Consider the following 487,037-nt stretch of genomic DNA (forward strand, 5'->3'; position numbering starts at 1 on the left):
TCTGTGCTATATACTATGTGGGCTGTGCTATATACTACGTGGCTGTGTTTTTATACTACGTGGGCTGTGCTATATACTACGTAGCTGTGCAATATACATGGCTGGGCAATATACTTCGTGGCTGTGTTATATACTACGTGGCTGTGTTATATACTACATGGGCTGTGTTATATACTACGCAGCCTGTATTATATACTACGTGGGCTGTGCTATATACTACGTGGGCTGTGCTATATACTGCGTGGGCTGTGTTATATACTTCCTGGACTGTGCTATATACTACGTGGGCTGTTATACACTGCGTGGGCTGTGTTATATACTACGTGGGCTGTGCTATATACTACATGGGCTGTGTTATATACTGCGTGAGCTGTGTTATATACTACGTCTCTGTGCTATATACTACGTGGGCTGTGCAATATATTACATGGCTGGGCAATATACTACGTGGCTGTGTTATATACTGTGTGAGCTGTGCTATATACTACGTGAGCTGTGCTATATGCTATGTGGCTGTGTTATATACTATGTGGGCTGTGCTATATACTATGTAGCTGTGCAATATACATGGCTGGGCAATATACTACGTGGCTGTGCTATATACTACGTGGGCTGTGTTATATAATATGTGGCCTGTGTTATATACTACATGGGCTGTGTTATATACTATGCAGGCTGTGCTATATACTGCGTGGGCTGTGTTATACACTGCGTGGACTGTGCTGTGTACTACGTGGGCTGTTATACACTGCGTGGGCTGTGTTAAACACTACATGGGCTGTGATATATACTACGTGGGCTGTGTTATACATTGCATGGGCTGTGCTATGTACTATGTGGGCTGTGTTATACACTGCGTGGGCTGTGCTATATACTGCGTGGGCTGTGCTATATACTACGGGGGCTGTGCTATGTACTATGTGGCTGTGCTATATACTACGTGGCTGTGCTATATACTACGTGGCTGTGCTATATACTACGTGGCTGTGCTATATGCTATGTGGCTGTGTTATATGCTACGTGGGTGTGCTATATGCTGCATGGGCTGTGTTATATGCTACGTGGGCTGTGTTATATGCTACTTTGCTGTGGTATATTTCTCTGCTGTATCTGTGCATCATGAATCGTGGTATGTGTTAAAGAGGGGGCCCACTGAGACTCTTTCGCCCGGGGCCCTCAAAAACCTGGAGCCAGCCCTGGCTTCACTGATTGGTCATGCCCGGCCGGCCGCGAACAATCAGTGACAGGCGCAGTACGGCCGCGAATTGGCGCGGAATTTGAACCACGCTTCGCTAATTGGTCGTGTGCGGCCGGCCGAATCCTGTGTATAAATTGCATTATTCTGAAAACTTCATAAATAAACTACATGCATATTCTAGAATACCCGATGCGTTAGAATCGGGCCACCATCTAGTGTATATATATATATATATATATATATATATATATATATATATATATATATATATATATATATATATATACACTCACCGGCCACTTTATTAGGTACACCATGCTAGTAATGGGTTGGACCCCCTTTTGCCTTCAGAACTGCCTCAATTCTTCGTGGCATAGATTCAACAAGGTGCTGGAAGCATTCCTCAGAGATTTTGGTCCATATTGACATGATGGCATCACACAGTTGCCGCAGATTTGTCGGCTGCACATCCCAAAGATGCTCCATACAAGGCAGGATGGATCCATGCTTTCATGTTGTTTACGCCAAATTCTGACCCTACCATCCGAATGTCGCAGCAGAAATCGAGACTCATCAGACCAAGCAACGTTTTTCCAATCTTCTACTGTCCAATTTCGATGAGCTTGTACAAATTGTAGCCTCAGTTTCCTGTTCTTAGCTGAAAGGAGTGGTACCCGGTGTGGTCTTCTGCTGCTGTAGCCCATCTGCCTCAAAGTTCGACGCACTGTGCGTTCAGAGATGCTCTTAGGCCTACCTTGGTTGTAACGGGTGGCGATTTGAGTCACTGTTGCCTTTCTATCAGCTCGAACCAGTCTGCCCATTCTCCTCTGACCTCTGGCATCAACAAGGCATTTCCGCCCACAGAACTGCCGCTCACTGGATTTTTTTTCTTTTTCGGACCATTCTCTGTAAACCCTAGAGATGGTTGTGCGTGAAAATCCCAGTAGATCAGCAGTTTCTGAAATACTCAGACCAGCCCTTCTGGCACCAACAACCATGCCACGTTCAAAGGCACTCAAATCACCTTTCTTCCCCATACTGATGCTCGGTTTGAACTGCAGGAGATTGTCTTGACCATGTCTACATGCCTAAATGCACTGAGTTGCCGCCATGTGATTGGCTGATTAGAAATTAAGTGTTAACAAGAAGTTGGACAGGTGTACCTAATAAAGTGGCCAGTGAGTGAATATACTGTATATATATATATATATATATATATATATATATATATATATATATATATATATACAGGTCCTTCTCAAAAAATTAGCATATAGTGTTAAATTTCATTATTTACCATAATGTAATGATTACAATTAAACTTTCATATATTATAGATTCATTATCCACCAACTGAAATTTGTCAGGTCTTTTATTGTTTTAATACTGATGATTTTGGCCTACAACTCCTGATAACCCAAAAAACCTGTCTCAATAAATTAGCATATCAAGAAAAGGTTCTCTAAATGACCTATTACCCTAATCTTCTGAATCAACTAATTAACTCTAAACACATGCAAAAGATACCTGAGGCTTTTAAAAACTCCCTGCCTGGTTCATTACTCAAAACCCCCATCATGGGTAAGACTAGCGACCTGACAGATGTCAAGAAGGCCGTCATTGACACCCTCAAGCAAGAGGGTAAGACCCAGAAAGAAATTTCTCAACAAATAGGCTGTTCCCAGAGTGCTGTATCAAGGCACCTCAATGGTAAGTCTGTTGGAAGGAAACAATGTGGCAGAAAACGCTGTACAACGAGAAGAGGTGACCGGACCCTGAGGAAGATTGTGGAGAAGGACCGATTCCAGACCTTGGGGAACCTGAGGAAGCAGTGGACTGAGTCTGGTGTGGAAAGGCGTGTGCAGGAAATGGGCTACAGGTGCCGCATTCCCCAGGTAAAGCCACTTTTGAACCATAAACAGCGGCAGAAGCGCCTGACCTGGGCTACAGAGAAGCAGCACTGGACTGTTGCTAAGTGGTCCCAAGTACTTTTTTCTGCTGAAAGCAAATTTTGCATGTCATTCGGAAATCAAGGTGCCAGAGTCTGGAGGAAGACTGGGGAGAAGGAAATGCCAAAATGCCTGAAGTCCAGTGTCAAGTACCCACAGTCAGTGATGGTGTGGGGTGCCATGTCAGCTGCTGGTGTTGGTCCACTGTGTTTCATCAAGGGCAGGGTCAATGCAGCTAGCTATCAGGAGATTTTGGAGCACTTCATGCTTCCATCGGCTGAAATGCTTTATGGAGATGAAGATTTCATTTTTCAGCACGACCTGGCACCTGCTCACAGTGCCAAAACCACTGGTAAATGGTTTACTGACCATGGTATTACTGTGCTCAATTGGCCAGCCAACTCTCCTGACCTGAACCCCATAGAGAATCTGTGGGATATTGTGAAGAGAAAGTTGAGAGACGCAAGACCCAACACTCTGGATGAGCTTAAGGCCGCTATTGAAGCATCCTGGGCCGCCATAACATCTCAGCAGTGTCACAGGCTGATTGCCTCCATGCCACGCCGCATTGAAGCAGTCATTTCTGCCAAAGGATTCCCGACAAAGTATTGAGTGCATAACTGAACATTATTATTTGATGGTTTTTTTGTTTGTTATTAAAAAACACTTTTATTTGATTGGACGGGTGAAATATGCTAATTTATTGAGACAGGTTTTTTGGGTTATCAGGAGTTGTAGGCCAAAATCATCAGTATTAAAACAATAAAAGACCTGACAAATTTCAGTTGGTGGATAATGAATCTATAATATATGAAAGTTTAATTGTAATCATTACATTATGGTAAATAATGAAATTTAACACTATATGCTAATTTTTTGAGAAGGACCTGTATATATATATAGTAAACAAAAAGGGAAACCGCACAAAACAGCATCTTTTTGTGCTGATTCCCTTTTTGTTTACTGTCTGAAAGGCCACTGGAATTCTGGTTAGGGAAGCGTGCACGTTTTAAGGTATTTTTTCTGGTGCTGTTCTTTTTCTACCTATTATATATATATATATATATATATATATATATATATATATATATATATATATATATATATATATACATATTGTAGTGCAGAGGGGTTGGTGCAGTGCGACAGATAGGCAGGGACCACAGGAAAGTTCAAAGCAAAGTGTCTAAGTAACTCACAAATGGAAAACAAATGGTAACCTCTGGATTGCAGCCGGGGCATCAAGACAGTCCGTATCTGAGACTTGTTCCGTGGGCGACTGCACCACCGCATCACACTGAGGGATGCCAAGCATTTTGGCTTCGCTTGGCTCCAACACTGACACACGTAACACTTTGCTGCAGGGTTTTTAAATGGAATCTGTGGCCATGGGTCACTTGTAAGACCCGGTCTGGAGAGAGAGAACTGCCCCACTACCATTCTGCTGTTTGCTCCAAAAATAAAAGCCCATGCCGGGTTTTCTTAAATCTGCCTTAGGCAAATAGCTTGCCCAAGACCAAACTTAATTTTATTTTGCACTGCAATCACAGCTATGCCTGTGGCTGCAATGCACTCCAGCGGCCTCAATACACTTCTTTGCACATCCTGAGGGAAACATATCGACCCTCGCTTATGATCCCCCTCATTGCCTCACAATATATATATGTGTGTACAGTGTGTGTGTATATATTTATATATATATGTATATACACTGCTCAAAAGAATAAAGGGAACACTTAAACAACAGAATATAACTCCAAATAAATCAACCTTCTGTGAAATCAAACTGACCACTTAGGAAGCAACACTTATTGACAATCAATTTCACATGCTGTTGTGCAAATGGAATAGACAACAGATGGAAATTATTGGAAATTATCAAGGCACCCTCAATAAAAGGAGTGGTTATGCAGGTGGGGACCACAGACCACATCTCAGTACCAATGCTTTCTGGCTGATGTTTTAATCACTTTTGAATATTGATTGTACTTTCACACTCGTGGTAGCATGAGACGAACTCTACAACCCACACAAGTGGCTCAGGTAGTGCAGCTCATCCAGGATGGCACATCAATGTGAGTTGTGGCAAGAAGGTTTGCTGTGTCTGTCAGTGTAGTATCCAGAGGCTGGAGGCGCTACCAGGAGACAGGACAGTACACCAGGAGATATGGTGGGGGCCGTAGGAGGGCAACAACCCAGCAACAGGACCGCTACCTCAGCCTTTGTACAGGGAGGAACAGGAGGAGCACTGCCAGAGCCCTGCAAAATGACCTCCAGCAGGCCACAAATGTGCATGTGTCTGCACAAATGGTTTGAAAGCGACTCCATGAGGATGGTCTGAGTGCCTGATGTCTACAGATGGGAGTTGTGTTCATAGCCCAACACGGTGCAGGACGCTTGGCCTTTGCCACAGAACACCAGGATTGGCAAATTCACCACTGGCACCCTGTGCTCTTCACAGGTGAAAGCAGGTTCATGCTGAGCACATGTGACAGATGAGACAGAGTCTGGAGATGCTATGGAGAGTGATCTGCTGCCTGCAACATCCTTCATCATGACCGGTTTGGCAGTGGGTCAGTAATGGTGTGGGGTGGCATTTGTTCGGAGGCCCACACAGCCCTCCATGTGCTCGCCAGAGGTAGCCTGACTGCCATTAGGTACAGAGATGATATCCTCAGACCCCTTGTGAGACCATATGCTGGTGCGGTTGGCCCTGGGTTCCACCTAATGCAGGACATTGCCAGACCTCATGTGGCTGGAGTGTGTCAGCAGTTCCTGCAAGATAAAGGGATTTAAGCTATGGACTGGCCCGCCCATTACCCAGACCTGAATCCGATTGAACACATCTGGGACATCATGTCTTGTTCCATCCACCAACGTCACGTTGCACCACAGACTGTCCAGGAGTTGGCGGATGCTTTATTCCAGGTCTGGGAGGAGATCCCTCAGGAGACCATCCGCCGTCTCATCAGGAGCATGCCCAAGCATTGTAGGTAGGTCATACAGGCACGTGGAGGCCACACACACTACTGAGCATCATTTCCTTGTCTTGAGGCATTTACACTGAAGTTGGATCAGCCTGTAACTTCAAAGGAACCTGTCACCACTTTTTTGCTCTATCAGTTAAAAATATCATTTAGTTGTCAGGTATGCATTCCACATCTACATTTGAAACCCCCTGACACCCCATGCATCACCCATAAAAACCTTTTTTATTTGTCCCGTGCTGTATGTTAATCTGTTCAGTCCGATCCAATGGGCGTTGCCTCTGTTCCCTCACTCCACCCCTCCTCGGCTTGGTGTACGCGTTCTTCACCGTGAATCTCGCAGAGCGCGTACAGATTTTGCGCATGCACATTGCAATGTGACCTCGCGTGTGCACAGTATGCTTTTCCCAATTGCGGGCAAAGCCAAAAAGCAGTATGGCGCTGATAGAGCAAAAAAGTGGTGACAGGTTCCCTATCATTTTCCACTTTGATTTTGAGCATCATTCCAACTCCAGACCTCCGTGGGATATTAGTTGTGATTTACGTTGATCATTTTTAGGTTTTATTGTTCTCAACACATTCCACTATGTAATGAATAAAGATTTACAACTGGAATATTTAATTCAGTGATATCTAGGATGTGGTATTTTAGTGTTCCCTTTATTTTTTTGAGCAATGTATATACTTAGGTGCTTCTCACAAAATTAGAATATCATCAAAAAGTTAATTTATTTCAGTTCTTCAATACAAAAAGTGAAACTCATATATTATATAAAGTCATTACAAACAGAGTGATCTATTTCAAATGTTTATTTCTGTTAATGTTGATGATTATGACTTACAGCCAATGAAAACACAGAAGTCATTATCTCAGTAAATTAGAATAATTAACAACAAACACTTGCAAAGGCTCCTAAGCATTTTAAAAGGTCCCTTATTCTGTTTCAGTAGCTCTACAATCATGGGGAAGACGGCTGACTTGACAGATGTCCAGAATGCAGTCATGGACACACTCCACAAGGAGGGTAAACCACAAAAGGTCATTACTAAAGAAACATATTAATGGAAAGTTGAGTTGAAGGAAAAAGTGTGGTAGAAAAAGGTGCACAAGCAGCCAGGATAATCGCAGTCTTGAAAGGATTGTTAAGAAAAGGCCATTCAAAAATTTGGGAGAGATTCACAAGGAGTGGACTGCTGCTGGAGTCATTGCTTCAAGAGCCAGCACACATGGACGTATCCAGGACATGGGCTACAAGTGTCGCATTCCTTGTGTCAAGCCACTCATGACCAATAGACAACACCAGAAGCGTCTTACCTGGGCCAAGGAGAAAAAGAACTGGACTGTTGCTCATTGGTCCAAGGTGTTATTTTCAGATGAAAGTAAATTTAGCATTTCATTTGGAAATCAAGGTCCCAGAGTCTGGAGGAAGAGTGGAGAAGCCACAATCCAAGCTGCTTGAGGTGTTGTATGAAGTCTCCACAATCAGTTATGGTTTGGGGAGCCATGTCATCTGCTGGTGTAGGTCCACTGTGTTTTATCAAGGCCAAAGTCAGTGCAGCCGTCTACCAGGAAATTTTAGAGCACTTCATGCTTCCCTCTGAAGACAAGGTTTTTGGAGATGGAAATTTCATTCTCCAGCAGGACTTGGCACCTGTCCACACTGCCAAAAGTACCAGTACCTGGTTTACAAACAGCAGTATCATTGTGCTTGATTGACCAGCAAACTCGCCTGACATTAACCCCATAGAGAATCTATGAGGTATTGTCAAGAGGAAGATGAGAGACACCAGACCCAACAATGCAGATGAGCTGAAGGCTGCTATCAAAGCAACCTGGGCTTCCATAACCCCTCAGCAGTGCCACAGGTTGATCGCCTCCATGCCACGCCGCATTGATGCAGTAATTGATGCAAAAGGAGCCCGACCAAGTATTGAGTGCATTTACTGAACATACATTTCACAAGGCCAACATTTCGGATTTTAAAAGCATTTTTCAAGCTGGTGTTATAGAGTATTCTAATTTACTGAGATAATGACTTTTGGGTTTTCATTGGCTGTAAGCCATAATCCACAACATTAACAGAAATAAACATTTGAAATACATCACTCTTTTTGTAATTACTCTATATATGAGTTCCACGTTTTGTATTGAAGAAGTGAAATAAATTAACTTTTTGAGGATATTATAATTTTGTAAGAAGCCCCTGCATGTGTGTGTGTGTGTATATATATATATATAATTAGCCTAGATATAGCATGTATTTTACATCTGAATGTAAGGTAGATTATATTATTGCAATTTCTATGTGTGCTGCCACCTAGTGTGTGTAATGTGTGTAATTGCATCCTATTCGCTTTGGTAAGTACACTATTTTTTTTTCTATAAAGCAATAGTACAAGCGGATATAAGAAATTTAATAATATATCTTAAAAGAGAATAATACCATTTTCTTCTGTATTATGTCCAACTTTAATTGATTTTTCTGAGATGTTATGAGGACATAGAGATCAGTTGTTTTGTTCACGAATAATATTGCTAGTGAAGTGCCTCTAGTGCTGGTAGCCATATAATACAGTATACAGATCACAACAATACAAATTCATTGGTCTTATCTATTTCCCCCTACTCAATTGTCATCAGGTATCTATTACATTATTATTCCGCATACAAGTGATCAGTCACGTCACTGTTGGTATATGATTTCCATTCTTGCGATCACGCGCCGACTAGTGTCACCCAGCTTGTAGATGAGACTAATCGGCCCGTAGCCGCCAGTATGAGCCCCCATTCACACGGGAATCATGACAGTGTGCACATTGCACACTATCACAGTCCGGCAGCCTGCCATCACATGGAGTCACTGCACACTTTTCTTCTGCACCCGGAGGACTCAATTAACATTAATGACGGTCTTACCTTACTGAATGTAAATATGGTGGCCAATCTCCAGATGATGGTTTAAAACGTAATTTATTCTGCCCTATACACAATTGACAACGTTTTGACCTGTGCTAGGACTTTGACAAGGTGGAAACATTATTCCTTGTATATGTAGCAGAACAAATCACGTCTTATGCCATCACTTGGAGTTGGATGCTGTCTACTGTGAGTGCATTGTATCATTTCCAACTGGGTTCCTTGAAGTTTCTGACTTTGCATCCCTATGGAGAGTGCTGCCGGCCGCCAGCTTTTCAAAGTATAGCCTACTTCTCGTTCTCCCTCTGCTTTCAGAACACATGAATGTCTGGATAATTTTAGTGTTCACTCTTGGCTCTTTCCATCCATATTTAGATTGTCAGGTTACATTGGGAGCTGATGGGTATTATGCCGCTGACCGTCACCCACCAACTGTTTGCATTACACCAACATTTGATTTACAGCTGCTGCTCTGATAGCAATGCACTGTGTATGGACATTGACAATGCTAGTTCCCTGCAGTTCTAACTACCAGCCACAAGAGGCCACTGTTTCCCCCGTAACCCCTCCATGAAGTCTGAACATAAATATCTCACAGGGCTATGGCTGACTGCCCCTGATAGGCCCTAAAATCTGATGGCCTACCTACTAGCAGAGGTTGGCACCCTAGAATAACAAAGGTGCGCCCCCGCTCAATGGCGGCTGTCCCTGAAATCCTTGTTATTCTATTCCAAATATATATATATATATATATATATATATATACAAAAAAATAATAAAAATATAGATTCATTTCGACCCATGAATGTGGATGAAGTACTTCTGTGAGCCCCGATAATTGTTCCACCTGTACATAAGGTACGGTAAGTACCTTATGTACATTCAATAATCAGAATTACATATCTAGACACTTAGGTGGTGGAACGCGGTCCACAAGAGAGTTGAAAAACACCCTGAATCAGCTCATGGACCCATTAAGGTCTCCTGTTGTGAATTCTGCTTTTGGGCTCACTCCGGTGGTTGTAGGTGGTAATGCAGTTGTCCCTGAGTTGCAGTCCTGGTCAGGTTTATCTGCTGATTGCAGTTCTGACTGGGGTATTTAGGCGTGCAGGATTCATTAGTCCTTGCCAGTTGTCCATGGTTGTTGGGAGGTTTTGGTCCTGGTTTGATTCCTTCTGCCTTCTGCCAAATCAGCAAAGATAAGTGTCTGGTTTTGGTTTCTGTGGCACACATGCTGTGTGCTTAATAATTCTGTGCTATTCAGTGTTTTTTTTTGTCTAGCTTAGATTGTGTCAGTATTTTCTCAGTCTTGTTGGATTCTCTGGAGTGGCAGATATACATTCCATGTCTTTAGTTAGATTGTGGAACTTTTTGTATTATCTGCTGTGGATATTTTTGGAAGGGTTTTAATACTGACCGCTTAGTATTCTGTCCTATCCTTCCCTATTTAGCTAGAGTGGCCTCTTTTGCTGAATCCTGTTTTCTGCCTGCGTGTGTCTTTCCTCTCCTACTCACAGTCAATATTCGTGGGGGGCTGCCTATTCTTTGGGGTTCTGCTCTGAGGCAAGATAGTATTCCTATTTCCATCTATAGGGGTATTTAGTCCTCCGGCTGTGTCGAGGTGTCTAGGGTTTGTTAGGCACACCCCACGGCTACTTCTAGTTGCGGTGTTAGTTCAGGTTTTGCGGTCAGTACAGTTTCCACCTACTCCAGAGAAAGTTCATGCGGCTCCAAAGTCACCGGATCATAACAGTACAACTGGCCCACTATGAGTTAAATGCATCTCAGAAGAAGGGAAGAAAGGTGTTGAGTCATTTTTTTTCTGCAGCTTGCTTTGCCTTTTCTTCCCTCTTTTTCTCTGGGTGGCTAAGGAGTCTTGTGTTATCATGGATGTTCAGAAATTAGCTTCTCTTGTAGACCAGCTTGCTGCTAGGGTACAGGGAATTTCTGATTATATTGTTCAGACTCCTGTTTTAGAGCCGAAGATTCCTACTCCTGATTTGTTTTTTGGTGACAGGTCCAAATTTTTGAGTTTTAAAAACAACTGTAAACTGTTTTTTGCTTTGAGACCTCGATCCTCTGGGGATTCTATTCAGCAGGTTAAAAATCGTCATTTCCCTGCTGCGTGGTGATCCACAGGATTGGGCATTTTCCCTGGAATCTGGGAATCCGGCTTTGCTTAATGTAGATTCCTTTTTTCAGGCTTTAGGACTATTATATGATGAACCTAATTCTGTGGATCAAGCGGAGAAGACGTTGTTGGCCCTGTCTCAGGGTCAAGAGGCGGCAGAATTGTATTGTCAGAAATTTAGAAAATGGTCTGTGTTGACTAAATGGAATGATGATGCTTTGGCTGCAATTTTCAGAAAGGGTCTTTCTGAATCCATTAAAGATGTTATGGTGGGGTTTCCCGCGCCCGTCGGTCTGAATGATTCTATGTCTTTGGCCATTCAGATTGATCGGCGCTTGCGGGAGCGCAGAACTGTGCGCGCTGTGGCGTTGTCCTCAGAGCAGAGTCCTGAGCCAATGCAGTGTGATAGGATTCTGTCTAGGACAGAACGACAAGGACTCAGACGTCAGAATAGGTTGTGTTATTATTGTGGCAACGCTTCTCATGTCATTTCAGTCTGCCCTAAACGGACAAAGAGGATCGCTAGTTCATTTACCATCAGTACTGTACAACCTAAATTTCTGTTATCGGTGTCCCTGATCTGCTCATTGTCATCATTTTCTGTTTTGGCATTTGTGGATTCAGGCGCCGCTTTGAATTTAATGGACCTTGAGTTTGCCAGGCGTTGTGGTTTCCCCTTGCAGCCCTTGCAGAACCTTATTCCTTTAAGGGGCATTGATGCTACACCTTTGGCTAAAAATAAGCCCCAGTTTTGGACACAGGTGACCATGCGCATGGCGCCAGCCCATCAGGAAGATTGTCGATTTCTGGTATTGCATAATTTACATGATGCTATCGTGTTGGGTTTTCCGTGGTTGCAGGTACATAATCCTGTGTTGGATTGGAAGTCTATGTCTGTGACTAGTTGGGGTTGTCAGGGGGTTCATAATGATGTTCCTTTAATGTCCATCTCCTCTTCTTCCTCTTCCGAAATTCCAGAGTTTTTGTCTGATTTTCAGGATGTATTCGATGAGCCCAAGTCCAGTTCTCTTCCACCACACAGGGACTGTGATTGTGCTATTGATTTGATTCCAGGCTGTAAGTTTCCTAAGGGCCGACTCTTCAACCTGTCTGTGCCGGAACATACCGCTATGCGGAGTTATGTTAAGGAGTCTTTGGAGAAAGGGCATATTCGGCCATCTTCTTCACCGATGGGAGCGGGCTTTTTTTTTGTTGCTAAGAAGGATGGCTCCTTGAGACCCTGTATTGATTATCGCCTCTTGAATAAGATCACGGTCAAGTTTCAATACCCTTTACCTTTGCTTTCCGATTTGTTTGCTAGGATTAAGGGGGCTAGTTGGTTTACGAAGATTGACCTTCGGGGGGCGTATAATCTTGTTCGTATTAAGCAGGGTGATGAATGGAAAACTGCGTTCAATACGCCCGAAGGCCATTTTGAATACCTTGTGATGCCGTTCGGGCTCACTAATGCTCCATCTGTTTTTCAATCTTTCATGCATGATATCTTCCGGACTTATATTGATAAATTCTTGATTGTATATTTGGACGATATTTTGATTTTTTCTGATGATTGGGAGTCTCATGTGGAACAGGTCAGGATGGTATTTCAGATCCTTCGTGACAATGCTTTGTTTGTGAAGGGGTCTAAGTGTCTCTGGGGTGCAGAAGGTTTCTTTTTTGGGTTTTATTTTTTCTCCTTCATCTATTGAGATGGATCCGGTTAAGGTTCAGGCCCACGTCCGTAAAGAGCCTTCAGAAATTTTTGGGTTTTGCAAATTTTTATCGCCGTTTCATTGCTAACTTTTCCAGCGTGGTTAAACCCTTGACCGATTTGACGAAAAAAGGCACTGATGTGGCGAATTGGTCCTCTGCGGCTGTTTCTGCCTTTCAGGAGCTTAAACGTCTATTTACTTCTGCTCCGTTGTTGCGCCAACCGGATGTTTCCCTTCCGTTTCAGGTTGAGATTGACGCTTCTGAGATTGGCGCAGGGGCCGTTTTGTCCCAGAGGGATCATGTTGGTTCCTTGACGAAACCGTGGGCATTCTTTTCCTGTAAATTTTCGCCTGCTGAACGCAATTATGATGTCGGCAATCGGGAGTTGTTGGCTATGAAGTGGGCATTTGAGGAGTGGCGACATTGGCTTGAGGGAGCTAAGCACCGTATTGTGGTCTTGACAGATCATAAGAATTTGATTTACCTCGAGTCTGCCAAGCGGCTGAATCCTAGACAGGCTCGATGGTCCTTGTTTTTTTCCCGTTTTGATTTTGTGGTCTCGTATCTTCCGGGTTCCAAGAATATTAAGGCTGATGCCCTTTCTAGGAGTTTTTTGCCTGATTCTCCTGAGGTCCCTGAACCGGTCGGCATTCTGAAAGAAGGGGTGGTTCTTTCTGCTATTTCCCCTGATTTACGACAGGTTCTTCAGGAATTTCAGGCTGACAGACCTGATTGTTGTCCAGTGGGGAAACTGTTTATTCCTGACAGATGGACTAGTAGAGTGATTTCTGAGGTTCATTGTTCTGTGTTGGCTGGTCATCCTGGTATTTTTGGTACCAGAGACTTGGTTGGTAGGTCCTTTTGGTGGCCTTCTTTATCACGTGATGTGCGTTCTTTTGTGCAGTCCTGTGGGACTTGTGCGCGGGCCAAGCCTTGTTGTTCCCGTGCTAGTGGGTTGCTTTTGCCATTGCCGGTCCCTGAGAGGCCCTGGACGCATATTTCTATGGATTTTATTTCTGATCTTCCGGTTTCCCAGAGGATGTCGGTTATCTGGGTTGTTTGTGACCGGTTTTCTAAGATGATTCATTTGGTGCCTTTGCCTAAATTGCCTTCCTCTTCAGATTTAGTTTCGTTGTTTTTTCAGCATGTGGTTCGTTTGCATGGTATTCCGGAGAATATTGTGTCTGACAGAGGTTCCCAGTTTGTTTCTAGGTTTTGGCGGGCCTTTTGTGCTAGGCTGGGCATTGATTTATCTTTTTCCTCTGCATTTCATCCTCAGACAAATGGCCAAACCGAGCGAACTAATCAGACCTTGGAGACTTATTTGAGATGCTTTGTGTCTGCTGATCAGGATGATTGGGTGGCCTTTTTGCCATTGGCCGAGTTTGCCCTTAATAATCGGGCTAGTTTGGCTACTTTGGTTTCGCCTTTTTTTTGTAATTTTGGTTTTCATCCTCGTTTTTCTTCTGGGCAGGTTGAGCCTTCTGACTGTCCTGCTGGTGTGGATTCTGTGGTGGACAGGTTGCAGCAGATTTGGGCTCATGTGGTGGACAATTTGGTGTTGTCTCAGGAGGAGGCTCAACGTTTTGCTAACCGTCGTCGGTGTGTTGGTTCCCGGCTTCAGGTTGGGGATCTGGTCTGGTTGTCTTCCCATCATGTTCCTATGAAGGTTTCTTTTCCTAAGTTTAAGCCTCGGTTTATTGGTCCTTATAGGATTTCTGGGATTATTAATCCGGTGTCTTTTCGATTGGCGCTTCCGGCCTCTTTTGCTATCCATAATGTCTTCCATAGATCTTTATTGTGGAAATATGTGGTACCCGTTGTTCCCTCTGTTGATCCTCCGGCCCCTGTGTTGGTTGATGGGGAGTTGGAGTATGTGGTTGAGAAGATTTTGGATTCTCGTTTTTCGAGGCAGAGGCTTCAGTTTCTTGTCAAATGGAAGGGTTATGGCCAGGAGGATAATTCTTGGGTTTTTGCCTCTGATGTCCATGCTGCTGATTTGGTTCATGCTTTTCATCTGGCTCGTCCTGATCTGGCTCTGGTGAGGGTTCGGTGACCCCTCCTCAAGGGGGGGTACGGTTGTGAATTCTGCTTTTGGGCTCCCTCCGGTGGTTGTAGGTGGTAATGCAGTTGTCCCTGAGTTGCAGTCCTGGTCAGGTGTATCTGCTGATTGCAGTTCTGACTGGGGTATTTAGGCTTGCAGGATTCATTAGTCCTTGCCAGTTGTCCATGGTTGTTGGGAGGTTTTGGTCCTGGTTTGGTTTCTTCTGCCTTCTGCCAAATCAGCAAAGATAAGTGTCTGGTTTTGGTTTCTGTGGCACACATGCTGTGTGCTTAATAATTCTGTGCTATTCAGTGTTTTTTTTTGTCCAGCTTAGATTGTGTCAGTATTTTCTCAGTCTTGTTGGATTCTCTGGAGTGGCAGATATACATTCCATGTCTTTAGTTAGATTGTGGAACTTTTTGTATTATCTGCTGTGGATATTTTTGGAAGGGTTTTAATACTGACAGCTTAGTATTCTGTCCTATCCTTCCCTATTTAGCTAGAGTGGCCTCTTTTGCTGAATCCTGTTTTCTGCCTGCGTGTGTCTTTCCTCTCCTACTCACAGTCAATATTCGTGGGGGGCTGCCTATCCTCTGGGGTTCTGCTCTGAGGCAAGGTAGTATTCCTATTTCCATCTATAGGGGTATTTAGTCCTCTGGCTGTGTCGAGGTGTCTAGGGTTTGTTAGGCACACCCCACGGCTACTTCTAGTTGCGGTGTTAGTTCAGGTTTTGCGGTCAGTACAGTTTCCACCTACTCCAGAGAAAGTTCATGCGGCTCCAAAGTCACCGGATCATAACAGTCTCCTCAATGAATTCTCCCCTGATGAAGCCCCAAGAAAGGAAGGGGGAAAGCGCATTGGGACAAGGGATTAATTTTGAAGAATTCAGATAGGTGGATACTTCTGGAGCCTCTTATTAGTATGGTTCACCCATTAGTACCAGAATTTAGATTGTTTCTGTTATTGCTGTGTGGGCTTAAGCTATTATAGTTTGGCAATGACAGATTTCAGGATAGATATATCCATCAAATATGTAATTATATCTTTGCACAATAGCACTTTATTAGCAGCAATGCCCGATAAGTCTATTATTGCCCATCAATACCACCAACTCCTAGGAGCAGAACATGTAGTTATTGACTCTGCTAATGCTGTGTGGGATCAATATTGATGCACCTTCGTTCTGAGAGATGGAACTGTATTGACAGTAGGATGTACACTCTGTAATATATGGATTCCCTCATTTTAGGAACCTGTCAGTATTTACTGAGTATTGAGTAAATGGATTCCAAGTCTGAAGAAGATATATCAGTGGTGGTGGTTGGTTAATCTCTGAGGTTTGGATATGTTTGCTAATCCCTAAATTATATAAGGTCTCTTAGAAAGCGTTTGTGTTTCCTAATTTTAAGTTCCTTGGTAAAAAAACTTTGGTTCTGACTTAAATTTACAGGGGATGGACAAAATAATGGAAACACCTGGAAACATAAACAAAAGTTAGTTTAATATGGTGTAGGTCCACCTTTTGCGGCGATTACAGCCTCGTTTCTCCGAGGTATGGATTCATACAAGGTGTGAATTGTTTCCAAAGGAATTTTAGCCCATTCTGCAGTTAAAACACCCTCCAGTTCTTTGAGCGACGATGACGGCGGAAATCGACGTCTAACTTGAATCTCTAAAATCGACCATAAATGCTCAATAATGTTGAGGTCTGGGGATTGTGGGGGCCAGATGAGATGCTCAACTTCATTAGAATGTTCCTCGTGCCATGCTTTAATGATTTTAGCTGTATGAATTGGTGCATTATCATCCTGAAAGATGGCATTCCACTCCGGGAACAGTGCTTGAACCATTGGATGCAGTTGGTCGCCCAAAATGCCTAAATAATCTCGGCTGTTAATTCTTCCATGAAGGGATATCATTGACCCGGCGGATCTCCATGAAATAGCACCCAGACCATCACAGAACCTCCGCCATGTTTTACGGTTGGGAGAAGGCAGTCTGGATGGAATGCTTCTTTCGGCTGTCTCCAAACGTACACTCGGCCGGAGGTCGGAAATAGGGTAAACGATGATTCGTCTGAGAATATCACATGTTTCCACTGCTCGAGGGACCAATTCTGGAGGTTTCTATACCACTGTAAACGCTTGGAAACATTTGTCATTGAGAGCAGCGGTTTTCTAATTGCAGCTCTTCCGTGGAATCCAGATTTGTGCAGCTCCCGACGAACAGTTTCCGTGGAAACTGGATTCTGTCGGTGTTCATTGAGCTCGGCAGTGATTTTTGGAGCCGTGGTCTTGTGATCCTCTCTCACAATTCGCTTTAGAGTCCGACGGTCTCTCTCAGTCAACTTTGACTTTCAGCTGGACCTGTGCTTTGCTGCGGATATTTTTCCTTCTCTTTCAAACGCAGTCATTACTTTGGAGACAGTACCTCTTGACACGCCAAGTATTCGGGCACTTTCTGATACACTAGCGCCTGCCATACGAGCACCAACAATTTGGCATCTTTGAAAATCCGAGAGGTCTGCCATTGGTATCAGGTTCTCATCAATGTTCTTACAATTATGCAAAACAAAGTTAATTTACATACACATATCACATAACACAAATAATCAGCTACAAAACATTACGATATGTCACGATTTGCATGTTTATCACATGTTCGAAGATTATGATGCCAGAAAGTTAGGTGTTTCCATTATTTTGTCCAACCCCTGTAAGTGCTCCCTTAGTTAGCTCTTTGAGTCTAGTCAAGGTCTTGTCGAATGTACTTCTTCTAAGAGAATTTGCATAAATGTCAAAGAATGAAAAAAGAAGATATTGATTCCTTTTCCCACTTCACTAACAGGGATGTTGATCTACCTCTTTTTGCAGGTGTAATATTTATCCCCAACCCTCGTGGCACAATACCCTGTTTAATATAATTGTCCAGAGATTGAACCTTACATCCAGATTTAATATTCTCTTTATATGCTTCCAATAATTCAGTAAAAAAAAATATTATTTAGGTTTGGTCCTGTTATGGGGGATATTTTCACTCTCATGCTCCGAGAAAACTGCTCTGGCCTCATCCAGACATCTATTAGTATTAAAAGGTCCTGATAGAAAACTAGCCATATCACTCAGGTGGAAACAACCAGATATCTGACAAGGGGTAAAAAGACCAAAAAATACGAAAAAGAAAAATACCCCTAAAAAAATTAACCTTTATTGAAAATCACTCAAAAATGAACAAATGTTCAGACACAACCCATATATCAGAGCTATAACAAGGTATCAGGAACAGAAGTCTGAAGATAAATATTTCACAGGGCTATGGCTGGCTGCCACTGGTAGCCCCTGAAATCTGATGGCCTACCTACCAGAGGAGGTTGGCACCCTAGAATTGCAAAGTGGCGCCCCTGCTCAACGGTGGCTGTCCCTGAAATCCCTGTTATTCCCTTCAACTGCATATATATATATTTTGAAAAATAAATAAGTATAAATATATATATATCTCCAATCTCCAGACCTGAACCCCACTGAAAACCTCTGGAATGTAATCAAGAGGATGATGGATAGTCACAAGCCAGCAAACAAAGAAGAACTGCTTAAATTTTTGCGCCAAAAGCAATGTGAAAGACTGGTGGAAAGCATGCCAAGACGCATGAAAACTTTGATTAAAAATCATGGTTATTCCATAAAATATTGATTTCTGAACTCTTCCTGAGTTAAAACATTAGTATTGTTGTTTCTAAATGATTATCAACTTGTATTCTTTGCATTATTTGAGGTCTGAAAGCGCTGTTCTCTTTTTAATCTTGACCATTTTTCTTTTTCAGAAAAAAAATACAAAATGTATTGCTTGGAAATTCGGAGACATGTTGTCAATAGTTTATAGAATAAAGGAACAATTTACATTTTACTCAAAAATAGACCTATAAAGAGAAAAATCAGACAAACCGAACATTTGCAGTGGTCTCTTAATTTTTGCCAGAGCTGCATACAGTATATATATATATATATATATATATATATATATATATATATATGTATGTATATATATATATATATATATATATATATATATACACAGTACAGACCAAAAGTTTGGACACACCTTCTCATTTAAAGATTTATTGTATTTTCATGACTATGAAAATTGTACATTCACACTGCAGGCATCAAAACTATGAATTAACACATGTGGAATTATATACTAACAAAAAAGTGTGAAACAAATTAAATTATGTCTTATGTTCTAGGTTCTTCAAAGTAGCCACCTTTTGCTTGATGACTGATTTGCAACTCTTGGCATTCTCTTGATGAGTTTCAAGAGGTAGTCACCGGGAATGGTCTTCCAACAATCTTGAAGGAGTTCCCAGAGATGCTTAGCACTTGTTGGCCCTTTTGCCTTCACTCTGCGGTCCAGCTCACCCCAAACCATCTTGATTGGGTTCAGATCTGGTGACTTTGGAGGCTAGGTCATCTGGTGTAGCACCCCATCACTCTCCTTCTTGGTCTAATAGCCCTTACTCAGCCTGGTGGTGTGTTTGGGGTCATTGTCCTGTTGAAAAATAAATGATGGTCCAACTAAACGCAAACCGGATGGAATAGCATGCCGCTACAAGATGCTGTGGTAGCCATGCTGGTTCAGTGTGCCTTCAATTTTGAATAAATCCCCAACAGTGTCACCAGAAAAGCACCCCCACACCATCACACCTCCTCCTCCATGCTTCACGGTGGGAACCAGGCATGTAGAGTCCATCCGTTCACCTTTTCTGCATCGCACAAAGACACGGTGGTTGGAACCAAAGATCTCAAATTTGGACTCATTGGACCAAAGCACAGATTTCCACTGGTCTAATGTCCATTCCTTGTGTTCTTTAGCCCAAACAAGTATCTTCTGCTTGTTGCCTGTCCTTAGCAGTGGTTTCCTAGCAGCTATTTTACCATGAAGGCCTGCTGCACAAAGTCTCCTCTTAACAGTTGTTGTAGAGATGTGTCTGCTGCTAGAACTCTGTGTGGCATTCACCTGGTCTCTAATCTGAGCTGCTGTTAACCTGCGATTTCTGAGGCTGGCGACTCGGATAAACTTATCCTCAGAAGCAGAGGTAACTCTTGGTCTTCCTTTCCTGAGGCAATCCTCATGTGAGCCAGTTTCTTTGTAGCGCTTAATTGTTTTTGCCACTGCACTTGAGGACACTTTCAAAGTTTTCACCAATTTTTCGGACTGACTGACCTTCATTTCTTAAAGTAATGATGGCCACTCGTTTTGCTTTAGTTAGCTGCTTTTTTCTTGCCATAATACAAATTCTAACAGTCTATTCAGTAGGACTATCAGCTGTGTAACCACCAGACTTCTGCACAACACGACTGATGGTCCCAACCCCATTTATAAGGCAAGAAATTCCACTTATTAAACCTGACAGGGCACACCTGTGATGTGAAAACCATTCCCGATGACTATCTCTTGAAGCTCATCAAGAGAATGCCTAGAGTGTGCAAAGCAGTCATTAAAGCAAAAGGTGACTACTTTGAAGAACCTAGAATATAAGACATAATTTCAGTTGTTTCACACTTTTTTGTTAAGTATATAATTCCACATGTGTTATTTCATAGTTTTGATGCCTTCAGTGTGAATGTACAATTTTCATAGTCATGAAAATACAGAAAAATCTATAAATGAGAAGGTGTGTCCAAACTTTTGGTCTGTGCTGTATATATATATACATATATATATATATATATATATATATATATAGTTGAAGGGAATTGTCACGGGGTTACCGCGACAGTGTGGAGCCAGGAGACCGCAACGTCTGTTTGCTCCTACTCCTATGCTGAGAAGAAGTACTTCTCCTTCATTTTAAATGTGTTTATCTTTTCTTTCCTTTATCTTTTCAGGCAGAACAGGGGTTAATCGGCCATGCTGGAAAGCCCTGTGCTCACAGCTGTGCTCGGTTAGCCACTTCTTTTCCCTTTATAATCGGGTCTCTGTTACTAATCCTTGTCATAGCTAGCATTTGCGGCATGGCTAACAGTGGGAGAAGAGCACATGTGAGGAGAGTTGAAGTAGTTATTAGTGACTGTTGCTTGGTTTGTATGCATGGAAATTCCTTACACTTCTCTGTTTTTATTTATTCCCCTACCTTCACACCCCAGTGAATTCCTCTGTTGCATGTGAGTGAATATTTTGTATGCCTGGAGTTTTCTGTTAACCCTTGTTTGTGTTTCCGTTTGTCGCGTTTGTGTACTGCGGTACACAGTAACGCCCCCTCTTCCCTGAATGGGAGAGGAGAATAGATGGGGGGCAAACTTAGGACATAAGGCAAGGGTGGAGGCCCCGGCATCTTCGCCATCCGAAGTATCCCGGAGAGCAGGGCGAGCTAGATCACCCCCTAGTGTTAGGGACAGGGAAAGAGTTCTTGGTTCCGGGTCACCTGACAGCTGTGTCATGGCAGGAATAATAGGGATTTTAGGGACAGCCACTGTTGAATGGGGACACCACTTTGCAATTCTATGGTGCCAACCTCCGCTGGTAGGTAGGCCATCAGATATCAGGATCTACCAGGGGCAGTCAGCTCTAGTCCTGTGAGATATTTATCTTCAGACTCCTGTCTTATCCTGATACCGTTAAAGCTCTGATATATGGGTTGTGTCTGGACATTTCTTAATTTTTAAGTGATTATTAATAAAGGTTGTTTCGTTAGGAGTATTTTTCTTTTTTGTATTTTTTCCATGTTAAACATACTCTGTTCTGCTGGCTTCAACTGCATTTTAGCAGAATCGGAAGGAGTAATAGGCTAGTGGCAGGGAGGTGCGTGCAAGCAACTAGGAGGAAGTGCATCACATTAAACTGATGATTGGTATCCATCTTGGAGGAAGAAAAAGGTGAGAGCTGGAACAGGGAGGACGTGTTGCATCTACATCCATCACTATCCGCTAAGCCGTGTGTCTTAGGGACAGTACGAAGACCGCACCAGATAAGAGAGGATACTGTCATGTTCCAGTTCCACCAGCTGGGGAGAAGTTTGCAGTGGCAATGTCAACAGGAGGGAGTGGAGCCGAAATCCCCTGACCCAGTATCAGAGACGTAGTTGAAAGGCCCTTCAGCAAGCCATCAGTGGTATCATGCATTGGTTGGAGACCCACCATCCCCTGGTCATGCAGCCAATGTTTGGGCGGATACAACTCTGCAGCATTACAGCGGCCAGACACATGTCGGTAAGTCCTGAGCTCAGACCCACTGCAGGGATCACGGTGGAAACGTGCACGCTCAGTTGTTTTGGTGCCAATCTCAGAAAGGAAGATGCAGGCACTTGATAGCACCAGTGTCCAGCAGATTTCAGGCTTTCTGAACTACTAGTGCCTTATACAGACCACAGCAGTTAGCGGAATGTACAGGAGTATACAGAGATGTTCTGGGGAGAGGTCCCATCATGCTCACATGGTTCTTAAAGTGGACATGTTGATATATAAATGGTACCTGGATTCCACCTAGTGGGTTTAGAGTCATTTTGTTAAGTTTGTGAGCTGCTGCACTGCACCACCAATAGGCCACCCCTGACCTTCATTTGATTGCTCCAGAGTCCCAGGTAAACACTCTTTGACCGCACTAGGCGAGTACTCATTTTGCAGAAAATTTGAATAAAAAGAGTTTAGTCAATCGTCCCAATTCTTCAAGACCAGTCATTTTCACGTCTTGATGAAGGGACATGGGGTAGAAAGGCACTCAATTCATTTGTAAAAAGAGGAACATACTACCCATGTTCCCCTTGAAGCCATATGTATTAACATAATGTATCTTGATGTGTATTGTGATGTGTTATTAGTGATAGGTTGTATTTTGCCCAACAGTATGGACAGTTAGGGTTGATGTTTGGGACTAGCCCAGAGATGGAGGGGCTATATTGCAAAATCAGAGAGAACTTCCTGGTAGTGAGTCAGACAGGGCCTAGCTTGCAGCTAGAGCATATCTTTGGTCTGAGCACTCGCATGAGTTGCGTGTCCCCAAGATGAGTGGAGACCAAGGCAGTGGATAACGTGATCCTGAGATTGGTCCTGGGACAGGAAGCTTAGCAGTATGGCTCTGAGTCCACAAGATAGAGAGGTAACGGGCCAGGATGAAACAGGGAAAATGAGATGAAGAGAGCGCCTCCATGGGGAGTTCAAATGTGTCACCAACAGAGAAGCCAAGTACCAGCCATATTGGCAAACTAGTTCCCTTAAGAGAGAAGAGTAGACGGAAGCATGGACTGAACAATAGGAGTCTCACTAAGTGAACTGTAGTAGTGCTGGGTGATGGTGAAGACAGAGAAATGTAAGGCAAGAACAAATAAATTTGGAGAGGTAGAGAGACTGTGTGTGAAGATGCGCTGTTTGAGAAGTTATGCACCCCCTATCTATTGCACATAATTCCCACTAAGTTACTATTAAGTAAAAGTGGTGGTCTCGATAATTGAGTTGGTCAACATCCGGTTCTGGCCAGCAACCCAGTCACCGGCATCATGCGGCCTCCAGGGGCTTAGCGGCCATTTAGCAGAAGTCCACACACCCAGCCAGGACCCCGACCTTCATGTAGCATGTCGGGGCATGAGAGCCGAGTACCTCGCACACAGCTACTGCCCCGAGCCATGTTACACATTAAGAGATGCTTACTAGTGATGAGTAGTGTTGAGCGATACTTTCCGATATCGGAAAGTATCGGTATCGGAAAGTATCGGCCGATACCGTCAAAATATCGGATCTAATCCGATACCGATACCCGATCCCAATGCAAGTCAATGGGACGAAAATATCGGAATTAAAATAAACCCTTTATAAACTTGTAGGTTCATTCTACATGAAGGAAAACAACTAAGAATAATGTAGGATGTATTGGGGGACGTGGCGGAGACATTAAAGGCACAGAGGTTTAGCCCAATGTAATAGAATAGCAGGATTTTGTTTTTTTTTATGACATTCGGCGGTAGAAAGATTTTGACTATGTTAATTTTTTTTTTATTTTGTCAGATATTGATGTTTCACTACTTCCACGCCCTTCACCTTCTTTTTTACTTCTCCCACACTTTCTTCTTCATTATCCTCATCATCAGCTTCTTTGACATCAACTTCTTCACCTTATTCATCTTCTTCTTCATCTTCTACCTATTATTTTTTTGGTTACATTGTTCATATTCTTTTTATTTTACTATTATCTTCATCATATTCTACTTCTTCATCATATTCTTATTTGTGACAGGCATTCCCGTAGTTGTTATCTATAAAAGTTTGAAGATTACACCTTCCGTTCTGCCTGTCACAAAAGAGTTACATTTGTCCGCGTTCAGTTTGGCCTGCAGCATCAGGCTTTATCCAGGGGCACCACGAGGAGGAACGGACTCACCCACATACACTGCTTAGTCTTCTTCTGCTTATAATTTAGATAATATTTTTTGCTCTGATATTTAGTGTTATGCTTAATGTTCTTCTGCTCTTTGTTCTGCAGCCTCTTGTTCTTCTGCTTCTCGGTCTTCCAGGTCGTCGTCGTCTCCAGGGTCGTCGTCTCCGGGGTCGTCGTCATCGGGGTGGTCTTCAGGGTCATCGTCTCCAGGGTCGTCGTCATCACGGTGGTTGTCGTCTCTGGTGTCGTCGTCATCTTAGGGGTGGTCTTCCGGGTCATCGTGTTTAGTCTCTTGAACTTGGAAATGTAGCAGAAGGTACAAGAAGGCTGAGAAAATGCCGAGAACCAGCTGATGGAACTGGAACTCGGATGGCTACCCGAAGGTCCAAGAGCCAATGGAACTACCGAGGACCAGCTGACGTTACTGGAACCCGGTTACTAAGCAGGAGGTACCCGTGCCTGAAAGCACTACCAAGGACCACCTGACGTTGGTGGAACTCGGATACCCAGAGGGAGGCACCTAAGCCAAAGGCTCTGCCCGGAACCAGCTGACGGTACTGGAACCAGGATGGGGAGCAGAAGGTACAAGAGCAAAAGACACTGCCGAGAACCAGCTGACGGTGCTGGAACCCGGATGGGTAGCCGAAGGTCCAAGAGCCAATGGAACTACCGAGGACCAGCTGACGTTACTGGAACCCGGTTACTAAGCAGGAGGTACCCGTGCCTGAAAGCACTACCAAGGACCACCTGACGTTGGTGGAACTCGGATACCCAGAGGGAGGCACCTAAGCCAAAGGCTCTGCCCAGAACCAGCTGATGGTACTGGAACCAGGATGGGGAGCTGTTATGACCCCAATGGCGAGGGTCTCAGAGAAACAAGTAAGTCTGCGACGTACAAAAATCCAGCTCATAGGGCAGTGGTAACTGGGTTGACCATATATCTACTCCTAACGCCAACACTAGCAGTAGCCGGGGAACATGCCTACGTTGGTCGCTAGATGTCTCGCGCCAGCCGGAGGACTAACTACCCCTAGAAGAGGAAAACAAAGACCTCTCTTGCCTCCAGAGAATAGACCCCAAAAGTAGGATAGTAGCCCCCCACAAATAATAATGGTGAGGTAAGAGGAAATGACAAACACAGAGATGAACTAGATTTTAGCAAAGAGAGGCCCACTTTACTAATAGCAGAATGTAGTAAGATAACTTATATGGTCAACAAAAACCCTATCAAAATCCACGCTGGAGATTCAAGAACCCCCGAACCGTCTAACGGCCCGGGGGGAGAACACCAGCCACCCTAGAGCTTCCAGCAAGGTCAGGAAACAGATTATATACAAGCTGGACAAAAATGCAAACAAAAACAAATAGCAAAAAGCAAGAAAGCAGACTTAGCTTAATCAAGCAGGAACCAGGATCAGAAGACCAGAGCACTACAGATTAGCTCTGATATCAACGTTGCCAGGCATTGAACTGAAGGTCCAGGGAGCTTATATAGCAACACCCCTGACCTAACGACCCAGGTGAGCATAGAAGGGATGAATGACATACCCAGAGTAAAATCACTAGTAGCCACTAGAGGGAGCCAAAAGGTAAATTCACAACAGTACCCCCCCCTTAGTGAGGGGTCACCGAACCCTCACCAAGACCACCAGGGCGATCAGGATGAGCGGCGTGAAAGGCATGAACTAAATCGGCCGCATGCACATCAGAGGCGACCACCCAGGAATTATCCTCCTGACCATAGCCCTTCCACTTGACCAGGTACTGAAGCCTCCGCCTGGAGAGACGAGAATCTAAGATCTTCTCCACCACGTACTCCAACTCGCCCTCAACCAACACCGGAGCAGGAGGCTCAGCAGAAGGAACCACAGGCACAACGTACCGCCGCAACAAGGACCTATGAAATACGTTGTGGATGGCAAACGACACCGGAAGATCCAGGCGAAAGGATACAGGATTAATGATTTCCAATATCTTGTAAGGACCAATGAAGCGAGGCTTAAATTTGGGAGAGGAGACCTTCATAGGAACAAATCGAGAAGACAGCCATACCAAATCCCCAACGCGAAGTCGGGGACCCACACCGCGGCGGCGGTTGGCAAAACGCTGAGCCTTCTCCTGTGACAACTTCAAGTTGTCCACCACATGCCCCCAGATCCGCTGCAACCTATCCACCACGGAATCCACCCCAGGACAGTCAGAAGGCTCCACATGTCCCGAGGAAAAACGAGGATGGAAACCAGAGTTGCAGAAAAATGGCGAAACCAAGGTGGCGGAACTAGCCCGATTATTAAGGGCAAATTCAGCCAACGGCAAGAAGGTCACCCAATCATCCTGATCAGAAGAGACAAAACACCTCAAATAAGCCTCCAGAGTCTGATTAGCTCGCTCCGTTTGTCCGTTAGTCTGGGGATGGAAAGCGGATGAAAACGACAACTCAATGCCCATCCTACCACAAAAGGATCGCCAGAACCTGGAAACAAACTGGGATCCTCTGTCCGACACAATATTCTCAGGAATGCCGTGCAAACGAACCACATTCTGGAAGAACACAGGAACCAGATCAGAAGAAGAGGGCAGCTTAGGCAAAGGAACCAAATGGACCATCTTGGAGAAACGATCACATATCACCCAGATGACAGACATGCCCTGAGACACCGGAAGATCAGAAATGAAATCCATAGAGATGTGTGTCCAAGGTCTCTTCGGGACAGGCAAGGGCAAGAGCAACCCGCTGGCACGAGAGCAGCAAGGCTTAGCTCGAGCACAAGTACCACAGGACTGTACAAATGACCGCACATCCCTTGACAAGGAAGGCCACCAAAAGGACCTGGCCACCAGATCTCTGGTGCCAAAAATTCCCGGGTGCCCTGCCAACACCGAGGAATGAACCTCGGAAATGACTCTGCTGGTCCATCTAGCAGGCACAAACAATCTGTCAGGTGGACAAGAGTCAGGCCTACCAGCCTGAAATCTCTGCAACACACGTCGCAGATCTGGAGAAATAGCAGACACGATAACTCCTTCCTTAAGAATACCCACAGGTTCAGCGACTCCAGGAGCATCAGGCACAAAGCTCCTAGACAGAGCGTCGGCCTTCACATTCTTAGACCCTGGTAAATACGAGACCACAAAGTCAAAACGGGAGAAAAACAATGACCAGCGGGCCTGTCTAGGATTCAGGCGTTTAGCAGACTCGAGATACATCAGATTTTTGTGATCAGTCAAGACCACCACACGATGCTTAGCACCCTCGAGCCAATGACGCCACTCCTCAAATGCCCACTTCATGGCCAACAACTCCCGATTGCCCACATCATAATTTCGCTCTGCCGGCGAAAACTTCCTAGAGAAAAAGGCACAAGGTCTCATAGTAGAGCAACCAGGGCCTCTCTGTGACAAAACGGCCCCTGCCCCAATCTCCGAAGCACCCACCTCAACCTGAAAAGGAAGTGAGATGTCAGGCTGGCACAAAACAGGCGCCGAAGTAAACCGGCGTTTTAACTCCTGGAAAGCCTCCACGGCAGCAGGAGCCCAGTTAGCTACATCAGAGCCTTTCTTGGTCATATCCGTCAGCGGTTTAACAACGCTAGAGAAATTTGCGATAAAACGACGGTAGAAGTTAGCAAAACCCAAGAACTTCTGAAGACTCTTAACTGACGAGGGTTGAGTCCAATCATGAATAGCTCGGACCTTGACTGGATCCATCTCCACAGCAGAAGGGGAAAAAATGAACCCCAAAAAGGGAACCTTCTGTACACCAAAGAGACACTTTGAGCCTTTTACAAACAAAGAATTTTCACGCAGAATCTCAAAAACCATCCTGACCTGCTCCACATGCGAGTCCCAATCATCAGAAAAAACCAGAATATCATCCAGATAAACAATCAAAAATTTATCCAGATACTTCCGGAAAATGTCATGCATGAAGGACTGAAAAACTGAAGGTGCATTAGAGAGACCGAATGGCATCACCAAGTACTCAAAATGACCTTCGGGCGTATTGAAAGCGGTTTTCCATTCATCGCCCTGCCTAATGCGCACAAGGTTGTACGCACCACGAAGGTCTATCTTGGTGAACCACTTGGCACCTTTAATCCGGGCAAACAAATCTGACAACAGCGGCAAAGGATACTGAAATGTAACAGTGATCTTATTTAAAAGCCGATAGTCAATACAAGGCCTCAAAGATCCGTCCTTTTTGGCCACAAAAAAGAATCCCGCACCAAGAGGGGAAGAAGAAGGACGGATATGCCCCTTCTCAAGAGACTCCTTGATATATGAACGCATCGCGGTATGTTCAGGTACCGACAGATTAAACAGTCTCCCCTTAGGAAACTTACTGCCAGGAATCAAATCTATTGCACAGTCACATTCCCTATGAGGAGGCAGTGCACTGGACTTAGACTCGCTGAAGACATCCTGATAATCAGACAAATACGCCGGAACTTCCGAAGGCGTAGAAGAAGCAATAGACAAGGGCAGGGAATCTCCATGAATTCCATGGCAGCCCCAACTTGACACTGACATAGCCTTCCAGTCCAAGACTGGATTATGGGTCTGTAACCATGGCAAACCCAAAACAACCAAATCATGCATTTTATGCAGAACAAGAAAACGTATTACCTCCCGATGTTCGGGAGTCATGCACATGGTAACCTGTGTCCAAAACTGCGGTTTATTTTTTGCCAATGGCGTAGAATCAATACCCCTAAGAGGGATAGGATTTTCCAATGGCTCAAGAACAAATCCGCAGCGCTTGGCAAATGACAGATCCATAAGGCTCAGAGCAGCACCCGAGTCCACAAACGCCATGACAGGATACGATGACAGTGAGCAAATCAAAGTTACAGATAGAATAAATTTAGGTTGCAAATTACCAATGGCGACCGGACTAACAACCTTAGTAAGACGTTTAGAGCATGCTGAGATAACATGTGTAGAATCACCACAGTAGTAACACAAGCCATTCTGGCGTCTATGAATTTTCCGCTCATTTCTAGTCAGGATTCTATCACATTGCATTAAATCAGGTGTCTGTTCAGACAACACCATGAGGGAATTAGCGGTTTTGCGCTCCCGCAACCGCCGGTCGATTTGAATAGCCAGGGCCATAGAATCATTCAGACCTGTGGGAATGGGAAAACCCACCATCACATTCTTAATGGCTTCAGAAAGGCCATTTCTAAAATTAGCAGCCAATGCACACTCGTTCCACTGGGTCAGCACGGACCATTTCCGAAATTTTTGGCAATACACTTCAGCCTCGTCCTGGCCCTGAGACATAGCCAGCAAGGCCTTTTCTGCCTGAATCTCAAGATTGGGTTCCTCATAAAGCAAACCGAGCGCCAGAAAAAACGCATCAATGTCAGCCAATGCCGGATCTCCTGGCGCCAGCGAGAAGGCCCAATCCTGAGGGTCGCCCCGTAAAAAAGAAATAACAATTTTTACTTGCTGAGCGGAGTCTCCAGATGAACAGGGTTTCAGGGACAAAAACAATTTACAATTATTCCTGAAATTTCTAAATTTAAATCGGTCTCCGGAAAACGGTTCAGGAATCGGTATCTTAGGTTCTGACATAGGACTTCTGATAACATAATCTTGTATGCCCTGCACACGAGCAGCAAGCTGGTCCACACTTGTAATCAAGGTCTGGACATTCATGTCTGCAGCAACCACAAGCCACTCAGAGGTAAAGGGGAAAAGAAAAAAAAATGAGAGAGAGAAAAAAAAACTCAGAACTTTCTTTCTTATAATCCCGCTTCTGCAATGCATTTAACATTTAATTCTGGCCTGGCAAACTGTTATGACCCCAATGGCGAGGGTCTCAGAGAAACAAGTAAGTCTGCGACGTACAAAAATCCAGCTCATAGGGCAGTGGTAACTGGGTTGACCATATATCTACTCCTAACGCCAACACTAGCAGTAGCCGGGGAACATGCCTACGTTGGTCGCTAGATGTCTCGCGCCAGCCGGAGGACTAACTACCCCTAGAAGAGGAAAACAAAGACCTCTCTTGCCTCCAGAGAATAGACCCCAAAAGTAGGATAGTAGCCCCCCACAAATAATAACGGTGAGGTAAGAGGAAATGACAAACACAGAGATGAACTAGATTTTAGCAAAGAGAGGCCCACTTTACTAATAGCAGAATGTAGTAAGATAACTTATATGGTCAACAAAAACCCTATCAAAATCCACGCTGGAGATTCAAGAACCCCCGAACCGTCTAACGGCCCGGGGGGAGAACACCAGCCACCCTAGAGCTTCCAGCAAGGTCAGGAAACAGATTATATACAAGCTGGACAAAAATGCAAACAAAAACAAATAGCAAAAAGCAAGAAAGCAGACTTAGCTTAATCAAGCAGGAACCAGGATCAGAAGACCAGAGCACTACAGATTAGCTCTGATATCAACGTTGCCAGGCATTGAACTGAAGGTCCAGGGAGCTTATATAGCAACACCCCTGACCTAACGACCCAGGTGAGCATACAAGGGATGAATGACATACCCAGAGTAAAATCACTAGTAGCCACTAGAGGGAGCCAAAAGGTAAATTCACAACAGGGAGCAGAAGGTACAAGAGCAAGTGTCTGCGTGGCTTTTGCAGGACACGATGCCGGCTGCACAGCAGGGGAACAGCTGGCGGTGCTGAACCCCACTGACACATTGGCTGGTGTTTTTCTCTGTGCAGCTAGCAGTACCGGGCCCCAACTGGCGGTGTTAGAGCCCGGGGTCAGCAGGAGGAGGAGATGGAGCAGAGTGTAGGCCGAAGCCTGCACTGGCGGCAGCTTTGGGTCTGTTGTGCCTGCGTGGCGGTCGCAGGACACGTTGCCGGCTACACAGCAGGGGAACAGCTGGCGGTGTTGAACCCCACTGACACATTGGCGAGGTGTTTGGCTCTGTGCAGCCAGCACTTCCGGACAGCAACTAGCGTTGTTGGAGCCCGGGCTCTGCCGGTGGAGCAGAGTGTAGGCCGAAGCCTAATTGAACCGATTTCAAAGGTAACCTTTAACCCCCCCTCAGGGGTTACAAACTAGAAGAGCCGCAGCTTATGCAGCAGTAGTGCCGCACAAGTCAAAGGTTGCTCTTTTAATTTTGCTCCTTGCACACGCTGAATGAAACACGTATAACATTTAGCCCTTTATACAGTCAAACTGTGTTGGAGGCGCGAGTTCCCTTTGTAATGAGACGCAGCACAGATGTCAAGAATCCCACCTTGGTGCTGGGTGCAGCCTCCTGAGCGTTGTTATTTGCTGTACAGGAGTCTGCGCTGTCGTGTTATCCCCCGGCCTAGCGCTGTTAGCGCTGCCCATCTTCTGACCTCATTTAATGTCGGCCGGTGCGGTTCGCGATGACCATGAATCCCAGCCCCGCAGTGTCTTAACATTGTTAAAACACTGCGGGGCTGGGATTCATGGCCTGGCGCAGCACATATGTTCGCCTTTCGCACTCGGGTCCTTACACCCGCTTCAGACTGTGCGGCGTCAGCTGATCCCTTATCGCATGCCGCGGCCATGAAGCCGCACAGTCTGAAGAAGGCGGAAGGAGATGAGTGACAACAGGCGAAGATATGCACTGCTCATGCCCATCAATCACACCCTCGCAGTCCCAATAAATAAGACACCGAGGGGCGTTGTGTGGGTCAGGGCGGCCGCAGAGGCGCAGGCAGCCAAACAATGATGCCAGAAGACGGGCAGCGCTACCAAGGGGGTTGCAGCGTGTCATTACAAAGGAAAGTCACACCACCGGGACGGTTAAATGGTCACACAGAGGACACATTTTAGACGTGTTTTCAGTTCCACATGTGCGAGGAGAATACGTTTATGAGCCACCTTGCACACATGCAGCATTACTGCTGTACAAGGTGGCCTTAAAAACGTACAAACGCCTGGGGGAGGGGGGACAGGTTCCCTTCAATTTCAGTTCTTGTGTCTGCGTGGCTTTTGCAGGACACGATGCCGGCTGCACAGCAGGAGAACAGCTGGCGGTGCTGAACCCCACTGACACATTGGCTGGTGTTTTTCTCTGTGCAGCTAGCAGTACCGGGCCCCAACTGGCGGTGTTAGAGCCCAGGGTCAGCAGGAGGAGGAGCAGGAGGAGGAGCAAGGGGGAGGGGAGTGTAGGCCGAAGCCTGCACTGGCGGCAGCTTTGGGTCTGTTGTGCCTGCGTGGCGGTCGCAGGACACGTTGCCGGCTACACAGCAGGGGAACAGCTGGCGGTGTTGAACCCCACTGACACATTGGCGAGGTGTTTGGCTCTGTGCAGCCAGCACTTCCGGACAGCAACTAGCGTTGTTGGAGCCCGGGCTCTGCCGGTGGAGCAGAGTGTAGGCCGAAGCCTAATTGAACCGATTTCAAAGGTAACCTTTAACCCCCCCTCAGGGGTTACAAACTAGAAGAGCCACAGCTTATGCAGCAGTAGTGCCGCACAAGTCAAAGGTTGCTCTTTTAATTTTGCTCCTTGCACACGCTGAATGAAACACGTATAACATTTAGCCCTTTATACAGTCAAACTGTGTTGGAGGCGCGAGTTCCCTTTGTAATGAGACGCAGCACAGATGTCAAGAATCCCACCTTGGTGCTGGGTGCAGCCTCCTGAGCGTTGTTATTTGCTGTACAGGAGTCTGCGCTGTCGTGTTATCCCCCGGCCTAGCGCTGTTAGCGCTGCCCATCTTCTGACCTCATTTAATGTCGGCCGGTGCGGTTCGCGATGACCATGAATCCCAGCCCCGCAGTGTCTTAACATTGTTAAAACACTGCGGGGCTGGGATTCATGGCCTGGCGCAGCACATATGTTCGCCTCTCGCACTCGGGTCCTTACACCCGCTTCAGACTGTGCGGCGTCAGCTGATCCCTTATCGCATGCCGCGGCCATGAAGCCGCACAGTCTGAAGAAGGCGGAAGGAGATGAGTGACAACAGGCGAAGATATGCACTGCTCATGCCCATCAATCACACCCTCGCAGTCCCAATAAATAAGACACCGAGGGGCGTTGTGTGGGTCAGGGCGGCCGCAGAGGCGCAGGCAGCCAAACAATGATGCCAGAAGACGGGCAGCGCTACCAAGGGGGTTGCAGCGTGTCATTACAAAGGAAAGTCACACCACCGGGACGTTTAAATGGTCACACAGAGGACACATTTTAGACGTGTTTTCAGTTCCACATGTGCGAGGAGAATACGTTTATGAGCCACCTTGCACACATGCAGCATTACCGCTGTACAAGGTGGCCTTAAAAACGTACAAACGCCTGGGGGAGGGGGGACAGGTTCCCTTCAATTTCAGTTCTTGTGTCTGCGTGGCTTTTGCAGGACACGATGCCGGCTGCACAGCAGGAGAACAGCTGGCGGTGCTGAACCCCACTGACACATTGGCTGGTGTTTTTCTCTGTGCAGCTAGCAGTACCGGGCCCCAACTGGCGGTGTTAGAGCCCAGGGTCAGCAGGAGGAGGAGCAGGAGGAGGAGCAAGGGGGAGGGGAGTGTAGGCCGAAGCCTGCACTGGCGGCAGCTTTGGGTCTGTTGTGCCTGCGTGGCGGTCGCAGGACACGTTGCCGGCTACACAGCAGGGGAACAGCTGGCGGTGCTGAACCCCACTGACACATTGGCGAGGTGTTTGGCTCTGTGCAGCCAGCACTTCCGGACAGCAACTAGCGTTGTTGGAGCCCGGGCTCTGCCGGTGGAGCAGAGTGTAGGCCGAAGCCTAATTGAACCGATTTCAAAGGTAACCTTTAACCCCCCCTCAGGGGTTACAAACTAGAAGAGCCACAGCTTATGCAGCAGTAGTGCCGCACAAGTCAAAGGTTGCTCTTTTAATTTTGCTCCTTGCACACGCTGAATGAAACACGTATAACATTTAGCCCTTTATACAGTCAAACTGTGTTGGAGGCGCGAGTTCCCTTTGTAATGAGACGCAGCACAGATGTCAAGAATCCCACCTTGGTGCTGGGTGCAGCCTCCTGAGCGTTGTTATTTGCTGTACAGGAGTCTGCGCTGTCGTGTTATCCCCCGGCCTAGCGCTGTTAGCGCTGCCCATCTTCTGACCTCATTTAATGTCGGCCGATGCGGTTCGCGATGACCATGAATCCCAGCCCCGCAGTGTCTTAACATTGTTAAAACACTGCGGGGCTGGGATTCATGGCCTGGCGCACCACATATGTTCGCCTCTCGCACTCGGGTCCTTACACCCGCTTCAGACTGTGCGGCGTCAGCTGATCCCTTATCGCATGCCGCGGCCATGAAGCCGCACAGTCTGAAGAAGGCGGAAGGAGATGAGTGACAACAGGCGAAGATATGCACTGCTCATGCCCATCAATCACACCCTCGCAGTCCCAATAAATAAGACACCGAGGGGCGTTGTGTGGGTCAGGGCGGCCGCAGAGGCGCAGGCAGCCAAACAATGATGCCAGAAGACGGGCAGCGCTACCAAGGGGGTTGCAGCGTGTCATTACAAAGGAAAGTCACACCACCGGGACGGTTAAATGGTCACACAGAGGACACATTTTAGACGTGTTTTCAGTTCCACATGTGCGAGGAGAATACGTTTATGAGCCACCTTGCACACATGCAGCATTACTGTCGTACAAGGTGGCTGTAAAACGTAGAAACACCTGGGGGAGGGGGGACAGGTTTCCTTCAATTTCAGTTCTTGTGTCTGCGTGGCTTTTGCAGGACACGATGCCGGCTGCACAGCAGGGTAACAGCTGGCGGTGCTGAACCCCACTGACACATTGGCTGGTGTTTTTCTCTGTGCAGCTAGCAGTACCGGGCCCTAACTGGCGGTGTTGCAGCCCAGGGTCAGCAGGAGGAGGAGAGGGAGCAGAGTGTAGGCCGAAGCCTGCACTGGAGCAAGTTGAAAGGGAAACTTTAACCCCCCCCCCAGGCGTTTGTAGCTGAAAGAGCCATCGTGTACAGCACTAATGCTGGAAAAGGTAAACTTAGCTCTTTTAATTATGGTCCTTGTACATGCTGAACCTAACACTTATGAAAAGTGTCCCCTCCTACCGTGATACCGTCCGGTAGGTGGAACTTTCCTTTGTGATGTGACGCAGCACAGCCGTCATTCTTACCCCCTTGGCGCCGTGCGCCGCCTCCTCAGCGTAGTTTGAATCAGTCCCGGAGCCTGCGCTGTTAGGTTAGCCCTTGGCCATGCACACATTTTGCGCTGCCCGTCTTCTGACATCATTTGGTGTCAGGCTGGCTGCGCCTGTGCGGCCGCGCTGGCCGAGATCCCGCCTCGTACTGTCTTCTGATTTCATCCCACTGGGGGCCTGAGATCCGTGGCCATGCGCAGTGCATATCCTCGCCTCTCACTCCCCTCCCTACGGCTTCTTCAGACTGTGCGGTGTCACGGCCGTGGCATGCTATTAGGGACCAGCTGACACCGCACAGTTTGAAGAAGCCGTAGGGAGATGAGTGAGAGGTGGAGGTTCAGATATGCACTGCGCATGTCCATGGATCTCAGGCCCCCAGTGGGATGAAATCAGAAGACAGTACGAGGCGGGATCTCGGCCAGCGCGGCCGCACAGGCGCAGCCAGCCTGACACCAAATGATGTCAGAAGACGGGCAGCGCAAAATGTGTGCATGGCCAAGGGCTAACCTAACAGCGCAGGCTCCGGGACTGATTCAAACAACGCTGAGGAGGCGGCGCACGGCGCCAAGGGGGTAAGAATGACGGCTGTGCTGCGTCACATCACAAAGGAAAGTTCCACCTACCTACCGGTATCACGGTAGGAGGGGACACTTTTCATAAGTGTTAGGTTCAGCATGTGCAAGGAGCACCACGAAAAGAGGCACTTTTTCCCTTTGCATCATTACTGCTGCACAAGGTGGCTCCTTCAGTAACAAACGCCTGGGGGGGGGGACAGGTTCCCTTAAATTTAACTTGTTGTGCCTGCGTGGCGGTCGCAGTACACGTTGCCGTATACACAGCAGGGGAACAGCTGACGTTACTGAACCCCACTAACACATTGGCGAGGTGTTTGGCTCTGTGCGGACAGCACTTCTGGACAGCAACTAGCGGTGTTGGAGCCCAGGGACAGGTGGAGGAGGAGGAGGTGGAGGAGGTAGGAGGGATTGCCACACACACAGCAGGGGAACAGCTGACGTTACTGAACCCCAATAACAGAGGAGGGACTGTTGACTGTGCGTACAGCACTACCAGGCAACAACTAGCGGTGTTGGAGCCCAGGGACAGGTGGAGGAGGAGGAGGTGGAGGAGATAGGAGGGATTGCCACACACACAGCAGGGGAACAGCTGACGTTACTGAACCCCAATAACAGAGGAGGGACTGTTGGGACTGTGCGTACAGCACTACCAGGCAACAACTAGCGGTGTTGGAGCCCAGGGACAGGTGGAGGAGGAGGAGGTGGAGGAGGTAGGAGGGATTGCCACACACACAGCAGGGGAACAGCTGACGTTACTGAACCCCAATAACAGAGGAGGGACTGTCGGGACTGTGCGTACAGCACTACCAGGCAACAACTAGCGGTGTTGGAGCCCAGGGACAGGTGGAGGAGGAGGAGGTGGAGGAGGTAGGAGGGATTGCCACACACACAGCAGGGGAACAGCTGATGTTACTGAACCCCAATAACAGAGGAGGGACTGTTGGGACTGTGCGTACAGCACTACCAGGCAACAACTAGCGGTGTTGGAGCCCAGGGACAGGTGGAGGAGGAGGAGGTGGAGGAGGTAGGAGGGATTGCCACACACACAGCAGGGGAACAGCTGACGTTACTGAACCCCAATAACAGAGGAGGGACTGTCGGGACTGTGCGTACAGAACTACCAGGCAACAACTAGCGGTGTTGGAGCCCAGGGACAGGTGGAGGAGGAGGAGGTGGAGGAGGTAGGAGGGATTGCCACACACACAGCAGGGGAACAGCTGACGTTACTGAACCCCAATAACAGAGGAGGGACTGTCGGGACTGTGCGTACAGCACTACCAGGCAACAACTAGCGGTGTTGGAGCCCAGGGACAGGTGGAGGAGGAGGAGGTGGAGGAGGTAGGAGGGATTGCCACACACACAGCAGGGGAACAGCTGACGTTACTGAACCCCAATAACAGAGGAGGGACTGTCGGGACTGTGCGTACAGCACTACCAGGCAACAACTAGCGGTGTTGGAGCCCAGGGACAGGTGGAGGAGGAGGAGGTGGAGGAGGTTGGAGGGATTGCCACACACACAGCAGGGGAACAGCTGACGTTACTGAACCCCAATAAGAGAGGAGGGACTGTCGGGACTGTGCGTACAGCACTACCAGGCAACAACTAGCGGTGTTGGAGCCCAGGGACAGGTGGAGGAGGAGGAGGTGGAGGAGGTAGGAGGGATTGCCACACACACAGCAGGGGAACAGCTGACGTTACTGAACCCCAATAACAGAGGAGGGACTGTCGGGACTGTGCGTACAGCACTACCAGGCAACAACTAGCGGTGTTGGAGCCCAGGGACAGGTGGAGGAGGAGGAGGTGGAGGAGGTAGGAGGGATTGCCACACACACAGCAGGGGAACAGCTGACGTTACTGAACCCCAATAACAGAGGAGGGACTGTCGGGACTGTGCGTACAGCACTACCAGGCAACAACTAGCGGTGTTGGAGCCCAGGGACAGGTGGAGGAGGAGGAGGTGGAGGAGGTAGGAGGGATTGCCACACACACAGCAGGGGAACAGCTGACGTTACTGAACCCCAATAACAGAGGAGGGACTGTCGGGACTGTGCGTACAGCACTACCAGGCAACAACTAGCGGTGTTGGAGCCCAGGGACAGGTGGAGGAGGAGGAGGTGGAGGAGGTAGGAGGGATTGCCACACACAGCAGGGGAACAGCTGACGTTACTGAACCCCAATAACAGAGGAGGGACTGTTGACTGTGCGTACAGCACTACCAGGCAACAACTAGCGGTGTTGGAGCCCAGGGACAGGTGGAGGAGGAGGAGGTGGAGGAGGTAGGAGGGATTGCCACACACACAGCAGGGGAACAGCTGACGTTACTGAACCCCAATAACAGAGGAGGGACTGTTGACTGTGCGTACAGCACTACCAGGCAACAACTAGCGGTGTTGGAGCCCAGGGACAGGTGGAGGAGGAGGAGGTGGAGGAGGTAGGAGGGATTGCCACACACACAGCAGGGGAACAGCTGACGTTACTGAACCCCAATAACAGAGGAGGGACTGTCGGGACTGTGCGTACAGCACTACCAGGCAACAACTAGCGGTGTTGGAGCCCAGGGACAGGTGGAGGAGGAGGAGGTGGAGGAGGTAGGAGGGATTGCCACACACACAGCAGGGGAACAGCTGACGTTACTGAACCCCAATAACAGAGGAGGGACTGTTGGGACTGTGCGTACAGCACTACCAGGCAACAACTAGCGGTGTTGGAGCCCAGGGACAGGTGGAGGAGGAGGAGGTGGAGGAGGTAGGAGGGATTGCCACACACACAGCAGGGGAACAGCTGACGTTACTGAACCCCAATAACAGAGGAGCGACTGTTGGGACTGTGCGGACAGCACTTCTGGACGGCAACTAGCGGTGTTGGAGCCCAGGGACAGGTGGAAAAGCAGAGGAACACAATGTAGGCCGAAGCCTGAGAAAGTCGAAAGGGAACCTTTAACCCCCCCCCAAGGCGTTTGTAGCTGAAAGAGCCAGCTTGTGCAGCACAAAAGATGCAAAAGGAAAAGGTGGCTCTTTTCATCATGCTCCTTGCAAACACAGAACTAAACACTTATAAAATGTGTCCCCTGAAACCGTGAAACCGTCCCGGAGGTGGGACTTTCCTTCGTAATATGACGCAGCACAGCCATCATTCCTCCCCCCCCGGGCGCCGCGCCCCGGCTCCTCAGCGTAGTTTGATTCCGTCCAGGAGCCTGCGCTGTTATGTTATCCCTTGGCCAGGCACACTTAGCGCTGCCCATCTTCTGACATCATTTGGTGTCAGGCTGGCTGCGCCTGTGCGGCCGCGCTGGTCGAGAGCCCGCCTCGCAGTGTCTTCTGATTTTATCCCACTGGGGGCCTGGGATCCATGGCCATGCGCAGTGCATATCCTCGCCTCTCACTCCCCTCCCTACGGCTTCTTAAGACTGTGCGGTGTCACGGCCGTGGCATGCTATTAGGGACCAGCTGACACCGAACAGTCTGAAGAAGCCGTAGGGAGATGAGTGAGAGGTGGAGGTTCAGATATGCACTGCGCATGTCCATGGATCCCAGGCCCCCAGTGGGATTAAATCAGAAGACACTGCGAGGCGGGCCCTCGGCCAGCGCGGCCGCACAGGCGCAGCCATCCTGACACCAAATGATGCCAGAAGACGGGCAGCGCTAAGTGTGCCTGGCCACGGGATAACATAACAGCGCAGGCTCCGGGACGGAATCAAACAACGCTGAGGAGCCGGGGCGCGGCGCCGGGGGGGGAGGAATGACGGCTGTGCTGCGTCATATTACGAAGGAAAGTCCCACCTCCGGGACGGTTTTACGGTATCAGTGGACACATTTTATAAGTGTTAAGTTCTGCGTGTGCAAGGAGCTAAACCAAAATAGCTACCTTTTCCTTGTGCAGCATTACTGCTGCACAAGGAGGCTCTTTCAGTAACAAACGCCTTGGGGGGGGGACAGATTCCCTTACATTTCAGTTGTTGTGTCAGCGTGGCGGTCGCATGACACATTGCCGGCTACACAGCTGGGGATCAGCTGACGTTACTGAAACCCAATAACACTGGGTCGTATGTTTTGACTGTGCAGACGGCACTTCTGAGCCTCAACTGGCGGTGTTGGAGCCCAGGAATTTAAGTTCGGGTGGTAGAAAGATGAACACAACAGGAGACCTGGATAACGTATACAGTGACCTAATTATTTAATCAGGAGGAGGAGTGGCAAATTCCTGCGAGATCCAGGCCTTGTTCATTTTCAGGAAAGTAAGCCGGTCAACGTTATCGGAGGATAGTCGCATGCGACGGTCAGTTAGTACACCACCTGCAGCACTAAAGACACGTTCCGATAATACACTGGCCGCAGGGCAAGACAGCACCTCCAATGCATACTGGCTTAGCTCTGGCCATGTATCCAGCTTTGAGACCCAAAACTTGAAAGGGGAAGAGCCGTCTGGGAGTACAGCAAGAGGGCAAGACATGTAGTCTGTCACCATCTGACGGAACCGTTGCCTCCTGCTGACTGGAGCCGTCTGTGATGGTGTAGACTTTTGTGGCGGGCACAGAAAACTGTGCCACAGTTGGGCCATACTGGTCTTGCCTTGGGCAGAGGCACTGCTTCTGCTCCCTCTTTGTGCAGAGCCTCCACCACTGCCTGGACGCACTGAGCTGCTTTGGAATGCACTAGCAGCACTTCTCTCAGTTGGAATGGAGAAGATGATGGAATTGACCAGTGTGTCTTGGTACTCCCGCATTTTTCGCTCCAGGTTCAACGGTGTGATGAGGCTTTCTACGTTGTCCCGGTAGCGAGGATCGAGGAGGGTGAACACCCAATAATCAGACATGTTGAGAATGTGGGCGATGCGGCGGTCGTTTCTCAGGCACTGCAGCATGTAATCCACCATGTGCTGCAGACTGCCAACTGCCCAAGAAACGCTGTCCCCTGCTGGAGGCGTGATATCTGCCCGCTCGTCATCACCCCACCCTCGCTGTACACACTGAGTACTGGACAATTCGGTAACTCCCTCCTGTGGACGGATGTCTTCCTCCTCCATTGACTCCTCCTCATCCTCCTCACAAACTGTCCCCTGCCTACGCGTTTGTGAGGAACCACGTGGCGCTGACTGTCCAGAAGATGATGGAAATGGTGAATCCTCATCCTCCACCTCTTCCACAACATCATCCCTTAGCGCTTGCAGTGATTTTTCAAGCAGGCAGATAAGGGGGACAGTCATGCTGACTAGTGCATCATCTGCACTCGCCATCCGCGTGGAATAATCAAAGGGACGCAAAACCTGGCAGACGTCATTCATAGTGGCCCACTCTGTGGTTGTGAAGTCTGTACGGCGCTGAGTACGACTTCTTTGCGCCTGAAGCAGCTGGTACTCCATTACAGCTTGCTGCTGCTCACACAACCGCTCCAACATATGTAACGTGGAATTCCACCTGGTAGGTAGGTCACATATGATGCGATGTTCCGGCAGGCGGTGTCGGCGCTGCAGAGCCGCAATGCGCGCTTTTGCCGTGCTGGAACGCCGCAAGTGAGCACACTCTAGGCGGACCTTGTGCAGCAGTGCATCAAGATCCGGATAGTCCCTCAAAAAGCTCTGCACGACCAAATTGAGCACATGTGCCAGACATGGGATGTGAGTGAGGTTGCCGAGGCCCAGAGCTGCCACCAGATTTCGGCCATTATCACACACTACCATGCCTGGCTGGAGATTCGCTGGCACAAACCACACATCGCTCTCCTGCTTGATGGCATTCCAGAGCTCCTGCGCTGTGTGGCTACGATTCCCCAAAAAAATTAATTTCAAGACGGCCTGTTGACGTTTGGCCACGGCTGTGCTCATGTCGGTCGTAACAGGTACACGTTCATCACGGGTCCATGTGGAGGTGGACTGTGATGGCTCCTGCAGCGATGATTCTCAGGAACTGGTGTAAGAGGAGGAGTCAATGCGTACAGAATGGATTCCTGCAATCCTTGGAGTGGGCAGGACACGTCCTGCGCCACTCGCACGGTCTGTACCCGGCTCAACGACATTAACCCAATGGGCAGTGAGGGAAAGGTATCGCCCCTGTCCATGTTGACTGGTCCACGCATCGGTGGTGAGGTGGACCTTGCTACTGACGGCGTTCAGTAGCGCGTGTTTTATGTGTCCCTCCACATGCTTGTGCAGGGCAGGGACGGCTTGCCTGCTGAAGTAAAAGCGGCTGGGCACATTGTACTGTGGGACTGCCAATGACATCAAGTCACGGAAGCTGTCAGTCTCCACCAGCCTGAATGACAGCATTTCCAGTGACAGAAGTTTGGCAATGCCTGCAGTCAGAGCCTGTGCTCGTGGGTGGTTTGACGAGAAAGGCCGCCTTTTCTCCCATGCCTGTACTACCGATGGCTGTAGACTGGGCTGGGAGTGTGTGGATGACTGTGAAAGTGGTGCTGCGGGTGGAATTACAGCGGGTCTCTGGACAACAGGGCCAGAGGTTCTTCCACGGCGATCCTGGGAGGAAGCCGAACCAGCTGCGTGTGAGCTAGAGGAAGAGGCAACACGAGCTGAAGAGGTGGTAGCTGCCGCTGTTGGTTGGCCTAGCTCTTCAGTGTGTTTTTCTAACTCCGCCGGGTGCCTGTTGCGCACATGTTTCCACATGTTGGAGGTATTGAGGTTGCTGACATTTCGACCTCTTTTGACTTTTTGATGACACACCTTGCATCTGACATAGCAAATGTCATCTGCAACTGTGTCAAAAAAGGACCAGGCACTGCAAGTCTTGGGAGCGCCCTTTTTGGCTTTTGGAAGAGACATGCTCCTAACGGGTGCCAAAGCGGAGGCTGCAGGATCCGCAGTCTTCCCCCTCCCTCTCCCTCTTTGAGCCGTACGGGGAATCTCTTCCTCAGAGCTGCTCCCACCACATTCCTGTCCCTCACGCCAAGATGGGTCAAGGACCTCATCATCTACACTACCCTCTGCCCCCAACTGCTCCTCCTGGGTAGTCTCAGCAGCAGAGCACGCACCAGTAAGTGGCACCTGAGTGTCATCATCAGCTGATGCGGCCTGCGATGTGGTGACCGGAGCCACTGGCCCACCCGCCTCTTCAGAGGAAGAGAGAAAAAGCTGTTGGGCATCACTGCACCCTGCCTCTTCTTCCATTTCTCCAATGCTGCTTGGCTGGCCCCCTGTTTCCAAGCCAAGAGATTCAGAGAACAGAAGTAGAGACGGCTCCTGTCCTGGGCTCTCTGTCTGCCTGGGCAATTTGACAGGTGGTGAAGAGACAGATGGCTGCTCTCCAGTGCTCTGTGTCTGAGAGGATGTGGCACTAATTGAAGTTGATGCATTAGCTGCCATCCATCCGACAACGGCTTCAATTTGTTCTTCACGCAGCAGCGGTGTACGGCGCTCTGACACAAAGCTGCGCATGAATGACTGTTGCCTGGTGAAAGTGGGTGCTGATGAGTCACCGGTGCCCGCAGCAGGCACAGAATCCCCACGTCCCCTCCCTGCTCCGCGCCCACGCCCACGCCCACGTGCCTTACTCACTGCCTTCTTCATCTTGGTTGACTGATAAAGATAAGCAGAAAAGTACTAACGGCTTTGTGTGCTTATTCCTGAGCAACTCCTCCTAACAGGTATAAGAAACACTAATTTTCTTAAGTGTGGACTAGACTTTAATATGAGCTAATGTGGCCTACACAAATGTAAAGTGGTGTAACTGGTGTGTTTGGTGAACTTTATTATTTATTTATTTTTTGGGGGCTGAACTGACAACGGATAGAGCTGCAGTCACACGGAGACCGTGCAGACAGACGTAAACGGCGCTGCAAGGCCCAAAAACCCTCCTCTACGTTATCCTATGTAGTGTTTTTCCACAAGTTAGCTGGAGACGGGTGGAAAGACACTAATAGGATTTTTTTGAAAAAATGTGCAGCAGCCTGCACTACTTAAAACAAAATGAAAATTGATTTGGCGGTATGACGCAGTGAACAATCCTGAGCTGGAGACAACCAGGCTATGGCTGCTCACAGACTACAGGGCGAGCTGCAGTCACACGGAGACCGTGCAGACAGCCGTAAACGGCGCTGCAAGGCCCAAAAACCCTCCTCTACGTTATCCTATGTAGTGTTTTTCCACAAATTAGCTGGAGACGGGTGGAAAGACACTAATAGGAATTTTTGGAAAAAATGTGCAGCAGCCTGCACTACTTAAAACAAAATGAAAATTGATTTGGCGGTATGACGCAGTGAACAACCCTGAGCTGGAGACAACCAGGCTATGGCTGCTCACAGACTACAGGGCGAGCTGCAGTCACACGGAGACCGTGCAGACAGCCGTAAACGGCGCTGCAAGGCCCAAAAACCCTCCTCTACGTTATCCTATGTAGTGTTTTTCCACAAATTAGCTGGAGACGGGTGGAAAGACACTAATAGGATTTTTTTGAATAAATTAGCAGCAGACTACACTACTTGAAAAAAAAAAAAAAAAAGAACAGTATGAGGCAATGAACCACCCTCCCTGAACTGAATACAACCAGCTATGGATGGCCTATGTGGCTGCACTCAGACTAGAGAGTGGGCTGCACTCACACACACACACACACACACAGACCTTGCAGATCGCTGTGAAAACAGCGCTACAAGGCAAAAGCAAGGTGAATAGTAGGTGAACACAGCGGTTGCTAAATTAGCCTTTGGAAAGCACAAAGAAGCAAATCGCTATCTCTAAACTGTCCCTCAGTCAGCAAACAGCGTCCTGTCACTAACTGAATTCACAGCAGAGTGATCGCAAAATGGCGCCAGCGACTTTTAAACTGCATCATGACATCATTTCAGCAGCCAATCACAGCCTTGCCAGTAGTTTCATGCCCTCCATGATAAACAGGATGTGCCCACACTTGGAATCATTCTCATTGGCTGAATTTCTGCATTTTGAATCCTGGAACTTCCGATTCCGGTATCCGATACGCGGCAAGTATCGGAATCCCGGTATCGGATTTCCGATACCGCAAGTATCGGCCGATACCCGATACTTGCGGTATCGGAATGCTCAACACTATCCCAGAAACATGGTTTAATGATACCGGATGAAAGACAAACAAACATTATATAGTCAATATGGACTGTAATGTGGCTGTGTCAGCTTAATGATCGTTCACTAAACGAGGGCTCAATCAAGCGGTTGTTCAGCCATCAACATAATGTAAATCAAAGACAATAATGAAGTAAGTGTCTGATGAAGTTGTCACAGCTGGGTATATTATGGCAATATAAGCTCTTCGTTTCCATACACACTACGTTGATTTCCCTTTAGGCCACGTGCCCCCTGTTGAGGAAGCCAATACGGCGAAACGGCGCTGTCGGGGTATTTGAGGGCATAATCACCAGGATCAATAGACTATGTAAGTAACATGTCACAAATTGCATATGGGCAGGAACCGTTACAGATGCACCTATTTGCACATAGTATGAGCTTTTAACACCGCAACAAGGATTTCTGCACTAAGCATTTTCTATTAAGTGTTGTTGGTGATAGATTCAATATGTATTAGGGTTTCTGTGGTATTTACCAATAGTATACATGTCCAAGCATTAATTATTCATGGTTTTCATGACCCTCATTTATTTTGTGATGTTCCCTTGTTTCAATTTTAATATTCAATGTGAAACAAATTATTGAATTTTAAACAAATACATGCTATTTGAAATTTTTCCTCTAATTTTCCCTAATGTACACATGTGGGATTTTGATCAGCCAGTATCAGAGACGTAGTTGAAAGGCCCTTCAGCAAGCCATCAGTGGTATCACACATCGGTTGGAGACCCGCCATCCCCTGGTCATGCAGCCAATGTTTGGGCTGATGCAACTCTGCAGCATTACAGCGGCCAGACACATGTCGGTAGGTCCTGAGCTCAGACCCACTGCAGGGATCACGGTGGAACGTTGCACGCTCAGTTATTTTGGTGCCAATCTCAGAAAGGAAGATGCAGGCACTTGATAGCACCAGTGTCCAGCAGATTTCAGGCTTTCTGAACTACTAGTGCCTTATACAGACCGCATCAGTAAGCGGAATGTACAGGAGCATACAGAGATGTTCTGGGGAGAGGTCCCATCATGCTCACAAGGTTCTTAAAGTGGACATGACGATATATAAATTGGTAACTGGATTCTACCTAGTGGGTTTAGAGTCATTTTGATAAGTTTGTGAGCTGCTGCACTGCACCACCAATAGGCCACCCCTGACCTTCATTTGATTGCTCCAGAGTCCCAGGTGAACACTCTTTGACCGCACTAGGCGAGTGCTTATTTTGCAGAAAATTGGCATAAAAAGAGTTTAGTCAATGGTCCCAATTCATCAAGACCAGTCATTTTCACGCACGTCTTGATGAAGGGACATGGGGTAGAAAGGCACTCAATTCATTTGTAAAGAGCTGAACATACTACCCATGTTCCCCTTGAAGCCATATGTACTAACATAATGTATCTTGATGTGTATTGTGATGTGTCATTAGTGATAGGTTGTATTTTTCCCCACAGTAGCGTTGATGTTTGGGACTAGCCCAGAGATGGAGGGGCTATATTGCAAAATCAGAGAGAACTTCCTGGTAGTGAGTCAGACAGGGCCTAGCTTGCAGCTAGAGCATATCTTTGGTCTGAGCACTCGCAAAAGTTGTGTGTCCCCAAGATGAGTGGAGACCAAGGCAGTGGATAACATGATCCTGAGATTGGTCCTGGGACAGGAAGCTTAGCAGTATGGCCCGAGTCCACAAGATAGAGAGGTAACGGGCCAGGATGAAACAGGGAAAGTGAGATGAAGAGAGCGCCTCCGTCGGGAGTTAAAATGTGTCACCAACAGAGAAGCCAAGTACCAGCCATATTGGCAAACTAGTTCCCTTAAGAGGGAAGAGTACACGGAAGCATGGACTGAACAATAGGTGTCTCACTAAGGCTACGTTCACATTTGCGTTGTGCGCCGCAGCGTCGGCGCCGCAACGCACAACGCAAACAAAAACGCAGCAAAACGCATGCACAACGCTGCGTTTTGCGCCGCATGAGTCCTTTTTTTCATTGATTTTGGACGCAGCAAAAATGCAACTTGCTGCGTCCTCTGCGCCCAGACGCGGGCGCCGCAGCGACGCATGCGGCGCAAAACGCAAGTGCGACGCATGTCCATGCGCCCCCATGTTAAATATAGGGGCGCATGACGCATGCGGCGACGCTGCGGCGCCCGACGCTGCGGCGCACACCGCAAATGTGAACGTAGCCTAAGTGAACTGTAGTAGTGCTGGGTGATGGTGAAGACAGAGAAATGTGAGGCAAGAACAAATAAATTTGAAGAGGTAGAGAGACTGTGTGTGAAGATGCGCTGTTTGAGAAGTTATGCACCCCCTATCTATTGCACATAATTCCCACTAAGTTACTATTAAGTAAAAGTGGTGGTCTCGATAATTGAGTTGGTCAACATCCGATGCTGACAACAACCTAAAGTCACCGGCATCATGCTGCCTGCAGGGGCTTAGCAACCGTTTAGCAGAAGTCCACACACCCAGCCAGGACCCCCACCTTTATGTAGCATGTCGGGGCGTGAGAGCCAAGTACCTCGCACACGGCTACTGCCCCGAGCCATGTTACACATTAAGAGATGCTTACTAGTGATGAGCGAATATACTCGTTGCTCGGGTTTTCCCGAGCACGCTCGGGTGGTATTTATGTCTGCTCGGAGATTTAGTTTTCCTTGCCACAGCTGGATGATTTGCGGCTACTAGACAGCTTGATTACATGTGGGGATTCCCTAGCAACCAGGCAACCCCCACATGTAATCAAGCTGTCTAGCAGCCGTAAATCATTCAGCTGTGTCTGAGTAAAAATCAGGACTGTGGAATACTAAGTAGCAACGAATACCAGTGTGGACAATTTCCACCAATATGATCATTTTCTACGTGAAATTTAAAGGGGATTTCCTGTTTTTGATAATCCCTCTAACATACCTGCAGTTTTTTTTTGTTTTTTTTTTAAAACAGTTCTTTTATCAAACTCCCCACATTCAATGCTGAGTCGCCGTCCCTGCTCCTAGTGTCTGTTATTGACGTCATGTCAACAACGCTGCAGCCAATAGTTGACAGTGCAGGCTGCTGAGCTCACTGATTGGCTGCAGTGCTGTTAACGTGAAATAACACACACACCAGGAGCAGCAGTGGAGACTCAGCGTTGGACCTGGTGAGGGTGATAGGGGGTTTCAAAAACCAGAAAACCCCATTAACAAAAACTGAAAGATGATTTTAGCTGACCGATGACAGGCCACCATCATCTGGAAAGTAGTCAGCTTAAAATCTTAGTCCCATAGTTGCTAATTCATTGAGGATCTCATAATGATCCCTGAAACATTGTTTGTCCTTCACCCGGTATCATTAAGTAGACATTATATAATCAATATGGACTGTAATGTGGCTGTGTCAGCTTAACGATCGTTCATTAACTGCTTCATGACCCAGCCCATTTTGACCTTAATGACCTGGCCATTTTTTGCAATTCTGACCAGTGTCCCTTTATGAGGTAATAACTCAGCAACACTTCAACGGATCCTAGCGATTCTGAGATTGTTTTTTCGTGACATATTGGGCTTCATGTTAGTGGTAAATTTAGGTAGATAATTTCTGCGTTTATTTGTGAAAAAAATGGAAATTTGGCGAAAATTTAGAAAATTTCGCAATTTTCACATTTTGAATTTTTATTCTGTTAAACCAGAGAGTTATGTGACACAAAATAGTTAATAAATAACATTTCCCACATGTCTACTTTACATCAGCACAATTTTGGAAACAAATTTTTTTTTTGCTAGGATGTTATAAGGGTTAAAATTTGACCAGTGATTTCTCATTTTTACAACAAAATTTACAAAACCATTTTTTTTAGGGACCACCTCACATTTGAAGTCAGTTTGAAGGGTCTATATGGCTGAAAATACCCAAAAGTGACACAATTCTAAAAGCTGCACCCTTCAAGGTACTCAAAACCACATTCAAGAAGTTTATTAACCCTTCATGTGCTTCACAGCAGCAGAAGCAACACGGAAGGAAAAAATGAACATTTAACTTTTTAGTCACAAAAATGATATTTTAGCAACAATTTTGTTATTTTCCCAAGAGTAAAAGGAGAAACTGGACCATGAAAGTTGTTGTCCAATTTGTCCTGAGTACGCTGATACCTCATATGTGGGGGTAAACCATTGATTGGGCGCACAGCAGGGCTCGGAAGGGAAGGAGCGCCATTTGACTTTTTGAATGAAAAATTGGCTCCAATCTTTAGCGGACACCATGTCGCGTTTGGAGAGCCCCCGTGTGCCTAAACATTGGAGCTCCCCCACAAGTGACCCCATTTTGGAAACTAGATGCCCCAAGGAACTTATCTAGTTGCATAGTGAGCACTTTAAACCCTCAGGTGCTTCACAAATTGATCCGTAAAAATGAAAAAGTACTTTTTTTTCACAAAAAAATTCGTTTTAGCCTTAATTTTTTCATTTTCACATGGGCAACAGGATAAAATGGATCCTAAAATTTGTTGGGCAATTTCTCCTGAGTACGCTGATACCTCATATGTGGGGGTAAACCACTGTTTGGGCGCTCGGCAAGGCTCAGAAGGGAAGGCGCGCCATTTGACTTTTTGAATGGAAAATTAGCTCCAATCGTTAGCGGACACCATGTCGCGTTTGGAGATCCCCTGTGTGCCTAAACATTGGAGCTCCCCCACAAGGGACCCCATTTTGGAAACTAGATGCCCCAAGGAACTTATCTAGATGCATAATGAGCACTTTAAACCCCCAGGTGCTTCACAGAAGTTTATAACGCAAAGCCGTGAAAATAAAAAATAATTCTTCTTTCCTCAAAAATGATTTTTTAGCCCGGAATTTTTTATTTTCCCAAGGGTAACAGGAGAAATTGGACCCCAAATCTTGGTGTCCAGTTTGTCCTGAGTACGCTGATACCCCATATGTGGGGGTAAACCACTGTTTGGGTGCACGGCAGGGCTCGGAAGGGAAGGCACGCCATTTGGCTTTTTGAATGGAAAATTAGCTCTAATCATTAGCGGACACCATGTCGCGTTTGGAGAGCCCCTGTGTGCCTAAACATTGGAGCTCCCCCACAAGTGACCCCATTTTGGAAACTAGGCCTCCCAAGGAACTAATCTACACATGTGGTGAGCACTTTGAACCCCCAAGTGCTTCACAGAAGTTTATAACGCAGAGCCATGAAAATAAAAAATAATTTTTCTTTTCTCAAAAATGATTTTTTTAGCCCGCAATTTTTTATTTTCCCAAGGGTACAGGAGAAATTTGACCCCAAATGTTGTTGTCCAGTTTCTCCTGAGTACGCTGGTACCCCATATGTGGGGGTAAACCACTGTTTGGGCACATGCCGGGGCTCAGAAGTGAAGTAGTGATGTTTTGAAATGCAGACTTTGATGGAATGCTCTGCGGGCATCACGTTGCGTTTGCAGAGCCCCTGATGTGCCTAAACAGTGGAAACTCCCAACAAATGACCCCATTTTGGAAACTAGACCCCCAAAGGAACTTATCTAGATGTGTGGTGAGCACTTTGAACCCCCAAGTGCTTCACAGAAGTTTATAACGCAGAGCCGTGAAAATAAAAAATCATTTTTCTTTCCTCAAAAATAATTTTTAGCCCGCAATTTTTTATTTTCCCAAGGTTACAGGAGAAATTTGACCCCAAAAGTTGTTGTCCAGTTTCTCCTAAGTACGCTGGTACCCCATATGTGGGGGTAAACCACTGTTTGGGCACACGTCTGGGCTCAGAAGGGAGATAGCACCATTTGACTTTTTCAATGCAAGATTGGCTGGAATTAATGGTGGCGCCATGTCGCGTTTGGAGACCCCCTGATGTGCCTAAACAGTGGAAACCCCTCAATTCTAACTCCAACACTAACCCCAACACACCCCTAACCCTAATCCCAACCCTAACCACAGCCCTAACAGCAACACACCCTAACCCTAGTCTTAACCCTAATTCCAACCCTAACTCTAATTCCAACCCTAACCCTAAGGCTATGTGCCCACTTTGCGGATTTGTGTGCGGATTTTTCGGCACCGTTTTGAAAAATCTGCAGGTAAAACGCACTGTGCTTTACCTACGGATTTACCGCGGATTTCCAGTGTCTTTTGTGTGGATTTCACCTGTGGATTCCTATTATGGAGCAGGTGTAAGACGCTGCGGAATCCGCACAAAGAATTGACATGCTGTGGAAAATACAACGCAGCATTTCCGCGCTGTATTTTCCGCACCATGGGCACAGCGGATTTCGTTTTCCATAGGTTTACGTGGTACTGTAAACGTGATGGAAAACTGCTACGAATCCGTAGCGACCAATATGCTGCGGATCCGCAGCCAAATCCGCACCGTGTGCACATAGCCTAATTCTAACCCTAATTCCAACCCTAGCCCTAATTCTAACCCTAATTGTAACCCTAATTCTAACCCTAATTCTAACCCTAATTCTAACCCTAGCCCTAAGTGCAACCCTAGCCCTAAGTGCAACCCTAGCCCTAAGTGCAACCCTAGCCCTAAGTGCAGCCCTAAGTGCAACCCTAGCCCTAAGTGCAACCCTAAGTGCAACCCTATCCCTAAGTGCAACCCTGTCCCTAAGTGCAACCCTAAGTGCAACCCTATCCCTAAGTGCAACCCTAAGTGCAACCCTAAGTGCAACCCTATCCCTAAGTGCAACCCTAAGTGCAACCTTATCCCTAAGTGCAACCCTAAGTGCAACTTTATCCCTAAGTGCAACCCTATCCCTAAGTGCAACCCTACCCCTAACCCTACCCCTAACCCTACCCCTAACCTTAACCCTAACCCTAATGGAAAAACAAAAATATATATATTTTCTGTATTTTATTATTGGCCCTACCTATGGGGGTGATAAAGGGGGGGGGGGTTTATTTACTATTTTTTTTATTATGATCGCTGTGATAGAACTTATCTCAGCGATCAAAATGTACAGGGAACGAATCTGCCGGCCGGCAGATTCGGCGGGCGCACTGCGCATGCGCCCGCCATTTTCCATGATGGCGGCGCCCATGCGAGAGGACGGAGGACACCGGGAGGGACACCGGGACTAGGTAAGTATGGGGGGGTGCAATCGGACAGCGGGGGGGTGGAGGGGAGGACGGGGGAGGGGCGGAGGGGAGAGGAAGGCGTTTAGGACAGGACGGAGGGGTAGGGAACACTGACGGTGGCTGCAGATCGCCGCCGCCAGTCGGTAGGGGGGCCAGATCGGGGTCTCCAGCCATGGCCGATGCTATTGCAGCATCGGCCATGGCTGGATTGTAATATTTCACCAATTTTCATAGGTCAAATATTACAGATTGCTCTGATTGGCTGTTTCACTTTCAACAGCCAATCAGAGCGATCGTAGCCACGGGGGGGCGAAGCCACCCCCCTGGGCTGTAGCACCACTCCCTCTGTCCCTGCATGTCGGGTGAAATTGGAGTTAACCCTTTCACCTGGCCTGCAGGGACGCGATCCGGCCATGATGCATATGCTGCGTCACAGGTCGGATTGGCACTGGTTTTCATGACGCATACGCTGCGTCAAAGGTCGGGAAGGGGTTAAACTAGGGCTCAATCAAGCGGTTGTTCAGCCATCAACATACTGTAAATCAAAGACAATAATGAAGTAAGGGTCTGATGAAGTTGTCACAGCTGGGTATATTATTGCCATATAAGCTCTTTGTTTCCGTACACACTACGTTGATTTCCCCGTACACCAGGATTTGCTTGTCTAGCACTTTTTGGGATTCTCCCAAAATACTCATACTAAAACATATAAATGTGCCCCTACCACAGTGGAGTTATCCTTTAAAGGGTTTCCCTACAATTCTCCAACTTACATGCTCATTCGGCTCTGTACATGTACTTTTAATGGAAAGAGGGACAAGGGATCAGACATGTTGAAATTTATTATGCCCAATCCTTGTTATCTGACATTAGGTGAAGGTCAAGACTTTGAAGTGGTTTACAATTGTAATAAAAGAAAATCAAATAAAAGAAAAAACAAACACTTAATTTTAAATAACTCCATAACTTCTGCTTACATAAAATATTATTTTCAAGATATTTGGTGCCTTTTTTTCATAAAAAAATGTACATCAGTTATAAATAATCCAAAATATTATAAACCCTAAATATAGAAGAGGATAGTTCTCTTGTATTATACAAGAAAGAAAAAGGCCTTGGATAAATACCCTTAATGGGTTATTCCCAACTTGGCAAATTATCACACAAATTAAATGAACACGAATGAGTGTTTTATGACTATTAATAAACTTAACACAAGGAAAGAACATTTGTAATGTAAAGTCGCAAAATGTGTTGCGAATGTGGAATGTGCAACTTTTTTACACTGAAAGATGCAAAACAGGTTATAGAGCATTTTTGGTTTTGCACAAAATCGTACATGTGCACTGGCTGATTCAGATGACTGATTGTATATGCGGGCAGTATGGTGCCATGCTCAACTATCAGCACACAGACCGAATACACAATCTTTTTTCAATACAGGATATTTTAGTATGTCCTAAGTTGGGTCCCCATGAACGTAGCAGGCTCAGGAGCTGAGTCCGCACCATACCCAGAAGCAGCCGCCATCATTACACAGTCAGCATCTGCCTATAACAGCAACAACTGTACCTTTCCCAGATCGCTGCTGTCTTATCATTTAAATATTGCTGTTAATCACTGACAGAAGCATTTGAATAATGTGATTGCCAGCTCAAACGTGCATCAGCTTCCATTTCCCCTTCCCTTCCCCACAATGAGACTGCTGGATGCCAATGGGTTATCATGGCAGCCAGGTGCCTGCTAAGGGCCGCCATCTTTGTCCTCCTGCGAAGCTCAGCCTATGGCCGGGCTTTATAGAGAACGTTATTTTTGTCTATATATTATAATACTTGTTATGACCCCAGTGGACAGGGTCTCAGAGGAACGTGTAAGTCTGCGAGATTCAAAAATCCAGCTCATAGGGCTGTGGTAACTGGGTTGACCAAATAGCTACTCCTAACGCCAACACTAGAAGTAGCCGGGGATCATGCCTACGGTGATCGCTAGATGACTCGCGCCAGCCGGAGAATCTAACTACCCCTAGGAGAAGAAAACAAAGACCTCTCTTGCCTCCAGAGGAAGGGACCCCAAAGCAAGATACAAGCCCCCCACAAATAATAACGGTGAGGTAAGAGGAAATGACAAACACAGAAATGAACAAGGTTCAGCAAAGAGAGGCCAGCTTACTAATAGCAGAATATAGCAAGATAACTTATCTGGTCAACAAAAACCCTATAAAAATCCACGCTGGAGATTCAAGAACCCCCGAACCGTCTAACGGTCCGGGGGGAGAACACCAGCCCCCTAGAGCTTCCAGCAAAGGTCAGGATACAGATTGGAACAAGCTGGACAAAAATACCAAACTAAACAAAAGCAAAAAGCAAGGAAGCAGACTTAGCTTGAAATACAGGAACCAGGATCATAGGACAAGAGCACAACAGATTAGCTCTGATTTCAACGATGCCAGGCATTGAACTGAAGGTCCAGGGAGCTTATATATAGCAACGCCCCTGAACTAACGGCCCAGGTGAGGATATAGGAAAAGACAGAAGCTCCAGAGTCAAATCACTAATGACCACTAGAGGGAGCAAAAAGCAAAATCACAACAAATACTATAGTATTGTGATCAGTCAGTTGCCTAAAAAAGAACTAAAAAAAGAGCAAAAAAAATGTTAAAATTAAACAAATATAAAAATTCAAAAAAAAAAAATATATATATATATAGATACATATATATCTATATATATATAGATATATACAAAAGTTTGGACACACCTTCTCATTTACAGATTTTTCTGTATTTTCATGGCTATGAAAATTGTAAATTCACACTGAAGGCATCAAAACTATGAATTAACACATGTGGAATTATATACTTAACAAAAAAGTGTGAAACAACTGAAATTATGTCTTATATTCTAGGTTCTTCCAAGTAGCCACCTTTTGCTTTGATGACTGCTTTGCACACTCTTGGCATTCTCTTGATGAGCTTCAAGAGGTAGTCACCAGGAATGGTCTTCCAACAATCTTGAAGGAGTTCCCAGAGATGCTTAGCACTTGTTGGCCCTTTTGCCTTCACTCTGCGGTCCAGCTCACCCCAAACCATCTGGATTGGGTTCAGGTCTGGTGACTGTGGAGGCCAGGTCATCTGGCGTAGCACCCATCACTCTCCTTCTTGGTCAAATAGCCCTTACACAGCCTGGAGGTGTGTTTGGGGTCATTGTCCTGTTGAAAAATAAATGATGGTCCAACTAAACGCAAACCGGATGGAATAGCATGCCGCTGCAAGATGCTGATGCCTTCAATTTTGAATAAATCCCCAACAGTATCACCAGCAAAGCACCCCCACACCATCACACCTCCTCCTCCATGCTTCACGGTGGGAACCAGGCATGTAGAGTCCATCCATTCACCTTTTCTACGTCGCAAAGACACGGTGGTTGGAACCAAAGATCTCAAATTTGGACTCATCAGACCAAAGCACAGATTTCCACTGGTCTAATGTCCATTCCTTGTGTTTTTTAGCCCAAACAAGTCTCTTCTGCTTGTTGCCGGTCCTCAGTCATCACAGCAAAAGGTGGCTACTTTGAAGAACCTAGAATATAAGACATAATTTCAGTTTCACACTTTTTTGTTAATTATATAATTCCACGTGTTAATTCATAGTTTTGATGCCTTCAGTGTGAATGTACAATTTTCATAAAATATATATATATATATAAAATATATTAAAATCTTTAAATGAGAAGGTGTGTCCAAACTTTTGGTCTGTACTGTATATATATATATATATATATATATATATATATATATATATATATATATATATCTATCTATATATATAGAGAGAGAGAGAGAGAGAGAGAGAGAGAGAGAGAGATTTTTGGTTTTGATGGAATTTAAAAGTCTGATGTGTTAAAACAGAAAATTTAATAAAATTAATAAAATTGTAACACTATATAAATATTTGTAAAGATGCCACACAACAAAATTACAGATCGTCTCACAAAAAACAAGTCCTTATATAGTGAAACTTCCCTAAATGAATAGTATGGCTGTTACAACTTTGAATGGATAAATAAAAAAATATTATCTAGTGATGCAAACAAGTGCATCACAATAGTATCAATGGGTGTGTGCATATTATACAGTATACAGTGTATATGCTTTTGTACACGTGTGTACTATGTATAATAATGTGTAAATCGGTATGTGAAATTCTATCATATTGCGTTTAATGCGAATATACTTTTTAATGAGGGTGTGGCTTGACAGGGGGGCCCAGATACAAGTCCTGCACAGGGGACCTTCATTGTTAGTGTCTGCCCCTGAACAAGACAAATAAAGCAAAATTACTTTAAAAAAATTGCAAATAATGAATCAAGCCCGTTGTCTTTTTTGTCACATCTTTCATGTTTTTAGTGCATTTTTGGGGGTCCGGACAATTTTTCCAAATGCTGCATACCCCAGGTGTGGCTCTTTTTTATGCCTTTTCCTAACGGCTTTAAAAAAAAGTGTGTATATAAAAAGCCCTCCCAATAAACTTTTTAAAAAAACAATTAAGTTCATGGTGTTTTTATGAACTTGTCACGATTCCGCTTATAGGTGTGCCTGAAAGCAGTAAGTTCAGCCTTCAAAACCAGGACAGGGTCATGTTGATCTAACAGTATGCTGATGGACAGCTCAGCCATCCAATCGGATGCTGGGGCGTTTTGAACTGTCAGTGTGAGTGACAGTTCAGCCATCCAATCATGGCCAGGAAGGGCCAGGGCTTCTTCCATGTGTCTGCTATTCGAGTGATTACCTGGCTATTTAGCTTTTGCTCAAATGGTGTATGCTTGCTCTGTTCTCTATGTTCCTGCATTTGATCTTTGTTGCCCAACTTCGGACCTTACCTTTGAATATCCATTTGCTTTGCCCTTTTGTCTTGATCTGCTATCTTCCCGGAATTTTTACCTCGGACTTTAACCTGACTATGCCTTTGCTCATTGAATATGACAAGCCCTCTTGGTGCCTGACCCCAGACCTCTTCACTCTCCAAGCCTCAACGCTTGTCTGTGAGCAGTGACTAGCATCACAGAGCTAGAAGAAAAAAAAACACTGAAAAATAATCTGTTTGCATGCAGTCTTAAAGAGAAATTCCTATCTAGTACAGTACTAAATGTATGGTAGATGGGTTCCCACTGCTAGGACCACATTTTTGTTCAATAACTCTGTACCATCACTCACTGCAATCAGGGTAGAGGTAATTGTGCCTGCAAGGCTGTCTCCATATATTTGTATGAAATTAAAGTTGCAAAAATTGCCAGTTAATTATGCTTTGAATTTGCCAAGAATGTCGGCGTTGGGACAACTTTTCTCCAGCCTTAAGTGCCTCCATAACTGATTTACAATTGGCTCATAAGTGGAGAAAAAAGCAGATTTATATTGCAAAGTTTCTTATATTTACTTGTACGATTCATCTGTGCAAAGTTTGCTAAAGCTATGTGACAATTTTAAGCATAACTAAACTGTTATTTTTTTTTATTTCTCATTTTAAACTAATCTAATGTTTATAAATATTATCATTTCTGATTTTGTCTCCTTCTGGAAGAAAATTCATGTGAAAGAAAGTTCTGTCCTAAATACCTACTTTGCATTTATTTACTAAAGTGGCATTCTTTCCATGGCTGTTGAGCAACATCCATATAAAATAACCAAGTAAGCAGTCTATGGATTACCCTTACTTGACTGTGTGGAAGAACGGATTCTGCTCAGCATGCCTGCTCTCTCCAGAATGCCAGCTCTCGCCAGCATGCCCGCTCTCTCCAGCATGCCCGCTCTCTCCAGCATGCCCGCTCTCTCCAGCATGTCCGCTCTCTCCAGCATGCTCATTTCCAGTGTTAGGTGCGCAGGGCGGTAGTCATGGTCAAGCGGCTGCTTCTGAACACTCTGGCTCCTTACAATTCAAACTTTCCCCAGAATATATGTGCTGTGTGTAGTGCAGAACACTCATGTTTTGGCTGCAGGCCTCCATTGTCTCCACGATCCTAGATGCTGGAACAGCCACACACAAATCAGTCACATATCAAACAGTTCAACTTAATTTAGCAGTTTGAATTCAATTAATGTTACAGCACAATACATTTCCATGTTCTCAGCCTGTTCAGCGAGAGCTATCCCTTCGCTTATTGGCTCCTTCGGCCCCCAGTTTCCATAAGATCCATCCCGCCTCCCTCACACATTTCCCCATCTGGCTTACCCTTGTAGGAAGAGAATAAGGCATGCTTCTCAGTGCCTAATTCGGGTCGCAGGTCCCGGACGTTACAGGAATGTCCACTGAAGACAGTTGCCATCATTTTCATACTGCCAAGCACTTTGTACTTCCCGTGCCCTTCAGCCCTCTGGCCTTGAACTTCTGCTAACACTTTATCTATCTGAAATCTAATCTCCAACTCTATCCAGAAAGATCTAGCAAAATGAGAAATCCATTCTCTGTTTTCAAAAATTTGGGGTGTAAAGATCATCCCCAGCAAACACACAAAGGAGTCAATATAGAAACAGGATGTAAAGGTTTTTGGCCAGGAATTCTGGATGAATTTTATTCCAAAGGTAGAAAATTAATTTCAGAAAGCTCAGTCACGAGTCATGCACGGGAAAAGGAGTCTGCTGAGCTGCTGCCTCTAATTTTGGAGAAGGCTTTCCATATAGAGACGTCAATCAAACCTAGCTGGGTGGGAAGAAACTAGGGTGGGGGGTTATCAGTTCCGTGTCTGGACCTCTCTCCCCGTGCCCAGACATTTCTCCCTGTGTCCAGATTGTTTGTCAAGATAAGTTTTCTTTGAAACAGAGAATACAATGTAACTATTCCCGATGAGGGAACCTGTCTACATTTTATGCCTGTCATGGTTTGAGCAGCATGGAACGACTGACAGGTTCCTTTTAAAACTCTTCTAAGCAAAACCCATTCCTAATGCAACTTTTAAAACTTGGAATCTAAGCAAAAAAAATGGCTAAGGTTCATAATCAATTTTTCTCGAATTGTCGCATTTTGCTTACCTTATCCACCTTTAGGGCTTTACTTTTTTGTGGGCACTCAATAATCCAGAATATCTGATAATCCAGCACCAGCTACATACCTTTTGTACTGGAATAAAGTGCGTACATTTTTTTTACAAGACTTAATTTTTTTTTTCAAAAAAAAAAAAAAAAGATTAATGGGACTTTTCCCCACTCAATAACAATTACTAGAAATGTCATTTCTGATGCTGCCTTGAGTGCATGCAATTCCATGGCTTTTATATGCTGATTGTAAGCAGCAGGAAAGGTGATTCAATATGCCAGTGGAAGGACTTTAATTGTTCACTTAAAGGCAGCGTGCACACATCACATCTGACTGCCGTAATAAACAGCGCTTGTGTCTCTGATGGTTCTTGTATTCTTCTGCGCTCCTTGCACTACGTCGCACTGTCATTCTCAGACACTGAGAGGATTAACCTTCTCCTGGTATTTTGCATTGCTCTATTCCAGGAGGCTACTTCCATCCCTGTCATCATCTCCTTGCACTTTTATTAGCAGATGAGGCTACGAAACTGGTCCACACATTGTGTTGAGGAACCTTGCCTTCTTATGAGAAGGGAGGGGATTAACTCTTTTTCTGCATTCGGTCTGGGAGGGATCCCAGTGTTATGTTCTACTACAAAACAGGAATGCCTGGTGAGGTTTTCATCACTGCTGCTGTCCGCTGAAGGGTGGCTGCACAGGAGCACGCCTGAATCCATGGCACATGTATATAAGGGGACGTACACAAGATACATTTCTCGGAGTTCATTGATTCTCTTGGTGACTAACCTTCTGATGCATTTCTTCATTGGCACCCTTTAAAAACTTTTTTACGAAATATCCAGAATGTTGATACGATCTTCACCAAGACTGCAAAATACTTTTTCTTGTTGGAAGACTTGCAGATGAACTTATTTGCTGCCACCTTTACTTTTATTTCTTCGTGAAGTTGACAGCATCAACATGCCATCCAATGATTCTCTACTAGCCAGCCTTGAGACGGCCACCCACTGGAGCCCATTTAATGGACCCCTGAAGTCCATTGAGCCATGGAACTTCCAACTTTTGACGGCTCTGATGTTCCTGATCACGACTTTATCAATTATCGAGAACTTTATTGTCATCATAGTGACCCTTAAGTTCAAACAGCTGAGACAGCCGCTAAACTACATAATCGTGAACTTGTCAGTGGCGGACTTCTTGGTTTCCATTGTTGGTGGCAGTATTAGCATTGCCACCAATAGTAAAGGATACTTTTACCTGGGACCATGGGCTTGTGTGGTCGAAGGGTTTGCAGTAACTTTTTTTGGTAAGAATTGGACATTCAAAATTACATTGTTATCCTTCACTTAATTTTTGTACCATACAGATGCAGCAGAACTGAAAATGACGTTTACGGTAGGTGTACATAGGTTGTATTCACAGTGGATTTTCGAGATCCAAATCTACTTCTTTTACCAAAAGCAGCATTGTGGATGAGGTTTCACAAACTCATATCCATAGACAGTAGGGAAAAGCTAAACTCGAGGTAAAATCCGAGGCGTGCCAATTTGTGCAAAATGACCGCCGCTGTGTAAGTAAAATCTGCAGCATGCCAATTTCTGCAAGACAACCACCGCTGTGAAAGTAAAATCTGCCGAGTGCCAATTTGTGCAAGTCGACCGCCGCTGTGGAAGTAAAATCTGCAGTGTGCCAATTTGTGCAAGATGACCACCGCTGCGGAAGTAAAATCCACAGTGTGCCAATTTGTGCAAGATGACCGCCGCTGTGGAAGTACAATCCACAGTGTGCCAATTTGTGCAAGACGACCGCCGCTGTGGAAGTAAAATCCGCAGTGTGCCAATTTGTGCAAGACGACCGCCACTGTGGAAGTAAAATCCGCAGTGTGCCAATTTGTGCAAGACGACCTCCGCTGTGGACGTAAAATCCGCAGTGTGCCAATTTGTGTAAGTCGACCACCGCTGTGGAAGTAAAATCCACAGCATGCCAATTTGTGCAAGACGACCACCGCTGTGGAAGTAAAATCCGCAGCATGCTAATTTGTGTAAGAAGACTGCCGCTATGGAAGTAAAATCTGCAGCATGCCAATTTGTGCAAAACAACCACTGCTGTGGACGTAAAATCCGCAGCGTACCAAGTTGTGCAAGACAACCACTGCTGTGGAAGTAAAAAACGCAGTGTGCCAATTTGTGCAAGACGACCCGTCGCCGTGGAAGTAAAATCCGCAGCGTTCCAATTTGTGCAAGACGACCTGATGCTGTGGAAGTAAAATCCGCAGCGTTCCAATTTGTGCAAGACGACCACCGCTGTGGAAGTAAAATCTGCAGCGTGCCAATTTGTGCAAGACAACCGCTGCTGTGGAAGTTAAATCCGCAGGGTGCCATTCATGCAAGACGACTGTCGTTGAGGAAGTTAAATCCTCAGAGTGCCAGTTTGTGGAAATTGATTGCAAGTGCGGAAGTAAAATCCACAGCCTGTCAATTTGTGTAAGTCGATGTGGAAGTAAAATCCGCATATCAATTTGTGCTGCATATGTCACCGCAGTATAAATTGCAGCAATTCCGCATCTGCATCATATTCACAGCAAAATCCGCAGCAGTTTCTGACGCTGCAGATTTTCCACCTCAGAATGGCACATACCCTTAGCCATTTCTTCATCAAACTCTGCACTGCTACATCTCTGTAGTTTAATCCAACCACGTTTTCTTTTCAACAGGTGTTAGCCAAAGCGATTCAGCCCAATGTTCTCCCTCCGACAGCACTAGAATGATATAATTAATTTAGAACATTCTGTACAGATGACATTAGAGAGGAGGTGAGATCAGATCTGCCTACAGCACTAGGGAGCCTCGAAATATCTAGATTATATTATCAAATAATCCTGTTCTCTATTTAAAAAGTAAAAAAAAACCTTCTAACAAAACGAAGTTGGACCTTCATCATCGGGGGTCCAGCTGCTTTAAATATTCCCGCGGCTTCTGTTTGCAGCGGAAGTTTAGCTCTGGCAGTGCTGGCACATTAGCTAAAAATTAAATGAATGGCATCTTATCCATTTACAGAACTTTTCTGAGATTTATTATTTTCTGGGATATTTTTCTCTCTGTTAGGCTGCCGTCACACTAGCAGTATTTGGTCAGTATTTTACATCAGTATTTGTAAGCCAAAACCAGGAGTGGAACAACTAGAGGAAAAGTATAATAGAAACATATGCACCACTTCTGCATTTATCACCCACTCCTGGTTTTGGCTTACAAATACTGATGTAAAATACTGACCAAATACTGCTAGTGTGACGGCAGCCTTATGCTGTGATACAAAAAATAAGCAAATCTGTCAATCGGAATTAACCTTTAATAGTTCTATTGTCAGCAAGAACTTTTTGGGTCTTCTATTTCATTTGCTCGTAATACTGAATGTGAATGATATGGAAAAAGGCAAATATGCTTAAATGTATTAATATTTAAGGATTCAACCACTTTGGGGGCAATAAACCAATTTTTAGACTGTTTTTGGTTCACATGATTCTGCACTGTTTCCTGATTGGCTGTAACACTCAGGTCTGGGAATTTCAATTCTGCTTTTATTCAATATCGTTATAAACTATCAATATATGTGTCTGTTACACTGATATATGGTATATGTGCTATGTGCATGTGCTGTTAGGTTTATGATATGCTACATGGTATATGTGCTATATACATGTGCTATCAGGAATAATATATGGTATATGTGCAATGTACATGTGCTATCAGGGATGATCTATGGTATATGTGCTATGTACATGTGCTGTCAGGAATGATATACAGTATATGTGCTATGTACATGTGCTGTCAGGAATGATATATGGTATATATGCTATGTACATGTGCTGTCAGGAATGATATACAGTATATGTGCTATGTACATGTGCTATCAGGGATGATCTATGGTATATGTGCTATGTACATGTGCTGTCAGGAATGATATACAGTATATGTGCTATGTACATGTGCTATCAGGGATGATCTATGGTATAAATGCTATGTACATGTGCTGTCAGGAATGATATACAGTATATGTGCTATGTACATGTGCTGTCAGGAATGATATATGGTATATATGCTATGTACATGTGCTGTCAGGAATGATATACAGTATATGTGCTATGTACATGTGCTGTCAGGAATGATATATGGTATATGTGCTATAGTATATATACTATTTACATTTTCCATCAGGAATACTATATGGTATATGTGCTGCTATGTACTATGTACATGTGCTATCAGGAATGATATATACTATATGTGCCATCAGGGATAATATATGGTATATGTGCTATGTACATGTGCTAGCAAGAATGATATATAGTACAGTATATATGCTATGTGCATGTGCTAGGAGGAATTATATATAGTATAGTATATGTGCTATCAGGAATGATATATGGTACATGTACTATTAGGTATACTACATGGTATATGTGCTATTAGGAACACTATACGTTGTGTGTGCTATGTGCATGTGTTATCAGGAATGATATATGGTATATGTGCTGTGTGCATGTGTTATCAGGAATGATATATAGTGTATGTGCTATCTGGCAGGGCCGGACTGGCCATCTGGCAATTCTGGCAAATGGGCTGGAGGTCTATGGAGTACGTTATACTATGTTGGGGGAAGGGGTGACCATCATACTGTATGGGGCTTTGGGATCCTCATACTGTACGAGGGGCTTTGGTGGATGTCACACTTTATATAGGGTCCTGTGGTGGACATTAACCCATGTGGAGGTCTGTGGTACTTCTCATACTGTATTTTGAGGGCTGTGGTGGATACCATACTGCATGGGACGCGCTGTGTTGACAATCTTACTGTGTGGGGCTGTGGGGTATCATACTTTGTGTAAGCTTTGTGGGGCAATCATACTGTGTGGGGTCATCAAGCTTTGTGGGGGCATAATACTCTGCTGGAGTAATGAAAGGGGTAGCATAGTGAGTGGCACCACTTGGGGGCTTCAGTAGGAGCAAAATAATTGTCTAAGTGCTGCAATACATTTCCTTAACCGTTTCTTAAATTGTTGGGAGATGTCTTCTTCTTTGCCTGTGACGTGATAGGACTTTTTCTGTGGGACCTGTTATTTCTATGTACATCCCTGCTCAGGAGCATTATTACAGTGAAGAGGCACTGAGGTCATTATTATATGGAGACACAATAGGGGATTGTTATCATTTAAGGGGAAGCAAGGAGTCAATATTATTATTAATATAAGAAAGTACAGGGGATATCTTTTATTATTATAAGGAGGTACAAGGTCATTATTATAGGAGGTCAAGGGGGCGCATTATTAAAGGAGGCACAGGGGAATTATTATAAGGTATCACAAGTTGTGGTTTGTGTAAAGGTGGCAGAATGTGAGGAGGTTCCTGAAAAATCAGTAAAAGGAAGAAGTCTGTGTGCTACATTTTGCAGGAACGAGGTATGGATGGAATTAAAGGTCTGGACTGAATGCAAGGGAAAAGAAAAAAAATGACAACAATGAGCGAGACATCACTGGTGAGAACCTGCACAATGTGCTCATATATGGTCTGCAGAGCACTGGTGTAGACCAGAGATTACAATGACATGGTCACTGTATAGCGGAAACATCAGTCTCATTACAGAGTTTTTGGTTAAAGTAGTTGTCCAAGCTTGAAGTTAAAGTCTGCAGTGACGCTGTGTGACTGCAGACTTCTGAATCCTCGCAGAGCTCGCACGCTGTGAGGATTCTTTGGTGCTGGTACTGGGAGTTGGTGATTATGTGCTGTGACTTAATTTGAACAGCATGGGCCCTAAAGCAAAAGCTCTAATGGGGACCCAATTATTGCAAGCCTTTAAAAGCATTGGTCTTTTTTGTGAGGCAGTGACCGGTGTTAAATGCGAAGGTCGCTATGTGTCCCCCAGGATGTGCAAGGAAGCATATGGAGGCCGTAGGAGTGCATTGCAGTTACAGGTTTAGCTGTGATTGCAATGCAGAATTAAAGTCAATGTTGGACTTGGGCAAGCTATTTGTCCAAAGTAGATTTAGGAAAGCCTGTTCTGGGGTTTTATTTTTTAAACAGACTACAGGATGGTAGTGGGGCAGTCCGTTTCCTCCCCCGGCCCGGGTTTTCCAGGTGGCCGATGGCCACAGGTACTTTGGTAAAAACCCCTGCAGCCGAGGGCTGGGTGTGTCAGTTTGGTTTTTGCATGTGTGCAGAGCAGAAGGCTCTGCAGAGCTCCACCTGTGTGATGTAGCACAGGCAAGCAGAGCCACAAGGCCAAGTGAAGCCAAAAAGCTTGGCACCCCTCAGCATACACGGTGGTGCAGTCGCCCACAGTAATCGATCCTGGTTATGGACTATCCTGTTTCCCGGTTGCGATACAAAGGATCCTATTTACTTTGTTCTGTTTGTAAGTAGGCTGACCATTAAAAAGAGACTTTGCTTTTGAACTGAAGTGGTGGCCCCCTTCCTGATGGGAGATGCCCAGAAGGCCTACCTGGACCTCAGTTGGGACGATGCACTGGACTATGAGAAGCTGAGAGGTGACATCCTCGCCAGACTGGCGATTAATACCTATGTGCGGGTTCAGCGGGTGTACCAGCGGCCCTTTGCTGAGTCTCGTCCCGTCAAGTCTCAGGCATATGACTTACTGCTGATGGTAAAAAAATGGCTCCAACTTGAGACCTTAATCCTTCCCCAGATAGTAGAGAGGGTGGTGGTCGACCGGTTGGTGAGGTCTCTGCCAGCAGGTATTCACTTTTGGGTGGGGCAAGGGGACCCAGGCACTCTGCACCAGGTGGTGGGACTGATTGAGTGGTATACGACAACTCAAAACTTTATACAAGACACTGCTTCACTTCGGCTGTTGCGGCGGGCACAAGATAAGACTCTGCCTACAATCCTGCCCCGGAGCACGGGCATAACATTACCGGAAAACTGCTACCACTGATTACACAAGAACCACAAGACGGATTTCTTCTCCCAGGTATCATTATAATCAGTGCAGCCGTGGAAAACAGACAGTGCCTGTAGTTTACTTGGCAAAATCCTGATGACAGGTTTGCTTTACACGTTTCAAAAAGAGTAAAAATTAAATAACCATAATCTAACTGATCCATATTCTAAAACAGATCATTAATCCCATACCGTAAAATAAATACATAAAAGTAATGTCAAAATTGCTTTTTCTTTCTTCATCCCTCCTATCAAAAAATAGAATAAAATGTATGGGGTATCATATTGAAGATCAATAAATTCTATTCAGAACCCTCATTGCTTGTGAATATTTTGAATCTCTCAAATTTCTCTCTTACTTTTCAGGGATTGTAGCTTTGTGGTCCTTGTCTATCTTGGCATTTGAGAGGTATGTCGTGATTTGCCGTCCGCTAGGAAATCTTCGTCTTCGTGGGAAACATTCAGCCATTGGTATCATATTTGTATGGTTTTTCTCTTTTATTTGGACAATTCCTCCAACCATGGGATGGAGTAGCTACACAACAAGTAAAATTGGAACCACTTGTGAACCCAACTGGTAAGATACTTTTCTCCTTTTTTTAAAAAACACATAATAGGAGACTAAAGAACTTTTTTCATTGTAAATATTTCTGCTACAATGAGTTGTGCTCAATACGATTTATGCAAAGTTATGAAAGGTTTCAATAAAATTTGCGTAAATCAAAAGTGCAAGTCAATATAAAGGACTTTGCAGTATATCTTATTGGAGAAAACGCCTTCTTTCTCCACTTATTAGCCACTTCTCATTCCCTTGATTCCTAAGCTCAACTTTCACTCTGAAAACTGGCCAAAAACCTTTCCATTTAAGTCAAAACAAGACAGACTTCTAACTAGCTGAAGGATCAAATTACAACTGCCATCTGAAGTCTATTTAGATGGTAGCAGGGAGGAGAACCGAGGAACAGTCTCAAGGACAGCAGTAGAAAGACACCCAGATGCTGCTGCTACTACTACTGTATTTTAGTAAATATTTAAATGTTTTATCTTACCTCAATGCTGGATTCACAGCTGCACTGCTCAGTACTGCTATATAATGTCTTCTATGTCACTGCTCCTTCTGAACATTATCTACACAGAGACAGGAGATCAGGAATCCTTGTGTCTGCTGTGTATGGGACACATCATAGCAGCTAGTCTCCATAACTAGCTCAGAGACAACAGAAAATTAATAATAGAGGCTGCGGATGAGGATCTGGTAAGACAAAAAACACAGAATTTAACCCTTTTGCGCCAGAGCTTGTTTTCACCTTCCTGACCACGCCAATTTTTTCAATTCTGACCAGTGTCACTAACTCTGGAAAACTTCAATGTACCCCAGTGATTTTGAGGCTGGTTTTTTACATATTGTACTTCAGCTTCATGGAGAAGTTAGGTTGATAATTTTTGCATTTATTTGTGCAAATATCGGAATTTCGAGCTGTTGAGGGCTGCATATTTCCTCGTACTTCCTCCATTAAGCCCGACCACTGCCGCACCTCTTCTATTCAGCTCCCCCTATGTCGGCATTCGTCCTGCATACCTATCTTTTACATTGGGCACGCAGGCCATGCAAATGTATGTGGATGCCTCTGAATGCGTCGTTTTGATGCTGCGCAGAACTGCGCCAAATGCAACATTTTGCATTTTGTTGTGGTCGGCGCAGCGTCAAAAGATGCATGCGGAGGCATCCACATACATTTGCATGGCCTGCGTACCCAATGTAAAAGATAGGTACGCAGGATGCATGCCGACGTAGGCGGAGCTGAATGGAAGAGGTGTGGCAGTGGGCGGGGCTTAATGGAGGAACTACACAGCCCTCCGCAGCAGAGGTACCTAAGCAGTAGAAAACCCCCACAAGTGACCCCATTTTGGAAACTACACCCCCCCCAGGAATTTTTCTAGAGGTGCGATGAGCACCTTGAACCCTCAGGTGCTTCTGAGAATTTTATAACGTTGAGTCGTGAAAATAAAAAAAATCAAATTTGTCCTACAAAAATATTGCTTTAGCCCCAAATTTTTTATTTTTGCAAGGGTAACAGGAGAAAATGTATGATGCAAATTCTCCTGAATATGTCGATACCTCATATATGGTCGAAAACTTCTGTTTGGGTGCATGGAACGGCTTGGAAGGTATGCCATTTTGACTGGAATAGGTGACGGATGTCATGTCACATTTGAAGAGCCCCTGACATGCCAAAACAGAAAACCCCACAAATTAACACATTTTGGAAACTAGAACTCTCGAAAAATACATCTAGGGGAGTAAAGAGTATTTTTAACTCTCACAATTTCACCAAAATTGGCACCAAATTTGTTACACAATTTCAGCTGAATGTGGAAATACCCAATATGTGGATGTACAGTACTTTTTTGGCCACAAGGCGAGTCTCGGGAGGGAAGGAGCACTATTTGATTGTTGGAGAACAAATTTTCGTAGTTTGCAGACTCCATATACAGAGCCACAAAGTGCCAGAAGAGCAGAATACCCCCTCAAGTGACCCCATTTTGGAGATTGCACCCCTCTAGGAATTTATCTACAGGTGTAGTGACAATTTTGACTCCATGGGTGTTTTCCAGACACAAGCAGCAATGGATGTTGCTTAGTGAAAATTACAAATCTACCATTGTAGAGCCCAGTACATTGCAGTACTTGTACATTGTATCGCTCAGTATGTTGCAGTGCCCATGCAGTGTGCCCAGCTCTTGCTTCTGGAGATATGCACCCCATAAATTAAGTAAGCTCTTATTGCTACAGAAATGCCAAACATGTGGACACTGATTGTGGTTTAGGCACACTGTGGGGCTTGTCGCAGGCGTGCCGTAAGGGTGAGAGAAGGAGCAACTCCTTCTCACAAACTTCTAAATGGCGAGATCGCTATTGATCGAGGCATCTAGAAGATAACACAGGGTTGACATTATTGGGACCTGAGCCAATCTGGTCCCCATGATGTTGCAAATCAAAGTTATCGCTCTGCACCGGAATCACAGCGATGGGCATCCTGAGCGCTACAAGACCTCAGACCAGTGTCGGACTGAGCTGCCAAGGGCCCACGAGTAACACTGACTTGGGAGGGGGGACTTTTCACCTGCATACAAATTATACACTACCCTCGTTCACAAATTTACCTATATCGCTATATAATAATAGTTTGGTTAATGAATGATGAGATGTTTTTTCTGTACAAAGCGAATCAAATGAATTATGCCAAGTACTGACCATACAGTGGGGTTGGGGGCCAAAACCTGCACAGGGGTCCACCGGGGGGATTCCCCTGTTCTCCTATGGGCCAGTCCGAGACTGCTGATGACCCTAGAGAAGCTGCATAAAGCAAGGGCTGATGTTTATTTTACCGTCAATTTCCGTGAATGGGTTAAGACATATAACGATTATATTATTCCTCATGTACACACGACAATTTTTTCTGAAAAGTTCAGTAAAATGACAGATACACTTTTAGGGTGCCAGTTTCAACCAATGTTTAGGACGAACCAAAAGACCACTGTCTATAAGTGACCCATTTCTGTCTTAGGCAACCCCTGCTCCCTTATTTCTATTTCTGATGTATTCCCAATATTTATATTATAGAGGAATGACCGGCAAAAATATGTATCTCATTAAGAATCCTACAATTGTTTCATATCTCACAGGTTTTAAAAAATCCCTGGTTGAGAAAACCTGTTCTAATTTAATTTGTTTTTATGGAGTGTCCCATTCATCATCAGCATTTTATACATATGGTTCAAAATTCAAAATAACCAGTTTATAATTGGCACTGTATAACTTTAATATGCCTGATAAGCTTTGAGAGTCTTTAACGGAATAACGGGTTGTCAACAATTCCAGAAACAGCATCACATGTTCTTAAAGGCCCCCAATACCCATTAGGCTATCGTTGGCCGAACCCCGCCAATGTTGAGATGTTTGTCTGCCGCGTTAATGTATATAGGGGTGCTGGATAACTGAACGTCGGGAGAGATGTCGATCAAGTATGTCTAATTTTGGACTGGAAATCACTTTGTTTTCCTGGAGAAAAGCCACGGGCAGAGATGACGGTCAACGGCTTTCTTACAGAGAACACAGGAACGCTCGGCCGAGTGAGCGCTCCTGAGTGCAAGAAAGACCTCTTCGATGGCTGTAATTGTAATATGAGACAAAAGAGAGTCAAAGTAAATGAAAAGAGGATTTGCTTAAATATATTTTTTTTTCAGCATTTTCTGTAAACAGTGTGCCATTAAACAGAAATCCCATTCACCCAGCATGTTAATAGAGACGTTGGTGCTGATAGTTACAAGTCAAATCAACTATTCATGTCTATGACTATTTACTGCCTGTGGCCAGCTGTAGGCACAGCATGTAAGCGGAAGGTGACCCTTTCTTCATTATCCATCCAACAATGCTTGGCTAACATCTGACTTACTCTGTATATTGACACAAATTAGTAAAAAAAATAGAGTGTTGCAGCTCCGTAGATTTTTCTGTCATAAATGTAATTTTTTATTTATTTTGTGAACTGGTAATAATACTGGAATTACATCATAGATGACCATCATAGAAACTGTGTGACAAAGCGTCTGCTATCATTAGGGGAGATAATTAGTGTCAGGAGGCCATGTGTAGCCATAAATATTAAGAACCAAGTCTTAAAATACCCTCCCTACAGGAACTGCTAGAACAGGAGGAACTAATTAATAATTGAGAAAAAGTTCTGCCAGAACCCTGGAAAAAGTTACCCATCGTGTATAGAGCAACTATATTGTAATAGCCAATGCACTTCAATCTCTTTTAATGAGCAATGTGATGATATACATCAATCATATCTTTAAAACCACTGACGGGTGACGTGAATACCAGTGAATATTTCATTATAACGACACCTGTCAAGGAGTGGGATACATTAAGTAGTGTTACAACCGCCACTCTCCTGCGGCGCGGTTCTCACCTCTCCAGCGTTGCGCCTGTTACAACCGCCACTCTCCTGCGTTCTCATTCCACCTCTGCTGCGTCCCGGTTTGCACGCTCCTCTGCCTTCCCGGCACTTCCGGTCTCCAGGTCCTCGGCTGGTGTCCTGTCTCAATGCAGGCGCTCTAGCTTCCCTCCTGGACGCAGGTACAGCCTCTCGGCCACCGCCCCCTGAGGTCATGGGGTCTCTCTCATCCTATCCTGTTCTTGCTCCTGCTACAAAAGGCTGCTTCACCTGTTCCTCTGTGCCTGATTGTCATTAGCTTTTGCTTGTGCGTCTGGCCCCTTCCGCTACTGTGCTGTGTACCTACTCCGTTTGGTTCCTTGTCTAGTCTCACTATTGCCCTCCTTTCCCTTCCAGTACCCGCTCCTTCCTTCCCTTGTCTTTGTTCCTTTGTTTCTTTCCATCAGTCTCCCTGCTCCGGTTTCCAGCCTTTCAAAACACCTTCAGCCTTGTTCTCCTCCAGCCTCTCCCGTCTTCCTTCCTGGAGCCGTCCCTCTTGGTACTCCACCGTGGGTAAGAGACCTCTGGGCTTGCTCCTAAACGATCCCTGTATAGGGGTTGGTTTCCTATCTAGGTCCGCTCGCCCAGGGGTAGTTCCCCCACGGTCCAGAGGGTCCACTCTTGTTTCGTTCCTGCTCGTAATAGTACAATCAGGCCATGGACCCCGCAGGTACCGCTTTTTCGGCCCAGAAGGAACTGGCCCATTTACGTGACAACCAGCAGTGTATCATGGCTTTTATGAAAACTATGGAGTCACGCTTATTCGCTCTGCAAGCTGCTGATCCCGTAAATGCCGCTCAGCTTACTAGCCTCCAACAGGAGCTCTCGCAGCAGCGAGATACTCAGTCCCGCATGCTTAGCTACATGGCGTCGATTGATGACCGCCTCTTTAATTTACAGTCCGCTCCCACTGCCTCTGCTCAGAATGACTCCAGCCCTTCGGGCACCCCTCATCCCCCTCCTCGTCTGGGAAAACCTCCTAGGTACGGTGGCGACCCTAAGCTCTGCAGAGGGTTCTTGAACCAATGCCGCCTCCATTTTGAGCTTCTGCCCCAGCAGTACCCATCCGATCGAGCCAAAGTGGCATTTATTGTATCTCATTTGGAAGGAGAGGCCCTAGCTTGGATTAATCCTTTGTGGGAACGTGATGATCCCGTTGTTTCCCACTTAGAGAATTTTCTCGAGACCTTTCGCAAGGTCTTTGACGAACCCGGACGTTTGGCCTCTACCACGGAGTCCCTCTTTAATTTACGCCAGGGACCCTTATCCGTCGGACAATATGCCATACGTTTTCGTACTTTGGCTTCAGAGCTTGGGTGGAACAATGAGGCTCTAGTGGGTGCCTTCTGGCAGGGTTTGTCCAGCCGAATTAAAGATGAGCTTGCCGGGCGTGACACTCCGACCACTCTAGAGGATCTTATCTCCCTCGCCACTCGGATTGATCTCCGCTTCCAAGAGCGGTCTCGTGAGTCCGCAAGAGAGAAGAGACCTAATTCCTCTGCTTCCACCTTTCGCCAGCCTAGTAGTCCTCGTGCTCCCGTCTCTCCCTCTTCTACCCCTCCTGCTTCTGAACCCATGCAAGTAGATCGAGTAAAGATGGCAGAGCAGCGCCGTAAGGAGAGACGTACCCAGGGTCTCTGTTTTTACTGTGGTAGTGCCGCTCATTTGCTTCGCAGTTGTCCTGATAGGCCGGAAAACTCCTCCGCCTAGGGCAGGTAAGAGAGGCCTCCCTAGGTGATCCTGTTTCCTCTCTACCTTTGACTCTTTCAGTTTTACTTGTTTCCAACCAGGATCGGTTCTCCGAGGTCGCGTATGTGGATTCGGGCGCGGCAGGCAATTTTATCAGTCTTGAGGCGGTTCGGAGGCTTCGCATCCCAGTAATCTCGTTGGACTTCCCTCGCCTGGTTGCATCGGTGGACGGAAGACCGCTACAGGAGACTATTTCGTTAGTCACTGAAGAAGTCGAGCTACAGATCGGCGCTCTTCATCAAGAGAAAATTGCCTTTTATGTTTTACCAAGTCTTTCCCACGCCTTTTTGCTTGGTCTTCCGTGGCTCAGACTTCATGAGCCCACTCTCAATTGGCGGTCCGGAGATGTTCTACGATGGGGTCCTTCTTGCCATGATCGATGTCTTCGGTCGGTGCGTCCTGTGCTCCTTACTCAATCCACTAGTGTTCCGGTTGGTTTACCTTCACCCTATTGGTCGTATGCTGATGTCTTCGACAAGAAAGAAGCAGAGAGTCTCCCGCCACATCGCTCCTACGACTGTCCGATTGATCTCCTCCCTGGCTGCTCTCCTCCAAGAGGAAGAATTTACCCTCTCTCTGCTGTAGAAACTAAGTCCATGTCCGAGTATATTCAAGAAAATCTTACAAAAGGATTTATCCGAAAGTCTTCCTCCCCTGCAGGAGCAGGTTTTTTCTTTGTAAAGAAAAAAGATGGTTCTCTACGACCTTGTATAGACTATCGTGGGCTAAACAACATCACAGTCAAGAATAGGTATCCTCTGCCTCTGATACCCGAGCTCTTTGACCGCCTTCGAGGAGCCCGCATCTTTACTAAACTTGACTTGCGAGGAGCTTACAATTTAGTCCGAATCCGCTCCGGCGACGAGTGGAAAACCGCCTTTAACACTCGGGATGGACACTACGAGTACTTGGTCATGCCTTTCGGCCTGTGTAACGCTCCCGCGGTTTTTCAGGAATTCGTTAACGATATCTTCCGAGACCTCCTCTACATTTGTGTAGTGGTTTATTTGGATGACATTCTTGTATTTTCTCCAGACCTTCCATCTCATCGAAGGAGTGTGCGCAAAGTTCTGCAACGTCTGCGAGATAACCGCCTGTATGCTAAGTACGAGAAATGCGTCTTCGAGCAAACTTCCTTGCCTTTTCTTGGATACATCGTTTCGGATTCTGGTCTCAAGATGGATCCCGAGAAGGTGAATGCCATTCTCAACTGGCCACAACCCTGCGGAGTAAAAGCCATCCAACGCTTTATTGGTTTCGCTAACTACTACCGGCAATTCATTCCGCATTTCTCTTCAATCATCAGACCTCTTTCTGCTCTCACTCGAAAAAACTCCAGCTCCAAGAAGTGGTCACCAGAAGCTGAAAAGTCTTTTCTGTTGCTTAAAAAATCTTTTTCTTCCGCTCCAGTTTTGCATCACCCGGAGGTAAACAAGCCCTTCGTCCTGGAAGTAGACGCCTCATCTTCAGGTGCTGGAGCTGTGCTCTCTCAGAGGACTTCCGAAGGTCAAATGGTTCCCTGCGGTTTCTTCTCTAAGGTCTTTTCGACTTCAGAACGGAACTATACTATAGGAGATCGAGAGTTGTTAGCCATCAAGTTGGCCTTGGAGGAATGGAGATATCTTCTTGAAGGATCTGTACATCCGTTCGTAATCTATTCCGATCATAAGAACCTCGCTTATCTGCAAACTGCGCAAAGATTAAACCCCCGACAAGCCAGATGGTCCCTGTTTTTCGCCCGTTTCGAGTTTGAGCTGCGCTTCCGGCCTGGCTGTAAGAACATTAGAGCGGATGCTCTGTCAAGGTCTTTTCAGCCACCTGATACTGAGGAGGAACCTTCATACATCATAGATCCTTCTAAGGTCTTAACTGTTGCTCCTGTACAGTTGATTCACCCCCCACCGGGAAAAACCTTAGTCTCGGAAGCAGACACAAGAAGAGTGTTAACTTGGGGTCATTCTTCTAAACTGGCGGGGCATGCTGGTTCCAAAAAGACTTTTCTCCTTATCTCTCGGTACTACTGGTGGCCTACTCTGCGTCAAGACGTCAAAGAATTTGTCGCTTCTTGTCCCTCGTGTGCCAGAAACAAGGTGCCAAGACAACTACCATTTGGAAATCTGCTTCCTCTTCCTGTGCCATCAGCACCTTGGCTACACATTGCCATGGATTTCATTACCGACTTACACACCTCTTCCGGATGTACAGTCATACTTGTTGTGGTGGACAGATTTTCGAAGATGGCTCACTTTATTCCGCTGCCCGGTTTACCCTCTGCCCCTGAATTGGCGGACATTTTCATCCTGAACATCTTTAAACTACATGGTCTACCACTACACATTGTGTCTGACAGAGGTGTACAATTTACTTCCCGTTTCTGGAGAGCTATGTGCAAACTTCTAGGAGTGACTCTGGACTTTTCTTCCGCGTATCACCCTCAGACTAACGGTCAAGTTGAACGGACCAATCAGACTCTAGCCGCCTATCTACGACATTTCACTAATGCTCATCATAACGACTGGGTAAACCTTCTTCCTTGGGCTGAGTTTGCCTACAATAACCATTCCAGCGAAGCCTCTGCGAGAACTCCCTTCTTCATTGTATTCGGACAACATCCTGGTGTGCCTCTACCAGTCTCCTCTACCTCCGGTGTTCCGGCAGCCGATTCTCTGGTCTGCGAGTTTTCCACTATCTGGAATGAAGTCAAGGAAACGCTCGACAAAGCATCTTTAAGAATGAAAAGGCAAGCAGACAAAAGGCGTTTGGATCCACCTTCTTTTCTACCAGGTGACAAGGTCTGGCTCTCCTCAAGGTACATCAGACTCAAGATTCCGTCCTACAAACTTGGGCCACGTTTTATAGGTCCTTTCGAGATTCTGCGTCGAGTCAACGAAGTCGCTTACAAGCTGAAATTGCCTGCCTCGCTCCGTATACCCAATACTTTTCATGTCTCTCTTCTCAAACCCACTGTCTTTAACCGCTTTCATCCCTCATCTCGCACGTCCCCTCTACCAGTTAGCTCTGACAACGTCTTTGAGGTAAAGGATATTTTGGCTGTTAAAAAGGTTCGGGGTAAAGAGTTTTTTCTGGTGGATTGGAAAGGGTTTGGTCCAGAGGAGAGGTCCTGGGAACCCTTGGAGAACATTGATGCCCCCCGTATTCTTAATAAATTCCTTGCTACTCTTCGTAAAGGGGGGCGTAAGAAGGGGGGTACTGTTACAACCGCCACTCTCCTGCGGCGCGGTTCTCACCTCTCCAGCGTTGCGCCTGTTACAACCGCCACTCTCCTGCGTTCTCATTCCACCTCTGCTGCGTCCCGGTTTGCACGCTCCTCTGCCTTCCCGGCACTTCCGGTCTCCAGGTCCTCGGCTGGTGTCCTGTCTCAATGCAGGCGCTCTAGCTTCCCTCCTGGACGCAGGTACAGCCTCTCGGCCACCGCCCCCTGAGGTCATGGGGTCTCTCTCATCCTATCCTGTTCTTGCTCCTGCTACAAAAGGCTGCTTCACCTGTTCCTCTGTGCCTGATTGTCATTAGCTTTTGCTTGTGCGTCTGGCCCCTTCCGCTACTGTGCTGTGTACCTACTCCGTTTGGTTCCTTGTCTAGTCTCACTATTGCCCTCCTTTCCCTTCCAGTACCCGCTCCTTCCTTCCCTTGTCTTTGTTCCTTTGTTTCTTTCCATCAGTCTCCCTGCTCCGGTTTCCAGCCTTTCAAAACACCTTCAGCCTTGTTCTCCTCCAGCCTCTCCCGTCTTCCTTCCTGGAGCCGTCCCTCTTGGTACTCCACCGTGGGTAAGAGACCTCTGGGCTTGCTCCTAAACGATCCCTGTATAGGGGTTGGTTTCCTATCTAGGTCCGCTCGCCCAGGGGTAGTTCCCCCACGGTCCAGAGGGTCCACTCTTGTTTCGTTCCTGCTCGTAATAAGTAGCAAGTGAATATTAGCTTCTTTGGCATGGCCCAATTTGTGCTAGTTGGGGTCAGAGTATCACTAAGAAAGGCAGGTCTTATGGGGTGTTCCAAGTATGCAATGGATAGTAACTGCTCTACCAAAAGTGCTCCATCCCTTTTAAGGAAACAGTAATTTGGTCTTCAAATTCCCCCCAAAATTAAAAGCATCAAACCTCTATGGGGTGCTGGAGAAACAAGTTCAATCCCTGAGGTCCCAACCTCACAATTTAACTTAAATGTTCTGTTGCTAACATCTTCACATCAGATATGATAAGACACCTTCAGACGTCTTAAGGAGTCCATGCGTCGATGGGACAGAATTGTTTTAGTGGCACAAGCTGGGCCGCCATCAGGGCATTACTGCCCTTACTGGAGTAAGGGGCCTGATTAACAGAGGTGGCCTGGAGCAGGCCCCCTCTGTTCTGCTCACCAGGCCCGAGTGGCAGCATGCTGCCGCTCAGTAACTGACCGTGAGTCCTCCAACGCACGATCAGTTAAAATCTGTTGCTGTGAAGGAGATTCCTCCCGCACGGTAACAGTTAACAGCTGCCAGCCAATCACAGACCAGCAGCTAACGTCAGTACGCACATCGCCGACTTATGACGTCACTGTCATACGCCGGAATGACGCCTCATGCTTCAGTCGAATCGGAGAGGAGGACAGCGCTGGAGCTCGGCCAGGTAAGGAAAATCGTTTTTTTTTTTGTAAGACCGCAGTATGGGGCATACTATGCAACTATGGGGGAGGAAGGGAAAGGAGATGCATTATACTATGGGGCATTGTGGTGCATTATATCCCTATTAGGCTGCTGAATTATACTATGGGGCATTGTGGTGCATTATATCCCTATGAGGTTGCTGCATTATACTATGAGGTGCATTATATCCATATGAGGCTGCTGCATTATACTCTGAGGTGCATTATACTGTGGGGTGCATTATATCCCAATGAGGGTGCTGCATTATACTATTGGACATTGGGGTAAATTATATCCCTATGAGGCTGCTGGATTTTACTATTAGGTGCATTATATCCCTATGAGGCTGCTGCATTATACTATGAGGTGCATTATACTGTGGGGTGCATTATATCCCTATGAGGCTGCTGCATTATACTATGAGATGCATTATATCCCTAGGAGGCTGCTGCATTATACTATGAGATGCATTATACTGTGAGGTGCATTATATCTCTATGAGGCTGCTGCATTATACTATGGGGTGCATTAGACTGTGGGATGCAATATACTGTGGGGTGCATTAGACTGTGGGGTGCATTAGACTGTGGGGTGCAATACACTGTGGGGTGCATTATATCCCTGAGGCTGCTGCATTATACTATGGGGCATTGTGGTGCATTATATCCCTATGAGGCTGCTGCATTATACTATGGGGCATTGGGGTGCATTATATCCCTATGAGGCTGCTGCATTATACTATGGGGCATTGGGGTGCATTATATCCCTATGAGGCTGCTGCATTATACTATGGGGTGCATTATATCCCTATGCGGCTCCTGCATTATACTATGGGGCTGCTGCATTATACTATGGGGCTGCTGCATTTTACTATGGATGCATTATACTGCTATGGGGGTGCATTATACTGATATGGGGGTGCATTATACTCTTTTGGGGGTGCATTATAGTACTATAGGGTGGATTATACTGCTATGGAAGTGCATTACACTGCTATGGGGTGCATTATATATGGCTATGGGGTACACTATGCTATTATGGATGACTGGGGGCAATATGGAGAGACATGGGGGAAGTATGGAGAGACATGAGTAAGAATAGGAGGACACGTGGGTCCAGAATGTGGGATATTATTACTGTAGGGGCTAATTAAAAGATATTATTTTTGAGGATATGATTTTTTTCAGTGTTGGGGAGGAGATGTCCTGTTACTGTGCAGGGCTACACAGTCGCTTATTTTCCACATTTGGTGTAGTGTGGAGGTTGATGAAAAATTGGGGAATGTGCTCTAGATAACTGTGTTATTTTCTACAGAGACGACTCCTGGCTAGAAGAAGTGATGGTGGTATGCGCTGGATGAAGATGAAAAGCAAAGACAAAGGACTTCAACTAGAGATGTCACCGGTGAGTCAGTGTGTTACCTGTACACTGACACTATAAACTGTATACTATATACAGAGCTGCTGTGTATAATGTCACTGGTCATCACTGTATTACCTGTACACTATATACAGAGCTCCTGTGTATAATGTCCCTGGTGATCACTATTACCTGTACACAGACACTGCATACGAAGTACAGATCTCCTGTGTATAATGGCATTTATGGTGATGGTGATATTAGTATTGTGTTTTTTTATTAATGATCAGTATTGTCGTATTCGGTCACTATATTGTGGTAATATGTGATCTGGTCCTGGTGTAGCGGTATTTGTTCCTTGTGTTTGCTATTATTTGGTCACTGTGGTGGTATTATTTGGTCTGGTCATGGTGTGGCGGTATTTGTCCCTTGTATGTGGTATTATAGGTCACTACTGTATGTATTGGTAATATGGTGTCTGGTCATGGTGTGGCGGTATTTGTTCTTTGTTTGTGATATTATTGGTCATTTTAAAAATTGAAAAATAAATAAAAATATACCTAAATTGTATTGGATATTTTAACAAATGTTTACTAAGTTACAGTAGAGTAGAGTCCGGCCAAAAGAGTCTACCTTGTCATGGTGGCGGATTAAAAAATATTTTGGCCAAAACAAAAGCTGCTGGCTATGTATGTGGTGATGTGAATTGTAAATGTGGGACTGGTGAGGATGTGGTGCAGAAGTGGAGTTTTTCCAAGAGAGGGCAGTGGGACTGTGGATGGTTCGAGAGGTGGAGGAGGAGCTGGGGTGGAGCCTGGGTGGAGTCTCAAGGGGGCCCCAAAAATTTTGCCAGTATGGGGCACCAAAATTCCTAATGGCAGCCCTGGGCCCCTAGACATAGGGAGTAGATTTTAATGTTTTACATGTAGGATGAATTTTGTAAATGCAGCCACTTGTGTTAGAGAACCTAGTTTTAGTGCACCAACATTTGTATAAATTGCAGCAGAGCCAACTGGACCTTATCAATGTCTGCCACTGTTGGATGTTCCACCAGCGTCTGTCTGTGCCTAGAAACACAAGACAAAAGCAATATTTGTCTGCAGCACTCTTACACTATATTTAAGATGCAGGCTTCACCTGGCCTTAGAATCCTCATGGGCCACCAATCAATGACTCCTGTATTGGCCAAAACATTTTGGTTTTTTTGTTACGTGGAGGAATAAAAGGGTGAACCCAACACCATATGTCACACAATATTTTTTTGTGTTTGTGTCTAGACACATGTCTATCGCTACCTAATTGCCTTCATGGCATTTACCAACACAGAATTTCCAATGGGTGCTGGGTGTACTGTATGTCTACAGCTCAAGCTTCTCCATGAGTATGTGGCTTGTGCAAGTTAGGACTAGATACCACTCCTCTTGGCAGACCAAACAATTTTAGAATGTGATTTTTACTACAGGATCCGAAGTATCCAAAGGAATAGATTCATTAAAGCTTTATAATATCAGCCTCTCAACATTCCTCAATTACAATACATTTGTGAGCACCAAGTTTAAGGGATGAGATCAGTCTGTGAACAGTTAAACCTCACAGTCTTCACCAGGTGCCCATTACACTGGATTTGTCCTCCCTACAAGAAACTTCACTGGATGCCACACTGACTGCTCAGTTCTTGTGGTCTCTAGCTGTCAAACACACACTTACATGGGGATAACGCAAACAGTCCTTTGGCTACGCCGTGTTCAATGGCTCTGCAACTAGACCAAGAGGTTGTTGCTGCCTTTGTCTTCTGACCGTCTTTTCCGGTACCCTCCACCACACCGTCTGGTTCCTTCCCCTTCAACATCTGCAGACTGCTCTTCAAGTAGAAATTAGGACAGAAATCCACTGTTAAATGAGACTTCAATCATGTCATACAATTTGCTTTGGGAGGGTGTCAAATGTACATCAGGGAAGAATGCCCTCAATTTCTTGTCTAGGAAGATCTCCATACGATCTCCAAACTGTCTACTTGTCAAAACATCAAACATCTATTATAATCTCTTCAATGATTTTAAGATCCTTTACCTTTTCTTTGCTGTGAATATTTAGGTTCTTATTATAATACTAGATGGCAGCCCGATTCTAAAGAATCGGGAGTCTAGAATCCATATATACTTTATTTATTCAAATGTAAGAATAATACAATTAATAAATAATAGTAAGAAAGAACAAAAAATGGCTGCACTCACCAGCTCTTGACAATTCTTGACAGTACGGCACATTTCTGATTGGTCGCTCGCGGCAGGCGGCAACCAATCAGAAAAGTGCCGCGCACCACGAAGGCATATATCTTTGTCCACCCTGAGCGGGTGTAGGACGCTGGTGACGTCACTTATCTCCGGACATTATCTCCGGACAAAGCCACGGAAGTTGGCACAAATTGCCGGAAGTAGTATTCTAGGCAATTATATATTAGATTTTAATGTTATCAGTGTTTACCTTTGAACGTTTATATTGTATTGTCCTGTCACCAGCCATGTGTACGATTATCGGCCGAAAGCCTCTCTGGAACCAATAATCACCCCATGTAAAGGTATCTTTATAAGTTAAAGATTCAGAATACTATGACTTTTATCATATCCTGAACAGTCAAGTTTTTTATGAACCGTTAAGGTTTTCTGGTTGAAGTAAAAAAAACTCTGAGTGTTTACAGTTTGAAACCATAAAATGTTGAAAAATTATGTCATTCTTGAGTATATCACTCAATGGTGCTCATAAACGTGTCAAATTTGATCTATAATATACTTTAATATACGTTACTTTAATCTTTAATATACTTAAGAACAGGGCCCCAGACATCACACAGGGGGTCTGAAACACCGCAGAGTGGTCCAAAATATCGCTGTGCTCTGCCTGGGGCCCCATATGCTGCCTGGGGCCCCTGTGCTCTGCCTGGGGCCCCATATGCTGCCTGGGGCCCCTGTGCTCTGCCTGGGGCCCCATGTTCTGCCTGGGGCCCCTGTGCTCTGCCTGGGGCCACTGTGCTCTGCCTGGGGCCCCATATGCTGCCTGGGGCCCCTGTGCTCTGCCTGGGGCCCCATATGCTGCCTGGGGCCCCTGTGCTCTGCCTGGGGCCCCATAGGCTGCCTGGGGCCCCTGTGCTCTACCTGGGACCACTGTGCTCTGCCTGGGGCCCCATATGCTGCCTGGGGCCCCTGTGCTCTGCCTGGGGCCCCTGTGCTCTGCCTGGGGCCCCATGTTCTGCCGGGGGCCACTGTGCTCTGCCTGGGACCACTGTGCTCTGCCTGGGGCCCCATATGCTGCCTGGGACCCCTGTGCTCTGCCTGGGGCCACTGTGCTCTGACTGGGGCCCCATATGCTGCCTGGGGCCCCTGTGCTCTGCCTGGGGCCCCATATGCTGCCTGGGGCCCCTGTGCTCTGCCTGGGGCCCCTGTGCTCTGCCTGGGGCCCCATGTTCTGCCTGGGGCCCCTGTGCTCTGCCTGGGGCCACTGTGCTCTGCCTGGGGCCCCATGTTCTGCCTGGGGCCACTGTGCTCTGCCTGGGGCCCCATAAGCTGCCTGGGGCCCCTGTGCTCTGCCTGGGACCACTGTGCTCTGCCTGGGGCCCCATATGCTGCCTGGGGCCCCTGTGCTCTGCCTGGGGCCCCATATGCTGCCTGGGGCCCCTGTGCTCTGCCTGGGGCCCCTGTGCTCTGCCTGGGGCCCCATGTTCTGCCTGGGGCCCCTGTGCTCTGCCTGGGGCCACTGTGCTCTGCCTGGGGCCCCATGTTCTGCCTGGGGCCACTGTGCTCTGCCTGCGGCCCCATAAGCTGCCTGGGGCCCCTGTGCTCTGCCTGGGACCACTGTGCTCTGCCTGGGGCCCCATATGCTGCCTGGGGCCCCTGTGCTCTGCCTGGGGCCACTGTGCTCTGCCTGGGGCCCCATATGCTGCCTGGGGCCACTGTGCTCTGCCTGGGGCCCCATATGCTACCTGGGGCCCCTGTGCTCTGCCTGGGGCCCCATATGCTGCCTGGGGCCCCTGTGCTCTGCCTGGGGCCCCTGTGCTCTGCCTGGGGCACCTGTGCTCTGCCTGGGGCCCCATGTTCTGCCTGGGGCCCCTGTGCTCTGCCTGGGGCCACTGTGCTCTGCCTGGGGCCCCATATGCTGCCTGGGGCCCCTGTGCTCTGCCTGGGGCCCCATATGCTGCCTGGGGCCCCTGTGCTCTGCCTGAGGCCCCTGTGCTCTGCCTGGGGCACCATATGCTGCCTGGGGCCCCTGTGCTCTGCCTGGGGCCCCTGTGCTCTGCCTGGGGCCCCATGTTCTGCCTGGGGCCCCTGTGCTCTGCCTGGGGCCACTGTGCTCTGCCTGGGGCCCCATATGCTGCCTGGGGCCCCTGTGCTCTGCCTGGGGCCCCATATGCTGCCTGGGGCCCCTGTGCTCTGCCTGGGGCCCCATAGGCTGCCTGGGACCCCTGTGCTCTGCCTGGGGCCACTGTGCTCTGCCTGGGGCCCCATATGCTACCTGGGGCCCCTGTGCTCTGCCTGGGGCCCCATATGCTGCCTGGGGCCCCTGTGCTCTGCCTGGGGCCCCTGTGCTCTGCCTGGGGCACCTGTGCTCTGCCTGGGGCCCCATGTTCTGCCTGGGGCCCCTGTGCTCTGCCTGGGGCCACTGTGCTCTGCCTGGGGCCCCATATGCTGCCTGGGGCCCCTGTGCTCTGCCTGGGGCCCCATATGCTGCCTGGGGCCCCTGTGCTCTGCCTGAGGCCCCTGTGCTCTGCCTGGGGCCCCATATGCTGCCTGGGGCCCCTGTGCTCTGCCTGGGGCCCCTGTGCTCTGCCTGGGGCCCCATGTTCTGCCTGGGGCCCCTGTGCTCTGCCTGGGGCCACTGTGCTCTGCCTGGGGCCCCATATGCTGCCTGGGGCCCCTGTGCTCTGCCTGGGGCCCCATATGCTGCCTGGGGCCCCTGTGCTCTGCCTGGGGCCCCATAGGCTGCCTGGGACCCCTGTGCTCTGCCTGGGACCACTGTGCTCTGCCTGGGACCCCATATGCTGCCTGGGGCCCCTGTGCTCTGCCTGGGGCCACTGTGCTCTGCCTGGGGCCCCATATGCTGCCTGGGGCCCCTGTGCTCTGCCTGGGTGTAGGACACTGGTGACGTCACTTATCTCCGGACATTAGCTCCGGACATTAGCTCCGGACATTAGCTCCGGACAAAGCCACGGAAGTTGGCACAAATTGCAGGAAGTAGTATTCTAGGCAATTATATATTAGATGGGCATTTCCTGAAGGAAATACATGGTGCTTGAACAGCGCTACCAGCTTTACAGCAGCACTTTTCACACACGGGACTCGGGGGCGTGCTTACTTTTGCACCCGGGGCCGGGGGCGCGCTTACTTTTGCACCCGGGGGCGCACTTACTTTTGCACCCGGAGGCGCACTTACTTTTGCACCCGGGGGCGCACTTACTTTTGCACCCGGGGGCGCACTTACTTTTGCACCCGGGGGCGCACTTACTTTTGCACCCGGGGGCGCACTTACTTTTGCACCCGGGGGCGCACTTACTTTTGCACCTGGGGGCGCACTTACTTTTGGGGCCGCACTTACTTTTGGTGGGCGGGGCTCCTCGGCCTCCGATTTGGTTGGTGGGGCCCCTCGTCCTCCGATTTGGTGGGTGGGGACCCTCGGCCTCCGATTTGGTGGGCGGGGACCCTCAGCCTCCGATTTGGTGGGCGGGGACCCTCGGCCTCCGATTTGGTGGGCGGGGACCCTCGGCCTCTGATTTGGTGGGCGGGGCCCCTCGGCCTCCGATGTGGTGGGCGGGACCCCTCGGCCTCTGCTTTGGTGGGCGGGGCCGGGCCCCTCGGCCTCCGCTTTGGTGGGCGGGGCCGCTCGGCCTTCGATTTGGTGGGCGGGGCCGCTCGGCCTTCGATTTGGTGGGCGGGGCCCCTCGGCCTCCGATTTGGTGGGCGGGGACCCCTGGCCTCCGATTTGGTGGGCGGGGCCCCTCGGCCTCCGATTTGGTGGGCGGGGCCAATCGGCCTCCGATGTGGTGGGCGGGGCCCCTCGGCCTCCGATGTGGTGGGCGGGGCCCCTCGGCCTCCGATTTGGTGGGCGGGACCAATCGGCCTCCGATGTGGTGGGCGGGGCCCCTCGGCCTCCGATGTGGTGGGCGGGGACCCCTGGCCTCCGATTTGGTGGGCGGGGCCCCTTATCCTCCGATTTGGTGGGCGGGGACCCTCGGCCTCCGATTTGGTGGGCGGGGACCCTCGGCCTCCGATTTGGTGGGCGGGGACCCTCGGCCTCCGATTTGGTGGGCGGGGCCCCTCGGCCTCCAATGTGGTGGTCGGGGCCCCTCGGCCTCCGCTTTGGTGGGCGGGGCCGGGCCCCTCGGCCTCCGCTTTGGTGGGCGGGGCCGCTCGGCCTTCGATTTGGTGGGCGGGGCTCCTCGGCCTCCGATTTGGTTGGCGGGGCCCCTCGGCCTCCGATTTGGTGTGTGCTCTGCCTGGGGCCACTGTGCTCTGCCTGGGGCCCCATATGCTGCCTGGGGCCCCTGTGCTCTGCCTGGGGCCCCATATGCTGCCTGGGGCCCCTGTGCTCTGCCTGGGGCCCCTGTCCTCTGCCTGGGGCCCCATGTTCTGCCTGGGGCCCCTGTGCTCTGCCTGGGGCCACTGTGCTCTGCCTGGGTGTAGGACACTGGTGACGTCACTTATCTCCGGACATTAGCTCCGGACATTAGCTCCGGACAATAGCTCCGGACAATAGCTCCGGACAATAGCTCCGGACAAAGCCACGGAAGTTGGCACAAATTGCAGGAAGTAGTATTCTAGGCAATTATATATTAGAAGATTCATTATTAAAAAGGACAGGATGGTTATAATTTAATCAATACTCATTTCCAGATATTATAGATATGTTAAAGAAGTCCAACCATAACACAGGGGTTTAAATCAAGGTTAGAAGAACTATTGCAAAATCGGATCGCTGATCTTGGTGTAAACAAATATTTTTTTTCCTTCTAGCAAAATGGTGCCAGCGGTGGCGCCTGCCCAGTAGCATCTATCGCGTTCCGAATTTTGCTACTACGCAGGCATGGCTGGCACCATTTTGAGGAAGATTTTTTTTTCATAAGAAATTTATATCACTAAATAAAATGAAGTGTTTTTTTCCAAACAATAACATATTCAATATGTAAATTAGGGGACAGGTCACTGAGGGCTCATAAGCCATACAGATTGAATATGCAATCAGAGCACCACATAAAGACCCCCTCCACAGGCCGCCCCGAAGCACCAGAATCTCTTAAACTGAAAACTGAAAATAAAGGTTAAACAACAACCACAAGACTGATTTCATCAACCAAGGTATCATTGTAATCAGTATAACTGTGCCAACCTGACTGTGTCTGTAGGTTACTGAGCACAATCCTGCTGACAAATTCCCTTTAGGCTACGTTCACACTAGTCTGTTTTGCTATGTTTTTTTCTGCAGAAAAACCTGCACTCTAGGCAGAAAAGAAGTAGAGTTAAAAATGCATGTTTTGGTGCAGTTTTTCAGGATCCCAAAGTTCAGCTTTGCTTCCACCACAGAAGCATGAACACAAGCCACTAAAACAAAACATATGTTCATGAAAAAATACACATACAAATGTAACAGCTCAGGGAGGTGTATTAGTCTGGAATAATTTACCTAAGACACTGGCAGTGCATTGCGTTTGCAGGACACTGTTTAACTTTCACACTTTGGTCTGCCATTGAGTTGCTCAGGCATTGTTCAATCTCATACCTTGGTCAGCCATATGCATTGTTCAACCTCACACTTCGCACCCCCTTACGATTATTAAATTCCTCATTATAACCTTACCAACCTTGTCCACATAGACCCTATATGCCTCTCCTACAGCATCCATGTAGCAGTAGAGAGACAAATAATTTTTGTGTGCTTTTTTTCCACAATGACACTAGCCAAAATGGCGAACACTTGCAACCAATTTGAAGAGGGACGTGGAATTATGCAATACCTTCTCTTCTTCTCATCTTTTTCTTTTTAGTGTCATCCTTTTTAAGTTTATCCAGGTTGAAGTATTCCAAAGGTAAAAGTGAAAAAATATCCACATACTAATTTTTCCATATCTTTGCTTTAACTTCCTTTTTTAAATGTGCCCCTAGTGGCCTCACAAAACACACATAGACATCACAATCGTCTAGCCCAATTGTATCCTCTTTTTGCTTTTCCCTGCTGACGGTTCTGAAACTGCAGAAATGTCTCCATTGGCGTTTACTGCCATGCCACCTGGTCCTGATGTTAAAACTGCAATTCCAGTGTTTCTTAAAGCTGAAGTTGAGATACCCACTGGCTACTACTATCTCTAAACCTGAGCTTGAAATGCCTGTCCACCTTGCTGATGGTGAAACCTTGCCTTGCACCCCCCAGATCCCAAAACCAGTGCTAATTCACGTAACCCCCATAATAACATGCCCACACCTCCACCGACCCCCCAGTCATAACCCCTGGCCCGTTCTCTATAGAAATGCCCCCTAGCCCAGGTAGAGGAGGACTATAGAAAAAATTTTGTGTGTTCTCCCCTAACTGGCTGGGTGCTGTGTCCCCAGCAGCTGCAGATCCAGAAGGCTGGCGGTGACTGTCTTTCTCTCGTGTTGTGCAGTGACTCCTCTCTGCTCTAGCAGATCCCCCACTGCCAGGAGGGGAACTCAATGCAAGCCCACCAATATCTGCAGAGTTAGGAGCGGGGCCATCACTCTGCAACACCACAGGACCGTGGCTTGGGACAAGCGCCTATACTCAACCTGATAGGCCTTGGGCTAGGACCCCTCTCCTGCTCTGATCTGTGCACTTCACTGTGCACGCTACTCCGAGCGGGTCATTGCGAATCCTGCGAACCCACTGCCCCTGCAACGGTCCCCGATGAAGTCCCATTTAGAGGAAGGCTGACTACTCCTCCCTCTGTAGGCCCTGCAGCGCTCCTGGATTGCTCCTAAGTCAGGAATGGTGGGAAGCGACAGGCCAGCCCACATCCACATCTCAGCACTGGACCCTGGGGGTAGCCTCGGGACTTAGGCGAGCTGGAGGCCTAGTCCTTCTTGGCTAGAGAACTTCAGGGGGTGACTGACTCGGTGAGCAAATTAAGGGGCTTCAATAGGGGCATAATTGCTATGTTTGTGCCACAATACATGTTCTTCTCTGTTTATAAAAGTTGGGAGCTATGATGCTTCCTACTCCGCCAAATACATATTTATGTATATATTTTTTTAGGAGGGGTGGTTGCCAATTGAAACTTTTTCTATGAGTACCCATGAATTTCATGTATGATCTTGGATCTGCTGATTTCAGACAGACGATCCACACGTGTAGAAGCAGCTCTCTCATAGAGAACACAGGAGCAGTCGGCTGACGACGCGCCCCTGCGTATGGGAGAGGTGGATGATCAGCTGAACCACTGTCAGCTATCTAATGTGTATGGGGGGCTTTACTCCTGTGTGTGAACAGTGGCATCCATTATAAGGGCAAGGAGATAGTAGCAAGATAGGGTGAAGATTAGCCGCCCAGAGGAAGGTGAAATAGCCACACCACAGGGGGTCCGAAAGTTGATTCCGATTTGTGAAGAGGATGTGAACTGAGATTTTTTAACCATTAAGTTCTTGCCTTTTTTTTGCAAGTATATTGATCCATGAGTAGTCAGAACCTCCAAATATAGCTATATTCATGCTGACATCTCTTCTATCAGCTTACCTGCTTGTGACTTATTCTCACGTCTGAGACCAATTACCGTAACTGTTTGAAATAGGTGTGAAAAGTTCAGTTCAGTTTCTGTATCTTATATTTTTAGATGTACTTTCACAAGTCCATGATTTAACTTTTTTCAGCACTCTTTTTTAATGACAGCAGTATCTTGGAATTTTTGAAAACTTCAACAAAAAAGTAAATAAAATTACTTATGGAAATGTAACCTAATAATGTTAATTAGGTTTACTCTATATGTACAGACTATTGCCTTTACGCTTGTAAGATTCAATGGATAGGAAAAGGTGTAAATGTCCAACCTCTGAGGAGTTCCATCATGTACGACCTCCATTATTCAATAGATTATGGTTCTTGGATTATTTTCTCTGGCCCCAAAGACTGTGCATGGGTGACCACTGCACCATTCAGACTTGTGCAGTAGGAAAGATCAGGGGACTTGGGACCTCCATTCTAGTGATCAGTGTGGTCCGCAGGGGTGGGACCCTCAGCGATCAGACTATCACGGATAGATGATAAATGTAAGTTCGTAATTCCAGAAGATAAACAAATTATGAGTTATTTGGGTCTTCTGCGTTTCTGATGAAGTTCCAAAAGAATGATCCAGCTGGATCAAAGAAAGGATATTGCTTTTTCACATTGCGCTTTTTGCTCATCAGTTTTTCCTACAAATGTTCCTCCGTGACGTAACTCCTTGAAGTTACAATTGTGAGCTGTGTTGAAGTAATGAAGTGAATTAATAAAAGACTGGTCAGATGATTGACAGGTACAAGATGCAAACTCGGATACGGCTCAGACAATACTGAATATTTATATTTCTTGTTAGGAGATAATTACAGCAATAGAATATCATTGATGCGGAATCTATATGTAAGATGAGTGTAAACGAATCTTCCAGGAATTAAGCAGATCTTAGAGGGAAATGTTATATTAGAGGAGGAGGTCACGCTCTTAGACCTCTTGGTCACGCTCTGATACTGGAGGTGAAAGTCTCTCGGAGATTGGGCTATTTATTGCGCTGCTTCATGAGAATACTCCTACTGTCGGGTGCATAGAAAAAGTGTGATGCGATGCTGAACAGCATGGCAATATTCCCAGCCGATATCCACAGACAAAATGAACAAATTAGAAGAGGCAGTCATAGTGATCTGTGGTCAGGCTAAAACGGAATTACACCGCGCTGCACAATGGTCCCGCTATTGAAAGAGCGATCGCTGTTGTTGGAAAAGTTTGTAGACCATTGTATTCTACACACATCCATTTCAGTCTCTCTATAATTGACTACAAAAAAACAATTCTGAGATCTTTTGGGATAGAGAAACTCATTGTGCAGCAGTAATTTACACTTTCAATGTTAGATGCAAGATGTTCCCTTTTTTATGGTTGGGACTTTGGTGAATGTTGACATTGCACTATACCGTATGGAGATTATTGTAGTACAGGAGGTCACTGTAGCCAAAGCAAAATTTTAAAAGACATGGCAGGAATGCAGATTCTGTATATGTAAGCATGAAAGCGCCTGCTAGGACCGTCGGGTCCGTGGCCTTAGGGGTCCAATAAAATATGAAAAAGGCGAATAGAGTTTATGGGATTAGTGATCGTGATGCCACCTGTGGTACTTGGCCAGGGATGGCTGACGCTGCTTAAAGGGGTCCACTGGGGCGGATGGTATTACAGCAGAGTTGGTATAGCTCCCCACAGGTAGAGCTTGGTCCCCAGGGCTCCCGATGCAGTTGGTAAGGGATGATAGATGGTGGAGTGCTGGAAATAATTGGAGGACACCGGATTTGCAATCTCTTTACCTTTTATTGGTGAAATTGAAGTCCAGGGCACAGGTTACAGGTGATCTTTGAAATCCGGGCAGCCTGGAAGCGGTTCAGAATCCCCCTAGCCAGGTGGGGTTGGAAGCCTTCCTTTCTGTGCTGAATTCTGGGTTCTTGATGCATTAGCTTTCCTCAAGTCCCTCTCTCAATCTGTCCCTCAGATGGAACAATACCCGCATGGCAGGCAGCTCGAGCCTTTTTACAGGTGTCCCTGTTGTGCCTGTGGGTGTCAGTTGTGGCTAAAAGACCTGCAATCTCCTGTCCTCCGGTTTCTGCTGTGGGACATACCGTTCCCACACAACCTCGGACTCCAGTGTCCAGTTTCTTGCGCTTAATCCTGGGAGTGAGCTCAATCACAGCCCCACTCCCAGTTTCCCTCTTTGCTTCTTCTCCCTTCACTGTCTCACTCAGACTGAACTCTAACTCCTGCACCAAGCCAGAACTTATAGGGAAGCTACCCTGAAACCGGGTCTAAAGCTCCCCCTTCTGGCTTGGAGTCAGAAAAGTGTTTTTTGCTAGTGTTAGTCGAACAAAGTCCAGCTCACCATAGTTGACATCCTTGAAAACTCGGAGCATGGAGCCGCTGTGTCAGGGCGTAACAAATCAAAGAAGAAATGAGGAATCCAGCTCAACGAGGTAGTAAAAAAAAACTTCTTTCTTTATTCACTTGAAAATGTATTCAGTGGAGGATAAAAATATCAACGCGTTTCTGGTGACCAAGCAATTGATGATTAAGGGTGCTTGGTCACCAGAAACGCGTTGATATCGCATTTCTCTTTTGTAATCGCTGATGTTTTTATCCTCCACTAAATACATTTTCAATACATAACAAGCACTTTTCACCTATTGTGTCCCCCCATTTCCTTGTAGATTGTAAGCTTGCGAGCAGGGACCTCACTCCTAATGTCACTGTTTAAATTGTCTTAATCTGTATTGAATTTATTGTTTGTACATGTCCCCGCTTAATTGTAAAGTGCTGCGGAATATGTTGGCGCTATATAAATAAAATTATTATTATTATTATTATTTCAAGTGAATAAAGAAAGAAGTTTTTTTTCACTACCTCTTTGAGCTGGATTCCTCATTTCTTCTTTGCTAGCTAGTGTTACCTGCTAAGGGGATTCCTTCTCGCTTCCAGGCATGGCATCACCCTCCCTGGGAGGCAGGCAATACTACTGTGACAACCAGATTCCTGGGGCGTCACATTCCCCCCCCCCCCCCCCCCGTTAAATCTAGTACTCCCAGACTGGGAAAACAAACAATAAATAGGTGAAGACATGCAAACACTTTTAAAATGCAATTCAACTGTAACAGGTAAACAGGTAACATAACCTCATCTTCCCTTTATGGGAGGTGCTTTTGCTTGAATGTTGCATATAACTATTATATATATATATATATGTTATGATCTGGTGGCCTAGAAGCGGCATGAGACGTACTCTGGAGAATGTGGTAACTGTACTGACCGCAGACCCTGAACTTAACACCGCAACTAGAAGTAGCCGTGGGATGTACCTACCAATCCTAGACAGCTCGACACAGCCGGAGGACTAATTAACCCTATAGATAGAAAAGGGAAAGCTATCTTGCCTCAGAGAAAATAACCCAAAGGATAGGCAGCCCCCCACAAATATTGACTGTGAGAGGAGAGGAAAAAACATACACAGACTGAAAACAGAATTTAGCAAAGGAGGCCAATCTAGCTAGATAGGAAAGATAGGACAGAGAACTATGTGGTCAGTATTAAAATACTAGGAAATGTCCACCACAGAAAATACAAAAAACTCCACATCTAACTAAAGACATGGAGGGTATATCTGCCTCTCCAGAGATTCCAGCTTGGCTGCATAAATCCTTACACAGATTAAGCTGGACAAGAAAAAACATGCAATGCACTGAACAATGAGGCCCACAACATGTGGGCAGCAAAACAAGCAGAACTTATCTTGTAGAAATGAACAGCAAGCAGGAGCGACCAGGAAGGGATGTGAATCCTCCAGAAACAATGAACAACTGGCACTCACTAAAGGGTGAAGCCAGACGAAATAGCCCAGTCCGAAGTGGAAACACCTGATGACTGCTGTGAAGGACAAACAGCAGCACTACCACTTATAACCACCAGAGGGAGCCCAAGAGCAGAATTCACAACGGTACCCCCCCCCTTGAGGAGGGGTCACCGAATCCTCACCAGAGCCCCCAGGCCGATCAGGACGAGCCAAATGGAAGGCACGAACCAAATCGTCAGCATGAACATCGGAGGCAACAACCCAAGAATTATCCTCCTGGCCATAACTCTTCCACTTGACAAGATACTGAAGCCTCCGCCTTGAAAAACGAGAATCCAAGATCTTCTCAACAACATACTCCAACTCCCCATCAATCACCACCGGGGCAGGAGGATCAACAGAGGGAACAACGGGCACCACATATTTCCGCAACAAAGATCTATGAAAAACATTATGGATGGAAAAAGAGGCTGGAAGGGCCAAACGAAAAGACACTGGATTGATAATCTCAGAAATCCTATAAGGACCAATAAACTGAGGCTTGAACTTCGGGGAAGAAACCTTCACAGGAACATGACGGGAAGACAAGCAGACCAAATCCCCAACCCGAAGCCGGGAACCCACACGCCGACGACGGTTAGCAAAACGCTGAGCCTCCTCCTGAGACAACACCAAATTGTCCACAACATGAGCCCAAATTTGCTGCAGCCTGTCAACCACAGAGTCTACCCAAGGACAATCAGAAGACTCAACCTGCCCTGAAGAAAAACGAGGATGAAACCCAGAATTACAAAAGAAGGGTGAAACCAAGGTAGCAGAACTAGCCCGATTATTAAGGGCAAACTCGGCCAATGGCAAGAAAGCCACCCAATCATCCTGATCGGCAGACACAAAGCATCTCAAATAAGTTTCCAAAGTCTGGTTAGTTCGCTCGGTTTGGCCGTTTGTCTGAGGATGAAATGCGGAAGAAAAAGACAAATCAATGCCCAGCTTAGCACAAAAGGACCACCAAAACCTAGAAACAAACTGGGAACCTCTGTCGGACACAATATTCTCCAGAATGCCATGCAAACGAACCACATGCTGAAAAAACAATGGAACCAACTCAGAAGAGGAAGGCAATTTAGGCAAAGGTACCAAATGAACCATCTTAGAAAACCGGTCACAAACCACCCAGATAACCGACATCCTCTGGGAAACAGGAAGATCCGAAATAAAATCCATAGAAATATGCGTCCAAGGCCTCTCAGGGACCGGCAAAGGCAAAAGCAACCCACTGGCGCGGGAGCAGCAAGGTTTGGCCTGCGCACAAGTCCCACAGGACTGCACAAAAGAACGCACATCCCGTGACAAAGAAGGCCACCAAAAGGACCTACTAACCAAATCTCTGGTACCAAAAATCCCAGGATGGCCAGCCAACACAGAACAGTGAACCTCAGAAATCACTTTACTAGTCCACCTGTCAGGAACAAACAGTTTCCCCGCTGGACAGCGATCAGGTTTATCAGCCTGAAATTCCTGAAGAACCCGTCGTAAATCAGGGGAGATGGCAGAAAGAATCACCCCCTCCTTCAGAATGCCAACCGGCTCAAGGACCCCAGGGGAATCAGGCAAAAATACGAGACAACAAAATCAAAACGGGAGAAAAACAGGGACCATCGGGCCTGTCTAGGATTCAGCCGTTTGGCAGACTCGAGGTAAATCAGATTCTTATGATCGGTCAAGACCACAATACGGTGCTTGGCCCCCTCAAGCCAATGTCGCCACTCCTCAAATGCCCACTTCATAGCCAACAACTCACGATTGCCGACATCATAATTGCGTTCCGCAGGCGAAAACTTTCGAGAAAAGAAGGCACACGGTTTCATCAAGGAACCATCAGAATTCCTCTGAGACAAAACGGCCCCTGCCCCAATCTCAGAAGCGTCAACCTCAACCTGAAAAGGAAGAGAAACATCCGGCTGACGCAACACAGGGGCAGAAGTAAATCGGCGCTTAAGCTCCTGAAAGGCAGAAACAGCCACATTGGACCAATTCGTCACATCAACGCCCTTCCTCGTCAAATCGGTCAGGGGTTTAACCACACTGGAGAAGTTGGCAATGAAACGATGATAAAAATTAGCAAAGCCCAAAAATTTCAGAAGGATCTTCACGGATGTAGGCTGGATCCAATCATGAATGGCCTGAACCTTAACCGGATCCATTTCTATAGATGATGGAGAAAAAATGAAGCCCAAAAAAGAAACCTTCTGTACTCCAAAGAGGCACTTAGACCCCTTCACAAACAAGGCATTATCACGAAGGACCTGAAATACCATCCTGACTTGTTTCACATGAGACTCCCAATCATCTGAAAAAATCAAAATATCATCCAAATATACAATCATGAATTTATCAAGATAATTCCGAAATATATCATGCATGAAGGACTGAAACACAGATGGGGCATTAGAGAGTCCGAATGGCATCACAAGATATTCAAAATGGCCCTCGGGCCTATTAAACGCAGTTTTCCATTCGTCACCCTGCTTAATACGAACAAGATTATATGCCCCTCGAAGGTCAATCTTAGTAAACCAACTAGCCCCCTTAATCCTGGCAAACAAATCAGAAAGCAAAGGCAAAGGGTATTGGAATTTGACCATGATCTTATTCAAGAGGCGATAATCAATACAGGGTCTCAAGGAGCCATCCTTCTTGGCAACAAAAAAAAAACCTGCTCCCAATGGAGAAGATGGCCGAATATGCCCCTTCTCCAAAGACTCCTTAACATAACTCCACATGGCGGCATGTTCAGACACAGACAGGTTGAAAAGTCGGCCCTTAGGGAACTTACAGCCTGGAATCAAGTCAATAGCACAATCACAGTCCCTATGCGGTGGAAGGGAACTGGACTTGGGCTCATCGAAAACATCCTGGAAATCTGACAGAAACTCAGGAATTTCAGAAGAGGGGGAGGAGGAAATTGACATCAAAGAAACGTCATCATGAACCCCCTGACAACCCCAACTAGTCACAGACATAGATTCCAATCCAACACCGGATTATGCACCTGTAACCATGGAAACCCCAGCACAATAGCATCATGCAAATTATGCAACACCAGAAAACGACAATCTTTCTGATGGGCTGGCGCCATGCACATGGTTAGCTGTGTCCAAAACTGAGGTTTATTTTTAGTCAATGGTGTAGCATCAATGCCCCTCAAAGGGATAGGACTCTGCAAAGGCTGTAAGGGAAAACCACAACATCTGGAAAATTCTAAGTCCATTAAATTTAAAGCGGCGCCTGAATCCACAAATGCCATGACAGAAAATGACTATAATGAGTAGATCAGGGTCACAGATAACAGAAATTTAGGTTGTACAGTACTGATGGTAACGGAATTAGCGATTTTCTTGGCACGCTTAGGGCAATCAGAAATAACATGAGCAGAATCGCCGCAGTAAAAGCACAACCTATTCTGGCGTCTGAATCCTTGTCGTTCAGCTCTAGACACAATCCTATCACACTGCATAGGCTCAGGACTCCGCTCGGAAGACAACGCCATAGTGTGCACAACTCTGCGCCCACGCAAGCGCCGATCAATTTGAATGGCCAGAGACATAGAATCACTCAGACCTGCAGGCGTGGGGAACCCCACCATAACATCTTTAATGGATTCAGAAAGACCCTTTCTGAAAATTGCCGCCAAAGCATCCTCATTCCATTTAGTAAGCACAGACCATTTTCTAAATTTCTGGCAATACAATTCTGCCGCTTCTTGACCCTGACACAGGGCCAACAAGGTTTTCTCAGCATGATCCACAGAATTAGGTTCATCATACAATAACCCAAGCGCCTGAAAAAAGGTGTCTACATTAAGCAAGGCCGGATTCCCAGATTCCAGGGAAAATGCCCAATCCTGAGGGTCGCCACGCAACAGAGATATGACAATTTTTACCTGCTGGATGGGATCACCAGAGGAACGGGGCTTCAGAGCAAAAAACAGATTACAGTTATTTTTAAAGCTCAAAAATTTGGACCTGTCCCCAAAAAACAGATCAGGAGTAGGAATTCTAGGCTCTAAAACCGGAGTCTGCACGATATAATCAGAAATACCCTGTACTCTAGCAGCAAGTTTATCCACACGAGAAGCAAGTCCCTGAACATCCATGTCAGCGCCTAACTCCTGAGCCACCCAGAGGTAAAGAGGGAAAAAAAACCACAACAGAGTACAGAAAAAAAAATGGCTCAGCACTTTCTTTCCCTTCTTCTGAGATGCGGTTAACTCATTGTTGGCCAGTTGTACTGTTATGATCTGGTGGCCTAGGAGCGGCATGAGACGTACTCTGGAGAATGTGGTAACTGTACTGACCGCAGACCCTGAACTTAACACCGCAACTAGAAGTAGCCGTGGGATGTACCTACCAATCCTAGACACCTCGACACAGCCGGAGGACTAATTAACCCTATAGATAGAAAAGGGAAAACTATCTTGCCTCAGAGAAAATTCCCAAAGGATAGGCAGCCCCCCACAAATCTTGACTGTGAGAGGAGAGGAAAAAACATACACAGACTGAAAACAGAATTTAGCAAAGGCGGCCAATCTAGCTAGATAGGAAAGATAGGACAGAGAACTATGCGGTCAGTATTAAAATACTAGGAAATGTCCACCACAGAAAATACAAAAAACTCCACATCTAACTAAAGACATGGAGGGTATATCTGCCTCTCCAGAGATTCCAGCTTGGCTGCATAAATCCTTACACAGATTAAGCTGGACAAGAAAAAACATGCAATGCACTGAACAATGAGGCCCACAACATGTGGGCAGCAAAACAAGCAGAACTTATCTTGTAGAAATGAACAGCAAGCAGGAGCGACCAGGAAGGGATGTGAATCCTCCAGAAACAATGAACAACTGGCACTCACTAAAGGGTGAAGCCAGACTAAATAGCCCAGTCCGAAGTGGAAACACCTGATGACTGCTGTGAAGGACAAACAGCAGCACTACCACTTATAACCACCGGAGGGAGCCCAAGAGCAGAATTCACAACATATATATACATATAAATAAAACTCCAATAAAGTTACTTGTCCATATGTGAAATATAAAATATTACCGGTAAACTTTTCCTGGCAACAAGAAATATTTATCTAATAACACTTTTCTTTAGCAAGGTGCAACAGAGTCAACTTATTCGGGAACTGAGGTAGTGCTTTTTCTTATCTTGAGTGCAGGATGGGGGGACCCGTCTCAAACCCCCAATATAGGCATTGGGCATGGCTACAAGGCATGGCTGATCTCCCGGTTAGACCTCTGCTTTGGCCATGCCAGACAGTTTTGGTTCTTGGTCACTTTAAGGCAAATAAACTTTTAGTGCAAGCAACAAACGGTATCTTCACTGGTTACATGGAAAACCAATAAGAAGCACCATAAGAAGTGCTAACTATGTACACAAAAAGCTTTTGATCATGCATTGTTCATGATTCTGCAGTCTTTTCAACTTGCGAAACCTAACCAGATAACAGTAACTTTAACTTTTTACAGTCATACTTTTATTTATAGCTTCACTAATCTTGCTGTTTCCAAGGCAGTACCTGGTGCTGGCTACTTCCTGGGTGGGGAATTTCATGGGCTAGTGTTACTCCTGGTAACACAAAAAGGTCATGGCCTATGAAATCATGCACGGTCAGGTTATGTCCTGCCACTGGGGTCTGTGTGGCCTGGATACGTACTGTAACTGATGTTGTTGCCACTGCAGTCTCGGTAGTAGTCAGTGTGCAGACTGTTGTTTTAGTGTAGGCTTTAGGGGTTGGTGCTGCAGTTGAAGTGGCAGCTGCAACCGCTTTGGCACTAGATGAGTTGATGCTGCTGGTGTCTTCGGCCTCTGAATCATTCTCTGAATCAGGAGCAGGGTATTTGCACTTCCTGACATTCAAGGCGTACCATCCCTTCTCGCCAAAATGCCGGGTGTAGGTTATACTGTCCCCTGGATACAAGTCCCTATCCGGGTGCCCTTCCAGGAGGTGAAATTCTACATCCCTTCGGTTGACGAACACCTCTGACAGTAAGTTGGGCTCCTTTATAAACTCCCAGCCTCCTTTTAGTCTGCAGGTAACTACGGTGCCCTGCCTCAGCGGACCCCAGTTTGCGTGTCTGTCTCTGCGGTCTGGGCTTTGGCTTGCAGATCCCTTTCAACAATTGCCTTACGCTGGCCTGGCATCCTTTGTCCTCCTCCCATTTAAGGGCTATTTGCTGTTAGTATTCCCCCCAGCTAAGGACTTCCACCCTCTTTTGTTCTTCCCCCGGGGAACCTGATTAAGTCTGTTCCAGGGTTTACCCAGCAGTATTCCATTCTCTCGGCGTATACTTCCCCCGGTGGATTGATGGATTGGAGCAGAGCCCCCAGGTGGCCCTCTATACCCGAGGACTGGTCCCAGTCCCAAAGTGTACGAATCCGGCCGGGTTCGCAGAGTGGCAGTGCAGCCAACGGGCCCGCTAGGAGTTCCTCGGCTACTGGGGCAGGGTCAGTGACAGTACCTGCTTGTAGCTGTGTCCCGGTGTCGATTGTCTCCTCTGCTGACATCAGGGGCCGCCTGATAGAACGCTGCTCCACCAACTTCACCTTCAAGGCCACTTTCCATCTGGACACGGTAGTTAACTGCATCCACAGTAGTTGGTTGCTGAGCTCCTCCACTTCAGCTCCCAGGAACTCTGGGACCTCTGTTGACGGCTGGCTGTGGCTTCCATCCTGTTGGCTGGGGGAGCCCTCTGCTTCCACCCCACACTCTGGGTCTCTGCCACTCGCCATCTTGTCGTCCAGGTCCTTCGTTGTACCTAGGTCCGGTTCCCGCTCTCTCCTTCATGGGCGGGGCATCTTTTTCCCACCATCAAGGATCAGGAGGCGGATCTCACTAGCTGACTGACATGTTCTTAGGGTACAGAAATACTTAGAGTGTGCGGCCATGAATTTCGCACCCTTGCCCTGGTGCCGCCCTTGATGACACCCCCGACGCACCGTGTAGAACAGCAATGGCGGCAAATTAACAGTTCAACACAGTCTCTGGCGCAGTTTGCTGGGTCGGTCCATCCTGCTTGCGATGCCAAAATGGAGTGCCCGCTAGGACCGTGCGGTACTCGGTACTGGGTCGGCACAGTTCTTAAAGGGGAAGTGTCACCGCAGCAATGACCCGGTCCGTGACCCTGGGCATCCAATAAAATATGAAAAAAGGGAATAGAGTTTATGGGATAAGTGTTCTTGACATCACCTGTGGTACTTGGCCAGAGATGGCCGACGCTGCTTAAAGGGGTCCACTGGGGCGGATGGTATTGCAGCAGAGTTGGTATAGCTCCCCACTTTGGCTACATGAAATAATCGGGGGACTCGCACTTGTCTAGTTTTGTAACTGCTGCTGCTGGTCTTGTGTTTAAGCAGCATTATCACACATATATACCTAAAACATTCTATATATGTTGGCAGCACAATGAGCAATTAGTGCCATGCAGTTGTCCTTTTTCAATCATTAAATTCTGCTACATTTCAGATTTTAAAGAGAATTTATCCGTATTTTTTAATGTTCCATCTGAGGGCAGCATAACGGAGGGACAGGTACCCTGATTGCACCTACACCCATAGGTAATGCTCTGCCCACACTGGTGCCATGGTACCCCGCTCCATAAAGTTTGCTCAACAATAACAAAGTTTCATGTGTTCCATCCTTTGTGTAAATCTATCAAATACATTATAGGTCAATAGGATCATTTAGGGGAAAAACATGAAGAAATAAAACCCGGAAAGTCATACATATATTATTCATATAAAAACCTTGTTGGTTAACTATAATAACATTAAATATTTGCGAGGTACCTCGCTATTCGTAAGAGGCTAGAGCATACAAACAATCAGCTTTTGCCGGCTGCTATAATATATTCCACATGAAGATGCTTATAATCCCGTTCAGAGTGTGTTTCATTGCCCCGAAACTGTTCACTGTCGATCTGCAGATCAAATCCCTGGGCTGACACCTGTCTCTGGCTTTGTTATCGCCGCTGGGTTGTAACATTGGGTTATATGATAAACACGCTTCTCTTAACTAACCTGTGATGTTGTCAGAATACTAATGTCTAGAACATTATCCGCAGCAATTAAAAAATTAGTGGGAACAAACGCTAATCAGTCATGTTTTCCGACATAAGGAAATTCAATTTTCCGTGGAACATGTATCTTTCTGTAAAATATGTCAGATTTATATAAATAAGGAAAAATTCTGTCCTTGCTAAATGTGTTCTGCATTAAGATAAAAATCTAAATTACGGAGACCATATAGTTTTGAGCAACTCATTTCTCTTTGCAACCAGCATGAAACAATGATTGTTTCCAAACAATGTCATTTATGCCATACAAGATCATTTTACGTGTCTTATGGTAGTTATAGCGTCTATGGTGTGTTTGGGAGGAGATGGTTTGTGTCACAGTCTATGGAGTATTTCAGAGGAGGTGATTTGCGCTACAGTCTATGGTGTATTTGAGGCTGGAAGGGTAGATGGTTTGTGCTACAATCTATGGTGTATTTGGGGAAGGAAGTGGTTTGTGACAGTCTATGGTGTATTTGGGGGAGGAAGTGGTTTGTGACAGTCTATGGTGTATTTGGGGGAGGAAGTGGTTTGTGACACAGTCTATGGTGTATTTGGGGAGGGAGGTGGTTTGTGCCACAGTCTATGGTTTATTTGGGGGGAGGTGGTTTGTTCCACAACCTACAGGTATGGTGTATTTGGGGAGGGAAGTGATTTGTGCCGCAGACTATGGTGCATTTAGGACAGGGGTGAGGTATCTTTTTTCTGCGAAGGCCCATTTGGATATTTATACCATCCTTCGGGGGCCGTACAAACTCCGCCCACAAAGTGCATCCTGACTCTGGCACTGGTTTCAGGACGTAATCTTTCATTGCATGCCCTTCAGTGTTCAGTAGTGAACACTGCGTGTGTGTGCTAATAGAGCAAGAAGAAATTAATGACCTGGTGGCAATCAAAATACAGCTCCTTGCTCAAGAATGCGGACCCAGAGAATCTGCTCGGGGGCCTGATAAAAGGTAATCGAGGGCCGTAATTGGCCCTGGGACCTGAGGTTCCCCAACCCTGATTTAGGAGGTGGTTTGTACTGTAGCCTATGGTGTATTTGGGATGAGGTGGTTTGTGCCATAGGCTATTATATATATTGACCCTTAGGGAGGGACGTGGTTGTGTGGTGCCCCAGGGTCCTGGTCGTCACAGTGGCATTGCTTTCCTCTTTGGAGGCAAGGAAGGATAACTGCATCCAGGTACCACAAACATGCAACACTTCACACTCCAGGCCACTAGGGGGAGCTTCTGATCCTATTTACTAGGTGACTCCCCATATATATATAACTGGTAGTCTGTAGGGAAAGTTAGAAAGATCCAGACAGCCATCTGAGGAGGACAGAGGGTCCACGGAGCTGTGCATGCCCACAGAGCTGCAGTTCCCAGAAAGAGACATTTTGAAGGCCGAATTCTTTGCAGCGAGCATGCAGGAGAGACGCACAGGAGAGGATATCAGAAGGGGACCAGCTCCGAGCAGGCTGCCTCCTTCTGAGGCAAAGAGACCGGTAGCCGCAACACTGAGGTTGTAAGGACCTCTATGACTTACATCAGAGACCGGCAGGACAGCAAATTGCACGTTACCTGTCCGCACCTACACCTAGGAGGCACGGTGACAACCTTAGAGGCTGGGGCGTGCTAGAGTCCCTATAAACCACCTCAAGTCACCAGTCATATGGGTATGTCCTATCCAATCCAGGGGACAGAGAGAGATAACATCTGTGAGGACCTTATGAGAAGCTTAGCAGTAAGGGACTACACCACCACGGCGCTAGAGGAAAGGCTTTTATTCTCCACCTGGACAAGGGGACTCTGGACTTGCCTCCAAACCGGCTGGACTCTGCCTGCCCTGTGGTCTGGTGCTCTGGACTGTGGATGCTGAAGTCTTCAGTAAAGGTAAAGATACTGCAACCCTGTGTCCTCATTCTTCTCTGCGCCACTCACCATTCACCATCTATACACCGGGAAGCCCTGGGGAAACACTTCACCTGCGGGAATTTATACCATCTAGCTGCCATAACATCACCCCAGCAGACCCCTTAAAGTAGCGTCGGTGACCCTGACCAAATACCACAGGTGGTGTCACGAACATAAACTTTATCCCTTTAAAGACCTTTCCCTTTTATATGGACATCCCAGGGCCACGGACCGGGTTAGCCACCGTGACATCCCCCTGTGAACACCGGACCCGGTACTGAGTACCCCACTGCCCTGACGGGGCGCTCCAGTTGCCTCAGTCTATGGTGTATCTGGGGTTGTGGAGGTGGTTTGTGCCACAGTCTATGGTGCAATTGGAGGCAGGTGGTTTGTGCCACAGGCTATGATGAATTGGGTAAAAGATTTGTGCCGCAGACTATGGTGTATTTGGGAGGATGTGGTTTGTGTCACAGTCTATGGTGTATTTGGGAGGAGGTGGGAAAAGATATTTTATGCTACAGACTATGGTGTATTTGGGGTGGAGGTGGTTTGTGCCACAGTCTATGGTGTATTTGGGGGAGGTTGTTTGTTCCACAGCCTACAGGTATGGTGTATTTGGGGAGGGAAGTGATTTGTACCACAGACTATGGTGTATTTAGGAGGTGGTTTGGGCTATAGTCTATGGTGTATTTGAGGCGATATAGTTTGTGCCACAGTCTATTATACATATAGACCTTTAGGGAGGGAGGTGGTTTATGCTGCAATCTATGGTGTTTCTGGCGTGGAGGCGGTTTGTGCCACAGGCTTTGGTATATTTGGGAGGAGATTTGTGCCGCAGGCTATGATGTATTTAGGGGAAGGCGGTTTGTCCCACAGGCTATGGTGTATTTGGAGGAGGTAGTTTGTGCCACAGTCTATGATGTATTTGGGGATTGTGGTTTGTGCCACAGGCTATGCTGTATTTGGGAGGCGGTTTGTGCTACAGTCTATGGTGTATTTGGTCTGGAGGTGGTTTGTGCCGCAGTCTATGTTGTACAGTACAGACCAAAAGTTTGGACACACTTTCTCATTTAAAGATTTTTCTGTATTTTTATGACTTTGAAAATTGTAAATTCACACTGAAGGCATCAAAACTATGAATTAACCCATGTGGAATTATATACTTAACAAAAAAGTGTGAAACAACTGAAAAGGTTCTTCAAAGGTTCTTCAAAGTAGCCACCTTTTGCTTTGATGACTGCTTTGCACACTCTTGGCATTCTCTTGATGAGCTTCAGGGGGTAGTCACTGGGAATGCTTTCACTTCACAGGAGTGCCCTGTCAGGTTTAATAAGTGGGATTTCTTGCCTTATAAATGTAGTTGAGACCATCAGTTGTGTGTTGAGCAGAAGTCTGGTGGATACACAGCTGATAGTCCTCCTGAATAGACTGTTAGAATTTGTATTATGGCAAGAAAAAAGCAGCTAAGTAAAGAAAAACGAGTGGCCATCATTACTTTAAGGCTACTTTCACACATCAGGTTTTCAGTGTCAGGCTAAATCCGGCGAATGTTGGAAAAACTGGATCCGGCGCAGATTTTGAAAAACTGATGCGACGGATCCGTTTTTTTGACAGATCCGGCTAGCCTATCTAGATTATTGGCTAAAAAAAAATTTGGAGCATGCTCAGTTTAAAAAACCGGATCAGGCCGCCGGATCCGCCTTTTTCCGGATCCGTCACCTTCCGGCTTCCATAGGCTTTCATTGTAGCAAACAGCCGTAAGTGCCGGATCCGGCGCTTCAGGCTTTTTCGCCGGAGACAAAAAACGTTGCAGTAGACGTTTTTTCCAGATGCCGGAATCGGAATTTTAGCCGGATCCAGAAAAAAACGGAAGGAACGCAGGGCCATGCGGCGCGATCCGGCGCTAATACAAGTCAATGGGGGAAAAAACGGTTCCGGTTTTTATTTTTTCCGGTTCCGGTTTTTCTCTAAAGAGCTGGATTTAGCCTGAAACAAAAAGCCTGATGTGTGAAAGTAGCCTAAGAAATGAAGGTCAGTCAGTCCGAAAAATTGGGAAATCTTTGAAAGTGTCCCCAAGTGTAGTTGCAAAAACCATCAAGCGCTACAAAGAAACTGGCTCACATGAGGACCATCCCAGGAAAGGAAGACCAAGAGTCACCTCTGCTTCTGAGGATAGGTTTATCTGAATCCCCAGTCTCAGAAATCGCAGGTTAACAGCAGCTCAGATTAGAGACCTGGTCAATGCCACACAGAGTTCTAGCAGCAGACACATCTCTACAACAACTGTTAAGAGGAGACTTTGTGCAGCAGGCCTTCATGGTAAAATAGCTGCTAGGAAACCACTGCTAAGGGCAGGCAACAAGCAGAAGAGACTTGTTTGGGCTAAAGAACACAAGGAATGGACATTAGACCAGTGGAAATCTGTGCTTTGGTCTGATGAGTCCAAATTTGAGATCTTTGGTTCCAACCACCGTGTCATTGTGCGACGCAGAAAAGGTGAACGGATGGACTCTACATGCCTGGTTCCCACTGTGAAGCATGGAGGAGGAGGTGTGATGGTGTGGGGGTGCTTTGCTGGTGACACTGTTTGGGATTTATTCAAAATTTAAGGCATACTGAACCAGCATGGCTACCACAGCATCTTGCAGCGGCATGCTATTCCATCCGGTTTGCGTATAGTTGGACCATCATTTATTTTTCAACAGGACAATGACCCCAAACACAACTCCAGGCTGTGTAAGGGCTATTTGACCAAGAAGGAGAGTGATGAGGTGCTACGCCAGATGACCTGGCCTCCACAGTCACCAGTCTCACAGACCTGAACCCAATCGAGATGGTTTGGGGTGAGCTGGACCGCAGAGTGAAGGCAAAAGGGCCAACAAGTGCTAAGCATCTCTGGGAACTCCTTCAAGATTGTTGGAAGACCATTTCCGGGGACTACCTCTTGAAGCTCATCAAGAGAATGCCAAGAGTGTGCAAAGCAGTCATCAAAGCAAAAGGTGGCTACTTTAAAGAACCTAGAATATAAGACATATTTTCAGTTGTTTCACACTTTTTTGTTAAGTATATAATTCCACATGTGTTAATTCATAGTTTTGATGCCTTCAGTGTGAATGTACAATTTTCATAGTCATGAAAATACAGAAAAATCTTTACATGAGAAGGTGTGTCCAAACTTTTGGTCTGTACTGTATTTTGGGAGGTGGTTTGTGCCCCAGGCTATGGTATATTCAGGGGGGAGGTGGTTTGTGACGCAGTCTATGGTGTATTTGGGGAGAGGTAGTTTGTGCCGTAGTTTATGGTGTATTTGGGGGGAGGTGGATTGTGCAACAGCGTGCCGCCCTAAATCCCTTGGTGGCAAGTGGTTATTCAAGAATCCTACAATTATAGCCTATCCTTAGGATTGATGAGTGGAGGTCTTAACTTTAGAACCTCTACAGATCAGCAGGCATATAAGCTGCTAAGCTAATGGGCAGGTGTCCCAGAGATCAGAATCATCAATGTTAACATCCAAGAGAAACTCTTTATGCTTCATCATATTTGCTTACATCTCTCAGAATTAGTCATGTCATGTGTCGCATGGAGTAAAACACAAGAGTGCGTTTATTTAATTTTACATATTCTTCTCTAAGTTACTAATTCTTAATTTCCTATCGTTATGCCACAGGTATTCAGGAGAAATCCAAGACCAAACCTTCATTATCACATTCCTTATGACATGCTTTGTTCTACCTCTGATTCTTATATTTGTGTCTTATGGAAAGTTAATGAGAAAGCTGAGGAAGGTAAGACATTAATTAGCACGTCTAGAATTAAGCTTCAATTAAGCTTTTTTATAATACCGCAAGAGTGAGCTGTATATACACAGTATTTTTCAGGATATATAACGTTGCCTGGGTTTAGGCAAGAAAATACATGATAAAAATGTGATGTTAAAATTTATTTCCCTATATTTATATTAGATGAGGGATTAATGATGCTAACAGTGGGGTTCTATGGAGGGTAGTCTGCCTGCAGGAGAGGGTATATATTTTTAGAGCAGCTTAAAGGGGGTCTCCAATACTTTGATATTGACATCCCTCTTTTAGGATAGACCAGATTTCTGAGGGGCTGACACCATAATTCTCATCCTGGCAGCGTCCGGGTGTAAACAATATGCGGAACTAGAACAGCATAGCACCATGCAGTGGTCATTTCCAGGTGCTGCAGTTCAATTCCTATTGACATGGATGGGATTTGAACATCAGTGTTTGTAAGCTAAAACCAGGAGTGGGACAATCAGATGAAAAGTATAATCGAAACACATCACCACTTCTGTATTTGTGGTGCCCCAGGGTCCTGGTCGTCACAGTAATGTCGCTTTCCTCACGGGGAGAGTGATGCTACGTTTGGAGGCAAGAATGGATAACTGTAACCAGGTACCACAAACATGCAACACATTCACACTCCAGGCCACCAGGGGGAGCTTTTGATCCTATTTACTAGGTGACTCCCCATAGATATATAACTGGTAGTCTATAGGGAAAGTTAGTTAGTTCCAGACATCAGTCTGAGAAGGACAGAGGGTTTAGGGAGCTGTGCATGCCCCCAGAGCTGCAGCTCCTGGAAAGAGACATTTAGAAAGCAGAATTGCGGTGAGCATGCAGGAGAGGAAGCACAGGAGAGGATACCAGAAGCCCCAAGCAGGCTGCCTCCTTCTGAGGCGCAGAGCACCGGTAGCCGGAATACCGAGGTTGTAAGGACCTCCACGCCTTATATCAGAGACCGGCAGGACAGCTAATTTCACGTTACCTGTCCGCACCCACACCCAGGAGGCATGGTGACACCCCATAGAGCCAGGTCATCTAAGAGACCCTATAAACAGGCTCAAGTCACCAGTCATATGGGTTTTGTCCTATCCTATCCGGGGGACAGAGAGAGAGAGATAACATCTGTGAGGACCTTATGTGAAGCTTCTAGCAGTAATGGACTACACCACCACAGCGCAAAGGAAGGCTTCTACTTTCCACCTGGATAAGAGGACTCTGGACTTGCCTCCGAACCAACGGGACTCTACTTGCCCTGTGATCCAGTGCCCTGGACTATGGCTGCTGAAACCAACAGTAAACAAGGTAAAGAGACTGCAATCCTGTGTCCTCATTCTTCTCTGCACCCCTCACCATACCACCACCTACACACCGGGAGCCCTGGGAATATACTTCACCTATGGGAAGGTATACCATCTAGCTGCCATAACATTACCCCAGCGGACCCCTTAAAGCAGCGTCGGTCACCCTGACCGAATACCACAGGTGGCGTCACGAACATAAACTTTATCCCTTTAAAGACCTTTCCCTTTTACATGGGTGCCCAGGGCCACGGACCGGGTCGCAGCCACCGTGACATTCCCCTGTGAACACCGGACCCGGTACCGAGTACCCCACGGCCCCGGCGGGCGACTCATATTTATCACCCACTCCTGGGTTTGGCTTACAAATACTGATATAAAATACTGACCAAATTTTGAACGTGGGCACGAGGCCTAAATTTCCTGCATTTTGGATAAATGATTTGTGCACAATATACTGTAATAATATACCCGGGGGTTACTTTTTATCTACAATTTGGAGAAATATTTGATCATTGAAAATGGGTGTTTTTTTATCACCATGAATACACTATAATCATCCTCTCACAAGCCTGATTGATAATATGACAGTGTGACTTTAATAGGACAGGACACCAAATGGCACAAAAAAACGGATGGCTATTAGGGAAGAGTGAAAGTGTTTGGTGATACTCTGTTATCACTCGAGTATCACGGTGCTCGGATGTGCTTGTTACTCGAATCCCCGCCCCGCATGTTTGGTGCCCGTGACACAGCCAATAAGCATGCCTGCACATAGCTGTAATGCCGTATCCAACTTGGTAATGGCATTACTGTGATTGGCTGGCTGTGTGACATTATTAGGGGTTATAAAAGCACAGGCGCCGCCAAGCTCGGCACAGTGATGGAATTGCACAGCTCTGTGACAGTTGCTATTGGAGGGAGAGAATGCTTGACCAGGCCTATGTGTGCAGTTTAACGAATCAGAGCCCTGTAGTGTTGATACTGGTGCTGAACCATCATACTAACAGCCCTTCCAAGGGCTAATCTTGTGCTTTGCTGTTTGAATCAGAGACAATCTGCATTTAGTCTAGGGAGGGAGAGAGAGTTGCAGGGGCAGGGAGAGTGGCTGAATAGTCTCTAGGCAGGACTTAGGGCTTTGCAGTCCGTTGCTAAATATATAACTAGGGCAGTTGTCCACATATTTTTGTACTATATTGTCATCCATAGAGAATTAGGTGCTTTGTGGAACACAGAGGGGTTATATAACACTCCAAAAAAGCCTTGAAACATTTTTCTCTATTCAATTACTCATCCATATACTATTATGTGGTCTGCGGTACATTTCGGTGTTACATAAAAGCCCAAAGAAGCATTGAAACATTTTTTCAAGAGTGCAGGCCCCAACCACTGATCTCAGCGCTGACGATCTGGCCATTTATTTCAAAGATAAAATTGACCATATCCGACAGGAAATTTTCTCCCAATCCCTTCATACCATGCACTGCATGTAGCTCACTCTCTATTTCAGTCACGGAAGTAGAAGTGATCAGGCTCCTTGCATCTTCTCACCTTACTACACATGCACCAGTGATCCTATTTCCTCAAATTTCCTCCAGTCCATTTGCCCAGCTATCACCACTCACCTAAAAAAAATATTTAACCTCTCGCTCTCTTCTGGTATCTTTCCCTCCTCATGTAGACATGCCAGCTTACATCCATTACTTTAAAAAAAAAATCCCTCAACAAAACTGTGCTGCTAACTACAAACCTTTCTCTAATCTTCCCTTCATCTCTAACCTCCTGGAATGCTTGGTCCACTCCCGGTTTCCGCTTTTTACACTCTACTGAAACTGCCCTCACTAAAGTCTCTAATGATCTACTAACAGCTAAATCTAATGGTCACTATTCCATGCTGATTCTCCTGGATCTCTCTGTAACATTCAACAATGTGGATCATCAGCTCTCCCTCACCTCACTGTGCTACGCACTATCAGTCTCAAAGACACCATTCTCTCCTGGTTCTTCTCCTACCTCTATGACCACTCTTTCACTGTATCCTTTGCTGGCTCTTCTTCCTCTCCTTTTCCCCTTACTGTCAGGGTTCCTCAGGGGTCATTCCTAGGCCCCATCCTATTCTCCTTGTATACTGCCCCTATTGGACAATCAGTAGATTTGGTTTTCAGTACCATCTCCATGCTGATGACACCAAATTATACACCTCTACTCCTGACATCACGCCTGCATTATTACAAAACACCAGGGATTGTCTTTCCGCTGTCTCCAGCATCATGTCCTCCCTCTATCTGACACTGAACCTTTCAAAAACTGAACTCCTTGTGTTTCCTACCTCCACTAAACTACCTATGCCTGATACTGCCATTTCCATGTGTGGTTCTACCATTACTCCCCAGCAACATGCCCGCTGTCTTGGGGTCATACTTGATTTAGAACTTTCATTCACTCCCTACATCCAATCACTCACTTGCTCATGTCATCTACTCAAAAACATTTCTAGAATTTGACCTTTTCTTACTTTCGACTCTGCAAAAACGTTTCCTGTTGCTCTTTATTCTCATCCAGATTATTGCAACTCTCTACTAGTCCGTCTCCCTCTTACTAAACTTTCCCCTCTCCAATCTGTACTGAATGCAACAGCCAGGATCATATTCCTCGCCAACCGTTACATCAATGCCTCTACCCTGTGCCAGTCGTTGCACTGGTTACCCATGCGCTACAGAGTTCACTATAAATTTATGACACTCGCCCACAAAGCGCTCCATGCTTCAGCACCACTGTGCATCTCCTCCATAGTCTCTTGATTCATGTGATTATTGTGATTTAGTAATGTATTTTATTGTCTGTACAAGTCCACTTTAAAATGTAGTGCTGCAGAATATATTGGCGCTATATAAATAAAATTATTATTATTTATTTTCTGTATTCAGTTACTCATCCATATACTATTATCTGCTCTGTGGTACATTTCGGCGTCATATAACACTCCAACAAAGCATTGACAAATTTTTCATTGGTATATAAGACTATAAAAAAGTGTTGAAATATTTGTCTTGATTCAATTAGTCATCCATATAGTATTTGGTCCTTTCTGTGACATTTCGGTGGAATATAAGACTCCAAAAAAGTGTTGAAAAATATTTCTAGATTTATTTAGTCACCCATAGACTATTAGGTGCTTTCTGTTACATTTAGATGATATATAAGACTCAAAAAAAGTGCTGAAAATTTGACTGGATTGAATTAGCCATCCATACAGTATCTGTAATATTTTGGTGCTATACAAGACTCCAAAAAGTGTTAAAAAACATTTCAGTGTTCAATTACTCATCCATAGAGTATTACATCCTCTGGGGTCCATTTCAGATGTATATAACCATCCAAAAAGTGTTCAAAATTTTTTTCTGGAATTATATTGCTCATGTATAAAGTATTACGTGCTCTGGGGTACATTTCGGTGGTATGTAAACTTCCAAAAAAGCATTGAAAAACTTTTTTGTAATCACTTACTCACCCATAGAGTATTACATCCTCTGTGGTACATTTCTTTGGTATATTACCCTCCTAAAAAGCATTCAGAATGTTTTGGGTATTATATTGCTCATCCATAGCATATTACATACTTTTGGGTACATTTTGGTGGTATATAAACCTCCAAAAAAGCTTAGAAAATGTTTTATGGATTAACTTACTCATCCATAGAGTATTATGTCCTCTGGGGTACATTTCTGTGGTATATAACCCTTCAAAAAAAATGTCAGTATTCAATTACTGATTCATAGAGTATTACATGCTCTGGGGTTTCATTTCGGTGGTAGGTAACACTCCAGAAAAGCGTTCCAAAATGTTTCAGTATTCAATTACTTATCTGCAGAGTATTATGTGCTGGTATATATATGCCTTATCCTGGGCCCCATCCTGGTATGTATGCTCCCCATCCTGGTATATATCCCCCATGCTAATATATATGTCCATTATCCTTAGCCCCATCCTGATATATGTCCACTGTTCTGCTGCTGTTAACGCATAGAAAAAAGTAAACAATTCTACTCACCTCCCATCCAGTCCCCCCGCCGTGTGACGTCTTCTTCTGCAGAGTGCAAGCGACAGGAGTGCATGACATCACTGCCATGTGCCCCGTCACGTGCACACTGACGTCAGCTGTGAGCTTCAGAAGACATCATGCGTTGGGGGAGCAGATAGGAGGTGAGTATAGGTGCTGCTCAGTTTAGATCAATAGCATTTCATAGTATCTCCAGCAGTCCAAAGATCTGTGAGATTAATATTGAAGTATCTAGATCTGAAAACAAATTGGTCGGATTGTGGTAATGTGGAAACTGCGTTAATTGCATGATGGGACATTGCACATGTCAACAGTAAATTATTGAATTAGGGTTGCCTTGTGCAAATTTATTACATTCTTACATTTTAATGAAATACAGCACAAGGTATTAGCTCAGGAACTGTACAGCACTATGGAATATGTTGGTGCTACACAGAAGACATTAGTTTTAAATCGTAAGCCTAAATGCAATAAAAAGTGACATTAGTGACTTACTCTCTTCCTAGGTGTCTGACACTCAGAGCAGGCTGGCATCTTCCAGGAAACCAGAGAAGGAAGTCACTCGGATGGTTATAATAATGATCCTGGCTTTTCTCATTTGCTGGTCGCCATATGCCGCCTTTTCTATCCTGGTCACAGCGCATCCCACCATAGAGTTGGATCCACGTCTCTCAGCAATCCCAGCATTCTTTGCAAAAACGGCTTCTATGTATAACCCCATTATCTATGTATTTATGAACAAACAGGTACAGTATATACAGAGCTGGACACAGACAGAAAAGGGCACCTGTGCAAAAACATTACGTGGACCCTCTGTGGTCTAATAGTTTTGTCTATGACAGAAGCTGCTTGCTGATTTGTAGGTGGTAATGGGCCCCTTTAGCTTTTGGGCGCCGGTGCGGCTGCGCACTTGCACCAATGACATGTCTATTCCAGGGGTATATTTACAGTTACCGGCCCATAGCATAGGCCATTAATGTATACTAGATTCAGATCCCACATCTCTCTTGAGAAGAGGGCTTCATTGCATGCTGCGGTCAGAGGAAAAATGGCCAGCATTCCCATTGACCTTGCACCCCGTTCTCGAGATAGATGCAGATCTTAATGAAGGGATCCGAATCTCGTACACATTTATAGCATATCCCCTATTCTGGATATCCCATAAGCACTCAAGAATTTAACCTCTTTCTGACCTCGGACGGGATAGTACGTCCGAGGTCAGATACCGCGCTTTGATGCAGGGCTCCGGCGGTGAGCCCGCATCAAAGCCGGGACATGTCAGCTGTTTTGAACAGCTGAAGTGCCCGCAATAGCGGCAAGTGGAATCGCGATTCACCCGCCGCTATTAGCTAGTGAAATGCCGCTGTCAGACACTGACAGCGGCATTTAACCGGCGCTTCCGGCCGGGCAGCCGGAAATGATCGCATCGCTGACCCCCGTCACATGATCGGAGGTTGGCAATGCATCAGAATAGTAACCATAGAGGTCCTTGAGACCTCTATGGTTACTGATGCCGGCCTGCTGTGAGCGCCACCCTGTGGTCAGCGCTCATAGCACACCTGCATTTCTGCTGCATAGCAGCGATCTGATGATCCCTGCTATGTAGCAGTGCCGATCGTGTTGTGCCTGCTTCTAGCCTCCCATGGAGGCTATTGAAGCATGGCAAAAGTAAAAAAAAAAGTTAAAAAGGAGTGAAGAAAATAAAAAAATATAAAAGTTTAAATCACCCCCCTTTCGCCCCATTCAAAATAAATCGATAAAAAAAAAATCAAACCTACACATATTTGGTATCACCGCGTTCAGAATCGCCCAATCTATCAATGAAAAAAGGATTAACCTGATCGCTAAACGGCATAGCGATAAAAAAATTCGAAACGCCAGAATTACGTTTTTTTTGGTCGCCGCGACATTGCATTAAAATGCAATGCGATCAAAAGAACGTATCTGCACCGAAATGCTATAATTAAAAACGTCAGCTCAGCAAGCAAAAAATAAGCCCTCACCCAACCCCAGATCATGAAAAATGGAGACGCTACGGGTATCGGAAAATGGCACAATTTTTTTTTTTTATTAGCAAAGTTTGGAATTTGTTTTCACCACTTAGATAAAAAATAACCTAGTCATGTTAGGTGTCTATGAACTCGTAATGACCTGGAGAATCATAGTGGCAGGTCAGTTTTAGCATTTAGTGAACCTAGTAAAAAAGCCAATCAAAAAACAAGTGTGGAATTGCACTTTTTTTTTGCAATTTCACCGCACTTGGAATTTTTTTCCCGTTTTCTAGTACACGACATGCTAAAACCAATGATGTCGTTCAAAAGTACAACTTGTTTTGCAAAAAATAAGCCCTCACATGGCCATATTGACGGAAAAATAAAAAAGTTATGGCTCTGGGAAGAAGGGGAGCAAAAAAGGAACACGGAAAAACGGAAAATCCCAAGGTCATGAAGGGGTTAAAATCTCTCCCAAAGGAAAAAAGGATGGACTTGATTGTGTTCCTTTGCTTGCTTTTGCTACCTTGCTGTTTGAGTATATCATTTCAATTTAACCCTGCATCTCTGCTAAGATTCTGGTGCACTGTTCAGATTTATTTTCAATCTGGTACATAGCCAGAGTACACGACAACAACCCACCCAATCCACACAGGCAAATAAATTATAGATGTCCATATATTAAGTTATGTGTAATAATGAGAAATGACACAGGGAAAAAATATTGAACACATGAAGAAAGAGAGGTGCAAAAAGCCATGGAAAGTCACGACAACAGCTAAAATCTATCAGTAATTAGAAAGAAATCCTGCCAATTACTGCAAAATAATATCAGCTGGCTCAACTCATGGCCTATAAAAAGGTGTCTCATTACCAAGGTGCCACAGAAGAAACATCTGATGATGGGTACAACTAGTGAGCTGTCTGAAGACCTTCACAACCTTATTGATGCAAAACATACTGATGGCATTGGTTACAGAATAATTTTGAAACTACTGAAGGTGCACTATTGGAGCCGTAAACCAGAAGTGGAAAGAACAACATTTCACCATAAACCCGCCACGACCAGGTGCTCCCCACAAGATTTCAGACAGAGAATTAAAAAGAATGATCAGAAGAGTTGTCCAAGAGCCAAGGACCACATGTGAAGAGCTACAGAAAGATCTGGAATCACAAAGTACAATTGTTTCGAAGAAAATAATAACTAATGCACTCAACCTCCACGGCCTGTATGCACGATCACCACGCAAGACTCGATTGCTGAAAAAAAAGCATGTTCAAGCGCATTTAAAGTTTGCTCAACAACGTTTACACAAGCCTGTGAAATATTGGGAGAATAAAGTCTGGTCAGTCAGACGAAAATTGAACTCTTTGGATGCCATAATACACACCATGTTTGGAGGCCAAAAGACATTGCATACCACCCCAAAAACATCATAGTAACACTGAAGTTTGGAGGTGAGAACATCATGGCGTGGGGGGGCTGTTTTTCAACATATGACACTGACAAACTTCATATAATTTAAGGAAGGATGAATGGACAAATGTACAGAGACATTCTTGATAAAAATCTGCTGCCATCTACCAGGATGATGAAGATGTGGAACAAGGGTGAACATTTCAGCAAGATAACAAACCCAATCACACAGCCAAGGAATCTCTCAATTGGATTCAGAGAAAGACAATAAAGCTGCTAGAATGGCCGAGCCAATCACCGGACCTGAATCCAATTAAGCTTTAGTTTCTTCCATTAATTTTCTGAGTTCATAGAAGGAGCCTACGGAAACTTCAGGATTTGAAGAGTGTTTGTGTGGAAGAGTGGGCCAAAATCTCACCTGCGCAATGCATGCGACTAGTTTCTCCATAGGGGAGGTGTCTTGAAGTTGTCATCAGCAACAAGGCTTTTGCATGAAGTATTAAATATATTTCAGTAAGCGCATTGAATACCTTTTCCCGGTGTCATTTCTCACTATTACACATAATTTATGGACATCTATGGTTTGAATTATTCGCCTGTGTGGATTGGATGGGTTGTTACCGACATCTGGTGAGAATTTTATGTCAATAGTACCTTTAGAAATATATATTTTTTTAAAATTAGTTTATTGAACAGCAGGAAAAAAGATAAAACACATATGTTTACATACAGCCGAGCAAATACAGTCACATCATGTCATATTTATAAAGAGAATACAAATGATTACAAAGGAAGAATATCCTCATGATGCAAATATAATTATCTAGGCCCGGTCAGATGGAACTGAAAATATTATATTATGTTTGTTTTAGAAATATATTTAATTAGAAAATTGGTGATGTGTTCAATACTTATTTCACCCGCTTGTACATACTTGTTGATTCGTGCTCCTAAAATTGCATTTTTTCCATCTGTGACATGGGTAGACTGAAGAATTTTAATTAAAGGACTAATGTGATTTTTTTTTTAGGGTTTTACCCTATTTTTAAACCAGGGAGAGCACAGTGTACTGCTAAACAGACAAGACACAACAATAAAAGCAATAAATTAATTATAAGTAATGTTTCAGTTTGCCCATGCCAATTATTTGTGGCATAGTATTTTAATGAACCAGTTATTGCCTAGATGCGTATTTGTTAACTATTGAAAATCTCTAGGGAAAACTATGATCTAGGCTTCGTTCTTTGTGCATGGATCAGCAACAGAGTAACATTGATTGGCATTTCTCCTAGGACACTGATAATAAAACAAGTGATTGAAGTGTTCAAGAACTGTTTCTTTTTGACACTCTCAAGTAAAATATAACTGTTTATTTGGTATTCAGCTAAGGGGCATTACATTTTCACTATATTTTGACAAAAAAAAAAACAACTACCAAGTTTATTATTATATAGAGGAATACGTTCATTTGTGAATGAAGGTCATTAATAATTGCATGCAGCATAACAGTGGGCCCCTAGAATGAATGTAGCTGGTGGGCCCTTGCCACCCCAATCCAACACTGCCTATAATTCCTACTTGTCAAAAGTTGGCAAATCTTCTGGTCTTCCCTGAACCCAACTAAAACGTTAAAAAAAAAAAAATCACTCTAGAGAGTCTCTAGTTTGTCTAATTTGCAGTCAGTGTACTGCCTGTTGTCAGGTGTAATCTGTCTCTACCAGCAAAAACACTAAGATGAAGTAGCGTGGCTTTCTTGCCTATTTTGGGTGGCTTTTTTGATTCACGGAAGTGGGGAAATGGACGCGAGGTGACTGGGAACAGTTATGGAGGAGTATAGCTTGGGAAGAAAGATGTTTATGGCTGAAATTTGCTATGTGCAATGCTGATGTATATATCTCCCAGATACTTGCAGTAAAAGTTGTTAGGTATAAGTGTAGTCAACAAAATGAAGGTTACAAAATAGAGAAAAATGCAGAAAAAAAGTTAAAAGTTGTCAGTGTTGCTCATAGCTTTTAGTTTTTATACAATTTGTGGTTGATAATGTTTCTTATATTCTAATGATTATGACTTTGTGTTTTTCCAGTTCCGGAGGTGTCTACTTCAGATGTTTCACTGCAATGACTTAGACCTGAAGGAATCGAATAACCCAACTACAGAGCGGGTGATGCTTAACCGCACGAACCACGGCAGTGAAATGCATACCATAGCAGCGCACATATCCACAAACAATGGCAACCGGAAGACAGAAGAGCAGAGCAGCTGCCACTCATTTGCCCAACTTCCGATGTCAGAAAACAAAATCTGCCCTATGTAGACTGATGTCCACTACCGATGTGTGCCATTATGTCTTCACGCGGCTTCATCACCAAGAATGACGGACAGAGGATTATAGGAACTTGTCACTGTCAATGCACATTCATATATGTGACTTATATGACTATGTCGGAATGCGTTTCATTATAAAAATGTAGGAATACACGAAAATAAAAGAAAAATTCATTCAAAGGATATTTCCTCCTTCATATTAAGGCAGAGCTGGATCAAGTTTTGTTTTTTTTACCTATGGTAAAATGTTGTAAAAGTGGCCAAATAATACTCTCATTCTTCTACTTTATGCCCACCTAATACTTTTTGGGTCTTACACTCAGTTTGTATTGTACACTGGAGAAGTATCATGGAGCGAATTCCCAACGTATAACTCCTTTCTATGCCACTGTGCAGCGCTGACCACGTAAAAGGAATACTATCCCAAGAAGTGCCAAAAGTACATTCTTCTGGCCTCCTTCAGATGAATCAGACCCTATGGAGAGCACACGGTTATACAGCACTTACACAATAGTGACATGTGATCATGGTTTCTATTATGTGAAGGTGGGTGCCCACTAAGCGTCATCATTGTTGGTAAAGCGTCTCTATATTCCCAGAAGTGATCATAGATTCTTCTGACTGCATCAGTATTTTGTTTCAAATTTGACTTCTATACATGGACTTTAAAAAGTGGTGGTGAGGACCGGGCATCATTATGTTCTGGCCGATGAGACCTCAGTAGATAAAAGGTTCACATTGCTTATTTGTCCGGCCTTAGTCTGCAGTCACTCTATGAGACTGCAGACTTGTGAATCCTCACTACAAGCGCAGTGAGGATTCTATAGTGCCGGTGCTACGAGCAGCGGGTGCATGACTGCAAGTATTTGGTTTACATACATGCAGTCACCTGCCAACTAGATGGGACCAAGTCTAGACGGGATGTGTCTGGAAGTATGCAAATTGCATACTTGTGTTTTCATGTGACCGCCCACTTTCAGTGCCACCACCGTAGAGTCCTCGCAGTGCGCACAATGTGAGCATTCTCAAGTCTGTAGTCACATACATTGACTGCAGACTTGTAGCCTGAGATATTTTCTACTTTCTGCAGATTTTCAGGGTTTGGATCTTTGCAACAACCCTTATATCCCAGCCATTGTCCTCTCATTGCCTCCACACATTTGATGTGAGCAACAAGAACTTTACCGACGCGTTTGTCAAATGTTCCTTTCAAAAATGTGTGCTGGTTTATATTTATAATAAAAACGAGAATACTTTGTCAGATCTGTCATACAATGGATGACAACAACAGTGTCCAATGGGCCCTACTGGGGTCTGCCAGTTTCCCTAGGTCTGCATGTGAGATGGAATCTGGGATAGAGACTCTGATACAGATATGCTTCAACACAGACGAGTGATAAGAGTTAGGGAATGTCGTATTTTTTAGATATTTTATTTTCAATTGATTCCTTAAAGGGGTTGTCCACTTTAACTTTATTTCAACGCACATTTTGGAGACATAAGTAATACCGGTTATCTTCCTTCCTCAAAGATTGCACAGCACGCCTGCTCTCACAATGGCTGCTGATGGAGGATCATGTGATCACAACTGTCCATCAGTCTCCTCCAATAGAAAAACACTGCACATGAGAAGGCTGTTGATTGGAGGAGACTGGTCACATGCTCCTCCTTCAGCAGCTACTTTGAGAAAGAGAGAGCTGTGCAATCTGTGAAGAAAGCAGCACTAAGGAAAGCAGGAGAAGGAACTGTAATATTTATATATTAGTAAGTGGCACAAAATCGTGTCTCCAATACATTTGTTAAAATAGACAAAGTGAACAATGCCTTTAATAATAACAGCCGTTCAAACTCCATTATTATTAAGGAGATTGAAATTCGCATACAAGAGTCAAACTTTAAAATGATGTCTTCTTACTGCCACCACTAGGGGGAGCTTACATTGAACCCAATAATATAATAGTATGCAGTAAGCTCCTATGCTCCCCCTAGTGGTGTCTGTGAGTAATATGAATTTTACAATGTTATTCTTTGTCTATAGAAAAGATTTGGAGTAATAAAATAGATAAAGATAAATGAGGTGCAACACTCCTCTAATTTCCTGAGCATGATCACCTGACATGGATATTATCACCTGTCATGCTTACCTGTCACTAAACTTTTTAAACCATTACAGTATGTCTTGCACTACCAGGATATTATCAGGACCACATACAACTTTAGGTTTAAAAAGACTTTCAATTCTTGCAAAAATCTATTTATTGTTCAGACGTCTTATTTTTTTCCACTCCTAAAGCATTGTGACCATTGCTAAACTGGCTGTGCCAACGAAAGGTAGGTGACTTTGGAGTTCTAATATTACTGCCATGAAAACATGACAATTTCTGGCTCACCATGGCCCCAGAGGAAGTGACGCCTTCTTCAGGTATGGCAGATTAGGTCACATGGCACTAAAGTTTGTCCTGTTAATAGGGTGTATCATGCATAAGGGCATTATCTCACAGCCCCTAAAAATGGAAAAATGGGCTCCCTGGAATATCAATTGGAACAAGAATTGACTCCAGGTTTCACTGATATCTATATATTTCCAATTGTAAAATCTGTAATACACGCACAGCGACACATGAATCTGTATCTTCTTTATGATGTATCGAGTCTTTACTATAAATGTTTAATCCCTTCCATCTAAAAATTGTGGCTGGCACTGGTTCCTGTTGGGTCCCTTTGAAGCAGCTGCTCTCGTGCAATGGAGTTCAAGCTGAACAAGTGCAGAAAATGTTATATCGTTGACTGAATATACGTCAAGTAAACAGAAATTGGTCTTATGATCTTTTTATTCTAGGTAATTTCAATACGCTGAATATTTTATAGAAGCCAAAATTCCATTAAATGGGATATAAAAATGTAATATTGTCGGGGCCTCGCATATCCAATATAATAAGGAATAGGACGGGCTTATCCCAAAATACGATATCCCATGAGTATAACTAACAGGTGAGCTGACGAAGCAGTTAGTATATGACCCGGCATTAAAGGTGAGATTCAGTTTCTTGATGACTGTGGAGCAAATGCAGATTGCAGGGAGAGCAAGAAACAGCAGGGAAAAAAAAGAAGAGTAGAGACCAAGGAACAGTGGGAAAAAAGAGGAGCGGAGACCAAGGAACAGTGGGGGAAAAAAGAGGAGTGGAGACCAAGGAACAGTGGGGAAAAAAAGAGTGGAGACCAAGGAACAGTGGGGGAAAAAAAGAGGAGTGGAGACCAATGAACAGCGGGGAAAAAAGAGGAGTGGAGACCAAGGAACAGTGGGGAAAAAAAAGAGGAGTGGAGACCAAGGAACAGCGGGCAAAAAAAGAGTGGAGACCGAGGAACAGCGGGGGAAAAAAAGAGGAGTGGAGACCAAGGAACAGTGGGGGAGAAAAAGAGGAGCGGAGACCAAGGAACAGCGGGGAAAAAAGAGGAGTGGAGACCAAGGAACAGCGGGAAAAAAGAGGAGTGGAGATCAAGGAACAGCGGGAAAAAAAGGAGTGGAGACCAAGGAACAGCGGGGAAAAAAAGAGGAGTGCAGACCAATGAGCAACTTAATAGAAACAAAGAACAGTGTAAAGACCAATATTATCATAAGCGAGGCTGATTTAAAGGGTAACTGTATTTTGTTCACGAATCAATAGTATAATTGAAGATTAGAAAGTTTATCACATATCCATTTTCTTTTTCAAATATCTTTATTAACATTTTTGAAAATTTACAAAACATTGCATTTTTAGAAATTAGTTTTATGCAACATATCTATTTTCTGAACAAATACTTTGTTACTCACCTGTCCCGGCTCCATCACCGGGTTATGTTCATTCCTTTCACTATGGTTCTGACACTGTCCCTCTACTGGTTTCTCTACCCCAATATACTTCTAATTATTGACTGGCTGCAGTGGTCTCATTGCTATACAGGACCTGAATTCTCTATACTTCCCAGGAAATGATCATGTGCCGTCTAGTGATGCGACCAACCAGTGATTGACTGCAGCGACACATGGCTAGATGGCACTTGATCAGATGCAGGAAAGTACAGACATAGGCAGGGGACTGGGAAGTTTAGAAACGGAAGCAGCAGGGTAAAGTTAGTATGCTTATTTTTTTATTTTACAAAATGCTTTACTGTTTTTTGAGGGTTTTTTTATGGCTCAACAACTGATTTACATAATTGTAACATTTATTTTTAAGGGAAATTCTATAACAAACATTCATTGACAAGTAAGGCTGAGAGCCAGGCTGAGAGTAACTACTGTATCTCCTCTTTTCAGGATGTATTGGCATCTTAGTAAACAATCAGTGTTTTTTTTTATTTCAGTCAATGCTGTTTCTTACCATGCAGTCTAGGATTTAAATGTATCTACCCTTTTAAGTATCGTGCCCTTTTTTATTTTCTTACTGAAAAATTTCCCAGGCTCACAAGAAATTCCCAGACTGAAGTGTCACAGATTGGTAATTTTCATTAGATGACATGGAAGCAATATAACAGTCATATGTCAATGTCTATCTGCTATTTCATCCTTCTTCTCCGCTAGCATTCTAAAACTTAACATGGACAAAACAGAATTCATCATCTTTCCCCCATCTCACACGACCCCCCAATGAACCTATCCATTACAGTCAACGGCTGCCCACTCTCCCCAGTCCCACAAGCTCGCTGTCTTGGGGTAATCCTTGACACTGATCTCTCCTTCAAACCACATATCCAAGCCCTTTCCACTTCCTGCCGCCTCCAACTCAAACATATTTCACTGATCCGTACATTCCTAAACCAAGAATCTGCAAAAACCCTAGTCCATGCCCTCATCATCTCCCGCCTCGACTACTGTAACCTCCTGCTCTGTGGCCTCCCCTCTAACACTCTCGCACCCCTCCAATCTATTCTAAACTCTGCTGCCCGACTAATCCACCTGTCCCCCCGCTATTCCCCGGCCTCTCCCCTCTGTCAATCCCTGCACTGGCTCCCCATTACCCAGAGACTCCAGTACAAAAGCCTAACCATGACATACAAGGCCATCCACAACCTGTCTCCTCCATACATCTGTGACCTCATCTCCCGGTACTTTCCTGCACGCAACCTCCGATCCTCACAAGATCTCCTTCTCTACTCCCCTCTTATCTCCTCTTCCCACAATCGCATACAAGATTTCTCTCGTGCATCCGCCCTACTCTGGAACTCTCTACCACAACACATCAGACTCTCGCCTACCATCGAAACCTTCAAAAAGAACCTGAAGACCCACCTCTTCCAACAAGCCTACAACCTGCAGTAACCACCGATTGACCAAACCTCTGCACGACCAGCTCTACCCTCACCTACTGTATCCTCACCCATCCCTTGTAGATTGTGAGCCCTCGTGGGCAGGGTCCTCTCTCCTCCTGTACCAGTTGTGACTTGTATTGTTCAAGATTATTGTACTTGTTTTTATTATGTACACCCCTCCTCACATGTAAAGCGCCATGGAATAAATGGCGCTATAATAATAAATAATAATATTAGATGACAATAATGCAATATTTTTAAAGTCCACCACTACGTATGATGGCCCCTATAGCCTCCCCCTTAGTATGAAGGCCCATAACCTTCCCAGTCAGTATGATGGACCCCATAGCGTCCCAATCTGTATGATTGTACCGACACAGTATGATGGCCTCCACAGCCCCTCAGTCAGTATTGTGGCCTTCACAGACTCTCACTCAGTAGGATGGTCCCCTTAACCCTCCCAGTGAGTATGATGGATCCCACTTCTCACTCAGCATGATGGCCCCCATAGTTTCTCACTCAGCATAATGGTCCAATAGCTTCTCACTCTGTATGATGGTCCCCACACAGTACTATGGCCTCCACAGCCCCTCAGTCAGTATTGTGGCCTTCACAGATCTTCACTCAGTAGGATGGCCCCCATAACCCTCCCAGTCAGTATGATGGATCGCACAACTTCTTACTCAGTATGATGGTCCCCATAGCTTCTCATTCAAGATGATGATCCCCATAGCTTCTCATTCAAGATGATGGTCCCCATAGCTTTTCATTCAGTATGATGGACCCCACTGCTGCTCACTCAGTATGATGGTCCCCACACAGAATGATGGCCTCCAAAGCCCCTCAGTCAGTATGATGGATCCCACAACTTCTCACTCAGTATGATGGCCGCCATAGTTTCACACTCAGAATGATGGCCCCCATAGCTTCTCATGTCATGCAGGATAATGGTCCCCACACATTATGATGGCCTCTACAGCCCCTCAGTAAGTATTGTGGCGCTCACAGACCCTCACTCAGTATGATGGACCCTATAGTCCACCACTAAGTATGATGCCCCCAAAACTACTGGCATTTAAATAGAAAAAATAAAACCCTATTTACCTATCCCTCATTTGCCCGATGCGCTGTTTGGTTTGTGCAGGGTGGGGAGTGAGGCTCCACACAGCAGACGCAATGTAGAGACATTGGTGCCCTGCTGTGTGCTGAGTATCAAACTCACAGGCCCAGCACGTCAGTCTTAATGATGGGACGTGGTGGAGTAAAATGAACCTAAGTCATTAAGAGACGCACTCCGCTTAATGAATTCTGCACATCTTATAAGAGCCGTGTGACTCTGCCAGAAATGGCACTGCAGTCTGGGATTGGAGTACACTACTGGCAAAATGTACCCTGCCAAGGTGGGGTAAGTTTTGATGAATCAGACGAGTGGGCTCAGCCATGGCCAAGACTGGTGTAAAAATGCAAAAGTCGCAAAAACATTTGCATAACTTCTCATTGTGAGTAAAATTTGCGACTTAAGGTGTGACCTAAGGTGTTTTATGCCAGAATTTTGGAGTAAACACCTTAATGAATCGGGGCCTTCAGTTCACGTTGTCTTTGAAGATATTATGACCAGCTTATAACACTGTACATGATGAGAGTTGTTTTCTGGCAAGGATAGAATAAAACATTAATGGGACGTTACTGTCTTGACCTCAAAACAAATCATTTTTTCTGTAAAAGCTGAATAATGACAACACGATTTGTAAAATATTCTGAGACGGCTAAAACAACAGACAGAGCGAGCGTGGCTTATCTGTGTCATGTGTGGCCAACATCAGAGGGGCAGTCAGAGGTCTGGACTTAGCGGAGATTAAACACTATAAAATCTCCTAAATGTATTGAGGTTATAAAGTGGAAATGACAGTGCGGGAGGATGGAGTAGCAGAACCTTTTCTTGGCTTCTGATCAAGAGATTGGATGGCAGAGAGATGGCGGTAAGGACTCAACCAACGGCGAGAACAGATTAACAGATTGAACTTTGCACTCGGACACAATGTTTTCTTTTAGAAGGTCGTCACATGTAAGATACTTTGCAAACTAATTAAAGTGTGTGGATGATTTTCCTAAATGAGTTGACTCTCCGTGAAAACTGCTTTAAAGCAACTGGTGATCCGATAAATGCCATGAATCTGGCCTCTGAAACCGGCCCCCAGAGATAAGCTGTGGCCCCAGGGGAAAAATGCAGCTGGTGCAGAACAAATATTGTTTTAGGCTGCATTCCCATCTCAGTGTTTCAAGGTCTGTGTGCGGACTGTGATGTATAGACCGGCCCCGATCTAGAATTCATCAGCGTCACACATTCCAGGAGACAGGTAGCCTGTGCGGACATTGTGGTCCCTAGTTGGACCTAGAACGTCAGATGTAAGAAGTGATGTATGGACCGGCCGCTGATCTCAAATTCATCAGCGTCACACATTCCAGGAGACCCGCTGCCGGCATCGACATTGTGGTCCTTAGTTGGACCTAGAACGTCAGATGTAACAAACCAGCCTTACCCACCGGGCATTCAAATTAGTTGGTTGCCCATGTAAATGGAAGTGTGGGTATGTAGGAATTCAGTGAACACACAATTAGTGTGTATTTACAATATCATAGCCAGTCGAGGATTTTTAAAGAGTTTTTTGATCTTGGTACAACCCCTTCAAAGAGGACCTGTCACTTGCCATGAATATGTATCTGTCGTAAATACCGCTGTTCTCCTGAGTCTGGCGATGTTTTTCTTTTGTTCCTGCGCCTATCCTTTACTGAGATATGCCCCATTCTTCCCTATAAATTTATTTATTTTAGCCAAAGGGGCGTGCAGTCATTGACTGTTCTCTGTGGGCGTGTTCATGAAGACCACACCCACTAGGTTACCAAGGCTTGATTTACATACAGGGAAGATGGGGCCATATCTCAGGGATGGAGAGGCGCAGGAACAAAAAAACAGCGACGATGGATTCAGGAGAACAGCAGCGTTCAAACCAGATCTAACAATTACATATTAATAGCAAATGACAGGTCTTCTTTAAAGGGGTTTTACCAAGATAATAGGTTCACTCCTATCCATAGGACAAAGAATTAATTACTGGTTGCTGGGGGTCCAACCCCTTATTATTGCCAACCATCTTAAGAACGAGCTTTTGAAAAAGCTGTCACGCGAAACGTGGTCAAGCGGCCAGCAGGGAGACAAGAGGGCACTACCAATGATGATGGCTAAGCAGGACTGAAACTTGTGGGGCATGGTAACCTGGCTCTATTTATGTACAAATACATGTTATTGATGATTGCCGGTCTCTACTTATATATTTTGTAATATACGGCTTACATCTGATGTTCGTACCAGAATACATGAAAGGGTTAACTTCACGTGCTTGTGAATTAATGACTGTGGATATTATGTAATGATGATATTATCCATTTTCCCCTGAATACACACACTGTGCAGTTTGTGGTCAACATTTCTTCTAACAGATAAAAAGAGGCAGAACACGGCATTCTGCTTCCCTTATATCCCATACATGGAACTGAAGCTGCAAAAACAATTTATATTCCAGATTAATTTATTTGTTTTTTTTCCCATGCTGAATTTAGTACACTGCTATAAATAAAAGCAAATGTGCTAAGTGAATATTAAATTATTGGGTAAGAACAGCAGGGGTTCGGAGCAGCCCTGGGCGCGTGGAATTATCACATAGAATGTTCATTCACAAAAGTAAGGACCTCCGACCCCAACACAATATATTTCTGGGTGAAGGACCTCACATCACAACCATGTTGGGCAGGCCGTACAATACATAGCTGCAAGGCGATGGGTCTTCAGAAAGAAGTCTTGAGTCTCTGGGGCTGTGCGCAGCTTCTTCGTGTGTGTCCACAGAGACGTCTTCTACAATAGAAAAAGTTACAATACAGGAGATCATTTACTGAAACACAAACACTGCCCCCGATGGCCAGAGAGAACAATTACAGTGAGGCTTTCATTTATCCATAGCTGTTTATGGCATGAAAGCTGAGCACTGATTGGGTGATATGGGCAACACAGATCTTATTTGTGTAGTCTTCATTTATTAAAGGGAATCCGTCAACAAGTTTTTGTTATGTAATCTGAGGACAACATGAGGTAGGGGTTAAAACACTGAATTCAGAGATGTGTTACTTATGAGGCTGTGTGCAGTTGTTTATTTACAATGAAGTTTTTATCATCAGGATATTATCACCGACGGACTAGGTCTTATGACTGCTAGTCTGACCACGCCCCCTCCTGTGATAAGCAGCTCACTGTTTATAGACAATGTACATTCAGAGCCCGGTGTGGGCGGAGGCAGCTTTCTGAGCTCTGTTAAATGCTACATCTAAGAGCTCTGTCACAACTGCTGCACACAGTAAACTAAGTGATACATCATTGGAATCAGGGTCTCTTTTCATCATGCTGCTCTCGGATGAGGTAGCAAAAACCTGGTGACAGATTCCCTTTAACACTGGTGGGCCTTGTTGCCTATAAAATCCAGTGAGAGCTCAAGTAGATGATGCTGATGAATGAGGACTGTAAAAAAGCATTAAAAATGCAGCGCTGATTTCTATACTGTGATTGGTTGACATATTTATTTACTGAGTGTCTACGTGCTTCATAAAAAATGACAACATTCCCACAGCAGTGAAGTCTTGTGTGGGTGTACCCTAAGGTTATTTCCACACAACATCTTTTCCAGGTTGATTCCGCCTGGAATCCGTCTGAAAAAACGCTGCAAAAAAGCACCTGGTCTTTTGTTGCTTCTTTTAACCGCTTCAGGGTTCAGAAACATTAAAGTGGGTCAAGAAGTAACACGTTCATTCTTTGGCCGGCTTTGTTTGGAAGCCGACTGCTCTTTACACTTGAAAGCGCAGAGCAAAGAAAGAGGCAAAACAGGAGGCAAAAGCAGCTTCAGAAAAAAGACTGCTTTCTCTTTGACTTGGAAAACTCGGTGTGCGCTGGCATCTTAAAGGAGTTGTCCACTCCTAGGACAGCCCCTTCTTAAATGTTCATCCCTGATAAAATAATAAAGCCTACACTCACCCCCATGTCGGCGCCATTCGAGCGGTGTCGGAACTCGCTCTCCCCGGGGCTGTTATTTGGTGTTGTGACACCATTGATGACCGGCGCCCAATCAGCACTGCCGTCACTGTCTCCGCCTACGGACAAACTGAACAAGAAGAGGAAGTCAGAGATCAGCTGCAGCCCGGACTTCCTCTTCATGTTCAATTTGTCCGAAAGCGGAGACAGCGACGCCAGCTCTGATTGGGCACCAGGCCTCACGTGTCATTCCACCGCATCACAGCCTGGGAGCGGAGACACCGTGGAAAAGGAGCCGGCACAGGAGGCAAGTATAGGCTTTACTATTTTATTGGGGCCAAGCGTTTAGTTTAGGAAGGGGCTGCCCTAGTAGTGATCAACCCCTTTAAAGATAATCAGTAATGAAAAACCCACCCATTGTTTTAAACAGATAGTGGGTAATTCAATATTCCTGACCCGCAGAGGCTATACGTACCCCTCACTTTCACGTCTGTGCTGCTCCCTAGTTTTCGCTGGCTATGTACTGTTTGTCCTGTTGTTTTGCCAAGAGCAAGGAGATCTGGCAAAGTAAATAAGTAACATTAACAGCAACAGAATCATACATACTGTATATAGTGGAAGAGGTGGCTATCTATACGATCACTTACATTCTGAAAGGAAGGACAGTCTTTTGGCATTGTGCTCTGGCGGTGTATGCCACTGGTTCAGCATCAGGGAACGTACGCCCGCCATGCTGAGCATCAAGGCTGTCTCCACAGGTCGCTCCAACCACAAGCGAGATTCACTGGGCAACAGAATATTCGTTACTCACAAACGTTCCATGGTTTTAAGGTTGTAAGTAGACACTATTCTGTATTAATCAAGGAAGGCAAAAACCCCAGGAGGCAGATGCTATTTCCCCCTTGTAAGGGGAAAAATTCCATTCCACTCCACATACTGCAATCAGACTAGTTCCCTGGATCAACGCACCATTAGAGAATCTAGTACCCATAACCTGTAATATTACATTTATCACGAAAGGTGACCAAGCCTCCTTAAGCTTGTTTAGTGAATTGACCATGACAACATCATGTGGCATACAGTTCCATAATCTCACTGCTGTTACAGTAAATAACCCATAGTCTCACTGCTGTTACAGTAAATGACCCATAGTCTCACTGCTTGTACAGTAAAGAACCCATAGTCTCACTGCTTGTACAGTAAAGAACCCATAGTCTCATTGCTTGTACAGTAAAGAACCCATAGTCTCATTGCTTGTACAGTAAAGAACCCATAGTCTCATTGCTTGTACAGTAAAGAACCCATAGTCTCACTGCTTGTACAGTAAAGAACCCATAGTCTCATTGCTTGTACAGTAAAGAACCCATAGTCTCAGTGTTTGTACAGTAAAGAACCCATAGTCTCAGTGTTTGTACAGTAAAGAACCCATAGTCTCACTGCGTGTACAGTAAATAATCCATAGTCTCACTGCTTGTACAATAAATAATCCATAGTCTCACTGCTTGTACAATAAATAATCCAGTCTCACTGCTTGTACAGTAAAGAACCCATAGTCTCAGTGTTTGTACAGTAAAGAACCCATAGTCTCACTGCTTGTACAGTAAAGAATTGCAGTCTGTGATGATGATTAAAATGGTCATCTCGGAAAAGGAAGTTGTGAAGTTTAGGTAAAATCATGTTCATTTTTTTTTAATATGTAATTTTGTTACCTTTTCTGTACATCGAGCATTGATTGCCTTGAAAAGCTGTGACTTGTTCTCACTTGATCCAGAAGAATCATTAGCTGACAATCTAGAAAAGATAAAACACATCTCTATATTCAGCAAATCAAATCCCACGATGAGATGCTGAGCTCCAGGAAGGAAGATGGTTGGCACTTTATTATGGGGAGCACAGAACATTCATACCGCACCGCTGTGGCACGGATAATTGACTACGACATTTCTATCTTCTTTGCATATTAATGGTAATGATATGGACACCTTTGGGGGCATTTTTACTCAAATGCATGAATTTTGGGCTAAACATTTTTACAATTGGGTTTCATTAAAAATGTTGCACTGTTTGTCTTCTATAGCCTCTGTGTTGCATTGTCTATTGAGTAAACTGAAAATCTGTTAGTGAGCTCGCTCTGATGGGGAGTTTACGACTCGTTTATACGTCTTTTAGTCCAGATTCATAAGGTCAATATATACAGACCGTGCCCAGATCAGTCACCCAACCTCAGCCACCTGCTTCATATACACATACCCATGAAGCAGTTTGCTCAAGTTGCAAGACACGGTGGTCAGGCTTAGTTTTTCAATGTAAGAAAGGTCAACGTTTCCTCAGATGAATGAGCTTCTCACAGCTGATTTATGATCTCGCATATTGCATAGATATATGTACAGTATTGTCATCCCTTTAACTTAGGGTAAGTTCTTATAGGGCGTTTTTGCTGCGTTTCTTTCTGCAGCAAAACCTGATCATCTTGGCAGGAAATAAGCTGCGCCAAAAATTCAGGTTTAGGTGCGTTTTTTTTGCTGCGCTTTTTGCCGCGTTTTTGGTGCATTTTTTTTTTCTCTTTGTGCATGCCAATAAAGTTGAGTGCACGCAGAGAAAAAAAAAACAACTTCCTGTAGATAGAATAGATACATTACCTGCGGTATCCTCTTCCCCGGCATTTTCCCACGGTGCAGAGGTTACCTCCGGTCAGGCTGTGAGAGGGCGCAGGCTCGGTGACATCACCACTAGTTACTGAGCCTGCGCCTGCTCCGTCTCATTCATTCCCCAGTCTCTTACAGCCGGTGGTGGTCGCATTAGCAGAGCTCCCGGTTGTAAGCTTTATTTCCCTCAGATACTGTGTGGGACACTCGTTATATTGGACTATGACGGATCAGGGAGTATACTTTTGCTTTTTCATTTTATTTTTATTACAGAAGATCGAGGGCTTCGCTATGGAATGGCAGAACAATAAAAATATGGTGAAAACTATGGTGTTTTATTTCGTTACATTTCTTACTGTGTGTGTTTATTTAACCCTTTAACTATAGGATTAGTAATGGAGAGGTGTCTTATTGACGCCTCTCCATTACTAAGCCGGCTTAATGTCACCTTACAATAGCAAGGTGACATTAACCCCTTATTACCCTGCTTGCCACAGCTACAGGGCAAGTGGGAAGAGTCGGGCAAAGGGCCAGAATTGGCGCCTCTAAGGCCGGCGTCACACTTGGCGTAAGACAATATGCCACGTATTATACGTCCGTACTACGGCCGTAATACGGAGAAATGTTCCCAAAATATTGATCCGTAGTCAGGGTGTGTCAGCGTATTTTGCGCATGGCATCCTCCGTATGTAATCCGTATGGCATCCGTACTGCGAGATTTTCGTGCAGGCTTGCAAAACCGACATCTAATGGATGTATGTGCTCAAATGTTCGGGAAAACATATATACAGTATATATATATACTGTATATATATGTCATTGAGACACATATATATATATTCTGTATTTAGATTTCATTCAGCGCGATATATGTGAAAAGCCGGTAATTCAATTGCCGGCTTTTCATTTCTCCTGCACAAACCCGACAGGATATGAGACATGGTTTACATATAGTAAACCATCTCATATCCCCATTTTTTTTGCATATTCCACACTACTAATGTTAGTAGTGTGTATGTGCAAAATTTCAGCGCTGTAGCTGCTAAAATAAAGGGTTAAATGGCGGAAAAAATTGGCGTGGGCTCCCGCGCAATTTTCTCCGCCAGAGTAGTAAAGCCAGTGACTGAGGGCAGATATTAATAGCCAGGAGAGGGTCCATGGTTATTGGCCCCCCCGTGGCTAAAAACATCTGCCCCCAGCCACCCCAGAAAAGGCACATCTGGAAGATGCGCCTATTCTGGCACTTGGCCACTCTCTTCCCACTCCCTGTAGCGGTGGGATATGGGGTAATGAAGGGTTAATGCCACCTTGCTATTGTAAAGTGACATTAAGCCAGATTAATAATGGAGAGGCGTCAATTATGTCACCTATCCATTATTAATCCAATTTTTTGAAAGGGTTAAAAAACACACACACACACACGATTTAAAAGTATTTTAATGAAATAAACACAGCGGTTGTTTTAATAATTTATTGCTCTCTCAATCCATTTGCAGGCCCTCGCTTGGCAAAATAATAAACGCACAAGATACATACCTTCAGATGACCTATCACGTCCAACGAGGTAATCCATCTGAAGGGGTTAACTAATATTACAGGCACGAGCTGCGATAAACCACTCGCTCGTGTCTGTAATCCCCGGGTGCTGAAAGGAAAGCTGGATCTGTACTTACATTGAGTCGCGGTGATGCGCCCCTGCTGGATATTCTCATGAACTGCAGCCTGGGAACTTTTTCCCACGCTCCAGGTCATATGAGGACATCCACCAGGGGGCGCATCACCGCGACTGAAGGAAATGTAGGTCAATGACCTACATTTCATTCATTCGCCGGGGAATTACAAGCACGAGCACACAGCTGCATTAGCAGGGCTCCTGCCTGTAAAATAATTAACACCTACAGATGGATTACCTCGTGGGACGTGACGGTTCAGCTGAGGGTATGTATCTTGTGCGTTTATTATTTTGCCAAGCGAGGGCCTGCAAATGGATTGAGAGAGCAATAAATTATTAAAACAACCGCTGTGTTTTTCATTCAAATACTTTTAAATCATGTGTGTGTGTGTGTGTGTGTGTGTGTTTTTTAACCCTTTCAAACAATTGGATTAATAATGGATAGGTGTCATAATTAACGCCTCTCCATTATTAATCTGGCTTAATGTCACCTTACAATAGCAAGGTGGCATTAACCCTTCATTACCCCATATCCCACCGCTACAGGGAGTGGGAAGAGAGTGGCCAAGTGCCAGAATAGGCGCATCTTCCAGATGTGCCTTTTCTAGGGTGGCTGGGGGCAGATGTTTGTAGCCAGGGGGGGCCAATAACCATGGACCCTCTCCTGGCTATTAATATCTGCCCTCAGTCACTGGCTTTACCATTCTGGCGGAGAAAATTGCGCGGGAGCCCACGCCAATTTTTCCGCCATTTAACCCTTTATTTTAGCAGCTACAGCGCTGAAATTTTGCACATACACACTACTAACATTAGTAGTGTGGAATATGCAAAAAAAAAAATGGGGATATGAGATGGTTTACTGTATGTAAACCATGTCTCATATCCTGTCGGGTTTGTGCAGGAGAAATGAAAAGCCGGCAATTGAATTACCGACTTTTCACTAACACCGCTGCGTATTTCTCGCAAGTCACACTGATGGTCCGTGTGGAATCCGTATTTTTCTCGCCCCCATAGACTTTCATTGGCGATTTTTTTGCGCAATACGCTGACAAACGCAGCATGCTGCGATTTTGTACGGCCGTAGAAAGCCGTATATTACGGATCCGTAATACACGGCTGATAGGAGCAGCCCCATTGAGAATAATTGTGCCGTATGTTATGCGAGTTTTACGGACGTAGTTTCTGCGCTCTTACGTCCGTAAAACTCGCATGTGTGACGCCGGCCTAATAGAGGCGCCTTTTCTGGGCAGCTGTGGGCTGCTATTTTTAGGCTGGGGGGGGGCAATATCCATGGCCCCTTACCAGTCTGAGAATACCAGCCCCCAGCTGTGAGCTTTAGCAAGGCTAGTTGTCAAAAAAGGGGGGGAACCAACGCCGTTTTTTTAAATTATTTATTTAAATTTTTTTTTTTTTTTTAAAGCGTGAGGACCCCTCTATTCTTGATAACTAGCCTTGCTGAAGCTGACAGCTGTGAGTTTTGTCTGGCTGGTTATCAAAATTAGGGGGGAACCCACGTCATTTTTTTAAAAAAAATTATTTATTTATTTAAAACTCCCATCCGCCGCTCCTGCGCTCACTGTAATTAGCGGCAGCAGGTGTCAGATGATGGGAGCAGTAGTCCCATCAGCCGACACCAGTGATCGGAGGTGAAGTTTACACCTCCGATCACAGCTGAGCGCTCCTGCTGTCTTCTGAAAGCGGGGAGCAGCGGCTCTCTGACTGGCCGGGATGATTTCCCCGCCGATCAGAAACGGTGTTTGCGGCGCTGTTATACATGGCAAACACTGTAATGTCGGACCCCCATTCAAGTGATTGGGGGGTCCGCTGCTGGATGATAGGCTGCATGAACGCATCATGCAGCCTGTCATCTAGATGTAGCAGAGCCGAGTGTGACGTCACATCCGGCTCTCCTTGACTTTTCTGCAGCAAATACGCTGCAAGAAAAGTCAACCCAGCGTATTTGCAGCATTTTTTCACCACCCATTCAAGTCAATGGGTGAAAAATGCTGAAAAAACGCAGCAAAAACGCTGAAAGAAGTGACATGCCCTATGTAAAAAAAAAATGCTGCAAAGCACAAAATACTGATCAAACAAAAACCCAAAGTGTGTGCATGAGATTTCTGAAATCTCATAGGCTTTGCTGGTACTGTAAAAAGCAGCTGAAAACTAGCATTAAAAAATGTAGCAAAAGCGCCTAGTGTGAACTTACCCTAAATGGGTTCCTAAGATTGAACAATCCCCACAAGTTAGAAGTGCTGCTTGTCAGTTATTTAATCCCAAACATTTACCCCTAGTGATCAGCTGTCATTTATGGGGGGAAAAATAGTAAAGAAAATGGTTGTAGTTGTAGGTCTTCAATTTTATTGCAGGATCCAGACCGCCTGAGGGTTTGCACCAGTGCGAAATGAAGCGATAGTGCACATGTGTGACCACCAATCCATTAGAAGGGGTTTCCACTAGACACTAGTCTTCGGATAGGTTATCAATATGAGATTGGTGGTGGTCTGACATCTGGACCCCCATATATCAGCTATTATCAGTCATGGAACCTGGATGTGAACGGTGTACAGAGCAGAACTGCCAATAAGTCGGAGGTGGAAACAGCCGATTGGTGGGGGGTGCCGGGTATCGGCCAAAGGATCGGTCACCAATGACGTATTGTCAGAATAGGTCATCAATATCATCAGAGTGGAATTTGGAAAACCCCTTTATTTGTATGTGTTTATGTGAGTGGTAGACCACCATAGATATAGAATTCAGTAATGGTCATGCATGCATATTACCACTCCAAACATATGGCGGATGCGGGACCCTCGCTCTCGGGATCAGAGGGGGGTCCAGCAATTAAATCTCCACCATCATACATGTATCACCTGTGGTTTGGTGCTAAATATTATTTGTGAGATAACCCCTTCACCAATTACACAGCGCCCACTCAATCATTAGGCTGCCAGTGAAATGCAGTCAGGACACGTCCACCAGAGCGAGCGCTGCTCTTGGTAACCTCTCTCTCCCCACCAAGGCCAAGAGATGAGAATCCCTCACTATTACCCCTTTAATATATACCGTATGCAGGATTTTTTTTCACTTCGTGAAATGTGAATGATCAATGGAGAAAGTGTGATACAGCGATTCATTCCGCTGCTGCGTGGTGACTGAAGTCCAGTCCAGGCTAATGGCTCCCACCTCGCTGTTCGGTAAGGTCACCTCATCCGAGATCAGGATAATACATCACTCTAATTCATCCTGAGTGTAATTGCTAGCATGAAAAACACCAAAAAAGGAACAATCCAAGAAAAAACACCAAAAACAGGCAGAGATGCTTACCTGTCTGAATAGGCCTCAATACTAATGCACAAGCAGGGTGCGGCGGACCCAAATGAAATAGCAAATGCACAGGTGCAATACCTGATAAGACAGCCAGCCTTCAATAAGGGTTTGGCCGTGTGGTGCACCCGTGCACTAAGATAAAAACTGTATGTGGCGTGTTCACACAGGGAATGCAGGCATCTGGCTCCAGCCTATTAATAACGCCCTATGGCGGGCTGCCCAGTGCCAAAATGCATCCCGTGTGAACAGAGGCCACAGTATACAGAACCAATTGGGCCCTGCTGCACCCTGCAAAAAGATATACGTGCAAAAACAAAACATATAAATATATGTAAGGTATTGGTTGATATTCTGGCCATAATATGGAAGCTGGCAACCCACGTCAAGGGTCCTTACTTATTGCCAGTCCTACACTAACATGAAAAACACCAAAAAAGGAACAATCCAAGAAAAAACACCAAAAACAGGCAGAGATGCTTACCTGTCTGAATAGGCCTCAATACTAATGCACAAGCAGGATGCAGCGGACCCAAATGAAATAGCAAATGCACAGGTGCAATACCTGATAAGACAGCCAGCCTTCAATAAGGGTTTGGCCGTGTGGTGCACCCGTGCACTAAGATAAAAACTGTATGTGGCATGTTCACACAGGGAATGCAGGCATCTGGCTCCAGCCTATTAATAACGCCCTATGGCGGGCTGCCCAGTGCCAAAATGCATCCCGTGTGAACAGAGGCCACAGTATACAGAACCAATTGGGCCCTGCTGCACCCTGCAAAAAGATATACGTGCAAAAACAAAACATATAAATATATGTAAGGTATTGGTTGATATTCTGGCCATAATATGGAAGCTGGCAACCCACGTCAAGGGTCCTTACTTATTGCCAGTCCTACACTAACATGAACTTTTTTGGTGTTTTTCATGTTAGTGTAGGACTGGCAATAAGTAAGGACCCTTGACGTGGGTTGCCAGCTTCCATATTATGGCCAGAATATCAACCAATACCTTACATATATTTATATGTTTTGTTTTTGCACGTATATCTTTTTGCAGGGTGCAGCAGGGCCCAATTGGTTCTGTATACTGTGGCCTCTGTTCACACGGGATGCATTTTGGCACTGGGCAGCCCGCCATAGGGCGTTATTAATAGGCTGGAGCCAGATGCCTGCATTCCCTGTGTGAACACGCCACATACAGTTTTTATCTTAGTGCACGGGTGCACCACACGGCCAAACCCTTATTGAAGGCTGGCTGTCTCATCAGGTATTGCACCTGTGCATTTGCTATTTCATTTGGGTCCGCTGCATCCTGCTTGTGCATTAGTATTGAGGCCTATTCAGACAGGTAAGCATCTCTGCCTGTTTTTGGTGTTTTTTCTTGGATTGTTCCTTTTTTGGTGTTTTTCATGTTAGTGTAGGACTGGCAATAAGTAAGGACCCTTGACGTGGGTTGCCAGCTTCCATATTATGGCCAGAATATCAACCAATACCTTACATATATTTATATGTTTTGTTTTTGCACGTATATCTTTTTGCAGGGTGCAGCAGGGCCCAATTGGTTCTGTATACTGTGGCCTCTGTTCACACGGGATGCATTTTGGCACTGGGCAGCCCGCCATAGGGCGTTATTAATAGGCTGGAGCCAGATGCCTGCATTCCCTGTGTGAACACGCCACATACAGTTTTTATCTTAGTGCACGGGTGCACCACACGGCCAAACCCTTATTGAAGGCTGGCTGTCTTATCAGGTATTGCACCTGTGCATTTGCTATTTCATTTGGGTCCGCTGCATCCTGCTTGTGCATTAGTATTGAGGCCTATTCAGACAGGTAAGCATCTCTGCCTGTTTTTGGTGTTTTTTCTTGTAATTGCTAGCACACAGACGTGTCTGGATATATGGATGCTACACAGGAGCATACGGAACGTGCACAACATACTGGAAGGAGCTGGCAGAACAGCAGGGGTTTGCAATGAGCGCACTACCTGAGACACAGTACATTGCCAATCTCATCCTTGCTGACGACATAGGACCAGTATTAAAGGCACTAGCTCCCCTGGGCCCTTGTGATTCATTCTCCATGTACTGGTATTAATACTGGTATTAATAGAAGTTCCTTCTGTATGAAACCGTTAGAAAATATTATTTATTATACATATAGTAGGAAAGCAGGAGGTCAGGTGCTGGATGCTAGATATGTGTTGGTAATGTAAGCTGTACCAGAACACTAGGAGACTGAGAGGGTTTAAGGTGACTGGATTTTGCCTAACCAAAAGAACCTGACTGGGAAATGTTCATCCTATGATCAAGTTTGGGGTTTTCAGGCCTATTAGCATCAGCTGGATTAGCTCAGCAGTGTGGAGTGTGTTGAGACTGGAGAAAGGCAGAGCTGCTGGTTAGTCTGCTCTTCAAACAGAGACGTGCTTGAGCCGAACAGTGGTGTTTGGTGAACACGTTTAATACAAGTGTGAGCTGCTGCTGGGAATACCGAGGTTGGTGAGGCGCCTACATTTATGTGGCTTCAATCAAGCACTTCAGACAGTGATGACATCACTGTGTGTATTAGCTCTGTAATGTGATATCACTGTGTGCATTATCTCTGTAATGAGACATCACTGTGTGCATTAGCTCTGTAATGAGACATCACTGTGTGCATTAGCTCTGTAATGTGACATCACTGTGTGCATTATCTGTGTAATGTGACATCACTGCGTGCATTATCTCTGTAATGTGACATCACTGTGTGCATTATCTGTGTAATGTGACATTGCTGCGTGTATTATCTCTGTAATGTGACATCACTGTGTATTATCTCTGTATTGTGACATTGCTGTGTGAAATATCTCTGTATTATGACATCACTATGTGTATTATCTCGGGACTGTGACATCACTATGTATTATCTCTGTAATGTGACATTACTGTGTATTATCTCTATAATGTGACATCACTATGTGTATTATCTCTGTATTGTGACATCACTGTGTATTATCTCTGTTGTGACATCAATGTGTTAAATAAACATAACTTAATAATGCTGTCATGCAGTGATCAGATAATACCACCATAGAGTCACCAAATATATACTGACCATATAATCTTGCCATAGAGTGACTGAACAATACTATAATATATTCACCATATAATACATTGAGCGAATAACACTATTTAATATTTACCATGTAATACTACCATACATTAACCGAATAATGCTACTACATACTGACAGTAAATACCACTATATAGTGACCGAATAATACTGTCATACAGTGACAGAATTAAAAATTACCTTGCAGAAACAAAAATACTAATCTATAGAGTCCGTCCTTCTCAGCAGAAGATTGGAGCTGAGCGATACATGAAAGGATGCAGTTACATTGGGAGCCCATGGTCTTATTTGCAGATGTCATTTTGTGTTATGTGAATGGTTTAAAAAAATACAGATGCCATATACTCTGGTCATTTACCAAAATGCTGTAGACAAAACTGGTGCAAAGTAAGAATAGAGCAGTTGATTACGGAAACACATCAGATTCCAGATCCCAACATTCCAGATCCCAACATTCCAGATCCCAACATTCCAGATCCCAACACTCCAGATCCCAACACTCCAGATCCCAACACTCCAGATCCCAACACTCCAGATCCCAACACTCCAGATCCCAACACTCCCAGACCCCAACATTCCAGAACCCAACATTCCAGATCCCAACATTCCAGAACACAACATTCCAGATCCCAACATTTCAGAACCCAACATTCCAGAACCCAACATTCCAGAACCCAACATTCCAGATCCCAACATTCCAGATCCCAACATTCCAGATCCCAACATTCCAGATCCCAACATTCCAGAACACAACATTCCAGATCCCAACATTCCAGATCCCAACATTCCAGAACCCAACATTCCAGAACCCAACATTCCAGAACCCAACATTCCAGACCCCAACATTCCAGATTCCAACATTCCAGAACCCAACATTCCAGAGCTCCTTTATTTAGGTATTTACAGGCAATAACTGCACTTTTCCTTGACAAATGTTTCCATAAACTGTGAATATGTTGTGCTATCAGCATGTGTTTAATGGTGTGCGGGTAAACGGACCGTATTAGTTTAACGCTGTAAATGATAATGATGCCTGAAAGGAACAGTAGAATGACAGATTCATCATGACTACAAATGATCGCCTCATATAATTTACAGTCAGTTTTTGTTACTTACTGGAGCAATTCTCAGCGTTCTGCTGGTGGCCGATGCTTTCCATACAAACATTTATGACAAGCCATAATATCTCATTCTGAAAAATATTGATCCTTGAACTGTAATAACTCAGAAATGAAGCTTTGGTTAGAGACGACATGTTGCTTTGTTTTCATCAAAGCTGAGAGGTCTCTATGGTCTCATCAAAAAAATAAGTGCCCCCGCACTTCATCCATAATAAACCGTCAGTCACTTTCCACCACAGGTTAAAAAAAAAAAAAAAAAAATACGAAAAAGCAATTTGTGGCCTTACACGACATTTGTGCACACTGTAGCAATGCATTATATAACATGATGCAGTATTATACGTTTTATTTTAAATTTCTATGTTGCAATGGGAACTTACCAGGCTAATGTGGGGAATAGCAAGACTAACAATTCCATTATATCTAACAATATTTGGAAAGAATTCCTTTAGGTCAAATGTAAGAATGAGGCAATAGAGATTAAGGATAAAGGAATTTCCTGCTGCCAGATGAGATGATGATCAGATTGCCTTCGCTGGGGAATGGTGGCATAAATGAACCCACTCCTTACAGTAAAGTAGAGCAATCAGATTTATAAATACCCCCCCCCATCACTTTGGAAGTTTTCAGACCATAAAGACATCAGAAGTTCTGGTACAATGGCGCTCGCAGCGGTGAACGTCTATGGGGCTCTTCACGTGTCCGTGAAAAAACTGGGCCACATTCCTATGACATCCAAGAATGGTCAAATTTTAATGGACTGTAAGAATGGAGAAACTTTTTTTTTCTTCACGTACGAAAAAAACTGAAGACACTGAGCAGATTTTCTTGTACGTGGAAAATACTGACGTGTGAATGAGGTCTCGTGTATACAGCAGTGATTTTCTCATACAAGAAAATTGGTCCAAGTTTCATCAGTGTTTTTGATCAGAATTTCATCAAATTTTCTCTGGAAAAAAAAAATGTTTCTCCACCTTCTCCTATCCGTCAGTTGGTGAAAATCAGAAAGCAGAGGGATGGTGGGATCTAAGTCCGGTCTGATTTTTTCACGGACCCATAGACTTTCACTGCCGAGTTTGATCTGACAATCGGATCAACATTAGACATGCATTTCATGCATTCCTGGAAAAATTGTGCATATAGAAAAAAATAATGTGCACACAAACAAACTGAACATGAAAAACAGTAAAAAAACGGTAGTTGGCCAGTGAGAAAACAAAATAATAGCAAAAATATATAATATTTTCCAAGCAGTCTATAGCTGCAGGTAAAGATTTACAAATTTAGCCGACTTAGTGTTTAACCCTCTAAAAGCTGAAATAGTCACCAATAGTGATGAGCGAATGTGCTCGGATAAGGTGTTATCCATGCTCGGGTGCTAACAGAGTGTCTTCGGTGGGCTCGAATAATATGCTCGAGTCCCCGCAGCTCCACGTCTCGCGGCTGTTTGACAGCCACAACACATGCAGGGATTGCCTAACAAACAGGTGTAAAATGTTGAGCCCGCATTTTTCCCTGCACATGACGAGTGATTTAATCAGTTATCATGTGCCTTTAACAGCCATGGTTGGATCGGCGCTACGGCCGCAGCTGTTAACCAAGTAAACCCGGCTTTCAATCACTGACAGCTGGATAGAACACACGCCGGCCGGAAGTGCGTCATTCATTCCGCCCATCAGAGCCGGTGATGTTAGTACAGGGCGCCGGTGGGTTGTCACGACAGCCAGGGGTCTGCTGTTGACGTCCCCCTTCCTGTGATTACGATCATCTGGCTCCTGGCTGGTGTTCATAGATCGTGATTTGTGGTAAATACAGTTGTGGCCAAAAGTATTGACACCCCTGCAATTCTGTCAGATAATACTCAGTTTATTCCTGAAAATGATTGCAAACACAAATTATTTGGTATTATTATCTTCATTTAATTTGTCTTAAATGAAAAAACACAAAAAGAATTGTCCTAAAGCCAAATTGGATATAATTCCACACCAAACATAAAAAAGGGGGCAGACAAAAGTATTGGCACTGTTCGAAAAATCATGTGATGCTTCTCTAATTTGTGTAATTAACAGCACCTGTAACTTACCTGTGGCACCTAACAGGTGTTGGCAATAACTAAATCACACTTGCAGCCAGTTGACATGGATTAAAGTTGACTCAACCTCTGTCCTGTGTCCTTGTGTGTACCACATTGAGCACGGAGAAAAGAAAGAAGACCGAAGAACTGTCTGAGGACTTGAGAAACCAAATTGTGAGGAAGCATGAGCAATCTCAAGGCTACAAGTCCATCTCCAAAGACCTGAATATTACTGTGTCTACCGTGCGCAGTGTCATCAAGAAGTGTAAAGCCCATGGCATTGTGGCTAACCTCCATAGATGTGGACGGAAAAGAAAAATTGACTAGAGATTTCAACGCAAGATTGTGCGGATGTTGGATAAAGAACCTCGACTAACATCCAAACAAGTTCAAGCTGCCCTGCAGTCCGAGGGCAACAGTGACAACCCGTACTGTCCGTCGGCGTCTGAATGAAAAGGGACTGTATGGTAGGAGACCCAGGAATACCCCACTTCTTACCCAGAGACATAAAAAAGCCAGGCTGGAGTTTGCCAAAACTTACCTGAAAATGTCTAAAACGTTTTGGAAGAATGCTCTCTGGTCAGATGAGACAAAAGTAGAGCTTTTGGGGCAAAGGCATCAACATAGAGTTTACAGGAGAAAAAAAGAGGCATTCAAAGAAAAGAACACGGTCCCTACAGTCAAACATAGCGGAGGTTCCCTGATGTTTTGGGGTTGCTTTGCTGTCTCTGGCACTGGACTGCTTGACCGTGTGCATGGCATTATGAAGTCCGAAGACTAACAACAAATTTTGCAGCATAATGTAGGGCTCAGTGTGAGAAAGCTGGGTCTCCCTCAGAGGTCAGGGGTCTTCCAGCAGGAGAATGACCCAAAACACACTTCAAAAAGCACTAGAAAATGGTTTGAGAGAAAGCACTGGAGACTTCTAAGGTGGCCAGCAATGAGTCCAGACCTGAGTCCCATTGAACACCTGTGGAGAGATCTAAAAATGACAGTTTGGAGAAGGCACCCTTCAAATATCAGGGACCTGGAGCAGTTTGCCAAAGAAGAATGGTCTAAAATTCCAGCAGAGCATTGTAAGAAACTCATTGATGGTTACCGGAAGCGGTTTGTCTCAGTTATTTTGGCTAAAGGTTGTGCAACCAAGTATTAGGCTGAGGGTGCCAATACTTTTGCCTGGCCCATTTTTGGAGTTTTGTGTGAAATGATCAATGTTTTGCTTTTTGCTTCATTCTCTTTTGTGTTTTTTCATTTAAGACAAATTAAATGAAGATAATACCAAAGAATTTGTGTTTGCAATCATTTTCAGGAAGAAACTGAGTATTATCTGACAGAATTGCAGGGGTGTCAATACTTTTGGCCACAACTGTATAGCTGTGCTGAAGTGATCGGATGATCACAGCTTCAAGTCTCCTAAGGGGACTAATAAATAAGGTATATAAAAAAAAAAAAAAAACTGTGGAAAGAAAAATAACACAAAAATTAAAATCACTGAAAAAAAATACACATATAGCTAGCAAACACATTCACTAACTTTGCATTTTTCATATTTTGCTAGATCACAAGCTGCAATTTCACTGTTTTTTTGAGGGTTTACATCAGTTCATGTAAAGAACATGCCTACAACTGTGAATATTTGGTTTTCCTTTGTTTGTTAAGCTGTGTTGGTTTGGCACGATACATAACATTTACCATAGTGGCCAAGAAGTTCAATTTTGGTCTCATCTGAGCATAATACCTTTCTCCATACATTTAGGGAGTGTCTCCCACATGTCTTTTGGCAAACTCAAAACGAGCCTTACAATTTTTGTGTGTAAGTAAAGACTTTTTTCTGCCCACTCTTCCATAAAGGCCACCTCTATGAAGTCTATGGCTTATTGTGGTCGCATGGACACATACTTCAGTCTCTGCTTGGGAACCCTGCAGCTCCTTCAGGGTTACCTTAGGTCTCTGTGCTGCCTCTCAGATTAATGACATCATGATAGTTTTTGTGGGCTGCCCTCTCTTTGAAGGTTTGTTGTGGTACCATGTTCTTTCCATTTGATGATAATGGATTTGATGGTGCTCCAGGGGATCATCAGAGATCGAGATATTTTTTATAACCCAGCCCTGACTTGTTCTTCCCAACAACTTTGTCCCAGATTTGTTTGGAGATCTCCTTGGTCTTCTTGTTTGGAGATCTCCTTGGTCTTCAAGGTGTTTGGTTAGTGGTGCCTCTTGTTAATGGTGTTGCAGCCTCTGTGGCCTTTCAGAAAAGGTAAAGTGTATATACTGACAGACATGTGACACTAAGGTTGCTCACAGGGGGACGCCCTGTCACTAAGCATGTGACTAAGATAAATAATTGCACCAGAATTTAGGGTCTTCACAGCAAAAGCGGTGACTACATATGCACATGTAAATTTTTAGTTATTTGATCCCAGAAATTTAATTTATGCCTATATTTTTCTCACTTTACGAACTTAGACTATTTAGGGCAGATGTATCAGACACAAATTGGATTACAAAAATATTTCAACTCAGGTTGTAATCAGGGGAGTGGACTCTTTTCTCTGCCAAGGGCCTTTTGGACATTTATATCATTCTTCGGGGGCCATACAAATTGGGAAGTAACTTCACCCAAAAAAATACTTCATGATTAGTGATGAGCGAGTGTACTCGTTGCTCGGGTTTTCCCGAGCACGCTCGGGTGATCTCTGAGTATTTGTTAGTGCTCGGAGATTTAGTTTTCGTGGCCTCAGCTGCATGATTTACGGCTGCTGGACAGCCTGAACACATGTGGGAATTCCCTGACAAACAAGCATTCCTCACATGTACTCAGGCTGGCTAGCAGCCGTAAATCATGCAGCTGCGTGGACGAAAACTAAATCTCCGAGCAGTCACAAATACTCGGATATCACCTGAGCGTGATCAGGAAAACCCGAGCAATGAAGCAATGAGTACACTCGCTCATCACTAGTCATGATGCTAACACTGGTGTAAAAACGTAAACTTTCATTGCACACACCTCAGCATTCAGTAGTGAACGCTGAATGCATGTGCTTACAGAGCAAGAAGGAATTAATGGGTTGGCCGGCCGTTAAAACACAGATGCCGGCCTAAGCACTGCGGTCCCAGGGAATCTCCTGCCTGGGAGCTGGATAACAGGTCATCGAGAGCCTGAGATTCCCCACCCCTGCTGCAATATAACAAAATAGCTAAAAAAACAATGGGGAGAATAGTTTCACAAGCCACAGTAATTGTTATCGCTTTTAGAAATGTCCAATCTAGCAAAGTATTAAATAAATTAATTCCGATCGGTAAACAGTGTAACGAGAAAAGAATCGAAACGCCACAATTACAGTTTTTTGGCCACCGCAACATTGCAATAAAATGAACTTAAATAAAAAGAAAAACTATAAATGTTTGGTAACTTTGCACTCGTACTGACCTGGAGAATCATATTGCCAGGTCAGTTTTACCGTATAGTGAACATGGTACATAAAAAAAAAAAAAAACAATTGTGGAATTGCACTTTTTTGCAATTTCACCGCATTTCGATTTTTTTTTTCCCGTTTTCCAGTTCATCCTGCAAAACAACAAGCCATCATACAGCTATATTGACAGAAAAATAAAAAAGTTATGGCTCTTGGAAGATGGGGGAAAAAAAACGAACATGAAAATAAACGGAAAAAGAAGGGTTTAATTGGCCCAGGAAACGATAGAAACATCATTTGTTCAGACAAAATGTGAATGTGCAACCATTCAGTATTCTCTCCACTATCAGACGACCGGTGGTGGACGCAGAATTTACTACGTTGGAGCAGTGCCTATTTGGAGGTGACTACCAATTTATTTTTATTTTTTTTTTACATTTTTGTCAGCTCCTTATGCCTATTAATAGGGGGTTGTCCAGTAGTGAACAAGCACTTACAGTTATCCAAAACAGGATATGTTTATGATATCAAATCCTGGATTATCTTCTAATAAGAACATATCGGCACTTCTGTAAATGGCACAGGTTTCTGGAGAGGCCTTGGGATAAATTTAGTTTGCAGACCCAGGTGCTTCAGGTTATGCCTCTGGCAGCAACACTAATAATCAAGCCATCAGTTAACAAGATACATGGAGAAACAGTTAATGGGTTAAATTCTCCTAATCTTTTAAGTGTAATAAAGGGGTTACCCATTTTGGACAATCCCTTTTTATTTGAAGTGTCTCCTCATTAAAGGATGTTCCCCCGTTGGAACCCCCAGCAGTAATATATGGAGGAACCTAGCAGCAAGTGTTTGAGGGAGTATTCCTATCTCCAAGCTCCTATCCTAAGTGTAGTGGGTGTAAAAATAATAATATTAGCAAATACCTACAATTAGAAAGTATTATATGTCTTATGATTCACTATGCCACTTACCATATGTACAGGGCATTGCAGTAGCTTAGGTATCCATGGTTACGACCACTCATAGTGACAGTTAGTTAGTTGTTAGTGGTCATAACCATGGATGTGCAAAAATGTAGAGTTAGAATGGCACTAGGTGGTGACTATAGACAATTGATACAACGTTGAAGCGTTGAAATCTGGCATTCCAAGCCGACAATAGAACGTGGAAGCATAGGATTCTATCAGGAACCTTTTTAGCACGCAATACTCAGCGACGTACGGGTGGTGCTCAACAACAATGAAGATATGGATCCAAACAAACGAAGAAATAGAAGTGGCACTCACCCCAATGTTGCTGTTTAGTGATGTCCTTTATTCAAAATATGAAGGCACAAACATGATATGGAGAGGCGGCTGGTGGAGGAAGGGGTGCAAGAGGAGGCAAAAGGACGACGGCCGTTTCGCGCCGGTGCGCTTCCACGGGTCCAGGTGCATGAATTAAAAACGTCATATCCTATATAGGGAGCTAGACGACTTGATGTGAACAGGTGAGACAATTAAAAACACATTTGGATGTGAGCACCAAATTACGCCGATAAGCACAGTAAATAAATTCCTTTACTTTACACTTGTTTTTGATGCAATTTTTACAGGAAAATAGACATGTCAAGTTTATCATTTAGTCCGATAGCTCCCTGCGCTTTAGTTTCCATAATCCACCTGGCTTCGCGCTGTAGTAATATTTTACCGCGATCGCCTCCGTTCAGTGGATTTTTTACAACTTCTAACCCGGCAAAACGTAATACATTTGGATTTGCATTATGTATGTCCTGCATATGTTTTATGAAGCGAGGACATCCTTTGCCGGAAGAAATAGAATTGAAATGTTTTCTAAATCTATGGAACATCGGGTGAATAGTCTTGCCAATATAATAAAAATGGCATGGACATACAATTAAATAGACCACATACTGGGTTCTGCATGTGATCAGCTGCCGGACTGTGTGACAAACAGGACCAATACGGATGGGATTATCCAAGAGTCTAAGGTGGCAAAAACTACAGTTTCCACATTTGTGGTTACCTGTCGGTTGTAGTTTTTTTAGCCAATTAGTACCTTCTTTTGTTACCAGACGATTTTTCACAAGAATATCCCCTAAATTCTTAGACCGTTTATAAGCAAAGATTGGATGGTTCATTGTTAAGGGTGATAATTCTCTATCAGTTTGTAGTATATGCCAATTTTTGTTAATAGCCGCATAAATTGCTTTATCCATCGGGCTATGTGTGAAAGTAAACACGAATTTCTTGTTGGCATTATCATTAGGGGAACGTGCAGATTTCTTGCGGTTTTTTAATAAATCATCTTGTGTTAGTTTCCTAACTCTATTTTCAGCTGATAGCAAGATTTTTTGGGGATAATTTCTATTCAGAAAATTAGTTTTAAGTTCAGCAATCTGTTTATTAAATGTTGTTTCATTATTATTGATTTTTCTGTACCTGACCATCTGGCTATAAGGGATGCTGTTCTTTGTGTGAAATGGATGAGCGCTCTTAAAATGTAGTAAACTATTTGTCGCAGTGGATTTTTTATGTACGGATGTGTTAATTTTATTCTCCACTATTTCAATTTTAACATCTAGAAACTCAAGCGACATGCCCCCAAAACAGGCGATAAATTGCATGTTGTCATCGTTAATATTATTAAGATAGGAGACAAAATTATTAAATTCATTTTCCGAACTATCCCACACAGTTCGGAAAATGAAGAAGAACAGAATGTAAAGAACATGTAGAGAACATTACAATTCTATTTCTTCCGGCAAAGGATGTCCTCGCTTCATAAAACATATGCAGGACATATATAATGCAAATCCAAATGTATTACGTTTTGCCGGGTTAGAAGTTGTAAAAAATCCACTGAACGGAGGCGATCGCGGTAAAATATTACTACAGCGCGAAGCCAGGTGGATTATGGAAACTAAAGCGCAGGGAGCTATCGGACTAAATGATAAACTTGACATGTCTATTTTCCTGTAAAAATTGCATCAAAAACATGTGTAAAGGAATTTATTTACTGTGCTTATCGGCGTAATTTGGTGCTCACCTCCAAATGTGTTTTTAATTGTCTCACCTGTTCACATCAAGTCATCTAGCTCCCTATATAGGATATGACGTTTTTAATTCATGCACCTGGACCCGTGGAAGCGCACCGGTGCGAAACGGCCGTCGTCCTTTTGCCTCCTCTTGCACCCCTTCCTCCACCAGCCGCCTCTCCATATCATGTTTGTGCCTTCATATTTTGAATAAAGGACATCACTAAACAGCAACATTGGGGTGAGTGCCACTTCTATTTCTTCGTTTGTTTATAACCATGGATGTGTAAGCTACTGCAATTCCCTGCACATGGGGTAATGTTGTGAATTTGCTTTTTGCTCCCTCTAGTGGTTACTAGTTTTTTGACTCTGGTTTTTCTGTCATTCCTTTTATCCGCACCTGGGTCGTTAGTTAGGGGTGTTGCTATATAAGCTCCCTGGACCTTCAGTTCAATGCCTGGCAACGTAGTTATCAGAGCTAGTCTGCTGTGCTCTTGTCTACTGATCCTGGTTCCAGTTATATCAGCTAAGTCTGCCTTTTGCTTTTTGCTATTTGTTTTGTTTTTGTATTTTTGTCCAGCTTGTTCCAAATCTATATCCTGACCTTTGCTGGAAGCTCTAGGGGGGCTGGTGTTCTCCCCCCGGACCGTTAGACGGTTCGGGGGTTCTTGAATTTCCAGTGTGGATTTTGATAGGGTTTTTGTTGACCATATAAGTTACCTTTCTTTATTCTGCTATCAGTAAGCGGGCCTCTCTGTGCTAAACCTGGTTCATTTCTGTGTTTGTCATTTCCTCTTACCTAACCGTCATTATTTGTGGGGGGCTTCTATCCAGCTTTGGGGTCCCCTTCTCTGGAGGCAAGAAAGGTCTTTGTTTTCCTCTACTAGGGGTAGCTAGATTCTCCGGCTGGCGCGTGTCATCTAGAATCAACGTAGGAATGATCCCCGGCTACTTCTAGTGTTGGCGTTAGGAGTAGATATATGGTCAACCCAGTTACCACTGCCCTATGAGCTGGATTTTTGTATTCTGCAGACTTCCACGTTCCTCTGAGACCCTCGCCATTGGGGTCATAACAGTTTGCCAGGCCAGTATTAAATGTTTAATGCATTGCAGAAGAGGGATTATAAGAAAGAAGATTCTGAGTTTGTTTTTTTTTCTTCTTCCCCTTTACCTCAGAGTGGCTATGCTTGCTGCAGACATGAATGTCCAGACCTTGATTACAAGTGTGGACCAGCTGGCTACTCGTGTGCAGGGCATACAAGACTATGTTATCAGAAATCCTAGGTCAGAACCTAAAATACCGATTCCTGAACTGTTTTCCGGAGACAGGTTTAAGTTTAGGAATTTCGTGAATAATTGTAAATTGTTTTTGTCCCTGAGACCCTGTTCATCTGGAGATTCTGCTCAGCAAGTAAAGATTGTTATTTCGTTCTTACGGGGCGACCCTCAGGATTGGGCTTTTTCGCTGGCGCCAGGAGATCCGGCATTGGCTGATCTTGATGCGTTTTTTCTGGCGCTCGGTTTACTTTATGAGGAACCCAATCTTGAGATTCAGGCAGAAAAGGCCTTGCTGGCTATGTCTCAGGGGCAGGACGAGGCTGAAGTGTATTGCCAAAAATTTCGGAAATGGTCCGTGCTGACACATTGGAACGAGTGTGCACTGGCCGCTAATTTTAGAAATGGCCTTTCTGAAGCCATTAAGAATGTTATGGTGGGTTTTCCCATTCCCACAGGTCTGAATGATACTATGGCACTGGCTATTCAAATTGACCGGCGGTTGCGGGAGCGCAAAACCGCAAATTCCCTCATGGTGTTGTCTGAACAGACACCTAATTCGGTGCAATGTGATAGAAAAACCGCAAATTCCCTCATGGTGTTGTCTGAACAGACACCTGATTTAATGCAATGTGATAGAATCCTGACTAGAAATGAGCGGAAAATTCATAGACGCCGGAATGGCTTGTGCTACTACTGTGGTGATTCTACACGTTATCTCAGCATGCTCTAAACGTATAGCTAAGGTTGTTAGTCCTGTCACCGTTGGTAATTTGCAACCTAAATTTATTCTGTCTGTAACTTTGATTTGCTCACTGTCATCTTATCCTGTCATGGCGTTTGTAGATTCAGGTGCTGCCCTGAGTCTCATGGATCTCTCATTTGCTAAGCGCTGTGGTTTTACTCTTGAACCATTAGAAAATCCTATTCCTCTTAGGGGTATTGATGCTACACCATTGGCAGCAAATAAACCGCAGTATTGGACACAGGTTACCATGTGCATGACTCCTGAACACCGCGAGGTGATACGTTTCCTGGTTTTACATAAAATGCATGATTTGGTTGTTTTAGGGCTGCCATGGTTACAGACCCATAATCCAGTCCTGGACTGGAAGGCTATGTCAGTCTCAAGTTGGGGCTGTCGTGGTATTCATGGGGATTCCCTGCCTGTGTCTATTGCTTCTTCTACGCCTTCGGAAGTTCCGGAGTATTTGTCTGATTATCAGGATGTCTTCAGTGAGTCTGAGTCCAGTGCACTGCCTCCTCATAGGGACTGTGACTGTGCTATAGATTTGATCCCAGGCAGTAAATTTCCTAAGGGAAGACTGTTTAATCTGTCGGTACCTGAACATACCGCTATGCGTTCATATATCAAGGAGTCTCTGGAGAAAGGACATATTCGTCCGTCTTCTTCCCCTCTTGGTGCGGGATTCTTTTTTGTGGCAAAAAAGGACGGATCTTTGAGACCTTGTATTGATTATCGGCTTTTAAATAAGATCACTGTCAAATTTCAGTATCCTTTACCGCTGTTGTCTGACTTGTTTGCCCGGATTAAGGGTGCCAAGTGGTTCACCAAGATAGACCTTCGTGGTGCGTACAACCTTGTGCGCATTAAGCAAGGTGATGAATGGAAAACCGCATTCAATACGCCCGAAGGTCATTTTGAGTACTTGGTGATGCCTTTTGGGCTCTCCAATGCGCCTTCAGTTTTTCAGTCCTTTATGCATGACATTTTCCGGAAGTATCTCGATAAATTTTTGATTGTTTATCTGGATGATATTTTGGTTTTTTCTGATAATTGGGATTCGCATGTGGAGCAGGTCAGGTTGGTCTTTAAAATTTTGCGTGAAAATTCTTTGTTTGTCAAGGGCTCAAAGTGTCTCTTTGGTGTACAGAAGGTTCCCTTTTTGGGGTTCATTTTTTCCCCTTCTGCTGTGGAGATGGACCCAGTCAAGGTCCGAGCTATTCTTGATTGGACTCAGCCCTCGTCAGTTAAGAGTCTTCAGAAGTTCTTGGGCTTCGCTAACTTCTACCGTCGTTTTATCGCTAATTTTTCTAGCATTGTGAAACCTTTGACGGATATGACCAAGAAGGGCTCCGATGTAGCTAACTGGGCTCCTGCTGCCGTGGAGGCTTTCCAGGAGTTGAAACGCCGGTTTACTTCGGCGCCGGTTTTGTGCCAGCCTGACGTCTCACTTCCCTTTCAGGTTGAGGTGGATGCTTCGGAGATTGGGGCAGGGGCCGTTTTGTCGCAGAGAGGCCCTGGTTGCTCTGTTATGAAACCTTGTGCCTTTTTCTCTAGGAAGTTTTCGCCTGCCGAGCGAAATTATGATGTGGGCAATCGGGAGTTGTTGGCCATGAAATGGGCATTTGAGGAGTGGCGTCATTGGCTCGAGGGTGCTAAGCATCGTGTGGTGGTCTTGACTGATCACAAAAATCTGATGTATCTCGAGTCTGCTAAACGCCTTAATCCGAGACAGGCCCGCTGGTCATTGTTTTTCTCCCGCTTTGATTTTGTTGTCTCGTATTTACCAGGTTCAAAGAATGTGAAGGCCGATGCTCTTTCTAGGAGCTTTGTGCCTGATGCTCCTGGAGTCGCTGATCCTGTTGGTATTCTTAAAGATGGAGTTATCTTGTCAGCTATTTCTCCGGATCTGCGACGTGTGTTGCAGAGATTTCAGGCTGATAGGCCTGAGTCTTGTCCACCTGACAGACTGTTTGTCCCGGATAAGTGGACCAGCAGAGTCATTTCCGAGGTTCATTCCTCGGTGTTGGCAGGTCACCCGGGAATTTTTGGCACCAGAGATCTGGTGGCCAGGTCCTTTTGGTGGCCTTCCTTGTCAAGGGATGTGCGGTCATTTGTGCAGTCCTGTGGGACTTGTGCTCGAGCTAAGCCTTGCTGTTCTCGTGCCAGCGGTTTGCTCTTGCCCTTGCCTGTCCCGAAGAGACCTTGGACACATATCTCCATGGATTTCATTTCTGATCTTCCGCTATCTCAGGGCATGTCCGTTATCTGGGTGATATGTGATCGCTTCTCCAAGATGGTCCATTTGGTTCCTTTGCCTAAGCTGCCTTCCTCTTCCGATCTGGTTCCTGTGTTTTTCCAGAACGTGGTTCGTTTGCACGGCATCCCTGAGAATATTGTGTCAGACAGAGGATCCCAGTTCGTTTCCAGGTTCTGGCGATCCTTTTGTAGTAGGATGGGCATTGATTTGTCGTTTTCGTCTGCTTTCCATCCTCAGACTAATGGACAGACGGAGCAAACCAATCAGACTTTGGAGGCTTATTTGAGGTGTTTTGTCTCTGCTGATCAGGACGATTGGGTGACATTCTTGCCGTTGGCTGAGTTTGCCCTTAATAATCGGGCTAGTTCCGCCACCTTGGTTTCGCCTTTTTTCTGCAACTCTGGTTTCCATCCTCGCTTTTCTTCGGGTCATGTGGAGCCTTCTGACTGTCCTGGGGTGGATTCTGTGGTGGATAGGTTGCAGCAGATCTGGAATCATGTGGTGGACAACTTGAAGTTGTCACAGGAGAAGGCTCAGCGCTTTGCCAACCGCCGCCGCGGTGTGGGTCCCCGACTACGCGTTGGGGATTTGGTATGGCTTTCTTCCCGCTTTGTTCCTATGAAGGTCTCCTCTCCCAAATTTAAACCTCGTTTTATTGGGCCTTACAAGATATTGGAAATCCTTAATCCTGTATCTTTTCGTCTGGATCTTCCTGTGTCGTTTGCTATTCACAATGTATTTCATAGGTCCTTGTTGCGGCGGTACATTGTGCCTGTAGTTCCTTCTGCTGAGCCTCCTGCTCCGGTGTTGGTTGAGGGCGAGTTGGAGTACGTGGTGGAGAAGATCTTGGATTCTCGCCTCTCCAGGCGGAGGCTTCAGTACCTGGTCAAGTGGAAGGGCTATGGTCAGGAGGATAATTCCTGGGTGGTCGCCTCTGATGTTCATGCGGCCGATTTAGTTCGTGCCTTTCATGCCGCTCATCCTGATCGCCCTGGTGGTCGTGGTGAGGGTTCGGTGACCCCTCACTAAGGGGGGGGGTACTGTTGTGAATTTGCTTTTTGCTCCCTCTAGTGGTTACTAGTTTTTTGACTCTGGTTTTTCTGTCATTCCTTTTATCCGCACCTGGGTCGTTAGTTAGGGGTGTTGCTATATAAGCTCCCTGGACCTTCAGTTCAATGCCTGGCAACGTAGTTATCAGAGCTAGTCTGCTGTGCTCTTGTCTACTGATCCTGGTTCCAGTTATATCAGCTAAGTCTGCCTTTTGCTTTTTGCTATTTGTTTTGTTTTTGTATTTTTGTCCAGCTTGTTCCAAATCTATATCCTGACCTTTGCTGGAAGCTCTAGGGGGGCTGGTGTTCTCCCCCCGGACCGTTAGACGGTTCGGGGGTTCTTGAATTTCCAGTGTGGATTTTGATAGGGTTTTTGTTGACCATATAAGTTACCTTTCTTTATTCTGCTATCAGTAAGCGGGCCTCTCTGTGCTAAACCTGGTTCATTTCTGTGTTTGTCATTTCCTCTTACCTAACCGTCATTATTTGTGGGGGGCTTCTATCCAGCTTTGGGGTCCCCTTCTCTGGAGGCAAGAAAGGTCTTTGTTTTCCTCTACTAGGGGTAGCTAGATTCTCCGGCTGGCGCGTGTCATCTAGAATCAACGTAGGAATGATCCCCGGCTACTTCTAGTGTTGGCGTTAGGAGTAGATATATGGTCAACCCAGTTACCACTGCCCTATGAGCTGGATTTTTGTATTCTGCAGACTTCCACGTTCCTCTGAGACCCTCGCCATTGGGGTCATAACAGGGTAAGCAACATAGCAAATTAGAAGAACTATACTACATTTTTAATTGGAGGTATTTGCTAATATTAATATTATTACACCTACTATAGATAGGATATTGGAGATGGGAATACCCCTTTAAGTCTGCGGTAACCCCATGTTAGGAGAGGTGGAGTACTGGACAATGCCCTTTCAAGTCAGTGGTCTGTCTATGTAATGTGTGGGCAATATGGGTCCTCCATTGTTAAAGAAAGCGCCTCTTCAAAACTATACTTATTCATACGATGGCCAGGCTATACAACAAGTCCTCATGGAGCTGCCATGGCTGGTAGCTCCGATCATACAGGACAAGAAGAATATTTCATCCTCACCTGTAAAATCCATCGCCAGAAACTTGTCTAGTAAAACATGTGCAAAAAGCCTCTCCGTCCCATAGAAGATGAAGGCACTGCAGCTCGTCATCAGGCTTTCCCACTCCGCATGGCTTAAAGACAAAGAATAAGAGGCAACGTATGAGAGTCCATGTCAGGGTCATAAATAACCCCTGGCAAAAATTATGGAATCACCGGCCTTGGAGGATGTTCAGTCAGTTGTTTACTTTTGTAGAAAAAAAGATCACAGACATGGCACAAAACTACAGTCATTTCAAATGGCAACTTTCTGGCTTTAAGAAACACTAAAAGAAATCGAGAACAAAAAATGTGGTAGTCAGTAATGGTTACTTTTTTAACCAAGCATAGGGAAAAAATTATGGAATCACTCAATTCTGAGAAAAAAATTATGGAATCACCCTGTAAATTTTCATTCCCAAAACTAACACCTGCATCAAATTAGATCTGATCGTTATTCTGCATCTAAAAAGGAGTGATCACAACTTGTAGAGCTGTTGCACCAAGTGGACTGACATGAATCATGGCTCCAACACGAGAGATGTCAATTGAAACAAAGGAGAGGATTATCAAACTCTTAAAAGAGGGTAAATCATCAGGCAATGTTGCAAAAGATGTTGGTTGTTCACAGTCAGCTGTGTCTAAAATCTGGACCAAATACAAACAACATGGGAAGGTTGTTAAAGGCAAACATACTGGTAGACCAAGGAAGACATCAAAGCGTCAAGACCAGAAACTTAAAGCAATATGTCTCCAAAACAGGAAATGCACAACAAAACAAATGAGGAATGAATGGGTGGAAACTGGAGTCAACGTCTGTGACTGAACTGTAAGAAACCGCCTAAAGGAAACGGGATTTACATACAGAAAAGCTAAACGAAATCATTAACACCTAAACAGAAAAAACAAGGTTACTATGGGCTAAGGAAAAGCAATCGTGTACTGTGGATGACTGGATGAAAGTCATATTCAGTGCTTAATTGCAAATCTGCATTGGGCAAGGAGATGATGCTGGAACTTTTGTTTGGTGCCGTTCCAGTGAGATTTATAAAGATGACTGCCTGAAGAGAACATGCAAATTTCCACAGTCATTGATGATATGGGGCTGCATGTCAGGTAAAGGCACTGGGGAGATGGCTGTCATTACATCTTCAATAATTGCACAAGTTTATGTTGATATTTTGGACACTTTTCTTATCCCATCAATTTAAAGGATGTTTGGGGATGATGAAATAATTTTTCAAAATGATAATGCATCCTGCCATAGAGCAAAACCTGTGAAAACATTCCTTGAAAAAAAGACACATAAGGTCAATATCATGGTCAGCAAATAGTCCGGATCTCAATCCAATTGAAAATATTTTGTGGAAGTTGAAGAAACTGTTCCATGACAAGGCTCCAACCTGCAAAGCTGATCTGACAACAGCAATCAAAGAAAGTTGGAGCCAGATTGATGAAGAGTCCTGTGTGACACTCATTAAGTCCATGCCTCAGAAACTGCAAGCTGTAATAAAAGCCCGAGGTGGTGCAACAAAATACTAGTGATGTGTTGGAGGGTTTTTTGTTTGTTTGTTTTTCATGATTCCATAATTGTTTCCTCAGAATTGAGTGATTCCATAATTTTTACCCTATGCTTGGTTAAAATAAGTAACCATTACTGACTACAACTTTTTTTGTTCTTGATTTCTTTATTGTTTCTTAAAGCCAGAAAGTTGCCATTTGAAATGACTTTAGTTTTGTGCCATGTCTGTGATCTGCTTTTTTTCTACAAAATTAAACAACTGAATGAACATAATCCAAGGCCGATGATTCCATAATTTTTGCCAGGGGTTGTATTAAAATTGCAACTCATCAAAGGAAAGTCGAAAAAAAAACGTTTCTCTTTAAGTGGTCTGGTGAACAAAGGCTGTACAGATCAATTCGCGTGATAGCGCCCAATATGGCACAGTATTGGGAATATGTTGGGGACCATCATGTAATCACTGAGTCCTTTAGGCTCCATATAACACAATTATTACAAGTGTTGTCTCTGTTAGGACTATCTGAAGAAGGCGTCAGGCTAAGTACACACGTTGCAGAATTGCTGTGGAAATTTCCGCGGCAATTCCGCAACTCCTGCCGCAGGTATATCGCATGCAGAATTGGCATGCGTATTCCCGCTAAACACTAGCGTTTTGCAAATGTAATTAGCTTGCAGAATGCTAGCGTTTTCCAAGAAATCTGTAGCATCGCTTGGAAAACTGTTTGACAGGTTGGTCACACTTGTCAAACATAGTGTTTGACAAGTATGACCAACTTTTTACTATTAATGCTGCCTATGCAGCATCAATAGTAAAAAGATCTAATGTTAAAAAAAATTAAAAAATGGTTATTCTCACCTTCCGACGACCCCCGATCTCCTCAGCGGTGCAAGCAGCGGCTTCCGTTTCCATGGATGCTTTGTGCGATGGACCTGGGATGACGTCACGGTCACGTGACCGCGACGTCATCCCATGTCCTTCGCACAAAGCATCCCTGGGAACGGAAGCTGCCGAGTGCACCGCTGAGAGGCACGAGGACTCCGGGGTTCATCGGAAGGTAAGTATATCACTATTTTTTATTTTAATTCTGTTTTTTTTTTAACAATTATATGGTTCCCAGGGCCTGGAGGAGAGTCTCCTCTCCTCCACCCTGGGTACCATCCGCACATGATCCGCTTACTTCCCGCATGGTGGGCATAGCCCCATGCGGAAAGTAAGCGGAACAATGCATTCCTATGTGCGAGGAATCCCCTCGATTAAGCAAATTAATGAACATGCTGCGTTTTTTTCCAGAATGCGTTTCCGCTCCGGAAATAAACGCAGCATGTGCATACAAAATGCGGATTGCATTCTATTAATAGGATGCTTAATGTGAGTGCTTTTTTCGCGGTTTTATCGCGTTTTTATAGCAAAAAAAGCGAAAAAACTCGAAAATCCGGAACGTGTGCACACAGCCTCACAGCTGCTGCGGATACCAACGTCCACCAGCAGTGACCAATAACTACAAATTACCTTTCAGACATCTGAGCTTTTTTCTTAAAAGGAATATTAATTATTTTTAAAAGGCGGAAACAGATATTGAAATGTAAACATTTTGTCTATACTGTTGTTATTTTCTGATTGTGTATTTTGTCATCTACTTTTTGCACATGATTATGGGGGTGGCCTGAGAAATGCTTTGCAACACACAAACCTATACAAGCATACTCTGAGCATGCAACATGTGAAAATGGAATCCATGCATTGTGACCTGCATTACTGCTGCATAGACTGTACTCACAGGATGGATACTTCTGGCACAATTTGGCCACGTCATATGCACCCGTCTGCCAAAGACCATCTCTGTAGATGTGACTGTAGATGAGAACCTATGCTATTAGATCAAGAGACCATCTTGGCGTGGGCACACACTATTTGACCAAACTATGCGCTAAGTATTTCCATTTTATAATTATGGTGTATATAGCAGTAATGGAGTAACTGAATATTCATGTATTCAATGGTCACATATTACATAGCTATGATATAGCAATGCAGGCATAACAGCTGCATTTATTTCCTTTTGTAGGTGGTGCTTTTTAGTTTTGTATTGTTTTGGCATATCCTTTCCAGCATCCACATAAACATATAGGAAGCCCTTTAGCTTGTGTCTTGGCATGGCATAGCACCCACAGACAAAAAAAGTTTATCAATGCAAACCCCTCAAAAGGAGTCTAAAATACACTCCTTTATTATCTGCCATAAAAGGTCTGAGCCCACTGATGATGTCAAAAATTACCTGGTGATGTCATAATTATTTGATGATGTCATAATTATCTAATTATGTCATAATTAACTGATGATGTAATAAATAACTTATGATTTCATAATTATTCAATGATGTAATAATTAACTGATGATGTCATCATTGGGTTGATAATGTCACAATTAACTTTTGATTTCACAATTACTTGATTATGTCATTATTTGATGATGACATGATAAAAGGATGTCATAATTATTTAATGTAGGCATAATTCTGTATGTCATAATTAACGGAAGGTGTCATAATTAACTAATGTATCAAAAGGTTTCATGGCTGTAAACAAAATTGTGGCATGCTCCATACGATACAATATACAAGGTATTCTATAGCAATGCTCTGTAATGCAACGCTATATGGCAGCACAGAGAGAACGCCGCCATATAGCGTCAATGTATATGACCTGAAATATCGGAGGTTTCCCGGCTGTAAGCTGGAATGAGTGAGGCTGTTTATAGTCTCTGTCCGATATGGTAAACTGCACTGGTTGGTCCGTCCACAATACCCCCAAGTTCAGCCAAAGCTACTGTAGTTTCTATAAGCTCATCTTTTTGAAAGTTAAAATTGAAAAGTTAAAAAAACTTTCTTGTGACTTTTAATGCACCTTTACATTGCAAATTGAGGTGCACAATATCGACTGCGCAGATGTCAATAAAACAGTAGCCTAAAAACAATTAAAATCTAACAATAAACCACATTGACTCTCTTGTATTGACACTAAAAAGTCAATTTTGGAATCCTCAGCTTAGCGCCGACCTGGGCACGTGTGAACTGCCTGTAATTCCTTCCCAATTAGCGGCAAATTGCTGGCTGTATTTTACAAGGAGCTCATTCATTCTATAGACTGGGCTCAGCATTTCTGAAAAGAGACAAAAGGGAATAGAAAATTGAGTTTTTGAGCTCCTGGATACCAACCTTTTCATTCTGCAGGTATAAAGTAAAATAGGGATCAGGGGTCTTATGTATTTACCAACATTAGGCGTTAATAAATCCATATGTAAATCGATGCAGAGAAATGTATAATTTACTGGGCTTTTCAGTGGACGAGAGGCAGGCATTGTCTATAGAGCCGTCATTACTGCACAAAGTATACAAAGAGATATTACTCTGTAAATATACCGCGCATACTGTTACAATGCTATTATATATCCCTCACCAGGTTCTCTTATGTCATTGTAAGGATCCACAATATCTAATTAAAGTTAAAGAAGAACGGTTATAAAGAACAATACGAAGAGTTACATTCTTCTACAGCCTAAAGCGGCCATTTATAAATATCATGTGTCTATGAAGAGTAATCAAGCAAGAAAACAACATACCGTATGTATAAAATGAGGACCGCACATCCCCAAAATAAACAAAACAAGTTACTTTATTAGTATATTATACGAAAAGACAACGAAGACCTGACAAACATTTAAGACATATACATATGTGAAAACACCAACCCCTCCCCAACATCATGGAAACTACCCATACCCTAACTCAAAAAGATGAATGCTAAACCCGGAGAATAATTCAGATTCCGATAGAGCATCATAGACAAGTAACAATGGTCATCTCTCAAGAAAAGCAACGATATAAAGGCTGAGAAAATATCAAACAAGATAGCTGACAAGTTACAGAAAATACAGCTGTGGAATACATATAATCAACAATATGGCAGCTTGGCAGAAAGTGATCAAAAAAAAAAAAAAAAAGGATAAGTAAACGATGTGATGTGTCCTGGTGAACAAATAACCTGGGGCGTCCTTAGGAGAAAAGATCTGGTTTATATGCTGAGGAACAAACAACCCGGTGTGCCCTGAGGAGTAAATGACCTGGTGTATCCTGGGAAGAAAACAAACTGGTGTGTCCTGAGGAGCAAGTGACCTGTAGTGTCTGGGGGAGCAAGTGACCTGTAGTGTCTGGGGGAGCAAGTGACCTGTTGTACCATCGGGGTCAAACGTCCTGATGTGTCCTGAGGAGCAAGTGACCTGGTGTATCCTGGGAAGAAAACATGATGTGCTCTGAGGAGCAAGGGACCTGTAGTGCCCTGAGGAACAAACGATCTAGTGTATCCTGTAGAGCAGGGGTATGGGTAATGTTCAAGTTGTTTGCTCTCTGGGATGCAGCAGGTCAATTGCGCGCTAGGATACACCTGCTTGTTTATTCCCAGGGACACATCAGATAAATTGCTCACCAGGAAGCTTCACATCATTTCTCTCCATGACATACCAGGTCATTTATTCCATAAAGAAGATCAGGTCGTTTGCTCCCCACGACACATTAGATCGCTTGCTCCCCATGACCCATCAGGTTGTTTGCTCCTCATGACACAATAGATCACTTGCTCCCCACGACACATCAGGTTGTTTGCTCCCCATGACACATTAGGTCCTTTGCTCCCCATGACACATTAGATCGCTTGCTCCCCACAACACATCAGGTTGTTTGCTCCTCAGGACACATCAGGGATTTGCTACCGAGGATACACCAGTTTGTTTGCTCAACAGGATATGGTATTCCCGGGCTGTTGAACTCATATTTATGGGTTAATGTATAGGTAATTTCTCATCTCACCCTTTTGTCCATTATGTTGGGGACAGGTTGATGTAACATGCATGTATTTGTGTTTTAAATTTTTTTTTATTTTTTTGGTTTATCTACTATATAATTGTCTAAGGCTCACTTCTGTCTGTCTGTCTGTCTGTCTGTCTGTCCTTCTGTCTGTCGCGGATATTCATTGGTCGCAGCCTCTCTCTGTCATGGAAATCCAAGTTGTTGATTGGTCGCGGCAAAGCTGCCACGACCAATCAGCGACGGGCACAGACCGGCGGCAAAATGGCCGCTCTTTCCTCCCCGCAGTCAGTGCCTGCTCCATACTCCCCGCAGTAAGCGCTCACACAGGGTTAATGGCAGCGGTAACGGACCGCGTTATGCCGCGGTGTAATGCACTCCGTTACCGCTGCTATTAACCCTGTGTGATCAACTTTTTACTATTGATGCTGCCTATGCGACATCAATAGTAAAAAGATCTAATGTTAAAAATAATAAAAAAAAATAAAAAATCGTTATATACTCACCGTCCGTTGGCCCCCCGGATCCAGAACCGGCCTTTCCCGCTCCTCGCGACGCTCCGGTGACCGCTCCATGCATTGCGGTCTTCCTTCAACGGAAGGTGAGTATATAACTATTTTTTATTTTAATTATTTTTTTTAAACAGGGATATGATGCCCACATTGCTATATACTGCGTGGGCTGTGCTATATACTGCGTGGGCTGTGCTATATACTGCGTGCCTGTGCAATATACTACGTGGGCTGGGCAATATATTACGTGGGCTGTGCAATATACTATGTGGGCTGTGCAATATATTATGTGGGCTGTGCAATATACTGCGTGGGCTGTGCAATATTTTACGTGGGCTGTGCAACATACTACGTGGGCTGTGCTATATACTATGTGGCTGTGCTATATACTGCGTGGGCTGTGCTATATACTGCGTGGCTGTGCAATATACTACGTGGGCTGTGCAATATATTACGTGGGCTGTGCAATATACTACGTGGGCTGTGCTATATACTACGTGGCTGTGCAATATACTACGTGGGCTGTGCAATATACTACGTGGGCTGTGCAATATACTACGTGGGCTGTGCAGTGTACTATGTGGGCTGCGCAATGTACTACGTGGGCTGTGCAATTTACTGCGTGGGCTGTGCTATATACTACGTGGGCTGTGCAATACACTACGTGGCCTGTGTTATACACTATGTGGGCTGTGTTATACACTACGTGGCCTGTGTTATACACTACTTGGGCTGTGTTATACACTACGTGGCCTGTGTTATACACTACATGGGCTGTGTTATACACTATGTGGGCTGTGTTATACACTACGTGGGCTGTTATATACTGCGTGCGTGGGCTGTTATATACTACGTGAGCTGTGTTATATGCTACGTGGGCTGTTATAACCTACGTGGCTGTGTTATATGCTATGTGGGCTGTTATACACTCCGTGGGCTGTGCTATATACTACGTGGCTGTGCTATATACTCCATGGGCTGTGTTATATACTACGTGGCTGTGCTATATACTCCGTGGGCTGTGCTATATACTCCATGGGCTGTGCTATATACTACGTGGCTGTGCTATATTCTACGTGTCTGTGCAATATACTACGTGGTTGTGCTATATACTCCATGGGCTGTGTTATATACTACGTGGCTGTGCTATATACTCCATGGGCTGTGCTATATACTCCATGGGCTGTGCTATTTACTATGTGGGCTGTGCTATATACTACATGGCCAGCCGCGAACAATCAGCGACAGGCGCAGTCCGGCTGCAAATTGGCACGGGATTTGAACGCTAATTGGTCGCGGCCGGCCGAATCCTGTGTATTCAATGTATTATTCTAAAATCTTCATAAATAAACTACATACATATTCTAGAATACCCGATGCGTTAGAATCGGGCTACCATCTAGTATTAGTATATTTTACAAAAAGACAACAAAGTGACTTATTTTGTTTATTTTCGGGATGTATGTTCCTCATTTTATGCACATTTATTTTTTTTCCTTGATGGCTGTTATATTAGTGACTATCTGTTTTGTTTGTTGCACCCTTTGTTAGTTGGTGAGAGAAACTTCGTGACAGGAACTTGAACAGGACGCCGGAAAAAACTTATTGATAAAGGATACATTTAAAGCCATGAGTATCCACTGGCATACAGTTCGCTGGTAAAACACGATTAATGGGCACCTACAAAACATAAGAAAAGATGGGTCACTCAACACATACTTAAAGTGAATCTGTCAGTAGGATCAACCATCCTAAGAGGTCTATATGGGCATGCAGGGCATAGAAAGCTAAAAAAATGAAACCTTGATATATATATGTAAGTGAGCTGTTCCATGCTGTGAAAGGAACACAGATCTCACTAAGAATCTGCCTCCAAAGCTTATTTTAAATAAAAGGGAGCATAATGAGTATGAGGCATGTAATGGCTGCTCTTCTGATCTCACTGCAGAGCTGTGTGTGACTATAACTGACACATCTGCAGGTTCCTCTCAGCTTCAGCTTCCATTGGACAGTGCTGACATATTGCTGCGAAACAGCAGAGCTGTGAAAGCTGCAGTGAGAGCTGCAGCAAATGTGTTTCTAAGGAGAAAATGTTCAGTCCCACTGTTCTGTGTTAGTTACTTGTCTCACAATTATAATATCTGTTTTCATTTAAAATAAGATTGGCAAGTAGATTCTGAGGGAGATCAATAGTATGTCAAGCCCATAGATTTAACGGCTCATTTACATAATAAGTAAAACATGGATTGCTCTAGAATAAGACATTGTGTTACAGACATTTCATAAATTCTACAATACTGGAACAGTAATACACAGTGTATGGAAAATCTGTGGCAGATACACCATGTGCAAATATCCTATCTTCTAAGAAAATATTTAGATTTGAGAGTCCTCAGTAGTTGATAACTGTTAATGGCTAACTGAAAAGATGGTAACAAATTGCAAGATTTGGAGACTACTCAGGTCTCTTCATCAGGCATAGACTAATACAAAATCTGAAGAATCACATATTTATACACAACAGGGCACTAAAAGTTATCGACCACTGAGGACTCTCAAATCTAAATATTTTTCTACTGGCTAACACGGTACAAAGACATATACTGTATTTTTCAGATTATAAGATGCACTTTTCTTCCCACAAATTTTGGGGGAAAATGGAGGTGTGTCTTATAATATGGATATACCTTACCGGTACCGTTGTTGCAGGCCGAGGGATGAGGGGGTGTCCGGTGGTGCTGCGGGTGTCCGGCAGTGCTGCGGGGGCTCTGACGACATTTTGTGAAAGGCCAGAGTCCCCGCAGTTCCATGGTCCTGTGCGGGGGACTCCGGTAAAATGGCTGCCGATGGGCGGCGCTTGCGCAGATGGAGATCTTCAGAGCAGTGCTTACAAACTCCAATGGAAGGAGATTGCAATCCCTGTTCCTTTAATACTTAAAATGCAAATGGACTCATCCCAGAGGAAGAGACCGGGGTCTCTGATGCCATCTATCTTAGAAATAGCAATCCTGACTAACAGGCCAATATTCAGGCGTTTTCCACTCTGAAGATGCTCTAGACTTTACAATAGAAGTCAATGGGAAGTTTCAATAGACACTTGAGAATCGTTTTGACAGCTGAAAAGACGTTGTGTGCACACTCCCCTTAGACATATTAAAGGGAACCTGTCACCCCAAAAATAGAAGATGAGCTGCATCCACCAGCATCAGGGGCTTATCTACAGCATTCTGTAATGCTGTAGATAGCTCCCGATGTATCCTGAAAGATGAGAAAAAAAGGTTATATTATACTCACCCAGGGGCCGATGGGCGTCGCGGTCCGGTCCGGGGCCTCCCATCTTCATACGATGATGTCCTCTACTTGTCTTCATGCTGCGGCTCCGGCGCAGGCGTACTTTGTCTGCCATGTTGAGGGAAGAGCAAAGTACTGCAGTGCGCAGGGAAAGGTCAGAGAGCCCCGGCGCCCATCAGACCCGGACCGCCCCTGGGTGAGTATAATCTAACCTCTTTTTCTCATCTTTCAGGATACATCGGGGGCTTATCTACAGCATTACAGAATGCTGTAGATAAGCCCCTGTGCCGGTGGCCGCAGATCATCGTCGATTTTTGGGGTGACAGGTTCCCTTTAATTTCATAACATGCTGCATTATGTGCAAATATGCCTTGAATGGCATCTACAATACTTCGAACGATTTTCTCTAAGCATTTCTTGACAATATTTCTTATCTGGCTTCCTTTCTACAATCTACTAGATGAAAAATGCTGTGAAGATGAAAATGAAGTTGGGTTATGCAAGTGGGCTAGTACTACGCTCGATAGGGCTAAAGCAATAATTCTGGAAATGCTATAGAGGGGATTTATTAATGCGCACGGAGCCTCATCTCCACTGTACATCCTGAACTCTATCAAGCAGGAACAAAGGCCGCGGATTCTCCATCAATCACTTTGTTGTCAGTTGTCAGCGGTTCGCACATCCACTACATTATATACATTCATAGAAGGAGGTGAACTCACAGTTTTTATGTTCTTCCTCTGATCCCCCCTCTGTTTGGATTCTTTTGCGCTCTTCACATCTCGCTTTCCTTCTGCATCTTCTAAAGACGATCAACACAGAGAATACGTCAGAAAATGGTTTCTTTAGGTCAACACAGCAAGTATAGTCATTAATTGTTAATATCCATAGCAGAAATCACACATACAAAGCCTAAGCTGGCAAATAAAAGGATTGATCAGACACTGCTGTGCTTTTATCAATGAGAAATGCAAAACTATGTACTGTATCTACACATGCTGGCTCCAAACAATGCATCTGGTGTAACCCTACCGTGCTGCCAATAAAGATGTATAGCTACAGATACGAAGCAAATTGCTTCCCTATTATGTCAAAATAGGTCATGACGGACATTCAGAGTCTAGTGGCCGACTAATAACAAATATAATTACTTAAAGAAGTGCAGCCACAAAACTTTTTTATTATCTATACCTGCAAAAATGTATATATAGTTTAGTGTTAGTGCGGTAATATACTCACTGATCACAGACTTCTCCAGTTTCCAGCGCTGCTCCAGTCCTCTTCTCATCCATATGATGTCAATTCCGTTTTCCCGGATCACACAGGGCTGTATATGTGAGCTGGAAGAATATGGAGCCAAGTTCTGACGCAACACAGACTTACAGGTGCTTCTCACAAAATTAGAATATCATCAAAAAGTTAATTTATTTCAGGTCTTCAATACAAAAAGTGAATCTCATATATTATAAAGAGTCATTACAGAGTGATCTATTTCAAGTGTTTATTTCTGCTAATGTTGATGATTATGGCTTAGACCCTTAGATCCCTGACCAAGTATTGAGTGCACTTACTGAACATACATTTCAGTAGGCCAACATTTTAGATTTTAAAATAATTTTTAAAGCTAGTGTTATAAAGTATTCTAATTTACTGAGATAATGACTTTTGGGTTTTCATTGGCTGTAAGCCATAATCATCAACATTAACAGAAATAAGCACTTGAAATAGATCACTCTGTTTGTAATTACTCTATATGTATTGAAGAACTGAAATAAACTAACTTTTTGATGATATTCTAATTTTGTGAGATGCGCCTGTACATTGTAAAAGCCACTTCCGAGTGTGATCCAACGAGTTGAAATTGCCATCCTATGAGTGAGAAGAGGACTGGAGCCCCACTGGAAACTTGAGAAGATTGAGATGCTTGAGTACATTACCGCATTTCAACTGCACAACACATACGTAAGGCCTCTTTTACACTTCCGTCATTTAGCTCCCGTCGAAATCCGTCGATTTTTGAGAGAACAGGATCCTGCAAATTTTTCTGCAGGATCCTGTTTTTTCCCATAGACTTGCATTAGCGACGGATTGTGACGGATAGCCATCCGTTTCATCCGTCGTGCACTGGATCAGTCGAAAAAGAGGAATGTTTTTTCTGCTTGTCGGAAAATCGGCCAGCGACGGGTCCTGAACTGTCCATCGTTGGCTACAATGGAAGCCTATGGTGTTCCATTTTTCTATTCTGAGCATGCCTGGAAACATTTTCTAGTCATGGGATCTCTCTCTCTCCAGAATTTTATACATTGAAATTCAGGCATCCGTCAGGACACAGGATGCGTTGCATCCGTTTTGCACTATTTTTAAGACATCCGTCGATACGTCGCATCGACGCATTCTGACGGCCGCCTGCCGACGGAAGTGTGAAAGAAGCCTTACATATACGTTTACACAGCTACAGGCAATAAAAAGTTTCATGGATGTGCTGCTTCTATGACAAATTGTTACTACACTGTGGAAATCTAGTGCCATTCCACACATTATGTCTTTTGGATTGGAAAGGGTGAAATACATATATACAAACACAATAATTAGAGATACCGCGCTACAAGTGGCTAAAAATAGACCGTGTCTATGGTCCTGTTAAAACATTTACAAAACTCTTGTTTTGAAGGTGAGTAAGGACGGGAACTGCCCTGGAACGAAGCGGACACCTATTCCAAGTAAACAGCCCAGCCGTCCAACTATCTTTATACAGTAGGTACAGCACCACTAATTATCGGCTATTGTTTAACACTGTGCTAGTTCTATTTAGGCTTGGCTGATCGGACCACTAACAGGTGTAATAGGTATACAGAAGAGTTTTGTAAATGTTTTAACAGGACCATAGACACGGTCTATTTTTAGCCACTTGTAGCGCGGTATCTCTAATTATTGTATTCTGGTTTTTCTTCGCTATCGGATTAGGCACAAGATCCGTTGAGATACCGGCAGCACTTGTGCAGCATACATTTGTGGTTATAGCGCCAGTGTAATTTTTAGTATATATACAAACACTCTGCAATGATTGAATACACAAATTCCACTACCTTTACACATATAAAAACATGAGGTGCTTAATTAACTTTTTTTTTTAAACAGAAAAACGAATAAGCCATGAACCAACAACTAACTCTTTTGACTCATTCTCTATTGATTCGTAAAGTCTCAAATGAACTGGGGAAAACCAGAATCCAAAGCTTTGCTCATCCATTATCCTCACTCAGTGGTCCTCTAAGGCCACCCAGACAGACAGACATAAATTAGACCTTATCTTCCCCCGCCTCTGCCCCCTATCTAACCTCACTACTTTATCCTCGCAGAAACCTCAGACACCTAGACATCCGCACACTCTCCGACTTAATTCAACCGCTGTCCTCCATTTCTTCACTCCAGAACGCAGACAGCGCCACTGTTTCCTATAATGCTACACTCACAACAGCTATTGACTCAGTCACCCCTCGCGATCACCGCAGAGTGCGACGAAGAAATAGACAGCCCTGGCACACCAACCTTGCTAAAAAACTTCAGCAAGAGTCCAGGGTTGCAGAGAAGCACTGGAAAAAAACACATTCACAGGAAGACTTCAACACCTGTAAACAAGCAACTTTCATATTCAAGTCGGCCCACACCTCTGCTAAACAGGTCTATTTCACAATGCTTGTATCCTCTTTATCCCACAACTCAAAATAGCTATTAAACACTTTTAACTTCCTCCTGCAGTCAGCTTTGCCCCCTTCAACCTCCCTCATCTCTGCAGAAGACTTTGCCGTACACTTCAACAACAAGATCAACCAAATCAGGAACATCTTTACTGCTCAACCATCAAAACCCCTATGTATACCATACCACTGCCCTCATCCACACCATCACTAAAGGAGAGCTTACTCGTCTCCTTTCCAAATCACACCTCACCACCTGTGCACTTGACCCCATCCCAGCTCCACCCCAACCTAACCACCACACTTATCCAAGCCCTAAACCATCACTTCAACTTATCACTAACTTCTGGTACCTTCCCTTCTGCTTTCATACATGCCATAATTACACCTATCCTAAAGAAGCCAAATCTTCACCCGACCTCTATATCCAGCTATCGACCTATATCACTGCTCCTGTTCGCCTCCAAATTCCTTGAAAAGCACGTCGACCTCATACTTTCCTCTCACCTCTCATCTAACCTACTCTTTGACAATATTTAATACAGCTTCCACACCCACCATTCCACCGAAATTGCCTTAACCAAAATGACCAGCAACTTACTGACAAAGCTAAGAAGACATTTCTGTATACTCCTCTTTCTAGGTCTGTCCGCTGCATTCGACACAGTCAACCACTCCCTCCTACTAAAGATCCTTTCTTCCCTCAGTATCACAGACCTTGCCCTCTCCCGGATCTCCTCATACCTCTCTAACTGCATTTATGTTTCTACTCCTACACTAACTCCTCATCCCACCATCTTTCTGTTGGTGTCCCCTCTGCCCTGGACCCCTTCTCTTCTCCATCTATTCCTTTGGCCTGGGACAACTCAAAAAGTCACATGGCTTCAACTACCATCTATACCCTGATGACACTCAGATCTACCTCTGTGGCCCAGACGTTACCAATATGCTATCCTGAATCCCGATGCGTCCATTAGTCATATCCTCCTACTTCTTCAATCGCTTCCTAAAGCTCAATGCCGACAAAACTGAACTCATTATCTTTCCTCCAACTCACCTATCTGTACCTGAAGTCTGCTGCCTCGCAGTAACCCTTTACTCTGCCTTGTCCTTCAGACCACACATCCAAGCCCTCGCCACCTGCTGGCTCCTCCAACTGCAAAATATTTCCAGAATCTGTCCTTTCCTCAACCTTCAATATACCAAAACATTAGTGCATGCCCTCATCATCTCTCACCTCGGCTACTGCAATGATCTCCACTGTGGCCTCCGTGCTAACATTGTCAACCTCTCCAGTCTGTCACTAACTCTGCTGCTCAACTAATCCACCTCTCTTCTCAATTCTCCCCTCTGCAAATCCCCTCATTAGCTCCCAATTCCCCAACGTATACAGTTCAAACTACTAACATTTACCTCCATAACCGTCTATAATCTGTCTCTTCCATATATCTCTGAAATAATCTCCCGATAGCATCAAACAAGTAAAGGGTTCTCCCAACACCTCCTTCACGTCTCCCTCCATACTCTTACGTTCCTCACCCAATTGCCTCCACAACTTCTCCCAATCTTTCCAATGCTCTGGAATACTGTGCCCCAACACATTCAGAACTTTCGGACACAACTTGAAAACTCATCTCTTACAGTCTACAATAACCAATCTCCTCACCACCCAAGCAGCTGCAATCTCCTTAACCTACTGTCTCGTTCCCCATTATCCTGCAGGCCCCCAAGGGCAGAGCCCTCAAGTTTCTGTACCAGTCTGTCATTGTTAGTTTCTTGACTGTAATTTATAGCTGTATTTTTTATGTAGCCCCTTCTCATGTACAGCATCATGGAATCACAGTGTCTTAAAAATAAATAATAACTTCTTGTATTTTCTCTGTACTGTGACATCCCTGTGTGTATTATCCTGCACTGTGACATCAATGTGTGCGCTACCTTTCCACTGTTATTATTACATGCATTTTCTCAGTACTATGACATCACTCTTGTGTATTACACTGTACTATGGATTTCCATTCAGTGGTTGCTTTGACCCATAGACTGACCACACTACTGTGACCTCACCATTTCATTGTTATCTGTCGACATATAGACTGAATACCCTGCTGCGACATCACCATTTCATTGTTACCTGTCGACACAGACTGACAACACTACTGTGACATCACCATTTCAGTTACCTGCCGACACAGACTGACATCACTGCTGTGACATCACCATTTCATAGTTATCTGTCGAAAGACTGACAACACTGCTGTGACCTCACCATTTCATTGTTACCTGTCGACACAGACTGACAACACTGCTTTAACATCATCATTTCATTGTTACCTGTCGACAGACTTACAACACTGCTGTGACATCATCATTTCATTGTTACCTGTCGACACAGACTGACAACACTGCTGCGACATCACCATTTCATTGTTACCTGTCGACACATAGACTGACAACACTGCTGCGACATCACCATTTCATTGTTACCTGTCGACACAGACTGACATCACTGCTTTGACATCATCATTTCATTGTTACCTGTCGACAGACTTACAACACTGCTGTGACATCATTTCATTGTTACCTGTCGACACATAGACTGACAACACTGCTGCGACAGTTCATTGTTACCTGTCGACACAGACTGACAACACTGCTGCGACATCACCATTTCATCGTTACATGTCGACACATAGACTGACAACACTGCTGCGACATCACCATTTGATTGTTACCTGTCGACACAGACTGACATCACTGCTTTGACATCATCATTTCATTGTTACCTGTCGACAGACTTACAACACTGCTGTGACATCATCATTTCATGGTTACCTGTCGACACATAAACTGACAACACTGCTGCGACATCATCATTTCATTGTTACCTGTCGACACAGACTGACAACACTGCTGCGACATCACCATTTCATTTCTACACTACACTGGAGAAAAACGAGTCAAAAGAATTTGCCAAATATTAATAACCAAATATGTTTATTTGAAAAATAAATTCCCAATAAAAAACAAAACATGTAATATATAGTACAAAATACTTGGTACAGATTGTGACTACATCCAAAATTACATCCATAGACCCAGATGCGCCATGATAGGACAACAGTAAATCGGCTATCATAAAGACAGTATTAATTATCTACACATGGCTATTGTATAACTGATGTATAGCAGTGACCATAGATATCGTATTTGCACAGTGGCACCAACCGTACTGATAGAGTCACTGCACATCACAGATAAAACAACTCCATTATGTGAAGATAAAGATAAAGTGCATAAACAAGTAAAGGGTTAATTACCCATGGGTCCCCCTGAGGAAGCGGCAGTACACTAACGCGAAACGCGCGTCGGGGTTCGGACCGGGTGCCTGTCAGGACATCGTGTGACCCATGGGTAATTAACCCTTTACTTGTTTATGCACTTTATCTTCACATAATGGAGTTGTTTTATCTGTGATGTGCAGTGACATCACCATTTCATTGTTACCTGTCGACACAGACTGACAACACTGCTGCGACATCACCATTTCATTGTTACCTGTCGACACATAGACTGACAACACTGCTGCGACATCACCATTTCATTTCTACCTGTCGACACAGACTGACAACACTGTTGTGACATCACCATTTCATTGTTACCTGTCGACACAGATTGACAACACTGCTGCGACATCACCATATCATTTCTACCTGTCCACACAGACTGACAACACTGCTGTGACATCACCATTTCATTGTTACCGGTCGACACATAGACTGACAACACTGCTGTGACATCACCATTTCATTGTTACCTGTCGACACATAGACTGACAACACTGCTGTGACATCACCCTTTCATTGTTACCTGTCGACACATAGACTGACAACACTGCTGCGACATCACCATTTCATTTCTACCTGTCGACACGTAGACTGACAACACTGCTGCGACATCACCATTTCATTGTTACCTGTTGACACAGACTGACAACACTGCTGTGACATCCCCATTTCATTGTTACCTGTCGACACATAGACTGATAACACTGCTGCGACATCACCATTTCATTGTTACCTGTTGACACAGACTGACAACACTGCTGTGACATCCCCATTTCATTGTTACCTGTCGACACATAGACTGATAACACTGCTGCGACATCACCATTTCATTGTTACCTGTCGACACATAGACTGACAACACTTCTGCGACATCACCATTTCATTGTTAGCTGTCGACACATAGACTGACAACACTGCTGTGACATCACCATTTCATTGTTACCTGTGTGATCTCTATGAATCCTGTTGTACAATAATTGAAGTGAAAAGTCTCTGGACACAGAGTTGATCCCATCGTCCATGAAAACGCCTAGAGACTCTAATGGGAACTGCTGAAGTGAATTGTCAGCCAGCAAAATAATACAATCTCCGGCGTCCACTGATGCACCTACAAGAATTGAAAGAACTGTATTACAGTGGAAAAATGAGAATCTCAGCAAGTTCTTACGATGGGCTATGGAATACAAAAGAGTTTTTTTTCCTGCAATGATCCCTGAAAAAAAACCTAATCTATATGGAATAAGAAGAAGGTCCAAAACTATAGTCAATCCGAAGCCATGAAATAGATCGAGATTGATTTTACGATGGCTTCTACTGCAACGTGGAAATAAGTAATATGAAATAATGTGCATAAATCCAATAAGTGAAGAATGTAATCTTAGTAAGGCACTGTGCACACACTAAACATCATCCTTAAAAGGGGTTGTCCAGGCTTGGGGAACTTTATGTGACTGCAGACTTGTGAATTCTCATACAGCGCAGTGTGCTTGCTGTCAGGATTCTCCTTTGCCGGCAGTGGGTGGTCATGTGACCGCAAGCATGCGATTTGCATATTTCCAGCCACATTACAGCTACATGTATCCAACCTTGCCCAATTTATTTGTATTGAGTAAGGACACACATATCTAGTAGGCATATATGCAAATCCCATAGTTGGGGTCATGTGCCCCCTCCCGCTCCCGGAGAATCCTGATAGCAAGCACACTGCGCAGTATGAGGATTCACAAGTCTTAAGTCACGTTAGGTGCCCCAAGCATGGACAACCCCTTTATATCATGATGGAAGTGATTGTGGTCTCAAAGCAATAGCCAGAAATCCAATTCATTTTCCTATTGTAGTTACAGCAATTTGCAAGTTGGAGACAATCGGACTTATTGTCTGTGGACACAGAATCATTCGTTTTCTGGGCTACAAGGTGCTATACTATACAATCCATATGGATTTCATCATTTATTTTAATCGAGCTCTTAAAGAGTAAAGACTCGATTTATCATTGCATTTCCTCCATTTCTTGGAAATGGACAGCTCTCAATTTATAAAGGCACAGATGATTGGCCTCGGGGAGACCAAAACATCCAACACCGCGGAGACACCATCACGTGTTTCTCAACGCAGTGATCCAGAACACTGCCCCCATCCCTTATGGGAAATATGCAAATGCAGGTAGAGTATAGCTGCGGAGACACCATCACGTGTTTTTCAACGCAAGCAGTGAATAGCCAGGCCTTTCCCCGGGAAGGAACAACCACGGGAAGGGCAGCATCCAATAAAGGAAACATCCAATACAGGAAAACCACCTATGCCAAGCATGGTATCCATCCACAGACAGCTGTTTCAGGGTTTTTGCCCCTCATCAGTGTGGAGTAGGAATCTGGCTATTAGGAGCAGTGCCTAGTAAAAAGGCTATAAAGGCACAGATGATTGGCCTCGGGGAGACCAAAACATCCAACACCGCGGAGACACCATCACGTGTTTCTCAACGCAGTGATCCAGAACACTGCCCCCATCCCTTATGGGAAATATGCAAATGCAGGTAGAGTATAGCTGCGGAGACACCATCACGTGTTTCTCAACGCAAGCAGTGAATAGCCAGGCCTTTCCCCGGGAAGGAACAACCACGGGAAGGGCAGCATCCAATAAAGGAAACATCCAATACAGGAAAACCACCTATGCCAAGCATGGTATCCATCCACAGACAGCTGTTTCAGGGTGTTGGATGTTTTGGTCTCCCCGAGGCCAATCATCTGTGCCTTTATAGCCTTTTTACTAGGCACTGCTCCTAATAGCCAGATTCCTACTCCACACTGATGAGGGGCAAAAACCCTGAAACAGCTGTCTGTGGATGGATACCATGCTTGGCATAGGTGGTTTTCCTGTATTGGATGCTTCCTTTATTGGATGCTGCCCTTCCCGTGGTTGTTCCTTCCTGGGGAAAGGCCTGGCTATTCACTGCTTGCGTTGAGAAACACGTGATGGTGTCTCCGCAGCTATACTCTACCAGCTCTCAATTTAATGACTTTTTGATTGGCAACAAATTCATCCAACACAATTTACACCTTTTTTTCAAGTTTATCAATGTGTCTTCTCCACATAAAGTTTCAAACTGATTCATAAAATGCTACTTTTTTTTGTTTGTTGAGAAGTAAAAAAATTTTGTGCAACTCTACTCCAGTCCCCAGCAATTCCTCTGTACTAGTTTTATGAAAGTCCGTAATTCTGGTAACTTTTTTAAATTTTTTGCACAAAAAAGAAAAAGAAACAGAAAAAAAGGCAAATTTGGGCTTTAAGCAAAAATCATGAATCAGATGCTCCATTCTTATGAATAGGGCTCAAAAAAGTCAGTGAAAATCACAAGTCAAAAAAGAAGAGTGACTTAAAAAAAAAACTAAATTGAAAAAGTAGGTGACAACGAGGGCTGTGAAGTCAGAGTCGGATCCCATTTTGGTGGAGTCGGAGTAGAAGTCGGTGTCATGGAAATTGAGGAGTCGGAGGTTTGGCTTACCGACTCCACAGCCCTAGTGACAACCCCTTTAAGTGGTGACAGACAACACAGATTTCAGTGGTCACAGATGCAGAAGTGTCGGCTGCACTACACTATTTGTGCTGCGTGGACGTCTTAATGTACATTACCAGGTACTCTATATAAATACCGTAGTTGTACCAAACTACCGCTACAGCACAATCTATCTATATGTCTCCATTTTCCATTTTTTTCTCTCCTCTCTCCTTCATAGTGAGGCAGGTAGGGATGTAATTAAACCAGTATTAATTAAAGCCGTTAGATCTAATTGACTGTAATTAGATCCAATTAGGTTAAGTAGGTCCGTTACTTTCTGACGTCCGCTTTCATTTCTTCGGTATGAAGTTTCTCTCCATCATTGTGATGAATGATGGGGATTTTTATTAGGTTATTTAATATTATCTAAGGCTGTAAATTACAGTTAATTGAATTCAACTAGGCCAAGTAGATTTGCAGCAGTAAGTAAATATTTTTTGGGGGGCTGCAAAATTTTCCAGCATAATTAAATGTTCTAGAACAAAAAAAAGTACACCTATTCTTTCCTCTGCAGAAGCAGCGCTGATGCTTCATGGTCGTACTGGTCTTTATTTCCAAGTGGTCGACTTGTGACCAGTGCAGCCAAGAAGTGGGCTTAAAGGGAATCTGCCAACAGGTTTTTGCTACCCCATCTGAGAGCAGCATGAAGTAGGAGCAGAGATCCTAATTCCGGCGATGTGTCACTTATTGATCTGCTTGCTGCAGTTTTGATAAAAATCAAACTTATCTGCTGCATATTTAGCAGTTCTCTAAATGCTGAGCTCTGTATAACCCCGCCCACACCCCTGATTGGCGGATTTATGTGTTCACTCTGCATAGGAAGAAAGCAGTCTATCAGTGGTAGGCGTAGGCCTATACAGAGCACATTAATATGGAGGACTACATAGCAGCAGGTTTACTAGCCCTCCAGTGATCATCACAGTAAGCAGCCCAGTAAGTGATACGTCACTGGAACCAGGGTCTCTGTCTCTACATTGTGCTGCTCTCAGATTAGGTGGCAAAAACTTGATGACAGATTCTCTTTAAAGGGATTGTCTGGTCCAAATTGATAAGTCTGCAATTACTCTGTGAGAGTGCAGACTTATGAATCCCAACGCACGCACATGAGTATTAAAGGGACTGTCCGGTCCAGCACACTTATTATTTCCCCCAGTGCACGCACGGGTATATATGCGTTATACATACTCCCGGCCAGTGGGCGCGGCCTCGCTCCATACACTTGGATGGGCTGAGGCCGGAAATAAGTATAACACATACATACCCGCTGCTCCCAGCTCAAAAAACGGAGAATCCCTGCAGCGCACGGTGCCTGCGCTGGGGGGGGGGGGATTGATAGGACTGAAGCCACACAAGTTCTGACTTGGTCCGGACAACCCCTTTAATGGTCATGTGCCAAACTACTGGCCCCATGCTGCAGCCTTGTGTAGTGTTGCCAGAAAAAGATGGCAAAGGAAAGGCTTAGGAATAGTGAACGACGAACAATACCTACTTGAAGTGGTTGCAGCCTTGTCGTCTTTCTCTCTAGACTTTGCTCTAAGTGATTCTGTTACTGAAAGAGGCGGCGATGGCTGTCTGCAAAGCAAAAAGAAATCAGAAACACGACATCTTCACTTTACACAAACACCACTATGTAGGTATTACTTAATGTTTCTCTACTTTATAGATAGATAAGGCTCCTGCTGCAGCCAGTTGTCAAACAGCCACACACAGGACAGTGAGGAAGAGGAGGAGGGAGACATGGCTGATCTCCTAAGACACAGAGAAGACTTCTACATACATGTGTCACATTGTACTTATAATATGAGACAAAAGAAATAAAAATTAGATTACAAGAAGATTGAATTGTATCTTGTTTTCTCATTTTCTATGTTTAGTGTTCTTTTAAAGGGAACCGACAGTAGACGCATGCTGCCGGAACCACGGGCAGCGTGAATCAGACACTGACTGTGATATTGCAGCCGTGTATGTTTTACTCTGAAACCATGCAAAATACTGTCTGAAAAGTCATCCACAGACCACAAGTGTTAAATGGCCTGTACGAGGCCGGTCCCCTAGTGGTTTCTCTCTGTCCCCCGCTCCTCTAAACTGACAGGTCTTTCCCTATGTGTGTGCATATTGAGAGATCGATCAGTCAAAAGGAGCGGCAAGCAGAAGCTACCAGGGACCTGCCTCGTAGTCATCCAAAACATACTGTATGGGGGCTGATTCATCAAAGCTTTTAAGGATGGGTGGACCTGGGGGGGGGGGCAGGGAGGGATGGGACATGGTCACACCCATCAGATTAATCAAAAGTGCCATGTTTTGGTTTGGATTAGAGTTTGTCTGATTCATGCTGCCTGTGGTTCGAGCAGCATAAATTTCTAATCAAGATCCCTTTAAAGGTCTCTTTATACAATGTAAAATTAAATTGGAATCACTATGATTTCCTATCAAGAGTAAATGGAAAATCAAAAACTAATAACCCTAACCGGAAAACGAATTACGGTACATAAGCAGAGAAATAAACCAGACCTGCAGTGATACTAAAGCATGACCTTCGTTTTTGCATCTTTTGCAAGTGCAAACAGCAGAGCAAAATGTGAAAGATATACCGGATGGCTGTATATGATTCCTAGAATAATGTGGTATTGACCCACTAATGAAGATATTTCCTCCACAACATGCTTTACACCATATATTAGTAAATGAGACATTAGATCAGCAGCCAGTTACGCATCAATCAGCGTTGACCACAACATCAGAACCATGGCTATCTCCAACCCCGAGCCATTAGAGCATGGTGACAGCTGTATAATACAGCCAGCAGATACAAGTGATGTGCGGACCATCTCCTCTGCCAAGTAATGCATGGTGACAGCAGTATAATACAGCCAGCACCTACAAGTGATGTGCGGACCATCTCCTTTGCCAAGTAATGCATGGTGACAGCAGTATAATACAGCCAGCACCTACAAGTGATGGCGGAGACCAACTAGTTTGCCAAGTAATGCATGGTGACAGCTGTATAATACAGCCAGCACCTACAAGTGGGGACCATCTCTTTTGCCAAGTAATTGTATATCATGAGGCGGAAAGAGTTTTCAACAAGTTTGTCAACTTTGTAATAATGTATTACTTGTTCTACAAGGCACCGCCATTACACAAGCGCAGGGCGGCTGCCCTATCTGTGTGTCTACACCTATGATCAATGTCCTAACAAAGCAAATTATAGCAAGTACCTGAATGGAGAAAAGTCCAGCTGAAGCATCACAGGTCTCAGATAGGTCTCCAGGACTTCTACTATCTCATGAAAGTCTTCGGTGAGTCTTCTTTGCCTTTCATCTTCAGTGGTCGGATCATTCTGAGTAACATGACGGTTTATTAAAGGGAATTTTTGGTAAAGACAGAATTTTAGTTTTCCATTCATTCTTACCTGTGTTACGACACTTCTATGCATCTACATTTCAATAATTAGTAAATAAACAGGAACGCTTAGAGAATAATAATTTATGTGTCTGGGATCTGTTCAATTTGAAAAGTCAAGTGTGGAATATGGGGCTGATTCATAAAACATTGCAGGCCAGAAAACTGGCGGAAAAGCTTTGAAAAGTCCCAACATTTTTGCAAGGTTTGCTTTTTTTTATGCTACTGTAGCTTGAATCAGGTCCACTGAAATGGACAGAGCTGGGAAGGAACCGGGACGTGGAGTGGCTGTGCGAACCCACCCATCCAATTCATCAAAAGTGATGGTGTTTTGCATGTCGGAATAGTTGCTCCAGTCCCTAACTGAAGTGGCATTTTTGGCACGATGTACACCACTTAGAATATGCTCCAAATTCATTAAGTGTTAATGTATTCGGAATAGTATGAGTGCGCGCTCCGTCAGTCTTGATGAATCGACCTCAATGTGTTTTGGATGACTAGTCCGAGGCAGGTACAAGCTCCGATCGCCTAAAATGACAGGTCTCATCTATACACACATAGGGAGTGACCTGTCAGTCTATTGGACTGGGACACGGAAAAGCTGCTGGGGGCCAGACTCAAACCAGTCATGCAAGTCACATAGTCCCCGGCCGGCTTCTCAAAGTATGGTTTTTCAAAAACACTGCAGTGCTTCAGAGTAACCTGGTTGATCCTGCCAGTAGCAATTGCTTGTATCATAGATTAAGCCATGCACATGTAAGTACACATGGACGGTACAGTGAAACTGCGAATGGCTCATTAAATCAGTTATGGTTCCTTTGATCGCTTCAAACCATTGACTCGGACAACGTGCAAACGAGCGCTGACCGCCAGGGATGCGTGCATTAATCAGACCAAAACCAATGTGGGGTCCTGGGTGCGGCATTGGGATGGTCCTCCGCAGCCTCCCCCCTGCCGCGCTCTCCCCATAAGCGTTGCGACTCTGGATAACCTCAGGCCGATTGCACGTCCCCATGACGGCGACGATCCATTTGAGTGTTTGCACTATGAACTTTCGATGGTACTTTCTGTGCCTACCATGGTGACCATGGGTAATGAAGAATCAGGGTTCGATTCCGGAGAGAGAGCCTGAGAAACGGCTACCACATCCAAGGAAGGCAGCAGGCACGCAAATTACGCACTCCCGACCCGGTGAGGTAGTGACGAAAAATAACAATACAGGACTCTTTCGAGGCTCTGTAATTGGAATGAGTGCTTCTGAGTAAAAGATGCATGGCTACAGGAATGCAGGCAGCGTGTGATCCATTCTGGCCATGGTTAAGTCTCCAGACAGTATGTGGGTGCCGGTGGTGAGGGGACTAGGATGCTAAGTCAAGGAGCAATGTCCCCACCAGCTTCTCCCCAAGTGACTCTCCATAACTGACAGGTCTCTCCTAGTTTTTGTGTTTGGGAGACTTATCAACCTTCATGACCATGGTGTGAAGAAGCCGGAGGGGACGGACATCCATGAGAGTCCTCCTAGTCACCTCGTCTCCTGCACCTAGCGCAAAATATAGATTTTTTTTAACACTGAAGCATTTCAGAGTGTAACCTACAAATGTGCAATAACATCACAAATCATCTGACAGGTTCCTTTTTTTAGTAATTTGTGGACAGCCTTAATTCTTCACAGTGAGTAACTCTATAAGAACATTTTCTTATAGGGAATTTTTTTTATATTTTTGAGGGAGTTTTTCAATAACACAAACCAGACAAGCGCTAAGTAAGAAAAGCCCATATCAGTAGGATACAGACACACATCATTTTTCTGAAATTAATAGCAAAGGGATAAATACAACTAAAGTTGGTAGAAATGTCCATACAGAAGACTCACAAGACACAGCCATACAGATCAGGGGTAGACATCTTAACGATTGATGAAGACATATTTCCACAAATAGAAGCTACCATTGCTGGGTCCTTGTTCGTTTTCCGTCTTGTGAAGCTTTCTTGATGTTCCCTTTTGAGGTTGCTCTGCATCGTATCTTGTTTGAACAGCTCCATTTTTTCCAACAAGCTTTTAAACAATTGACGATCCACAGAACATCGGGCAACTTTTACCCGCCCTGATGAAATGAAGACAATAGTTCGTTTGGCATGGGAGAAGGAAAAAAAAAAGAGTTCTAAAAACAAACGTTTTACAACACGTATTCGGCCGTCACTTACAGCTTTTTTGCTGTTGACTTGACTTTCCCTTTTGTGACGAGACTGGCTTGGGTTTTTCAAGAAGAGCTCCGTACAGGAGTGATCTGTGGAAAAAATAAAGTGACAGAAGTAAAGAAGTATGACGAGTTTCCTGAATATACTAACCATTTTTATAAAATGCGGTGTCTGCACGATTGCTTGTGCTTCTTTTTTTCTGATAACAGAGTGGAAAGGAAGTAAAAACACATCTGTGACTTTGGAGAGGCAGTCTGTTGTATGGAACAAAAAACTGTGCTAAAGGTGTAAAAACCCCAACATGAATTATCCGTTTTATCAAGTTCTTTGACATAAGAAAGCAATGGGCTTTAGTACAACTTTTTGAATTGTCTTGACAGCATTTTTGATGCCTTCCACCACAGACTATGACAAGCTTATACCTTACCCATTACTACCTTCATAGGTGATATCACCTTAATTAATTTGTCCTTCCTTAATTTGTCTCTAACCCCAAATTATCCTGAGATATATGTTAAAGAAAAAAAATGTATAGGTTTGACAAACGCCATCTATTGGCCACCCATTACCCATAGGCTCCAATGATAAAAAAAAAGAAACAAAACAAAACCCCATATACTGTACCTTTACTAGATGGCTGTAATGGATGCCTACTACACAAGCCATCCGTCAGCCATACATATATAGTTAAAAGAGAAAAGAATACAAATTATATATATATTACATACTTGGCCAGACACTAACTACAAAGTACAAACCCAGGCTACTCATACATGGGTGAGATAGCCTCAGCTCAGTCAGACAAAGCAGCTATTGTCCATAGCAGCCACTGAAAATTGTGGTTCTCTGTCCTGTCTCTCTCTTCAGCTCCAAAACACATCCAGTCTGGTCAGCTTCCCTGAGCTGACTGACTAAGGAGAACAGCTAGCCTACATATAAGCCGGGCCAGCCAGGTGATCTAACCCTAGCCTACCTGGCTTTGCTACACCATACTGAGAGAAATTGTACTGAATTGGTATCATTCATATTCATTAATACATGTCTGAAACCTTGCAGCACACAGGAAAATATTTTAAAACAATATTAATAAAACAATTATTTGAAAAACAAAAAAAATTAATAATATGGATTAGAAGATACCTGTCTTCTGAATGCTGCAAAACTACAAGATTAAAATTTGGTGGCAGCTCATTGAACATACTGAAGAACTGCATGGTGACTTGAAGATTTCCCCACACCTAAAATGAATAAAAAATACTGGTATAATTACAATTAATCATATATAATAAAATATATATAAAAAACAGAAATATTTCAAAATTATGCTCTAATGTACTGCTATTAGCTAGGGTTACACTTGTGGCAGAGTCTCCATTATTGTTGATGGGGGACGTCTGACTCCATTTGTTTCCGTCACACATTTCTGAGAGAATTTATGTTTTTATGCTCCTATAACTGAACAAAAAAAAAAATAAACTCCAAACGGTGGTGTGAACTCTGCTTTATACAGTGGGGAAAATAAGTATTTGACACAATGACGATTTTGCAAGTTTTCCCACCTATAAAGAATGGAGAGGTCTGTAATTTTTATCGTAGGTACAATTCAACTGTGGGAGGCAGATTCTAAAAATAAAAAAACAAAACAAAACAAAAAATCACATTTTATGATTTTTACATAATTAAATTACATTTTATTGCGTGAAACCAACCAACCAGCAAGAATTCTGGCTATCACAGACCTGGTAGTTTTTCTTTAAGAATTCCTCCTACTCTGCACTCATTACCTGTATTAATTGCACCTATTTTAACTTGTTACCTGTATAAAAGACAACTGTCCACACAATTAATCACACTCCAACCTCTCCACCATGGCCAAGACCAAAGAGCTGTGTAAGCACACAAGGGACAAAATTGTAGACCTGCAAAAGGCTGAGATGGGCTACAGGACAACAGGCAAGCAGCTTGGAGATAAGGCAATAACTGTTGGCGCAATTATTCGAAAACTGAGGAAACACAAGATGACTGTCAAACTTCCTCGGTCTGGAGCTCCATGCAAGATCTCGCCTCATGGGGTAAGGATGATTCTAAGAAACATCAGGATTCTGCCCAGAATTACACGGGAGGACCTGGTCTATGACCTGAAGAGAGCTGGGGCCACAGTCTCAAGCATTACCGTTAGTAACACATTATGCCGTCATGTATTAAAATCCACACAAGGTCCTCCTGCTCACATCAGTACATGTCCAGGCCTGTTTGAAGTTCGGCAATGACCATTTGGATGATCCAGAGGAGGTATGGGAGAAGGTCATGTGGTCAGATGAGACCAAAATAGAACTTTTTGGTATCAACTCAACTCACTATGTTTGTAGGAAGAAGGATGAGAACAACCCCATGAACACCATCCCAACGGTGAAGTATGTTGTGGGAAACATCATCTTTTGGGGATGCTTTTCTCCAAAGGGGACAGGACGACTGCACCATATTGAAGGGAGGATAGAAGGGGTCATGTGTCGCGAGGTTTTGGCCAACAACCTCATTCCCACTGGCAAAAGCATTGAAGATGAGTCGTGGCTGGGTCTTCCGTCATGACAATGACCTGAAACACACAGCCGGGGCAACTAAGGAGTGGCTCCGTAAGAAGCATTTCATGGTCCTGGAGTGGCCCAGCCAGTCTCCAGACCTGAACCCAATAGAAAATCTTTGGAGAGAGCTGAAACTCAGTGTTGCCCTGTGACAGTCCCGAACCCTGAAAGATCTGGAGAAGATCTGTATGGAGGAGTGGGCAAAAATCCCTGCTGCAGTGTGCGCAAACCTGGTCAAGAACTACGGGAAACGTCTGACTTCTGTAATTGCAAACAGACTTTCTGTACCAAATATTAAGTTCTATTTTTCTACTGTATCAAATACTTATTTCATGACATAAAATGCAAAATAATTATGTAAAAATCATACAATGTGATTTTTCTGAACTTTTTTTTAAAGATTTTGTCTCTTACAGTTGAAATGTAGCTGCGATAAAAATTACAGACCTCTCCATTTTTTGTAGGTGTGAAAACTTGCAAAGTCGGCAGTGTATCTGATACTTATTTTCCCCACTGAATGTGTTCTAAGAGAATTATTTTTTGCCTCCCTCTCCAAAAGGTTGCATACAGCTAAAGGCCACTATACACATTAAGCCTATAAATTATTTTTAGAACCAAAAATATAGTAGACTATAACCCTATACAAATATATACATTTTATTAAATACAAAAAAAACAAAAAACAAATAACAATTACTAAGGGAAAAATTTTTTTAAAATACCCCATAAAGCTCTAAAAAGTGTGATCAATGTAAGACCAAAGTATAAACTATACCAATAAAAGAGTAGGAGTACAATAGAAAGGGTCAATTTAAACAAAAAATTAGGAAAACGATAGTGATGTAAACAGTTGAATGTCTCGAATCAAAATACCAAACAATAATATAATAAAGACCCATCTGTATGGAACTACCCCAGAGTAAAAAATGGGAGTTAGCCTCATCAGTACGCAATAGCTAGTGGAGCATATACCGTAACACCCAGAACCCTGACACACGTTTCGCCTAAAGCTTCGTCAGGGGGTCAGCATAAATATTGTTTGGCTGACAGCTGTCTAATATGTAAGGGAGACTTTATTATTGGTTGGGAGGAAGTTTGGTGTAGCAGAAAACCTCCCACAGCTTTGTGGAAAGCTAGGAAGGGAAAGCCACATTTCTTGCTGAATTGGAGATTTGTAGAAAGACTTTACGAGTTTTCTAAACTGTAGATGACTATCTGAACAAAAAACATACATTAAAGGCAAATCTCATATTCTATTTTTTTTTCATTTGCAGGTCTAGCTGTTTTTAAGCTATGCAATTTCTCCGCTGGCACTGCTTAGGACAAAAGAATAAAGAACAGCATTAACCTGGGCGTCAAACAGGCACTTTTTATACTACGTCGACGCTAATTTCAATTCGCACTATAATCACTGCTAAAAGCAACATTCAAAATACTCAAAATGTAATGTGACAGTAGTAACAGCGGTATAATGGATTCCTAAGTCAGGAGTCCTGTACACTGTCCACGTACGTTGAATGTGGTTCATCTGGAGAACTGACTCTCGCGTGACAATGGTGCAGCGTTGACGTACATGATAACTACCCTACATTAGTGCACAATTCTATAAGAGGCAAATTCTAATAATTGCACCTGTCAAATGTTACCAATGTCTTTACAATAGAGAATAATGGGCCGCTGAGTCACTAATAAAGATTTCTGTTCTTGTCCATTTCAAACAAATTTGGCAGCTTAAAATGAAACAGCGGAGAAACATTAGAGAGCAGACAGTCAGATAATAACGGATTATACCCCAATGCCGTGTATGCATGTGAATATTGACAACTGTAAATATGCGTTTATGTTAGGCAATCGGCTGCATTAAATGAATACCGATCAGTACGCATTAGGACAAATCATCCCTCGACCAAAACTGTGCCGCTAATTATATACCTGTCTCTAATCTTCCCTTCATCTCTTAACTCCTCGAACGCCTGGTCCACTCCCGTCTTACCCGCTATCTCTCAGATAACTCTCTTCTCGACCCTCTTTAATCTGGCTTCCGCTCTATACACTCTACTGAAACTGCCCTCACTAAAGTCTCTAATGACCTACTAACAGCTAAATCTAATGGTCACTACTCCATGCTAATTCTCTTGGATCTCTCTGCAGCATTCGACACTGTGGATCATCAGCTCCTCCTCACTATGCTCCGCTCCATCGGCCTCAAGGACACCGTTCTCTCTTGGTTCTCCTCCTATCTCTCTGACCGATCCTTCACTGTATGTTTTGCTGGTTCCTCCTCCACTCACCTTCCCCTTACTGTTGGGGTTCCTCAAGGATCAGTCCTAGGCCCCCTCCTCTTCTCTTTGTATACCGCCCCTATTGGACAAACAATCAGTAGATTTGGTTTCCAGTACCATCTCTATGCTGACGACACCCAATTATACACCTCTTTTCCTGTTATCACGCCGACCTTTTTAGAAAACACCAGTGATTGTCTTACCGCTGTCTCTAACATCATGTCCTCCCTCTATCTGAAACTGAACCTGTCAAAAACTGAACTCCTCGTGTTCTCTCCCTCTACTAACCTACCTTTGCCTGACATTGCCATCTCCGTGTGCGGTTCCACCATTACTCCAAAGCAACATGCCCGCTGCCTTGGGGTCATCCTTGATTCCGAGCTTTCATTCACCCCCCACATCCGATCACTGGCTTGCTCTTCTTATCTGCATCTCAAAAACATTTCTAGAATTCGCCCTTTTCTTACTTTCGACTCTGCAAAAACTCTTACTGTCTCACTTATTCATTCTCGTCTGGACTATTGTAACTCCCTACTAATTGGCCTCCCTCTTACCAAACTCTCCCCTCTCCAATCTGTCCTGAATGCTGCTGCCAGAATCATATTCCTCACCAACCCTTACACCGATGCCTCTACCTTGTGCCAGTCATTACACTGGCTACCCATCCACTCCAGTATCCAGTACAAAACTACTACCCTCATCCACAAAGCACTCCATGGCTCAGCACCACCCTACATCTCCTCTCTGATCTCAGTCTACCACTCTACCCGTGCCCTCCGCTCCACTAATGACCTCAGGTTAGCATCCTCAATAATCAGAACCTCCCACTCCCATCTCCAAGACCTTACACGTGCTGCGCCGATTCTTTGGAATGCATTACCTAGGTTAATACGATTAATCCCCAATCCCCACAGTTTTAAGCGTGCCCTAAAAACTAATTTGTTCAGACTGGCCTACCGCCTCAATGCATTAACCTAACCATCCCTGTGTGGCCCATTCAAAAAAAAAAAAAAAAACATAATCAGGTTCCTCTCATCATGTTCTCATACACTTTATGCAGTTAATAGCTCTCTATGTCTGTACTGCTACATACTTAGGCAGTTAACTGGTTCATGCAGCTTTACATGAACACCCAAGCCTTACACTATGGCTGGTCCAAATAACTAAAGCAATTGTTACCATCCACCTCTCGTGTCTCCCCTTTTCCTCATAGTTTGTAAGCTTGCGAGCAGGGCCCTCATTCCTCCTGGTATCTATTTTGAACTGTGATTTCTGTTATGCTGTAATGTCTATTGTCTGTACAAGTCCCCTCTATAATTTGTAAAGCGCTGCGGAATATGTTGGCGCTATATAAATAAAATTATTATTATTATTATTATTATTATTATTAAACAGCAGTCAGTTAATAAACAGGCAGACCATATGTAATATGCGCACAGAACGATCAGTAATTGATTGTTCAGCCCACATAGGCTGCCATTGTTCTCGGCAGCACATGTCCTGTTTACATATGACAATGAGCTGCCGGGCAATGATGATCTTTAAGGCAAGGGTAAAAGATCATTTTATCTGGCGACAGAGCATTTTGCTCATTCACTGGGTGATCGAAAGCCTGTTTAGACTTCCCGATTTTAAGAAAAAGAGAGTTCCTAGGAATGTTCAGCCACGATAATAGTGCAGTGTAGGGGTCATGGTGACAGGTCACTGATCTGTGACTTGATGCAAGTAAAACAGATCTTAGTTGATCGGGGGAGCACCCAGTACTATAACCCGATTATAATCACTGACCCAATGATACAAATGCACTAGTAATGGAAAACAAGAACTGATGTGTTGTGCATACCTCATTGTAAAAATACTTGAAATGTCATAAACTTTTTGTACAGTGGCTGTCCACTCCGGGACCAAGGGACAGGGTTCAGGCACTGGCCGCTCCAAGAACAGGGGACAGGGTTCAGGAACTGTCCGCTCTGGAACCAGGAAACAGGGTCCAGGCATTGACCGCTCTGGAACCAGGGGACAAGGTTCAAGCACTGACCGCTCAGGAACCAGGGGACAGGGTTCAGGAACTGTCTGCTCTGGAACCAGGAAACAGGATCCAGGCATTGACCGCTCTGGAACCAGGGAACAGGGTTCAGGTACTGTCCGCTCTGGAACCAGGAAACAGGGCCCAGGCATTGACCGCTCCAGAACCAGGGGACAGGGTTCAGGCACTGACTGCTCAGGAACCAGGGGACAGGGTTCAGGAACTGTCCGCTCTGGAACCAGGAAACAGGGTCCAGGCATTGACCACTCCGGAACCAGGGGACAGGGTTCAAGCACTGACCGCTCAGGAACCAGGGGACAGGGTTCAGGAACTATAAAAAATTGCCGTGTGCACTACTGGAAAGGAAGGTGCTAAGGTTAGGTTCCCACACCTTCTTAAACCATAATCAAAAAGAACCTAGCACTCAACTTGATGCTTTAGAGTGAGTTTTATTGTAGTGGTACTCAAAACGTTTCGGTCCTACACCTGGACCTTCGTCAGTTACTACATGTGAAATATAACCAAATGTGAAAACAATACAAAAAAGGGTAAACCATAACAAAAACAATTATACAAAAAAAGTATATACATAAATGCTGAGGAGAGAATATAGCATCGATATCTATACATGGTCAAGTGTATCCAAGAAACTTATGCTGGAGAGAAACCCCAAGAATCTAGGCTAGGGTGCTCCACCTATGCTCAGAAGTGGGGGACCCCCCATAAATAGAACAGTGAGGGGTACATACCGTACTGCAGAGTATAAAGGGGGACCAAAGGGTCAGAAGACACACAGGGGCGGCGTCTGTAAATGTGCAAACAAACCCCCCAGGGGTTGTGTGAGATATGCATAACAGTTGGTGGATGTGAGAGGAGACACACAGGATGACTCATACCTTACACAAGAACCAGACAGGAGCGGTACTATGGGTGTGAAATGAAACAAAGGAAAGGGTTGGTTACCTTCTCAAAGAAAACAGGAAGGGATGAGATAGGCGCGGGTGTGAGAATTACCTGTGGAGACCTTGGCAGATTGTATTGGGAGCAGACGCGGATTCCACCGCTGGTCTGCCGGTGAGGAGAGACATCGCCGTTATGAGGAAGTAGGGCGGGACTGACAGTGCCAGAGAGCCAATCAGCGGCAGAACCGCTGACCGGAAGTGACGTCACGCGGGATAACCACACAGTGCAGTTGCGTACAGAGATGTGATGTGTGGTGAGCGGAAGTGACGTCAGGTAGTCAGGGTAACTGGGCGATACACAACCCCGGTAAGAGATAACCAAGCGCTATTGTGAGACATGAATGGACACAAGTGTGGAGAGCATAGGTACATTGCAGGATGAGTGGACCTAGAGCTGAGGTGCCCAAACGGAGTATTCTGTAGAGGGTGAACGGACTCCTTGGTGGTGGTGATCCTACGTTCTATTATTTTGCCATATAACGATAGGCCGATGTGTATAGTGGGCTTGGTTCAACGTGACATGCGGAAGTGACACAGATCTCAATACAGGCGATTCTAGTAGCAAAAAAGAAGAAGAGAGTTAGCTCACTGTAGATACACATTATAATGGTATATAAACAATAGGATGGCTGGAGTCCGTACAATCAACAAATGGAATAATACATTTTAATCATTTTTATATATTATTTTTATATAAAAGAGGCTAAATCGTAGTCTCTATTAAGTCCCAGCGGATGAAGTGTCTCTAATGTATGGATCCAAAATGCCTCCCGTCTTTTAAGACGGGCCACCCGGTCCCCACCCCTCCTGAAAGGGGGGATATGCTCTATGACCTGATACTGTAGCTGAGAGACAGTGTGGCCCTGATTGTGAAAGTGAAGGGGAATGGGTAACAGTAAGTTCTTGCGGCGGATTGTCGATTTGTGTTTAGAGACACGGTCTCGTATAGGTTGCGTGGTTTCCCCTATGTATAAAAGTCCGCAGGGACATTTGATTAGGTATATAACCCATGACGAAGCACACGTGAAATAATCCGAAATGCGAAATGACTTACCGGACCTAGGATGATGAAAGGAAGAGCCCTTAAGGACATTATGGCATTGGGCACAATTTAAGCATGGGAAGGTCCCCATGCGTGGATTCTGTAGAAACCGTTGACGAGGAGTGGACGTGCCTGATCCCAGGTCCGCCCTAACTAATGAGTCCCTGAGGTTGGGTGGACGTCTGAAACAGGGGAGGAAAGGGTTCTGGAATTCAGGTATTTTGGGGTATCCTTTTGATAGTAGGTGCCAGTGTTGGCGTATTGACCTATGTAAGATGTACGAATACGGATGATACGAGTGAACAAATGGGATCCGATTAGAAGCTCTGTTAGGTCGTGGGGTAGATGGGGCTGCAGCCTTTTCCAGTACCGAGGGTGGATAGCCCCGTTGGGTAAACTTAGTGGCCATCTCTTGGAGGCGCACTGGTTTGAGCTCCGTATCGGACACGATCCTGGAGACTCGTTGAAATTGTGACTTGGGTACTGAATTTTTAGTAGCAGGGGGGTGGAAGCTTGTAAAGTGCAACAGACTGTTGCGATCGGTACTTTTCGTGTAGAGATCCGTAGTTATGGAGCCATCTGGTTGGAGTATGACCAGGGTATCCAGAAAATTAATCTGTGTTGTACTATGAGACATGGTGAAGGAGATTCCTGGCCAGGCCGTATTAAGCCAGTCGAAGAGCACCGTGAGGGCTTCTAACGTGCCACCCCATATGCAGAACACATCATCGATGTATCGCTTCCACATGATGACGTTGTCGCGGACAAGCGGGTGAGGATATATCAGACTCTCCTCAAAATCCGCCATGTAGCAGTTAGCATAGGGGGGCGCTACGTTAGAGCCCATCGCGGTGCCGCGGATTTGTAGATAAAAATCGTCCTGAAATAGAAAGTAATTCCGGGTGAGAATAATGGTAAGTAATTCGATACACAATTGTATTTGGTCTGGTGAGAGGCCGGATTGGGTCAGGAGTTTATGGACCGAGTTGATGCCCTCCGTGTGAGGGATGGATGTATAGAGATCCTTAACGTCCATGGTTACTAGTATGGAATGTGTAGGGATGGGACATATATCCTTCAGGGTGCTGAGGAAAGAGCCTGTATCCAGGATAAAAGATCTGGATGACCTAATCATTGGGGTGAGGATTTTTTCCAAATAAATAGCCAACGGGGAAAGAATAGAGTCGGTGGAGGCGACTATAGGCCTCCCTGGGGGTCTCTCTAAGTTTTTATGAATGTTCGGAATAGTGTAGAACACTGGAGTGATGGGATGTAATTTGGTGAGAAAGTCCCGTGTTTTGGGATCTAGGACACCCAGTTCCGTATACTTTATAAGTGTCTCTGAAATGATTTGTCGGGTTACGGACTGGGGATCATGTTGTAACTTAGTATAGACCGTGGAATTATCAAGTTGGCGTTTTATTTCTTGGAGATAGTCGGATCTATTCATAATGACAAGGGCGCCCCCTTTGTCTGCGGGTTTGAAAATAAGATTACTGTCATTCTGTAAGCTCCTTAGAGCTTGTCGTTCAATGGAGGAAAGGTTAGAGGGAAAGAATAGCTTTCCCTTACGGATGTCATCACAAAGTGTTTTAAAAGACTCTTTAACGAAGCCTATAAAAGACTCCATGGCATGCGAGCCTTGTGGTGGTCTGAAATGGCTTTTAGTATACAGGCCTAGGCTTCGTGATGAGAGAGAATTATCAGGTGAGACAGTAGGAGGCTGAATGGAGGGTAACTCAGGGGAGGTAGAGAAGAAAGCTTTCAATCTTAGGGATCTGAAGAACCTCTGAAGGTCCATCTCCAAGTCGAATGTATGGCATTGGTAGGAGGGGCAAAAGGACAAGCCCTTCTGCAGGATTTTGTATTCAGCAACTCCCAATAGTCTATCAGAGATGTTGATCACCAACGGGGTGGTCGTACCTGTGATCTCGTGATCCTCCCTTGGAGCGGGTCTCCTCCTATGTCCGTGGCCGCGCCTCGTGGCCTTCTTTTCGGGAAGCGGTGTCGTTGGCCTAAAAAACGCGGTGGGAGAGTAGCAGAGGCCCCCGACTCCTGTTCTGAGCCCGATGTCGAATAGTCTGGGGAGGTGCGTAGACCTTGGCGAGATGTGTTTCGTCGACCAGAGAAGGAGTCCTGCCATCTGTATACCTGCTGGCGCTCGTAGTCCTCTGTGTCCCTGTTGAACTTACTGCGTTTCCTGTCCTGTGTCTCCCGTCGATGCTTCTCGATGTTTTTTGTTATCTGGTCCTTAAGCATGGAGAGTTCCTCTGGAGATCCGGATGAAGATAGTTGAGCCTCGATGGATTTTATGGTCTCGGAGCTGGCAGAGATCGCCTTCTGTAGATGCTCGATCGTGAGGGTGATAATATCAAAAGAACACTTGTTTAGTATTTGTTCGTATATCGATGCTATATTCTCTCCTCAGCATTTATGTATATACTTTTTTTGTATAATTGTTTTTGTTATGGTTTACCCTTTTTTGTATTGTTTTCACATTTGGTTATATTTCACATGTAGTAACTGACGAAGGTCCAGGTGTAGGACCGAAACGTTTTGAGTACCACTACAATAAAACTCACTCTAAAGCATCAAGTTGAGTGCTAGGTTCTTTTTGATTATGGTTTAAGAAGGTGTGGGAACCTAACCTTAGCACCTTCCTTTCCAGTAGTGCACACGGCAATTTTTTATGGTTACTTTTCCCTTACGTTGTGCACACTGACGGGTCATGTCCACATTCTCCTATAATGCTGAGGAGACCTCCAGTATCCTGGCACGCTCCAACTACAATAGTGATTTCCTGAAAATCCCCCCTAGAGAGGCGAGAGGCCGAGATTTAGAACGGGAGCTTCGTCACTTTACCAACATTGAACTCCACTGTGCCACACTCTCTGAGTATCTTCGAGCACAACGAATCCCTAGGGGTCTACGGGTCTCACTACGTCCCACACTGTTTCGGGACTCTCCTGAATACTGTATTAAATACGAACAAATACTAAACAAGTGTTCTTTTGATATTATCACCCTCACGATCGAGCATCTACAGAAGGCGATCTCTGCCAGCTCCGAGACCATAAAATCCATCGAGGCTCAACTATCTTCATCCGGATCTCCAGAGGAACTCTCCATCCTTAAGGACCAGATAACAAAAAACATCGAGAAGCATCGACGGGAGACACAGGACAGGAAACGCAGTAAGTTCAACAGGGACACAGAGGACTACGAGCGCCAGCAGGTATACAGATGGCAGGACTCCTTCTCTGGTCGACGAAACACATCTCGCCAAGGTCTACGCACCTCCCCAGACTATTCGACATCGGGCTCAGAACAGGAGTCGGGGGCCTCTGCTACTCTCCCACCGCATTTTTTAGGCCAACGACACCGCTTCCCGAAAAGAAGGCCACGAGGCGCGGCCACGGACATAGGAGGAGACCCGCTCCAAGGGAGGATCACGAGATCACAGGTACGACCACCCCGTTGGTGATCAACATCTCTGATAGACTATTGGGAGTTGCTGAATACAAAATCCTGCAGAAGGGCTTGTCCTTTTGCCCCTCCTACCAATGCCATACATTCGACTTGGAGATGGACCTTCAGAGGTTCTTCAGATCCCTAAGATTGAAAGCTGTCTTCTCTACCTCCCCTGAGTTACCCTCCATTCAGCCTCCTACTGTCTCACCTGATAATTCTCTCTCATCACGAAGCCTAGGCCTGTATACTAAAAGCCATTTCAGACCACCACAAGGCTCGCATGCCATGGAGTCTTTTATAGGCTTCGTTAAAGAGTCTTTTAAAACACTTTGTGATGACATCCGTAAGGGAAAGCTATTCTTTCCCTCTAACCTTTCCTCTATTGAACGACAAGCTCTAAGGAGCTTACAGAATGACAGTAATCTTATTTTCAAACCCGCAGACAAAGGGGGCGCCCTTGTCATTATGAATAGATCCGACTATCTCCAAGAAATAAAACGCCAACTTGATAATTCCACGGTCTATACTAAGTTACAACATGATCCCCAGTCCGTAACCCGACAAATCATTTCAGAGACACTTATAAAGTATACGGAACTGGGTGTCCTAGATCCCAAAACACGGGACTTTCTCACCAAATTACATCCCATCACTCCAGTGTTCTACACTATTCCGAACATTCATAAAAACTTAGAGAGACCCCCAGGGAGGCCTATAGTCGCCTCCACCGACTCTATTCTTTCCCCGTTGGCTATTTATTTGGAAAAAATCCTCACCCCAATGATTAGGTCATCCAGATCTTTTATCCTGGATACAGGCTCTTTCCTCAGCACCCTGAAGGATATATGTCCCATCCCTACACATTCCATACTAGTAACCATGGACGTTAAGGATCTCTATACATCCATCCCTCACACGGAGGGCATCAACTCGGTCCATAAACTCCTGACCCAATCCGGCCTCTCACCAGACCAAATACAATTGTGTATCGAATTACTTACCATTATTCTCACCCGGAATTACTTTCTATTTCAGGACGATTTTTATCTACAAATCCGCGGCACCGCGATGGGCTCTAACGTAGCGCCCCCCTATGCTAACTGCTACATGGCGGATTTTGAGGAGAGTCTGATATACCCTCACCCGCTTGTCCGCGACAACGTCATCATGTGGAAACGATACATCGATGATGTGTTCTGCATATGGGGTGGCACGTTAGAAGCCCTCACGGTGCTCTTCGACTGGCTTAATACGGCCTGGCCAGGAATCTCCTTCACCATGTCTCATAGTACAACACAGATTAATTTTCTGGATACCCTGGTCATACTCCAACCAGATGGCTCCATAACTACGGATCTCTACACGAAAAGTACCGATCGCAACAGTCTGTTGCACTTTACAAGCTTCCACCCCCCTGCTACTAAAAATTCAGTACCCAAGTCACAATTTCAACGAGTCTCCAGGATCGTGTCCGATACGGAGCTCAAACCAGTGCGCCTCCAAGAGATGGCCACTAAGTTTACCCAACGGGGCTATCCACCCTCGGTACTGGAAAAGGCTGCAGCCCCATCTACCCCACGACCTAACAGAGCTTCTAATCGGATCCCATTTGTTCACTCGTATCATCCGTATTCGTACATCTTACATAGGTCAATACGCCAACACTGGCACCTACTATCAAAAGGATACCCCAAAATACCTGAATTCCAGAACCCTTTCCTCCCCTGTTTCAGACGTCCACCCAACCTCAGGGACTCATTAGTTAGGGCGGACCTGGGATCAGGCACGTCCACTCCTCGTCAACGGTTTCTACAGAATCCACGCATGGGGACCTTCCCATGCTTAAATTGTGCCCAATGCCATAATGTCCTTAAGGGCTCTTCCTTTCATCATCCTAGGTCCGGTAAGTCATTTCGCATTTCGGATTATTTCACGTGTGCTTCGTCATGGGTTATATACCTAATCAAATGTCCCTGCGGACTTTTATACATAGGGGAAACCACGCAACCTATACGAGACCGTGTCTCTAAACACAAATCGACAATCCGCCGCAAGAACTTACTGTTACCCATTCCCCTTCACTTTCACAATCAGGGCCACACTGTCTCTCAGCTACAGTATCAGGTCATAGAGCATATCCCCCCTTTCAGGAGGGGTGGGGACCGGGTGTGTTGTGAATTTGCTCTTTGCTCCCTCTAGTGGTTACTAGTTTTTTGACTCTGGTTTTTCTGTCATTCCTTTTATCCGCACCTGGGTCGTTAGTTAGGGGTGTTGCTATATAAGCTCCCTGGACCTTCAGTTCAATGCCTGGCAACGTAGTTATCAGAGCTAGTCTGCTGTGCTCTTGTCTACTGATCCTGGTTCCAGTTATATCAGCTAAGTCTGCCTTTTGCTTTTTGCTATTTGTTTTGGTTTTGTATTTTTGTCCAGCTTGTTCCTAATCTATATCCTGACCTTTGCTGGAAGCTCTAGGGGGCTGGTGTTCTCCCCCCGGACCGTTAGACGGTTCGGGGGTTCTTGAATTTCCAGTGTGGATTTTGATAGGGTTTTTGTTGACCATATAAGTTACCTTTCTTTATTCTGCTATCAGTAAGCGGGCCTCTCTGTGCTAAACCTGGTTCATTTCTGTGTTTGTCATTTCCTCTTACCTCACCGTCATTATTTGTGGGGGGCTTCTATCCAGCTTTGGGGTCCCCTTCTCTGGAGGCAAGAAAGGTCTTTGTTTTCCTCTACTAGGGGTAGCTAGATTCTCCGGCTGGCGCGTGTCATCTAGAATCAACGTAGGAATGATCCCCGGCTACTTCTAGTGTTGGCGTTAGGAGTAGATATATGGTCAACCCAGTTACCACTGCCCTATGAGCTGGATTTTTGTATTCTGCAGACTTCCACGTTCCTCTGAGACCCTCGCCATTGGGGTCATAACAGTTTGCCAGGCCAGTATTAAATGTTTAATGCATTGCAGAAGAGGGATTATAAGAAAGAAGATTCTGAGTTTTTTTTTTCTCCTTCCCCTTTACCTCAGAGTGGCTATGCTTGCTGCAGACATGAATGTCCAGACCTTGATTACAAGTGTGGACCAGCTGGCTACTCGTGTGCAGGGCATACAAGACTATGTTATCAGAAATCCTAGGTCAGAACCTAAAATACCGATTCCTGAACTGTTTTCCGGAGACAGGTTTAAGTTTAGGAATTTCGTGAATAATTGTAAATTGTTTTTGTCCCTGAGACCCTGTTCATCAGGAGATTCTGCTCAGCAAGTAAAAATTGTTATTTCGTTCTTACGGGGCGACCCTCAGGATTGGGCTTTTTCGCTGGCGCCAGGAGATCCGGCATTGGCTGATCTTGATGCGTTTTTTCTGGCGCTCGGTTTACTTTATGAGGAACCCAATCTTGAGATTCAGGCAGAAAAGGCCTTGCTGGCTATGTCTCAGGGGCAGGACGAGGCTGAAGTGTATTGCCAAAAATTTCGGAAATGGTCCGTGCTGACACATTGGAACGAGTGTGCACTGGCCGCTAATTTTAGAAATGGCCTTTCTGAAGCCATTAAGAATGTTATGGTGGGTTTTCCCATTCCCACAGGTCTGAATGATACTATGGCACTGGCTATTCAAATTGACCGGCGGTTGCGAGAGCGCAAAACCGCAAATTCCCTCATGGTGTTGTCTGAACAGACACCTAATTCGGTGCAATGTGATAGAAAAACCGCAAATTCCCTCATGGTGTTGTCTGAACAGACACCTGATTTAATGCAATGTGATAGAATCCTGACTAGAAATGAGCGGAAAATTCATAGACGCCGGAATGGCTTGTGCTACTACTGTGGTGATTCTACACATGTTATCTCAGCATGCTCTAAACGTATATCTAAGGTTGTTAGTCCTGTCACCGTTGGTAATTTGCATCCTAAGTTTATTCTGTCTGTAACTTTGATTTGCTCACTGTCATCTTATCCTGTCATGGCGTTTGTAGATTCAGGTGCTGCCCTGAGTCTCATGGATCTCTCATTTGCTAAGCGCTGTGGTTTTACTCTTGAACCATTAGAAAATCCTATTCCTCTTAGGGGTATTGATGCTACACCATTGGCAGCAAATAAACCGCAGTATTGGACACAGGTTACCATGTGCATGACTCCTGAACACCGCGAGGTGATACGTTTCCTGGTTTTACATAAAATGCATGATTTGGTCGTTTTAGGGCTGCCATGGTTACAGACCCATAATCCAGTCCTGGACTGGAAGGCTATGTCAGTCTCAAGTTGGGGCTGTCGTGGTATTCATGAGGATTCCCTGCCTGTGTCTATTGCTTCTTCTACGCCTTCGGAAGTTCCGGAGTATTTGTCTGATTATCAGGATGTCTTCAGTGAGTCTGAGTCCAGTGCACTGCCTCCTCATAGGGACTGTGACTGTGCTATAGATTTGATCCCAGGCAGTAAATTTCCTAAGGGAAGACTGTTTAATCTGTCGGTACCTGAACATACCGCTATGCGTTCATATATCAAGGAGTCTCTGGAAAAAGGACATATTCGTCCGTCTTCTTCCCCTCTTGGTGCGGGATTCTTTTTTGTGGCAAAAAAGGACGGATCTTTGAGACCTTGTATTGATTATCGGCTTTTAAATAAGATCACTGTCAAATTTCAGTATCCTTTACCGCTGTTGTCTGACTTGTTTGCCCGGATTAAGGGTGCCAAGTGGTTCACCAAGATAGACCTTCGTGGTGCGTACAACCTTGTGCGCATTAAGCAAGGTGATGAATGGAAAACCGCATTCAATACGCCCGAAGGTCATTTTGAGTACTTGGTGATGCCTTTTGGGCTCTCCAATGCGCCTTCAGTTTTTCAGTCCTTTATGCATGACATTTTCCGGAAGTATCTGGATAAATTTTTGATTGTTTATCTGGATGATATTTTGGTTTTTTCTGATAATTGGGATTCGCATGTGGAGCAGGTCAGGTTGGTCTTTAAAATTTTGCGTGAAAATTCTTTGTTTGTCAAGGGCTCAAAGTGTCTCTTTGGTGTACAGAAGGTTCCCTTTTTGGGGTTCATTTTTTCCCCTTCTGCTGTGGAGATGGACCCAGTCAAGGTCCGAGCTATTCTTGATTGGACTCAGCCCTCGTCAGTTAAGAGTCTTCAGAAGTTCTTGGGCTTCACTAACTTCTACCGTCGTTTTATCGCTAATTTTTCTAGCATTGTGAAACCTTTGACGGATATGACCAAGAAGGGCTCCGATGTAGCTAACTGGGCTCCTGCTGCCGTGGAGGCTTTCCAGGAGTTGAAACGCCGGTTTACTTCGGCGCCTGTTTTGTGCCAGCCTGACGTCTCACTTCCCTTTCAGGTTGAGGTGGATGCTTCGGAGATTGGGGCAGGGGCCGTTTTGTCGCAGAGAGGCCCTGGTTGCTCTGTTATGAAGCCTTGTGCCTTTTTCTCTAGGAAATTTTCGCCTGCCGAGCGAAATTATGATGTGGGCAATCGGGAGTTGTTGGCCATGAAATGGGCATTTGAGGAGTGGCGTCATTGGCTCGAGGGTGCTAAGCATCGTGTGGTGGTCTTGACTGATCACAAAAATCTGATGTATCTCGAGTCTGCTAAACGCCTTAATCCGAGACAGGCCCGCTGGTCATTGTTTTTCTCCCGCTTTGATTTTGTTGTCTCGTATTTACCAGGTTCAAAGAATGTGAAGGCCGATGCTCTTTCTAGGAGCTTTGTGCCTGATGCTCCTGGAGTCGCTGATCCTGTTGGTATTCTTAAAGATGGAGTTATCTTGTCAGCTATTTCTCCGGATCTGCGACGTGTGTTGCAGAGATTTCAGGCTGATAGGCCTGAGTCTTGTCCACCTGACAGACTGTTTGTCCCGGATAAGTGGACCAGCAGAGTCATTTCCGAGGTTCATTCCTCGGTGTTGGCAGGTCACCCGGGAATTTTTGGCACCAGAGATCTGGTGGCCAGGTCCTTTTGGTGGCCTTCCTTGTCAAGGGATGTGCGGTCATTTGTGCAGTCCTGTGGGACTTGTGCTCGAGCTAAGCCTTGCTGTTCTCGTGCCAGCGGTTTGCTCTTGCCCTTGCCTGTCCCGAAGAGACCTTGGACACATATCTCCATGGATTTCATTTCTGATCTTCCGCTATCTCAGGGCATGTCCGTTATCTGGGTGATATGTGATCGCTTCTCCAAGATGGTCCATTTGGTTCCTTTGCCTAAGCTGCCTTCCTCTTCCGATCTGGTTCCTGTGTTTTTCCAGAACGTGGTTCGTTTGCACGGCATCCCTGAGAATATTGTGTCAGACAGAGGATCCCAGTTCGTTTCCAGGTTCTGGCGATCCTTTTGTAGTAGGATGGGCATTGATTTGTCGTTTTCGTCTGCTTTCCATCCTCAGACTAATGGACAGACGGAGCGAACCAATCAGACTTTGGAGGCTTATTTGAGGTGTTTTGTCTCTGCTGATCAGGACGATTGGGTGACATTCTTGCCGTTGGCTGAGTTTGCCCTTAATAATCGGGCTAGTTCCGCCACCTTGGTTTCGCCTTTTTTCTGCAACTCTGGTTTCCATCCTCGCTTTTCTTCGGGTCATGTGGAGCCTTCTGACTGTCCTGGGGTGGATTCTGTGGTGGATAGGTTGCAGCAGATCTGGAATCATGTGGTGGACAACTTGAAGTTGTCACAGGAGAAGGCTCAGCGCTTTGCCAACCGCCGCCGCGGTGTGGGTCCCCGACTACGCGTTGGGGATTTGGTGTGGCTTTCTTCCCGCTTTGTTCCTATGAAGGTCTCCTCTCCCAAATTTAAACCTCGTTTTATTGGGCCTTACAAGATATTGGAAATCCTTAATCCTGTATCTTTTCGTCTGGATCTTCCTGTGTCGTTTGCTATTCACAATGTATTTCATAGGTCCTTGTTGCGGCGGTACATTGTGCCTGTAGTTCCTTCTGCTGAGCCTCCTGCTCCGGTGTTGGTTGAGGGCGAGTTGGAGTACGTGGTGGAGAAGATCTTGGATTCTCGCCTCTCCAGGCGGAGGCTTCAGTACCTGGTCAAGTGGAAGGGCTATGGTCAGGAGGATAATTCCTGGGTGGTCGCCTCTGATGTTCATGCGGCCGATTTAGTTCGTGCCTTTCATGCCGCTCATCCTGATCGCCCTGGTGGTCGTGGTGAGGGTTCGGTGACCCCTCACTAAGGGGGGGGTACTGTTGTGAATTTGCTTTTTGCTCCCTCTAGTGGTTACTAGTTTTTTGACTCTGGTTTTTCTGTCATTCCTTTTATCCGCACCTGGGTCGTTAGTTAGGGGTGTTGCTATATAAGCTCCCTGGACCTTCAGTTCAATGCCTGGCAACGTAGTTATCAGAGCTAGTCTGCTGTGCTCTTGTCTACTGATCCTGGTTCCAGTTATATCAGCTAAGTCTGCCTTTTGCTTTTTGCTATTTGTTTTGGTTTTGTATTTTTGTCCAGCTTGTTCCTAATCTATATCCTGACCTTTGCTGGAAGCTCTAGGGGGCTGGTGTTCTCCCCCCGGACCGTTAGACGGTTCGGGGGTTCTTGAATTTCCAGTGTGGATTTTGATAGGGTTTTTGTTGACCATATAAGTTACCTTTCTTTATTCTGCTATCAGTAAGCGGGCCTCTCTGTGCTAAACCTGGTTCATTTCTGTGTTTGTCATTTCCTCTTACCTCACCGTCATTATTTGTGGGGGGCTTCTATCCAGCTTTGGGGTCCCCTTCTCTGGAGGCAAGAAAGGTCTTTGTTTTCCTCTACTAGGGGTAGCTAGATTCTCCGGCTGGCGCGTGTCATCTAGAATCAACGTAGGAATGATCCCCGGCTACTTCTAGTGTTGGCGTTAGGAGTAGATATATGGTCAACCCAGTTACCACTGCCCTATGAGCTGGATTTTTGTATTCTGCAGACTTCCACGTTCCTCTGAGACCCTCGCCATTGGGGTCATAACACGGGTGGCCCGTCTTAAAAGACGGGAGGCATTTTGGATCCATACATTAGAGACACTTCATCCGCTGGGACTTAATAGAGACTACGATTTAGCCTCTTTTATATAAAAATAATATATAAAAATGATTAAAATGTATTATTCCATTTGTTGATTGTACGGACTCCAGCCATCTTATTGTTTATATACCATTATAATGTGTATCTACAGTGAGCTAACTCTCTTCTTCTTTTTTGCTACTAGAATCGCCTGTATTGAGATCTGTGTCACTTCCGCATGTCACGTTGAACCAAGCCCACTATACACATCGGCCTATCGTTATATGGCAAAATAATAGAACGTAGGATCACCACCACCAAGGAGTCCGTTCACCCTCTACAGAATACTCCGTTTGGGCACCTCAGCTCTAGGTCCACTCATCCTGCAATGTACCTATGCTCTCCACACTTGTGTCCATTCATGTCTCACAATAGCGCTTGGTTATCTCTTACCGGGGTTGTGTATCGCCCAGTTACCCTGACTACCTGACGTCACTTCCGCTCACCACACATCACATCTCTGTACGCAACTGCACTGTGTGGTTATCCCGCGCGACGTCACTTCCGGTCAGCGGTTCTGCCGCTGATTGGCTCTCTGGCACTGTCAGTCCCGCCCTACTTCCTCATAACGGCGATGTCTCTCCTCACCGGCAGACCAGCGGTGGAATCCGCGTCTGCTCCCAATACAATCTGCCACGGTCTCCACAGGTAATTCTCACACCCGCGCCTATCTCATCCCTTCCTGTTTTCTTTGAGAAGGTAACCAACCCTTTCCTTTGTTTCATTTCACACCCATAGTACCGCTCCTGTCTGGTTCTTGTGTAAGGTATGAGTCATCCTGTGTGTCTCCTCTCACATCCACCAACTGTTATGCATATCTCACACAACCCCTGGGGGGTTTGTTTGCACATTTACAGACGCCGCCCCTGTGTGTCTTCTGACCCTTTGGTCCCCCTTTATACTCTGCAGTACGGTATGTACCTTACCCCTCACTGTTCTATTTATGGGGGGTCCCCCACTTCTGAGCATAGGTGGAGCACCCTAGCCTAGATTCTTGGGGTTTCTCTCCAGCATAAGTTTCTTGGATACACTTGACCATGTATAGATATCGATGCTATATTCTCTCCTCAGCATTTATGTATATACTTTTTTTGTATAATTGTTTTTGTTATGGTTTACCCTTTTTTGTATTGTTTTCACATTTGGTTATATTTCACATGTAGTAACTGACGAAGGTCCAGGTGTAGGACCAAAACGTTTTGAGTACCACTACAATAAAACTCACTCTAAAGCATCAAGTTGAGTGCTAGGTTCTTTTTGATTATGGTTTAAGAAGGTGTGGGAACCTAACCTTAGCACCTTCCTTTCCAGTAGTGCACACGGCAATTTTTTATGGTTACTTTTCCCTTACGTTGTGCACACTGACGGGTCATGTCCACATTCTCCTATAATGCTGAGGAGACCTCCAGTATCCTGGCACGCTCCACCTACAATAGTGATTTCCTGAAAATCCCCCCTAGAGAGGCGAGAGGCCGAGATTTAGAACGGGAGCTTCGTCACTTTACCAACATTGAACTCCACTGTGCCACACTCTCTGAGTATCTTCGAGCACAACGAATCCCTAGGGGTCTACGGGTCTCACTACGTCCCACACTGTTTCGGGACTCTCCTGAATACTGTATTAAATACGAACAAATACTAAACAAGTGTTCTTTTGATATTATCACCCTCACGATCGAGCATCTACAGAAGGCGATCTCTGCCAGCTCCGAGACCATAAAATCCATCGAGGCTCAACTATCTTCATCCGGATCTCCAGAGGAACTCTCCATCCTTAAGGACCAGATAACAAAAAACATCGAGAAGCATCGACGGGAGACACAGGACAGGAAACGCAGTAAGTTCAACAGGGACACAGAGGACTACGAGCGCCAGCAGGTATACAGATGGCAGGACTCCTTCTCTGGTCGACGAAACACATCTCGCCAAGGTCTACGCACCTCCCCAGACTATTCGACATCGGGCTCAGAACAGGAGTCGGGGGCCTCTGCTACTCTCCCACCGCGTTTTTTAGGCCAACGACACCGCTTCCCGAAAAGAAGGCCACGAGGCGCGGCCACGGACATAGGAGGAGACCCGCTCCAAGGGAGGATCACGAGATCACAGGTACGACCACCCCGTTGGTGATCAACATCTCTGATAGACTATTGGGAGTTGCTGAATACAAAATCCTGCAGAAGGGCTTGTCCTTTTGCCCCTCCTACCAATGCCATACATTCGACTTGGAGATGGACCTTCAGAGGTTCTTCAGATCCCTAAGATTGAAAGCTTTCTTCTCTACCTCCCCTGAGTTACCCTCCATTCAGCCTCCTACTGTCTCACCTGATAATTCTCTCTCATCACGAAGCCTAGGCCTGTATACTAAAAGCCATTTCAGACCACCACAAGGCTCGCATGCCATGGAGTCTTTTATAGGCTTCGTTAAAGAGTCTTTTAAAACACTTTGTGATGACATCCGTAAGGGAAAGCTATTCTTTCCCTCTAACCTTTCCTCCATTGAACGACAAGCTCTAAGGAGCTTACAGAATGACAGTAATCTTATTTTCAAACCCGCAGACAAAGGGGGCGCCCTTGTCATTATGAATAGATCCGACTATCTCCAAGAAATAAAACGCCAACTTGATAATTCCACGGTCTATACTAAGTTACAACATGATCCCCAGTCCGTAACCCGACAAATCATTTCAGAGACACTTATAAAGTATACGGAACTGGGTGTCCTAGATCCCAAAACACGGGACTTTCTCACCAAATTACATCCCATCACTCCAGTGTTCTACACTATTCCGAACATTCATAAAAACTTAGAGAGACCCCCAGGGAGGCCTATAGTCGCCTCCACCGACTCTATTCTTTCCCCGTTGGCTATTTATTTGGAAAAAATCCTCACCCCAATGATTAGGTCATCCAGATCTTTTATCCTGGATACAGGCTCTTTCCTCAGCACCCTGAAGGATATATGTCCCATCCCTACACATTCCATACTAGTAACCATGGACGTTAAGGATCTCTATACATCCATCCCTCACACGGAGGGCATCAACTCGGTCCATAAACTCCTGACCCAATCCGGCCTCTCACCAGACCAAATACAATTGTGTATCGAATTACTTACCATTATTCTCACCCGGAATTACTTTCTATTTCAGGACGATTTTTATCTACAAATCCGCGGCACCGCGATGGGCTCTAACGTAGCGCCCCCCTATGCTAACTGCTACATGGCGGATTTTGAGGAGAGTCTGATATACCCTCACCCGCTTGTCCGCGACAACGTCATCATGTGGAAACGATACATCGATGATGTGTTCTGCATATGGGGTGGCACGTTAGAAGCCCTCACGGTGCTCTTCGACTGGCTTAATACGGCCTGGCCAGGAATCTCCTTCACCATGTCTCATAGTACAACACAGATTAATTTTCTGGATACCCTGGTCATACTCCAACCAGATGGCTCCATAACTACGGATCTCTACACGAAAAGTACCGATCGCAACAGTCTGTTGCACTTTACAAGCTTCCACCCCCCTGCTACTAAAAATTCAGTACCCAAGTCACAATTTCAACGAGTCTCCAGGATCGTGTCCGATACGGAGCTCAAACCAGTGCGCCTCCAAGAGATGGCCACTAAGTTTACCCAACGGGGCTATCCACCCTCGGTACTGGAAAAGGCTGCAGCCCCATCTACCCCACGACCTAACAGACCTTCTAATCGGATCCCATTTGTTCACTCGTATCATCCGTATTCGTACATCTTACATAGGTCAATACGCCAACACTGGCACCTACTATCAAAAGGATACCCCAAAATACCTGAATTCCAGAACCCTTTCCTCCCCTGTTTCAGACATCCACCCAACCTCAGGGACTCATTAGTTAGGGCGGACCTGGGATCAGGCACGTCCACTCCTCGTCAACGGTTTCTACAGAATCCACGCATGGGGACCTTCCCATGCTTAAATTGTGCCCAATGCCATAATGTCCTTAAGGGCTCTTCCTTTCATCATCCTAGGTCCGGTAAGTCATTTCGCATTTCGGATTATTTCACGTGTGCTTCGTCATGGGTTATATACCTAATCAAATGTCCCTGCGGACTTTTATACATAGGGGAAACCACGCAACCTATACGAGACCGTGTCTCTAAACACAAATCGACAATCCGCCGCAAGAACTTACTGTTACCCATTCCCCTTCACTTTCACAATCAGGGCCACACTGTCTCTCAGCTACAGTATCAGGTCATAGAGCATATCCCCCCTTTCAGGAGGGGTGGGGACCGGGTGGCCCGTCTTAAAAGACGGGAGGCATTTTGGATCCATACATTAGAGACACTTCATCCGCTGGGACTTAATAGAGACTACGATTTAGCCTCTTTTATATAAAAATAATATATAAAAATGATTAAAATGTATTATTCCATTTGTTGATTGTACGGACTCCAGCCATCCTATTGTTTATATACCATTATAATGTGTATCTACAGTGAGCTAACTCTCTTCTTCTTTTTTGCTACTAGAATCGCCTGTATTGAGATCTGTGTCACTTCCGCATGTCACGTTGAACCAAGCCCACTATACACATCGGCCTATCGTTATATGGCAAAATAATAGAACGTAGGATCACCACCACCAAGGAGTCCGTTCACCCTCTACAGAATACTCCGTTTGGGCACCTCAGCTCTAGGTCCACTCATCCTGCAATGTACCTATGCTCTCCACACTTGTGTCCATTCATGTCTCACAATAGCGCTTGGTTATCTCTTACCAGGGTTGTGTATCGCCCAGTTACCCTGACTACCTGACGTCACTTCCGCTCACCACACATCACATCTCTGTACGCAACTGCACTGTGTGGTTATCCCGCGCGACGTCACTTCCGGTCAGCGGTTCTGCCGCTGATTGGCTCTCTGGCACTGTCAGTCCCGCCCTACTTCCTCATAACGGCGATGTCTCTCCTCACCGGCAGACCAGCGGTGGAATCCGCGTCTGCTCCCAATACAATCTGCCACGGTCTCCACAGGTAATTCTCACACCCGCGCCTATCTCATCCCTTCCTGTTTTCTTTGAGAAGGTAACCAACCCTTTCCTTTGTTTCATTTCACACCCATAGTACCGCTCCTGTCTGGTTCTTGTGTAAGGTATGAGTCATCCTGTGTGTCTCCTCTCACATCCACCAACTGTTATGCATATCTCACACAACCCCTGGGGGGTTTGTTTGCACATTTACAGACGCCGCCCCTGTGTGTCTTCTGACCCTTTGGTCCCCCTTTATACTCTGCAGTACGGTATGTACCTTACCCCTCACTGTTCTATTTATGGGGGGTCCCCCACTTCTGAGCATAGGTGGAGCACCCTAGCCTAGATTCTTGGGGTTTCTCTCCAGCATAAGTTTCTTGGATACACTTGACCATGTATAGATATCGATGCTATATTCTCTCCTCAGCATTTATGTATATACTTTTTTTGTATAATTGTTTTTGTTATGGTTTACCCTTTTTTGTATTGTTTTCACATTTGGTTATATTTCACATGTAGTAACTGACGAAGGTCCAGGTGTAGGATCGAAACGTTTTGAGTACCACTACAATAAAACTCACTCTAAAGCATCAAGTTGAGTGCTAGGTTCTTTTTGATTAGGGTTCAGGAACTGTCTGCTCTGGAACCAGGAAACAGGGTCCAGGCATTGACCGCTCCGGAACCAGGGGACAGGGTTCAGGTACTGTCCGCTCTGGAACCAGGAAACAGGGTCCAGGCATTGGCCACTCCAGAACCAGGGGACAGGGTTCAGGCACTGACTGCTCAGGAACCAGGGGACAGGGTTCAGGAACTGTCCGCTCTGGAACCAGGAAACAGGGTCCAGGCATTGACCACTCCGGAACCAGGGGACAGGGTTCAAGCACTGACCGCTCAGGAACCAGGGGACAGGGTTCAGGAACTGTCTGCTCTGGAACCAGGAAACAGGGTCCAGGCATTGACCGCTCCGGAACCAGGGGACAGGGTTCAGGTACTGTCCGCTCTGGAACCAGGAAACAGGGTCCAGGCATTGGCCACTCCAGAACCAGGGGACAGGGTTCAGGCACTGACTGCTCAGGAACCAGGGGACAGGGTTCAGGAACTGTCCACTCTGGAACCAGGAAACAGGGTCCAGGCATTGACCGCTCCAGAACCAGGGGACAGGGTTCAGGCACTGACCGCTCAGGAACCAGGGGACAGGGTTTAGGCACTGACCGCTCCGGAACCAGGGGACAGGGTTCAGGCACTGACCGCTCAGGAACCAGGGGACAGGGTTCAGGCACTGACCGCTCCGGAACCAGGGGACAGGGTTCAGGAACTGTCCGCTCCGGAACCAGGGGACAGGGTTCAGACACTGGCCGCTCCAGGACCAGTGGACAGGGTTCACGAACTGTCCGCTCTGGAACCAGGAAACAGGGTCCAGGCATTGACCGCTCCGGAACCAGGGGACAGGGTTCAGGCACTGACCGCTCAGGAACCAGGGGACAGGGTTCAGGCACTGACCGCTCCGGAACCAGGGGACAGGGTTCAGGCACTGACCGCTCAGGAACCAGGGGACAGGGTTCAGGCACTGACCGCTCCGGAACCAGGGGACAGGGTTCAGGAACTGTCCGCTCCGGAACCAGGGGACAGGGTTCAGACACTGGCCGCTCCAGGACCAGCGGACAGGGTTCAGGAACTGTCCGCTCTGGAACCAGGAAACAGGGTCCAGGCATTGACCGCTCCGGAACCAGGGGACAGGGTTCAGGTACTGACCGCTCAGGAACCAGGGTTCAGGCACTGACCGCTCCGGAACCAGTGGACAGGGTTCAGGAACTGTCCACTCTGGAACCAGGGGACAGGGTTCAGGAACTGTCCGCTCTGGAAATAGGGGACAGGGTTCAGGCACTGACCACTCCAGAACCAGGGGACAGGGTTCAGGAACTGTCCGGTCTGGAACCATTAACTACAGGATAGGTTATACCCTGTTGATCTAATTGCTGGGACTTTCACCTATCTCAAGAACAGGTTCTAGATTCAATGATCTATTCATTGTCTACGGGACTAACTCAGCAATCTCCGTCAGTCTTATAGACAATGAATGGAGCGGTGGTGTGAATACTCAACTATTGATCCATTCAACTGATACTTTTGTAATATATTGGGCTTAAACCCCTTTTAAAGTAAGATTCCCGTCCCCAAATGTTATAATTTATTACAAATACAAATCAAAACCTGATCTTGAGACCCCAGAAGAAAATGACAGAGGTCTTCTCTGAAATATCTCCAAATGTAGAAGCTGTCAGTGCAGATGCTATGATGCTGCTTAGCTCCAATGGAAAAGGGCCCATTTTCCAAATATACAGAACACGACCACTGTATTCTCTGTCTTTATTGGTATCGGTGAACACACAGGATAAATAATCAACTTCTAAGTGGTTATTTGTGGCTGAATGAATCTATCTGCAGATGGGATCCTCTTCTGCTGGCCTCTTGGGGTCCTGTGGGATTAGGGACTCATCATCGTACCACTAGAGCAGGGGTCTCTAACCTGTAGCTCGGGAGCCACATGTGGCTCGCTGTCCCATGAATTGTGGCTCGCGGCTGTCTAACAGCTTGGTGCATTAGCTCCAGTTCTAGCAAACAGGTATGAAGAGCACATCTGAAAATGGTGAACTTTGTGAGTAGCCCTGCACAGAAGAGCAGATCTGGATGCAAATATCCTGGTCTTAGGGGTTTTGAAATAATATACCGTATATACTCGAGTATAAGCCGACCCGAGTATAAGCCGACCCCCCCAATTTTGCCACAAAAAACTGGGAAAACTTATTGACTCGAGTATAAGCCTAGGGTGGAAAATGCAGCAGCTAGCGGTGAATTTCAAAAATAAAAATAGATGCTCCATACCGTTCATTATGGCCCCATAGCTGTGCCATATAGTGCTCTGCACCGTTCATAATTGCCCCATAGCTGTGCCATATAGTGCTCTGCACCATTCATTATTGCCCCATAGCTGTGCCATATAGTGCACTGCACCATTATTGCCCCATAGCTGTGCCATATAGTGCTCTGCACCATTATTGCCCCATAGCCGTGCCATATAGTGCTCTGCACCATTATTGCCCCATAGCTGTGCCATATAGTGCTCTGCACCATTATTGCCCCATAGCCGTGCCATATAGTGCTCTGCACCATTATTGCCCCATAGCTGTGCCATATAGTGCTCTGCACCATTATTGCCCCATAGCTGTGCCATACAGTGCTCTGCACCATTATTGCCCCATAGCTGTGCCATATAGTGCACTGCACCATTATTGCCCCATAGCTGTGCCATATAGTGCTCTGCACCATTATTGCCCCATAGCTGTGCCATATAGTGCTCTGCACCATTATTGCCCCATAGCTGTGCCATACAGTGCTCTGCACCATTATTGCCCCATAGCTGTGCCATATAGTGCACTGCACCATTATTGCCCCATAGCTGTGCCATATAGTGCTCTGCACCATTATTGTCCCATAGCTGTGCCATATAGTGCTCTGCACCATTATTGCCCCATAGCTGTGCCATACAGTGCTCTGCACCATTATTGCCCCATTGCTGCTGCTGCAATAAAAATAATAAAACACATACTCACCTCTCTTGCTTGCAGCTCCTCACGTCCCGTCCCGGCGTCTCTCCGCACTGACTGATCAGGCAGAGGGCGGCGCGCACACTATATGCGTCATCGCGCCCTCTGACCTGCACAGTCAGTGCAAAGAGACGCCGGGAGGATGGCGCGGCGCCCGGCGTGTGGAACGAGGACAGGTGAATATGCGATACTTACCTGCTCCCGGCGTACCGCTCCTTCCCCCGGACAGCTGGTCTTCGGTGCCGCAGCCTCTTCCTCTGTCATCGGTCACCGGCACCGCTGATTAGAGAAATGAATAGGCGGCTCCACCCCTATGGGAGGTGGAGCAGCCTATTCATTTCTCTAATGAGCGGTCCCACGTGACCGCTGAACAGGGGAAGAGCTGCGGCACCCGGAGACCGTGGGACGGGCAGGGGGAGCGTCAGGATCGCCAGGACTAGGTAAGTATGCCTCAGCGCCCTCTCCCCCTCACCCGCCGACCGTGACTCGAGTATAAGCCGAGGGGGCACTTTCAGCCCAAAAATTTGGGCTGAAAATCTCGGCTTATACTCGAGTATATACGGTAAGTATGGTACGCTGGAGACAAGATGACATCACCTGTCAGAGGAGGTGCTTGAAGCTGGATGTGACAGTGTCTTGTGAGTGCTTTATAGGAGAATACTGAATGGGGGTATTGTGGGAACCCCTGGATCTGTTTTGCGGTGATTTTTGTGGAAAAGCTTTGGTTACCATTATGTCTGTAAAGGGGGCTTTGGTTGCCACTATTGTGAGGGGTGGGAACTGAATGTGGCTCGCGACCCTCTCTCAAGCCTGGATGTGGCTTGCGGCCCTCTCTGAGCTGAATGTGGCTCTCAAGGTCAGAAATGTTGGGGACCTCTGCACTAGAGGATCATCTCATACTCTACTAGACCAGTTGGACTTAGTCTACGTTCACATTTGCGGTCTGCGCCGCAGGGTCGGGCGCCGCAACGTCGCCGCATGCGTCATGCACCCCTATATTTAACATGGGGGCGCATGGACATGCGTTGTGCTGCGTTTTGCAATGCATGGCCGCAAGCGTTGGGCGCAGAGAACGCAACAAGTTGCATTTTTTTTGCGTCCAACTTTCGGCCAAAAAGGACGCATGCGTCGCAAAACGCAGCGTTTTAGCGTGCGTTTTGCCGCGTTTTTGTTTGCGTTGTGCGTTGCGGCACCGACGCTGCGGCGCACAACGCAAATGTGAACGTAGCCTTAGCTCGTATGTTCCTTTACCCCGTGTACCATGCGCTGCCATGAAGCAACAGGTCAAGTATATTACAAAGAAATTCCTTACTTTTGAAGTGGCCCCCAGTATTTGTTTGGCTTGATTCCTCAAAGGGCCGTCATCTTCTTTCCCTTTTAGGTATTGCAGAAGATGCATCAAGGCTGCAAACTGTGAGTTGCTGGTATTAAGTGTCGCTGTAAGAACCAAGTCTTCTGTTGTCAGAATGGACACACAGCTCTGAGGAAGGAAAACCCATGGATAGATAAGTCTCCGTGTACATGATGGATGTGCCTAATAGACGAGACACATTTACTACACAGTATGCTCCAGTAGACTCGACTTTGTCACTTTTAGGCCAGTTTTACGCTTCTACGAAATACTGACCATTCTCAGATCTCAATACCCAGCCCAGGTCTACTGACCCAAGCTTAGTGACTCGCAGGCATATATGGGGCAGGTAGACCCCTTGGTCAGGCTGAGCATTGTGATCTGAGCACAGTCTGTGTGTCATGGATGCACGAAACCGGCCTTAGACAGACCCAAATGCACTTAATTTATTAACCCGTGTCCACCTCGTAATAAATATGGAGCAAATCACTCCAACTATCTCCTTTCTCATATCCCTCAGCCTTATATACAGACTCTATGGACCCGATTCATCATTTGCGTTTTTTTTTTTTTTAAAGTCACTATCTTTTTTTGTCTTGTGGTATTCGATGTCATTTCTTGCGTCAAATTCTAGAAAATGGCACACGTGGTGGATGAATTTTCAACAAAATGGTCTTCTTTCTTTCCAGCACTGCACAAGCAAAAACCCGTGAGTTTGGAAAAATGTTGCAAAACTGTGGCAAAGAACTGCCGTACTGAAAAACACACTGGGGGGGACTGGAGTGTTAGTTTAGCCAAGTTTTGCAACTTATTAAAAAGTTGTACATATAGAATGAGCCCAAAAATTTTTTTTAAATAAATTGCTAAACTCAGCCAACAACGCGGAAAAAACCCAAAGATGAACACATATAGAATAGACTTAAAAATGACGCAAAAAGAATAAAGAATAAAGAATTGGGTGCATACAAAAAAAGGCGGAAACACACAAAACTAGACAAAAAAAACAGGCACAAAGGCAATGATGAATCGGGGGGTCTATGTCTCTAGTAAAAAAAAAGCCCGGGCTCGAGTCTAATAAAAAGTGACACACAAGAAAGAATTACGGTAAATACGGGAGACGTCATCGATCTGTCAATGCATGATGGAGACAAGGACATTTGTACTGGCTCTGAATAGCATGGTTGACTATGAATGCAACCACAAAAATAGCCCAGCACTAAAGACCTCTAAAATGGATGGTCCAAGCTCTACGTTCCTCCTCACTCTATACCCCACATGAAGGAGAAGTGTTGGTAAGGTATGTGTCCTGCCAGACCATCTAGTTGATGGAAGCAGCCGAGTGCTGTCCTTGGCTGTCAATTCCATTGACTTTAAATGGATCTACTAGGGATCCCCGTTCTAATAATTAGATAGGTCCCAGTGATCAGACATTCATCACCTATCCTGTAGATATGCTAGTAATGCCTGTTGTGGGGAAAATCCTCTTAAAAGTCTATTTGTTACACCCTTACCCGGACTTGCTCCACCAATGTCTGCATCTGTCACCAAGTGCCACCATAATTACTGTGAGGCAGTGACTCGTGTCACAGGTAGGAGTTGATGTGTGTTCTCCCAAGGTTGTGCATGGAGACGGATGAAGTCCATAGGTGTGCATGGCAGTCACGGATTTCCGATCCGGGTTTCCATGTGGCTGAAAGCCACAGGTTTGTTTGTTAAAAGCCCTGCAGTAAAGGGTATGAGTGTGTCAGGTGCAACATCAGTGTCAATCTGGTGTGTGCTGGTGTGCAGAGCAGAGGCCTGCAGAGCGCAGGCTGAATGCATGGAGGCCCAGGCCAGTGGAGCCAGCAGCTATGGCAGCTTAATAGCCTGGCACCCGCAGCGATGCAAGTTGTTCATGGTGACTGGTCTCGGATGTGGACAGTCCTGTGCCTGGAGGTGGATGTCCTGTGCCCGAAAGAGTTGGATGTGGACAGTCCTGTGCCTGGAGGTGTACCGGAGGTGGATGTCCTGTGCCTGAAAGAGGACTGACATGTGTAACTATTGCGAACAGGTTGATATGGTACCAGACTGCTATTCGGAGGATATACTGGGCTGTGTACGGCTGTGTGAGTAAAGAGTCTGTGATACAGCGGTGCAGGACACCCATGGGAACTAGTCAGAGGAGGACTGACGTGTGTAGTGTCTGCAAAATGTAAAGCTGTGTTTGGGGACTTTAATATGGCGTGCGGTCGCCCCACGGATACTGGACAAGGAGAGGTCCGGCATGTTTAGGGACTGCAATCTAAAAGCCATGTGATGTGAAGTGCTATGAACTGGTGTGAATTGAACAATGATGATATACACTGAAGTCATATGTACTGAAATGATATGCTGTCCCGCAGCTCACTTGCTGTACTTACCTCCTTGCTGTGGCCCGTGGGGCAGCACCACACCTTACTTACACTCCTGTCATACTGCTGAGAGTTGCCAGGTATTGTGCTTCGCTACTCATTGTATTCTGGTGTTAGTTTTCTGTTGTGCTCTTAACTGGTGACTCTGACCAGTTGTGTCCCCCTGACTTGACCTTAGCTTGTCTGACTTCACATCTTAGTATCTGACCCAGTTATTTTCCAGATTACAGAAGAATGAATTGCCTTCTGATTCTGAACCTGGTTTTGTTCCTGCACTTACTATCTAGTTTGACTATCCTTGCCCCAGGCTCACTGCACCGGCCAGCATCTACTCTGTGGACGTAACCCAGGGGGCCCTGATGAAAGTCAGGATCCCTCTATAAGGGGTTGTTAAAGGCCAAGGTTCCTTTGGGATCTGCTAGGTGGAGTGGCTTGAACCAAGTCTGTCTAAGGCCACGTTCACACGTTCAGTATTTGGTCAGTATTTTACATCAGTATTTGTAAGCGAATGCCAGGAGTGGGTGATAAATGCAGAAGTGGTGACTTGTTTCTATTATACTTTTCCAGTCCTGATTTTGGCTTACAAGTACTGATGTAAAATACTGTCCAAATACTGAACAAGTGAATGTGGCCTAAGGTTAATTTTTTACAGCTAAAATTTGCATCTTGGTGGAGTCACGTCAGTAAGGTGGTCTTCCCCCAGCCATACATAATGATTTCCAGCTTCTTATGTGTTGCATACTGTCCTCAGACATTGCTGTGCATCCCAGGTCTGCCAACCAGTAACAGACAATGGTTATTCAGTGCACGTTCTACGACCAGCAATCATGTCACGGGCGTGCCGATGGGTGGAGAAAATGATGCACGCGCACGTCGGTGAGTGTTAAATGCCGGTGTAAGAGATTGACAGCGGCATTTTACAAGTTAACAATGGCAGGCGGAGCTCCGTAATACACAGCCATCACCTGCCGGGTGTGGAGCAGGCTCGCTGCTTGAGCCCGTTTCATAAACCTGCTTCCGACATCTACGACGCATATCGTGAAGGGGTTAATAAAATGAAATAAAAGTATAAAAAGTCTCAAAAATGTCCAAACCTGATGGAGCGCCAGGAACATTGCGGCTGTGAAAGGGTCAAACTGTCCAAGGCACGCACAGATCTCAAGGCTGGCAGATGACGCTACATCCATCAAGCTGTTGTTTATGGCCACGTTGATGGCTTGTAGTAAAATCTCAGTGGACTGTGCGAGATACATCTGTGCCAGTTTCCTCCCGGTCTGAAATAAGCAGGAGATTGTCATGCATTACACAGTACAGTACACAAGGCCTTCAGTTTCTGGGGACGGAGCTGGGATTCATCAGCGATCTAATGAGAAAAGATATTAGTAGTGATAATGCAGTGACGGCTACAAAACCAGTGCTCAAAAAAGCCAATGGCCGCGATTCATCCATTGTGGGTTTTTTAGATCATTTGAACTATTTGGCACAATTTATTTTGTATCTTTGTAGAGTAAAATGCTGCAAAATCCATTCAATAAGTTTTAAAGGGAACCTGTCACTTGATTCATGCTGTCCAAATCGCAGGCATCATACATCAGAGCCTGGCTGCAGGACTTCAGTCCGGTACATCTTATTCTGAAACGCCGAAAATATACTTTAGAGGTAAGGCTAGGGAGCATATCCGGGACGAGACTAGTCCGGCTCCTCCTGCGCCCTGTGATTGACAGGTCTCCGGCTATAGATGGGCGAATATGCTACCAACTGTTCACGTCGTCACACATGGCGGACATACTTACTTGTTATTCAGGTGAACGTTCAGAATAAACTGTCCTATGCCTACATATAGATATCTACATATATCTGGTTGTTAAATGACTTATATCCTCACTCCAATTTTCAGTTATCTCTGAGCTACTATGTAAAGAATAGCTGCTATGTCTCCCATACACAGGAGACCCAGATATGTGGGATTCCTGTCTCTATTTAGGCCGTGTTCAAAATCAGCAGCAGCATACAATGTACAGCAATACTGAGCAGTGTAGCTGTGAATCCAGATTTAAGCTGCTTTTTCATAGTGAATGATGAGTTCAGGAGACGGGGAAGAACTGTCTCATAAGTGGAGAAAGAAGTAGATTTCTCTGATAAGATAAGAGTACAAAGTTTCTTATTTTTGATTGTACTATTGATTTATGTAGCATTTGTGGAAAGCACCGTTCCGATTTAAATGGACGGCCTGAGTCTGGGCCAGATTCACCCATCTGCGTTTCGAGGTCCTAGTATGGACCATGATGCACAGACCATCATCAGTGAGTCTGACCTGAACTGAGCAGCCTCACAACTACAGGGGCGGTCACAGGGAGAGGAAGCCACCGAGCAAGAAATGTATATGGGGCTTTGCAGACCAATATTTTATCATAATGCACTCCTATGTGTCTGTGACAGATGGTGCTTGCAGCTTTGGGGGTCAGAGCGGACCCCCTTAGCTCTTTGGACCCCTGTGTGGTTGTATTAGTGGGATGTCTGCCCTTGCACTGATATATATGAGGCTGTCCATGTCCACTTTGGGTCAGGAGACCTGCGGCCCATCAGTACATTGTGGTCCGTTTTCAAACTGCGAACCGCGGATGTGTGAATCCAGCCTACATGACTGCAGCTTGCCATTTTACGGGTAGTACCAGGCAGGTGTCCTCTCTGCGCCGTCCATATACCTTTAATACTGCAGGGCATGCTTCACATTCATACATTTTTCATGATGTAACAGCTGATGGAAGAAGACGTCTGTATGGAGCAGCACAGGCAGTTTTTCGGAAAGCGACTGGCACATTATCGAGTTCACACCTATGTAATTCATGACACTATTCGCTATTCAGACAGTAATACAGCACCCATGCCTTTCTCTAGGCAAATAATTACCGGCTACGGAGCGATCTGCTCCCTCGACTTAGACCCAGACGCGGCTCTGAATATACATTAGAATGTGCTTTTAGCGGCAGTCTACATTATAATGAGATTTCAACTGTTCCGTGCAGTCTAATTACATCTATGGCAGACGGCGGCGTGAACTCAAAATGGATGCTGAATAACAACAGGTAAAAAATGGTGTAAAATCTCTCATTCTGTAATAAATAAGTATATTTTCTCACATTAACCTCTTCCTTTACCAATGGAAAAACTTAAATCCCATCTGTGATTAGTCCCTAATGGAATCATGGAGAATGGAGGAAGACCACGGGCCCACCAGTCACGTAGCTGCAGGACTGAAAAGTTTTGTTATTTCAAAGGTGTTGTCCAGGATTTTAAAAGTCGGGCTAAGTGTAATGGATAGTAGTAAGTTGTAAAACAACTATTACTGACCTATTCAACGTCACGGTTCCACCCCTCAGGGTGTCTGGGATGCAGTTACTGACAGCTCAGTCGTCTATTCTGGAGCTGTCAGGACTTTGATTGATAGCTCAGTCGTCCAGTCTAGTGCAGGGGCATGCTGAGCTGTCAGAGTGTTGATTGACAGCTCGGCCGTCCATCTGAGACTGAGGCGCTGGCTGTCTCCAGGTGTTCATTGTCCTAGGTGATTGCCCGGCTACTTAACTGGGCTGTCAGACGTACATTCAGCTGTGGAGTTTGTCTCTCTGTGCTTTGCATTCTGTTTATACAGCTTTCATTGCCTGACCTTGGACCTCGTTCTGACCATCCGTCTATTTAACCCCTTCTGCTCTGATCCTCCTGGTACTCAGCGTCACACAAACCACACTCCGCTTTCCCATACATCTGTCACAAATGATGATGCTGCAGCCAATCACAGGCCTCAGCAGTAATACCTGCATGCACGAATACATTTTAGAAAGATCATACTTTTACGCGTGCAGTGATACCAAATGTTTTTTTTTAATTTTTACCACCTTTATTTTGCAATTAAAAAGGGAGGTGATCATCACTATTTTTATTATTTTTTTTTTACTATTTTTGAAAAATCTTTTTCACTTATTTTTAGTCCCCTTAGGAGACTTGAACCTGCGATTGTTCGATAGCTTGTACTATATCAAAGAGTGATGCAATAGTATTGGAATGTATAGTACAATGACAAAGATGGCAGCGATGGTGGCATTTAGTAGGACCATTGGCACCCTGTGGTACATGATGTAACAGTATGAGATGGAGCGGAAGGGGTGAAATGGAACCTGTCAAGTCAGAATTTACTATACAAAATTAAGGCAGTGCAGTCAAGGGCTTGTAATTACCTTCCAAAGTATATTGGTGCTATAAGTATCAGTCAGTGGTGAAAGTAGAAGTATCATAATCCCGTCATAAACCAGTCATCTGGGCGGGGCATAGCACTGAGCAGTCATGGCTGTACACCCAATAACGCCCACTCTTCAACTGATTGACAGCCCGCTCAACAAAATAACAAACTGAATGGGACGCCAATTATGTGAATTGATTGGGAGCATACCTGTGGCTTCTTACAGCAATGGAATAGAGAGAACGCAGCGGCAGTAGGATTTGCCATTTCTGCTTTCACCACTGACCTGATGACATGATTTGTACAGTAATTATAAGCCCTAAATTGCTCTCAGGTGATTCATGCTGCCCAAGTTTCAGACACCATATACAGTATCAGAGCCTGGCTGCATGACATTAGTCCGGTATATTTTTCTCTGAAATATTCTTTCAGATTTGCTCACAGCCCCCTAATCAACGGGACAATAGCTTATTAAAAAGGCAGCATTATAGTATAATATGGGCCCATTCCCATGAAAAATTAGGTCCTAATTTGAGTTTGATGCAGGGGTAATATTTGTATGTTTTCTCCGTTTTTGCTTGGGTTTCCATAAAACAAATTGGTCCCATGTCTAGTACTAGAGAGTTTGTCTCATGTGGGGAAAGGGACTAGTATAAATAATATGATATGGAATAAATTACTACCAAACAAGCAGCAAAAATACAATAAATCATCTACTATTTTTACATTTTCTTGAAATTTAAAAGATGTCCTGATACATTTTCAGGATGATTCAAAAGAAATCGATGGGTCACATCCGGCTACTCTGAAGGTATTTGTGCAGCTTATCCGAAAATAATGTGTCATCTGGTCAGAGAAATAGCATGTCCATGTTAACTCGCCTTTTGGGCTTATTCACATTTTTGTGGCAATCAGTCCGGACACGGATCGCTAATGTACGGACTGGACGCGGCTCTCCTGACCTGAGCGAGAGAGCTTCGTATATTTGTATGAAGCTGTCTCGCTCGGGTCAGGAGAGCCGCGTCCAGTCGTAACCGATTTGCACAGACATCAGACGTATTGACAGTATATAATGTAAGGTTGTAACAAAAAAAAAACAAAACAGTTAATCCTCTACTTCACACAGATCCTAGCAGAGGAAAAGTGCATTAATTTTGGCAAGTGTCAAGTAAATGGCAGTGATGTATGTGGTCCGGTAGAGCACTTGCCGTCACAAATCTGTTATGACATATGTCAACCTTTATCGCAGACAGATTTTGATAAAAGTGGCCATTGATCGCCATTACAAAGGTTCACTACTGGCCACTATCACTCCTCCATAGTCTGCAGATTTCTTACACTTTGTTCCATTGATGGTGAAGTTATTACCTTTATTGTAGCCACTTTCTTCACCAGTTGATCTAGCTGCTTACTTCTTGGCTGCACGTTGGCGTCGTGCCACCCTGCGTCATTATCTCCGCCGGTTTCAGAAGTCTTTCTTTCATCCTGGAAAAACAACAAGTATAAAAAAGTGCAATGAACAATTTAAAAAGTGTAAAGATGTTTTATGTCTGCTTTGAAGGATTAGCTTGCAGCGATACATCATATCAGAGAGAACTTGGGAACCAGAGATGTATACAGAATTTATCAGGAGGCAACAGGAGCGCAATGCCGGTAGCATCGACAAACGCTGCTTTCCAATGGGCTTTGCGGTTTTACATAAATACAGCTTAAGTATCGTAAAAAAAAGAAATATGCATTTTTCTAATAGTCGCTGTGCTTCAGCTTCTAAAGAGGTCTGCTTACTGTCAGTGAATGGGAACGCTATGGTTTACAACAGCAATACAATTCATTTGGCACAGCGATTTGAGCAGAATTGTATCCTGTGTCATATACAGGTATTACTAACTCCTAAGTCACATTGAGGTCATTTTTGACACAGGGTAAGGTTTTAATATTAGAGATAGTAAAAGACCATCCCAATTTGGGGTCACCTTGACGCGGGGGGATGACTTTTAGGCTTTTTTTTATGAAAAACAGTGTTTCCTAAGTGCTTATGTTATTTACATGTACTATTAATTTTAACTTATAACAAGGTTTTTGCTCATTTTGTTTCTCTCTTAGGTTTTCACATAGAGATATAGTAAAGATTAAATTGAAAGCTCTGCTATATCATGGAAAAAAAAGGTGCAATCTGACCCCTAACTTGATATCGCCAATGGCTTGCGTAACGTTAAGGAGGTTGTCCACTACTTTTTCATTGATGACTTATCCTTTGGATTGGTCATCAATGTCTGACCTGGTACTCCTGACGATCTGCTGTATCGGTGGTTATGGGCAGCACAGTGGCTCAGTGGTTAGCACTGCAGCCTTGCAGCGCTGAAGTCCTGGGTTCAAATCCCACCTTGGACGACAACATCTGCAAGGAGTTTGTATGTTCTCCCTGTGTTTGCGTGGGTTTCCTCCGGGTTCTCCGGTTTCCTCCCACATTCTAAAGACATACTGATAGGGAATTTAGATTGTGAGCCCCATCGGGGACAGTGATGATAATGTGTGCAACCTGTAAAGCGCTGTGGAATATGTTAGTGCTATATAAAAATAAAGATTATTATTATTATTATTATCGGTGTCGGCGACTGCAAGTACTCACTTGAGGAGTTGGGCGTCTTTTGGTGGTTGCAGAGGCTTGGTACCGCACATCCGCCTCCCATTCAAATCAATTGGAAGCGGATGTGTAGTACCCTGAGGCGGCCATTACCAGAAGACGGCCAGCTCCAAAAGTGAGTACTTCAGAATGGTGGCTGCCGACAGCAGCTGATCGGTGGGAGGGGGGTGGGTGTCGGTCTGATCAGAAATTGATGACCTATTCTAAGGATAGATCATAAACAAAAATGTAGTGGACAGCCTCTTTAAAAGGAACAGATATTTCACATGAAAAATATGATTTTCACATGTCACCTTTAGCTAATAAAAATTGCACTACATTTCAGTCGGCTATCTTCATTCACTCCCTGATATCCATTTTGCAGCCTAATCCAAGTTTCATACTATTTTTTTCTTGTGGGAGCATCTCTCCCAGAAATAAAGGTTGGATGTGATTTCTCTGTGTATCCAGGATTACAGGATTTCATGTATCAGCACAGCTTCTATCCTGCACTTGTTCCTCTTTAACTTCTTTCTCCTTTTTCTATAGCCTGTTTTCTCTGCCTTCCTTTAAACTTTAGATACTTTCCCCTCTTTCCATTGAAGTTCAGTTTATAACCCCCTGCCCATTGCTATTCTTTAACACTGAAGGGAGAGGGAAGAAGAGAGATCCGTCAGGTGAAGGAGCTTTGATGGATTTGGTGCTTTTTTTTTTTTACAGATCACTCATCCTAGATAAAGCAAAATGTTAGAACATTCTCAATTATTGTTAGGAAGCAAATGAACAACAACAAAACAAATCTGTATGAAGATGTACATAGCCCTTAAATTATTTTAGAGGGCCTAGAAAAAAAGGTTAAAGATAAGGTAGAAGGCACAAGGACAGAAAAGTGCTCCATTGGAGCTGTGCTGCAACATGAAAGTGATGACAGTGATACCCCAGATACACACAGACCTCAGTGACGGTAACATGTATCATCCAGAACTTCTGGCTGTTTAGTTAAATGTGGGCAGAGGAGAATCTTAAAATATATGTGGGGAAAAGCTCCTGACGTATGCTGAAGGTCACGTGCACAAAAATAGTGTGCACTTAGCCTAAGAATATTTCTGAGCTCAAAGTTGCTGTTTTATTCATACATTTCCTGCAGGAATAACAGAGGGAAGGCAGAATAAAAAGAGGTTTCCAAATCCTTAGTTTATGAGGAATGTAAGTAGTTAGTACAACTGACACGTCAGGAGAGCTGCAGACCTCTGATCATCCTTATTATATGCATAACTGAAAATTCACCTTATTTAATACTGTCAGTTTTATGGATACATTTAAAAGAATTTTTATGTGAAAGGCACAAAAAAATGTAACTCCTAAATCACAACCAGTAAACCCACCAGATAACGGTTGTTCCAATACATGCTGGAATGAAGTGGATCAATCCTGAAGGAAAGCAAACGGAGGCATTTCCCAGACAGATACAAAGTCTTGGCCTTCAGATCATTACAGCCGCCAGATAGTGACAAAGCATTGACCAACTGAGATAGGGCAGCGGAGGGCATGGTGCGACCAAGGGTTTTCCACTCCTAAAAATAAAAAGAACAAAATATCTAAAACATTTAGCAAACATCGCAGTGAGCTTTAGAATATGTGTTACTCTTAAAGGGGTATTCCCATCTCAGCCATGTACAGCCAATATAGAGATACCTGCCTATATGCAGCGACCAGAAGGCCGTAATTACACAAACAGTTGTTTCTGCTATCTGCACTTACACAGAAGTGAATGATCAAGTTTTCACAACATGTATATTTTTATTGAATGTCCCATATCACTATCCAAAAATAAAAATCTTGAAATCTTGCAGTTTTCATCCGAGTCTTATAATAGGCTGATACTTCCTATTTTGTAGTGATGACTTCTCAGCAGTCTCATTGTCATCACAGCCAGGCTTATAATGAAAGGTGACACCTATATATTGATAACGGGATCCTTTATTCACAACGGATGATGGTAACAGCTCACTCCTCCCTCTCCATGCATAATGACCTCTGCACAGAATAGAATAGAATGCCCAGAAAACTCAATAAACATTTCCAGATTATTGATTTTTCTGCCTATGTAGTTGCAGTAAATGTTATTAATGCCATAAAAATTAGGAGACATCAATTTACGGCTCTAATCCAGCGCCTCTGTAAATTTTCAGCGTCGGGGTTAAAGCTCCGGCAGTGCACAGATGTGAGACACTTTTGAAGATCCTGGGGATAAGACAGAAGCGGTTTATCAATGACTCTGTCTTCTATTCCACCAGCTACACAGTTTTCAGTAAGTGCAGTGCTGATGAGTCTGTAGGAACCGGCGATCACATAGTCTCTGGATGTCTGCTGGCATGGCAGAGCTGTTTGGTCTCAGCAGAGCCACATCAGGTTTGCCAGTGACTTGTGGCACTCCAGTGAGATGTGTTTCCCCTGCAACTGAGGCTCCAATAGATGCCCTGGTTACAAGGTAAAAAAATGATCAAAGAACAAAAAAAAAAAAGCTTTTTTGTGTATATTTGCATAATAAAAAGATTATGTAAATTGCACGTAACTAAAATGAACCCTAAAAAATATCTAAAAAATAATACAAAAATGTCTCCTATAATAACAAAAATAAAAATTGGTCAGTGATTAAGGGCTTTCGTGGCATGGATATTAAAGGTGTTAGGGGGGATGTCAAATGCCCAAATTGCTTTGACACTTTTTTTGCTATCTGTCTTCTAAAGGCCCCGTCTCACATAGCGAGATCGCTAGCGAGATCGCTGCTGAGTCACAAGTTTTGTGACGCAACAGCGACCTCCATAGCGATCTCGCTATGTGTGACACGTACCAGCGATCAGGCCCCTGCTGCGAGATCGCTGGTCGTGTCGGAATGGCCTGGACCTTTTTTTGGTCGTTGAGGCCCCGCTGACATCGCTGAATCGGTGTGTGTGACACCGATCCAGCGATGTCTTCACTGGTAACCAGGGTAAACATCGGGTTACTAAGCGCAGGGCCGCGCTTAGTAACCCGATGTTTACCCTGGTTACCAGAGTAAATGTAAAAAAAAACAAACAGTACATACTCAGATTCCGGTGTCCAGGTCCCTTGCCGTCTGCTTCCTGCTCTCACTGACTGAGATCCGGCCGTACAGTGAGAAGTGAGAGCACAGCAGTGACGTCACCGCTGCGCTCTGCTCTCAGTGTACGGCCGGATCTCAGTCAGAGCAGGAAGCAGACGGCAAGGGACCTGGACACCGAAAGGCGAGTATGTACTGTTTGTTTTTTTTGGTAACCAGGGTAAACATCGGGTTACTAAGCGCGGCCCTGCGCTTAGTAACCCGATGTTTACCCTGGTTACCCGGGTGCTGCAGGGGGACTTCGGCATCGTTGAAGACAGTTTCAACGATGCCGAAGTCGTTCCCCTGATCGTTGGTCGCTGGAGAGAGCTGTCTGTGTGACAGCTCCCCAGCGACCACACAACGACTTACCAACGATCACGGCCAGGTCGTATCGCTGGTCGTGATCGTTGGTAAATCGCTTAGTGAGACGGGGCCTTTACTCTCACTTACAATCTTTGATTGCAGCAGCTTCTTTTTTTGGCTCTTCCCCTTTTATGCAATCAGACCTCCACTCCTGCAATGCACAATCCAGCCGCTGCGCTTGCATGACAGGGGAACTCAGTCTTCTTTGGAGGAACGGTCTGCTTAAATGTTGCCAGTGACCCAGAAGGCAACGCTCTGTGTACGCAAGGAGGTGGTGACATGATATGCGCTGAGTTCCGGAATTAGGTGCCACATCGCTAATGGAAAGTAAGTGGAAATCAACTTTGTTTACTACATAAAAGCCCGTCAATGATTTTTGCATAATCCCTTTAAGGCTAGTTTCACACTAGCGTTTACCTGATCTGCGGCAGGCTGCGGACTTCGTCCGTGAAGCCCCGCCCTCGGCCGCACCTCCGCCGCTAGCTCTGCCTGCTTCTGCATGCGGCCCGCATGCGACCTCCATAACCTATCTTTAACATTAGGTACGCAGGTTGTGCCGCTGTATGCGGATGCTGCCACATGCGTCGTTTTGACGATGCGGTGACCAGCGTAGGATGCAGCCTGTAGCATTTTCTTTTTTTCTGCATCGTCAAAACGACGCATCCGCATACTGCGGCACGACCTGCGTACCTAATGTTAAAGATAGGTACGGAGGTCGCATGCGGGCCGCATGCAGAAGTAGGTGGAGCTAGCGGCGGAGGTGCGGCCGAGGGCGGGGCTTCACTGAGGAAGTCCGCAGCCTGCCGCAGATCAGGTAAACGCTAGTGTGAAACTAGCCTAAAAGTGGAAAAAAAATATCAGGCAAGGCTCAAATGTACAGAAAATAGTGTAAAAAAAAAAATCTACAATCAAGAAGTAAAAAGGACTAGAAATAATGTTTCACTTTCATAATTTAATTATTTCAAAGATACCGGTATTATAGGGGATACATTTTCTTTAAAAGAAGAGTTTATGTGGGTTTTAAGGCATTATAATGCTGACAAACAGGCATAAAAAGCTAGAGTGCACTTTCCCAAAAGGTACATGAGTAAGCTAAAATCCTTCTGGGAAAGCATCTTGTGGACAGATGAGAGCAAGATAAGAGATTTTTCGTTTACTGAAAACGGAATTAGGTATACAAAGAAAAGAACACAATACCTACAGTCAAATATGGTGGAGGTTCTAAGATGTTTTGGGGTTTATTTGCGGCCTCTGGCACTGGGTACCTTGACTATGTGCAAGACATCATGAAATCTGAAGATTACCAATGAATTGTGGTTCGCAATGTAGTGCCCAGTGTTAGAAAGCTGGGTTTGCGTACTAGGTCACGGGTCTTCCAGCAGAACAATCACACCAAATATACTTCAAGAAGCACCCAGAAATGGATGGACACAAAGCGCTGTAGTTCTGAAATGACCAGCAATGAGCCCGAATCTTTGGTAAATCCCATTGAACACCTGTAGACAGATCTTAAATTTGCTGTTGGGAGAAGGCACCTTCAAATATGAGAGACTTGGAGCAGTTTGCAAAAAAAGAGTGAATCAAAATTCCAGTTGAGATGTGTAAGATGGTGGCTGATGGTTATAGGAAGAGATTGATTGCAGTTATTTATTCCAAAGGGTGTGCAACCAAACCTTAAGTTTAGGGTTCCAAAAATGTTGCCTGGTCCATTTTGTCGTTGTGTGAAATGATGTCTAATTTGCCTTTTTTTCCTCTGTTTTCTTTGTGTTTTTCCAATATAAACAAATGAAATAAACATGTGTTTAACAAAACATGGGAATTTTCTGGGAGAAATGCTTCATTTTCTGGAACAATTTCAAGGAAGCTAACCCTTTCGGCCATGACTGTATAATACTGTGTTCACTCCGCATCCCGGTATGCAGAGAAGCCGTAGGACGTGTGCCTTAATCAAAGCTGTAGACCGCTCTTGCCGCCAGCAAACACATGCCTCAGCTGAAAAGTGGACTCGAAAAGACTTTTGACAGGAGGACAGAGCAGAAAGTGTGAATTCGATCCGGACCCTGTCCAAGGAGCACATTTCTGTACCCAAGAAGGATCGTTTCCTGACCCTCCCAAAAATTCTCTAGACCAAATTATTTCTCTTCCATCATCTTGTGATAACATTAGTCATTACATAAAAATGTAGCCCTTTTTCATTTATTCTCAGATTTTCCTGCCTGTATCAATTAACTTTAAGACGAAGCCGCACAAGGGATTTATACGTAGACACTTTTACATTTCGATCTCTTTTCTGCATCCTTGATGTTATTTGCTTTTGCAGCAGCTGATTGGCATTGAGCGATGCTCCTTAGCTCACTCTTAGGCCTCATTCAGACGTCCGTTTTTCAAACAGACCAATTATTTTCATCACAGTGTGGCTTGAGTGTGATTAGTTTTTCTCATACGAGGAAAAAAAAAAAACTTCTCCACCTTCTCCTTTTTGACAATCTGTAAACATTTTTTTCATAAACCCATAGAGTTGTATTTCCAAATTTGATCTGACCCTTGCATCAAAATTGGACATTTGTCCGCAATTATCGGAGGACTGCTCAGTCTGTGAATAGTTATGGACTACTGACCTGGCCGATAGACCGGTCCCCCCCACAAGGCAACTGCGCTGTGCTATCCGGGTACTCCTGCAGAGCCCTGTGCTTGAATTGATGGCATTTAGACCCCCGAGATCAGTTATACCCCATCATTTGAAGATGACTTACAGTATATACTTTTCTGCAAAGCCGTAGAAGTACAGCAGAAAGAAGAATGGACTCCAAAAAATATTAAGAAAAGTTATTCCATACATTATCTATTAAATAATAATGGTGCCATTGAAATAAATCATGTTCAGTAGATCCCAAATGCAAATGTATGGATGGATGGATAAGTATACGTTACGTACCTGCTCGACAGAGTTATAGTCGGGGGTCGCTCTCACAAATTCCTCCACGAAGACGCGGAGTTCTCCTTTGCGTTTTTCTTCTTCCAGTTTCTCTTCCTCCTCCGTGATGACAAGCTGGATGATTTCCAATGACAGTTCAGCAAACTCAAGCTTCATTTTCACAAGTTTCCTCTGGACTGGCAAACTAATACCCCCTGCCTGCAAAGCAAATTCATTCATGATGCTGTGTATCCCTCCATGTCTAAAGGAGGATTAATGTTTCCAGAAATGAAAAAGAGGTAAAAAAAAGCTTAAAATATTTAGGAGGGTGCATGAAACGACCGACACGGATGTGTGTGATGATTAATTAAATCTTATTACCGCTTATAGTAAAGGATCTCCGACTAATCTCCGCTCACTGCTCTGGTCATTCATTGTTCTGAATGATGGAATAAAATGGAAATGCAATGTTCGGGAGGTCCCCGGGGAAGAGGAATACCTTCCAGACTCCCACATAAGTTGCTAAAACTCCTAGAAAACATCCATCCCCATGGGGTTCACAATATAGATTCCCTATCAGTATGTGTTTGGAGTGTGGGAGGAAACCGGAAAACCTAACAGACAAGCCTGCATGTGTTGTGACTGTCGAACAGCCGCAAGACATGCCGGTGTGCGAACTCGAACATATTTTTTGATCACACTGAAGACACTCAGTTAGCACCTGAGCATGCTCAGATAACGCCTTATCCCAGCACGTTTGCTCATCACTATGGGTCATCTTACTGCTATGAATGGGAAATACAAATATTCTTGGAACATCAAGATGCTCATGAAGTTAAGGGGTAATTAAGCAATATAAAACTACTACTATCAGGGTCTGATTGTTCTGAGGTGGTGTCTGTCGCTGGTATTACAGCTTAGACCCCTTTCACACATCAGTTTTTTGCTATCAGTCGCAATCTGTCGAATTTTGAAAAAAAAAAACCGAACCTGTTTTTTTTTTTTTTCATAGACTTGTATTAGCGACTGATGGCCTCACGTTTCATCCATTGTTTGCCGGATCCGTCGAAAATGATTTGTCCTGCGGCCCAGAGACAACGGACATAGTAGCGTTTTTTGTGTACGTCAAAAAATTGGACAACAACGGATCCGTCGCCGTCCGTCATTTGCGCGAATAGAATCCTATGGCGCCGGATCCGTCAAATGATGGAATCCGGAGATGGATTCCGTTTTTTTTAACTGAGTATGCTCCGATTTTTTTAGGATCCAATTAGCCAGATCCGCTAGTCCGATCCGTCGAAAAAACGAATCCGTCGCATCAGTTTTTCACAATCTTCACAATCTGCGACAGGATTTTTACTGGTATAAGTTTTTGGTTTCTACTAAGCTTAACTATTAACCTCAGCTGTTACACTCCCAAAGTCGGCAGCTGCTCGGGTCTTTGGTGAAATGTCTACATGACTATTACTGTGTGACCGCTGCAGCCAATCACTGAGCTCAGCAGCTTGTGCCATCTACAGCAGCAGTCAGTGAGTCCAGTGATGGGCACATGCACTATAGTCACTACTGTCAGCAAAGTCCAAGGCAAAATAAAAAAAAATATAAAAATATATATATTTCCTCATTTTGGGAATAACCCTTTAAAAAATAATATCAAAATATTTCCTCTGCTACAGACCTCAAGGACAGCGGAGCTTTGGATGTTGCACAATATTTGCTCCACGGTAGCGATCGCTTGTTCGGCCATAACGCATGCATCCAGATAGTAGCCGTGTTTCCTGTTCGAGTCTTCTACATTGCTGGCCAGGATCCTGACGAGGGATAAGGAAAAGAATGAGAAAGACAAAATAAAAGAACCAGCATTAATGAATATATGAGGGAGAGAAATAAACCATTTCCAGTATTGGAGCATCTCCCACATATGTATAAACCTTCCACAGCTCAGTCATCAGCTTTACCCAACTTATCAGGAACATGCAGATCTACTGTATCTACGGCTGTAACTAGAAGGAAACCAGTGCTGACATTAGAAGAAAATAGAATTCATTCATCATAATAATTATAATAATAATTCTTGAAGAACGACCCCCTACACGTAATATAATCCAACAAGAGTTCAATGACAAGACTGGTGACTGCTCCTACACCATTCTGATGAAGGTCCGGATTCAAGGTCGAAACATTCATATTCTGGATTTTATTGAATTGCATGAATAAATATTTTCCCTGTTTCACTTCATCCTAATCAATGGCGAGTTTTCATCTACCTAATATTACAGACCGGACGCTACTCAGACACCAAGTCATCGATTCGGAGTGACGTATATCATCACCTGCTTCTGTAGAGGTCACACGACTCTGGGGTGACTGGTTATTCCTCATGGGCTTATCACTGAATATAAATATCAGTTAATCACATGTAGTTACGAGATGAGGGCCATTTTATGGCATTCTTGGAGAACCCATTTAGTCTGACAGCCCTCTCTCTTGACTCCTCCGTATACAGGAGCGCTCGGTTCGACCAAGTGTCCAATTGTTCTCTGAGAGAGCCGCTGCCCTGCACTTTATCTTTATCAGGTGACTAATTTCAAACTACCTGATCCTTATATTCCCCAACATACTCTGTTGGGAAAAAAATTTCAAACTATCGGAATTGAAGGGTGTAAATGACTTTTATCTGATGTGCATGAGGTCCTTAATGGTCACACTTTGTCTTTATGGCTCTACCATTCCACCCCAGGCATTAATAGCCTTTGTACAGTCATACAATTGCTTTGGATTTTTTATGATTACATACTTTAAAGGCTTATGTGAGATTAGAAAACAAAGTCTGCTTCCAGAATTAGCACCACTCATGTTCATGGGCAGTGTCTGGTATTGAAGTTGAGGACAATTTTTTTGTATCACTTTCCTGTTTTATACAGTTCAACTACCTTTTCCCGTAGATTCGTTGATGATTCTTTTGCTTTCCCCATGACTCACAATCCAGAAACGTCAGTGGCTGGATGAAGGATGCAAGAGTCTGTCTGGATCCCAGAAACTCACTCAGCTTTTATGCACACACACTGATTACAAGCAAACAGGTCACTGGTGAGGATGTTACCTTTAGTAGCCATTCAAACCCATTTGTGTCAACTTATGTGCATGTTATCAGGCCAAAACCACCAGGGTATGTGAACTTTTGATCAGGGTCATTTGGATGTTTCAGGTTGTCATTATGATTTAAAAAGAGAAAACACAGTAGTTTGACAATAAATTGTTTCACCCAACTACTAACCATTAGTGGAGAAAAAGTTTTGGTATTATCATTCATATTCTCTTTAAAAAGGCCAAGAAAGCAAACATTCTGCCGGGGTAAGTAAACTTTAGAGCACAACTGTAACATTGTAGGCTATGGTGACGCTTAGAGAAAAAAAATTTACATCCAGAAAAATGGCACCGGCGCCACATGTGCAGTACCATCTATCACTTGCTGATAGATGCTACTGCGAAAGCGCCGCCGCCATTTTGCTGCAGACAAATTGTTTTTTCCTCTTGCAAAATGGCGCAGTAGCATTTATTGTTAAGAGATAGCAGCTACTGCGCAGGTGCCATCACCGGCGCCATTTTGCTAGATGTAAAAAAAAAAAATTCAGCGAGGGATCAGTGACCCGTAATAATCCCATACAGATGAATATGTAAGCAGAGTACCGCATAAAGCCCCACCCACAGCTCCGCCCCAGGCCGCCACGAAGCATGAGAATCTCATTAACTGAAAACTACAAATAAAGAATAAACAACAACCACAAGACGGATTTCATCACCCAGGTTTCATTGTAATCAGTATGACAGCGCCGACCTGACACTGTCTGTAGTTTACTGAACACAGTCCTGATGACAGGTTCTCTTTAAGGGAAAACAGAATACCTGAGAATATTGGCATGTTTCATCAGAAATTCGGCTCTGCACTCCTTGTGCCCATGGCGGAGGAGATCGGCTTCAGACTGACTCATCTTGTCACACATATCCAGCAGGGGCACAATTACCTGTGATGGTTCCCCATCTTTATGCATCAAATCTTGGACATTTTGTAAAAGAATAGCAAATTTCCTAAAAGTAAATAAAGATTTACATGATTTCACTAGAACTAAAATCACCTGTCAAACGTGAAAAAAAAATCTAATTTTTCACAAATATTTTTTTGCAATTATTTTACATTTTTCTATTGTCAAGAGCCATCAAAATCAAACCCTTATAAGACAGATGAATTCATCAAATCGGCATTAACACATTAAAAAAAAGAAAACTGAGCCCTATAGACTTATTTTTGGCTATAAACATCATTGTGATGAGGTCAAAGAAGCTTCTGGGTCTAAAGAAAACGGGATGGAAGAATATGGAAAGAAAGGATAGAATTTGGAAGCTAGAGAAAGAAGCAGTCCCGTAAAAATGGACTACTGAAGGTATCAGACGCCAAGAAATGATACTGCGTGTAACCGGGTGCTTATTTAAAGGGCATACTAAGAGTCATGTGGGCGGGGCTGGAACAGTAAAGAGTCACGCTGTGCTAGCTTTTGGCATGCGTCTTTCTTCTTCATTGACCTCCTCCTTTGCGTTTGATAATTGACAAGTGACAGTCAGGTAGTTGGGGTTGAGTTTCTTCTATAAAAAGGCTGTAGCTGTAAATCAAGGGCATTTTGCATTAATGATAGCTTTTCTGAAATCTCACCCAATGGGGTGTCAACCAAGGAAAAATGAGTGTGAAAAGAGACAGTACTCCATGACTCTTCACAACTGAAGCCCCGCCCCCATGACTCCTGGTAAGATCTTTACATATAGCAGACACTGCTATCAAACATCTAGATTTCTCAAAGTATGAAATAGACAATTTTAACAGAGACATGTTTGGAAAGCTGATAACAATCTCATGACAACCTGAATACTTTCAATTTTCTTCTGTGCTTACTGATGGCAATGCAACCTCAAGGCGAACCTGCAATCGTACTGTCAGACATGTCCTCACATGAAGGATGCAACACATCCACAATCATGTCATATGTACCGATAAAGTAGAGCGGGATCGAAAAAAGCGCAACTAATAATAATAATAAAAAAATCTGTCTCCTCTCTGGGGAGTCAAGTTCTGAATTTACAGTATATCATACAGCAATGCAGCGTTACAAGGTGACGACCCAGAATAGGAGCGGTGTCAGGACCTACCTGGCATTTAACTTTGCTATAAGACACTCATATTCTGATTCTCTGTTTGTTTCTTTCTGCATCGTGGCTTTAAAGACATCTATAGTGGTCTCCAAAAGCTTTACGGCCTGAAAAATAGCAAAAAAAATATCAAGTAAATTAATTTTAATGCATCACTTTAAAGAAGTTCTCTGCTTTAGTAATGTTATAAAATAACCTGAGCACAATAAAAAAAAGAGCTGCCAAAACTGTTAAAAATGTTGAATGAAAAGTCCCAATAAGGCTACGTTCCCACGATGAGTTTTTGATGTTGCAGATTTTCTACAGTGTTTATGGACCTATTTATTATATGTTACTTGTGTTTTTTTTTACATGCATTTTATCACGTTTTTGAGGCTGTGATTTTTGTCTCTTGTTGGTATGTCTTGTTTTAAATAAAGCTACATACTTTCTGGTATTTGCCTTTGACAAAACAATCTTGATATAGTCACGTGCGGATTACATGGGTTTTTCCCTGTAGATTTTCCGCATCTAATGCATGTCTATGGGAAAAATCTGCATATAAAACTTAGCCTACCTGCAAGAGAAAAGGTCATGTTGCGGATTTCATACACGCAACGCAGGGCAGTTTGCACTGAGTAAAATAAGAAGCACAGTGTGCATGAGAGTTCTAAAAATTCCATCCGCCTTGCTGGAACTGTAAGACGCTACGCAAGGCCAAAAACTCACCAAAAACTCATCGTGGGCACATCGCCTTAAATGTTTCCCACATTGCACATACAAAGTCTCTGCATCAATTTTTAGTGGAGCTGGTCCTATGTTCGAGCAGAAAATCCACAAAGAACTTTGCAACATAAATAAAAAAGGAAAATTAGAGGCGCTTAATGCTATTTCAGTCTGAATCGTGTCCGAAAAAACCCACTAGCTGTCTGACAACACTTATGAAAAAGGCAGAATCTATTAGCTATTAGTTTCATCCATGTGGATGACATTGTAAAAAATCTCACGCACCCTGTGGAAAAGATCGTCAGCGAAAAAATGACCGATGCAACATAAATCGATACCGAACAATATATCCTGCGGTGGTCTCGGTGCATTGGAATCTCACGGCTTCACGACAATATCGGCAATGGTGAATACCAATGCAAATACTGCTGCTGGGACATGGGAACATTTAAAGCCCTTTTAATGAATACTGGCAGAATCTATGGGCCCCGCCAAGCATCTGATGTGTATCGGGGTGTCCACCCCTTCCACCGGTGGCATGTATCAGGGGAAAGTAAAACCATGCCATTGTCCATCATCGTCCATGTTAATAGATCCTCCTAGAATGACTTTATTACATTGGCTCACAGAAACGGTCATGTGTCCCTGGCAAAACTATGAGAAACTTGTAGGTCATTATGGGCAGTTACGGAAACATTTGGGTGCTTCATAGACTACGATGGAACGTGCAACCTTTGCATCTCCTCCCAACAAAAATTCTGAATATCCTCTCGCGTTTTAAGATCGCTCCATTACTAATGTGAGTAACCGATGAGATCTGATGCCATCTTGAAGTCTTACCTTCTTTTCCCCACCTTCATTTCTTGCACCTAGAACTGCCTCAGTGAGGGCCATGGTGGTTTTATACCACATTTCGGCATCTCTTGGTTGATCTTTGACTTCCAGTAGCAAGGACTTTGCTTGCCCATAATTCTTCTCACCGACGGCCAACACCGATAACAGGTAGGTGCACTTTAGTAAGTATTGCTCATCGCCAATATCCTGCGAAGAAGGTAAAATATGAGGGCACGTGTAACCATGAGTCACAGAAAAGAAATATTTTATTAATTATAACATTTTTTCATCTCTGTTTTCTCTCTTTTATATTTGGTAATTACATCTTTACAGCATTTCAGAGGCTTGGATATTCGGTCTCACCTGGAGAGATTTATACGCTTGTGTTAAAAGAACACGAGCTGGTTGAAAAAACCCAATGTCTATCAGTATATCGGCCTTCTCCAGCCACAGATATGGAAGAGAGAGTCCGCTTAATCCCTTTTCGTCTGCGTGTATCTTCAGCAACTGTAGAGAAAACACAACAGGATTTATGTGTAACATTGTAAAGATAAAGTGACAGAAGCGCGTCCATCAATGTCTGGGAATATTCAACCAAAACAAAATGTAACCCTTTCTGAAATATTTCTAATTAGGAAACATAAGAAATGTCCTCATTTATTTAGTAACAATAGCTCTGGCAATTTAAAAGAGGGAGGGTTGGCTCTCCACTGTCTCATGATCTTGACAGCAGTTTGAGACTTCCTGCCTCCGAACTGAGAAATACAACTGTGCGGTAAGAGATTGTGTGTAAACAGAAGGGAGATCTGTGCTGTACTACAAAGGTGAAACCTGTCATAGTTTCTTCTCAATCTGCTGTGGGTTCTTTTTAAATGCAATGAGATTCTCAGGTAAACCCTTTAGAAGCAGCTATGTCTCCCTGAAGTAGAGCAACCTTTTAGAAGCAGCTATGTTCTCTGCTTTCAGATTACATCTTTAGAAGCAGCTGTATCCTCCTCCTTCATCGAAGCTGTATAATAAACAGGGCAATTTTATTACATGGCTGATAATTAACAATATTTTCTATACAGTTTAGATATCTAGTGAGAAGTAAGGTTAATTATTGCCTGATTACCATTTTGTAGATTCGGTGCCTGTTAGGCTGCATTAGTAAATTAATATACTAAATCTATACTTTGCTTATAGCTCATTTATAGGTGATCTGATTCTCCCATTGTATTCCATAGACTACGTAGCCAACAAAAAGTAAAAACAAGCCAAATTCTGTAAATTCTGTGCACAATTTTACATTTACTATCCAGTTGTAGAGCAGATTTAGCCCCTCCATCTCCCATTGTTATTTCCCAGTGAAGACATTTTGTGCTAACTCTGGTAAGATGAATGCATAACCTGGGCTCTGATAATACTGAGGGAAATCCTCTGATTTATTAATGACATATATCTGAGAAATATCTTTTAATTTCATCTGCTGTCAGTTTTCGTGCTTTTCTCGGGAACGATAAATCCTCTTTAAATAATGAATGTCTCCTTTTGATAGCATTATGTGATGTGTCTCAGAAGAAAGCATGAAACTCTTGTCTAGCTCTAAATTAGATATAGACATAATGGTAAGGCACGTCATGTATTTTATTTGCACAAAATTCCTTTTTGCCTCATGTCACTATTTCGCTAAAAATTCTGGAATGTTTGAAGAAGTTGTAAAACAAAAAATGTTTGCTTGTAACGTGAGTAGATGAATGACACTGAAACACGCGTACTGGTATTTCATGGTCGCAGCATAACGGAGAAAACATTTCAACGTTTCATAATATAAAAATTAGACATTTCCTGTGTTTAGACTAAAATGTTTCCAAATGTAAAGTACAAGTTAGTGGGCAAGACATAATGCATAACGAAACCTGCAACATAAGAAATCCGAGCATGTTTTTTGTGTGGGGATCTTTGCCTATCATCAGTGCAAAACAGGAGAAATGGTTGGTTGGGTGATAGGCCTTTGACAGGGAAATATTGTATGGACTTCAATCTCCCTTTGCCAACTTGGTGCTCTCCACAATGAGACCCTCTGTCAAAGGCCTGCCACCCAGCCATACTGTTCTCCTGCTTTTCACTGATGAGTGGCAAAAATCTCCCCAAAGAACCTGTCTGAAAAAGGAGCTTTAGAGTCATGTGGCAAGGGTCTTTAAAGGGTCAACATTAACTTTTAGGATCGCTACAGGTGCTGCTATAGTTCTAGTGGTCTTCCTCTACTAAGAGGCTATTTGCATATTTAATTTCTCAGGGGAGCATGACATGGCCAACGCCAACCACGAGGAGAAACTTTACATCTTAGACCCTCAACATAGACATATATGTCCTATTGTAAACATTAGCCAATTTAGTAAGGTTTTCACACCATGGAAAATGAAGAAACATTCGCTGATGGATTTTGGGGTGGGGGAACTAACTCTTGGGACTGTTACAACTTTTTTTGGCACTTCTAGCTACTGGTTGTGCAGAGCTCCATTATTGAAATTGGGACCCCAAGCGAACTGCAAGGTATCACCTATCCTGTGTAGACCAATGTGAAAACGCTTACTGATTTTGCTAAAAACTTTTGCCAAAGTTTAAATAAATCAAATTCCCGCCCACTCATGGTTCTCCTCCAGGCTTTCTCAATTTTGATTTTAAATGGCCCCCAAAGTTTTAGGTCCCTGCTCACTTAACGTTCTCATTTAGACCCCTCAGGCTGCCATGACTGAGCCAAATCGTAAAAGAATGAATAACAAAAAAGATGAAAACTAGTCCCTAAGAAAAGTCTCCTGAAAATTTGCTCTGAGATGCTAAGTGGAATGAAACAAAAACACTTGGTGTCCTACAGCACGACGGCGTTAAACTGAGCAAAATGTTGCATATGACGCCACTTACCTTCTGTTTGCAGCTCACTGAAGGGTTAACCCGGTTTCCAGTGACATTGCTGTCATCTTGCTTTTCATTTTTGAGTTCAGATATTTCTTGTCTACAGCTATAAGGCATCATTTCAGATACGTAAATCAGAAGACAAAGATTGGGAAGAATTATAGATACGGTACATTTACCTTTACCAAAACAGAGCTTTATACCAAACATCTCCAACTAAAGTGATAATTACCTGTATTGTCCTACAATTAGTCTGAGTCATATGGAAGGCAGTAGGGCAAGAGGCAGCACTCCGAATGTGGTAGTGTAAAAATCAGGGTACTTTGTATATCCACATCAAAACTATGGTTCAGCTCCTAAAAGGAATTTGTCAGGAGGATTTTGCTACACCACATGAGAGCAGCATGATGTAGGCAAAGAGACCCTGACTTCAACGATGTATCACTTAAATTACTGGGTGCAGCCGTTCTGACACAATCAGATTTTTTAGATTTAGCAATGCAGCAGAGCTGAGAAAGCTAGCCCCGCCCACACCAGGCTTTGTATGTACAATGTCCATAGACAGTGAGGCGCTTATCACAGGAAGGGGCGGAGTCTGACTAACATGCATAAGCTGCTGTAGTCCAGGCAATGATAATCGCCAGGTGATAAAACCTTCACTGTAAGTTAACAACAGCACACAGCCTGACATGTGACACTTTGTTTAAATCTGTGATTTAACCCCTACTTCATGCTGTGCTCAGATTACATAGCAAAAAAACCTGCTGAGAGATTCCCTTTAATAAGTGTGACATGGAAAACCATTCAATTAAATGGCAACTAAGTTATAGTTATAGAAGACCTGTGGCCACTCCAGATAAGTCTGCATAGTAAATGCTGTGGAATATTCATGTCATTGTGAGATAATAATCCTCCTATAAAGACGCTTTGTAATCTCCCTGGACATGTCTATTACAGTGAATATTTGTACAATTCCTATACATAAGGGCAGGTACTGTATTTTCGGTCCGAGTGAGATCTGATAAAACATCAGATCGCACTCGGGCCAATGTTATTCTTTGGGGCCGTGCACATGCCGATTTTTTCTTCAGACCGAGTCTATCGGAAGAAACCATTCACAGCATGTACGATTTGCATCCATAAATCGGATTGCATTCAACCATGCAAGTCAATGAGTCCGTCAAAAAAAAAAAAATCAGACCACTCAAATCACATCCAATTTTTCCCATCTTCTCCACAGCCAAGAAAACTGAATCACACTGTGATCAAACAGGGATCAGACTGTGCTTGGCATAATTGGACTGATTTTCTCGGATGAGAGTAGATACAGTCGTATGACTCTAGCCTTAGACTGCCGGTTGAATGCACGGATATCGGTGGGTTCGGAGAACTTAAGACCAATGTATATGGAGGCCTTAACTCTAAGGGGACCCTTCAGATTTGTATACAGCTCTGGCAAAAATTAAGAGACCACTGCAAAATGTTCAGTTTGTCTGATTTTTCCCTTTATAGGTATATTTTTGAGTAAAATGTAAATTGTTCTTTTATTCTATAAACTTCTGACAACATGTCTCGGAATTTTCAAGCAATACATTTTGCATTATTTTTTCTGAAAAGCCGAAATGGTCAAAATTAAAAAAAAAAACCCTCAGTGCTTTCAGACCTCAAATAATGCAAAGAAAACAAGTTCACAATCATTTAGAAACAACAATACTAATGTTCTAACTCAGGAAGAGTTCAGAAATCAATATTTTGTGGAATAACCATGATGTTTAATCACAGCTTTCATGCGTCTTGGCATGCTTTCCACCAGTCTTTCACACTGCTTCTGGCGCAAAAATGTAAGCAGTTATTTTTTGTTTGATGGCTTGTGACTATCCATCATCCTCTTGATTACATTCCAGAGGTTTTCAATGGGGTTCAGGTCTGGAGATTGGGCTGCCCATGACAGGGATTTGATGTGGTGGTCTCTTCATTTTTGCCAGAGCTCTATTTGCTTGTTGTAGTAAATACTTGTGTTCCCCATGACTTGAATTTTCTGGAGCATCTTTTCTTATAACTTTGCTAATCCTCCTAGAAATGTGGAAAAGGACTGACAACTGGGTGTTACCAGATGGGGCATGACCCTAAAAAAATTTGTCAGCCCAGTCAGTCACAGTAACACACCCTTTAACATAAACTTACAAAAGTTCTAAGAAAAGAAACTTCAGAAGATTCAAGGCATGGGAAACATAAATGTTTAATAGAACAAACAAATTGGCAGATCTGACGGGGCCCGGTACAATTCGGGACCTCATACACATTGGTCCGAAGATGTCTAAACCCCCCCCCGATATCAGCAGGATCGGCCAGCAGTCTAATGTGTATGGGGGCCTCCCGAGTCTTCCCCAGGAGAAGGACACATACTGGGAGATTTCATTGGCAGAACCTTTTGTTTTACGGGAGGTAAATTGCTGTCAGATTCTGGCAGTGGTTCTCTCTGAGAACAGAGGAACGCTCGGGCGAGTGTATGGGGGAGTTGGGAGAGATTACCGTCAGCAAAACCATCGCTCATCTGCCTCTTATCTAATATGTATGGGGGTCTTCAGAGCCGATTCCTTGCAGCAGCCATAAATGCAACATTATTGGTTTAAAGCTGAGCAAGTGTATATATATATATATATATATAGAAACAAATGGAGGGAGCAGCGCATGAGCAGTCATCCCTCTGTTCACAGCAGCTCGAGGTGGGGTATAGTCCTCAAGTTAGATGTGAATCTCTAAGGTGGGACTTACATTAATTAGACACATTAGTCCTAATCAGTGGATATGCTCTAAATGTCCAAGATTGTGGGCAGCATGATCCTGAGTCTGGGTGCACGATTGCAGTCAGGTATATTCCTCTCTAAAAGGCTCATACGCTTCAGAGAAAATATACTTTAAAGATTCGGCTGGTGCCGCCCCTGGCCGGCTACTCCCAGCACCACTCCAGGTGATTGACAAGTCTCTCCTAAAGACAGAGACCGGTCAGTCACCTCTGGCCGCACTGGGAAGAGCCGGACTAGTCATGTCTCCCGCTATGGACCCTGGATGGATCTTTAAAGTAGCATTTCAGATACAAACATACCTGGTTGCAGTTGTGCAGCCGGACTCAGATTAATGTTTGAGTAGTTTTTGGCAGCATAAATGGAGTCTCAGGTCCCCTTTATATAGACGTTAGTGAATACATCTGCAGGGGGTAAAGAGGGCATCTTATGATGTCCACTTTACCCCCTGAAGGAATTATCATTTGAGCTGATTGGAAGAGACTTCTTTCATCTTCAACGGGTTTTTCAACTTAAAAAAAAGTCTTGTCTACATTAAATCAACAAGCACAGCAGATACTCAACCTCGTTTGGTCTAGCACTGACTCTCCGGTGCTGCTCCAGTCTCTGTGTATTGGCTGTAACGGTGACTGCAGAATCAATCACCGCTGCAGCCAATCACTGAGCTGAACGGTTCCTGCAGTCTGTATCAGCAGAGCTGCTGAGATCAATGATCAGCTGCAGCGGTCATGTGTGCTGTAGTCGTAAAATCACCGCTGCAGCAAGTAAACAGAGAAAGGTGCAGACAAAGAGAGATGCCGCTGAGGCTGGGGAGGGTACGTGCTTTGTTTATTTTAGGTCAACCCTAATGTTTGGGGCCATATGTTCCCCTTTAACCTCAAACACCCTGCAACTGACCCAGTAAACCCTGGTTTCCTAAGACATCCTGAACACTTCAAAACTTAAAAACGTCCAACGGAGACAGTAGCTTCCATTTTTCTGCAGCAATTAATGAGGGCCACTTCGGTGGGAAAATGTGAGAGAATTAACAGTACTTTTCATTCTTGTGATGTCTTTCTGTAAAGCTCATATCCTAAACTAATTAACAAATGAAGGATTTTAAGTCACACTGAAAACAAGAAAAACAGTAAAAATGGACGCTTTACCTTATCTGCTCGTATTCACTAATGAACACATTCCCGGCTGCTCTCTGGTGATAGCTGACGGCGGGGTACAACTTTAGGCTGGTACACACTTGAGAAAGTCTATTAAAAAGAGGATGGAAAAATGTACAGGACTTATTCTCATTTCACATGATGTGCACCGACATGTCTATATGTCAGCAATATCCCTGGACGGCAGAAACACGTTCCAAAAAGATCCATCCACGTACAGATGTAAGAAAGTTCTAGCATATATAATAAAAAAAAGCTCTGGGGGCAGAATCTCGGGGAGATCTATGTCCCGCCCATAGATCTTAACAGCTCATTTACATATTAAGAAAAATGTGGATTTCTCTGGAATAAAACATTGGATCGCAGATATCAAGGTATCATTTGATTCAACTTTCTATGACCTACATGACCATGAACACAAGTTACGAGGGGTGATCCTACTGACAGATTATCTTTATATACTAATAACACATGCGAACAGATTGTACTGACCTCAGGTGATAGAGATCTGAGAGGCTTTTACTTTGCACAATGTCGTGGGCAATCACATCTTCAAGCTGGAGAACGGGGAGGCTCAGGTGAGTGAATGAGATGTTCTGCAACTCCTTTACTAGCAAATCCAGGTAGTAAAGACTGTACATCTGTAACACAAGGCATAATACACATCGTCAGAGTTATTAAAGCCCAGGAATCTTCAATATTAAATGTGTGTTCTAAAACGGTCATTTCTATGAGAGTAACATAAATCTGGAGGAACTTGGCGGAAATCCTCATTCGGATGAATGACACGGAAATACAATCACAGATACAGCGTGTCTGCAACAAATCTGCCACATGTGAATGTGCCCCAGGTGCTTGTATATGGTGCATGTGAATGTGCCCCAGGTGCTTGTATATGGTGCATGTGAATGTGCCCCAGGTTCTTGTATATGGTGCATGCGAATGTGCCCCAGGTGCTTGTATATGATGCATGTGAATGTGCCCCAGGTGCTTGTATATGATGCATGTGAATGTGCCCCAGGTGCTTGTATATGGTGCATGTGAATGAGCCCCAGGTGCTTGTATATGGTGCATGTGAATGTGCCCCAGGTGCTTGTATATGGTGCATGTGAATGTGCCCCAGGTTCTTGTATATGGTGCATGTGAATGTGCCCCAGGTTCTTGTATATGGTGCATGTGAATGTGCCCCAGGTGCTTGTATATGGTGCATGCGAATGTGCCCCAGGTGCTTGTATATGGTGCATGTGATTGTGCCCCAGGTGCTTGTATATGGTGCATGTGAATGAGCCCCAGGTGCTTGTATATGGTGCATGCGAATGTGCCCCAGGTGCTTGTATATGGTGCATGTGAATGTGCCCCAGGTGCTTGTATATGGTGCATGTGAATGTGCCCCAGGTGCTTGTATATGGTGCATGTGAATGTGCCCCAGGTGCTTGTATATGGTGCATGTGAATGAGCCCCAGGTGCTTGTATATGGTGCATGTGAATGAGCCCCAGGTGCTTGTATATGGTGCATGCGAATGTGCCCCAGGTGCTTGTATATGGTGCATGTGAATGAGCCCCAGGAGCTTGTACATGGTGCATGTGAATGTGCCCCAGGTGCTTGTACATGGTGCATGTGAATGAGCCCCAGGTGCTTGTATATGGTGCATGCGAATGTGCCCCAGGTGCTTGTATATGGTGCATGCGAATGTGCCCCAGGTGCTTGTATATGGTGCATGCGAATGTGCCCCAGGTGCTTGTGCATGTGAATGTGCCCCAGGTGCTTGTATATGGTGCATGTGAATGTGCCCCAGGTGCTTGTATATGGTGCATGTGAATGTGCCCCAGGTGCTTGTATATGGTGCATGCGAATGTGCCCCAGGTGCTTGTGCATGATGCATGTGAATGTGCCCCAGGTGCTTGTATATGGTGCATGCGAATGTGCCCCAGGTGCTTGTATATGGTGCATGTGAATGTGCCCCAGGTGCTTGTATATGGTACATGTGAATGTGCCCCAGGTGCTTGTATATGGTACATGTGAATGTGCCCCAGGTGCTTGTATATGGTACATGTGAATGTGCCCCAGGTGCTTGTGCATGTGAATGTGCCCCAGGTGCTTGTGCATGTGAATGTGCCCCAGGTGCTTGTATATGGTGCATGCGAATGTGCCCCAGGTTCTTGTATATGGTGCATGTGAATGTGCCCCAGGTGCTTGTTTATGGTGCATGTGAATGTGCCCCAGGTGCTTGTTTATGGTGCATGTGAATGTGCCCCAGGTGCTTGTTTATGGTGCATGTGAATGTGCCCCAGATGCTTGTATATGGTGCATGTGAATGTGCCCCAGGTGCTTGTTTATGGTGCATGTGAATGTGCCCCAGGTGCTTGTTTATGGTGCATGTGAATGTGCCCCAGGTGCTTGTATATGGTGCATGTGAATGTGCCCCAGGTGCTTGTATATGGTGCATGTGAATGTGCCCCAGGTGCTTGTATATGGTGCATATGAATGTGCCCCAGGTTCTTGTATATGGTGCATGCGAATGTGCCCCAGGTGCTTGTATATGGTGCATGTGAATGTGCCCCAGGTTCTTGTATATGGTGCATGTGAATGAGCCCCAGGTGCTTGTATATGGTGCATGTGAATGAGCCCCAGGTGCTTGTATATGGTGCATGTGAATGTGCCCCAGGTTCTTGTATATGGTGCATGTGAATGAGCCCCAGGTGCTTGTATATGGTGCATGTGAATGTGCCCCAGGTGCTTGTATATGGTGCATGTGAATGTGCCCCAGGTTCTTGTATATGGTGCATGTGAATGAGCCCCAGGTGCTTGTATATGGTGCATGTGAATGTGCCCCAGGTGCTTGTATATGGTGCATGTGAATGTGCCCCAGGTGCTTGTATATGGTGCATGTGAATGTGCCCCAGGTGCTTGTTTATGGTGCATGTGAATGTGCCCCAGGTGCTTGTATATGGTGCATGTGAATGTGCCCCAGGTTCTTGTATATGGTGCATGTGAATGAGCCCCAGGTGCTTGTATATGGTGCATGTGAATGTGCCCCAGGTTCTTGTATATGGTGCATGTGAATGAGCCCCAGGTGCTTGTATATGGTGCATGTGAATGTGCCCCAGGTGCTTGTATATGGTGCATGTGAATGTGCCCCAGGTGCTTGTTTATGGTGCATGTGAATGTGCCCCAGGTTCTTGTATATGGTGCATGTGAATGTTCCCGAGGTGCTTGTATGTGGTGCATGTGAATGTGCCCCAGGTGCTTGTTTATGGTGCATGTGAATGTGCCCCAGGTGCTTGTTTATGGTGCATGTGAATGTGCCCCAGGTGCTTGTATATGGTGCATGCGAATGTGCCCCAGGTGCTTGTGCATGATGCATGTGAATGTGCCCCAGGTGCTTGTATATGGTGCATGCGAATGTGCCCCAGGTGCTTGTATATGGTGCATATAAATGTTCCCCAGGTGCTTGTTTATGGTGCATGTGAATGTGCCCCAGGTGCTTGTATATGGTGCATGCGAATGTGCCCCAGGTGCTTGTTTATGGTGCATGCGAATGTGCCCCAGGTGCTTGTGCATGATGCATGTGAATGTGCCCCAGGTGCTTGTATATGGTGCATGCGAATGTGCCCCAGGTGCTTGTATATGGTGCATGCGAATGTGCCCCAGGTGCTTGTATATGGTGCATGCGAATGTGCCCCAGGTGCTTGTGCATGTGAATGTGCCCCAGGTGCTTGTATATGGTGCATGTGAATGTGCCCCAGGTGCTTGTATATGGTGCATGTGAATGTGCCCCAGGTGCTTGTATATGGTGCATGCGAATGTGCCCCAGGTGCTTGTGCATGATGCATGTGAATGTGCCCCAGGTGCTTGTATATGGTGCATGCGAATGTGCCCCAGGTGCTTGTATATGGTGCATGTGAATGTGCCCCAGGTGCTTGTATATGGTACATGTGAATGTGCCCCAGGTGCTTGTATATGGTACATGTGAATGTGCCCCAGGTGCTTGTATATGGTACATGTGAATGTGCCCCAGGTGCTTGTTTATGGTGCATGTGAATGTGCCCCAGGTGCTTGTTTATGGTGCATGTGAATGTGCCCCAGGTGCTTGTATATGGTGCATGTGAATGTGCCCCAGGTTCTTGTATATGGTGCATGTGAATGTTCCCGAGGTGCTTGTTTATGGTGCATGTGAATGTGCCCCAGATGCTTGTATATGGTGCATGTGAATGTGCCCCAGGTGCTTGTTTATGGTGCATGTGAATGTGCCCCAGGTGCTTGTTTATGGTGCATGTGAATGTGCCCCAGGTGCTTGTTTATGGTGCATGTGAATGTGCCCCAGGTGCTTGTATATGGTGCATGCGAATGTGCCCCAGGTGCTTGTATATGGTGCATGTGAATGTGCCCCAGGTGCTTGTATATGGTGCATGTGAATGTGCCCCAGGTTCTTGTATATGGTGCATGTGAATGAGCCCCAGGTGCTTGTATATGGTGCATGTGAATGTGCCCCAGGTTCTTGTATATGGTGCATGTGAATGAGCCCCAGGTGCTTGTATATGGTGCATGTGAATGTGCCCCAGGTGCTTGTATATGGTGCATGCGAATGTGCCCCAGGTGCTTGTGCATGATGCATGTGAATGTGCCCCAGGTGCTTGTATATGGTGCATGCGAATGTGCCCCAGGTGCTTGTATATGGTGCATATAAATGTTCCCCAGGTGCTTGTTTATGGTGCATGTGAATGTGCCCCAGGTGCTTGTATATGGTGCATGCGAATGTGCCCCAGGTGCTTGTTTATGGTGCATGCGAATGTGCCCCAGGTGCTTGTGCATGATGCATGTGAATGTGCCCCAGGTGCTTGTATATGGTGCATGCGAATGTGCCCCAGGTGCTTGTATATGGTGCATGCGAATGTGCCCCAGGTGCTTGTATATGGTGCATGCGAATGTGCCCCAGGTGCTTGTGCATGTGAATGTGCCCCAGGTGCTTGTATATGGTGCATGTGAATGTGCCCCAGGTGCTTGTATATGGTGCATGTGAATGTGCCCCAGGTGCTTGTATATGGTGCATGTGAATGTGCCCCAGGTGCTTGTATATGGTGCATGCGAATGTGCCCCAGGTGCTTGTGCATGATGCATGTGAATGTGCCCCAGGTGCTTGTATATGGTGCATGCGAATGTGCCCCAGGTGCTTGTATATGGTGCATGTGAATGTGCCCCAGGTGCTTGTATATGGTACATGTGAATGTGCCCCAGGTGCTTGTATATGGTACATGTGAATGTGCCCCAGGTGCTTGTATATGGTACATGTGAATGTGCCCCAGGTGCTTGTGCATGTGAATGTGCCCCAGGTGCTTGTATATGGTGCATGCGAATGTGCCCCAGGTTCTTGTATATGGTGCATGTGAATGTGCCCCAGGTGCTTGTTTATGGTGCATGTGAATGTGCCCCAGGTGCTTGTTTATGGTGCATGTGAATGTGCCCCAGGTGCTTGTATATGGTGCATGTGAATGTGCCCCAGGTTCTTGTATATGGTGCATGTGAATGTTCCCGAGGTGCTTGTATATGGTGCATGTGAATGTGCCCCAGATGCTTGTATATGGTGCATGTGAATGTGCCCCAGGTGCTTGTTTATGGTGCATGTGAATGTGCCCCAGGTGCTTGTTTATGGTGCATGTGAATGTGCCCCAGATGCTTGTATATGGTGCATGTGAATGTGCCCCAGGTGCTTGTTTATGGTGCATGTGAATGTGCCCCAGGTGCTTGTTTATGGTGCATGTGAATGTGCCCCAGGTGCTTGTATATGGTGCATGTGAATGTGCCCCAGGTGCTTGTATATGGTGCATGTGAATGTGCCCCAGGTGCTTGTATATGGTGCATGTGAATGTGCCCCAGGTTCTTGTATATGGTGCATGCGAATGTGCCCCAGGTGCTTGTATATGGTGCATGTGAATGTGCCCCAGGTGCTTGTATATGGTGCATGTGAATGTGCCCCAGGTTCTTGTATATGGTGCATGTGAATGAGCCCCAGGTGCTTGTGCATGTGAATGTGCCCCAGGTGCTTGTATATGGTGCATGCGAATGTGCCCCAGGTTCTTGTATATGGTGCATGTGAATGTGCCCCAGGTGCTTGTTTATGGTGCATGTGAATGTGCCCCAGGTGCTTGTTTATGGTGCATGTGAATGTGCCCCAGGTGCTTGTATATGGTGCATGTGAATGTGCCCCAAGTTCTTGTATATGGTGCATGTGAATGTTCCCGAGGTGCTTGTATATGGTGCATGTGAATGTGCCCCAGGTGCTTGTTTATGGTGCATGTGAATGTGCCCCAGGTGCTTGTTTATGGTGCATGTGAATGTGCCCCAGATGCTTGTATATGGTGCATGTGAATGTGCCCCAGGTGCTTGTTTATGGTGCATGTGAATGTGCCCCAGGTGCTTGTTTATGGTGCATGTGAATGTGCCCCAGGTGCTTGTATATGGTGCATGTGAATGTGCCCTAGGTGCTTGTATATGGTGCATGTGAATGTGCCCCAGGTGCTTGTATATGGTGCATGTGAATGTGCCCCAGGTTCTTGTATATGGTGCATGCGAATGTGCCCCAGGTGCTTGTATATGGTGCATGTGAATGTGCCCCAGGTGCTTGTATATGGTGCATGTGAATGTGCCCCAGGTTCTTGTATATGGTGCATGTGAATGAGCCCCAGGTGCTTGTATATGGTGCATGTGAATGTGCCCCAGGTTCTTGTATATGGTGCATGTGAATGAGCCCCAGGTGCTTGTATATGGTGCATGTGAATGTGCCCCAGGTGCTTGTATATGGTGCATGTGAATGTGCCCCAGGTGCTTGTTTATGGTGCATGTGAATGTGCCCCAGGTTCTTGTATATGGTGCATGTGAATGTTCCCGAGGTGCTTGTATGTGGTGCATGTGAATGTGCCCCAGGTGCTTGTTTATGGTGCATGTGAATGTGCCCCAGGTGCTTGTTTATGGTGCATGTGAATGTGCCCCAGGTGCTTGTATATGGTGCATGTGAATGTGCCCCAGGTTCTTGTATATGGTGCATGTGAATGTGCCCCAGGTGCTTGTATATGGTGCATGTGAATGTGCCCCAGGTGCTTGTTTATGGTGCATGTGAATGTGCCCCAGGTGCTTGTATATGGTGCATGTGAATGTGCCGCAGGTGCTTGTATATGGTGCATGTGAATGTGCCCCAGGTGCTTGTATATGGTGCATGTGAATGTGCCCCAGGTGCTTGTATATGGTGCATGTGAATGTGCCCCAGGTGCTTGTATATGGTGCATGTGAATGTGCCCCAGGTGCTTGTTTATGGTGCATGTGAATGTGCCCCAGGTGCTTGTATATGGTGCATGTGAATGTGCCCCAGGTTCTTGTATATGGTGCATGTGAATGTGCCCCAGGTTCTTGTATATGGTGCATGTGAATGAGCCCCAGGTGCTTGTATATGGTGCATGTGAATGTGCCCCAGGTGCTTGTATATGGTGCATGTGAATGTGCCCCAGGTGCTTGTATATGGTGCATGTGAATGTGCCCCAGGTGCTTGTATATGGTGCATGTGAATGTGCCCCAGGTGCTTGTATATGGTGCATGTGAATGTGCCCCAGGTGCTTGTATATGGTGCATGTGAATGTGCCGCAGGTGCTTGTTTATGGTGCATGTGAATGTGCCGCAGGTTCTTGTATATGGTGCATGTGAATGTGCCCCAGGTGCTTGTATATGGTGCATGTGAATGTGCCCCAGGTGCTTGTATATGGTGCATGCGAATGTGCCCCAGGTGCTTGTATATGGTGCATGTGAATGTGCCCCAGGTGCTTGTATATGGTGCATGTGAATGTGCCCCAGGTGCTTGTATATGGTGCATGTGAATGTGCCGCAGGTGCTTGTATATGGTGCATGTGAATGTGCCCCAGGTGCTTGTATATGGTGCATGTGAATGTGCCGCAGGTGCTTGTATATGGTGCATGTGAATGTGCCCCAGGTGCTTGTACACGGCCAGGTTTTATTACTTTTTAGAATGCTGTTTATTCAGTCGAAACTAGGAGCTTGTTCAAGAAAGAATAGAAGTAGCATCCGTCTTGTATACTTTTTCTCCTTTTATAATCCACTCCTGGTTTCTTCCCCAAGCTTCACATGACCACCCTTATGAGTCCACTGAATCCTTTATAAGGAACCTTGTACCAGGTTTTCCCGATATACACTAAAGCCATCACCTTAAGTCACAGTCCAGCGACCTGTATATCAGCCCCCAACTGCCTCCATATATCCCAAAAAATAGCTGTTATAATTCCCCTACAAGGCGCGGTCAGGTCTGATGGGCACCGTCGGTCTTGCTCAGCGCCTCCTCTCTCCCCGCAATCGCCGTCTTCCAGCCTTGCTTGATGTGGATGACGCGTCCTACATAATTCAAACAGCACCGCCAATCTCGCAGCTGCGCGGTTGAAGCACAGACCTGCACAGGCGCTTCGCTCCGCCCTGCTGAGGGCACAGCAAAGCACTATAAAGCGCATGTGCCGGCTTCCAAGTCCGTGCTCTGGCCTGCAGAAGAGCGAGATTGGCGGCACTGTGGGAAACGCGAGTGTTAAGGTGTTATATAGCGTTATAATGTTATAGACTGCTCCTCGTGGCTGTGTTGTACGCTGTGTTTGTGTCTTCTGAACTACTCTATCAATGAGGACTCTAGGTAATATCATTCCCACTTCTTTCTTCTACTAAGGCACTAAGCACTTTACCTCGTATTCTCCTTAACCTAAACACCTACCGAGGGACAGGAGGGACAGCCGCCGACGAGCGGGGGCGCCATTCTCGTCACACCTAGGGTGTCAACCCCTCCACCGATAGGCAGTTTAAGACATATACTGTAGGTTTAGTGAATATAGGTAACATTTTTTACATTGAGATTCCTCCTGGTGATATCTCAAACCAGGATACATGTTGCTAATTATCCTCTTTTGCCTTTATAGTGCCATGTAAGTGCCCTCATATTATCACACTTTGACATATCTACTGTTGTGCCTGTTGTTTCCTGCCCTGCCCCACTTAGGGCCTACAGGGCCAGCAGGGTGAGCCGGTTACAGGGAGCCGTCCTCCGCTGGTATGTAGGGTCGTTCAGCTTTTTCATTGGGGATAGGCACTTCCCTATGGTATCTGTTACAAGTGTCTATATGATACTTGGGTGGTGGCTGTATGTTACGTTTTGCACTTTATTAATAATTAATTTTTAAATTAAGTAATTAAAAGTTATATTTTAATATATTTTTAAGTACGCGGTTCTACGTTTGATTTGAACCATGGATACATACGTTACTGCAATGCCCTATACATGGGGAAATCAACATAGTGAATCAGAAAAACTGTACTATATTTTAAATTGGAGATATTTGCTAATATTATTATTATTATATCTACTAGATTTTGGGATATGATTTTGAAGATGGGAATACCCCTTTAAAGTAACTAGATAAAAAAAAATAGGTGCAAATGTAATAATGGATCAGAGCCAGCTGCTAATACAGTCTGCTGTGTACAGTAGTACATAGAGGCTGTAGAAGCCAATTGATCCAAATTTTTTAGTCAAACCATATTGATAGTACCATATTTTCACCAAAATGCATGGCTTTAAGTAACACAATACCCCGGAGGCAAAGCAAGTAAATATAGAAAAGCGTCACCATTCACACAGTCCCAATCTGTAAGAGGCTACCCAGCTTTGACCACATGCCTTCACGTGGAAATAAAACTCTTGAACTATTGAAATAACACTGTGTGTTTAACTCATCTCTTCCTGACATGACTTGCGTCTGATGAAGCAAAGACATGGACCCTGGAAAACTTAGAGAAGGTATGAAATGATGAGCAAGTAGCTGCCTTACAGAGGCCTGGTGATGGACGGCCCAGGAAGCCCCCACATCTTGTGTAGAGTGCACCCTAATCCTGAAAGGGGGAGAACTGGCCTTCACAAAATCATAGAATGGTAGAGTTTGGAAGGGACCTCCAGGGTCATCGTGTCCAACCCCCAGCTCAATGCAGGAGTCACTAAACCATCTCAGACAGATGTCTGTCCAGCCTCTGTTTGAAAACCTCACTTGACGGAGAACTCACCACCGCTCGTGGCAGAATGTTCCACTCCGCCCATATACTTCGATAATGACCGACAGAATCCAGCAAGGAGTCCGATCCTTTGCCTTCCGGAATGACAAACAAGATCTCTGAAAGTCTGAATACAGCGGTGGCTGACAAGTAGCGCCGCATGGCTCTAATGACGCACTTACTCCCTAAAACCGCCTCACACCCTCCGGATGGGCGGAAAAAGTGCCCCCTTGATCTTGTGGAAAGGTGTCAGGGGATCCGGACTCCATGTTGCGCTCCTTGCAAACACGCACGCTATGGTGACGGGCCGGAGTCAACAAGTCCATAAAGCGACTGAGAAATGCTCATTTTAGTATCAGGATTATAGAACCGTTGTCACACAGATATTCAGAGTAAGTAACTTCAGGTTTAAGAAATCAATTCATTAATGAATGAAGTTTGTGTTGAGAAATCTGGGGCAGTTCTTTAAAGCTCGACATTCACTTTATTAGAGAAAACCTAGGGCAGAAATTTCAGTAAGGCTTTTCTTTTTACACTTGCCGTGTTTTTTGCGGCCCGTTTTTGCGGGCCGTATTGCCGTAATTTTCACGGTCAGCCGCAAAAATCCTGCGGATTGCCGATTTTCTGGTTTGGAATAGGTTTTGAAAAGTAGGGAAAAAAAATACGGCGTTCTGCAAATATGGTCTTCACGGTGCACCGCAAAATCAAGCTTCCGTTGTTTTTGCGGCCCCATTGATTTCAATGGGGGCCGTGTCCGTAAGCCGTGAAAATTATTGAGCAGGCTCGATATTTTTTCAAGGCCGTAAATACGGCCCTCACAGCCATACGGCGTACGGCACTCCAACTAATTTTTACGGCCCATTTTTGCGGCCCCCATAGACATCTATTGGGGCCACAAAAACGGCCCGCAAAAACACGGCAAGTGTAAAAGAAGCCTAAAAACTCAAAAACAAACAAAACAAAAATCCACAGACCTATAATAAGAAATGTCTGCATTGCGAGAGAAGTTCCTGACAACAGAGAAATCTGGAATCTTTCTTGTTCAATACGAAAAAATCAAAAAGACGTATTCCCTAATGAATGAGCATTTACCGCTCACCTTTCTGAAGCAGCGAGCAATGTTAGCCATGCCCTACACACAGCATGAGATCTCGGAAAACTGCAATTTATTACGTTTGATTTTATAGTATTGCTTCACTTCCAGGATGTTCTGCAGTATTTTACCCTGGAAGAATGTAACATTACTGCTACTGGCCCATACTAAGGAGACCAATGCTCCTCGGGAACCACATATGCACAAAACTGCTTGCCCAACAAACAACCTATCTCTGCATGTGTTGTGGTGTCGAACAGTCGCGAAACATGCAGCAGCGGGGACTAGAAACATAATTTCCAAGCACATCGAAGACACACGAGCATGCTCAGATAACACCTTATCCGAGGACGTCCACTCATCACTAGCAGCTACCCTATAAGTTCATTTTCAACCCTTGTGAGCACGACCATATTAGCTGAGCCAAACACTCTGCCTGAGACTCCCTTTACTTGCAATGCCCCATGGGAAAAATATGTAAATGAAATCAAATATATGTAACAACAATAAAAGGTGGCAACCATGGCGACAAAAAACCCAAAGCTGCAAACCAAACCAAAGTCCCTCAAAGATGACCTATAAATAACGACATACTGGTATTGTACTGGTCATAAGGCCTTACTTACTGGTTTTACAATTGTACTCCTGTTTATGGTCTGGTAAGATGTATCTTGTCTAAAAGCATCTCGGACTTCATCAGGACTGTCAAAGCCGGCCCATTCCTCCGCAGTAGAAGGTAAGGCGTCTATAGGGGCTTTTCTCCTGGGCTTTTCCTTGATGGTAATTAAAACAAAATAAATATATAAATAAAAAAGAGTTCAAATTATAAAAACTGTAAAATATAATGATACAATTATATATTGAATTTATGGTCTACTTTGCATCCATATTGAGAGCCTCAAGCTATCCCCACCACCCAGTGCAGTGTGCAGATCTTTCCTGAGCAGCAGTTGAAAGCAGCTTCTAAAGGAGCATGAACTTGGCACTGAATCAGCACTGCAGCATGGTGTTTAGGAGAGAAGTAAGAAAAATACTTTTGTACCTACAAAAACCAGCAAGTCTATCTATCCAACAACCTTATCCGGACCTGCTCAGTGGGCTGCACCCCGGTATATCTCCACCATACACCACATCCAGGTCCCATCATGTTCTACTCCTGTACTTACTAAAATCAACACCTTCGCTCCTCGGGAACCAAAGATAACGTGTATCCTACCGGTCAGTAAGGACCTGCTCCACTTGTCAGCATCTTGGTACGTCTTAGGCCTCCACCTAACCCAGATCCTGCGTCGTCTTCCTCAGTGTGTCAGAAGCCAAAGGAAGATCCTGCATTTTTCTTGCCTAGCTAATAAAGATTTTGCTCACAAAGCTTCTATCTACTCCATTCATTCATCATCAGAATTTGAGCTTATTTTCTCCTCCATTAGTTCAGAAGACGGAGCCAATGCCAGAAACAAGTCCACGACCATCAGTCAGTCTGGAGGCCGACATGTCCATCCCCATTTCGTACCAATTATCCCATCACCCAGCAGAGAAGTTGTTGCCCTCCATAAAGTTGGAGCATTTACTGCACAATATACTTCTACTACTAAAAACTAAATTCACCATAAATGGCCAAGAAAGTACCCAGCGGACTAATGACAGTAATCAGGACCTGCGGTCCCTGCTGAATCTTACTGATATCTTCTAGGTCTTTACTAGGACAATCCGATTTATTATCAGTCTTACAAAAAGAAAAAACTTTGCAGGTGAACGTTCAAGGTAAAGTTCATGATCTGAATAAAGGATGATCCAATATTCCTGCCCTGTTGTTGATACCGCTGTCAGAGTCGGACAATGTAGACTATAATAATAAAGGGCTGCTGTATAATTACGCTTCAGATGAAACCACCCGCCATTTCCATGTCGGAGTTTCTTTACCTCGTTCCCTTCCTTCTTCCGTTTTTCCTTTTGGCTCGATGCAGATTGCGGATTTTGCACAGTCGCAGGGTTTTTTTGTAGTGATTTAATAAAGCTTCCTGCTGCAGGCATTGACACCTAAAAAGACAAATCGGATGAAGACGGGGCAGTATTGCTACATATTTACAGTCAGTTATTTTGCTTATGTTTCTCCCTCACCATATACTGCAGTGCTATTTCCCAGTTCATGCTCCTTTAGAAGCTGCTTTCAGCTGCTGCTTAGCAAAGATTGTATTCAAACAATCTGTGTATGTGAATTGTACTGTCTGAGTACAGGGGAGAGGAGCTGACAGGCTCAGATAGGGAATATCCCCTACACAAAATGTAATCAATCTGTGTACTGGACTTTCCCTCTTTGAGCCTCTCTACTCCCTACCCAATAGGGAGACAGGGAAATTCACATACTCTGTTTGATTGCAGAGTGCAGATCTTTACTGAGCAGCAGTTGAAAGCAGCTTTTAATTGAGCATAAATTGGGCAGCATGTTGTTTGGGAGAGAAAGAAGTAAAATAAGGTAATGATGTACTGTATATTACACAAATTCATAATGTTATAATACATGGAAAATAGTTAAACAAAAAAAAGCTAAGTTACTCTTTAAGGAATACAGGAGACCATTCAGTCAAAAACAGATTTAAAGGGTTATTTCGAAAAAAATAAAACAAGTTATCCATAGGTTAAGGAATAATCTGCTCTTTGCTAGTGGTCTGACTGTTGACACCCTCAGCAATCACGAGATCGGGTCTAATGAAATTTGAAAATGAGGCTCCGCAGCCCTATCCGAATAGTGCGGAGGTGCATATGCTCGGACTTCACTTGATTCATTGCATTTTAGGCTGCTGGAAATACCCCAAAAAAGCGCTCGGCAGCCCCATGGACAATGGATGGAGCAGAGATCGGGCATGTACACCAATCAGGAGGGGGCTGCAGTGATTATCAAGGTTACAGAGCTCTGATCTCGGGATAACGGGGGGTCATGAAGATCAGACTCCTGGAGATCAGCTAGTTATCCCTTGACCTATGGATCGGGGTAACTTTATTTTTTGGGAATAACCCTTTGAGATGTTGTAATAGACATATCACCTATTATCAATAGATATTCAACACTGATCCTCAGGATTGCGGTTGAAATTCGCATTGCTGGGAACCATAAAGCTGGAATCCAACTTATCACTAGATCGTTGGTCCTGAACCTGCTCATGGCTGGTGACTACCGGAGGTTGAGCAAGCGCCGCTTCATTCAGTGTCTAGAGGCTGATGGCACAGCCGTGCTCTGTACTCACTTATTATCATCAGCTTCATAGAGGAGACAGCACTCGCTTAACCAGCGCTCCACTCATGCTCCTCCTCCAGTAGTCAATCGGGGGGGATAAAACGGGACTTGGGACCCCAATCCTAGAGATATCGGGGGGCTAAGCTTGTATCACTTATCTGATGGATAGAGAGTAAATGTCCATTGTGGGACAATCCCTTTAACATGGTGTATTAAGGATTTTGTGATCCTAGTTATGGCACTGAATATACCCCATGGCGGTTTATCACCAGAAACACCAGCATTATTCATCCTAATGCATCACAAATAATTATTGCAAGAAGATGTCCACGCGACAGTCGTACTGATTGATAAGGCAGTCATGCGATTATATCTCATGACCCCATGAGCATGATGTCGGAAGGACCAAATTACTGTTTATACAAGTTCCTGGGCTTTAAAGTGGTAGTCGCATCTCTAAGATCCTATCCCAATATGTGGTACGAGTAATAATATTAGCAAATACCTGCAATTAGAAATGTAGTATAGTTCTTCTGATTCCCTATGTCACTTACCCCATGTGCAGGGCATTGCAGTAGCTTAAGTATCCATGGTTATGTCCAATAGTAACAAGCTAACTGATTTTCACTATATGAGTGGTCGTAACCATAGACACCTAAGCTACTGCCATGCCCTGCACATGGGGTAAGTGACATAGCGAATCAGAAGAACTATACTACATTTCTAACTGGAGGTATTTGCTAATATTATTATTATTACACTTACTAGATATTGGGATAGGATCTTGGAGATGGGAATATTCATTTAAAACTCCTGGAACTACAATTTAAAAAAAAAAATAAGACTTTCATTGTCATCATCAATCTCTGTAAATATGCACAATGCAGTTTGTGGCGGAAAAGCAAAAGAAACTCCCTACCTGCCAGATGCGCATGACGCATGCATACGCCATCAGACAGTGCTGCTCCCGTGAACCACTGCCACTGATCACAGCCATTAGCACAAATGCTCGGGATAAGGCCTCCAGCTGTCTCACACTCCTCAGATCTTCCAGCGCGTTGTAAGCGCCGTCTGCATTGTCCCCGATCCCTGGATTACCACTCTCTACATTCAGATCTTCATCTTGTGCCGGCTCTTTAATCTGGGACGGTTTCTTCTTACTTTTTGGTTTAACCTTTTGGCTTTTCCCTTGATTGACAATATAAAGTAATGAGAGGGGTTGTATAATGTAACGTATAGCACAGGGAAAATAAAAATCACTCACCTTCCTCTAAACGACTCGTGAACCTCATGCGGAGTAATATGTCCACGGCGCGGTCCAGCAGGTGAACAGCGGCGCTCACAGCAAACTGCCTGCAGAACAACCACTCGGACAACTCCAGCAAGTACTCCACTTTCTGCCAATCGTTTTCTGGTTTCTACAAAGGAAGTGAAAAGGACACGCGGGAATACATTTCATTTAGTAAGATCTCATAATCACCACCGAATCTGTGGAGCGAGAATTGGAAACGTTGGATCGGAGTCCGTAAAGGGGTTTTCACATCTCCATAATCCCATCCTAGTATTTAGTAGCTGTAATAATAATATTACCAAATAACTCAAATTAGAAATGTAGTACAGTTCTTCTGATTAGCTGTGTCGCTTACCCCTTGTCCAGGGCATTGTGGTAGATTGGGTATCCATAGTTATGACCATTCATACAGTGACAGTTAGTTAGTTGTTAGTGGTTGTAACCATGGATATCTAAGATACTGCACATGGGGTAAATGACATAGCTAATCTGAAGAACTATACTACATTTCTAATTGGAGACATTTGCTAATAATATTACACCTACTACATATTGGGACAGGAAAACCAATTTAATTTTGGGAGGAGTTGGAGTCAGTAGAAACGTAGCAGACTATCTTTTAAAAAAATATAATATCCGTTCTTAATATTATGTACCGAATGTATTAAGTTTCATTGAATGCAAAACAAATGGATAAACTCTTCGTAGTTTACTACCGGTGCGGTGTGTTCTTATCTCTGCTCCCCCCACATAATGCAGCCTCACAGGCCCGGAGAGAAGAGGCTGCAGCTGCAGCTCCCCCCTCCACTCTTCCTATAAGCAATGTCTTTCAGTGATTTATTTAGATTCATTTTATTTATTCAGAAAGCAGAAAACGCAAATTAAAGAGACAAAGGACAAGCTCATCTCTTCATGGGACGTTAAAGGGATCCTGTCGCGGTGAACCTGCAGCCCGATCTGTGAACAGAAAGTTATAGAGAAGGCTGAATATATTGTATTATTGGAAAAGATTCAGTATATGGTAACTTGTATTTTATTGACTGAAATCCCTAGTCCAGGGGGCGGTCCTATTTACTGATAGCACCGCCCACTTGACTCATATTTGAATAAAATGCAAGTTTTACTGAAAGCTGTATATCGATGTGATCAGCTCCTCCAGCAGATCAGATGCCATTTCCACCACGACAGGTTCCCTTTATTATGAACCGGGCCTTTTATTTTCTAGTACAGTCTCATATGTGGGTAATACGTAATTGGACTTTAGACTTCATAAAACCTTAAAGTGCCCTTGATTTACGGAGGCTGGTGAATTAAGATCCCGTCATTTTACAGTTCGCAGAAAATGCTGCTAATGTCTCGGCTATATGACATATAAAGATTTATCATTCATCTTAGTTTTCCGATTTCTTTGTAAAAATGTGTCCGTCATTGAATTTTTGCCAAAATTGACCAGGAAAGGAAAAAAAGATGCCGGAGGCTGGTAAATCTGCGCTACTGAAGGGGTCTACAGACTCCGGGACAGAATGCCTTTACCAGCACTGACATCTATGGGCCGACACAAGGTAGAACACTTAAAGGGGAAGTTTTAGTGTCCGACAAGAAGGTAAATATTGTTATAAGAAGATGTTGCCAGTTCTCAAGAACAAAGGGATTTACAAGGAGTTGGAATCTATCACTATCTATGTATAGGAACTAAGATGTGTATTTAAAAAGTCTCGTTAAATAGATTTTTGACTACAGAATTGTCCCACATTAAACGTTATCACCTTTCCAAAGGATGCTGCTCAGTGGGGGTCTCGCCACTAGTATCCCTACCAATTGTAAGAAAATTTCGGTAGTGGCCTCACGTATGTACTATTATTCCATACTGGAGTACAGACATCTGCTTCTTTCGTCAGTCCCATACAAACGGACATAGAGCAATGGTGCACACCCGTGGCCACTGCCTCATTACGACGGGCGGTGGGACCCTTAGGACTCATTCACATGTCTCATTTTTCCACGTATGAGGAAAACGGATGAATTATTCTGATAACAGTTTGATAAGAGGTTGATCAGAGTGTGGTCCGGGCGTCATCCGTTCTTCTTGTATGTGGACAAATTAAAAAAGCAAATCTCAACCTTCTCTATTTTTGACAGTCTGGCAAAATAGGACTGCACTCTAAAGTCATCTGAGTGCAGTTCGATTATTTCTTAGACCCGTTGAATTGTATTGCCAATTTTGATTCAACCTTTGGATCAAAATCAGACATGTCTCCTCGATTTTCTGCACAGCTATGGGCCGATAAAAAAAATCACAGATTACTGATGCAGAGTGATATACTGCATCTACATTTAGGTCCTAAGATTAAGGCAATGTTGTCCCTTAAAGGGGTATTCCCATCTCAAGCCATCTCCGCGTTGACGGTAATCCCCGCCAGCTATGGCCGCTGCATAAACACAGGTATTCGTATCTCTGGCATGAATGGTCATTAACTAGTGGCAGAGAAGGGGGCTTATAACACCCCATTTATCTGTCCTCCACAATAAACCTATCATTAGAAGCATCCTTTCCTGGAGGATTTCTCCTATGAACCGATGCAAAATATGGCAAGGTAAAGGGTACTGTTGGGTTAAAATTCTGCATAAGACGTCTCCCGACGTCCGGACATACGTACCTGTAAGGCATCGACTGCATTCATGTAACAGGCCAGCTGATCGGGGACGGTCTTACAGGTGAGAGCCACACAGTGCCAAATGTACGACACATAGTCCTCACTCTCATCCTTAAACTTCTGGATGTCCATGAAGAAGTTATGACCCAGACGCGCCTTCACCAGGACGCGATGCTTAAAAAGGACGCTGCAAGTAAAGAACATGACGCCGGATGAAGGTAATATGTCAGGGAGAGTGAGGCCGGTGCTGTTTGGCTGCAGGGCTGGCGTGACATAATAATAATGTCATGTGATCCCTGGGCGAGTCGGTGCCAACACTGCTGGAGCGGAGCGGGCACAAGAGGGGAGTATAGGTGTGATTATTTTACAAGGGGGAAACATAGGGTTTTAGAAGGGGCTGTCTGAATAGCGGAAAACCCCTTTAATTTAGCCTTCCTTTATTTCCGCTATTTTTGACTCTACCAGTGAACACTTTGAGGCTGTTTTTGCTTGAGATCATAGAAGAGAATGAGATTACACTTACAGTCTGTGTCTGGTACGAGGCAGCATGCCAATGGCTTCATCCAGCACTTTCAGGCCCGACTGCCAGTCATTGTTATCTGCAGAAATGTTGAAGAGCAGCTCATAAAGTGCAGCTTTCAGGCTGAGCTCCTGATCATATGGATCCGATTCACCGGAAACACCTGCAATGAACCCACATGCCTGCTATTACTTGCAATAACAATTTCTAAAACTGGTCAGAATAAAGGAAAATTAATGCAAGAAGCTTTGCTGACCTGTTAGCAGTTATTTTTAACTGATCCTTAAAGGGAATTTGCCAGCAGGTTTTTGCTACCTGATCTGAGATCAGCGTGATGTAGGAGCAGAGACTCTGATTCCAGTGATGTATCACTTGCTGGGCTGCTTGTTGCAGTTTTTAATAAAAACTATTTTCTCTGCTGCAGATCTACCCGTTCTCTGAATGCTGAGCTCTGTGTAACCCCACCCACACCTATGATTGGCAGCTTTCTGTCTACACTGTGCATAGGCAGAAAGCTGCCAGTCAGTGGTAAGGGCGGGGTTGGACTACCTTGGGAGCAGAGATGGTAGTCCTCTAGTAATAATCTCCTGCTGCTAAAGCAGTAATTGTATAAAAGCTACAGCAAGGAGCCCAGTAAGTGACACATCACTGGAATCAGGATCTCTGACTCTACATTATATTGCTCTCTTATTAAGTAGCAAAAACCTGGTGACAGATTCATTTTAAGGAATGCTCCTAAAACATTATGAAAACTGCAGGATAAATTTTTCTATATTCTCAAGTCTTTACCTGATTGTCAGCCGCCTCTCTGCTGTCTAATTGGGGGAAGCCGGCTGTCAATCAGCATGACGACAGTAGTCCCGCCCTGGCAACAGGAAGACAAACTGCTGCTGTATTGACAGGGAGCAGCTGAATCTCCGGCAGGAGCGGTCAGTGACTGGCGCCAGGTACAACACACAGCTTTAGCTAGTACATGCCTTTTAGTGATCAGTCCCAGATATGCCCTTTAAAAGGGATATCCAAGACTATCATATTGTTCATCCGCCTCTCAGATAGGTCACTAATAACAGACCGGTCAAGGGGCCGACAGCCGGCACCCCCACAATCTGCTGACAACACCCTATCCGAGCACGTCCGCTCATCACTACTTTCTATCTGTACAGAATTATTGCTGCACCTTTTACAACTAAATTTCACAGAACTCATTGGAGAACCGTGGGATTCTATGGTTTATGATACTCTCTACCACTGAGCACCGACATCTATTTATTCAAAAGAAAACTAGTCGTGCGCAGGAAGTTATCGGAGGGCGACTAAGGCTACTTTCACACATCCGTTTTTCGCCGTCAGGAGTAATGCAGCGATGGGACGGATTGCTGGATCAGGCGAAATTAGTGGAAAAACTGATGCAATGGATCAGTTTTTCTGCCGGATCCGACTAGGTGTTCTGGCCAATCGGATCAGGCAAGTAGAAAGAGAGAGAGAGAGAGAGAGAGACCCCAGAATGGAAAATACACATTCTGGGCATGTGCAGTTTAAAAAACGGAATCCTTTGATGAAATCCATCACTGACGGAATCCGGCGCCTTAGGCTTCCATTACAGGAAAAGCCGGATGCGCCGGATCAGGCGCTGTCCGGTTTTTCGTCGGATACAAAAAACGTTCCTCTGTCCATTGTGTCCGGCCGCCGGATACGCAATTTTTCGGCGAAAACCGGATGAAAAGCAAGGCCATTTGGCGCAAATACAAGTCTATGGGAAAAAAACAGATCTGGCGGCATCATTTGCCGGATCCGTTTTTTTCAAAATTCGCCGGATTGTGCCTGACGGCGAAAAAACAGATGTGTGAAAGGGGCCTAATAAAAATTCTGCGTCAGACACATTTTACTCTGAAAGATCTCTCCATCTTTTTAATAGTTTTACTAATTCATGGCTTACCTTTGAGATTTTCTTGCTCGTGAACTGTGCGGGTTTGAACATCCATGGAAGGCCACAGGTGAAATAACATGGAGTCATCTTCTGACCCCTGGCAAAGGCAAAAAAAAATGTAATATTAATGCAGTGAACTTCTGGGCGTCCCATAGGCATGCCCGCAGGGTAATCAGCTCGTTATCTTTTATCTTGCTTTATTTGTGAACAGGACCGTGAATTGTGAACGAGCCGGGATTCTCACAAGGTTTGCTCTTTTTCTTATTTAATGCAATGAATGATGTGTGGGAATATCAATGTTCTGTCCAATTACATGAAATCAGTGGGGGATGTTATTATTAGTGAGGAGCAGCCGTGCTCATATAAGGTGTTATCTGAGCATGCTCGAGTGCTAACCGAGTGTCTTTGGCGAGCTTGAAAAATATGTTTGAATCCCCGCGACTGCATGTCTCACAGCTGTCCAACAGAATAGAGTAATTCAATATCTACATGGATGATTATATGTGTCCAGAGTATAGGTGATATAATTTATGGGTCACCCAGAGATACAGTAGCCGAATACAGCAGAGTAGGACTTCTCAATCTTTTTGTTATTTTTCTCGGACCTCACCAGATAAACTAAGTTGGTTCCTGCTCCTCAGCATACATCAACATCAAGGTTAGGTCAAAATTAAAATCTAAACTTTATATATATTTTTTTTAAATCATTTTCTCCAGCGTGGAAAGTTATGGAATTTTGCAAATCACTTTTGTAAGTGGTGTCCATACCCCGGCTTTCCCCCAATCTATCTCCCTGCTTTCATCTGCATTGATATCATCTGTACTCCGAATGATGGCGGTGATGGGTCAGCTCAGAACATGTGTCACTAACACTGATAAGCTAAACCAAAGAAATGATCTTTACTCTAAGCTGGTATACGGGCAAAATGTTAGAGCACGTTCACACTGTCACCATTTCACAGACAAAACCCAAGAAAAAAAACAAAACCCACAAAGTGAACATATACCCTAAAGTAAGTAAATAAGTAAACTGCAATAGTACATGTAAATAACATATTTTGGTCAAAATGCATCAAAGCCATCGCACCGTGACAAGGTAAGGTGACTCATCAGGACGGTCCTAACCTGTCTCTAGTATTAAAACCTCCCCATGTGTCAAACGAGCAGAGCAGGACTGGGCCCTGACAGAGACACTACCCATGGGACCATGGGAAGAAGTACAGATGAAATACTCAGCTCAGAAAGTGAGGCCATGCCCATATTTGTACAAAGCACAAGAAACTACAGAAAAACCAAAGAAATGAGCCGGACCTTAAGCTGGTATACATGCAAAGTATAAGATAAGTACAACTTCAGTCAATTATGTTGCTAAACTAGACACATCTGAATCAAGATAAAGCACTGTGCGGCTTAAAATCACTTTTGCTGAAGGGAATCTCTCATCCAGTTTTTGCTAAGTAATCTGATAACAGCATGAGGTAGGGGTAGAAGAGCTGAATTCAATGATGTGTCATTTATTAAGCTATGTGCTGTTATTTACTTACAGTGAAGGTTTTATCGTTAGGATATCATCACCGACAGGTCTGATGTGCATGTGAATGCTAGTAATTTTCCACCATAATTTGCTAAATAAATCTTGCCAAGTCAGACAAGGTGATTTTCTAGATTTGTTTTCTCATTTTGACTCTTGTAGTTGTGGTCTACCTATGATAACAATCATGAATGAATGCCCTAACTATAAAACCAATTTTTATTGTTAAAACCAAGGCAAACTATAGTGACAAAAAAATCAAAAGAACCAACAAGTGCTCAAACAAAACATACCCATAAACCTATCTATCACTGTATATGACACATGATATCTTGGTATCAGGCCTCCTGATGAGCCCATACAGGCGAAACGCGTTGAGGCGCTAATTAGCAATGGCGAATGGTGCAGTACCGTTGATGCATCGAGAGATGAGTATTGATATATACCACACATTTTGATTTTGTTATGTAGGGTATCTGTGATATCAGGATCGGATTCACCTACTGGGGACTTGTATCAGGAATGTATGTATTAAGTTGAAAGAAAGAGTAATCCCCTCTGGCATATATGTATATGTGGTTTGGGTATGGCTGCCTTATGGTAGTCAGGTACTAACCATCATATTGAAGTAGCCATCTCGAAGTAGCCCTGTCTAATGACAGAGCGTCATCATCCAACTTGTTGTCACCAGTTTTCGCCATGTGTTCATACAAAGTTTTTAGATGTAGTGGGGATCTAGCTTTTCCCTAGCACAGCTGGCTCCCTGTATAGTGATAGAGGATCCTCAGGTCTGTGGGTAGAGGCTCTCACTAGCGGCTGTAGGGTGTATTAGGGCCTCTAGGGTCAGCCATCGTTGAGCGGGGGCGCCACAGCGTTCACCCTAGGGTGTCAACCTCCGCAGCCAGGAAGGGGCAATTATAGGTACTGGAGCTAGGGTCGTCTAGTATTCCCCATTAGGTTTATGGGTATGTTTTGTTTGAGCACTTGTTGGTTCTTTTGAGTTTTTTGTCACTATAGTTTGCCTTGGTTTTAACAATAAAAATTGGTTTTATAGTTAGGGCATTCATTCATGATTTTTGTTGTAGCTCCCCTACTCTACAATTGTTTTTGTCTACCTATGATGTCAATTTCGGGCCTCTCATCTTTTTAAGTGGGAGAACTTGCACAATTGGTGGCTGACTAGATTTTTTTTTTTCCCCACTGTAGTTAGATGCAATTACCTTTCCTCTGGGGCCCATGGGCAGGGCTCCTCCTTACTTAAACCAATAGCAGTCTGCCTCTATCTGCCAGTTTTAGGTTTATATTCCTGTTTATCTGCTCTGATTCAGCCTGCTGGATCGCTCCACCGGCCAGCAGCCGCTCTATGGACATAACCTATGAGATCCTTAGATGGAGGTTAAAAGTGAAGGCCATGGATCTCCTGGGACACGGTAAACAGAGTGGCTTGTGGTATGAGCCTTCCTCATACAGTGCACTTCACAGCGCCATTTATGTGACTGGAGCGATGAGAAGGGCAGGAGTAAAGTCTGTGACACCACATCGTCAGCTCCCTGCTTTCTATCGTACATCCTGAAACACTAACATTGCAGTCTGTACCTTTCTACGTCTGACTTCAGCCTCTGCCAGGGCTTTGAGAACACAAACCACCGAATCCTTTAGGGGTTCCCGATCATTGGCGGACTTTAAAAGTGGGGAACAAGAATGCCAGAAATGTTTAGCTGCCTGCACCGTCAAAGAAGGGTTCCCAGCTTCACCAGCAAACCTAAACACAGAGAAGAACAATGGTGATGACTTCAAGAAAAATTCCTACCACTATGTATCTCCATGGTAACAGACAACAAACAAACCCTTCGTAGTCAGATTCTGCAGTTATTCTCCCTTTCATTTGTCCTGTATTTTTTGCTAAACGTACAGGTGACGCATTAGCAGAAATTAGGGGAAAAATACAAAGGAGCCTGTAACCGGGACATCACGGCCCCTTCAATCAGTGGGGGAACTGGGAGTCGGACCCCTATTGCTCTGACATTTATGACTTAGGTTAAAAATCAATATTAATGTCCCGGAAGAGCCCTTTAATATAACACATTTCATAATTATGTTTTACCCCCAAATCAATTGATAAATTGAAAAAAAAAGTAGCATCACTCCATAAAAACGTACCGTGAGCTCATTTCAAAGGCTTTGATGGCAGAAAGACGAAAGTGTTTTTTTCCGGCCAAACTATCCATTATGCTTTGGCCTTGAATACAGGCGGCGACACTCAACAATTCATACGCCAATGGAGAGCTGCGGCTGCAAGAGTCACAAGCAATTTCCTAATTACTTATTGAATAAGCGCTATTACAGTATTTACATTCCCACATAATTGTCATCCGGAGAATTAGCCTTTTAGAAACAGCTATAAAATGTCATTATGCCGCTACTCAATTACTAATGTGCTCCACTGGCTGAAATGCAAAACAGATACTGAATGTGCCCAAATTGTTACTGTCAATGATCACCGCTATCACTATAGCACATCAAAATGGCAGCCGTCCTGTCACATTGATGGAATCTGAGCATGAATGTTATTAGTAAAGATGGCTGTGAGCATGTGCAGTGAGAAGCTCTGCTACTGTCACCTATAGATAATCTATACCACATACTGTGAAGCTATCTGATATAGGTTATCTACACGTCACAGGAGTCACTCAGCTCTCAAAATGACAGGGTGGACAGCAGTGTGAGCAGCATCTCCTTACCTCAGCACCCTGGTGTCTCCAGTATTATACTAGAAAGACTGAGCGAACAGCAGTGTGAGCAGCCTCTTATTATCTCACCACCTCTGGTATCTCCAGTATTAGTTCAGATAGACAGGGTGGACAGCAGTGTGAGCAGCCTCTTCTTACCTCAGACCCCTGGTATCTCCAGTATTGAATCAGATACACAGGGGGGACAGCAGTGTGAGCAGCCTCTTCTTACCTAAGCATCACTGGTATCTCCAGTATTACATCAGATAGACAGGGTGGACAGCAGTGTGAACAGCCTCTTCTTATCTAAGCATCACTGGTATCTCCAGTATTAGATCAGATAGACAGGGTGGACAGCAGTGTGAGCAGCCTCTTCTTACCTCAGTATCCTTGGTTTCTCCAATATTACATCAGTCAGACATGGTGGACAGCAGTGTGATCAGCCTCTTCTTACCTCAGCACCCTGGTATCTCCAGTATTGGATTACATACACAGGGTGGACAGCAGTGTGAGCAGCCTCTTCTTACCTCAGCATCCCTGGTATCTCCAGCATTACATCAGATAGACACGGTGGAGAACAGTGTGAGCAGCCTCTCCTTACCTAAGCATCACTGGTATCTCCAGTATTACATCAGATAGACAGGGTGGAAAGCAGTGTGAGCAGCCTCTGCTAACCACTGCACTCCTGATATCTCTTGTATTAGATCAGACAGGGTGGACAGCAGTGTGAGCAGCCTCTGCTAACCACAGCACTCCTGATATCTCTTGTATTAGATCAGACAGACAGGGTGGACAGCAGTGTGAGCAGCCTCTTCTTACCAGAGCATCCGTGGTATCTCCAGTATTACATCAGATAAACAGGGTGGACAGCAGTGTGAGCAGCTGCTTCTTACCTCAGCACCCCTGTTATCTCCAGTATTACATCAGATAGACAGGGTGGACAGCAGTGTGAGCAGCCTCTTCTTACCTCAGCATCCCTGGTATCTCCAGTATTACATCAGATAGACAGGGTGGACAGCAGTGTGAGCAGCCTCTTCTTACCTAAGCATCACTGGTATCTCCAGTATTACATCAGATAGAGAGGGTGGACAGCAGTGTGAGCAGCCTCTCTTCTTACCTAAGCATCCCTGGTATCTCCAGTATTACATCAGATAGACAGGGTGGACAGCAGTGTGAGCAGCCTCTTCTTACCTCAGCATCCCTGGTATCTCCAGTATTACATCAGATAGACAGGGTGGACAGGTAACCTTAGCCTCAGTTCACACTACTCAAAGGCTAAAAATAAATGCATTTCTTAATCTTATCAAACCTGCAGACTTACTTAGTTCCTACACTGTGGATAAATATTATTTCTGATAACGTATTACCTCCCATACGATTTGCTCATCTCTATACCTAAACGCTCTTACTCCTGAAGTTGATACCAAAATTTCCACATGTAAAAAGTAATCACTCCACTTCCTACTTTGCCCTGACTGTTTTACAAAAGTACAATTTTATTCCAAAATTATTTAATTTTTGATCATGCAAAAAAAAAAAAAAAAGATTAATGAAATAACAAAACACTTTTCCACATGGAGGCAACTAAAACAATAAAATTGATCTATTCACAATTTAAACACCTTGTGAACTCCCGGGACTTACTTTACTGACCAACAAGAAGCTGTAATATTACAAGCAGTCAGCAGGGGACACTGTTGTCTCACTTTCTTCATTGTGTGATATTGCGGCAATACAAATCTCGCTTTTCTGCAGACTCACACAGCGCTCGCTGCCAATTTATTTTACCAGCACTTTAAATAATGTACTAATTACGGTATATAGAAATGCCATGAAGATATGAAAAGAAGGCAGAAAGTGAAAAACTAGGAAGAAGCAAACAAGAAATATTGGGGTTTGAAACTGCCCAACTCCAACATACGGTATATACGTACAAGTCTTGTTTTCTTATCTTTTTCTCAAATGTCAGCGCTCTCTGGGTACAAGATGAGGCTAATTCTAGGTCGTGTGCATTGTAGGAGAAGTTCGCCAGTCTGGTAAAAGCCTGCAGTTCTACAAGAGGATCTGACCAGTCACACTCCAAAGCCATCTTCATTATCTGGTTACATGAGGAGTTAAATTAAAGAGACGCATTAACCACAAATGCATATTACACACGTGACCACAATTATCTTATCTCAAATATATGTAAAGGGCTATTCCCAGCTGCAAAAATCTATCCCAATATGTAGTGGATGCAATAATAATTAGAAATGAAGTATAGTTCTCCTGATTAGCCATGTCACTTACCCCATGTGCAGGACAGTGCAGTAGCTTAGGTATCCATGGTTACAACCTCTAACAGTCAACTGTCACTTTATGAGTGGTCATAACCATGGATACCTAGGTTACTGCTCTAGACATGGGGTAAGCGACTCAGCAAATCAGAAGAACTATACTACATTTCTAATCAGAGGTATTTGCTAATATTATTATTATTACACCTACTACATAAAGGGATAAGATCCTTGAGATGGAAATACCCGTTTAAGGATTATTTCTCCAGATACAAAGTCAATACAATAGCGGAATGTGCTAGAAAAACGCTCAAAAGGCTGCAATTCAATCAGACAATGAATCTAATATATAAAGCTGAATGTGTGTGTGTGTGTATGTATGTATGTATGTATGTATGTCCGGGATTGGCATCTGAACCGTAGCAGCTACAGCCACAAAATTTTGCACAGTCACACGTCTGGACCCCGAGAGCGTCATAGGCTATGTTGTGAGGTGAAATTTTAACCCCGCGCTTTCCAATTCACCAAACAATTTTGCCCCTATCTACATAATGGGGAAAAAGTGAAAGGAAAAGTGTTGGAGGTGTCGCAGCTACAGGCACAAAATTTTGCACAGTCACACGTCTGGACCCTGAGAGCGTCAAAGCTATATTGTGAGGTGAAATTTTAACCCCGCGCTTTCCAAGTCACCAAACAATTTTGCCCCTATCTACATAATGGGGAAAAAATGAAAGGAAAAGTGTTGGAGGCAAATTAACAGCTGCCAGATGTGAACAAGGGGGACTTAAAGAATGACAGCGATGGCACCAAAGAGTATATACTGTACAGTTGCTAAGGTGGGGCCCCAACATGGGATAATCACACCACCACGGGGATATGAACACACACACAAAATGCGCCACACACTACCACGTGCTCGAACACATATACCACCCTCAGTGCACATTTCACCACACATACACCAACCTCGCCACATAAAAGTAGAAACACAAAAGTCGCCGCTCAAAACTCGCCACGCGCAAAACTCTCCACATGCAAAACTCGCCACACGTGCAAAACTCGCCACACGCAAAACTTGCACACGCAGAAAAATTGCCACACGCAGAAAAATTGCCACATGCACAAAAGTTGCAACACATGCAAAAGTTGCCTCACACAAAACTTGCACATACTCAAAAGGCACCACACATAAAACTCGCCACGCGCAAAACTCGCCATGCGCAAAACTTGCTGCACACAACTTGCTACACTAACCTGTCACATGCAACTCGACACACAAAAAGTTGCTACACGCATGTCGCCACACAAAACTCATCTCACAAAAGTCCCTACATGCATGTCGCCACACGCAACTCAACACACACAACTTGACACACGAAACTCGCCCTAAAACACACACAAGTCTGGTATCCTTCAAAAATAAAAATCTGATTAATAAGCAGACAAACTACAAGAGCAACAAATGTACCATATAGGAATCCGGCAGCTGTCAGTCACATGACCAGTCTATTATGTGTATGTGTGAGCTAATATATACTGCCAGGGGGTGGGCTTACTGTTGGCTGGGGATTTATCAGGCTGCCATTTTAGCTTACAAATACTGAGGTAAAAATACTGACCAAATAACGTGTGAACGAGGGCTAATACAGGAGGAGATGGCATACAGCTATATACTATATACAGGAGATGACACACAGGTATATACTATTTACAGGGGAGATGACACACAGGTATATACTATATACAGGAGGAGATGACACACAGATATATACTATATACAGGAGAGATGACACACAGGTATATACTATATAGAGGAGGAGATGACATACAGGTACATACTACATACAGGAGGAGATGACATACAGGTATATACTATATACAGGAGGAGATGACACACAGGTATATACTATATACAGGAGCAGATTACCTACAGGTATATAGTATATACAGGAGGAGATGACACAGGTATATGCTATGTATAGGAGGAGATGACATACAGGTATATACTATATACAGGAGATGACACACAGATATATACTATATATAGGTGAGATGACACACAGGTATATACTATATACAGGAGATTACATACAGGTATATCTAATATATAAAGCTGAATGTGTGTATGTATGTATGTGTGTATGTCCGGGATTGGCATCTGTACCGTCGCAGCTACAGCCACAAAATTTTGCACAGTCACACGTCTGGACCCCGAGAGCGTCATAGGCTATGTTGTGAGGTGAAATTTTAACCCCGCGCGTTCCAATTCACCAAACAATTTTGCTCCTATCTACATAATGGGGAAAAAGTGAAGGGAAAAGTGTTGGAGGAAAATTGACAGCTGCCAGATGTGAACAATGAGGACTTAAAGAATGAGAGCGATGGCGACAAAGAGTATATACCGTACAGTTGCTAAGGTGGGGCCCCGACATGGGATACTCACCACACACGGGGATATGAACACAAACACAAAATGCGCCACACACTACCACGTGCTTGAACACATATACCACCCTCAGCACACATTTCACCACACACACACACCAACCTCGCCACATAAAAGTCGAAACACAAAAGTCACCACTCAAAACTCGCTACATGCAAAACTCGCCATATGCAAAACTAGGCTCACGCAAAACTCGCCACACGTGCAAAACTCACCTCATGGAAAACTCACCTCATGCAAAACTTGCACACACAGAAAAATTGCCACATGTACAAAAGTTGCACCACATGCAAAAGTTGCCTCACACAAAACTTGCACATACTCAAAATGCACCACACATAAAACTCGCCACGCGCAAAACTCGCCATGCACAAATCTTGCTGCACACAACTTGCTACACTAACCTGTCACATGCAACTCAACACACAAAATGTTGCTACACGCATGTCGCCACACAAAACTCATCTCACAAAAGTCGCTACATGCATGTCGCCACACGCAACTCAACACACACAACTTGACACATAAAACTCGCCCTAAAACACACACAAGTCTGGTATTGTCCTTCAAAAATAAAAATCTGATTAATAAGCAAACTACAAGAGCAACAAATGTACCATATAGGAAATACGGCAGCTGTCAGTCACATGACCTGTCTATTATGTGTATGTGTGAGCTAATATATACTGCCAGGGGGGAGGGCTTCCTGTTGGCTGGGGATTTATCAGGCTGCCAATAGCAACCAATCACAGCTCAGCTTCTATTTTGCTACAGTTAATTAACCTGAGCTCTGATTGGTTAATATAGGCAACAAAGACATTCTCAGTATAACAAAGCTAATATATGTTGTGAAATGCTTCTATTTGCTTAGTTTTTGCCTTTTAATAATTACATTTCTATCTATTTGTTTTGTGGTTTTTGTGTGCAGAATAAATTTTTGTTAACACATTCTATTTTGCTAACAGCAGTCATTAACCCGGGCGAAGCCGGGTAGTACAGCTAGTAAATACATAAAGCGTAAATATTTCCCGACAGAGTATTGCAAAATATAGGTATTATTACAATACACTGCTATGAGGCCATGCTCCCATGTAGTGAAAATTGTGCTTTTTTTTTTTTTCAGGAATTGTCTGCACCAAAATATGCAATGGCAATCCGCATTTTAGTTGCTTTTTGTGTGTTTCCCCTTTTTTGTGTGCAGATTTGATAAAATGCTCTTTAATTAGTTTTTTCAGTGTGGAAACACTGCACTTAAAAACACATTTTTTCAGCCACCCTATTGAAATCTAGGGGAAAATTCGGAAGTGACTTTAAAGGCGCAGCGTGCACAAGTCTTCATCAAGCCATTTACTTTGCTTAAAATGTTAAATATGGTTGATTTTCAGCACCAAAAAAAATAGAAGAAAATATACACTAATTGGAAACATGGCTCTGATCAGCCAAAGTAGATTTCCCATGGATTTTAAGGAATAATCGCTGCAAAAAAAACCCAGCTTTTCAGAATCTGCTTCAATAATAGGCACAAACACCCCGTTCACAAGCATTGCTGGCAGAAGTATTGCGGGTTTTGTCTAGGGTTGGAATCTGCACCTAAATCCAACTTGTTAAATAGCCTATCTCAATAAGTAGTAGGTGAAATAATAATAATAATAATATTATCAAATACTTCCAATTAGAAATACGGTATAGTTCTTCTGATTGGCTATGTTGCTTACCCCATGTGCAGGGCATTGCAGTCGCTTAGATAATCTAAGGTTACAACCACTAACAACCAACTAACTGTCACAATATGAGTGGTCGTAACCATGGATATCTAAGCTACTGCAATGCCATGAACATGTGGTGAGCGACAGCTAATTAGAAGAACTATACCATATTTCTAATTGGAAGTATTTGGTACGACGTTCATTGTGCGGTAAAAATAATCTGGGAATTTTTTCTTTATTTTGTTCCTTTTTCTTTCTTGCTTTCTCACCTAAGCACATATAAGAGATGTCATTCATGTAGTGAATGATACAAGAAAGAGTACCAGAAATCTGGAGAAATACTTGATCCTCCTCACTCTGCCATATGTGTGACTTCACTGGCCGGGGACACTATGGCTGTATGACAATTATTGCATCGCTTTACTCTTTGAAGAATCAAATAAAAAGTTTTCTATAAATAATGACCGGGCAGCGAGATTCTTCAGATTGCGGTGAATACAGTTTTCTGACGCCCAAACATTTTCATTTTTTGATGGAACGGTGTTGTTTTATATTTTTCTCGGCGAGCTGATGATTTTATTGAAACCATTTTGAAACGCATATAATATTTTATTCACTTTTTACTGCATGGATTTGGGGAGGTGCATTTTCCGAAAAACACTAATTCGGAAGTTTTGCTTTTTTATTGTTTTTTTCCTTTATTTTTTTTTTACTATTTTTGTTATTTCTTGATTAATAGACTGTAAAAAGTGACTTGAATTTTCTTTTTAGATTTCCAAAAACCTTTTTTTTCTACTTAATTTTTTTAGTTCCCTTTTTAGGGGACTTAAAACCTTTGTAGTATTGGAGGTATATAGGGAAAATCATTGTCTACTATGAAGCATAGGCTCGGTTTCACAAGGAGTACAAAGATGGCAGCCATGGGGGGGTGGCCTTCAACAGGTTAACGTGGCAACCTATCAACCGTGTTGCGAACAATGGAGTAAGAGTAGAATTGCATTCCTAAAAAGGGTATTCCCATCTCCAAGATCCTATCCCAATATGTAGTAGGTGTAATAATATTAGCAAATACCACCCATTCAAAATGTTTTATAGTTCTTCTGATTAGCTTACCCTATGCCTAGGGTATTGCAGTAGTTTAGGTAACCATGGCTACGACCACTAAGTTAACTAACTAATTAACTGTCACTATGAGTGGTCGTACTATAGTGGTCAGCAGTAGGGTTGAGCGAAACGGATGGGACATTTTCAAAAATCGCCGACTTTCAGCAAAGTCGGGTTTCATGAAACCCGACCCGATCCCACTGTGGGATCGGCCATGCGGTCGGCGATCTTCGCGCCAAAGTCGCGTTTCATATGACGCTTTCCCGCCATTTTTTCAGCCAATGAAGGAGTGTGGGCAGTGTGAGGAGGAGGATGAGGAGAAGGTTCCCCATTGACTTGCATTGGGTTTCGTGTTTCGGTCGATCCCCGACTTTGCGCGATAATCGGCCGATTTCACTCCACTCGACTTATGACAAAGTCGGGTTTCGCGAAACCCGACTCGATCCTAAAAAAGTAAAAGTCGCTCAACCCTAATCAGAAGAATCTGCCTATAGTACAACCATACGGACAACTCCAGCAAGTACTCAACTTTTTGCCAATCATTTTCTGGTTTCTAAAAAGGGAGTGCAAAGGACAAGCGGGAATACATTTCATTTATTAAGATCTTAAAATCCAGCACTGTGGAGTGAGAATCGGAGACCTGTGATCAGAGTCAGACTTAAAGGGGTTTTCCCATATCCAAGATCCTAAATGTAGTAGGTGACATAATAATAATATCAGACAATGACATTTAAAGATCGTATTTCCAAGATCCTATCCCAATATGTGGTAGGTGTAATAATAATAATATTACTAAATACCTTCAATTAAAAATGTAGTACAGTTCTTCTGACTAGATATGTCACCTACCCCCTGTGCAGGGCATTGCGGTAGCTTAGGTACCCATGGTCACTCATATAGTGAAAGTTAGTTGTTAAGTGATTGTAACCTAAGCTACTGCAATGCCCTGCACATGGGGTAAGTAAGTGACATAGCAAATGAGTAGAACTACACTACATTTCTAATTGGAGGTATTTGCTAATATTATTATTTGTCATGATCCAGACCGGGTTTTGAGTCCTGTCTTTACCGTTTTCCAGTCTGGTCATGCCAGGGGTTAACTTTCTCAGCCTCAGTCTTGTCTCAGGTTTGCTTTTTATCCCCGCTGTGTCCTGCAGATCATGTCAGTGATAGTTTTTGCCTAGTGCTTCTGTAGCTGACTCTGATTGGTGCTGCTGCGTTTGCTGTATCTATTTTCCCCTGTTCCCGTCTTGACTCAGTGTTTCCCTTTAGTGTGCAGACTCCCTGGTTTTGACTTGGCTTGTATCCTGACCCGTTTCTGTCCTTTGTCTTTTGGCTTATCCGCTCTTGACCGTTATGGACCCCCTGGCTTGTCTCTGGCCACAAGTTTGTTTATTCCTTTGGCACTGCACTACAGTCTAGGATTTGATCCGCCTTGTTTGACTATTCTGCTGCCACCTGTGGTAGCCTCACTGCTGCACTGCAGGTCAGCCCTGCTTAGGTACAGACCTGCTTCCTGTCTACTGCCATCTAGTGAAGCCTGCACCTATCTGCATTGCAGGAGCATGACAATATTATTATTATTACAGCTACTACGTATTGGGATAGGATCCTGGAAATAGGATCTTTAAATGATGCAAATCGGATATAGCCTCCTGAGCCCACTCCTCAGAACAGGAACCCTACTTGTGACTTAGGTGTTGTACAAACATCATACCTTTCGGGAAGGGGGTAATATTATATGTGGTTGTAAAAAAGCACCCAAAAATGCAACGGCATCGATCGGTTCCCCTTCTGCTCCAATATATTCTGATACACAGTGAGATGCGCAGTGTAATTTCTCCTCTACGACGTACCTGTGAGAGGCTTGGCACGGTGAAGTCCATCAGTCCCAACCCATTGCAGGAGTGCATCTCTAGAGCTACAATCACTTTGGTCATTGGGTTTTGTCCTTCATTGTTTTCCTGAAAAATACATAAAACTGGATGAACGTGCACAAGTTATTGTCAGTATTACATAATACAATAGGTCCTAGGGTTTACTGATTTACTCCCCATAGTCCTCAAAAATAAATAAAGAATATAGGTCAATTTCATCGATCGTCATCATTTTAAAGTGATTTTATCAGTTTTGAGAAAAACACAGAAAGTGAAAGTAGATGAAATTATAAGACTTTTCTCAAATATAATTCATTAGTAAATCAGATGATTTCCCGCAGTATTACAGATCAGTAGGTTTTACTTTCACTTTACCGGGTTGAACGTAGAATTTGGCGAGATTCTCTTCAATGGGAGATACCAACTGCGGGGGTGGAACTAATTCTAAATGGTAAATACAGCCTGCTCATCTTTACAGGATTTAGGGGGATCTTTTCAATTGGCCAATTGTGTCATTGTATCAAGTGACTAATCTGTGCAATCCAATAAGAGAATCGATTAACCTATTTTCCACATGAATTTCACAAAAACAGTGAATTATTTCACTAATGCACCCCAATGGGCAGATAATCAGGTAATCAGGTGAAAGTTTAGCTCACTATCAGCCATCAGGAACCTTAACTTTGTGCTGAATTGTAAAACACAGGGATTCAGGACTCATTGCTTCCAATATCATACGGCAGCGCAGATCTCCCCTGTGTTTACATAATATAAGCTCCCAGACTCCCCCCTCAAAGTAGTATGTTCCAGCTGTGGAGCAGGACACACCTGTCAACATAGTGAGCCAGTCTAGATGCCAACTTCATAAGACCCCAGTCTCCCTCTTTTATCACAAGTAAAAATGCCTTTTTTTGTTTTTGTTTTTTTTTATTTAACCCCTTCATAATCTGGGCCATTTTCCATTTTTTCCTATAATGTACTGAGAAAAAAATTGAAGTGCAGTGAAATTGCAAAAAAAGTGTTTTTTTTATTTACCATGTTCACAATGTGGTAAACGTGACCCAGAAATATTATTCTCCAGGTCAGTACGAGTGCGCAGATACCAAACACGTATAGTTTATTTTTTACTTAGGAGATGAAAAAAATTTTGAAAATTAGTATGAGAAAAAGTTTTTGCATTTGTTGCCATTTTCCGAGACCTGTAATGCTCTAGTTTTTTTTCATCTGGGGCTGGGTGAGGGCTTATTTGAGCTGACATTTTATTGATACCATTTTGGGGTAGATAAGACGTTTTGATCGCATCTTATTGCAATGTTGTGGTGGTCTCCGGGTGAGCAAACTACGGCAAGCTTGTTAGACCACGCCAGGACACACAACATGGCGCGAGCTCTCAATTTTAGATAATTTTGCACTCCAAAAGTCAACTGGTGCTCCTTCCCTTCTGAGCCCAGTCGTACGCCCAAACAGTAGATTTCCCCAACACGTACTCAGGACAAATAGCACAGCAAATTTTGGGGTCCATATTCTCCTTTTACCCTTATGAAAATGAAAAATTTGGGGCTAAAGCAACATTTTATTTTTGTGGGAAAAATTAGATTTTTTATTTTCATGGCTCAATGTTATATAATTCTGTGAAGCATCTGGTGGATCAAGGTGCTCACCACACCTCTCGATAAGTTTCTTGAGTGGTGTATTTTCCAAAATGGGGTCATTTGTGGTGGGGTTGAAGGGTGCTCCTTTCCTTCAGAGTGCTGCTATGCGCCCAAACAGTAATTTCCCACACATATGGGGTATCAGTGTACTCAGGAAAAACTGCACAACAAATTCTATCTCCTGTTACCCTTGTGAAAATGCAAAATTTGGGGCTAAAGCAATATAATTGTGGGAACTAGTAGAATGTCCATTTTTTTCCTCCAGTCCGAGGTAAAACACCACTGACGAATATGATTTTCTTGTAGTCACACCTCATCTTCCGTCCCGAGTTTGGCTCCGATTTGCTGCTGGAGCAGCTGTTTTGCCTTCACCCATGTAGAAAGGAGCTGCTGTCTGGTGGCGATGGGTACTACCTCTGGCAGGGAACGCCCATCGGTCAGATCTAAGGCGTAGTCACAGACCTAAAAGATTAACGAACAGAACAGCAGATAACAGACATGCAGCTGCACCTTAGGCCAGATTTTGAGATGGTTGCAGTTTATGCCCAATTGACCTTCCATATTGCACCAATTTCTGGAACTACTGTAGTGTCCTTGAACTTTACTTAAAGGGGTATTCCCATCTCTAATAAGTAGCAGGTGTAATAAAAATAATAATATTAGCACATATCTCCAATTCGAATTGTTGCATAGTTCTCCTGATTCGCTTTGTTGGTTACCCCATGTTCAGGGCATTGCAGTAGCTTTGGTAGCCACTGCCACGACCACTCATATAGTGACAGTTAGTTAGCTAGCTGTTAGTGGTCGTAACCATGGATACCTAAGCTACTGCAATACCCTTCACATTGGGTAAGTGACATAGCGAATCAGAAGAACTATACTACATTTCTGATTGCAGGTATTTGCTAATATTATTATTATTACACCAATTATATATTGGGATAGGATCATGGAGATGATGGGAATACCCCTTTAAGTCATTATTAGTTTAGGCTATTAAAATTCCGTTTTATTAGGAGCCCAATCAAGCCGGGTATTGTAGCCTTAATACAGAAGGTAAAATGGATGAAAGTGACTTAAGAGAAGAAAAGTTTCTATAGATACTGCTGTGATGTAGATGTATAAACTCAGCGGCAATGACAAATGATGATGTTACAGCCGGGATCCGGCGATGACAATTGGAACAATTGGAGGTTTCATTTAAATGTCCTCCGGAATTTTTTGAGATAAAGGAACTAATTAAATTTCACGATTCCGAAATCTCCTGAGAATCAAAGCACAATATGCTCGGCAGTCCGAAGCCTTACGGTAACCTGCAGGCTGAAGTGTTCTGTCACTGTCACTCCTGCCTGGCTTCAAATAAGCATCTGTTTAAGGATCTATGGGAAGCAGAGGCCAAGGCAATTATCTACAAAGTTACCCTTCCATAGTGGAGAAGGCCAGCAGCTCCGTCCGATTTACAAAGAGACAAAGTGTTAATGTAGAAAGCCGCCTTCATTTCTCCGTAGATATCCCTGCACAGTGAATGCGTACCTCCAGGGCGAGTCTCACGTCAGGAAGGCCACTTGGATCAATTGAAAGAACAGGTGCTACGTTAGATTTCTCAGGTCCCTTCCCTGCAGCCTTCCTGCCTTTCTCTGGACGCAGGCTTGTATCGGGTCTTTTATTATCGTCTGACACAGGGATCCAGCGAAGAATTAAGCCTTTGGCTACGGCATTGGACAGCACAACCAACAGCGCCGGGTTCCTGAATGGCACGTGCAAGAGAAAATGGGGCTTAGTGCTGGGCAGAAAAGGAAATGTACAAAACGGCACAATTGGGGGCTATTTGTGGACCTGACATTTACACTATTTTCCACTGAGGATTTCATTGTGTTACCTGCATGCTGTATTAAAGGTTTCATCTGGCTAAGGCCCCTTTCACACATCAGTTTTTAGCCGCAATCCGTTGAATTTTGAAAAAATGGATCCAGAGACTGATGCCGCCGGATCCGTTTTTTTCTCATAGACTTGTATTAGCAACGGATTGCGATGGATGGCCTCATGTTTCATCCGTCGTTCGCCGGATCTGTAGAAAATTGTTTGTCCGCCAGCCGGAGACAACGGACAAAGTAACGGTTCTTGTCTCAGTCAAAAAAAACGGATAGCGACGGATCCATCACCGTCCATCGTTTGCTAGAATGGAAGCCTATGGCACCGGATCCGTCAAATGACGGAATCCGGCGACAGATTTTTTTAACTGAGCATGCTCCGATCCAATTAGCCAGATCCGCTAATCCGATCTGTTGAAAAAACGAATCCATCGCATCAGTTTTTCACATTCTGCGACGGATCTGTCGATCCAACGGATAGTGACTGATGGCAAAAAACGGATGTGTGAAAGGGGCCTAAGGGTCCATTGTACCCTGCACAATTCACACCGGTAAACTGCTGGCTCTTAACAGTTGCCGGTCGACTGCCATTTAATAAACTGTATACACAAAGCAACATGGCACCAGAATCGCAGACGATCTGTAATACATCATGCACGTACACTGCATGTGTTTTCAGCAGCACAGATCTAGTTTAAACTAAACAATACGCTGCCGTTAACGATGATCTTTTGTTCTGCCGAGAACGATGATCTTTTGCGCTGCCGAGAATGATGATCTTTTGTGCTGCCGAAAACGATGATCTTTTGTGCTGCCGAAAACAATGAGCTTTTGTGCTTCCGAGAACGATGATCTTTGGTGCAACCCAAAAGATGATTTCACCCAATGAAAGAAAATTTTGCTTGTTCACCGGGTGATCATCAGCCAGTTTAGACTGCTTGATAATTGGGAAACGGGCGTTGTTAGGAAAGCTCATTCGTGACATTTGTGCATCTTAAGGGGCACAACGAGAGTATAAATCGGACGTGTGTTGAACAACTTTTGATAGGACAGCGCACTGAACCCAGTTATTCAATAGGGCCTTTGTCCAGATGAACGATTTTTCTCTGGGTCCCGCTGTCCGCGAGAAAACAAATCATAGCACTATTTCCTTGCGTAAATCGGATGGGAATCAACCATTCAAATCTATGAATGCGTAAAAAAATGTTTATTTAACCCCATATGGAACATCTGAGTTGAATCCCATCTTTATGGATTCATTTCTTTTATATACCTAAATCGTATTTAATAATGTACATTGTTTAATATAGATATCGGAAAACAGATTGAACACGGATGTCACATGGACAAAAAAAATGGACACGGATGAAAATCGGATAATAATCAAACGAAAAATCTAATTTCTGTAACCCACCTCTATCGGGGCATAGTGGGCATGCTTTGTGGGGAAAGCTGAATGGATGAGTGAATTAGGTACAGTAACATTTACTGAATGAATGAATTCCCCCTCACATACATTCATGGCATAGGTACATCTTTTTTGATTTGTGCTAGGAAAGGTGGCTGCAAACTCATGTGAATATGCCATAAATTAAAGCGTTTTTTAATATCAGAGGTAAAAAAAACCCCGTCACCATTGCAGCCAGTAATAGGTTTGTGACTGTAACATGCACGTACAACCGGAGCAGGAAGAACAGAGTGAGTCTCGGTACATTCTGTTTGGACCATTCAAAGACATGACCACTGCAGCCAACTACTGCCTGCAGCGGTCACTTTCCCGTTTGTGGCAGTAAAAGGAAACACTAAGACCGAAGTGAACCCGGAAGCATTATAAAAAGGAGAAGAGAGGAATCAGTAAGGTTGGAATTATTATTTTTTTCCTTTTTCAGGAGCCATTTTTTTAGACTGATGATTTTTAATAGTAGTTTCCAGCACCTACATGAGAGCACGAGAACTTACCCACAATGCCCGGTTTTCTTAAGTGCTACAAGCAGTTGCTTTAGCGCCTCCACGATCAGTGTTAGCCTTCCAGATGCGAGGATATGCTTGTTGTGGTTCAGGACGTAGACGGCGGCATTGTGCGTTATCCAGGCCTCCTGCAGCTCCGCACCCAAGTCTGCGGCCCGCAGGAAGTTCTCTGTAGCGTATGCCGAGAGCTGAAATATCCAGTCCCTATCCGGAAAGAAAGAGGATTGTATGCATGAAAAGTGAGGGGGTTCCAAGCAGAAGCCACCACAAAAATGGATAGATCACTTCTTTTACTCGCTGTGGAAGCGGTTAAAAAAAATAAATAAAAAAGACTGAACATATGAACAGCAAGTCGTTTTATGTTGCTATGCATATGTTTATTCTTATTGGCATTTTTTGGGGTGTTTTTTAAGGCAGAATATGCACCACCTGTTTAAAGGGAACCTGTCACCTCAAATTTGCGGGATATTTAAATGAGTTTTTACCGGTCCGATGGGCGGCGTTTCCTCTTCATTGCTTCACCCCGTTCGTCCCTGTTGTCCGCAATATGTTAGTGAATTAGAATATGCGTGCGCCATAGTTGGCACGTGCGCAATGCAATCTTTGGTGGCGCACGCGCAGTATGCTTTGCCCATCTGCGGGCAAAGCCGAAAAGCATTACTGCGCATGCGCCCGTGCTCTATGTCTCGCAACACAGCGAAATACTTCCAGGACATAGAGCGCGGGCGCATGCGTAGTAATGTTTTTCGGCCTTGCCCGCAGTTGGGCAAAGCATACTGCGCGTGCGCCACCGAAGATTGCATTGCGCACGCGCCAACTGTGGCGCACACATACTCTAATTCACTAACATATTGCGGACAACAGGGACGGATGGGGTGGAAAAAAAAGATGAAACGCCACCCATCGGACGGGTAAAAACTCATTTAAATATCCCACCAATTTGAGGTGACAGGTTCCCGTTAAGCCACTATTTTTTTAATTGATGGTCTATGATTAGCATAAGCTATCAATATCTGATCGGTGGGGGTGCGACAATAGGCCCCCCCACCGACCAACTGTTACCAGCGGTCCGGTGCCGGACAACAGCAGCTCCACCATTTCAGTAATGGCCGAGGTCGGTACTGCAGATTCACCGTTTCTTCATTTCAGTAGATCTGATCTCAACCATTATAGTTTTCGTAGAACTGCTGTGTTCCGTCAGAATCCGAGAACTTCTGGTTGTCGACGGTAACAGATAATCGGTGGGGGAGCATGGTATCGATCTGCCACCGATCAAATACTGATAGCCAATCCCTTGGATAAAAAAGTAGTGGCCAAACCCGTTAAACCTGGAGGTGCATTTGTAGCGCTATTCTCTGTGACATAACTGCACCCTCCGTAAGTCCCATTCTCCTGCTATACTTGTGTCTACGGAATGTGAAAAGTAAAAACTTCTGGAGGAGTTTGTGTCCAATTCACGTCGGATCGGGCCTCACGTTGGATTGTAACTCGTTAATTTCTTTCTTCTTCATTGATTATGACAGCATCCCTGCAGTACATGTAAGAGCAATGAACCGGAACCTACCGGGAACCGGAGACGCAGAACTGCGAGCAGCTCCAGGCCGCGGATTCACAGACAGGAATCAACAATGTCATATCACATGCATCAACTCCCCACCGTAAACCCTGCCTGCGCCACAGCCAACTGCGCTACCAAAGAGTAAGAGTTGTAGTCTCGGCACGATACACTTTACATCTAGGACGACATTAAATTAATTCTCCCCAACAGCAAAAAGGAAAAAAAAACTGTAAGAAAAAAGGGTAATTTATAATAATTACACAGAAAAAGTCAAAACCGTTATGTAGTATTATAAGACGGAGCTCGGCCTGAAGAATCACTCGTTATAAGGCAGAGAAATATGCATTAGGTAACTTCTACGTACTAACGGTGCCCGACTCTGGGGACTATTGGGGGGCACAGATGCCCTTCTTCTGGTTCCATTCAGTCGCAGCACTGCAGGATCTGGCCACAATAGCCCTCCTTTCCTGCATGGCTGGGATCTCCGGGCTGTCAGGGCAATCAGCGCCGGCCGCTGTCGACAGGACAGGCGGAATCTGCCTGCTAAGCTTTGCCGGTAGATTAAGCTGCTGACCTTTACCTAGACCCTGTTCCTCTGCACTTGACTCTTGTTATGACTCTGATCTTGGCCTTGTCCCTGGATATTGCTCTCACCCTGCCCTTTGGGTTGGCTCACCTGGTACCTGTTCTACTCCTGGTTCTCACCTCTGGTGGTCTACTATGGTCTTGTCTAGTCCTCTGGCCGGTCCCATCATGACCATTCCTACTTCTGTCAGTGTTTGTGACTATGCTACTGTGTTACATCTTGTCTTATCTCCTGGTGATGACTCTTGACTACATTTGTGACTATGCTACTGCTCAATATCTTGTCTGTTCTCTTGGTAATAACATTTGGGTCCATTCTTGACTATGCTACTACTCCACATCTTGTCTGCTCTAACGTTTCAGAGAAAACAAAGTTTGAGGAACCAGCTGGGGACCATACATACAGACGAGATTTGCCGACGGTCAACCCAACTGGCTTTATCCAACGCTGCTCCAGGTGATTGACTGCTCTCTTTCATAGCAACAGAAATGTCAATCAACTGGAGTGGTGCTGCAGGTGGGTTCTCTGCCGGACAAGTCTTGCTTCTAACTGTGGTTCTTGGCTGGTTCTTCAAACTACTTTTCCTTTTTTTTCCAAAACACCAGAGCATTTAGAGAAAAATATACCGTACTTGGCTGCAATCGTGGAGCCAGGCTTTGATTCATGCTGCCTCTGGTTTGGGGTTTTCCATTAGCAACCCTTTAAAGGTACAAAACATGTGCAGAATTGAGGGATGAGGGCTGGCTCAAAGCTGGCCGATTCTAAACAATATCCCACAGAAATCAACATGACAATAGACTATCGGTCATAATACATTATATGCTATCTGAGAGCAGCGTTATGTAGGGGCTGAGACTCTGATTCCAGCGATGTGTCACTTACTGGGCTGTGTGTTGCTGTTTCAATAAAATCAGTGTTTTATCAGCAGGAGATTATCACTACAGGACTAGTTGTGTTGTGCCTCCTGCTCTGTGTAACCCCGCCCCGATCACTGATTGACAACTCTCTGCCCAACCACAGTGTACACAGAAAGCTGCCAATCAGTGCTCTGGGCAGGGTTATACACAGCTCAGCATTCAGAGCTCTGCTAGATCTGCAGCACAGTAAACAGGGATTGTATGAAAATGACACCATGCACACCAGAAAGTGACATCCCTGGAATCAGTGTCTCAGCCCCTACATCATGCAGCAGAAATGTGTTGAAAGATTCGTTTTGAAGCAAACTGCGCTGCCAAATTTATTAGTGGTTTGTAGGTTCAAGATTGCAAAAAAAAAAACGCCTATTAATCGAATTCCAATTTTGGAAAGTTATAATTTACGGAGGCTTGGATGAAACTAATGTAATAATTTGTACTATAAATAGCCATACAGGGGCACCGACAACTTTCTTGCCATCCCTCCCACTGTGCCTGTCCTTTCTTGTATTAAAGCCTTACAATAAATTTACCCGACGTAAACTTTTCCCTATGAGGTGTAAATACAGGGATTTTGCAGGAACCCTTCACTTTGGGGTAATCTCCACTGATCATGTTGAGTGTTCTGGGAGTTCCTCATTGAAGTGATTGCACATATTCTGTCAGCTCCTTTTTGTAATCTTTGCGCTTACTCAACACTGCATTTTGCTCATCATCGAGGAGAACACTTCACTGCACCCTGCAGCTCCAGCCGTGACGCTTTACATGATTGTTATATCTACTTGTTCCAGGTTACCGCTTCAATTGCGACATTACGGAAAAATCTGAACTGGAGGAGATGACGCGACGTTCTCCCACACATGTAATCACAATTCTATCGGATCATCATCTGAATACTCGGAACGCGGTTTAACCCTTCACTGCAAGTGATGAGAACAGATTATAATCCCACGATCCCAGTGACTGAGATCTTGAAGATCTGCATCTTATTCACTTCCATAATGCAGAAACAAGACCATTAGTCACAATCTGACAATCACAGCAGTCAGAGAGCCGCAGGTAGATACTGACCATTGATCTCTGCGTAGGAGAGTGACTACATAGATGCTTATTTGCAATTTTCACTTATCTCAAGAATTAGAATTTTGGTCCTCATTCTTGACCATTCATGCAGATCATGAAGAAGCCACATGGAAACGATTACTCGGCTTTATTGTGTTCGTCTTTAAATGATTTTTATGTCAATGAAACCTTGTAAGTGCAGACTCTTCTTCATAGAAATACAGACCGGGCATGGGATGATAGGAGGTATGACTTCCACCAAGACCGGGCATGGGATGATAGGAGGTATGACTTCCACCAAGACCAGGCATGGGATGATAGGAGGTATGACTTCCACCAAGACCGGGCATGGGATGATAGGAGGTATGACTTCTACCAACACCGGGCATGGGATAATAGGAGGTATGACTTCCACCAAGACCAGGCATGGGATAATAGGAGGTATGACTTCCACCAAGACCAGGCATGGGATGATAGGAGATATGACTTCCACTAAGACCGGGCATGGGATAATAGAAGGTATGACTTCTACCAAGATCGGGCATGGGATGATAGGAGGTATGACTTCCACCAAGACCAGGCATGGGATGATAGGAGGTATGACTTCCACCAAGACCGGGCATGGGATGATAGGAGGTATGACTTCTACCAACACCGGGCATGGGATAATAGGAGGTATGACTTCCACCAAGACCAGGCATGGGATAATAGGAGGTATGACTTCCACCAAGACCAGGCATGGGATGATAGGAGATATGACTTCCACTAAGACCGGGCATGGGATAATAGAAGGTATAACTTCTACCAAGATCGGGCATGGGATGATAGGAGGTATGACTTCCACCAAGACCGGGTATGGGATGATAGGAGGTATGACTTCCACCAAGACTGGGTATGGGATGATAGGAGGTATGACTTCCACAAAGACCGGGCATGGGATGATAGGAGGTATGACTTCCACCAAGACCGGGCATGGGATGATAAGAGGTATGACTCCCACCAAGACCGGGCATGGGATGATAGGTGTTATGACTTCCACCAATCAGACATTTATAGCAGACTAGTGTTATTTGCGGCGGCTTATTCTCTGAAAATGAAAAACTCTAACGTACTACTGAATCTTTAGCAACACAGACATCGAAGATGATCGACAGACCGATTTGTGGGTCCTTCCTGTTGAACATGATGGAATTTGTCCTGGGGGCATCCAACAAAGCCTAATGTAATGAGAGCGGTATACTACTCCTGATAAGAGGAGTTCAGAATAAAGCGATGCTCACACATGTATGTGAAATGTCCCAATGCTATCACATATCTTATCGGACAGCTCTAGGACTCATAGATTACAATGGATCTATTTGCACATCGGTTAAAATCACGGATCTGACAGGGAGATCCATGTGACTCAGAGCAGGTCCTATACTGATCCGATTTTGTGGATCAAAACCAGCCATTAAAAAGGTTGTTCACTACTTTAACATTGATGACCTATCCTTAAGATACGCCATGAATGTCTGATCAGTTGGGGTCTGACACCCGGCACCCCTGCTGATCAGCTGTTCTTGGTGTCGGCGGCGCCAGACGCCAGTCGGAAATGCTCAATTGTGGAAATGCTCCGTCTTCTGATAGTGGCCGCAGCAGGGTAGTGCACATCTGCCTCCTGATGATTTGAATAGGAGGCGGATGTGCAGTACCGGCCGCGGCCACTATCACAAGATGGAGCAGTTCCACAACTGAGGTGCTCTGGCAGGCGGGGGTGCCGGGTGTCGTACCCCGACTGATCGGACATTGATGACGCATTGGACAATGATTTGCTTTAATGTTGCATCTACAGCTCACAAATCCGTTGCTTAGTTATACATTTGAATAATAACAAATCTGACCTTCCGGGGGTCTTTCTTTGAAGGCTTGGATTTAAGCACACCTCTTCAGTGTAAAATAAAAAAAAAACTGAACAGATAAAAAAAAAGGAAGCAACTAGGATGACAGCTGAGAAAAAAAAAAATCATCCATTTCTCTGAGATAGTAACACATGGATATGTGAATGCGGCCTTGAGAATATATTCACACACTTTGGTCACGGCAGATCTCCCGGGGTGGAAACACCGATCCAGGGGGAATGTAGTATTATATGGCACCCATTAAATTAACCTCACATCAGTTAGTAAATAGCTGTGCTGAGTCAACCCGAGTAAGATCCCTTTACACACTTTTACATTAGTTCTCCAGCTTGGAGAATAGGAAGAGTCCAGAGTGGGCAAGACAAGTCTGTGTACTCTTGTGTGACACATCCGAAATCATCCCACCAAGGATCAACTTCTATTACATCCATGTTCTCTAATAAAGAAAATGGGAAAAATTCTTCAGAATTTGAGGAATGAAAACCTCATTTAAAATGAAGGCATGAGGCTTATAATGATACAGTGGCTTGAAAAGTATTCAGCCCTTTACCTATTTTGTTCCATTACAATCTGTGTTTAAATATTTCAGTAATACAATTTGTGTGTGATGTATCCGCACTAAATAGTCTAAGTTGGTGAAGTGTGGTGAAGTGAAGTGCAAAAAGTATAGGCAAAACTTAAATTTCTGGCATCAAATAAGTAAAAATTGGCATGTGCATATGTATTCATCCCTTTGGCTATGAACACCTTAAAAATTTGTGGTGCAAGCAATCACCTTGATAAGTCACATGCTTAATGACAGGACGTCCCCTATGTGCGATCTAAGAGTCACATGTCTGTCAGTATATACACTTTACCTTTTCTGAAAGCCAGATACTCCATAGAGGTGGTCTTTATGGAAGAGTGGGCAGAAAAAAAAGCCTTTACTTACACACAAAAATTGTAATGCTTGTTTTAAGTTTGCCAAAAGACATGTTGGAGACTCCTCTTGTATGGAGGAAGGTGCTGTAGTCAGATGAGACCAAAATTGAACTTTTTGGCCACCAAGGTAAACGCTATGTTTGATGCCAATCCAACATAGCTCATCACCCTAAGAACACCATTCCCACAGTGAAACATGGTGGTGGCAGCATCATGCTGTGGGTAAGATTTTTGACATCAGGGACAGGGAAAATGGTCCGAGTTCAGGGGAAGATGGATGGTGAGAAATACAGGGATATTCTTGAGCAGAATCTGTTTCAGTCCATCAGTGATTTGAGACTGGAATGGAGGTTCACCTTCCAAATGTTCACAGTTGTTTTTTACATGAGCTGACAAAAACCCTCAAAATAAACAGTGAAATGCCAGGTTGTGAGTTGGCAAAACACAAAAAATGCCAAGGGAGTGAATACTTTTGCAAGCCACTGTTTATATACAGTATGTATACCCTATATATACACAAGTAATATTTTAAATCTGTGTACCTATACAGGATCCAGTCTGGATCTTCATCCAGGTTTATGGGAATGTAAGATGAAGGACGCATACTTGTATCTTCGGGTGGGACTGGACTATCATTTAATTTGCATCTTTCAGACTTCAAAAAGTGTATTGTCGCCTGTAGGAAAAAGTTAAAGATTTAGCACACTGTATGAATCGTATGTTCACAGTCAATATCACTTGATAACGGTCTTTGCAAAAAACCTCATTGATCTTATAATTGAACAAACGCTTTCCCGCGACACATTTTTACTTTTCTCACAAATCCAGTGTTTGCGCCTCTTTTACTAGTGGTGTTGCAGCCGAGAGGTGTCTTATACCACCTGCTAAATTCATAAGATGGGGGCTGTTGTGGATCAAAAACCAAAAGTGATATTACAGTGCTGCTCTGGCCAAGGAGTAGCATTTGTGGCCAGGTGCGAGGAGGCACACACCACTGAAGATGCGACGTGGTGAGACGCCTCTTTACGAGTTTGGCGCTTTGTACTCTTCGTTAAGATTGTCATGCCCAATATCAGTCTTAGGCCTCTTTCACACTTCAGTCTTTCGGCGTCAGTCAAAAACCGCCATTTTCGTAAAATGGCGGATCCGTTTTTTTTTGGGGGCGGATCCGCTATTTTTCCATTGACTTGCATTAGAGACGGATTGTGGCGGATGGTCGTCCGTTCCATCCGCCTTGCGACGGATCCGTCGATATTTGGCGGACGTTGTCTAGACATTGACGGACTTTGTAACGTTTTTTGTCGCCGGCAAAAAGGCGGAACGCGGCGGATCCGTCGCGTCCGCCTTTTTTTTTAATGGGTGCCTATGGGCGACGGATCCGTCGCGATCCGTTTTTTGGCGGATCCGTCGCCTCAATCCGCTTTTTTTGATTGAGCATGCTCCAAAAAGTTGCAACTTTGCCCAGACAACCCAAAAACTATATAAAGAGGACAGGTCATTCCCAAATGTACCAGCCAGCAAGAGAGACCCTTCCATGCCCGAGAGACCCAGCCAGACCCAGCCAGCAAGACCTCTGCCAGCAAGACTTTGCCAGCCAGGCACTGCCATCCAGCCAGAGAGGCCCTGCAAGCCAGAGACACTCTGCCAGCAAGACTTTGCCAGCCAGGCACTGCCATCCAGCCAGAGAGGCCCTGCAAGCCAGAGACACTCTGCCAGCAAGACTTTGCCAGCCAGGCACTGCCATCCAGCCAGAGAGGCCTTGCAAGCCAGAGACACTCTGCCAGCAAGACTTTGCCAGCCAGGCACTGCCATCCAGCCAGAGAGGCCCTGCAAGCCAGACCCTGCCTGAGACAGCCATGTGAGTACTGCCATCCAGCATGCATGCATGCGTGCGTGCGTGCTTGTGTGCGTGCGTTTGTGTGCGTGCTTGTGTGCGTGCATGCTTGTGTGCGTGCGTGCTTGTGTGCGTGCGTGCGTGCGTGCTTGCATGCTTGTGTGCGTGCGTGCGTGCTTGCATGCTTGTGTGCGTGCGTGCTTGTGTGCGTGCTTGTGTGCGTGCATGCTTGTGTGCGTGCTTGTGTGCGTGCGCCTGCCTGCCCTGTTTATATGTTTTTCATACTATTAGCTGTTATTTTTTATAGCTGTGGTGTAAAATGAGTTTTGTGTGTGTGTATAAATGATGTGTGATGTGTTCTGCATTTTTGTTGTTATCCCAAATGTTATAGTATTTCAAATAAAGAGCAGTGTAGCTCCTACTGTACCATTAAAAAAAAAAAATTTTTTTTAAAAAATAGTAATAAAAATTACACAAAACTGTCAGTAGTCTCATTGCAAGATAAATGTAATATTGGGTAAACATGCAGTAAAGGTTATATATATAAATGTGTAATGCAAATCTTGTGTATAGAATATGTTATCCGGTTTTAGAAAATACAAACTGTAGGGTAATCATAATTACCAATTTTTGGAATTGGTATTTTAAGTTCGAATGAGGAACATTTTTGATAAGGTTTGATAGGTGGCTTTTACCAACATGCGCATTGCGCATATCAATTTCAGTTTTGGTGTTGCTTTAAAGGGTTCTTGGGGGTTTTTTTGGTGGGGAAACAGGGCTAGAGGGTTTGGCAGCTTGTGCATCAAGCATATCTACCATATAAAGTATGACGGTTAGAAAAAAAATTTCATTTTGTGTGGGATGAAATGTAAAAGTTTTTAAAAAAGATGTAACTGTTAAATCCTACAGCTGCATCTATCCTTGTGTATAGTAGCTTAGAACTGTCTGTATACTTACAGATACTTGGGACCAAGAGGTACGCAAAGACCATAATGTCTTCTTCTGAGAGCCCCCCAGCACATCAGCAGCAAACTGAGGTATTGTATTTTTTTTTTTTTGTTCTGTAAAATTTTTTGGTGATACAACTATGGTCATTGTTTTTAACCCTTTATGTGTTCTGTATTCACAGGAATATGAAGCAGAGGGGCTTACAGAAGGAGACGGACAGGGTGGAGAAAGACAAGGAGCGGGAGCGCATAGTGTAAGTTTTGAACAGACCGATCCTCACATACAATGCACTACACCCAACACAAACATTCATGACAGCACACACAATACATATGCCTCAATCTAAGAACATTATTAATTTTTTTTTTTTTAATTTTTTTTATTAGTCCTCACAATCCGGGGCTCGACATAGAGTTCCTCAAAGCACCTCCCATAGTCGTCGGAATGATAATCGCGGCGGTCGCCGAAGAGTAAGTTCCTTTTTGTTTTGTTGTGTAGTAAAATGTAAAATTCATGTGTTGTAATCTTTCCCTTTTTATTGTTATATTTTTCGTAGGCTTCACAGCGTGCTCCCGAACAAGATGATGAAGAGGAGGGCATCGATGTGAACACCCTCATCGAAGCAGTACAAAGTAGGGAGCCGCTGTGGAACATGTCGGACCGCCGCCATGCTGACCAGTTAATCACCCGACGGCTATGGGAGGAAGTGTGCAGTGCTGTTATGGATAACTGGGAGGAACTCGATGCTGGGGCCCAGGATCTAGCGCGTAAGTATTCACACTTCATAACCTTATTTTAGCATGATTTAATGTGGTGTATAGTAACCAATTTTTGCTATCTCTTTCCAGGTAACAGGATTATCGTGCGGTGGCGGTCAATCAGGGATCGCTTCAAGAGGGAGTTTAATAAGGAGATGCAGGCCCCGAGTGGATCTAGAGGACGCAGGAGCAGATACAAACATGCCAGAGCCCTGTCGTTCCTACGGTCGACGCTGCTGAGCAGAAGGTAAATATTCAACACCACATATTTTCAGTCAAACTGAAAAAATGTGTAACCTTCAATTTTTTTGCAGTAAGGGCAATTGTAATATAAAGATACTAATATTTTTTTTCTTCTTCTTTAACAGCACTTTCTGCAGCACTCGGGAGCCTGCATCAGAGTTGCAGCCCTCTGGAGCGATCCCTCGAGAGTCCGCCACCGGGGACCACGTCGACCCCTCTGTTTCTGCACCTACCCTTTTGTTTGATCCCTCAGCCTCATCCACCAGCGCTGGAGCAGCAGGGCGGACTTCGTCACTTGAAGCTGCAGGTGATGAGTTAGAGTTCCCTTTACCCCACCCCTCTGCCACTGCCGCAACTTCTAGACCAACTTTGTGGTCAGGACGGCAGCGCCAGAGAGGTCAGGAAAGGAGCTATGCGCCTGACTTTTTGCATCTGAATGCATCCTTTCACAGTGCCATCAAGCTTTTGAGTGAGCAAACGTCTGCTGGGTACAATATGCTTAACAAAAGCATACTTGAACTCAGCAGTCGTCTTGATAGGATGCAATCAGATGCAAACCAGTCACCAAGGCACTGTTTTTTTCAGGCGGTCCTCAGGCACATGGAAAATCTAACTCCTGACCTGCAGATGCATGTGATGCAAGGCTGCCACACTGCTCTAGTGCAGGCGATATCCCATGCCCCTCCACCTACCCTTCATGTGTCAACACCTTTCCCCTCTCAATCCACCGTCTATCCTCCCATCCGTCCTCCTCCTGTACGTCCTCCTCCCGTCCATTCTACTCCTTCGTCATTTGTTCCTTCCCCCCTTAGTCTTTCCCAGTTTTTAACGTCCCCCTTCCATTCTTCCCCTTTAACTTCTCCGTTATCAATCCCAGCAACACCTTCATACCTCACACACACCACATCTGCACCTCAAGTCTCTACACAACCTCATGTTTTCACCACCCATTCCACTTCTGTTCCTCCCCGTGATGTCCTGTCCCCCACTCTCGACGTGGTCCGCCCGCCTGTCAGCCCCTCCGCTACTATCTCCACCCAAAACTATGAGAATCTGTAAAAGTCAATAAATAAACAGTTGTTTGGTTTAAAAAAAATTTTATTGTCTTTCTTTTTTTTTTTCTTTTAATTTATTAAGTCACCAAGGTTATGGCAATAGTAACATTAACAGTGTTTAAAGGGTACCGTTGCAAAACATACAATGCTGCATTAAAGTAAAAAGATTTTGTATGTAAACAAAAATTGGTATTTTTACAAGTATAAAAATAAATAAATTTTTTACACCATTTCATACTGCCAGTCAACTGATCCTGCAGGAGACATGAAGTAGTCTGCAAAACTGTCCCGCATTCTGCAGACTGCAACTGGACTGCGAAAAGTGGGGTTTTGGTAATCCCGTAAGGTGCTTTCTGAAACATTATCCTCCAGGGAAACTTGTTCTTTTGATAGAACAAAATTATGCAGGACAACGCAAGCTTTGACCACATCATCGACAGTTTCAGTCTGCAGTTTAATGGCAGTTAGTAGCACTCTCCATTTGGCAGTTAGGATGCCAAAGGCACATTCCACTACTCTGCGTGCTCTGGTTAAACGGTAATTGAAAATTTTCTTCCTCTGGGTCAGTCCACTACTTCCAAAGGGTTTAAGCAAATGTGGGGAAAGCTGGAAGGCATCATCTCCAACACAAACAAATGGTAACGGTGGACCGGTGGTTCCAGGGAGAGGTCTAGGGGGCGGAAAATCAAATGTCTCTCCATATAAACGGCGCCCCATTGGTGAATTTTTAAAGATTTGTGAATCATTTGCACGTCCATACGCACCTATATCCACAGCGATGAACATGCATTGTGCGTCAGCTATGGCCATCAACACAATAGAGAAATACTTCTTATAGTTATAAAACTGTGACCCAGAGCCTGAAGGTTTGACGATCCTTATGTGCTTTCCATCAACTGCTCCAACACAATTTGGAAACTGGCAAATCTGATGAAAAATTTGGGCGATCTCCAGCCACCTCTCCTGTGATGGCTCTGGGATGTATTCCACTTGTAGGCACTCCCACAATGCCCGGCAGGTATCTCTGATGATCCCCGAGATGGTGGATATCCCAAGTCGAAATTGAAAATGGAGGGATGAGAAGGACTCTCCAGTTGCAAGGAATCTGTTAACAAAAAGAAAAGACAATACTTTATAAAAAAAATACAAAAAAAACCAACACAGTTATAAGTCTGATGAATGAGAATCATTTAATAAAAAAATGACTTACCGAATAGTCACCATGAGACGCTCTGCTGGTGATATTGAGAATCGCATCTGGGTGTCTCGTCTCCGTATACAGTCTTCCACATAGCCCAATAAAAATGCAAAATTTTCAGCTCTCATCCTCACATAATTGAAGAACTTTTGAGGGTTTTCCCTTAGTTCCATGTAAAGCGTGGAATAAACACCACGGGTCATACGTTGTGCTGTGATGGGATGGATCCACAGCCTTCTCTTACGCCGCTGCCGTAGGATTCGCAGTCTTCGTTCCTCCCTCTCTCGAACGCTGACTGCCAACTGATTTGCCTCAAAAGTAAAATCTGCATAGATCTTTGCAATGTTCGCCAGGACTCCTTCCATTTCTGCCACTTTCTCTACAACCTTTCAAAGATGTGGTGTAAATACACGCTATATATAGTTTTCCAGAAGTTTCCAGTAGCCAATCACATTGAAATCCTCCCCTTTTAAAAAACGGATCCGTCAAAAAACGGTTGCAACGGATGTAAAAACGTTCGCAACGGTTCTAACGGATCCGTTTTTTTAACGGATTAGGGCAGCTGATCCGTTAAAAAAACGGATCCGTTAGAACCGTTTTTGCATGAAATTTGACGGATCCGTCGATCCGCCACGATGTCGGACCCAACTGACGCCACACAACTGAAGTGTGAAAGAAGCCTTAATCAACCAGTCCCTAAACCAAAAGCGATCAGCTGGCTCCATTCTAAAAAGAACTTGTTGACCATTTTCAGCATAAGAACTACCTAAAGAAAAGGACAACCCCTTTAATTATAAGCATTTCAGAAGGCTTTATAATAGAGATTTTTTTGTAATTTAATGAGAATCTGTCACTAGATGTACGCTGGAAATAAAGAAGCAACTTTGCCTGTGATCCTGATAAGACATATCCTAGTATGTACACAGCTCCCTTGCAGATGTATGCGTCTCCATAGTGACAGACTACAAACAAAAGCAGTGTGTAGTCTGGTCTCCTGACTCCATCCTCACTTGTTACGTATGGAAGCAAGTCACTAAGTCACTGCAGGGTCGGGGGTTGTTTGTAGTCAGTTTCCGTGGAAACACATGTGCCCACGTGGAAGCTGTATACATTAAACGTTTGCGTGCAATCGAGACTATATGTAAAGTTGGATCATATTTTATTTTAGATGCTTTTTGAGCAAAGAAATAAATGATTTCACTATTGTATACAGCCTTTGATATGAATGTGGCATTAACCAGAGATGAGCACGTAAAGTCAAGGTCAGTACCTCTTAGCGCCTAGATGGGAGCCCTGTGCACCACCTACTTCCTGTAGCGTTAGACCGGCTAATCAAGAGGAGCTGTGGATGCCGCCACGTAGGAGGCGGTTCGCAAGACTAGTGTCCAATAGCCATGAAATACTGACCGGGCTGCTGGACCACGGTCCTGTGCATTGATAACCATGTAATGTACGAGCAGCGTGACACCCGGCGCACAGCTTCATACTGACCTCTGCGTTGATAAATCGGATTTCTGCAAGCATTCGCAATAAGCCCTTCTCATCACTGAATAATTCTGGTCTTGGCTTCGCAGGTTCCAGCTCTGAATTCCTTCCTTCCTCCGCCGTGCCGGGGACAGGACTTTTATTTTGTGCTAATTAAAATACACAATAAAACACAAAATGGATATTTTGTCTTCTAAGCCTGAACCCAAGCAATTCAGGTAAGAAAGGGCAAATTTAAGGGTAAGGGCCAGATGGCGCGGTGGTGATGCGGCTGAAACCCCAGGATAGGCCGCACTGTCTGGTCCGACCCTAATACTATCATTACCTAATCTAGTTTTAAAGAGCACTTTCACTTAAGAGTGACATGTCAAAATAGAAGTTATCACTGAAGTCTTTCTTCATGGTCTTCAGACCAACAGACCATTGCTCTTTCCTGAACAGAAGTAACATACAAGAACATTTTTTTTCAGTATTTTAAAACTGTTTTTAAGGCTCCCGTTCACACTTATGTTTGAAGAATGATGTTGTGTATAAATGTGAACGTATTCCTTTAGGGTTGTATAAGCCTATCACTCACTCCTTCCAATTTTATCATAACACAGATGTGTCCACCCTCACCTCTTCTTCAAAGAACTTTTGGGCAGCGTTTGTCCCACCCAACAAGTATCAGTATTGGTCACACCACCACGACTACTGACACTTGCTGTATGATATAGTGTGCATTCGGCAAGTATCATGCCTCCATCCTATTCCAATGAATGGCTGATACATGATACTTGCCGCTCGCGCACATGTAGCATATATTAGTGCACCAGCTCTCTTAAAAATGCTCGCTTCACGACAATCTTTCACAGGCTGCCGATCACGCGGTGAACGAGAAAAACAATCGTTCATTGGTGAAATGATCTTATGTGCAGCGTGAAAGATCATCATTCTCGGCAGCACACTGTCCTGGGTAGACCGGACTCGTGCTTCCGAGGACGATGGCAGCCTATGTGCAGTGATCGAACACAGCTTGCTCAGTACTCTTCGTGTAAAGACGCCATTATACTCCCACCGATAGGATAAAGTTTACCGATCGGCGGTCACATCGTGCCGCCGGTCAATCCGTGTAAACGGAATGTGATCTTTTCAATCCCATTTTCTGTGAAGTCAACCCGATTTGCATTTTGAAAGTTGTTCACACCTAGACCTAAAAGTTTATCTCACCTACCTTCCACTCCGCTCTACGCAGGACTCCTAATATGAAGCTGCCTACATATTTCCTCACCACAATAACAAACAGCTGATTTCATATTTTTAGCATTTTCTTTTACCATCGTTTGATCTAAACAGAGATTAAATGCTCCTTAAAAAAAAATCTATGGGTGTTAAAAAAAATGACACAAAAAGGCTGTAGAGGGAATGCTAAAAGGAAACACTTGTTTGTCACCTCTGTACCCAGTCAGCCATGGTGTGAAAGTAAATGTCCCAGAAAGTCAACAGCTACAGGAAAGACTGGAACAAAATAAAGCATGTGAGCACAAGCAGGACACAAAGTTTCAGGTGACTTCAGAGAAAGCCTTACTGTATTTTCTACAAACTTTGCATGAATCAAAGTGAATACAAAAAAATGCTTCTTTCTCCACTTAGGAACCACTTCTCTGCTGTCTCCTGCTTGTTCTGAGCAGTGTGAGATCTCAGCAGAAGGAGCGGGGACACTGAGGAACTGTCAATCAGGCTAGGTGGTCAGAGATTGAGTAAATAATAATAATAATAATCTTTATTTTTATATAGCGCTAACATATTCCGCAGCGCTTTACAGGTTGCACACATTATCGTCGCTGTCCCCGTTGGGGCTCACAATCTAAATTCCCTATCAGTATGTCTTTGGAAAAGATTATACTTTTGGTAAAGGATTATACAGCCATTTTAACTTGGATTTTCAATGTAAGTGCACCAGCTTCATCAAGTCTAAGATAGCTATTTAATTGTGTATGGAGTTTGAGAGCTTCACTTTCACAACCAAAGTCCATAACACCAAGCCTTCGCTTAATGCACAAGGCTGTGCACAAAAAGAAAAAAAAGAGAACACCTTTTAAACTTGCATTGTGTTCCATTACAATCATAAACGACTGACACAATCTACCCTTTGTGTAAAGCGAATAGTCATAATGATGATGTAACATTATACTTACAGACATCAAGCTGTGGTATGCTCCACCGGCCGTCATCATATAGGAGGCAGAAACGGCAAGCTGCCCTACACACATCCCACACCTCTTGCTTCCGTGCAACCTTGGCCAAATCTGCCCATATCCTAGCCCTAAAGATGAGAACATTAGAAACAAACATCAGTCATGGTTCACATTACCCTCAAATTTACACATTTAGCCCTCTATAATAGCACTATACTGTAATAACTGCACTAAAGGGAATCGTAAAGCAAGTTTTGCATTGTAATCTGGGAGAAGCATGGTGTAAACAAAGAGACCCTGAATCCAGTGATGTGTCACTTACTAGGCTGCATTAGGCTGTTTCAATAAAAACAGTGTTTTATCAGCAGGAGATGATCACTACAGTACTAGGCGTCTTGTGCCTCCTAGTCCAACCACCCCCACCATTATCAGCTTTCTGCCTATGCACAGTATACACAGAAATCAGCCAATCAGTGATATGGGCGGGGTTATACACAGCTCAGCATTCAGAGCACTGCTACATCTGCAGCAGAGAAATCTGTGAGTGTATCACAACTGTTGAAGCAGGTAAACTAAGCGATACATCACTGGAATCAGGGTATCTGTTCCTATATCATGCCGCTATCAGATTACATAGCAAAAATCTGGTGACAGATTCCTTTTATTTCTACTTATGACGCTCACAGAGAACAATGAGCCACTACTATCCTAATTTCACTAGTGGATTAACCATTACATCCCAACATGAGGCCATGGGTCCCTCTCGGGTTTTCGATAGGTGCTTCCCAATCTAGTGATGTTAGCCCCCAAACCTGTTTTCACCCATAGCCACTTTTTTTTTTGTACTTTTTCCTCCCCTTCTATAACTTTTTTTCACTGTCTCATTAACATGACCCTTGTAGGTGTCATTTTGAATGACATTAATTTCACTATATAATGAACTGAAAAATGGGAAAAAAGTGCGGTGAAATGCTGAAAAAAAAAAAAACAACATCACCATTGTATTTTTGAGTTTCGTTTTTATCCAAGAACAGGACTCTCCAGATCAGTGTGATGACAGGGACACTAAACATATACAGTATTTTGTAATAGTTTTTAGTAATTGGTTGAATATAGACTTTTTGGTATTGTTATCAATATTGTTGGCTGTGAACAGACTTCTAAATCACTTAAAAACCCCTGTGAGGCTTGATCCAGGCCTATAAGATGATCTTTGCAGCGGTAAAATATCAGCGCTGCCATTGATCATTTCAGTTTGCACAGTACAGTTTTGGACATGGACAGGGAATATGATCTAAAGGCCAAAGTCGTACACTGATGTAAAATGCATTCGATTCCACTTTTTGGGCCGCTGCCCATAAGGAAACAATCATTTAAAGGGCCTATTCTGGGACTATTTTTTTTTACTATGTGCCTAAGCCTACCTATAGTGCCTGGTGACGGTCAGACTGCTCTTGCCAGCAATTTGGTGGCTTCTACTGACGTGACGTCGACAGAGCAGCGGCTTCCCTTCCCCTCTGCTCTGTTGACGGGGCTTGAATGAAAATGAACAACCAATTGATAAGCTGGCTCCCCACTTCCTTACTGCAGGGAGCCAGCTGTCAATCAGCATGACGCTGGCAGTCACATCCCGTGGACAGAGCAGCCTGGATGAGGAAGAGCTGCTCTGCTGACGTGAAGCAGAATTGCCGGCAGGAGCGCTCAGTGACCGCTGTGAGCCGGATAGAACAGGCAGGTGAATTTAGTCTCATAGTGTTAAAAAAAAAGTCCTTGATAACCTCTTTAATAATTATGACGGTGTATGTGATACGTCAGATGTGTCACAGATCAGGTTGGGGGGCCGCACGTCCTGTGGGTGGTACTCACCGCTCCGCGTCATTAGTATTCTCCGTGCGCTGTAAATGGCCATCAGTCTTCTGGATGCATTTGGAATGATGCTGCGCTTTCATGCATAGACAGCTCACCCGTCCCTTGTTACCTTTACCTGCGGAGACTGACAGCAGACAAGGAGCCAGAGATGTAAGTCTGACATCTGAAGACATGTGCACCACCACATTCTGACCCTCTAGGCGGATGACGCAGGCGGAGCGCAGAGCTACAGTTCTTCCTCTTTCATGATTGCGGTTATAAAGGGAAGGAGGAAAGAAGCCATCTATTTCAGATAATACTCCATCACATGTCTACTCGGACCATCAGCCCGTCTCTTTCATGCAGGGTAGATTTCCCTAGGGGTGTGTTCACATTGTGTCTTTTTCCCAGGTTTAGAAAACATGCATTTTTCAAGAAGACGACACTTCGGGAAAGCCGACTTTTTTCTGTATCCAAAGTGTCATTTTTTCTCTTATTTTGCTCATTTCCTGAATGCTTTTTGCTGCGTTTTTTTACTGACAGCTTTTTTTTTTTAGCATTTTTCAAAGTTTTGAAAAAATTTTCAGCATTTTCTGGATGCTTTTTGAACTTCATTAAGCAATGATGAAGAAAATGCTAGTGTTTATTTGAAGTTTTTGCTTAAAAGCATATGCAGAAGCATGACCAGGCATTTTGTATTTTAAGTATTGAACAACTTCTTAGCAGAAAATGCTGGAAGAATGTACTTGTCATTTATAGAAAATCTGTCAGCAGGTTTGTGCTATGTAATCTCAGAGCAGCATGGTGTAGGGAAAGACTTCGATTCAAGTCATGTGTCACTTACTTAGCTGTGTGTTGCTGTTTCGATAAAATCAGTGTTTTATCAGCAGGAGATTATCACTGCAGGACTCGCTTCCTCATGCATCCTAGTCCTGCTCTGCCCTGCTAGATCTGCAGCAGAGAATGACAACATGCAGCCCAGCAAGTGACACATCACTGGAATCAGGGTCTCAGCACCTACATCATGCTGCACCTTGATTACATAGCTAAAACCTGCTGACAGATTATCTTTAAAAGAAGCTCATATGCCTAAACATACATAAATCAAGTCATTTTTGCATAAAAATGAATATATTCATTCTTTGGAGGTTTTTAGCATTTTTAATGCAGAAAATGCAGTGTGAATATAACCATGTAAGTCTTTACAGTTAGGATCTGTAGAACCTAATCTGCACTAGTAACATTAGGCATTTAATAGCATGACCAGATCTCGGCAACAGTCATATTGTAGGCAGGTGATTGTCCACTCCAGAGCTCAAAAAGTTAGGAAGTCAGTGCCTACATGGGATACTTACCTGCTGTATATTTAATTTCTCTGATAATAATGGCCGTTGCCTAGGACAGAGCTGTAATGTACGACTACAACTACAGTGCCTACAGGGAGTTTTAGGTAGTCCGAGACACGCCCACTGTTTCATGATTGGTCTATGCTGTTGCTTTCTCCTCCCCCCTGCAGCTCTGCCTCCTCTGATTGGCTGCTGTGCATAAACACAAGTCCATCACCGGATTGGGAAGGAAGACAACCTGGTCGTACATAACTTATTGCAAAACTTTCTCCTGCAGCTCAACCTAGAGTAGAAGAAGTTACTCACGTGCCGTCCCATCAAGCGAGCTGTAACGTGTGCAATTTAAAAGTATGAATGTTCCCGATTGTCTAGCTTGCCTATTGGCTAACTGCGGCTGTCCCATAAGGAATAAATGGAGTGAAAGAACCCATGCTTAACCATCAGGGTCCGTTCTTGGCACTAGTTATAGGGGATAACATATTCATGATACAACAAATCAAAGTCTTTATGTAACCATCTTTATCTAGACACAAAATAGGATATTTGTAAAGTAGCTTATCTACTGGTGGTTCTACATGGGGAAAATTTGTGGTATCGGACACAAATATACAATAAGGCGTGGTTCTACATGAGAAGAGACGTGGTATCACACAAATCTACACTAAGGCATGGTGGTTCTACATGAGAAGAGATATGGTATCACACAAATCTACACTAAGGAGTGGTTCTACATGGGGAAGAGATGTGGTATAAGACACAAATCTACAATAAGGCGCGGTTCTACAAGGAGAAGAGATGTGGTATCACACAAATCTACAATAAGGCATGGTTCTACAAGGAGAAGAGATGTGGTATCACACACAAATCTACAATAAGGCGTGGTTCTAAATGGAGAAGAGATGTGGTATCACACACAAATCTACAATAAGGCGTGGTTCTACATAGGAAAGAGATGCAGTATTACACACAAATCTACAATAAGGCGTGGTTCTACATGGAGATGTGGTATCACACACAAATCTACAATAAGGCGTGGTTCTAAATGGAGAAGAGATGTGGTATCACACACAAATCTACAATAAGGCGTGGTTCTACATAGGAAAGAGATGCAGTATTACACACAAATCTACAATAAGGCGTGGTTCTACATGGGGAAGAGTTACGGTATCAGACTCCAATCTACAATAAGGCGTGGTTCTACATGAGAACAGTCATGGTATCACACAAATCTACACTAAGGCGTGGTTCTACAAGGAGATGAGACGTGGTATCACACACAAATCTACAATAAGGCGTGGTTCTACAAGGAGAAGAGATGTGGTATCACACACAATCTACAATAAAGCATGGTTCTACAAGAAGAGATGTGGTATCACACACAAATCTACAATAAGGAGTGGCTCTACAAGGAGAAGAGATGTGGTATCACACACAAATCTACAATAAGGCGTGGTTCTACAAGGAGAAGAGATGTGGTATCACACACAATCTACAATAAGGCGTGGTTCTACATGGGGAAGAGCTACAGTATCAGACTCCAATCTACAATAAGGCGTGGTTCTACATGGAGAAGAGACGTGGTATCACACACAAATCTACAATAAGGCATGGTTCTACATGGAGAAGAGATGTGGTATCACACACAAATCTACAATAAGGAGTGGCTCTACAAGGAGAAGAGATGTGGTATCACACACAAATCTACAATAAGGCGTGGTTCTACAAGGAGAGGAGATGTGGTATCACACACAAATCTACAATAAGGCGTGGCTCTACATGGAGATGTGGTATCACACACAAATCTACAATAAGGCGTGGTTCTACATGGGGAAAAGATTTGGTATCACACACAAATCTACAATAAGGCGTGGTTCTACAAGGAGAAGAGATGTGGAATTACACAAATCTACAATAAGGCATGGCTCTACAAGGAGAAGAGATGTGGTATCACACACAAATCTACAATAAGGCGTGGCTCTACAAGGAGAAGAGATGTGGTATCACACACATATCTACAATAAGGCGTGGTTCTACAAGAAGAGATGTGGTATCACACACAAATCTACAATAAGGCGTGGTTTTTACATGGGGAAGAGATGTGGTATAACACACAAATCTACAATAAGACGTGGTTCTACATGGAGAAGAGACGTGGTATCACATACAAATCTACAATAAGGTGTGGCTCTACAAGGAGAAGAGATGTGGTATCACACACAAATCTACAATAAGGCATGGTTCTACATTGGGAAAAGATGTGGTATCACACACAAATCTATAATAAGGCGTGGTTCTACATGGGGAAGAGTTACGGTATCAGACTCCAATCTACAATAAGGCATGGTTCTACATGGAGAAGAGATGTGGTACCACACACAAATCTACAATAAGGCGTGGTTCTACATGGGGAAAAGATGTGGTATCACACACAAATCTACAATAAGGCGTGGTTCTACATAGGAAAGAGATGCAGCATCAAACACAAATCTACAATAAGACGTGGTTCTACAAGCAGAAGAGATGTGGAATCACACAAATCTACAATAAGGCGTGGCTCTACAAGCAGAAGAGATGTGGTATCACACACAAATCTAAAATAAGGCGTGGCTCTACAAGGAGAATAGATGCGGTATCACACACAAATCTACAATAAGGTGTGGCTCTACAAGGAGAAGAGATGTGGTATCACACACATATCTACAATAAGGCGTGGTTCTACAAGAAGAGATGTGGTATCACACACAAATCTACAATACGGCGTGGTTTTTACATGGGGAAGAGATGTGGTATCACACACAAATCTACAATAAGGCGTGGTTCTACAAGGAGAAGAGATGTGGTATCACACACAAATCTATAATAAGGCATGGTTCTACAAGAAGAGATGTGGTATCACACACAAATCTACAATAAGAAGTGGTTCTACAAGGAGAAGAGATGTGGTATCACACACAAATCTACAATAAGGCGTGGTTCTACATGGAGAAGAGACGTGGTATCACACACAAATCTACAATAAGGCGTGATTCTACATGGAGAAGAGATGTGGTATCACACACAAATCTATAATAAGGCGTGGTTCTACAAGAAGAGATGTGGTATCACACACAAATCTACAATAAGGCGTGGTTTTTACATGGGGAAGTGACGTGGTATAACACACAAATCTACAATAAGGCGTGGTTCTACATGGAGAAGAGACGTGGTATCACACACAAATCTACAATAAGGTGTGGCTCTACAAGGAGAAGAGATGTGGTATCACACACAAATCTACAATAAGGCGTGGTTCTACATGGAGAAAAGACGTGGTATCACACACAAATCTACAATAAGGCGTGGTTCTACAAGGAGAAGAGATGTGGTATCACACACAAATCTACAATAAGGAGTGGTTCTACAAGGAGAAGAGATGTGGTATCACACACAAATCTATAATAAGGCGTGATTCTACATGGAGAAGAGATGTGGTATCACACACAAATCTATAATAAGGCGTGGTTCTACAAGAGATGTGGAATCACACACAAATCTACAATAAGGCGTGGTTCTACATGGAGAAGAGATGTGGTATCACACACAAATCTACAATAAGGCGTGAATCTACATAGGAAATAGATGCTGTATCACACACAAATCTACAATAAGGCGTGGTTCTACAAGGAGAAGAGAAGTGGTATCACACACAAATCTACAATAAGGCACAGTTCTACAAGATGAGATGTGATATCACACACATAATCTACAATAAGGCGTGATTCTACATGGAGAAGAGATGTGGTATTACACACAAATCTACAATAAGGCGTCGTTCTACATAGGAAAGAGATGCTGTATCACACACAAATCTACAATAAGGAGTGGTTCTACAAGGAGAAGAGATGTGGTATCACACACAAATCTACAATAAGGCATGGTTCTACAAGAAGAGATGTGGTATCACACACAAATCTACAATAAGCATGGTTCTACATGGAGAAGAGATGTGGTATCACACACAAATCTACAATAAGGCGTGGTTCTACATGGAGAAGAGACGTGGTATCACACACAAATCTACAATAAGGCATAGTTCTACATGGAAAAGAGATGTGGAATCACACACAAATCTACAATAAGGCGTGGTTCTACATGGAGAAGAGATGCGGTATCAGACACAAATCTACAATAAGGCATGGTTCTACAAGAAGAGATGTGGTATCACCCACAAATCTACAATAAGGCATGGTTCTACATGGGGAAGAGTTACGGTATCAGACTCCAATCTACAATAAGGCGTGGTTCTACATGGAGAAGAGACGCGGTATCACACACAAATCTACAATAAGGCGTAATTCTACATGGAGAAGAGATGTGGTATCACACACAAATCTACAATAAGGCAAGGTTCTACATGGAGAAGAGATGTGGTATCACACACAAATCTACAATAAGGCGTGGTTCTACATGGGGAAAAGATGTGGTATCACACACAAATCTACAATAGGGCGTGGTTCTACATAGGAAAGAGATGCGGTATCAAACACAAATCTACAATAAGGAGTGGCTCTACAAGGAGAAGAGATGCGGTATCACACACAAATCTACAATAAGGCGTGGTTCTACATGGAGAAGAGACGTGGTATCACACACAAATCTACAATAGGGTGTGGTTCTACATAGGAAAGAGATGCGGTATCAAACACAAATCTACAATAAGGAGTGGCTCTACAAGGAGAAGAGATGTGGTATCACACACAAATCTACAATAAGGCGTGGTTCTACATGGAGAACAGATGTGTAATCACACAAATCTACAATAAGGCGTGGCTCTACAAGGAGAAGAGATGCGGTATCACACACAAATCTACAATAAGGTGTAGCTCTACAAGGAGAAGAGATGTGGTATCACACACAAATCTACAATAAGGCGTGGCTCTACAAGGAGAAGAGATGTGGTATCACACACAAATCTACAATAAGGCGCGGTTCTACATGGAGAAGAGATGTGTAATCACACAAATCTACAATAAGGCGTGGTTCTACATGGGGAAAAGATGTGGTATCACACACAAATCTACAATAAGGCGTGGTTCTACATAGGAAAGAGATGCGGCATCAAACACAAATCTACAATAAGGCGTGGTTCTACAAGGAGAAGAGATGTGTAATCACACAAATCTACAATAAGGCGTGGCTCTACAAGGAGAAGAGATGTGGTATCACACACAAATCTACAATAAGGCGTGGCTCTACAAGGAGAAGAGATGCGGTATCACACAAAAATCTACAATAAGGTGTGGCTCTACAAGGAGAAGAGATGTGGTATCACACACATATCTACAATAAGGCGTGGTTCTACAAGAAGAGATGTGGTATCACACACAAATCTACAATAAGGTGTGATTTTTACATGGGGAAGACATGTGGTATCACACACAAATCTACAATAAGGTGTGGCTCTACAAGGAGAAGAGATGTGGTATCACACACAAATCTACAATAAGGTGTGCCTCTACAAGGAGAAAAGACGTGGTATCACACACAAATCTACAATAAGGCGTGGTTCTACAAGGAGAAGAGATGTGGTATCACACTCAAATCTATAATAATGCATGGTTCTACAAGAAGAGATGTGGTATCACACACAAATCTACAATAAGGAGTGGTTCTACAAGGAGAAGAGATGTGGTATCACACACAAATCTACAGTAAGGCGTGGTTCTACATGGAGAAGAGACGTGGTATCACACACAAATCTACAATAAGGCGTGATTCTACATGGAGAAGAGATGTGGTATCACACACAAATCTATAATAAGGCGTGGTTCTACAAGAGATGTGGTATCAAACACAAATCTACAATAAGGCGTGGTTCTACATGGAGAAGAGATGTGGTATCACACACAAATCTACAATAAGGCGTGGTTCTACATAGGAAAGAGATGCTGTATCACACACAAATCTACAATAAGGCACAGTTCTACAAGATGAGATAAGGTATCACACACAAATCTACAATAAGGCGTGGTTCTACATGGAGAAGAGATGTGGTATCACACACAAATCTACAATAAGGCGTGGTTCTACATAGGAAAGAGATGCTGTATCACACACAAATCTACAATAAGGAGTGGTTCTACAAGGAGAAGAGAAGTGGTATCACACACAAATCTACAATAAGGCGTGATTCTACATGGAGAAGAGATGTGGTATCACACACAAATCTATAATAAGGCGTGGTTCTACAAGAGATGTGGTATCACACACAAATCTACAATAAGGCGTGGTTCTACAAGAGATGTGGTATCACACACAAATCTGTAATAAGGCGTGGTTCTACAAGAGATGTGGTATCACACACAAATCTACAATAAGGCGTGATTCTACATGGAGAAGAGACGTGGTATCACACACAAATCTATAATAAGGCGTGGTTCTACAAGAGATGTGGTATCACACACAAATCTACAATAAGGCGTGGTTCTACATGGAGAAGAGATGTGGTATCACACACAAATCTATATTAAGGAGTGGTTCTACAAGAGATGTGGTATCACACACAAATCTACAATAAGGCATGGTTCTACATGGAGAAGAGATGTGGTATCACACACAAATCTACAATAAGGCGTGGTTCTACATGGAGAAGAGATGTGGTATCACACACAAATCTGTAATAAGGCGTGGTTCTACAAGAGATGTGGTATCACACACAAATCTACAATAAGGCGTGGTTCTACATGGGGAAGAGTTACGGTATCAGATTCCAATCTACAATAAGGCGTGGTTCTACATGGAGAAGAGACGCGGTATCACACACAAATCTACAATAAGGCATGGTTCTACATGGAGAAGAGATGTGGTATCACACACAAATCTACAATAAGGCGTGGTTCTACATGGGGAAAAGATGTGGTATCACACACAAATCTACAATAAGGCGTGGTTCTACATAGGAAAGAGATGCTGTATCACACACAAATCTACAATAAGGAGTGGTTCTACAAGGAGAAGAGATGTGGTATCACACACAAATCTACAATAAGGCATGGTTCTACAAGAAGAGATGTGGTATCACACACAAATCTACAATAAGCATGGTTCTACATGGAGAAGAGATGTGGTATCACACACAAATCTACAATAAGGCGTGGTTCTACATGGAGAAGAGACGTGGTATCACACACAAATCTACAATAAGGCATGGTTCTACATGGAAAAGAGATGTGGAATCACACACAAATCTACAATAAGGCGTGGTTCTACATGGAGAAGAGATGTGGTATCAGACACAAATCTACAATAAGGCATGGTTCTACAAGAAGAGATGTGGTATCACACACAAATCTACAATAAGGCGTGGTTCTACATGGGGAAGAGTTGCGGTATCAGATTCCAATCTACAATAAGGCGTGGTTCTACATGGAGAAGAGACGCGGTATCACACACAAATCTACAATAAGGCATGGTTCTACATGGAGAAGAGATGTGGTATCACACACAAATCTACAATAAGGCGTGGTTCTACATGGGGAAAAGATGTGGTATCACACACAAATCTACAATAGGGCGTGGTTCTACATAGGAAAGAGATGCAGTATCAAACACAAATCTACAATAAGGAGTGGCTCTACAAGGAGAAGAGATGTGGTATCAAACACAAATCTACAATAAGGCGTGGTTCTACATGGGAAAAGATGTGGTATCACACACAAATCTATAATAGGGCGTGGTTCTACATAGGAAAGAGATGCGGTATCAAACACAAATCTACAATAAGGAGTGGCTCTACAAGGAGAAGAGATGTGGTATCACACACAAATCTACAATAAGGCGTGGCTCTACAAGTAGAAGAGATGCGGTATCACACACAAATCTACAATAAGGTGTGGCTCTACAAGGAGAAGAGATGTGGTATCACACACAAATCTACAATAAGGCGTGGCTCTACAAGGAGAAGAGATGTGGTATCACACACAAATCTACAATAAGGCGTGGTTCTACATGGAGAAGAGATGTGTAATCACACAAATCTACAATAAGGCATGGTTCTACATGGGGAAAAGATGTGGTATCACACACAAATCTACAATAAGGCGTGGTTCTACATAGGAAAGAGATGCGGCATCAAACACAAATCTACAATAAGGCGTGGTTCTACAAGGCGAAGAGATGTGTAATCACACAAATCTACAATAAGGTGTGGCTCTACAAGGAGAAGAGATGTGGTATCACACAAATCTACAATAAGGCGTGGCTCTACAAGGAGAAGAGTTGCGGTATCACACACAAATCTACAATAAGGTGTGGCTCTACAAGGAGAAGAGATGTGGTATCACAGACATATCTACAATAAGGCGTGGTTCTACAAGAAGAGATGTGGTATCACACACAAATCTACAATAAGGCGTGGTTTTTACATGGCGAAGAGATGTGGTATCACACACAAATCTACAATAAGGTGTGGCTCTACAAGGAGAAGAGATGTGGTATCACACACAAATCTACAATAAGGTGTGGCTCTACAAGGAGAAGAGATGTGGTATCACACACAAATCTACAATAAGGCGTGGTTCTACATGGAGAAGAGACGTGGTATCACACACAAATCTACAATAAGGCGTGGTTCTACAAGGAGAAGAGATGTGGTATCACACACAAATCTATAATAAGGCATGGTTCTACATGGAGAAGAGACGTGGTATCACACACAATCTACAATAAGGCGTGGTTCTACAAGAAGAGATGTGGTATCACACACAAATCTACAATAAGGAGTGGTTCTACAAGGAGAAGAGATGTGGTATCACACACAAATCTACAATAAGGCGTGGTTCTACATGGAGAAGAGACGTGGTATCACACACAAATCTACAATAAGGCGTGATTCTACAAGAGATGTGGTATCAAACACAAATCTACAATAAGGCGTGGTTCTACATGGAGAAGAGATGTGGTATCACACACAAATCTACAATAAGGCGTGGTTCTACAAGAGATGTGGTATCAAACACAAATCTACAATAAGGCGTGGTTCTACATGGAGAAGAGATGTGGAATCACACACAAATCTACAATAAGGCGTGGTTCTACATAGGAAAGAGATACTGTATCACACACAAATCTACAATAAGGCACAGTTCTACAAGATGAGATGTGGTATCACACACAAATCTACAATAAGGCGTGGTTCTACATGGAGAAGAGATGTGGTATCACACACAAATCTACAATAAGGCGTGGTTCTACATGGGGAAGAGTTACGGTATCAGACTCCAATCTACAATAAGGCTTGGTTCTACATGGAGAAGAGACGCGGTATCACACACAAATCTACAATAAGGCATGGTTCTACATGGAGAAGAGATGTGGTATCACACACAAATCTACAATAAGGCGTGGTTCTACATGGGGAAAAGATGTGGTATCACACACAAATCTACAATAGGGCGTGGTTCTACATAGGAAAGAGATGCGGTATCAAACACAAATCTACAATAAGGAGTGGCTCTACAAGGAGAAGAGATGTGGTATCACACACAAATCTACAATAAGGCGTGGTTCTACATGGGGAAAAGATGTGGTATCACACACAAATCTACAATAGGGCGTGGTTCTACATAGGAAAGAGATGCGGTATCAAACACAAATCTACAATAATGAGTGGCTCTACAAGGAGAAGAGATGTGGTATCACACACAAATCTACAATAAGGCGTGGTTCTACATGGAGAAAAGATGTGTAATCACACAAATCTACAATAAGGCGTGGCTCTACAAGGAGAAGAGATGTGGTATCACACACAAATCTACAATAAGGCGTGGTTCTACATGGAGAAGAGATGTGTAATCACACAAATCTACAATAAGGCATGGTTCTACATGGGGAAAAGATGTGGTATCACACACAAATCTACAATAAGGTGTGGCTCTACAAGGAGAAGAGATGTGTTATCACACACAAATCTACAATAAGGCGTGGTTCTACATGGAGAAGAGACGTGGTATCACACACAAATCTACAATAAGGCGTGGTTCTACAAAGAGAAGAGATGTGGTATCACACAGAAATCTATAATAAGGCATGGTTCTACATGGAGAAGAGACGTGGTATCACACACAATCTACAATAAGGCGTGGCTCTACAAGAAGAGATGTGGTATCACACACAAATCTACAATAAGGAGTGGTTCTACAAGGAGAAGAGATGTGGTATCACACACAAATCTACAATAAGGCGTGGTTCTACATGGAGAAGAGACGTGGTATCACACACAAATCTACAATAAGGCGTGGTTCTACAAGAGATGTGGTATCAAACACAAATCTACAATAAGGCGTGATTCTACATGGAGAAGAGATGTGGTATCACACACAAATCTTTAATAAGGCGTGGTTCTACAAGAGATGTGGTATCAAACACAAATCTACAATAAGGCGTGGTTCTACATGGAGAAGAGATGTGGTATCACACACAAATCTACAATAAGGCGTGGTTCTACATAGGAAAGAGATGCTGTATCACACACAAATCTACAATAAGGCACAGTTCTACAAGATGAGATGTGGTATCACACACAAATCTACAATAAGGCGTGGTTCTACATGGAGAAGAGATGTGGTATCACACACAAATCTACAATAAGGCGTGGTTCTACATAGGAAAGAGATGCTGTATCACACACAAATCTACAATAAGGCATGGTTCTACATGGAGAAGAGATGTGGTATCACACACAAATCTACAATAAGGCGTGGTTCTACATGGAGAAGAGATGTGGTATCACACACAAATCTGTAATAAGGCGTGGTTCTACAAGAGATGTGGTATCACACACAAATCTACAATAAGGCGTGGTTCTACATGGGGAAGAGTTACGGTATCAGATTCCAATCTACAATAAGGCGTGGTTCTACATGGAGAAGAGACGCGGTATCACACACAAATCTACAATAAGGCATGGTTCTACATGGAGAAGAGATGTGGTATCACACACAAATCTACAATAAGGCGTGGTTCTACATGGGGAAAAGATGTGGTATCACACACAAATCTACAATAAGGCGTGGTTCTACATAGGAAAGAGATGCTGTATCACACACAAATCTACAATAAGGAGTGGTTCTACAAGGAGAAGAGATGTGGTATCACACACAAATCTACAATAAGGCATGGTTCTACAAGAAGAGATGTGGTATCACACACAAATCTACAATAAGCATGGTTCTACATGGAGAAGAGATGTGGTATCACACACAAATCTACAATAAGGCGTGGTTCTACATGGAGAAGAGACGTGGTATCACACACAAATCTACAATAAGGCATGGTTCTACATGGAAAAGAGATGTGGAATCACACACAAATCTACAATAAGGCGTGGTTCTACATGGAGAAGAGATGTGGTATCAGACACAAATCTACAATAAGGCATGGTTCTACAAGAAGAGATGTGGTATCACACACAAATCTACAATAAGGCGTGGTTCTACATGGGGAAGAGTTACGGTATCAGATTCCAATCTACAATAAGGCGTGGTTCTACATGGAGAAGAGACGCGGTATCACACACAAATCTACAATAAGGCATGGTTCTACATGGAGAAGAGATGTGGTATCACACACAAATCTACAATAAGGCGTGGTTCTACATGGGGAAAAGATGTGGTATCACACACAAATCTACAATAGGGCGTGGTTCTACATAGGAAAGAGATGCAGTATCAAACACAAATCTACAATAAGGAGTGGCTCTACAAGGAGAAGAGATGTGGTATCAAACACAAATCTACAATAAGGCGTGGTTCTACATGGGAAAAGATGTGGTATCACACACAAATCTATAATAGGGCGTGGTTCTACATAGGAAAGAGATGCGGTATCAAACACAAATCTACAATAAGGAGTGGCTCTACAAGGAGAAGAGATGTGGTATCACACACAAATCTACAATAAGGCGTGGCTCTACAAGTAGAAGAGATGCGGTATCACACACAAATCTACAATAAGGTGTGGCTCTACAAGGAGAAGAGATGTGGTATCACACACAAATCTACAATAAGGCGTGGCTCTACAAGGAGAAGAGATGTGGTATCACACACAAATCTACAATAAGGCGTGGTTCTACATGGAGAAGAGATGTGTAATCACACAAATCTACAATAAGGCATGGTTCTACATGGGGAAAAGATGTGGTATCACACACAAATCTACAATAAGGCGTGGTTCTACATAGGAAAGAGATGCGGCATCAAACACAAATCTACAATAAGGCGTGGTTCTACAAGGCGAAGAGATGTGTAATCACACAAATCTACAATAAGGTGTGGCTCTACAAGGAGAAGAGATGTGGTATCACACAAATCTACAATAAGGCGTGGCTCTACAAGGAGAAGAGTTGCGGTATCACACACAAATCTACAATAAGGTGTGGCTCTACAAGGAGAAGAGATGTGGTATCACAGACATATCTACAATAAGGCGTGGTTCTACAAGAAGAGATGTGGTATCACACACAAATCTACAATAAGGCGTGGTTTTTACATGGCGAAGAGATGTGGTATCACACACAAATCTACAATAAGGTGTGGCTCTACAAGGAGAAGAGATGTGGTATCACACACAAATCTACAATAAGGTGTGGCTCTACAAGGAGAAGAGATGTGGTATCACACACAAATCTACAATAAGGCGTGGTTCTACATGGAGAAGAGACGTGGTATCACACACAAATCTACAATAAGGCGTGGTTCTACAAGGAGAAGAGATGTGGTATCACACACAAATCTATAATAAGGCATGGTTCTACATGGAGAAGAGACGTGGTATCACACACAATCTACAATAAGGCGTGGTTCTACAAGAAGAGATGTGGTATCACACACAAATCTACAATAAGGAGTGGTTCTACAAGGAGAAGAGATGTGGTATCACACACAAATCTACAATAAGGTGTGGTTCTACATGGAGAAGAGACGTGGTATCACACACAAATCTACAATAAGGCGTGATTCTACAAGAGATGTGGTATCAAACACAAATCTACAATAAGGCGTGGTTCTACATGGAGAAGAGATGTGGTATCACACACAAATCTACAATAAGGCGTGGTTCTACAAGAGATGTGGTATCAAACACAAATCTACAATAAGGCGTGGTTCTACATGGAGAAGAGATGTGGAATCACACACAAATCTACAATAAGGCGTGGTTCTACATAGGAAAGAGATACTGTATCACACACAAATCTACAATAAGGCACAGTTCTACAAGATGAGATGTGGTATCACACACAAATCTACAATAAGGCGTGGTTCTACATGGAGAAGAGATGTGGTATCACACACAAATCTACAATAAGGCGTGGTTCTACATGGGGAAGAGTTACGGTATCAGACTCCAATCTACAATAAGGCTTGGTTCTACATGGAGAAGAGACGCGGTATCACACACAAATCTACAATAAGGCATGGTTCTACATGGAGAAGAGATGTGGTATCACACACAAATCTACAATAAGGCGTGGTTCTACATGGGGAAAAGATGTGGTATCACACACAAATCTACAATAGGGCGTGGTTCTACATAGGAAAGAGATGCGGTATCAAACACAAATCTACAATAAGGAGTGGCTCTACAAGGAGAAGAGATGTGGTATCACACACAAATCTACAATAAGGCGTGGTTCTACATGGGGAAAAGATGTGGTATCACACACAAATCTACAATAGGGCGTGGTTCTACATAGGAAAGAGATGCGGTATCAAACACAAATCTACAATAATGAGTGGCTCTACAAGGAGAAGAGATGTGGTATCACACACAAATCTACAATAAGGCGTGGTTCTACATGGAGAAAAGATGTGTAATCACACAAATCTACAATAAGGCGTGGCTCTACAAGGAGAAGAGATGTGGTATCACACACAAATCTACAATAAGGCGTGGTTCTACATGGAGAAGAGATGTGTAATCACACAAATCTACAATAAGGCATGGTTCTACATGGGGAAAAGATGTGGTATCACACACAAATCTACAATAAGGTGTGGCTCTACAAGGAGAAGAGATGTGTTATCACACACAAATCTACAATAAGGCGTGGTTCTACATGGAGAAGAGACGTGGTATCACACACAAATCTACAATAAGGCGTGGTTCTACAAAGAGAAGAGATGTGGTATCACACAGAAATCTATAATAAGGCATGGTTCTACATGGAGAAGAGACGTGGTATCACACACAATCTACAATAAGGCGTGGCTCTACAAGAAGAGATGTGGTATCACACACAAATCTACAATAAGGAGTGGTTCTACAAGGAGAAGAGATGTGGTATCACACACAAATCTACAATAAGGCGTGGTTCTACATGGAGAAGAGACGTGGTATCACACACAAATCTACAATAAGGCGTGGTTCTACAAGAGATGTGGTATCAAACACAAATCTACAATAAGGCGTGATTCTACATGGAGAAGAGATGTGGTATCACACACAAATCTTTAATAAGGCGTGGTTCTACAAGAGATGTGGTATCAAACACAAATCTACAATAAGGCGTGGTTCCACATGGAGAAGAGATGTGGTATCACACACAAATCTACAATAAGGCGTGGTTCTACAAGAGATGTGGTATCAAACACAAATCTACAATAAGGCGTGGTTCTACATGGAGAAGAGATGTGGTATCACACACAAATCTACAATAAGGCGTGGTTCTACATAGGAAAGAGATGCTGTATCACACACAAATCTACAATAAGGCACAGTTCTACAAGATGAGATGTGGTATCACACACAAATCTACAATAAGGCGTGGTTCTACATGGAGAAGAGATGTGGTATCACACACAAATCTACAATAAGGCGTGGTTCTACATAGGAAAGAGATGCTGTATCACACACAAATCAACAATAAGGCGTGGTTCTACATGGAGAAGAGATGTGGTATCACACACAAATCTATAATAAGGAGTGGTTCTACAAGAGATGTGGTATCACACACAAATCTACAATAAGGCGTGGTTCTACATGGAGAAGAGATGTGGTATCACACACAAATCTATAATAAGGAGTGGTTCTACAAGAGATGTGGTATCACACACAAATCTGTAATAAGGCATGGTTCTACATGGAGAAGAGATGTGGTATCACACACAAATCTACAATAAGGCGTGGTTCTACATGGAGAAGAGATGTGGTATCACACACAAATCTACAATAAGGCATGGTTCTACATGGAGAAGAGATGTGGTATCACACACAAATCTACAATAAGGCGTGGTTCTACATAGGAAAGAGATGCTGTATCACACACAAATCTACAATAAGGCGTGGTTCTACATGGAGAAGAGATGTGGTATCACACACAAATCTACAATAAGGCGTGGTTCTACATAGGAAAGAGATGTGGTATCACACACAAATCTACAATAAGGAGTGGTTCTACAAGGAGAATAGATGTGGTATCACACACAAATCTACAATAAGGCGTGGTTCTATAAGGAAGACTATGAAGGAGACCACAAGTGCACTGAGTCACTTTTTGTAAATAAAGTAGAAACCTTTCAAAAATTGAGCAGAAATTGCTGATCTGCATTCTTGTTTTAATACAGATTTGATATTAATTAGTATAATTAGGAAAGTCAGGATGGGTTACCTTTAGCTTCATTCTCGCTATCAAGCACCATTTGGAAAACATCAGGAGCCAAGCAGAGGCCTGCATTGACAAGCAGCGGCCGTTTCTTCCGTATGGAGTCCTTTGCATTGCTTTGTTTTGCCTAAAATAAATAAAAACAATCAAGAACTACATCTTATGGAGAAAAACATGCCAGAGGCCAATGAACTAAGACTCCCAAGAGAAGTCAAGGTTTTACTTTTGTGTCACCGACATCTGCAGAACTGTCAGGAAAAATAATTTCAACTTACCAAAGACATAACACAACTGCAGGCTAAAGGGTGTTTGGCCAAAGGGTATAACCCGAATACTTCAATAACATACAGTCATGGCCGAAAGTGTTTGCACCTTTGAAATTGCTCCAGAAAATAAAGTATTTCTCCCAGAAAATTATAGCAATTACACATTTTGTTGTACACAAGTTTATCTCCTTTGTGTGTATTGGAACAACAAAAACCTCAAAAATGGGCTGGACAAAACTGTTGTCACCTTTCCAAAATGTGGGGAAACAACTTTGTTTCAAGCTTGTGATGCTCGTTCAAACTCACCTGTGGCAAATAACAAGTGTGGGCAATATGAAAATCACACCTGAAACCAGATAAAAAGAGGTGAAGTTCACTCAATCTTTGCATTGTGTGTCTGTGTGTGCCATACTAAGCATGGAGAACAGAAAGAGGAGAAGAGAACTGTCTAAGGACTTGAGAACCACAATTTTGTCTGGCCCATTTTGGGTGTTTTGTGTGAAATGATGTCTAGTTTGCCTTTTTTTCTCTGTTTCTTGTGTTGTTCCAATACACACAAAGGAAATAAAAGTGTATAAGAAAACATGTGTAATTGTAATAATTTTCTGGGAGAAGTACTTCATTTTCTGTAACAATTTCATGGGTGTCAACACTTTAGGCCATGACTGTATATATATTCTAAGGGTGGAAAACGCTTAAAGGGAAACGTGACAAATGATTCATGCTGCCCGGTAAAGACAAGCAGTAATGATCAGACACTGGCTGCTTTATTGTGTATGGAATGCTGCGGCCTTTGAAGATATACTTTAAAAAGCCAGTCTGGGAACATACTTCTAGGATGACAAGGCCAAGAGGCCGATCCCGGGTTCTTTCTTACCACCCTGCTCTCCAAGACTGACAGGTCTTCCTATAGACACCAGGGCCGGACTGGCCATCGGGCAGTTCTGGCAAATGCCAGAAGGGCCGGTGCCAGTAGTGGGCCGCTGCACGCCGACTCACCCTTCCCCCCCCAGTGCCGCCGCTGCCGCATTCAACTATACCGGCATCTATGTGGGCTGTGCTATACACTACTATGTGGGCTCTGCTGTATACTACTATGTGGGCAGTTCTGTATACTACTGTATGGGCTGTGCTGTATACTACCATGTGGGCTGTGCTATATACTACTGTGTGGGCTGTGCTATATACTATGTGGGCTCTGCTGTATACTACTATGTAGGCTGTGCTATATACTAGTGTGTGGGCTGTGCTGTATACTACTATGTGGGCTGTGCTGTATACTACTATGTGGGCTGTGCTATATACTAGTGTGTGGGCTGTGCTGTATACTACTATGTGGGCTGTGCTGTATACTACTGTGGGCTGTGCTATATACTACTACGTGGGCTGTGCTGTATACTACTACGTGGGCTGTGCTGTATACTACTATGTGGGCTGTGCTATATACTAGTGTGTGGGCTGTGCTGTATACTACTATGTGGGCTGTGCTGTATACTACTGTGGGCTGTGCTATATACTAGTGTGTGGGCTGTGCTGTATACTACTATGTGGGCAGTGCTGTATACTACTGTGTGGGCTGTGCTGTATACTACTATGTGGGCTGTGCTGTATACTACTATGTGGGCTGAGCTATACACTACTATGTGGGCTCTGCTGTATACTGCTATGTGGGCTGTGCTATACACTACTATGTGGGCAGTGCTGTATTACTATGTGGGCTGTGCTATACACTACTATGTGGGCAGTGCTGTATACTACTATGTGGGCTGTGCTATATACTACTACGTGGGCTGTGCTGTATACTGCTACATGGGCTGTGCTGTATACTGCTACATGGGCTGTGTTATCTACTATGCGGGTTGTGCTATATACTATGGGGGTATGTTATATTCTATGGGGGAGGCCGTGTTATATACTATGTGGCTGTTATATACTATTGTGGGGGTATATTATATTCTATGGGGGAGGCTGTGTTATACTATGGGGGCTGCATTATATTCTGTGGGGGCTACATTATATATTATGGGGAGGTGGGCTGTATTATATTCTATGGGGTGGCTGCATTATACTCTGGGGTGGCTGCATTATATTATGTAGGGTGGTGGCTGCTTTGTACTATATGTGGACTCCATTATACTGTATCGAGGATTATGGGGAATACGTTATACTATATGAAGAACTATGGGGTGCATTATACTATGGGAAGTGAATTGTACTACATGGATGACTATGGCGGTGCACTATGAGGAGTGTATTATGCTAAATTGAGGACTATGACGAGTGTATTATGCTATATGGAGGACTGAGCAGTGTATTTTAATATATGGAGGACTATAGGGAGTGTATTATACTATATGGAGGACTGTGGTGCACATTATAATATATGGAGGCCTATGGGCTGCATTTTACTAAACAAGTAAAATGCTGCATATTCCTCAGCTGGTGGAAAGAGGCCGGGAAACAAGCGTTGAACAACTTCAGTATTGTTGAGCAAACTCATTTAGCGGCCTGGGATCAGGGCATGTAAATACAACCGAAATGCTTTTGTGTGATGTGCAATATGTTAGCATTTGGGGCCCCATTTTAAACTTTGCCTAGGTGTAGGGCCCCACTTTGCCTAAAACTGGCCCTGCCTACAAGTGTACAAAGATATTATACAGTCACCATGTGGCAAGTGGGCCTGTGTAACTTCAAATGCCAGGGCTGAATTTTAGTCCCAGTCCGGCCCTGATAGACACATATAGGGTAAATCCTGTCAGTCTAGAAGAGCGGGGTGGGAAGAACCTGCCTCAGACTAGTCATCCAAGAAGCATGGTCCTCGGCCGGCTAAGTATATTTTCTCTGAAATGGCGCCGAGGTTCAGAGTACAACATACTCCGATAACGCAGCCAAAGCCTGATTCTGCCCAGTTCCCACAGTGGACTTGAACCTGAGATATTTTTATTGCACTTGTACTAGCTGTGATATGTAAGATGCTGCTGGATGACGGATCCGGCCTGAATTGCCCACAGAACATTACCTGCTCGATGATCATTGTGGCCTGATCTTCTGCACGTTCTGGCTTTGTGTACAGCGCAGTTTGCAGCTGGAGACGATGGAGGTGGCCTCTCAGGTGGGTTTGATACTGCCCATTGCCATCTAGAGCCAACGCTTTCTCAAGGTGTTTAATTGCCACCTCAATTCGATCGTCTTCTTCTTCAATCTGAGCAATTTCCAAATGAATCTGGCAGCGCATTACGGTCATTAAACTGAAGAGTAAAGACAAAATGATATAGATGTGCGGCGTCGGGCAGTATATAATCAGTATTTCCAATCCCCATGAGGGAATAGATCCCATCTATAGCTATTTTGTATTCTGCAACCAATCTAGGAGAACAGGACATCATCACACAGGACTGTTAGCTGTACCGGCGGTGTAAAAAAAGCATTGTCCGACGTATAAGCGCTTTTTAAAGCCCCAAAGTTTCCCTTAAAGACCGGCTATATCTTCTGACAAGTATAAATTAGTACATAAGTGTTTCCCTAAATCAGTAATCATGTGATCACCGAGTGACAGGATTGGACCGAAGCTGCTGAATTTTAGCAGAACTACATGTGCACCCAGGAAAATTAATATCCCCTGTAACTGGGGATAATATGCTATCCTCGGTAACAGGGAAATCAACAATAAAACCTATATTTCCATTCCATTATTTTTGTTTTGGCTTTATTTTTTTTTATTGATTTCATATATTTTGCCCCTCCTCCAATAAGATCACTCATGATACATTTCAAAATTACCATATAACGAAGGTATATATATAATATGTATTAATTTTCCAATGTCCGTTAAACGTCATGAATGATCTTATGCGGGCAAAATGTGTGGAATCAATAAAAAAAATCTAGAATAATAAAAATAGTAATAACAATAATTAAAAAATAGTAACAATTAAAAAAAAATAGTAATCATTACTAAATCATAAAAGACGAAACAAAAATAATTATATTTCATACATAAAAAAATAATTGTAATGGAAAAGAAAAACCAAATACAAAGTAAATTGTGATACTTTGTGCAATTAAATAATATATAAAGAAAAATTAAAGAGATGAATACAAAAATGACAGAAAAATTAAGCCACAAGTATCATGAAAAAAAAAGGCATAAATCTTTGGGTAATGACAGAGAAAAAAACTGTAAGGGCAAGTTCACATTTGGAGTTTTTCAGTGTTTTATTTCTGCAGCAAAACCTGATCTCTTGGCAGGAAATAAGCTCCTAAAAAAGCCTGTTTTCCTTGTTTTTTTGTTGCATCTTTTGCTGCGGTTTTGCCATATTTGATTTGTCTCTTGTGCATGCTGATAAGGCCTGTTTCACACGTCAGTGGCTCCGGTACGTGTGGTGACAGTTTTCTCACGTACCGGAGACACTGACTCACATAGACACATTAATATCAATGTGTCTCTGCATATGTCAGCGTGTTTTCATGGACCGTGTGTCCGTTTGAAAAACACGGAGACATGTCAGTGTTCGTGGGAGCGCACGGATCACACGGACCCATTAAAGTCAATGCGTCCGTGTAAAACACGTACCGCACACGGATGCTGCCCGTGTGCCATCCGTGTGCAATGCAGGAGACAGCGGTACAGTAAGTGCTGTCCCCCCAGCGTGGTGCTGAAGCCGCCATTCATCCCTTCTCTCCAGCAGCGTTCGCTGGAGAGAAGGAATGAAAAATCAATGTTTTTTATATTTTTTGTGGTTAAAATAAAGTTCCCGGCAACCTCCCCCCTCCCATCCCCTGTGCGCCCGCCCGCTGGAAATAAAATACTCACCCAGCTCCCTCGATGCTTCCTCTCAGCGCCGCAGCTTGTCCTGTATGAGCGGTCACGTGGTGCCGCTCATTACAGTGATGAATATGCGGCTCCACCTCCCATAGGGAAAAAATGCTGCAAAAACGCCTAGTGTGAACTTAGCCTTAGAGCTACATTTACAAAAGTACAAAAAAAAAAGTGCCTGGTCATGAATGGGAGTTAAATGACCAAGAATTGGACTGGTGACACATTAGGCCACTTGCCTTTCTATGTCTTCTAGCGCATCAGCTATAGACAGTAGCGGCTTCTTCAGGTGTTTGCGCAGGTTGTGCTGCAGTAAGGGCAGGCCCAGAGCCCACAATGTCGCGCACACATCCTGGATGGTGTCAGGTTCCCCGAGTCGGATGGCGTTCTGCAGCGTCGTCTCCAGCCTGTTTATAATGCGCAGCTGGGCCTGTATTGAAGCACACATACATTACATGGGAGACTACAGTACCTGCAATGTCCGTTCACCTAAATCCTTTATGACCACATTTTCTTGGTAAAAGAATTCAGGGATTTTGGAGTCAGAACCTCCAGGGAAAGTAAGGTTTTAAGTTATTTAGACAATCCTCATGTGCCCAAAGGAAAGGACCAGTAAGATAGGAAAACCATATATCTGCCCAATCCTAGGAGAAAGCGGGAAAGTAGAAGCAGAAAGTACAGAATAAGCAGCTGATAAAGGGAGGTCTGCCGCATGTTATGGCAACAGAGGACCTATAGGTTTTCTGTAGTTATTGTTTGCAGAGTCAAAGACAAATTCCACATTAAATACAGTTATATACAGAGACAATAACTTCCCAATACATGACTGTGCCATAATCAGCACTGCAGCCTTGCAGCACTGGAGTCCTGGGTTCCAATCCCACCAAGGACATCTGCAGGAGTTTGTATGTTCTCCCCGTGTTTGCGTGGGTTTCCGCCAGGTTCTCTGATTTCCTCCCACACTCCAAATACATACTGATAGGGAATCTAGATTGTGAGCCCCGATGGGGACAGTGATGATAACTTTAAAGCGCTGTGGAATTAATGGCTCCATATAAGTGAGTAAAATACATAAATAAATAAAATAAATAAATAATACCGCCAAGGACTGACTTCAGTACTCCTTGGAAGTGTCTTGCACCCAAGTTAGAAGATTTAATATTCTTTTTAAACCTCATTTGAAGAACATCCATGGGTACTTTACAATGGTATGTTCTAGTGGGATAGATACAGTGTAGATATTCCATCCAGGTGGAAAATCTACAGCAAACAGCAGCAGCAGAAGCAACAAGTCTCAGCCATATGATGCAGTAAAAAATCAGCACGGGAATTGATCTGTGGAGTGAATTTTGAATTTTACAGCATGTCAAACTAGGTTGCAATATATCGGGTAAAGTCTGCATATAAAACTTTGAGGGTATGTGCACACGTTGCGGATTCTTCTGCGCAGATTCAGAAAAATCCGCAGGTAAAACGCCCTGCAGATTTCACCTGCGTTTTGACACCTGCGGACTCCTATTAAGGAATAGGTGCAAAACGCTGCAGAATCCGCACAAAGAATTGACATGCTGCAGAAAAGAAACAGCAGCAAATCTGTGCGGTATTTTCCGCAGCATGTGCACAGCGGATTTGGTTTTCCATAGCTTTACATGGTAGTGTAAAACGCATGGAAAACTGCTGCAGATCAGCAGCGTCCAATCCAATGCGGATCCGCAGCCAAATCTGCAACGTGTGCTCATAGCCTAAAGGAGATTCAAAGTGAAATCTGCTGGCGAAAAAAATCCACCCCATGTGAATATACCCTTAAAGAAAACCTGCCATCTCACCTGACATGTCTGTTTAATTAAAATAACTTCACATTCTCCATAAAATAATTCTGGAGTATCTTTTCTTCTACCTCTACCTTGTGTGGTTCCTCCGTTATTCCTCTTGACACCTGTTACCATTCTACTTCTTAACAAAGCATTTCCTTACACAGTCTCACATTGTCAGCAATGATTGGGCAGTAGTAAAGGGACCCCTCCCCAACTGGTAACACCCATCTGTCAATGTAGTCATAATTTCTAGGAGGAATAACAGAGAAACAGCACAATTCAGACTTAAAGGGACTCTGTCACCTGAATTTGGCGGGCTATGTAAATGCCCTGTGTCCTGTCCGATGGGCGGTGTTTCCTCTTCTTTCATTCACCCCTTCCTTTCCCGCTGGCCGCAATATTTTCTTGCACTATGTCCCGGAACACAGCAAAATACTTCCGGGACATAGTGCGGCGGCGCATGCGCACTAATGATTTTCGCATTTGCCCGCAGTTGGGCAAAGCATACTGCGCGTGCGCAAAGGCAAGATTGCATTGCGCACGCGTGAACTACGGAGGAAACCTACTGAAATTCAAGAAAATATTGTGGCCAGCGGGAAAGGAAGGGGTGAATGAAAGAAGAGGAAACACCACCCATCGGACCGGACACAGGGCATTTACATAGCCCGCCAAATTCAGGTGACAGAGTCCCTTTAAAGGGAATCTTGTGATAGAAATATATATATATCATGTAGATCTCACTTGCATGTATACTCCTTTAAGTCATATATACTTACATAAAGACAAATATATATATGTATTTGTATACTCAGCTAGTTTATAATCAATTGCTCAACTTAGCCACATGAGCTAGGCCAGATGGTTTTTGGTACTTTCCAGTATGTTTCAGACACCTAAAAATGGGAAGTTAGGCCAGATGTTCTGAACTAATGTCTTAAGAATGTTGCTGAATAGCAGGATAAGGGTGACAGCTATTTCCAAGAGTGCTAAATCAGCTTTTTGCTAGGTAGACTCTAGTCAGAATATGTTATGTACTCAGTCAGCCAATGAAATAATAGCTAGACAATATGGTAATTAACTAACAACCCCTAACAACCCCTAACCACTCCTTTCTATATGCAATTATAAAACTATGTTTGTACAATAAAATATCAGTATTGATGGAATGTTGTTCTGTCACAATGGTGTACAGTCCATTCTTGATGAGCGCTCAAAATACTCAGTCTTATTGGGAACGGCCACAGCACACACAGGGATAAATTTATCCAAACCAAATTTCCATATCAATATGTCAGCAGGTTTTTTTAGCTCATCAGAGAGCCGTATGATGTAGGCAAAAATAAGCTGAATTCAACGATGTATTATTTAGTTTACTGCGTGCAGCCGTTCTGACACAATCAGAGCTTTTAGATTTAGCATCAAGCAGAGCTGAGAAAGCTAGCCCCGCCCACACCACAGCTGCCCAGACCCACATCACAGCTGACCCGGCCCACACCATAGCTAACCCCGCCAACACAGCTGACCCTGCCCACACCACAGCTGACCCTGCCTACATCACAGCTGACCCCACCCAAAACAAGCTCTCTGTGTACAAAGTCAATAGACAGTGAGTTGCTTATCACAGCAGGGGATGTTGCCAGACTAGGTTAATCTCTTAAGGTACCGTCACATTAAGCGACGCTGCAGCGATATCGACAACGATGCCGCTGATGCAGCTGAACGCACTTCAACTTCCAAAAGTGGTGGCAGTACTAAAAGTCAAAGCACATGGAAAACTAAACACAGTAGAGGCACGAGGCAACAACATGGCGGATATGGCAGCCAAATAAGCAGTCAAAGGAAGACAATATGGAGAAGTGGGAGAGGTCGTAGAGCCGGACGGCTACTACAGGACAGCTGAAGACAGGAAACCTGACAAGATGACATCCTGGGATCTGCTCAAAAAAGCTGCAAGAGCAAGCCCCAAAGGACAAGAAGGAATGCTGGATGCAGAAGTGAGCAACACATGAAGAAGGAAGGGTATACTCAATGGACTACAAACCCTGTTTACCCCGAAGCATGTACCCTATGGTGGTCCAGTGGGCACATGGGCCCACACACAGATTAAAGACACAGATGAATGATCCGATTGGTGCTTACTGGTTCGCTCCAGGGATCCCCACCCTAACAGCCAAGTTCACTAGCAGCTGTCTGACCTGCGGCAAATGCAACCCTGGAAGAATGGAGAAAGTTCCCACACATCGTCTTGCCAGACCACTGTACCCCTTCCAGAGGATCCAGATAGACCACATCCAGATGCCGCCAAGTGGAGGTTTCGAATATGCCCTTGTGGTTGTGGACGTGTTCTTAGGATGGCCAGAAGCTTTCCCAGTGAGGAACCAGTCAGCAAAGACTACTGCAAAGAAGCTACTCTCAGAGACGAGATGTGCAGCTATGGGGTCCCAGAAGTGATAGAGGGTGACCAGGGACCCGCATTCACAGCAAATCTCACACGAGAGATCTGGTCAGCAGTAGGGTCAGACTTAGGCCTACACACTCCCAATCACACTACTTAGTGTAAGGCACACTTCCAGAGACCCAGAAAAGCTGTCACCATATGAAATTTTGTTTGGGTCTAGTCCCAGGTTAGGGGTATCCTTTGCCTCAGCAGCTGACTATGCAATATGATACTTTGTCTGCTTACGTAATTGAACTCAACAAGAAACTTGCTAACATCCATTCTCGAGTTTTTTTCTTCATCGCCAGATCCAGATTCAGTGTCCGGTACGTACTCCTTGAAGCCAGGAGACTGGGTGTTGGTGAAAAAGTTTGTAAGGAGAACACCACTCGATCCCAGATTTGATGGTGCTGTTCAAGTGCTGCTGATGACACCAACCTTTGTGAAACTGGAGGGAAGACCCACTTGGATCCACTCATCGCATTGAAAGAAAGCTCCCCTACCAGAAGATGACACCCAAGCCAGAATGATGTTGTGGATGCCCTGCCTGACCGAATAGATGACATACCTGATAAAGAATACACACCGCTCACTACACATGCTGCTGACTAAGAAACTGATTGCAACGAACCCCCGTTAGGGACAGATCTCCTGACCGCCCATTTGCGAAAAGTCTGTACGGAGTAGGGCGCAGGCGTTAGGCTTGTGTCAGTTCACCGGCAGCACAAAAGAGTTGCAGCGCTTTGGGACAGGAGGCTAGGATTAGGGCAAGTGATATCTAAGGGGGGCTTGTGATAGAAATATATATAACATGTAGATCTCACTTGCATGTATACTCCTTTAAGTCATATATACTTACATAAAGACAAATATATATGTATTTGTATACTCAGCTAGTTTATAATCTATTGCTCAACTTAGCCACATGAGCTAGGCCAGATGGTTTTTGGTACTTTCCAGCAGTATGTTTCAGACACCTAAAAATGGGAAGTTAGGCCAGATGTTCTGAACTAATGTCTAAGAATGTTGCTGAATAGCAGGATAACGGTGACAGCTATTTCCAAGAGTGCTAAATCAGCTTGTTGCTAGGTAGACTCTAGTCAGAATATGTTATGTACTCAGTTAAATACATTATGTACTCAGTCAGCCAATGAAATAATAGCTAGACAATATGGTAATTAACTAACCACCCCTAACAACCCCTAACCACTCCTTTCTATATGCAATTATAAAACTATGTATGTACAATAAAGTATCAGTATTGATGGAATGTTGTTCTGTCACAATGGTGTACAGTCCATTCTTGATGAGCGCTCAAAATACTCAGTCTTATTGGGAACGGCCACAGCACACACAGGGATAAATTTATCCAAACCAAAATTTCCATATCAATATGTCAGCAGGTTTTTTCTAGCTCATCAGAGAGCCGTATGATGTAGGCAAAAATAAGCTGAATTCAACGATGTATTATTTAGTTTACTGCGTGCAGCCGTTCTGACACAATCAGAGCTTTTAGATTTAGCATCAAGCAGAGCTGAGAAAGCTAGCCCCGCCCACACCACAGCTGCCCAGACCCACACCACAGCTGACCCCGCCCACACCATAGCTAACCCCGCCAACACAGCTGACCCTGCCCACACCACAGCTGACCCTGCCTACATCACAGCTGACCCCACCCAAAACAAGCTCTCTGTGTACAAAGTCAATAGACAGTGAGTTGCTTATCACAGCAGGGGATGTTGCCAGACTAGGTTAATCTCTTAAGGTACTGTCACATGAAGCGACGCTGCAGCGATATCGACAACGATGCCGATCGCTGCAGCGTCGCTGTGTGGTCGCTGGAGAGCTATCACAAAGACAGCTCTCCAGCGACCAAAGATGCAGAAGTCCCCGGGTAACCAGGGTAAACATCGGGTTACTAAGCGCAGGGCCGCGCTCAGTAACCCGATGTTTACCCTGGTTACCATTGTAAATGTAAAAAAAAAACAGTACATACTCACCTTCTGATGTCCGTCACATCCCCCGCCGTCTGCTTCCCGCACTGACTGTGAGCGCCGGCCGGCCGTAAAGTAAAAGCAGAGCACAGCGGTGACGTCACCGCTGTGCTGTGCTTTACGGCCGGCCGGCGCTCACAGTCAGTGCGGGAAGCAGACGGCGGGGGACGTGACGGACATCAGAAGGTGAGTATGTACTGTTTTTTTTTTACATTTACAATGGTAACCAGGGTAAATATCGGGTTACTAAGCGCGGCCCTGCGCTTAGTAACCCGATATTTACCCTGGTTACCATTGTAAAACATTGCTGGCATCGTTGCTTTTGCTGTCAAACACGACGATACACGCCGATCTGACGACCAAATAAAGTTCTGGACTTTCAGCAACGACCAGCGATATCACAGCAGGATCCTGATCGCTGCTGCGTGTCAAACACAACGATATCGCTATCCAGGACGCTGCAACGTCACGGATCTCTATCGTTATCGTTGCAAAGTTGTTTAGTGTGAAGGTACCTTTAGCGATAAATCCTTCACAGTTAATAAACAACAGCATGCACTTTGAGAAGTGACACATCCCTGAATTCTGTGTTTCAGCCTCTATTTCCTGCTGTTTTTAGATTACAAACCAAATACCTGCTGAGAGATAACCTTTAAGAGAAAATTGCTCCAGAATTGTTATTTTATGGGGACAAATTGGAAAAATTGTTTACTAAAATAAACAAGCCTGGAGAGTGGATGGGTCATCGTTAATTCCTAGGGAAGGTGCAGGTTACACTCCCACTTTATGGTCTGCATTTCTAGATATTGTAGCGTGAGCAATAATTCAGAAAAGGACACACGGAATTTTTTTTTTTTTATCAGAATGAAAAACCCAATACAATTAAGATCCCAGCAAGACCCCAGTGCGTACCTCAACAGCACTTTTAGTATAGCTATCAACCTGTTGGCCAAGGTTAAGGACTTGAAGGTCACTTTCAAGACATTCTAGGGTTATGAGGGTTTTTGGATCCTAAAACAAAACAGACAGATAAACATTAACAAAAAACACTAATTCTAAAATAAATCTCCAGTGATCAGTCGTAATCTTCCGAGGAACTCAGCAGCATTTGTTCAGTACTCTGCAACATCACCACAATGGAACTTAGAGTTAACGCCAAGCATACACAATACACTAAAGTTGGCCGAACCCACCGATATCGACAGGTTTGGCTGACTGATGCGTATGGGGGTGCTGGCCAACTGATCGTCAGGAGAGATGTCTACCAGGAATGTCTGAGTTTGGACTGCCGATCGCATTGGTCTCCCTGAGATTAGCAGCTTTCTCATAGAGAATACAGGAGCACTTGGCTGGGACAGCGCTCCTGGGTATGAGAGGGTCGGCTGAGATGGATATCGGCCAAATGCTCAGCTGAAGCATTGTTCGATCAATGTCTATTTCTATTTGCCAGGTAAAGCGCGTGGGTGTTACCGTCGGACTCTGAATGCAGCAGTTGGGTGCATTTGTGACCACTCCTTCTCAGAGGATATCTCTCACGGATACTCATTGGTCGCGGCCTCTGTCTGTCATGGAAATCCAAGTCGCTGATTGGTCGCGGCAAAACAGCCACGACCAATCAGCAACGGGCACAGTCCGGCGGAAAAATGGCCGCTCCTTACTCCCCGCAGTCAGTGCCCGGCGCCCGCATACTCCCCTCCATTCACCGCTCACACAGGGTTAATGCCGGCGGTAACGGACCGCGTTATGCCGCGGGTAACGCACTCCGTTACCGCTGCTATTAACCTTGTGTGTCCCGAACTTTTTACTATTGATGCTGCCTATGCGGCATCAATAGTAAAAGGATCTAATGTTAAAAATAATTAAAAAAATAAAAATAGTTATATACTCACCGTCCGTCGGTCCCCTGATCAGGAACAGGCCTTTCCCGCTCCTTGCGACGCTCCGGTGACCGCTCCATGCATTGCGGTCTCGCGAGATGATGACTTAGCGGTTTCGCGACACCGCTACGTCATCATCTCGCGAGACTGCAATGCACTTGCAGCGCCCCAGAGTCCTGGTCGTTGCAGTACTGGTGCTCCACCGCTAAGGGGGGCTATGGTACGTCTGATGGCACTGAAGGAGTTCATCTGACCAGGTATCACAGACACCAATACATTTCACAGTCTGGCCTCCAGGGGGAGCTAAGGGCACTATGCATTAGGCCACTCCTCACAGTCTGGTAAAACTGGGGGTTGGATAGGAAGTTAGTTCAGAAAGCTGACTGGGTTGGAACCAGGCAACAACTTGTGGCAGAGGGTGTTGTAGGGGAAGATTCAGAGGGGTCCCTGTCAGGGGTGGGATCCTGACAGAGGCCTAGTGACCAGAGAGAACGTTACGGGACCGCGCCTGCACGATATAGCGGCGGTACCCCAAGAAAGGACAAGAAGCGAGGTTTATTGTGCTGAGTGAGAAACGAGATCAACGCAACAAGGAGAATACCAGTAGGAGTCGTGCTGTAAGACAAGGCAACATCCTACTGAGGCGCGTAACCGGTGGCCGGAACGCCGAGGAAGTATAGAGCTCCAGGCCAAACTTCAAACCTACGGCAGGACAGTCAGTTATAGGCGGGCTGTCTCACCCAATTGACCTAGGAAGACACAGGAGGGGTAACAACAGGAGTGGGGCGACGCTAGAGTCCCGGAAGAGCTCCGAGCCTCCCCGTCATACGGGTGCTTCCTAACCATAAGATCTGGGGGACGTGGAAGAACATCAGAATCGAGTTGTGAGGGAACACGAGAAACAGACACAACAGTTGTGGGGACTATCCCGTAAGCACAGCAGGGGAGGACCACAACACACAAGCGCTAGAAGGTAGGCACAGATTTCCACCTGCAAAGGGAATTCTGGAGGTGCCATCGGACCGGCCGGACTTGCGCAGCCTGGTTAACCGTATTCCGGATTGAGGATCCTGAAGCCTTCAGTAAAGAGGTAAAGAGACTGCAACCTGGTGTCCTCGTTATTTACCGCGACCGGCATTTCACCGCACCATAACATCGTCACCATACCTCCACCTTCATTGTACGCCCCTCAGCAGGGTCACGGACCAGGTCTAGCCACCGTGACAACTCCAGAGCAGAGACTCAGAGGCCCGGTACCGGGTACCCCTCGGCCCTGCAACAGTGGGGGCGCTACAACTTGGTGTCACGAACAGGATCTACTTAAGCCTGAGGAATCGGGTCATGTGTGCCTTGGAACTGTGATTTATTGTGCTTGGACTGTGACTTATTGCAAAGACTGTGGATTGCCACCTGCCGCCAAATGTTCCCGCCAAAACCCGCCGCCATTGCAGCGCCACAGGGAGCGCAGAGGAAGAAGGAGGGCGTGCCATGGGAGGAGACTACCAAAGCGGCGCCAGAAGTAGTGACCGCCCCCTCCGGCTTCTGCTGCGAGATGACGACCTGCCCAGCAGCAGAGGAGAACCGCCCCCTGATTTGCAACGGCGGGACCGAGGTGAAGAGGGAGCTCGACCTCGGAGAAATGGCGGAGCCAGGTGCATGCGTTGCCGCCGAATGCCGGACAGCGATGACGATCAGCAAGTGCCCGAGCGGCGGCGAAGTGATCCCGGCTTGCCCTCACCCACTAGAGGCGGACTTGCGTCCACCGCCGGTGAAGGATCTGAACTCCTTGGAGCTGCCGGCGGAGGAGCCGAGCCTACCTATCCCAACCACGGAGCCATGGAGGGCGGAGCCACATCAAGAGGCCACCTCGGAGGAGCCGCGGTCCGGGCTGCAGCCGATTCCAGTGTCCTTGTCAGCGGAACGGATCGACACCGGTGGAATCACATCAGGCGCAGGTATGGGAAGCGCCCCTACTCCCCCGGCCGATTCTGCTCCCCCGAACGATCCAGCTCTCCTGACCGATCCCGCTTCCGTGACCGCTCCTCACCCCAGCAATAACTGTTTCCTCTCGGTGGAGCGGGTGATCCTTACCCCCGATACAATGGGGAAGCTGGTGCCTCCACTACCGACCAAGATGGGAGATCCCATAGATGTGAGTTCAGACGGGGTGGTCCTCCGGTGGGACACCCCCTGGATCGGGCCAGATGGGGCTCGGGAGGAGGGCCTCACCCTTGCTGTGCTCACTTGGGAACAATATAAACAATGTCTGATCCTACATTGGAAAAACCGAAAAGAGACCGAACACACTGATCCACTAACCGTACGGCGCCCAAAGCCTGCGCACGGCAGGAAAGACGCGGTAAAGCGGGGAACTGTGCTGGCCTTTCACCCAAAGCGGGGTTGGGGCTCCATACAGGAACCGGGACTACCGACTGACGTCTTCGTTACCAGTTACAACGTGAAGACTCCCTGCCGCGACCAATATGGTGACCCACTATTGCAAAGGGGGGATCAGGTGACCTACACCCGCCACCGGAGTGCGCAAGGATGGTGCGCTCGGAACGTCCAGCGATGTGGGCCTGAGGGGGTGTCACCTGTTGTCCCGACCATGACTGATCCGGACTTGACAGATCTTGTTACTATTGCCACTGTACGCCTTGTTGCGGCTACTGAGCTTGCAGCCAGGGTTGGCCTTCGAATCCAGACACCGGGTGACCTGACTGCACCCGAGAGACCAACCCTTGACACTGACACCGCATCAGCCGCAGGTCAGAGACCGCCTCCTGCGCAGCCAGAAACTGAGTAAGCAAGAATGCTTCATCATTTGTAAATAGTTAACTGATTGTCTTTTTGCTGTTTTGCTGCTACAACCCGATCAGGGTTAACTCTTAAAGGGATCCCTTTGTTTACCCGGGATCCCTTCTTTTGTTTTTGTTTCCTGTTTATTCATCATTGAAAGAACTGCTGAATCATGAACAATGCATGATTACAAACTTTTTGTACATAGTTTGCACCTTCTTAAAGGTGCCCTCTACTGGTTTTACACAAGAAAAGGACTCTTTGCGAAGACACTGGTCTTGGAACCAGCACCGGAGTCCTTACTGCGAACAGACTTGCAGCTTGAGAAGTTGCACTACCTCATAGAGACTTGGTTCCTTCTTAAAGGGAACGTTCATTGATAGCACTTAAAGTACAATGATGCCTTAAAGAGAAATAATGATAATGCTTACATGTGAAGTTATATGTAGTCAGACAGTTGATTGTAAGGAATGTTAAATAATGTGTTAGAGAATGAGGACAGGAAGTGAACCCGTACGGGGTTAGTCGGTGAGTCCTCCTAGGAGCCATACAGAGATGGCTCGGTGATCCTGAACTGAGAGATGGATGATACGTTCTATACTGTGTATAGTAGCAGAAAGGCAGTAGGCCCGGGCAGAAAGGGGCGGTCCTGAAACAGAAAGGGGAGGCAGTAGGCCTGGAGCAGATAGGACAGGCGGTCCTGCAGACGTAAAGAGGGAAAATGAAGAAAAAGTTGATTAGCCTTATAATGTTTTATAAGAAGGTCTTTAGTGGATTCAGCGAGTACGTCCTTAAAGGCAAAGTTAAATTATTGTTCAAAAAAAAGATTTTGCACTTAGCAGAATACCCGGTTGGGTAAGAAAAGTTATTTATAGTATGTTATTTAAAGAATTTAACCATGTTTGTAACGTTCAAGTGTCCTCACCTCCCATAAAGGGAAGCTCTGTTAAAAAGTTTACTTGTACTTGCATTTTCAAAATTGTATGTCTTTTTGCTGACATGTATTGTTGATTTCTTCCCAGTCCAGGAGTACTGGATTTAACCGGGGGGGAGTGCAGCGCCCCAGAGTCCTGGTCGTTGCAGTACTGGTGCTCCACCGCTAAGGGGGGCTATGGTACGTCTGATGGCACTGAAGGAGTTCATCTGACCAGGTATCACAGACACCAATACATTTCACAGTCTGGCCTCCAGGGGGAGCTAAGGGCACTATGCATTAGGCCACTCCTCACAGTCTGGTAAAACTGGGGGTTGGATAGGAAGTTAGTTCAGAAAGCTGACTGGGTTGGAACCAGGCAACACCTTGTGGCAGAGGGTGTTGTAGGGGAAGATTCAGAGGGGTCCCTGTCAGGGGTGGGATCCTGACAGAGGCCTAGCGACCAGAGAGAACGTTACGGGACCGCGCCTGCACGATATAGCGGCGGTACCCCAAGAAAGGACAAGAAGCGAGGTTTATTGTGCTGAGTGAGAAACGAGATCAACGCAACAAGGAGAATACCAGTAGGAGTCGTGCTGTAAGACGAGGCAACATCCTACTGAGGCGCGTAACCGGTGGCCGGAACGCCGAGGAAGTATAGAGCTCCAGGCCAAACTTCAAACCTACGGCAGGACAGTCAGTTATAGGCGGGCTGTCTCACCCAATTGACCTAGGAAGACACAGGGGGGGGTAACAACAGGAGTGGGGCGACGCTAGAGTCCCGGAAGAGCTCCGAGCCTCCCCGTCATACGGGTGCGTCCTAACCATAAGATCTGGGGGACGTGGAAGAACATCAGAATCGAGTTGTCAGGGAACACGAGAAACAGACACAACAGTTGTGGGGACTATCCCGTAAGCACAGCAGGGGAGGACCACAACACACAAGCGCTAGAAGGTAGGCACAGATTTCCACCTGCAAAGGGAATTCTGGAGGTGCCATCGGACCGGCCGGACTTGCGCAGCCTGGTTAACCGTATTCCGGATTGAGGATCCTGAAGCCTTCAGTAAAGAGGTAAAGAGACTGCAACCTGGTGTCCTCGTTATTTACCGCGACCGGCATTTCACCGCACCATAACATCGTCACCATACCTCCACCTTCATTGTACGCCCCTCAGCAGGGTCACGGACCGGGTCTAGCCACCGTGACAACTCCAGAGCAGAGACTCAGAGGCCCGGTACCGGGTACCCCTCGGCCCTGCAACAGTGGGGGCGCTACACACTCTTGGGACCGGAGCGCACGAGGAGCGTCGGTAACCGCTTCGCCTGGATCCGGGGCCAACGGAAGGTGAGTATATAACTTTTTTATTTTAATTCTTTTTTTTAACAGGGATATGATGCCCACATTGCTATATACTACGTGGGCTGTGCAATATACTACGTGGGCTGTGCAATGTACTACTTGGGCAGTGCAATGTACTACTTGGGCTGTGCAATGTACTACGTGGGCAGTGCAATATACTACGTGGGCTGTGCAATGAACTTCTTGGGCAGTGCAATGTACTACTTGGGCTGTGCAATGTACTACGTGGGCAGTGCAATATACTGCGTGGGCTGTGCAATATACTACATGGGCTGTGCAATATACTACGTGGGCTGTGCAATATACTACGTGGGCTGTGCAATGTACTACGTGGGCTGTGCAACATACTACGTGGGCTGTGCAATATACTACGTGGGCTGTGCTATATACTACGTGGCCGGCCGCAAACAATCAGCAACAGGCGCAGTCCGGCCGCGAATTGGCGCGGGATTTGAACCACGCTTCGCTAATTGGTCGCGGACAGCCGAATCCTGTGTATTCAATGTATTATTCTAAAATCTTCATAAATAAACTACATACATATTCTAGAATACCCGATGCGTTAGAATCGGGCTACCATCTAGTATGTTTATAAACCTATCCTGTGCCTTTAAGAAAAGTTGTGAAAGATTGCAAAGTGTAGGCTGCTGAATTTTGAATGCGGCTCTGGGTGACAACATGCTGGAAGATATACTGTGACTGGCGATCAGTGCAAGATACGTAACACAAAGTATTGGCTTTTACTTATAAAGTAGAGCTTTGCATTAATAAAATAATCTTATCCCAGAAGATCAATTACACATGCCATTTTTATATGAAATACAAGTAGGGATCGGTGTATGGTAGAGACGGGCGACCTACTGCTCTGCGGGATTTACCCTTCTACATCAGCGGTGGACGCACAGGTCAGGAGAACATATAGAGCGGCTACCAGAAAGGTCTCCATAGCTCCACGGATCTCATCTGTATGCAAGTCAGTGTCCGGAGGAACAGGGAAGCGAACACCCTGCAGAAATGTTCATCGTTCCTTTGTGCTTTTTACCAGTGATTATATCTGGTCTGTGCTCAGTCAGCAAAGCAGCCATCTTCATACTCATCCTTATCCCATCCTGAGGATATTCTTACAGTCATTGATCAATGTCCGACATTTCACACAGACCACATAAAACCCATCATTACAAAGGTCGGAGGTAAATGCTTGTTTTTACAGGAGGTGAAAGAAACAAAATTCCAGCAAATATTTATAATTATGTAAAAGTTGGCAGTGTGGTCCAATAGGCCAACTGTGCCTGAAGAATGGCAGCTGTCACCTTACCGTGTCCTTACTGGTTGGGTATTACACAAAAAGAAGTACCGTATATACTCATATATAAGCCGACCCGAGTATAAGCCGAGACACCTAATTTGCCTTGAAAAACTGTGAAAACCTATTGACTCGAGAATAATCCAGGTATGCATTGTCCCCTCATCCGTATCCTGGTATGCATGGCTCCTTATCCCCGTCCTTGTCTGCATGGCTCATTATTCCCATCCTTATCTACATGGCTCCTTATTCCCATGCTTGTCTGCATGGTTCATTATTCCCATCCTTATCTACATGGCTCCTTATCCCCGTCCTTGTCTGCATGGCTCATTATTCCCAACCTTATCTGCATGGCTCCTTATTCCCATCCTTGTATGCATGACTCCTTATTCTCATCCTTGTCTGCATGGCTCCTTATCCCCATCCTTGTCTGCATGGCTCCTTATCCCCATCCTTGTCTGCATGGCTCCTTATTCCCATCCTTTTATGCATGGCTCCTTATTCCCATCCTTGTCTGCATGACTCCTTATTCCCATCCTCGTATGCATGACTCCTTATCCCCATCCTTGTCTGCATGGCTCCTTATCCCCGTCCTTGTATGCATGGCTCCTTATTCCCATCCTTGTCTGCATGGCTCATTATTCCCAACCTTATCTGCATGGCTCCTTATTCCCATCCTTGTATGCATGACTCCTTATTCTCATCCTTGTCTGCATGGCTCCTTATCCCCATCCTTGTCTGCATGGCTCCTTGTTCCCATCCTTGTCTGCATGACTCCTTATTCCCATCGTTGTATGCATGACTCCTTATCCCCATCCTTGTCTGCATGGCTCCTTATCCCCGTCCTTGTCTGCACGACTCCTTATTCCCATCCTTGTATGCATGACTCCTTATTACCATCCTTGTATGCATGGCTCCTTATTCCCATCTTTGTCTGCATGAATCCTTATTCCCATCCTTGTCTGCATGGCTCCTTATTCCCATCATTGTCTGCATGGCTCATTATTCCCATCCTTGTCTGCATGGCTCCTTATTCCCATCCTTGTCTGCATGGCTCCTTATTCCCATCATTGTCTGCATGGCTCCTTATTCCCATCCTTTTATGCATGGTTCCTCATCACCATCCTTGTATGCATGGCTCCTTATTCCCATCCTTGTATGCATGGCTCCTTATTCCCATCCTTGTCTGCATGACTCCTTATTCCCATCCTTGTCTGCATGGCTCATTATTCCCATCCTTGTCTGCATGGCTCCTTATTCCCATCCTTGTCTGCATGGCTCATTATTCCCATCCTTGTCTGCATGGCTCCTTATTCCCATCCTTGTCTGCATGGCTCCTTATTCCCATCCTTGTCTGCATGGCTCCTTATTCCCATCCTTGTCTGCATGGCTCATTATTCCCATCCTTGTCTGCATGGCTCCTTATTCCCATCCTTGTATGCATGGCTCCTTATTCCCATCCTTGTCTGCATGACTCCTTATTCCCATCCTTGTCTGCATGACTCCTTATTCCCATCCTTGTCTGCATGGCTCATTATTCCCATCCTTGTCTGCATGGCTCCTTATTCCCATCCTTGTCTGCATGGCTCATTATTCCCATCCTTGTCTGCATGGCTCATTATTCCCATCCTTGTCTGCATGGCTCCTTATTCCCATCCTTGTCTGCATGGCTCCTTATTCCCATCCTTGTCTGCATGGCTCATTATTCCCATCCTTGTCTGCATGGCTCCTTATTCCCATCCTTGTATGCATGGCTCCTTATTCCCATCCTTGTCTGCATGACTCCTTATTCCCATCCTTGTCTGCATGGCTCATTATTCCCATCCTTGTCTGCATGGCTCCTTATTCCCATCCTTGTCTGCATGGCTCATTATTCCCATCATTGTCTGCATGGCTCCTTATTCCCATCCTTGTATGCATGACTCCTTATTCCCATCCTTGTCTGCATGGCTCCTTATTCCCATCCTCGTCTGCATGGCTCCTTATTCCCATCCTTGTCTGCATGGCTCCTTATTCCCATCCTTGTATGCATGGCTCCTTATTCCCATCATTGTCTGCATGGCTCCTTATTCCCATCCTTGTATGCATGGCTCATTATTCCCATCCTTATCTGCATGGCTCCTTATTCCCATCCTTGTCTACATGGTTCCTCATCACCATCCTTGTCGGTATGGCCCCTATGAGAAAAGCATAAAAAAAACATCCTACTTACCTTCCCTGCGCGCCCTCTCAGTATCTTGTTCCGGTGCCAGCAGCTCTTCCGGCTGAGTGATTACGTGTCCCCACTCATTAAGGTAATGAATATTCACCTCTCTCCACACCTATGGGAGTTGAGAGAGGTGAATATTCAATACCTTGATGAGCGGGCACACGTGATAGCCCGGCAGCTGCTTTGAAGCCGGGAACTGCTGCTGACACTGTGCACACTATAAGAGAAATGAATCTTCAATGCAAGTGCAGTGAATAATCATTTCTTTTTAGCAGCGGGCACAGGCTTTAGCCACAGCAGCCGGCTTCTGCCTCCTGTCACCCGCTGCTCCGTTACTCCCCCTCCCCTACCGTCTTATGGGACAATGATTCGTGTATAAGCCCTAGGGAAGGCTTTTTTAGCACAAAAAAAATGTGCTGAAAAACTCAGCTTATACACGAGTATATACAGTACTAGATGGTGGCCCGATTCTAAAGCATCGGGTATTCTAGAATATGTATGGATGTATGTATATAGCAGCCACATAGTATATAGCACAGGCCATGTAGTATATAGGAGCCATGTAGTATATAGCAGACCCGCAGTATATAACACAGCCACGTAGTATATAACACAGCCCACGTAATATATAGCACAGCCCACGCAGTATATAGCACAGCCCACGCAGTATAACACAGGCCACGCAGTATATAACGCAGGCCATGCAATATATAACACAGCCCACGCAGTATATAACACTGCCCACGTAGTATATAACACTGCCCACGTAGTATATAGCAGCCATGCAGTATATAACACAGCCCACATAGTACATAACACAGCCCACGCAGTATATAACAAAGCCCACGTAGTATATAGCAGTGTGGGCACCATATCCCTGTTAAAAAAAATAATTAAAATTAAAAATAGTTATATACTCACCCGCTGGCGTCCAGCGAAGCTGTCCCGATGCGCACGCAGCTGCTGCCAGCTTCCGTTCCCAGCGATGCATTGCGAAATTACCCAGATGACTTAGCGGTCTCACGAGACCGCTAAGTCTTCTGGGTAATTTCGCAATGGATCTCTGGGAACGGAAGCTGGCGGCAGCCGCGCGCGCATGGCGGACGACAGAAGGTGAGAATAGCAGGTTTTTTGTTTTTTTATTATTTTTAACATTAAATCTTTTTACTATTGATGCTGCATAGGCAGCATCAATAGTAAAAAGTTGGTCACACAGGGTTAATAGCAGCGTTAACGGAGTGCGATACCCGCGGCATAACGCGGTCCGTTAACGCTGCCATTAACCCGGTGTGAGCGCTGACTGGAGGGGAGTATGGAGCGGGCGCCGGGCACTGACTGGACGGAAGTAGGGAGGGATTAATTCTCGGCCGGACTGTGCCTGTCGCTGATTGGTCGCGGCCTGGCGGCCGCGACCACTCTGCGACGCAGTATTTCCGTTACAGACAGAAAGACAGACGGAAGTGCCCCTTAGACAATTATATATATATATATATATATATATATATATATATATATATATATATATATATTTATACATACTAGCTGTTTCCAGCCAGCTAACGCTCGGCATGTTCATTGCTATCTAATTAACGCTGCTAGTGTTTAAACTAAAGTAAATAATGACAACATTCAATAGCGCTTACGCAGGTGGTAAATCAGAATAACACTAATACATTTTATTCACAGTGTAAAATCAAAAGCAAACTGGATTCGTGTGGTAATGTGTGGGGACAGAGCCTCGTGTGGTAATGTGTGGGGACGGAGCCTCGTGTGGTAATGTGTGGGGACGGAGCCTCGTGTGGTAATGTGGGGGGACAGAGCCTCGTGTGGTAATGTGGGGGGACAGAGCCTCGTGTGGTAATGTGGGAGGATGGAGCCTCGTGTGGTAATGTGTGGGGACAGAGCCTCGTGTGGTAATGTGGGAGGATGGAGCCTCGTGTGGTAATGTGTGGGGACAGAGCCTCGTGTGGTAATGTGTGAGGACGGAGCCTCGTGTGGTAATGTGGGGGGACAAAGCCTCATGTGGTAATGTGTGGGGACGGAGCCACGTGTGGTAATGTGTGGAGACGGAACCTCGTGTGGTAATGTGGGGGGTGGGATTATGTGTGGTAATATGGTGGGGGGCGGGATTATGTGTGGTAATGTGGTGGGGGGGCGGTATTGTGTGTGGTAATGTGGTGGGGGGCGGGATTGTGTGTGGTAATGTGGGGGGGCGGGATTGTGTGTGGTAATGTGGTGGGGGGGCAGGATTATGTGTGGTAATGTGGTGGGGGGGCAGGATTATGTGTGGTAATGTGGTGGGGGGCGGGATTATATGTGGTAATGTGGTGGGGGCGAGATTATGTGTGGTAATGTGGTGGGGGCGGGATTGTGTGGTAATGTGGTGGGGGGCGGGATTATGTGTGGTAATGTGGTGGGGGGCAGGATTATGTGCGGTGATGTGGTGGGGGGCGGGTTTATGTGTGGTAATGTGGTGGGGGGGCGGGATTATCTGTAGTAATGTGGTGGGGGGGCAGGATTATGTGTGGTAATGTGGTGGGGGGTGAGATTATGTGTGGTAATGTGGTGGGGGGTGAGATTATGTGTGGTAATGTGGTGGGGGCGGGATTATGTGTGGTAATGTGGTGGTGGGCGGGATTATGTGTGGTAATGTGGTGGGGGGGCGGGATTATCTGTAGTAATGTGGTGGGGGGCAGGATTATGTGTGGTAATGTGGTGGGGGGTGAGATTATGTGTGGTAATGTGGTGGGGGGCGGGATTATGTGTGGTAATGTGGTGGGGGGGAGGGATTATGGGGATAAATGTAAGGTCCTGCACTTGGGTAGAAGTAATAAGATGTATAACTATGTGCTTAATTCTAAAACTCTGGGCAAAACCGTCAATGAAAAAGACCTGGGTGTATGGGTGGATGACAAACTCATATTCAGTGGCCAGTGTCAGGCAGCTGCTACAAAGGCAAATAAAATAATGGGATGTATTAAAAGAGGCATAGATGCTCATGAGGAGAACATAATTTTACCTCTATACAAGTCACTAGTTCGACCACACTTAGAATACTGTGCACAGTTCTGGTCTCCGGTGTATAAGAAAGACATAGCTGAACTGGAGCGGGTGCAGAGAAGAGCGACCAAGGTTATTAGAGGACTGGGGGGTCTGCAATACCAAGATAGGTTATTACACTTGGGGCTATTTAGTTTGGAAAAACGAAGAGTAAGGGGTGATCTTATGTTAATGTATAAATATATGAGGGGACAGTACAAAGACCTTTCTGATGATCTCTTTAATCATAGACTGGTGACAGGGACAAGGGGGCATCCTCTACGTCTGGAGGAAAGAAGGTTTAAGCATAATAACAGACGCGGATTCTTTACTGTAAGAGCAGTGAGACTATGGAACTCTCTGCCGTATGATGTTGTAATGAGTGATTCATTAATTAAATTTAAGAGGGGACTGGATGCCTTTCTTGAAAAGTATAATATTACAGGGTATATACACTAGATTCCTTGATAGGGTGTTGATCCAGGGAACTAGTCTGATTGCCGTATGTGGAGTCGGGAAGGAATTTTTTTCCCCAGTGTGGAGCTTACTCTTTGCCACATGGTTTTTTTTTGCCTTCCTCTGGATCAACATGTTAGGGCATGTTAGGTTAGGCTATGGGTTCAACTAGATGGACTTAAAGTCTTCCTTCAACCTTAATAACTATGTTACTATGTTACTATGTTATTATGTGTGGTGATGTAGTGGGGGGGATTGTGTGGTAATGTGGTGGGGGGTGGGATTGTGTGTGGTGATGTGGTGGGGGGGCGGGATTATGTGTGGTAATGTGGTGGGGGGCGGGATTGTGTGTGGTGATGTGGGGGGCGGAGCTACTGTGCAGGGGGCGGGATTAGTGAGTAATCACGATGCCTCTTATATATATAGATATATATACAGTATATGATATATGGATTGAAAGCCGGCAGATGCCGTGTACAGTATAGTATAGAATAGCTTTTAGAATAGAATAGATATATACACATAATATAGGTATATATATATCATAGACAGATAGGAGAAAAGACGATAATTCATTTGTCGGCTTCTGTAAAATCATTGCAGAAGCTGACAGGATAGGAGACATGGATTACATACTTTAAACCATTGTAGAACAGCTAGATTTATATATGTCAGCGACTAATACTGTTAATACTAGGTGTGTGTAAAATGTGGGACCTGTATGTATTTAATAAAATAATGTTTTCACAGAAACAACTGCCGTGGGCTCCCGCGCAATTTTCTCCACCAGAGTGGTGAAGCCAGTGACTGAGGGCAGATATCTATAGCCTAGGGAGGTACCATGGTTATAGGACCCCCCCTGGCTACAAACATCTGCCCCCAGCCACCCCAGAAAAGGCACATCTGGAAGATGCGCCAATTCCGGCACTTAGCCTCTCTGTCCAAAAGCAAGGTAGCAGTTACACTTCTCACTTGGTCTTCTAAGAGTCAGGTGCAGACATTGGCATCAGCCCTCTTCTCAATGATGGATGTATATTTGGCTGCCTCATCACAGGAGGTGCCGGTCATAGAGGTGGGGTCCACAACCATCAGCCATGCACTCCGGCTCAGAAGCCGTGCTCCAGCTTTATAATCAAATAAATCCCCATAAATCAGAACGACATAGTAAGAGAGCAGCTCACAGCATGTGATAGACACAAAGCCTGGGAACGTACAGCGATATCTGCGGTCTTCAGATCATTGATGCAAGCGTCAGCCAGTTGATTGCATTTTAAATCCGTGGAGAGACGAGCGAGATCAATCAGCAGAGGAGTTCTGTAAAGGAACAGGACAATTGTGCAGAAATCAGTATAAATGAAAGCGATGCAGCGTATTACGTCCGGCTGTGGATTTACTGCAGATAAGAAGCCTGGATCCGATACTACTCACAGACACCTAATACTAAACAGCGTTCTCACGACACTACGGTATTAGAGGCAGAGGGAAAACGTCCCCCCTAAATGCTGTCCTCTGCTACGATATCGCCTGTGTGTGCGCCAATGCTAGGAATTTACAAATTCCCTCCCATCCAGATTGTTACTTTTAAGCTTCTTGTTTAGACCTTCCATTGTCTAAAGTTCTCAACAATGCAGGAGGCTCTGTGCGGATGTAAGGCTATGTGCACACGTTAAGCATTTGGTGCTGACATTTCCGCACCATTTCTGCACCTCTTGGCAGAAAAAAATCAGCGGCAAAAACATGCATTTTTGCTGCATTTTTTAAAGAGGATTTTTCCCCATTCATTAGTATGGGTAAAATCTGCAGCAAAAACCCTGAAAGAACAGACATTCTGCAGATTAATCTCCACCAAGTCACAAATAACAATAGTGTGCACGAGTCGTCAGGATTCTCATTCACTTTGCTGGCATCATGAAACCTTTCAAAGTTTATGACAAATCTGCACTGAAAAAAAAAAAAAGTTGCAAAAATGCAATGTGTGCACACAGCCTTACCCTGAAATGACCCATAGGAAAGGAGTGGTGTCCAGGCTCTATTCAGGGGGGGATCGGTGAGGGTCCCAGCGGTCGGACACTCACTAACAATTCACAAGTTATCACCTTGGGGGCTCGTACAGACGGCCGTTTTATTCGGACGAGTGCAATAAGTGGTTAATCTATGAGGCTGTGCACATGTCCAAGAAAACATTTCGCAGCATGCATGGTTTGATTACAAGAATCAGGTGGCACTCGCCCATTCAACTCTACGGGTCCGTGGAAACAAATCGGACCGCACTTGGATGACATCAGAGTGCAGTCTGATTTTCCCAGACTGACATTATAAAGAAGGTGGAGAAGCTTTTACTTTCTCTCCACCTTCGAGAAAATCGGATCCCGCTCTGATCAGAGTCTGACTAGCATAATGGGAGCGATATTCTCGGATGTGGAGAAAACTCTGCATCAGCCACGATGAGAATAATCCTGATGTGGACAATCTGATGGGGCTTTACAATAAGCATTCCAGCTAACAACCCCCTTTAAATGATGATCCCATCTTCATTTATCTTCTGTCATCTTATATTATGGGACCCCCATCATGAACTATATGTGGATGCAGGCGGCCAGAAATCAATGAATGAGGGTTTAATCACCAGATAACAGAAGGTTTCAGCAGTGAAGATCTATCCGGCAATTCTAGCAATGATCTCTTTATTACGCCATCAATGTATAAAATGGGAATACCGCTTTAAGAGAATTAAATAAACATTGGGGAGACATAAAGTGATTTTCACACTAAAAGTCAAAGGAGCGGATTACTCAGCTCACAAAATATAGACCCCCTCTCCCCCAGGGTGAAGGGTCTCAATGCTGGTCAGAAGACAGTAAAGAAGAGTTTTCCAGGATGTGACATTGATGTTCTATGCCATCCAATGGATTCATTTAAAGGGATTGTCCACCTGTGGGGGCAGTTTCTATTTGTTTTTCTAATTTAGTGTACTTGAACTAAAAGTCACTTTTTCAGTTGTGTTTCATTAAAAATTTGGCATCACCAGCCCACTACATTACTCACTAGCCCCCTACATTACTCACCAGCCCACTACATTACTTACCAGCCCACTACATTACTCACCAGCCCACTACATTACTCAATAGCCCCCTACATTACTCACCAGCCCACCACATTACTCACTAGCCCCCTACATTACTCACCAGCCCACTACATTACTTACCAGCCCACTACATTACTCACCAGCCCACTACATTACTCACTAGCCCCCTACATTACTCACCAGCCCACTACATTACTTACCAGCCCACTACATTACTCACCAGCCCACTACATTACTCACTAGCCCCCTACATTACTCACCAGCCCACTACATTACTTACCAGCCCACTACATTACTCACTAGCCCCCTACATTACTCACCAGCCCACTACATTACTCACCAGCTCACAACATTACTCACTAGCCCACTACATTACTCACCAGCTCACTACATTACTCACTAGCCCACTACATTACTCACCAGCCCACTACATTACTCACCAGCTCACTACATTACTCACCAGCTCACTACATTACTCACTAGCCCACTACATTACTCACCAGCCCACTACATTACACACTAGCCCACTACATTACTCACCAACCCACTACATTACTCACTAGCCCACTACATTACTCACTAGCCCACTACATTACTCACCAGCCCACTACATTACTCACCAGCCCACTACATTACTCACCAGCCCACTACATTACTCACCAGCTCACTACATTACACACTAGCCCCCTACATTACTCACCAGCTCACTACATTACACACCAGCCCCCTACATTACTCACCAGCCCACTACATTACTCACTAGCCCACTACATTACTCACCAGCTCACTACATTACACACTAGCACACTACATTACTCACCAGCCCACTACATTACTCACCAGCCCATTACATTACTCACCAGCCCACTACATTACTCACTAGCCCACTACATTACTCACTAGCCCACCACATTACTCACTAGCCCACCACATTACACACTAGCCCCCTACATTACTCACCAGCCCACTACATTACTCACTAGCCCACTACATTACTCACCAGCTCACTACATTACACACTAGCCCCCTACATTACTCACCAGCCCACTACATTACTCACTAGCCCACTACATTACTCACCAGCTCACTACATTACACACTAGCACACTACATTACTCACCAGCCCACTACATTACTCACCAGCCCATTACATTACTCACCAGCCCACTACATTACTCACTAGCCCACCACATTACTCACTAGCTCACTACATTACTCACCAGCTCACTACATTACACACTAGCACACTACATTACTCACTAGCCCACTACACTACTCACTAGCCCACTACACTACTCACCAGCCCACTACATTACACACTAGCCCACCACATTACTCACTACCCCACTACATTACTCACCAGCCCACTACATTACTCACTAGCCCACTACATTACTCACTAGCCCACTACACTATTCACCAGCTCACTACATTACTCACTAGCCCACTACATTACTCACCAGCCCACTACATTACTCACTAGCCCACTACACTACTCACTAGCCCACTACACTACTCACCAGCTCACTACATTACTCACCAGCCCACCACATTACTCACTAGCCCACCACATTACTCACTAGCCCACTACATTACTCACCAGCCCACTACATTACTCACTAGCCCACTACATTACTCACTAGCCCACTACATTATTCAATAGCCCACTACATTACTCACTAGCCCACCACATTACTCACTAGCCCACTACATTACTCACCAGCCCACTACATTACTCACCAGCCCACTACATTACTCACTAGCCCACTACATTACTCACCAGCCCACAACATTACTCACTAGCCCACCACATTACTCACTAGCCCACTATTTTACTCACTAGCCCACTACATTACTCACCAGCCCACTACATTACACACTAGCCCACTACATTACTCACCAGCTCACTACATTACTCACCAGCCCACCACATTACTCACTAGCCCACCACATTACTCACTAGCCCACCACATTACTCACCAGCTCACTATATTACTCACTAGCCCACTACATTACTCACTAGCCCACTACATTACTCACTAGCCCACATTACTCACTAGCCCACTACATTACTCACCAGCCCACTACATTACTCACCAGCCCATTACATTACTCACCAGCCCACTACATTACACACTAGCCCACTACATTACTCACTAGCCCACCACATTACTCACTAGCCCACTATTTTACTCACTAGCTCACTACATTACTCACTAGCCCACTACATTACTCACTAGCCCACCACATTACTCACCAACCCACTATTTTACTCACTAGCCCACTACATTACTCACTAGCCCACTACATTACTCACTAGCCCACTACATTACTCACCAGCCCACTTCATTACACACCAGCTCACTACATTACTCACTAGCCCACTACATTACTCACTAGCCCACTACATTACTCACCAGCCCACCACATTACTCACTAGCCCACTACATTACTCACTAGCCCACTACACTACTCACTAGCCCACTAAACTACTCACCAGCCCACTACATTACACACTAGCCCACCACATTACTCACTAGCCCACTACATTACTCACCAGCCCACTACATTACTCACTAGCCCACTACATTATTCAATAGCCCACTACATTACTCACTAGCCCACCACATTACTCACTAGCCCACTACATTACTCACCAGCCCACTACATTACTCACCAGCCCACTACATTACTCACTAGCCCACTACATTACTCACCAGCCCACTACATTACTCATTAGCCCACCACATTACTCACTAGCCCACTATTTTACTCACTAGCCCACTACATTACTCACCAGCCCCCTACATTACACACTAGCCCACTACATTACTCACCAGCTCACTACATTACTCACCAGCCCACCACATTACTCACTAGCCCACCACATTACTCACTAGCCCACCACATTACTCACCAGCTCACTATATTACTCACTAGCCCACTACATTACTCACTAGCCCACTACATTACTCACTAGCCCACATTACTCACTAGCCCACTACATTACTCACCAGCCCACTACATTACTCACCAGCCCATTACATTACTCACCAGCCCACTACATTACACACTAGCCCACTACATTACTCATTAGCCCACCACATTACTCACTAGCCCACTATTTTACTCACTAGCTCACTACATTACTCACTAGCCCCCTACATTACTCACTAGCCCACTACATTACTCACTAGCCCACCACATTACTCACCAGCCCACTACATTACTCACTAGCCCACTACATTACTCACTAGCCCACCACATTACTCACTAGCCACCTACATTACTCACCAGCCCACTACATTACTCACCAGCCCACTACATTACTCACTAGCCCACCACATTACTCACTAGCCCACTACATTACTCACTAGCCCCCTACATTACTCACCAGCCCACTACATTACTCACCGTCCCACTACATTACTCATTAGCCCACCACATTACTCACTAGCCCACTATTTTACTCACTAGCCCACTACATTACTCACCAGCCCACTACATTACACACTAGCCCACTACATTACTCACCAGCTCACTACATTACTCACCAGCCCACCACATTACTCACTAGCCCACCACATTACTCACTAGCCCACCACATTACTCACCAGCTCACTATATTACTCACTAGCCCACTACATTACTCACTAGCCCACTACATTACTCACTAGCCCACATTACTCACTAGCCCACTACATTACTCACCAGCCCACTACATTACTCACCAGCCCACTACATTACACACTAGCCCACTACATTACTCATTAGCCCACCACATTACTCACTAGCCCACTATTTTACTCACTAGCTCACTACATTACTCACTAGCCCCCTACATTACTCACTAGCCCACTACATTACTCACTAGCCCACCACATTACTCACCAGCCCACTACATTACTCACTAGCCCACTACATTACTCACTAGCCCACCACATTACTCACTAGCCACCTACATTACTCACCAGCCCACTACATTACTCACTAGCCCACCACATTACTCACTAGCCCACTACATTACTCACTAGCCCCCTACATTACTCACCAGCCCACTACATTACTCACCGTCCCACTACATTACTCACCAGCCCACTACATTACACACTAGCCCACTACATTACTCACTAGCCCACCACATTACTCACTAGCCCACTATTTTACTCACTAGCCCACCACATTACTCACTAGCCCACTACATTACTCACTAGCCCCCTACATTACTCACCAGCCCACTACATTGCTCACTAGCCGACTACATTACTCACCAGCCCACTACATTACTCACTAGCCCACTACATTACTCACCAACTCACCACATTACTCACTAGCCCACTACATTACTCACTAGCCCACCACATTACTCACTAGCCCACCACATTACTCACTAGCCCACTATTTTACTCACTAGCCCACTACATTACTCACCAGCCCACTACATTAAACACTAGCCCATTACATTACTCACTAGCCCACCACATTACTCACTAGCCCACTACATTACTCACTAGCCCACTATTTTACTCACTAGCCCACTACATTACTCACTAGCCCACTACATTACTCATCAGCCCACTTCATTACACACCAGCTCACTACATTACTCACTAGCCCACTACATTACTCACCAGCCCACTACATTACACACTAGCCAACTACATTACTCACTAGCCCACCACATTACTCACTAGCCCACCACATTACTCACCAGCTCACTATATTACTCACTAGCCCACTACATTACTCACCAGCCCACCACATTACTCACTAGCCCACTACATTACTCACTAGCACACCACATTACACACTAGCTCACTACATTACTCACCAGCTCACTACATTACTCACCAGCTCACTACATTACACACTAGCTCACTACATTACTCACCAGCTCACTACATTACTCACCAGCCCACTACATTACTCACCAGCCCACTACATTACTCACTAGCCCACCACATTACTCACTAGCCCACTACATTACTCACTAGCCCACTATTTTACTCACTAGCCCACTACAATACTCACTAGCCCACTACATTACTCACCAGCCCACTACATTACTCACTAGCCCACTACATTACTCACTAGCCCACTACATTACTCACCAGCCCACTACATTACTCACTAGCCCACTACATTACTCACCAGCCCACTTCATTACACACCAGCCCACTACATTACTCACCAGCCCACTACATTACTCACTAGCCCACTACATTACTCACCAACCCACCACATTACTCACTAGCCCACTACATTACTCACTAGCCCACCACATTACTCACTAGCCCACCACATTACTCACTAGCCCACTATTTTACTCACTAGCCCACTACATTACTCACCAGCCTACTACATTACACACTAGCCCACTACATTACTCACTAGCCCACATTACTCACTAGCCCACTACACTACTCACTAGCCCACTACATTACTCACTAGCCCACTACACTACTCACTAGCCCACTACATTACTCACTAGCCCACTACACTACTCACTAGCCCACTACATTACTCACTAGCCCACTACACTACTCACTAGCCCACTACATTACTCACTAGCCCACTACACTACTCACTAGCCCACTACATTACTCACTAGCTCACTACACTACTTACTAGCCCACAACATTACTCACCAGCCCACTACATTACTCACCAGCCCACTACATTACACACTAGCCCACTACATTACTCACTAGCCCACCACATTACTCACTAGCCCACTATTTTACTCACTAGCTCACTACATTACTCACTAGCCCCCTACATTACTCACCAGCCCACTACATTACTCACCAGCCCACTACATTACTCACTAGCCCACTACATTACTCACCAACCCACCACATTACTCACTAGCCCACTACATTACTCACTAGCCCACCACATTACTCACTAGCCCACAACATTACTCACTAGCCCACTATTTTACTCACTAGCCCACTACATTACTCACCAGCCCACTACATTACTCACAAGCCCACTACATTACTCACTAGCCCACCACATTACTCACTAGCCCACCACATTACTCACCAGCTCACTATATTACTCACTAGCCCACTACATTACTCACCAGCCCACTACATTACTCACTAGCCCACTACATTACTCACTAGCTCACTATATTACTCACTAGCCCACTACATTACTCACCAGCCCACCACATTACTCACTAGCCCACTACATTACTCACTAGCACACCACATTACTCACTAGCCCACTATTTTACTCACTAGCCCACTACATTACTCACCAGCCCACTACATTACACACTAGCCCACTACATTACTCACCAGCTCACCACATTACTCACCAGCCCACCACATTACTCACTAGCCCACCACATTACTCACTAGCCCCCTACATTACTCACCAGCCCACTACATTACTCACCAGCCCACTACATTACTCACTAGCCCACCACATTACTCACTAGCCCACTACATTACTCACTAGCCCCCTACATTACTCACCAGCCCACTACATTACTCACCAGCCCACTACATTACTCACCAGCCCACTACATTACTCACTAGCCCACCACATTACTCACTAGCCCACTACATTACTCACTAGCCCACTATTTTACTCACTAGCCCACTACATTACTCACTAGCCCACTACATTACTCACCAGCCCACTTCATTACACACCAGCTCACTACATTACTCACTAGCCCACTACATTACTCACCAGCCCACTACATTACACACTAGCCAACTACATTACTCACTAGCCCACCACATTACTCACTAGCCCACCACATTACTCACCAGCTCACTATATTACTCACTAGCCCACTACATTACTCACCAGCCCACCACATTACTCACTAGCCCACTACATTACTCACTAGCACACCACATTACTCACTAGCCCACTATTTTACTCACTAGCCCACTACATTACTCACCAGCCCACTACATTACACACTAGCTCACTACATTACTCACCAGCTCACTACATTACTCACCAGCCCACTACATTACTCACCAGCCAACTACATTACTCACTAGCCCACCACATTACTCACTAGCCCGCTACATTACTCACTAGCCCACTATTTTACTCACTAGCCCACTACATTACTCACTAGCCCACTACATTACTCACCAGCCCACTTCATTACACACCAGCTCACTACATTACTCACTAGCCCACTACATTACTCACTAGCCCACTACATTACTCACCAGCCAACTACATTACTCACCAGCCCACTACATTACTCACCAGCCCACTACATTACTCACTAGCCCACTACATTACTCACCAACCCACCACATTACTCACTAGCCCACTACATTACTCACTAGCCCACCACATTACTCACTAGCCCACCACATTACTCACTAGCCCACTATTTTACTCACTAGCCCACTACATTACTCACCAGCCTACTACATTACACACTAGCCCACTACATTACTCACTAGCCCACATTACTCACTAGCCCACTACAATACTCTCTAGCCCACCACATTACTCACTAGCCCACTATTTTACTCACTAGCCCACTACATTACTCACCAGCCCACTACATTACACACTAGCCCACTACATTACTCACCAGCTCACTACATTACTCACCAGCCCACCACATTACTCACTAGCCCACCACATTACTCACTAGCCCACCACATTACTCACTAGCCCACCACATTACACACTAGCCCCCTACATTACTCACCAGCCCACTACATTACTCACCAGCCCACTACATTACTCACTAGCCCACCACATTACTCACTAGCCCACTACATTACTCACTAGCCCACTACATTACTCACTAGCCCACTACATTACTCACCAGCCCACTTCATTACTCACTAGCCCACCACATTACTCACTAGCCCACTACATTACTCACTAGCCCACCACATTACTCACTAGCCCACTATTTTACTCACTAGCCCACTACATTACACACTAGCTCACTACATTACTCACCAGCTCACTACATTACTCACCAGCCCACTACATTACTCACCAGCCCACTACATTACACACTAGCTCACTACATTACTCACCAGCTCACTACATTACTCACCAGCCCACTACATTACTCACTAGCCCACCACATTACTCACTAGCCCACCACATTACTCACCAGCTCACTATATTACTCACTAGCCCACTACATTACTCACTAGCACACCACATTACTCACTAGCCCACTATTTTACTCACTAGCCCACTACATTACTCACCAGCCCACTACATTACACACTAGCTCACTACATTACTCACCAGCTCACTACATTACTCACCAGCCCACTACATTACTCACCAGCCCACTACATTACTCACTAGCCCACCACATTACTCACTAGCCCACTACATTACTCACTAGCCCACTATTTTACTCACTAGCCCACTACATTACTCACTAGCCCACTACATTACTCACCAGCCCACTTCACTACACACCAGCTCACTACATTACTCACTAGCCCACTACATTACTCACTAGCCCACTACATTACTCACTAGCCCACTACATTACTCACCAGCCCACTACATTACTCACTAGCCCACTACATTACTCACCAGCCCACTTCATTACACACCAGCCCACTACATTACTCACCAGCCCACTACATTACTCACCAGCCCACCACATTACTCACTAGCCTACTACATTACTCACTAGCACACCACATTACTCACTAGCCCACTATTTTACTCACTAGCCCACTACATTACTCACCAGCCCACTACATTACACACTAGCTCACTACATTACTCACCAGCTCACTACATTACTCACCAGCCCACTACATTACTCACCAGCCCACTACATTACTCACTAGCCCACCACATTACTCACTAGCCCACTACATTACTCACTAGCCCACTATTTTACTCACTAGCCCACTACATTACTCACCAGCCCACTACATTACTCACTAGCCCACTACATTACTCACCAGCCCACTTCATTACACACCAGCCCACTACATTACTCACTAGCCCACTACATTACTCACCAACCCACTACATTACTCACCAGCCCACTACATTACTCACCAGCCCACTACATTACTCACTAGCCCACTACATTACTCACCAACCCACCACATTACTCACTAGCCCACTACATTACTCACTAGCCCACCACATTACTCACTTGCCCACCACATTACTCACTAGCCCACTACATTACTCACCAGCCTACTACATTACACACTAGCCCACTACATTACTCACTAGCCCACATTACTCACTAGCCCACTACATTACTCACTAGCCCACCACATTACTCAGTAGCCCACTATTTTACTCACTAGCCCACTACATTACTCACCAGCCCACTACATTACACACTAGCCCACTACATTACTCACCAGCCCACTACATTACTCACCAGCCCACTACATTACTCACTAGCCCACCACATTACTCACTAGCCCACTACACTACTCACTAGCCCACTATTTTACTCACTAGCCCACTACATTACTCACTAGCCCACTACATTACTCACCAGCCCACTTCATTACTCACTAGCCCACCACATTACTCACTAGCCCACTACATTACTCACTAGCCCACCACATTACTCACTAGCCCACTACATTACTCACTAGCCCACCACATTACTCACTAGCCCACTATTTTACTCACTAGCCCACTACACTACTCACTAACCCACTACATTACACACTAGCCCTCTACATTACTCACCAGCCCACCACATTACTCACTAGCCCACTACATTACTCACCAGCCCACTACATTACTCACTAGCCCACTATTTTACTCACTAGCCCACTACACTACTCACTAGCCCACTACATTACACACTAGCCCACTACATTACTCACCAGCTCACTACATTACACACTAGCCCACTACATTACTCACCAGCTCACTACATTATTCACTAGCCCACTACATTTCTCACTAGCCCACTACATTACTCACCAACCCACCACATTACTCACTAGCCCACTACATTACTCACTAGCCCACCACATTACTCACTAGCCCACCACATTACTCACTAGCCCACTATTTTACTCACTAGCCCACTACATTACTCACCAGCCTACTACATTACACACTAGCCCACTACATTACTCACTAGCCCACATTACTCACTAGCCCACTACACTACTCACTAGCCCACTACATTACTCACTAGCCCACTACACTACTCACTAGCCCACTACATTACTCACTAGCCCACTACACTACTCACTAGCCCACTACATTACTCACTAGCCCACTACACTACTCACTAGCCCACTACATTACTCACTAGCCCACTACACTACTCACTAGCCCACTACATTACTCACTAGCCCACTACATTACTCACTAGCCCACCACATTACTCACTAGCCCACTATTTTACTCACTAGCTCACTACATTACTCACTAGCCCCCTACATTACTCACCAGCCCACTACATTACTCACCAGCCCACTACATTACTCACTAGCCCACTACATTACTCACCAACCCACCACATTACTCACTAGCCCACTACATTACTCACTAGCCCACCACATTACTCACTAGCCCACAACATTACTCACTAGCCCACTATTTTACTCACTAGCCCACTACATTACTCACCAGCCCACTACATTACTCACAAGCCCACTACATTACTCACTAGCCCACCACATTACTCACTAGCCCACCACATTACTCACCAGCTCACTATATTACTCACTAGCCCACTACATTACTCACCAGCCCACTACATTACTCACTAGCCCACTACATTACTCACTAGCTCACTATATTACTCACTAGCCCACTACATTACTCACCAGCCCACCACATTACTCACTAGCCCACTACATTACTCACTAGCACACCACATTACTCACTAGCCCACTATTTTACTCACTAGCCCACTACATTACTCACCAGCCCACTACATTACTCACTAGCCCACTACATTACTCACCAGCCCACTACATTACACACTAGCCCACTACATTACTCACCAGCTCACCACATTACTCACCAGCCCACCACATTACTCACTAGCCCACCACATTACTCACTAGCCCCCTACATTACTCACCAGCCCACTACATTACTCACCAGCCCACTACATTACTCACCAGCCCACCACATTACTCACTAGCCCACTACATTACTCACTAGCCCCCTACATTACTCACCAGCCCACTACATTACTCACCAGCCCACTACATTACTCACCAGCCCACTACATTACTCACTAGCCCACCACATTACTCACTAGCCCACTACATTACTCACTAGCCCACTATTTTACTCACTAGCCCACTACATTACTCACTAGCCCACTACATTACTCACCAGCCCACTTCATTACACACCAGCTCACTACATTACTCACTAGCCCACTACATTACTCACCAGCCCACTACATTACACACTAGCTCACTACATTACTCACCAGCTCACTACATTACTCACCAGCCCACTACATTACTCACCAGCCCACTACATTACTCACTAGCCCACCACATTACTCACTAGCCCGCTACATTACTCACTAGCCCACTATTTTACTCACTAGCCCACTACATTACTCACTAGCCCACTACATTACTCACCAGCCCACTTCATTACACACCAGCTCACTACATTACTCACTAGCCCACTACATTACTCACTAGCCCACTACATTACTCACCAGCCAACTACATTACTCACTAGCCCACTACATTACTCACCAGCCCACTTCATTACACACCAGCCCACTACATTACTCACCAGCCCACTACATTACTCACTAGCCCACTACATTACTCACCAACCCACCACATTACTCACTAGCCCACTACATTACTCACCGTCCCACTACATTACTCACTAGCCCACCACATTACTCACTAGCCCACCACATTACTCACTAGCCCACTATTTTACTCACTAGCCCACTACATTACTCACCAGCCTACTACATTACACACTAGCCCACTACATTACTCACTAGCCCACATTACTCACTAGCCCACTACAATACTCACTAGCCCACCACATTACTCACTAGCCCACTATTTTACTCACTAGCCCACTACATTACTCACCAGCCCACTACATTACACACTAGCCCACTACATTACTCACCAGCTCACTACATTACTCACCAGCCCACCACATTACTCACTAGCCCACCACATTACTCACTAGCCCACCACATTACACACTAGCCCCCTACATTACTCACCAGCCCACTACATTACTCACCAGCCCACCACATTACTCACTAGCCCACTACATTACTCACTAGCCCACTACATTACTCACTAGCCCACTACATTACTCACCAGCCCACTTCATTACTCACTAGCCCACCACATTACTCACTAGCCCACTACATTACTCACTAGCCCACTATTTTACTCACTAGCCCACTACATTACACACTAGCTCACTACATTACTCACCAGCTCACTACATTACTCACCAGCCCACTACATTACTCACTAGCCCACCACATTACTCACTAGCCCACCACATTACTCACCAGCTCACTATATTACTCACTAGCCCACTACATTACTCACTAGCACACCACATTACTCACTAGCCCACTATTTTACTCACTAGCCCACTACATTACTCACCAGCCCACTACATTACACACTAGCTCACTACATTACTCACCAGCTCACTACATTACTCACCAGCCCACTACATTACTCACCAGCCCACTACATTACTCACTAGCCCACCACATTACTCACTAGCCCACTACATTACTCACTAGCCCACTATTTTACTCACTAGCCCACTACATTACTCACTAGCCCACTACATTACTCACCAGCCCACTTCACTACACACCAGCTCACTACATTACTCACTAGCCCACTACATTACTCACTAGCCCACTACATTACTCACCAGCCCACTACATTACTCACTAGCCCACTACATTACTCACCAGCCCACTTCATTACACACCAGCCCACTACATTACTCACCAGCCCACTACATTACTCACCAGCCCACCACATTACTCACTAGCCTACTACATTACTCACTAGCACACCACATTACTCACTAGCCCACTATTTTACTCACTAGCCCACTACATTACTCACCAGCCCACTACATTACACACTAGCTCACTACATTACTCACCAGCTCACTGCATTACTCACCAGCCCACTACATTACTCACCAGCCCACTACATTACTCACTAGCCCACCACATTACTCACTAGCCCACTACATTACTCACTAGCCCACTATTTTACTCACTAGCCCACTACATTACTCACCAGCCCACTACATTACTCACTAGCCCACTACATTACTCACCAGCCCACTTCATTACACACCAGCCCACTACATTACTCACCAGCCCACTACATTACTCACTAGCCCACTACATTACTCACCAACCCACCACATTACTCACTAGCCCACTACATTACTCACTAGCCCACCACATTACTCACTTGCCCACCACATTACTCACTAGCCCACTACATTACTCACTAGCCCACTACATTACTCACCAGCCTACTACATTACACACTAGCCCACTACATTACTCACTAGCCCACATTACTCACTAGCCCACTACATTACTCACTAGCCCACCACATTACTCAGTAGCCCACTATTTTACTCACTAGCCCACTACATTACTCACCAGCCCACTACATTACACACTAGCCCACTACATTACTCACCAGCCCACTACATTACTCACCAGCCCACTACATTACTCACTAGCCCACCACATTACTCACTAGCCCACTACACTACTCACTAGCCCACTATTTTACTCACTAGCCCACTACATTACTCACCAGCCCACTACATTACTCACTAGCCCACCACATTACTCAGTAGCCCACTATTTTACTCACTAGCCCACTACATTACTCACCAGCCCACTACATTACACACTAGCCCACTACATTACTCACCAGCCCACTACATTACTCACCAGCCCACTACATTACTCACTAGCCCACCACATTACTCACTAGCCCACTACACTACTCACTAGCCCACTATTTTACTCACTAGCCCACTATTTTACTCACTAGCCCACTACACTACTCACTAACCCACTACATTACACACTAGCCCTCTACATTACTCACCAGCCCACCACATTACTCACTAGCCCACTACATTACTCACCAGCCCACTACATTACTCACTAGCCCACTATTTTACTCACTAGCCCACTACACTACTCACTAGCCCACTACATTACACACTAGCCCACTACATTACTCACCAGCTCACTACATTACACACTAGCCCACTACATTACTCACCAGCCCACTACATTATTCACTAGCCCACTACATTTCTCACTAGCCCACTGACCACTAGATTGGGACTTCTGACCTGCACCCCTATTATTCCCTCTGCACAATCCCTTGCAGCGAGCATGCATAGTTGAGCATGCATGATGCTGCTCCCGTCCATGCCTATAGGGCTGATGGCAATAACCAATCGTTGTACCGTGTGGTCTCCATCAGCCTCATTAACTTTCTATAGGGCTGGTGGAACCAACCAAGTGGTATTCTATGTGGTCTTCATCAGTCCCATTAAAGGGGTTGTCCAGGTTTGTGATGAAAGTCAGACTTATAAATCCTCAGAGTGCGTATTGTCAGGACTCTCCTGTGTCGGCGACAAGAGTGGGTGGTCATGTGACCGTAAGTATGAGACCTGCATTCTCCCTGCCACATTCCGACTAGACGCGCGGCCACACATGTCTAGTCGGAATGTGGCGGGGAGAATGCAGATCACCCCGGAGAATCCTGACAGTGCGAGGTGTGCACTTTGTGCAAGCGATTCTGAAATCTCCTGTCACAGAAAATGACTGCAGACTTTCATCACAAACCTAGACATCGCCTTTAAGTTTTAATGTAGCAGCTGGGCGCATGCTCGACCATGCTTCCGTTCAAACTTTTACTCACTGAGGTCACAAAGGGACAAGGGACTCCCAGCGGTGGGGCCCCTATTAATCAGGCATTTATAACCTATCCTGTAAATAGGTGTGAAGACCCCTTTAAGAAATACAATAAAATACCTGCGTCCTGCAGCCCCGAGGAGGCACGATTGGTAGAAACACTGGATCGGACAATAGTTTATTGTGCTGAATGCAGATTTAATGTCCCGCTATAAATAATAAATCATAAGAATAAATTAACTTACTTTTCCGAAGTGGATAACGGCAGAGCGGCATCGGTGTCCGCAGCAGCCAAGAGTTTATAAATTTCATTGAGGTTTGTAAAAATGTCCTTCGCTGGAGAGGAGCCATCCATCTGCCTGAAAATAAAGAAGAAATAATAGCGGGGATATTTGTAACAATACAATGTACAGAGCTGGAAATTATTCCACCAGCAGCGCAGGAACGCAGCTCGGGTTATTTATCAATGTTGGTAGCACTGGCTTCTCGGAATATTTAAAGGTGTACCGCCGTCAGAAAAAAAAAATGTCCCTGTATTATACTAAAAATGGAAAATTAGCCACAAAAGGATCCAGGGTTAAAGCAATGTGGCTTTAGTACTGACACGTTTCAAAGTTATCTAACTTCTTCCTCAGGTGGTTGTATCCTGGGAAAGAAGGTAACCCAGCTGCAGAGCCCAGTATTGAGTAAAGTGGAGGTGCACATGCTCAAATTACTCCACTCATTGTCTATGTAACTGCTGGAGAAAGGCAAGTCCCATAGACAATTAGTGGAGTGGAGGCCGAATATGCACACCTCAATCAAGATGGGGCTCTGCAGAGACGGTTTCTCAGGAGGGCGGGTCAACCCCCCGCAATCAAAATCCTCCCCTATCCTACAGATAATGAGTGCAAGTTTTGATTTCTGTGAATAACCCTTTAATTATTTGAACTAAAAATCAATGGGGTCTTATTGTAATGCATGGATATGTTCAGTCTTTCATGGTGAGAGCCTGCTATTTTAGCCCCTCTATGTCTGACAGCCTTTTTAGCCCCTCTATGTCTCAGAGTCAGCCTTTTTAGCCCCTCTATGTCTGAGAGCCAGCCTTTTTACCCCTCTATGTCTGAGAGACAGCCATTATTATTATTATTATTATTATTATTATTATTTATTTATATAGCACCATTAATTCCATTGTGCTGTACATGAGAAAGGGGTTACATACAGGGTTATAGAGATCGTTTACAGTAAACAGGTTTACAGTGACGGACTGGTACAGAGGGGAGAGGACCCTGTCCTTGCGGACTTACATTCTATGGGATAGTGGGGAAGAGACAGAAGGTAAGGGTGAGGCGGCGGCTCTGGCGGTGGTGAGGCAGGGGCTCTGGTGGTGGTGAGGCAGGGGCTCTGGCGGTGGTGAGGCGGCAGCTCTGGCGGTGGTGAGGCGGCAGCTCTGGCGGTGGTGAGGCGGCAGCTCTGGCGGTGGTGAGGCGGCAGCTCTGGCGGTAGTGAGGCGGCGGCTCTGGCGGTGGTGAGGCAGGGGCTCTGGCGGTGGTGAGGCAGGGGCTCTGGCGGTGGTGAGGCGGCAGCTCTGGCGGTGGTGAGGCAGCAGCTCTGGCGGTAGTGAGGCGGCGGCTCTGGCGGTGGTGAGGCGGCGGCTCTGGCGGTGGTGAGGCAGGGGCTCTGGCGGTGGTGAGGCGGCAGCTCTGGCGGTGGTGAGGCGGCAGCTCTGGCGGTAGTGAGGCGGCGGCTCTGGCGGTGGTGAGGCGGCGGCTCTGGCGGTGGTGAGGCAGGGGCTCTGGCGGTGGTGAGGCGGCAGCTCTGGCGGTGGTGAGGCAGCGGCTCTGGCGGTGGTGAGGCAGGGGCTCTGGCGGTGGTGAGGCAGGGGCTCTGGCGGTGGTGAGGCAGGGGCTCTGGCGGTGGTGAGGCGGCAGCTCTGGCGGTGGTGAGGCGGCGGCTCGGTTATTGCAGGCTGTAGGCTTTCCTGAAGAGATGGGTTTTCAGGTTCCGTCTGAAGGACCCGAGGGTGGTGGATAATCGGACGTGTTGAGGCGTGAAATTCCAGAGGATGGGGGATATTCAGGAGAAATCTTGGAGGCGATTGTGTGAGGAACGAATAAGTGTGGAGGAGAGTAGGAGGTCTTGGGAGGACCGGAGATTGCATCAGGGAAGGTATTGGGAGATTAGTTCAGAGATATAGGGAGGGGACAGGTTGTGGATGGCTTTGTAGATCAGTGTTAGTAGTTTGAACTGGATTCATTGGGGAATCGGGAGCCAGTGGAGGGATTTGCAGAGGGGAGAAGCAGGGGAGTAGTGAGGAGAGAGGTGGATTAGCTGAGCAGCAGAGTTGAGGACAGACTGGAGTGGTGCAAGAGAATTAGCGGGGAGGCCACAGAGGAGGGTGTTGCAGTAATCGAGGCGGGAGATGATAAGAGCATGCACAAGAGTTTTGGTAGATTGTGGGCTGAGGAAGGGACGGATTCTGGCAATATTTTTGAGTTGGAGGCGACAGGAGGTGGCAAGAGCTTGGACGTGAGGTTTGAAGGACAGGAGAGTGTCGAGAGTTACCCTGAGGCAGCGGATTAGCCCCTCTATGTCTGAGAGACAGCCTTTTTGTCTGAGAGCCAGCCTTTTTAGCCCCTCTATGTCTGTGAGCTAGCTTTTTTAGCCTCTCTGTGTCTGAGAGCCAGCCTTTTCAGCCTCTCTATGTCTGAGAGCCAGCCTTTTGAGCCCCTCTGTCTGCAAGCCAGGCTTTTAGCCCCTCTACGTCTGACAGCCAATCTTTGTAGCCCCTCTAGGTCTGAGAGCCAGCCTTTTAAGCTCCCCTGTCTCTTGGCTAAATAAGTTGTGAACATAGGAACCCCTTAATTAACTGAGATTTCCTTAATGCACCACAACAGTGTTATTGCAGAGCTGGAGTGGTGCTACTAATCTAAGTTCCCTGTCCCTAGTCTTATATGTACCAGTTGTCGTGTTCAGCTTTTCCCAGCACTGCTCCTGTCGGTCTCCAGCAGTTAGTGACCTGCTGATTGCTCCAGTGTTTTGTTGGAGCGATCTGGAAGTCACTACTCAATGTAAGTCTATGAGAATCTGAATGAGGTTCTTATAGACTTACATTGAGAGCTTGCGTTTGATACCTATGACTTCGGGTCAGTAGGAAGTTGCGATCACAAGTTGGCGGCACCAGATCGGAGTGGCGCTGGGAAGAGCTGAAGAAGGTGACTAGTAAGAACAGAACTAGGGTTGTGGAACTTAGATTAGTAGAACTTTTTTTTATTGTTTTAAAAGAGAACATAAAAAAGAGCTTTGCATCCCAATCCCGGTTCTAAGTTAAATCTACGTTTTTGTCTGAAAATCACCATTCCAACTAGAAGGAACAAGCTCCTACTTACGATCTCAGCTTCTGAATGTTATAGATGACTGACAACGTCGCGGAGCTCCTGGCTTCTTTAGCTGCCTTAGCGGAATCAATTAATTTGTGATGCACCTTAATGTAAGATAACAATTCATTATTCATTGCCGGCAGAAAACAAACATTAAATGCACTTTGCATGTATAGATCTAATTGACTAGTCACAAGGATAGAGGCGATTTACATAAATGATTAGAGAGAAGCCACATTTCAGCGAGAAATCAAATTTCATTAAACGTCCTGAAAGAAGCATTCGCATTCGCTGACAAAGTCTAAATGCTCATTAGATGAGACCGGAGGAAAGACAATATGACCTATTTTATGCAGATAGTGTTCACGTACCAAAACCTCAGTATAATGCGCAAGTCAGAGCAAGGCCGGCCAAAGCTTCACAGCGATCTGCCCAATCCACACAGCATTAAGGAACAACACTCCCACCCAAAATGGGGAAAAAGAGGAATCATCTTTAAGATGTCGTCTTCCCTTATAGACAATGGCCTCGATTCATCATCGCTGTTTCTCCACTTATTTTGTCCCTTTTTAGTGACTTTAGTATTTGCACCTTATTCTCTGTATGTTTTGAGCCAATTTTTAAATTGTTTCACTTTTTGTAAATCTCGTTTTTCTTTATTCTACCGTTTTATGAATACAGCTCCCATGAAGATTAATGCGTCTGCATCATCACCTACTATAAACTCTGTGTAGTCTGTCCTACCGAGTGCAAAGGAGCAAGATGTTGGGGACAGATCGAAGCGAATAGGATGACAGGATCTGACTACATAGGGTTGTAGAGAGATGTGTCAGAAAAAGGCGAGACGGGGCTTCATAAATAGATTTAGACCCCAATGGACATAGATATGGCTTAAAGGGGTATTCCCATCTCCAAGATCCTGGGCCAATATGTAGTAGGCCTAATAATAATAATTATAGCAGCAAATACCTCCAATTAGAAATGTAGTATAGTTCTTCTGATTCACTATGTTGCTTACCCCATGTGTAGTGCAGTAGTTTATGTATTCATGGCTGCGACCACTCATATGGTGACAGTTAGTTGTTAGTGGTCGTAACCATGGATACCTAAGCCACTGCAATGCCCTGCACATGGGGTAAGCAACATAGCGAATCAGAAGAACTATAATACATTTCTAATTTAAGTTATTTGTTAATATTATTATTACTACACCTACTACATATTGGGATAGGATCTTGTAGATGGGAATACCCTTTTATATATGAGTCCCACTCACATCTGGATGGAAAAGAATAACGTAGTGGCCATGCATGTGCAAAGTTTTCTCCTTTACGCCTCTATATGAGTAACCGAAACGATGGAGCAAGCATGGCCGGCCACTGCTCCATTCACATTCAGAGCCTAGCACCTACAATTTGGTCTTTAACAGTCCATTGCTATTGTACAGATGAGCTGGTCAGTGCAACTGTGCAAAATAAGACAGCACCCCAAAGTGGTAAAGAAAAGAGAGAGCAGGAAAGAGCAGTCAATGTCTGCTGATGAGCGCACGGTACATGCAGATCCTCCGCCATTCAGCTTTTGTGTGACGCGTTCCAAGAGTGTTTAACAAAAAATTAATATTTGATGCCATGCGCTATTTCAAAAGGAATCTGTCAGCAGGTTATGCTATGCAACCTAAGAGCAGCATGATTTAGGGACAAAGTCCCTGATTCCAGTGTTGTGTCACTTACTGGGCTACTCAGTACGGTTTAGCTAGACTCCTTGTTTTCTCAGTTGTAGATGTAGAACTACTCAGATTGCTAAACTGTGTATAACTCCACCCAAAAAGGATTGATTGGCAGCTTCCTGTGTGCACTGTGTATTGTGAGCAAGCTGCCAATCAGTGGTGGGGGCGGGGTTACACAGATTAGCCTGACTGCTGTGCACGTGAGCTCTAGTCTGGCAGTGATAATAAAGCACTAAATGAATTAAAACTACAGCACACAGGTCAGTAAGTGACACATCCCTGGATTCTGGCTCTCTTGCCCTAAATTATGCTGCTCTCGGATTGAATAGCAAAAACCTGATGACAGATTCTCTTTAATACACAATTTGGATATAATGTCTCCATAAGTTAAAGAGAGCATGGCTACTTCCACATAGGACTGATAAGCAGGGGATATTCTGCTTCCCATTTGTGAGTGGGAAATCAGCTGTACATTAGAGTATCGGCAAAACAGATTGGATGTTAATTAATCTCATCCATATGCTTCAGAGAAAATCCACACTGTCCTGCGCTGTGGATTTACAATCTGCGAGATGTCAATTTATGCTGTGAATTTTCATCACCAGGTAAAATCTGCAGCACTTCCCCAACAAAATCGTGAGCGCTTTTTGCAGATTTGCAGTGAGGACAAGGCTCTGTTCACACCTGCTTTTGGGACATTATGAAAAGGCATATAGAAATAATTTCCAAAATGGATGGGTTGCATGAATAATGCAAGAGGTTGTCAAGGGACCCCACTGATTATTATGGGGTCTGAGTTCTGTTATTTGTCAGTCTTTAGAAGGGAAGAAAAAACCTCTTAATAATGGGGGTTTTCTTCCGTTCTAAAAACCTACACATAACAGAACCCAGACAGATCTCAGAAGAATCAGCGGGGTCCCTCTGTTTTTGTTTGCATCAGTTACTGTATGACTATAGAACAGAGGTGTGAACAGAGCCTGAACAGAGGTGTGAACAGAGGTGGGAACAGAGGTGTGAACAGGGGTGTGAACAGAGCCTGAACAGAGGTGTGCACAGAGGTGTGCACAGAGCCTGAACAGAGGTGTGCACAGAGCCTGAACAGAGGTGTGCACAGAGCCTGAACCGAGGTGTGAGCAGAGCCTGAACCGAGGTGTGAACAGAGCCTGAACCGAGGTGTGAACAGAGGTGTGAACAGAGCCTGAACAGAGGTGTGAACAGAGCCTGAACAGAGGTGTGAACAGAGCCTGAACAGAGGTGTGAACAGAGCCTGAACAGAGGTGTGCACAGAGGTGTGCACAGAGCCTGAACAGAGGTGTGCACAGAGCCTGAACCGAGGTGTGAACAGAGCCTGAACCGAGGTGTGAACAGAGCCTGAACAGAGGTGTGAACAGAGCCTGAACAGAGGTGTGAACAGAGGTGTGAACAGAGCCTGAACAGAGGTGTGAACAGAGGTGTGAACAGAGCCTGAACAGAGCCTGAACAGAGCCTGAACAGAGCCTGAACCGAGGTGTGAACAGAGCCTGAACCGAGGTGTGAACAGAGAACAGAGGTGTGAACAGAACCTGAACAGAGGTGTGAAAAGAGGTGTGAACTGTGAACAAAGGTGTGAACAGAGGTGTGAACAGAGGTGTGAACAGAGAACAGAGGTGTGAACAGAGGTGTGAACAGAGGTGTGAACTGTGAACAGAGGTGTGAACAGAGGTGTGAACAGAGGTGTGAACTGTGAACAGAGGTGTGAACAGAGGTGTGAACAGAGAACGGAGGTGTGAAGGAGGTGTGAACGGAGGTGTGAACGGAGGTGTGAACGGAGGTGTGAACAGAGGTGTGAACAGAGGTGTGAACAGAGAACAGAGGTGTGAACAGAGGTGTGAACAGAGGTGTGAACTGTGAACAGAGGTGTGAACAGAGGTGTGAACAGAGAACGGAGGTGTGAAGGAGGTGTGAAGGAGGTGTGAACGGAGGTGTGAACAGAGGTGTGAACAGAGGTGTGAACAGAGGTGTGAACAGAGGTGTGAACAGAGAACAGAGGTGTGAACAGAGAACAGAGGTGTGAACAGAGGTGTGAACAGAGAACAGAGGTGTGAACAGAGAACAGAGGTGTGAACAGAGGTGTGAACAGAGAACAGAGGTGTGAACAGAGAACAGTGGTGTGAACAGAGCCTGAACAGAGATGTGAACAGAGCCTGAATAGAGGTGTGAACAGAGCCTGAATAGAGGTGTGAACAGAGGTGTGAACAGAGAACAGAGCCTGAACAGAGCCTGAACAGCGGTGTGAACAGAGCCCAACACCCTCTCTTAGGGCTCATGCACATGTCAATACAAATCAGTCCGGACATGGACCGCAATGCAAGGACTGGCCGCACTCTCCCAACCCGAGGGTCACAAACACACCACGTAGAATACAGGGATCGTGCACTTACCATTTTGGCAAAGAGAACAGGGTATTTCTGGGGTACATGGACTTTAATGAATTCACTAGCCATGATAGCACACTCAGAAGCTTCCTTCAATTTTTGGGCATCCAAACAACTTTCCAGCAACTCTCTAAAAAAAAGTAAAAATTAAAAAATGCAAAACTGTAAACATCCATGAATTACCAAAGACACTAAGGCCCTGAAATGCCCCGAGTCACACACTGTCTCTATAGAGACGTGGCTGTAATGTATTTCAAAGAGCCACCAAAAGCCATAGGGGTTGTGTGTAAAGCATGAGATGGAGCCACAGAAAGGAGACAATCCGGGATAAGGAGGACTCACAGCATCAGGTCCGCTCTCCAGGTCTTATCGGCATCATCGATGTCACCCAATGACTGAACAATACTAACGAGGCTGGGAATAAGGAGATGGCGACTTCCAGGCTTCAGCAAAGGACGCACGGTTTGCAGGTACAAGACAGAGGCATTATACACAAGGAAGTGATACCTGTGTGTGCAAAAAATAATAAGAACCACATTAATCTGGGGGCGACTGTCATAGCTCAAAACTTACGGTATATAAGAAATCTCAGGTCCTCCCACCAACAAGATTTCATTTATCACCTAAATCACAAGAAAACCGTCCTGTGCCTACATGTGAATGGAGCATTAATGCACGTGTCACCACTGCTCCATTGACTTCTATGGGAGCAGTAATGTTCATGCATGACCACTGCTTCATTCACTTGTGTGGGAGTGGTAATGCACATGTGACCACTGCTTCATTCACTTCTATGGGAGTGGTAATGCACATGTGTGATCACTGCTCCATTCTTCTGATCTGGGACCAGAGGGCATGTATGAGTTATACTTACTTCAGTTAAATGTACATGTATTTAGCAAAAAAAAAAGTGACGTTAGGCCCCCTTATTTTTAATAACCAGCTAGGGGAAAGCAAACAACTGGGGGCTGAAATTAATAGAAATTCAGAAAGAACATGTCATTGTTCAAAACGCGTAGCCTGCTGCCACTTATCCCCATGTGAACCATGTAACATAGTTACATAGTTATTAAGGTTGAAGGAAGACTTTAAGTCCATCTAGTTCAACCCATAGCCTAACCTAACATGCCCTAACATGTTGATCCAGAGGAAGGCATAAAAAACCCATGTGGTAAGAGTAAGCTCCACCTTGGGGAAAAAAATTCCTTCCCGACTCCACTTACGGCAATCGGACTAGTTCCCTGGATCAACGCCCTATCAAGGAATCTAGTGTATATACCCTGTAACATTATACTTTTCCAGAAAGGTATCCAGTCCCCTCTTAAATTTAAATAACGAATCACTCATTACAACGTCATACGGCAGAGAGTTCCATAGTCTCACTGCTCTTACAGTAAAGAATCCGCGTCTGTTATTATGCTTAAACCTTCTTTCCTCCAGACGTAGAGGATGCCCCCTTGTCCCTGTCTCAGGTCTGTGATTAAAAAGATCATCAGAAAGGTCTTTGTACTGTCCCCTCATATATTTATACATTAACATAAGATCACCCCTTAGCCTTCGTTTTTTCAAACTAAATAGCCCCAAGTGTAATAACCTATCTTGGTATTGCAGACCCCCCAGTCCTCTAATAACCTTGGTCGCTCTTCTCTGCACCTGCATTGGACTTTGCACTTTATTCTCAATAAATTTGGATATCTTTTTGGAAGCTAGATTTTTTTTCTCCTTTTGCTCGCTTCGCTGATATTAATAGGCTGGGAAGGTCCATGGATATTGGCCAGCCCTCAGCCACCCCAGAAATGGCGCATCTATTAGATATGCCAATTCTGGCGCATAGCCTCAGCTCTTCTGATTGCTTTGGAGCGATGGCAATCGGAGTAAAAGAATTGTGGGGTTGATGTCAGCAATTGGCGCCGACATCAAGCTCAGGGATAAGTAATGGAGAGGTGTCTGTCAGACACCCCCACTACTAAACTTGTAGTAAAAAAAATAAATATACATACAAAAAAAAATCCTTTATTTGTAAAAATCAGTCCTAGAATTTCCCTATTTCACCCATTTATTAAAAATACTAAAATCCAAGCTGGTTCGTCGTAGTCCCCATGGAAGTGCCGCGACGATCCACGGTCAGTGTACGGAGCCCTGTTCAAAGAATGAAGCTCCATAGACTGGAGCAGCAGCCACTGCCGAGTCTCACACTGTACTCCGCGAGAACCCAGCTGCTGCGCCGTCAGTAAGGTTACCGCAGTTCACACTCGCCTGGTCTCACACTGTACTCCGTGAGAACACAGCTGCTCCGACGAGCGGTGCCGTCAGTAAGGTTACCGCAGTTCACACTCGCCTGGTCTCACACTGTACTCCGCGAGAACCCAGCTGCTCCGACGAGCAGTGCCGTCAGTAAGGTTACCGCAGTTCACACTGCCGAGTCTCACACTGTACTCCGCGAGAACCCAGCTGCTGCGCCGTCAGTAAGGTTACCGCAGTTCACACTCGCCGGGTCTCACACTGTGCAGCGCGAGAGACCTAGAATGATGAGCTGCGACGTAACCGCTCATCATTCCAGCTCTTTACTCTGTGTGATTCGGCATTATAAGACCAGCCCGCAGCTGTCTGCTTTCTCTTAGCTGGTTATTAAAAATAAGGGGGACTCCATGCCTGGAAAAAAATGAACATATCCAAGTGCAGGTCACACCATCAGCCCCATAGATTATATAATGAGTATGTGTAAGTGTCACCAGTACATGTAAAAACGGTCACCACGCGTACTGGAGACACCGACATGTGAAGGCCTAGCACCGTGACAGCTGCTCCTCACACCGTGTACAGAATTATCAAGCAAGTGTGTATTTTGACCATATCATCATTTTTATGCAGATTTTCCAACTCTGCGCTGTATAAACTTGATGCTTATTGGATGAAGCAGATCAGGTGATGTGTACTTGTGTAATGAGGGAAGGTGAGGCCTTAGGATACCTTTTCTCAAGGTGTGCAGAATTATCGGTCAGCTTGTTTCCCTTAAGCAAAATGGGCCAAAAAAAGAGATTTCACAGACTCTGAAACGTCACAAGTTGTTACCAGTCTTACTGAAGGATCAGGCACTCTTGTAATTGTAAGATTTTGGGGCGTGATCACAGAACCAGGAAAAGTCTTGTTGTAAATAGTCACCAAGGTCACAGAAAACGTGTCGAGGAAAAGAAGATCCACATTAACTGCTAAAGAATTGAGAAGAATCAGATGTGAAGTGACATGGAAGCCATTATCCTCCTGTGCTGTCATATTCCAGAGCTGCCACCTCCCTGGAGGCCCAGAAGTACAAGGTGCTCAATGCTCAGAGACACGGCCAAGGTGAGGAGGCTGCATTCATGACCTCCACGTAACAAGACACAGAAGTGGAACCGTCAAGACTGGGCCAAGAAATATCTGAGGACAGGTTTATCAGAGGATTTATAGACTGATGAGATGAGAGTGACTCTTGACCAGATGGATGGGTCGGTGGCACCAGATGGATGGGTCGGTGGCACCAGATGGATGGGTTGGTGGATGGATCAGTAACGGGCACAGACTTCCACTAAGATGCCAGTAAGGTGGAGGTCGCCACGGTTATGGGCTGGGATTACTAAAGATGAGCAAGTTAGATCTTTTGAAGACACTTTCTTCAAACCAATACAGGAAAAAGTCTGCATCTTTCAAGAAAGTCAGGATTTTTCTACAGGACATTGCTCCATCGCAACATCAAAGTCTCCACTGCTCGGCTGCCATTAAAGGCCTTCAAGATGAAAGAATAATGACCCGGCACCTTCCTCACCGGACGTAAACCCTATAGAGAACTTCTGGGTCCTTCTTAACCCTAAGATTTATGGTGAAGGAGAACAGTCACCTCTCTGATCAGTGTCTGGAGGATGTGGTTTGTGCTGCTCAAAAAGTTGATCGTCAACATATTAAGAAACCGTCAGACTCCGTTGATGGAAGGTTTATGACTTATTGAGAAGAACTGGGCTATATTGGTTACTGATATTTTTATGGAAATGTCACATATGTATTTTTGTACATTTTGAGCTGTTTGGTTATTCTCTCTTTAACAGATTAAAATTATCAAGAAAGGAAAATTTACATTTTTCATTTAGTTGCCTAATAATTCTCTTAAGACAAATCCTCCCTTTTACTTTCTTAAATATTCACGTTTAAGGTTTAGTAACCTTTTGGATTCAACCCTGTAGTTGTTCAATAACAAAATTAATCATGAAAAATACTAATTGCCCAAGAATCTGGCACAGTGTGGGGGTCTCATGACTTATTGACACTTTTGTAGCTGTATGTAAACCCTTTCACTGCCAGGTTGTTCACTACAGCAGCATTTAAAGGAGTTCTCCACTACTAAAACAACTCTTCTCATTGTGATTGTTTGCCCTGGTTAAAATAAACATCCTTAGGCAACTGTCACACTTGCAACTGCAGCGCGAGTCTCTCGCCTCAATACCCGGCACTCGGGACCGGAGTGTGCTGCATGTATTTCTATGTAGCCGCACGCTCCGTTCCCGAGTGCCAGCGGCAGTGTCGGGTATTGAGGCGAGAGACTTGCGCGACTTTCTTGCATTGCAGTTGCAAGTGTGACACCCGCCTTATACTCGCCTCCTGTCCCGGCGCCGTTCCAGTGGTGTCGGCACTCGTGTTCCCAGGGGATAACATTGTTATATCAGATGAGCCTGGGGCCCAATCAATGCTTGCATCACTGTCCCCACCTTCGGACATATAAGTGATTGTAGTGATTGGACAGCAATGTGAGTGCCGACACCACTGGAACAGCGCCGATACGGAAGGTGAGTATAAGTGTTTTTATATTAATGGGGGCAAACATTCAGAATGAAAAGGGGTTGTCCTACTGGTGGAAAACCCCTTTAAGGGATCATTTTCATGTAGTCTCGACCCAGCCTGACATGTCACAGGTTAAAGTTAGAGTCGGTGACGTACATGGTCTCAGAATGACACTGTGCTATGAACTATCACAACCCCGCTCCGCTCTTACCTCTGCTGCTGTTTCGCAAAATCGATTGTCTTGAGATAATACGCCACTGACTTCTCTAGGTCTCTCTAGAAGAAAAGAAAAAAGGTCACCGTGATGCACAAAGGTGATCACAAACAGCTGAACACGTAAGGATAATATGTGATAGAATATAATGATAATGTACTGGGGATAATATACTATGATGACCTACAAACAGCACAAACAGAAGCAGAAGGGCTGAGATTCTCAGTGCAGTATCGTCCAGCTTGATACTCTGCAATTAAAGGGGTTGTCCGGTCCAAACTGATAAGTGTGTGATCACTCTGTGGGCTTCTGATCCAGGACCGGAGGGTATGTGCGGAGTGAGGCCACACCCTCTACTTGGCCCCGCCCACTGGACTGCTTCGGTTCAGTACAAGTGTATGAAAGCTATGCCACGCCCACTGGCTGGGAAGATGAATAACTGAAACATTCCCTCCGGTCCCAGGTCAGAAACCGTCAAATCCCTGCACTAGGGAGTTCATAATGTAATGTCTTATTTATAAATTAATTAAAACGTTGATTTCTTAGAAGATATAAAGATGCTAATGGACACCAAATTAGAAACACTGCCCTGACTCTTCTGTATGCCCTGTGCAGATGGACCAACTAGACTCTGCTATTGAGAAAAGTGCAGAAGGGTCTAGTCGGCATGTGACCGCAACAATAGAAATACATACATGAGAACCGTGATAGGTGTGCATTGCACACTGTCATGATCTGGCATTCTTCAGTCCCTTAGGGCGATTGCAGACTTTTCTTCTTAGCCCAGCAAACCCCTTTAATACATACATTGGGGTTGTCATTAAGACTGTCGACAAGACAGTCTTAATAAAAGGAGGCGGAGAAGAGGAGCATGCCGCTCAATGAATTCAGTGCCTCTTCTGAACGACGTGCGCCTCCGTACGCCTCCACCAGAAATGTTACTCCAGTCATGGACTTAAGTAGCATTTCTGGAGTACAAAACACTAGCACTGTTAATTAATTTGACAAGCGGGCGTGGCTGCGTCCTGTCACGGCTCCTCCCCAGTTTCCCCCCATTTTAGTGGAGCTGGTTCAAACTGGAGTGAAACCATAAAAAATAAAAAAAATCACAAGATTTTGGCGACTTTTCAAAGCTTTTATGACAGTTTTCTGGCCTATTGTGTATTTTTCAGTTTTTCTATATAGCCACCTATACATTGATTACACTGAGCTCAGTATTTGGACCTTAGCATTTAGTCTTCTCCTTCATCTAATGCCACTCTCATGTTGCATCATTCATTTTTTTAACCATTTAAAGTCCTGATACTTGCACTTTTATAATATAATATTTTGCTATCTAATATTCTTATTGATCTATATTATAATAAGAAAAGGTAACGTGAGAATGGGGAAACATAGGGAAAAAAAATTGGGAAATAATATAATATATAAAATATTGGGAAATAATATAATATTTGCGGGGGTATTCTGGTTTCATTTTTTTGTTACCGGAATTTTTTACTTTTTTTTACTTTTTTCAAAAGTTCTATAAAGTCCAAAAGTGTGACAGATTTATTTATGATGTGTGCCTAATTTTGGCATAAAATAATATAAATCAACTAAGAGGTGGTAAAAGTTAAGGAAAAGTGTCTTACGTGACTATTAAGATGCAAACCTAATACCCAACGTGAATCATTGTGGAAAACTTGGTGCAGCGTTCTCCTGTCTCTCTTAGAATCTGCCCCAAACTGGTGCTATTCTCTCAGACATTGCTGCGCACAGAGCGCTATGGACCACCTACCTCATCATTAGGAGACTTCACGCGGTGTAACTGAGCCTGGCACAGGAACGCCCGTCCTAAAAATTGGTTTGGAGGAGGTTGACTCTTGAAATACATCCGAAGACTTTCTTTGCTCACTGCTGGACTTCCAAGCTGTCAAGTCAAGTAAGAAAACAAAAATTGTTATTTTACCGTTTTTAATATGTAGAGCAATTATTTTACAGCAAAAATACAGATTGTGCAAAAAAAAAAAATGTGCAGCCTGTGGACAAATGAGGAGGAGTGTGGGGGTGAGATCCTAATATCAGACAGCACAGGATCAATAACAGAGACAGCAGGCGCAGCAAAAAACGATAAAGGTCATTATATGAAATTATTACTGACAGCAACAAAATCAAAGAAGCTGCAACGTGCAAAAATGTAAACTACAGAACACTTGATAATAATAGAAACGGATCATTAATTGCACCCATACTAAAAGAAGTAATCCCCCTCCGTAAGGGGGCTTCATATTGCGTCTATGCACCTGTTCATTGGCCCTGGTCATGGTTAATGGCTGAACCCCCCGCAAACGGAATTCAGACACATGCGACGACGGGGCCATAGACTAATCGATGGTGCGCTCTGACGTCCATCATTTTCGGGAATGCACGCTTATAGGAGGCGGACAATCCAACATTGTAGACTGCATCTGGGTGTTCGCCTCCCGTAGGTGTACGCTTCCAAAAATGATGCATGACACAACGCATGTTCGCTCTGCCGTCACCATTAGTCTACGGCCCCGTCAGCCCGTAAGTCCCAATCCTGTCTTGTGCGGGTAATTCGGACCGTAAACACTGATGGGACCACCGAACGGGGGCAGAAACGCAATGTGATAGCACCATTAGAGAATTACTTAATTACATATTACTAGTATGCCTTAGGGCAGAGACAGACTGCCACATTTCTCGTGAACGAATCACATCGTATAAACCTCGTACTGACCGTCGGCTCGCCTGACCTGAGCGTGACAGCTGCATAGTAATCCATCACGCCGTCACGCTCAGGTCAGGAGAGGTGCCGGCCAGTCCGTGCAGTGCGATGCGATTCTCGCACGAGAAATACGGCAGTTTGTCTCTGCCCTTAGGCATAGTACTGGGATAAGACCCCCACGGAATCCGAGAATAAGGGTATGTTCGCATGATGGGTCTTTGCGGCGAACAATACGCACGTTTTTGTTGCATTTTTTTGCAGCGTTTTTACTTGTTTTTTCACCCATTCATTTGAATGGGTGAAAATTGCTAGAGGAACTGACGTGCTGCGTTGCAAAATAATGGAGCAAGTCTCAAAACACATGGAGGGCTCAAAGACGTACCGTAATATCTGACCTGGTCATGATAAATGCCGCCATCACTGTACCTGCAGGTCAGATGCCACTTACTTGGAGGGCTCGCTCGGCACACAGGATATATAAGTCAGAGCTGAACTTTTCTGGTCCATCTTTGGTGGATGCGTCCCTGTTCGCTGCTTTAATTAAGGAGTAAGCCTTGAGGAGGGCATCGGCATCTTGGGAGGTGAGAGAACAGATGTTACTGCACACAATTAGCAGCCAGGATCCCCTCCGATCCCGCTGACAGACAGACACACGGGGCATTGTCAGCTCATTACATCCAAAATTAAAGGGTAGAAAATCAGTTCTGTAATTAAAGTCCGCAGTTATGTAATTGTGCTATTTGTGAGGCGGTAACAAATCCCATTTTCATACTTAATTTTAAGGTACTCTGTGATAGACGAGGAATGTCCTCTGTCTATTTGGCCTTTCTTAGACATCCGTTAATGCGGACGAGAGCTTTCCATGTTTTTCACGAATAGCACTTGTACATACAATAGTGAGTGGGGTCTTGCACATGTCTGAGATCTTTAGGGGAGTTAGCGGCCTCTGAAAAATCGCAGAGACATGTCCGATTTTCGTCCAAATGTTGGCTCAGAATCAGCAATATTTCTCTACAGGGCAATGAAAACAATCACACTGCACTCGGATGGCATCCAAGTGCTGTCTAATTTTCACTGACTGTCACATAGGAAAAGGTGGAGAAACTTTTTCTTGCTTTCCCTATGGATGAGTAAAACTAATCAGACCACCCTCTGATCAAAATTGGCCAATTTTTCTCATATGTGAGATAAACGGACGTCTAACCCAGACAGCAGAATGAATGAGGCAGTGTCTAATTTAGGTGAGAAAAAAGCTTCAAGGTTCCATTTATTCTGCCATAAATGCGACATCTTGACCTGACATACATCTTTTTCATGCTGGAAATGTCGCATTTAAGGCAGAATGAATGGAACCTTGAAGCTTTTTTCACCTAAATTAGACGCTGTCTCTTTCTTCTATTGATTTTCCTAGTGGACCCCTCGGAGCTTCTTTGACGGTGCGCCTATTCTGAGCCTATGTGCTCTTTGTCCTTGTCCAATACCGGAGTCCTGCGAGCCCCCTCTATTTATGTGTCTTACACAGACAGGTCATTGCTATATAGGTGGGCTGTGTAATGCTTCACATGTCCTATGGTGGCGCTGCAGGGGAAATAAACCTTTCTTGCCTATTGCTGCTGTTTTCTGGGGAAGTGAGACACCATCCCAAAAAGGGATTGTCCATGTAGAGCACACAGATAACTGCAGAGGTCACATGAATAACGGAGCCGATATAATACATGCAGTGACCAATGGAGAGATGATGCTGAAAGATTCAAGGGTCATGTAAAATTAGAATACTTTATAACCTCAGCTTGAAAAATGATTTCAAATCAGAAATGTTGGCCTACTGAAATGTATGTTAAGGAATTGCGCTCAATACTTGGTCGTGGCTCCTTTGGCATCAATTACTGCATCAATGCAGCGTGGCATGGAGTCGATCAGCCTGTGGCACTGCTGAGGGGTTATGGAAGCCCAGGTTGCTTTGATAGCAGCCTTCAGCTCGTCTGCATTGTTGGGTCTGGTGTCTCATCTTCCTCTTGACAATATCCATAGATTCTCTATGGGGTTAAGGTCAGGCGAGTTTGCTGCCAGTCAAGCACAGTGATACTGTTGTTTGTAAACCAGGTATTGGTACTTTTGGCAGTGTGGACAGGTGCCAAGTCCTGCTGGAGAATGAAACTTCCATCTCCAAAAAGCTTGTCAGCAGGAGGAAGTATGAAGTGCTCTAAACTTTCCTGGTAGATGGCTGCGCTGACTTTGATAAAACACAGTGGACCTACACCAGCAGATGACATGGCTCCCCAAACCATCACTGATTGTGGAAACTTCACACTAGACCTCAAGCAGCTTGGATTGTGGCCTCTCGATTCATCCTCCAGACTCTGGGACCTTGATTTCCAAATGAAATGCAAAATGTACTTTCATCTGAAAATAATACCTTGGACCACTGAGCAGCAGTCCAGTTCTTTTTCTCCTTGGCCCAGGTAAGACACTGTGGTGGTGTCTATTTGTCATGAGTGGCTTATCACAAGGAATGCGACACTTGTAGCCCATGTCCTGGATATGTGGATTTGTGTGGTGGCTCCTGAAGTAATGACCCCAGCAGCAGTCCACTCTTTGTGAATCTCCCCAAGGTCATTGTGAAGGGAGGGGGAGCTTGTGAGCTGTGACATTGACTGTTGTGATTGGTGTATCTGTGTTACCAGCTATGTGTAGAGGTGCTAACTATCATTGTAATCCTACCTCTGATGATAAGGAAACTGCTGAAAAAAATAGGGAAACTTGGGCCTAAAATAGCCCCAGTGGCCAGAGTGAGAATTACAAGATTACTAATTTTGTTTTTTTTCCAATAAAGATCATAATAATAAAAAAATGTCCAACATTTAAAAAAAAAAAGTAACACAAAAACCTGATTTAAACACTAGGTCAACATTACAGCTTTATGAACAATGTAAAAGGGTTTTTCTGTTTTCTGTAAATATAAGGGGGCAAAAGATAAAGTTTTAAAATAACCAAAGAAATTAGATGTTAGAATAAATGTGCAGGAAACTGGACCAGCAGCCACGTCGGTAATCCATGGCCGTCGGGCGGGAGCCGTTCTGAACGACCCCCTACCTGCCGGAATCTGAGGCTCCTCTTCTGCTTTGCCAAGTAAACAGAAGAGGCGTCGGGGATGCAGACAGGTAGGAGGCGGATCGCAGGGTTCCCGTCCGGCGGCTGCAGAATGCTGACCTGCCCACTGGACCAACCTGTGAATCGATTTGCTCAACCTTACCAGAGTAGCATTACTGACCAGTGGAAACCCCTAACGCTCCAATGTCAACTCTGCCCTCACTGTTTTTTGTCTACAAGCTGCAGCGGTGATGTCCTGCCTATGTCATGTGACTGCTGCAGTCAATCACTGGCCTCAACAGTCAGGCCAGGATAGTTGGCACGTTACCGCTGCAGCCTTGGAGAAAAAAAAAGACCAGACATGGCATTGGAACGTTAAGGACTTCACAGGTGACCGGCGCCACTCTCCCATATCTTATGTCAGCCATGTAAAATGTAAGCAGTTACCTTTCCGATTTTCGGCTGTAGAGAGGAGCTGTCTTATAATTAGATCCATAGTAGTCCAGAACGTCCAGGTAATACATTCAGGAACAATGGGATAAGAATGTTCAGAAGCTGCGGTGGTGACCAGGAGACACCTACATAGGAACAGCAAAGGGAGAGAGCGACACAACATTGGCACTAGAGATGATCAGAGAGACTTGTAGGACCGTGGTCCACCGTCCTTGTCAGTAGTCCCTGGCCCACCGTCCTCGTCAGTAGTCCCTGGCCCACCATCCTCGTCAGTAGTCCCTGGCCCAGCGTCCTCGTCAGTAGTCCCTGGCCCACCGTCCACGTCGGTAGTCCATGGCCCAGCGTCCTCGTCAGTAGTCCCTGGCCCAGCATCCTCGTTGGTAGTCCCTGGCCCAGCGTCCTCGTTGGTAGTCCCTGGCCCAGCGTCCTCGTCGGTAGTCCCTGGCCCAGCGTCCTCGTCGGTAGTCCCTGGCCCAGCGTCCTCGTCGGTAGTCCCTGGCCACCATACCACATCCCTGAGAACGTCCTCCTACCTGCTGGGATCCGATGCCCCTCCTCTGAGTCATAGGCCGCGCACCAAGTCGTGCCTAATCTGAAGAGGCTCCAGGAATTCTGGCAGGTAGGGGGCGCTACACAAGGCTCTGGTCTGGTGACCACATAATACAAGTACGGCGGCTGGAGCAGGATTCTGTGAATCCATTTGATCTTCTCTAATCAGGACAAAAAAGGCACTAAAATGATATCTGGTTGTGCAACCTACAGGCCAAAGACACCGAAGTCATGAAATTGTCCTCCCTAGGTGTGATACAGAGGGAAACAATGAGGGTTAAAAACAGATTTTTCCATCAGGCCCTTCCTCCCTGGGTCATTTTCTCGTACTTTTGTTTTCCCTGCCTTTCTTTCAAGAGGCATATTTTGGTGACATTAGTTGTTGTTTTGAATGAAAAGCAGGAGAAAAAAATCCCATTTGCGGTGAAATTATGAAAAAAATAGATGCTGCTCATTTTTAAAGCTTTCAATGTGCAGCAAAAATGAACTGGCAATGTGATTATTCAGGTCAGTACGATTACAGTGATATCTGATTTTTTTTTTTCTATATTTTAGTGGTTAAAGATCTGACTAGTTCACTGACGTCTCTGGCCGGCTTCTTGCTGCCCTGCTCCAGTTAGACACATATGGCGGAGGCATGTCAATCAAACGCAGTGGGGCGGGGAGAAGCCGGCCGGGGACGCCATCGCACTAGTCAAGTCTCTTCCTATAGTCTCCAAATGGCAACACTAGAGTTTGGATTATTTTCTTTATAGAGTTTACCCTATAGATTAATTAATGTTATATGTTCATAGATTCGGTCTTCTAGAGGTGCAGTGATACCCAATATGTGTATTTTTTCACACTTTGAATGAATTTTTGAATACAGAATGTGATTCAAACTTTTTACATTTTATGAATGATTTTAAAAACGTCTTTTTTTGTTTACTATTTTTTAAGTCTCCCTTGAACCTACAATATTCTGATCTCTTGCATTATATACTGTGATATTACAGATCTGCAATATATCAGTAAATAACATGCTGGGCTTCAAAGGATGAACAAGATGGAAGTGATCGGCCTCCAGTATTAGGGTTTTGGGTGCCAGAATGCGTCTGCACTGACAACATAACCATTTAAATGCCACCATCAGTGACGGACAGCAGCATTTAAATGTTTAAAGAGCAGAGATTGTGTTAGTGACAGGTGCAAGCCAAAAGGCGGACACATAATTGGTGCAACCTGCGCGGCCGCACAGGGGCCCAAGAGGTAAGGGGCCCATTTCTACCTCCAAATCAGGTGCAATTTTGCATTTTTAGGAACTATTGGAATGCAAAGGGCCCATGTATTGTTCTTGCACGGGGCCCTTTTCTGTCTGTGGTTCCAGCTGGATAAGAGAAGCTGAGGCTGCTCCATACACACACTCCCTGATAATGACGTACATGTACGTCGGGGGGCAGGAAGTGGCTGAAGGGTCGTGCCCATCTTTATAGATGGATACTGTCATGTAGTATATGTAGTTACAAGCACTTTTGCAATTTATCATTATCTTTATTTATTTATTTATTATCTTGTCTTTATACAAACAGAAGTGTTTTTTCCATATAAATCGATCAGAAATAAATCGGGGTACAGAGCGACAGCATTAATGGAGGAGGCTGCATCAGACGTCGACACTCGGAGCGCCCCATACAGCCGCCTGCGGGGGCAGCGCGCGGTGCACAACTGGCTATGTGCTGGCGGACGACCTCCGGCTGCAGCGCCTCCGCAGGGGGAAGGAGACAGTGCACAGCTCCTATTCAATGTCCTGCAATGCGTTGTTTGCAGCTGCTGGGGACACTACAACTCCCAGCATTGCATGGCTGCAGACTACTACCCTGTATAGAGATGGCAGAGAGGACTACAACCTGTCTGGTCAGGGCAGCAGATGGCACAGCAGGCACATTACCAGCTCAGCCCAATAACGTCCTGCCAGCAGAAAGAGACAACGTCCCCGGATGTAAAGAGTCGCAGGGCGTGCTGGGCCTTGTAGTTCCGCAGCAGCTGCGGCCCGGCCCGTCAGTGACCAGGGAGAGCTCGGTATATACCGCACTGTACTCACCTCTGCAAGCGCCGCAGCTACAACAAGACTTGTAACCTAGCAACAGGACGCGCAGAACGACCGTCAGCTACGGAAGCCGCACTGGCCCGAAACTAGTGAATTGGCGTTCTCTAGATATCGATGCATAGAGGAAAAGGAAGATAGATCTCTGTGTCAGTTCAGTCTAAAAAGCGTTTCCAGCTAAAAAAAAGTATAAACTTATTAAAAAACAAACAAACATGCAGCTGCATATGAGATAATACGGGAAAAAGGCCATAATTACAACTGGTGCACATACGGCTCGTTGCTTAGGAGACCGACCAGCGACCACCGCTGCTGCCGAGCTTGTAAGGACTGCGCTGAAGCTGGCTGGGATTAGGAGGTGACAGTGCGTACCAGCGATCATGGCCAGGTTCAAAACAGTGCTTACAGGTCCAATAGAAAAGAGCATACAAGTCCTGTGCTGTCTAAAAGTGGTGGTCGGTTTCCAAGGCAACGAGCTGTAAACAAAAGAAAAAAAAGTCAAGAACTGAAAAACTGAACATTTTAAAAAGCAGTAAATTGCAAGAGGGCTTCTTTCTACACATATGCTATGTGAAAATGGGAGTAACCCTTAAATGATTGTGATGTATACAACCTCTGGGACACCCACCGATTCTGAAAATCAAGGTGTCGTGGCGCACAAGGGGTGTTTCCCACTACTTGCTATTAGGTCCTGATTATCAGGGTGATGTGCTGTCGAAAAAGATGATTTTTTTGTGCAGCACAAAAGATCATTTCATCAGATGAATGAGTGTCTTGCTCGTTTGTCGAGTGATCGGCAGCTGGTTAGAATGTATTATTATTATTATTCTGAAAAGAGCGTTCCTGAGAATACTCGATCATGATAATCTTGCAGTGTAAATAAATCTTAAGACCGTAATCATTTTTATAAATACGCTATACAGTTTTGTTTTTTTAGATGCATGCTTAAATGAGGCTGGTGAGAAAACGCCACAATTTGCTGATGGCTGTTGGCCAGCGCTTATTGGTTAATGAATCAGAGACCTCAAATGTGCCCATTGTCACATAATAGTTGTGAGTCTATAGAAATGTAACACCCCAGGTAACTGGTTGTTACAGTGATGTTGCCTTCCTTTCGGGGAGGGCGATATCATGCTTGGAGGCAAGGGGGATTCTCTTTACTAGGTAAGCATCTACATTCAACACATTCTGAATCCAGGCCAGAAGGGGGAGCTCAGGACCTGGATTCAGGAGAGCTTCCCCAACTTTATGTATTCTGGTCTGGAGGAGGAGCTAGTTAGTCTGTTGGAGGGAGAGATAGGAGAAGGATGTCTGGAACAGACAGTGGGGCCGAGCAGCCACGTGGGAGCTGCAACCCCTGGAAAAGGAAGAGATAACCTGAAGGGTTGTATTGTAGTGGAGCTTGAGAGGAAATGGAGCGCCCCCACTGCCGCAGGGCCGAGAGGTACCCGGTACCGGGCCTCTGAGTCTCTTATCTGGGGTTGTCACGGTGGCTAGGCCCGGTCCGTGGCCCTGCCTGTCAGGGGGACGTCCGGTGACAGAGTGGTGAATGATAGATAAGGATGATGATGCGGTGTAGTGCCGGACGCGGATAAATAACGAGGACACCAGGTTGCAGTCTCTTTACCTCTTTACTGAAGATCTCTGGGTCCTCAGTCCGGAATACGGTTAACCAGGCTGCGCAAGTCCGGCCGGTCCAATGGCACCTCCAGAGTTCTCTTTGCAGGTGGAAATCTGTGCCTACCTTCTAGCGCTATGTGTTGCGGTCCTTCCCTGCTGTGCTTACGGAAAGTCCCCACAACTGTTGTGTCTGTTTCTTAAGTTCCCTCACAACTCGATTAGATGATGTTCTGCTAATCCTCCGTCCCTCCCTGATGTTACGGTTAGGACGGCACCCGTTTGACGAGTAGGCTCGGAGCTCTTCCGGGACCCTAGAGTCGCCCCTCTCCACAAGTTGCCCCCCAAGACTGCATAGGTGATTTAGGTGAGACATCCCGCCTGAGACTGACTGTCCTGCCGTAGGTTTGAAGTATTGCCTGAAGCTGTATATAGAAATACTTCCTCGGCGTTCCGGCCACCGGTGGTTTGCGCCTCAGTAGGATGTTGCCTCGGTCTTACAGCACGACTCCTACTGGTATTCTCCTTCTTGCTTTGATCTCGTTTCTCACTCAGCACACTATATCTCGCTTCTGATCCTTCCTTAGGGCACCGCCGCTATGCTGAGCAGGCACGGTCCCTTGACGTTCCTTCCTGTAGCCAGGCCTCTGTCAGGATCCCACCCCTGACAGGGACCCTACCGAATCTTCCCCCACAACACCCTCTGCCACAAGGTGTTGCCTGGTTCCAACCCAGTCAGCTTTCTCTCTCACTTCCTGCCTGACCCCCAGTTTTACCAGTATGTGAGGAGTGGCCTAATGAATAGAACCCTTAGCTCCCCCTGGAGGCCTGGCTGTGAAATGTATTGGTGTCTGTGATACCTGGTCAGATGAACTCCTTCAGTGCCATCAGACGTGCCATGGCTCCCCTTAGTGGCGGAGCCACAGTACTGCAACGACCAGGACTCTGGGGCGCTGCAGAAAGGAGCACAGTGGAAGAGAAGGGGCTCAGAGGGGAATGGCGTCCGGACACCCTCAGAGCCAGAGCGCAGAAACCGGGCACCAGGAGCCCGAGGTCGTGTTGTTCTCCAGGATGCACGGCAGAACCGGAGGGCATAGGACTGTATGTTGATTGCCCACACCAAGTCTGAAGTGAAGCAGTAACCTGAAGAGCCCGGGTCGTGATATAGACCCTATAAATGGCTCACACTGCCCACCTTGCAGACATCTGTCTCAGGACAGGAGAGAGAGGACTTTGCCAGCAAGCTACAAGCTCAGGGACCTCGCCAACTAATGCAAATAGGAAAGGCTTACGGACCTCATCTGGGAGAGGGACCCTCTATTGCTTCCAAGCCGGCCGGACCACAGCTACCCCTGCACTTGGTACCCTGGACTGAGGCTGACTGCTACCATCAGTAAACCAGGTAAAGACTGCAAACCTGTGTCCTGGTTCTTTACTATACCATCCACCACACCATCTGTGCCTTACACCTTGGGAGCCATGGGGACCCCACTTCACCTGTGGGAAGCGTCACCATCTTGCTGCGTAACATCACCCCAGAGGACCCCTTTAAGCAGCGTCGGTCTCTACTGACCGAACACCACAGGTGGCATCACGAACATAGACTTTACAAATCCCCTTAAAGACCTTTCCCATTAATTGGGCGCCCAAGGACACAGACCAGGTCGCAGCCTCCGTGACATCCCCTTTATTATACTTATTATTGTTTATGACAAATTTTGCTCAGAATACTGACATGTTGTTTCCTCTTTTCACAGTTGTAGGTATTGAATCTCCACTGTACTGCATCTTCACCGTGTCACTCCTTCACAATGGATACGTTGATTTCTTAGTCTCCACCCAATATGGTGTGACACACCGCCCCATTTGGAGCAGACCCCTGCTCTTATCAGCAACTAGAATATATTATATCATCATTCCGGCTCTTGATACATGAACGTCATGTCCGGCCAGCTCGTGGAACGCACAACTTTACCTGCTTCGGCTCACGACACGCCAACCTCACTTCCGGTCAGCTGTTTCCGGGTTCTGAGCACGGCGATCGTGCTCGTACTTATTCAGCTACTAACAGACACGCTACCACCACGCTCCAGACTTGCGGTGGACACCACGTCCTGGCAGACAAGCTTCCTATATTCATAAGTTTATCCACTGCTAGCCCTTTACTCACCAGTATCATGGCGATGCTAATTCACTGTATATACGATCTGCAGATTGGCCACTAAAACGGCCCCCACCAACCAGTACGACGGGCTTTTCCTACAATTTGGTATGTGTCTCCCATTATGTATTTACACACTTGGCTTACTATTTAAGACTAAAATACCACCTTATATACACCCTTCTCTTACTTCAGATTCCAGCGCACTACTTATGGGTTAAAATTTCATACCCAGCTCTCATTCGCAATAGGTATGTTTTCAGTATCTCACCGCCAACCAGCTCTCTTACAAATGCCATAATTTTCTCTGAATAATGGTATGGGTCGATTATGTTGGATTACCTCACTGTGTGATGTTTATTTCCCTGTATGACCTCTTTGTATTATTGGGAGTTTTGTATATCCTTTCTTTATAAGGTTTTCTGTTTATTTTTGTTGCTTTATTTTGTAGCACACTGATGAAGGTCTTCCAAGACCGAAACGTTTGTTGTTGTGACTACTGTATGTATTTCACTATACATTAAGGCTGTGTGCACACGTTTCAGATTTCGCGTTTTTTTGCTATAAAAATGCGAAAAAAACGCATACATTATGCATCCCATCATTTAGAATGCATTCCGCAATTTTTGTGCACATGATGCGTTTTTTTCCGTGAAAAAAACGCAGCATGTTCATTAATTTTGTGGATTTTTTGCGGATTTCCCACTATATTATTGCATTGGGAACCGCTGGAAAAATCCGCCAAAAAAACGCACCAAAAAGCACCAAAAACGCAGTAAAACGCAGTAAAAACGCGAGAAAAACACTCAAAAAACGCATGCGGATTTCTTGCAGAAAATGTCCGGTTTTGCTCAAGAAATTTCTGCATGAAATCCTGAACGTGTGCACATAGCCTAAAACCATTTTCACGGCATCCACCTGAGTGTGCCAAGTATAACTATAGATTTAAGTATATGGTTTGGGAACCTACTATAGGCACCTCTTCCACCGGCTGTGCTGAAGCATTTTCTTTACTAACTATCCCCTTTAAGTGCGATCGGACCCTGTATCGAGTACCCCATGGCCCTGGCGGGCAACTCAGAAGTCAATGGACAGTATGCCAAAAATCCATAGAGGAAAGACGTTTGGTGAGGAATTCTATCTCCGTTCTGCAACCCCAACTCCATCCGGACAGCACGCAGTAGAGCTGGTCATCTCCACTAGTGATGAGCGAACGTGCTCAGATAAGGTGTTATCTGAGCATGCTCGGGTGCTAACCGGGTGACATCGGCGTGCTCGAAAAATATGCTCGAGTCCCCACGCCGGCTGTTCAACACGTGCATGTATTGCCAAACAAACAGGCAATCCTTGTGCGGCGCCCCAGTGTCCTGGTCGTCGCAGTGATGTCATTATCCTTTCAGGGGAGAAGTGATGTCATGTCTGAAGGCAATGAAAGACAACCACATTCAGGTATCACACACATACAACATGTTCACACTCCAGACCAGAAGGGGGAGCTCTAAGCCTGTTTAGGGTGAACTCCCCTATTTAGCATCCTGATCTGGAGGGAAAGGGGGTTCAGAGTTCAGTTCCTGTCAGGCAGGGAGAAGGAGAGGAGCTCTGCTGGCATGAAGTGCTGCAACTCCTGGGAAAAGACACTAAAAGGTGAACATACTGCAGAGAGTGTGCAGGAAAGCAGAGCACAGGAGAGGAATATCAGAGGGAGATCAGCCAGGAACAAGCTGCTCCTTTCTGAGGCGCAGAAGCCGGTAGCCAGGAACACCGAGGGAGCAACTGTCTCTAAGCCTTGCTCCAGAGACCGGCAGGACAGTCAATTCCAAGTTGGCTGCCCGACCTTAATACCTAAGAAGACACGGTGGCAAATTGTGGGGGTCGGGGCGTCTCTAGGGTACCTACAAACAAGCCCCAGGCCATCAGTCATACGGGTTGTCCATACCATCTGGGGGACAGAGAGGAAGAAATAACATCTAGAACATCTACAAGAGTTGTGAGGACCTTACCGAGAAGCTCAGCAGGGAGGTACTACAACACATAGGCGCTAGTAGGAAGGCTACTGATTTCCACCTGGACAAGGGGACTCTGGAATTGCCTTCAGACCGACCGGACTCTGCCTGCCCTGTCATCTGGCGCTCCGGGCTGAGGATACCATCTGAAGTCTTCAGTAAACAAGGTAAAAGACTGCAAACCTGTCTCCTCGTTCTTTACCGCGCCTTGCCCATATATAAACTCTTTTTCTGGACACCCCTGAGGGCCACGGACCGGGTCAGCCACCGTGACATCCCCCAAACCGCAGGACCCGGTGCCGAGTACCCAATTGCCCTACTCTGGGGGCGATCCACTTGCACATGTTGCAGCTGTTAAATGCTCAAACATATTTTTCAAAGACACTCTGCTAGCACCCGAGCATGCTCAGATAACACCTTATCCGAGCACGTTGCCTCATCACTTGTCTCCACTTAAGTCTTTAGGAGTTTTGGAGATATTTAAAAGGAATCTGTCAGCAGAATTTCACCCCTCATAACTATTTATATGCGTTTGTAGCTTTTTCAAAGAAAAGTTCAACAATACATTTACATGGCCAGTCCGTTGCTTTTGTAGCGCCCCAGAGTCCTGGTCGTTGCAGTACTGTTGCTCCGCCACTATGGGGGGCTATGGTACGTCTGATGGCACTGAAGGGATTCATCTGACCAGGTATCACATACACCAATACATTTCACAGTCTGGCCTCCAGGGGGAGCTAAGGGTACTATTCATTAGGCCACTCCTCACAATCTGGTAAAACTGGGGGTTAGGCAGGAAGTTAGGCAGAAAGCTGACTGGGTTGGAACCAGGCAACACCTTGTGGCAGAGGGTGTTGTGGGGGAAGATTCGGTAGGGTCCCTGTCAGGGGTGGGATCCTGACAGAGGCCTGGCAACCAGAAAGAACGTTACGGGACCGTGCCTGCACGACATTGCGGCGGTGCCCCAAGAAAGGATAAGAAGTGAGATTTATTGTGCTGAGTGAGAAACGAGATCAAAGCAAGAAGGAGAAATTCCAGTAGGAGTCGTGCTGTTAGACCGAGGCAACATCCTACTGAGGCGCAATTTACCGGTGGCCGGAACGCCGAGGAAGTATAGAACTCCAGGCCATACTTCAAACCAACGGCAGGACAGTCAGTTACAGGCGGGCTGTCTCACATACATCACCTACGAAGACATAGGGGGCACGCTAGGAGAGGGGCGACTCTAGGGTCCCGGAAGAGCTCCGAGCCTACCCGTCATATGGGTGCGTCCTAACCAGACCATCAGGGAGGGACGGAGGAGAAGAACATCATCCGATCGAGTTGTGAGGGAACACGAGAAACAGACACAACAGTTGTGGGGTACTATCCCGTAAGCACAGCAGGGGAGGACCACAACACACAAGCGCTAGCAGGTAGGCACAGATTTCCACCTGCAAAGGGAACTCTGGAGGTGCCATCAGACCGGCCGGACTTGCGCAGCCTGGTGAACCGTATTCAGGACTGAGGACTCAGAAGCCTTCAGTAAAGAGGTAAAGAGACTGCAACCTGGTGTCCTCGTTATTTACTGCAACCGGCACTGCACCTCACTACCACACACCGAACTGTCATCCTATTATTGGGCGCCCCTCAGCAGCAGGGCCACGGACCGGGCCTAGCCACCGTGACAACCCAAGAGCAGAGACTCAGAGGCCCGGTACCGGGTACCCCTCGGCCCTGCGGCAGTGGGGGCGCTGCAAACTTGGCGTCACGAACAGGATCTACTTAAGCCAGAAGAATCAGGTCATGTGTGCCTTGGAACTGTGATTTACTGTGCTTGGACTGTGCTTTATTGCAAGGACTGTGTATTGCCATTTACCACCAAAATCCGCCATTACAGCGCCCTGAGGAGAGCGCGGGAGAAGAAGAGAGGCGTGGAGTGGGAGTAGACAAGCTGGAGAGCGCGAAAAATAATGGCCGCCCAGTCTAAATATTTCTGTACCTTAAGGACGTGTCCGTCAGCAGCCGAGATCCGCCTCCTGATTCTTAATGGTGGGCGGAGGCAGAGAAAATGAAAAAGCCCACGAAGGAGAGAGCGGGAAAAAGACCAGGAAGCGACCCACGTGGAGGACGCCATGGCCAGCAGCTCAGGACCCGAATGTGGGGTTGAAACAGAAGTCTCCCCCGACTACCCGGATGAGCACCGCAGCCAATTCTTCACGGACAGCGCTGATCTCTCGCAGGCTGAGATGGAGGACTTGATCCACCAGCTTCTCCAGCTGAATGTGAAACCCCAGGCGCCGCACCAGGCAGCGCCGGAAGAAAGCCCCCTGGCATCGGATACTGTACCGCTACCGGAGCTGCTGCTGAGGTCCTCGCCGACACCGCCAGCGGAACCCGCCACGGAGGAGGGGCACGCACTGATCGGTGAGTCCGCCGACCCTGTCCCGCAGCCTGAGGGTCTGTTGATAGGCCCAGTTGCAGCGCCACCTCCCCCAGGGACCTATCGGCTCCAGCGCCTCCTTCCCTGGGATCGGGCCACGGGCATGGAACACCTCCTAAAACCCCCGATCTCGCCAGTCACACAGCCGGGCGTAGTCCATGCGGAGCGCACGGTGTGCCACTGGGTGAACCCCGGGACCAACCTGATGGGGTTCCCCGGGGTGGCGACCCAGGAGGGTGAGATGGTGCAGGCCCTGAGCTGGGAAGAATACCAGGCCCAGCTAGAACAGCAGTGGGAAGAGAAGGAGAAAGCGTACCAGGCCGGGCTGGAGGCCTACCATCAAAAAGACTTGGCGGTCAAGGACCGGGCCCGCAAGGACCCCACCACTCACCAGGCCCCGCGCAGGCAGGGCACCGTCGTCGCCTTCAAGCTCCGCGGGGGCTTTATCAAAGAGCCGGGCCTGTACGCCGAAGTCTTCGTTAACCGGCGGGATGTGGAGTCACACCTCAGAGAGGGTCACCCGGACCGGGACCTCTACCCGGGGGATGAAGTCGCTTACACCCGGCATTTTGGGGAAAAAGGGTGGTTTGCCCTGAATGTTTGCAAGAAGCGCAGCCCCGTGACACCCTCGCCTGAGGTGTCGGAGAAACTGACTCCCATCGCCAAGGTGCCCCCTTGTGGTCAGCCCATGATCACCACCAAGACCACCGTGGTCACTCCAACATGCACGATTGTCAAGACTACGACCTGCAGCATCGTCACCTCCACCACCATCGTGGCCCAGGGGGCGTCTCCTCGGGTGACCGGTGTCCCTGCTGCCCCAGAACGGAAGACAGTGGGTACGCAGACCCCCAAGTGGGACAACACTTCCCCTTACGCAGTACCAGGCGGTGCGCAATATCCAAAGGGATTGCCTCCGCCGGTGCTGCCTCCTGAGTGGTTCAAGTAAGCAAGAATGCTTTGTTGATTGTAAATAGTTAACTGTTTCTGCTGTTATGCTGCTAAAACCCTTTTAGGGTTATTCTTAAAGGGATCCCTTTGTTGACCCGGGATCCCTATTGCTTTTTGTTTGTTTTCCATTTTTGCACCAGTTATCAAGAACTGCTGAATCATGAACAATGCATGATACAAACTCCTTGTATATAGTTTGCACCTTCTTAAAGGTGCTCTTTACTGGTTTTACATAAAAGAAGGACTCTTTGCGAAGATACGGTTCTTGGAACCCGCACCGGAGTCCTTGCTGCGTACGGACTTGCAGCTTGAGAAGTTGCACTACCTCATAGAGACTTGGTCCCCTCTTAAAGGGGATGTTCACATGTTGCACTTAGGAATGGTATTGCTGTAAGACAGTTAGATGGCAATAATGTCTTAAGAGAAAAAGTAATAATGTTTACATGTAAAGTTATCTGTAGAAAACTAGTTGATTGGTTAATAATGTGTTAGAGAATGAGGACAGAAAGTGAACTCGTACGGGGTTAGTTAGTGAGTCCTCCTAGGAGCCATACAGAGATGGCTCAGTGATCCTGAACTGAAAGATAAATGATATGTTCTATACTGTGTATAGTTGTGGAAAGGCTGCAGGCCCGGGCAGAATGGGGCGGTCCTGTAAAAGAAAGGAGAGGCAGCAGGCCTGGAGCAGTTAGGACAGGCGGTCCTGCAGACTTAAAGAAGGAGAATGTAGAAAAGTTGCATAGTATTATAATGTTTTATAAAAAGGTCTTTAGTGGATTCAGTATGTACGTCCTTAAAGGCAATGTTTAATTATTGTTCAAAGGTTTGCACTAAGTAGAATACCCGGTTGGGTAAGAGAAGTTATTTATAGCATGTTGCTTATAATATTTAACCATGTTTGTAATGTTCAAGTGTCCTCACCTCCCATAAAGGGAAGCTTTGTTCAAACTTGCTTATTGTTATCGCCTTTTCAAAATTGTATGTCTTTTTGCTAACCTGTATTGTTGTTTTCTTCCCAGTCCAGGAGTACTGGATTTAACCGGGGGGGAGTGCAGCGCCCCAGAGTCCTGGTCGTTGCAGTACTGTTGCTCCGCCACTATGGGGGGCTATGGTACGTCTGATGGCACTGAAGGGATTCATCTGACCAGGTATCACATACACCAATACATTTCACAGTCTGGCCTCCAGGGGGAGCTAAGGGTACTATTCATTAGGCCACTCCTCACAATCTGGTAAAACTGGGGGTTAGGCAGGAAGTTAGGCAGAAAGCTGACTGGGTTGGAACCAGGCAACACCTTGTGGCAGAGGGTGTTGTGGGGGAAGATTCGGTAGGGTCCCTGTCAGTGGTGGGATCCTGACAGAGGCCTGGCAACCAGAAAGAACGTTACGGGACCGTGCATGCACGACATTGCGGCGGTGCCCCAAGAAAGGATAAGAAGCGAGATTTATTGTGCTGAGTGAGAAACGAGATCAAAGCAAGAAGGAGAAATTCCAGTAGGAGTCGTGCTGTTAGACCGAGGCAACATCCTACTGACTTACCGGTGGCCGGAACGCCGAGGAAGTATAGAACTCCAGGCCATACTTCAAACCAACGGCAGGACAGTCAGTTACAGGCGGGCTGTCTCACATACATCACCTACGAAGACATAGGGGGCACGCTAGGAGAGGGGCGACTCTAGGGTCCCGGAAGAGCTCCGAGCCTACCCGTCATATGGGTGCGTCCTAACCAGACCATCAGGGAGGGACGGAGGAGAAGAACATCATCCGATCGAGTTGTGAGGGAACACGAGAAACAGACACAACAGTTGTGGGGTACTATCCCGTAAGCACAGCAGGGGAGGACCACAACACACAAGCGCTAGCAGGTAGGCACAGATTTCCACCTGCAAAGGGAACTCTGGAGGTGCCATCGGACCGGCCGGACTTGCGCAGCCTGGTGAACCGTATTCAGGACTGAGGACTCAGAAGCCTTCAGTAAAGAGGTAAAGAGACTGCAACCTGGTGTCCTCGTTATTTACTGCGACCGGCACTGCACCGCACTACCACACACCGAACTGTCATCCTATTATTGGGCGCCCCTCAGCAGCAGGGCCACGGACCGGGCCTAGCCACCGTGACAACCCCAGAGCAGAGACTCAGAGGCCCGGTACCGGGTACCCCTCGGCCCTGCGGCAGTGGGGGCGCTGCACTTTCTTACTGAGAAATCAGCCCGATGGGATCCAGTCACCATCCTCCTGCCTTGCTTTAGGTATGTGACACATCCTACATCTTTCACACAGTCCATTGTCGTCCATTGTGCTCCTCACTTTGCTGAGAGCAGAGCAAAGTGCTGTAATGCGCATGCGCCGGGAGAAGCCAAAGAGCGCAGAGCAGAGAAAAGTGCGCCTGCGCATGAGCATGATCGGTTGGCACTGTGCGGATGACGTAGGACGGGTCGTCCACACGAAGCAGGGAATGAGGACGGCAGTTGTGACGATAGAAATGAATGAAAAAATGTATTTTGGGGGCTAATCTCAGGGGGTTGGGGACTTATATACCTCTTACTATAATACTGTAAAAGAGGCATTAGTGATGGCCCTAGTTTATATTGGGAAAACCTGGTGACCAGCTCCCTTTAGGTCCCATGACAAAAACGGATCAGAATAGGACATGTGCTGAGTCTCACAGATGTTATTCTCAGATCAGTGATTTTCAGTATGGATAAAGAATAAATAATTACATCCAGTGTCTGCTGGGGTCTACCTGATTAGAAATGTTTTCTGTTGTTTCTTCTCCATCTGGTCAGACCTTCATGTCGACATCTTCCAGCAATGACTCATCTTACTGCACTGATTAATTATCACGGCTCTGAAAATAAGAAGGTCTCATATATTTTATATACAGTATACATTTGCCTCCTGTATAAAAAATCCCCCACACTGCACCCCTGAACACAAATATGTACCACACTATTGATATACAATTAGCCACACACCATTCAAATTATGAATTGATAAGCCAGCAGTGTGTCCACCATTAACACTATTTCCGCTGCTTAATAAATATTATTAATTAGTCAATCCAATCCCCCCAATTCATTCGAAGTCCCTGTTTTGGGTCCTCTCTTTCCCAAATTCATTATGTTTCTACCCTGTCTCCACCTAATTCATGATATGTCCCTGTATAGCATCATTTACAACTCCCCAATTCATTATAAGTCCCTGAATAGCATCCTCACCCACCCACCAATTCATTGTAAGTCCTTCTATAGCATCCTCATCCACTACCCAATACATTATGTCCCTTTACCCGGCCCCCAATTCATTATAAGCCCCTCAATAGCCTCCTCCACCACCAACTAATTAATTATAAGTTCCTGTATAACGTCCTCCCCCACATCCCCAATTCATTGTCTCTGAAACCATCCTCACCCCGAATTCATACTAAGTCCCTGACGGCATCCTCCATAATTCATTAAAAATCCCTGATCGCGACCTCGTACACCTCCTCAATTCATTATAAGTCCCTGATAGCATCCTCTTCCAGTCCCCAATTCATAATATATCTCTGTATAGTGCCCAATGTCCCTTTTACCTCCCCAGTGGGTTAAAAAATAAGAAAGAATTAGGGTGCTTTCACACTCCATTCTGGCACCTGTTTGTTGGTCCCATTGGGATTCACATCCAAACCCCCCACAAAATGATATTCTCTTGTTTATGTGGCACCCCAGGAGTTCGGGTACCACAGTAATGCTGCCCTCCTCTCAGGGAGGGTAGTGCTATGCTTGGAGACAAGTGAGATTCCCTTTGGCAGGTTATCACACACACACAACACCTTCCAAATCCAGGCCAGGAGGGGGAGCTTAAAACCCTGTTTTAGGGCAGCTTCCCTGGATAAAGATCCTGGTCTGGAGGAGGAGCTAGTTCAGTTTGTACAGACAGTCTGTGAGCGAGGACAGACAGGAAAGGAGCAGAGGAGAAATTCAGGGCTCCAGGAGGCTGAGAATAGGCCTCCAAGGAGTCAGTGCACAGAGACTGGGTACCGGGAGCCCGAAGCTAGAGTGGAACTAAAGGACACTCAGCAGAACCGGAGGGCATAAGAACATACAGACATTGCCCAAATTACGCCTGTGACACAGCAGCATCCTGGAGTCACCACGTAGAGACCCCAGAAAGTACGGCTCAAGCTGCCTGCCATTCAGGTACCTGTCCCAGGACAGGAGAAAGAACTGAAAGAATTAGGACCTTGCTGGGAAAACTTCAGGCAGCAAGGGACTTTAGCAAGTGCAGAGTGGAAGGCTCCTAACCTGACTTGCCAAGGGGACTCCGTTTGTTTCCGGGCTGCCTGGACTCCTATGTACCTGTTGCCAGTGCCCTGGGCTGTGGCCTGCCAACTACAGTAAACAAGGTAAAGACTTACAACTTGTCCTTTACTTAATTGCCGGTAACCGTCATCACCACCATACACCTTAGGACCCCTGGGGACCCTGCTTCACCTGTGGGAAGTGTACCATCAGAGCTGCAACAACATCCCCCAGAGGACCCCTTTAACGCAGCTTCGGACCCACTATTGACCAAACACCACAGGTGGCGTAACGACAGACTTCTAAACATTTTTCCCTTAAAAGACCGTTCCCCTTTAATTGAGCGCCCAGGGCACGGACCGGGTCGCAGGCACCGCCACATCCCCTTTAAGAAGTGACTGGACCCGGTGCCGAGTACCCCAGGCCCTGATAGGACCACTCATATGTGCCAACGGGGTCATAGACTATAATGGTGCCTACAAAGTGAACATATGCTCTGTTCTGCATCATTTTCAGGCGTGTACTACTGGAGAGGGACACTCAGACATAGTAGGCTGCATCTGGGGGTCCATCTCCAGGAGGTGTACACACCCAAAAATGATGCACGACAGAGCACACGTTTGCTCTGCCGGAACCATTATTGTCTATGGCCTATCTTGTTTTGCCGGGAGGTTCTGACGTAAGCCCAGACAGGACCAATGAAACAGATGCCAAATGCTGCCCTAATGATGAGGGCAATCTGACCATGAACCCCCCAGAGTCTCGGGCTCCGAGCGACAGGCCAGAATGTCCTCATTAGAAGCCTCCCTGCGCTACTGGCATGGGCCCCGCTCCACCTCTGGGCCCCTGATGGTATGTCCACCCCTGAATTACAACTAATAGCTGATTGGTGGGGGCATCGCGTGTCGGACCTAAGGATAATGATAGTTAGATATTAGATGCCCAGACAACCCCTTTACCCAAAATTATTAAGCCTTATAGATTTGTAAAAAGGCAACAAGATTAGAAAATCTTACTTTGAAATGAGCTCTGATATCTATTCCTTTGCTTTACAGAATACATTTTGGAGGCTGCGGTGCATCGCTGAGACGGTAAATGTTAGGATTTACGGAATTCTCTACAGATGAATGACAGTTTGGTGGATTCTCTCCATACTAAGCCCTTTTCATACTTATCGTCCATTTCTGACAGGTACACATCAGCTGTGGAGATAAATATGCAATGTTGAAAGGCAGGAGGTTCTGAGGCTTTGGGTAATGAATGTTCCCGTCCTCTGAATGTGTAATGAAGCTCTGCTTTATCAAGATTTAATTTGCAGCCACTGCTGCATACAAGACATGGTGACCTAAAAAGCTTGCCGATAAGATAATTATCCTACGAGACAGGGTCTGAGGACTTGGGAGGGAAGAGGTGTTCTAGCCTGTGAAGGGTGCACCTAATTATCAAGCGAGGTGGCATGACTCATAATATGCCAGGTTATTAGATGGCAGGGGGAATCCGAATCGGCTTTATTTTCATCTTTCCTACACTGCAGTTTGTGCGATACCTTTAAAGAACGAACCTTCTAATGACCAATTATACTTTATTTGCAAGAGACTGATAACGTGGGTATGTGCCTCAATGCCAGTGACGCGCAGAGAGAACTGCCTGTACTCCGAGCATAAACTGAAGCAGTGCATAGATTCATGCACCCGATTCATCATTAGCATTGTTTTAAAGTCACTTTTCTTTTTTTTATGTCTTGTATTTATTAACTTTTTGAGGCTCATAATATGACATATTCAATTGGCCGGTACGGTGTCTGAGGAAAAATCAGACAGCACACCGACGCTTCACACAGATATGTGAATGTAGCCTTATTATGTACAGCACTGCCCTTCAGTATATAGTTTACTCACATATTATGCATAGAGTTGTTCGCTAGTATATAGTGTAGTTTCTTGTTATGTATAGCGCCGTCCCTTACTACATAGTTTCCTCTCTTATTATGTAAAGCACTGTCCCTTATCACATAGCATCCTCTCCCTATGTACAGCACCATCTCTTATTACGTAGCATTCTCTTTAGTTATGTATAGCATCATCCCTTATTACATAGTGTCATCTAATGCTATATATAGTGCCTTCCCATTATTATAGTGTCAACTCTTGTTATGTAGTATCACCCCTACTCTGGAACCCTCTACCACAACACATCAGACTCTCGCCTACCATCGAAACCTTCAAAAAGAACCTGAAGACCCACCTCTTCCGACAAGCCTACAACCTGCAGTAACCACCGATCGACCAAACAGCTGCATGACCAGCTCTATCCTCACCTACTGTATTCTCACCCATCCCTTGTAGATTGTGAGCCCTCATGGGCAGGGTCCTCACTCCTCCTGTACCAGTTATGACTTGTATTGTGCAAGATTATTGTACTTGTTTTTATTATGTATACCCCTCCTCACATGTAAAGCGCCATGGAATAAATGGCGCTATAACAATAAATAATAATAATAAATAATGTAGCACCATTCCTTATTAAATAGCATATTCTCTTGTTATTTTTGTTATTCATTGCACCCACTATGATGGACATCATCTGACGGAAAGACCAGTCTATCAGACTCCATTCTAAAAGAAAATTTTCCATGTTCAACCAGTTATTGTATCTTATATCTAACAAGAGAGGATGCTATGAAATAAAGAGAGGGCACTATGAATAACAAAACTAATGAGTATACACTATGTAATAAGGGATGGTGTTATACACAACAAGATAAGACACTATTTAATAATGGATAGCGGCATAGATAATAAGAGAGGACACTGTGTAATAACGAATGACGCCATACATAACAAGTGAGGATGCTATGTAATAAAGGGCGGTGCAATACATAATGAGAGAGCAAACTTAATAGTCTGCAGCATTGAAGATATTCCTCGTAAAACTCCTTTAAAATTTGTGAGTCTTAATGGTTTCTTGTGTGCTGGTAGAAAGTGACAGACCCCGCACTACACATGAAGTGCAGGTAGAGAGTGACAGACCCTGCACCACACATGGAGGACGGGTAGAGGGTGACACATGCCACCCTACACATGGAGGGCAAATAGAGAGTGGCAGATCATGCACACATACGGATGACAGATAGAGAATTACAGACCTCGCAGTACATATGAAGGATAGGGAGAGAGTGACAGATCTCACTCTACACATGGAGGATAGGTAAAGAGTGACAGATCCCACACTACACATGGAGGACAGATAGAGAGTGACAGTGACAGATCCCGCACTACACATGTAGGACAGATAGAGAGTGACAGTGATAGATCCCGCACTACACATGTAGGACAGATAGAGAGTGACAGTGACAGATCCCGCACTACACATGTAGGACAGATAGTGAGTGACAGATCCCGCACTACACATAGAGGACAGATAGAAAGTGACAGTGACAGATCCCGCACTACACATGTGGGACAGATAGAGAGTCACAGATCCCACACTACACATGGAGGAGAAGTAGAGCGTGACAGACCCTGCACTACACATGGAGGATAGGTAGAGAGTGACAGATGCCACACTACACATGGAGGGCAAATAGAGAGCGACAGATCATGCACTACACATGGAGGACAGATAGAGAATGACAGACCCCGCAGTACACATGGAGGATAGGTAGAGAGTGACAGACCCCACACTACACATGGAGGACAGGTAGAGAGTAACAGTGACAGATCCCACACTACACATGGAGGACAGATAGAGAGTGACAGTGACAGACCCCACACTACACATGGAGGATAGTTAGAGAGTGACAGATCCCACACTACACATGGAGGAGAGGTAAAGAGTGACAGATCCCACACTACACATGGAGGAAAAGATAGAGAGTGACAGTGACAGATCCCGCACTACACATGTAGGACAGATAGAGAGTGACAGTGACAGATCCCGCACTACACATGTAGGACAGATAGAGAGTGACAGTGACAGATCCCGCACTACACATGGAGGACAGATAGAGAGTGACAGTGACAGATCCCGCACTACACATGTAGGACAGATAGTGACAGTGACAGACCCCACACTACACATGGAGGATAGTTAGAGAGTGACAGATCCCACACTACACATGGAGGAGAGGTAGAGCGTGACAGACCCTCATGCACTACATATGGAGGACAGATAGAGAATGACAGACCCCGCAGTACACATGGAGGATAGGTAGAGAGTGACAGACCCCACACTACACATGGAGGACAGGTAGAGAGTGACAGTGACAGATCCCACACTACACATGGAGGACAGATAGAGAGTGACAGTGACAGACCCCACACTACACATGGAGGATAGTTAGAGAGTGACAGATCCCACACTACACATGGAGGAGAGGTAGAGCGTGACAGACCCTGCACTACAAATGGAGGACAGGTAGAGAGTGACAGATGCCACACTACACATGGAGGGCAAATAGAGAGTGACAGATCATGCACTACATATGGAGGACAGATAGAGAATGATGGACCCCACGATACACATGGAGGATAGGTAGAGAGTGACAGGTCTCACACTATACATGGAGGAGAGGTAGAAAGTGACAGATCCCATGTAGGGGATGTAAATATTCTGCTGTTCCCTTTGTTTCCCAACCCCTTTAAATGTGTTAGACAGTTGCTATTATTGTGTTCGTACACGGTGGTACTGCAACACATAAAGTGTATTACCACCGTGTACCAGAGCATTGCTATACTAGAATGCATATTGCTCATGATGTGTATATATTAATGTATGCATTTACCTGTTTTGCACAGTTGCACACTGTAGGGAAAGTTTGTCCCCGGGGCCAGTATAATGATAGGGGTGTAATGTATATAGTTGGCCACTAGGGGGGGCACTACAGTGTATAGTTAGAATAGGAGGGGCACAGTGGGATAAGAATAGTTAGGACACTTCCTGGTTTGGTTATTTGAGGCCTGGGTGCCCGTATAGCTCATAGGGCTGCCTGGTCAGGAGTCGCTGAGCCCCGTAATGTTAGAAGAGAGGGGCCCAGCACAGAGAAGCTAGCAACAGAATTCCTCTAAGAGGAAGGAACTACGAGAGGGCTGCGGACGCAGCTGAAGAAGGCCTGTCCCCATAGAAGAGGAGATAGTTCAAACGGGCAGCACAAGCAAAATGTGGCAGATCTTTGACTAGGCGGCAGCTCTTAGAACTGGCGCGAAGCAGTGTAGTACTCCCCCAAGTGAGGCAAGAATTCCGGATGGAACGGAGTCTGCTGTGTGCGATACCCAAAGTGCCTGTATTTGAACGAACTGTGCTGAGTAAACAAGTTGATATTGAAGTTAAGCCTGAGTGTGTCTCCTTTATTGCAGAGAGGAATACATCCCCGTATCGGGCAAGCCCAGATGGAGCAGAGAACCAGCACAGAGGTAATGCAGCAGAGAAATGTGAATTTTTACTGGGAAGGGACCAGGGAGTGATCCAAGGATTGCTAATGGCCATGACTACCTCCCTGGCCCCCCCTTCCTACACACACTACACATGGAGGACAGGTAGAGAGTGACAGACCCCCCGCACTACACATGGAGGGAAGGTAGAGTGACAGACCCCGCACTGGAGGACATATAGAGAGTAACAGATCCAGCATTACACATGGAGGGCTCAGGATATGACTCAGTGTAGCCGAACTAAATACAATTAGTTAAGGGTGGAACTAACAGCCATGGAGGACCATCCTGGACCTCCACCAAGAAGCAACACTTTGTAGCCCATGTAATATATTACTTTTTTTGGGCAGATAATAGGTACCCTCAAGCTTTAGCCATTTTTAGTAAAAAAAAAAAAAAAAAAGCAACGAGTAATTATTGATATTAAGATAAAAGGGAATTTGTATCGTATCGACATATTTGAAATATTTGTATACTAGGGTGCAGTATTGTAACAAAAAAGAGTGAGTTCCATATTGACTGCTCCTATCTACCTTAAAAGCTTAGTCTGATTATGCAGAAGTGTTTTAACGATTTCCTGTTACATATTTCATACAAGTGTGCCAGTTAACAGCTTTTTGAAGCTTTGCATATTTTAATGTTCGGAAATTTCTGCAATGCTAGAGTATGGTATTAAAAAAATGCTCTGTCTTACTTCTTATCGTAAAATATTCATTGACTTTCATGAAATATTTGTGCACATCTATTTGGTGAGACGTTGTCTAGCAAAGCAGAGTGTGAAGAGTGGGTAGAGGGGCTGAGCGCTCAGCCTATGAAATGCACTTTCCAGTAGCTCACATCTCCCATCCTGTCACATATGGCTGTCTGGGTTTTCCTTTGTGGTGGTCTACTTGGATGCACAATTAAACCTCAATATTCATTCGAAAAAAGAAAGAGAGTTTAAATAGAGTATGGGCCAAGTGGATAGATGTAAGTGTGCGCCCTGTTAGTGATGGACAATTAATTCCACATCACACTGATACTCAAAGACCGAAAACAATCTGAACACGGATTTAGAAACACTTTCATTAAACGGAAAGCAAATTACTGCAATCCCCTTTTTCTGTCTTGGTCCTTCGATGCATATACTAGACACTAACCCTTTAAAAAGGAAAAGTTTTTTTTTATTTTTGACAGCAGACTGTTTACAATACCGTCCTTATTTGCACTTACTGTGTATATATGAAACGTAAAGTCCTGAGGTTGTATGGGATGGACCACGAGGTATAGAATCCTTACACAGGATAATGGATGAATGACGTTCTTACTAGTGATGAGTGAGTGTACTTGTTGCTCTCATTTTGTTACGGCTGCGACCACAGACACGGCCGAGCCGATGCCTCCACGTTGCCAAACCATGACGACATGGGCGAGCGTCCCAAGTGGGAATGCAATGTGGACCCACAGGACCACATAGAGCAGTGGTTCTCAACCTTTCTAATGCCGTGACCCCGCAATACCGTTCCTCATGTTGCGGTGACCCCAAACTAAAAAATATTTTTGGTGGCTACTTCACAGCTGTAATTTTGCTACAGTTATGATTCGGAATGTAAATACCTGGCTGTCTCGCAGGCTCTCTTGGCTCTCCGCCTCCTAGGCTTCTGTCCTCCGGCGCTTGCGGCATCCACCCGCTGATGACGTCAGCAAGTGCCGGACACACGTAATGTGCTGCTATGGATGAGCAGGCGTGCTGCTATGGACTGTGGAGCATTCCCCCCTGCTTCCCCCGCCCCTTAGGCTCCAGACGGATGATGCAATCACGTCTGCGCATGCGCGCAGGCATTCAGTTTGGAACGCACGTCCATAACGGCGTGCGTTCCAGCTGAATAGCGCTGCTGCAGACGGTAGCGCGGCTTCTCAGCGGCTAAAGCCATCGGAAATATGTATTTTCCGATGGCTTTAGGCGACCCCTGTGTTTTGGTCGTTCGACCCCCACCGGGGTCGCGACCCACAGGTTGAGAAACGCTGACATAGAGTATCCTGGACCTACCCAGACTAGGGAAGGGCAGCGAGCAGGGTCTGTGGCAGCTGAGCAGATGGCAATGTGCAGAACTAGATTCAACCGCACAACTTCAGGTATGAAGAAACAAAGTTTACTTAAATGAAAACACAGTACATAAACAAAACATAATGATGTCAGGATCCCGATTCCACACATCAGAGGAGGGTACACGTCTCAGGATAACAGACGAAGGCATGAGGCCATCACGGATTGATGCAGTCCTGGGGTATCTGGCACGGGCTTACTAGGACGGCCTCACTCTCAGACCTCAAGCGCAGCACAGGCTCAGCAAGAGAACATCAGACACTGATCTCAGACGGACTTCAGACGATGGCAGGGGCCATCAAGGGTTGATGCAGTCCAGGATCATCTGGCACGGGCTTACTAGGACGTCCTCTCTCTCAGGCCTCAGGTGTAGCCCAGGCTCAGCAGGAGAACATCAGACACCGACCTTGGACAGACGCCAGACGATGGCAGGGGTCATCACGGGTTGATGCCGTCCAGGGTCATCTGGCACGGGCTCACTAGAGCGGCCTCCCTCTCAGGCCTTGGGCGTAGCACAGGCTCAGCAGGAGAACCTCAGACACCGATCCAGGATAGACATCATCGCAGGATGGATCCTGGGGAACATCGGATCCCATGCAGGACATCAGGACATTGGACACAGGCTGGACATCAGGACATCAAGACACGGACTGGACATCAGGACACAGGCTGAACATCAGGACACAGGCAGGGCATCAGGACATCAGGAATACCGGACAGACATCTGGGACACTGGCGTGGCAGCAGAGATCATCGGCTGGGACACTGGCGTTGCAGCCCAGGGCATCAGTTACATCAGAACATTGGACACAGGAAGGAAATCAGGAATACCGGATAGACATCTGAGACACTGGCGTGGCAGCCCAGGTCATCGGCTGGGATACTGGCGTGGCAGCCCAGGGCATCAGTTACATCAGGACATCGGACACAGGAAGGACATCAGGAATACCAGATAGACATCTGGGACACTGGCGAGGCAGCCCAGGTCATCGGCTGGGACACAGATGGCACAGGAACAGGCAGCAGTGGTCATCAGATTCCTAGCTACGGCCGTCAGGCCCTGGGCATCGGACCTAAAAAGGAACTCAAGCGTGATGTTGCAAGCACCGACGGACTGAACCTGGGCTGGACGGGGTTAGCACCGCATAGCAGGCTGAGCACAGCATAGTAAGAGCTCAGCAAGAACACCGGACTCCATCTTTAAAAGATGAGCCCAGGAAGTTCAGACACTGGGTATGGGGTATCAGACACAAAAGGACTTCAGGAACATAACACAGAGGATACAGTTCAGACAGGATCAGGTACTGGATATGCAGCCTCCAGGATAGGCGGTTCTGGGTACTCTGCACCCAGAACAGGCAGAAGAACAAGATACTAACGGATCTGGGTACTTTGCCCACAGAACAGGCGGAAGACAGGTATCAGCCCTCCCAAAACAGACTGCAGACAGAACGAGAGCTGGATACCTAACACACAGGGCAAGACCCAGAAACACAATGCAATGCTCTGGCAATGCCCAACAGGAAAGAGGGAGTTTATATAGCAGCTGCCCCTCAGGAATAGGCTGAGGGAGCAACACAGGTGCACACTCAAACCCTAATAAAAGCAGAGTAGGTGTGGCCATGCGCACCCTAAGCACAAACAGAAAGCAGTACAGCACAGACAGCACAGGAACTGTGGCTTAGGGCACCTGGCAGCAACTGCTAGCCTGAACACACGTGGAAAGTCATGCACCAGCTGCAGAGGACCTTGCAAGCCGTGGATAGCTTCCAAAGCAGCAGCCAGGGACCGCACATGCGAGTGGTCATGCAGCAGGGTGAAGACATAACACATGCACAGCTACGCAGCAGAAAGATACCACTTAACTGTCTGGGAAGGATACAAGAGGGCTAGAGATGAGCGGTAGTGATTGGTGAACGTGCTCGGCACTGCCCGTTACTTGAACGAACATCCGGGTGCTCAATCGAGTAACGAGCAGTGCCGAGTATCACGTGACGCTCACATCCCCGTAAGCCTGGCGCCGAGAGAGAGAAGAGAAGAGGGAGAGACAGAGAGGAAAGAAGAGGGAGAGAGAGTGAGCGAAAGGAAGGAGAGGCAGAGAGAGGAAAGAAGAGAGAGGAAGGGGAGACAGAGGGAGGAAAGAAGAGAGAGGAAGGAGAGACAGAGAGGAAAGAAGAGGGAGAGAGAGGAAGGAGAGGCAGAGAGAGGAAAGAAGAGAGAGGAAGGGGAGACAGAGGGAGGAAAGAAGAGAGAGGAAGGAGAGACAGAGAGGAAAGAAGAGGGAGAGAGAGGAAGGAGAGACAGAGGGAGGAAAGAAGAGAGAGGAAGGAGAGACAGAGAAAGGAAAGAAGAGGGAGAGATAGAGAGACAGAGAGTGAGGAAGGAGAGACAGAGAGGAAAGAAGAGAGAGGAGGGAGAGTCAGAGAGAGGAAAGAAGAGGGAGAGAGGAGGGGCAGACAGAGAGAGGAAAGAAGAGAGAGGAAGGAGAGACAGAGAGGAAAGAAGAGAGAGGAAGGAGAGACAGAGAGGAAAGAAGAGGGAGAGAGAGGAAGGAGAGACAGAAAGGAAAGAAGAGGGAGAGATAGAGAGACAGAGAGTGAGGAAGGAGAGACAGAGGAAAGAAGAGAGAGGAGGGAGAGTCAGAGAGAGGAAAGAAGAGGGAGAGAGGAGTGTTGTGAATTAGACTTTTTGGCTCCCTCTTGTGGTTACTAGTGATATTACTCTGGGAGTTTCTTCCCTCAGTTTGCACCCACCTGGGCCGTTAGTCCAGGGGTGTTGCTATATAAACTTCCTGGATCCTTAGTCCAGTGCCTGGCATCGTTGTAATCAGATCCTTTCTGTTTGCTCCTATCTGCTGATCCCGGTTCGTGCTAAATTAAGCTAAGTCCTGCTTCTTTGTTTTTTGGGTTATTTGCTTGCTCTCATTTTTGTCCAGCTTGTACTAAATGTGATTCCTGACCTTGCTGGAAGCTCTAGGGGGCTGGTGTTCTCCCCCCGGGCCGTTAGACGGTTCGGGGGTTCTTGAATTTCCAGCGTGGATATTTTTGATAGGGTTTTTGCTGACCATATAAGTTATCTTACTATATTGTGCTATTAGCTAGTGGGCCTCTCTTTGCTAAATACCTAGCTCATTCTTACGTTTGTCTTTTCCTCTTACCTCACCGTTATTATTTGTTGGGGGCTTGTATCCAACTTTTGGGGTCTTTTCTCTGGAGGCAAGAAAGGTCTTTCTTTTCCCTTCTAGGGTTAGTTAGTTCTCCGGCTGGCGCGAGACGTCTAGAATCAACGTAGGCACATTCCCCGGCTGCTGTTATTTGTGGTGCTAGGATTAGATATATGGTCAGCCCAGTTACCACTGCCCTATGAGCTGGTTTTTGTGTTTGCAGACTTAGTAAATATTTCTGAGACCCTATGCCATTGGGGTCATAACAGTATGCCAGGCCAACATTGAATGTTTATGCACTGCAGAAGTGGGATAATAAGAAAGGAAATTCTGAGTTTTTTTTTTTTTTCCTCTCTTTCTCCCCTTTACCTTTGAGTGGCTTGTGCTTGCTGCAGACATGAATGTCCAGACCTTGATTACTAGTGTGGATCAGCTTGCTGCTCGTGTGCAGGGCATACAAGATTTTGTTACCAGTAGTCCTATGTCTGAACCTAAAATACCTATTCCTGAACTGTTTTCTGGAGACCGATTTAGGTTTAGGAATTTCAAGAATAATTGTAAATTGTTTCTTTCTCTGAGACCCCGTTCATCTGGAGATTCAGCTCAGCAAGTTAAAATTGTTATTTCTTTTTTACGGGGCGACCCTCAGGATTGGGCTTTCTCGCTAGCGCCAGGAGATCCGGCATTGGCAAATATTGATGCGTTTTTTCTGGCGCTCGGATTGCTTTACGAGGAACCCAATCTTGAAGTTCAGGCAGAAAAAGCCTTGCTGGCTATTTCTCAGGGCCAGGATGAAGCTGAAGTGTATTGCCAAAAATTTCGGAAATGGTCCGTGCTTACTCAGTGGAATGAGTGTGCTCTGGCCACAAATTTCAGAAATGGCCTTTCTGAAGCCATTAAGAATGTGATGGTGGGTTTCCCCATTCCTACAAGTCTGAATGATTCCATGGCGCTGGCTATTCAAATTGACCGGCGTTTGCGGGAGCGCAAAACCGCTAATCCTCTGGTGGTGTTGTCTGAACAAACACCTGATTTAATGCAATGTGATAGAATTCAGACTAGAAATGAGCGGAAAAATCATAGACGTCAGAATGGGTTGTGTTTTTACTGTGGTGATTCTACACATGTTATATCAGCATGCTCTAAATGCCTAACAAGGGTTGTTAGTCCTGTCGCCATTGGTAATTTGCAACCTAAATTTATTTTGTCTGTGACTTTAATTTGCTCATTGTCTTCTTACCCTGTTATGGCGTTTGTGGATTCAGGTGCCGCCCTGAGTCTTATGGATCTGTCATTTGCCAAGCGCTGTGGTTTTGTTCTTGAACCGTTGGTAAATCCTATTCCTCTTAGAGGTATTGATGCTACGCCATTGGCGGAAAATAAACCGCAGTTTTGGACGCAGGTAACCATGTGCATGACTCCTGAACATCGGGAGGTGATTCGTTTTCTTGTTCTGCATAAAATGCATGATTTGGTCGTTTTGGGGCTGCCATGGTTACAGACCCACAATCCAGTCTTGGATTGGAAGGCAATGTCTGTGTCAAGTTGGGCTGTCAGGGAATTCATGCTGATTCCCCGCCGGTGTCTATTGCTTCCTCTACTCCTTCGGAAGTTCCTGAGTATTTGTCTGATTATCAGGATGTGTTCAGCGAGTCCAGATCCAGTGCTCTGCCTCCTCATAGGGACTGTGACTGCGCTATAGATTTGATTCCAGGTAGTAAATTTCCTAAGGGAAGATTATTTAATCTGTCTGTACGTGAGCATGCCGCAATGCGTTCGTATATTAAGGAGTCTCTGGAGAAGGGGCATATCCGTCCATCCTCTTCCCCTCTTGGTGCGGGATTCTTTTTTGTGGCCAAGAAGGACGGATCTTTGAGACCTTGTATTGACTATCGGCTTCTGAATAAAATCACTGTTAAATTTCAGTATCCTTTGCCTCTGTTGTCGGACTTGTTTGCCCGGATTAAAGGTGCCAAGTGGTTCACCAAGATAGATCTTCGTGGTGCGTACAACCTTGTGCGCATTAAGCAAGGAGATGAATGGAAGACTGCATTTAATACGCCCGAAGGTCATTTTGAGTACTTGGTGATGCCTTTTGGGCTCTCTAATGCTCCCTCAGTGTTTCAGTCCTTTATGCATGATATTTTCCGGAAGTATCTGGATAAATTTATGATTGTTTATCTGGATGATATTCTGTTTTTCTCTGAAGATTGGGACTCACATGTGGAGCAGGTCAGGATGGTGTTTCAGGTTTTGCGTGAGAATGCTTTGTTTGTTAAGGGCTCAAAGTGTCTCTTTGGAGTACAGAAGGTTCCCTTTTTGGGGTTTATTTTTCCCCTTCTGCTGTGGAGATGGACCCAGTCAAGGTCCGAGCTATTCATGAGTGGACTCAACCCACGTCAGTTAAGAGTCTTCAGAAGTTCTTGGGTTTTGCTAACTTCTACCGTCGTTTTATCGCTAATTTTTCTAGCGTTGTTAAACCTTTGACGGATATGACCAAGAAAGGTTCTGATGTTGCTAACTGGGCTCCTGCAGCCGTGGAGGCATTCCAGGAGTTAAAACGCCGGTTTACTTTGGCGCCTGTTTTGTGCCAGCCTGATGTCTCACTTCCCTTTCAGGTCGAAGTGGATGCTTCTGAGATTGGGGCAGGGGCCGTTTTGTCACAGAGAGGCCCTAGTTGCTCGGTAATGAGACCATGTGCTTTCTTCTCTAGGAAGTTTTCGCCTGCTGAGCGGAATTATGATGTCGGCAATCGGGAGTTGCTGGCCATGAAGTGGGCATTTGAGGAGTGGCGTCATTGGCTCAAGGGTGCTAAGCATCGTGTGGTGGTCTTGACTGATCACAAAAATTTGATGTATCTCGAGTCTGCTAAACGCCTGAATCCTAGACAGGCCCGCTGGTCATTGTTTTTCTCCCGTTTTGACTTTGTGGTCTCGTATTTACCAGGTTCATAGAATGTGAAGGCTGATGCTCTTTCAAGGAGCTTTGTGCCTGACTCTCCTGGAGTCGCAGAACCAGTTGGTATTCTTAAAGAGGGAGTTATTTTGTCAGCCATTTCTCCTGATTTGCGACGCGTGTTGCAGAGATTTCAGGCTGGTAGACCTGACTCTTGTCCACCTGACAGACTGTTTGTTCCTGATAAGTGGACCAGCAGAGTCATTTCCGAGGTTCATTCCTCGGTGTTGGCAGGTCATCCGGGAATTTTTGGCACCAGAGATCTGGTGGCTAGGTCCTTTTGGTGGCCTTCCTTGTCACGGGATGTGCGGTCATTTGTGCAGTCCTGTGGGACTTGTGCTCGAGCTAAGCCTTGCTGTTCTCGTGCCAGCGGGTTGCTCTTGCCCTTGCCTGTCCCGAAGAGGCCTTGGACACACATTTCCATGGATTTCATTTCTGATCTCCCGGTGTCTCAGGGTATGTCTGTCATCTGGGTGGTATGTGATCGCTTTTCGAAAATGGTCCATTTGGTGCCTTTGCCTAAGCTGCCTTCCTCTTCCGATTTGGTTCCTGTGTTCTTTCAGAATGTGGTTCGCTTACACGGCATTCCTGAGAATATTGTGTCTGACAGAGGATCCCAGTTTGTTTCCAGGTTCTGGCGATCCTTTTGTGCTAGGATGGGCATTGATTTGTCGTTCTCGTCTGCCTTTCATCCTCAGACTAATGGACAAACGGAGCGAACTAATCAGACTCTGGAGGCTTATTTGAGGTGTTTTGTTTCGGCAGATCAGGATGATTGGGTGACCTTCTTGCCGTTGGCTGAGTTTGCCCTTAATAATCGGGCTAGTTCCGCTACTTTGGTTTCGCCATTTTTCTGCAACTCTGGTTTCCGTCCTCGTTTTTCCTCGGGACATGTGGAGCCTTCTGACTGTCCTGGGGTAGATTCTGTGGTGGATAGGTTGCAGCAGATCTGGAATCATGTGGTGGACAACTTAAAATTGTCACAGGAGAAGGCTCAGCGTTTTGCCAACCGCCGCCGCGGTGTGGGTCCCCGACTTCGTGTTGGGGATTTGGTGTGGCTGTCTTCTCGATTTGTTCCTATGAAGGTCTCCTCTCCTAAATTTAAGCCTCGCTTCATCGGTCCTTGCAAGATATTGGAAATCCTTAATCCAGTGTCCTTTCGCTTGGATCTTCCGGTGTCGTTTGCCATTCACAACGTGTTCCATAGGTCCTTGTTACGACGCTACGTTGTGCCTGTGGTTCCTTCTGCTGAGCCTCCTGCTCCGGTGTTGGTTGAGGGCGAGTTGGAGTACGTGGTGGAGAAGATCTTGGATTCTCGTCTCTCCAGACGGAGACTTCAGTATCTGGTCAAGTGGAAGGGCTATGGTCAGGAGGATAATTCCTGGGTGGTTGCCTCTGACGTGCATGCGGCCGATTTAGTTCGTGCCTTTCACGCTGCTCATCCTGATCGCCCTGGTGGTCTTGGTGAGGGTTCGGTGACCCCTCCTTAAGGGGGGGGTACTGTTGTGAATTAGACTTTTTGGCTCCCTCTTGTGGTTACTAGTGATATTACTCTGGGAGTTTCTTCCCTCAGTTTGCACCCACCTGGGCCGTTAGTCCAGGGGTGTTGCTATATAAACTTCCTGGATCCTTAGTCCAGTGCCTGGCATCGTTGTAATCAGATCCTTTCTGTTTGCTCCTATCTGCTGGTCCCGGTTCGTGCTAAATTAAGCTAAGTCCTGCTTCTTTGTTTTTTGGGTTATTTGCTTGCTCTCATTTTTGTCCAGCTTGTACTAAATGTGATTCCTGACCTTGCTGGAAGCTCTAGGGGGCTGGTGTTCTCCCCCGGGCCGTTAGACGGTTCGGGGGTTCTTGAATTTCCAGCGTGGATATTTTTGATAGGGTTTTTGCTGACCATATAAGTTATCTTACTATATTCTGCTATTAGCTAGTGGGCCTCTCTTTGCTAAATACCTAGCTCATTCTTACGTTTGTCTTTTCCTCTTACCTCACCGTTATTATTTGTTGGGGGCTTGTATCCAACTTTTGGGGTCTTTTCTCTGGAGGCAAGAAAGGTCTTTATTTTCCCTTCTAGGGTTAGTTAGTTCTCCGGCTGGCGCGAGACGTCTAGAATCAACGTAGGCACGTTCCCCGGCTGCTGTTATTTGTGGTGCTAGGATTAGATATATGGTCAGCCCAGTTACCACTGCCCTATGAGCTGGTTTTTGTGTTTGCAGACTTAGTAAATATTTCTGAGACCCTCTGCCATTGGGGTCATAACAGAGGAGGGTCAGACAGAGAGAGGAAAGAAGAGAGAGAGAGAGGAAGAAGAGACAGAGAGAGGAAAGAAGAGAGAGACAGAAAGAGAGAATGTTTCCTTTCTCTGGAAAAATGCTCAAGTTAGCCATTCACTTCCATTAAGCTCGCTACTTGAGTCGAGCACGTCCGAGCGTCCGACGTCTTCGATTCGAGTACCAAACACTTCACTGCTTGATCAACACTAATGAGCGGACCTTTTGAAATTTGAGTTTCCTGGCCGAGTCAAATTTTCCTCAGAAGTTCGTTTCACAATACTGGAAAGCTTCTGATGGCTCAGAAAATATCATAGTAAGAGGAAAATTCTATACGATCTGTATATTCAACTCACCATGATATCAAGATGGAATCCAACTCTGCCGTGAAAACTGCCAGCCCTGCGCCCCACTCAGCTCCTCTGGGAACCACTGTTTACTGATGACCGAGGTGCTGCTGATCATTACTGTGCATGGTGGTGCTTCAACAGTGTGAAATGGTTCCAAGCAACTTCTTTTTTTCCCGCTCCTCATGAGTCGAATATCTAGGCTTTCGCATTCGTGTTGAACCACAAATTTCAGAATAATCAACTCGATCATTCATGTCTAAGGTGCACTCACTCATTCTGTGCTCTGATTTGCCTGATAATTATTAGGAAGCAGGGGGCTGTTATATTTTAACCCCTTCACCGAGAGCCATTTTCCGTTTTTGCGTTTGAGCATCTCTGGAGAGACCTGAAAATGGCTGTCTACCAACATTCACCATCCAAGCTGACGGAACTGGAGAGGATCTGCAAGGAAGAATGGCAGAGGATCCCCAAATCCAGGTGTGAAAAACTTGCTGTATCATTCCCAAGAAGATTCATGGCTGTACTAGCTCAAAAGGGGCTTCTACTCAATACTGAGCAAAGGGGCTGAATACTTATAACCATGTGATATTTCAGTTTTTCTTTTTTAATAAATTTGCCAAAATTTCTACATTTCTGTTTTTTTCAGTCAAGATGGGATACAGAGTGTACATTAATGAGAAAAAAATGAACTTTTTTTGAATTTACCAAATGGCTGGAATGAAACAAAGAGTGAAAAATTTAAAGGAGTCTGAACACTTTCTGTACCCACTGTATATACGTAGAGGTCAGTATAGAATACATTTAGTACTGTACTGGTAGATAACAGTACAAGCAGAGGGTAGTACAGTGCATGTACAAAGAAGCTTATTACTTGTAGTATAGGTACAACAAACTACAATACTATAAGTACTAGAGACAAGCAGAGGTAGATAGGAATACACAACACGTAGCCCAGGACATATAGTACAGGTAGAGAGTGTTACAGTACATATAGTACAGGTAGAGATCAGTGCAGTACATATAGCACAGGTAGAGAGCAATAGAGAAAATCTAGTACAAATAGAAATCAGTACAGTACACGTATTAGAGGGAAGGAGCATTATCTTACATAATGGTAGTACAGGTATAGAGTAGTACAATAAAAGCAAAAAAGCAAATCAGCACATATAATGCAGAAGAGTACATGTAATAAAGTTAGGCATAGGGACAAATATAAATCAGCATACTGCTTGTCACAAAAGTAGTGAGTATTGTACACATAAAGTTCTGCTTCATATAACAAAATAATACTAGGTCCACATCTAATGCATCGACTCACTGTGACCATTCGTGTTTTACCAGAAAAATGGCCACACTTTTGTCTCCATCTTTTAGCTAATCACTAACTGTCAAGATCTGTCTTATTAAAGGTTCAATGTGGCTTTTTATTGTAAGTTGAAAGTATTAATGCATCTCTGGTATATCTATTATTGTTTGTCTCCGGGGACCAGGTGACGTTGGACGTCTCTATCACTGTGCCGAGTAGATGACTTGATTTTCAGGTCGTCCACAATGACAGTGAAATATACGGCAGAGCAGACATCCTTAACGAATGTATCACAAACAAACACATAATTGACCTTATTGAAGCCACAGCTATATTTATTTGTCTTTCACTTTTCATCTTCATCCTCGTTATACATGCGGGATTCTGCCCGTTCTCCGCATAGATGAAATCAGCCTGCAGGTCCTTTATCTTCTTCTGTTTAACATATTCAGCTGTTCTCTTTTTATTCTCCTTAACAGCAGGCTCTAAATCTTGACTTTTAATATTAATTTGGAAATTTTTAAATTGCCAGGCAAGCTGATATTATTTCCCTTGTTTTCATCTTGTTTGCGTAAATTGATAATTATGAAATAAATAATACTGGTAGCTAAAATCAGGGGATTATTTCTGGTATAAAGCCAGCAAAGGAAACCTTAAAGTACACCCTTCAGAAGGGATGAATTAAGGGGGCTTTCTTGACCAATGTATAAGTGATATAATAGGAATCATATTGCTGTTGCCTGATGGACTTAAGTTGTTGTCAGATGGAATTAAGTTGTTGTTGTTCTTGCCTCCCGATGTAACACAGGTAGTTGACTGATGATCAATTCACCCAAAGTAGAAATTTGATAATAGCACAACAGAAGTCAGCCATGGGCCATGCATGAGATATCAGGGTTTGGGCCAGCATTTAGAACTTTTAATTTAAGTTTAAATTAAGATGAGGTGGGTGATGGACCAGTGTAAGCCTGCTTTGTTGGGAGCCTTGATACCTCATGCAACAGCTCAAACTGCTTTTTTGCTTAGCCACACCCAGGTGGCACAAATATCAGCTTGGTAGACCACAAATGTTAGAAAAATTTAACAATGACTGATCAATTCACCCACAGTAGAAATTTGATAATGGCACAGCAGTAGTCAGCTATGGGCCATGCATGAGGTATCAGAGTCTGGGCCTGCATTTATAGTTTTTGATTTAAGTTTAAATTAAGACGAGATGGGTAATGGACCGGCGTAAGCCTGCTTCACTGGGATCCCTGATACCTCATGCAACACCTCAAACTGGATTTTTGCTCATCCACACTCAGGTGACACAAACATCAGTTTCGTAGCCTACTATTGGTAGAAAAATGTAAGGATAGTAACACACAGGTAGTTGACTGAAAGTAAGTTCAGGCCTGCCAGTCTGGGAGCCCTACTGCTACAGGCAACACACAACTTGGAGTCTCCACATTTCAAAAAAATATGGTCACACACCACTAAAGTGTCATCAATTTCCTCAGAGTAGAAATAGTATAATGGGGCTAAGACACGCTTTCCACTACAGGCAGCCCACCAGATGGAGACCCAACTTGGAGTCTCCACATTTCAAAATATTTTTGACACACATCACTAAAGTAGCATCAATTTCCCCAGAGTAGAAATAGTATAATTACTCAGCATTTTTACAACTTCTGTTACTTGACTAACTTTCACTGGCAACCGCGCTGCAGTATTATTATTTATTGTTATAGGACAATTTATTACATGTGAAAAAGGGTATATATAATAAAAACAAGAACAATAATCTTAAACAATACAAGTCTCCAATCGGTACAGGAGTAGAGAGGATCCTGCCCATGAGGTCTCACAATCTACAAGGGATGGGTGAGGATACAGTAGATGAGGGTAGAGCTGGTCATGCAGTGGTATGGTTGAGCGATGGTTACTGTATGGTGAGAAAGCCTTGTTGGAAGAGGTGGTTCTCCAGGTTACTTTTGAAAGTTTCCATGGTAGGCTAGAGTCTGATATGTTGGGGTACAGAGTTCCAGAGTAGGGGGATGCACGGGAGAAATCTTGTATGCGATTGTGGGAAGAGGAGATGAGGGGAGTAGAGAAGGGGATCTTGTGATGATCGGAGGTTGCGTGCAGGTAAGTATAGGGAGACAAGAAAAATTGAAAAAATTGGAGTCCGGCTCAACAGGACTGGATTTTCCTTTTCTTTTTCAAAAGAAAATATAGTGCATACAAAAGAAAAATTTACATGGTCGACATGTAACTGAGTCTGGGTCATGTTGACCATGTAAATTTTTCTTTTGTATGCACTATATTTTCTTTTGAAAAAGAAAAGGAAAATCCAGTCCTGTTGAGCCGGACTCCAATTTTTTCTATTTTCCTTGATGTGAGGCCAGGGCAAGGCCAGTGTCTGAGCCCCAGGTGGATGCGCATAGAGCAACTGGGTGAGCTGGAATTAAGTTTTTATAACAGGGAGACAAGGTCACAGACGTATGGAGGAGACAGGTTATGAATGCCTTGGTTAGGGTCTTGAACTGGAGTCTTTGGGTAATGGGGAGCCAGTGCAGGGATTAATAGAGAGGAGAGGCAAGGAATAATGGGAGGATAGGTGGATTAGTCTGGCTGCAGAGTGTAGGGTAGACTTGAGCGTGCGAGACTGATAGATGGGAGGCCACAGAGCAGGAGGTTGCAGTAGTCGAGGCAGGAGATGATGAGTGCATGGACTAGGGTTTTGGAAGATTTTTGATTAAGGAATGTAGGGATCCGGGAAATATTTTTGAGTTGTAGTCAGCTGGCAGTGGAAAGGGCATGGATATGTGTTTTGAAGGAGAGATCAGAGTCTAGGGTTACCCCGAGGCAGTGAGCTTGCAGGATGCCCTCATCTACGCCTTGTAGATGAGAACAGAAAGTGCATGTCCTCAAGTAAATGGCCAGCGCTGCATCAAGTGGCCTCTCCTCCTCTTCCTCCACCTTAACATCACACACAGTACAGTCCTCAGAGGTGGCACTCCTATTACTCTTGTTTCTACTCTGGGGAAATTTATGCCACTCTAGTGGTGTCTGTCCCTAATTTTTGGAAATGTTTGGACTCCAAGTTTGGTTTTCTTTTGTTATCCCTTTTATTACAAGTGATTGTATATATCGTATTGTTTTGTTGACATTTTGTAATATCTTTGTATATTTTTTATAAACACTGCCTAGTTTTCAGGATTAAATACATGAAATTGAATAGCTCCATTTCTCTTGCTCTGTAAACCGTGCCTATTGCTACCTGTAACGAGTGTCTAATCGGCCTGTATAAACAATTGGTGGTGGCAGCTAGTACCCTTTGTTATTGTGGAGTTTGAAGTGATCGTATTGGGATATATATATATACACTATGTTCCAAATTATTATGCAAATGACATTTTTCTCAGATTTTCCTAAATGGTTGGTGCAAATGACAGTCAGTCTAATAAAAGTCATCACCCGTTAGAGTATACATTGAATTTTATTGAAGAAACCTCCCAATGATAACAGTATAATCTCTAAAATGAATAAAAACTCAAAATGCACTGTTCCAAATTATTAGGCACAGTAGTATTTCTAAACATTTGATATGTTTTAAAGAACTGAAAATGCTCATTTGTGGAATTTGCAGCATTAGGAGGTCACATTCACTGAACAAAAAAGCTATTTAACTGCAAAACATCCTAACAGGCCAAGTTACATGTTAACATAGGAGCCCTTCTTTGATATCATCCTCACAATTCTTGCATCCATTAAACTTGTGAGTTTTTGGAGAGTTTCTGCTTGTATTTCTTTGCATGAAGTAAGAATCGCCTCCCAGAGCTGCTGTTTTGATGTGAACTGCCTCCCACCCTCATAGATCTTTTGCTTGATGATAATCCAAAGGTTCTCTATAGGGTTGAGGTCAGGGGAAGATGGTGGCCACACCATGAGTTTATCTCCTTTTATGCCCATAGCAGCCAATGACTCAGATGTATTCTTTGCAGCATGACAGCATGAGATAGTTCATTGTCATGCATGAAGATGCTTCTGCTCCTGAAGGCACATTTCTGCTTTTTATACCATGGAAGAAAGTTGTCAGTCAGAAACTCTATACACTTTGCAGAGGTCATTTTCACACCTTCAGGAACCTTAAAGGGCCCTACCAGCTGTTCTGGACCAAAACATGACTCCTCAACCTCCTTGCTGACGTCGCAGCCTTGTTGGGACATGGTGGCCATCCACCAACCATCCACTACTCCATCCATCTGGACTATCCAGGTTTGCTCGACACTCATCAGTAAACAAGACTGCTTGAAAAATAGTCTTCATGTATGTCTGGGCCCACTGCAACCATTTCTGCTTGTGATCACTGTTTAGGGGTGGCCGAATAGTAGGTTTATGCACCAAAGCAAGCCTTTGAAGGATCCTACACCTTGAGGTTTGAGGGACTTCAGAGGCACCAGCAACTTCAAATAACTTTTTGCTGCTTTGTAATGGTATTTTGGCAGCTGCTCTCTTAATTCAATGAATTTGTCTGGCAGAAACCTTCCTCAATATGCCTTTATCTGCATGAACTCTGTTTAAGTCATAAATCTCTTCATAGTATGATGATCACTCCTAAGTTTTCGTGAAATATCTAATGTTTTCAAACCTTGTCCAAGGCATTGCACTATTTAACACTTTTCAGCAGCAGAGAGATCCTTTTTATTTCCCATATTGCTTGAAACCTGTGGCCTGCTTAATAATGTGGAACATCATTTTTTAAGTAGAATCACCTGGAAAACTAATTATCACATGTATTTAAGATTGATTTCAGTGATCCATTGAGCCCTGAGACACAATACCATCCATGAGTTTATTTGAAAAACAAAACGATTAAAACTTTATGACACTTAAATCCAATTTGCATAATAATTTGGAACACAGTGTATATATACATATATATTCCATGCGTTTGAATTGAATGTGTATAGACTATACGCTCACTGTGAGTTCCCCAATAACTTGGCTAGTAGGGAAAACAACCGCCGCCTCGTCCATCATTCGTCAGTAAATTTTGTTATTGTCCTGATGATTTGAATCCCCTGACAAATTAGTGGCAAGCGGTGGGATCACACAGCATTAGCGATCTGGGGGGGCAATCATTACTGTCACAAAAATTTTGCACGGTCCCTGCAAGGATTCTGTACAGTTTTGAGGATCAGACTCAGTGTTTTTTTATACCTGGGACAATATGGTATGTGTATGAATTACATCCTTCCCCCCTCTCTTGTTTTTCTGTTCTATCTTTTATTTGGCGAGTTACTACTGAGGTAACAACTGCTTAGAAGCACGAGAAAGATGTGCTGATGCATTTCTGTGAGGATTGAGGTCACGATGAGATAACAAAGCCAAAGAGAGGTTTATCTGTGCCTTGGTTAAGGATGATGTCAGGCCCCTACTTGATGTGGCACCAGAGTCCGACACCAATGGAACACCAGGATGTTCAGTTGTTAATCCTTTTCCAGAAATGTCCAACTCAGATGGGTCCAGCAGCATCCATAGCTCCCACAGTGGAATGAACTCTAGCTCATTCTGCAGGAACTAGGAGAATGTGACCCTCAAATGTGGATGCATCTTGTGCTACAAGACGAAATGCAAAGCAAAGCATGAGTTTGCTGAATGAGAGGCTGAGAGATCCAAGAGACAAGCTGAGTGGGAGACTGTAGCAAGAGAGCAACAGGCTGACATAGATCACCAGCAGGAGTTAATCCAACTCCAGAAGGAGGAATCTACCACAGTGAACAGTGGGTCCAATAATGTTAACACCTTTAAACCCTGTCCTGAGCATTTTCCTGTAATGGACAAGGATGCGGATCTGGGCACATTTTTTAGGGGGGTTGAAAAGGCTTGCAGACAGTACCAGCTGCCTGATAACAAGTGGGCTTGATACTTAACCCAAGGACTAAGAGGCAAGTCTCTGGAGGTGTTTACTGCACACCCTCGAGAGCAAGATGGAGACAATAAGGCCATCAAGCAGGCCCTGATAAGGAAATATCAGCTGACTCCAGAAGTATACCGCAAAGTGTTCTGGATCCTCCAACGTGGATCTTACATCAGCTATGGTGATGTGGTGGATGGGCTCAGAACCAACTTCGTGCAGTGAGTCCAGGGACAATCAGTTGCCACCTTCGAGGAATTGAAGGACCTGATGGGGGACTAATTTCTTCATCTTGGCCCTGTGGTGGTTAAACAGTTCATGGACTGATAGCCAAAAAAGGTAATCAAGGCACCACAGGTCGCAGATATCTATGAGGCCAACAGTACATCTGAAGTGTGCAAGTCAGCCGTCTCCAGCTGGAAAGGTTGTAAGCTGACAAACCAATGTCCCTGCTAGCCAGTCATCGGGGGGAGGGGGTCTTGTCCCATCTTCCAATACCCAGCCTGTATCGCATCTGTCCTCTGCTGGTGCTATACCTGGAACTGACCTGGACACATTAGCAACACCTGACCGGCAAGGCAGAAGGGGAACCCTACATCTGAGACCCAGGATCCTAATGTGGCAGTCCTTTTTGTGGGTGCAGCGGTTGGGAGGGCCCATGAAAACTTTCAGCCGGTTACTCTCAGCAACATTGTCACTGTGGGGATCAAGGACACTGGTGCAGAAGAAACCCTCATACGTCCGGACTGTGACATGGCCAGTAGTAGATACCCCATAATAAGCACTGCACCTGTGGTATTAGAGGAGGATGGGGACAGGCAGTGGGGTAACTAGAGTCAGATGGGCCCCGATGAAATATTTGGACCTGGGCTTTCCTCTGCATTTGGTCAAATGTTTGGGCCCTTGCAGCACTCTAAATCCTATAAGGACATACAAGTTGCATCTTCTCCCCCATTATGTAGTAATGTCCCCCATCTTGGGCTCCTTCCTGGTGTATATGTCCCATATCCTGGCCCCATAGTCAAATATATATCCACCATGTATAGATGCCCCTTACTGATATATACTGTGTATATATATATATATATATATATATATATATATATATATATATATATATATATATATCCACCATCCCTGTATATATGTCTTTTATCATAGGCCCAATCATGGTATGCATGGCCCCCATTCTGCAATTGTTCTTTAATGCATTGAAAAAAAAATGATTCTACTGACCTTCCCTCGTCTCCCCCGCCGCGCGATGTTCTCTTCTAAAGCTGGCAGCTGACTTCAGCGTGCAAACGACAGGAGTGCATGATGTCTCTGCCATGCATGCCAAGCCTTACCCATGCCAACATCAGCTGCTGGCCCCTGATTGGCTGCCAGCGTGTATTGCAGATCTGGGCCGCAATACACTTCAGCTGAACGTGTGTCCAAGAAGTTGGAGCTGGGTAGATACATAACTCTGATTTTAATTTTCTTTACTAGTGCAAGCCTATAAGAATAAAAAAATTAATGCATTAAGAAACTCTTTAAAGAGAGATGGTCCTTCAGGATCCTTTTATGCTCTCTACGCTCTATCAGAGGTCATAGGCACAGCACAGAATATTATGATTCAGCCATGTCACCAGAAACTCTTACAAGGCCACGACACAAACTTCGTTCTTAATGAGTTGAACCTTAGTCCTATAACACTACACAGTGGCCACCTGCTTAGTCATCTTTAAAAAGGTAGGTTCTTATGAGCGTAGTTTTGGAAAAAATGGACCAATGTTTTTCAATGGGGCAGTGCAAAGGGCATTTTTTTCGCTGTCCGAATGAAAAAAATCGCAGCATGTGCTAGTGTCTCCGATGTGTCGGACGAGACTCATCCATTCAAGTCTATGGGTGCACAAAAGAAAAATCAGATGCCATAAGAAGCCACAGTATAGCATCTGATTTTTGCGGATACATTGCAATTCTGTAACATAGGTAACTGTCAATGATTTTTTAAATGATTAATTCCTGCTGCTATAACAAAATAAAAGACTGCACGGGGATGACAAGTTAGAGAAAAAATCGTCCGAGTTTTCTGGATGAAACTCTTGATAATTTTTTATATAGTTATGTGAACTTAGCCAAACAATATTATTTATTGGCAATGAAATCACCAATCTCAAACTTTTTGTCAACCAGGTGCTATCTCCGGGGGTCAAGAGTAACTATAACAAGGATCTAAAAGCCCCGGACAGTTCAGCATGTAACTTACAAAAGCCTGTGATTAGCTTATCGTCAGGATGCTCCTCTAACAGAAAGGAATTGTTCAAAGTGGAGAACCGTGTACTTTTGTGCCACCTTTTTCATTTTAACTCGTATTTCAGATTTTCATGTTTAATTTATTATATGACTTTAAAAAAAAATAAAAAATCATACATTTATGGATGGAGTTTAACATTTTGCATCTTTAATCTTCATCATTTTTTAAAAGTCGCTTGCTTGATTTTGTTCCTCTCACTTATGGTACATTGATAATTAAAAATCAACAATAAACCGCTTTAGCTGCTGTGATAGCTGTCAGTGCTAAGAGGGAAAAGCTTCGGCATTCTCAGCGTGATTGAAAAATACAAGTAGATAAAAGTAAATGTGTGACTTTCTTTATTTGTTGGGACAGGAGCGGAAACTAAAAGAAATATAGGCTATGAGTAGCCGAATGATATATGTAATAAAACATACAGTTCGCGACATGCATCAGGTAAGTCAGACTTATTGTGCATAAATTGTCACATACAAATTTGCCAGGTTTTGACAATTTCAGAACTAATCCTATACTTGTAGACGCTTCCATGAGTGAGGTACCCAAGCATATGACTGGCAGCTTAAATCTAGCTATTAACTCTGACAGCTTCAGTTCAAGGATGAATAACCAATTTATTGCACTTATACAGTTCTATTACATCAGTATTGTCTGTGCTTAACGTATGGAAAGTGTGAGCCTATCATTATGAGAAGCTGCCGTATATAGAGAATAGGTGCTTCATTCTGTTCGCAGACAACCTTTCCTTGGATAGAAAGATCCAACACTTTTTAAGGTGTTTGTACCATGATAATAATTTATCCCCTATTGATAGTATACATATTTTTTTTACTGGCTTTGCCTCTATCTTGAGCCATGGTGACTTGATGGATGAACGCTCTGTAGGAAGACCGATCTTGTGCAAGCCTCGATAGGTCTGTTAGAGTCTTCTCCACTGTTATCCTGAAAGTTTCAAGCCATTGAGCTGCTGGTCTTCTTCTTCGTCTTCTTTTTATTATACTGACCATGATGTCCTTCTCCAGTGATTGCTCTCTTCGTATGATGTGTCCAAGATAAGAAAGTCGTAGCTTGGTGATCCCAGCTTCGAGTGACATGTCTGGCTTGATTTGTTCCAAAATTGATTTGTTTGTTCTACTTTCCATTCATGATATTTAAAACATCATTCTCGCATCACCACATTTCAAAGGCTCTTCAAATTCTTCATCTATCTGATTTCTTCCTGGTCCTGGTTTTGCATGAGTATGTTACCATAGAAAAGACCAAACTATGTACAAGGCGTGTCTTCATCACCAGTGAAATGTTCCTCGATTTAAGGACCTTGTCCCCTTGTCCTGTGACTTCATTGTTGATTTGACCATAGCTATTATTCTCCTTTTGACTTCCAGTGTTGTCACTGCATCTTGAGTTATCATCCATCCTAGTAGGTTGAAGTCCTTTACAACTTATAGTTCATCACCATCCATCTCAAATGTGTCCTGGTTGTACCTGGCAGTAGTCAATATCTTTGTCTTCTTTGTGTTGAATAGGAGGCCCATGTTCTAGCTTTCCAGCTTGACACTTCGTAATAAATCCTTCATTCCATCTCCACTTGTTGCTTTCAATGATGTATTGATAGGATATGGAATAACTTGTTGATTGTTGGGGGTTTAACCCCTGGAACCCTCAGTAACCTGAATAATGGGGTCTGAGGAGCCCCATCTAAATGGAGGGAAGGTTGAGCATGCACACCATTCAATCTCCATGGGTCTGACAGAGATATCAAAGTACAAAACTCACCTGTTTCTGACGGTCCCCTAGAAAATAAATGGAGGGAAGATGTTCATGCCCAATCTTCACTCCATTTAGATGGGGTTCTTCAGACCCTGTTTTCAGGATTGTTCGGGTCCAAGTGATTAGTTCACCAGTAATCAATAACTTTTATTCTCTATTGATAGAATAGGGTATATTATTTGCATGGTACAAACCTTTTAAAGGAGTTGTCCACTACTTGGACAAAACCTTGTCAATCAGCATGTTTGCCCCAGTAAAATAACAACACTTATACTCATCGCTGGTGCCAGCGCCGTTCCAGCAGTGTTGGCACTGGCTCTCCCAGAGCTCGAATTATATTGTTATGTAAGGTGAGTCCTGCACCCAGTCCAGGGATGACTTCACTCTCTTTTCCTTCAGACATATCAAAAGGAAATGAGCGTCTGAAGGTGGAGAGAGTAAAACCAGTGCTGATTGGGTGCAGAGCTTGCGTTACATAACAATGTGATGCGAGCCCCAGGAGAGCCAGTGCCGACACTGCTGGAATGGCGCTGGCACCAGAGGTGAGCATAAGTGTTATTATTTTACTGCAGGCAAACATGCTGATTGACACGGGACTGTCCGAGTAGTGGGCAACCTCTTTAAAACAGATTTGCTTAAACAGAACAAAAATAGATGCCAATGTTTCTGTTTTTGTAATGGATCGTCAAATGGATCAGCATCAAAATGGAAACTTTGGCTTCAGTTGCTGGACATTTGGAATCAGTTTCTGCTCTAATTGTATCTTCAACTGATTCCTTGGGAAATGAATCCCAAACTCTAGTGTGAACTAACCCCTAGGTGATGTTCACACGTTCAGTATTTGGTCAGTATTTTTCATCAGTATTTAGAAGCCAAAACCAGGAGTGGGTGAAAAATGCAGAAGTGGTGACGTGTCTCTATTATACTTTTCCTCTGATTGTTCAACTTCTGGTTTTGGCTTACAAATACTGATGTAAAATACTGACCAAATACTGATAGTGTGATTGTGTGATTTATAACTCCGTGTCAGAAGTTCACCGATGGATTCTTAGCTTATTCTGCAGAAGCAAAATTGCAAAAGCAGTTTTTAGCCCTATCTACTATGTAATTGTCTAAGGGTACTTCCATCTGTCTGTCCTTCTGTCTGTCTGTCGCGGTTATTCGTTCGCTGATTGGTCTTACCAGCTGCCTTTCATGGCTGCCGCGACCAATCAGCGACGCGCACAGTCTGGAAAAAAATGGCCGCTCCTTACTCCCCCCACTCACTGCCCGGCGCCCGCATACACCCCTCCGGTCACCGCTCACACAGGGTTAATGCTGGTGGTAATGGACCACGTTATGCCACGGGTAACACACTCTGTTACCGCCGCTATTAACCCTGTGTGTCCCCAACTTTGTACTATTGACGCTGCCTATGCGGCATCAATAGTACAAAATGTAGTGTGAAAAATAATAAATTAAAAAAAAAAACCTGCTATACTCACCCTCTGTAGTCCGCTGAGCCGCTAGCGCCGCCCGCCATCTTCCGTTGCAGGTTGCGGTGGCAAAGATGGTATGGCAGAAGGACCTGCCATGACGTCACGGTCATGTGACCGCGACGTCATCACAAGTCCTGCGCGCCTGCGCTGAAAGGACCTGACGTGACGTCACGGTCATGTGACCGCGACGTTATCACAAGTCCTGCGCGCCTGCGCTGAAAGGACCTGATGTGACGTCACAGTCATGTGACCGCTACACGGTCATGTGACCGCGACGTCATCACAGGTCCTGCGCTCAGACCAACCCTGGGACCGGAAGCTGCCGTGGACTACAAGGGGCCCTCGGAAAGGTGAGTATATGTTTATTTTTTATTTTTTAACCTGTGACAAACTTGGCTGGGCAATATACTATGTGACTGGCCAATACTACGTGGCTCTGTGCTGTATACTACGTCGCTGGGCAATATACTACGTAATTGGGCAATATACTACGGCGCTGAGCAATATACTACGTCGCTGGGCAATATACTACGTCGCTGGGCAATATACTACATCGCTGGGCAATATACTACGTGACTGGGCAATATACTACGTGACTGGGCAATATACTATGTGGCTGGGCAATATACTACGTGGCTGGGCAATATACTACGTGGACATGCATATTCTAGAATACCCGATGCGTTAGAATCGGGCCACCATCTAGTGTGTGTGTATATATATATATATATATATATATATGTATATATATGTATATATATATATGTATGTATATATGTATATATGTACAGTACAGATCAAAAGTTTGGACACACCTTCTCATTCAAGATTCAACCTTCAAGATTTTTCTGTATTTTCATGACTATGAAAATTGTACATTCACACTGAAGGCATCAAAACTTTGAATTAACACATGTGGAATTATATACTATGCTTTGCTGGTGACACTGTTGGGGATTTATTAAAAATTGAAGGCATACTGCATCAGCATGGCTACCACAGCATCTTGCAGCGGCATGATATTCCATCCGGTTTGCGTTGAGTTGGACCATCATTTATTTTTCAACAGGACAATGACCCCAAACACACCTCCAGGCTGTGTAAGGGCTATTTGACCAAGAAGGAGAGTGATGGGGTGGTACGCCAGATGACCTGGCCTTCACAGTCACCAGACCTGAACCCAATCGAGATGGTTTGGGGTCAGCTGGACCGGAGAGTGAAGGCAAAAGGGCCAACAAGTGCTAAGCATCTCTGGGAACTCCTTAAAGATTGTTGGAAGACCATTCCTGGTGACTACCTCTTGAAGCTCATCAAGAGAATGCCAAGAGTGTGCAAAGCATAGGTTGAAGTGAAAGACAGCATCCAGTCAGGGTGAAAGAAATTCTTCTTTATTAAGCCATAAATGCAACGTTTCAACCTCAAGGGTCTTTATCAAGCATACATAACAATCAAACTGGCAGCCTTAAATAGGAAGTGGGTCATCACCCACCAATCACCTCATCATAGACCGCCCACACAATTTACATAAAAAAGTCCAGTGATCTACAAAAACAATACAAAATATGCATTCTATAAAAACAATATAGTTAAAACTGTGACACCATATTATATACATCCCACTTAACCCATAGCGTAACCTGTAGTGAAGATAACTAGCACATGTATGGAATCAAACGTCTATAAACAAAGCTGCCTGTCATGTCAGAACCAATCATCAGATCTATAAAAGACCAACCTGTGTTGCTCAACCAATGGTATAGCCTGTCCCTCACTTCACTACCGCAACCAGTCACTAGCCATGTAAAATGGTCCAATCCCAAAAAGCGACATATGCGACATACTTACCAAAAACCAATCCAGGTTTAACACACAGTGCTACCTCGCACGCCCATATATATCTCCACCTGACAGTAGTCATGTGATCTATGGCTTGAAAATAACATAATAAGACAACTTCTTTCTCCCCAGTGCGCATGCCCACAGCCCAAGGATCACCACCGCAAAACTAAGTTTGCGGCGCGGCCATGGTTACCGCGAAAGCACGGCCACCGGTCAAAGAAAGCCGTCTCGCATAGGGCGATCAAAGAAGGGGCCGTACGACAGCGAGAAAGAACCACCCGGGATTTGCAGCTTCAGCGCACACTGCGCATGTCCACAGCTGCCGCCCGGCTCATATTGTTCCCATATAAGCAGTAACTACCTCGCTGTGTGCGCGAACATCCACAGAAACCACGGCAACGCGTCACATGACAAAGCATGTGGATGTGCGCGCACACAGCGAGGTAGTTGCTGCTTATATGGGAACAATATTGGTTTGATTCCATACATGTGCTAGTTATCTTCACTACAGGTTACGCTATGGGTTAAGTGGGATGTATATAATATGGTGTCACAGTTTTAACTATATTGTTTTTATAGAATGCATATTTTGTATTGTTTTTGTAGATCACTGGACTTTTTTATGTAAATTGTGTGGGCGGTCTATGATGAGGTGATTGGTGGGTGATGACCCACTTCCTATTTAAGGCTGCCAGTTTGATTGTTATGTATGCTTGATAAAGACCCTTGAGGTTGAAACGTTGCATTTATGGCTTAATAAAGAAGAATTTCTTTCACCCTGACTGGATGCTGTCCTTCACTTCAACCTATGGTATGTACTCTTCCACTTGGCTCCAGTGGAATTAGGACGTGCATCCGCCTCTACTTGTTTTATTGTCAGAAGTTTCACACTTTTTTGTTAAGTATAGAATTCCACATGTGTTAATTCATAGTTTTGATGCCTTCAGTGTGAATGTACAATTTTCATAGTCATGAAAATACAGAAAAATCTTTAAATGAGAAGCTGTGTCCAAATGTTTGGTCTGTACTGTATATATATATATATATATATATATATATATATATATATATATATATATATATATATATATATATATATTGCCCCCGAAGGTGTCCATGTCTCTTAAGGCAATATTCTTTGATATCACTAAGTTGGGTCCTATTTAGGCAACATTCCCATGATTTGCTTTTGTTGAGTTTTTGATGTTGCTACATTTTTGCACATATTATTTGATTTAGGTTAATGGCATTTTTCCAATAAATCCCATCCACTTTTCTGTAACTGTAAGACCTTGCGTTTTTGAAGCAGCAAAAACTCAGTGTCAAAAACGCACCAAAAACTCATCGTGGCAACATAGCCTTTTATTGTTGCTTTGAGTGCCATACACATTGACTACATTTATTAGTGAAGATTTGATACAGAAAGCTTCTTCTTCACGTTTTGGGAGAAAGTTGACCATATGTTTCTTATTATGGCTGAGAGGCTCTGGACTGAGGTCTAAGGGGTTTGGTTTCTCCTTGTGGAGAGTGACATACCATCTCTGGCTTGTCAAGGTAAAGGAGGCTTATTCACCGTGCAATGCTCCTCTGGGAAAGTTAATATGCAAATTGCCTCTTCAGAGAAAAAGAGGACTTGATCTCTATAGCGCCACCTATTGGAAGTAGTGATCCTAGAAGTCTTGTCGGATCGCTACTTCCAACAAGTGGCGCTGTAGAGTTCAAGTCCTCTTTTTCCCTGAAGAGGCAATTTGCATATTATTACGACTAGACACTTTCAGATAGAGGCAGCTTTGTATGACATATTGGCTCCTACAATCAGGGTAACTAATGGAGCACAACTGACTCCACATGAGATCCGAGGCATGTGGAGATACTGTCGGGCCCCATAAACTTCACTATGTGCTGTGTTATGATTTCATACATCTTTGAGGGTGCGCAGTGGCTTTGTGAATTAGGAGGAATACAAAGTTTCCTCTATACACTGATTGAGAAAATAGAAAGAACCATACAATGAATATATAACGGTTTTCTTCCCCATTTACCCTCCGAGACGTCTATTGATCTGCATGTGGATACAGAGTGATAATTATGTCTGTAAAACAAGTGAAGAAATATAAATAAGCATAACCCCAATGGAGAAGAAACCGCAAGGAAAACAATTACATGAAATCTCACTGTTGTCTCTTCTGTAAAATAATGTCAAATAATTTAATTCTAGATAATTAAACCCATTTCTCAATGTTAGAAAACAAACACGTAGCGGAGTACATTTAGGGAGGGTGATTAGTGCACTCCGAAGAGTCCTTAGCTCTCTAACTCTTCCTAAACAATAAAAGAAGATTAAAAAACATTTCCTTTAGGTATTCTTAGAGACGTTTCCAATCAAGTACTACAGAGCATGAATTCTAATAGAACTTTCTGCTCAAGATTTTTGTATTTTCTTATGAAATACATTTATTGTAGCAAAACACCTGAAGAGATGAACTGGAATATAAGTTGGTGTGCAGCATGTAAGCGCATGTTCACACTAAGGCCTCTTTCACACTTCCGGCTTTCTTTTTCCGTCACAAAGCGTCGTTTTGTGAAAAAAACGGATCCAGCAAATGGTGCTGCTTTATCAGTTTTTTCTCATAGACTTGTATTAGCGACGGATTGTGATGGATGGCCACACGTTTCATCCGTCGCGCGCTGGATCCGTTGTAAAATTGCTGTCCGTCAGGCAGAGACAACGCACATAGAAACGTTTTTTGTGTACGTCGGAAAATCGCTCAGCGACGGATCCTGCGCTGTCCATCGTTGGCTATAATGGAAGCCTATGGATGCAGGATTCGTCACTGACTGTGAAAAGCAGGAATCCAGCGACGGCTGGCGTCTTTTGAAACTGGGCATGCGCAGAAGAATTTCCCATCAGGGAAATTCTCGCTCTCTCTTTTATCACTATTGATGCTGCCTATGTAGTATCAATAGTAAAAAGATATAATGTTAAAAATAATACAAAAAATCGTGATGTTCTTACCTTCCGGCGGCCCCCACAGCCTTCCCGATGCTCGCGTTCCCATTGATGCATAGTGAAATGACCCGATGACGTAGCGGTCTCGTGAGATCGCTACATCATCACAGGTCATTGTCTCGCTATGCATCACTGAGAACGGAGCATCGGCAAGACTGCGGGGGCTGCACGGGACGCCGGAAGGTAAGAATATCACAATTTTTTACTTTTTTTAAATTATTTTTAACATGGGTTGTGTTGTGTATGCGTTTTCGCAGTGAAAAACCGCGGCGAAGATGCATAAACAACGTGTGCACATAGCCTTCTAGAATTCACTGGAACCGTCAAAAAAACGGCGTGCAATCAGCACAGGATCCGTCTTTTCAACATTTTGACAGATTGTGACTGATTGTAAAAAACGGAAGTGTGAAAGAGGCCTAAGCAGACAAAACCCAAGATAAAAACATAAAAAGCAAATATCCTGCAGTCACTTGACAAATGGTAAGGCTTTAATATTAGAGGTTAGGACCAACCCAAATAGGATCACCGTTGCGGGTATTTGCTTTTTACGTGTTTGTTTTTTAAGTTTTTATTTTTAGTGGCCTCCTTTTTGTTGAGCTGGACATTACATTCATGTAATTTCCCATACCTGGGTGCAAGACATGGGTGCAAGGCCGGCTCCACGTTTTCATGGGCCCCAGGCGAAAGATTCTCAGTTGGCCCCTTTAACACATTCCACCATTCATAACGCACAGATACGGCAGAGAAATATACAGTGGGTCCAGAAAGTATTCAGACCCCTTTACATTTTTCACTTTGTTTCATTGCAGCCATTTGGTAAATTCAAAAAAGTTCATTTTTTCTCATTAATGCACCCCATCTTGACTGAAACCCCCCCAGAAATGTAGTAATTTTTGCAAATTGCATTCATGTTTCCTTCAATGACAACCAGTCGTCCGGTCCCTGCAGCTGGAAAACACCCCCATAGCATGATGCTGACACCACCATGTTTCACTGTTGGGATTGTATTGGGCAGGTGATGAGCAGTGCCTGGTTTTCTCCACACATACCACTTAGAATTATCACCAAAAAGGTCTATCTTCATCTCATCAGACCAGAGAATCTTATTTCTCAGTCTGGGAGTCCTTCATGTGTTTTTTAGCAAACTCTATGCGGGCTTCCATATGTCTTGCACTGAGGAGAGACTTCCGTCGGGCCACTCTGCCATAAAGGCCTGACTGGTGGAGGGCTGCAGTGATAGTTGACTTTGTGGAACTTTCTCCCATCTCCCTACTGCATCTCTGGAGCTCAGCCACAGTGATCTTGGGGTTCTTCTTTACCTCTCTCACCAAGGCTCTTCTCCCACGATTGCTCAGTTTAGCTGAACGGCCAGGTCTAGGAAGACTTCTGGTGGTTGCAAACTTCTTCCATTTAAGGATTATGGAGGCCACTGTGCTCTTAGGAACCTTGAGTACTGCAGAAATTCTGTTGTAACCTTGGCCAGATCTGTGCCTTGCCACAATTCTGTCTCTGAGCTCCTTGGCCAGTTTCTTTGACCTCATGATTCTCATTTGGTCTGACATGAACTGTAAGCTGTGAGGTCGTATATAGACAGGTGTGTGCCTTTACAAATCAAGTCCTATCAGTTTAATCAAACACAGCTGGACTCCAATGAAGGAGTAGAATCATCTCAAGGAGGATCACAAGGAAATGGACAGCATGTGACTTAAATATGAGTGTCTGAGCAAAGGGTCTGAAAACTTATGACCATGTGATATTTCAGTTTTTCTTTTTTATTAAATTTGCAAAATTTCTACATTTCTGTTTTTTTTCAGTCAAGATGAGATGCAGAGAGTACATTAATGTGAAAAAATGATTTTTTTAAATTTACCAAATGGCTGCAATGAAACAAAGAGTGAAAAATTTAAAGGGGTCTGAATACTTTCCATGCCCACTGTAGGTATAGTACAAAGATTTCACTTCTTACATTACATGAGTTATCTATTGTAACTTGTACAATAGCTCAGAAACCGGTGAATCCTCACAGAGCACAGTGCGTATCCTGGGAAGATTCAAAAGTTTTCATTTTAGACCATACAGGATAGTTCTTTATACAGTATTATGGGCACCACATAGTCCTCCATACACTATTATCGGCACCGTATAGTGCTCCATACAGTATTATGGGCACCACATAGTCCTCCATACAGTATAATGAGCCCCATATATTGCTTCATACATAATAATGGGCACCATATAATGATCCATACAGAATAATGGGCTCCATATAATAGTCCATAGAGAATAATGGCCCCATACAATGCTCAATGCAGAATAATGGACCCCATATAATGCTCCATACAGAATAATTGAACCATATAATACCCCATGTTGAATAATGGAACCATATAATGCATACAGAATTTGGCCCATATAATGCTCCATACAGAATGAACCTCATATAATACTCCATACAGAATTGGCCCATATATTGCTCCATACAGTATATGATAGGCCCCATATATTGCCCAATACAGAATGGGCCCCATAAAGTGCTCAAAACAAATTACGCCTCTTATAATGTTCCATACAGAATGGGCTCCATAAATTGCTTCATACAGAATGGGCCTTATATATTGTTCCATACAGAATGGGCCCCATATATATTGCTCCATACGGAATGGACCCCATGTATTCCTCCATACAGAATGGGCCCCTTATATTGCTCCATATACTGTAGAATGGGCTCCATATAATACAATATACAGAATGGACCTTATATATTGCTCCATACAGAACGGGTCCCATATATAGCTCCATATAGAATGGGCCCCAAATATTGCTCCATATGAAATGGGCCCCATATAATGATCCATACAGAATGGGCTCCATAAATTGCTTCATACAGAATGGGTCCCTTATAATACTCCATACAGAATGGGCCTTATATATTGTTCCATACAGAATGGGCTCCATAAATTGCTTCATACAGAATGGGTCCCTTATAACACTCCATACAGAATGGGCCTTATATATTGTTCCATACAGAATGGGCCCCATATATTGCACTTGCAGGGTGCGCCAGGTGGTGACGCCGGCCCTGCCTGGGTGCCCATCACTGCAGTCTTCACTTTTTTTCACTTGCCTGTCTTTGTTAGGGGACCATATAAATTACAGTGCAATGCATGTGATTTTTTTTGTATGCAAACATATGTATTTACAGTGGAGAAAATAAGTATTTGATACACTGTCAATTTTGTAAGTTTTCCCATCTACAAAGAATGGAGAAGCCTGCACTTCAACTGTGAGAGTATACCCAAAGAAAAGGGAAGTGCACAACCCAAGATAAAATACAAAGATTTTTATTAATGAAATTCACATACAATTAGAAACCATTGTATTCATAATATAGGGGAAGGAACCCTGAGCAGAGTGACCTCCAAGCAACCAGTACAGATCAAGTGACACAGGTAACTACACACGCTATAATAGATAAAATGCCATTAAGCATACTCAGTTGCTATAGATAGATTTATAATATCAACCCAGTGGAAAAAATTATTTTCAGCAAAAAAAGGGCAACATATACATAGATAAATACAATATATGCGTGTTGGTGGCACCCTGTGCACAAGGTATATACATATACGATGAGTATACTCGTGATTGATTGAATGAGAGCCAATATTCGTGCTGGTTGGTAGGTGATCAATTACTAATTTAATGCAATAAAATTCAATTTAATATTTACAAAATCATAAAATGTGATTTTCTGTTTTTTTATTTTTAGATTCTGTCTCTCACAGTTGAAGTGTACCTACGATAAAAATTATAGAACTCTCCATTCTTTATAGGTGGGAAAACGTGCAAAATTGGCAGTGTATCAAATACTTATTTTCCCCACTGTATGTATATAATATATAATATGTATAGTGGGTAAAATAAGTATTGAACACATCACCAATTTTCTAATTAAATACATTTCTAGAGGTGCCATTGACATGAAACTCTCACCATTTGTCGGTAAGAATCCATCCAATCCACACAGGCAAAGAAAGCAAACCATAGATATCCATAAATTGTTATGTGTAATAATGAGAAATGACACAGGGACAAAGTATTGAATGCGCTTACTGAAATGTATTTAATATTTGGTACAAAGCCTTTGTTGGAGGTCATCACCAACAAAGTCTTTTGTACCAAATATCAAATACATTTCAGTATGTGTGTTCAATACTTTGTCCCTGTGTCATTTCTCATTATTACACATAACTTCAATCAAGACACCTCCTCTATAGAGAAACTAGTTGCAGGCATTGCTCAGGTGTGATTTTGAAACATTCTTCAACACAAACTATCTTCAAATCCTGAAGGTACCGTGGGCTCCCTGTATTAAGTCTGAGCTTTAGTTCCTTCCATAAATTTTCTGTTGGATTCAGGTCCGGTGATTGGCTGGGCCATTCTAGCTGCTTAATTTTCTTTATCTGAAACCAGTTGAGAGTTTTCTAGGCTGTGTGTTTGGGATCATGGTAGTCATGTCCCATGATTTAGGAATCATACAGTGTTGTATTTCTTTGTGCAACTGTTTAGTTGCTATGCAACAAGGCTTGCCCCTTTCTAGAAGTCTGTGCTTCCTCTCTTCCTGTAGCTCTGATGCCAGTAACCCTTCCCTGCTTCTTCTTCATTTTGTATGTCAGCAATGTTAAGAAGCACACATGTCTGCATCTTTGGCTAAGAATAAGTTCTTTTTCCCTACTGTAATTGTGCATAACTACAAGAATTCTGCTGGAAAAGAAACCTTCTTCTGGAATCTTCACACGTGCCTTTGCAGTCCAGTTAAACTCTCTGATTAAATTACTTTGTGAGTAATGGTTCATAAAGAGCCACATAAACTGTCTCTCAAGCATTCCTCACACTCAGCCTAGTTATGAAGTCAGTATAATTGTCTTGCTTAAATGTCCAACTTTTTTCATCTTTATCATCTTGGTAGATGGCAGCAGATTTTTATCAAGAATATCTCAGTACATTTGTCCATTCATCCTTCCTTCAATTATATGAAGTTTGGACTTGTTGTATGCTGAAAAATAGCCCCACACCATGATGTTTCCACCTCCAAACTTCAGTGTTGGTATGGTATTTTTATGTTTATATTCAGTGCTTTCTGGCCTCCAAACATGGTGTGTATTATGGTATCCAAAGAGTAAAATGTTGGCCTCACCTGACCAGACTATGTTTTCTCAGTATTTCACAATATTGTCTAAATGTTGTTTAGCAAATTTTAAACATGCTTTAACATGCTTTTTGTTTAGCAATGGAGTCTTGTGAGGAGAGTGTATATGCAGGCCATGGAGGTTGAGTGCATCACTTATAGTTTTCTTGAAAGAATTGCAATGTTTTGCAATAATAAGGTTGCAAAGGTCTTCCAACAGCTCTCTGGTTTTACCCATCATGAGTAGTGTTGAGCGATACCTTCCGATATCGGAAAGTATCGGTATCGGAAAGTATCGGCCGATACCGTCAAAGTATCGGATCTAATCCGATACCAATACCCGATACCAATGCAAGTCAATGGGACGAAAATATCGGAATTAAAATAAACCCTTTCTTTCCTTGTAGGTTAATTCTACATGAAGGAAAACAACTAAGAATAATGTAGGATGTATTGGGGGAGGTGGCGGAGACATTAAAGGCACAGAGGTTTAGCCCAAACAAATAGAATAGCAGGTTTTTTTGTTTTTTTTTATGACGGTCGGCGTTAGAAAGATTTTGACTATTTTTTTTTTATTTTGTCAGATATTGATGTTTCACTACTTCCACGTCCTTCACCTTCTTTTTTACTTCTCCCACACTTTCTTCTTCATTATCCTCATCATCCCTATCTTTGACATCAACTATCTTCACCTTATTCATCTTCTTCTTCTTCTACCTATAATTTTTTTTTTTTACATTGTTCATATTCTTTTTATTTAACTATTATCTTTTTCATATTCAACTTCTTCATCATATTCTTATTTGTGACAGGCATTCCCGTAGTTGTTATCTATAAAAGTTTGAAGATTACACCTTCCGTTCTGCCTGTCACAAAAGAGGTACATTTGTCCGCGTTCAGTTTGGCCTGCAGCATCAGGCTTTATCCAGGGGCACCACGAGGAGGAACGGACTCACCCCCATACACTGCTTAGTCTTCTTCTGCTTATAATTTAGATAATATCTTTTGCTCTTATATTTAGTCTTATGCTTAATGTTCTTCTGCTCTTTGTTCTGCAGCCTCTTGTTCTTCTGCTTCTCGGTCTTCCAGGTTGTCGTCGTTGTCTCCAGGGTCGTCGTCTCCGGGGTCGTCGTCATCGGGGTCGTCGTCATCGGGGTCGTCTTCAGGGTCATCGTCTCCAGGGTCGTCGTCATCTCGGTGGTTGTCGTCTCTGGTGTCGTCATCATCTTAGGGGTGGTCTTCCGGGTCATCGTCTTTAGGGTCTTGAACTTGGAAATGTAGCAGAAGGTACAAGAAGGCTGAGAAAATGCCGAGAAACAGCTGATGGAACTGGAACTCGGATGGCTACCCGAAGGTCCAAGAGCCAATGGAACTACCGTGGACCAGCTGACGTTACTGGAACCCGGTTACTAAGCAGGAGGTACCCGTGCCTGAAAGCACTACCAAGGACCACCTGACGTTGGTGGAACTCGGATACCCAGAGGGAGGCACCTAAGCCAAAGGCTCTGCCCAGAACCAGCTGACGGTACTGGAACCAGGATGGGGAGCAGAAGGTACAAGAGCAAAAGACACTGCCGAGAACCAGCTGACGGTACTGGAACCCGGATGGGTAGCCGAAGGTCCAAGAGCCAATGGAACTACCGAGGACCAGCTGACGTTACTGGAACCCGGTTACTAAGCAGGAGGTACCCGTGCCTGAAAGCACTACCAAGGACCACCTGACGTTGGTGGAACTCGGATACCCAGAGGGAGGCACCTAAGCCAAAGGCTCTGCCCGGAACCAGCTGACGGTACTGGAACCAGGATGGGGAGCAGAAGGTACAAGAGCAAAAGACACTGCCGAGAACCAGCTGACGGTACTGGAACCCGGATGGGTAGCCGAAGGTCCAAGAGCCAATGGAACTACCGAGGACCAGCTAACGTTACTGGAACCCGGTTACTAAGCAGGAGGTACCCGTGCCTGAAAGCACTACCAAGGACCACCTGACGTTGGTGGAACTCGGATACCCAGAGGGAGGCACCTAAGCCAAAGGCTCTGCCCGGAACCAGCTGACGGTACTGGAACCAGGATGGGGACCTATTCAAGCTTGTCTTCCTAGAGCCCCAACTGGCGGTGTTAGAGCCCAGGGTCAGCAGAAGGAGGAGCAGGGGGAGGGGAGTGTAGGCCGAAGCCTGCACTGGCGGCAGCTTTGGGTCTGTTGTGTCTGCGTGGCGGTCGCAGGACACGTTGCCGGCTACACAGCAGGGGAACAGCTGGCGGTGCTGAACCCCACTGACACATTGGCGAGGTGTTTGGCTCTGTGCAGCCAGCACTTCCGGACAGCAACTAGCGGTGTTGGAGCCCGGGCTCTGCAGGTGGAGCAGAGTGTAGGCCGAAGCCTAATTGAACCGATTTTAAAAGTAACCTTTAACCCCCCCTCAGGGGTTACAAACTAGAAGAGCCACAGCTTATGCAGCAGTAGTGCTGCACAAGTCAAAGGTTGCTCTTTTAATTTTTCTCCTTGCACACGCTGAATGAAACACGTATAACATTTAGCCCTTTATACAGTCAAACTGTGTTGGAGGCGTGAGTTCCCTTCGTAATGAGACGCAGCACAGCTGACAAAAATGCCACCTTGGTGCTTTGCGCGGCCTCCTGAGCTTCGTTATTTGTTGCACAGGAGTCTGCGCTGTCGTGTTATCCCTTGGCCTTGCGCAGTTAGCACTTCCCGTCCTCTGACAACATTTGATGTCGGCCGGTGCGGTTCGCGATGACCATGAATCCCAGTCCTGCAGTGTCTTAACATTGTTAAAACACTGCGGGGCTGGGATTCATGGCCTGGCGCAGTACATATGTTCGCCTCTCGCCCGGGTCCTTACACCTGCTTCAGACTATGCGGCGTCAGCTGATCCCTTATCGCATGCCACGGCCATGAAGCCGCACAGTCCGAAGAAGGCGGAAGGAGATGAGGGATAGGCGAAGAAATGCACCGTTCATGCCCGTCAATCACACCCTCGCAGTCAAAATAAATAAGACACCGAGGGGCGTTGTGTGGGGCAAGGCGGCAGCAGAGGCCCAGCCAGCCAAACAATGATGCCAGAAGACGGGCAGCGCTACCAAGGAGCTTGTTGCGTGTCAATACAAAGGAAAATCACACCTGAGGGACGTTTTAATGGTCTCAGAGGACTCATTTTAGACGTGTTCAGTTCCCCATGGGCAAGGAGAATAAGTTTCCGAGCCACCTTGCACACATGCAGCATTACTGCTGTACAAGGTGGCTGTAAAACATAGAAACGCCTGGGGGAGGGGGGACAGGTTCCCTTCAATTTCAGTTCTTGTGTCTGCGTGGCTGTCGCAGGACACGTTGCCGGCTACACAGCAGGGGAACAGCTGGCGGTGCTGGACCCCACTGACACATTGGCTGGTGTTTTTCTCTGTGCAGCTAGCACATCTGGGCCCCAACTGGCGGTGTTAGAGCCCAGGGTCAGCAGGAGGAGGAGCAGGAGGAGGAGCAGGGGGAGGGGAGTGTAGGCCGAAGCCTGCACTGGCGGCAGCTTTGGGTCTGTTGTGTCTGCGTGGCGGTCGCAGGACACGTTGCCAGCTACACAGCAGGGGAACAGCTGGCGGTGCTGAACCCCACTGACACATTGGCGAGGTGTTTGGCTCTGTGCAGCCAGCTCTTCCGGACAGCAACTAGCGGTGTTGGAGCCCGGGCTCTGCAGGTGGAGCAGAGTGTAGGCCGAAGCCTAATTGAACCGATTTCAAAGGTAACCTTTAACCCCCCCTCAGGGGTTACAAACTAGAAGAGCCACAGCTTATGCAGCAGTAGTGCTGCACAAGTCAAAGGTTGCTCTTTTAATTTTTCTCCTTGCACACGCTGAATGAAACACGTATAACATTTAGCCCTTTATACAGTCAAACTGTGTTGGAGGCGTGAGTTCCCTTCGTAATGAGACGCAGCACAGCTGACAAAAATGCCACCTTGGTGCTTTGCGCGGCCTCCTGAGCTTCGTTATTTGTTGCACAGGAGTCTGCGCTGTTGTGTTATCCCTTGGACTTGCGCTGTTAGCGCTGCCCGTCCTCTGACAACATTTGATGTCGGCCGGTGCGGTTCGCGATGACCATGAATCCCAGCCCCGCAGTGTCTTAACATTGTTAAAACACTGCGGTGCTGGGATTCATGGCCTGGCGCAGTACATATGTTCGCCTCTCGCTTGGGTTCTTACACCTGCTTCAGACTATGCGGCGTCAGCTGATCCCTTATCGCATGCCACGGCCATGAAGCCGCACAGTCCGAAGAAGGCGGAAGGAGATGAGGGATAGGCGAAGAAATGCACCGTTCATGCCCGTCAATCACACCCTCGCAGTCAAAATAAATAAGACACCGAAGGGCGTTGTGTGGGGCAAGGCGGCGGCAGAGGCGCAGCCAGCCAAACAATGATGCCAGAAGACGGGCAGCGCTACCAAGGAGCTTGTTGCGTGTCAATACAAAGGAAAATCACACCTGAGGGACGTTTTAATGGTCTCAGAGGACTCATTTTAGACGTGTTCAGTTCCCCATGGGCAAGGAGAATAAGTTTCCGAGCCACCTTGCACACATGCAGCATTACTGCTGTACAAGGTGGCTGTAAAACATAGAAACGCCTGGGGGAGGGGGGACAGGTTCCCTTCAATTTCAGTTCTTGTGTCTGCGTGGCTGTCGCAGGACACATTGCCGGCTACACAGCAGGGGAACAGCTGGCGGTGCTGGACCCCACTGACACATTGGCTGGTGTTTTTCTCTGTGCAGCTAGCACATCTGGGCCCCAACTGGCAGTGTTAGAGCCCAGGGTCAGCAGGAGGAGGAGCAGGAGGAGGAGCAGGGGGAGGGGAGTGTAGGCCGAAGCCTGCACTGGCGGCAGCTTTGGGTCTGTTGTGTCTGCGTGGCGGTCGCAGGACACATTGCCGGCTACACAGCAGGGGAACAGCTGGCGGTGCTGAACCCCACTGACACATTGGCGAGGTGTTTGGCTCTGTGCAGCCAGCTCTTCCGGACAGCAACTAGCGGTGTTGGAGCCCGGGCTCTGCAGGTGGAGCAGAGTGTAGGCCGAAGCGTAATTGAACCGATTTCAAAGGTAACCTTTAACCACCCCTCAGGGGTTACAAACTAGAAGAGCCACAGCTTATGCAGCAGTAGTGCTGCACAAGTCAAAGGTTGCTCTTTTAATTTTTCTCCTTGCACACGCTGAATGAAACACGTATAACATTTAGCCCTTTATACAGTCAAACTGTGTTGGAGGCGTGAGTTCCCTTCGTAATGAGACGCAGCACAGCTGACAAAAATGCCACCTTGGTGCTTTGCGCGGCCTCCTGAGCTTCGTTATTTGTTGCACAGGAGTCTGCGCTGTCGTGTTATCCCTTGGCCTTGCGCTGTTAGCGCTGCCCGTCCTCTGAAAACATTTGATGTCGGCCGGTGCGGTTCGCGATGACCATGAATCCCAGCCCCGCAGTGTCTTAACATTGTTAAAACACTGCGGGGCTGGGATTCATGGCCTGGCGCAGTACATATGTTCGCCTCTCGCTTGGGTTCTTACACCTGCTTCAGACTATGTGGCGTCAGCTGATCCCTTATCGCATGCCACGGCCATGAAGCCGCACAGTCCGAAGAAGGCGGAAGGAGATGAGGGATAGGCGAAGAAATGCACCGTTCATGCCCGTCAATCACACCCTCGCAGTCAAAATAAATAAGACACCGAGGGGCGTTGTGTGGGGCAAGGCGGCGGCAGAGGCGCAGCCAGCCAAACAATGATGCCAGAAGACGGGCAGCGATACCAAGGAGCTTGTTGCGTGTCAATACAAAGGAAAATCACACCTGAGGGACGTTTTAATGGTCTCAGAGGACTCATTTTAGACGTGTTCAGTTCCCCATGGGCAAGGAGAATAAGTTTCCGAGCCACCTTGCACACATGCAGCATTACTGCTGTACAAGGTGGCTGTAAAACATAGAAACGCCTGGGGGAGGGGGGACAGGTTCCCTTCAATTTCAGTTCTTGTGTCTGCGTGGCTGTCGCAGGACACGTTGCCGGCTACACAGCAGGGGAACAGCTGGCGGTGCTGGACCCCACTGACACATTGGCTGGTGTTTTTCTCTGTGCAGCTAGCACATCTGGGCCCCAACTGGCGGTGTTAGAGCCCAGGGTCAGCAGGAGGAGGAGCAGGAGGAGGAGCAGGGGGAGGGGAGTGTAGGCCGAAGCCTGCACTGGTGGCAGCTTTGGGTCTGTTGTGTCTGCGTGGCGGTCGCAGGACACGTTGCCGGCTACACAGCAGGGGAACAGCTGGCGGTGCTGAACCCCACTGACACATTGGCGAGGTGTTTGGCTCTGTGCAGCCAGCTCTTCCGGACAGCAACTAGCGGTGTTGGAGCCCGGGCTCTGCAGGTGGAGCAGAGTGTAGGCCGAAGCCTAATTGAACCGATTTTAAAAGTAACCTTTAACCCCCCCTCAGGGGTTACAAACTAGAAGAGCCACAGCTTATGCAGCAGTAGTGCTGCACAAGTCAAAGGTTGCTCTTTTAATTTTTCTCCTTGCACACGCTGAATGAAACACGTATAACATTTAGCCCTTTATACAGTCAAACTGTGTTGGAGGCGAGAGTTCCCTTCTTAATGAGACGCAGCACAGATGTCAAGAATCCCACCTTGGTGCTGAGCGCAGCCTCCTGAGCGTTATTATTTGCTGTACAGGAGTCTGCGCTGTCGTGTTATCCCTTGGCCTTGCGCTGTTAGCGCTGCCCATCTTCTGACATCATTTAATGTCGGCCGTTGCGCTTTGCGATGACCATGAATCCCAGCCCCGCAGTGTCTTTACATAGTTAAAACACTGCGGGGCTGGGATTCATGGCCTGGCGCAGTACATATGTTCGCCTCTCACACTCGGGTCCTTACACCCGCTTCAGACTGTGCAGCGTCAGCTGATCCCTTATCGCATGCCGCGGCCATGAAGCCGCACAGTCTGAAGAAGGCGGAAGGAGATGAGGGACAGGCAAACATAGGCACTGCTCATGCCCATCAATCACACCCTCGCAGTCCAAATAAATAAGACACCGAGGGGCGTTGTGTGGGTCAGGGCGGCCGCAGAGGCGCAGCCAGCCAAACAATGATGCCAGAAGACGGGCAGTGCTACCAAGGGGGTTGCAGCGTGTCATTACAAAGGAAAGTCACACCTCCGGGACGGTTAAATGGTCACAGAGGACACATTTTAGACGTGTTCGGTTCCCCATGGGCAAGGAGAATAAGTTTCCGAGCCACCTTGCACACATGCAGCATTACTGCTGTACAAGGTGGCTGTAAAACATAGAAACACCTGGGGGAGGGGGGACAGGTTCCCTTCAATTTCAGTTCTTGGGTCTGCGTGGCTGTCGCAGGACACGTTGCCGGCTACACAGCAGGGGAACAGCTGGCGGTGCTGGACCCCACTGACACATTGGCTGGTGTTTTTCTCTGTGCAGCTAGCATTACCGGGCCCCAACTGGCGGTGTTAGAGCCCAGGGTCAGCAGGAGGAAAGGGAGCAGAGTGTAGGCCGAAGCCTGCACTGGCGGCAGCTTTGGGTCTGTTGTGCCTGCGTGGCTGTTGCAGGACACGTTGCCGGCTGCACAGCAGGGGAACAGCTGGCGTTGCTGAACCCCACTGACACTTTGGCTGGTGTTTTTCTCTGTGCAGCTAGCAGTACCAGGCACCAACTGGTGGTGTTAGAGCCCAGGCTCTGCAGGGGGAGCAGAGTGTAGGCCGAAGCCTAATTGAACCAATTTTAAAGGTAACCTTTAACCCCCCCTCAGGTGTTACAAACTAGAAGAGCCACGCCTTATGCAGCAGTAGTGCTGCACAAGTCAAAGGTTGCTCTTTTAATTTTTCTCCTTGCACACGCTGAAAGGAACACGTATAACATTTAGGCCCTTACACAGTCAAACTGATTTTGAGGCGTGAGTTCCCTTCGTAAAGAGACGCAGTACAGCTGGCAAAAATGCCACCTTGGTGCTTGGCGCGGCCTCCTGAGCATCGTTATTTGTTGCACAGGAGTCTGCGCTGTCGTGTTATCCCTTGGCCTTGCGCTGTTAGCGCTGCCCATCCTCTGACATCATGTAATGTCGGCCGTTGCGAAATGCGATGACCATGAATCCCAGCCCCGCAGTGTCTTAACATTGTTAAAACACTGCGGGGCTGGGATTCATGGCCTGGCGCATTACATATGTTCGCCTCTCGCTTGGGTTCTTACACCCGCTTCAGACTATGCGGCGTCAGCTGATCCCTTATCGCATGCCACGGCCATGAAGCCGCACAGTCCGAAGAAGGCGGAAGGAGATGAGGGACAGGCGAAGAAATGCACCGTTCATGCCCATCAATCACACCCTCGCAGTCCAAATAAATAAGACACCGAGGGGCGTTGTGTGGGGCAAGGCGGCCGCAGAGGCGCAGGCAGCCAAACAATGATGCCAGAAGACGGGCAGCACTACCAAGGAGCTTGTTGCGTGTCAATACAAAGGAAAATCACACCTGAGGGACGTTTTAATGGTCGCAGAGGACTCATTTTAGACGTGTTCAGTTCAACATGGGCAAGGAGAATAAGTTTCTGAGCCACCTTGCACACATGCAGCATTACTGTCGTACAAGGTGGCTGCACAACGTAGAAACACCTGGGGGAGGGGGGACAGGTTTGCTTCAATTTCATTTCTTGTGTCTGCGTGGCTGTTGCAGGACACGTTGCTGGCTGCACAGCAGGGGAACAGCTGGCGGTGCTGAACCCCACTGACACATTGGCTGGTGTTTTTCTCTGTGCAGCTAGCACATCTGGGCCCCAACTGGCGGTGTTAGAGCCCAGGGTCAGCAGGAGGAGGAGAGGGAGCAGAGTGTAGGCCGAAGCCTGCACTGGAGCAAGTTGAAAGGGAACCTTTAACACCCCCCCCAGGCGTTTGTAGCTGAAAGAGCCATCGTGTACAGCACTAATGCTGGAAAAGGTAAACTTAGCTCTTTTAATTATGGTCCTTGCACATGCTGAACCTAACACTTATGAAAAGTGTCCCCTCCTACCGTGATACCGTCCCGGAGGTGGGACTTTCCTTTGTGATGTGACGCAGCACAGCTGTCATTCCTACACCCTTGGCGCCGTGCCCCGGCTCCTCAGCGTTGTTTGAATCTGTCCCGGAGCCTGCGCTGTTATGTTATCCCTTGGCCAGGCACACTTAGCGCTGCCCATCTTCTGACATCATTTGGTGTCAGGCTGGCTGCGCCTGTGCGGCCGCGCTGGCCGAGATCCCGCCTCGCAGTGTCGTCTAATGTAATCCCACCGCAGGCCTGGGATCTGTGGCCATGCGTAGTGCATATCCTCGTCTCTCACTCCCCTCCCTACGGCTTCTTCAGACTGTGCGGTGTCATGGCCGTGGCATGCTATTAGGGATCAGCTGACGGCGCACAGTCTGAAGAAGGCGTAGGGAGATGAGTGAGAGGCGGAGGTTCAGATATGCACTGCGCATGTCCATGGATCTCAGGCCCCCAGTGGGATGAAATCAGAAGACAATGCGAGGCGGGCTCTCGGCCAGCGCGGCCGCACAGGCGCAGCCAGCCTGACACCAATTGATGTCAGAAGATGGGCAGCGCTAAGTGTGCCTGGCCAAGGGATAACATAACAGTGCAGGCTCCGGGACAGATTTAAACAACGCTGAGGAGCCGGGGCACGGCGCCAATGGGGTAGGAATGACAGCTGTGCTGCGTCATATTACGAAGGAAAGTCCCACCTCCGGGACGGTTTTACGGTATCAGTGGACACATTTTATAAGTGTTAAGTTCTGCGTGTGCAAGGAGCTAAACAAAAATAGCTACCTTTTCCTTGTGCAGCATTACTGCTGCACAAAGTGGCTCTTTCAGTAACAAACGCCTTGGGGGGGACAGGTTCCCTTACATTTCAGTTGTTGTGTCAGCGTGGCGGTCGCAGGACACATTGCCGGCTACACAGCTGGGGATCAGCTGACGTTACTGAAACCCAATAACACTGGGTCGTATGTTTTGACTGTGCAGACGGCACTTCTGAGCCTCAACTGGCGGTGTTGGAGCCCAGGAATTTAAGTTCAGGTGGTAGAAAGATGAACACAACAGGAGACCTGGATAACGTAGACAGTCACCTAATTATTTAATCAGGAACAGGAGTGGCAAATTCCTTCAAGATCCAGGCCTTGTTCATTTTCAGGAAAGTAAGCCGGTCAACGTTATCGGAGGATAGTCGCATGCGACGGTCAGTTAGTACACCACCTGCAGCACTAAAGACGCGTTCCGATAATACACTAGCCGCAGGGCAAGCCAGCACCTCCAATGCATACTGGCTTAGCTCTGGCCATGTATCCAGCTTTGAGACCCAAAACTTGAAAGGGGAAGAGCCGTCTGGGAGTACAGCAAGAGGGCAAGACATGTAGTCTGTCACCATCTGATGGAACCGTTGCCTCCTGCTGACTGGAGCCGTCTGTGATGGTGTAGACGTTTGTGGCGGGCACAGAAAAGTGTGCCACAGTTGGGCCATACTGGTCTTGCCTTGGGCAGAGGCACTGCTTCTGCTCCCTCTTTGTGCAGAGCCTCCACCACTACCTGGACGCACTGAGCTGCTTTGTAATGCACTAGCAGCACTTCTCTCACTTGGAATGGAGAAGATGATGGAATTCACCAGTGTGTCTTGGTACTTCCGCATTTTTCGCTCCCGGTTCAACGGTGTGATGAGGCTTTCTACGTTGTCCCGGTAGCGAGGATCGAGGAGGGTGAACACCCAATAATCAGACATGTTGAGAATGTGGGCGATGCGGCGGTCGTTTCTCAGGCACTGCAGCATGTAATCCACCATGTGCTGCAGACTGCCAACTGCCCAAGAAATGCTGTCCCCTGCTGGAGGCGTGATCTCTGCCCGCTCGTCATCACCCCACCCTCGCTGTACACACTGTGTACTGGACAATTGTGTAACTCACTCCTCTGGATGGATGTCTTCCTCCTCCATTGACTCCTCCTCATCCTCCTCACAAACTGTCCCCTGCCTACGCGTTTGTGAGGAACCACGTGGCGCTGACTGTCCAGAAGATGATGGAAGTGGTGAATCCTCATCCTCCACCTCTTCCACAACATCATCCCTTAGCACTTGCAGTGATTTTTCAAGCAGGCAGATAAGGGGGACAGTCATGCTGACTAGTGCATCATCTGCACTCGCCATCCGCGTGGAATAATCGAAGGGACGCAAAACCTGGCAGACGTCATTCATAGTGGCCCACTCTGTGGTTGTGAAGTCTGAACGGCGCTAAGTGCGACTTCTTTGCGCCTGATGCAGCTGGTACTCCATTACAGCTTGCTGCTGCTCACACAACCGCTCCAACATATGTAACGTGGAATTCCACCTGGTAGGTAGGTCACATATGATGCGATGTTCCGGCAGGCGGTGTCGGCGCTGCAGAGCCGCAATGCGCGCTTTTGCCGTGCTGGAACGCCGCAAGTGAGCACACTCTAGGCGGACCTTGTGCAGCAGTGCATCAAGATCCGGATAGTCCCTCAAAAAACTCTGCACGACCAAATTGAGCACATGTGCCAGACAAGGGATGTGAGTGAGGTTGCCAAGGCCCAGAGCTGCCACCAGATTTCGGCCATTATCACACACTACCATGCCTGGCTGGAGATTCGCTGGCACAAACCACACATAGCTCTCCTGCTTGATGGCATTCCAGAGCTCCTGCGCTGTGTGGCTTCGATTCCCCAAAGAAATTAATTTCAAGACGGCCTGTTGACGTTTGGCCACGGCTGTGCTCATGTCGGTCGTAACAGGTAAACGTTCATCACGGGTCCATGTGGAGGTGGACTGTGACGGCTCCTGCAGCGATGATTCTGAGGAACTGGTGTAAGAGGAGGAGTCAATGCGTACAGAATGGATTCCTGCAATCCTTGGAGTGGGCAGGACACGTCCTGCGCCACTCGCACGGTCTGTACCCGGCTCAACGACATTAACCCAATGGGCAGTGAGGGAAAGGTATCGCCCCTGTCCATGTTGACTGGTCCACGCATCGGTGGTGAGGTGGACCTTGCTACTGACGGCGTTCAGTAGCGCGTGTTTTATGTGTCCCTCCACTTGCTTGTGCAGGGCAGTGACGGCTTGCCTGCTGAAATAAAAGCGGCTGGGCACATTGTACTGTGGGACTGCCAATGACATCGTCACGGAAGCTGTCAGTCTCCACCAGCCTGAATGACAGCATTTCCAGTGACAGAAGTTTGGCAATGCCTGCAGTCAGAGCCTGTGCTCGTGGGTGGTTTGCCGAGAAAGGCCGCCTTTTCTCCCATGCCTGTACTACCGATGGCTGTACACTGGGCTGGGAGTGTGTGGATGACTGGGAAAGTGGTGCTGCGGGTGGAATTACAGCGGGTCTCTGGACAACAGGGCCAGAGGTTCTTCCACGGCGATCCTGGGAGGAAGCCGAACCAGCTGCGTGTGAGCTGGAGGAAGAGGCAACACGAGCTGAAGAGGTGGTAGCTGCCGCTGTTGGTTGGCCTAGCTCTTCAGTGTGTTTTTCTAACAACGCCGCGTGCCTGGTCCGCACATGTTTCCACATGTTGGAGGTATTGAGGCTGCTGACATTTCGACCTCTTTTGACTTTGTGATGACACACCTTGCATTTGACATAGCAAATGTCATCTGCAACTGTGTCAAAAAAGGCCCAGGCACTGCAAGTCTTGGGAGCGCCCTTTTTGGCTTTTGGAAGAGACATGCTCCTAACGGGTGCCAAAGCGGAGGCTGCAGGATCCGCAGTCTTCCCCCTCCCTCTCCCTCTTTGGGCCGTACGGGGAATCTCTTCCTCAGAGCTGCTCCCACCACCTTCCTGTCCCTCACGCCAAGATGGGTCAAGGACCTCATCATCTACACTACCCTCTGCCCCCAACTGCTCCTCCTGGGTAGTCTCAGCAGCAGAGCACGCACCAGTAAGTGGCACCTGAGTGTCATCATCAGCGGATGCGGCCTGCGATGTGGTGACCGGAGGCACTGGCCCACCCGCCTCTTCAGAGGAAGAGAGAAAAAGCTGTTGGGCATCACTGCACCCTGCCTCTTCTTCCATTTCTCCAATGCTGCTTGGCTGGCCCCCTGTTTCCAAGCCAAGAGATTCAGAGAACAGAAGTAGAGACGGCTCCTGTCCTGGGCTCTCTGTCTGCCTGGGCAATTTGGCAGGTGGTGAAGAGACAGATGGCTGCTCTCCAGTGCTCTGTGTCTGAGAGGATGTGGCACTAATTGAAGTTGATGCATTAGCTGCCATCCATCCGACAACGGCTTCAATTTGTTCTTCACGCAGCAGCGGTGTACGGCGCTCTGCGACAAAGCTGCGCATGAATGACTGTTCCCTGGTGAAATTGGGTGCTGATGAGTCACCGGTGCCCGCAGCAGGCACAGAATCCCCACGTCCCCTCCCTGCTCCACGCCCACGCCCACGTGCCTTACTCACTGCCTTCTTCATCTTGGTTGACTGATAAAGATAAGCAGAAAAGTACTAACGGCTTTGTGTGCTTATTCCTGAACAACTCCTAACAGGTATAAGAAACACTAATTTTCTAAAGTGTGGACTAGACTTTAATATGAGCTAATGTGGCCTACACAAATGTAAAGTGGTGTCACTGGTGTGTTTGGTGAACTTTATTATTTATTTTTTTTGGGGGGGCTGAACTGACAACAGAGAGAGCTGCAGTCACACGGAGACTGTGCAGACAGCCGTAAACGGCGCTGCAAGGCCCAAAAACCCTTCTCTACGTTATCCTATGTAGTGTTTTTCCACAAATTAGCTGGAGACGGGTGGAAAGACACTAATAGGATTTTTTTGAAAAAATGTGCAGCAGCCTGCACTACTTAAAAGAAAAGGAAAATTGATTTTATGGTATGACGCAGTGAAGAACCCTGAGCTGGAGACAACCAGGCTATGGCTGCTCACAGACTACAGGGCGAGCTGCAGTCACACGGAGACCGTGCAGACAGCCGTAAACGGCGCTGCAAGGCCCAAAAACCCTCCTCTACGTTATCCTATGTAGTGTTTCTCCACAAATTAGCTGGAGACGGGTGGAAAGACACTAATAGGATTTTTTGGAAAAAATTAGCAGCAGACTACACTACTTGGAAAAAAAAAAAAAAAAAAAAAAAAGTATGAGGCAATGAACCACCCTCCCTGAACTGAATACAACCAGCTATGGATGGCCTATGTGGCTTCACTCAGACTAGAGAGTGGGCTGCACTCACACACACACACACAGACCTTGCAGATCGCTGTGAAAACAGCGCTACAAGGCAAAAGCAAGGTGATTAGCAGGTGAACACAGCGGTTGCTAAATTAGCCTTGGAAAAGAACAATTAAGCAAATCGCTATCTCAAAACTGGCCCTCAGTCAGCAAACAGCGTCCTGTCACTAACTGAATTCACAGCAGAGTGAGCGCAAAATGGCGCCAGCGACTTTTAAACTGCATCATGACATCATTTCAGCAGCCAATCACAGCCATGCCAGTAGTTTCATGCCCTCCATGCTGAACAGGATGTGCCCACACTTGGAATCATTGTCATTGGCTGAATTTGTGCAGTTTGAATCTGGGAACTTCCGATTCCGGTATCCGATACGCGGCATGTATCGGAATCCCGGTATCGGAATTCCGATACCGCAAGTATCGGCCGATACCCGATACTTGCGGTATCGGAATGCTCAACACTAATCATGAGATGTTTCTTGGCACCTTAGTAATGTGACACATTTTATAGGCCAATGTAGCGCCCCCACTGCCGCAGGGCCGAGGGGTACCCGGTACCGGGCCTCTGAGTCTCTGCTCTGGGGTTGTCACGGTGGCTAGACCCGGTCCGTGACCCTGCTGAGGGGCGCTGTTGTGAATTCGCTTTTTGCTCCCTCTAGTGGTTACTAGTTTTTTGACTCTGGTTTTTCTGTCATTCCTTTTATCCGCACCTGGGTCGTTAGTTAGGGGTGTTGCTATATAAGCTCCCTGGACCTTCAGTTCTATGCCTGGCAACGTAGTTATCAGAGCTAGTCTGCTGTGCTCTTGTCTACTGATCCTGGTTCCAGTTATATCAGCTAAGTCTGCCTTTTTGCTTTTGCTATTTGTTTTGGTTTTGTATTTTTGTCCAGCTTGTTCCAAATCTATATCCTGATCTTTGCTGGAAGCTCTAAGGGGCTGGTGTTCTCCCCCCGGACCGTTAGACGGTTCGGGGGTTCTTGAATTTCCAGTGTGGATTTTGATAGGGTTTTTGTTGACCATATAAGTTACCTTTCTTTATTCTGCTATCAGTAAGCGGGCCTCTCTGTGCTAAACCTGGTTCATTTCTGTGTTTGTCATTTCCTCTTACCTCACCGTTATTATTTGTGGGGGGCTTCTATCCAGCTTTGGGGTCCCCTTCTCTGGAGGCAAGAAAGGTCTTTGTTTTTCCTCTACTAGGGGTAGTTAGATTCTCCGGCTGGAGCGTGTCATCTAGAATCATCGTAGGAATGATCCCCGGCTACTTCTAGTGTTGGCGTTAGGAGTAGATATATGGTCAACCCAGTTACCACTGCCCTATGAGCTGGTTTTTTGTATTCTGCAGACTTCCACGTTCCTCTGAGACCCTCGCCATTGGGGTCATAACAGTTCCACTCTGAGGTAAAGGGGAAGAAGAAAAAAAAAAAAAAAAAAAAAAAACTCAGAATCTTCTTTCTTATAATCCCTCTTCTGCAATGCATTAAACATTTAATACTGGCCTGGCAAACTGTTATGACCCCAATGGCGAGGGTCTCAGAGGAACGTGGAAGTCTGCAGAATACAAAAAACCAGCTCATAGGGCAGTGGTAACTGGGTTGACCATATATCTACTCCTAACGCCAACACTAGAAGTAGCCGGGGATCATTCCTACGATGATTCTAGATGACACGCTCCAGCCGGAGAATCTAACTACCCCTAGTAGAGGAAAAACAAAGACCTTTCTTGCCTCCAGAGAAGGGGACCCCAAAGCTGGATAGAAGCCCCCCACAAATAATGACGGTGAGGTAAGAGGAAATGACAAACACAGAAATGAACCAGGTTTAGCACAGAGAGGCCCGCTTACTGATAGCAGAATAAAGAAAGGTAACTTATATGGTCAACAAAAACCCTATCAAAATCCACACTGGAAATTCAAGAACCCCCGAACCGTCTAACGGTCCGGGGGGAGAACACCAGCCCCTTAGAGCTTCCAGCAAAGATCAGGATATAGATTTGGAACAAGCTGGACAAAAATACAAAACCAAAACAAATAGCAAAAGCAAAAAGGCAGACTTAGCTGATATAACTGGAACCAGGATCAGTAGACAAGAGCACAGCAGACTAGCTCTGATAACTACGTTGCCAGGCATAGAACTGAAGGTCCAGGGAGCTTATATAGCAACACCCCTAACTAACGACCCAGGTGCGGATAAAAGGAATGACAGAAAAACCAGAGTCAAAAAACTAGTAACCACTAGAGGGAGCAAAAAGCGAATTCACAACAGGGCGCCCAATGAAAGGTGTGGGTGGTGATGCTGTATTGATGCAGATCGCAGTAAATAACGAGGACACCAGGTTGCAGTCTCTTTACCTCTTTACTGAAGGCTTCAGGATCCTCAGTCCGGAATACGGTTAACTGGGCTGCGCAAGTCCGGCCGGTCCGATGGCACCTCCAGAGTTCCCTTTGCAGGTGGAAATCTGTGCCTACCTTCTAGCGCTTGTGTGTTGTGGTCCTCCCCTGCTGTGCTTACGGGATAGTCCCCACAACTGTTGTGTCTGTTTCTGAAGTTCCCTCACAACTCGATTATGATGTTCTGCTTCGTCCCCCCAGATGCTATGGATAGGACGCACCCGTATGACGGGTAGGCTCGGAGCTCTTCCGGGACTCTAGTGTCGCCCCTCTCCAGTTGTTGCCCCCTATGTCTTCTTAGGTGAATTGAGTGAGACAGCCCACCTATAACTGACTGTCCTGCTGTAGGTTTGAAGTATTGCTTGGAGCCTAGTACTTCCTCGGCGTTCTGGCCACCGGCTGCGCACCTCAGTAGGATGTTGCCTCGTCTTACAGCACGACTCCTACTGGTATTTCTCCTTGTTGCGTTGATCTCGTTTCTCACTCAGCACAATAAACCTCGCTTCTTATCCTTTCTTGGGGTACCGCCGCGATCAAGTGCAGGCACGGTCCCGTAACGTTCTCTCTGTTCGCTAGGCCTCTGTCAGGATCCCACCCCTGACAGTGACCCCCCTGAGTCTCTCCCCGCAACACCCTCTGCCACAGGATGTTGCCTGTTCGATTCCCCAGTCAGCTTCTGACTAACTTCCTCTCTAACCCCCAGTTTTACCAGATTGTGAGGAGTGGCATAATACATAGCACCCTTAGCTCCCCCTGGAGGCCAGACTGTGAAGTGTATTGGTGACTGTGATACCTGGTCAGAAGAACTCCTTCAGTGCCATCAGACGTACCATAGCCCCCCTTAGCGGCGGAGCATCAGTACTGCAACGACCAGGACTCTGGGGCGCTGCACCAACAGTTGAACCAGCTAATATTATTTTTCACTAAGGCTATGTGCACATGTTGCAGATTGTATACGTTTTTGCCACGTTTTTTGACCACGAAAACACTGCGAAAATACATGCACAACACAACCCATTTAATTCAATGGGATTCCGCAATGCTGTGCTAATGCTGCATATGTTTCCGCGGCGGAATCGCATAGCGGAAAAATATGCAGCATGCTCATTCTTTGTGCGGAATCGGAACACACATCGGAATGCATTGATCCGCTTACCGTATATACTCGAGTATAAGCCGACCCGAGTATAAGCCGACACCCCGAATTTTGCCACAAAAAACTGGGAAAACTTATTGACTCGAGTATAAGCCTAGGGTGGAAAATGCAGCAGCTACCGGTGAATTTCAAAATTAAAAATAGATGCTCCATACCGTTCATTATGGCCCCATAGATGCTCCACATAAAGCTGTGCCACATATAATGCTCTGCACCGTTCATTATGGCCCCATAGATGCTCCACATAAAACTGTGCCACATATAATGCTCTGCACCGTTCATTATGGCCCCATAGATACTCCACATAAAGCTGTGCCATATATACAATGCTCTGCACCGTTCCCCCATAGCTGTGCCATATATATAATGCTCTGCACCGTTGCCCCATAGCTGTGCCATATATATAATGCTCTGCACCATTGCCCCATAGCTGTGCCATATAGTGCTCTGCACCGTTGCCCCATAGCTGTGCCATATATATAGTGCTCTGCACCGTTGCCCCATAGCTGTGCCATATAGTGCTCTGCACCGTTGCCCCATAGCTATGCCATATATATAATGCTCTGCACCGTTGCCCCATAGCTGTGCCATATAGTGCTCTGCACTGTTGCCCCATGGCTGTGCCATATAGTGCTCTGCACCGTTGCCCCATAGCTGTGCCATATAGTGCTCTGCACCGTTGCCCCATAGCTGTGCCATATAGTGCTCTGCACCGTTGCCCCATAGCTGTGCCATATAGTGCTCTGCACCGTTGCCCCATAGCTGTGCCATATATATAATGCTCTGCACCGTTGCCCCATAGCTGTGCCATATAGTGCTCTGCACTGTTGCCCCATAGCTGTGCCATATAGTGCTCTGCACCGTTGCACCATAGCTATGCCATATATATAATGCTCTGCACCGTTGCCCCATAGCTGTGCCATATAGTGCTCTGCACTGTTGCCCCATAGCTGTGCCATATAGTGCTCTGCACCGTTGCCCCATAGCTGTGCCATATAGTGCTCTGCACCGTTGCCCCATAGCTGTGCCATATAGTGCTCTGCACCGTTGCCCCATAGCTGTGCCATATAGTGCTCTGCACCGTTGCCCCATAGCTGTGCCATATAGTGCTTTGCACCGTTGCCCCATTGATACTCCACATAAATCTGTGCCATTGCTGCTGCTGCAATAAAAAAAAAAACACATACTCACCTCTCTTGCTTGCAGCTCCTCAGCGTCCCGTCCCGGCATCTCTCTGCACTGACTGATCAGGCAGAGGGCGGCGCGCACACTATATGCGTCATCGCGCCCTTTGACCTGCACAGTCAGTGCGGAGAGAGAGACGCCGGGAAGACAGAGCGGCGCCCGGCAGGTGGAACGAGGGAAGGTAAATATGACATACTTACCTGCTCCCGGCGTCCCGCTCCTTCCCCCGGACAGCTGGTCTTCGGTGCCACAGCCTCTTCCTCTATCAGCGGTCACCGGCACCGTCATTAGAGGAATGAATTATGCGGCTCCGCCCCTATGGGAGGTGGAGCAGCCTATTCATTTCTCTAATGAGCGGTCCCACGTGACCGCTCAGGGGAAGAGCTGCAGCACCCGGAGACCGTGGGACGGGCAGGGGGAGCGCCAGGAACGCCGGAACTAGGTGAGTATATGACAGTCCTCACCCGCCGACCCCACCACCGATCATGACTCGAGTATAAGCCGAGAGGGGCACTTTCAGCCCAAAAATTTGGGCTGAAAATCTCGGCTTATACTCGAGTATATACGGTACTTTCCGCATGGGGCTATGCCCACCATGCGCAAAGTAAGCGGATCATGTACGGATGGTACCCAGGGTGGAGGAGAGGAGACTCCTCCAGGCCCTTAAAAAAGAATTAAAATAAAAAATATTTATATACTCACCTTCTGGCGGCCATCGGATCCAGACCAAGCCTTAGCGATGCTCCCGGCAGCTCCCGTTCCCAGTGAAGCTTTGCGACAATGACCTGTGATGACGTAGCGGCCTCGAGTGATGCTATGTCATCTGGAGTTATTGTCGCAAGGCTTCGCTGGGAACGGGAGTTGCCGGGAGCATCGCGAGGATCGGGAAGGCTGCGAGAGCCGCCGGAAGGTAAGAATATCATGATTTTTTATTTTTGTATTATTTTTAACATTATATCTTTTTATTATTGATGCTACATAGGCAGCATGACTAGTAAAAAGTTGGTCACACTTGTCAAACACTATGTTTGTGCATGAAAATGAAGGTATCCAGCTCAGGAAATAAAATCAAAAGTCTTTATTTGGACAAGTTAAAAAATAAGCTGCTTGACAAACCGGTGCATACCGAAGGATTGTCTTGAGTAACTGGACGCGTTTCAAACACGTATAGTGTTCTTAGTCCTCAGTTTCACTATGTTTGACAAGTGTGACCAACCTGTCAATCATTTTTCCAAGCGATGCTACAGATCGCTTGGAAAACGCTAGCATTCTGCAAGCTAATTACGCTTGCAAAACGCTTGTGTTTAGCGGGAATACGCATGCAATTCTGCATGCGTTTTACCCGCGGCAGGGAGTTGCGGAATTTCCGCGGCAATTCTACAACGTGTGTACATAAAAACATATACACCAAGCTAATACCCAAAGATAGTAACACTAATCACATGATAAATATATAGGGGTACGAGGATGTAAATAGCAACAGTTCAGCGCAAGAATGAAGAAATCAAATCAAGAAAAAGTACCAAAGGAACCGAAGTACTAAAAGTACAAATCTTTATTACTGTGATAATAACTACATAATATAAAATCAGAAGTATAGACAGGAAATGACAATGGAACACCAACAAACAGAGTGGAGTCACTTTTTAGGTAATGAGGCAAATAGTAACCACAGGCATAGTTAATAGAAATACATTGGTCAGCTCAACAGTGTGCAGCGCCCCAGAGTCCTGGTCGTTGCAGTACTGTGGCTCCGCCGCTAAGGGGGGCTATGGTACGTCTGATGGCACTGAAGGAGTTCATCTGACCAGGTATCACATACACCAATACATTTCACAGTCTGGCCTCCAGGGGGAGCTAAGGGTTCTATTCATTAGGCCACTCCTCACATACTGGTAAAACTGGGGGTCAGGCAGGAAGTTAGAGAGAAAGCTGACTGGGTTGGAACCAGGCAAAACCTTGTGGCAGAGGGTGTTGTGGGGGAAGATTCGGTAGGGTCCCTGTCAGGTTTGGGACCCTGACAGAGGCCTGGCAACGAGAGAGAACGTCACGGGACCGTGCCTGCTCAGCATAGCGGCGGTGCCCTAAGAAAGGATCAGAAACGAGATATATTGTGCTGAGTGAGAAACGAGATCAAGGCAACAAGGAGAATACCAGTAGGAGTCGTGCTGTAAGACCGAGGCAACATCCTACTGAGGCGCACAGCCGGCGGCCGGAACGCCGAGGAAGTATTTCTATATATAGCTTCAGGCAATACTTCAAACCAACGGCAGGACAGTCAGTCATAGGCGGGCTGTCTCACCTAAATCACCTACGAAGACATAGGGGGCAACTTGTGGAGAGGGGCGACTCTAGGGTCCCGGAAGAGCTCCGAGCCTACCCGTCATACGGGTGCCGTCCTAACCGTAACATCAGGGAGGGACGGATTAGCAGAACATCATCTAATCGAGTTGTGAGGGAACACGAGAAACAGACACAACAGTTGTGGGGACTATCCCGTAAGCACAGCAGGGGAGGACCACAACACATAGCGCTAGCAGGAAGGCACAGATTTCCACCTGCAAAGAGAACTCTGGAGGTGCCATTGGACCGGCCGGACTTGCGCAGCCTGGTGAACCGTATTCCGGACTGAGGACCCAGAGACCTTCAGTAAAGAGGTAAAGAGACTGCAACCTGGTGTCCTCGTTATTTACTGCACCGCACCACCATCACCATCCACATCTATTACTGTATGCCCCTCAGCAGGGTCACGGACCGGGTCTAGCCACCGTGACTACCCCAGAGCAGAGACTTAGAGGCCCGGTACCGGGTACCCCTCGGCCCTGCGGCAGTGGGGGCGCTACAACTTGGCGTCACGAACAGGATCTACTTAAGCCTGAAGAATCAGGTAATGTGTGCCTTGGAACTGTGCTTTATTATACTTGGACTGTGACTTATTGCAAAGACTGTGCTGTGCCACTTGCCGCCAAAATCCGCCGCCATTACAGCGCTGAGGAGAGCGCAGGAGAAGAAGAGAGGCGTGGAGTGGGCGTAGACAAGCTGGAGAGCGCGAAGGACAATGGCCGCCCAGTCTAAATATTTCTGCACTGTGAGGACGTGTCCGTCAGCAGCCGAGATCCGCCTCCTGATTCTCAATAGAGGGCGGAGACAACAAAAACGAAACCGCCCACGAAGGAGAGAGCGGGAAAAGGATCAGGAAGCGACCCACGTGGAGGACGCCATGGCCAGCAGCTCGGAACCCGAATGTGGGGTGGAAGCAGATGTCTCCCCCAACTACCCGGACGAGTACCGCAGCCACTTCTCCATGGACAGCGCTGATCTTTTGCAGGCTGAGATGGGAGACCTGATTCACCAGCTCCTTCAGCTGAACACGGGGGCCCAGGCTCCGCACCAGGTAGCGCCGGAAGGAGGATCTCTGACATCGGATCCTGTACCACTACCGGAGTTGTTGCTGAGGCCCTCGCCGACACCGTTAGCGGATCCCGCCGCGGAGGAGGAACCTGCATCGGCTGGTGAGTCCGTCGACCCTGTCCCGCCGGCGGAGGACTTGTTAATAGGCCCCGTTGCAGCACCCCCTCTCCCTGGGACCCATAGACTCCAACGCCTGTTACCATGGGAGGAGGCAACGGGCATGGAACACCGCCTGAAGGCCCCGATCGCGCCAACCACCCTGTTGTGTGAGACCCGTGCGGAGCGCACGGTATGCCGCTGGATGAACCCAGGATCCGACCTCATGGGGTTCCCCGGGGTGAAGACACGGGAAGGGGAGATGGTGCAGGCCCTGAGCTGGGAGGAATACCAGGCCCAGCTGGAACAGCAGTGGAAGGAGAAGGAACGGGCGTACCAGGCCGGGCTGGAGGCCTACCATCAGAAAGACCTGGCGGTCAAGGACCGGGCCCACAAGGACCCCACCGCTCACCAGGCCCCGCGCAGGCAGGGCATCATCACCACCTTCAAGCTCCGCGGAGGCTGGGGCTTCATTAAAGAGCCAGGCCTGTATGCGGAGGTGTTTGTAAACCGAAGGGATGTTGAGTCGCACCTCAGAGAGGGCCACCCAGACCGGGATCTCTACCCGGGGAATGAAGTCTCATACACCAGGCACTTTGGGGAAAAGGGGTGGTTTGCCCTGAATGTCCGCAAGAGGCAGGGCCCTGTGATACCCCCGGTTAAGGTGCCCGTGAAGCTAACCCCTGTAGCAAAGGTGCCCCCTTGTGATCAGCCCATGGTCATTACCAAGACCACTGAGGTCACCCCCACGTGCACTATGGTCAAGACCACGACATGCAGCATTGTCACCTCCACCACCCTCGTGGCCAAGGAGGCACCTCTTCCGGTGGGTGGTGCCCGTGCTGCTCCAGAACTGAAGACAGTGGGTACGCAGACCCCCAGATGGGACAACACGTCCCCTTATGTAGTACCAGGCGGTGCGCAATACCCTAGGGGGTTGCCTCCGCCGGTGCTACCTCCTGAGTGGTTCAAGTAACTCATACACAGCAAAAATGCTTTAATGATTGTAAATAGTTCATTGTTTTTCTCTGCTATTTTGCTGCTAAAACCCGTCCAGGGTTAACTCTTAAAGGGATCCCTTTGTTGACCCGGGATCCCTATTGTTTTTGTTTGTTTTCTACGTTTGCACAAGTTATCCAGAACTGCTGAATCATGAACAATGCATGATACAAACTTCTTGTATATAGTTGGCACCTTCTTAAAGGTGCTCTCTACTGGTTTTACATGAAGAAAGGACACTTTGCGAAGATACTGTTTCTTTTTGAAAACATTACCGGAGTCTTTGCTGCATACGGACTTGCGGCTTGAGAAGTTGCACTACCTCATAGAGACTTGGTCCCCTTCTTAAAGGGGATGTTCACATCTTGCACTTATGAACAGTGTTGCCTTAAGATGGTTGAATGGCAATAATGTCTTGAAAAGAAAGTACTGATAATGTTGATATGTGAAAGTTAAATGTAACCAACTAGTTGATTGTGAGAAATGTTCAATAATGTGTTAGAAAATGAGGACAGAAGTGAACCTGTAGGGGTTAGTAGTGAGTCCTCCTAGGAGCCATATAGAGATGGCTCAGTGATCTTAAACTGAAAGAAAAATGATATGTTCTATACTGTGTATAGTAGTGGAAGGACAGTAGGCTCGGGCGGAAAGGAGCGGTCCTGTAACAGAAAGGAGAGGCAGTAGGTCTGAAGCAGTTAGGACAGGCGGTCCTGCAGATTAAAGGAAGGAGAATGCATAAAAATTAATTAGCCTTATATGTGATATAAGAAGGTCTTTAGTGGATTTAGCGAGTACATCCTTAAAGGCAATGTTAAATTAATGTTAAAAATTTTGCACTTAGTAGAATACCCAGTTGGGTAAGAAAAGTTATTTATAGTAAAGTTATTTAAAAAAGTATTTAACCATGTTTGTAACGTTCAAGTGTCCTCACCTCCCATAAAGGGAAGCTCTGTTAAAAAAGTTGACTTGTACTTGCATTTTCAAAATTGTATGTCTTTTTGCTGACATGTATTGTTGTTTTCTTCCCAGTCCAGGAGTACTGGATTTAACCGGGGGGGAGTGCAGCGCCCCAGAGTCCTGGTCGTTGCAGTACTGTGGCTCCGCCGCTAAGGGGGGCTATGGTACGTCTGATGGCACTGAAGGAGTTCATTTGACCAGGTATCACATACACCAATACATTTCACAGTCTGGCCTCCAGGGGGAGCTAAGGGTTTTATTCATTAGGCCACTCCTCACATACTGGTAAAACGGGGTCAGGCAGGAAGTTAGAGAGAAAGTTGACTGGGTTGGAACCAGGCAACACCTTGTGGCAGAGGGTGTTGTGGGGGAAGATTCGGTAGGGTCCCTGTCAGGTTTGGGACCCTGACAGAGGCCTGGCAATGAGAGAGAACGTCACGGGACCGTGCCTGCTCAGCATAGCGGCGGTGCCCTAAGAAAGGATCAGAAGCGAGATATATTGTGCTGAGTGAGAAACGAGATCAAGGCAACAAGGAGAATACCAGTAGGAGTCGTGCTGTAAGACCGAGGCAACATCCTACTGAGGCGCACAGCCGGCGGCCGGAACGCCGAGGAAGTATTTCTATATATAGCTTCAGGCAATACTTCAAACCAACGGCAGGACAGTCAGTCATAGGCGGACTGTCTCACCTAAATCACCTAAGAAGACTTAGGGGGCAACCTGTGGAGAGGGGCGACTCTAGGGTCCCGGAAGAGCTCCGAGCCTACCCGTCATACGGGTGCGTCCCAACCGTAACATCAGGGAGGGACGGATTAGCAGAACATCATCTAATCGAGTTGTGAGGGAACACGAGAAACAGACACAACAGTTGTGGGGACTATCCCGTAAGCACAGCAGGGGAGGACCACAACACATAGCGCTAGCAGGAAGGCACAGATTTCCACCTGCAAAGAGAACTCTGGAGGTGCCATTGGACCGGCCGGACTTGCGCAGCCTGGTGAACCGTATTCCGGACTGAGGACCCAGAGACCTTCAGTAAAGAGGTAAAGAGACTGCAACCTGGTGTCCTCGTTATTTACTGCACCGCACCACCACCACCATCCACATCTATTACTGTACGCCCCTCAGCAGGGTCACAGACCGGGTCTAGCCACTGTGACAACCCCAGAGCAGAGACTTAGAGGCCCGTTACCGGGTACCCCTCGGCCCTGCGGCAGTGGGGGCGCTACAACTGCAAATGCATAGTGCAATAAGGAGTACCCAAAAGAATCATATAGAGCAATAACTGCAAGCTGAACAGTGTATGGAAGCCTGGGACTAATTACCTGTAGAGGACTGTGGCGCCACCCACCCCAACGCGCGTTTCGGCGGCAGTGCCTTCTTCCGGGGGTAGGCATCTGGAGGAAATGGGGGCCTTATATATGTATAAATGGCAAATCGGTGTGATCATACCATGCAAAGGGCATATGATGCCACTCCCTCTGTAGCGCATGCGCAGTCGGCCGCACCGAAGCATAGAGTCACCGAGGGCGTCACTCGATGAGGGAGCCCACGTAACTCGGGCACGCCCACACAGATCATGTAAGCGGAACCAAGAACGCGAGCCTGCCCAGACCAGATGGAGACGCCATCAGCGACGCCAGGCAGCCAAGCGCCAGCGCGCATGCGCAAGGAGCAAAGCTAGTCACCGTGAACATAAGGACAAGAAGTGTACTGATTATAGTGTAAGTAAATGTGTAGATACATGTGTAAGTACATGATAATATATATATGAGAAAATGTGGGAAGCAAATTAAATTAACTAAACTAAAAGACAACGTGCATAACTCAATTATCAGGGATATATAATATATCACATACTGAAAATAAAGTGAGAAATGAAAAGACAATACAAAAATAATAATCAAGAATGAAGACTATATAATAAAATAACAATGGTATAGTGCAATCTATAAATGTGATGGACGAGACATCAATCCCTTGCTTGAACATACCTCCGAAATGGCAGGGTGTCGAGAAAACGGGCTCCACAATTAAACCACATGCAAAAAAGGTAACAAAAAACACTATTAAACCATATGAAAATATATGAAAAACAGCAATGAGTAGAAAAATAAAGAATAATGAAAAAAAAAATAAAGTAGAAAAATAAATATAAATAAAAAGATGCCACTAAAAAACATAGGACTGGGTAATCAGAGGAAAGGGGCAACACTCAAAGTTTCATTAAGGCCAAGGGGTTGTAAGATATGGAGCCTCCAGATCCAACGAGACTCTCTCTGTGCTAAAAGACGACCCAAATTACTCCCACATAAATTGGAAACTATCCGATCTATCCCCTTAATACTGAAACCAGTAGGGTCACAAGAGTGATGAAGCTTGAAGTGTCGGGGAATTATTTTGAGGGACTCAATGTTATACTCTTTGGCAGCCGCCAGGATATACCTCACGTGCCCGAACTTATAGGGCACGCGTTGTGAGGCCCACGTAGGTTTTGTTACATGGGCACGTCTCATGATGGACAATCATAGTGGTTGAGCAAGAGATTGTGTGAGTAATAAGAAAAACCCTCCCATCCGAGGAGGAAAAATGACTGGCATGAGCAATATTAGGGCATGCCACACATTTCCCACAGGGTCTGCAACCCCATGCAGGAGCACGGCGAGCAGTCCCGGTGGAAAAGAGAGGAGGCGGAGTCAAAGATGTAAAGTAGCTCCTCACTAAATGATCACCGTGCTACCAACGAAGTTCGTGATGGTAAATATTGTTTCAAAATCGGATCTGCAAGTAATATTGGCCAATGTTTGGCTATTAAATCATGCATCTCCCTCCAACGTGAAAGATATTGAGTCACCAGTCTTTCCTGGTTACAAGTCTCGGTTTTAGTAGAGGAGTATAGAAGCTGATGTCTGTCCGCATTCTTAGCCCTGTTGTAGACTTTTTTAACCCCTTCACCCCCTGAGCTTTTTTCGTTTTCGTTTTTCGCTCCCCTTATTTCCAGAGCCATAACTTTTTTATTTTTCTATCAATATGGCCATGTGAGGGCTTATTTTTTGCAAGACGAGTTGTACTTTTGAACGACACCATTGGTTTTACCATGTCATGTAACAGAAAACGGGAAAAAAATTCCTAGTGCGATGAAATTGCAAAAAAAGTGCAACCCCACACTTGTTTTTTGTTTGGCTTTTTTGCTAGGTTCACTAAATGCTAAAACTGACCTACCATTATGATTCTTCAGGTTATTATGAGTTCATAGACACCAAACATGTCTAGGTTCTTTTTTATCTAAGTGGTAAAACAAAATTCCAAAATTCGCTAAAAAAAAAAAAAAAAATTGCGCAATTTTTCGATAACGGTAGCGTCTCCAATTTTCGTGATCTGGGGTCAGGTGAGGGCTTATTTTTTGCGTGCCAAGCTACCATTTTTAATGATCCATTTTGGTGCAGATCCGTTCTTTTGATCGCCCGTTATTGCATTTTAATGCAATGTTGCGGTTACCAAAAAAAACGTAATTTTGGCATTTTGATTTTTTTTCTCGCTACGCCATTTAGCGATCAGGTTAATCCTTTGTTTTTATTGATAGATCAGGCGATTCTGAATGCGGCGATACCAGATATGTGTAGGTTTGATTTTTTTTATTGTTTTATTTTGATTGGGGCGAAAGGAGGGTGATTTAAACTTTTATGTATATATTTTTTTTTAATATTTTTAAACACTTTTTTTTTTTTTTATTTGGCATGCTTCAGTAGCCTTCATAGGAGGCTAGAAGCATGCACAACTCAATCGCCTCTGCTACACAGATCACCTCTATGTAGCAGAAATGCACGGTTGCTTTGAACGCTGACCACAGGGTGGCTGTTGTGAACTCTGTTTTTGGGCTCCCTCTTGTGGTCACAACTGGTACTGCGTGAGTGCTGTCTTTGGGCTCCCTCTGGTGGTTCTTTGTGTCATTCTGCAGGTCTGAGGCAGGATCAGCTGTCTCGTTATCTCTTAGCTGGTTTCCTATTTAGTTCACCTGGACTCTCAGTTGCTGCCTGCTGTCAATGTCTTCAGTGCTATTTTGGAGCTCTCCTGCAGTCCTTCGTTATCAGTCCAAAGACAGCACTCACACAGTACCAGTTGTGACCACAAAAGGGAGCCCAAAAACAGAGTTCACAACAGGTGGCGCTCAAAGCAATCAGCCATCAACAACCATAGAGGTCTCAAGGAGACCTCTGGTTGTTATGGCAATTCACCGATGAACCCCGATCATGTGACGGGGGTCAGCGGTCCAAGTACTTCCGGCCGCGCGGCCGGGAGCGCTAGTTAAATGCCTCTGTCAGCGTTTGACGGTGGCATTTAACTAGTTAATGGACGCAGGCGGATTGCGATTCCGCTCGCGCTCATTGCACGCACATGTCAGCTGTTCAAAACAGCTGACATGTCACGGCTTTGAGGTGGGCTCACCGCCGGAGCCCACCTCAAAGCGGGGGTTCTGCCAGCTGACATACTATTCTGTCAGCTGGCAGAAAGGGGTTAATACACCTCTTGCTATAACCGCAATTAAGGAAGCAGTTTTTCATTTCCTCGGCTTGAACCTCAAAAGCTTCATTGGTGGAACAAATTCTCTTGATGCGAAGAAACTGGCCAGTGGGAACAGAGTTTATCACATGGGGTGGGTGGGAAGATGATGCGTGCAGTACAGAACTAACTGCCGTATTTTTACGGAAAACACTGGTAAGCAACATAAGGTGGATATTTTGTTGTCATTCAACTCACAGAAAAAAACCTGTAAATCAAGAGGTGTACCCCGCCAGATCAGAAAAATATCGTCTATGTAGCGGGCCCAAAAGATGACCCGCTCCATAGACGAAACCCGATCTGACGAGAAAAGATCCCTCTCTCACAGCTCCAGGAACAGGTTGGCATACGAGGGGGCACATGCCGCCCCCATAGCTGTTCCCTGGAGCTGTAGGTAGAAGGATCCATTAAACAAGAAAAAAATGTGAGCCAAAAGAAATTTCAAAAGTATCAACAAAAAATCGATGTCACTGAAGGAGAAGTTAGTCATAGATAAAAAATGTTGGACGGCATTCAAACCATCCTGGTGGCGAATATTAGTGTAAAGTGACTCAACGTGTGACGAGGATCATGTCCTCATCAACATGTACGGAGTCAATCTTCTTGAGAAAGTCAGAGGTATCTTGAAGATAGGAAGGAATAGTCTCCATCAGGGGCTTAAGAAAAGAATCAGTGTACTTACCAATGCCCTCCATAAGCCCACCCACCCCAGAGATAATCTGCCTACCTGGAGGATTTTGGAGACGCTTATGGATCTTGGGCAGAAGATAAAGCGTTGGAATACATTGATCCTTAGTGAACAGGATGTCCAGAACTTGTGTGGAAATCATACCACCAGATACAGCCGTCTTCAATATTTTACTTAGTTCCTCCTTGTAGGAAATCAAAGGATTAAAAGTTAGCTTTTTATAACACAATGGATCCCTGAGTAAGCGATTTGCCTCCGCCACATATAGTTTAGTTGGCCATACCACAATGTTCATAGTGTGTATATAACCTAAAGGGCAGGATTGTTTTCTAAATACTGATAGATTTCAGCTGGTCTCTTGACTTTCAATGGCTTTTTGCAGCTCTCTTTCCTCATGTGTTCAATACTTTTTCCCTGTGTCAGTTCTCATTATTACACATAGTGTAATTTATGGACATCTATGGTTTGATTTCTTTGCGGATTGGATGGGTTGTTACCAACATCTGGTGAGAATTTCATGTCAATAGCACCTTTAGAAATAAAGTTAATTAGAAATAAGGTGACATGTTCAATACTTATTTATATATGTCTACTATATACACTGCTCAAAAAATATAAATGGAACACAAACAACAAAATCTAACTCAAAGTAAATCAAACTTTTGTGAAATCAAACTGTCCACTTAGGAAGCAACACTGTTTGACACTCAAATTCACATGCTGTTGTGCAAATAGGATAGACAACAGATGGAAATTATTGGCAATTATCAAGACACACTCAATAAAGCAGTGGTTCTGTAGGTGGGGACCACAGACCACATCTCAGTACCAATGCTTTCTGGCTGATGTTTTGGTCACTTTAGAATGTTGGTTGTGCTTTCACACTCATGGAAGCATGAGATTGACTCTACAACCTACACAAGTGGCTCAGGTAGTGCAGCTCATCCAGAATGGCACATTAATGCGAGCTGTGGCAAGAAGGTTTGCTGTGTCTGTCAGCGTAGTGTCCAGAGGCTGGAGGTGCAACCAGGAGACAGGCCAGTACACCAGGAGAAGTGGAGGGGGCCGTAGGAGGGCAACAACCCAGCAGCAGGACCACTACCTCCGCCTTTGTGCAAGGAGGAACAGGAGGAGCACTGCCAGAGCCCTGCAAAATGACCTCCAGCAGGCCACAAATGTGCATATGTCTACACAAACAGTTAGAAACCGACTCCATGAGGATGGTCTGAGTGCCCGACATCCACAGATGGGGGTTGTACTCACTGCCCAACACCATGCAGGATGCTTGGGATTTGCCACAGAACACCAGGATTGGCAAATTCGCCACTGGCGCCCTGTGCTCTTCACAGATGAAAGCAGGTTCACACTGAGCACGTGACAGACGTGACAGAATCTGGAGATGCCGTGGAGAGTGATCTGCTGTCTGCAAAATCCTTCAGCATGACCGGTTTGGCAGTGGGTGAGTATTGGTGTGGGGTGGCATTTCTTTGGAGGGCCGCACAGCCCTCCATGTGCTCACCAGAGGTAACCTGACTGCCATTAAATACCGAGATGAGATCCTCAGTCCCCTTTTGAGACCATATGCTGGTGCAGTTTGCCCTGGGTTCCTCCTTATGCAGGACAATGCCAGACCTTATGTGGCTGGAGGGTGTCAGCAGTTCCTGCAAGAAGAAGGCATTGAAGCTTTGGACTGGCCCACCCATTCCAAGACCTGAATCTGATTGAGCACATCTGGGACATCATGTCTCGCTCCATCCACCAACGTCACGTTGCACCACAGACTGTCCAGGAGTTGGCGGATGCTTTAGTCCACATCTGGGAGGAGATCCCTCAGACCATCCGCCACCTCATCAGGAGCATGCCCAGGCATTGTACAGTAGGGAGGTCATACAGGCATGTGGAGGCCACACACAATACTGAGCATCTTTTCCTTGTCATGAGGCATTTCCACTGAAGTTGGATCAGCCTGTAATTTGATTTTCCACTTTGATTTTGAATATCATTCCAAATCCAGACCTCCATGGGATATTCATTTTGATTTACATTTATAATTATTATGTTTTATTGTTCTGAACACATTCCACTATGCAATGAATAAAAATTTGCAACTGGAATATTTAATTCAGAGATATCTAGAATGTGGTATTTTAGTGTTCCCTTTATTTTTTTGAGGAGTGTATAACTAAATATATATTACTAGATGGAGGCCCGATGCTATCGCATCAGGAGGACGGTAATGTCACGATGGGCAGACATGCGGTGCTGTTGTTGCCTAATGGCATCTAGTGATAATCTAGTTACTTTTGCATCAGGGGACTCATGTGCTTGACGCCTACGCTTATATGCATTGTTTTTGTTCCAGAGATGCTGTTGCTCTTCAAGACTCTAATTGGCCCTTCGTTGTCATCGACATTGTGCCTTTGCTGCGTTCCTTTCATTGTCATTGGCATACTTTTTAGGAGGAGCCATGTTGGCATCGATATTTGCTTTTTAAAGGGGTTTTCCCACGAACAAAAGTTCATTTTAAAAATTGTCTGTATCTGACCGTGTACCAAACATACCACAGCTCCTGGGCAGGGGAGGAAGTAAAAGACAATACTGACATTACAGCAGGAGATCACAGAGGATACATTTTGTGAGATAAAATATTTTTTAAAAACAGTCAGTGAAATATTTTACTTAACAAAATGTATCCTCTGCGATCTGCTGCAATGTCAGTATTGTCTTTTGCTTCCTCCTCTGCTCAGGAGATGTGGTATGCTCCGTACACAGTCAGACACAGTCAATTTTTAAAATGAACTTTCGCTCGCGGGAAAACCCCTTTATGTGACCGGCTTCCTCTGTCTGTAGACACATCTCGCATCTGCCGCCGGGATCAGCCGAATGATTCACTGCATCGGCGCTTAATTCGCGCAGGCGCAGTAAATCAGACCTCCGCCATCTTTTTGCAGACAGATAGCAGCGGTCACATTAAAACTGCACATGCGCTCCTACAGTACAAAGATGGCGGCAGTCAGAGAATCATTTGGCTGATCGCAGCGGCATGTGCGCGACAGTGTTCCGCTGGTGGTACCGCGCAAGAGGCTGAGTGAGTGTGTGAGTGTGTGTGTGTGGTGCGTATGGCGTATACAGTGTGTGATTAACGGCACCTCCGCCATCTGTTCTTCTCCTTTCAAATCGTCTCTTTTGTTTGCAGCATTTGGTATTGCGTTTTTTAAGGCTTTATGCATCAGTGAGTTACTCCCCTCATCAAAACACACTTTGGGTGGCCTTCAGCATGATGACATTTCTCCCTGCGACGGAGGTCTCCGTATTCATATTCGTAAATCAAAGATGGACCCTTCTGGGATTGGTTCATGGGTCTCTCTTTTTGCAATTCCTGGTCCTGTGTGCCCTTGAAATCTGGTTAACAATTATATAGCAGTCTGCCTTTCCAGTGGGCCCTTTTTCTCCCATGAGGATGGTTGTCCCCTTACAGTATTTCAGTTCCAATCCCTCTTCCAATCCTTACATCAGCTGGGCCTCCCTCCTAGGGAGTTTTGTACCCACTCATTTAGGATTGGAGCGGCTATGGAAGCAGCCCACGCTGGTTTGTTTAACCCTGAAATTCAGCACATTGGTAGATGGCGTTCCTCCTGTTTTGCAGGAGGTACATCAGACTGGATTTATTAATCCATTAACTTTAGCTTTTGTTTTTCAGGAGGTGTAAAACCCGCCGTGTGGATTCTGGGTCTGGGACGTTTTCTGGGCGCTACAAAGGGCAGAACGTCGGCCGGGTGGAAGAGGCCTTGGTTGTCACGGCATCGATGTCTTCTGGAGAGGAATCAGGGGGTTGACCTGGTCTCAGGTTCTCCCTGAAGTTGTCCGTATCGCTCAGGTCGCCTCCTCTCCCGTAATCTTAGTTATCCATGCAGGTGGGAATGATCTTTGTTCTTTCCACTTATCTGAACTCACTATGATGCGTTTGGACATTGACAAATTTCATGGCTTCTTCACAGAACTAACCCTGATCTGGTTAGAGGTCATTTCCCATGTCGCATGGCAAGGTGCGAGAGATGCGGTGGCTGTAGAGTGCTCTCGGCACGCGCTTAACGTGCGCATGTCCTGTTTTAAAGTTGCTGTGGTCACCAGACATTGTCAGCTGGAGGGAAACAATTCCAGTCTGATGTTGCCTGATGGTGCACATCTCATGGAGATAGGTCTGGATATTCTCTTTTTTGGTCTATAGCACGGTATTGAGCAGGCCTTGTACCAAATGGGTGGGGTTGGAGTGCAGTATAAATACTTTGCTCCTCCTTGGCGGTCTATTGTTATACCATAAAGAGTTTTTTGTATGTACGAAGTTGGACTTGTGCCGGGAGTCTGGCTGGACATATCGATTCGTACCGGTTCAGCTGGCCAATAGTGCCTTATCTGTGGTTTTTGATACATGTTGTGCACACTCCTTTGGCTGTGACCGACCTTCACCCATTAAAAGAAAAAAGTGGATTGAATAAGGGTTTTGTCTTCATTACATGGGACACTTTGGATTAAATAGGGTTGGGTGGGTCTCACCAGTCTGGCTTACAAACACTGATGTGAAATAATGACTAAATACTGAATGTGTGAATGTGACCTAAAAGTGCTAACTGGGCTTTTAAAAAACTACAAATATTATTTCTACTTATGACTAATTAGTACAATATGTATAATATTATAAATGAGTCATCTATTAATCTATTCCACTATAATCTGATTTCCCTTACACGACACTGTAATGAAGTACCGTAAATTGTTGTTGCCATATTTAGTGGATATTATAATATAAAGCATTTTAAGACTATAGATTTCTTTTTTCCAAAAGTCAGTTAAACAACAGCTACATTTAGTGCATCCCACACTATTAAATAATGCAGCTGGATCGATACATAGCCATCCGAGGCACACCGCCACTACTGTTGCTTTATTTAATGAGCTTGGTAGCGAGTCGTTGTTAGATGTACAATCCTATTATTTGGCAGAACATTTCATGAACATGTGAACCGAAAACTTAATAAAAAATAATTATATTGCACGAAAAAATAACCATGTGTCAGTACGTGTCACATTATCCATTTAAAGGGGTTTACCTGACTTTGGGAAATGATTTGTCAATTGAAAAACCCTCCAAGGAGCTGATTTCGCTCCCGTCTCAAAGCTGCACTGACATTCCTAGAAAATAATAGGTTTTCTTGGAAGGAGAAAACCTCCAGGAACCAAAGTTATAGACTCAGAATATACTTTACAGAAGAAAATGACGGATCCATTTAAAGGTTTAACCAGTTTGCCATTTCCTGCAGAAGAATTTGGCATTTTTGCCCTCTGTTGTACTGGATGAGAAAACAGAAAAAAAGGCAATACTTGTGTAACACCCCAGGTAACCGGTTGTTACAGTGATGTTCCCTTCTCTTTGGGTAGGGCGATATCATGCTTGGAGGCAAGAGGAATTCTCTTTACCAGGTAAGGCACCCACACACAACATATTCCAAATCTAGGCCAGAACGGGAAGCTCAGGACCCGGATTCAGGGGAGCTTCCCTTAGCTATAGGCATTCTGGTCTGGAGGAGGGGTCAGTCTCCAGGAGGGAGCGATAGAGGAAGGACGTCTGGAACAGACAGAGAGGCCTAGCAGCCACGTGGGAGCTGCAGCCTCTGGAAAAAGAGATAACCTGAAGGGTTGAATGTGGTGGAGCAATTGAGGGAAGGAGCAGAGGAGAGATAAAGGGCTCTGAGGGGAACTGCGACCGGGCACCCTCAGAACCAGAGCGCAGCAAACAGGCACCAGGAGCCCGAGGCTTTAGTGGGACTCTAGGACACTTAGCAGAACCGGAGAGCTAAGAACTTTAAGTGATCGGCCCGCACCACGCCTGAGACGCAGCAGCACCTGAAGAGCCTGGGTCATGATAGAGACCCTGTAAAATGGCTCAAGCTGCCCGTCATGCAGGTACCTGTTCCAGTAAAAGGGAAAAAGAGGACTTTGCCAGTAAGCTTCAGCAGCAGGGACCTCATAAAACAGTGCAAGGAGGAAAAGGCTCAAGGACCTCAACTGGGAAAGGGATTCTTCTAATGCCTCTGAGCTGGCCAAACCACAGGACACCTGGACCTGGTACTCTGGACTGAGATACACTACTACCATCAGCAAACCAGGTAAAGACTTTACAACACTGTGTCCTCCACTCATTTACTGGCAAACTACCAACTATGCCATACACCTTGGGAGCCCTGGGGACCCCGCTTCACCTGTGGGAAGCGTCACCATCTAGCCGCCATACCATCACCCCAGAGGACCCCTTTAAGCGTTTAAGCAGCATCGATTCCCACAGATCGAACACCACAGGTGGTGTCACGAACAATAGACTTTATTCTCAATTCCCCTTAAAAGACTGTTCCCCTTTAATTGAGCGCCCAGGGCCACAGACTGGGTCACAACCACCGTGACATCCCCTTTTAGTGCGACCGGACCCGGTACCGAGTACCCCACAGCCCAGGCTAGCGACTTACTTGCCTTTACCTGGTCACATTATCTCTATACAGTGGGTACGGAAAGTATTCAGACCCCTTTAAATTTTTCACTTTTTGTTTCATTGCAGCCATTTGGTAAATTTAAAAAAGGTCATCATTTATGTACACTCTGCACCCCATCTTGAATGAACAAAAAGTGAAATCAAGTAATTTTTGCAAATTTATTGAAAAAAGAAAAAATGAAGTATCACATGGTCATAAGTATTCAGCCCCTTTGCTCAGTATTGAGTAGAAGCACCTTTTGAGCTAGTACAGCCATGAGTCTTCTTGGGAATGATGCAGCAAGTTTTTCACCCCTGGATTTGATGATCCTCTGCCATTCTTGCTTGCAGATCCTCTCCAGCTCCGTCAGATTGGATGGTGAATGTTAGCGGTCAGCCATTTTCAGGTCTCTCCAGAGATGCTCAATTGGGTTTAGGTCAGGGCTCTGGCTGGGCCAGTCATGAATGGTCACAGAGTTGCTCTGAAGCCACTCCTTTGTTATTTTAGCTGTGTGCTTAGGGTCGTTGTCTTGTTGGAAGGTGAACCTTCAGCCAAGTCTGAAGTCCAGAGCACTCTGGAAGAGGTTTTCACTCAGGAACTCTCTGTACTTGGCCACATTCATGTTTCCATCAATGACAACCAGTCGTCCTGTAAGATGCCCAAGCAAGGTAGTCGTGGGCGAGCTTCTGTTCCTACTCGCTTTGGCATCCTATAGACAACACCTGTCCCAGTCGCGGTGTGCTGCTGTGTGAGGGGTGCATCACACTTACTTCAGGGCCCCAGGCCTCTTCTGACTCCAGGAATCCCTCTTCTGGAACCAGGGTAGAAATCAATTCAGGGGACACGAGGTTCATTAAAACAACCAAATTTTTACTTGGTGACTGGCAGTATTTACAGACAGGTGAAGGGGATTAGGCCCAATTTTTTGTAATCTTTCCAACAGGTACCAGACACAACTTCAGCCCTGTTTCTTAGTATAGGTAGAACATCCCTCTTAAATAGTTCTCTAGCTCTAGGGAATCTTCTCCTTTTCCACCAGTATATCTGGATGCCACCTCACTTTGCCTGTTACAGTTTGAGTCGAATTTCTCCAGCAGCTTCACAGGCAGAATGTGCCCCCAAGCCCCGACGTCTATCTCTAGGTTCCCAGGCCGGAAAAAGGGGACTCATGTGGAGGGGTTCTATGGCAATCTTTTGAGTGTCAGGGGGCAGACTATCACCTCCACAACTCCTACAGACCCATAGTCTTGCATTAGCAAGATTGATTTGAGACTTAGATCAAAATTGGACATATGCGATTTTGTTCGGATCACTAACAGACATGTAAATAACTACACAGACTATAAAAATAGCTTCAAGTTCTATCCGTGCAAACCAAAGATAAAACTCATATGAGTCTGTGGTTTCCATCTTGTCATGTCATGGCGATCAAATAATACTGCTGTGCGGGGAAATTTCAAACTTTTCTTCATGCCCCTAAAGTCCCTATTTTCTTCATACTTAGGAGCAAACTTTTCTTTTTGACACTATTTAAGTGCCTACATGTGCTATTAAAGAAGAAATCCTATCTAGCACACTATACAAGGCTATGCGGTATTATTATTATTATTTATTATTATAGCGCCATTTATTCCATGGCGCTTTACATGTGAGGAGGGGTATACATAATAAAAACAAGTACAATAATCTTGAACAATACAAGTCACAGCTGGTACAGGAGGAGAGCGGACCCTGCCCACGAGGGCTCACAATCTACAAGGGATGGGTGAGAATACAGTAGGTGAGGGTAGAGCTGCTCATGCAGTGGTTTGGTCGATCGGTGGTTACTGCAGGTGGTAGGCTTGCCGGAAGAGGTAGGTCTTCAGGTTCTTTTTGAAGGTTTCGATGGTAGGTGAGAGTCTGATATGTTGTGGTAGAGAGTTCCAGAGTAGGGGTGATGCGCGAGAGAAATCTTGTATGCGATTGTGGGACGAGGAGATAAGAGGGGAGTAGAGAAGGAGATCTTGTGAGGATCGGAGGTTGCGTGCAGGAAAGTACCGGGAGACGAGGTCACAGATGTATGGAGGAGACAGGTTGTGGATGGCCTTGTATGTCATGGTTAGGCTTTTGTACTGGAGTCTCTGGGTAATGGGGAGCCAGTGAAGGGATTGACAGAGGGGAGAGGCCGGGGAATAGCAGGGGGACAGGTGGATTAGTCGGGCAGCTGAATTTAGAATAGATTGGAGGGGTGCGAGAGTGTTAGGGGGAGGCCACAGAGCAGGAGGTTACAGTAGTCTAGGCGGGAGATGATGAGGGCATGGACTAGGGTTTTTGCAGATTCTTGGTTTAGGAATTTACGGATCCGTGAAATATTTTTTAGTTGAAGGTGGCAGGAAGTAGAAAGGGCTTGGATATGCAGTTTGTAGGAGAGATCAGTGTCAAGGATTACCCCGAGGCAGCAAGCTTGTGGGACTGGGGAGAGTGAGCAGCCGTTTACTGTAATGGATAGGTTCGTTAGGGGGGGTCGCGTGAAATGGGGGAAAGACAATGAATTCTGTTTTGTCCATGTTAAGTTTTAGAAATCTAGTGGAGAAGAAGGATGAAATTGCGGATAGACATTGAGGGATTCTGGTTAGTAGGGTGGTATTGATTTCCTTGAGATCTCGAAACATACTTTAATATTTGGAGTTCAAAAGGCATAGAAGAGTGAGTTTCAATCACAACTACAATTCAAATTAGAGGCTTTGCTAAACGTTAAACATAAAATCAGTGTACTTCTAATTACTTTACCTTTTTATTAACCAAGTTTAATTCCATGTAAAATAAACTACTAATTAAAAGTTATAATTATAATTATGAAAAGTATCCAGTTAAAAAACAAACAAATTTCCCCCTAATTGAGAAACTGTCCTATACTTTGTACATATTTAACCTACGGCATCAGTCAGCAAGCCAGATAGTTTAATGAAAGGATTCTACCTTGTGAAAGTAACACGTTTGAGCAGTTTGAGCAGATGGAGAGCTCTGCGGGGATGAGTCATCCGTCAGTCCGTCAATGTATTAATCATGCTTTAACTATCACACGACACAAGTGCTACTGTTGGAAAGGTTTTAGGCATTTTCTATTTTCAAGCAAAAAGAATAAGAAAGATTTTTTTTTTTTTAATCATAGTTTGTAAAATTACAGAACTCCAAATGAGCAAGTATGAGAAATATATTATGTTTGGTGTCAAGGTGCAAATATATTTTTGGAAGAGCTTGGATGAATATAGGTTTCAATAAACAAAATTCATATACATTTTTGTATAAAAATATATACATAAAACATGTATATTACGTATATTACACTGGTATATTATGCAATGTTATCCCACTCTATTAGTCTATGTGAGTTGGGAACAAAGCAAACAACAAAAGTGGCCTCTGGTATTTTTATTTAAAACACCACGCCAGCATTTTTTTTTCAGCGCTGGATTGGTGCTTCCAATGTAAGGTCCTTGCCCCTGGTCTCATACGCACTCTTTGGAGTCTTCAGCTTTTTTCCGCGCCTCTCCAATTTCATGGCGCTATCTTGTGACCACAACTTTTGACTGGTCGGATGTCAGAAGTTACATCATAAGCTCTCAATGCAAGTGTATGAGAGCCAGTACGAGGCTTTCATAGACTTGCACTGAAGAGTGACATCTGGCTCACTCCATAAAAGACTGGAGCATTCTGGAAGGTCAGAAACTGCCGAAGATAGAAGGGAAAGATGCAGGAGGGTAAGTATAGGTGTAGGGTCAAGGACCTTAGATTAGAAGCACCCTTCCATTGGTAAAATAAGAAAAAATGCTGGAGTGGTGTTTTAAAGGAATATCGTAATCTTTCTTTAGGGTAGAAAAACTGTTGGGGAAGAATAGTGCACAAGAACATCAGGTGATTCCCTGAGCAGGTTGTGTTGAAGCACAACTCCGATAGACACCTAAAAACGTCAGCTGCTGCTGCCTCGTGGCTGAGAGATGATCTCCTCCAGGATAGTTGACCTAATCTTTCTTTAGGAGCATGATAGTGATGGGTCATTCAGCTATTTACGCGAAAAAAGAGAGCTGGCACTCTACAGAGAAATATTACCTTATTAAAGCCTCTCTCTGGGAGTAAAATTACACTGTCTGGCAGCCAATACAGCCAAAACCTCCACTACCTAACATGAAAACACTGTGTATTCATCTGCTTATGGGCGCAGTCAGACAGTCGTATAACATGGACGATAATGGCATCGCAGAGCATGGACTCCTAACTTCAGTGTGACAGCTGCATAGAAATAGAAGCTGTCATGTTCAGGTCAGAATAGCCACCAGCCAGCCAGAGCATTGCTATGCGATCGTCATCCCTGTTATATGGCCATCTGACTGCAACCTAATAAGAATATGTTTGGGATCCAAACTGAACTGAACCCAATGATCCAGTTTACCAAAAAGAGCTGGTGCGCCCATCACTAGAACATACCGAGCCTTTTCATCCCGGCTTATTGGTTGACGGAGGACAGTGAGCTCTCGAAGATTGGCAGTTTGGATCAGCAGAATAGCCACACCAATGGCCTAAACTAAGCGGTCTCTCATGCTTATAGCAGAGGCAGCTTTGCATTTGCAGCATCAGAGAAGCACAGGGGAACTGAAGCTGGTCTGTTCCATCCAGCTTCAGAGCAGCACTTGCAGGAAGACACTAAGGCAAACCTGGGCAAACTGTGGCCAACATCTGGCCTTCTGGTTGTTCCAGACTATCCAGATGTGAGAGAGCGCCAGGGCGGTAGTCATGGTTGTGACTATGTGTTGTAGAGCGCCCTGGTCTCCCATCACATGAAAACACTGTCCCACTGTCAGCATACCTTCAGTTATACCTTCTGCACCCTTGCACCATTTCTCCATCAGGATGCCCACGAAGGGTGGGAACAGAGCTGTTGTCGTCCATCTGCAAAGCCGCCATTTTGGCCACCACAGTATCAGTCACATTCAAAGTTTTAGTCAAGTCCAGCATATGAAGCACATCCACATTATCTTCATACTTTCTTTCCACATCAGTGATATCTTTTGTGGTGTTTCCCCTCGGCATGATTGCGGCATCCTGCCGACTACGCCAAGTGTGAGAGAGGGCCAGGGCGGTAGTCGTGGCTGTGACTATGTGTTGTAGCACGCCCTTGTCTCCCATCACATGAAAACACTGTCCCACTGTCAGCATACCTTCAGTTATGCCTTCTGCACCCTCGGGGTCCCATTCGGCTTGCTTAGGTTCCACTGCTTGTGTTATTGCACAATGAGAGACAGTCCAATACGTACTTAAAACTTGGAACTTTACTTTTTCTTTCACACAGCACATCCTGGTCAATAACAACATTAGCATCAGTTTCCACACAGTTCACAACGGTTCCTCTCTCTGCCTCCTGTCCTATGTCCGCTAGTACAATATGTGGTCCCACCGCCTCCTACGGTATCACAGCATCCTCCTTTAGCAAAGTCTCTGAGCATGGGGGTTCCCTTGTCCATTTCACACTGGATCTAAGAGCATCAGCCCACGCAATGACCGGCCACACGAGTGCTCACAATCTACAAGGGATGGGTGAGGATACAATAGGTGAGGGTAGAGCTGGTCGTGCAGCTGTTTGGTGGAATGACAGTTATGGCAGGATGTAGCAAGTATGTGTTGTTTTTATTTCATGTGTATGAGATATTTGTACACATGCTGAATGTCAGAGGCTATGTGGGGCACATGCTGTATATCAGAGGCTATGTGGGGCACATGCTATATATAAGAGGCTATGTGTGGATTCACGTTCCATATAAGGAGGCTATGTGGGGCTCACGCTGTATATAGGGTGGCTATGTGGGCCTCAAATTGTATACAAGAGGCTATGTGGGGCTCACACTGTATATAGGAGACTACTTTGGGACTCACATTGTATATATGGAGGTTATGTTGGGGCTCACGCTGCATTTAGGAGTCTGTGTGGATTCACACTACATATAAAGAGACTATGTGGGGGCTCACGCTGTATATTAGAAGGCTATGTGGGGTTTGATGCTATATATAGGGAGGCTATGTGGGGCTCACACTGTACATAGGAAGCTAATTTGGGGCTCACTGTATATATGGAGATTATGTTGGGGCTCACGCTGAATTTAGGAGTCTATGTGGGGATTCACACTGCATATAAGGAGACTGTGTGGGGGCTCACACGGTATATAAGTAGGCTATATGGGGTTTCATGCTGTATATAGGGAGGCTATGTGGGGCTCACACAGTATATAGGAGGCTACTTTGGGGCTCACATTGTATATATGGAGGTTATGCTAGGGCTCACGCTGCATTAGGAGTCTATGTGAGACTCATGCTGTGTATAGGGAGGCTATGTGAGGCTCATACTGTACATAGGAGGCTATGTGGGGCTCACATTGTATATAGAAGGCTATTTTGGGGCTCACACTGTATATATGTAGGTTACGTTGGGGCTCATGCTGCATATAGGAGTCTATGTGGGGACTCATGCTGTATAGGAGGCTATTTGAGGGCTCATATTGTATATTGAAGGCAATGTGGGGGCCCATACTGTATACTGGAGGCTATGAGGGGGCTCATACTGAATGTAGGAGGCTTTGTGGGGGCTCATACTATAAATAGGAGGCTATGAGAGGGCTCATTCTGTATATTATACATAGTTACATAGGTTGATAAAAGACCACCTAGGTCCATCAAGTTCAACCGTTCTCCACCAATTGTTCATTTTGTCACTAAATTAACTATAACCAGCAATGTTATGTGTATTGAGAAAATAATCCATCCCTTTTTTAAAATCTGTTATAGTGTCTACTAGTGTTGAGCATTCCGATACTGCAAGTATCGGGTATCGGCCGATACTTGCTGTATCGGAATTCCGATACCGAGATCCGATATTTTTGTGATATCGGGTATCGGTATCGAAACAACATTAATGTAAAAATGTGTAAAAGAGAGAATTAAAATAAAAAATATTGCTATACTCACCTCTCCGACGCAGCCTGCACCTTACCGAGGGAAGCGGCAGCGTTCTTTGTTTAAAATTCGCGCTTTTCTTTCCTTTACGTGAGTCCCGGCTTGTGATTGGTTGCGTGCCGCCCATGTGACCGGGACGCAACCAATCACAGCAAGCCGTGACGTAATTTCAGGTCCTTCAGGATTTTAAAATTACGTTCCGGCGTTGTGATTGGTTGCGTCCCAGTCACATGGGCGACGCAACCAATCACAGCAAGCCGTGACGTAATTTCAGGTCCTTAAGGATTTTAAAATTACGTCCCGGCTTTGTGATTGGTTGCGTCGCAGTCACATGGGAGACGCAACCAATCACAAGCCGGGACGTCACGGGAGGCTGGACACGCGCCCATTTTAAAAAGCGCGCGTGTCCAGCCTCCCGTGACGTCACGGCTTGTGATTGGTTAATGGCGGCCATGTTGCCGGGACGCAAACCAATCACAGCAAGCCGTGACGTAATTTCGTCACGGCTTGCTGTGATTGGTCCGCGTCCCGGCAACATGGCCGCCCTGACCAATCACAAGCCGGGACTTCACGTAACCAAGTAAAAGCGCGAATTTTAAACAAACAACGCTGCCGGTTCCCTCGCTGAGGTCCAGGCTGCGTCGGACAGGTGAGTATAGCGATATTTTTTATTTTAATTCTTTCTTTTACACATTTATATGGATCCCAGGGCCTGAAGGAGAGTTTCCTCTCCTTCAGACCCTGGGAACCATCAGGAATACCGTCCGATACTTGAGTCCCATTGACTTGTATTGGTATCGGGTATCGGTATCGGATTGGATCCGATACTTTGCCGGTATCGGCCGATACTTTCCGATACCGATACTTTCAAGTATCGGACGGTATCGCTCAACACTAGTGTCTACCATTACTACCTCTTGTGGTGGGGCATTCCACATTCTGACTGATCTAACAAACGGTATATCAAGGCTATGTGGGGGCTCATACTGTATATAGGAGGCTATGTGGGGGCTCATACTGTTTATAGGAGACTATTTGGGGGCTTATACTGTATATAGGAGGCTATGTGGGGGCTAATACTGTAAATAGGAGGCTATGTGAGGACTCATACTGTATATATAGGAAAGCTATTTGGGTCACATGCTGTATATAAGAGGCTATGTTGGGCACATGCTATATATAAGACGCTATGTGGGGCTCATGCTATATATAGTGAGGGTAATGTGGAGACTCACACTATATGTGGGGAGGCTACGTGGGGGCTTATGCAATATTTAGGGAGGCCATCTTGGGCTTATGCTGTATATACAAGACTAAGTGAGGCTCACACTGTATATATGGAGGCTATCTGGGGCTCATGCTGCATATAGGAGTCTATGTGAGTGCTCATGCTGTATATAGTAGTTTATGCGCAGGCTCACGTTTTATATAAGAGTCTATGTGGAGGCTCACACTGTATATAGAAGTTTATGTGCGGGCTCAAGTTGCATATAGAAGGCTATGTGGGGGCTTACACTGTACATGGGAGGCTATGTGGGGACTCATGCTGTATAAAGTAAGTCTATGCTCACACTGTATATTCGAAGGCTTTGTGGGGGCTCACACTGTATATAGGGAGGCTATGTGGTTGCTCACGCTGTATATGGATTACCCCCAGAGTAGGGGCAATGGGGTACTCGGTACCGGGTCCTTCGGTTCGGGGGATGTCACGGTGGCCTGACCCGGTCCGTGGCCCTTTGAGGGGTGTCCAATTAAAGGTGTAGTTTGTATAAAGTTTGTGATGCCACCTGTGGTATTTGGTCAGGATGACCGACGCTGCTTAGGGGTCCGCTGGGGTGATGTTATGGTAGCTAGATGGTATACCTTCCCACAGGTGAAGTGTATCCCCTGGGCTTCCCACAAGTGTAGGTGGTGATAGTGGAAGATGTAAGGCGCGGTGAATAACGAGGACACAAGGTTGCAGTCTCTTTACCTTTTACTGGAAGCTTCAGCATCCACAGTCCAGGGTGCGGACCACAGGGTAGGCAGAGTCCGGCCGGTCTGAAGGCACATCCAGAGTTCTCTTATCCAGGTGGAAATCAGTAGCCTTCCTACTAGCGCCTGTGTGTTGTAGTACCTCCCTGCTGAGCAACTCGGTAAGGTCCTCACAACTTTCGTGGATGTTCTAGATGTTATTTCTTCCTCTCTGTCCCCCAGATGGTATGGATAGGACAAACCCGTTTGACTGATGGCCTGAGGCTTGTTTATAGGGACCCTAGAGACGCCCTGACCCCACAATTTGCCACTGTGTCTTCATAGGTATTTAGATCAGGCAGCCAACTTGGAATTGACTGTCCTGCCGGTCTCTGAAGTAAAGCGTAGAGTCAATTACTCCCTCGGTGTTCCGGCCACTGGCTATGCGCCTCAGAAGGAGGCAGCCTTTACAGGGCAGAACTCCTCCCGGTGTTTTCTCCTTGTGCTGTGACTTCGTTTCTCACTCTCTACAATACACTTCTCTTCGTGTCCTTTCTTAGGATGCTGCCGCACGTGGGGCAGGCGCAGCTCCGTAGCTTTCTATCCCGCTAGGCCTCTGTCAGGATCCCACCTCTGACAGGGACCCTCTGTCTGCAGCTCCGATGTTCCTCCTTTCTCCCTGTCTGCCTGACAGGTGTTGTTTGGGCAAAGCCCAGCCAGCATCTCTCTAACTTTCTATCCAAACTACCAGTTTTACCCTTCTGTGAGGAGTGCCCTACTAGATAGGAGCAAGGCTCCCCCTGGTGGATTGGAGTGTGAAGTGTGGTTTATGTTTGGTGATACCAGGAAGGATGAACTCCTTTATTACCTTCAGACGTAATATCACTCCCCCTGGTGGAAGAATAATATTACTGCAGCAACCAGGACTCTGGGGCGCTGCATATATAGGGAGGCCATGTGGGGGCTCATGCTGCATATAGGAGTTTATGCGTCGCTCACACTGTATGTAAGAGGCTATGTGTGGCTCACACTGTATACAGTAAGCTATGTGGAGGCTTAGATTGAATATATGGAAGCTATGTTGGGGCTCACGCAGCATGTAGGAGTCTATGTGGGGCCTCATGCTGTATATGGGAGACTATGTAGGGGCTCATACTATATGTAGGAGGCTATGTGGAGGCTCATACTATATATAGGAGTCTATGTGAGAGCTAAATACTGTATTTAGGAGACTGTGGGGGCTCATATTGTATATAGGAGGCTATGTGGAACTTATACTGCATACATAGAGGCTATGTGGGACTCATGATGTATATAAGAGTCTATATGGGTGCTCGTGCTGTATATAGAAGTCTATGTGCGGGCTCATGTTGTATATAGAAGTCGATGTGGGGGCTTATAATGTATACAGTACAGACCAAAAGTTTGGACACACCTCATTTAAAGATTTTTCTGTATTTTCATGACTATGAAAATTGTACATTCACACTGAAGGCATCAAAACTATGAATTAGCACATGTGGAATTATATACTTAACACAAAAGTGTGAAACAACTGAAAATATGTCTTATATTCTAAGTTCTTCAAAGTAGCCACCTTTTGCTTTGATGACTGCTTTGCACGATCTTGGCATTCTCTTGATGAGCTTCAAGAGGTAGTCACCGAGAATGGTTTTCACTTCACAGGTGTGCCCTGTCAGGTTTAATAAGTGGGATTTCTTCCCTTTAAATGGGGTTGGGACCATCAGTTGTGTTGAGCAGAAGTCTGGTGGATACACAGCTGATAGTCTTACTGAATAGACTGTTAGAATTTGTATTATGGCAAGAAAAAAGCAGCTAAGTAAAGGAAAATGAATGGCCATTAGTGTTGAGCATTCCGATAGCGCAAGTATCGGGTATCGGCCGATACTTGCGGGTATCGGAATTCCGATACCGAGATCCGATACTTTTGTGGTATCGGGTATCGGTATCGAAACAACATTAATGTAAAAATGTGTAAAAGAGAGAATTAAAATAAAAAATATTGCTATACTCACCTCTCCGACGCAGCCTGCACCTTACCGAGGGAAGCGGCAGCGTTTTTTGTTTAAAATTCGCGCGTTTACTTCCTTACGTGAAGTCCCGGCTTGTGATTGGTCGCGTGCCGCCCATGTGGTGGCGACGCAACCAATCACAGCAAGCCGTGACGTAATTTCAGGTCATTCAGTATTTTAAAATTACGCTCCGGCTTTGTGATTGGTTGCGTCGCAGTCACATGGGCGACGCAACCAATCACAGCAAGCCGTGACGTAATTTCAGGTCCTTAAGGATTTTAAAATTACGTCCCGGCTTTGTGATTGGTTGCGTCGCAGTCACATGGGCGACGCAACCAATCACAAGCCGTGACGTCACGGGAGGCTGGACACGCGCGCATTTTAAAATGCGCGCGTGTCCAGCCTCCCGTGACGTTCTGGCTTGTGATTGGTTGCGTCGCGGTCAACCAATCACAAGCCGGGAGGCTGGACACGCGTGCATTTTAAAATGCGCGCGTGTCCAGCCTCCCGTGACGTCCCGGCTTGTGATTGGTTGCGTCGCGGTCAACCAATCACAAGCCGGGAGGCTGGACACGCGCGCATTTTAAAATGCGCGCGTGTCCAGCCTCCCGTGACATCACGGCTTGTGATTGGTTGCGTCGCCCATGTGACTGCGACGCAACCAATCACAAAGCCGGGACGTAATTTTAAAATCCTTAAGGACCTGAAATTACGTCCCGGCTTGCTGTGATTGGTTGCGTCGCCCATGTGACTGCGACGCAACCAATCACAAAGCCGGAGCGTAATTTTAAAATACTGAATGACCTGAAATTACGTCACGGCTTGCTGTGATTGGTTGCGTCGCCGCCACATGGGCGGCACGCGACCAATCACAAGCCGGGACTTCACGTAAGGAAAGAAAAGCGCGAATTTTAAGCAAACAACGCTGCCGGTTCCCTCGCTGAGGTTCAGGCTGCGTCGGAGAGGTGAGTATAGCAATATTTTTTATTTTAATTCTTTCTTTTACACATTAATATGGATCCCAGGGCCTGAAGGAGAGTTTCCTCTCCTTCAGACCCTGAGAACCATCAGGAATACCGTCCGATACTTGAGTCCCATTGACTTGTATTGGTATCGGGTATCGGTATCGGATTGGATCCGATACTTTGCCGGTATCGGCCGATACTTTCCGATACCGATACTTTCAAGTATCGGACGGTATCGCTCAACACTAATGGCCATCCTTACTTTAAGAAGGTCAGTCAGTCCGAAAAATCGGGAAAACTTTGAAAGTGTCCCCAAGTGCAGTTGCAAAAACCATCAAGCGCTACAAAGAAACTGGCTTACATGAGGACCACCCCAGGAAAGGAAGACCAAGAGTCACCTCTGCTTCTGAGGATGAGTTTATCCAAGTCACCAGCCTCAGAAATCGCAGGTTAACAGCAGCTCAGATTAGAGACCAGGTCAATGCCACACAGAGTTCTAGCAGCAGACACATCTCTACAACAACTGTTAAGAGGAGACTTTGTGCATCAGGCCTTCATGGTAAAATAGCTGCTAGGAAACCACTGCTAAGGGCAGGCAACAAGCAGAAGAGACTTGTTTGGGCTAAAGAACACAAAGAATGGACATCAGACCAGTGGAAATCTGTGCTTTGGTCTGGTGAGTCCATATTTGAGATTTTTGGTTCCAACCACCGTGTCTTTGTGCGACGCAGAAAAGGTGAACGGATGGACTCTACATGCCTGGTTCCCACCGTGAAGCATGGAGGAGGAGGTGTGATGGTGTGGGGGTGCTTTGCTGGTGACACTGTTGGGGATTTATTCAAAATTGAAGGCATCAGCATCTTGCAGCGGCATGCTGTTCCATCCGGTTTGTGTTTAGTTGGACCATCATTTATTTCTCAACAGGACAATGACCCCAAACACACCTCCAGGCTGTGTAAGGGCTATTTGACCAAGAAGGAGAGGATGGGTGCTACGCCAGATGACCTGGCCTCCAGTAACCAGACCTGAACCCAAACGAGATGGTTTGGGGTGAGCTGGACCGCAGAATGAAGGCAAAAGGGCCAACAAGTGCTAAGCATCTCTGGGAACTCCTTCACGATTGTTGGAAGACCATTTCCAGTGACTACCTCTTGAAGCTCATCAAGAGAATGCCAAGAGTGTGCAAAGCAGTCATCAAAGCAAAAGGTGGCTACTTTGAAGAACTTAGAATATAAGACATAATTTCAGTTGTTTCACACTTTTTTGTTAAGTATATAATTCCACATGTGTTAATTCATAGTTTTGATGCCTTCAGTGTGAATGTACAATTTTCATAGTCATGAAAATACAGAAAAATCTTTAAATGAGAAGGTGTGTCCAAACTTTTGGTCTGTACTGTATATGAGGCTATGTGGGGACTCACATTGTATACAGGAGGCTATTTTCAGGCTCACACTGTATATTGGTGGCTATGTGGGGTTCATGCTGTATATAAGAGGCAATACGGGGTACATGCTGTATATCAGAGGCTTTGTGGCCCGATCGACCGCGATCGTTTCGTTCCTGTTTTTGCGCTTCTACAATATTATAGATTTTTAGATATTGGGTCAATTTTATGAAAGGTATCTAAAAGAAAAAACTGTCTTAGTAACGATAACAACCAATCTCTGAACAGCTTTCATTTTACTTTTGAAGTTACAGTAAAAAAATGAAAGCTCTGATTAGTTGCTATGGGCCACAACTACAGCTTTTCTTTTAAACAATTTTGATAAAATGAGGCCCAAATTTTCTTCAGTATTTACACAGAGAACTATTTCTTAAGAACCACCACTTGTGTCTGTATAACTAATATAATGGTGTCACAAATCATGAATTTCATGATTAATAGGAGCCGGAGCTTCCTTGACTCCTCAACTCATTACTAGTCTTTTCACATAAAAAAATAAAAGAGACCAGCAGGCCGTTCATTTATTATTTTTCTACTTTTGTTAATTAGAGCCAATTTTTTATTCAATTATGATTTCAGTCGAGTTTTGTAAAAGTGATGGAGTAATAAATCTCTGCTATGTGTCCTATAGTTTGAAGAACGACCCATAATCTCCTATTTTTTAGCCATTTAGACCTCAGCTGAACTGGGGAAGATGAATTATATTAATGTTTGAGCAGAGGTTTAGGGACAACTGCGTTGAATCCTGGGTTAATCTCGGTAGGGACGTAATCATACATTGTTCTTCTTTGTAATGATCAATATCTGCTGTAATTCAATCCCGTGTCATTTAATCTGTGACTAGTGTTGAGCGATACCGTCCGATACTTGAAAGTATCGGTATCGGAAAGTATCGGCCGATACCGGCAAAGTATCGGATCTAATCCGATACCGATACCCGATACCAATACAAGTCAATGGGACTCAAGTATCGGACGGTATCCTGATGGTTCCCAGGGTCTGAAGGAGAGGAAACTCTCCTTCAGGCCCTGGGATCCATATTAATGTGTAAAATAAAGAATTAAAATAAAAAAATATTGCTATACTCACCTCTCCGACGCAGCCTGGACCTTACCGAGGGAACCGGCAGCATTGTTTGCTTAAAATGCGCGCTTTTACTTCCTTCCGTGACGTCACGGCTTGTGATTGGTCGCGTGCCGCCCATGTGGCCGCGACGCGACCAATCACAGCAAGCCGTGACGTAATTTCAGGTCCTGAATGCAGAAATAGGCATCAGGACCTGAAATTACGTCACGGCTTGCTGTGATTGGTCGCGTCGCAGTCACATGGGCGGCACGCAACCAATCACAAGCCGTGACGTAATTTTAAAAATGCGCGCGTCTCCTGCCTCCCGTGACGTCACAGCTTGTGATTGGTCGCGTCGCCCATGTGACCGCGACGCGACCAATCACAAGCCGGAACGTAATTTTAAAATCATGAATGCCTAGAATTAGGCATTGAGGACCTGAAAATTACGTCACGGCTTGCTGTGATTGGTCGCGTCGCGGCCACATGGGCGGCACGCGACCAATCACAAGCCGTGACGTCATGGAAGGAAGTAAAAGCGCGCATTTTAAGCAAAGAACGCTGCCGGTTCCCTCGGTGAGGTCCAGGCTGCGTCGGAGAGGTGAGTATAGCAATATTTTTTATTTTAATTCTTTATTTTACACATTAATGTTGTTTCGATACCGATACCCGATACCACAAAAGTATCGGATCTCGGTATCGGAATTCCGATACCCGCAAGTATCGGCCGATACCCGATACTTGCGGTATCGGAATGCTCAACACTATCTGTGACGTATCAATTTCTCTTGCGGTTACACTGAGTTTTTTGTGCAGGTTTTCTCCATAGAATTGCATTAAATGCAGAAAATCCGCAGGTAAAACGCATATTTATTTTTGGTGTGTTTCCGTTACGGAAAAGTATTAAAGACACATGTAATCCACACATCAATAAAATTTTGTCAAAGTCAAATAATACCAGGAAGCAGTGTCGGACTGTGGTGCTAAACGCCCACCAGTAACCGACTCCAGGACCCCACTTTTCAACTACATGCAAAATATTATTATTATTTATTATTATAGCGCCATTTATTCCATGGCGCTTTACATGTGAGGAGGGGTGTACATAATAAAACGAAGTACAATAATCTTACACAATACAAGACACGACTGGTATAGGAAGAGAGAGGACCCTGCCCGCGAGGGCTCACAATCTACAAGATCTGACATCATCCTCAATCACAAATTCATACAGCAATGAACGGGGTAGATTGTTAAGATAAGATGCTGCCTTTGTACATTGTGATTCAAGCATGTTGTACCAAGTACCACTCATATAACAGGGTGGTGGGCCACTCTTGCACAGGGTCCACCAGAGGATTCTCCTGCTCTCCTTTCGGCCAGTCCGATCCTTCCAGGAAGTATCAAAAACAAAGCAGTTTTGTTTAAAACATGACACACGAAGAAGAGACAAAAACACAACATCAAAAATGAAGTAAAAAAACACACTCGAATAAAAAACACAAGTAACCCAATTTACTTTATGCTATTTTCCCAAAATTAGTTTTTTTACGCTGAGTATTTTCACCTAGGTGAAGAAAATCTGTGACATGAAAAGCTCTCAAAAAGCTCATTGTGGGAATGTAGCCAAAAGGTTATGGACTTCTTATAAGTTTGGTACATGCTCAAAGTTTCTTTTATTGGCTTGCATTATTAATATATGCAAAGTTTTTTGAACCAACAGTGATCATCTAAAGCAGGGGTGGGGAATCTTTTTTTCTGCCATTTGGATATTTATACCATACACACTCTGCACACAAAGTACATCCTGACTCTGGCACTGGTTTCAGGACGTAATCTTTCATTGCATGCCCTTCAGTGTTCAGTAGTGAACTCTGCATGTGTGTGCTAACAGAGCAAGAAGAAATTAAAGGGAATCTGTCACATACTTTTTCGTATATAAGCTGCGGCCATCGCCATTAGGGGCTTATCTACAGAATTCTGTAATGCTGTAGATAAGCCCCCGATGTATCCTGAAAGATAAGAAAAACAAGTTATATTATACTCTCCTGGGGGGCGGTCCGGTCCAATGGGCGTCGCGGTCCGGGTCTGGCACCTCCCATCTTCATGCAATGACATCCTCTTCCTTGCTTCCTGCCATGGCTCTGGCGCAGGCATACTTTATCTGCCCTGTTGAGGGTAGCGCAAAGTACTGCTGTATGGAGGCGCTGGGCCTCTCTGACCTTTCCTGGCGCCTGCGCACTGCAGTACTTTGCGCTACCCTCAACAGGGCAGATAAAGTACGCCTGCACCGGAGCCGCGGCAGGAAGACAAGAAGAGGACGTCATCGTATGAAGATGGGAGGCCCTGGACCGCGACGCCCATCGTACTGGAACCGCCCCTGTGTGAGTATAATCTAACCTCTTTTTCTCATCTTTCAGGATACATCGGGGGCTTATCTACAGCATTACAGAATGCTGTAGATAAGCCCCTGATGCCGGTGGCCGCAGCTTATATACGAAACAGTAGGTGACAGATTCCCTTTAATGATCTGGTTGTAATCAAATTACACCTCCCTGCCCAAGAATGCGGTCCCTGAGAATCTTCTCGGGGGCCTGATAAAAGGTCATCGAGGGCTGTAAATGGCCCTGGGGCGTGAGGTTCCCCACCCCTGATCTAAAGAATAACTATTGTTTTAATTACATACTTAACTATTAATCTGGCAGGTGATTTTTTTCATAGCATACTAATAGTATCCATAATCCTTCCGACACCTCTGCGAGTTTATACTATACTGGCACAGAGGTGTGACAGGGATTATGGGCGTGGGTAGGGGTATATATTTACTTTTGATTTACTTACGCTTGACTAGCCGACGCGCGTCTCTGAATTATCTGGAGCTTATGGCAAAAAACATGACAAGGTACAGCAATAAACGTTACATATTCTGAAAGGGCTGCTCAAGCTCTAGTTCTGGATACTATTAGTATGCTATGAAAAAACACCTGGCAGATTCCCTTTAAAGGTTTCTGGAACACATAAGTCCACATAAATAACTTGTAAAGTACTACTTAAATGCTTTCTGTTGATTTTGATAGGAACATTCTTCTATAATGTATCTCGTACTGTTATTTTCACAATTTCTGAATTTACTGGGCAAATTTATAGCCATTTCAAGGCTGAAACACAAAGAACGGACATGTCATTTTTATTAAATGCTGAAAAAAACATGGAAAAATTGACACATTGTGCACTATGGGGTGTGTTCCGTTAACATCAATAAGGAGATTATTTACTTCAATGGCACCTGACAGCTGATACGTGCTGCCCGATCCACGGGCAG

At 45.2% G+C, this 487,037-nt stretch overlaps 3 protein-coding genes across 5 annotated transcripts; 2 read left to right on the forward strand and 1 right to left on the reverse strand.

The window, feature by feature from the left end:
- Positions 1-59,754: 59,754 nt before the first annotated feature.
- On the forward strand, positions 59,755-117,681 carry LOC143769724 (vertebrate ancient opsin-like). Its single transcript, XM_077258531.1, has 5 exons — positions 59,755-60,376; positions 66,390-66,600; positions 106,025-106,142; positions 112,031-112,270; positions 117,016-117,681. The coding sequence occupies exons 1-5, from the start codon at positions 60,031-60,033 to the stop codon at positions 117,244-117,246; spliced, it is 1,146 nt and encodes a 381-aa protein (XP_077114646.1). The 5' UTR covers positions 59,755-60,030; the 3' UTR covers positions 117,247-117,681.
- An 8,434-nt stretch (positions 117,682-126,115) lies between these two features.
- Positions 126,116-380,574, reverse strand: CFAP46 (cilia and flagella associated protein 46). 3 transcript variants are annotated; one of them, XM_077258533.1, is made up of 60 exons: positions 380,439-380,574; positions 377,957-378,087; positions 374,868-374,992; positions 373,469-373,600; positions 371,686-371,750; positions 367,008-367,172; positions 366,672-366,795; positions 362,535-362,629; positions 359,409-359,522; positions 342,379-342,478; positions 328,121-328,219; positions 321,203-321,393; positions 319,167-319,395; positions 315,888-316,008; positions 298,917-299,043; positions 297,051-297,178; positions 294,880-295,022; positions 287,895-288,028; positions 280,402-280,614; positions 278,105-278,318; positions 276,884-277,033; positions 274,899-275,006; positions 267,445-267,608; positions 264,942-265,073; positions 264,378-264,543; positions 261,260-261,347; positions 259,327-259,486; positions 258,807-258,990; positions 256,123-256,276; positions 255,778-256,046; positions 253,547-253,663; positions 252,253-252,399; positions 240,942-241,090; positions 240,441-240,539; positions 236,501-236,597; positions 233,960-234,103; positions 233,603-233,803; positions 232,058-232,164; positions 230,765-230,947; positions 228,537-228,669; positions 226,880-227,077; positions 221,843-222,031; positions 219,203-219,319; positions 214,695-214,874; positions 211,172-211,339; positions 181,998-182,095; positions 180,864-180,946; positions 180,606-180,763; positions 178,475-178,596; positions 176,746-176,828; positions 172,644-172,808; positions 165,378-165,457; positions 162,984-163,044; positions 159,450-159,485; positions 159,050-159,152; positions 154,454-154,566; positions 129,330-129,411; positions 128,268-128,404; positions 128,096-128,179; positions 126,116-126,456 (listed from the first exon to the last, which is right to left on the reverse strand). In XM_077258533.1, exons 2-60 carry the CDS (start codon positions 378,003-378,005, stop codon positions 126,332-126,334), a joined length of 7,902 nt encoding a protein of 2,633 aa, XP_077114648.1. In that variant the 5' UTR covers positions 378,006-378,087; positions 380,439-380,574; the 3' UTR covers positions 126,116-126,331. The 3 variants fall into 3 exon arrangements, 2 of the variants coding, with proteins under 2 accessions (XP_077114648.1, XP_077114647.1); XM_077258532.1 differs by lacking the exon at positions 380,439-380,574 and adding an exon at positions 378,496-378,741; XR_013214466.1 differs by lacking the exons at positions 126,116-126,456; positions 128,096-128,179; positions 128,268-128,404; ... (1 more) ...; positions 154,454-154,566; positions 380,439-380,574 and adding exons at positions 159,264-159,371; positions 378,496-378,741.
- LOC143766425 (uncharacterized) lies at positions 290,607-294,583 on the forward strand. Its single transcript, XM_077254101.1, has 4 exons — positions 290,607-290,901; positions 290,983-291,139; positions 291,261-291,801; positions 294,557-294,583. Exons 1-4 carry the CDS (start codon positions 290,787-290,789, stop codon positions 294,581-294,583), a joined length of 840 nt encoding a protein of 279 aa, XP_077110216.1. The 5' UTR covers positions 290,607-290,786.
- Positions 380,575-487,037: the final 106,463 nt, after the last annotated feature.

Source organism: Ranitomeya variabilis, chromosome 4 (genome assembly GCF_051348905.1).
Source record: "Ranitomeya variabilis isolate aRanVar5 chromosome 4, aRanVar5.hap1, whole genome shotgun sequence".
Lineage (NCBI taxonomy): Eukaryota > Metazoa > Chordata > Amphibia > Anura > Dendrobatidae > Ranitomeya > Ranitomeya variabilis.

What these genes read in the sequence shown, in the direction of transcription:
- LOC143769724 (XM_077258531.1), top strand. Translation starts at nt 60,031, where the DNA reads ATGCCATCCAATGATTCTCTACTAGCCAGCCTTGAGACGGCCACCCAC. An exon ending in GTTTGCAGTAACTTTTTTTG is followed by an intron (nt 60,377 to 66,389) that starts GTAAGAATTGGA and finishes CTTACTTTTCAG; the next exon opens with GGATTGTAGCTTTGTGGTCC. An exon ending in TAATGAGAAAGCTGAGGAAG is followed by an intron (nt 106,143 to 112,030) that starts GTAAGACATTAA and finishes CTCTCTTCCTAG; the next exon opens with GTGTCTGACACTCAGAGCAG.
- LOC143766425 (XM_077254101.1), top strand. Translation starts at nt 290,787, where the DNA reads ATGTCGGACCGCCGCCATGCTGACCAGTTAATCACCCGACGGCTATGG. An exon ending in TGGGGCCCAGGATCTAGCGC is followed by an intron (nt 290,902 to 290,982) that starts GTAAGTATTCAC and finishes ATCTCTTTCCAG; the next exon opens with GTAACAGGATTATCGTGCGG. An exon ending in GCCACACTGCTCTAGTGCAG is followed by an intron (nt 291,802 to 294,556) that starts GCGATATCCCAT and finishes ATTTTATTTTAG; the next exon opens with ATGCTTTTTGAGCAAAGAAA.
- CFAP46 (XM_077258533.1), bottom strand. Translation starts at nt 378,005, where the DNA reads ATGGATCTAATTATAAGACAGCTCCTCTCTACAGCCGAAAATCGGAAA. An exon ending in CCGTGCCAAGCCTCTCACAG is followed by an intron (nt 267,609 to 274,898) that starts GTACGTCGTAGA and finishes TCATGTAACCAG; the next exon opens with ATAATGAAGATGGCTTTGGA. An exon ending in GGATACTCATGGCTTTAAAT is followed by an intron (nt 159,486 to 162,983) that starts GTATCCTTTATC and finishes AACTTTAATTAG; the next exon opens with ATATTGTGGATCCTTACAAT.